This window comes from Lagenorhynchus albirostris, chromosome 11 (assembly GCF_949774975.1).
Source record: "Lagenorhynchus albirostris chromosome 11, mLagAlb1.1, whole genome shotgun sequence".
Lineage (NCBI taxonomy): Eukaryota > Metazoa > Chordata > Mammalia > Artiodactyla > Delphinidae > Lagenorhynchus > Lagenorhynchus albirostris.
Genome location: NC_083105.1, coordinates 26372405 through 26850290, shown reverse-complemented (window position 1 = coordinate 26850290; position 477886 = coordinate 26372405). Strand labels below are relative to the sequence as shown.

The 477886-nt window shown below is 42.4% G+C and overlaps 3 protein-coding genes across 8 annotated transcripts; 1 reads left to right on the top strand and 2 right to left on the bottom strand.

Annotated features, from left to right (window-relative positions):
• Positions 1-39834: 39834 nt before the first annotated feature.
• On the bottom strand, positions 39835-40500 carry LOC132528891 (small ribosomal subunit protein eS6-like). The gene has a single exon (XM_060165049.1). It carries the CDS (start codon positions 40498-40500, stop codon positions 39835-39837), a length of 666 nt encoding a protein of 221 aa, XP_060021032.1.
• Positions 40501-186771: 146271 nt separating this feature from the next.
• On the top strand, positions 186772-328746 carry PLXNC1 (plexin C1). Its single transcript, XM_060165098.1, has 31 exons — positions 186772-187830; positions 205432-205572; positions 216824-216958; positions 220352-220452; positions 241117-241231; positions 248988-249135; positions 252477-252564; positions 254579-254681; positions 254822-254923; positions 266242-266381; positions 270217-270396; positions 273000-273087; positions 276082-276285; positions 276402-276587; positions 278952-279054; positions 281891-281992; positions 282288-282391; positions 286056-286094; positions 286304-286428; positions 287431-287629; positions 292224-292370; positions 305215-305392; positions 307634-307737; positions 317426-317480; positions 319919-319950; positions 320050-320157; positions 321226-321389; positions 323173-323320; positions 324803-324943; positions 325046-325120; positions 326312-328746. The coding sequence occupies exons 1-31, from the start codon at positions 186772-186774 to the stop codon at positions 326414-326416; spliced, it is 4719 nt and encodes a 1572-aa protein (XP_060021081.1). The 3' UTR covers positions 326417-328746.
• A 1177-nt stretch (positions 328747-329923) lies between these two features.
• On the bottom strand, positions 329924-440646 carry CEP83 (centrosomal protein 83). 6 transcript variants are annotated; one of them, XM_060165315.1, is made up of 17 exons: positions 440189-440646; positions 395509-395688; positions 395083-395355; positions 394499-394649; positions 378751-378843; positions 376742-376873; positions 366485-366736; positions 363547-363678; positions 358124-358238; positions 356709-356853; positions 356446-356595; positions 352553-352628; positions 349727-349884; positions 347948-348077; positions 333617-333720; positions 331634-331823; positions 329924-330779 (listed from the first exon to the last, which is right to left on the bottom strand). In XM_060165315.1, the coding sequence occupies exons 3-17, from the start codon at positions 395253-395255 to the stop codon at positions 330765-330767; spliced, it is 2016 nt and encodes a 671-aa protein (XP_060021298.1). In that variant the 5' UTR covers positions 395256-395355; positions 395509-395688; positions 440189-440646; the 3' UTR covers positions 329924-330764. The 6 variants fall into 6 exon arrangements, 5 of the variants coding, with proteins under 5 accessions (XP_060021298.1, XP_060021295.1, XP_060021296.1 ...); XM_060165312.1 differs by having other exon boundaries at positions 329931-330652; XM_060165313.1 differs by lacking the exon at positions 440189-440646 and adding an exon at positions 402442-402523 and having other exon boundaries at positions 329931-330652.
• Positions 440647-477886: the final 37240 nt, after the last annotated feature.

Sequence of the window (477886 nt, the reverse complement as noted above, 5' to 3'; positions counted from 1 at the left end):
TTCCTGCAACTTGTGAAAATCTGTAAGAAACCAAAGTGGCTTCGTGATTTTTATATAATTCAAAATGCCTGATATGCATTCTATCACTGTATCTTGAAATATAAGAAAATTCATTTACATATTGTCTTCCTTGTTAATTGTTTATCTGAAACTTTGTGTGAAGGCAGTGTTCTATTCTATTGAATGGAACAATCTTTACATTTAATTTCTATTTCTGAGCCCATGTATGTTTGGTTTGCAATGCTGTAACAGTTTTCAAAAACAGAAATTCTAAATTCTTTGAAGAATTTTAATAAGGTCCTGACATGCTTTATTGCAATGTCAATGTGTACACCCTTAATTTGTAATAATTTACTGACAAGCTTTACCACCTGAGTGCCTGAGTGTCCTGGTGCTCATATTAGAGAGTTAATATTTGTGCAGATGCCACAGGGACAGGCTCTGGGGAGAAACGGGTTAGCCAGTCTCCCACCATGCGTCCCAGCACTGCCCCCGGAACCACTCCACTCTCCCACGGCTGCCACTGCTGCCACCACCACTGCATCTGCTATTGCTGCTGCCGCCATCAACCAATCTGGGTCCAGGTCCCAGGCAGGGCTGCCCTCGTTGCTCCAAGGGGCTCTGGACAGCCCCAGGTGTGCACATGCTCACCAGAAGGCCAGGCCGGGTACTTGGTGCTGCCCGCTGCCATGCCTGTGTGCTCCAGCCCCCACGTGTGTGCACTAATGCCTGGCACAGCAGCTCTGCTCACACACGTGCTCCATTGTCCTTTCTGACTTCACAAGTTCAAATATAACATAATTAAGAATTTCAAGACTCTGACAACAGAGCATTAAACCAAGCACGCTGTCCCTTCTGAGTGGCCCTGCTTGCACACCCACAAAGTTGGTCCTGCTCCTGGGCTAAGTGTCTTACCCTAGTTTTGCCCATAGAGCATCTTATATTATTCTCTAACAGTGTGTCATCCTAAATTATTTAATGTCTGTTTTCCCTGCTAGACAGGATCAGCAAACTATGACCCATTGGCTGAATCCTGCCTGCTGCTTGTTTTTGTAATGAAGTTTTATTGGAACATAAAAACTCATTTATTTCGGTGTTGTCTGTGGCTGCTTTCACATTACAAGGAAGAGTTGAGTAATGCAACAAGGAATGTTTGGCCCAGGAAGCTTAAAACATTTGCTGTCGGTTCTTTATAGAATTCCGCACTAGACTGTAAGATCCCTGAAGGCAGGAATCAGGTCTGTCTAGAACAGTGCCAGGCATATAGAAAATGCTCAGTCAATACTTGCTGAAAAACAAAAGAATTAAAAAATGAATACATAGAGAGCCTGGTATTTTTTGAAGTAATTTATCTTAAAGAAAACCATGTACATTTTGTTTGATTTCATTTTTTGTTTTCGTATAAAAATTGTGTCTAAAGTTACTTACCACACTGTGAAATTGACTCTCCAGGGAAATGTAAGGTGTTTGTCTTGTAGTTGGCATACCCTCCTGACATGTTGCTATACTCCTCAGTCTAAAGAAGCACAGGCATTGAAAATCCATCATTCCTCATTAAATAATATTTATTGAGCAAGGCGTGGGGTTAAGCGTTACGACAGGAGTGATAATAATTTGCACTTGTATCTTACCCAAGAGAATTTTACAGGCTATCGACCAAAGGAGAAAAGACTTGCAAATAATATATTATATACACAAGCAACTATGATAAATAGTGTTCAGTGCAGAAGGAAATTTCTGGATCAAGTGCTATCATCTTTCAGAGTCAGGACACGTTCCTTTTGACTGTGAAATCAGAAGAAGCTTCTCACCAGGCATTCTTTTGGTCTCAGATCCAATCCCTGTTCTTTTTCTGCTTTGCTCTGCACCACAAGGAGCTAACTCCTGCAAACTTTATTTCCCTGGCTCCCCTGCCAACTGATTCCAGCTGAGTCCCTTCGGTGGGTGGCCACAGAGAAAGACCAGACGACTGGAGGAAGGGGGAGGAACCAGGGTATTTCTCCTCACTCTCTGAGCCTCAGTTTTCTCACCTATACAATGAAAAAACCAATAGAGTATTTTCACAGGGTTTCTATGAGAAATAAGACAAGGCATGCAAAATGCTTAGCATGATACCTTATATATAAAATAAACATTCAAGGAGTAGATCTATTATGGCTTTTAGCCTTGCTTAGGTAAGTGGAAAGAGTGCAGTGATCAATAAGTGATGTCTGCCAAGAGTGAAGGGTTGGGGGGTAGTGCTATGTGAGAGGAATATTTACCCAACCCTGATATCTTGGAGCTGTATTGTGGAGATAGAATTGAGAGGACCTGGCAAATGGATTGACAGACTGGTAAGGTATTGGGAGAAATCAAAAAACTGGGATAGTGATACCAAAAGTAGACATAGGCAATGAATAAGAAAGAGTAGGTTTGGGAGAGAGGATTATGAATTCATTTTTAGATAAGGTGTTGTTGGGCTTTTTCCAATTACCAAAAAACAAAAACCCCAAAACAAAAAAACAAAATAATGGTACACTTAAGAACACCACAAGAGATGGGAAATTTTGATAGAAGTGCACGTGTGCAGTGAGTTAGCAGAGAAAACCATCTCAGCAGCTACACGCTCAGACCTAATGGACAGCTGGAAAACTATGCGGGAGACCACAGCAATTCCGGTTACTATAGTCTTCTCTTAAGAGGAGAAACCATTGTTCTTTGCTTACTGAGTCTTCCCTGCTCAGGACTCTCTCTGCTTCTGGTTCTGTCTCTAGATTTCCTCTTCCTGCCTTTGTGCTGTGGTTATATTCTTTGCGTCCAGCATTCAAGATGATCAGACTGCATATTTACCATTTAGTGTGGGGCTTCCCAACTAGGATGCATTCTCAGCTCAGACCACCTCACAGTTTCCTTAGGTCTGGCCCATATTGGACGTCTTTGGTTTGGAGTGGCAGCTGTGGCCAGCATAGCAGTCACCTGACAAGGTGTGTCAAAGTCTACCCTCTCAGGAGCTGTGTAACTAGCTGTGAAACCAGTAGGTTTTATGGTGTATACATGATGAGTGAGCTGGAGATGTCATTGAGATCTCCATGGAGCTGAAAGTAAGATTGGGTCATGTTGAGAGAGCACTGAGGAGACTTAATTACCTCTAATGTTATATATCCCATGCAAATTCAATCATACAAGATCAAAAATCTGTCCAAGGTTCAGGGCAAAGAAGTCAGAAATTAAAAAGATGGTTCTTCCAATGGAATCCAGAAAGTTAGACAATTTGCAGAGGAAGGGATTTTCTTACTGTCGTTTATAGGGACTTCACCAATTTTTTTTCTTTTTTTTTTTTTTTTTTTTGTCCATGCGCATGGCATGTGGGACCTTAGTTCCCTGACCAGGAATCGAACCCACACCCTCAGCAGTGAAAGCATGGAGTCTTAACCACTGGACCACCAGGGAATACGTGGGACTTCATGCATTTCTTAGAGGAACAACCTAGAAATTGGCTTGGAAGGGTGGGTGTGGTGAGGTTAGGGTTTTCTTACTGCTTTGAGAATAAAATAGTCTACAGTTTAGGAAAACAAACAAAACAACCCAACCCTCTGTGATTCTTCCCAGAACTCTTTAAATCCAAGACATCCATCACATTGAAACTTGAGGGGCCCAGAGCTTGCAACACACATATTCCGAGGATAAGTTGATATGAGCTCACACATATGTATCTCTTTAAAAACAAAGAGAGGAAGGAAAAAAAGAAAGAGAAGGAAAAAATTTAAAAAGCAGTCTTTTGAAAATCTATTATTGATGGAGACAGATGGGGCTGTAAGGGGGCAGGTGGATGCTTGCTCTTAAAATCCCAGGTGAGGACAAACAGGCCAATTCTTTAGGCAGCAATACCTGATAGATGGTATATGCACTTTTTTTTTTAATCCTTCAGAGAGAAGTGCCCCAGCATGCAAAGTCTTGTGTTAGAATAATTTAAATTAAAAATAATGAATTCCACAGACACTATTGAAGAAGCAGAAAATTTTAAATGATGGCAAATAGCCATATCCTATCCTCTAACCATACCCCCTTATTATATAAGTACTTTTATCATTGTATTCATATTCATATTTAATTTTTATGTAATGGTCATTGGACCCCCTTGGGCTCACCATGCAGAACTTCTGGGTCTGAATGCTGACTCCAGCACTTGGCCTCTCTATGACATGGCAAGTTACTTAAACTCTCTGGGCCTCGGCTTTCTCATCTGAGCACTGGGATAGTAATAGTACCAACTTGAGGATTAAATGAGACAGCTTCTATAGAGTGCCTAGTTCAGTGCCTGGCACACAGTCAGTTATAACCGTTATGCTCACCCATCATTAAAATAAGGCAGGGGCTTCCCCGGTGGCGCAGTGGTTGAGAGTCCGCCTGCCGATGCAGGGGACACGGGTTCGTGCCCCGGTCCGGGAAGATCCCACACGCCGCGGAGCGGCTGGGCCCGTGAGCCATGGCCGCTGAGCCTGCGCGTCCGGAGCCTGTGCTCCACAACGGGAGAGGCCACAACAGTGAGAGGCCTGCGTACTGCAAAAAAGAAAAATAAATAAGGCAGCTGTAAAATTTCAGGTTGGCTGGGACAGGAGAACTTAGCAGTTGAAGTCTATGTTAGCCTCCCCATCTTTTCCGTGTCCTGCAATGATGTATTCTTGGGTCTCCTTCCTCTTGCTGTCCAAGACCCCACCCAATCCAAGATGAAAGAGGTAACACACGTTGTTAACTGTGCACTCAACATATGCTGGAAAGACACATACTAGGATTTGGGAAAACGAAACAGTGATGCTAGCTGATCTCGTAGAAAGGTGGCCGTGCTCCAGTGCCGTGCCAAGCTCTTCATGGGCATCTTCTGAACCAGCAACCTATGGGGTGGCCACCGTGATTTTCATACAGTCGAGGAATTCGTTTCTCAGGAAGGTTACTGTTATGGGCTGAAGTGTTTGCCCCTCAAATTCATATGTTGAAGCCCTAAGGAACCCCAGTTCCTCAGAATGTGACTGTATTTGGAGATAGGGCCTTTAGAGAGGTGATTAAGTTAAAATGAGGCTATTGGGATGGGCCCTAATCCAGTCTGACTGGTATCCTTATAAGAAGGGGAAATTTGAATACCAGGGATGCAAGCACACAGAGGAAAGGCCATGTGAGGACACAGCAAGAAGGCAGCCACCTGCCAGCAAGGAGAGAGGCCTCAGAGGAAACCAAACCTGCCGACACCTTAGTGCTGGACTTCCAGCCTCCAGAACTGTGAGAAAATTAATATCCATTGTCTAAGCCACCCAGCCTGCTATATTTTGCAGCCCTAGCAGACTACTGTAGTTACATAACTTTTAAAATCTTATGGAATATTCATCCTTTAAAAAGGATATTCTGACATAGGCTGCAGCACAGATGAACCTTGAAGACATTATGCTAACAGGAATAAACCAGTGACAAAAGGACACCTACTGTATGATTCCACTCAGATGAGGTACCTAGAGTAACTAAACTCACAGAAACAGAAAATAAAATGGTGGCTGCCACGGTCTGGGAGAGAGAAGAATGGGGAGTTATTGTTGAATGGGGACAGAGTCTCAGTTTTGCAAGATGAAAAACGTTCTGTAGATGGATGGTGGTGATTGTTCCACAACAGTGTCAATGTACTTAATGCCACTAAACTGTACACTTAAAAATGATTAAAATGGTCCATTTCATGACATGTATATTTTACACAATAAAAATTTAATTAAAAACTTGGGGGGGCTCCCATTCTTCATGAAGTTCGGTCTCACTGAAATCTTGGCTAACTGCTTTTGGAAGGATGAGAAAAGGAAGGTTGAGGAGAAGGAGGGAGTGGGGAGAGGAGAGGCGGCACTGGGGACGGGATGAGGAAGGCCTATTGGCCTCTGCTGCTCTGTCGGAACACTGGCCTGCAGATCCAGACGAAAACTATCCTGACCTCACCTGCCTCTGAGCACTGGATCCATAACGTGTGCATGTGATCCCTGCCTTTTCAATTACGACGATGGAGGAGAACATGATTTCCAAATGTGAGGCTAAATTCCCTGTGATTTTTTTTCTTTTAATGCCTTTTACCTCCCCTGTTTCCCCACATCTCCTGGCCCTGCTGTTTATCACACACAGAAAGAAAACGTCCTCAGTGGTGGTCAGAGCGCTTTGCTGATTCTTCCACAGCAACAAAAATCCGATCAGCCTCTCCTCACGTCCACCTCAGATTTGCTGACCCTTTCTCTGGGTTCCCTGCCAGACCTACAACCTGAGGGCTTAGGCCCTCAGTGTCTGCCTGCTCTTTTGGTTTGAACTGACCCATGTGGCCCTGCCCAGGGAACCCCCAGGCACTCCACGCTTGGACCCTAAGAAAGGCACTTGCCCAGGTGCTGCCTCTGCCTGCACTCTGCCTCCACCTCCCCCTCCCCAGGTGGCCCCTGAAGGGGTGCCATGTCCTTCCTCCGGGACCTGCGAGTTGTAAGTCTCTCTGCATCAACTTCTCCTATGATCTGTTGTTGAACTGCATCTCACCATCCAGCACCCTGTGCTCCAACCTAACAAATGTTAATTTAACAAAGTCACAGCACAGAGACAAACCCAAACTGAGGGACATTCTGCTACATAACTGGCCTTGAAATCTTCAAAAGTGTCGGGTTGCAAAAGACAAGACTTAGAAACTATTCCAGACTAAAGGAATAGTCTGAAAAGAGACAGACAACGACTGTCGCTCGGTTCTGGACTGAGTCGTTTTGCTCAGGACAATTGGCAGAACTCAGGTGAGGTCTGAGGACTAGACCATGGTGGTGTATCGGTGTGCATTTCCTGATTTTGAAGCTTGGACTGTGGTTATACAGGATGGTGTCCTTGGTTGTTGCGATTGCACATGGAAGTATTCAGGAGTGATGGGCCATCAGTTAGGCAACTTAACTACCAAATGGCTTAGAAAAAAAATAATTCTTTGTGCTTTCCTCCAAGTTTTCTATTAGTGTAATTTTGGTTCAAAAAAATAGAAGAGAAAGAAGCAGTACCTTGTTTGTTTAGGAGGTAGCCATGCTCAGCGTTTTTTCAGGGGATTTCAGGTACCAGCCTGTGATGGTTCCTGACCTTGAGTCACCTTTGTGAGTTTTCCTGGTGAGTGGAGATGCCGGCAAGATTTGGAAGGCTCTTGAATGCTGGCTGGTGACAGCATGCCTTCCATATTTGATGTCTCTTGGTCATCCTTTCCTTTCTCATAGTTTTCTTGTTATACTTCCCTGTCCTCTTCAACTTTTGTCTTCCTTTAAATGAATAAAAATATGACTTCACAGAATAAACGATAAGGTGTTAATTTGTTGTTTAGAAATCTGAGAAATGAATGCTCTGATACTGAATTTTTATTTTAAATTTTCCCTTTTTTCCCAACCTAAAAAGGAAACATTTTTTAAAAGATTCACTGACACAGGTAGGCTAAAATCAGCTTTAAGGTATTTCTTCTAGTAAAAAGTAAATAAATCAGTCACATAAAGGCTAGTAAACTTGATTTTTAAAAATATTTAAAAATATAGGGATCTGGATGGAAACGGGGGGAAGGAGAGCCATCAGATGAACGAATCTGTCCATAATCTTGCTATTCAGGTAGAAGGACTCATGATGATTTGATGTGTGAGTTTCCAGTTATGTGTGTATGTGTTTAGAAACTTATTTTTTTAATGGAAATTACACTATACATGCTGTTTATGATCTCACCTACTTAATAATATTCTTCTACAAAATCATTTTTAAAGGTTAGCTAGTAAGATCCCACTGGGTATGAATCTTAATGTAGTTTACTAACCCCAGCTGAGGTTGGATTTGACATTAGACGTGGACTCCCTCCACGCCTCAGATTTTTGGTTCACATTGTACTTCAATGTGGAAGAAAAAAACGGAAGACTTGCCAGGTTCTTTCTGGGAGGACTTGTATTGCTTCCCACTTTCCCATGAACAGAATTGGGCTGTGAGAGGGAAATTTCGAGGAGTGATTGAGATCACACTCCTGAACGGATGAGCTGGGTTCGAAACCTGATTCTCTCATCACCAGCTGTGTGAGGTTGGGCATGTTACCTAATACCTTTGTGCCTCAGTTTCTTCATCTGTAAGACAGGATGAAATGAATAGTGTCCATCTCACAGGGTTATTGGAGGATTAATAAGCTCTAAGTAGCTAGTACGTGGTAAGTGCTTACTGGTGTTGGCCATTGTTAATACTCTGAACAAATGTAAGAAGCAACTTTTGAGGTCTGAAGACGCTAGAAAGACACCAAGTGGGGCAAGCTCCTCCCTAGGAAAGGAAATAGTCTTCTGTGTTAGTGGCGAGCAGTAATTATGATGGAAAAAAACATTTTCCGAAGTCTGGAGCTGACGTATACTCCTTGTGACATTTTAATCTCTGAGTAATAGATTCCATTGCCTGCAGAGCTGTGATTTTTCAGTTTATTGCTTTTTTCCTCTTCTCTCTCAAACCTGATTCCTCCTCCTCTCGGCTCCAGCCTGTCTCCAGCGACTGTGAACTGTTTCTGGACAGTCCCCATTCTGGAGCCAGGTTCTTTACTCAACTCAGACAAGGGAGCCTAAAGCCCCAGCAAGACACACTGCCTTCCTTGAGGAAGGTGGAGAAGGCCTACTGTGTGCTCCATCCGTCACATCCCCTTTCATGCTCCCAACAGCCCTGCAATGCTGATACTGCGATGATCTCCACTTAAGGTGTAGCCAAGGGGCCGTGCTTGGGCTTTGGAGTCAGCGAGCCCACGTCTGGTTTTGTGACTCACACGTTCACTGTGAACACGGGGCAAGCTACTTAACTCCTCTGAGGCTTGGTTTCCTAATCTCTAAAATGAAAGGGACAATAATAATGCCAGCCTTAGAGGGTTGTTGGGAAAATTGAATTAAATCGTATGTGTAAAGTATGTGGTATAGCCCCTAGAGCATGGGGCATGCTCAGTAAATGCTAATTACCATTGTTGTTATTGTTTAGAGTTGAAAAAACTGAGTCAAGGTAGTTATGATTTTTATTATATTTTGCAGGTGAGAAAAACCCCTCTATACCCATCTCTGAGTTTAGTCCTTTTCCCACTGTACACAGTGACTTGCCTCTCCGTGGCCAGGACTACCATTGTCCTGTCTTATTGCTAATAGAAATTTTAGATGGGTGTAAAGACTACATTTCCCAGCACTCCTTGTGGCTGGATGTGGCCATATGACTGTTTGGCTAGTAGAATGTGCCTGGAAGTGATATCTGAAGCTTCCTGGTTAGGTGTTGACAGGAAAGGGATTTGCTTTCCTTTGCATCTTCTTCTCTTGAATTGACTACACGGACTTTTACGTAAGAAGAATATAATCCTCTATGTGTTTAAACCATTGTATTTGGGGTCTTTTTGTTACAGCAGCCAAAGTGACATAGAGAAGGAGCAGTAGTGTCAACAGTAGTAGCGTCGACAGCCAAGAGTCAGAAGATCTGGGTTTCCTGGCCCTGCCCCTCATGTGTCGCATGACCAAAGTATTCGTTTTGCTCCCTTATCTCACAACATTTACTTTGCAAGCAACTGTACTAGACATTAGCAATACAGAGACAAATAAGAAACAGCCCCAGAAATGATCTAATCTACCTGTGGTCTTAGTGATGTTATCCATGTCAATTCCTGAGGAGATTATACTCCCTTATAGAGGATAAGGATTCAGTTTTAGATGCAGGCCAGGGCTCAAGTAATTTCTGCTGGTTCCAGAACTTTTGCGGGTCCCAAATGGGCTCCAAATCTGTTAACATAGTTAGAAAAATCGTTGGTGCGTAGACACTTACTAGTTGCAAATCTTTGGAAAGATATTGAACTTCAGCTCCAATGGTTCAGTGTCAAATAGAAATAATGGCACTTGGAAGATTAAAACACGTGTGAAGCACTTAGCACTATAATCTGACATTTGAGAGACAGTCAGTAAATGATGACGAAGGTGTTAGGCTCGATTCTCTGCCACATGTAAAGTGGGCTGTGGAATGAGCTGGCTAAGAAGACCCTCTGAAGGATGAGCATCACCTTTACCTCATAGGGCCTATGAGGCTCAAGCGAGGCTGTGTTGGTTAAAACCCTTTTTGAGAGGGTGATGTGGTAGTGGAGTGGTCTTAACATTCAAATCTGCAACATTCCACCCTACTTACCTCCGTCCCTCAAATTGCTTTCCTTGTCTTTGCCAAGATCCCGTCTGACAACTGCTGCTCCATTTCAATGCTTTATTGTCAATTCTGAGAGTTTATGTTACTGGCTGTTGAGCATCTAGTCTCTGTGTCCATTGGGATCTATCCATATAAAACCACAATTAATCAGAAATCATGAAAAGAAAAAAATTTAACCTAGTCATTAGATTATATGGACTCTACATTAGAATATTCATAACAGGTTACGTATATATATATAAAATCTTGTGTTGAGAGCATCTGGAACTCAAAAATTATATATATAGATAGATCATATATATATCATCTATATATATATATATTCCTTAATTCCACAGAGTAATGATTATTATCCTAATTTTATAGGTAAGTATACTATCGTTCAGAACAGTCCTAATTTTATAGGTAAGTATACTATTGTTCAGAACAGTCATGTAACTTTCCCAGGTACCTAGTGGCAGGTCTCTAATGAAGCTAATAAAGTTTAAGTTCAGTCCTCTCACTTATATAAGCCTCTGTATTGATTTTTATTTATTTATTTATTTATTTAATTTTTGGCTGCATGGGGTCTTTGTTGCTGTGCACTGGCTTTCTCTAGTTGCGGAGAGCGAGGGCTACTCTTCATTGCGGGGCACAGGCTTCTCATTGCGGTGGCTTCTCGTTGCGGAGCTCGGGCTCTAGGCACACAGGCTTCAGTAGTTGTGGCTCACAGGCTCAGTACTTGTGGCACACGAGCTTAGTTGCTTTGGGGCATGTGGGATCTACCCGGACCAGGGCTCAAACCCGTGTCCCCTGCATTGGCAGGTGGATTCTTAACCACTGTGCCACCAGTGAAGTCCCTCTGTACTGATTTTGAATCTATGCATTTCATATTCTTTTTCTTAAGTGTTCCCCAGCTTGTATATGCTTCAGGCCCTACAAAATCTAGATTCTTCCCTGTAGGGTCACACAGATGCTAAAAAAAATGGAGCTAGAATTTGAGCGGTAATCATTTGAGATTTCAATTGAGTTTAAATTTGCTATAATAGTTCTTTGTAATTTATTAAAATAGTGCTATTGGCACATATAGTTGTGCCAGTGGACCAATATTGATCCATAAGGTTGGGATTAGAATCTCACCATGATGTGCCCAAATGATATGCTGGAAAAATTTTATAAGTCCATTTGTTGATGTCAGTACTTCCTAATACTGTCCAAGGTACTACACTGTGAAAAGGACCGTACCTTGGTTTTACAGAGCATATTCCCTCTGACTTGCTAAGTGATTGCATGCATTTTTCTTATGGGCCAGAATTATTACTTCCATTTTATAATTGCTAATTGAGCCAAGAAGTAAACATCTTAACAGGAGAACCAGAATAGAGGATGAGGGGACTGTCATGAGCACATATGAGACACCTCTGGGAATTCCCAGATTTGACTCAGTGACACGCTGAAGGTGCTGGGCAGCTTGCCTTTAAAATGTCAGTAATTCTTTACCTGACTCCAGTATGTCTGCAGCCTGAAAAGTTCTAACTGATCTCATTTCTTCCCTCACATCTTCCAGCCTCAGACTCCTTCATTCCTCTCCTCTGAACACCCACCATCTTTCAGAACTAGGACTGAGCACGGCAGAGGAATGTGGAAAAAGGAGCTGGTTACTCTCGCCCAAGAGTACAGGAATGTGAAGGTGGGGAAAAGACGCATGTAGCCACCTTTTGCCTCCTATTATGACTTGGGTCATTGTTGAGGCTTCAGTCACCTTCAGAGTTTACTTGGTAGAGAAAGACAAACATACCTTGAAGCTTCTGATTTCCTCTAATTCAGCCCAGAAGAAGTGCTGTCTCCATACCTTCAGTATCAAGGTCTATCCTTGTCTTATCAGAACAGTAAAAATTGATTCACATTCAAAACAAATCTCATGGTCTTAAAGATATGGAGATGTTGTTTTCTTTATCCCTTGAGAGTAGAGATAAGACTGATTCTGATTTTCTAGGAAGGTAGGGTGAAGGTTGGGTAAGGAGATGGGCAGAGCACAAGCCAAAGCATCTGAATCCTGTGCCAACTTCTCTGAACTTGGCAAGGGCATGGTAAGAAAGTGCAAAAGACATGCTCGAGGTGATCCACAGGTGGGGTCCCTGTGAGGGCATTCAGAGGAGGCAGTGGCTTCTGCCTAGTCCAGGAGTCCGGGGCGATCCACCAATGGAGGGAGTCTTGCTTCCTCCCTTGGAGTCTGAGACAGGGATGTTAGGGAATGTGCCAGCTTCCAGAACAGCTTCCAGAGCTTATTTCTGTCTATTTAAGATGGATTTGAAATTCTGAGCCATCTCCATTATAGGCAGGCCAAAAATCTTTATTTTTCCCACCTCTTTAACATTAAAAATTTTATCAATTAATAAATACAGGGGCTTCCCTGGCGCCGTGGTTGAGAGTCCGCCTGCCGATGCAGGGGACACGGGTTCGTGCCCCGGTCCGGGAAGATCCCACATGCCGCGGAGCGGCTGGGCCCGTGAGCCACGGCCGCTGAGCCTGCGCGTCCGGAGCCTGTGCTCCGCAACGGGAGAGCCCACAACAGTGAGAGGCCCGCGTACCGCAAAAAAAAAAAAAATTAATAAATACACACCGGGAAAAAACTAAGAAGTTAAGATGAGTTTATGACAAAAAGAAATAGTCTCCTTTTCTACTTCTCCCTAGCCTGGTCCCTTTTTTTCCCAGAAACCATTTCTCTTTCTAAATTTCAAAGTTTTAGATTTTCTGATGGTTGCCTCCACATTGATAAATAATTTGCTATAGTACTGCCCTTTCATGATGTACCAGCTTTACACTCTTTACACTGACTTCCTGTTAAGATATGAGAGTTTTGCTTACTTAATCCCTCCTCTAATCCCTCACCCTTCACATACTTACGTCACTATTTTCAGTTCCCAGGTTTTGAAATTTACAACACTGTAATTAAATTTCTATTTATCTTATTACATCTTATCAGTTGAAACCAGCTCTTGCTAAAGAGTCAGGCTTTAGAGAAGCAAGGAATAAGAATTGTTCTGGGAATCCAAAAGGAGCAGGAATTAATGCACTGTCTTTAGGGTACTCCCCTATGTGAATCAGTGGGGATTCTTAATTTACCAGGAAGAGAAAGTCTGATTGGCTTACATTGGGCCACACACTCACCCACTGGCTAGAGAGTGTAGGTCATGTGGATGAACAGTCTCACTGAGCCTGTATGTTGTGGAGGAGAAATGACCCAAGGGGAAATTGAGGTGCTAGTACTAGCAGAGGGGGTTAAGGATGCTGGGTACTATACTCCTCGATTTGTAAGGCATCCTACATTACATAGTCACCCCTTCCTTCCTTTCACCTCTCTCTTTCCTTCTTACATCTCTCATTTGAATTTGTAGTTTTACACTAACAAGATTCATAATACTCCTAGTCTTTTCTGTGTGTGCTTTGTCTTGCTGATTTTAAAAATTAGAAATCATTAGAGTCTTTACAGTATTATCTTTCTGGAGAGCAGAGTAGTGTGCTATGATTACATTTATCTTCTTACAGTTTTTAATTTTTCCTGGAATTTCTAATTGCCTTAATTTTTGTATTCTCTGCCTTTATCATCTGCTTATGCTCCTAAAATGTCGCCAGCATACTGTGTAGTTTATGGAGGTTCTTTTCTCCCCGGAGCCTTCCTCCTGGAACTCTCCATTTACCTACCTCCTCTAATGTAGCCTGATGGCCTTCTGGGACTGATAATTAGCTGTTGTTTTCCTCCCCTTCGGTTCTCCTTTAAATCGGGCACACCATCCCCTGGATCTTATGACTTACTGTTTCTTTTTTTTTTTTTTTTGCGGTACGTGGGCCTCTCACTGTTGTGTCCTCTCCCATTGCGGAGTACAGGCTCTGGACGCGCAGGCTCAGCAGCCATGGCTCACGGGCCCAGCTGCTCCACGGCATGTGGCATCTTCCCGGACCGGGGCACGAACCCGTGTCCCCTGCATCGGCAGGCGGACTCTCAACCACTGCGCTACCAGGGAAGCCCAACTTCCTCTTTCTTGATTTACTTCCTCGTTTGACTGGAACACATCTTCTCAAGTAACTCTCAACTGCAGAATGGATAGGAGGTAAACTTTCTGAGCCCTGCATATATAAAGATAGCCTGCCATCATTATTTAATGACATTTTATCTGGGATAGAACTCAAGTCAAAGACCATTTTTCTTCAGTTTTAAAGATATTGTTCCATTTTCTTTCAGCACCCAGTGCTGCTATGCCCATCGGTTTCTTTCTTTTTCCTTTGTAGATGACCCTTTTCTCTCTCTGAAGCTTTTAGGGTCTTTATTTCTGGTGTTCTGAAATTTCACAGAGATGTATCTAGGAAGGGTCTTTTTAAATTCTTACCTTTCAGTATAGAAACTCTTGTCCTCCATCTTGGGAAATTAATTTGTATTATTTCTTTCTCTCCTATTTCTCTGTTCTCTCTCTGGAACTCCTATTGGTCACATGTTGGATTTTCTGCATTGATCCTCCATGGTGCTGATTTTTTTCTCTCAGATTTTAGGGAATTCATACCAAGCGAAGGAGACAGTGGTGTCATGGAGCGTAGCACATATAGAGTTGGATGACTCACTCAACATACCTTCTAGTTCACCTTCCTCTGCTACAGAGTCTGGACAACTAAAACGTACGTTTCCCAGAACCTCTTGTGGCTAGATGTCAGGTACGTAGCCTACATTCTTCTAATTGGATGTGCTAGTACAAGCGGAGGTGGAAGTGATCAACGTGAGATTGCAGCAGTGCACGGGTGATGGGATCTTCTGATGAGGAAAGTGGTAGAGGTGTCTAGTTATTCTGAGGCGGTAGTAGCCATGCTTACATCCTCAGGTCTACACTGGCTGATCAGTGCTAAGCAGCAGCTGTTGCCGTGTTTCTCTCAAGCAGCTGGCGTGGTCGGGCTCTTTCCTGGCTGTTATGTTTAGGTAGGTAGCATTCACACCTGGATCTCCATCCCTCCCCCAAATTCTGGGAGCCACCCAATATCCTTTAACAAGTCACTTTCTGCTTGAACTCCCCAGAATGGGTTTTGTTGTTTGCATATAGAAAACTTTACATGGAGACATGCTCTAGATTGTATGGTAACAGAGGCAAAGAGGTCTTCTCCCTCCTGAAATGAAAGAAATGATTTCGTAGAATGAATGGCAACTGAGCAGAGACTATTAGGGTGAGTAGAAGTTAGCTGAATGGGCAATGGTAGAAAGAGATTTCAGATAGAAGCGCAAAAGTGAGTGAGCTCATATACATTCATTCACTGTTTATTTAATATTCATGAATACATCCTTTGTTCTAGATACTATGCTAGTTTCTTTGCATACAGCAGTAAGATAACCATGATTCCTGCCTACAGGATGTTTACATATTTCCAAATTGTGCGTGTAGATTATGTTACCTTGAAAAAATTTAGATATGGAGGTCACGATAAAGGAATTGTGTGTCCCTGTTCCCATTAAGTACTTGCATCTTGGGAGGTAAAGAAGAATATACTTTCTTACCTGCATTCCTATAAGTAGTGGTGAGATAATTGTCAGAATACTGGGCATATTTGGTTTTATCTGGGTGATTGTCCTTTTCTGAAGAAGGATGGTCTTGTCTGTCTTCCTTAATCAATGTCTTAAGTGTTGTGTGTTGGTGCTGCAGAAAATCAGGGCTAGAGGAAGAAGACAGGCATTGAAGAGAGGGATAAAAACATGCCAGTGCCAAGGCCCACTTTTCCAAGTCAGGTTTCATAGTGAAAACTAGAATGTTTTCACTATGAAAACTCTGGATGCCCACTCTCATTTCAGTCTCTTGGCTTTGCTTCTTGGACTCCAAATGGCCAAGACCAGTGATGGCATGACAAGCCCCAAGGGACAACACGTGATGACTGGGGCTAATGCTCCTAGATCCAAGGAAATTTTTTTTTAATTTTTTAACATCTTTATTGGAGTATAATTGCTTTACAATGGTGTGTTAGTTTCTGCTTTACAACAAAATGAATCAGTTATATATATACATATGTTCCCATATCTCTTCCCTCTTGCATCTCCCTCCCTCCCACCCTCCCTATCCCACCCCTCCAGGCGGTCACAAAGCACCAATCCAAGGAAATTTGCAGTCAGCTACCTCTGTGTGCTGATGATCCCCTTTCATACCTTGGCTTCATGCCTTGGCTGGGTTTTGTTTTTTTTATTATTATTTCTGGCCGCGTTGGGTCTTCGTTGCTGCGCGCGGGCTTTCTCTAGTTGCGGCGAGCGGGGGCTACTCTTCGTTGTGGTGCACGGGCTTCTCATTGTGGTGGCTTCTCTTGCTGTGGAGCATGGGCTCTAGGCGTGCGGGCTTCAGTAGTTGCAGCATGCAGCCTCAGTAGTTGTGGCTCGTGGGGCTCTAGAGCGCAGGCTCAGTAGTTGTGGCGCACGGGCTTAGTTACTCTGCGGCATGTGGGATCTTCCCAGACCAGGGATCAAACCTGCATTGGCAGGCGGATTCTTAACCACTGCGCCACCAGGCAAGTCCCTTGGCTGGGTTTCTAATTCATTAATGACTAGAAAGATTATGTCCCTTCCTGATTCACAATGAGTTATTGTCTATAATACCATCCCTACTTTTCTTTGGCTTTCTCCCTTCTGGAAATTGGCAGTTATATGTTCATTAATTAAATCATGAGAACTGGTGGGGATCCAATGGCATTGGCAATCCACGAGGCACATTCCAGATTCCAATAGTTAGTTGCAGAATCAAATTTTCAAAGATTTCATTGCTAGGACATTTTGTGAAGCCAGTTTACCAAACAATAATAGTTAACATTTATAGAATGCTTTTTGAGTGCCAATAGCTGTGATAAGCATTTGTATTCATTTTCACCTTTAATCCTCACAACATCACCATGGCAGAAGTATCTCACTGTTGCCGTTTTAAGATGATGAGGTTGGGGGTGGTTAAGTTTAAACTGAGTCAGTTAATAAGTGGCAGGGCCAAGATTAGGACCCAGGGCAGTGAAATCTAAGGCCTGAGCTCTGATCCACTCACCTCTGTTGTCTTCTGTGGAGAGCTGGTGTTTTTCTTCTGATAATTTATCTCTATTGGACATCCTTCCTCACCCCTGAAATAGAGTTTGAACAAAATTAAGATTTACTTAAGCCAGAGGTTTGATCAAATAAGAATTGACCTTAGTTAGACTAGTTTCATGTGTAGGCATAGCTTAAAATGAAGCACTGAAAGGTCTTTCTCTGATTGCTCTGATGGGCATAAATTCTGCATAAATTACAAAATTTATGGTTCTAAAATAGTTTGGATTTTAACTCAATAAATGAAAGAAAAGGCAGTGACACATTCTTGAAATTTAAATTGTAAGTATATCCTCTCTAAGGTACCGTCAGGTTACAGGGTGATATTTTATAATGTTCAGTGATAACCCGTGAGTGTTGCTACTATTTTAACATGTAGGTTTATTTCCAAGATGTTTAAATGGCATATTGCAGAAAGACAGCTGGATTTTGATTCTTAAAAATCTGGAAATTAAAAAAAAAAATCTGTAAATGATGGAAATGGTTTTTTGGATTTAAGTGAGAACATCCTCCCTGCTAAAACAGCACTCTGATTAGATTCATTTCTAGAACTGCATTACTAACACATGGAAATGGTATACATTTGTTGCTAAACCATCTGCAGATGGTAGGGGTTTTTTTCCCAGTAAACACCAGGGGCTGTGATAGAGCTCTTTAGAACAAATGGGCTCAATTGTGCAGCCTCTTCATATGCTGCATAGCCATGTCCTGCTCATTGAACTGGGGCCCTAGTTCTTGAAAACAAAGCCTATTTAACATTAGCGACGGCATCTTGAAAATTGAGAGCTTGCTTCATGGTAAAAGGTAACTGGTTGTCTACCTTGTCCTATTCAGCAAGATAGGGACTGCCATAACTCGATGAAGAAACAAAGTAACAAACTATTGGAATCACAGACTCTTAAGAACTGAAATGTGCAGTAAGCATCACCCGGGAGAAACCTCTACAATGTCTGAAAGGTGCTTATTTCCTCTGCTCTGGCTGAATACTTCCGCTGATAAGATACTTACCACCCTGCTGAGATGGCCAACCAGAGTTTATTGAACACCTGTGATGTGACAGGCTCTGTGCTAGGTACTGAGGATTTGGAGGCAAACAGTATACCCATCCCTGTCTTCCTAGCCCCTGCCCTCATGGAGTCAGTGATCTAGTGGGGGAGGAGGCGAGTAAGCAAGCAGTTATGGTACATGTGGGCTGTTTTAGTCACCTCCTAGTCACCCTATTGCTGAAAGAGGGATTCCCGACCTAGGGTTATGGGGATGGCTGAATATGCAACACTCAGCACTGGACAGCTGAGACTGATAGCAGTTTATCAATCACATATCCTCACAGCCTGGTGGGGGGCAGGGGAAACCACACGCCATACAAGGTCACGCAAGGATGGCACTCAGGAACCGAGTGAACCATCAGGGGCTGTGAGAGGTAGGCTTGTAGTATCAAGAGGGTGAGGAGGCCCCTGGTTCCTGCAAGAGGATGTGATCGGCTTGTTTGACGAGTTCTGTGAGCTGCCAGGAAACTGAAACCCACTGCTCAGGGATTAATGGGAACTGCACCTGGGGGATTTGATAAGGAGGGCTGTTTGACTAGGGGAATTATCCGTGGGAGTAGAGTGGGGAGGGGAACTTGCCATTATGCCGTTTGAGGCCCCCCTGATTTCACCAGACATCAAGGCAGCATGTAATATTGAGTGTCAAATTTAGTTCTTACACCATAGGGGATTCTAAGGAGGGACAATTAAAACATGACTTGGGGATGGGGCCTGGGTAGGGGAGGTCGGGGCAGACAATCCTAAGAAAGAGAACATTTAAACTGAGACCCAAAGAATGAGTTGGAATCAAACATTCCCAAATGTGGGTTCCCTCCACAGAGCAGCAAGGTGAGAGAGAGCCCAGACTGTGCATATGAGGGGGTGGGATGGGGAGAGGGAGACTGAGAGGAGTTAGCTCCCCAGACTCTCCCTCCAGGCATGTGTCAGGGGAGAGCAGTGAAAGAGGGAACAGGAGCGCCATCAGGGCCCTGTAATGTGGAGCCCACCTGTCGGCATCATCAGACAGGTAGCCTCCGTGAACCAGAGGAAGGGTATATAGCAGGCGTGGCGCAGACTGGGAGAACTGGAACACAAAGCCCCCATCCATGTAGGAGGCCCTTTCCATGTGGGAACCTGTGCCCAGAGTTACCAGATACCCTGATTTTTCAAGAGAAGCCATACGTTTGGATTTGTACACAAAGTTTTCAAAATTATAAACATTGGCTCTACTTGAAATTTAGAAAAGCACTGTGTGAGCCAAGCAAAACCTATCATTCCACAGGCTTCTGGTTTGTAATCTCTAAGGAAAAGCCTTGAAAGCCATGAGAAAGAGTTGCAAGTTTACCCTAAGAGCAACGGGAGAGTTAGGAGCAATGGGGATCTACTGCAGAACTTCAGAAGGGACCAGGGCAGGATCACACCTGTATTTTAGTAGGTGGGCACCTATTGAAGACCAGGTGGGAAGCTAAGATGGCAGCGTCTCTGTCTGACCTGGGGAAGTGACTATGAAGATGGAGGAGAGTTATTTTCATTCAAGAAATGTGTAGGAGGTAGAAGTGATAGGACATGGATGTCTGGGGGAAGGTAGGGGAAAGGAGTCAAGTCTTTGACTTATCACATTATCAGGAAGTTATTAAAAATCTCCGTCTAGCAACCTCTAGATGTTGAAAGCCATCAAGACTCACCCTGAGCCTTTTCCTCATTATTCCATATGTAGGGGCTGAGGTAGGTAGTAACTAATGGTGTGAAATGTGCAAAATCCTTTCAGCCTAGAACTTTGAAACCAGAATGAATATGATTTTTTTTTTGGCAATAAATTTACTTGCTGAGCTGTAGACCAAGATTTAAGTGAATTTTCGTTTTCTGGGTTCTCACAGAGTGATACAGGGGCCAGGCTATCCCCAGAGGCCTGCTGGGTACCATGGGGATTCCAGACCATGATTAGAAACATACAAGGTAGATAGTTCACATGATGGTTAATCAAATTCCTTATCAGATGTTCATATCAAACTGTTTCCAACTGAAACTGAACATGACTAATTTAGCCATTGCTCTACATTACAGGGAGATGGGAATTTAGCACAATCCCCTCCTCTTGATAAATGCCCTTGATATTATTTAGATTTTGCCCTCAGATACAAATGTATAAGTTGTTTTAGCCTCCCAAGTATAGGCAAGTGAGAGGGCCAGCATCCTGCTTGGATGAAGGAGGGAAGTGCCTTAAATGTACTTTGAGCTGCAAACTCCCAAACCGTGAAGGACAAGAGCCAGTTTAGCAGATAAAAACAGCAGGTTCTATGCAAAGAATATTCTTGGGGGTTTTCTAGAAAGCCCAGATCCCAGATATGTGTGGAAGAAGAGGAAGGGTGAAGGATAGTCCAGAGCACACAGGAGATCCTTGGCTTGTCCCGGGTCTAACAGGAAAATCAAACACATGTCAACAGAAACGCCTTCATCCTCGGATTGAAACGGAATAAACCCTGAATGCTGATTATTTTTCATTTTTCTTATTCTATTGTGTTGCTTTTTCTTAACACGTTTATTGGAGAAAATTAGAAAATAGTTCATTGTGAAAAATTACAAAAGAAGATACATAGAAAGAAAGAGAAGAAAGCAAAGAAGGGAGGGAGGGAGGAAGGGAGGAAGGAAGGAAGGAAAGAATAGAGAGATTAGAGAGAGGAGAGCTCTAGTAATTCCACTGCCAGAGGCAACCACCTTGAACGTTGGATGTATATCTTTTCAGTGTTTTTTCAGTGGACCCAAGTATTATTAATTTTTTTCCAAGAGTGGAATTCTACTCTTAATAGGATATAAGAATATCAATCAACTCACTCAGGTAACTTAATTTATGTCATAGGCTTGTGTTTTCTTGGGGGAGCAGGGATGGAAATGTAATCTCAGGTCAAAGTCTCCTCACCTGCTTCAGTGCTCAGTCACCAGTCCATACAGTGTGCTGCTGAGCCCTTTCTTGTTGCAAGAACCCCATCCTTTTAGCTATGTTTGTGCCCCTCTTGGATCATGCCCAGCTGCAAGAAACTCAGTGAGCTTGTCTGAGGGGCCCTATTGACTGCATATCACTCTCAGACACAGAGGTCAGTTCACCAGGGCCCAGGACATGCTCCCTGGTTACCTAAAGCCCTTCCTGCACACACACATCTCTGGGCCATTTCTTCTTGCCCTTTACCACCTGCCCAGGCTGTGCCTGGGATGAAAATGCAGGCTCTCCTTTCCCAGGGCCTACAAGTGCCTGTGGAGTCATGATTTTCCTCCTTAGTTGACCCCCTCCACCCAGCATCTGAAGAGAATTCAGAAGAAGCTTTCCTCTTCCTCAAGGGACCTTCCAAATCTATTATTCATCCTCCGAATTTTTGTTGTCGTTGTTGTTCCTCTTAAGGGCACAGCTTTCAAAAGAAAAAGTCAGGAGAGGGTCCCATTTTCTCTCTTTTGCTGTTCAGTTCCCATCACTCAGGCAAAAACTCCAAACAGCCTCCTTTGAAGGGTAGAAGGGCCATGAGATGAACTATTAGGAAGGTGGAAGGAATGCCAGATACAGTTTTACAGTGGGGTCACACCACTGTGCTTATAGGACCCTAGGGGTCCCAGTTCCTCCTAGCAGGCTGGGAGGTCACAACCTGGAGGACAGCTTTCTAAGAGGAGGCATGAGGGGGCGTCCCCTTGGCTGTTCTTTCTACCCAGGTCCTGTGGTCCATGCTCTTGCCCATCTGGATGCAAACACACAGGGGGCTTCCTGGGTCCTAGTCCTTGCCCCTTGGAGCCCAGAACAAAGGTATCCATCCAAGAAGAATCAAGTTTTCTTTTTTTTTTTTCGGCTGCATTGGGCCTTCACGGGCTTTCTCTAGTTGCGGCGAGCGGAGGCCACTCCTCGTTGCAGTGCGCGGGCTTCTCACTGCGGGGGCTTCTCGTTACAGAGCCCGGGCTCTAGGCGTGTGCGCTTCAGTAGTCGTGGCATGCGGGCTCAGTAGTTGTGGTGCACAGGCTTAGTTGCTTCACGGCATGTGGGATCTTCCCGGACCAGGGATCGAACCCGTGTCCCCTGCATTGGCAGGTGGACTCTTAACCACTGCACCACCAGGGATGTCCCAAGTTTTCTTTTCTCGCCTCTCACCCTCACTGTGGGGATGGAGGTAGGAGGGGAGGCGAGGGGAGGAGGGCAAGCCCTTGAAGGGATATAATCTCCTGGAGAGAAATGCACTTTCTAACACTAATGTAAATATGATTCATGCAACTCCCGCAGCCAGGCTCCTTTTATTTCCCTGACTCGGAAACGCAGGCTGGAGGTTCTTACTTATCTTCCATCCCAGAAGGGGACCCCGAGCAGGGCTTGGTCCTGTTCCAGTATCTGAAGTAGAAACCACAGCCTTGAGACAGTGCCAAGGCAGCCAATTAAGAAGGTGTTGACGACACTTCCCAGGAACATTTTTCTAGATGTTTAACTTTGACCAAAAGTTTAAGCTTCTAATAAACCCCAGGAACCTCACATTTTCCAGGGAATAGTGCCTGGGCTCTTAAAAACTTCCAAGAAACTCTGATTCTCAGAAGACTGCAGCCTTCGAACTCACCCGCCCATTCAAGAGCTTTCTGGACAAAAACAAAGGCGGTGAAAGCCGTGCTTTCTCATATGCCCTGAGAGTTTACACAACTAAAGTCAGATAAGAAGCCTGGCGCCAATTAGGCCACCGCACTGGCTTTGGGAGGCGAGGCCCCGCCTTCAGTCCCGCGCTTGGCCGCTGGGTAGGACAGGGCTGGCAGTGGCAGACAGCAGCAGTGTCTGTCAGCCTAAGTGGCTGGGGTCGGTGCCGGCCGGGCCTGGCTTCCTTTATCCGGAATTTTCTTAGTGTCCTTACTCAACTTTGTGTCCGATTCAAAGCTACCACAACCTGGCTATTGAAATCTGAACATATATGTCCATAGACCCGGCAGTCTTACTGGGAGCCCTGCAGGGTGGGCTTCCATCTCCATCTTACAGATGAGAGAAGTCTCAGAGGAGCTAAGGGATTCACAAGCCAGAGATGAGACTTGAACCTGGGTGCTGACTCCCACTTGGGAATTCTCAGGACTAGGTGAGAGCAAGAGAAGGTCTTGGCCAGGGAGCTGGGGAGGGCCCTGCTGCACCTGGCACCAATCTCCCCACGTCCTGGGGTGGTCTGGAAAGTGCAAGAGGAGGGGCCAGGCTGAGTGGGAGCAGTGGGGAGGGGGCATTGGGGGTCTTGGGATAGAAGCTTTTTTGTCAAGTTGTTCAGAAATAACTGAATAGTTTTACAACTGGTACAGCCAACCTGGTGTGTAATGGCAAATATGAACCCTAGTCATAGACACATGAATTGGAATATCGAGTAGTGGGATAAAAGTGGGAGGGATCAGCTCTCCAGGTGGGGAGTGGAAAGATTAACAAGATGGTCCATTAAACCATCGGAAGGAGGGGAAGGGAAGGGCATTTCAGGGAGGCTGGAGGGCAACAAGCAACAGGGTCTGCAAACTGTTTGCTGCGGCCAACTGAGGGGGTGGGGCACCAGGGAGAACATTTACAAGACCTGAGACTGGAGGGGTGCCCAGAGACTTGGCACGTGACGTCTTGACTGGGGAATTTTGGTAAAACATTTTATGCTTTGGACACTTGTAGACATTTGTGGGTTTCTTGTCTCTAAGCACAAATTATTAAACTTTCAAAAACAAAAAGGTTTTAACTGAATATTCTGTAAAAGAGACATCTTCATCCCATGACGATCTCCACTGCATCTTTGGTGACCTGTGTGCCCACTGAGTGGCCCGCTCGCCACTCCTCATTGGCCTTATCCTGCTTCTTCATCTCACCTCCCAACAATCTTGCTGGAACTGGATCCCCTTTAAAATCCCAGACTGCTTAGGTGAGCACCTGACTCCTGCCCACATAGTCCCAAGCCCCCACCACCACCAGGGGCTGGGGGCTGCTCTCCTTCCTCAACCATGGGCTGGGGATTTGCTGTGAATAAAGTTATCACACCATGAATTCCTACCTGCTTTTAATCCCTCCCATCGCCTGGATTCCCACTGCCTCATTCCATCTGATGAATTGGATCCCCTTATACACCAACTCCTGCAGAACGCACACCTGAGGTCAAGATGGGTAACCGTAAAATGTGCTTCCTGCCATTCCTCTCAGGGGCTGGGCTGCAGCCAGGCACATGTCTTCAGTCCTCCACCCCTGTCCCATCAACTCCAGATGTCCCACATATCCTACTCGTCTCCACTCTTGTTAATGAAGACACATCATGCATTGTGTAAGGGTCTCATGAAGTTACAAAACAAGGACAAGCCGAATGGAATCACGCTTATCTGAACAAAATGTCCAACTCTCAATGCAAATATTTAGATGGGTTCCATCTTTGTGAATTTGAGTGCTCTTGAAGGAGAAGGTCAGCAGTGCCCCAGGCAGTTTAAAAGCCAAGTAGAGACATGTCTTCAGTGCAGGGAGGGATGTGATTAAGTCCCTGGCTTTTGCCAGTTGTTCTTTGCTAGTCATTTTTAATGCTGATGACCTAGGTTTATAGACTCAGAGAGGAAGTAAGATGTAGTAGGAAAATCACTTGACTGGGTGTCCTGAGGCCTGAAGTTTCGTCCTGGCTATGTGTACCCTAATCCAGCTGTGTTGCTCCACCTCAGATCCCTTCTCCTCTTAAGACTTTTGTTCCTTAGCCTTAAATAAGGGACTGGGGGTTTGATACTCTTTCTAAGCCGGTGATTCTCATTCTTTTTGTGTTTGTAGCCTACTTTCAAATAGCAGACTATGGAGTAGCAATATTAAAAACTTTAAAAGACTCAAAACAACACTAAAAACGTTGGCAATCACTAAATACACTTCAGACTCCAATACAGCAGTGTCTCCCAGTGACTATAAAATCACCCACAGTTATGGTTCAGTCTTCAGCTGTACTTCACCACTTTATGATTTTTTGGGTCTTTGAACTGTTTACTGCCCTGACCTGCTTCTCTTATGGACGCAGAGTCAGAGCTCTCACGTGTTCTGGAAGCTCCGTGACTTTTCATTAGCCCGGGCTTGACATCGCACCCGTGCCTCTCAAAGCCTGTTTGTTCCAAGTCACGTGATCCACACATCTCAACGTTCCATCCGACGCCAGAACTAAAGTGACTTAAGGACTCAGATGTAACCCAAACTGGTTTTCCACATTGATCAGACTTAGGCTAAATATGGAGACTGCTCTGAGGGCCGTGAGAGCTATGAAGTCCTATATTTCCATGAATTAAAACAAAAAAAGAAACATTTTGAGAAAAGAACTAGTTGAGGTGGAGTGCTTAATTAAGGCACTGAGTCCAGACCAGATGAAGAAAGAAATCCTCATGGGTGAGAAAGTGAGCTCAGAGGGCCCAGAGTGGCCTAAGGAGCTTGCAGAGTTTGAGAAGCATTAGCAGAAAGATAAGCGGAAGGAATCACACAGAACGTGAGTAGCCAGACATAGAATCTCAGTTTCTCTCTGTTTCTAACAGTTATATATATATGTATTTTTAGGAGGTGGCATTTAAAGTTTTTGGTAACAGGGGGCAATTATTTTTAGGTTCTGTTAAAAGATAAACTGAGGCATATTAGAAATTTTAAGAGTTTTAAAATTTGAGCAGTGTTTGAGCAAACATCAGGCAGCATCCAATCCAGCAGATGGGATCCTGGGAACACAGATGTGTGGGGTGTCCCAGAGGGTCTCATCCTGGTCACTAGAAACTGTAGAGAAGGAAAAATAATTTTCCCTCTATCCTTTACGGTGAATGCCTGGCTGAGACCTTTTCTCTAAGGTGCCTCGTGAATGGATAGGCTTATCCGGGTTAAAAGTTCTCAGCTGTGGTCACTGTAATTAAAGATTTTCCTGGGTAAGGTTAACCTGCTCGTTCAGCCTTAAAACAAAATTGTATTCACCTGACGCCTCACGTGAAGGGGCCAATCCAGCTGAGTCAGAACCGGTCCCACTCTGAACCCAATCCGGTTTTTCAGTCGGACCCACTCCAGCTCTGGCCATTTCCTAACGGAGTCTGGAAAAGAAATGCTCAAAGCCTGAAAGCTCCTCAGGCAGAAGCCACGGAGGCTCCGCGAGGGACGGACCCAGCGCCTCCTGAGGCGGGAGAGGCAGCGAGCTCACGGCTCAGCAGGTACCGTGTCTGGTTGCTCGTTGCTCCTGGGGCCGTCGGGGGTCTCCTTCGGTCCCCGCTTCTTACTGTTACTAACAGAACTGTTAAAAGATAAACTGAGGCATAGTAAACATTTTAAGAGTTTATTTGAGCAAAAGTCAGTTTGAATTGGGCAGCATCTAGTCTAGAAGACAGAAAGGAGCTCCAGGGAGCTGTTGAAAATGAAAGACAGGCAGAAGGGAGCAGGAACGAGGAAAGTAAACTAGGCCAAGAAGCGGTGGGTTAATGCAGTTACTTTCCTTCAGGGGATGGCAGGGGCCTGTCAGGCAGACAGCCCCACTAGTGCTGATCAGGTGGTTCCTGACTGACTGCTTTAAGGTTCCATTTCTGGGAGAATCGAAACTGTAATTAAGTCTCAGTTTGGTGACGGGGGACTTAGCATAAGTGATTCCATTTGGGGCCTGTCGTCTTGTTTTTAAGTTCTTAAATATGATTGTTTTGGGGGTACCGAGTTGTGTGTTCCATTGTATTCCTATAAATTATTTTTCATTTCTTCAAACGCCCTTTCCAGACATTGGCTGGTTGGTTTATGGTTCTGGGCACAGAAAATTATGATCAGTTTAGTGGCTGCTTAATACAGATTGCGTTTCGTTTGTCAGAACGGTGAGGACCAAAGCTTTTCAGAGCTAAGCAGGAGCTAGATCAAAGAAAATCCTTATTTCACATCTCATAGGGTGTGACTTATCTTTAAATAACAGAAAGTGGACATTTGGAATCAGGTTTTTGTCATAAAAATGCTTTCTTCTGGGAAAACAAGTTACCCAGCCACCAACTCACATTTGTGCCAAGAAATGGTGTGGGGTGTAGCAAAGGCTGTGAGCTTTCTTTCCCTCTCTAGTGAGCCTTATGCATTGGTTCAATGATGATATTTTAGTGTCTCCTCTGTGCTAGATGTGTGCCAGGTGCTGGGGGTACATTGGTAAGTGAAAATGGCCCTCATGTAGCCCGGCTGGGAAGACGGGCAATTGTGTAAATGATTTCCTTAAACTGTCGGGAGTGTTACAACCAGGGACACAGACACGGAGTCGGGGACAGGAGGAGGGACAATTAACCTGGTCTGGGCAGCCAACAAGACCTCCATAAACAAACACCTGGGGGCCAGGAGACGTGAATAAGTGAGGGATGGGCAGTGGAACAGCACGTAACAGGGAAATGAGATGAGGTTCCCAGCAGGAAGTGAGCATGAGAAGTTCGGTCTGGGTGGAACAAAGCATGTCAGATGGCATTGCCAAGAAGGGACCGTCAGGGGGTCAGATCACAGAGGCTAACTCATCAGCCAGCTTAGAGTTTGTCCTGTGTTCCAGGAACCATGGGAACCACTGGAGGATGTTAGGTAGGAGACAACTTGGTTGGATTCGTGTGTTTGAAGATTCCCGGGAGAGGATTGGCAAAATTATGTGTGTATTGGTAAATCTGAGAGTCTATGTGCAAGGCTGCTTTCTCTCTTTTTTATAGTGAATTATCACTTACGTAAGGAAAAATATATAGTGTGTGTAGGCATGGGTCATCTCTGGAAGGACACATGAAAGGCACAATGGTTGCTTCCTGGAGGGGAGCTGAGGCCTGAGAGACAGAAGTGGAAGGAGACTGACTTTCCATTGCATACCTTTTAACACTTTAAAAATGATGTGACTCTGTTATCCAATTAAAAAGTGGTTTTAAATCTGAGCATTGAAGAATTCCTTAAAGGGGATCAAGTCCAGTTCCCAAGGCAATGGAGGAATCCTTTCTTCATTTTCCCTGATAGACAGGCATCTGTGTCCAAACACTTTCTATGACAGTTTCAGGGCTGAGAAGTCAAACGTCTAAAATTCATTCTGCATTGGGCTAAAGTCCATATTCCCTTCCCCCTCCCCCTCCCTCCCCCTCCCTCCCCCTCCCCTCCCTCCCCCTCCCTCCCCCTCCCTCCCCCTCCCCCTCCCTCCCCCTCCCTCCCTCCCCCTCCCCTCCCTCCCTCCCCCTCCCCTCCCTCCCTCCCCCTCCCCTCCCTCCCTCCCCTCCCCCTCCCCCTCCCCTCCCTCCCTCCCCTCCCCCTCCCCCTCCCCCCCCTCCCTCCCCTCCCCCTCCCCTCCCTCCCCCCCCTCCCTCCCTCCCTCCCTCCCCCTCCCCTCCCTCCCTCCCCCTCCCCTCCCTCCCTCCCCCTCCCCTCCCTCCCCTCCCCTCCCCTCCCTCCCTCCCCTCCCCCTCCCCCTCCCCTCCCTCTCCTCCCCCTCCCTCCCTCCCCTCCCCTCCCCTCCCCCTCCCCTCCCTCCCCTCCCCCTCCCCCTCCCCTCCCTCCCCTCCCTCCCCTCCCCCTCCCCTCCCTCCCCTCCCTCCCCTCCCTCCCCTCCCTCCCCTCCCTCCCCTCCCTCCCCTCCCCCTCCCCCTCCCCTCCCCCTCCCCTCCCCCTCCCCTCCCCCTCCCCTCCCCTCCCTCCCCTCCCCCTCCCCTCCCTCCCCTCCCCCTCCCCTCCCCTCCCTCCCCTCCCCCTCCCCCTCCCCTCCCTCCCCTCCCCCTCCCCTCCCCCTCCCCTCCCCCTCCCCTCCCCCTCCCCTCCCTCCCCTCCCCTCCCCCTCCCCCTCCCTCCCCTCCCCCTCCCCTCCCTCCCCTCCCCCTCCCCCTCCCCCTCCCTCCCCTCCCCATTGGCGCTAGCTCTTTCTCTGCAGTGCTGAGCCAGCCTCTTCCTCTCCCAGCCTTTAAATCATTTGCGGAAGGATATTGTGGTTTTCCCTAGTCAGAGGTAACAAGCAAAAAGCTGGCGGGTCAGGCAGGTGATGTAAATGAGCAAAGCAGGGCTCGCCAAGACCACGCGGGCAGTGCACCCTTCCACCTGGAGACACGACACAATGAGGGGTGGTGAGCCCTGTGGCAGGGAGACAGAGAGGTAGCAACTATTCCTCTCCAAGGAAATACTGCCCTAGAAGTAAGAGGGCCAGATGTTGCCGTATCTTCCCAGGGATGTCAGAAACTGAACATTTATTTTAAACACCTCAATTTTAAAATGTTGGCAACTAAGTTAGTTTTTTTAAATGCTGAGCAGACCAAACAAAATACATGCATAGCTGGGTGTGGCCACTAGTTTACCACGTGTTCTGTCATCTTTCCTCCGGGTACCATGAGAATTTCTCATTTTGTTGTTGGATTTGCAATGGGATGCTTGTGCCTGCATCATTGTCCAAATTGGCCTATTTATCAGTCTTTCTAGAGCATTAGAGGTAGGAGTCAGGCAGCTGGGTTACAGTTCTGGCCAAAGGCACTGTAGGACCTTGTGGAAACCAGAAAAGCACATTTTCCTATGTTTGCGTTTCCTCACTTGTTAACAAAGAGAAGACCTGGATCCTAGTGGGGCTGCTTTACAGACTGTCTCAATGAGTTTCCCCTCTTTGCTGAGCTTCAGAAAGTTCTGGAGCTGGAAGTCTGAGATGGGGGTGCCTGTGTGGTTGGATGAGGCCTCTTTGCAGGGTCACAGACATCTCCTCCTGCCCTCAGCTGGTGGAAGGGCCAGGCTGCTTTCTCTTTTCATTATCCAGCCACAAGTTTGATCGATTTCAGTTGGGGAATTGAAATAGGGCTCTTCATTTGGATAAAATCAGCGAGCAGGGGCTTCTGCTGATGACTAGGTACTGAGCTCCAATTCCCAAGATTTTGAGAGACTGTTAGGCAGTAGCAGGAGACTTATTACTAAACTGTGCTCAGGCACGTGTTTTGCCAAAGCTGCTTCCAGTGCACTGTCAGTCGGCTGCCTGTCTCTTAAGAAATCCCTTCAGGGGAGTCTTGCCCCTTCCTTTCACTGTCCCATATCTACCCCTCCAGTTCTGGAGAGTTCGTTCCCCTGCCCTAGGCCAGAGGCAATGTGGACGACATTGGTGATGCGGAACCCCAGCTCCCAGCTCCCCCTGCCTCTCTTACACCTGTCTTCTTTCCCATCTTATTCTGTTCTTATCTCTCCAGGCACCCTCACCTGCCTCCCATCTGTAAATAGCATCAAGAGTCCCTGAAGACAACTCAGAGCATTTTTTAAGCTGCTTCTAGTTTCCCTTTTCCTCTCTCCTGCTAATCCCTGTTAGGGTTGGGTAAAAACTAGCAATTACAGCATTTATGTACCATCCCTGCCCGGTTGCCATATAACACAGTAAGGATGACTATGCACATCTGTGATAGTGCATTTTACGTGTCCATTTGATGAATCGAGGGGTACCCAGGCATCTGGTTAAAGGTTATTTCAGGGTGTGACTGTGAGGGTGTTTCCAGAAGAGATTAGCATTTGAATCAGTGGAATGAATAAAGTGGATTGCTGTCCCCAGTGTGTGCGCATTAGGCAATCCATTGAGGGCCTGAATAGAACAAAAGATGGAGGAAGGGAGGATTGCCTCCCTCTGCCTGACTTCTGAGCGGGACGTGGATCTTCTGCCCTCAGCGCTCCTGGCTCACCAGCTCTCAGCATTCCACCTGCACCACCAGCGGCCCCAGTTCTCCAGCCTGCGGTGGTACTTCTCGGCCTCCTTCTCAGCCAGTTCCTTATAAAATATCATATATACCTGTGACATATGTATTAATCATATGATATTTTATATATGTATATACATAGACATATATTTCTTTATGTTTGTATACGTTACGTGTCATGACATTTAGTACAAGGAGTTGACTATAGGATATATGGGATATGTATCTCCCATTGGTTCCATTTCTCTGGAGAGCCCTGACTAACACAACAGCATTAAGTGTGTTGGATTAATTTGGGCTTCAGTTGATTGGTCATGGTGCCATGTTGCCCATAGATGTTCAGTCTTTCCTGTCATTGCTCATGTAGACTGGCTGTTTTTTTTTTTGTTTTTTTTTTTTGCTGTACGCGGGCCTCTCACTGTTGTGGCCTCCCCAGTTGTGGAGCACAGGCTCCGGACGCGCAGGCTCAGCGGCCATGGCTCACGGGCCCAGCCGCTCCGCGGCATGTGGGATCTTCCCAGACCGGGGCACGAACCCGTGTCCCCTGCATCGGCAGGCAGACTCTCAACCACTGCACCACCAGGGAAGCCCTAGACTGGCTGTTTTTATACAACTTTAAACAAAATGTAGGGCAAGGGTCACAGTCAGGTCGCAACGTAGGAGCTAAGCTGCATCCCATCTCAAAAACTATGGGGTAGTAAAGATGACTGTTAGGTGTATATTAAAGTTATAACGATTAGTGGGCTTCTGGGAGACATCCTGTTGAATGATAAATGAATGAATGAATGAGTGGGAATGGGGAGCTGCAATGCTAAGATTAATACTCATTAACAAAAACAGAGTGAGTGGTGCCCTGGGTTAGTGAGGAACTCCTCCTGGGAGAGGAAAGAATCCAAGTGCCTTCATCGGCACTGGTACCCTGGTTGATGGCTCAGGGAAGAGAGTTTTTGAATATGATACTGATGGGGCTGTGCAGTGAGCCCTTAGCCTCTGAGGTTCTTGTCCCAAGTTACCCTAAAGAAGGGATATAAAAATGGAAAGAGTAGGCTCCCATTTGGAAGTCTAAAAAGCACGATAATGTCTTAGGAGCACACCCTCTTCTAAACTCCAGGGCTTTGGCAGGGCTAACAGTGATACAGCAGCAAAGGAAAGTGACCAGATCATTTGACCTGTGGGGATAAGGCAACAGCAGAGATCAAGAGGTGCAGGGGCAGTTGGAGTATAGCAGTAGCCACAGGGGAAGGCAGTAGCCGCACAGGGAATTCTGGAAGAAGGGGAAGTGGCTTGGGGGGCTTGTAGTCTCAAATGTCTCATGGGGTTGAAGGTCAGGGTCACTCATATTATGGCTGTCACCAGTGCTTTCAGTCATTCATTTATTTTTAATTTAAAAAAACTTGTTTGAGTATCTTACAAGTGTCAGAAACAGGGGATGTGTTGGCCTAGGCCAGGGGTCAGTGAATTTATTCTGTGAACGGCCAGCTGGTCAACTCTGCTGCTGTGGCACAAAGGCAGCCATAGACAATAAGTAAACAAAGGTTTGCCTGTTGAAAGTATTCCAGTAAAACTTTATTTATAGAAACAGGTGGTGGGCCAGATTTGGCCCATGGGTTATAGTTTGCTAACCCCTAGTTTAGAGGAACAGTGTGCTGGTTATTCTCCGGTGCCTCTCCAGATCTAATCTATAGCCGTTTCCACCCTGCTCTCTATCCCAAGAGGCTGACTTCTGCAGACTCCGTCACCCAGACTTCTTGCCCTCTGGCTTCTGATTAGATTTGGCCAATGGGAGGCACTGGCAAGAGATCAGAAGTTGGGAGGGGAGAGAGGTGGAGGAGTTTAGTCTCTCTACCTCCTGTCTTCCGGACTGTGCTTTGGCAATGGCTGTGTTCCTCTTCCTGTGGCCACAGCTCTGACTGGTAGTTCATACCTATGGCTACACCTCTCACCCAGGTGCAGTATCGGCTCTTCTCCTTGCCCTTCAGCCCTAAAAGTGGTACTGGCTTCCCACTATTCCCAGCCCTGAGAGCTTCTCCATCCCTTGTTCGTTTCCATACCACTGCCCGCACCTCATGTGTGGGTCCCTTCATTAAACTTTCTTCAATTCTCCCTTCAAGTGTGTACTCTCTTCCCTGCTGGGCGGTGTCTGAATATGCCCTTGTTGTGGACATTCACTGTTTCCAGGTGTAACAGTGTTGGTTCCAACCTCAAATCCAGGTTGAAATGTGATCTAGGCCAATAAGCACACTGAATCACCCAAGCCATAGTAATTGGTTCTGAAATGGTCTCATAAACCAAGTTGTCCCCACTGGAGGGAATAACAGTAGTTGTGGAGAAGCTACCAAGCAGTGCTGTCTATTCCACTGGATTTGAGCCTCTGGGAGCATATGAATTTGGAGCTTCCAGTATCTATTTAGTGAAACCTGAAGACAAGGCCCAACACCAAAGATGGTAAAGTCCAGAGGTGACCTTGTTTGTGGCCCTGGAACTAAATCCACTCCTCAGTGTTTTTGTCAGTGAGACAATAAAGTTCCTTATATTTTCCTAAGCCAGTTTGGGTTGAAGTTTCTGCCATTTGTATCCTAAAGTTTAACTTAAAAAAACAAAACAAAACCTGGGACCACTTTACACAAATTTCGTTATACTCACTGAATTATCTACACAGAAAACCAGCCTTATTTCATCTTTGGATTAGATACACATTAACACGGTGTAGTGAAACATACTGGATTTCAGTAGTGACAGCAGCTAGGGAGATGGTTTGCCATCATCCCACTTCCAAAGGGAAATAACTGGAGCCCAGCTGCATCTTTGCAGAGATTGCCTCCCGTGCCAGACAGACACACCTCCCAAGCCATAATCCCACCCACTTTGACACTTGACAATAGCAAAAAGAGAAAAATCTTCATCTGAATGAACGGGGAGATTGGTGCTATTGTTGGCAAGACAACAAGTTGAAGCCTGGTGTTTATTAACTGTTGTAAACAAATTGTGAACTGGTGCCAGGAACCAAAATAGAGACAACTGGGCATAATAAACATTAATTCTCAAAGAGATCATCTAACAACCTAAAAGATCTTTTGTGGACTCCAAGGCATTAATTATACTAGACCTTGTTCTGTTCATTAATTCATTTAAGAATCTGCTGAGTAAATGTCGGCCTGATGCAGAACAGGCACGGCCAGTAGCTCTCATTTCTTGTACCAGCTGTGGTTGCGGCTGCCCAGTGGGCTGTGTTGAGAAAGATTGTGAGGCCGAATCTGGGTTCAACAAGAATGAAAATTATAGTTGATTAAATGTGTCTTTGGTGGAAGTGGAAGAAAGGGGTGCCCAAGGAGTTTGTCATCTCTGTGAGTTGAAAAGGGCCTTGCCTAGAGTAAGAAGGAGTAGATTTTGGGGTAAGTCACTTCCAGTCTATGTGCCTTTATTTCCGCAAATCTGTAAAATCGGGGAACTGATCTAAATAACTTACAATGTACCTCCTTGCTTCCCTTATTCATTTATACATTCTTTTTTAATTGAAGTATAGTTGGTGTACAATATTATGTTAGTGTCGGGTGTACTACATAATGATTTGATATTTGCATGCATTATGAAATCATCACAATAAGTCTAGTAACATCTGTCACCATACAAAGTTATTACAATATTATTGACCACATTCCTTATGCTGTATATTACATCCCCATGACTTATTTATGATGTTAACTGGAGAGTTGTACCTCTTAATCCCCTTCACCTGTTTCATCCATCTGCTACCCCGCTCCTTTATGGCAACCCATTTGTTTTTTGTATCTGTAAGTCTGTTTTCATTTTGGTTTGTGTGTTTGTTTTGTTTCTTAGATTCCACACGTAAGTGAGATTATGCAATATTTGTCTTTCTCTGTCTGACTTATTTCACTTAGCACAGTGGTTGCGGCCTTTCTGGCACCAGAGACCAGTTTCGTGGAAGACAGTTTTTCCACAGATGGAGGTGGGGTGGGGTGGGGGCGATGCTTCAGGCAGTAATGCAAGCGATGGTTCAGGTGGTGATGCAAGCGATGGGGAGTGATGGGGGGCAGCAGATGAAGCTTCACTCGCTTGCCCGCCTCTCACCTCCTGCTGTGTGGCCTGGTTCCTAACAGGCCACAGACCGATACCGGTCTGTGGCCCGGGGGTTGGGGACCCCTGACTTAGCATAATACCCTCTATATCCATCCATATTGTTGCAAATGGCAAGGTTTCATTATTTTTATGGCTGAGTAATATTCCATTGATTGTACCATATCTTCTTTATCCATTTTTCTACAGATGAACACTTAGGTTGTTTCCATATCTTGGCTATTGTAAATAATGCTGTAATGAACATTGGGGTGCATGTATCTTTTTGAGTAAGTGTTTTTGTTTTCCTCAGGTAAATACCCAGAGGTGAAATTGCTGGATCATATGGCAGTTCTATCTTTAATTTTTTGAGGGCTCTCCATACTGTTTTCCACAGTGGCTGCACCAATTTACAATCCCCCCAACAGTGCACGGGGCTTCCCTTTTCTCCACGTCCTTGCCAACACTGACTACTTGTTGCCTTTTTGATGATGGCCATTCTGACAGGTGTGAGGTGGCATCTCATTGCGGTTTTGATTTGCAAATCCCTCATGATTAGTGATGTTGAGCGTCTTTTCATGCATCTGTTGGCCATCTATATGTCTTCTTTGGAACATGTCTATTCAGGTCCTCTGCCAATTTTTCAATTGGGTTGTTTTTTTGATGTTGTTGGGTTGTACGAATTCTTTGTACATTTTGGAAGCTATCCCCTTATGAGAGGTATCGTTTGCAGATATCTTCTTCCATTCAGTAGACTGTCTTTTTGTTTTGTTTATAGTTTCCTTCGCTGTGCAGAAACTTATATGGTCAATTAATCTGTGACACAGGAGGCAAGAATATATAATGGGGGAAAAGACAGGCTCTTCAATAAATGGTGTTGGGAGAACTTGACAGCTACATGTGAAGGAATCAAACTGGACTACTTTCTCACACCATATACAAAAATAAACTAAAAATGGCTTAAAGGCTTAAATATAAGACCTGAAACCATAAAACTCCTAGAAGAAGATACTTATCCATTCTTTTATTCATTGGCTTATGCTTAGCAGCTAGGGTTGATATTTGTCCTTGTGTTTGGGGTGATACTCCATTTTATGAATGCAGTTCTTTCTAATGTAGAAACCAGAAACTTACTTTCCCACCATCCTATGTAGTAAGAATGCAACCATGGAATCTAGGTCCACCAAATTCAGGCGTATCTGTTCTGAATTTGTTTGGAATCTGGTGATGGTTAGAGGTAAGCTCTGCACAGAATCCGTCTGGCAAGGATGAAGACAGAGACATCAGTTTGTTGAAGCTGCAGTCTCAGAGGGTCTGGAGGTAATGTCCAGTGCTTGGCTGTGAAGGGAGCTCCAGCTGGGGGGACCCCTGATGACTTCATTGGAGCAGCTCTGCAGTACAGGTGGAGACATCTTTCCTGGCTGCAATCCATCTGTGGGCCTCCTTTAGTGACTTTAGCTGTTTAATTCTTTTTAAAATAAAATCTTTTTACTGCTGAAATGAGCCAGAGTGCGTTTCTTAGTTCTCAGAAAGCTCAACAATTTATGATCAGGAGTGAATGCCTTCACACAGACTTTTTTTCTCCTTTAAAGGTGAAAATTTTAATTCTCTTTTATGAATTATAAAGAGTATGCTTAGCTAATACTTTACAGTATATTTTGTTGTAATTATCAGTAAGATAATTGTTGCAGATGGATAAATATGAATCTTATGGGGAGATGTTTCTCACTTTTATCTTCTTCATTACTCTAAGTGCACTAAAGAAAACGAAATTCCTTCAGTATTTATGGTTCACAGTTTTAAATTGCGAAAAGGACCCCTCTTCTAATTATTGTTAGTATGATTATCAGAGTTTGCAGGAGCGCTTGGTTAGGTTTCTATACTTCAATTATTTTCTTTAATTTTCTTTCTTTTTTTTTCTGGCTACATGTTAGATCTCTTTCTTTTACTTTAACTTTTGCTTTCCACTGCTTTTTTTTTTTTTACATCTTTATTGGAGTATAATTGCTTTACAATGGTGTGTTAGTTTCTGCTGTATAACAAAGTGAATCAGCTATACATACACATATATCCCAATATCTCCTCCCTCTTTCATCTCCCTCCCACCCTCCCTATCCCACCTCTCTAGGTGGTCACAAAGCACTGAGCTGATCTCTCTGTGCTATGCGGCTGCTTCCCACTAGCTATCTATTTTACATTTGGTAGTGTATATATGTCCATGCCACTCTCTCATTTTGTCACAGCTTACCCTTCCCCCTCCCCATATCCCCAAGTCCATCCTCTAGTAGGCCTGTGTCTTTATTCCCGTCTTACCCCTAGGTTCTTCATGACATTTTCTTTTTCTTAGATTCCATATATATGTGTTAGCATACAGTATTTGTCTTTCGCTTTCTGACTTACTTCACTCTGTATGACAGACTCTAGGTCCATCCACCTCACTACAAACAACTCAATTTAGTTTCATTTTATGGCTGAGTAATATTCCATTGTATATATGTGTCCCATCTTTATCCATTCATCTGATGATGGACACTTAGGTTGCTTCCATCTCCTGGCTATTGTAAATAGAGCTGCGATGAACATTTTGGTACATGACTCTTTTTGAATTATGGTTTTCTCAGGGTATATGCCCAGTCGTGGGATTGCTGGGTCGTATGGTAGTTCTATTTTTAGATTTTTAAGGAACCTCCATACTGTTCTCTATAATGGCTGTACCAATTCACATTCCCACCAGCAGTTCAAGAGTGTTCCCTTTTCTCCACACCCTCTCCAGCATTTATTGTTTGTAGATTTTTTGATGATGGCCATTCTGACTGGTGTGAGATGATATTGTAGTTTTGATTTGCATTTCTCTAATGATTAATGATGTTGAGCATTCTTTCATGTGTTTGTTGGCAGTCTGTATATCTTCTCTGGAGAAATGTCTATTTAGGTCTTCTGCCCATTTTTGGATTGGGTTGTTTGTTTCTTTGTTATTGAGCTGCATGAGCTGCTTGTAAATTTTGGAGATGAATCCTTTGTCAGTTGCTTCATTTGCAAATATTTTCTCCCATTCTGAGGGTTGTCTTTTTGTCTTGTTTATGGTTTCCTTTGCTGTGCAAAAGCTTTTAAGTTTCATTAGGTCCCATTTGTTTATTTTTGTTTTTATTTCCATTTGTCTAGGAGGTGGGTCAAAAAGGATCTTGCTGTGATTTATGTCATAGAGTGTCCTGCCTATGTTTTCCTCTAAGAGTTTGATAGTTTCTGGCCTTATATTTAGGTCTTTAATCCATTTTGAGCTTATTTTTGTGTATGGTGTTAGGGAATGTTCTAATCTCATACTTTTACATGTACCTGTCCAGTTTTCCCAGCACCACTTATTGAAGAGGCTGTCCTTTCTCCACTGTACATTCCTGCCTCCTTTATCAAAGATAAGGTGACCATATGTGTGTGGGTTTATCTCTGGGCTTTCTGTCCTGTTCCATTGATCTATATTTCTTTGTTTGTGCCGGTACCATACTGTCTTGATTACTGTAGCTTTGTAGTATAGTCTGAAGTCAGGGAGCCTGATTCCTCCAGCTCCGTTTTTTTCTCTCAAGATTGCTTTGACACTTTGGGGTCATTTTTGTTTCCATACAAATTGTGAAATTTTTTGTTCTAGTTTTGTGAAAAATGCCATTGGTAGTTTGATAGGGATTGCATTGAATCTGTAGATTTCTTTGGGTAGTAGAGTCATTTTCACAATGTTGATTCTTCCAATCCAAGAACATGGTATATCTCTCTATCTATTTGTATCATCTTTAATTTCTTTCATCAGTGTCTTATAATTTTCTGCATGCAGGTCTTTTGTCTCCTTAGGTAGGTTTAATCCTAGATATTTTATTCTTTTTGTTGCAGTGGTAAATGGGAGTGTTTTCTTGATTTCACTTTTAGATTTTTCATCATTAATGTATATGAATGCCTGAGATTTCTGTGCATTAATTTTGTATCCTGCTACTTTACCAAATTCATTGCTTAGCTCTAGTAGTTTTCTGGTAGCATCTTTAGGATTCTCTATATATAGTATCATGTCATCTGCTAACAGTGACAGCTTTACTTCTTTTTTTTGAGAAGGATAGGTTTGAGAAGGATAGGTGTTAGCTTTTCTCTACCTCCATTTTCTTTAATTTTCTAATGATTAGAAGTAAGTATCTCGTGAGGGGGAATTGCCACAGCAAAGAAACTCACTTGACTATTTATCTTTATGAGAGTTTCTTTAGAAAATTTGAAACATACTCCCCAAACTCTATGGGCAAGAAAGACCACATTGCTTCATTTTCTTTTTTTTTTTGCAGTACGCGGGCGTCTCACTGTTGTGGCCTCTCCCATTGCGGAGCACAGGCTCCGGAAGCACAGGCTCAGCGGCCATGGCTCACGGGTTCAGCTGCTCCACGGCATGTGGGATCTTCCCGGACCGGGGCACGAACCCGCGTCCCCTGCATCAGCAGGCGGATTCTCAACCACTGCGCCACCAGGGAAGCCCCCGCTTCATTTTCTTTAATCAATTGAAATTTCACTTCAACTTCCAGCCTACAATACTGTTGAAAAACAGGTGTTTAGTAGTCATATGTCAAAGTAAGCTTAAGGTACTCTCTACCTCCTTCATATTATCCATCAACAAACCATCCTCCCATTTGAAATAGATAATATTTTCTTGACTTTTTATGCTAAAGTGGTATTCACATGCAAATTGAAACTTTTTCTAGAACCTGATTGTTGCTCTTTTTGTGTGTGTGTGTGTGATGTCTGATCTTATTTATTTGTTACTCTTAGAATATCTCATTTTTGACTGGACTCAGAATGAGAAGCTCTCAGAGAGGACAGCCTCTGTCTCTTGGCATTCTGTTCCTGGCCTTTCTATTTGGCCTTCTGCATTCTCTTGGCCAAAAGGTTAGCATATTCTGAAGCCTCTTCGTTATTTTTCTTAGTACGCTGTTTCTTCAAAGCAATATGCCAAAGTTTGTGTTGCAGAACACGTGGAGTAACAAGACGCTGAATCTTGGGTGCTTTGGTCCTAGGTTTCTTACCTTCTTTGTTTAGGGGCTTTCTCAAAACACACTGGTGGACATCATTTTCTTTAGAGAGATTGAAAAGTTTGTGGATTCTGCTAGCTTTTTTGGGCCCCAGGCGACGAGGCACAGTAGTATCAGTGAGTCCAGGAATATCTTTCTCCCCTTTTTTTACAGTGACCAAATTGAGAATGCTCAGATTGGCATCCACAATGCAACACCATACAGATTTGTGCTTTCTTTCTCCAGTCCTCCTTGGTCTGTAACAGGAATGCCCCTTGCTCAGTAGCAGGCGGACTTGGCCATGGGTCAGGACACCCTGCTTCATGGGGAAACCCTGTTTGTCATTCCCACCACTGATTCGGACCACATAACCCTTCCGTTCTTCACCCAGAACATCAGCAGCAACTTCTGTGGCCATACACTTCTCATAAAAGGTACGAAGTTTTCGTTCATCGTCCACTTCAATGAGTTTCTGGCAGCCAGTGGCCAGGAAAGAGATGTTCAGCTTCATTCTGAAGCGGCCGACTGCCACCGAGGCGCCACGAAAAAGAGACCCCCTGATTGTTGCTCTTATGGGAACAATGTATGGGAATTTTGGAGCCTAAACATTAGAGGCTTCTTCCTCCTCTTGTCCTCCTAGCCCTTCCTCCCCTAGGGACTTAGATTCCTAGGGTCCTGCAGCAGAGCAAAAACTTAATGGATACAGCTTCCAGTTCCAGCTATGATAGAAAACAGGTATCAGATTGGTTTCAGAAAAATAAGTATCAGATTGGTTTCCCACATCTTTAGGATCTCCTATGCATAGTATCATGTCATCTAGTATCATAGTATCATAGTAACTAGTAACTAGTATCATAGTGTCATGTCATCTGCAAACAGTGGCAGTTTTATTTCTTTTCCAATTTGTATTCCTTTTATTTCTTTTTCTTCTGTGATTGTCGTGGCTAGGACTTACAAAACTATGTTGAATAACAGTGGTGAGAGTGGGCAGCTTTGTCTTGTTCCTGATGTTAGAGGAAATGGTTTCAGTTTTTCACCATTGAGAATGGTGTTGGCTGTGGGTTTGTCATATATGGCCTTTATTATGTTGAGGTAGGTTCCCTCTATGCCTACTTTCTGGAGAGTTTTTATCATAAATCGGTGTTGAATTTTGTTGAAAGCTTTTTCTGCATCTATTAAGATGATCGTATGGTTTTTATCCTTCAGTTTGTTAATATGGTGTATTACATTGATTGATTTGCGTATATTGACGAATCCTTGCATTCTTGGGATAAACCCCACTTGAGCATTGTGTATGATTCTTTTAATGTGCTATTGGATTCTGTTTGCTAGTATTTTGTTGAGGAGCTTTGCCTCTATGTTCATCAGTGATATTGGCCTGTAGTTTTCTCTCTTTGTGACATCCTTGTCTGGTTTTGGTATCAGGGTGATGGTGGCCTCGTAGAATGAGTTTGGGAGTGTTCCTCCCTCTGCTATATTTTGGAAGAGTTTGAGAAGGATAGGTGTTAGCTCTTCTCTAAATGTTTGATAGAATTCACCTGTGAAGCCATCTGGTCCTGGGCTTTTGTTTGTTGGAAGATTTTTAATCACAGTTTCAGTTTTATTACTTGTGATTGGTCTGTTCATATTTTATATTTCTTCCTGGGCTTCCCTGGTGGTGCAGTGGTTGAGAGTCTGCCTGCCAATGCAGGGGACACAGGTTCGTGCCCCAGTCCGGGAAGATCCCACATGCCGCTGAGCGGCTGGGCCCATGAGCCATGGCTGCTGAGCCTGCACGTCGGGAGCCTGTGCTCCACAACAGGAGAGGCCACAACAGTGAGAGGCCCATGTACAGCAAAAAATAAAATAAAAAAAAAAAAATATATATATATATATATATTTCTGGTTCAGTATCAGAAGGTTGTGCTTTTCTAAGAATTTGTCCATTTCTTCCAGACTGTCCATTTTATTTGCATATAGTTGCTTGTAGTAATCTCTCATGATCCTTTGTATTTCTGCACTGTCAGTTGTTACTTCTTTTTCATTTCTAATTCTGTTGATTTGAGTCATCTCCCTTTTTTTCTTGATGAGTCTGGCTAATGGTTTATCAATTTTGTTTATCTTCTCAGAGAACCAGCCTTTAGTTTTACTGATCTTTGCTATCGTTTCCTTCATTTCTTTTTCATTTATTTCTGATCTGATCTTTATGATTTCTTTCCTTCTGCTAACTTTGGGGGGTTTTTTTCTTCTTTTTCTCTAATTGCTTTAGGTGTAAGGTTAGGTTGTTTATTTGAGATTTTTCTTATTTCTTGAAGTAGGGTTGTATTGCTATAAACTTCCCTCTTAGAACTGCTTTTGCTGCATCCCATAGGTTTTGGGTTATTGTGTTTTCATTGTCACTTGTTTCTAGGTATTTTCTGATTTCTTCAGTGATCTCTTGGTTGTTTAGTAGTGCATTGTTTAGCTTCCATGTGTTTGGTTTTTCACAGTTCTCTTTCCTCTAATTGATATCTAGTCTCATAGTGTGTGGTCAGAAAAGATACTTGATACAATTTCAGTTTTCTTAAATTTACCAAGGCTTGATTTGTGACCCAGGATATGGTCTATCCTGGAGAATATTCCATGAACACTTGAGAAGAAAGTGTATTCTGGTTTTTTTGGATGGAATGTCCTATAAATATCAGTGAAGTCCATCTTGTTTAATGTGTCATCTAAAGCTTGTGTTTCCTTATTTATTTTCATTTTGGATGATCTGTCCATTGGTGAAAGTGGGGTGCTAAAGTCCCTTTGTTGTGTTACTGTTGATTTCCCCTTTTATGGTTGTTAGCATTTGCCTTATGTATTGAGGTGCTTCCAGGTTGGGTGCATATATATTTACAATTGTTATACCTTCTTCTTGGATTGATCCCTTGATCATTATGTAGTTCCTTCTTTGTCTCTTGTAATAGTCTTTATTTTATAGTCTATTTTGTCTGATATGAGAATTGCTACTCCAGCTTTCTTTTGATTTCCATTTGCATGGAATACCTTTTTCCATCCCCTCACTTTCAGTCTGTATGTGTCCCTAGATCTGAAGTGGGTCTCTTGTAGACAGCATATATATGGGTCTTGTTTTTGTATCCATTCAGCCAGTCTGTGTCTTTTGGCTGGAGCATTTAATCCATTTACATTTAAGGTAATTATCGATATGTATTTTCCTATTACCATTTTCTTAATTGTTTTCGATTTGTTTTGGTTGTTTTTTAATTTGCATTCAATTTATTAAAATTACAATTTAAATTAGCTCTTAAACCTTCAAAGAGAAATTCTATTTAATAAATGCACATATAAATCTAATATTTTTGTTAAAAAACATGCAGTTCTTCCTTGTTCTTTGATCAATGCTCAGTTGAGTTGTGAGTTTCACAGATTAATTTCCCCTATACATTTGGCACCATTTATAAACCTGATTAATTCAATTTCCTTAGACATTTTAAATTACAATTACAAATTTTAACACATCGAAATCCCTCAAGCATTTCAAACACTTAACAAGAAAGATTTACAAATCTAATAAGCAGCAACTTCTTAACCACTTCTTTAACCACTGCTTATAAACGTAAGAAGTCTAAATTTCTAGAGTATTAAAGTATCAAATATTTAACTAAATATTGTATACAAACAACTTCTCTTATCTTAGTTATCAGTTTAAAATCACAGGTACAAAATGTGCATCCCTCAATTATTTCATCTTGAAATCAAAATTCTAACACCCAATAAATAATCCTGAAAAACCCAAATTAAAGCCTATAAGTTTAATGTCAATCACATTTTCTTTTTTTTTCACACACACACTGTATTTTATTTGTACAAGAGATAACTGACACCAAGCATTGTAAATGGATGACCACAACAAAACCAACAATGATTGCAATTACCAAACATGAAACACACTCATACTATATCATAATATTGACATTCAGTCCAGTAACCCTCCACTGAAACAGCTCCTTTACTTTGCAGTGAAAATTGATTGGTATATTTTTTGCCTCTTAGTTCTTGTGGGATTTTTTTTTTATTGAAACAGAAAGTCACAAAAATTATAATCATCCTCATCAGTTCACTCAGTCTCATGTAATTAATTTTTTTTCATCTTGATCTTTTGTTAGCACTTTTATGAATTCATCAGTTTTCCGTTAGAGTTCTGAAAATGCTTATTCATTCAGTTCAGCAGTATAGTCAGTAACCAGAAACTTGTACTTGTCAGAGTCTTTTCCGTGAATTACTTGAGGATGAAACCCTTCTATAGGAACATATTTGCAAAAGTATCAGAGTACACCCAGAACTGTCTGTAAATGATAAAAGACTTAAAAATGACCCTGGTTAAAGATTTGATGAAAGTTCATAATAATGCAATTGACAAGGAAATTTAGTTATTTCTGAGATATGCATTTTAAAGTAGTAGCTAGAATTATGACTTACAGCATTATACTAGAACATAAGATTTTTAGAAATTTCATGTAATGTCTGAAACATTTATATTAACATATTTCCATACAAATAACCCAAAGAAACTTTAGTATTAGTTGTTTTTTTTTGTTTTTTTTTTGTTTTTTATATGGCAGGCTCTTATTAGTCATCAATTTTATACACATCAGTGTATACATGTCAATCCCAATCGCCCAATTCAGCACACCAGCATCCCCACCCCACTGCAGTTTTCCCCCTTTGGTGTCCATACGTTTGTCCTCTACATCTGTGTCTCAACATCTGCCCTGCAAATCGGTTCATCTGTACCATTTTTCTAGGTTCCACATACATGCGTTAATATACGATATTTGTTTTTCTCCGTCTGACTTACTTTGCTCTTTATGACAGTCTCTGGATCCATCCATGTCTCAACAAATGACTCAATTTCGTTCCTTTTTATGGCTGAGTAATATTCCATTGTATATATGTACCACAACTTCTTTATTCATTCGTCTGTCGATGGGCATTTAGGTTGCTTCCATGACCTGGCTATTGTAAATAGTGGTGCAATGAACATTGGGGTGCATGTGTCTTTTTGATATGGTTTTCTCTGGGTATATGCCCAGTAGTGGGATTGCTGGATCATATGGTAATTCTATTTGTAGTTTTTTAAAGGAACCTCCATAGTGTTCTCCATAGTGGCTGTATCAATTTACATTCCCACCAACAGTGCAGGAGGGTTCCCTTTTCAACGCACCGTCTCCAGCATTTGTTGTTTGTAGATTTTCTGATGATGCCCATTCTAACCGGTGTGGGATGATACCTCATTGTAGTTCTGATTTGCATTTCTCTAATCATTAGTGATGTTGAGCTGCTGTTCATGTGCTTCTTGGCCATCTGTATGTCTTCTTTGGAGAAATGTCTATTTAGGTCTTCTGTCCACTTTTGGATTAGGTTGTTTGTTTCTTTAATATTGAGCTTCATGAGCTCTTTATATATTTGGGAGATTAATCCTTTGTCCGTTGATTCATTTGCAAATATTTTCTCCCATTCTGAGGGTTGTCTTTTTGTCTTGTTTATGGTTTCCTTTGCTGTGCAAAAGCTTTTAAGTTTCATTAGGTCCCATTTGTTTATTTTTGTTTTTATTTCCATTTCTCTAGGAGGTGGGTCATAAAGGATCTTGCTGTGATTTATGTTAAAGAGTGTTCTGCCTATGTTTTCCTGTAAGAGTTTTATAGCGTCTGGTCTTACATTTAGATCTCGAACCCATTTTGAGTTTATTTCTATGTATGGTGTTAGGGAGTGTTCTAATTTCATGTTTTTACATGTAGCTGTCCAGTTTTCCCAGCACCACTTATTGAAGAGACTGTCTTTTCTCCATTGTATATCCTTGCCTCCTTTGTCGTAGGTTAGTTGACCATAGGTGCGTGGGTTTATCTCTGGGCTTTCTATCTTGTTCCATTGATCTATGTTTCTGTGTTTGTGCCAGTACAATATTGTCTTGATTACTGTAGCTTTGTAGTATAGTCTGAAGTCAAGGAGTCTGATTCCTCCTGCTCTGTTTTTTTCCCTCAAAACTGCTTTGGCTATTCAGGGTCTTTTGTGTGTCCATACAAATTTTAATATGATTTGTTCTAGTTCCATAAAAAATGCCATTGGTAGTTTGATAGGGATTGCATTGAATCTGTAGATTGAATTGGGTAGTATAGTCATTTCCACAATATTGATTCTTCCAATCCAAGAACATGGTATATCTTCCCATCTGTTGGTATCATCTTTAATTTCTTTCATCAGTGTCTTATAGTTTTCTGCATACAGGTCTTTTGTCTCCTTAGGTAGGTTTATTCCTAGGTATTTTATTCTTTTTGTTGCAGTGGTAAATGGGAGTGTTTCCTTAATTACTCTTTCAGATTTTTCATCATTAGTGTATAGGAATGCAAGAGATTTCTGCATTAATTTTGTATCCTGCTACTTTACCAAATTCATTGATTAGCTCTAGTAGTTTTCTGGTGGCATTTTTAGGATTCTCTGTATATAGTATCATGTCATCTGCAAACAGTGACAGTTTTACTTCTTCTTTTCCAATTTGTATTCCTTTTATTTCTTTTTCTTCTCTCATTGCTGTGGCTAGGACTTCCAAAACTATGTTGAATAATAGTGATGAGAGTGATCATCCTTGTCTCATTCCTGATCTTAGAGAAAATGCTTTCAGTTTTTCACCTTTGAGAATGATGTTTGCTGTGGGTTTGTCGTATATGGCCTTTATTATGTTGAGGTAGTTTCCCTCTATGCCCGCTTTCTGGAGAGTTTTTATCATAAATGGTGCTGAATTTTGTCAAAAGCTTTTTCTGCATCTATTGAGATGATCATATGGTTTTTATTCTTCAATTTGTTAATATGTTGTATCACATTGATTGATTTGCATATATTGAAGAATCCTTGCATCCCTGGGATAAATCCCACTTGATCGTGGTATATGATCCTTTTAATGTGTTGTTGGATTCTGTTTGCTAGTATTTTGTTGAGGATTTTTACATCTATATTCATCAGTGATATTGGTCTGTAATTTTCATTTTTTGTAGTATCTTTGTCTGGTTTTGGTATCAGGGTGATGGTGGCCTCATAGAATGAGTTTGGGAGTGTTCCTTCCTCTGCAATTTTTTGGAAGAGTTTGAGAAAGATCGGTGTTAGCTCTTCTCTAAATGTTTAATACAATTCACCTGTGAAGCCATCTGGTCCTGGACTTTTGTTTGTTGGGAGATTTTTTTAACACAGTTTCAGTTTCATTACTTGTGATTGGTCTGTTCATGTTTTCTGTTTCTTCCTGGTTCAGTCTTGGAAGTTTATACCTTTCTAAGAATTTGTCCATGTCTTCCAGGTTGTCCATTTTATTGGCATAGAGTTGCTTGTAGTAGTCTCTTAGGATGCTTTGTATTTCTATGGTGTCTGTTGTAACTTCTCCTTTTTCATTTCTAATTTTATTGATATGAGTCCTCTCGCTCTTTTTCTTGATGAGTCTGGCTAATGGTTTATCAATTTTGTTTATCTTCTCAAAGAACCAGCTTTTAGTTTTATTGATCTTTGCTATTGTTTTCTTTGTTTCTATTTCATTTATTTCTGCTCTGATCTTTATGATTTCTTTCCTTCTGCTAACTTTGGGTTTTGTTTGTTCTTCTTTCTCTAGTTCCTTTAGGTGTAAGGTTAGATTGTTTACTTGAGTTTTTTTTCTTTCTTGAGGTAGCCTTGTATAGCTATAATCTTCCCCCTTAGAACTGCTTTTGTTGCAACCCATAGGCTTTGGATCATTGTGTTTTCATTGTCATTTGTCTCTAGGTATTTCTTGATTTCCTCTTTGATTTCTTCAGTGATCTCCTGGTTATTTAGTAACGTATTGTTTAGCCTCCATGTGTTTGTGTTTTTTTCGTTATTTTCCCTGTAATTGATTTCTAATCTCATAGCGTTGTGGTCAGAAAAGATGCTTGATATGATTTCAATTTTCTTAAATTTACTGAGGCTTGATTTGTGACCCAAGATGTGATCTATCCTGTAGAATGTTCCATGCACACTTGAGAAGAAAGTGTAATCTGCTGGTTTTGGATGGAATGTCCTATAAATATCAGTTAAATCTATCTGGTCTATTGTTTCATTTAAAGCTTCTGTTTCCTTATTTATTTTCATTTTGGATGCTCTGTCCATTGGTGTAAGTGAGGTGTTCAAGTCCCCCACTATTATTGTGTTACTGTCCATTTCCTCTTTTATAGCTGTTAGCTGTTGCCTTATGTATTGAGGTGCTCCTATGTTGGGTGCATATATATTTATAATTGTTATATCTTCTTCTTGAATTGATCCCTTGATCAGTAGGTAGTGTCCTTCCTTGTCTCTTGTAACATTCTTTATTTTAAAGTCTATTTTATCTGATATGAGTATAGCTACTCCAGCTTTCTTTTGATTTCCATTTGTATGGAATATCTTTTTCCATCCCCTCACTTTCAGTCTGTATGTGTCCCTAGGTCTTAATTGGGTCTCTTGTAGACAGCATATATATGGGTCTTGTTTTTGTATCCATTCCGCAAGCCTGTGTGTTTTGGTTGGAGCATTTAATCCATTCATGTTTAAGGTAATTATTGATATGTATGTTCCTATGACCATTTTCTTAATTGTTTTGGGTTTGTTTTCATAGGTGTTCGTTTGCTCTTGTGTTTCCCACTTAGAGAAGTTCCTTTAGCATTTGTTGTAGAGCTGGTTTGGTGGTGCTGAATTCTCTTAGCTTTTGCTTGTCTGTATAGCTTTTGATTTCTCCATCAAATCTGAATGAGATCCTTGCCGGGTAGAGTAATCTTGGTTATAGGTTCTTTCCTTTCATCACTTTAAGTATATCTTGCCACTCTATTCTGGCTTGTAGAGTTTGTGCTGAGAAATCAGCTGTTAATCTTATGGAAGTTCTCTTGTATGTTATTTGTCATTTTTCTCTTGCTGCTTTCAATAATTTGTCCTTAATTTTTGCCAATTTGATTACTATGTGTCTCGGTGTGTTTCTCCTTGGGTTCATCCTGTATGGGACTCTCTGCGCTTCCTGGACTTGGGTGGCTATTTCCTTTCCCATGTTAGGGAAGTTTTCGACTATAATCTCTTCAAATGTTTTCTCGGGTCCTTTCTCTCTCTTCTCCTTCTGGGACCCCTATAATGTGAATGTTGTTGCATTTAATGTTTTCCCAGAGGTCTCTTAGGCTGTCTTCATTTCTTTTCATTCTTTTTTCTTTAGTCTGTTCCACAGCAGTGAATTCTACCATTCTGTCTTCCAGGTCACTTATCTGTTCTTCTGCTTCAGTTATTCTGCTATTGATCCTTCTAGTGTAGTTTTCATTTCAGTTATTGTATTGTTCATCTCTGTTTGTTTGTTCTTTAATTCTTCTAGGTCTTTGTTAAACGTTTCTTGCATCTTCTTGATCTTTGCCTCCATTCTTTTTCCAAGGTCCTGGATCATCTTCACTATCATTATTCTGAATTCTTTTTCTGGAAGGTTGCCTCTCTCCACTTCACTTAGTTGTTTTTCTGGGGTTTTATCTTGTTCCTTCATCTGATATCTAGCCCGCTGCCTTTTCATCTTGTCTATCTTTCTGTGAATGTGGTTTTTGTTCCACAGGCTGCAGGATTGTAGTTCTTCTTGCTTCTACTGTCTGCCCTCTGGTGGATGAGGTTATCTAAGAGGCTTGATGGGAGGGACTGGTGGTGGGAAGACCTAACTGTTACTCTGGTGGGCAGAGCTCAGTAAAACTTTAAACCACTTGACTGTTGATGTGTGGGGCTGTGTTCCCTCCCTGTTGGTTGTTTGGCCTGAGGCAGCCCAACACTGGAGCCTACCTGGGCTCTTTGGTGGGGCCAATGACAGACTCTGGGAAGTCTCACACCAAGAAGCACTTCCCAGAAGCTCTGCTGCCAGTGCCCTCATCCCCACAGTGAAACAGAGCCACCACCCGCCTCTGCAGGAGACCCTCCAACACTAGCAGGTAGGCCTGGTTCCGTCTCCCCTGGGGTCACTGCTCCTTCGCCCGGGTCCCGATGCACAGACTACTTTGTGTGTGCCCTCCAAGAGTGGAGTCTGTCTTTCCCCCAGTCCTTTTGAAGTCCTGCAATCAATTCCCACTAGGCTTCAAAGTCTGATTCTCTAGGAATTCCTCCTCTCCTTGCCGGATCCCCAGTTTGGGGACCCTGAAGTGGGGCTCAGAACCTTCACTCCAGTGGGTGGACTTCTGTGGTATAAGTGTTCGCCAGTCTGTGAGTCACCCACCCACCAGTTATGGGATTTGATTTTATTGTGATTGCGCCCCTCCTACCGTCTCATTGTGGCTTCTCCTTTGTCTTTGGATTTGGGGTATCTTTTTTGGTGAGTTCCAGTGTCTTCCTGTTGGTGATTGTCCAGCAGCTATTTGTGATTCTGGTGTTCTCACAAGAGGGAGTGAGAACACGTCCTTCTACTCCACCATCTTGGTTCCTCTCTTGGGTGTGTTTTTGTAGATCTTTTCCTTCTCTTGTGTTTCCTGCCTAGAAAAGTTCCTTTAGCATTTGTTGTAAAGCTGATTTGGTGGTGCTGATTTCTCTTAACTTTTTCTTGTCTCTAACGGTTTTAATTTCTCCATCAGATCTGAATGAGATCCTTGCTGAGTAGAGTAATCTTGGTTGTAGGTCTTTCCCTTTCATCACTTTAAATATGTCCTGCCACTCCCTTCTGGCTTGCACAGTTTCTGCTGAACGATCAGCTGTTAACCTTATGGGGATTCCCTTGTATGTTATTTGTTGCTTTTTCCTTGCTGCTTTTTTTTTTTTTAACATCTTTATTGGAGTATAATTGCTTTACAATGGTATGTTAGCTTCAGCTTCACAACAAAATGAATCAGTTATATACATACATATATTCCCATATCTCTTCCCGCTTGCGTCTCCCTCCCTCCCACCCTCCCTATCCCACCCCTCCAGGCGGTCACAAAGCACCGAGCTGATCTCCCTGTGCTATGCGGCTGCTTCCCACTAGCTATTTACCTTACGTTTGGTAGTGTATATATGTCCATGCCTCTTTATCGCTTTGTCACCGTTTACCCTTCCCCCTCCCCATAACCTCAAGTCCATTCTCTAGTAAGTCTGTGTCTTTATTCCTGTTTCACCCCTAGGTTTTTCATGACATTTTTTTTTTAAATTCCATATATATGTGTTAGCATACGGTATTTGTCTCTCTCTTTCTGACTTACTTCACTCTGTATGACAGACTCTAGGTCTATCCACCTCATTACAAATAGCTCAATTTCGTCTCTTTTTATGGCTGAGTAATATTCCATTGTATATATGTGCCACATCTTCTTTATCCATTCATCCGATGATGGACACTTAGGTTGTTTCCATCTCCGGGCTATTGTAAATAGAGCTGCAATGAACATTTTGGTACATGACTCTTTTTGAATTATGGTTTTCTCAGGGTATATGCCCAGTAGTGGGATTGCTGGGTCATATGGTAGTTCTATTTGTAGCTTTTTAAGGAACCTCCATACTGTTCTCCACAGTGGCTGTATCAATTTACATTCCCACCAACAGTGTAAGAGGGTTCCCTTTTCTCCACACCCTCTCCAGCATTTATTGTTTCTAGATTTTTTGATGATGGCCATTCTGACTGGTGTGAGATGATATCTCATTGTAGTTTTGATTTGCATTTCTCTCATGATTAGTGATGTTGAGCATTCTTTCATGTGTTTGTTGGCACTCTGTATATCTTCTTTGGAGAAATGTCTATTTAGGTCTTCTGCCCATTTTTGGATTGGGTTGTTTGTTTTTTTGTTATTAAGCTGCATGAGCTGCTTATAAATTTTGGAGATCAATCCTTTGTCAGTTGCTTCATTTGCAAATATTTTTTCCCATTCTGAGGGTTGTCTTTTGGTCTTCTTTATGGTTTCCTTTGCTGCGCAAAAGCTTTTAAGTTTCATTAGGTCCCATTTGTTTACTCTTGTTTTTATTTCCATTTCTCTAGGAGGTGGGTCAAAAAGGACCTTGCTGTGATTTATGTCATAGAGTGTTCTGCCTATGTTTTCCTCTAAGAGTTTGATAGTTTCTGGCCTTACATTTAGGTCTTTAATCCATTTTGAGCTTATTTTTGTGTATGGTGTTAGGGAGTGATCTAATTTCATACCTTTACATGTAGCTGTCCAGTTTTCCCAGCACCACTTATTGAATAGGCTGTCCTTTCTCCACTGTACATTTCTGCCTCCTTTGTCAAAGATAAGGTGACCATATGTGCGTGGGTTTATCTCTGGGCTTTCTATCCTGTTCCATTGATCTATCTTTCTGTTTTTGTGCCAGTACCATACCGTCTTGATAACTGTAGCTTTGTAGTATAGTCTGAAGTCAGGGAGCCTGATTCCTCCAGTTCCTTCTTTCGTTCTCAAAATTGCTTTGGCTATTCGGGGTCTTTTGTGTTTCCATACAAATTGCAAAATTTTTTGTTCTAGTTCTGTGAAAAATGCCAGTGGTAGTTTGATAGGGATTGCATTGAATCTATAGATTGCTTTCGGTAGTAGAGTCATTTTCACAATGTTGATTCTTCCAATCCAAGAACATGGTATATCTCTCCATCTATTTGTATCATCTTTAATTTCTTTCATCAGTGTCTTACAGTTTTCTGCATACAGATCTTTTGTCTCCTTAGGTAGGTTTATCCTTGCTGCTTTTAATATTTCTTCTTTGTATTTAATTTTTCATAGTTTGATTCGTATGTGTCTTGGTGTGTTTCTCCTTGGATTTATCTTGTATGGGACTCTCTGTGCTTCCTGGACTTGATTGACTATTTCCTTTCCCATGTTAGGGAAGTTTTCAACTATAATCCCTTCACATATTTTCTCAGACCCTTTCTTTTTCTGTTCTTCTTTTGGGATCCCTGTAATTTGAATGTTGGTGCATTTAATGTTGTCCCAGAGGTCTCTGAGACTGTCGTTAATTCTTTTCATTTTTTCTTTATTCTGCTCTGCGGTAGTTATTTCCACTATTTTATCTTCCAGGTCACTTATTCATTTTTCTGCCTCAGTTATTCTGCTATTGATTCCTTCTAGAGAATTTTTAATTTCATTTATTGTGCTGTTCATCACTGTTTGTTTGCTCTTTCGTTCTTCTAGGTCCTTGTTAAATGTTTCTTGTATTTTCTCCATTCTCTTTCCAATATTTTGGATCATCTTTACTATTATTAGTCTGAATTCTATTTCAGGTCGACTGCCTATATCCTCTTCAGTTGTTTGGTCTGGTGCGTTTTTACCTTGTTCCTTCATCTGCTGCATATTTCTCTGTCTTCTCATTTTGTTTAACTTACTGTGTTTGGTTTCTCCTTTTGCAGGCTCTAGGTTAGTAGTTCCCGTTGTTTTTGGTGTCTGCCCCCAGTGAGTGAGGTTGGTTCAGTGGCTTGTGTAGGCTTCCTTGTGGAGGGATCTGGTGCCTGTGTTCTGGTGAGTGGGGCTGGATCTTGTCTTTCTGGTGGGCAGGGCCACCACATCTGGTGGTGTATTTTGGCTGTCTGTGAACTTAGTGTGATTTTAGGCAGCCTGTCTGCTATTGGGTGGGGTTGTGTTCCTGTCTTGCTAGTTGTTTGGCATGGGACATCCAGCACTGGAGTTTGCTGGCCGTTGGGTGGAGTTGGGTCTTAACATTGAGACGGAGATCTCTGGGAGAGCTCTCGCCAATTGATATTACGTGGGGCCACAAGGTCTTTGGTGGTTCAGTGTCCTGAACTCGGCTCTCCCACCTCAGAGTCTCAGGCCTGACACCAGGCCGGAGCACCAAGGTCCTGTCAGCCACATGGCTCAGAAGAACAAGGAGAAAAAAAGAAAGGAAAAATAAATAAAAATTTAAAAATAATAAATACAAAAAAATTTTTAATATTAAAATAAAAAAGTGAATAATAATAAAAAAAGAAGAGTGCAACCAAACCAATAAACAAATCCACTAATGATAACAAACACTAAACACTAAACTATGATAAACATAAAAATCAGAAACAAATCAGTCGCAAACTGCAAACCCCACATCTAAAGTTGCTCCCAAAGTCCACCACCTCAATTTTGGGTTGATTTGTTGTCTATTCAGGTATTCCACAGATGCAGGGTACATCAAGTTGGTTGTGTGGATTTAATCCTATGCTTCTGAGGCTGCTGGGAGGGATTTCCCTTTCTCTTCTGTGTTCACACAGCTCCTGGGATTCAGCTTTGGTTTTAGCCCCACTTCTGCGTTTAGGTCGCCCCCAGGCATCTGTTCCCTGCCCAGACAGGAGGGGGTTAAAGCAGCGGCTTATTAGGGTGCTCTTGCTCATTTAGGCCAGAGGGAGGGAGGGATACGGTGGTTATAATTGCAACGCGGGGTGAGCCTGCAGCGGCAGAGGCCTGCACAACGTTGCAACAGCTGGGGGCACACCATGTGTTCTCCCAGGGAAGTTGTCCCTGGATCATGGGACCCTGGCAGTGGCAGGCTGCACAGGCTCCTGGGGTGGGAGGGATGAGCTGTGGTTAGTGAGGTCCTAGCTGATAGCCACAGCTTGCACCCGTCTCTGAAGCTCATGTAGGTGGTGCTCTGAATCCCCTCTCCTCATGCACCCCGAAACAATGGTCTCTTGCCTCTTAGGCAGGTCCAGACCTTTTCTCGGACTCCCTCCTGGCTAGCTGTGCCACACGAGCCCCCTTCAGGCTGTTTTCATGCAGCCAACCCCAGTCCTCTCCCTGGGATCTGACCTCCGAAACCCGAGCCTCAGCTCCCAGCCCCCACCCGCCCTGACAGGTGAGCAGATAAGACTCTCTGTCTGGTAGTGCTGGTTGGCACCGATCCTCTGTGCAGGAATCTCTCCACCTTGCCCTATTGCTGCATTCTCCTCCATGGCTCTGAAGCTTCCCCCCTGCCCACCCTCGGTCTCTGCCAGTGAAGGGGCTTCCTAGTGTGTGCAAAGTTTTCCTCCTTCACAGCTCCCTCCTAGAGGTGCAGGTCCCATCCCTATTCTTTTGTGTCTGTTCTTTTCTTTTTTCTTTTGCCCTACCCAGGTACGTGGGGAGTTTCTTGCCTTTTGGGAAGTCTGAGATCTTCTGCCAGTGTTCAGTAGGTGTTCTGTAGGAGTTGTTCCACATGTAGATGTATTTTTGATGTATTTGAGGGGAGGAAGGTGATCTTCATGCCTTACTCCTCTGCCATGTTGAAGGTCCCCTTCTGGGGTCTTCATTAATATTACCAAGGACCCTCCCCTTGGGATTCATGGCCTTCCTAGCATAAGAGAGATAAGATGGATACAGCCTGGCTAGAGAATCTTAGAGGACTTCATTGAGTCCATAATGGTGGCATTGTTCCATGTGACTTGCAAGTACACGGGATTTATGACTTAGACCATAGAGGCTATGTCATAGTAGACCATGTGACATCACAAACTCAAGTTAAAAGTATAAACTCTCAAAACAGTTTTTACAGGTTAAGCCTCTTTGCCTCACTTAGATGTCTTCTCATACTTGTCTCCTCAACTTGGCCTCCTTATCATCATCTTAATCACTTACACGCCATAGTAAGCGGTGAGGCCATTGTGAGTGGTGATGGTCTCAGCACAGATGAAAACGTGACCTCTGCCCCAATTTGGAGATATCTGTTAATGTTGGGCAGGTCTCACCTGGTGATCTTATTGTCCGAAGGTTTCTCAGCCTCTTGGTACGTACAATATCAGTTTGTAGCTTTGGAAAAACCCCAAATGGATCACGAGGCTCCAGATATCTCACCTGCAAGGACATTATTTAGAACCTCCTGAGTCTTATTCAATATTAAGCCAACTCCAAAGTTTTCATAAACCTAAACATTCTAGCTCTTTCTGTGTAATGATACTATGATCACAATAGGAGACTGACTATACAACATCTTATCTGAAAGGGAATTTGGGTTCTAAACAGTGGTGAAAGCACCCTCCAAGGGAGACAAGGGAAGGCATACCTACGCCAAGTTGCATTTTTTACCTACCTCAGCCCTTTTAGCTCGTTCTATTTCCATTTGAGGAGTTCCACTTGTAAAGTATCCACAGTAGTTACTTTCTTTTGGTCTTTTTTTGTGGATGACATAGTAGATGTTCCCTCTCCCAGGAATTTGAACAGTGGAATTGGGTTATGATTCCCCACCCCCCCACCACCCCCGTTCTTGTCAATGGCCTCTGCTGATGATTGCTAGGCTATTGGCTCAGTTTCTATGGTTTAGTCTTTGGGGTTTTGCTAGAGATATCCTGGCAGTCAGCATCTTTCTATTTTCTGGAGGGAGTTGAGTTTGCTCGCTCTCCCCCCACCCCCAATTTGGGTTGATCTATTCTCAGCTCTAATTGCTGCGTTCATGAAATCTTGCCATGATCATTTCTGTAACCTTTGCAGTATTCAGAGATATTTGACCACAGCAGCCGCCAAGGTTCTTCTGGCTCATGCTTTAGTCATTCCTTGACTGGACCATTCTAAGGCTCCTGGCTGCCCTTCCCATTCATTTGTCAAAATGCTATGGCCTATTTCAGGAATTTTTTTTTTTCCAGTTTCTCTGTAAGTTTCATGTTAACTTGTCATTTGGTCAGTTTCATTGCTTATCTTTATCTGAAGATTATTTTAACTTCCTACTTGTTGGACAATTGCTATCTCAGGACTGTCACATTGATGTAGTAATCAAATTTTGGCTTGATGTTCTGGTATATTTCTCATAAATTCTTCTGTTCTATTTCCCCTTCCCTCAGTGACCTTCTCAGCTGATGTCATATTTGGGCCGGTTACCCCAAGAAATGGGAGAAGTTGGATATGATGACACTAAGCAAGCATCCCTAGGCCATGTTGAATTATAGAATGATAGAATCTTAAAGTTGGGAGGGTATCTAAAGTTTGGTTAGTTCAACTTGCCTCCCAAAGGTAAGAATTTATTCTACGGCAGCCATAATCCCCTCTTCTGCTTGAATCCTTTCAAGCAGGGTGAACTCATTAGTTTGCTAAGTAAATTGCTCCCTTATTTCCAGTTAACTGATAATGGGAATTTTTCTTTTTCTTTCATCAAAGAAGGTAAGCATTCCTTGATGTGTGGCCACACCACTCAGCCTCTGCCTCCATGGTCATATTGCCTCCTCCTCTTCTTTCTTCTGTGTCTCTTATAAAGACACATGTCATTGGATAGGTCATAGGGCCCACAGGATAATCCAGGACAATCTCCTCATCCAATATCCTTAAATTAATCATATCTTCAAAATCCTTTTTCCAAATAAGGTCACATCATAGGTTTGGGGAATTAGGACATGGACATACCTTTTTTTTGGAGGGGGACAGTATTCAACCCACTAGAATGGTGAGTAGTCTTGAGCGTTACAAAGTTCACAACTCAGTTGATTTTTATCTTTAGGATGAACTTGATTTTATGTGTAACCTTTTTCTTTTAGTGATCAAGAGTTTTATATAAACCCAGAACTCAGTGAAGAGATTTCACTTCCACCGTAGCACTTTGTGACTTAAGCAAGTGGCCAAATGTAGGTCCACGCTATCATATCAGGAAAGCAAAAAGAGTAATTATATTACAAACCAAAAAAAAACAAAAACAAAAACCAAGAAAACCCTCTCCTCGTTTTTACTCTTTTTCCCCGTAGGATTTGTGGCTCATCAAGTGTAAATCCTTTTGCTAATGTTGCTTATTCAGACTATGTTGGTGTTTTTGGAGTTCTCCTTATTAAAAAAGAAGTCAGACTTTCTACTTTATTTAAAATGGAAATTCTCCACCTAACATTGGGTTGACTGAGGTCTTCTGGGAAATTCTCCTGTGCAGCCTCTTTACCTGAAACACAAAGTCTTTATAAAAGATACTCTGTGATTAAAGAAAAATCATCATAATTCCAAAGGACTTGGCCTATAATTAGTTGTATTTTTAAGTGATTTGCTTTACTGTTTTTTGGAAGAATTAAATGTAATTTGTATCTCTGGGGTGAAAAGATCAACTTCTTCATGTATATATTTGTCTTTTGCTAGTGTTTGGTAATCGTTAATGAGGCACATTTTTCTTGTTCACACAAGTCCCTCCTCTTGGTGTGAAAATATACTGACATTTGCTGCCCCTTCTATATCATGTGTAAGTGATGCAGGAAGGGAAAAAGGGAGACTTAGTAATTTGTTGTCATGGAAATGAGTTAGTACAAAGCTGGTGGTTTGAACTATGACTCGAGATGCTTAGGAGGGGGAGGAGAAAGGATGACAACATCTACATCATCATGAAGCCAAAATCCTTAGAGAAATACTGGCAGGTTTTTGTCCCCTCTCTCTCTCTGTTCCCCTCATGTGAATATTCAGCTGTTGAGCCTTCGTTGATCTAACAGAACCAGACAAGGTCCCCAGTGTTCTTAAGCCCTCTGAGCGTGGCACAGCCAAGTGTGGTATTGAGCAGAGACAGCATTCAGTCTGTGTGTTTTTTGGACAAGTGCAACTCCAGTAAAAGACCAAACATGGAGACATTTGTATCAGCTCCCCTTCACTCCCTGCAATTAGATTGAATGCCTGACTTCTAATGATACCCCTTTTTCTAGGAATGACCCTAAATCACAGAGTTGTCCTCTGTGGCCGTGTCTGGATGATTGGCCTTGACTTTTATCATTAGATACCACTGGTACAGGGCTGGCCCCCTGAATATGGGCCCAAATTCAAGTTGGCCAGTCGTGATAATTTGTCTTTCTGGTTGTGGTAGTTGGTCTGGGAGTGGCTCTCTAAGCCAAACCAGACCAGCCAAAATTGTTCCCCAGAACTTTTCAAGCTGGAATTAAGACCATTGGCTCTAATTTGGAAGTAAAGATGTGAGATGTGAGTCCTGGCACCTGAAAGTGGCCATGTTGAACACCTTTTCAAAGGAATCCTTATAAGAGAATGAAGTGTAGAGTGGCACATGAGAGCTGGAGACAAAACTCTACCGACAGATTCTAAGTCCCCAATCCAGTTGTCCCCAAGGTCCAGCTGCACTTCTAACCTTGCCTCAGTTATGAGACTGTACCTGTAATAAAGTCCTGTTGCTTGACCAGGTTATTTAGAGATGGAATTCTATCCCTGGAAATCATGAGAGTTTTAACACTTCTCATCTTTTTTGGCTGTGACTGAAAGCAGAGCTCTTTATATTTTTCATATCTCCTACAGCACTTTCACAGCCATTATCATATTCTACCCCTGAAGAGCTCTTGGAGGTGAGTGAGGCCAAGGGTCACCATTGCCATGTTAAAAGGAGGAGGCAACTGCATTCCAGAAGGATTAAGTGTTTTGTTCAAGGCTGCTGAGTTAGTGCAGGACAAAACCAGCCTAAAAATTGGGTTTCCTGACTCTCAGAACTTTATCTTTGCTCTACTCACATTTGACTGAAAACAAATGGGTCTTGTGGCTTTCTCTTCTGGCTCTTAATCTGAGGAAACAGAGAAATAGACCTGGGAAATGCCCCTCTAGCTGTCATATGTGGACTTGTAACAGCCATACAAAGATCATGATGGGACATAGGGGCAAGGCCCTTTCTTCTGCCTTCTCACCAAGTGGAATGAGAGAATTAGATGCTCAATACTAACATAGTCTGTTGAAGGAGGTCAAGAGTATGACAAGAGCAATGTGGGTTAAGGCTGAGGAGGATAATCTGACCTGAGGGAAAAAAGCAAAAAATGTATGTTTCTACCATCCATATATGCCTCAGGAGAGGTTGCCATCATGGCTGGGGCCATTTTCCAAATGAGGAGAAGGGATGTCTCCTTGCCAGGAGGGCTCGGCAGGCTCCTAGGAGGCAGACATTTGCCTGAAGAATTACTTGGCTGTATTGTTAGATGTGGTCAACTACATTTCCCTTTCAAAAAGGTAAGGAATCAGAAAGGGCTAGGGTTTACAGACAGTTCTTCCCAGCCACACCCCTGGGAAAAGGAGCCACTGAGACTCCATTAGCAGGGGAAAGAAACAGTTGGAGGGTGTCTTCTGCCAGTGATGAAAACCAGGTGGGCCTAGGAATATACTGTGAGGCTCCTCTTTCTAACTCAGGGCCCTGAAAAGAGAAAGAAGCTTTATTGATAGTAGTTGACTTGTTGGTTTTTAAGGGCCCCCAAAATTCGGAAATGAGAGCAATGGGACTGACTTTCTGAGTGCTAAACTTTAATAACAATATATGTTAGATTAGATGGGAAAGGTCAATGAGAAAAGACAGGCTGGCTTCCAAGGCTCTTGATCTGGCTGGGAGACACGGGACTCCTCTGATGCTCTGATGGCCAGTTTTGGCTTGAGAACTCCGTAGCTGCCTAGGCAAACCTTCTTTAGACAGCATGGCAGTTTAGAATGCTTCCATCCAACCTTCCTTCTCACTCCCCTTCACTCAGAGTCAGATTTTCATCTTATTTCTTACACATACAGTCTTATCTCGGTATCTGCTTCTCAAATGCCCCCAGATTAACAATGAGGCATGTACACGGTCAGGATTCCAGCAGGAAAGAGATGAAGCACTCATATTGGGATCCTTTGAGTAGAATTTGATAAAGAAGCTATTTTCAAAGGTATGGGCAGGGTATAGAGAAACCACAAGGGAGAGTGTAGTTGCTCAGGGCCTTGTAAGGCACTCTTCCCCATCTTAGGCCTGAAGGAGCAAGGAGAGGGAGGGGGCACTTACTGGAATCCAGAGACTGAGAGGCCCGTGGAGAGAGGCTTGCCTTATGGGAGCTGGAAACTGCAAAAGGAGGCAGCCCTCAGCAAGACCCCCAGCTGGAGGAGCTGAAGGAATCAGTACTCTTGCTTCACTGTCTTTCTCCCTCCCATCTCTTGCTGGTGCTCCCATTGGCCCAACCTAACCGGAAACTGCAGGGAAGGTAGGCCTGTTGATGCAGTTCTTAGAGGTCAGCTGTATGCATCCTGCAACAGGGAGGAGAAAGACGGGGAGTGGATCCGGAAGAGCTAGAGGGACATCTCCAGCTAACAGACAATAGCAACCTTCTGTGTGGTGATAGCAAACCTTCCCTCTAGGCTTCCCTGCAGCCGCGGCGGCAAAAGAGAGCTGCAGCCTGGCCAGTGAAAGTGCTCTGGCACTCTTCCCACGGCATCTCTTAGCCTCAAACTCCCCCCTGTGGTAGCTTTATCCTCAGGCTAGTGGGTTGATAACCGTGGCCATTTCTGGTGTCATATCCAGTCCCTAAAATGTCCAGAGATAGAAAAGGCCATCTCTTGTGATTCACTTAGGCATGAGAAAACCTTTCTAGAAGACCCCTAAGGGAATCCCCTAGGCACATGGCCACGCAGAGGAGGGAGATTTCTGAACAAGCTTGGGGTTCTGCTAGGAAGGAGGAAGGGGCTGCTACATCCATTTTCTACATAGCAAACAGTGCTCATTCAAATGCACGAATGTGAGCAGATCACTTCCTGCTTAAAATCCTTCACTGGCTCCCACTACTCTCCTGCAAAAACCCCACATTTTTATATGAGCACATGAGGCCCTTCATGCTGTGGCGCTAGTCTACCTCCTCAGCCTCCTTGGCCTGTGCTCCATCCTGCAGTCATATCGAACCACTTGCTCACACAAATCAGCTATGCTCGCTCCTCTATCACTTGCTTCTGGGCTTCCGCTGTGTCTTCTGTCTGGAGAACACACTGCTGCTTCTGCTTTTCTCAGCTTATCTTGGGAAACGCCCCACAGCTATCACTTATTCTTGGGAGACTTCCCCGGCCCTGCTGTGTGCTCATGACACACTGTACTTTCCCTTATGGTATCTGTCTGTATTCAGATGAGCAGGAATCTCTCCTTCTGGGATCTATGCTTCAAGAGGGAGAAGTTTGTACCTACTAAGAGGAGCTTCTGATGTCCAGGCTGAGAGCTGAGGTTCTAGCATCAGACAGCCTAGATTTGACTCTTGGCTTCACTACTCATAGCTAGTGACCTTGGGCAAGTTATTTAAACTCTCTGGGCTTCTATTTCCTCATCTGTAAAGAAGGAACCATAATAGTAACTACTTCATAGGATTATTGTGAGGGTCAAATGAGATGATTCGTGTAAAGCACACTGGCTGGTACCAGGTCCGTGCTCCGTAACTATTTGTGTGATGAATGGTCATATGGTAAATGGAGCTGGGCCTTTCCCACTGTTCTGGGAGTGCTACGGGGTACTCTGATATTCTTGTCCAGACAGGAGACTTCCATGACCAATCTTAAGTATGTGATTGAGGAGAATACAGGAGTATGTTGGCCTCTCAAATAACTCTCTTACTAGTCTGTCAGGTTGCTCAAATTCTGCCATTACAGATTGATGCTTTAAAATTAGAGATCAGTCCATACTAGCTCACTCCCCGCTCCAAAAGACACAGCCTTGTCCAATTGGTCAAGGTATAGGCGCCAAGTGCTACTGGACTTCAAAGGGGAAGAACTCTACATTGAACTGGGAGGACAGGTGGTATTTAGACAGGTGGAGAGGGAAGGAGACAATGACCCAGATAATGAGGAGAAAATCAAGGGCAGGAGAGTTCATGGGTAGCATGTGACCTCTGGGTGACTGGAGGGTCCCATAGGGAAATACTTGGACACAAAGGTACCCCCCTTGAAAAACGTGAATTCACTTAAAGTTGATATCACAGAATTTTAGATCCCGAAAGGAAATTTTTAATCCCCTTATTTGAAGAAACTGGATCTCAGAGACATTAAATATCTTGACCCAAATCACCAAGCTGGCAAGAGAGAAAGACTATAAATCCAGATCCGCTACCAAACCGGCTCTTAATTAGCTTAGTTTCATTTCTTCTTAATAAGCAGCTGAGATAATGGAATGAGAGAAATTGGGGTATCATTGTGGGTGGGGAGAAAAGCAGAATCTTCGAGGAAGTGGAGAGGTAGGGAACGTGAGTCTCTAACGTTAAGCCTCTTTTTCTAATACCCTTGTCTTTCTGAACCGTCTAATCAGTGTATTCCCCACTGAGGCGTAAATGACCCCAAAGCCCAAATCACCGCGCTCCAGGGGTCTGTCGTCAGGAGGAATCTATGTTGCAGGGACCAGCACTGAGGAAGTCTTGAGTTCTAGTCAGTTTGTCTGTGGATCATGCTATAGACTCGGAAAAAACATTTAGCCAGTGGAACCGCATAAAACATTTTACAGGGATAATTCTTAAGATATTTGGGGACAGTTGCTCTATTACAACCCCCTCCCCGCCCCCAAGCCTTCAGTTCTTCCAGTTGAACCCCTCCCATTCTTTATGGTTTTTAGTTTCCAGTTTAGCCTTGTTGCCCTCCTCTGGTTGGGTTGCAATCTGTCAGGGTCTCTGTTCAAGGCACCATGAATGGCACATAAAAATTGCAGGTGTGCAAAGGATGAGTACAGTCCTCTCTTTGTCATGCACTCTGTACTTCCATTAATGGTGGGTAAGTACTGGGCCTGTTGGACAATTTTGCCTTATCAGTACTTTCTTGCCATGTGCTGATCCACTTGGCTACATATGTATCCCTCCAGCTGGGCTGTCGTGGACTACAGATCCCTCCAATCTCTCCAAAAACAAATTCAGAAGAACTTTGTTAAATGCCTTGCAGACGTTCAGATCTGTTATGTGAACAAAAGTACCTCGGTTTACCTGTCTACAGTCACAATCAAAATAGGAATTGCTATCTATCTATCTATTTATTGCTATTTATTTAGGCCGTGTTGGGTCTTCGTTGCTGCGAGCGTACTTTCTCTAGTTGCGGCGAGCGGGCTTCTCATTGCGGTGGCTTCTCTTGTTGCAGAGCATGGGCTCTAGGCCAGCGGGCTTCATACTTGTGGCTCTCAGGCTCTAGAGCGCAGGCTCAGTAGCTGTGGCACACGGGCTTAGTTGCTTCGCGGCATGTGGGATCTTCCCGGACTAGGGCTCAAACCCGTGTCCCCTGCGTTGGCAGGCGGATTCTTAACCACTGCACCACCAGGGAAGCCCAGGAATTGCTGTTTGTTCTTTGTGAGCTTACCTTGGTTCCCGCTGGTCTTCTTCCCCTTTTCTAATACTCAAGGATCTTCCTGTATAAAACGGGAAGGTGCTGGATCACCTCCAGGCTCACCAGGCTCTCATTGTCAAGACCCACCTGCTTCTCCTCTTTTAATAAATTGTTTCCTGCCTTTGGTTGTCTCTAGTTTTCTGACATCACCTCTATTTTTCTGATCATCAAGAGGATTACCCAAAGCAGTTCAATCATCTCACTGCAAAATGCCTGATTATGTGACATGCAATTTTTAATACATTCCTTGTAGAAGTTAGTATATAATAGGGGCAGGTGTTGTAACAAAGACCCCAAATAACAGTGAATTAGAAAAGATAGACACTCTCCTCCACCCCCAGTAATGGCCCAGGTGTAAGCAGTCCTATCCTTATGACAGTGCCAAGGATCAGAACCCTTCAATCTTGCTATCGAGTTGCATCTCTGTAGAGTGGCCCTTGCCCACATGGTTCAAAATGGCTCATCACATCACCTCAAATGCCATCTATGTAGCAGAAGGAGAAACAAGGGAAGAGGAAGGTACATACCTTCTCTCTGAGTACAGATCTGAACTTGCACATGTCGTTTCCACTTAACAGCCCATTGGCAAGAATTTACAGACCTGGGCATCCAGCTGCAGAGGAAACTTGAAAACGTTGTTTTTACATCAGCTGTAATGCACCCATCTAAAAATGTGTGGCTCTGGTTTTATAGCAGAAGACGGATATTGAGCAGAAACTGCCGTACTCCAATCCTGCTTCCTTTCTGTATCTCTTAAAACTTCCTCCATTCTCTCAGATCTGAAACTAAAGCGTTAATTCTACTTTTTCTATGTCTTTTCTGGTCACTCACAAAATCCTGTTCATTTTATTATATTTTAATCAATTCTTAAAATATTTTTTAGCCATGCCTTTTTTCTATTTCACACTTATCGCCATCTGAATACAGATTCTCATCCTTCTTTGGCTTTGTCATCCCCATCCAGAGGTCCAGACTGATCACCTTCCATCTGCTGACTGCTTGGTAGGAAGGGATACAGGCACAGTCTCTCCATTGGCAAATGGTATTGGGCATAGTTTTCTGCCGCCTTTAATGTGGATGCCTCCTTGAGTTTGGAATTGGGGGCAGTGGATGTTCTGACTTGGTCCCTCCTCAGGAGGGATAAGGAATCACTGCTTCTACCACTATGACCTTCTGCCCACATTCAGCTAATTCCCAATGACACTGGCTCCGCCCCGAGTTCCTCCCAGAGAACGGTGCCCCAACAGTTTGTCATTCTTTTGCCCCCTTTGGGAAATTGTGTTTTCCCGTTTTGTCATTTCTTGTCCAGACTACAAGAGCCTATTAACTCATGTCTCTGAAGACATACTGTCCTCTAATCCACTCTGTTCTGAGCCAAATTAATCGCCTTAAAATACTGATTACATTTGTTAAAACTCTTCCACTTAAACATTTCTAAATGGTGGGTCATTTATCACAGCGTGCATGGCAAATGCATGTTGCCTCGTTCAAGGCCAACCTCACTAATCAAGATGCTCTTTCCTGCTTGACCTAGATGAAGCTTTAGAATCCTTTTTCCACAGTTGGTACTACCAACTAATTGGAATTGGCGTGGGAGATAAATCTGATTTATCACCTCTAGCCTACAAAATTATTTCCAAAAGTTGGGTTGTAACAGTCTTCCATCTCTGAACATGAATTATATGCTGTTCAACAAAATCTTGCCGTTCAACATATGCGGATCCTGTTTCCTCCAATAGACTATAAGTTCCTCATTCTGTTTTTGTTTTTTCATTACATGTCTGGGTCCTGCTCACAGAGTTGAGGCAGGTGCCGTTTGCAGGCATCCTCAGGTCAAAGAGGAGATGCTGAAGGTGCTGAAATCTGAGCTGATGGATGAAGGAAACAAGGCCATAAGGAAAAATCTAAATTCTCTCAAGAAAGGCAGTGCAAGGCTGTAATTAGAAAACTGGTGCCAGGTGTGAAGTCCAAGGACCGAGGCAAGGTCACATGTGGAGAAGGCAGAGCCCAGGGGTCAGAAGGGAAGCGAGCTGGATTGCAGCGTTCAAGTAGGGACAAGGCAAATGATTCAGAACTAAGCTTGTGGGAATACTTCTTGGAACTGTCAGAACTGCCTCTGTGCAGGATCAGCTGATAACACAGAATCATGCATGTAACATGCATTAATGCAGAGATAAATAAAGATAATCATAAAGTAATCCCTTCCAATCCTATGTTGAAACACCATGTTGAACAATAAATTTCTGTCGTTTCAGTCTCTTATATCCAGTTTTACACAAAAATATTGACTGGGCAACTTTCCTTTAAATTTTCATCTCTCTCGATTCTTTAAGACTGTATTTAAAGCCAGAGTGGAAAAGGTAGCTCTCAACATACGCGCTAATAATAAAGCAGACCCTAAGACCCTAAGTGACAGATGGAAACAGGACCGGCTCTACCCGGGACTTCTGCAGATTAGACCCCCACGAAGCCTTTGTTGCCCCTCTGCTCCTGCCAAGCCTGAGGGACAGGCTTCTTGCTGCAGCCGCCTTTGCAAAAATTAACATCTTGCTCCTGCCAAGAAAGCAGGTGACGCACTCAGCAGCTCTTCTTGGGTTTGCTTTGTTCCATGGCAGGAACATGTGCCCCGCTGAGTGGGCATTTGTTTGTATAATCAGTAGGACGGCAAAAGCAAAGGTAAGGAGACGAAGGTGAGTCAGGAAGGAGACAGCAGCACCAGGGAGCCAAATAAAACACCAAACAGCCAGGTGATGGAAACAGAGCCAGCCAGCATTCCCTCAAGTGAATGGAAGCAAGTTGACTCATGCAACCCTGGGAACAGCTAAGAGTGTTTGTATGCACACAGTGAATCCTCTAACGTGTAAGTCAAGCCACCAGCTATAAGTAATCTTGTGCATTAAAGCAAATTTGAGTATTTTTTTAACATCTTTATTGGGGTATAATTGCTTTACAATGGTGTGTTAGTTTCTGCTTTATAACAAAGTGAATCAGTTATACATATACATGTGTTCCCATATCTCTTCCCTCTTGCGTCTCCCTCCCTCCCACCCTCCGTATCCCACCCCTCCAGGCGGTCACAAAGCACCGAGCTGATCTCCCTGTGCTATGCGGCTGCTTCCCACTAGCTGTCTACCTTACGTTTTGTAGTGTATATATGTCCATACCTCTCTCTCGCTTTGTCACAGCTCACCCTTCCCCCTCCCCATATCCTCAGGTCCGTTCTCCAGTAGGTCTGTGTCTTTATTCCTGTCTTACCCCTAGGTTCTTCATGACATTTTTTTTCTTAAATTCCATATATATGTGTTAGCATACGGTATTTGTTTTTCTCTTTCTGACTTACTTCATTCTGTATGAAGTCTGTATGACAGACTCTGGGTCCATCCACCTCATTACAAATAGCTCGATTTCGTTTCTTTTTATGGCTGAGTAATATTCCATTGTATATATGCGCCACATCTTCTTTATCCGTTCATCCGATGAAAATTTGAGTATTTTGAACATGAGCTAATGAGATTCACTATGGTCTCACTATTCGCTATGGTCATGTAGCGCTCAGAGCTGGGTAAGCACGGCAAGGTTAAAGGAGGACTCTGGGGATGTCCTCAGGAAGTGCCTTTCTTCGTGGCCTGCAGTTTCAGCCACGTGGTGCTCCATGTGGTGTGTGAACATTGGCAGTAGGTTGGGCTGGATGGTGTTTGCCCCACCCTACGCTGCCCTCAAGTCCTCCTTTATTTACAGTGCTGTGACCGGGACAGTGCCTTCTGGATACAAGGACTAGAAGGGGCGCTTATGGTTCTTTCCACTTTGCAATGGACTTTCATACTCATTGTGGAATGTAATGCGCTAGGATGACCTGCTGCTGGTTGTTATTGGTCAAACTGGTAGTGGACGTTTGTTGGCTTTTGGCAGGCTAACATCTATTCCACATTCCCTTAATAGTAACACCTGGCTCCTTTTGAAGATTTATTTCTCTGCCGTGGGTACAGCTTGATAAGACTGTAATCAAGGTGCCCTGCTCTGCCTCAGCTGTGGAGCAGGCACATGACCCATGCCACTCATTCCATACAGCAGTGGCTCCCAGGAAAGAAAGCCAGGTGTTCTTGACACCGTAAAGGTCTATAAGGTTTCTCTGGTGGCAGGATTGGTTCTCCAGCCATTTCTGAATTTGGTTCTAAGCGTCTATTCTTTTTTGCTGTTTCGTATCCTTCCAAAAATCTCCCTTTTTGCTTAAGTTGCCAAGAGTTGGTTTCTACTGCTTGTAACTGGAGACTCCTAATTGATATAGATTCATGCACCCAAAGTTTCCACTACAACAAAGATGCTCACCGGAAGGGAGATTATTAGTAAACCCAGCAAGCTGATTACATCTACGTGTTCTACAAGGCTCGTTACACCAAGTCTTCTCTTCCTTACCATTCCTGCCTTGAAGTTTCTTTTCTGATTAATTTGTTGTTTATTTCAAATCTTTTATCAAATATTACCCAAGCTATAATAAATGGGCAGTATGTCATCTGAAACCTTGCTTATCCACAAATATCTTTCACCCTGACGGGTCTTGCAGGGGTAGGGGTGGGGGGTATTTTGTTTCTTATAATATATGAGGTACGTATTTGACTATCAGTGTGTAAAAAGAAAGGTAATCACTTGTGGAATAGAAAAATACAGCAAAACATCCAAAAATAATGAAGAAAAGGAAACAAGAAATAATAATAACACATTTTATTGAATTAAAGGCATCATCAGTTGTCAGAAACTCTATGTACTACTAAGAAAGAAAAAAAGGGTTACCAAACAGTTTAAGGGACGCTATCCCAACTTCAGAGGTGTTGCAACAAATGCAAAAAGAGTATGTTTTAAAGGGGTGAAGTTTGGTAATAAAAATGATAACTAAATGTGTGGAGCCCTAACTATATAATATATCCTGTTCTAAATGTTTCACATGTATAAATTCATTTAATCCTAACAATCTGATGAGGTATTATGATGTGGTAACACCACTAACATCTATAGGTAGCCAAACAGACAGCTTAGGCTTAATGAAAATTCAAATTAAAGATTTTATCTGAACTGACAATTTTATGTTTTAATCAAAGCAACAATTAAAATTGTGTGAGAAAGTATTGCTCTGACGTTTTCTTTCAGGAGATCAATTTCTAAAATGTAGCCTTATTTCATGCTCAAAAGTTCATTCTTAGTTTTGTTTCAGTCCTTACCATTTAAAAAAAATACATGCCATTGTTTCTAATCTCTGTTCTATAAACCTTAAAAGCCCTTGGGCCAAAAGCAATAAATATTTTAATTCCCTACCTCCATTCCTGGTTGTGTGCATTGAAAAGCAGTGTTACTCAGCCGTTCTTTAAAGATACTACTGGTGTGAAGGGGTTGTGCTGTAACCTGAATAAATCCCAGGGCTCCAGTGGCCGGTCTCAACACAGTGAACATTCAGAGAAACACAGTCCAGTAATGAGGTGTGATTGCTATCTTTCCCTTTCTTGCATTTCTCAAAAGACATTGAGAGACCTAATTCATAGTTCACAACATCATTTCTTAAATTTTTCTTTTCCTGATTCTTCTCCTTCTAAAATTGTCTCACATCTCAAAGCTTCCCCAAGACCTCTCCCATTCTTTATATTCGGCTCCTCCCAAACCATCCTGGATTCCCCTACACTTGTAGGATCTTCACTTTTCCTCCTCTCCTCCTTCCTTTCCATTATTTTAAATTTCTTTCAAGAAAGCTGCAGCCCTGCCTGATGGCAATTACCTGTTCCAGTTACTGAGTCTTCCACCCTTATGGGTAGTTTGGTTTGTGTAGGAAGAACCATGAGGTGAATATCAAATTCAGCGAGAGATGCTGAATAAACTTAGTGAGAAGTTTTCATAGAGGGTACAGGTCAGGAAAGAGGCAGGACATTTCCTTCTACCTTAATGATATTTTGTTTCTTCCTTAAAAAAATGTATCGTCACTTATATTGATAAACACTAGGTACCTCTTCAAGATTACATTAGCATATTAAAAGCACTGAGAAGTCTTGCAATAAAGAGTTCTATTTATCTTTGTTTTATCCAGTATTTCTCAAATGTGTTTAAAAATGAATCTGTTTTAAGATTGACCCCACCCCCTCCCACATACACACATAAGTACCCATGCAATGCCATTTGGATAAAGTGGCCTTAAATTACAAAAGATATAACAGAAGTAATTGAAGGCACACTTGGAACATACACATAGAATGGTAGGATGGATGTTTCAATGAGGATAGCCATAGTTTGAATGTGACCTGCCCTTTTCACACAACATGGAAAGCAGTGCCACGTTGCCTCTCATCTTGCAGTTGTGACAAGATAACTTTGCTAGAATAACCACTGACTGAGTTTGTCTGGCCAATATTTACACAGATCCCAACTGGTTCTGGAGAGCAGTTGTCCTTGAATTTGATTTTGCCAAGATGTTTTGTGTTATTACCTTCCTGGGTATCTTGATTTACCTTGGACACTAGCCAGACCCTAGAGCTAATGTTGGATATTAGCCCATTAGCTCATTAGCTGTTAAATAAATGTAATGTCCTTGGGTGTGGAGGGTATGATTAGACTGTAGATGGGCTTGTCCATAGCTAGAGGTAATAGGTACCTCGGTGTCTGAGCAGGTCTCCATGTGGGATCATCTGGAATAGATTGGGAAATAGCACCTGAAGCCACATGTGCTCACTTAGGCATCCAAAGAATTGCGTAGATTCAGAAGGAGGGGCAACAGCTGATGAATAATTTTCAAACTGGTGAAGTTTTTGCTGGATCTAATCACACTGGAAATCTTCCTGTACAAAGGTGTAGCCGATTCGTTGTTAAGTTTAAAAAAAAAAAAAACAGACAATAGATAAACAAGTTTTAGACAATCTAAGAAGCAGATTTGAATAATAAGACTCTTTTATTTCCTACTTTACTTTGAGCTATTGTTATTTGGAGCAATGCTGGAGGCCAAGATGCATTCCCATATCACTGCTTGAGCTCGTAATTTGTTTAAGTTTTGTGCCAAGTCAGTATAAATGACTGTATTCACTAACATTTTCATCTGAAATTCTTTGGAAGTTATTGGATATCTTAAAGGGATACACAACCAAAAAGTTATTCAACTTAATGCAAAATTTGGAAAAAATGTCCAAAAATAGTGTTTACTATGTTATTTGTTTACTATGTTATATCCATATATGGTAATCATAGTGCTATCCACAAAACGTTTCTGGTTTTTCTTCGGTACACATGGCAGGATTACATTTCTTTGCCCACTTTATGTTAAGTGAGGCCACAAAACTAGCTTTAGCCAAAGAAATGTAAACAGCAGAAAAACAAATAACATGATGCTTCTAGGCGGAAATTTTAAAGACCATTGTGTAATTTTCCATGGTCACTTTTCCTTCTGCCTGGTCCTAGGGTGAGAACACTATGTAATACAGCCCCTAGCTGACCCACAATAGACAAATAGAGTGAGCAAGAAATTAAGTTGTTTTAAGTCACTGAGATTTGGGGGGTGTTTGTTACTGCAGCTTAACCCAGCCTGTTCTGGCTGATATACTGTGCAATGGAACACTGAACAGTCCATGAAAATCACAGAGTAGAAAAATACTAGATAATGAGAAAATGTACAGTACTATATTAAGTAGAAATATTAATTTTAACAAACTTTTATTCAGTCATTGCAAAACATACATGAAATAGGGGTTCCTGGGGTAGATGGGATCTTCAGAATTTTAAAGTTGGAAAATATTCCATTAAAATGGTGCCTCTGTGGTGAAGACTAAAGGTTGATCTTTGGGTTTAACTGCCTCTTTGGGGACACTTTTAGATTTGGATCTGAAAGGCAACTGTATATTCTTTTTCCTTGGAAAAAAATCATGGTCTCTTTCTGGGATCAGGAGAGGGCACTGGACCTCTCCTCCAAGGGGTGGTGAAGCTGATGATTCCTGGTGTCAGGGAGTGAGCCCACCCTGGCCACAGAGGAGTCAGTTGGTGGCCAGGCAGGAACCATCCTGGCCATGGACTCTGAACCCAGACCTCAAGCTGAGACTCTAACAAGAGCCAGCTGACCTAGGAATTGGAGGGCCTGTCTTGCAGTTTGAAGGAAATAGCCAAGGAATGAGTGTTTCCCTTCCTTAGGCTCCCTGTGGACCTGTAAAATCAGTCAACCACAAAGGATATCTGACTGCAGCAGGGCCAGCAGGGGAGGGTTCAGCCTGAGAGAAAAAGAATGGAGGACCCTCAGCAAGGGTGATGTTCGAAGTATTAAAATTCAGAAGTCCCAGGGAGATACAGGCAATACTCAACATCCAGTGGGTGTGCACTCATCCCTTTCTCTAGGGGACAATTCTCAGCTCTCAAAGTGCCCTGAGACATGTTGTCACAATGACAAGGCAGGAGAAAGGAGGTATATGACTGGGCTGCACCCTGTCTCACTTTTGTGCTCTCCCTGGAGGCAAAAGAGGATGACAAGTAAGAAAAGCTCACCACGGGATGCTCTTCTCTGAGAACACAGGCAGTCCCAACAACATAAAGAGAAAATAATTATCTGGAAAGGCTTCAGTTAATAGTGTCAGATGTAACCTTTGTTCCAATATGAAATGTCTGCACTAAGACATCACCCAAGACCTAGTGCTGTCTCTACAGGAAAGCTTTTGAACTTAGAGGCGGAAGTCAGTGCTCACCCCATCTTCTCAGAGGACGGTGTTCTTTCTAAGGCAGCCTGCCAAGGACCCCCAAATTAAGCAGGGGTCTTGAGGCTCTGTCTCCTAACTGTTAGCAAATTAGCCCTTTCTGTATTGCTCTCAAAAATCCTACTGCTAAACTCGTGCAATTGCCACTTCTGATGTACATTAAAAATGTGAAATAATTACCTCAAAGCCATGGCTATGAAGCAAAAATAATCAAAATACAAGTTGGAGAATTGGTGTGAATAAAATGTCACGTGAACGGCAAAGGTGGAGAGTACGTATGCATGTGCATGTGTGTGCGTGTGTGTGTATTTAATAGAGAAATATCCATTCAAGAGAGCATTAACAGTAGCTCCAAGAGCTTATATTTGGGAGTGAGAGTGGAAATCCACATTTTAGTGATTTTCTTTTCCTTCTTCACAGACAAATGACATTTTTTCAAACATCTATTCTGCAAGCAAAAAGGAGAGGGACGTACATCAGTGTTAAGTGCTTAGAAGTGGAATCATGGCGAAAGGCTACCCACTTAACTGATCTCAGCTCTATGAAAGATTGTAGGGTTTGAACTATTTCTGGCCACATCGAGCATCTGTGATAAGTGGGAGCGAAGTCCTTAAGTGGACTGGGCATTTATGCATTTGGTAATTTGCCTTGAGTCAGAAAGTCTAGATACCCCCTTCCCCCTGGAAATGTCAAAACTGTGGTTCATTACTATGACCTTCAGGACACTTTTGAAACAGGAGAGGCAAAGACCATCTGGAAGACCCCTGAGGTGAATAGGCCCAGTAGATCTTGATTCAGGCACCTAAAGCAAAGTGAAGGCGCAGTGATCTGACATCTGGTTCCCACAGGGGCCGGGCCTCACCTGACTGGGGGAGAGGCAGCCTGAGGGTCCAAGACTTCAGCTAGATCTGGGCACCACCAACTTCCTACCTGGGCAACGTGGGAACGGTAATTTAGTCTCTCTGTGCCTCAGTTCGTTCATCTAGCTAGCAGGCACAATCATTTTAACAGCTGGAACAGCTAACATTTTTGAAGAACAGCCTATGTGCCAGGCACCAGAATAAATGGTTGATTCATTTACTCTTCTTGGCAACCCTGTGAGGTAGGAAATATTAGTATGTTTTACCGATTCTAAGATGTTCATTTTCTTCTTTCATATTTTAACATTGCCTGTTATCGGGATGCATCACATAATTGATAAGAAAACATATATTTCATGGCTTAATTTATATTTTAAGTTTTTTCTTAGTTGCATGTACACTGGTGGTGTGTTGGTTTCTATGAGGAAACCGAGGCCCAGATAAGTTAAATAACTCTGGAGAGTTAGGACTTGAATCCAGGCTGTTCTAGAGTTGACTTTCTTGTAAGGAGCTAGAGCTCCTGGTTCCTCCACTTACTAGCTGTGTGATCTTGGGCAAGTTCTTAACTTCTCTGTGCCTCAATTTTTTCATCTGTAAAATGGTGATAATAATAATAGTAATGCTGCGTAGGATTGTTATGGAGATTAAGCAAGTCCATACACATAAAGCTCAAAATAGTGCCTGATGTGGTAAGTGTTCAATAACATTTAGCTATTATTAGCTTTAATTAAAGTGAAAACCAGCATCACTTGTGAATAGAAGGCAATAGGAAAAAAAGGGTGTAATTAGTAAAAGAAGAATATGTTTATCAGTGTGTCCCTAAAATCCTCTGGGATAGAGGTGTTTACCATAGTTCGGGAAATGGTTTTTTGTTCTGTCTCTCTAAAACTGAGAGAGCAGGTAACAGTGAAATGGGAGAATGGGCTGAGGGGGATGGTCCTTAGAGGTGAGGGAGAAGGGGGAGGTGAGACACAGGATTTGCCTGAGGAGTGGGAATAGCATCGGTGCTCATGCTGGACGTGGGCACAGCTGTTTGGAAGGAGATGTGCCACAAAAAACGGTGGCTGGACCCCGACCAGAACTAAAAAGTGTTTTCAATCTGCAGATTAATATTCATTAGTAAGTCAAGGAATCCATGTGGTGGATCATAACCAGCATGTTTAGAAATACAGGAAACAGGAAAGGAAGTGAACACAAGGGAAGGCAAGTATCAGAGGGTATCATGTATCATCACAATAAACATTGGTTTTGGGAACTTGGATTTCAGTTAAGAATAAATAGGTGTTTGCAGTGGGTTCTGAGGTAAAATGTATTTCTCTTTGTGGGTCTCAGTTCAGAAGTTTGAAAGCTAGCGGATTAAAGGATACAAGAGTAGGTGTTGGCTGAAAAATAAATACACGGTTTATGTTTAGTGTGTTTTCTATTAAGAACCCCTGCTTCTGCAAGAGTGTAGCCTTCTGAAAGCAATCAGGGACTCAGACACACCTTAAGGCCCCTATAAAAGAGTACCCCAGGGGCTTCCCTGGGGCTTCCCCTGGTGGTGCAGTGGTTGAGAGTCCGCCTGCCGATGCAGGGGACACGGGTTCGTGCCCCGGTCTGGGAAGATCCCACATGCCGCGGAGCGGCTGGGCCCTTGAGCCATGGCCGCTGAGCCCGCGCATCCAGAACCTGTGCTCCACAACGGGAGAGGCCACAACAGTGAGAGGCCCGCATACCGCAAAAAAAATAAAGAGTCCCCCATTTTGCATCTCTGCCTTGAGGAAACTCACCATCCCTCCCCCATCCTGCGGCTGACTTTGCCTCTCCTCGGCTCAGCCTTTTTGCTTTAGACCCAGTTCCTGCCCATGCTTCCCACATCCCTTCCGATGTCATACTCCAAGCCTAACCTGCCCTAGGACAAGGCCAGCTCTTGTTGATCCACAGAGCCTGGAACCTCCACACAGGATGCTTGGTTACCTTGGGAGGCTGAGCTGTTTGCCCTCTTTTAAGATTTTGTCAATGTCATTGAAGTATAAATGGCAAAGAGATGGAGAAGTCACACTCCCCAGGAGTGATATCAACTTGGGGGGCCCGAGTCTTAACAGCTTGATTTAGCTCTCAGATCAAGGGATAGATGGGAGTGGATCCTAAACCAAGAACCGTCTCTCAGATTAGAAACAGGTAAAGCAGCTATGGAAGCATAGGTCCAACCTTACGTATACTAAACAGTGACTAATGACAAGTATTAAGTCTTCATCTGCCACTGAAATTAACATTGTTTTAAATGTGCACAAGCAAATTTCAGAATAACATGGGGTGAAAATGCCTGTTAAAATCTTGGGAGGCTCTTTTACTGGAACATAGCATAAGGCCGAGTGCAAACGGTATGAAGCTACTCTCAGCAAGATGCAGGGCATGGAATCAGCCATTCCCTCCTTCGCTCCTAAGGCCATGTGATGCTGCACTATTCAAGCTACAAGAACTTGTGTGTTTTCTGAATTATTTTTATCTTCCAGGTAAAACAATTACTGGAAATTATCAGTCAACCTCATGGGGGGGTTCCATAAGAAAAAGCAGTGAAAATTTGTCAATATGTAAAATTGGAGGTTGTCAGAGTATCTTGCAGAAGGTGAATGAAACACAGACATTGGCAGATTCAGATTAATTCATTAAAATCCCCCCAAGATTAAAGAAAATTAATTTTAAAGAAAATGCAAAACCTGTACATCACTGAGTATAACAGAGACTTCACATGCAAGAATTCCGTAATGGAACTGTAAGTTCATGTTGTCTGTAATTCAATTAGACATTATTATCAGGTGATTTCTTTTTGGTTACTATTACACCATTAACCTTTTTCCATTAACTATTTATTCTTCCTATTAATATGAAACAAGAATAAAATTAACTTCTAGAACATATCCCTTTTTGTTTAAGAGAAAATTGTTTCTTAGATAAGCATTTAAAAGTTTGCACATATAGGAACCTAATTATTGAGTAAATTGAGAAATGACTGTATTACTTCTTAAGTCTTGTGAGAAATCCAGGTAGAAGTTGGCAGCAGGCAGGAGAAAACTTTGGCTAAATCTCTGGGCTCTTAAGGGATAAAGGGCAAGCTATTCCAACCTGAGGAGCTGAGCTCGGAGGAGACACATGTTCCTTTGTGGACATTCCTCAAAAGCATTTCTGGAACTCCTCATTTGTAAGCTCCTTTAGAGCCTGCAGCACATTCTGAGGGATTTCTTTGGAGGTGACCAAACTTCATCCTTTGAGAATGGGTTTCAATTTTTTGAAATGGCCAGAAGTTAAGTTAGAGTCAGATCAGGTGAAACCTGGTCAGGTGGGTTAAAACAAGCTACAACTTCGAAGTGACAAAGACTGTCCTCATCTAGTTCATAAACAGACCCTGTAGGAAGGAATACACCAGTTCATTAAGGTGCATGGAAAATGGCCTGAGGGTAGGAGGAGGGAATAACCAAGGAAAATATTAATCTCAGTGGCGTGCAGCCATGATGAAAGTGAACAAAATTGACATCACGTTTTCCTATGTGCCTTTAAAGTTTAACAACAAGGGGGAAAATGAAAATAAGGAATACATTCCATCTCTCTAATGAGATCTGAGTTCCAGGACAACCAAAAATTCTAGAACTGAGAGTCAGGAAGCTCTCCCACCAATGTTCCATTCTGTGGGTAACTCTTCCTCTTCAGGACTGAGGAATGACCAACTCAAATTAGAGAAGGACAATGGGAAGAGAAAAGCAAAGTTCAGCACTTTCTTGGTTGACATAAGCACACGATATAATAGGGAAAATTGGAAAATAGAGATAAGAAAATAAAAGCCTGGCACCAAAGGATAAACCCTGTTAATATGTTTTGGTATACTTCCTTCAAAATGTTTATATATAATTTGTAAGTGTAAATATATATATATGTACATATAAGTAGACATATACACATAAAATGTATTTTCCTCCCAAATGGTGCACTATAGGTGCTTTTTAATAGTTTTGCTTTTCCATTAACAATAAAATGTGAATATTTTACATGTCATTATAATTTTAGATGGCTACTTTGCAGTATATTCATTGATGGATCATAATTTATTTAACCAAATCCTAATTTAAGACATATTTTTTACAGGTTTTTACTGTTTAAAAATAATAAATGAGGTTTCCCTATTTGGGCATAGAGCTTTAAGCATTTTTCCAATTTCTTCCTCCCCACAATGAAGAAAAGTCTATTGTGTTTTCCTTCCCATATAAATTGAACATATTCATTGCCAAAAACAACAATAAGAAAAATCAAACAGTACCTTGAGAAAAAACTAAAAGTCACCTGAAATCCACCTTTCTGAGAGAAAAACTATTAACATCTCAGTTACCATCCTTTCCCATAATTCTTTATGTATTATGTACACGTAGATATATTTTTACAAATGCACACATGCATGTACTATTCACATAGGTTTTAGAGGGCATTTTGAAAGGGGTTGGTGGTATATAATTCTCTGTATCTTAACAGCATATAATGGAAATTTCCCCTGGTTAAGTAGTATCTAGATCATTAATTTTTAATTCTTGCATAATAATCTACTGTAAGTATTATTACAATTCATTCAGCAATTTTTTTATTAATGGACTTTTGATTTGCTACCAGCTTTTTATTATTAAAAATAATTCTGCAATAATCATCCTCGAATATGTGTACTTAAATACTAGAGCATTTATTTCTATTCTATAGAATCCCAGGAGTGGGATTGCTGGGTTGAATTGTATATGCATTTAAATTTTTAACAGACATCATGAATTGCCTTTTCTCATTTCCACCAGTGATGTGCGAGAGTGCCCTGCCTTGCCTCCCATCTCTGCTAATAATAGGTGCTATTACACTTCTATGTTTGCCACTCTGATGGGTAGCCTCATGGTAATTTAAATTTTCATTTCTCTGTCTATTGTGAGAAGGTTGAACATTTTAGTATACTTGCTTTTCTGTCAATTGCCTCTTCATATCCCCAACCCCAGTTTTGCTACTGGTTGATGGTCTTTATCTTAGTAAATTATGAGCTTTCTGTATAGCATAGGTAGTAATTTTTATCTGGCATTTGAATTTAAACTATTTCCCCTAAATTGTTTGCCTAGTGACTTTGATTTTATATCTCTTGCACTACAAATACCCCAAATTTGATGTGTATGTGTGAGAGCAATATTTATGTGTGTATATGTACTTCACATATTCTTGTCTTAGAAAGATTTCTCCAGTGCCTAGGAGTACTGAAGGTACTCATTTTTTTTCCTAAAATTGTTATCATTTATTTTTACTTTCTATAATACATCAGGAATTTATTTTTGGAATTAATGTAAACCAGGGTCTCAAATTAATTTTCTTGTAGGAGTATAACCAATTGTGATGAGACTATTAAGTAAATTTCTCCACCATGAAATACACACACACATCTCTAATACTGAGTTCTCTATTATGTTTTACTGATTTTTTGGTACAGTCCTATGCTACTACTGTATTTTTTTTATTATAATGGCTTTTAAGTAGTTTTAACTTAGTGTTTTAATACCACCATTCTTTATTCATCAATTGAAGAGCATTTTATCCAATTAAAAATAACATTGGGGGCTTCCCTGGTGGCGCAGTGGTTGAGAGTCCGCCTGCCGATGCAGGGGAAAAGGGTTCGTGCCCCGGTCCGGGAGGATCCCACATGCCGCGGAGCAGCTGGGCCCGTGAGCATTGGCCGCTGAGCCTGCGCGTCTGGAGCCTGTGCTCCACAACGGGAGAGGGCACAACAGTGAGAGGCCCGCGTACCGCAAAAAAAATTAAAAAATAAATAAAAATAACATTGGGAATCTACTGGAGTTGCACCAAATTTATATCTGTTCAGGAGAACAGATTTTTTTATAATAATAAGTATTCCTTTCCAAGAGGATAGTATAGATTTCTATTCATTCAGATCAGATTTTTGCCCTCCAGTAGGATTTTATTTATTTTTATATAAATCCTGTTTCTTTCTTGTATAATTACCTATCTATTTTATGATTTTTGTCACTATTATGAGAGGACTATCTTCCTCATTTCCATTTTTATATGGGTGATTGCTCATACAGAAAATGCTAATAATTTTATATCTTTGTTTTGTATCCACGCAGTTTATCAAATTCTTTAATTACCTCTACTTGTTTTTTCATTAGAGTTTCTTAGTGATAGCAGGTATGAAATGATATTATCAGCAAAAAATTTCACCTCCTTTTTTCCATATTTCTATAGTGAATTTTGTGTTTATTGCATTTACTAAACTCTCCAGACAGTATTAAATAATCATGATGATAGTAGGCATTCCTGTCTTGTTTTTGATTTTAATGGAAACAGCTTTAACCATATAAATACAAACATATTAGCCCCATATTATTAATTAATTATGCTGCAATAACAGAACAACTCTAAAATATCAGGGCTTCATAGCGACACAAGTTTATTTTTAGCTCACATAACACATTGGCTGCTAATAGGTTGTGGTTCTGTTCCATGAGTCTTTTTTTTTTTTTTTTTTTTTTTTTTTTGCAGGGGGATCTAAACTAAAGAGAGAGTATCTATCTGGGATGTGTCATTCTGTAATAAAAAGAAAACATCAATGGCCATACCGTGAAATGGTTCTTAATGCTTCTGCTCAGAAGTGACATACATCATTTCTACTCACATTCATGGGCCACAGCAAATCACAAGACGAGGCTTAATGTCAATGTCATTTGAAAGAATACCCCAAAGAGGGAGAGCAGCAAATAACTGGAAATAAGAATACAATCTACCATGTCTACCCCCAGGTCAAAAATATTTTCTTTCCTCCCTTTCATTCACAAAATAAACATACCCATTCTTCCCCAAAAGTCCCATCTAATTATGAGTGTCAAGTCTATTCAAGATTTTGTAGTAGTCCCTACATCATATTTGGATGTGGCTCCTCTTGATCTTGAAGCCTATAAACTACCAAAAAAATCTACCCTGTCTCTCTCCATATATATACTTATACACCCTCAATACTCCCAACATACAGTGGTAGAAAACAGACATGGGACAACCTCTATTCACACTCCCATTGAAAGGTGGGAAGATACATTGGTCACTGACCCATAGCAATTCTGAAATCCCACCCAGGAAATGCTGCAAGGACCTCAAATCCTGGGTAAAGGAGTTCTTTTTAAAAAAAAAATTTTATTGAATGAAAGATTCTTTAAATTCTACAGTGTTTTACAATTTTCAGAAGTTTCACACACATGATTTCCTATAATCCCATAATAACCCTAAAGGGGAAGTTCTTGATGAGACCTTATCTCTGCTCCCCATAAGTAGCTTTCCAGTCCAAGTAATTATTGATAGGTGTGTACTTATTGACATTTGTTCATTATTTTCTGGGTAGTCTTCTAGTTCTTCTTTCTTCCTTTCTTCTTCTTTTGCTCTCTTCCCTTGTGATTTGATGACTATCTTTCATGTTATGTTTGGATTCCTTTTTCTTTTTGGTGTGTGTATCTATTATAGATTTTTGCTTTATGGTTACTATGACGTTCATGTATAACAACATATGTATACATATATATATGATTATTTTAAGTTGGTGCTCTCTTAAGTTCAAACACATTCTAAGAACCTTGCATTTTTACTCTCCCACCCCACTTTTAATGTTTTTGACATTATATTTTACATCTTTTTATTTTGTGTATCCCTTAACTACTTATTGTAAATATAGATGATTTTACTCCTTTTGTCTTTTAACCTTCCTACTAGCTTTATAAGTGGTTGATCTACTACCTTTACTGTATTTTTGCCTTTACCGATGAGAATTTTCCTTTCATAATTTTTCTATTTCTAGTTGTAGTCCTTTTCTTTTCTCCTTAGGGAAGTCCCTTTAACATCTGTTGTAAAGCCAGTTTAGGGGTGCTGAACTCTTAATTTTTACTTGTCTGTAAAACTCGATCTCTCCCTCAAATCTGAATGATAGCCCTTCTGGGTAGAGTATTCATGGTTGAGGGTTTTTTCTTTCATCACTTTGAATGTATTGTGCCACTATTTTCTGGTCTGCAATTCTTCTGCTGAAATATCAGCTAATAGTCTTATGAGAGTTTCCTTGTACATTGCTAGTTGTTTTTCTCTTGCTGCTTTTAAGATTCTCTCTTTAATTTTTGCCATTTTAATTATAGTGTGTCTTGGTATGGACCCTCTTTGAATTCATCTTGTTTGATACTCTCTGTGCTTTCTGGACCTGGATGTCTGTTTCCTTTCCCAGATTAGGGAAGTTTTCAGCTATTATGTTTTTTAATAAGTTCTCTCCTCCTTTCTCTCTCTCTTCTCCTTCTGGGACCCCTATAATGAAAATGTTAGTATGCATGAAGTTGTCCCAGAGGTCTCTTAAACTATACTCATTTTTTTTTATGTTGAGCCTTCTTTTAATTTATTTATTTTTATTTTTGGCTGTGTTGGGTCTTTGTTTCTGTGCAAGGGCTTTCTCTAGTTGTGGCAAGTGGGGGCCACTCTTCATCGCAGTGCGCGGGCCTCTCAATGTCATGGCCTCTCTTGTTGAGAAGCATAGGCTCCAGACGCGCAGGCTCAGTAGTTGTGGCTCACGGGCCTAGTTGCTCCACGGCATGTGGGATCTTCCCAGACCAGGGCTCGAACCCGTGTCCCCTGCATTAGCAGGCAGATTCTCAACCACTGCACCACCAGGGAAGCCCTATGCTCATTTTTAAAAATCCTTTTTTCTGTTCAGCTAGAGTGCTTTTCACTACTCTTTCTTCCAGTTTGCTGATTCATTCCTGTGTATCATCTAATCTATTGATTCCTTCTAGTGTATTTTTTATATCAGTTGTTGTATTCTTTGGCTCTGTTTAGTTCTTTTTTATATTTTCTAACTCTGTTCATCATCTTTCTTCTCCCAAATTTATTAAGCATCTTTATGATCATTACCTTGAACTCTTTATCAGGTAGATTGCTTATCTCCACTTTGCTTAGTTCTTCTGGGGTTTTGTCTTATTCCTTTTTTCAGAGCATAGTCCCTGTCTCCTCATTTTATCTAATTCTCTGTGTTTATTTCTATGTATTAGGTAGGTCAGTTACATTTCCCAATCTTGGAGAAGTGGTCTTATGTAGGAGACATCTTATGGGGCCCCACAGCACATTCCCCTCTGGTCACCAGAGTTGGATGCTCCAGGCGTGCTCCCTACGTTGGCTTTGTGGGCCCTTCCGTTCTGGCGGAGCTGACTACTGTGGACACACTGGTAAATGGGGCTACCCCAGCCTGGTTGACTACCAGGCCCAGTCTCATGTGGTGGCCGCTGGCCTGCTGGTAGGCTGGGCCAGGTCCTGGGGCTGCTGGCTGCCTGGCCCAAGGGGGACAGAGCTAGCGCCAGCCTGCTGGTGGGCACGTAAGCCCTCAATGCTGATAGGCTAGAGGTAGGACTATAAAAAGCACTTGCCAGCACCATTGTCCTCATAGTAGATTGAGCTCCCCCAAATAGCTGCCACCAGTGTCTATATCCCCAGGGAGAGTCCCAGTTGCCTCCTGCCTCTCTGGGAGGTTATCCAAGTTAAGCAAGTGATTCTGACCCAGACTTCTTTCAAATTACTGCCTCTACTGTGGTATTCAGAGCATGTGAGATTTTGTGCACACCCTTGAAGAGCAGAGTCTTTGTTTCCTACAGCCCCCTGGCTCTCCCATATACAAACCCTGCTGGCCTTCAAAGCCAGACGTTTTGGGGGCTTATCTTCTCGGTGCAAGACCCCCAATCTGGGGAGCCTGATGTGGGGCTCAGACCCCTTGTTCCTCGGGAAAACTTGTGCAGTTGTGATTATCCATCCATTTGTGGGTTGCCTACCCAGGATATGGGTCTTGACTATACCGTGTCTCCACCCCTTCTGCCCAGCTTACTGTGGTTCCTTCTTTATACCTTTAGTTGTGGAAAATCTTTTCTGCTAGTCTGCAGGTCATTCTCGTATATAGTTGCTCTGTAAATAGTTGTAATTTTGGTGTGCTCGTGGGAGGAGGTGAGCTCAGGATCTTCCCACTCCATTATCTTGGCCACAGTTCCATTTGCATTAAATTCTTGGTAGTTTATTAACATCCATTTTATTAGTCTCATTTTTTATCTTCAGACACACTAAAATTAAACTTACATGTTTTCTTTATGACTAATCTCATATACTCTCATGATTCAAGCTACGACTACTTTTAAACTGAAGCCTTCCACATTTTCCTGAAGCTTCAGGCTCAGATATTCAACGTGCCTTATGGATACAACTAGCTCAATATGCCTGAACTTGTTAACATTTCTCTAAATCAATAATGACTATATTTTTCTCAATTATTTGTACCACTACCCTTCTGCATGTAGATGCTCAAGCTAGACACATAGGATTAATCCTTAACCCCTACCTGCTCCTCTCATCCATATCCAATTAAACACCAAATCCTGATTATACCTTCTAAATAAAATTTACCTTCCATCTTCTCCATCTCTGCTGTTGCTGTCCCCATTTTACCTTCACATCTATAGCAGATCATTATAAATGTGCAAGACTTTCCTTCCTTCTCCCTGCTGCCAGCCCCATCCCACCCCAGATATCTCCCACAAAACCTCTGGGTTGATTTATCTAAAAAGCACATCTCACCATATGGCAACCTCACTTAAAAATCCCTCAATGCTCCCTATTTTCTACACAACCTCGATGTAGCCTATAAGGGCTTTTATATCCCCTCCTGAAGAGGAAATCAGCTAACATTAATAAATTAGTGTGAACCATTTAATGAGTTATTCCGTTAATGTGTCTTTGTACTTAAATACACATGGAAAGCATTGGGTAGAGAAAGGGGCTAACATGCATTCTCTGCCTACTGTGAACCAAGTCCTGTGCTAAGGTTTTATCATTTCATTTAATCATTATAACATGTTTGTGAGATGGGCAGTTAGGAATGCTTTCAACTACAAGAATCAGAATATCTCACTGATGGTAGTTTAAACCTCAAAGACAGTTAATTCCCTCACATTACAATAAATGTAGAAGTTGGCATTTCGTCAGTTCTATGATGCCATCAAAGACTCCCAGAGTCTTTCTACTTTTCCATTCTGCTATACCTAGCAAATTGGCTTTTCATCCTTATTCATGTTTCTTCATAATACAAGATGGCTAATGAAGCCCCAAGTTTCAGAGAAAAGAAAGAAAAGAGGTAATACCAGTGAACTCTCTTTTCAGGCCTGGCCCCTTTACAAGGAAGCAAGAGTTCTCTCAGAAGCCCCCACCAGGTTTCCATTTACTTCTAATTGGCCAGAACAGGGTCAATGGCTACCCCTGTCTGCAAAGGAGAGGAGAGAGCAAGAACTTCGGGTCTTCCAGCCTCTATAGTGAATTGCAATAAGAGACAGGGGGAGTGGGAGTGTCCAGAAAGTAGACCCAGGTTAGTGATTCCACAGGTATCATTATCTCCAGTTTATAGATGAGGTCAAGGTTGCCCAAAGTTCTACTGCTGGTTAGTGATAGGTTCTGGATTATGAATTGAGTTTTGTTTCCAAAGTTTGTACTGTCTTCTTTATACTACTGCAGTCTCTCCATATACTCTAAGAGTAGAATTTCCGATATTTACACATGATTCAGTGACATTTCTTGGCACCTGCTATTTCCCCAAAATCACACCACAACATATTCTCAGGCATTGGATGGAATCACCTAGAATGTTCCAAAGATGAAGCACCCTCCTGCCTCTTTGATGAAGCCACATGTAAACTGTGTTCCTTTTGTAAATGGAAACATTAGGGACTACATTAAGCCTGTATTAGATTGGCATTGAATTATAATACTTAAAAAGAAATTACATTCAAAGTATTTAAACCCGTACAGCATGCATTCTCTAACCTTCATGATCCCCAACTGAGAATCCTTGCCAAAATTCATCATTTAGTTGTGAGTAAGGTTTGGGACATAGTCATCCTGACCTTTGGACAATTCACTTAGCCTAATGAATAGCCTGTAACTTATTTAGCAATGATAGTTAAACCTCCTCTACTATATCAAAGAAAAAAAATTTTAATACTCACCTTAGGGGCAGATTCATTTCAACATATAATTTCTAAGGAGGGAAAATCTGCATATGAAAATTTATATCTTACGGTTCTTTCATTCTTGCTTTCATAAAATGAGAATCCACAGGGCAATAGTCCAATTTTTGGCTTCTGAATCACTAGGATTTACACCTTTTATTAGTTATTGTGCAATGATTGTGACATCACAATGGAAAGATTATGACTTCAGCTCCTAAGAAGTGGAAGAAGTGTATGTGTACAGTAAAAACATAAAATGTGTGCTAATTCTAACTCCCCTGGAAATCATGCTTTCCTGACAGTAATTTTCAGTTCCACCTGCCGAAAACTAATTTTAAATAAAAATGAAACTGCAGGCAACTTAACAGTCAGGGTTACAAAAAAGGTCTCAGGAACTTGTAGATGGGAAATTTTTTCATATCTCAAATCTTTTTTCTTCTGAAGCAAACCAATCTCAGCCATTAAAATGGACTAAAGAGACCTGCATTCATCATCAAAGACTGGATAATCAAGAACCTTCATGCCACTGTCTGAGCACCATTAGGTTAAAAATTCGTGCATTGTTTCCAGCCTTACTAATAGTTTTAATGATGTCCTCATTTTTCTTTCAAACTTAGTCAATTTTCCTATGATGGAAACATATTACTATTGAAGAAATAAAATGCCTCGCATAGAAATTTACAGCTTTGAATGGGGAATAGTTATTTCTTTATGCAGTTCTTTTTCACAAAATCATTTGAAAGAATTGAGTTTCTATTGTTATGTGAGTTTTCTCGTGAGGATGATGTTAGAAAATACAATTAAAACAGGCATATATATAATATATAAAATCTTGAGACTCTCTGTAATAGATGGTACAGAGGTAAAAGAAACACATTACAGAAGCAAACCCTGCAGCATTCTTCAAACTTAGTTTATGCCACAACAAAATGTTGCTATAGGAACATTAAATCTTCAACAGTATTCCTGGAAGTTAAAGTTCTGCCTGCATCCTTGCTTCCAGATGCTGTCTTCCTTGCTTGTTAAATAAAATTTGGCATTTATCATATAGAAGATTTTATCTTGAAACATACTATGAAAACTACCTGGGACCTTGAATGCAGTGCTCACAATGGGGAGAAAAATATTAATGTAATGAGAATGTCTAGTCTGGTAGACGTCTCAGGATTTTGGATTCAGTGCCTGTCAGCCTGATGGTTTTTCCTCTTCCCTCATCAACACTCCCTATAAAGAAGTAGCTCTAATATAGGATTAATCCTTAATAACTGGGTGATGGGAAATCACTCTGTTCATGCAATTGTTCATCCCTGTTAAGCAGGTTAAGTCTTCTGAGTACCAGTGAGAAAATCAAGTTTTCCTATAATTCAGGGGCTTTCTTTAAGAGTAATTTTCCTCTAGTAATTATACAGCAGTTTGATCTCAGAAAACAGACTGATTAATTAGGAAGCAGCTAAATGAGTTCTTTTAAAATGTCTAAAAGTGTTCCTGCTTCTTCTTTTCTAATCCTCTTCAATCAGCTTTTTAAAAATCCCCTTAAATAGTGAACGCATAACAATTACATTGGAACTCAAAGAATTACCACTGGCCTTAGTTTAAGAAGGGATTTAAAATCATATAGGAGAGGAATACTCTATTTATTTAAAGTCCCTCTGTCAGATATTTCCCACCACAGACACCACTCACTTCTCTAACTTCCTCTCATCCTATTGTTTTACCTCATTTGACTGCTTTGACCACTACTGGAGAAAACCAGCCCATCTCCATCTGAGCATTTGTCCTCAGGCTGGGAGCTCAGCCTTCCACTGAGATAATAACTTCTTTCCTTGCCACTTCTTGCTCACAATCACAGAATATCCAAATTTTAATAAACATATATACATACAGTAGAAGGTATTGTGTCTTGTGCCCTTGAAAAAAGGGGGGAGCCCCATTCCTGAAGTGTGGGTTGTATATAGTGACTTCCTTCCAAAAAGTACAGTATGGAAAGGAGTGGGGTGGGGGGGCAAAAGAGTGATCTTATAGTGGAGAAACTGGATAAACTCTACTTCAAGGCAGGTAATCAAGGTCAGCATCAACAGTCATAAATCACATTAACAGTATGTACCATTGATATGATATGATGAAAATGGCTCTAACCTCTGATCTCATTCCCCCAAAACTTATAACGCTAGGCTAATCATGAGGAAAACATCAGAAAAACCCCAGTAGTGGGGTATCCCATAATATGACTAACCAGTACTCCTCAAAACCATCAGGGTCACCAAAAACAGGGAAAGTCTGAAAAACTGTCACAGCCATGAGGAGCCTAAGAGGACATAATGACTAAATGTAATGCGGCATCCTGGGACAGAAAAAGTACATTAGGTAACAATTAAGGAAATCTGAGGGAACTATAGACTTCAGTCAATAATAATTTACTGATATTCATTCATCCATTGTAACAAATGTACCACACTGATGTAAGATGTTAATAAGAGGGAAACTGTGTGCCTGCTGGCAACTCTCTGTACTCTCTGCTCAATTTTCTGTCAATCTAAAACTGTTCTATAAATGCATTCTATTTATAAAAATAAGGGAGAGATGGGAAAGGCTGGGGAGTGTGGGTAGCTAACAAGGTATACAAAGCTTAGTGTTTGCTGTCATTGAATTTGGGACCAAAGTGGGTCTCTGGGAGGATGTGAGGCGCCAAGCCCCACTGGGGACCTGGTCTGGCTGAGGTAGACTAGACGCAGGTAAGGATGAGAACCAAGTGTTCTCCATCTCTGTGCTTCCAGTCCAGCACAAAACCATCAACATGAGCACTGGCATTCATCAGGTATCCACTATGGACCTGACACTGCACTAAGTGCTTTAGGTACATCGTCTCATACAGGTATTAACCTTAGTGTACATGTGAGGGCCACCGTGGTATAGAGAAGTTAAGTAGCTTACCCAAGGAAACAGCTGGTAAATGGCAGAGCCAGGATTTGAACTCAGGCAGTTTGACTTGAGAGTACCGTACTGTGTACCACCAGCAGCAGACTCCCAATAATTGCTGGCAGTATGAAATGATTTTCTGTTGTCACGTGTTACGTTTCAGGTGTGAATCGATGGTTTTGAGCACTAAAATTCCCAGACTACCTTTGGCAGACCCAGTTGATCCTCAGCAACAGAAGATTTAGAGTTCTGGGGTTTGGCTATGGAGACAGGTCACTAAAAGTCTGTGACATATAGCAATTTATGATATCACTGAGACATTGACCAGAATTGCCCTGCTGTGAGGCTGGATGGTGAGGTTCTGTTTAATAGCAGTCACTTATTTTGGGTGTTCTCAGATCTAACCCCTGAAGACCTGGATCCTCAGATCCGACCTCCTTGGCTACAGCATTCAGCAGTTCAGCATACCAATGGAGGGTTACTCTTCAGTGCAAGGTCTCAGGAGTGATACTAATGACAAATGTGTACATGGATGTCTTACCTTGATGCCTAACTGACGGTTCTCACAGCATTCACTGCATATGTCATTAAATAGATATGAGCTGTAATTGAACACGTGACCAAATACTTTTCCTGTATGCTTGGGCATCGTGGTTTCCCCAGGACAATCCATCTTATGACTGTTAGCCCCACATAATTATTAACAGTGCCCTCTTTAGCTTTCAGAAGTGTCCAAGTTTGAATGATAACTTACAGAGCCACCATATCTGTAACACAGAGATAATCTGTCACTCCCCAGCTAAAAACTCTAGAGACCATGCCACCTGCTGTTGCAGTATATCGGTGACAGCTGGGCCTCTTGCTCCTAGAACTTCGGCAGAGTGAGTTCATCTGAAAAAAAGTGATTTTGAAAAACAAATCAGGATTTCCAGGGGTGTCATTATTCATTCATTCCACATGAGTTAATGGTTTTGCAACTTTCATCAATTTCAACTATATTTCTTTTGCAACCAAAGAGTGTAACCATTGCAAAAAGCATATTTATTAAAAAAAAAATATACTTTGTGACCATCACCTGAGCTCCAAAACCTAGATGGCTGCCCTTAAGAAGTGACCGATGACATCGTCCTCTTTAAGGATGGTCAGCATGGTCACGTGTGATGCCACACGGAGCACCAGGGCGTTAACAGCTAGCCTCTTGGAACAGGGCCAAAAGCAAGGAAACACTTTAGTACAACCCGAATTGTCTTCTCTTTTAAAAGTGTTGGCAGTTCTCATATTTGACGTATATCCTAAATTTCTTTTCTGGGCTCATGTACCTGGTCTTATACTGAGTGTACAAAATTTGAGAGTGCTGCCCCATCACCTGTCATCATAGACCTTTTCTCTAGTTCTTTACATTTCTATCTAGGTCATTTTGCCCTGTCCATCTCTATCATTTGCAAGATTAACAAAACTGCTGAACATTATGGGGTTTCACTTACAAAATCTTTTAAGCTATGTACCAGCTGTTAATTCCTATAATTTGCTTTCTCTCAATAATTTTAAGATTTGGTGCAAAAGCCTCTTCTCCCAGGGTCACAAATTTGTAGCAGCCTCCAAGAAATCCAAATATACACTCACTTCTAAGCCTCAGCTAAAGCTGTTGATAAAATGTTGTCTTCTGTGTGGTAAAGGCCCCTGCTGCTAACTAACTAATTGTAAAATATAGATCAGACCAAGCTCTGGAGACGGTAATGGTTGTACAATAATGTGAATGTACTTGATACCACTGAACTATACACTTAAAGTGGTTAAAATGTATATTTTACCACAATTTAAAAATATATATATACATATATTTATCACATTAGTCAGGAGCGGTGGGACACAAGGACCGTGTGTGTGTGTGTGTGTGTGTGTGTGTGTGTGTGTGTGTGTGTGTGTATGTATGTATGTAGATGCCACCCAGCTTGGATGAAACAAAACAGCCAAGAATGAGAAAGGGGCAGTCGTCCCCGGACACACATTTGCCGACTGTTAGATGACCTAAGCATGCAAGGAACTTTTATAAGGATAGATTTGAAAATTGTCTTACAGGGCCAAACAAATGATTGGTTAAAGGCTGTCATGGAGCCGCAAAAGACAAAAGTAGATAGGCATCATCCTAAAGATGCCACCAGCTGGTAAATATTCAACAAATATTTATTGCACTCTTGCTACCATATTTCATCAGATCTAACACAATATAAATTATTAAGTCATTTATGGAGTACACATGTGTTTATTATATGACTTTCTGTTTTCTTGTATTTCTGAAATACTTAACTATTTAAAAGCTCTAATACTATCACAAATACCTTGTGTCCTGGTGTGATGTAAATTTACTTTATTTACATAGAACCCAAACAGGAAGGGAGTATAGAATATCACAAAGAAGCTAAGGAAATAAACAGAAGCTCTAGCTGTGGAATAGAGAACAGTTGGAAGGTAGGGGAGAAAGTGCAGTTAACAGTTAAACTTTGCCTAAGAAATTTCCTAGAAAATACCTATTTTTTGCATGAAATAAAATCAGGTGTTTTTGACATATTCTAGGAAAAGGTAGCTGGCTAAAAAATCCTAAGGTCCAATACAAATCTAGACATAGCATCTTCTAACTCAAAGCCCAGGGCTCATGAAGCTAAAACAAGTGGCTACACAGAAATCTAAAGGGGAAAAAATGTGTCACAGGTCACAATAATACCCATCACCATGGATTCCAGAATATCAAAGTTACAAAGGCTCATATGTAAGAATCCAAAATAAATCACTAATGATCTAATGACTAACTGCATGGGCTTTGGTATCATACATACAGACCAGTGCTAAATCTAGGTTTAATTACTCAGTTGCTGGGGTTTTAGAGAAGTTACTTAAAGTTAACTCTCTAAACTTAGTTAATTCATCTGGAGAGTTAACAGCTCTCCCTATTTGCCTCATAGGATCGTGGGGAAGGTTATACATGATGATATATATGCAGCATCTAACACACAGCGCCGGGTACATAGTAAGTGCTCAATAAATGTTAACTGGTATTGTTAATATGCTAAGACATTATTCATGTAAGGTGCTTAGTCTAGCACCTGGCACATAGTGTGTGTCTTATAAATGCTAATTGCTGTTGTTATTATCCCATGTCATAAGCAGACTGATCTTGGTCACTGTCTTTTATTCTTTCTATTTCATTGCATATGTACTGCGTTTCCTACATCATAACCCAAAATTAGGGCTCGGGTTTAAGGAAATAGAAAAGAAATATTAGCTTTCATACTAAAAATGGTTGCTCAGACCAGCTTTGATCAGGGCTCTCTAGCTGGAGTATCAGCAACTGTTCCTGCCAAGAGTGAAGTAGTACTTTAATTATCATTTGCCTAATTAGCACATTTCTCCTTGTTGATATAGTTTCATCAAGAATTTGTGGGTGGAAGTAGAGTTAGTAGGACAAGCACTCCTAGATCCTTGGCCTAAATACTATTCATTCATGATTGGAGCAAATATTATTTGCCAGCCATTGTTTTAGGTACTGGGATTCAGCAGAGAACAACAACAAAAAAATATTACTCCATTCATATTCCTTACTTGGTGCTTTTATATATCTTTAAAAGGACCTATATTCTATATTACTAATTCTCATTCCAGCTGTATCTAATCTATTAACTCACCCATTGAGAGTTTAATTCTAGCCATTTTGTTTTTCTCTTCTAGAAATTCTATTTGTTTTATTTCTAAATCCTCCTAGTCTTTTTTTATAGTGTTAGTTGCTTTCTTGTGCTTTCAATTCCTTTTTATTTTGCTTGAAATATTTTAAATATAACTAATTTTTATATCCTGTGTTGGATAATTTCGTTTCCTGAAGTTCTTGGAGAAGGTGTGTGGTCCTCCTTCTATTACTTGTTGTTTCTGCCGGTAGTAGCTTACTCGTACATGTTTGCAACTTTGGATCGTGAGCACAAGTTAACTGAGTTTTATCTGTAGGAATCCTCTGAATCTTGGACTGAAAGTTTATCCCTCCAGGAAAAATGTTTTTCTCCTCTGCTAAAAGCCTGGGAATATTATAAAGCTCTGGTCACTTTATATTAATTTCCTGCTTTAGAATTTCCAGGACAACGTGGTATAAATGTGAATCCAAACCCATGTGCTAACAGGTATATATGGTCACTACTTTTGAGGGGATGTTTTTACTCACTCAGAACCTTGGCCAAGACAGACACGTTTATTTCTCATCTCCCTTGTGGAGCAAATGTTTTCTAGCCCACTCTTTCATGGAATGTGTACCTGTAAGGGTCCCAGATTTATACAGCATTCTCAGAACCACCCCTGACTTTTGCAAGGCTAGGATCTTGTTTTTGTCCCCACAGAGCCATTGAAACCATGTTTCTTGGTCCTGAAAATGGCAAATACTTTCTGAGCTTGGGCTTTCAACTTCTTTGTTTCAGGCCCCCAAGGATTTCTCTTACTTCTTTTCATCCTCACCTTTGCATTTGAGAATACATTGATTATATTTTATTCAACTTTTCCAAGTGTGTTGTAGTGGAAGGAGTTTCAAATTACCACCATATTACAGATAATGGAGATTAATAATTCTATAACGGAAGTACAGGAGGTTTTTTTTTTTATTGCTGCCTTCAATGAGGTTATGATCTTGTTGGGCATTTATTTGGAAATATCTTTAGAAAGAAATAAAGAAATATCTTTAAAAAGTAGACTCTCCCAGACACTTGTCAGTTATGACAAACATGATAGGTTCCTTGCTCTTGCATATCCCAGCCTTGCAAGCATGAGTGTTGGCACTGTTGCTTGGGTTAAGGAGACACATCACCCAATTAAGCAGCAAGAACTTAGTGAAATACATTTGAAAGTTAGAGCAAGAAAGTCATCTAAGAAAAAAAGCCTTTTAAGTAATGAAGGAGAGATGTTCAGATGTCACTCAGACCAGGATATATTCATTTCCCAATCAAAGTTGCAAAATCCTCTAGAATCTTCACATCGCAGGGGAGCGCATCTTATAAGTAGTGTTTTTCATGGAGGGAGTTATCTGACCTATAGATGTCAGAATCATCTCAGAAGTCTGCTTTAAAAAGTAGAGTTCTGGGGCTTCCCTGGTGGCGCAGCGATTGAGAGTCCGCCTGCTGATGCAGGGGACACGGGTTCGTGCCCCGGTCCAGAAAGATCCCACATGCTGCGGAGCGGCTGGGCGCATAAGCCATGGCCACTGAGCCTGCGCGTCGGGAGCCTGCGCGTCGGGAGCCTGCGCGTCGGGAGCCTGTGCTCCGAAACGGGAGAGGCCACAACAGTGAGAGGCCCGCGTACCGCAAAAAAAAAAAAAAAAAGTAGAATTCTGAACTCCACTCTCCCATATTCTGATTCAGTAGTCAGAAGTGGAATCTGGAAATCTGTGTTTTTTAACAAGCACCTCCCTCTGGTGACTATTAAGTACAGTGAAGTGGGAGAAGCCCTAGCGCAGAGTATGTTTGCATTTGAAAGAGTATGTTGCCATAATTTCAGGATCCCCGCTGATTCATGCAGTAGGAATAGAAAGGGCCAAACAATAGAAGATCTGGGTTAGTTCTTGAGGTTTAAAGTCTCTAAGTCTCTGCTGTATTAACACCTAAACTCTGAGCCATTACAGAGAGAAACAGAGCCAGACAGACAGACAGAAAGCCCACTGTAGTAAGTTCAACAGCCTTGATCCAAACACGTGCCCATCTGGATTCTCATGACATCAGACTTGGACCACTGGAGGTTGAAAAATGCCTAACAAGAGTCAGAGAAATATACCCAGGACCATAAAAGAAGAGCTTCTGGAGTAAGAACAACACTGAAACCTCACTCCAGGCCCTCCTGCAGAGAATCTGTCCGCACTGTAATTCAGAAGGGGATTGGCCATTAGTGCCAAAATCATACTGCCTCTAAAGCCATCTGTCATTTACTGTCTGTTTCATACAGCATATTTTGTTTAACCATTACTTAACAACATGCATTTCCTCCCATTATGTGATTTTAATCCTTATCCCTAAATTAGGTGTTTATAAAACCTAAGCTAAAAGCATACCTTCTGGAAAATTTATATAGCAACACCCAGAATCCCTGTAATGCTGCCCAGAGCAGGTACATCTCCTGAAATGGTGACCAAATAGGGACCCCTGGGGCACTAGTAGGAAGGAAAATGCTGCATATTATGTGAAGTGTGGGAGGAGAGGACCGACCCATAATCAATAGGATTAGGCAGGTGATTAGGTTTATAAAAAAAAAAAAATTGCAAGTGCAATGGTCCTTTAAGGAATGCCATTAAAATGAAGTATTTTAAAGAGTGCCATCCATTCGGAATCATTTTGGGAAAAATTTGAGAGGAATTTCAGATGAAGAACCTTGCTGTGATTGTTGCCTTAGGCCCCATTTTTGGTTTACAAATTACATGCCATTTTATAGACAACTAAAGAAACACGATCCCACTCTATTATTCTGTGACCCGTGTTTTAACAGTTCCATATGGTTAATATCAGTTGGCTGATTTCTTTAGAAACCATTAAAAATCTTGCCAGACACACAGGAAGAAAGCATGTGAGTGTGTTTTCCTGTTGCTGGTGACACTTCATCTCCTGCCCATCCCTTCAGTCTCTAACAAATTACTCAGCCTGCTGGAGCAGGATCCGTCAAAGGCTGGGGAATGACAGCCCTTGTCTGAGACATCCTCTCTTGCCACAACTAAAATTGGGCCTTTAGGCAAACGATAACACAGAAAGAGGTCTGCTTTGTTTCTGTGGCACCAAATGACAGTATTAAGAAATGAAGCCAGTGTGAAAACCAGCTTGAAATGCAGTACACCATTCAAGGTAACGGAATGGACAATACGTCAATAATATGTAGACTCATTTGGGAGGATGTATTGGCAAGTTAGGCTAGATTTTGCTGTAGTAACACCCATCCCCAAATCCCAGGGACATGATTACTAGGGTTTACTTCTCACTCATGCTTTCCGTCAGCGTAGGGGCAAGTGCAACTCACTGCCAAGTCATTACTCTGAGCCCCAGGCTGACAAAGAAGGAATTATCTGGAAAGTTGTTAAGCAGCATGGCAGAGGGAAAGGGAGTGTCCTAGGTTTTTTTACATACATTGTCTTGTTTAACCTACCAGCCATCCAGTGAGATAGGTAGTAATATCCCTATTTTGTAGATGAGGAAATACATTTAGAGCAATCAAAGAACTTATTCAAGGTTACCACCTAATGAGTGGCAAAGGGAAAATTCAATTCTAGGTCTGTCTGAACGTGGCAGGCAGGCTCTAGGATGGCCCTCAATAATCCCCACACCCTGGGATTCATATCCTTGTGTAATTCCCTCCCCCTGAACGTGGACTGGACCTAGTCCCTTGCTTGCAATGAATAGCATATGGCAATGTTGCTGTTGTGATAGAATGTTGCTGCCAGTTTAGGTTATGAGAGATGGTCACTTTCACCCTACTTGCAGACCCTCTTGGCTTTCCCTTGCTAGCTTTGACGAAGCAAGTGGCCAGATTGGGTAAACCCACGTGGCAAAAACTAAGGGAAACCTCTGTCCAAGAGCCCTAAAGGAGCTGAATCCTGCCAACAGCTATGTAAGTGGGATTGGAACGTGATCCTTCCCCAGTTGAGCCTTCAAATGAGACCTCAGTCCTGTTCAGTACCTTCATTGCAGCCTTGTGAGAGACCCTAAATTAGAGAATCCAGCTGAGCCATATGCAGATTCCTGACCCACAAAACTTTGAAATAATAAGTATGTGTTGCTTTAAGCCACTAAGTCTGTGGTGACGTGTCACGCAGCAATAGGGAGACCATGCTGTTTCCACTGCATGAATTCGCCTCTTTTTGCCAGAGCATCCCACCCAAGACTGTTCTCCTTCTTACATTCCTTGTTTTGGTTGGTGATCTTTATAGCTGTTCTTCTAAGTCATCAACTTGCGAGTTACCCTAGATTTCACCCACTGCCTCCCTTTCCGCATATAGAGTCACCAAATCTTGTAGACACTAGGTCCTGTACATCTAAAATCCTGTTTCCTCTTCAGTCCCACAGTTTAAGTCAGGGCATAATCATCTCTCTTGCCTAGACTTTTTCCATGGTCCTGAATGGAGACACCTGCACCCAGACTTGCTCCCCTCGAATCCATCCTCAGACGTATCACTGCCTCCCACACTACTTCTAGGAAAAGTCTACACTTTATGGCATCCTAGTATGACATTGTAATTCGATGATGTATTGTGCTACAGACTTCCTGTTACCTCCAGAACCTTTCTCGCATCCAGGCCCCAGAAAAAAATGTTCTATATACTGCTTCAGGGAAGGATTGTGAGACTGAAACAGGGAAACAAAGTCATCAAAATCCTGGCTTTAGGGGCTTCCCTGGTGGCGCAGTGGTTGAGAGTCCGCCTGCCGATGCAGGGGACACGGGTTCGTGTCCCGGTCCGGGAAGATCCCACATGCCGCGGAGCGGCTGGGCCCGTGAGCCATGGCCATTGAGCCTGTGCTCCGCAACGGGAGAGGCCACAACAGTGAGAGGCCCGTGTACCGCAAAACAAAAACAAAAAAACAAAACAAAAAAATCCTGGCTTTAAGAATTTGGACCAAAATCTTGAAGGACTCAGAGCATATATTTAATACCATGTAGTTTTTAAAGGATATATGCTAGGTCCCAATCCGTTTTCCCCACCCTAGACTAGATAAAGCTTCTGTAGACTGAGGCACAGGAAGGATGCAGGGAAAGTGTGAGACCTAAGATATCTGTGTTGCTGAGAAGGGGCTCCACTTCCTGACTCACTGTCCCCATCTCAGTCCTGGAGAGAAGAATAATAGAAACCACAGGTGGGTTTGGGGGATCAGAGAACAGAGAGACCTGCACCTGGATTCCAGGACTGGGAGGAGGGGGCAAACAGAGGGCAAGCCTGGCAGAGTTCCCTAGCACCAAGCCTTGCCTATGAGCATGAGAGACACAGCTGAGTATGGTGCCTAGAAAGACAGGTGGCCATCTAAGTAGACTCTTGATAGGAGGCCACATGGAAAGGAGGGAATATTAGTGGATGCCAGTATAGACAGATGGAGAGGAAGGACAGCCTCCCTTTCCACATGTAAAGGCCACTCCCAGTCTCTCTGCCCTCCAAACTTAGACACAACCTAGGGAGTGGGGAAGGGTCCCCAATTAATGGAGATTTACCATCCACTCCTGGGCAGGAAAGAGATTTGAAATATAGGTTTCACCCTCTCACCAAGATTTTTCTAAAACTCTTTCTGTTTCTCCCCCTACTTGGAGAGAAAGCATTTGAGAAGCCAAGTGTCATCCTAAAAGGTTGGTGCTTTGGGTAGGAATTTTATTCTTGAGACTTGTAGGATGATGTGAGAAGACTCAAGAAAAAGAATCACCCCAAGACTCAGCCCCAGACATCCTGCCTCCTCCAGCCCTTCCCTAAGAATTGTCTCTACCACATCCCTTCCCTGCCTGCTCCTCATTTGGCCCCAGGGACTTTCCCCATGAATTCTACTCCATCCATCTATAGAGTCCTGGAAAGAATCACATCCATGAAAACCACTTAAGGTCACACTCCACTTGTCTCTTCTATTTGGTGCAAGAAACAGGCAGGGAAGAGGACACTCAGGCTCCTTCTATTTCTTTTTTTACCCTTTACCACAAAACTCTCTATTGCCCAAACTATGACTAGCAAGCCAGACATTTCCTTGTAAGCAACCCCAACTCCTTGGCTCCCACTGGACTTTTGTAAGAATCTAGGGGCCTAAGGAGTCCAGAGTGGAATTTTTTGGATTTGAAAGGAAGTTGGAATTGCAGCCCCTGGGGAGTTGTGTCTATCACTGTTTCTGTGATGACATGTCCAGAGCACAGGGACAGAAGGGTTTATGGGCTATTAGAAAATAGGAAAAAAACAAGCCAGATAACTATTCAGTTAGAAGTTAATTCCTGATGCTCCTAACCACTCCATCCAATGACCTTTCCATGGAAGAGAATGATGGATCCTGTACAACATAATCAACAAGCACAGTTTCAGTGAGACATCTGATGCTTGGTCTTTTGGTCTGGTCCTAACAAGTATTTAGATGCTTGTGTGATTATAAACCTGGGACCATAAAGGAAACAGTGGAGAAGGTGTGCTGTCGTTGGTGTGTGCGTGTGTGCGCGCACGTGTGCATGTGTGGGCATGTATGTGTCATCCCCATTAACTAAGGAAACCTAACGGCAATGTCAGCCTCAGTACAGGATAACTAGCTGCTGTTTCTGTTTCCTCCTGTCATGGACCTGATTTCCTTTTTTTCCCTGACCTTCTCATCCACTTTTAACCTGCATTTCTCCTCCACCTCAAGGCAAATCCAAACTCCTCTCAACCACAGTTCTCACTCACTTCTTCTAGTCTCTGTCTTCTCATTCATCACATTTTGGAGAGTGAAACAACCCTTCCTCACTCCCTCCCTTGTCCCCTCCTAAAGGGGGTCTGCTCTGTAGCCAACCAGCTCTGCTTTTCAGAGAAACTGCCCTGTGGAGCCAGAATCCCTGTATTTGTTTCCGGTGTCTGCCGTACCTAAGTACCCAACCAGGTGGCTTGAAAACAACAGAAACTTATTGTCTCACAGTTCTGGAGGCTGGAATTCCAAAATCAAAGTGTCAGCAGAGCCATGCACTTAGCACTCTCCGAAAGCTCTAGGGGAGACTCCTCCCTTGCCTCTTCCAGCTTCTGGTGATGGACATCAGTCCTCTGCATTCCTTGGCCATGCCATCGGTCCTCTGCATTCCAGCTGCATCCCTCCAAGCTCTGCCTCTGTCATCACCTGCTGTTCTCCCTGCGTCTCTGTGTCTTCATGCAGCATCCTCCTCTCTGTATGTGTCTGTGTCTAAATGTCCCTCTTCTTTTTTTTTTTTTTTTTTTTTGCGGTACACGGGCCTTTCACTGTTGTGGCCTCTCCCGCTGCGGAGCACAGGCTCCGGACGTGCAGGCTCAGCGGCCATGGCTCACGGGCCCAGCCGCTCTGTGGCACGTGGGATCTTCCCGGACCGGGGCATGAACCCGTGTCCCCTGCATCGGCAGGCGGACTCTCAACCACTGCGCCACCAGGGAAGCCCTGTCCCTCTTTTTATAAGGGCTCCAGTCATAATGGATTAGGGCTGACCCTAATGACCTCATCTTAACAAGATTATATCTGCAAAGACCCTATTTCCAAATAAGGTCACATTCACAGATACCAGGGTTTAGAACTTCAACAATTCAACCCTCACAGACCCCATATCCATCTCTGAGTTAAATTAAAAACAAACTAACAGAGACTCATCCGGATGCTGATTCAAGAGCAGAAGGCTATGCAGGCCCAGGCAGGAAGCTGGAAGTCTTTGGTCAGGGAATTCTAGGAAGTGCCCTAATAGGGATCTAGAAAAGAAGGAGTCTAGGCTCTTGATGGGCACAGCCTCTCAACCCATAGACGCTGTACCCTGTAAGGATGAGTGCGAAAGGGAGAGGATCTGCACAGGGCCCTCTAAAGAATGCCCACCCGAGGTACAGTCCTAGGAGGACTGCATCAGCATCACCTGGGAGCTCCTTAGAAAGCAGAATCCCAGGTCCCACCCCAGACCAATTAAATCTGAATCTTTGGAAGTGAAGGCTGGGGTAGGTAGCAAGTATCTGGGTGTTCCCCAAGCTCTGCTATAATTCTTACGCATGCTAAAGCTTGAGAGCTGCTGCTTGGAAGCTTGGTTCCCAAGACACAGTCCATCTTGTCCCTCTAAGGGTCTATGAGCATCTCTAAAGGAAGATGCACATCCTCTGCTAGCCACTCAAGTGATGGATATGTCATTATGTAAAAAGGCAGCCCAGTGCTTTGGTGAAAACATCTCTAGAGGCAAAATTGCATTTCTTGTGTTGAGCAAGAATCTGCATCCCTGTAATTTCTACCTCTTGGTTAATGTTATTCTCTGGAACTCCAAAAGAAATCCGTTCTTTTTTCCAAAAAGAACAGATTGAAGGTATTCGAAAATAGCTGTCATGTCCTCAATTTTTTCCTCCAAAGTCCACCTTTCTACACCCATGTTTTTTAATGTAGAGGAGGAAGGTATGATGTAAGGAGTATATCAGGATTGAGTGCAGGGCATTGTTGAGTTTGTTTTTGGTGAAGACATTTGATTTGAAACCTTAAATGATATTAAAGCAGAATATGAGGTATTTATTTATTTTGGGCTGCACTGGGTCTTCATTGCCGTGGCGGGCTTTCTCTAGTTGTGGCGAGCGGGGGCTACTCTTCATTGTGGTGCGCGGGCTTCTCATTGCGGTGGCTTCTCTTGTTGTGGAGCATGGACTATAGGCGTGCGGGCTTCAGTAGTTGCAGCACGTGGGCTCAGTCGTTGCAGCATGCGGGCTGTAGGGTGCGCGGGCTTCAGTAGTTGTGGCGTGCAGGCTCAGTAGTTGTGGCTCGTGGGCTCTAGAGCACAGGCTCAGTAGTTGTGGTGCACAGGCTTTGTTGCTCCGCAGCATGTGGGATCTTCCTGGACCAGGGATCGAACCCATGTCCCCTGCATTGGCAGGCGGATTCTTAACCACTGCGCCACAAGGGAAGTCCCAAGGTATTTTTTAAATGTTTATCAAAAAGGACCATATGTTAGAAATGACCTTCTTAGTTAGATGACAGAAGGGATAAGGATCCCAACTCTTTTTTCCCAGATCCCTGCTCACAGAGGCAAAAAAAAATCTAAGACTTACTCAGCTACATACCTACAAAGATGAGAAATATTGGAGAGAAAAATGTGGGAGATTTTGAAATGGGAAGAAGGCATTACTGGCTATCTTTTATGTGGAGCGTCGATGACCATCAGATTCCTTAAATGGGCATGCCTTTGTTTGTCTTTGACTAGGCTGTATACAACCCTGCAGAGACAGAAGTTAACTTGTAGAGAATAGACAGTAATGCAAATAATTCTTGTCATAGAAATGCTAGTTTTGTCCACTGGAATGCAACTGATGTTAGTCTCTCTGCATATTGCCCCATTCTGCTCTTTACATTATAAATTCGTTTCCCAAATTCCTTAGCAGTCCATATATATGTGGTATATTTGAAAAAAAGGTTATAATACCTTCCTGGTTCCTTCATTGATTAATGAGTTAAATAAATCTTAGACACTTGTTTATTTTTTATTTGGATGAAAGCCACAACTGTACCTTATTTTGAAAATTATCCTTTAGCAATGGTTTTCCTTATAATCACTCATCTCTCCATCCATCGTTTGGCTTTTTTAATTGCTCACACTTTGTAGATATAGAAGTACCTAAAATTCCAATACTATTATTGTTATTGAAAGGGGACCACTTCCAGGGCCCAAGAGTGGGCTGTCGTCTAAAACTCAGAAATCAGTTATCTGAGGAGACACACGTACTGACAAAGCAACAGACTTTATTGGGAAGGGGCACCTGGGCAGAGAACAGGAGAATAAGGGAACCCAGGAGCCCTGCTCTGTCACGTGGCTCGCAGCCTCAAGTTTTATGGTAATGGGGCTAGCTTTCTGGGTTGTCTCTGGCCAATAATCTTGCTTGTGGGGCTTCCCTGGTGGCGCAGTGGTTGGGAGTCGGCCTGCTGATGCAGGGGACACGGGTTCGTGCCCCGGTCCGGGAAGATCCCACATGCCGCGGAGCGGCTGGGCGCATAAGCCATGGTCGGTGAGCCTGCGCGTCCGGAGCCTGTGCTCTGCAACGGGAGAGGCCACAGCAGTGAGAGGCCCGCGTACCGCAAAAAAAAAAGAAAGAAAGAAAGAAAAACTCTTGCTTGTGCACACGTTTGGTCCAATTCCTGGAGGCACGCACATCTCTCAGTCAAGATGGTTTCCAGTGCGAGGGTTTCTGGGAGGTTGGCAGGACATATTATGGGCTGGCAACGCCCCCCTCCTTTGGGCCCCTCCCGAATTCTTCCAGCTGGCTGTAACTTGTCAGTTCTTTGTTCCTTATCGGGACCTCCTGTTGTGAGATAACTAATACAAGCGGTCATTATACTGCTTGGCCAGGGCAGGTGGTTTCAGTCAATGGTTCCCTAGTATTATCAACTGGAACTGGGCTGCCTGAGCTCAAAATCCAGAACCTTAGTCAAATTACTTGACCTCTCTGTGCCTCAGTTTCCTCACAAGGTTTTGTGATGAATAAATGAGTTGCATAAGTAAAGTATTTAGAAAAGGTGTGTGGAACATAGAAAAAAAAGCCTGTTACTTTTTTCTCCTTCAGGCTGCAAGGAGAAAGAGAATTTGTCTCTCACTCTGGACCTGCTGCTTCTTATGGGTCCTAAAACCATGGCCAGCTCCTCTGTTTTTTCTGGGAATGAAGACCAATTTCTAATTAAGGACCCTTTTGGTATCACTACTTTCTAATTTTCTCCTCTGTCAGGGTATTAATATCAAGTAAGGATTTATATCACAGTTTTTATCTGAGGGAACTCAATCTTTTTTTTTAACAGAATGAATTTATCAAATCACTACTCACCCTTATAATAGCCCTTCAGATGGATCAGATGCCTTTACTACCTTTACTTATTCTGAACATCCCATTGTAGCAGCTGCCAGGAGCCTGCACTCACCTGGGCAGAAACATCAGTCACCCTAGTGAAAGTGGAAAAACGCTGCTGTCTTTTAGGTGTAAGATTAGGGAACCCACCTGAATTGTCCTGTTGGGGGAACAAGGAAAAGGAGTTTGTTTTAGCTTCCTTAATCTGTTTCTGAGCTACGGAACTCCTCCAGAATTGAGCTCTTAGATTCAAGTCTCCAGCAAAGGCTGTTCCTGGAATAGTATTCCAAGTCTCCGGTCCCAGTTTTATCACTCAGGATGGGCTTGGCTTTGTTACTGTAACCAAAAAAAACCCCAATCTCGGTGCCTTGAACAACAAAGGTTTATTTCTAGCTGATGTCCTACAGGTATTTCTACCTACATGTCCAGCAGGTATCGATAGTGGTCTTGCTCTGTGGCATCCCCCCAATCCAGGACCCGGGCTGACAGAAGTGCTACCATTTGGGGATTCTCCGAACTCCCAGCACAATGAAGAGAACTTGGAAAATCGCAGAATGGCGCTTACATATTTTTGTCCCAAAGTGACCAAGATCACCTCTGCTCACCTTTCACGGCCATGCCTAATTTCAAGTGTGGGCCAGTGTGCCTCTCCCATGTGCTCAGAATGGAGGGGAACGGGATATTAGACTTTGATGGACGTGGTAACGTTTACCACACCAGCTATGGCTCCTGAGCCTTGACTGCCTTACTGCTCTTGTCCGGATTTATTTGCTTCACTCTCAGCATTTGGCACAGGATGTAATTTCGTTTCACTTGGCCTTGCTTCTAACTTGACAACAGCCCTGGTATTATCTGAAATCTGTGGGGACTGAGCTCCCCAACAGTACACATTTGCGTCTTCAAACTTCAAGCGTTCTCTAGCAGGCGCCTTTGGTATTGTCGAGTGTAAGCTTGTTTTTCCTTCCAAGCTCTGCCTCACCCAGCCCCAACCTGAGTCTAATTGTAAAATGCATCTGCATGTTTTAAAGCTCATTATGTAAATGTCTCGGAGTCCATGTCCATCAACAGATAATTAAGGGACTACATACATATTTATGAGTTGGCTTAATATTGCTTTAATGAGGAGGTTTACTAGAAGTACCAAATCAAGGAGGCGAGAAGAGAAATGATGCTAACGAAGAGGAGCACAAGTTTCATCAGTTCCTGGTAGTCCTGAGGGCCGTCAGAACACTCGGCACCTCACGTTTCCTATCTGCCCACCATAAATGGGAGGAAGAACCTGGGAAAGAAGTAGATAACGTCAGTCAACACTTCTTTGAAAATAAGGCTGTACTTCTTTTTTCCTGAATAAAAGCTATTTGAGGAGCCAGAGTCTCATGTTTTCACCACCTGTAAAAGCAATGTCACTGCGGGGACGTGGTCAGAGGCTTGACGTGGCAGCCCCCAGCTGATGCAAAACCTGCAGAGATGAAGCCCTCACACTAGCTCAGGTGGCTTCTCTGTGCAAATTAGAAAGGAGAGGAGGAAAACCAATGGGAAACCCATGCCTTCCTCTAGCAGGCAAAGCCCTCCAGGTGCGTGGCTTAGTGAGGAGACGGTGCTTTACGGAGAGACGTTAAGTGACCTTGCCCCAGGGAGATGAAGCCTAGTAGTGCCAGGACACACGGCTAGGTGAGCAGAGAGTGGGCTAGAGTTTAGGCTTTCCTTACCCTGCCAGCCAGGCTCCTTTGTACAGCACATAATCCACACAACCACAGAGGCAGCCCTGTCTAGAAAACTCGGACGGAGCGACTCCCACCGAGAGCTGGCCTGAGTTTATAGGAACAGAAGACCCTGCCCCACTCTACCTCCCAACTTGTCCCTTCAGTTTACCCAGTGGCAGCTCACCCCCACCTTTGGGGCCCCTCTATTGCCCCTCTCTACCCACACACAGTCCATTGGCCAGGACTCCGTCAGGTGGCTCCGCCAAGTCACAGAGGAAGCTGGGAATTGTAGTCTTGCTGGGTGACCGGGAGGACAAGGAAACGGGGTTTCTTGGCCACAGAGCATTGGCTCTGCCACCGTCCACCCATCTTTTCACTCTCTGTTCATGCATTTCCATTATGACCCTCACGCAGAAAGTACAGCCCTCATCCTGAGTAAAGCACCCCAAAGGCCATCCAGTGATGCAACCAGCTCCAGGGGCCGATCTTGGTGACGCTGTGCAGTCCTCTTCACCAGGTCCAGACGTGGCTCCTGTAATCTGGTGACCAGGGAACTAGAAGGCAAGTCATCTGCCTGCACCACTCCCCACACGCTGGAGGAGTAGGGACAGGAAGTTAAAACTCCCATTCAGTAAAGGGAAGGATGGAAGAAGGAGTCCTTGACCACAGCAATTCTGAAGTTTTTTGACTTGATCTAATTCTGGTCTCTGGGAAACACTGCCTTGTCTGTCGTCCTCCCTGGCGTGTCTGAACTAGATGCTGACAAGCACGGTCTCCTTGGAGGCTCCCCAGCTTTGGGACCCTGATTCTTCCTGGAGTGAGTTTAGAGGCCTGAGGTTGTTTTACAACCTCGACAATCAAAGAGTTTTTCTTTTCTTTTAAATTCAGGCTTGTGGTTTCTCTGACAAATGTAGTAGCTCTTCTATTTGTATTTAGTCAGTGTTACATGTCAGGGACCACATCCACGTGCTTCCTAGACGTACTTCTCTAACCTGATTTATGTCTTTGCTTCCTTATACCTCCCAGTCTGTCTGTCTGTCTCTCCCTCTCTTTTAGTAAAAGGCACACATCACATCTTCCCACATTCCCACATTCCATTGGCCAGAATTCACATGTTCCATTTAACTGCAACAGAGCCGGGAAAATAGGGTGTCACTATGAGTCCAAAAGGAAACAGAAATGGGGTTTGAATCCATATCATTACTTCTTCCTCATCTGGCCTGGGAGGTAAGTTATCCTGATTGGTAGCCTCTATTCAAAGCACATATTTGGAGTGAGGTAAGCCTTCTCTGAGAGAAGAGCGGTATTGTTTCTAGAAGAAAATAGGATTTGAAGTAGATAAACAGATTCCAACCTGGATAGAGCTTAAATATTTTGAAGGGCAGAAAGACCAAGCATGGAATCTTGACTTCAATATTTATGAGCCTTGGAGGTCTATAAGAGAGTTACAAGAACTTTCTGGGCCTCAGTTGCCTCATCTGTAGAATGGGGGTAATAACAGTACTTCCTTCATAGACTGTTGTAAACTTAGATAATGTTTGTCACGTACTTGGCACAACACGATGCAAGAGGAAACATCAGTATATGAGAGAGTAGAGGAGGGTACAAGCCTCAGTCTATGTATTCAGTTGTGTTAAGAAATATAACTTTATTTTCCTATATCTGAACCTAATGTCTACCTTAAATCCCCCTTTCCTTCTGATGATGGAAACTTCATCTCAGTCGATTCACAGCTTCTCCCTGGGTTCTGTGTAAGTTGCAGGGAGTTAATGTGGATTCAGGATGGCAGGGTGAGAGGGCAGCCATCCTTCTATGTTGTTGCTTGTCTGTGGTGGCATCCACTGAGATGACTTTGCATGTCATTTAGTCTTTGTTCTGTGTGAGTCAGAGCTGGGCCCTCCCTTCTTCCTAGCCACCAAGCATCTGCAGATCTGTCAACTCCCTTGTGTCATGTCTGGGTTACTCCACAGTGCACAGGATACACGGTATTACCAATGACATCCTGGGACCCCAGAAACCTCTGTAAGTTTGCCTTGGACCTGTCTTGACTCACTGAACAAATATATCTTCTGCTTTCATGCTTTATTGGCTTAGGGACTTCTGGAGTCTTCCCATCCCCCAGCAATGAGGCTCACATCCATTCTGCTCTTGGTTCCCCAATCTTATCTGCAGAGTCCATCATTCAGCATCAACCAACTTCCTGGGGAAATGTCCTAGCAGAATCTAAGACTGAGCTACCCAGTGCAGTGATCATTCAAATTTAAATTGGGTAAAATATGCTAAATTAGCAACACTAACCACATCTCAAGTGCTCCGTAGCCGTACGTGGCTGGTGGCTACCACAATGTTTGTTATAGAACACCTCCATCGTCCCGGAAAGTTCTGTTGACAACACTGCTCTAGGACCTCTTCCTTGTCTGGTCCTACCGCCATCCCCCGCCATCTCAGAATCTGTATCTGGCCTGGGGTGGAAGCCTTGCTCTTACATGATCGTACAATCTCACACCATCCTGTTTCATATCTAGGTCTAGGCTTTGAAACTCAGAAGCCAAGAACCGACTCTTTTGTTCTCTGTGTTCTACTGCGTCATCTCTTCCCTGAGGCACAGAGGATGGGATGCCTATATTACCAACAGAGTGAGCAACTGGTCCAGTTTGCCGGGACTGAGGGGATTCCTGGGACATGAGACTTTTGGTTTGAAAACCAGGAAAGTCCCAGACGATCCAGGACAAGTTGGTCACCTCGGTTACAAAGAACCACAAGTTACCAAGGAATGCGGAAAAAAATACCAGTCTTTATAACTCACAGTTACTTCAGCTCTGTAGCTAATATTAATCTGGTGAGGATTTCACTTTACCCTTCAAAGTTAGATTTGGATATTATGTTTCTTCTTCTCTTTCTACAAGCTTTCCTGCCTCTCTCCTTCCCTAGCCCTGTCACTTGCACGGATTTCATTGGTTCCACCTGGTATTTATTAGATGGACGTCTTCAGATCACCTTTCCCCTTGCCCACCTCCCTAGGGTAACTGTTTGAATATCTGATCGTTTGCCCTTTCTGGAAATCTATTGATCCTGGGGTCATAGGAAGGAGTGAGCCACATAAAAGACTTCTATAAGGCAGACAGAGCCAGCTCCAAAGAACCCCTTTGGGCATTAAAGTAAGACCTTCAGTGGATTGTTAATAGCTACCTTTTGGCCCATTTCTAACTCACATAGTGACAGTTTCAAACACAGAAGCTATTACAGAGCTCAGGTCTAAGAGAAGAGACTGCCATGAACTGCTGTCCCTCGCCTTGTCCCTCTCCATCCTCTCTCTGACATTTTCCTGCCCTGGCTTATTAGTTTGTGTGAACTGTCTAAAAATACCTTGATAGCAGAAGCTCAGAGGGTTGAAGAAGGAAAAGGAGTCATTCAGTAAGACCGTGAATGTTCTTCTTTCACCCACTTCCTTCCCTCAGCAAGATTCAGACCTGAGGAGACTTAAGTTCTATCAGACACTCTGACCCATGAATGTGACCTGTGCTGTTCTCTGTTCCTGGAAAGTCTCTCTCCCTCCATTAACTTTAACCTGTAAGGTGCAGAAAATATGCATTTTTAACAAACACTCCAGATACTTCTTTAAAAATAAATTTACTGCTATATAGGTCACATCCCATCCAATTCACCCATTCAAAGTATACAATTCAGTGGCTTTTAGTATATGCAACCGTTACCACAATCAATTTTAAAAACTTTTATTATCCCCCCAGAAAACTCCAGATGCTTTGGTTATCACTCCTCAATTCCCACTCCTCTGTCTCTGCTGTAGGCGATCACTGATCTCTTTCTGTTTCTATAGATTTACCCATGCTGGACATTTCATATAAATGAAATCCTGCAATACGTGGTCCTTTGTGACTGCCTTCTTTCACTTAACATGATGTTTTCAGTGTTCTTCCACGTTGAAGCATGCATCAGTACTTCATTTCTTTTCATGCCTGAACAATATTCCACATTTTATTTTCCCATTCATCAGTTAATGGATATTTGCGTTGTTTTACCACGTATAATATTGCCTATTATAAATAATACTACTATGAAGACTTGGGTACAAGTTTTTGTGTGGACATACGTCGTCATTTCTCCTGGTTATATGTCTGGGGATGTAATTGCTAGGTCATGGGGGTAATTCTATGTCTAACTTTCTGAGGAACCGTCAGATTGTTTTCCTCAGTAGCCGCACCATTTTACATTCTCACTAGCAGAGAACAAGGGTTCAGATTTCTCCACATCCTCACCTGCCTTTCTAAATTCTAATCATCCTAGCGGGTGCGAAATGGTATCTCATTTTTGTTCTGATTTACATTTCCCTAATGGCTAACGCAGGTTCTTCTTATACTCACTGAAGTTAGAGAACCTTTGATATACTGCCCCGTAGTATGTGATGGCGTTACCTGCTTTATGGTCCTTACTAGGCAGTAAACTTGCAGAAGGCCTGGAGTGCATTACATGGCTACCTGGGTCCCCTTCAGTGTTTCCCCAGTGCCTGGCCCATTATAGTTGCTCCATAAGTAAGAGCTAACTTCTATTGAGGGCCTGCACTGTGTCAGGCGTAGGTTACACAAATTAATTCATTTAATCACAAGAACAATCCTTTGCGGTAGGATCTAGCATTACTGCCATTTTACAGATGAAAAAATGGAGGCACAGAAAAGTTAAATAACTTGCCTGTATTTGAATTCTTGTTGCATGATGCCAGACTGAATTGCCTCCTGCAGTAAATATCTCTTGAATAAAAGAATGAATTCCAAACTCTGAAAGAAGGAGGAGACAGCAGACTGAGAGGCAGGCTCCCTCCGCTATCCATTCGCCTGAACAGCCTTCTTTCCGGAAGAACAGCACTAGGAATTTGAGGTGCCTTTTCCTCTAAGTGACATCATTACACTTCGCAAAACCCCAATTCCTAATGAAGGACATATAAAGGGGCACAGGCTTGGATTTTTTTAAGCCAGGTATATGCTAATGCTGAGTCCCAAGCCCATCAGGAAGTATCCGTGGTGGAGAATGGAAACAGACGCATTCTGGTGCAGACTTGGATTCTAGGGATGCGTTGGCAGTGAGGTTGAAAGGTAGGAAGACGTCTTTATAGCTTTGAATTGAGCTATTTCATATCAAATGTCTCCTTTTGAGAGCAGGCATGCTAAAGATCAGCTCCGAATAACCAACATGATTTTCCACATCCTGTACAGGGTAAATCCTTCAACACATCCTACCAAGGGCAAATTAGAAAAAGGTGCTCCTTCAGTCCAAGCCAAGGTGCATGGGTTAGTAAACTGAGCATGGGCTGGATTTCAGCCCACACCAGCCCACTTGGCTGGGCACCTTTGTGCAGTGCCCAACCTGACCAACCATAAGTGGTCTGTAACTCTCTGTATAGTAAAGAGTCTAGCCCTGGTGAATGCGGGAATCTTGGCAATTAGGGAGCCACTAACCATAAATCAAGTAATGGATTGATCAAAACCTCCTAGCTCTTTATAATCCAGGTGAAAGAAACAACTATAGGAGCCAGCAACAAATGATTGATAGAGCCTTTGACACAATGGGGTACAGAAGCCAACTAAACCCATGCAGACAGAATCCAAGCCAAAGCCATAACTCAAAGCCAACTCATTCATCTTGACTTCAGTACCTAATCCAGAAAGCCAGCGTGCCCTTGGAGCCCTGAAAGATAGAATACAACACCAACGAAGAACTGGAGATTTGGAGCTCAGGACTGCAGGCAACCTGCTTGCCATGGAGCCAGACCAACTTCCAGAACACATCTTGCTTCTTGGGCAATTGACAGAGCCATCTATGACACAGGCTTTGCGAGGTGGCCGCACCCAACACCATGTATGCCTGCCAGGAAGCAACTCCAGGAAGCAGGCCATGGGGAATGGGAGTGGGTGAGAGGCTGTGCGAGGTGCTCAAGCATCTGTCAGAGGAAATGATGACATGGCGCAACATCCGCTGTTATCTGTGTCTCTCCAAACGCCCAAGCCCACTGACACACAACTCCAAATGACATGGCGTAATTGTGGCTTGCCGAGGGACTGTGGTCACAGATGGAATAGCAGCGTTCAGAGAGAGAAAGAGAAAGACGGGCAGATTCCACATGGACAGAGAGGAAGAGCTGTATGTTGTAGTGGGCAGTACACAAACAGACCCAAATCTAATAACAAGAATATTTATAATAAATAATAAAATTACTAATAATTTGCTAAAGCTGTGCTATGCCCTTTATTCATATTATCTCACCTGTATTATAAGGCACATAACAGTCCTAAGAAGTGAGTATTATTTGTAAGCTTCTTATAAGTGAGGAAACTGAAGCACAGAGAGGGTAAAAACTTAACCAAGATCACACAGCTTATAAGTAGTAGAGCCTGGATTTGGAGCCCTGCAGTCTCACTCTAAAACCCAAGCTCTTAACTGCATCCTTATTTTGCTTTGCAAAGGACTATCTGTTGGTATATATGAGGTCTCACCTATGGGTATATGAAGCCAAAAGGGGTCTTTGAAGCCACTATCATACACACTGTGCATTTTATACATACATACAAACACACATAAACACATATATCTTTTCAAGAAATATTTATTGTGTTCTGCCCTTTGATGTGTTTAATATTGCCGACAACTCTAGGTTGTTAGGAAGGAAACATGGTCCCTGCCTACGACAAATTGTTTCTAGACATGGCTGCAATAGTGGCTTTCATCACTCATGTCTTTTGCAATGAGACTCCGTCAATCCTCTCATCAGTAGGTGGAGTCTATTTACCCTCACCTTGAATCTGGCTTGGTGGTGTGACTTGCTTTGCTCAATAGAATACAGTAGGAGAGATATTCTGAGACACTAAAGTACAAATTTTAAGAGCACTGGCAGCTTTCACTTTTCTTACATCTCAGCTGCCATGTAATCTGACTACCCTGAGACTGCCATGCTGTGAGGAAGCCCAAGCTAGCCATGTGAAGAGAGGGTGGCCACATGGAAGAGAACCAAGGCACCAGATATCTGGGTGGACTTCATGGACCTTTCAATCTATAGTCAGAGTTCTCCAGAGAAACAGAACCAACAGAAGGTAGGTAGGTAGGTACGTAGGTAGGTAGGCAGGTAGGTAGGTAGGTAGATAGACAGGCAGGCTAATCTAAGGAATGGGTTCACATGATTATGGAGGCTGGCAAGCCCCAAATCTGCAAGGTAAGCCAGCAGGGGAGACCCTGGGAAGAGCCAGTGTTGTGGTTCAAGTCTGAAGACCATCAGGCTGGAGACCAGGGTAGTACATATGTTTCAGTTCAAGTTCAAATGTCATCTAGTAGAGAATTCCTTCTTGCTTAGGGGAGGTCATTGTTTTGTTCTATTCAGACTGTCAGCTGATTGGATGAGGCCCACCCACATTATAGAGGGCAGTCTGCTTTACTAAAAATCCACTGATTTAAATGTTAATCTCATCCAAAAAACCTTTGTAGAAACATCAGAATAATGTCTGACCAAATATCTGGGCACCACAGTCCAGTCAAGTTGACACACAAAATTAATCACTACATAGTCCAACCCAACCACCGGCATAATGCAGTTGAGTGAGCCCTGCCTGACACCGTGTGGAAGGAAAGACCCAACCAGCTGAGCCCTGCCCAAATCCCTGACTCACAGAATCATGAGAAACAGTAAATTACTGGTTTCAAGCCATTGAGTTTTAGGGCTGTTTTTCATAGAGCAATAGAAAACTGCCCTAATGGAACTTATAATTTAGTAACCTTAACAAGTAAAAAAAACACATAGATGTATACTTATACATTTAATACATAGTAAGGGGGGAAGAACAGAATGGAACTGTTCCTTCATTGCATTTATTAAACACCTAATAAGTAAAAATTTCAGGGCATTGGTAACAAGATCATCCTTTTCCAGTCTCTGACTCTTAACTTGCAGTGATTACTGGCAAATCACCTTTCTGGACCTTGGTTTCTCCATCTGTGAAATGGGCACAGTAGCAGTCATCCTCTCTGCCTCATAGGCTCTTGTGAAGATGAAATGAGACAAGAAACAAAAGTGCTATGATTGCTGAAAAGTCCTCAGCAAGCTGTATCATAACAAGATAAGTGTTTCCTTGTGCTAAAAATGCAAAATTGCTTTAAAATTTATTGCTGAAATGGAAACATCTGGCCAAGGAAACTTGAAAGAAGCAGAAACCTTTCTGACCAAAGCAATTGCATATAATAGCTGGTCCCTGGAGTCTCCTCCTTCAGCTCTGATTTGCCCATTAGTTTGAGTTGTATTTTGAAATATGTCAGCCTTGCTTGTTTGCACATCTGCTTTTTCTATTTTTAGTTTCGACCAGAATAGAGAAAGAAAGCATTATAAATGGTAAATATCCATTCTTGGGCATTCGTCATATATATATATATATATATATATATATATATATATGTATAGCTCCATGAATTTATTCACCAGTATATCTTTTAATTGTAGTTGTAGAGCAACATGGAGTGAAGCATAATTGTATAGGCATTTTATAAGCAGCCTCAGCAAGCAATTCTACAGGTGAATGAGATTTCCACCTGGGTTATGAAACAGTGAACCCAGGAGCCAAATCCAACCATGCCTTGTCCCTGTTTAAAAACTCCTTCGTGACATCCCTATGCCCTCTGTATAAAGACCAAGTTCCTTGTCATAGCATTGAGGTCCTCCATGATCTGGCTGTTGCTTTCCTCTCCAGCCTTGCCTCTCACTACTCACGTTCTTAGGTTTCATGACCTGTTAATGCAGGTGTCTCATCTCCAGCCTTTGCATAAGCTTTTTGCTTCTCCCTAGCACACCAGCCCCCTTCCATCTTTGCCAAACTAACTCCTTCATCCTTCATGTCTAGCTTTAGATGATCTGTCTGAGAAATCTTCCCTAAACCCCTAAGACTGGGGTTGGTATCCCTCATCTGTGACCCCTTAGCACCTTACCTCTAAGGTAGTTTCACATTATAATTTCCAGAAGGCTAAAGACACAACTCTCACACAAATACATCATGAGCCTATGTCAAAGATTCATTTAATTCATTAATGAGAGTGCCAGCAGGGTAATAAAGCTGGATCAAAGGAACATAAGAGAAACTGATTTATACGGGGTCAGCGAAAGAAACAATGCTGCTGTAAGACTGCTAGCTTAGATCCAAAACTGGGTGTAATATAATGTCCCATAGGCAATAAAATCATAACCCTTAGGAGCTGTCTTTTCCAATGGACAGAAATCATCTACGTCTTTACCAGACAAAAATGATTTGCAATGTATCAATTTCCTACCAATTAAGATCTAACCTTTCAAGGACTAGATCCTAACTTATGTAGTAATAGTTAGCCAAATCAAGACTGTCAGAAGACCTGCGGGCTGGCCTATTAGACAATACTTTAGTATGACATTGAAAGCATACACTGTCATCTTTCTGGAAATTTTCTTTTTATTACCAGTAGCATTCAGACTCTGTATTATAATGACCTGTTATCTTGTCTGAAATTCCCAGCAAACTGAAAAGCTTCTTAGGGACGAGGTTGTGTTTTGGGTCACTCTTGTAGCCTCTGATCCTAGCTGAGTCTGTAGTAGGCGCTCAGATTATTGTTGGATGAGTTAAAAGATTTCTTCTTGGAAGTTTAAAGTAACCCCCTGTTAGGAGTCTCCCACAGATCAGGCTGCGAGCGATAGAAATCCGTGCAGTGATCGCAGCCCCCGTACCTCTCCAAACCCAGCTGAGTGTGGCCCGAAGCCCCTTAAGCATTTCTCCAGCTTCCCACAGCTGCACAAGCCCAAATTGTTGCCGTGATGGTCAGACATGGAAAGCAAACTAAAAGAAGCTCATCTCCTGTACTGTGTCTCCATTTAAGAATCAGGAAAAATGGGGTCCTTCCCTGTCAAGCCCCCTGCCCACCCACAGTCCCAGCAGGAAGGCTAGAAAGCTCATCCCTCCCAAGCTGGCTGCCTCACATCTTGGTGCCGCTGCTGGGAGCACAAGGGCTCGTGCTATTCCTGGATTCACCTCCCCAGGGACAGCTATTGGGGCTGCAGGCACCACTCATCATCCTAATAGGCATATGGGGCAGCCCGGTTTTCTCGCAGATAATGAGCCTGTACAGTTTAAATCAAGACTAATTTATGCATTTCAAATACTTGTTGCCAGGATAGGTAAACCGCCCTATTTGTGACTTGTTTTTATTAGCACAGGAGGCAGATAAAACATCATCAACTGATGGGAGGAGGGGCGGAGGCAGGCCTGATTTTCAGTTATTCAGGGTCAGGAGTGTCCAGAAAAAGGAGGGAGTAGGGGTGGGGTATGCTCCAAATAACTTTAAGTTTTGAGGGGTCAGTCTGGAAAAAAAACAGACTCGAAACAGCATAAGTGAGGGTGACTATCACCTTACATAACACCTTTGTCAATCTTGTGGAGAAATTGGAAAGATGTCAGGAAAGCAGGGAGTTATCTGGGCAAGAGTTTGAGACTTTTTGCCAAAGGGTAGGTTCCAGTAAGCCCACGGGCACTGGTAGAAGGTAGATTGGGACCATGTGAAAGGAGAGAAAGCAGAGAAAGAACAAAAACACAGGAACAAAGGCCTGTATTTCTTAGGAGCAGAGTAGATAGATAACTCAAAATCTAGGGAGTGGGTGAGGTTTGCCATTAGAGCACCCAGTTTCTCATTCTGGGCCTTTCCCTACCCTAGGGAACCCCTTGCACCCTGTGTGCTCCTTCCTATGCCCTCTCCCAAAACCCTAGCCATTTGCCCCTTCACTGTGAATTGAAAGCTGTGTGTTTTCCTCTTGCAGTGGTACTCACCCTTCAGGTTTTTCTCTCTGAAAAAGCATTCAAGTGGCCATAGAATTTATCATCCCTCCAGGGGTATTTTTAGCATCCTTTAAAATTACACCAGAACAGTAGGTATAAACCAGAACTGTCCCAGAAGGGTCCTGGGCAAACCAAACCTAAGGTCATCCTAGAAATGCAAGGCCTTGTCTCCTGTTTAAGGAATTGTGGGCATCACTGAGCATGTGGAAAGAGGTCTTTGATTCTTTCCCAAGGAGAGGGTAATGAAAGGAAGTGGAAGGGAGCAGAGATGTATTAGGATGCTCCCAATTGCACATAACAGAGTATTCAGCTACTGTGGGCTTAAATTAAAAGGATTTAATTTTTTTCACATAACAGCTGATCTAGAGGGAGATGATTCCAAGCAAGATCAGTGCCTCAACCTTGTCAGGGCTTCTCTGAGGATCTCTTGCCACTCTCCCTCATTATTGCAACATGGCTGCCAAGGCTCCAAACATCACGTCTTAACAAAAGCATATTCAAAGGTAAGAAGAAGGAGATGTGGCTTTTCCTCATATCTCTTTTATCAGACAGATTTTATCTTGCCCAGAATTCCCCCAGCAGAGTTCCCCTCTGTTATCAGTTTAATTGGCCGATGTTGGGTCAAGTGAGTATTGCCAGAGCTGCAAGGGCAGCTATAAAAGTAAGAACCTACATTTTCTGCCTCTGTAATAGGCAATGGATTCTGCTGGCTTGAAGAAAGTTTGAGCAACTGACAGTGTCTACAGCAGTGAGTTGCTGGGAGGTTCAAAGGGGATAATTCATAGAAAGCTCCCTGCATATTTTTTGACATAAACGTCGATTCAATAAGGTTGGCCATTTATATCAAGTTATACAGTCCTGGACAGAGAAATTTTTTAAAGAATGAGAGATAGGAGTATAGATCTAAAGGCAGGTAATTTTGCTTTCTCTGCCTGTCCTTCTCCATTTTGCAACCAAGAAGGCAGGCAAGATTCAGCCTACACTCAGCCTTTGTGCCCACCCCACTTCAAGACAACCTCTGGCTACGGAGCTCTTATCTTTCACACACACCAAATTTTCCATCTCGGCCTGCATGAACGGAACACGAGAACGCCCTACAGCCTGTATTTGCTGCGTGTTTCTGCGGATGCCAGTAAAGCAGGACTTCTAGCAATGGGATCAGTAACCTGAGGAAGAGAACTGAAAAGGCAAGTCTGAATCTATCCCGCCTGTTACGTTCCAGTGAACAATGAAAGCGCAGTAATGAGAAACACTGCCTTCTGACATGTTTGAGCCCGTCCACCCCTGCTAGGTACTATAATTAGCAGCAATACTAATAAATGCTTCTGACAGGCAGTAAAGGTTCAGAGTGCTGGGGCGCCACGGAGTGTGCCAGACACATAAACCGCCTGCCCCAGGCGGCTCACGATCATGAAGGATGCGAGACAAGGCCCAGATGTCAGAAAACACAATGACCAGGGAGCAGTTCTTGCGGGTGACGCAGGGAGATTCTTTCAGAGCTGTGCTGGGAGCGAGAGAGGCTTTAGCGCCGGCTAGCTGGCTGGCCATCTCCCTAGAGGAGCTCTTCTTGGGAAACCATGGGAGAGATGATAGCAGACAAGTGACAGTCCACTTTGAACGTCACCTCTACCACCTTGGAGCCTTGAGGGAAGAGCTAAAGATGAGTCCAGGGCTTCCCTGGTGGCGCAGTGGTTGGGAATCCACCTGCCAAGGCAGGCATTGCGGGTTCAAGCCCTGGTCTAGGAAGATGCCACATGCCACGGAGCAACTAAACCCGTGCTCCAGAACTGCTGAGCCTGCGCTCTAGAGCCAGCGAGCCACAACTGCTGGGCCCACGTGCCACAACTACTGAAGCCCACGCACCGCAAAGAAGAGTGGCCCCTGCTCACCGCAACTAAAGGAAAGCCTGCGCACAGCGATGAAGACCCAAAGCAGCCAAAAATAAATTAATTAATTAAAAAAAAAAAGATGAGTCCAGCCCTCTAGCTAACTGAGGTTAGGCTGGGACAGAGACTGCTAACCGTTCCCCAGAGGCTAGACTCTTTCTAACTTTTAGAAACACAACTCTCTGAGTTAGCAGGGAACTCTTGGAAATTGGACTCCTCAAGTGATAGCTAGAGACCACCTGTCCTAGACACTGACCTCCGACCAATGGGTTGAGAACAGAAGTCATGCCTGTGCCTTGCAAATCACGGCTTTTTTATACGGGAGCTCCAGGCCTCCGTTTTTTCCCCCGCCCCTGCTGTCACCTGCTGGGGGATGGTACCACCTGGGGCTACTGCCTCAGACCCAGAGAAGGAACCCACAGTCAAAGATGGCAGCTCTGTCCTCTCAGCATCCAGTCCTCCCAGCTCCCACCCTCTCACCCTCCTCTACTCCATCAGATGGAAGAAAAACAAACTTCTGCCCTACTTAAGCCACTGTATTTTGTGGTCTCTTTCTTATAAGAGCTTATCTCACACCGCATTCCCAGGCCTGGCTCTGAACTCAAGGAAGAGAGCCAAGACTTACATTCGTAGGGGGTTAATAGTTTACACACATCACCTTTATCCTACTCTCCTCTCGCTCCCTCACCCACCCAGCTCCCCTGAACTGCCTGCTCTTCTGTTCCTTGAACTCATTTCTTTCCCATCTCAGAGCCCTTGCCCTCTGCATTCGTTTGCTAGGGCTGCAGTACCACAGACTGGGTGGCTTAAATAACAGAAATCTCTTGTCTCACAGTTCTGGAGTCTGCAAGGCCAAAGTCAAGGTGTCAGCAAGGTGGGTTCCTTCTGAGGTCTGTGAGGGAAGTGTCTGCTCCAGAGCTCTCTCCTTGGCTTGTAGATGCCATCTTCTCCCTGTGTCTCTTCATATTGTCTTCTCTCTACGTCTGCCTGTGTTCACATTTCCCCCATTTATAAGGACACCAGTCGTATTGGGTTAGGCCCCACCCTACTGACCTTATTTTTACATAATTACCTCTGTAAAGACTCTCTCTCCAAATAAGGTCACATTCTGAGGTACTGGGGGTTAGGACTTTAACATATGAATGTGGGGGAGAGACAACTCAGACCATAACAGCCCTTCCTTTAGAACAGAACTTCATTCACTGGTACAGAGAAGGCAGTCATTAATTTTTACAGAATGAATCAATATATAAATATTCATCATTTTTATTATATCAACATCATGATCATTTTCAATTAGATGTCTTTAACTGGCATTTCTATACTTCTATAGTTGACATTAATTGATATTTACTTGACACATAATAATTAATATGAATAATAATATCCTGGAATTATGGAAAGATCCCAAAATGCAATTTGAATAATTGGACAGGGATTACACTAAGCTCAGTATAATTTTAATGTTGATTGTATTTTATTAATATAAAATTTGGTCATTCGTGGATGGTTTTATAATAACCACCAAATATCAAGAATGTTTGTTTTTACTCTAGTCTAAAAGAACTTGAGGGTTTAAGTAACATACCAAAAACAGGATTTCAATAAAATGAGAATAAAAACAGATAAAGTTGGATTAAGCAAAAAGAAAGAAAAAAAGAGCAAATGTTCTGACCATCAGAGTCATTATAATTGCTCTACTAATATGTGGGATCTAAAATATGACACAAATGAACCTATCTATGAAACAGCAACGGAATCATGGACATAGAGAACAGACTGGTGGTTGCCAAGGGGGAGGGGGTTGGGGGAGGGTGGAGTGGAAGTTGGGGTCAGCAGATGTGAGCTTTTATATACAGAATGAATAAACAACAAGGTCCTGCTATATAGCACAGAGAAATGTATTCAATATCCTATGATAAACCATAATGGAAAAGAACACCTTTTTTTTTTTTTTTTTGTGGTACGTGGGCCTCTCACTGTTGTGGCCTCTCCCGTTGCGGAGCACAGGCTCCGGACGTGCAGGGTCAGCAATCAGCAGGCAGACTCTCAACCACTGCGCCACCAGGGAAGCCCGAAAAGAATACTTTTTAAAAGGAATGTGTATATACATATAACTGAATCACTTTGCTGTATAGCAGAAATTAACACAACATTGTAAATCAACTATACTTCAATGAATAAATAAAAATTGCTCTACTAGAGCATAAAATTATATTCAACATTTGGGCAACACAGCAGCAGATACAAACAATACCTGAGAGGAAGATTTATAGCAGTACTTCAGGAGACAGAAGATTTTTACCTCATAGAGAACTCAGAGAAGTTTCCACAGGGGCCAGTCTAGAGGGCATAGCTGTCCCCTGCATCATTCAGTATCTTCTACACCAGTTTCATTCAGAATTCAGAAGAGGAATTTAAGCTGTTTCTTGTACCCAATGTCATAAAAGTCAAGCAACTACATTAAAACGTAATTTAGTGAAGGTGCATAGCGCAAGTATGAGGCCTTCCACCCAAGAACAGCACTTAGAATACACAAAAGAGTAGCTACAGGGCTTCCCTGGTGGCGCAGTGGTTGGGAGTCCGCCTGCCGATGCAGGGGACACGGGCTCGTGCCCCGGTCCGGGAAGATCCCACATTCCGCGGAGCGGCTGGGCCCGTGAGCCATGGCCGCTGAGCCTGCGCGTCCGGAGCCTGTGCTCCGCAACGGGAGAGGTCACAACAGTGAGAGGCCTGTGTACCGCAAAAAAAAAAAAAAAAAAAGAGTAGCTACATACCACATCCCTTAAATTCTCTCTCCTAAATCTCATTTCCATTCAACCTGGCTCTTTGCAGGAATGGGCTCAAGTGCAGTGCTTAAGGGAATCAGACATCTGGATTTGAATCCAGGCTCCACCACATCTGAGCTGAGTGACTTTAGGTAAGTTACTTACGTATAAAATGAGGATGATTATAATGCTTATTTTATAGGTTTCTGGTGAGGATTAAATTAGATAAAGTACATGAAGCTCTTAATACAATACCTGGCACATGGTGAGAACTCAATAATGTTCGTGGTTATTAATAGCAGTCTATTCTTGGATCACGGGTACATAAATATACTTTGGAAACCACATGGGTGAGTGGTAGAGTTCACATTCCCTTATGAAAATCAAAGTGCTCCAGTGGGCTTCCTGCTTGGATGGAAGTCTCCATGGTTATGTAAAGGAAGGGTACTGCAGAATCTGTTCTCCTTTCACCAGAACACCTCATTCTCTGACAGAAAACAGGGTGTTCACTCCATTGACAACTTTCCAACAGTAATGCCCTCATTATAACCCCTAGTTTCATTTCTTGGCATTAATTTACTTGATTAAATAGAAAGCAAAGAGACTGTAATTTACCCAAGTCTAATTAACACACACACACACACACACACACACACACACGTACACACTTTAGTATAGATCACCCATCTGTTGTACAGCAAAGAATTTGACTTGCCTTTGTCCCTGGTTCCTGGGAGGGAGACTCTGATGGGGAATTCCCCATGTAATAGGATTGTCTTTGTTATTCATGAGCATTTTGGATCACAACTAAGGTTAATCTAAATGCTGAAATGATTGAGGCTGGGAGCTGAAAGATCAGAAAGATCAACCATGTGATTAGAAGGTTGGGGCTCTGAGCCCCTTCTGTCAGTGGGAAAGGTGTGTCTGTTTCATAACCTCCGTGGCCTGGGAGTTACACATAATCAATTTTGTTCACGTTCCTCTGATAAGAACTAGTTGTGTGGCCTCATCTGGATGCAGGTGGGGCTGGGAAATGTAATTCTTGTCGGCGCTGCTCTTCCCAGAGTCCTATAATTTGGGAAAGTGGGCATAAATTTTGGTGGACTGTTAGCCATCACAAATCGGTTAAAGGGTAGACCCATGACGTGACCCAAACAACCAATCAGAGGACGCCTGTGGGATTGATATTGGAAAGCTAGGAGAAAAAGAGAACCTTTGGGGGTGGGGTGGGCAGAGGAGATCTGAATTTGGACTTTTGTAGCCATGTTCTCTGCGATGAGGTCAAGGTGTCTGCAAAATGAAAACAGGCAGAGAGGAAGAGACAGAGACAGAGGGAGAGATTCAGAGGAGGAGACAGAGAGACAGAATTTGAAAACAAGTGAGTCCGGGTGGCCACAAGAGAACTGGGGCTTTGTCAGTGACTAAATTAGTGGCCTTGAACAAATTACTTGACATCTGAGATCCACCGAGATCTGCTGATACCAGTTTTCTTATTTGTTTCAATACCCTCAGCAGCCTTTTTTATTCTGTTGTGTCCTTTCCAATGTCCACCTGCATAATAATGCATCTTTCATTCATCATGCCTCCATTTTTAAGGTGGAGCTCAGCTGAGAACTACAAATGTATTTTTATTTTAATGTTGCCTTCTTATTGCTGTGTATGCAGAACCTGCGTGAATTGTTGGGTTTTCTTTGTGCCCCCAGCGCATGGAGGGCATCAGTCCTTCTGTGTGGCTCACTCGCTCCGGTGCCCCCGGGATGCAGGCGACGTTGATCCCCGCTCCACGTGGTCTCAGATCGCTGTGCTCTGAAGTCGGGTTTGTGTCTCTAGCAGCGCTACCCATTCCCTCGGCCAGCCTGCTGTCACTTCTCGCTGCTGCTAATCTCCTCCCTAACAAATGCTCAGTTGCTTAGAACAAGGTCCAAGAATGTGTCCTTGTCTGCCCTCCCTTCGAGTAAAGTACAACTATGCCCCCAGAGACCCTTTCCATTGACTTCAAAGTTAAGTTCTAGGTGCTTGGTGGCCGGCATTCCTAGAAATATGATCCCAGAGAAGCAGGGCATTATTGAAATGCCTGCCTGTTTACCTATTTAGCAAAAATACGACGTGCAAGTCATAAGACTCTCTTCTTAAGCGATTAGGCTTCCAGAAATCTTTGGCCCCTGAAAGTTTTCCATGAACCCGGACAGCCAATTGGAAGAAGGACAGACAGATGCCTGCTGAAGATTTAATATATACTCTTCATCCTCAGTAGGGCTTGGAGGTCCTCCCCTCAGGTCTCTCTGGAGAAAGCCCACACTCGTGTGCTGTCAACAAGGTCAAAATGAGCATCAGATCTCTTGGGGGATATTTAGAAATAGAGATCTGAGGGTTAGAATGAGTCAAAGGAGGTGAAATAGTAAATGTTTATAGAGTGGTCCTCTCTCCCTGAGAAAGGGTGGGTAGTGATGGAGAAATTGTGTTTACTAAAGAGCCAGATAGTAAATATATTTTAGGCATTGCATTCTATACACAGTCTTGGTTGCATATTCTTCTTACTCTTATTCCTCTTTTTTAGGTGTTTTGTTTTTCTTTAAACAACGCTTTAAACTGTAAACATGATTAGCTCATGGGATGTACCGAAACAGGCCAGATTCTGCCCACAGGCTGTAGTTTGCTGACTCATGTTGGAGCACTGAGATGTGAGTCCTGGACTCGCCACCGCTGGCTGTATGTATGTAAGCTTTCCAAGACTCAGTGTCATCACCTGTAAAATGAGAGTATCACAGGCTTTTGACTGGGGTGCTCTATCACAATGCCCAGCACCTAGTGGCATTCAGTCCATGAAGAGTGGCTGGTGTTGCTATTTCCTGATTTGCCACAGAGTCTTGTTTTAATGTGGTAAATCCATACAATGGAATATTATACAGCCTTGAAAAGGAAGGAGATTCTGACCCATGCTACAACATGGATGAACTTTGAGGACATTATGCTAAATGAAATAAGCTAGTCACAAAAAGGCAAATCTAGTACGATACCACTTATAGGAGGTGCCTAGAGTAGTCCAGTTCATAGAGACAGAAAATAGAATGGTGGTTGCCAGAGGCCGTGGGGGAGGGGGGATGGGGAGTTATTGTTTAATGGCGACAGGGTTTCAGTTTTGCAAGATGAAAAGAGTTCTGGAGATGGATGGCAGTGACGGTTGCACAGCAGTGTGAATGTACTTAATGCCACTTAGCTGTACACTTAAAAATGGTTAAGATGTTATGTTTATTTTATCACAATTTGAAAAACACATAGGAGGTATATATCTCATATATGGAAAAATAAAATAGGGGAGTAGGGAGTGTTATAAGGAGTGTGAAGTTTTAAACAGGGTGATTGAGGGAGGCTTCCCTGAGGAGATATTTGAGAAAAGACCTGAAGGACGGAGGGGAAAAACCATATGGGTTTGGTGAGCAGAAGGGTGTCCTAGGTAGTGGGTATAGTAAGTGCAAAGGCCCTGAGGTAGGAGTGTGCCTGGGGGGATTGGTGGGCTGGAGCAGAGCAAGTGAAAGGAAGATGAGATCCAAGAAGGAAGAGGAGTATCAAGGTGGGAGACTGAGGGGACAGTTGCACAGGATTTGGGCCACTAGAGGCACCTGACTCTTCCTGTCAGTGAAATGGTCAGGTATTGCAGGTTTTGAGCAGAGGAGTAACGAGAGCTGACCTATATTTTTTTTTATTGAGGCATAATTGACATACAATATTACATTAGTTTCGGGTGTACATCATAGTGCTTCAATATCTATATGCATTTCTAAATGGGTGCTGACCTATGTTTTAACAGAATCTCTCTGGCCACTATGTTGAGAGAAGACCCGGGGACCAAAGGTGAGGCTGGGAGACCAGCCAGGAGATTATAGCAATTATCGAAGCCAGGGATGATGGAGGAGTGAACAGGGTGAGAGTGAAGGAGAGACTTGGTGGGATTAGGGGTATATTTTGAGACAGAGTCAACAGGATGTGCTGAAGGATTGGATGTGATGGGTGAGAGAAAGAGAGGAGTCAAGGATTTCTCCCAAGTTTGGGACCTGAGCCCAAATTTCCATGGTTTACATGACACATTCATATTAATTATCTCATTTGCATCTCACAGTCAAGGCCTCATAGAGGTTGCAATTCCAGGGCTCAGGCTTGGGAGCTGCCAGGCCTGGGTTAGAACCCTGTTTCTGGTACTCGCTAGCAGGGTGGCCTAGGCCAAGACCCTTAACATCTTTGAGGCTCAGTTTCCCCACCTGTAAAATGGAGATGCTGACATTTAACTGATTTGTTATTGTGAGGCCTGCAGCCCCTGGGACCCAGGAATTGGTCACTTGTGGAGCTGTTATTATTTTTTCCACACAACTGGAATTAGAACATGGCCCTTTGCCCCCAGTCCAGTGTTCTTTCCCCGAGTTCTCTTTTCTCCATTTCTCTTTTCTCCATTGATCATTCTTGGGAATAACATTCCATTTTCAACATTTTAATTATACTCGATCTCATTGAAGAAATGTTTTCTTAACCAATAGACTCTTTTCTGGGAGTCCAGGACAGTTCTGGAGTTGGGGCATGGTTATGTGTGTGCTTGGGGGTGAGGGGGCAGCTCTTTGAATGAGTTTTACTTGGTTTCACCCCTTTTCAAGCAGAAACAACATGGTCCAGCGTCTTCTCCCCTGGCTTAGGGCGTTGGGCTGAATTGACCAGACATTTTAACATTTATCAAGCACTGCCTCACTCTGACCAAAGACTTAGTTCCAGAATAACAGAACAGAGAACACTTGCCTCTCCCTCCTCCCATAATTGAGTGCACAGACAAGGAGATGGGAAGAAATATTGACACCATCACACGGTGGACCATGTGGGGCTTGAAGGAGGGGTGTGGGGGTTGGGTAAGCAGAATGAGCACTGCACTGGGAGTCTTGGCCCCTGGTGCACGCTAGCTGTCAGTCACAAATTGCAGCCTTTCCGAGTTTTCGAGTCTTTGACCGTAAAATGAGAATTACAGTATCTGCCCCTGAACCTCATGGAAGATCAAATTAGAGAAAGTAGGTGAATGAAAGCTGTCATAGGTCATGAATAATAATATTGATTAAATTCAAATGCATAGGCCATAATCCCAAGCATCTTCTGCTGTATCTCACATCTCCTTCATTAGGGTTACCTGGGGTTGCTTAATAAAGTGCTGAATTCTAGGGCCCAGTCTGGCCCAAGTCTCCTGTCCTCTCCTCCCACCCCATTCCCCACCGCCACCCGGCACGAAGCAATTCTTAAACACGTTAAAGCTTAGATCTACTGGTCCAGGAGCTAACTTTGATGGAATAGAAAAAGGGATAAGGTATAATTAAGTGCCCGGAGATTCTTGGCATTCACATACCTATAATACAAATGATGGATTTTATTCATCACATTTGAATCTTCCCAGTGGGTGGTACATAGAGTTCCATTTAAAATAGCTGGGTAAGGCCACTTGTCAGAATTTTAAAGAGGCAATGTGAATTGTTACACGCTTCCCTTCTGAAGGGACGAAAGGGAATGTAGAGCCTTTTTTCTAAAGATGAATTTCCAATGTTCTTTCCATGTGTTCCTTCTTATGCCCCAGAACACTCAGCCCTGGCTTTTCTTGGTACTTTGCCAAGTGCCACAAAATCAAGGACTTGCTGCTTTTATGCCAGCGTTTCAGAACTGGGCTCTTCTCCCACAGCCATTCCATCGCTGTGGCCAAATTAGCGATCACACCTGCCTATTGATCTGGGCAGGTGCCCAGAGGACAGCCTGTCCTGGTTGAAAGCAGGCCCTGAAGTTTTTGCTGCACTCTGACTCGGCAGGACCCAGAGGCCTCCAAAAGCCAGATGGGTGGGCCCTGGGGGTTTCTAAACCCTCCGCCTGCAATCTTTTAACCAGACAACAGGCCCATCAGTTCAGTGGCCAATCCCCAAGTTTTCAGCTGGGCATTTCTCCATCTACTCAGGAGACAAGAAGCTTTGTGGACACACAGATACTCCAGAATCCACCTGGAATACATGTGGCAGAGGAAGAGGGCGGGGGGGGGGTTGTAAGAATGGCTTGCCGCACTTAGAGATTTGTTCCTTGTACGGTAGGCACGGGTCCTTTGCTTCTCTGAGCCTGTGAGCCCATGTGAAATGCCCAGGGACTTCTCTCCACAGACACCACATGCACACACACGCATGCACACACTGCCAAGCGCTATAGATGCAAAGAGGCAGCCCTTGGCTGCCTGATCATGGGCCATCTCATTGGTCCCTAGAAATGAGGAGAAACAGACACGCTGCCTGCTGAAACAGAGCCCAGAGCCTGGGGTGACCTGAGGAAGATAACACCCCTTCACTCAGGACACATAGAAACCTTAGAAAAGGTGTGAACGTACGCTTGTGTTGAGGTTATCTCGATATCTGGGGGCCAGGATCACCCAACACATAGCTGCTTTACATTATTGTTTTATTATTATTTTCACAGCTCCCATGGATCCACTGTGGGCCCCCCCACGCACATTGCCCCCCATCTGGAATGCCCTCCTTCTCCCTATCTGAGCCTTCTCCATCCTCCTCAGGGCTCGCCTCCTCCATGCTCTCTTCCCAGGCCACCGGAGGCCCCACTGACCTCCCACATCCAAGAGGTCCTACGGGTCATCTTCCTCATATTATTCTGTGCATCTGACCCTTCCATTCCCAACTAGGTTCTGTGGCAGGCACCACGCCCGGTGTCCTTTGTTCCCTCCCGTCCCCAGCACGACATTCAGCCCCAGCGGCTGCTTTCTCAATGCCTGCTGACTCATGAGCACGAGCTGGGACATGGAAACAATCTTTAACAACCGAATGGAGTAAGGCAATAGGCTTTGTGAACATAAGATACTACCTGAATGAAAGATGAGAAACAAACCTTGGCAAAACCAACCCAGTAGGATTATTCCATCATTCTGCACCTAAAAGAATGAGAGGCAGAGAGCAAAATGCAAGTCCCAGTGACATCAGCCTTGGCAGTCCCTAATGGAAAGTGACCCTGCCAGGGCCCTGCTCCCTCATTCAATCTGGGAACGCTTTCCATTAACGCTGTTAACCCTGCACAGCGGTCGGGGCAGAGCCGGCCAGGCCAAATGTGCTCTGTTCCAGTTGCTGAATCATCTCCATCTCGTTTGCCCTTCCTAATACCTTCAAGAATTAGAAGAAGCAAAGGAGGGGGAGAGAAGCACGGAGGACTATCAACTTTAGCAAATCCTTAATTGGAAGCAGTTTGGCCGGTTCCTTCCATCCCTGGGAACTCTTTCCATTAAAAACATTTCTCTACCACAGCCGTGTTTTAGAATTACCATTGTATCCTCAGCCCAAAGGAAAATTCTCTCCACCCCCGACCACATACTGTGAGCGATTTCCTTCTAAGGGCGTAAAATCACTCTTCTCAGTGTACCGCTGGATGACTTGACATCAACCAAGAAACCCAGTAACATCCTGACCTTCTGAAAGCAGAGTGGAAGATCAGAGAAGGCTTTCCTTGCTGCCCCCAGGACTCACCACCATCAAAAGGCACACAGAGGCCCCAGAACTGAAGTTGGATGAAAACACCAAGGAGGAAATGAAAGTCAGATATAACCGGGAAGTAGGCAAATTCAGTCTTCTCTGAGCTGGAAAATTAGAGCCAAGGGAATTCTATTATTAGGGGAAGCTCAGTGACCTCTGTTCTCAAGTCTGGGTGGGGGAAGGTTGCAAAGAAGACTACACTGCCCTCTATTGGGGGCCTATAGGCGCGCAGCTAAGGGCTTTTCATTCATGGTCTCGACTGATTGATTAGCCATTGCACAACCCTTGGGAACGCTTATTATCTGAAACAGACAAACAAAAACAAAAAAAACAACTGAGACCATAGATATCAAGCAACTTGCCCAAGGTCACGTAACTAAGATGCAGCACAAGCAAGGATGCTAAACCAGGGATAAAGGACTTCAAGTTTCGTCTTCTTGCCATTTATCTTTATAGATAATCTTTCCATCTTGGACTCAGATAGCTCATGCTCTGAGAGTCTGCCAGCGGTTCTCTCTGGCATGGTGGTTCTCAAAGGTAGCTGCGTATTCGAATCACCTGGAAATGCAGCACTAACCTGCGGAGTACTCAAGCCCCACAGCCGGAAAGTCTGACTTCAATGGATCTGGGGTGGATCCTGGCTTAAGTGAGTTGTAAGAGTTCTCCAGGTGATTCTGATATGTAGCCGGTACTAAGAATGTCTGCTCCAGCTGCAGAAGGGATGGAGACAGAAATAGATGGCCCTCTCAAACCTAGGACATAGTAGTTAATAGAGAGCAGGTTTGGAGGGCTTCTTTAAAGAAAAATCACTTTTGAAGGATGCGAGCTCAATAGTGGAATGTCACAGTTATGCTTTGTGATGTTGTGGTAGGTGAAAAATAGATCCCCAGAGAGCTCCACGTCCTATTCCCTGGAGCCTATAAATCTGTTACCTTTCACGGAAAAAGGGACTTTACCAATGTGGTTAACTTAAAGATCCTGAGAGGGGGAGATTAGCCTGAATTATCTGGGCGGCCCTGATGTAATCACAGGGTCCTAATAGGGAGGCAGGGGAATCAGAGTTAGAGAAGGAGATGTGATGACAGAAGCAGAGGTTGGAAGGTGTGAGGAAGGGATCCGAGGATGTGGCAGCCTCTAGAAGCTGGAGAGGCTCCAGAAGGAATAGCCTTGCCAACACCTTGACTTTAGCCCAGTAAGACTGCTTTTGGACTTGTGACCTCCAGATCTGTAAGAATAAATAATTTTGTATTGTTTTAAGCCACTAGGTTTATGGTCATTTGTTGACCATTGGTCTATAGGAAAAAATGCAGATCCTGTGTAACTTACTCCACTTCTCAGAGGTTCTGTTTCCCCATCTCTAAAATGGGATCATCTGACGGCAGTAGGGTAGTTTTGAGGGTTAAATACATTGATTAGAAACAAAATGCTTGGTACAATGGCTTATAAACAGGGCTTACTGTGATGAACATGGATAGAGGTCTCATGAGGCAGAAAGTGATGTGAGAAGAGAGACTTCCAGCTGCGCCCAAGTACATTTCTACAGGACAAGGGATTGAGGCAAATGGAACAAAATTAGCAAAGACTGGTGCAAAAGAGCAGCGGCAGCAGGATTTCTCAGCCCGTTGGCCTTTGGGAGATGTTTGCACCTGCCTATTCTGAACATCTGACCATATTCCCAGAGCTATTGGGTCTACCCCCCGGACCTCATCTCCTTCACTGTAAAATACACACAGCAAGAGAGAAAAGGGATAGGAATCATCAAGACACCAAAAAGACTCTACGATACAGGTTCCCCAGTATTTCATTCACAGTCCATATCCAGCCAGCAGGTCAATTTCTGAGCTTATAGACAATTTGGGGTTCTTAAACCCTCTCAAGAATAAAATATGTTTTCTACCTATTTAGTTTTGGTGGAATTATAACTAGTAATGTGTACTGTACCACTCACTAGACTCGTGACCTTGGACAAATGACTCTGTTCCTCAGCTTCGTCATCTGTAAAATGGGGCCAAGGATAACACCCACGTGTAGCGTTGTTATAAGCATTAAATGCTTTCTCCATGCAGAGGGCATTGTGAAGTGCCTGGCACACTTTCGAGTGCTCAGCAAGTTAGCTATTAACTTTCCTATCAGGGTTATTTTTATTTGGGGCAAAGAAGTGAGGACAGGTGAAGGGAACCACCCACTTAGAAGACCTGACATGAAAAACAGTAATTTCCAACACCTTTGATTGTTTTACTCAGTTTCTTTTAAGGAGCTACAAGAGAAAGTAGTCTAAAATCAGAGCCATATACAGTCACTTATTGAGTGCCTATCATGTACCAGGAATTCTTCTAGGACCTGGGAACCTAAAGATAAACAAGATCCATTTCCTATTCTCAAGGAATGTCCAGTCTAATGGTGGGAAGAGGCACAGTGAATTTCCATCACAAGACAGCAAGATACATGCTAGAATTGGGGTAGGTAGGGTGTGATGAAGATGTGCTTAGGAGAGACCTAAACCTTCATGTGGAGGAGGGGGCATCAGGGAGGCTTCCTGGAGAAAGGACATCTAAGCTGGTGGAGTGAGATACTATGTGAAGAGTTTTAGAAGGAACCAGCTCTTCTGAAGACTTGAGGTCAAGAGCAAGCAGTGTTTTCAGGAAACAGCAAAGAGTCAATATGAGCATGATGCATGGGGCCACGGCCAGAAAAGTTGGGGTGAAGGTGGGGTATTGAGAGATTTGGCTGGAGATCTAAGGGCCATTCAGAGCACAGAGCGGCTTAAGAACCATGATAAGAAGTCTGGATTTTAGCTTGAGGACATTGAGGAGTTGCTGAGATTCTGTAATAAGACACGAACTTCAGAAAGATCACTCTCAGAGGAACAGTGGAAGAGGGACAAGATGAAAGTCAAAAGATAATGGGAGGTGACTGCAATAATCCTGGTGGAAGAGATCGGACAATGGAGCCGAAGTACTGGCAGTGGGGGTGATCAGAGGTGGATAGATTTAGACATATTAGGGCAATAGTGCTGCAGAGTGTGTGGTGAGATAAGAAAAAGGGAGGAGAAAACCCCCTGATATCCACTAAATCAGGAAATGCAGGAACCAGCAGTGTGAGTGTCAAGTGATAAGCTCCAATTTAGACATGTTGATCTGAACACAGTGAAGGCCTGGAGGACCTTCAAGTGGTTTTATGTAGTTGGCAGTAAGACATGAGTCTGGAGTTCAAGAGAGAGATCTAGGATGAAGACCTAGGTCTGAGAATCATCAGTCCATAGGTGATCTACTTGAAACTACAGAAGTAATGAGACCACACAGGGAGAGTGACGAGCAGGTAGAGAAGATGGTCAATGATCTAAGGTCGGGCAAAGGAAGAAAGGACAGTCAGAAAAGGGAGACTAAGCCTAAACACCCCAAGAGATCGGGGCAGCCAGGAAGTCCAGGAAGTGAGTGCTTTAAAGGAAGGAGTGGCTCACAGTGCTGAGTGCTTCATTGAGGCCAAAGGAAACAAGGATATGGACTTGACTAATTCAAGGCCATTACCAACTTTGGCAAGAGTGGTTCCAGTAGAGGGATTGGGGTGAAAAAGCCTGATGGATGTGGGCGAGAAGTAGAAGACAAGCAAGTGGAGAGGGCAAATGGGGACCTCTCAAGACGAAGACATGACATTCTCTTGCAAGAGCTTTGTCTGAGAAGGACAGCAGAGAGATAAGGTAGTAATTGGAGGGAAGCAGGAGGTAGAGGGTTTTCTTTAACATATGAAAAACTTGAGAACATTGAAATGCTGCTGATGAGGAAAAAGGGAAGAAAGGAAGGGTTGATAGTACCATGGATCTTCATTATTATCAGATTCTGTATTTGCAAATTCTCCTACTTGCTAAAATTCACTTGTAACCCCAAAAACAATACTTGCAGCACCCTCATGGTCATTCCTGGACATGTACATGCTCAGAACAGCAAAAAGTATGAGTCTCCCAATACGCTTCTTTCCAGCTGAGGTTGAACAACTGATGTTCTGCCTTCTTGCTTCAGCTCTCATTCTGTAAACGAGCATCCTTTTCACAGTATATATAGTGCTGTGTTTTTCACATTTTGGTGCTTTTTGTTGGTGATGTCACTCTTTAAAGTTGCCTCAAGTGTGGCGCTAAAGTATTATCGAGTGTTCCTTAGTGCGGGAGGGCCATGATGTGCCTTATGGAAAAAATACATGTGTGAGATAAGCTTCTTTCAGGCCTCAGTTGTAGAGCTTTTGGTTATGAGTTCAACGTTAATGATTCAACAGTATATATTAAGTAAGGTGTCTCTGAACAGAAACACACATAGAACTAGGTTATATGTTGAATGGTTGATAAAAATGTTGTGACCAGAGGCTCACAGGAACCTAACCCTGTATTCCCTCTAGGAGCAGTGGTGCAGGATTCACGAATTCAGTGTTCACGGTGACCTTATAAAACATAAATATTGTGAATAATGGAAGTTGACTCTGTAAGAGAAAAGGAGAGTCGGGAAGAGGTCTCAGAAGTGGACTTGGGGTGGGCATGCTTTTGGGTAATGGAATGGTCATCTGGAGTCCCCGATCTTGTCATCCAATAAGTTTACTAGACCGAAACATTCCTTTCCAATAAAAACACAGGCAATAAAAACACATGGATATAAAAAAAAAAACAAAAAAAAACACATGGATAAAGAAGATGTGGCACATATATACAATGGAATATTCCTCAGCCATAAAAAGGAACGGAATTAGGTCATTTGTAGAGACATGGATGGACCTAGAGACTGTCATACAGAGTAAAGTAAGTCAGAGAGAGAAAAGCAAATATCGTATAATAACGCATGTATGTGGAATCTAGAAAAATGGTACAGATGACCCGTTTGCAAAGCAGGAATAGAGACATAGATGTAGAACAAATGTATGGATACCAAGGGGGAAAGGGGTGGGGAGAGAGGAATTGGGAGACTGGGATTGACACATATACATTATTGATACTAGGTATAAAATAGACAACTGATGGGAACATACTGTATAGCACAGGGAACCCTACCTAATGCACTGTGGTAACCTAAATGGGAGGGAAGCCCAAAAGGGAGGGAGTATCTGTATGTGCATGGCTGATTCATTTTTTTGTGCGGTGGAGGCTAACACAACATTGTAAAGCGACCATACTCCAAGAAAAATTTAAAAACACAAAACAAACAAAAAAAACACAGGGAGATAGTTGTCAACTGGGCTTACTCTGAACAAGCGGTCCTGGTATATGAAGAGCAAGAGGATGAGGAAAGGAGGGAAGTGATATCAATAAAAGGACATTGAAACTAAGACGTGGGGAGAGAGGGGAGGTCTCCTTTTGTTGTTCTCTCTCTACATTGTACAATTTATCAAGCTAAAGTTTATCAAGTTAAAAATCCTTTTCTGAGGATTTCCCAGGGAGTCTCAGGTTTTACCTTCCTGCCCTTCTGGTGACACCATATTTGTTTTGACCCCTCCTCTAAAACAGTGTTGTTCAGTCTTGTCTTTGCCCATACCCGGATTAAGGAGGAAGTTAGCTGCAGACGTTGAGACTTGGTGTTACACAGTAATCTCTTTTTTATTAACTCATCCCAGAAGTTGAAAGCATTGGAAAAATACTATTAAAACACTGGAAACAAAAACAAAAACAAAATACTTCGCAACCAAGCACATATCCTGTGGGAAACGCTAAGAGCCTTTCCCTTCCCGCCACCCTTATCCTATATTACAAGAGCAAGTCTTCTCTAACTACTCCCAAAGTGAGGTCAAAATCAAGGGAAAAAACTACTTTGTGTTAAATGGTGTTGTGCACATTTTGAAGATAGGAACAGGACGTCAGACAGGAAGAAAACGAGTTCTCAAATATTGATCATCCTTGCTAGGCTAGGTGAAGTTACAGTGAAGTTTCAATATTGGGGGAAACGGACACCTGATGTATTTCCATGTCAGGTCAAAAAAGGCGGATTCCTTCTGTTGAGAAGTATAGGAAACCACACTTAATCACACTTAAACCACACAATCATAAATTGTGATTTATGATTATTCAGAGAGGATGGGCCAAAGCTCACTTTTGTTCTACTGTATAAAATCTTTTCTTAGCAGATTATCAGTGTAAACAAGTTCAATTTATTTAACAAAATATACCTTTTGGGGGAAGAGCATAAATTTAATAGACTGGTAATACTGAGGAACCTTTTTGATCTTTTTTAATTAACAGACTTTATTTTTTAGAGCAGTTTTAGGTTTATAGAAAAATTGAACAAAAAGTACAGAGAGTTCCCATATTCCCCTTCTCCCTGCCCTCAGAGACAATTTCCCCTACTATGAACATCTTGCATGTCCAAATGTGGTACATTTGTTACAATTGACAAACTGATATTGATACATTTTTATTATTATTAATAATAATTATTATATAAACCAGGGTCCGTAGTTTACATTAGGATCCACTCTTTGTGTACAAAATATATTTTTAATGTGTTTTAGAAGCATGGAAGTCAGAATAATAAAGCTAACCATTTATAGAGGCATCTCTAGGTCGCAATGCACTGTCACTTAAAGGGAGCTGAAGTTCAGAGAAGCCAGTGACCTGCACACAGCTGTTTAGTAGGAGAGACAAGATAAGAACCCAGGTCTTCTTACTTCGTCTCCAGTTATGCTGGTGCGAATATTTAAGATACCAGTCTTAACCCCATGTCTTCCTTAAATTCAGGTGTACATTTCTAAGCAGAGGATTAAGGTGCACTGCTAGTGTTTCCACTGAGAAACCACTGTGACAAGGTGAACAAGATGACACTTGGTCAAAGGCTTGGCAGGTGAGGGGACACAAGTGTTAATCCGTCTTTTGGGCTTGAGTATTTAGGGTCCATACTTGCTGCCAATCTATTTGTCTGTTTCCTCCTCTCCACAGGACACTTTAGGAGAAAAGGAACCAGGTCTATCTTGTTTACTGTTGTCTCCTTTTTGCTTGCATATTACTTGGAATATAATAGTACGCAAACAGCAGTTATTAAGCAAATGAATGGAAGGATGAATGAAGCATGTATATTAATCAGGGTTTTCCAGAGAAGTGGAACCCATAGTGTGTGGGGGGTGTGTGTGTGTGTGTGTGTGTGTGTGTGTGTGTGTGTACAGAGAGAAAGAAAGAGAGATTGATTTATTATGAAGGATTGGCTCACCTGATTATAGAGGCTGAGAAATCCCGTGATCTGCCATCTGCAAGCTAGAGGCCCAGGAAAGCTGATGGTGTCGCTCCCACTCAAAGCTGAAGGCCAGAGAACCAGGGGAACCAATGGAGTCAGTCCCGGTCTGAGTCCCAAGGCCCAAGAACCAGAAGCACCAACGTGTGAGGGCAGGAGAAGGTGGATGTCTCAGCTCAGGCAGACAGCAAATTCACCCTTCCTCGGCCTTTTTGTTCTATTCAGACCCTCAATGTATTGAAAAATGCCCACCCGGATCCGTGAGGGCCACCTTCTTTACTCAGTCTTCTAATTCAAATGCTAATCTCTTCCAGAGACAGCCTCACCGACACACCCAGAAATAATGTTTTCCCAACTCTCTGGGTATCCCTTAGCCCAGTCAAACTGACACGTAAGATTAACCATCACAGATGAATGCTGTCATCTGTAAGTGATAATAGCCATATGTAATTGAACCTGGGATCCCTTTCTGATATTTTCCCTTTTGCTTTTCTGATTGTTTTCCAATTACTATTTCAAATGACCTTTTCTACTTCTTATGATATTTTGGTCCTTACAATTTCAACCACATCCTATAATTGCAAGATAACTTGAACCAACACCAAATTTCCCAGTCATTTTCTTTCCTTGCTATATAACAAGGTTCAGACACAAGCTACCATTTCTCTTAAGATAATATTTATACCTTTGAGCTGCTTCCAGTACCAAAATCCATGTGCATGTGGGCACGTCAATGCAAATAACTTTTGCCTGGTGCCCTCTCGTTACTATGAATGGCAGAAGGAGCTGATGGAAGAAGTACCCTGTACAGAGTCAGCAAATCTATGTTCTAAATCTAAGTTGTACTTACAGCTCTCTTAAGTAATGAAAACTTGTTTCCCTTTGGTTTCCTTAGCCACAAAATAAAGATAATATCATGCATTCTTAGGATACCCCCTAAAACTATTTTTCTCATATAAGTGTTCAAAAAGGGATGTTAAAATGCTTTGGGTATTTCATTAAGCTGTTTATTAGTTTTAGTAAACACTGACTCCAAGGCGCTAAAGCAAAGGTTACAAACTGGTAACTTGAGGGACCACATTGAGTCAATAGAAGTGTTTTGTTGGTCCAGTAGTGCTAATTTTTAAATTTAAGTCAGTTACTGAAAGGTTTAAGATTTGAGAGACTTCACATTTATATTCCGGCTTCCTTTGAAAAATCTGAAGATTTGGCACCCTCAGTCCACATTGCTGCTTGGCAACAACTTGCTGGAGCTAAGCAATGATTGCTTCCTTGTAAAGGCATAGGAGCCCTGTAATTTGCCACAGACCCCACCACTCCGTAGTCTACAACACCTAGTCTTGGCCACAGCCCCCACCACCCCGTAGTCTACAACACCTAGTCTTGGCCACAACCCCCACCACTCCCTAGTCTACAACACCTAGTCTTGGCCACAGCCCCCACCACTCCCTAGTCTACAACACCTAGTCTTGACCACAGTCCCCACAACTCCCTAGTCTACAACACCTAGTCTTGGCCACAACCCCCACCACTCCCTAGTCTACAACACCTAGTCTTGGCCACAGCCCCCACCACTCCCTGTTTTATTGCATCCAGTTGCTCAACTCACTTCTTTTGCTGTCTGGTTCCTGAAGGCATTTGAATTTGGAAGTTTCCTGTTTTAAAGGGATATTACACAGCACATAGTTGACTGCCCAAGTTGCAGCTATCAGATTGATCCTATTCACAAATAGTTCCAAAGAAGAAAATCTATAATATTATCTGGTAATCCATTGGGACATTGGAACGTCTCCCTTCTATCCAGAAATTTTTCGTCACCATAAATAAACCAACAAGAATAATACAAGTTTAGAGCTAGATGACATCTTCTAGCTCATCTGATCCAATCCCTTTATATAACAGTTGAGAAGACTAAAGTACTAGATAGTGAAGATGCTTGCTTAAAGCCCAGTAGCCCAACAGATGCAGAACTAAAGCCACAACTAGACCCCCAGTGGAAAGCTTTCCAGGGTAGGCATAGAAAACAGCTGCTTACTTTTCTTTATGAAAAACACATTAAGCTTGGACTCAAGAACAATAAGTGTTTTTTCTCTTGTTCTAGGCTTTAGATTCTCAGACAGCTGATTTTCCTAACCTTAAATACCATGAACACTCTCCTTTGAACCCTGTATTCGTTTCCCAGGGCTACCATAGCCAAATGCCACAAACCAGGCAGCTCAAAACTGCAGAAACCTGTTCTCCCACAGTTCCTCTAGGGGCTAGAATTATGAAATGAAGATGTCAGCGGGGCCACGCCCCCTTTGAAGTCTCTCAGGGTGACTCCTTCCTTGCCTCTTCCTAGCTTCTGGTGGCTTCCTTGCCTTTCTGGGCTCGTAGCTACATCCCTCCAATCTCTGCCTCTGTTGTCACATGGCCCTCTTCCTTGTGTCTGTCTCTGTGTCCTCTCTCTCATAAAGACATCAGTCATTGGGGCTTCCCTGGTGGTGCAGTGGTTGAGAGTCCGCCTGCCAATGCAGGGGACACGGGTTCGTGCCCTGGTCCGGGAAGACCCCACGTGCCGCGGAGTGGCTGGGCCCATGAGCCATGGCCGCTGAGCCTGCGCGTCCGGAGCCTGTGCTCCACAATGGGAGGGGCCACAACAGTGAGAGGCCAGCATACCGCAAAAATAAGTGACTAATTTATTTGATCTTCTCGATACAATAGGCGTTGTTTCAGAGAAATAGGTTAAGTAACCCAAGGTCCCATACAAATTAAGGGCAAATGTCAACATCGCCCAGGACAAAGCTTTAGAGCCCCAAACCTGGTTCTGTGGCCAACCTGTGTGTCATAGGTGCCCATGTCAACTCAGACCTCCAGAAGGCTACTTCAGACAGTTTGGTTGCTGAACTAGGTATGCGATTCTTAGGGTTTTTTCTTCCATGGTTGTAAACATCTCTTCCCAGTTAGCAGAACATCCCAGATGAACGTTCTTTAAATTCTACCTCTGTGTTAACTCATGTTATGAAAAAGCTTACATTCTATATTATGCTACTGTATCTCTCTGCAGACATGTATTCATTAAATGAGTACCACATACCACTGATATTAAGGGGAGCTTTATCACATTTTAACGCCTTTTAAATTAGAATGCATCACCGGCTATGGAAAGTCATAATTTATTTGGCAATGTTTTCCCTTTCTTAGTGACACACAAAATAGTAGTGTACCTGTTATCAGTGGTGTCTTAGATCCAACAAAACATGGTATTTAAAAATTTAACTCCAGTCTTTTCCAGGCTTGATATAAGAAATAACTCCCTGAAGACTACCTCCCCGCTTTCTGCAAAGTTATTATTACACATCATACAATGTATGTTCAATGCCTCGAAAACAAATCTGTCACAATAAATCTCATAGAGTTCAATGCTAAGGAAAGCACTCTGTCTTCCACTGAATGGCCTGCCCCTCTTGCTGGATAGTCATAATAACGGATTCTTGCAACTCTCTGTTTTAACAAAGACAGCTAAAAAGCTCCAACCTAGCTTCTCCCTCTGATCTTCCATTTACCATCTTTACCTTCATTTTTTTTTTTTTTTTTTTTTTGCGGTACGCCGGCCTCTCACTGCTGTGGCCTCTCCCGTTGCAGAGCACAGGCTCCGGACGCGCAGGCTCAGCGGCCATGGCTCACGGGCCCAGCCGCTCCGTGGCATGTGGGATCTGCCCGGACCGGGGCACGAACCCGTGTCCCCTGTATCGGCAGGTGGACTCTCAACCACTGCGCCACCAGGGAAGCCCTACCTTCATTTTAATCATGGTGAAGAAGTTGGTTTTTTTTCCTTTTCAGAAGTAAGTGGGGCACAACTAAACAAATAGACTATGCATGTTTCCTAAAATACGCCAGCTACGGATGAGATGCCCTCCTAGATCCGTGATCCTTGATCTTTCCTTTAAACACGCACAGCACCCTCCTGACGGTACCACCCATCACCCCCCCCCCCCCATAAATCAAGGTGAGGGTGGAGAGAAGATGACACGTGACAGTCTGCCTACAGGAGCACATCAGAATCCTCAGGGCTGTGCCAAGAGCTGCTAGTGATTCTGACCTACATCCAGTCCTGCTTTGGTCTCCTTTCTATGCCCAGGAGAGCGACTCGCACACAGTAAGGCTCAATAAATTGTTCCCGGAGATGACTGAGAATAATACAAAATTAGGCATAAACATCTGGAAGGGACCCTGGCAATGAACAACTCTGGGGTTTGAGCTTCATTACCCGCTAGGTGTAAGCATATTGTCTGGCCAATGAGAAGTGAACAGAAGTGCCGTGTGAGACTTCCCAGAAATCTCCTTAAAGGGAAGGAGCACGCCTTTCTTCTTTCCTTCCTCCACCTCACTGCCTGGAACTCACCTATGACGGCTGGGGCTCCAGCAACCATCTTGGGCCAAGAAAGATGGGTCAAAGGACCCTCAAGAGCCCAAATGGTAGGACAGAAAGTCGAAGGATTTCAAGTCTCTGATGACTTTGTGAAGCTGCCTACAGCCCCAGGCTGCTTGCCTCCCAGACTTCCTTGTGTGTGAGAAGAGAAAACCTGGGGGTCCTTATTCTTAGGGCTCTCTTATAGTCAGCCGAACACAGTTCCTCAATGATACAGCATCATAAAATGATCCCTATAGGAAGGTTATAGATCAGGGAAGGGATGAAAGTCATAAAACGAGCCCAGGCCTGCAGGTTAGAACCCCTCTTTCCGGTCTTTGCTATGCTAATTATGCCTTTAGCTCCATGAACTTAAGCAACGCACTTCACCTCTATTTACTCAAATCTTCTCTTTAAAAATAAATAAATAAAACTTCCTCCCACAGAGTTATGGCTAAATGACATAAAGATGGGAAAGTTGGGTTTTTTTTAATAAGTTTATTTATTTATTTTTGGCCATGTTGGGTCTTCATTGCTGTGCGTGTGCTTTCTCTAGTTGCGACGAGCGGGGGCTACTCTTCGTTGTGGTGCACGGGCTTCTCATCGTGGTGGCTTCTCTTGTTGTGGAGCACGGGCTCTAGGCGCACGGGCTTCAGTAGTTGTGGCTCGTGGGCTCTAGAGCTCAGGCTCAGTAGTTGTGGTACACAGGCTCTGTAGTTGTGGCTCACGGGCTCTAGAGCGCAGGCTCAGTAGCTGTGGAGCGTGGGCTTAGTTGCTCCGCGGCAAGTGGGATCTTCCCAGACCAGGGCTCGAACCCGTGTCCCCTGCATCGGCAGGCGGGTTCTTAACCACTGCGCCACCAGGGAAGTCTCTGGAAAGTCTTTTGAGATGGTAAAACCATTCACCATTGTTACGGTTGGTTGTAGTAATGATGCTCTACAGAATAATCCTTCCATTAGCCCATTTCCTGTTAAATGGGTCAATTCTAGACTCCCATGTTCTGGGCAGTGATGTTGACATTAAAACTGAAACCATAGAGCTTAAGAAATCACAAGTCATTTTGATAGAGCACAGACAGTTTTGCAAGGACCTTTCTCTTCACTGGGGAGTGACCGTCTTCTCATCAAGGGAGGCAGAATCATCAACGATGATCAATCCTTTTATGCTGACATTTACATGGAAGATGGCTTAATAAAGCAAATTGGAGACAGTCTGATTACCCCTGGAGGAGTGAAGACCCTCAAGGCCAGTGGGAAGATAGTGATCCCTGGAGGCACAGATATTAAAAAAAAAGAACTGAACAGTGGTTAACAAAGCTAGAATTCTTTCTAAAGAAAAGAAGGTGGGAGAAAACGGGCATTTTAAAAGTCTTCAAATTATAAGGTAGTTGTAAAGAGTGATCAGCTGTTTGCTATGACCTCCAAGGATGCAGGCTTCTGGTTAGAAGAATAAGTGTTCCCTGCTTGGGCACTGTCTTCGACCTGGTTCCCTAAAAGCAGAGATTGGTGGTCTTCTGGGAGAGATTTCGGGAGGAGAAAGTAAGGCACTTAGGGAAGTGGGTTAGAGCAGGAGAAGAAGATAAAGATGTGGGTTCCCCTCAAGTCTAGCCTCAGCCTGATCCCAGAGGGAACTCTGGAGCTTATAAAACATCAAGGAATTGTGTCACCTCAAGGCAAGAGGACCAGAATTTTAGACCTCAGTATCAATCAGGCACTGGGGCAGACCACCCCTGAGAGGGTGAGGGGACAATAATCTCCCAAGTGTCTCTGAGTGAGGAGGTCCCCCTGGGCTGAGGACAATTCTTGAGGAGGGTGCAGCTGAGATCCCATAGCCAACACTTACAGCAGCTGTGGGATGCATGCACTGGCCCATGACGGGGGAGCTGGGTTGTGTCCCCCGGCGTCTACTATAGGAACAGAACACTGAAACACTGGAGTGGGTTATGGAGGAAGCATCTGTCTACTTCTCTAGAGACCCTGAAAAGTAGAACCAACTCACCTGTGTGGCAGAGTCAAAATAAATGGGCTTGCCATGAAGAGATGGGTGGATGAGACACTTTCACAATAGACCGTGGGGCTCTGCAGTTCTGTTTTCCGGCATCCTGGGAATTCAACTGCAAACCTGGCAGAAATGAGAACGTGTGGGACTCGAGAGCTCCATCCTGAGAGTGCCCCCCGATAGAGAAGAGAGATGAATCAGGGAAGCCTTTTCTCCTTATGCCTTATTCTTCTTTCCCCGATGGTCAGTGGCCACTGTCAGAGGCAGTTTGGAGTAATCATTAAAAAGGCAAAGTCTACAGTCAACCCCCTGTTTGTTCTGCCCTTAGACTAGTTAGCTCAGCCCCCTAAGCCTTGCTCTCCCAGCTGTAATAAGGACAGTTCTTGTGGCAGAGGCGGCTGGCTGGCCACCCATCCACAGTGCAGGTGTGTGGCTGCCCAGTCAGCACCTACATTTCCAAGTCCCCCTTGTGGCCACATGTGACCGATTCTCACCAATGGGGTGTGAGCAGAAGTGACTGTCCCTGACCAGAGTGGTTAAGAAGTGGGTGATTGCCCTACCAATTCTTTCCCCAACCAACTACTGAAAGGAGAGAATTCTGAAAACTTAGAGGAGGGCATAGGCATAGGTGGAAGGAGCCTAGATTCCTACATCACACAGAAGGCTGCGTACCCAGGATTACTCAGAATAGACTGAAGTGGGTGAGAAATCAGCTTTTCATCCTGTTAGAGCTCAGAGATTTGGGGATTTGTTAAAACTAGTGTTAACCCAAACTAAAACAATTGTAAATTCCTCCTTTAAGTTTGTCATGGATTGAGATGACATCTGTAAAGAATTTTAGGCCCCTTGATAATGTCTATCATCTTTCCTCACAAAGTACCCCCAAATGAACTGAGTCTATTGAAAGGTGATAGGTGGGTGTTTCTCAATATTTTGTTGAAGGATATGCAAATGCGGCCACAAGACAAATTCCCTAGCCCCTCTTATAGAAATTCTGGAGCACTGAGCACTGCTTAGCAACCTGGCAGATAATCAGCACTTATAATTGTTAGTTATGAGTATTAACAGAGAAGGGATAGAATTTTTATGCAAACAATAAGAAAAATCAATAGCTGCTGAATGTTTACTATATATTAGATACCATACTAAGAAGCTGTGTATGTTATTTATTTAATTCTAGCCATAAAGTGATTGAGGGAGAGACACTTTATCCCCATTTTACAGATAAGAAAACTGAGATTCAAAAAAGTTAAGTAACTTGCTGAGTTAGTAAGTAGCAGAACTGGCTTTGAATCCAGGTCTGTTCATTCCCAAAGCTGTGTCCTTTCCTCTCTACTATGATGTACCTGGTTCCAGGGCTGCCCCTCAGAGGGTAAGGACTCTAGTCCCTGGGGGTCATTTAATCACCACAAAACCATAGCCAGATCCCTGTCCCGTGACAGATTTTTTTTTTATCCCCTTAAGGTCAGCCGCCAGTCCCAGAAAGGGTTTTTAAAGTCATGATTTATATAGGTCACCTCACGGCAACATTTTCAATCAATTTTAATCACCCTCCCCGCCACGAGAAAACTTACAAGGGGAAAGCTTGGAGAGGTTAGTGATTTCTGACCCCCACATTAAAGACACTGTCCTCAGAAGTCCCCTCTGGCTTCCCAAGTGAGCTCTTGGCGTCTGTGATTTTCCGCATCACCGCTGAGAGCTGAAAAGGTTTGGACTCTGCCAGACGTCTCTGCACGGGAGGGTGACCTAGACAGGCCCTTGGGCCAGCTCAGTAAATCAGAGGAAAACAGAAGGCCCAGATGCTCTGTGTCACACTGGGAAAGGTAAAGGCCTTCTCAGACCATGAGTGTATCTATCACGGGTGGCCCAGTGTGACAGACAAGAGAAGATGGGTGGAAGGGGCAGGGGGCCAAAGCACTGTCTCCTCCTAAAGAACACAGGGGGCAGTGTTCTCTGCAGAGAACCTGGCTTGAGTCCACTGAGCTTTCCTATTCCAATCGTTTGTACCTTTAAACCTTCACAACATTGCTTTTGTAGAGAATAGGTGTGCTCTCAGTGCTAAATTCTGACCTTGGTCTTTAATAGCAACTCAAGGCAAGGGAAACAAGGAAAGTGTTACTGACACTTACACTGGGCATTTCACTTCCTGAGTTTCTCCACAGCATTGGGGGTTTGAGGGTGTAAATGAATCCTGTTTCTCCTCCCCTCTGGATTCTGAACCAATGGGGAAGTAATACACAAGAATCAAAGATCACATGGATGACCTTCTTGCCGAGAAGGCTGGTTTGAAGACCTGGCTGGGATCCAAGGCCCAAAGAAGCATCTTCTCCTCCCACTAAGAGGAAATCACGCACTGGTCACAGGATAAACTGCCATGGGGCATCGCATACAGGACCCGTGGCAGAGTGGAGGAAAACTGGGGACCTGTGGGCAGGCAGAAGTGCTGAGCAAGGTGGGTAGGCACCATGCCGCCTCCCCGTCTTCCCCAGGAAGCTTAGAAAGAAGGGCTGGGACTGTTCCTCCAGTTATATTCGCCAGGGAGGAGTGGAGGAAGGGTCCGCTCTTTTGTAGGGAGTGGGGCAAATAAGCTTTCCTTCCAACAGACTGCTGAAGACAAGGAGAAAGGATCCTTTAATTCTGGAGGCGGTTTAGAAGCCCTGGTGGACGCCCAGAGCGAGAAAGCCCATCTGGACCTCGGAATTAGCCACACCATCTCCATCTGCCAGCCGCCCCAGGTCTCCTTTTCTGCACCAAGAAGCTGACCAGCTTTGCAACTCTTGGCTGACTAGCTGGGACACATCAGCATCGATGGATCCAAGTCACCTCTGTCAGGCTCCTCCAGCCAGCGCCTGCTGCCTGTTTTTCCACGTCCCCTCTCCTGAAAGCATTGCGCAGCACTGACATTTTGAAGTAGTGTTTTTCCTGAATTTACTGCATTTTCCCTTCTTGGAGGTAATAGATGGGCTGCTTGGCTTTCCTTCGATGCAGACACTGCTCTGTGGTCGCCACAGCTCCAGAATGTGTGAGCAGATTAGGCAGGGTGAGAATTACAGCATCCTGGGCTCCACATGCTTCCCTGATTGGCGTGTCATTTTCCAATCTGCTAGCACTTCACAAACAAAACATTATTTTAATTACTTTGAGCTATACTGATGGGTCAGATTTCTCTCTGCTTTTTTTCCTTTCTGCTCCGTGTGGCATACCTGTGCTGTCTCCCGTAATGACAGACCTCCGGTTATAAGGCGTGCCGTGGGAGGCCAAGGAAAGGCCCCTTCCCATGCCTTCTCCCAGGACCTTGGGATCTTAAGAAACTGGTCCTGGCTCCTGGCCAAGGGTTGCCCTGTTGAGCTTGTTTTGATACCCAAAGAATGAAAGAGTTCCAAAGCAGGCTTGACTTGCAGGTTTGGTTGATCTGATCTTCTACCCACCATAAATGATCTCTTACTTAAAATACTGTGCATTTTAAACTGTCCTGTTGCCCAAGCAGGGTGGAATGTGACAGAAGACGCCACATACGTGCAGAGGTTTAACGCAATGGGTTCCTCCTTGTGCGATGGCCATATTCCTGAGAGGCCAGGCTGCTGCTGGGGAGTCCAGGGGAGCCAGATCCCACAGGAGCCAACAAGAATTGTAGACAAATACCCTTAGGCTGAATAATAGCGATAGTATCTTGGGTTTGTCTCGCTTCCAGAAACTTCATAAGAACAAAGGGGTGTTTTACCTACCTGTGATCTCCCCTTCACAGATTTTTTTTTTTTTTTTTTTTTTAATGAGAAAGTGTCTTCTAAAGAGTCTTTAAAACATCCCCTCAGCCCACCCAAGTTCAGGCCTGGGCTGTTTCTCACCTGGATTAGCCTCAGGTCCCCCCCTCAGCTCTTGCCCCCCGCCCTCCCTCCCTCTCACGGATGCCAGCTTCAATCTCCTAGTGCCCGGTGTTAATCATATCTGTCTCCCGGTTAACACTTGTCAGAGACTCACCTTCCTAAAGGGAGTACAGGTGCCCCAGTGTTGGTCCAAGGCCTGCCATGAAGTCGCCCTGACAGCTTCCTCCACTGTGCCCGCCCCACCAACACTCAGCCCTGCTCAGGGGTGAGACTCCATCTGTCCTCCAGACACGCACCGTGCACCCCCCATCCTGCCTGGACAGCCCCCGGTCCCTCCTCCTCCCAGAATCCTGCCCACTGTTCTAAGCCAAAAGCACCACCCTCTTCCAAAAGCCTAGCCTGTTCTTCTAGGCAGACAATTTCTTCGGGTGTCCGTGTGGATGCACTATATTCTATTTCCATTCTCTGTCCATCTGTGTGCATGTCTTAACCTTCTCTCTCAGGGCATTTTCTCCATCTGTTCATCTCGTGTCCTCCGCAGCATCCAGCACAGCTTCTTACACTTAATTGTTGCTCAATAAGTAGTAATTGAATCGATTTGGACTTAGCGTCGATACTTTCTTATCATGTGCACTGAAGTACTATCTCCCTGAGTATTTTCTATCCCGGGTTCAGAAATTATAAGACCCATTTCCAAATGGCATCAAGATAGAAAACTTGTACTCTTTAGTTTCGAGAATAATTTCTGTTCTTTTCATCGATTTTAGGAAGCGGAGAGGCAGGGGGTGGGGTAGGGGGCTAGCAACTTCTTGGGAATTTCAAGAGCTTTGAAGTTAGGTTTGAATCCCTGCTCCATCCCTGACCACCTGTGTGACGTTGAGCAAGTTCCTTAATCTCTCTGAACCTCAGTTTCTCTTCTCTGAAATGGAGACAAAAGTACCTATTTTATAAGTTTATTTATGAGAATTAAATTCGGAAGTTTCTGTTAAGCTCTAACCCAGTGCCTAGTATGTAGTAAGTGTAAATCATTCCCATCATCATCCTAATCCTAGGTGTAAATTAGTTTTCATAATCATCCTATCCTACCCGTATTTTATTCCAGAATCAAATGTTGAGCCTTTCAATGAGCATATTGTGTACCTACTATTCACCTGGCCTGCTGCTGACTCTTGTAGGGGAGTCGGGGTGGAGATGGAGGTGCAAAAACGGAATATGACAAGATGATAACCTGATTGAATTGGAGGATATTAGCGCAAGAACACTCATTGAACTGTGCCATAGACAGGTGTTCAAACGTGTGTTAAAAGGTACAAGAGATTTGCTGAAGTCAAAGTGAGATGCAGTATAATCGTGGCAATGAGACACCCTGTTGCTGGGACCCTGCTCTCCCGGGGTCGTCCACAGACTGACTGGAGCCTTACGTCGGCATCTGACTCTGAAGGCGCCTGGCTTCACAGGCCAAGCCCCTGCGGTTGACCCAGCCTGGCCGCCCTCCACTCCCGCACTTAGAAGGACCCCAGGCCTGGCTTAATGCTCTGCTGTCATCAACTTGAAATTCTCCCTCATTTTCTAATGGGCTCTGCATTTGCATTTTGCACCAGGCCCCAAATTCTGTAGCCAGTCCTGCTTACAGGAATGTGGGGGGTTATACTTAATTCATTTTCTGCCCCTACTGCCTGACACATCATGTGCTCATACATGGAATGAATGAATTTCACTTCCACAGCCATCTGGGTGACAGCTGCTCACACACCTAAAGTTTTTACCTAAAGTTTTACATTTAAAACTGACAAAGTAAGGTGTGTTTGTGCCTCAGACTTTGAATTTGGTGAAATAGGACATTTGCAATTTTCTGCAAAATCTCCATACAGAAGAAAGAGAGCAGCTAGAATGTGGGGGACTTCTCCACCTGTTTTAAACATCTCAGTTTTACCTGTTTTTTTCTTTTTTTTTTGTAAGACCTCCAACTTTATTTCTCTTTTACTATTTTTTTTTTTAAGACACATTTTTGGACTAGATGAGTAGTTTCCTGTCATGGCATATGGCTGAAATTCTATTATTAGATGCATTTCTTTTTTTAATTTAAAGCTTTGACTCTAGGGAAAGTTAGCCCGCTAAACCTTCAATCCAGCAAGTGCTTATTGCTTGCTAGATGGATAAGGCACCAGGAAGATGCTAACGTAAATGATGTTGCACGTCCCTGAGAGGATGTGAGTCTGACTGCAGCATTGGTTACCACATGAATCCACTGAACTGACTCCATTGACCTGGCCGGCTGGACTGGCGTCTCCTTATTTCCTCATATACATTCTTTCTAAAGTTTATTTGGAAAGAAAAGTTGAATTTCATGGACTATTTTTTCATACAAAGTGATTCAGCTTTCTCCTGCCATTAGGAAAGTGTGTAAACAAAATTTATAGGAACATGTAAGTAGTAGTTAATTCCAACTTAAAGGATCATTACCTGTTCTTTTTATTCACTGGATTGTAACCTAGGTTCTCTCCCACTCCAACACACACACACATTCACACACACTCTCCTTTCCTTGAAATTGTTTTGGGACCAACTGGCGCTCTGATGTAAACAACTTTATAGCAGACATTTTAAAAGCAATTCAACTACAATTTCTGACGGCTGCTAGACAAGTAAAAGATACATCTGAAAAGTGATTCAGATATACATTTTTTACATTTGTGGATATATACATTTGTGGTAAAATACACGTAACATAAAATTTACCATTTTAACCATTTAAAAGTATACAACTCAGTAGCATTAAGTACATTCACATCGTTATGCTATCAGCACTCCATGCATCTCCGGAACTTTCCCATCATCCCCAGCTGAAACCTTGTACAATAGTCCCCCATTCCTCTCTCCCTCCAGCCCCCGGTGACCACTATTCTACTTTCTGTCTCTATGAATTTGACTATTCTGCATATCTCACATAAGTGGAATTGTACAATACTTGTGCTTTGGGGTCTGTCTTGTTTTACTTAGCGTGATGTCTTCAAAGTTTATCCATGTTGGAGTATGTATCAGAATTTCATTCCTTTTTAAGGCTGAATAATATTTTACTATAGGTACATACCACATTTTGTTTATCCATTCATCTGTCAGTGGAAATTTAGGCTGTTTCATATATATATATATATGCATGCCACAGTATTCCCTTAGAGCCTTTAAATTTTACAATATGCAAATCTTTCTGATGATGTGTCCCATTTCTCTCAGCGCCAGTGAGCCAGACAGCCCTTCTTTCCCCCTCACAGCCTCAGAGGTCTTCTGTGATAATGAAGAAAGGAGAAAAGAACACCTCTCCAGAGGGAGATCTTTGGTCAAACCTGAGCTTATTAGAGGTGTCTCAGAAATGTCCATTTACAGGGAACTATATTCAATATCTTGTAATAATCTATAATGAAAAAGAATATGAGAAAGTATATATATATACACACATATATATGTATATATGTGTGTGTGTGTGTGTGTATATATATAACTGAATCATTTTGCTGTACACCAAAAACTAACACAACATTGTAAATCCACTATACTTCAATTAAAAAAAAAGAAATATCCACCGAGCCCCTACCCAGCAGGAACACAAGCCTTATGAAATAGACCCAGATGCTTTCATCAATGGCCTTACACTCCCTAGAGATCATTTCCGCACAACCCAAATGGACCCCAAACCATGGCATCAGGTTTGCAATGAAGCTGACTCGGGCAAGTGGGATATGGAGCTCCTCTGTCAGGCAGGAGAGTAGTTTTTCATACCTGGAGCTTGGGATGCATGTGAGATGGGAGTGGGTGGCAATAGTTGAAGTAAATACCCGTGTCAGTGGCTTCTCTGTCCTGGAATATGCCAGCTGTGACCACAGCCAAGTCAGGGCGAGGCCTCAACAGGCCAACCACCCACCCGGACATTGAACGGTGTCTTCGACGGAGTTTGGTGATAGTTCTTCTCCTTCTCCTCCACTCAGTCCCATTCATCACATATCTGCAAGCACCTGCGGCTCACAGGCAACCTTCCCGGCATCCAGACTTGGCTGGTGCCTCTGTCTAGGTGGGATGTGCACCCTGCACCAAGAAGCAAGCAAAGCAGAGGGTCGTTCTGCAGATTCCTGCCCTGCATGGGCAGTACTCTGGGGTGGGGTAGGGGTGGGGGTGGGGGTGAGCGGGTGAAGCTGCATCGCCTCCTTCATGGGGAATTGCTCCTCCCTATTCCATGTGTTCAGTATATAGTTGGATGGTCACATCCAAAGCTCAGAAGAGAAAATGTATCTGGAAATACAGATTTAGAAGCATAGGTGTAGGCGGCACCTGAAGTCTTGAAATGGAATCAAAAGTCTTGGGGGATGTATGTGAAATGACAAGAGAAGAGCAAAAACTGATCTCTAGGAAACATCAACATTTCAGGGTGAGCGGGATAAGAAGAAACAGGGGACAGGGTAGAGAGGGCCAGGGGAGAGGCATGACCAAGGAGGGGGGAGAGTCTATCAAGAAAAAGGGCATGGCCAACAGTGCCAACTAGAAGTCCACCGCCAGAAGCTGCACTGTGAATCCAGCTGGTGATCCAACCATTGGCTGGTACTCACTGTTGCCCAGGCAACGACATCCTGTTCTTTGAATAGGTCTGGCTTTGTGTACTGAGGTAGCAGGGAGAACAGGAAGATACCAGAGGTGTAGGACATAAAATTGGTGAAGATTCTGATGAAGGTTAACCTCAGCAAAGTTAGTAAAGGACTGTAGGAATTGGCCAGCTGCTAAGAATGGAGGAGAAAGTATTCCAGACTGAGAGGGTGGTAAGGAAACATCCTGGGAACTGCCAGTAGTCTAATGCGCCTGGATTGTTGGGTGCATGTGGAAAAGGCATGAGAGATGAGGCTAGAGAAGATACTGGGGTGAGATGACAACAGGGCTTTTAGTCTTGCTAAGGAGTTTGCATTTTCTTTCAAGGCAATAGGGATCCCCAAGGCATTTTATGCAGAGGGCTGATATGAGCACATTTGCATCTTGGACTGATCACCCTGGCAACAGACAGAGGCCGTTGAGTTAATGCAAGGTGAGAAATTACGAAGGGCTGTGGCATTGAGGATGGATTTGTGATATATTAAGGAAGAAGAATTGGCAGAGTATTTTATACGTAGCGGCAAAAATTAAAATTTGACCCCTTAAGTCAGGCTCAATGGCAAAGACTGCTAGTAACAGAATCTGTAGTTTTGACTCCCCCAGATAAAACCTGTATATCCCATCTTCCTTGCAATTATAAGGGCCATGTATCTAAGTTCTGTCCAATAACTTATAAGTGGATGAGTCTTATTCTGGGAACCTTCTTTATAAGTTATCTACCATCCACCCTTTGCCCCTCTTCGTTATCCTTTTCCCCCTCCTGCTGGATGTGATGGCTGGAACTGGAGCAACCGTCTTGGACCTTGAGAAGACCATGACCTTAGGAATGGAGGTTAAGCATAGCAGGGAAATTAGACAGAAGGAGTCCCCGGGTCCCTGAGAGCTTCTTGGAGCAGAGCTGCCCCATCAATCCGAGAGTACCTAGCTCCAGACTTTCACAGTACAGATCAGCTTGTTTCTACCTTGTTTAAGCCACTGTTATGTTGAACTTCTTTTAGCCTTTTACCGAATTAACTGGCCCTGATCCTAACTAATAAAGCTCTCACTTTTAGCTGTTCGCAGAGTCTCTAACCCTGGGAGCTGTTAGTCTGTACCACTGCTCAGCCTTTAGCGTATTCCTTTTGTCTCCAGTGCTTTTTTGCATCCTTGGCTGAACATCCAGCCCTATTTCTAGTAGATGCTTAATAAATACTGAGGAGAAGGAGGAGGCAGTACCCAGAATTGTTGTTTTCAGACCTTGTTAGTCATCAGGCCTCAGGAGAAATTTGTAATGTAAATTTCATCATGCAAACTAGTTAATGCCTTGCCTAGTGGCCCTCAGCCCAGGAGCGTGAAGGAGAAAAGAGGAGAGTCCAGCAAGAGTCTGACTCTATTACCTCACCTGGGGATGTGCAGCCTTGAAGGCACTGACTCATCTTTTCTGGGGCAGGGGTGGGAGACATGATTTGTATCAGTTGGCAGGGAAGACAGCATCAGGGTGAATAAAGAGGAAAGTTGTGTCTAAGGTTCAGGTGAGGGCTTCAGCTGGTTCCCTGCTGGCGCCCTCTCCCAGCAGCCTCTGCTTCTCCTTTGTAGCATATCTCTCAAAACAAATTAATGTTTCCTGCAATTATTTGTTCAGTATATCTCCCCTACTAGAGCATTAGCTCCACCAAAATCAGGAACCAAGCCTGCATTCTTCACCCCGGTATCTGGAGCACAGAAGGCACTCAATAAAATACTTGTTGAGAAATAAATGAATCAGTCCACCTTTTCACGCAAAGAGGAAAGAGCTTAACAAACAAAAGGTTTACATGGGAAATCTCCTTTGCAAATTTTAAAGGAAAGTATTGTATTGATAGAAAAGATTTTTCACTCTGTGGATGAGCCCTAGCAGAAGTCTGGACCCTGAGCCAGCTTCCTTAGCTCCATTTCCATCCAGTCAGGTAAGCTCTCGATTACCCAGCGCTGTAGGAAGTGCAAAGGAATTTTAATATTCACTTAATGTTCACAAGATGAACAGTAAGTCTGCTGGGAGCAAAGGAAACAAGATATTCAAAGGCTATAAGCAAGGTCTGACGGAAGTGACTTTGAAATTATCCCCAGGTTAGGGCTGCAGGCACCTGGGGTTGGAGGTCCAGCCTGGACCAAGCCGGGCCTGGGGCGGGTGACCGGGGAGTGGGTTTGCCCAGCGGGGAGGGGGCGCGGGGGGGGGTGCGCCCTCTGCCGGGGGTGAAGGAAAATGCGTCCGCACAGGCGTTGTGTCCGTCCTGTCTGTCCCGAACCTCTCGAGAGTAAATATTAACTTATTCCAGGGGGAAAAGTGGAGGGGAAGAAAAAGCGTCTCAAACTCTCGCCCAGGAAGTGTTCTTCACAAGTGTTTTCCGACCCCCGCCCTTACAGCCCCGAACTTTTCCAGGCTCAAGGGGGACTGACTGCGGTTAATTGCAGGTACTGACGGCCCAGGTCCCGGGAAGCCGGAGTGCTCCCCCCACTTCTCATCTTTAAAGTGCAAAGAAAAAAGAGACTGCTTGAGACGATCAGAAATGGCAGGTCTTATCGGGCCCTTAGGACCCTCTTGTGACCGCGTCATCTTCCCCTTTCTGGGGTCTGGGGCGCTGAAGCAGGTGCCTTTTCCGCGCCGGAAAAGAGGCTAAGAAACGCCCCAAGCCCCTGGAACTGGTCCTGGGGGCACACTGCGGTGCAGGCCCCGGGACCAGCCGGGACACCCTCTAGGCCAGGAGGCGGGGCCCACCTGTGCCTCCTGGCAGCAGCCCAAAGCTGGGAGGGGCGCTCGCACCCACGTGGGCGCCGAAGCCGGCTCTGTTCCCCGCCCTCCGCTCTGGTTGCAAAATCTGGAGACTGAATTAGATGGTCAGGTGGCCCTAACCCTAGAAGTTCTCGATTCTGTTGTCCTTTTTTTAGACCCAGACTGTGTCAGTGGAGGGAGTTGAGGAACAGGGGATGCCTTGGAGTGTGAACCAGAAGAAAACAATGGGTGGGGGTCATCTAACCAGCTCCCTTCACTAGAAAAGCCTAAACTGCTTTCCAAGATCCGGGGCTCTCTTTACTGAATCGGGAGTGACACCTAGTGGCTGGTTCTCCGCGGGATTTCCGAGGCGGCACTTGCCCACGGATCGCTAAAAGCCTTGGGAGCACCGGGTACCATTGATGTTTCCCGTTTTCTGGCCCCCATCAACAGCACTTTTCGTGCAACTTAGGCAACTCTAATTAAAATGCTCTTCTTACCTGGAGACCTGGCTTGGGCAGCTGGCTCACTCTCAGGCAGCAAATACAGCATGTATTGAGCTGGATGCTGTTGTAGATGCTGGGGATACAAAGATGACCAGGGCTTAGTTCCGGCCCTCAAGAAATTCACAGCCCAGCTGGGGGGAAATGGAGAGGTTAGAACAGTGGACAAATTTTAAGTGTGTTGGATGCTGTGGGGGAATCAGAGGTGGACCTAAGTGCCTAGAGGCATTGAGGAAGGCAGAAATCCTTGAGCTAAATTTTGAAGATTAGGTGGTATGGTAGGCAGAATTCTAAGATGGCCCCCGAAGTTCTCAGCTCCCCCTGAGCCCCACCCCCACATTCCCCCAGTTATTCAATCAAATACCAATTTAGGTGCTGTGGTAAGAGATTTTGCAGATGCAATTAAGGTCCCAAATCAACTGATCTTAAAATCTGGAAATTATCCTTGGTGGACCTGACCTAATCAGGTGAGCCTTGAAAAGCAAGTAGGCTTTTCCTGGCAAAAGAGATTTGAAGCATGGAAAGGATTTATCATGGGCGAGATTCTCCTTTGCTAGCTTTAGAGATGAAGGGGGCCAGTGGCAAGGAAACTGGGCAGCCTTTAGGAGCTGAGAGCAACCCCTGGCTGACAGCCAGCAAGGAAAGAGGAGAAAAATTCTGCCAACAACTAGTGAGCTTGGAAAAGAGCCCTGAGCTCCATATGAGAACACAGCCCCGGCTAACACCTTGACTGTAGCTTTGTGGGAACCTAAACAGAGAACCAGCCACACTGTGCCCAGCTGCTGACTTTGTGGTAATTTGTTACACAGCCATAGAAAACGAATACAGATGGTCATTAGAAAGAGAGCGACTGCCTGGACAAAGGTTCAGAGGCGTAGAGCAACAAGGTGTATTTGGAGAACTGAAGTCATTCGGTACAGCCGGACCATGGGGAGCAAAGGAGATGGTGAAATGTAATATCAAGAACCTGGCTTTGTCACAGAGAGACTGTGCCCTCGGGCTAGTTAACTTAGCTCTCTGCGCCTCAGTCTTCTTAAAGGTAAAATGGGGCTAATGATAGTAGTTAAAATAAAGAGTTGTTTAGTGGGACAAATGCACGTGGAGGATTCAACACAGTCTTCAGATATGGTGAGTGTTTAAGAAATGTTGGGTAGTAATAGTTGCAGTAATTAATCATGTGGAGAATGGATGAGAACAAGGAGAGGCTAAGTGATGTCGTTTCTTACAGAGTCGTTGGGGACACCCATATTGCGATCACCCAGGGGGGCTTATTAAAAATGCAGACGCCTGAATCCTGAGTCCAGGCTGAACTAGACTCTCTGGGGCTGGGGACTGAGAATCTGCACTTTCAAGAAGCATCCCAGGTGATCTTTCTGAGAATCACTGAGCAGGAGATAAGAAGACTTGCAACCAGGCCATTGTAATAATCTAGGGGAGAGTGAGTGACAGACGGAAGCAGCCAGGGCATTGGCGGTGAGAATGGGAAGGGGGGGGCGGCAGACTTTGAGGTGGGTAGAATCAACGGGGCTGGAAAACGGATCGGAAGGGATGGCGAGAAAGAGGGAGGGCAGAGGATGAGAAAGTAGGTGGAGGCGGTCATGTTGACTCAGATGGTGTCACAAGAGTCCAGGCATCCGTGGGGCATCCAGGTGGAAAGTCAGGTAGACAGTTGGAGAGTCTAAAATGGAGGAGATAAGATGGGGCTGGAAATGCAATTTGGAATGTCCATGAGTACAAGAACCATGGGCTGATGCCCACAGAATGAGAAGATGGTCAAGAACAGACCTTACAGTGTACCGGTGTTGGGGGCAGGGGTCTAGGATCCCGAGACAGGGTCATCAGAAAGGCTGACGGGGTGCTCTGTGGGGAGGGGTCCGAGAAGGTGGCTGTCCCCAGGGTCCCCACCTTGGAGCAGTCCAGATGGAGAAAGTGTGAATGCGTCCCTGAGCCCCAGCTACTAGCAGCTCCAGGGCAGGATCAGTGAGGCCCACTTCAGTGGGGTGAGGAGGGAGGAGGCCAGACCCATGGGAAGCGAGGCAGGGGGTACTGTGCTTCAGAAACGTGGCTGTGAAGAAAAGGAGAGGATAGGACCTAGAGGGCTCGCAGCCCTTCCCCTCACATTCCACGCTGTGAACCCGACACAGAACCCACATACATGGCTGCAGCTGGGCCTGTGCCTGCCAGACTGTGCAGGGAAGCGGGCAGGGGAGGGTCTCGAAGAAAGAAGGGGTGCCTAGATGCCAAGGTCGAGGATGCAGATACATTTATGAGTGGGACCCACGAGGCAGAAAGAGGAGTGAGGTGGAGACATCCTTGACTCTCTGGAGAACGAGACGTGGAAAAGATGAAAATCAACAGGCCCGAGGATGGCTGAGCTGCGTCAAGGGCCCAGCTGGCCTAAGAGAAAAAGAATCCTGTGGGGAGTAACTGTGCGATTTGGGGGAAAGTGCCTCGATTATGCTTTGCCTCGAGTAGCTCAGCGGTACTGTGGGAGCAAGGGTGCCACTCACCTTGGAGCGTTGCTGCAAGAGTTCCCTGCTGGCCCCCGTGGTGACCGGCACAGCGGCGCTAATAAACGGCAGCTGTCCTGAGGATTCTAACAGTTGTCATTTCATAAGTCAGAGAATGGCCGTCTGTTCAGGACCCTCTGATCGCTTCCCATCCCACACAGAGTGAAAGCCAGTGTCCTTAACTCTGACCGGATCCTACTGTCTCTGGTCAGTTCTCTCTGCTCCAGCCACGTAGGTCTGGGTACCGTTCACCAAGCACGTCAGAGCCTTTGCCCTCACTGTTCCTTCTCCCTGCAACACTCTTGTCCCGGTCATCCCCCTGGTTCACTCCCTCCCCTCCTTCAGGACTTTGCTCAGATGTCACCTTCTCAGCGACACCTTCCTTGATCTCCCCAGTTTGGCTCGCAACACCCTTGTCCGTGCCCCTCCCCCCTCCCCTGCTATATTTTGCACCAGAGCGCTTTCCGCCATCGCCACGCTCCAGGTTTTTTTCATCGGTCTCTCCTCAAAGGGACGCGCATCTTCTGTTCACTGCAGCATCCCCAGAGCCTACAGCAGTGCCCAGCATCTAGTTGGCACTCAGCAAATATCTGTCGGGCAGGAAGGAGTGATCCCTTCTCTAAGCTCTTGGCTCAAATGTCACCTCTTCAGAGGGTCCTCCCACTGCCATTTAAATAGCACCCCCTGCTGTCACTCCCTGTACCCTCACTTTACTTTGCTTTTCTTCCTCAAACTTCTCCACACCTGGTATTATTTTGTATTTGTCTGTTTGCTCATCGTCTCCTCAGCTGAGTCAGCTCCCAGAGGGCAAGGATTTAGTTTAGTTCACTGTATATCCCAAGTGCCCATCACAGCACCGGCTACAAAGTAAGCACGTGACATGTATTTGTTGAATGACAGTGTTATCATTGGGGTTTTTTTTTTACTATTAATAATAATAGTAATAGTTTTACTATTATTAGTAATAATAATTTACTGTATTGTTGGAAAGCAGAAGGTAAGGAGCGGCTGCCCTGTGAAGAGTGGACCAGGGCAGAGGGAGGAAGGCGGCCTTCGGGCAGGACATCCTAAATGCACTGTCTGGTGGAAACTACGAGAGGGAACGAGGATCCTCACCCCCATCCCCACCCTGGCTAAATCCCCACACCCAGCACCCTGGGTACAAAAGGCATGGACGACACCACAGGCAGCAGCCAGAGGGGTTTCTTTTCTCTTCTCCTTCTCCTGGGAATCCTGGAACGGCACACACTCATGCTCTATAGATGTTCGTGCATTGAATACACAGCAACTCCCTGGAATTTTTTAGAAGGAGTAGCACGGACACCAACATCCAGTCGGTCTTCTCTTGGACAGGTACCAAGCAGCACTTCATTTTCAGAGTGAAATTCAGTAGCTAAGGCAAGCCCTGGGGTCCCCCACTCAAGAGAGGAGAGCAAGGACGCAGAGAACAGATACGAGAACCCCTGCCTTGTTCAAACACTAGATCCACTGCCTACCTGGATAATGTCTCTGTGTCTCAGCTTCCTCATCTGTAAAATGAGGATAATAGCAATACCTACCTCATGAGGATGTTAACAAATATATGTTATATATAAATATTTGTATACTGATTTTTTAAAAACAGTTCCTGGTATATGCCAAGAACTGTGAAAGCCGTGAGGATTTACCCTACTCGTAAGCTAACAGAATTGCCTGCTACTCTTTTGTAAATGCTGACTGATGACACAAGACTCCTGGTCAGAGGCAAAGAATGAAGGACTTTATTACTCAACAACAATAGCAATAGACAGAGCGTCAGCCCTTGTGCCAGTTCCCTGACTTTGATTCCCACAGAGGAATGCAAAGACGGTAACTGCACATACAGTGGGATGCATTACAGGAGTGGAACCCTGGGCTTAGGGAACCCAGATATTTTGTAACAGGCAGGAACCAGGCCTGCTCTTTGCTCCAGAAGGAGACACAACCTCTAACTCCCAAGGCTGTTCACTAACAAATATCTTTGAAAAGATACGTCAGAACAAAGGGAGTCAGTGCCCCTGCTTAGGAGATACGCAGAAATACAAGAGATCCATGGAGAATTGTTTCCCAAGAGCACGTGGTGAGAACTATCATTATCATTAATAGTAATAATACTATGGGAAAATGTACCCATACTACATAACTTCACTTCTTTTGGTGACTCTGAAATTATTACAAAGCAAGACATGGACTAAAGAGAAGTTACAAAGAGTAATGACAAGTCATGGCATTCGAGTTAAGGTTCAGCGGCCAGACTACCAGATGCATGTCACAAATGGGTTTCTGTGGGGGGAAAAAACTGCTGTCAGTAGTTGATTATGATATTGGGCAAATAAGTCTGCAATTTCATGCTGAATAATCTATTACTCCCTATCTTAAAAACTCAGGCACTCACTCAATCTTTTTTGACAGGCAGCATGTATATTCTATTGCCAGAAAGGAAGGCAGTCGTCAAATTCCTAATTTTTCTCTTTGAAAAGTGAACATTTAACTCAAATATAAGATCTGGAGGAACACATAGACCTTAATTACAAAGCGCAATTCAAGATTTGTGATAATTAATAAGCTGATGAAAAATTCATTGGAATTCAGAGAAGAATGAAGGGGAAAAATTGGCCAGTGTTAATACTGAGTTCAAGAAATGTTTAAGTCTATTCAAATAGGCAGCTACTCCTCTGTCATAATTTAATCATTCATATGATTATTTCATTTTGCATATCAAAAATTATGCAGAGAGGGACTTCCCTGGTGGCACAGTGGTTAAGAATCGCCTGCCCATGCAGGGGACACGGATTCGAGCCCTGGTCCGGGAAGATCCCACATGCCACGGAGCAACTAAGCCCGTGCGCCACAACTACTGAGCCCGCGCTCTAGAGCCCACAAGCCACAACTACTGAAACCCGTGCGCCTAGAGCCCATGCTCCGCAACAAGAGAAGCCACCGCAATGAGAAGCCTGCGCACCGCAACGAAGAGTAGCCCCTGCTCGCTGCAACTAGAGAAAGCCCGCGGGCAGCAACGAAGACCCAACACAGCCAAAAGTAAATAAATATAATTTTTTTAAATTATGCAGGGGGAATATTTCTTTAAACTTTGTGATTTCTAACAGTTATACTACCATGTTAGAGATTTTTGAAGAAGACCAGCTTAGCTACCTGAAATAGGAACTTTTTTAAAGAGGTGAGAGAAGACATCAGTTTGAATCCTGGCTTTCGCCATTCACTAGCTGTGACCTCCAGCAAATTCTCTAAGCTCTTCGAGCCTGTTTCCCTATTCAAATGAGGATGATAGAGATGCATGAGGTTGTGATGAAGGTGAACGATTGTTATTGTGAATTAATCACATGCCTCCTCCCTTCCAGATTCTTAACCCAACCAGACCAGGAACCAGATGGAGACTGAAATGTAGGAACTGGCTTGTTATCAATACAGCTTGATTGCTGAATAAGATGGTACCCAGGCTGAAACTGGACTTCCTGAATCCACCCTCCCCCTCCCACACCAGCTGCCCACCCACCCATCCAGTCCTGGGACCTGGCTGTGGGGAGAGTGAGTCTGCGGCGTGACACCCAGACGGCCGCAGGGAGAGTGCTAGGCTGTCTCACCCCTTGTGGGGAGCAGGAAAGAGAGCAGCCAGTGAGAGGGTGAGCCTGTTATTTTTCTGTCCTTCCTGTAGAATGTTCCGTCTTCTTGAATATCCATTGGTGCATTCAATTTCATTCATTCATTCAAATTATTGCAGTGTTTCTCCAAGAATCAGTAGAGGAGATTATACCAAAAAAACAAAAAAAAAAAACAAAAAAAAAAACAAAAAAACTGTGAAACACCAAAAGTACCTGGCCCATACTAAGCACTTTTAAGTATTGGGTATTATTATTATCATCATCATCATCATCCAACTTTGTGATTTTGCCATATCCTAATAGCACTTGGTCTATCGTTAATATTTTCTTTAAATCAAATTCACCAGCCTCAACACATATATATGGAGTCCAAAAAACATGATTCTGAAGAACGTAGGGGCAGGACAGGAATAAAGATGCAGACGTAGAGAATGGACTTGAGGACACGGGGAGGGGGAAGGGTAAGCTGGGACGAAGTGAGAGAGTAGCATGGATACTACCTAATGTAAAATAGATAGCTAGTGGGAAGCAGCCGCATAGCACAGGGAGATCAGCCCAGTGCTTTGTGACCACCTAGAGGGGTGGGATAGGGAGGGTGGGAGGGAGACACGAGAGGGAGTGGATATGGGGATATATGTATATGTATAGCTGATTCACTTTGTTATACAGCAGCAACTAACACACCATTGTAAAGCAATTATACTCCAAAAAAGATGTTTAAAAAAATAAATAAAAGGGAAAAACAAATTCACCAGCCTCCTGAGCAAGTGTCTGAAGTTGCAGGTTGGAAAGGCTAGTTATGTTATATAATACACAAGAAAATAAAATACATAATTATTGAAATAAAACCTGATCATCTGAAGACCTTCCACAATCATTTCCACTCCCAGCACACCTGGAGAAACACTATTCTATGCAGCAGTTCGATCACACGTCCATCTGCCTGCAGAGATGGTACGCTGCGTGGGGACCGGCACCAAAGCTTGGTTCATTTTTTAGTTTGCAAATAGTTTGCAAGTACACGTGACAATTCATCCACCCTCAATAACTGTTTGCGGGATAAATGAATGAATGTAATTAAATGCATCAACCGATGTTCAAGAAGCCAGAACATTCTACACAAAGGACAGAAAGTAACAGGCAGATCAAGAAGCGCAGTGAGGCACCGTCTCCCTCTCGGCACCACCAGCCCCGGGAAGACTGAAATGACCTGCCCTCCCATTTTCTCTCTCCTCTTACAACAAACTAACCTCCTGGCTTATTTGACAGCAAGGTGAAGGGGGGTTTAGGATGGAATGAATCTTGCAGTTGTAATGAATCAAAAATGGGAGGAGGAATCAGATTTCAGCAATAGCAGAATACTCTCACTGTTTAAAAAGCCCTCGCCCCGGAGGCTGGAGAAGATTAGAAACTGATAATTTATGTTGAAACCTGGCGAAGCCCTCCACAAAGTCCTAGTGCTTGTCCCTGCCTTTTGACTGACAGATATGAAAATAGAAACTGATTTGAAAACCTAGGGCTATTTAACTAGAGCAGCATTAATTTCTCTGTTAGAAACAAAGAAATTGCCTGGGGGGGGGGGCGGGCAGTCACCACAAAGAAACGGACGACGCTGGTAGAAGGCCACGCCTTTTTCCAAATATTACAAAACTCACACCAGCTCTTCAAGTTTGCGTGACCTTTCTAAGCTTCCCAGACCTCACATTGGCAAAAATCATTTTTTTTTCCATGCTAGTTAAAATGCCCTCAAGCTACAGTCATTAGATCTGCTGGACAGCGGCATCATTCTGATATTATCAGCTCTGTCTTCCTGTTTTCATGAATAATGTATAACAAGGAGCTATCGGAAATGGATTCTTCCACGGCTGACGGTCTTGCCACCAGACAGGTCCCTGAATTCTCAGTCATTTCATCTGCAGCAGCAGCAGACCTCCTTCCTCTCCTCCTGGCTACCTCTGGCTGCTTGCTAGGCACGGAGACCCTTCCAAAGACACCCCATCCCTGCTTCTCCCTGGATAGTAAGAAAATTGGGGGGCGCAGGAAGCGGTGCCCACCACCTTCCTTCCTTTTCATTGTTGCTCCGTGTCAGAGGAGTAGTGCCGGAGCTACTGATGCCAAGCTCATGCGGTTTCATTCCTGGCCCTGCCCTGTGTGGGCCAAGCCAGCCTTGCTCTGTACTCAGAAGCCTGCCAAGAAAATGCTTCTCCTTGGGCACAGGGGCAGCTGCAAGAGAACCTCTACCTGTGTGTTTTCATCCGTGTCTCTATGTGCTCGCATCTGTCATATCTTCACAAAGAAGAGAACCATCTTTCAGCCCCATCCCTTCACCCACTCGTTCATTCAACATATTTTTATAACCTGCGAGGCTTGCAGTGACCGTAGATTACAGAAATGACTAGAAAATGTACAAAGAAGAGCATCGATTGTGAGAGTGTGTAACAGAGGGAAGTAGCCGAGTCAGGGAAGGCAGTAAAGGATGTGAGACAAGGGCCCGTAAGGCAGTGGATGTGGGTTAGGGGTGGCTAGGCGGTAGCGTGTGCAAAGGGCCTGCCGCGGGAGGGGCAGGGCCTCGTTACAGGAACTAGAAGAAGATGCGGCCCGAGGGCACAGTTTGCGGACGGGTGCTGGGGCTTCTCTGCCCCTTTGATCCTGGTCTACTTTCACCTTCCCGACACTCTCCCCACCCTTGGAGTCTGAGAACTGCTGAGTTCTGACTGAGAACACGAGCATGGTCTCCATCCTGAGGAACTGCTTTTATAAATTTTTAAGAAAGTTTTCTAAAACAAGATGGAAGAACGGAGCAGCCATCATCACTCCAGGAAAACAAGGACGCCTTCTCTGCCCGTGTCAGGAGGGGAGCTCCAACCAGCAGCTTCGTGACGTTACCTGCTAAGGGTGCCAAGGACTGAACCTTGAGGAAAGTCTGTGTGTCATTTGCACCCGAGGCAAGGTGCTGGGAACAAGGGCCCCCTTCTTGTCCGCGTCTATTACTCTGGAGTGGAACGCTCTTTGTACCGTTCACTTTATAGAAGCTAGTCCCACCCCCCACCCCCGTCGCCCCCCGCTCGTTCACAGTCACTTCATCCCAGCCCTCCTGTGGGTCCACTTCCAAGGAGTTTCTTCCCCTGGACTCAGCCCTCAAGCATTCTAACTGAAAATGCCACCTCCTCCAGCACCCCGGGTCTGAAGCCTGGCTCCGCTACCTGCTGCTTCGTACCCAAAACAGGGGCTTCGGATTAAACCACAGAAAAAGCGCCAGCCAGCGTGAGCAAGAAAGCAGCAGGAGCCCGAGGCCTCCTGTGAACAAAGAGTCTGATTGTTTTCATGCAAATTGTTTTTAGTAGGAGGGAGATAACAGGCAAATGAAATATGGGAGATAGGCAGAGATTTTTTTTCTAAACCAATGGAAGGGGCGGGGAGTTTTTTAATAAAACCACAGCTCGTCGTTTAACAGTGAAACATCCAGCTCCCACGTTTCTTATCAAGTGGAAGAGAATTTCTCCTCTCTACTCTGCCTCCCCTTCCTCCCCTCCCAGCCCAGCACCATCATGTCTCTTTCTGCTTCCCCGACAGTCCGTCTTAGCCTTGTCTGAAACAAGTCTGTTTCAGAATGTTAGTGCTTTCTAATAATGAAAAGTGTATCACGAGAGAATGATTTGAAGTTGTAGGCAGAATGAGCAATATTAATTCTACTAGTTGTTCATTTTTAACGTACTTAGGAAACACTGTGTCTAGCACATCAAATCCGTGATTTTATTATAGGCTGTGGCAGCCTCCGTTTTAAAAAGCGCGTTAATATAGAGCCAATAACGAGAAAAGTATTAAATAAATCATGATACGAGTGGTATACAAACGTGGTAAAAACTGTAAAGTGGTGCATGCGTGTATGACGGTTGGAAAACATGAGTGGGAATTCTTCTGCACATCCAAGGCGGTTCCTGGGGAACGGCCAGAAAAGCCCATGGTTCGTTGCAGTAACTTAGATGCAGACATTTGCATTTCCTTTTGGATCCTAAGTGAGTCTTTACAATTATGAATCCCGGGACATGCTGAAGTCTAAGATCTGAGTTCTCAAGCTGGTAGAGTGTGTCTCAAGCAGGGAGGAGTGTATTGTTTTAAAACTCAGGGCATCTCACATAAAATTCAGATTTCCTGTTCTCTTTAAAAACTGGAAGGTCGGGCTTCCCTGGTGGCTCAGTGGTTGAGAGTCCGCCTGCCGATGCAGGGGACGCGGGTTCGTGCCCCGGTCCGGGAAGACCCCACATGCCGTGGAGCGGCTGGGCCCCTGAGCCATGGCCGCTGAGCTTGCGCGTCCGGAGCCTGTGCTCCGTAACGGGAGAGGCCACAACAAGTGAGAGGCCCACGTACAGCCAAAAAAAAAAAAAAAACTGGAAGGTCTAGCATGCTGGGTCTCCACCCCTGCACGGCAATAATCAGGTGACCACAGGCCCTGGGTGCCGCTACTCTCTGATGCAAGGCACTATAGGTTCACTTGTGCGACCGGGGCTGCCCGAAGAGCAAGGGTAGAAAGAGGGTTCCTCTTCTGTAAGTTTCCTCTTCCCCTGCTTCTCAACTTTCTCTTTCTTTCTTCCCTAGCAGTCTGTCCCACCCATATACATGCACTCATAAATGCATCTCCAGGAAATGGATATGAGAGTCAAACTTCCATCTTCTTCCACTGGTTCCCATGGCTATACTTGCCTGAGTGGTGGCCCAAATTCCCTGACAGTTTCTAGGCTGATTATTTATTATCTCTTAGCCATTTGACTCGCAGAAGATCATTTGAAACCCCTTTATATATTATTTTGGTATAGGATGTGGGGCAGAAGTAAAAATTTAATTTTCCTCCTACTTGTTACATCATAAGAGAAAGGACACATGATTTGGAGCCAGAGGGTCTGAGTTCAAATCCTGATTCTCTCATTTCCTGGCTATGTGATCTTGGGCAAATTATTTAACACTCCAGCACCTCAGTTTCCTCATCTGTAAAAGGGGATAATAGTATCTATTGCCTAGGATTTTTATAAAGATTTATGAGTGAATATATATAAAGTACTTAGAAAAAAGTCTGGCTCACAGTAAAGGTTATAAAAATGTTACCTATTATATGAGTAATAATCTTCCATGCTATGAACTATCACCAGGATAAGCTTTAACTCTGTGCCCTAGATACAATACTATTAGTCATATTTCTTCTATCCAGCAGTGCTTTATTGCTGTCATGCAAGTGTCAGGTATTACCTTGAACATTGAAAATACCAAAAATTAAGATAGTGTCCTTGCCCTTCAAGGAGCTTCCTATCCCTAGTGGATTTGGAATTTAAGATTAAGTTAAACTAACATTATATGATGAGTTTAAATAAATATAAGGTTAAATTAAGCAAACGTCATATGACAATTGTTTAAATAAGTAGGAGTCTTCCAGAGAACAAAGAATTGACTTATTCTAGATTCAGTCTACAAGAATCAGTCTCCCAAAGAGTTAGAGGCAAATTAGCGTTTTGAACTTATGACCAGAAGAATGGGAGCCAGAGGAAGCTGGTGGGGGCTATCATGAGAGGATGACCAAGGGTATGTGAGACACACACACACACACACACACACACACACACACACACACACACACACACACACACACACACACACACACACACACACACACACACACACACACACACACACACACACACACACACACACACACACACACACCATGTTTGAGGGAACACAGGCTGGGTTAGGGATTGGGGGGAATGGATCCAAGGTTCAGAACAGCTGGGATCCCTTCAGTTCTATTTCTTTGTGTGACTTAAAGTCAATTGAATTTCCTCTACCTAAGTTTTCCAATGGCAATGGAAGCATGTTACACATGCTTCCATTGGAACATGTTTCTTGTTTATTTGTAGCAATGGAACATGTTTCTTGTTTATTTTTAAGTACTTCGGAATAATCAGGGTGATATGATGCATCTGTCAGGCGGTCACTACCAGGAATGCACAGTCTGAGGGAGGTCAGCTAGCGTTGCATCGGAGACAGCCAACTTCAGAGGCAGCTAGAAGTTCTTCTGCGATCGGTACCTCAATCAACAATCAATGATTTGCGCATTGTTTGCATGTTGAATATCAGCGTTTGTTTTCTACTGCTGAAATTAGGGACTTGTTAATTTGCATGATTCATGTGAGAAATAATTCTCATCAAAGACATCTGATTAGGTTTAAATGATTCAAAGACAGCCCCCCTCCACCTCCCCACTCCCCACCCACACACACCTGGAATGAATAGGGAATAAGAATCCAGCCAAGCCCTAAAACCCTCACCACTGGGACAGCACCTGAGGCTTGATCCCTAATCAGCTTCTGACCATTGGCGTCGGGCATTTCTGATGGCATGATGCCTGCCGGGGGCACAGCATCCGGCCTCAGTAACCAAAAGGGACAGAGAGCTGGAACCTCACAATGACTTCATCAAGGTTTTAGGCCTGTGTGGCTGAAGAATTTTGGTCTGAAAGTCGAAGTGTGGCAGAACTTGGCTTGAACTTTGCCTTCGGTTCAGCCAGGGCGTGAGGTCTGGGGATAAGAGAGAATTCTCACCATCTCGGCTTCTTCAATGGCCGCTGTTACCGTCTAAAGAAGATCTAATGTCGGTTCCCAAGAAGGGGTGGGACGATGCAGGCTCCAGGGCCCTGCCCAGATGACCTTCTTTGATTTTTCTCGGGCTTCTCTTTCCACCCAGCCCTACTGTGTGGGTCCTGAAAGGCTCAGAGATGTGACAGCACCTGGCAGAGGTTGGCTGGTGTCTTTCGAGTGCTGGTATGTGAAGGAAAGCTTTCTGTGATCATAATTTGGTCTTCAAAGGTTTTCCATTTGCCCCTGGCTCTTCCCAAGGGTTCAAGGAAGGTCCATGCTGTCCTTGTTGAGACCAGAAAGTCCCTTCCAGGGCTTCCATGCTCCAGCTTTACCCAGTGAGGGGCCCATATCAGTGCTTCTCAGTCCATCTCCAGGCTGAATCAGAGAGGGGGTGGGACAGGCCAGAAATAAGTGACTTATCCCAGCTTGCCCAGGCCTCCCAGTGCACCAACGTTAGAATGCTGTTCTCTAACTGAAATCTGGCCACACTATGGGAAAGATTAACCTCAGTCCACCCCTCAGAAGGTCTAGCATCACCATCTAACAGAAATTTCCACCATGATGAACAGGTTCTCCATCAGCGCTGTCCAATATGGTAGTCACTCTCACACGAGGCGATCAAGCATTAGAAATGTGACTAGTGTGACTGAGGAACTGAACTTTAAGTTTTATTTCATTGTAATTAATTTAAATCGAATAGCCACATGTAGCTAATGGCTACTGTACTGGGGACCAAGCCCAGAGCCTGGCCACTGTCCCCATCCCTCAGGACCTTCTCTCAATCCTGAATCAGTTTGATCTGCCACCAGACTCTGTCTCCCAATCTCTTGTTGTGACCTGAGTCACCTAGCTCTGTCTTCTCTCTTCAACTCTCTGGAGTGTTCTGGCTTGGGTGGTTAAAGGAAAGAGACCCAGTGCTTCATAAACATTCTCACAACAGAGATAGGCAAGAGGTTAGGCCTCTAACAAATGGGATATTAATGACATATGGGACTCATAGAATGAACACGCCCCACTTGGCACTAAGGAATCCAAAGGTGTTATTCATAGTAATAGTAATAATGCCTAATACTGGTATCTTTGTATAAATATGCCATCACAATGCATCCTGCATATAAGGCAAGCAGAGAAAGAATTAGACTCCCCATGTCAAGGATAAGAAAACTAAAAGTCAGTTCAGCTGCCAGGATCACAAAGCAGGTAATGACAGGGATGGGACCAGAACCGGTGTTCGGGCTCCTAACTCCTCACCATTGGAATAGTTGTATCAGCTGTGATTAGAGAGGAAACATGCATGGAAGAAGAGAGAAGACCATATCCGCCCAACAGATTGACAGTGTCTTTAATGAGGCTCTGCTTTGGGACCTGCAGGGAGCCAGTTTGGATATACTGCACATTATTTCATTCTCTGGCATTGTAGAAACCCAGTGGAGTTAGGGGAATTTAGGTGTGTATCTGCCTTCCAGAGCCTCTAACGGGTCACCTCGATCCCTCTTGGATTCTTACTGTATTCTTTGGCATCTTATTAACGAATATCCTTCCAACAGGATATCCTGCCCTTTGCACAACTCCAGAGGGCGCCTTTATGCACAATACAATATGCAAGGCAGTAGTATCGCTCTAATAGAATTTACTTCTAAATGGAACAAACCAGGTTTCTTTCCTTATGCTTCAGTTAAATTCATTTTCATACTATCTTGGGTGCTCTGATAAAGCACGTGTTAAACTAAGGGTTTGCAACCTTGACTATTCATCTGAAGTTATAGTGCTTTTTACAAAATACACATCCCATGTTCCATCCCTTGAGAAGCTGGTCTTGAGCCTGAAAACCATCTGGGTTTTCTCTAAGTTCCCTAGATGATTCCAGTGCTGAGAGCTGAGACTCATAGAACAATGGACCAGGAATCAGGACACTCACGTTCTGATTTTCCCCCACGACCACCTCCCTGATCCTGTTTCCTATTCTGTAAAGGAGAGATATGAGGTCTGCCCTTCTTTTATTAGTTTTAAGCATGAGAGCTTGTGTGAAAGAACTTTCAAAAGTAATCTGTGTATTTATGGTAGGAGGGAGTTAGCAGCTAGTGGTCAAGCCCCACCTGCAAACAGGCCTGGGGTTCAGTCACTTGGAGACATTTTCACATGGCTTCCCACTGCCAGCTTGCTCCGTCACACCATGCTAAAACTGGGCAGAGAGTGGGTGGAGCTCAAAATACTTTGACTAGAGTGTAATTGTGTGGGCAGCTTCCACTTTGGCTAGGTAGTTCTGGACAAATAGAAGCTAGCCTGCAAGCAGCTATATTTATTTCCCAAATAGCTGGTGAGAGCCCGTAGGAATTTTAGACATTCATTTCAGTTTTATCTGTTTTGAGACCTTTAGGCCACGGGGATTAGAAAGCTCCAGGCATGAATCAGGAGAGAGAAGTACACAAGTTGTTTATCGCCAACCTCAGAGGTAATACTCAGGGTAAACCCACAGCCATTTGATGTGGGCATGTTTTAAATGGAGAAATCAAATGCAGGAAAGATACTACCCCCCTTACTTTTCATTTCAAGCATCTCTCTCACACACACACACACACACACACACACACACACACACACACACTCTCTCTCTCTCTCTGTCTCTCTCTCTCTCTCTCTCTCTCTCTCTCTGTCTCACACTCTCACACACACACACACACTCTCTCTCTCTCTGTCTCACACTCACACACACACACACACACATACACACACACACACACACACACACACACACACACACACACACACACTACCCAGAATCGGGCTGCTATTGAACCCTAGCTATATACATAGTATAGACTTACACAAATACTCAAAGATGTTCACAATACTTTCTTTTCTTTTGAAACTTCATAATTTTACCTCAGTGACAAACAGATCTGTTTCATTTCTGTAAATTACATTTTGCGCATTCAGTGCATCACAAATTGGGCATAGCAGGAAAAAGAAATGAATTAAGGATCATAATTTTGCAAAAGATGAAGATACAGGAGCCCCTCCATCCCCTCCAGGGCAGGCTCCATGTGCACTCTGGGCTATTACATAAAAGTGGACCAGGCAGCCTGGCTTCCTGTCTGTCAGTTTCCAGGTAGGACCATTTTATTCTGGTTTACACGGCAAGATCAGAAAACTTCACTTCCTCTTTCTCTTTGCCGTCCTTCCCTAAGTTCTGTTTGTGTTTCCCAGTAATCCAAGGAGATTCGCTCTAGGATTCCCTTTTTCATTTTTCCTTTCCTCCGCATCTGGCCTTTAACTCCAAGACATCCAGTCCATTCCTGTGTCTCACACTGGGTGTCTGAACCTGTTTGGGGATTTTAGGGTGCTGTTGTTAACCCAAAACTTTGAGGTTTCGGCATGTACTTCCTGCCTCCTCAGGAAGTTTCAAAAAGGAATTGTTTTTTTACCCTCAAATTCTATCTTTCCCTCCACCTTTACACCCCAGCTGCTGTCAGGGTAACCTCCCCTTTCATCTCCACCCCTTCTCTTTGTAAACCGGATCAAAATAAGGAAGTATATGGTGAGGTAGGGCTGGTTTAAAATTCTCTGGAGGTGGAAAACACAAATCCTAGGATCCTGGAAGAAGCTGTAAGAGAATACAGTGTCTGTTTTGTAATTGTGTGTGTGTGTGGGGGGGTCACTCTTCTAAGTGCTGGTGTGCTTTTGAGAGACAAGTATCTTGTAGACCAAGTGGATGCCATGCTGGCTGGTGGTAACCTCCTACAGCATTCATTTATTTATTCAGTCATTTATTCCATTCATTCATTCATTCCATTCATTTATTCATGTGTGAATAAATGATACATTCGTTTGTTCCATTTGTGCACTACAGGTACACTGATACATTCATTCATTCACCGAGCATCTAGTATGTGCCGAGCATTTTGCTAGGAGTTGAGGATAATGGGTAACACAACCAATTCCTGCATTTAGGGAGTAAACAGTCTAGTGGTAGAGATGCTCAGAGCTGGGTAAACAAAGAATGACCCATGCAATTACACACCATATTAAATGCTCTAAAGGGAAAGAGGGAATAATATGAGGGAACCTAATATGAGTGAGAGGAGGCATGTCTGAGCAGATGCTGAGGCCCGGAGCCTGCCGCGTGAAGAGTTGGTGACACCTGTTCCAAGCAACAAGGATAGTAATACAAGGACTGAGCTGAAAACCTCTAGGATATAAGTTTCTACCCTTCTTTCTCCCCAACTCCTCAGGTTTCTCTTCATCCTGGCTCTTCGTTATTTCTACTAGTAAAGTACAAGAAACACTGAGCACCATTCCTGGCACATACAATAACTAACACTATATGCAGGTGTTAGTCTAATTGTGTTACGTGCATTCACTCATTTAATCCTCGTAACAACCCCGTGATGGACATTCTGTTCACGTCTCCATTTTACAGAGGAGGAAACTGCACGAGGCAGTATGCAATCATGGTCACTATTAATATTAAAACTAGTAATTTATTCAACAGTGGCATATTAAGCATTGTCAGGTTCCTGGCGGACTGCATTTTGTTCATTTCTAATCTGTTCACTGCCCATTTAGACCCTTTGGAAAATCCATTCTTCAAGTTACTGGTGGTGGAAAATCTTTTAACACTGCTGATCAGGTTTTACAGACAAACCATTTGCTGATTTGTCTAGCCAGCAGCACCTTCTTTAATTACATTCAGTTCAGCAAATGTTTATTGAGAACCTAATAATTGTCCAGGAAGACCCTAGAGATTGCCAAGACCGGATCCAGAAATTCAAAATCAAAAAGAAAGAAACACACACAAACAGCTGTAATAGGATAGGATTTATGCTCCGCTTGTCTTATAATTTAAATACCAATACAAGTGAAGAAGTGATTTGTTCTGTGGCTGCTGACTGGGAAAAAAACGTCCTACATTCAAGTAGATGACCACCCAGCAGATGTGTTCTTTACTTTAGGCTACTTTTAAAAAAAATAGTAAGTGTGTCACTGGTCAAAAGACTTTCCAACGTGAAGCTGTAACAACACCGTATTTTGGAATGTGTTGCCCTCATAAATCTGATTTGTCTGAGAATTGCCCCTCCAATCACCTAGTTTTTCTGAATTACCTACCGTTTAGATAGAGATTTACCATCGAATAGATTTTTACCTTTTTAAACAAAATTTACAGGCGTGGAAGCTAATCTTTGAAGACATACCTTCTAAACGAGACAGTAATTGTTGAAGGAGAATTGGTGTCTGGTGTGCTTATTCCTAAGTGGAGAAGGAACTTCATTTTTGCAAATCCATGAAATAGCGATCCACCCTTCCCAACTGTGTTAGGACACTTCCCGTTGCACTTTCTTCTCCTCTTCTCATTTAGGTAAGGACTTAAAATAAACAGGAAAGGGGAACCATGCACCAGCCCCATGGCAACCAGCCTGGTCAACTATGATTACGGCTTTGTATTTGAAAAAAAAAAAGATGAAAAATTACAGGAGTTCCTCATTTGTATTTTAATGCACACAAAATTCCCCTTCCAGAGGGACCTGGCCTTGCCGCTCATCCATTTTCAAAGAAGCCTAGCTTCTCTAGGCTAAGAACATGAATTTCTGCTTCCTGAATCATTGCCTATGTCGGAGATGTCCACATCTGATGAGGCAAGGATACCACAAGGGACTGTCAAGGATCCAGCAACTACTAAATCAGCAGAAAACACAAGAACACCAGTGGAAGAGAAACACATTCCAAGAAGAGTTAATGGGAATGAATTTAATAAAGGTCTTTCCCAACTAGCATCCTCGAAGGGCCCTTTCTCTATTCCTGTTATCGAATCTATCTCCCTAAGAACCTAATTTTTTTAAGGAGCAGAATATAAATTGTAGTATGATTACTTGATGAGGGAAATGCCATGCTAGACCTGTGTCCATCGACAGCAGGAAAACACACACTGACTCTGGCTCTTAACTCCATCACCAGGTGTTCAAGGGACCTCGGAACAGCAGTTTTTAACTGGGGTCTGTGAACTTGGATGGTAAAGCAAAATGACATCTTTATTTTCTCGAACTGAAATTTAGCATTTCCTTCCATTACGATTGTCGGCAACAAATTGGAATAGCAATAGCAGCACCTGTGACTTTGTCAACACGAGAGAGATCACAGATCTTTTCAAATCACATGACAATTGTTGCCAATACCTTGATTCCTACTTATCTCTGCTTTACATCATGATTAAATATTAGAGGTGCTGCTAGATCTTGTTGTTTATAATGTTACTAAAAAAAGCACATCTGTACCGTGTCATGATTTTATTATTTTGTAACTGTATTTCAACATAGTTGGCTTCCTTTGTAATCCTATGTATTTTTTTAATTTTGGGGAAAAAAAGTTTTAAGATTTAAAAATATTGTGAGAAGAGGCAATACACTTCACTAGATTGTCAAAGAAGTCCATGCCCTTCCCCCTCCCCCCCCCACACAAAATGTTAGGAGCCCCTTAGACTCTCTGCATCGTTCCCCTCGCTTTAGGTGATTTCAGTATTGCCCCATTGCAAAAGCAGAGCTTCCATGCAGAGAGGGGCCTATAAAATTAATCATTTAGTGCATTTCATTGTGCCTTTCCCTTGGTTTAGTTACCTCTTTCCCAATAACACACCTTAACAAAAACCTCAAATGCAGTACAATTGTGAAATACGGAATCATTTGATCTTCAAACCGCTGGTTAAAACTGCACCAGCTCTCAGCTGTTCAAGAGCTGACTATCTGAGCTGTGAATTACCAAGGTCCCCTTTTCTCCTGGTTTCCTCTTTGGCTGTTTACCATGTGGTTCTTTTACTATAGGTCACAGGTGCACTGACAGATAGGCAGGGCACCCGAGGGGAAATGACATTCAAATCTGACAGTTTTCCTACATCACTAAGAAGTTGTGAAAGGGCAGAGGTTGAAAGCACTGATTAAATTAAGATTCTTGGATTACCTGTGGATTTTAATTACCATGCCTTCCCTGTCCCAGTGTGCTCTGTCTCCCCCACCACTGAACTCCTGTAGCTCTAATGAGACACTTATCAGATGCTATTTTGCATCTCTGTTATCTTTGCAGTGCATACGCTCTTTGAGTTCACGGATCCTGTGTTATCCTTCTCTTGGGTTGCCTCTGGTGCTTGGCAGACAATAGACCTGCCATAAATATATGTGGCTGAATTGAATAGCTGTCGACTGTGCATATTATTGGGCCTTCATGCTTGAAGATGCCAGTGCTAACATGATTATTTTCTATCTCGGATTTGTTTATGCAACATCTATTCCACAAATACTGAACACTTACTATGTGCCAGGCATCATGCTAGACATTAGAGACAAAGACGAATATAACTAATTCCCCCAAGGAGTCTAGAGCCATAGGGACACCAGACCAATACATATTGCAATGGAAGGTAATGAGAGAAAAGATAGGGTTATGAACCAGGTGTGTTGGTGAAACCAAGGAGAGGATGGTCAACTCTGGAAAAAAAAAAAGAGAAGATGCTAGAGTGAGAACCCAAAGGATGAGTTGGAATTTAGCCAATGGGAATAGGGAATGAGGAACCATAAATCCATCAGTATTGGAGCAGCATTCTTTACCTACCCAACACCCATTTCCTCCCCTTCCCTCCTACTTCCCTGCTAATAGAACCTTAGTTTCCAACTGGGATGATCTCAAGGAAGGTAAGCTCCTCCCCCAGACCCAGGCTCATGAGCCAACCAAGCACCAAACAGGGTCATCCCTTTTCTCTTTGCCAGTGATTGGTCCAGGGTGGGCACATAACCACATTCTAGTCAATGAGTTATAAGGGGAAGTCGGCTCAGGGCCTTGCATTTGTACATAGAAAGACAGACGGAGTCTGCCTAGGAGAAAACTAGCTTTCTCCTTCTTGTCTAGAAAACTGTTATGATATTTGCAGCTGTGGCAGCTATCTTGTGACAGCAGAAAGATAATAAGAGCCCGGGGGGGGGGGGCTCTTTGATAGTAACACTGAATAGCAACCAATCCTGGCAACTGGACTCCTTGTGTGGGGAAAAAAAATTAACACCTACTTGTCTGTGCTACAGGTATTTAGATTTTTTCCCCCTTATAACTAAACACATCATAACATATACATAGCTTTTGTAAACTATTTTTCACAGGTCTCCCCAGTGGATGCCAATGAGGTCACATGACTAATACCCCTGAGTTTTATTGTCTGATTATCCTTGACTTGCATAATTCTAGATTCAACTCCTTTCTTCTTCAATCTCTCCAATCACTTTAGGAAGACCCGAGGAAACATATTTGAAAGCGGCTTCCTCCCTGCTACTCTGTATCTCCCCTGACACTGAAACAGTATTCTCTGCAAAGCTAGCAAGAAAGCCCTTCTCTCTGATTTTGTGTTTCACTCTATCACTAGACCCCAAGATGGTGGGGACGCATTGAATGTCATAGGCCTTCAGTCAAAGTATACCTCCTAGGGCTTCCCTGGTGACGCAGTGGTTGAGAGTCCACCTGCCGATGCAGGGGACACGGGTTCGTGCCCCGGTCCGGGAGGATCCCACATGCCGCGGAGCGGCTGGGCCCGTGAACCATGGCCGCTGAGCCTGCGCGTCCGGAGCCTGTGCTCCGCAATGGGAGGGGCCACGACAGTGAGAGGCCCGCGTACCGCAAAAAAAAAAGTATACCTCCTAGCTCCTGCCTACCCCTGCGCTCTACAGGGGATTGTCTGAGGAACAGGAGGCATACTGTTTTCATCTACTTTTCTTTGTGTCTTTCCACAAAAGCCTAGCGTCAGCCTCTTCCTTTAGGCAGAACAGAACAAAACAAAAGCCCCCAGGCATATCAGCCAGTGCCAACAGATGCCTCAGAGTTCAGGTTTACTGGCCCTGCACAATTACTCGCCAATTAGCTCAGCCCAGAGCACAGTTACAGGTGCGCATGAAGGCATGGGAACAGAGTGTTGCAAAGACGGGCAGTCAGGGACCTTATACGTCAAGCTAAGAAGTGTAAGCAGTAATTTCTAAGCCAGAGCTTCCCCAAAAATATGGCATATGGTATGCTGAGATACTACCCTGCCCTCTCAGCCCTTGGGACTGCTGGGCAGAGCCTGGAAGCCAGCACCCTTAGGTTGATCACTTCTAGCGGCAAGTAGCCTTGTGTGGATCTAGGATGGTGGATCCAAGCAGAGTGGAGCCTGATGGGGCCGTGACATGAAAAGACTGGAAAACAATGCAGAGGCATTGAAGGATTTTTTAACAGTAAGAAACCTAATCAACTCTCCATCTTGGAAGAGAATGAGAAAGCAATGCGAAAGCTGGACAGGAGGGGGTAGACAAGGAGCCTGAGAGCAGGAATACCAGTCTCACCTACAAAGGCCCAGATGCGAAGCGATGAGGGGCTGCACTGAGGAGTAGGAATGAGAGAACAGAAGGGATCTGGGATACGAGAAATTGTAAGGAGATAAAAAATCAACAGACTTGGGCTTACAAGCTGATTAGATACACTGAGGGACGTATCCAGGATGACTTCCAGTTTTTGGATTGAGAACCTGACTGGACAGTGGTGTCATCCATTAAAACTAGGAATTTGTGGGGGAAAGTAGAAGAAAGCTGGTTTGAGATGCATGTGTAACATTCAAGGAAGGTGGCCACTAGGCATTTAGACATACAGATCTAATGCTCGAGAGATCACTCTGGTGTAGAGATTTAGAGTCTTCAGCAGGTAAGTGATGGTGGAAGCCCATTGCAATTGGTGATATTGAGAGGGAGGACAGAGCCGGCATAAGAGAGGACCAGAGACAGAGCAAGGGAGAGAAGCTCAACCCAAACCAGCTCAAGTCAAAGGACCAAGACTGAGGACTCAACCCGGTGGGCCTCAATCAACCTGTGTATGTGTGTATGTGTGTGTCTGTCTCATCTCTGCTTCTCTTTGAATGTTTGCCTCGTTGCCTCCTATTTCAGACTGGATTTTTCTACTAGGTGGAGAACAAAGTCACTGGTAGCCCCAGATTAAGCTATCCCAGTAAAAGACCTTTTTCTCTCCCACTGTTCATAGAATAGTCCCTGGAAAGAACTCTGATTGGCTTTGCTTGGGTCACATGACCTATCCTTAGACCAGCTGTGGGGCACTAGCATTTGCCAGACCTAGGTCATGTGCCCTCATCTGGCTGGGGGTACAGGGACGGGTTCTATTACCAGAAGAACAGTGACAGTGAAGCTTTCAGGGCAGATAAATATAGTTACCATGGTTGCCCACACATCAACACTTAAAGAGGTAGGTAGAAGAAGGGGACCAGTGAAGGAGACAGAAAATTGACATGTCAGAGTAGATGATGGGCTTTTCAGAGGCTGAGAAATGTGTCTTATTCATATCTGTTTCCTCCTTCCCCCCTCTGATATCTAGTGTTATGCCTATAATCAACAAGTGTGTATGGAATGAATTCATAAACGTTCTACATGGCAAGTAGTGGGTATTTTTCAAAAGACATAACAAAGACTGACACCCAGAAAATCTGATTTGGACAATATACAAAAGCGCTTTTTTTTTTTTTAAGTAGCTGACCACCACCGACATAGTTATTAATAGATTCTCTGAAAAGAGCCAATCCTTTTCATGATTCGGTTGAAGGCACCATATCAATTTGGACCAAAATAGTTACAGTTGAGAATTTGATTGTCTAATGGAAATCAGGTGGTGGTATCGTAAAGCATGTTCAGTTTATTGCTCTGTTCTAAGGCTGACTGTAATTTCATGCTGCATTTGCAAGCCTGCAGGCAGACACCTTAATTACTATGGACACTAGACAGAAAGAGGCGTGCTAGTCAAATCTTTATTAATTGGTGACATACTTCCAACTTCGGGGAACAGATGCTAGGAAGGGATGAAAGAAAGCTTGTAATCCACGGCACCCACCACCTCCCCTCAGGTAGTGAATATGGATCTGTTTTTTTCTTATCAAGTACCTTTTATAACCACTAGGGGGAAGCCTAGGGTGTATCAAAACTTGGCTTTTTCTAAGCATAATGGAATGATGTACCCTTGAAAACTTACTTGTCTGTTGGTGGGTGTGACCTCCACGCTGTAAGGGCTCAGAGATCTGGCATATTGTCATATTTTTCAAACAAATTAGAGAATATCATTCAAGGTGTGTTAAAGAGTGGCAACTATTTAAATTCTCACTGGATTTAGAAGGCATCCACTAACAACTTTAGATGAAAATTTGTATTATAAACAGAAGTTTCTACCCTGAAAAGGAGGGTCTTTATTTGTTAGAATCTTCGCTTATTAAAAAATAGAGAATGCTGAATCTGTGCCCTTTCGATTTTAAAGAGCTTAATTTTAAATACCTGTTAGGCACTAGTGTGACCTTAAGGCTCAGTGGAGTTCTTAAAGTATTATTGGCACTCCGTTGATAATTATTATACTTCTTATAAGCATGTCTAACATAAGTACAGTATAAGACTCTTCCCTTTTTAACACAGAGCCATTTTCAAACAAAGTTTGAAAGATGCCGTAAATTAACAAATAATCCAAATACAACGCTTGGACTTGAATTCAGTGGTTGCTCCCCCATAGTGTCAATAATATTTGTGTGTGTGTGTGCCTGGATATTGCTTTTTTCCTTTTCTGTTCTCTGCCTCTACAGAGATAATAAATTCACAAACTGGTAAATATGTATTGTACATAAGCTAGATTAAGTCGTTGTATCTGGGGCTGTGAGTTCCCCAAAGAATGACTCCCTGACCCTAGAGTTTACAGTGTTTAGAATGCAATTCAACCGATATGTGTTGACCACTGTGCAAGGCCCAGGAAGCTCCACAGGGAGGGAACCGTCGGTCTGGCTCACTGCCACAGCCACAGCCATGAACACAGGCTTAGCACATGGTAGGTTCTCAGAAAGTATTTGTTAAAGGTATGAGCAAGTAAATGAAGGAAAAGTTTGAGGCATAAAGGGAATTATGGCAATAAACTGAATAAGACACCATCCCTGACCTCAAGAAATCTACAGTCGAATAGAAGAACTATATATACAACTATGTACAGTGTAGAATGTAAACTGCAAGATTTAAATATTTTAATAGACTGGCAAAATGCTATTCAAGTTTGGGGGAGGGAATTCACAACCAAGTGGAGAAATCAGTTCAGTTAAACAAATGCAACAGGCAGATTTAAGTACACTGGTAGAAGGGAGCCTGGCAAGGAAGAGATACTCGTTACCATTTTGGAATAAATGAATGAATGTTTACTATACACCAGGCCCTGTGCTAGTTCCTGGGGGCACAAAGATGAATTAGAACTTGATTTCTATTTTAATTTCATTTAAAAAACCAAAACAAAAAAAAAAGCTCAGAGTACAGAGCTTCTAGTACACTTTCAAGAATGACTTCCAGGAGAAAGTGGCTTTTAAACTGGGTCTTGAAGGATGGATAGGAGTTTGCGAGGTGGAGAAGATGGAAAGGATGTTTTAGATGAAAAGTACAGCATTTGCAAGGGCATGGAGGCATGTAAGGGCCTGGCTTGTTTAAAGAATATCTCATTGCTAAAAATGGAAGATAGTACCAAATATATCCCTAGCTCTTAGCAAAAAAGCCCTATATAGGGAAGTTCCTTAGTAAATACTAGTTATTTTTGACAATAATGATGGTAAGAGCCAGGGGATGAGCATAAGTCTTAAGTACTTGTCAAACCTAAGTAAATGTGCTCAGTACTGGGTATATGCCCAAGAAATGCTGTTAAAATTCTTTCCTAAGGATGAGACCTGAAATGAGTGTTATGGGCTGAGTTGTGTTCCTCCCACCCAAACCACCCCCAAATTCATCTGTTGAAGTCTTAACCCCCCGTATCTCAAAATGTGACTGTATTTGGATATGGGGTCTTTAAAGAAGTAAAATGAAGGCCTCAGGGCGGACCCTAATCCAGTATGACTGGCATCCTTATAAGACAAGGAAATCTGGACATTGTTAGGTACAGAGAGAAGACTACGTGAAGACACAGGGAGGAGATGGCCATCTACAAGCCAAGGAGAGAGGCCTCAGAAGAAACCAACTGCCACACCTCGATCTCAGACTTGTAGGCTCCAGAAACTGTGAGGAAATAAATAGATTTCCGTTGTTTAAGCCACCCAGTCAGTGGTACTTTGTTATGGCAGCCCTAGCAGACTAATACTGGGTTAACATAGCATTAGAGCCCTGGTATCTAGTAATGGCAATAATAATGATGATGATGATGTTGTCATTTAATATGCTTGAAAACCCCATGAGGTTAGATGCTACTATTTCCAGGCTACAGTGAAGGTGCTGAGGCTCAGAGAGCCCAAGGCTACATGGTCTTGGGGTGGTAGGGTCCCTGGGTCTGGAACCTAGGCCTGACTAAGGCTACCAGTAGCCTCATAAAGTCTTTGTGCAGAGAAAAGGCATCTCTTCCTTGGGGCACACCCAACCCCACGCCAGGGTCCAGGGCTTGATGAGCAGAAGGCAGGCCAGATTTCAGTTCCTCTTGTCCCCTGGGCCGGAAGCCCTTGTACAGGTCTCACCCTTTGCGGTGGCCCACTCTGCAGCCCAAGCACTGAGTCATTGTACTGGGCTTCCCAAGGGGCTGGGGTGGCTAGAGGTAATACCACCAAGGAAGGAAGAGGTGGGCACATAAAGTGATTCTGAGAGCTGGGATTGCAAACCTCACCTACTCCACGGTTGGGCATGCGAGAACTCAGGTCCATGAGTTCTGGGTTCCAGTAGGTGGGCTTCCAGTGGTCCTGCATCCACAAGGGGGCCTTGATTCAGCCCACTTCTGCTAAGTGGCCTCAGAACAGCTCCGACTCCAGTTCTCAGTAAGCAAGAAATCCAATTTGCTGGGATCACCTACCTATCCTATCGCCAATACCCAACCCCCAACCCCCAATCAAAGAGACTGAGAAAAGCATCTTTGACTATTTTGACAATGAATGTAAGTGTGCCTCTCCTCACAATTAAAGCTGAATGTTCCAAATTGCAGCTTTTGTGGTGGGGAAAGAAAAGGCCTCTGACAGTGTAAATATTTAATCACCATTAAGAATGTCCAATAAAGGAGGGGAGTCTGGTTTCAGATTGGCTGGTTCAGACGATTAAAGCACAGAAGTCATAGCAGGGTAAAAATAAAGTACCCTCTAAAAAAGCACCGGCCTGGGCTTCCCTGGTGGCGCAGTGGTTGAGAGTCCGCCTGCTGATGCAGGGGACACGGGTTCGTGCCCCGGTCCGGGATGATCTCACATGCCGCGGAGCGGCTGGGCCCGTGAGCCATGACCGCTGAGCCTGCGCGTCCGGAGCCTGTGCTCTGCAACGGGAGAGGCCACAACAGTGAGAGGCCCACGTACTGCAAAAAAAAAAAAAAAAGTACTGGCCTTAGAACTCAAGATGGTTTCTATTTCTACTCCATAGAACACTGTGTGGGTCACCTGTCCTTGAGCCATGAAGGAACCAAGAATATCTGATTTATCTTTAAATATTAGTGGGGGTGGGGTGGGGTGAGGTCTGGAGATGAGGAAGGATGGCAGTCTCTTAATAATCCTGTTTTGGGAATCATGAATAAAAATGGAATTTCTAGACTGTATGGAAGGGACTGCTGAAGTTCAGACTTAAGGAGAAATGTCTAAAAAGGAAAAAGCAGTATGTTCAGTTTCGTGTCTTATTTGAAAATAGACTTCAAGTGTTCAGCAGTGTTTTAGAGATCAGAACCACTGCTGCCCCCCACCACCTCTTGAACCCTTAGCCCTCAGGAGTTCTCAGTTTACTTTTAAGGTAAAGCTTTTAGTTTTATGATTTAGCTGGAAAAATTATATAATCCCACTCAGTCAGGTTGCCATTTGTTTGTATTACCAGGTTGAACTAGCATAGGACAGCCTGTGCAAAAGGAAGAGAAATGGAGTTTTTCCAAATCCAGATTTGGGGGAGCCAACACTTGGAAAGAAAGACCAGGAGTTCTATTGTGCCTAGCAGTGTTTCATGCATTCTATCAGTGGACAGACAGAAAGCACAGATCTAAATAGCCTTCTAGGTCACTTCTCCATCCACGCTTGGAGGGAGGCTGGTGCATCGGTTAAGGTTCTGGCAGAAAACAGGTGACACGGGCAAATGGGTTCGTTAATGAAGGGTTGGTGGCAGAGGTATGGATGGGATGAAGAGAAACCTCCAAGGGCTGGCAACAGGGGAGGTGTTGGTTCCCACAGGCCTGAGGAGTAGGGTGAGGGATGGTGATAACCCAGAGAAGGCTGGGACTGTAGCTGTGGCTGTAGGATAGGGCTGCCCAGAGGATCTGCAGCCTTTGAGAGGGACACAGCCAAGGCCAATGGACAGATCACTGGGAGAATAAATATCTGGATGTCACCCTAGCCACCCACCCCTGCATTTCCTGCTGGGGCCTCGCATTGGCTGAACCCAACCGGCAGCCAGAAAGCGAGGGAGATGTCCAGGAATGTCAAACTTGTGGGTATAGAGCAGGATGGAGAAGCGTGGGGTCTGTAGAGGTAAATGGAGAATATCCAGCACAAATGGGGAAGAACAAACAAATAGGGAGGATTAGAGAAGGGGCAGAGGGCGAGGTAAATGCTCAGCCTTCCACTGCATTTGCGCTTGGGATCTGTGCATGATGCTGTTTGGATGTCCATACTCCCAGCGCCTTCCCCACGGCGGATGACGAGTGGGGTCGCCCTCATCACGGGCACCACACGCTGAGCTTCCCAACAGCAACAACCCAGGCCCAGAGCTGATGCCAGTTGCTTCTTGTCCACATTGGTGGAAATATTTTCTAGGGAGCGGCAAGGCCATAAAAATGAGAAGGGGGCGCCAGCCTGGTGGCCAGCAGCAGACCACTCACGGCCAAGTCCAGCGACTTTATTGTCAGCTCAAGCATCTCCCTGTCAGAATCTCAAAGAAACAGAAATATGGGTGACTGTGATGTTATCCGCGTGTTTATCTTATCTTCTGCTATTTGTTTCAAGAATTCAAGTTCTTATTAATATGAGAGCCTGGTTTCTGGCAGCTCTTCTCTTTGAATGGGTTTATGCCAAGCTGCCAGTTATCAAAGGATTCAGGGCCTAGAATTACGCTGACGGGGAGCCTCAGAGCTGTGATGGCAGAACAGAGACATGGGAAAAGACACTGTATTAAAGAGGGATCGGCGTTTCGTGTCTAGTCCGTGATGCCCTTTTGGCTCCGTATTTCAAAAGAGCAGCAAGAAAAACATGAGCAGGGATAGACCTGAACCTTGTGAAAATCAGAGACAAGCTGGTGACCAAGAGACTGCTCAGCAAGTTACAGAGGTCCCCCAAACCCGGAGTAATAATTTACAGATGACTGTGCGCTCCATGCAGGGTGAACTCCAGTCGGTCTGGAAAAAACACGGTGATGGCTGATGATCTAGCGTATTTTGCTTTCAGCTGTTAATGGTCTCAGACTCTTAACCACTGATGGTTTTGGTGAATGTTTTGGAGAAAGGGATCAAGAGAAACTTCATGACACTGAGTATATTACATGAGAAGGGGGGTACTAGGGTGGCAGGGTGATGTCCTGGACACCACTGTCTCTTAAAAACATCTGACCTTTTACATCCTTTCCATAGGCAATAGTTCATCTATCCCTAAAGCTGAGTGAAGGCCCTTTTTTAGCTTAAAGGGAGTCATTGGATCTTGAGTAAAGAATTGTTACTTTGCAGAGTTGTATGTCTGCTGGTGAATGACCATGAGGACAACATGATGTCCAAAGGACAACTGTAATGTTGGGAGTGAACCCAAATTCCACCTACTGAAGGAACACCACTGAGCCTTCATCTCTTTAACCAAAGGCACGGGCACCATCACTGAGGTTAAGGGTGATCAGCAATTGTCTGGGGCCATGTTGGGTGGGCAGGGAAGACGAGGCACCGTGTTCCTTCAGCCACATCTTAACTGTGCCTTTGACTGACTTTCCATGTCGATTGAAGTGTATTCACCTCGTCTCTCAGCATCAATTCAAACTTATTAAATGGCTCTTCATCTTATCTGCTTTCAGCCATCTACTCATCAGCAGACTAGAAAGGAGCCTGGCTCATTTCTTTTTCCTGTCAGTCACAAAGGGGGCTAGAGGCTCTGATAAAGTCCTCGATGTGGAAGACCACATAGACTTAGCAAAGCTGTGGAGAAGGGAGTGGCCTGTCTTAAGTCCTAGACGGACAACACTGGAACTATTCAACCCACTGGGTGGTGTTTCCCAGATGCCTCCCAGGGGGTTGTAGCTACATAAATAAGGTATAAAGAGAATTCATTGGCCGCCAGAACTAATATTCTTGGTGACTTTTCATCTCTGCTGGCCCAGTCATCCCTACAGACCACTGTCAGAATTTTTTACGTCAGAAAGTAAACTGAAGCACCAATGATAGCCATCTTGCGACTGTGACCAACTGCCTGCCGACCGGTTCTTAATGTCCTGAGCCTCAGCAGGAAACCACGGAATCTATAAAGTCCTGTCCGGCAGAAATGAGTCTGGATGTGGATGGTTTGGTTAACCCGGATTGCCTTTGGTGCCTAAGGGAGTTGATATTTTCTCATCATGAAGACTTTCCCATCTAGTGAACGCTACGAATAAAAACTGCTCCGAATCGGTCTGAACTGCCTGTTTCCGTGGTAGCAGGCCTCTGTCTGGAGGATAAATCTGCACCATCTTCCTTTTTTTGGGTTTCAGCCAGTTGTGTTACAAGGAGTTCTGAATGTACGATACGTGACACCCAACAGGATGGGCTCCATCAGCTGGAGAGGGGAGTGTTGTCACCGATGGGATTTGCACCCTTGGCCAGACAGCGGTGTCCAAGAGAAAGGGATCAAAAACATACGGAATCCACATGCCTAAATATTTATTTTGGTTGTTCATGTCTCCCACCGTTTTCAAATGTGAACTTGTGTCCTGAAGGTGGAGCTTTAGTACACAGGAAAATTGGAATGGGGCAAACATGTTTGTACAAAACAGGGTAGAATCAGCAAAGAACACAATAATATGCTTCCTAGTCTTCTATATTTTTCATGCCAAAAAGTAGGCACAGATTCTGATGTCTTTCACCATAGGAGCCTGCATACAATTAAATGGGAGAGAAAAGAAGCCTGCTCTCAGGAGCGGGGCTTATGCCCAGTAGAATGGCAGGAAGCTGTAGCCATCAAAGCCACTTGTGCTTCTTGCTGGTAGTATTTTTTGAGATGATGTTTCTTTTTCAAAACGAGGCAGGAATGAATTGAGTAGTGATCAAAATGCCGCACCACAGAGTATGTTTAATCCAAATAGCTCCCAAGATGGTCGGCTCCTGATTGTACCAACTCTACGGGACTTAGAGAAATGACTTGGTTACCAGTGAAGTCAAACTATGTCCAGAATGGAATTGAACTGTTGCTTCTCAGCACATAACAACACTGCCACAGCCGGCTCATGACAGCAGTGAAGCTCATTGTGTTTCTTCATCATTCACAGGGAACATTGTCAAACTACTGGCACGTACATCCCCTGCTATGCTGTGAAGGGTTCTATGAGCTTCTGCAGATGCCTCTGAGATTTCCGGCAGTGCAGAAATTCTTAAAACATTTCAGGTGGGTAGGGAATGGGGGGAGTAAGGCCTGATTATTCTGGAGCAGAGAGCATCTGATTAGCCTTGCCTAAGATCTCCTGATTCACATCCACCTGGTAGCTCTAGGCCTTCCCCTCCCTCTCTCCTCACGGGTACCCCACCCGCTCTCACTGTAGCAGAAGGAGCCACCTGACACTCGTGGGAAAGCATTTGCTGCCTCCCGGCAGGCAAACATAATGTTATCCAACTTCAAACAAGGAAATGATGAATGGAAAGATGACCACTCTGAATTCAGAATATGAGCGCTACTGCTGGAATGATGGGAGCCTTTAACTGCACGTCTAGGGCCGAAGCCCCAGTTCCTCTTCTGCTCCTTGCTTCACCTCACCCTCCTCTCCTCAAGCCTTCCAGACCTCCTCCTCCTGCCCTATCCCCCAGCACTGGGGAGAACTTGGAGCCCTGCTGTAGAAGTTTCAAACCTGCAACAGCTGCTCCTTCAGGAGCATGTGGAGGAAGCCCACGCACCCCGCCCCACCCCCAAACAGATTCTACCTAGAGCTGGGAAACTGGGAGGGGAAGGAAGAAAGGGGTTGCCACCAATTAACCTCCCTAGGGGCTCTGGCCTGGAAATAGCCTGAGATGGGACAGAGATCCTTTCTCAGGGGTGCATAGGGTCCTCGGGGTCCCCCTGCTGCACCCCCTGGATCACCCGCTAGATGGTAAGGGTGCTGGTGGTGCCATCAGCTGCCTCAGGACGCTGGGAGGTATTGTGCATCCTCCGGGGCCCCTTTCTGAGAAATCATGAGCCTACCCCCAGGTGTGCAATGATTCAGCTATTCACTGTGCTGCAGAAATTCTTGGTGGTTTGGGGGGCAACCCAGCTGGCACTTGCCCCCTGGGTGAGTTGGTGAGACCTCAGAGTGTCCAAAGGAAAGAGGTGGGAAAGGAGGAGACAGAGGGAGAGCCTCTCGGGAAATAAGGGTACTTGGCTCTGAGATTAGAAGGCTGGGCTGGCGAGGTAGGTTGGAGTATTTAACTTGGGGAACTTTTCTGTCTCACCTGCTAAGAATGATCTCCAGGTAGTACTGTTAAGATCACAGGTGGAACTGTGGCTAGAGGGGGTGGTGTAAGCCCTCCTGGAGCTAGATGGAATTCGAATCTCAGTTCCGTTGTTTGCCAACAGTAGGACCCCGGTAAGTTCTGTAACCTTTCCGTGATCATTCTCCTCTCTATTAAATGGAGGTGATACTAACAGTCACTAATTAATAGGGTTGTTACGGGTATTAAACGAGTCTTAATCCACGTAGTGAATTTAGAGCAGGGCCCGGCAAGCAGTAAGTGCTCAATGAATATTAGCCATGATCATTCAGGTTAGATGATGAGTAGAACTTCCAAAGTGCTAGGCTTGAAAGCCTGGGACTCCGTTGCCAAGGGAGATTGGAGAACCTTTTCAAATATGGGAGCTCTGGCCCCAGGGATTGTCCAGACCAGAATCTTGGCGCCTGCCTTTCCTCCACCCCATTCCTCTGACCCGGGGAAACCCATCCCCTGTCACAGGGGCGCCTTGGTCCCTTGAGCCTCCGGCTCGCCACCGTCTCCCGCGCTCCTCCCCAGGGCCTCCCTCCCGCCGCTCCACACCTGTCAGCCGCCCTCGCAGCCTTCCAGTGGCCCGAGATCCGGGCCTCAGCTGCAACCCTTCGGGGTCCTGGGTCCCAGTTCCCCGAGCCTTGCGTATCCCCCCGCCCCCCGCCCCGCTGCTCTCGTAAACAAAACCCGAACGTTGGAACAGCCCCGCAGGCGGACAGGCGCAGGAGCCAGCTCGGTGCACTGTTAGCGCGCCCCGGGAGCCCCGGGCGAGCCAAAGGGCGATGGTGGCGGCCGCGGCGGCAGCGGCAGGCGGCTCAGCTTTGTTATGAATAGATGAAAGAGGCCACCTACACAGTAACCCAAATTACGAGACCTCCCTCCTCCCTATCTCACCGAATCAAGAGGGGAGGGAGATGGGCGTGGAGGGAGGGAGGGAGGGCGGGCGGCTAGGAGGCGGAGGGCGGAGGGCGGAGGGCGGAGGAGGAAGAGGATGAGGAAGGGGGCTAGTTGCATCCCACTTTCACAATGGGAAAGTGAAACGCACAAGCGCACCGAACCTCTCCAGCCCTCCCCGCTTTCCTCGCTCCCCTCCGCCCGTCCCCTCCCTTCCCCTCCGCGCCTCCCCTCGAGCGCCAGCGCTGCACAGAGAGGAACTCTCCGGAGAAGGAGGGCGAGGAGGAAGCGGCACCGGAGCGCGCAGGGCTTGCCGCCGCCGCCACTGCTGCACAGGCTGCCGGAACGAGCCCGCCGCGCGCCGCCCTCCCCGCTCTCCTTCCCGGGCGAGCTGCTGGGATGGGGCGGCCGCAGGAGCCCGAGCGCGCGCAGGAGCCGCCGCCGCCCGCGTCTCAGTCGCCGCGCGCCTGAGCCGCCGTCGCCGCCGCGCGCCCTGCCCGGGGGCGGCCCCCCCAACCCCATGGAGGTCTCCCGGAGGAAGGCACCGCCGCGCCCCCAGCGCCCCGCCGCGCCTCTGCCCTTGCTTGCCTATCTGCTGGCATTCGCGGCGCCCGGCCGGGGCGCGGACGAGCCCGTGTGGCGGTCGGAGCAAGCCATCGGAGCCATCGCCGTGAGCCGGGAGGACGGCGTGTTCGTGGCGAGCGGCAGCTGCCTGGACCAGCTGGACTACAGCCTGGAGCACAGGCTCTCGCGCCTATACCGGGACCAAGCGGGCAACTGCACGGAGCCCGTCTCGCTGACGCCCCCCGCGCGGCCCCGGCCGGGGAGCAGCTTCAGCAAGCTGCTGCTGCCCTACCGCGAGGGGGCGGCCGGCCTCGGGGGGCTGCTGCTCACCGGCTGGACCTTCGACCGGGGCGCCTGCGAGGTGCGACCGCTGGGTAATCTGAGCCGCAGCTCCCTGCGCAACGGCACCGAGGTGGTGTCGTGTCACCCGCAGGGCTCGACGGCCGGCGTGGTGTACCTCGCGGGCGACACGAACAGCTGGTACCTGGCGGTGGCCGCCACCTACGTGCTGCCCGAGCCCGAGACGGCAAGCCGCTGCAACCCTGCGGCGTCCGACCGCGAAACGGCCATCGCGCTCAAGGACACGGAGGGGCGCAGCCTGGCCACGAAGGAGACGGGACGCCTCAAGCTGCGCGAGGGCGGGGGTAGCCTGCACTTCGTGGACGCCTTTCTCTGGAACGGCAGCGTCTACTTCCCCTACTACCCCTACAACTACACGAGCGGCGCCGCCACCGGCTGGCCCAGTATGGCGCGCATCGCGAAGAGCTCCGAGGTCCTGTTCCAGGGCCAGGCAGCCCTCGACTGCGGCCACGGCCACCCCGACGGCCGCCGCCTGCTGCTCTCCTCCAGCCTGGTGGAGGCCCTGGACGTTTGGGCGGGCGTGTTCAGCGCGGCCACCGGAGGGGACCAGGAGAGGCGCTCCCCCGCCACCACGGCACTCTGCCTCTTTAGGATGAGGGAGATACAGGCGCGCACCAAGACCTGCAGCTGGGACTTCGAGGCTGAGTACCACTGCGTAAGTCCTAACCCCGTGACGCTGCGGGGAGCGCTCCTGCTGCGGAGCCGCCGGCGAGGCAGAGCCGGAGGGAGAGGGTTGACCTTTACCAGGTCCCGGATTTACACAGCCCGGCGGCGGCCGCCCGACGGCCGTTGTCTTACGGTCTCCGAGACCTCGGGCTACTCTAAAGCACGGCCAGAGGTCCCCGAGGGAGTGTAAGAAGGGAGGTGGCGAGGGTAGGAGTTAGGCTCAAAACTCTGGTGGCTGCATCCCATTGCCATCCTTCTCTGTCCAAACATGGGCGCTTGTTTGGGTCTGAGCCTCGCCGCGCCGCTCCCCCGCCCTTCCCTAATCTCTTCCCCAGGTGTGTGGTCTTAGCGGGCGTGTGGCTTTGAGCCTTGCCCTCAACGGCGTTACCAAACACAGTGCCCTAGGCAGAGAAGCCCCAGAACCTAAAGGACTTGCCACACCCCAGTCTTTGTGCCCCCCATCTTCCCCCCACCAACCCCGTAACACGTGTGAGGTGGTCTGAGGAGTTGGTAGCCTGTTCGACATGGGTCAGCGCTAGCCTGGAACAGAGGCTCAGGCTTGCGGGAACAGAACCCTCAGCGTGACCCCGTGCAAGGGGGCGGGGCTGTGGCTCCGCTGAGCGTGAGCTGTGATCTCCAGCTGGGGGGAGAAGCTGAGCAGGCTGGAGGTGGCTTTGTGGGTAAAAAGCCTCGCCCTAGAGGGGAGAGCAAGAGAAAGTGTTAGGGTACTTCAGGCAGTTTCTGGGCTCCAGATTGCCCGACTAGATCGCGCGGCTCGGAGGCACCACCCTCCCAGGCAAACGGCAGAGGTTTCCCCTGGGTTCCCAGGGCAGCCACAGCTTGACTCTTGAGATTGGCATTTCTTTGACCGGAAAACAAAGCGGCGGTTCAAGAGGATTCAGTTGATGGGGATTATGGAGCCATTGTGCAGTTCTCCGTGGCCGTCTTCCTTCCAAGGCTGCTGGCACGTCAAGTCCGCATATGGCTCCTGAGAGGGGAGCCTGCTGAGCGCCTCCTTTATAACTGGACGGAAATCAGAGAGCAGAAATGAACGGCTACAGGTGTTGCCATTGTTTTGATATGAAATGCGTCAGAGAGGAAGGCGAGAAGTCTCCACCTGGAAAAACGTGTTGTGTTGGTACATTTGTTGTGTAAGCATAGAGGGGACGTTGGCTGTAAGGTATATTAATAAGTGTATGGAAAGACACTCCCCTCCCCACCCACGCAGAGCACATCTTACCAAATATTAGCCCTGTTACCCAGAAGGAAAAAACAGGTCTCTTGCAAGGCCCCTTAGAATGGTCATTTGCTTCTTCCTCCTTGCCCACTACTTGTGTACTGGGGCACACGCATAATGCCTTCATTTAGTTACTGCTATAATTATTTTAAAGCATACATAACACACAATGCTCCCTAAATGACTCCGTCTTGCTATACAAGTGTCATTTAACATTTAATATCTGTCTTTGCGAGAGCCTTCTTACGTAACAGTTCAAGTTTGGCAAAAATCATCACCTTCGACCTCTCCGTTGAAAGACTTGAAAGTAACCCCCACATATTACTTGGTGTCGAGCTTTAGGCGCACTTGGTCCCCGGGGTTAATGACAAGACAGCTCGGAGGCCCGCAGCAGGTGATAACAGTGGAAGTCCAAGCTTTGCCATCTGACAGCTGTGTAGATGTGTGGAGCCAAAACATTTCTCTTTACCGCCTTTCTCTACCCACTGGGGCCTGGAGGACTTAGTTCCCTTCCAAACCCAGCAGGCACCCTGAATGCACTCACTCAGAAGCCACATTTTGGCTTGATCAGGTGTTCCTGCTTGCACTGGGACGAGGGGAAGGGAAAGTCAGAGAGCTGTTGATCCATCTTCGCGGGGAGCTTCTGGGAGGTAGCTGCCCCTTGGAAATCAAGCAAGGGATAAACACTTGCGGCCAAAAATCTGGAATTGGAAAAAGAAATAATTAAGGTAGGTCCCTCCACAGCACGCCTTGCTGCTGCTGTTTATGGAGAGCTCCCAGTGTGCTCAGAGCTGCGGATTCTGAAAGACAGGGTCTCTACCCCCTGAGCTTGTCATCCGAGTTAAATAATATACTCCGGTTCAAACAATAGCTTGTCACAGCTGCACAGGTAGGAGCTTGGAGTCTTGCAATGATTCTTTAAGTAAATTCCTTGCTGCTCTTATGAATTAAAAAGCCTTAGTGGGATTGAATTTCAGGAGAGGTTTTGAATGAAAAAAAAAAAAGGCGGTCGTTTTGATGAAAACGCTGACAATTTTCTAATCTCTTAAATAGGCAGGTAAGAGACTTCCACAAATATTTGTGCTCTGTGCTGGCGCCACTGATTCTGCCATTGAAAGGACAGTAGCAGGTGGCAGCCCCGTTTAATGGGGTTATGGGATCAGTGTGCCCCCCTGGTTGTCACTCAGAACAATGATGTCATTGGGTTGCATTTGTTCTGTGTTTTATTTTCAGGTTTTCAGTGTGTTTTGGAAAAGGCATGCTGAATTACAGGTGCCTGAGATAGACAAAACTTGAAACACTCCAGAGGGAGCCTCAGTAGATTCTAACAGGGATTCCTCCAGAGCAGACACAGTCATTTTAACGGTAATCCACAGGCAGCAAAGCACCAGGGGCTAGATTTGCTTGCCTCCTCCCGCTACCCCTGGATGACTCGCTCTTATTTTCCATCTTCAGTCAACCATGGGTAGGAAAGTGACAGGAGCGACTGGGTTGTGTTTTCTCATTTCTTGGTTCTCTCCTTATCTCTTGTCGGCTGATTTGCTGGCCCTCAGCTTCTCCCGCTAAAGACTAATTTACAAGATGCTTGCGCAATGAGTGTGTCCTCAGCCGTTCACACGTTGGGCCGTGACTTTGTCTGTCTTGCCTCCAACTTTGAATCTCCTTTCACAACTATCGCGGGAGAGCTTCAGCCTGTGAGCGTGCCCAGGCCGCCGAATTCTGTAGACAGTCTCTAATAATCCGGCACTTCCTCATACATTACTTCTTTTGAGGCCCTCATCAAGTGTAAGGTTGATTCTCTGAGGAACACTCTCATTTACCTGATGAGGAAGCTGATCACTTAAGCAACTTGCTCAAGAGAGCAAACCAAGCGTCAGAGCCTCCAGCGTAAACCCGGGTCTCACAATATCTACTTCTGTATTCTTTCCACCACTTTGGTGCTTCAGACTTTCCCTTCAAAGTCCCCTAATTAGAGGCAGTAACCAACCTCCCCTAGGATATGGGGCTGAGGCTGGAGGGTGCCCCCTTGAAGTGTGTTTTAAAACTTAAGGTGATTTTTTTTTTATTCTATTCCATAACATATCTATGTGCTTGGGTTAACATGAAAAGTGAATGTTTCAAATGATGTACAAGTTAACTTCCTCTTGTTTCTGAACTCCTGTTACCCTTGGCATATGGTAGAAAAGAGTGTACACCTGCGTTTTGAAGTCTGATTGTTCCAGATTGTTTGGCCGCCATAGTTGGGGCCTGGGGTTGCTTGTGGTTTAAACGTGGTGGCTACCCCCTCTATAGTTACTGAGGGTGGCATGTTTCCTACTGTGTTGGCCAACAGGACTGACTCTTCTAGTTCATTCTACCACTTGTGGAGAGACACACCTGCTTCCTCCACACTCACATAATTCCAAAGCCTGACATAATTTAACTGTCATGCAGACAACCACAAAACACTCACATGCTCTCCAGCAGACAGTAACCCAAGACACTTCTAGCTACTGCATGCAGAAGTGATGTCCCAGGGCCACTCGGCAGTGACCCTTATTGACCTCAAAATCCACAGCCTTCCTGCAATGTTTATTTCTTCTTTAGTTTCTGTTATGATCCTGTCTAGCCACTTTGCAGTCTACGGACTAGATGGTGAATTTTACCCCCATACACACATGTGATATGCAAGGGAGATTTAAAAAGCCCAACAACCACTTAGAAAGAGGGAAAAGCCATCAGAGCTCCTACTGCTGGATGACTGTTATGGCCAGGCTTTGTGCTAAGCACTTCACATGCCTTATTTTTGGTTGATTCTCATAATCACCCTATGGGGCAAGGATTATAGTTTATGTTTATGATTTTATGATGAGGAATTGAGGCCTGGAGAGCTTTGATTGGTTTCCACAACTGATACATGGTAGAGGATTGAGGACCTGGGCCTGTAACACACAGCCGTGGACAGTCCAGCCTCACAGACATTGGGTTCTGGTGTCAATCCTGTCCTACATGGAGCCTGCTAGGCCCTTGCAACTGCTCTGGGATCAGCTGTTTGCTGGGCATAAGACAATAGAACAGAGAATCCTTGAGTGCCAACGGGGTTTCTGGGTCTGCATGTTTGAGCACTTGAAATTCAGACTTTGGGAGGGTTGTAGTTCCTCAGTGGTCAATTTCTAGGTAGTGCCGGCACGTTTTGTATTCAGGCTTATAAACGACCTCAGGGAGACTTACAGGACCTTAAAGGAGGGCTCCCAGCTTTTGTTCTCAGACAGAAGAACTAGCTCATAAACTAAATCCAGAAATCTCAACCTGTTAAGTCTGGGTTACAGGCGCTCCTGTCTTTGTTAGCAGCCACAGTTAAAATACAAGCCCCAGAAGGTCAGGAACCTTGTAACATTTTGTTCTCTGTTGAACCCAGAGTACCTAGCATAGCACCTTAGGAAATACTTGTTGAATTAGTAAACGGGGGATCATGTTGGGGATGCTATCTGTGGTTGGCAGCCACACTTTCCTGAACCTGGCCACCTCATACTCCCTTAACCATTGTCTTTTTCTTGGTGTCTGATGTGTTGGGGCCTCTTTCTTCCCTAGTCCGAGCCTAACTGGCATCCTCCACTCCTCTGAAATCCCCATTCATGGGGCTCACCAGGTTTCTGGTCTTGCCAATCTGGGAGTTACCTTTGACCATAGAAACCCAGCATGGTTGGCACTTCTGTGGTATAATTTAATTGCGTGATCGTGCTTTTCAGCGGACAAGGGGAGAGGGCTCTGTGCTGTAGGGCACAAAGCCCCTCAAGAACTTGTAGGGTTCTCTAGTCTCTGGACCAGCAGCATTCAGCATCACCTGGGAACTTACTAGAAATACAAACTCTTGGGCCCCAATCAGAAACTCAAGAGTAGGGTGTGGGACTGGCAATCTGTGGTTTAACAAGCTCTCCAGGTGATTCTAATATACATTCAGCTTTTAGAACCACAGCTGTAAGGTATCAGTTTCCCTTGTCGTCCACCTGAGGCACCTGGGATAAGAATTTGTGCCACTGTTTTCATTGCAGCTTTACTTAGGGTCATCTAAAGTAACCAGCTAATTCCACTACCCTTATATTCCTTATCCTCTTCTAATTGCCCAAAGGAAATACCTAGAAAAACTTCTGAAGTCTTAACTGTTTTTGAGTTTAGAGTCGGAGTCTCAAGAATCTATAGGTCATAGTTAAATTAGCTCCTTCACCCTTTCGGACAGCAGTCTATTTGCATTTCATTCCAGGATGTGGGGTGCGGGGGAAGATGTCTAGAGCCTTCTACTGTGCTGTACACCACACCAAAATTCTCTTGAAGGATCTGGTCTTTACAAAGATCAATCCTGATACCAGTTTCAATCCTAATTAGGCACGGTTGGTTGCGTGAAACAAAGATCTACATAAGCAAGCTCAAACAAGGGGATGGGGCATTTAATGGATGGAAACAGGTGGGATTAATGGAGATCTAGGACGAGAAGCAGTACTGTGCAGTGGTTGCCTGCACAGACGCGAGCCAGGTCGACTGGGACCACAGCTGCCGCTTCCCAGTTGGGTGAACTTGGGCAAATTATTTAACCTTTCTGTGCTTGTTTCTTCATCTAGAAGTAGGGGTCCTATTTGTTTCATAGGATTTGTGTCTGGATTAATGAGTTAATATGTGTGAACGCTACCTGACCTATAGTAAGTGCTGTGTATGTATTTACTATCATTACTATCATGACTATTTAGGAGTGCTAGGATGGGGCTGATACGGAGTGGGAAGGGGGTCTGGACTCCCGGCAGCGGAAAGGGGTGTAACAGCAGGAAGTGTGATGGGCGCTCATTCTAAGGTTTCGTTGTCAACATGACTTAGCGTGGCCGCTTCCCTCAGTCCTGCTACGTAGTGACCACCTCGGCTTCCTCACACATCTGCCCCTCACCCCCTCCACCTGAATGTGCCTCAGCCTGACCTGATCCCCCCGCTCTGCCTTTCAATAGCATTTAACCTTCTGCATCGCTACCAACTGGCAACAGCTTTCTATGTTATTTAGTTCAAATGACCAGGAAAGAGAGAGAATGGGGTCCAGCCCATCCTTTCACTCCAGATTATGAGCCCTCGTTCAGGGTAGGGATTCATTGCCCTTGGGGCAGGTACTGACCCCAGGTGCAGTCAGAAGAAGGAAGCCCATCATGCAGTGGTCCCCAGTAGGTGTGTGGGCGGGCTGCCTTGGAATGGGAAGGTGGAAGAGCCACACCGTGATCGCCATGTTGACTACAGCAGCATGGAATCATCTCTACCTCCCTTCAGGCTTCTCCGTGGCCTACCTCTGTCTTCCTTGAATGTGTGGTGGCACATAGCTGATGATCACTGAGGGCTGCTCAGAGAACAACCGAAGTCCGCTGGGGCACAGTCTGTAGGCATCCTGGGCCTAACTTGTTTGTGGGAGCAGGGCACGGTAGTGGGAAGATTTTTTTTTTTAATCAATTGCGCGCATAGTTTTTCTTAGCATTTTCATCAAGATAGAAAATTAATACTAATTTATATACCATCACAAAACCAAATAGAATTGTGACTTAAGTTTTACTGTTTCTGTAGTTGATGGGTTTGACTGTCTAATCAATAGTTACACGTAGTGTCTCCTCAGAGGAGTTACGAGGGGGATTTGACCCCAGCAGTCCCCACCCCACCTCTCTGGCCATGTTCTTATCGCAGAAGTCGGCAAACTTTTTCTGTAAAGGTGAGATCGTCAATATCGTGGGCTTTGCAGGCCACATACAGTCTGGGTTGCCGTTGCTCAACTCTGCCACTGAAGTGTGAAAGCAACCATAGGCAACATATAAATGAACAAGCACGGGGATGTTCCAGTAAAACTTTATGGACACAGAAATCTGAATTTCATGTATAGTTTTCACTTGTCATAAAATATTATTCTTTTGATTTTTTCCAACCATCTAAAAATGTAAAAACGATTAGCTTGGCAGGAGGTCATTCAGAAAAACAGGCAGCAGGCTAGATTTGGTCCACAGCAGGTGGTTTACCGACGCCTGCTGTAACAGAAGGGGCGAGAGTAAAACAAACCTTCACGTTGCCCTAAGACATCGTGAGAGGTTTAGCAAAAAGGTGGTGCAGAAACCCCAAGAAGGAGTGTCCCACTCAGCGTGGGAGGACCTGGGAGGCTTCAGAGAGGTGATGCTGGAGCTGTGGCTTAAAGCCAAGTAGAAGAGGCAAGAAAGGGAGTTCCAGAGACAGGGCACAGCTTGTGCACAAGAGGGAAGTTGAATAAGCTTGTGAACCGCAGGTAGCTCACCCTGGCTGGGGAGTGTCCAGAAATGAGCATGCAGGGCCAGATGGCAAAGGGCTTAATAAGACTGGCCAAGATGGCTGGATTTTATCCTGATGGTCAGTTGTTTTCAGACTTTCTAAACCTGGGCTTTAAATCTTAAACCAGAGGCTCAGTATGAGAAAAAGGCTAATAAATCATCATTGACCTGCTGTTCTGGGTGAGGCCGTTGCCAAGTGCCGGGGCTCAGGGTGAAGCAGGGGTGGGGAGGTTCCCAGAATCCTGCAGCTTGCCCTCCCCCCACCCCCTGCCTGTCCCTGTGGCATCTCAGAGGAACTTCTGGGACTCTGCTGAGCAGGGTGTGAAAGCCATGGCCCATGGCTGATGGAGGACAGCAGCAGGGCTCTAGGCAGACATGATCTGATTGTGTTCTAGAGAGATCACTCAGAAGAATGGATGAGGCAAGATGAGAGGCAAAACCGCTGATTAGAAGGACCAGCAAATACTTCTTGAGTTCCTACTATGTGCCAAGCACTGTGAGGAAATATTTGTACCAATGATCAACAGAGTAGACAATAAACATGCAGCAGATAGAGAGGTTATTTTTATATTAAAATGATAGCTAGCACTCCTAGAGCACTCACTTCGCACCAGGTATTGTCCTAAGTCAGCACTTTACCAATATGAACTCGTTTAATCCTCACCACGACTTTATGAGATGGGTAATGTCATTACTTCCACTTTACAGATGAGAGAATTAAGGCCCAGGCTGAGATGGGGGCCCTGAGAGAAATAACAGGACGTAAGAGAGCTGTGTTAGTTGAGGTGTTGGGGAAAGTTCTCTTTAAGGAGGTTGTGCGGCCACCAGGAAGATGAGAAGGGATAGCTGTACACGTCCCCAAGGGGAACTGAGGAGCAGTGCAGGGCCTCGAAAGGGGAAATGACTTGGTCATTCTGGAGAAGCAAAGGCTAGTGTGGTCGAGTTAGGGAGGTGGAGAGGGGAGAGTGTCGGGGAAAGAGGTTGGGGAAGGAAGCGGCAGCGGATCCTGTAGTCCTGCTGGGCAGTGGGAAGGAGCTTGTATTTTTTTCTGAAAGCTTAGAAGAGCCTTTGAAGGGAAGCGACACCACTGGATTTGAATTCCTAAATAAATGGCTGCCCTTTGGGGCATGAATGAGAGATTGGCCCCAGCAGAGGCAGGGGGCTCTCGAAGTAGTCCAGGTGAGAAATAACGTTGCCTTGGTCTAGAGCAGTGGCCGCAAGGAACGTGGAGAGAAAGAGATGGATTGCGTGGGCTGCAGTAATCCAAGTGAGCGTGTTGGAGACCTGAACTGAGGTGGTGGCAGTGCAGGTGGAGAGGAGGGGTTCAATGAAATAGCTTTTTAAGGTGTAGAATTGAGAGGTGATGGTGACCAATTAGTTTAATTTTCGTCGAGTTTTAGATATCTTTGGGACCCCCCAGAAAGGGCCATTAAGCAAGCGGTTGGCCAGGAACTGAGGAATTGGGGATCCACTCTGTCAGCCTCTATGGAATGCCAGCTGTGGGCCAGGCTGTGTGTTGGGCTCAACACGGTGCCATTGGGGCTGTAAGCGCCTTGAGGGGAGTGGCCAGGGGCGTCTCATCAGTGTTTCCCAGGCATCCAGAATGCCGTCTACTGCACGGTGGGCCCTCAGTAAGGATTTGTTGAACTGGAAGGAAGGTGCTCTCCATCTAGTGGAGAAGATGTGGTTATGGCGTGGAGAAGATGTGGTTATGGCGTGGAGAAGATGTGGTTATGGCGTGGAGAAGATGTGGTTATGGCTCGGCGAGATAAGAGCTTCCAAGAGGAGCCCAAGCCCCTGGAGCTGTGTTTATAGGAGGAATAAAAGCCAGGTAGCCTAAAGAGAGGGGAGTTTCCCTGTGACTCCCTCACCAATGAGGCCAGATTCCTGGTCTTTCCCTCCAGCCTGGTCTTGGAAGAGTCTACTCGAGAAGGATATTCTCTAACACATCAACTGTTCCTAATTATTCTGCACTGACGTCCTTCTGAGATTCCTTTGCCATCGGCGAGCAATCTTAGAAATTGGATTCCACGTGCTGGTCCTTGCTCCTCTGAGGCATCAGGAGGGCTAGGTGGCCCAGAGCAGCTGGTAGTTACAGGTGTCACCCAGTCTCAGTCTCCTGGGCTTAGCAACATCTCTGTGCCCCTCCCTCCCACGGAGCCCTTGTGCTGTGGACCTCTGGGGAAGCCTGTAGCTCCCTCCTCAGAGCAGTGGTTTTAAACACATAAAATAAAAAGAGAGAGTTGCAAAATGAACCAATTATATTGATCTACAGATATATCAAAATGTTTTTTCCAATTTGAAATAGAGTAATATATCTTAGCACATTTAAATAGCAAGACCTAGCAGCGGTAACTACCATCATTGCAAAGTAGCGATAAGGACAAACGGTATTTTGAGATACCTGCAACAACTATAAAATGATATGAAAATATCTGATTTCTTTTGATGACAGAGTCACAGGTTCAGTTAATATGACTCTGGTCTGCATTCATAATTAAATGAAATGCTGAATTTCAGTCAGAGTTTGCTAAAATAGGATTTTTTTCTCATCTGGTTTCATGGATTCCCAGAATTCTTTGCAGGAACTGTGGATGTCAGTGCGGTCCCCACTCCAAGCACTCATTCCGTTATTGTGTGTGTCAGAAAGCCAATGACAAGATGCTGCATTTTGTTTCAAAACTCATTTGATTGGCTTAGTTTGACAATAGGGAGTTCAGTCCCACCTGGATTTTTACAGGTCAGGCACTTGGCCAAGAGCCAAGTCCTCCATAAATGGACTGGATGGAGCAGGTGGGTGGGTGGAGAAGCCTCAGAAAGGTTAAGTGACTGCTTAGAGACAGCTCATAAGTCATAGAGCTTGAACTTGAACCCACATTTTTCTTTACCCTAAATCTCTTGTTCTTTCTACTCTTCCATGCTACCACTTTGTTATTCAATATTTCTATTTTAAAGAGTTAGCCAAATGCAACAGTTCACAGGTTATGCTGTTCTAAACATGGGACAAGAACAGTGCTATTATTCTTCACTTTGGTTAGAGGATACGAAAATACCTAAAGTATTTTGTTTACTTAGAGCCTCATTTTAAGTACACTGAGTCTATAGACTGTCTATAGGTGGAGATGGCAAAAGACCTAGGAACTGTCTTTTGCAAACTGTCAGTGAACTATGGATGTGAAATTTAGAGAAGGCCAAGCTACATGGCAGCAGATGTGGGGTAGTTTAGTATTGTTCCCCAAGGCAGAACCAAGGCCCAGTGCTTGCAAGGGACAAATTTTGTAATGAACTTTTGTAGAACTTTGTAATGATTAGACCTACTTAGCAATGTACCAGGGTTGCCTGGTGAGATATTGACTGAAAGCATTCGAATACTGATCCGTGTATTCGTTCATTCATTCAATAAATGTTTATTGACAGCTAACAACATGCCAGATGCTGAGGTGTATGCTGCAGAGTGTAGAGTAAGATAAACTATTGTAGAGCTTAGAGTCTACCGGGAGATAGACATTAAATAAAAAAATTTAAAGCACTGTAATTATAATTATTTTCAAGGAAACAAATGGAATATTATGATTCAGAATAACTACTGGCATAGGGATAGGATGATCTATAGTCATGTGTCCATGAGGAGGTGACATTGAACTTGAAACCTGAAAGAGTTAAAAAAAAAAAAAAAGTCTACAAGGTGTGAAGAGAGGGGAGGTAGCAGAAGTAGCATATGCAAAGGCCCTGAGGTAGAAAGATGGGAACATGTTAAAGAGTCTGAAAGAAAGACACTGTGGGAGCTGAAGCAGAGTGAAGGAAAAGAGTGACAAGGGATGAGTTTGAAGAAGTAGGCAGGGACCAGATCAGATAGGACCTGGGGAAGCATTTGGGTTTAATTCTAAGCGTGATAGAAAGCCGTTGAAGACTTTTAGTCAAAGAAGTAACGTGGCCTACTTTATACGTTAAAGAATCACTCTGGCTACTGGATGGAGAATAGATTGTAGGTTGAAAGAGAGAAACCAGGAGGCTCTTGCTGTAGATCAGGAGTGAGATGATGGGGGCTTGGACTGGGTGGAAACCATGGAGATGGAGAAGATAGATGTAAGATTGCTGGGAAATTCAGCTGAGATTTTTCAGGTATTGGGTGTGGGGACTGATGGAAAGAGAGGAGCTGAGGGTGGATGTTGGTACCAATCACCATGATGGGGAAGATAGGGAGGGAGAGAGTTGGAGGGAAGAAATGTCTAGATAATCATTTTCTAGCAACTCTGAAATCTTGGGAGCGATTCCACAGGTTCTCAAAGAAGAGGATGCCATTTATTTAGAGGGTATTTAGCAGTGCGAGAGAGGGAGGTTTTGCAGAAGTTAAAATGATGGGGGGGGCACTACTGGTATTCTTGGGCAGGTGTCAGAGATGCTAAAAGTCCTGCATCATGGAGGACAGCCCCCATAGTGAAGAAATATCCCATCTAGAATGCCAGTAGCTTCCTCATGGAAGAACATGGTTGAACTGTGTCTCTTCCAACTCTAAGAATCTAGGAGAATGCATTTTTTTACACTATCAGCAATTCATATATTTTTGTGAATTGTTCGAGTCAGGTTGTCTTTTTGTAGGTAATTGACTGAAAGTAGCCACATGGAGGGGATGGAGATTTAGGTGGGGGATGGAGTGTAAAGCAGGAAAAAGGAAGGATAGATCTTGGAGAGTGGGACTTTGGCAGTAGGAAGGCCTGGGAGGTTGGAGGACACTGGGGCCTTGGAGGGAGGGAAGCAGGTGGAAGAGCCCGTGGGAGGATGTGAAATACAGACCTCACCACTTTGCATGTTCCCCGTGGCTCAGCTGCACGCCCCCCATGCTTGCCTGGTATAGAGGCTGCCCAGGTATGTCCCTAAACTTCCCTTCTTTATTCCTCCTGCACACTTTGAACTTTTCCTTTGGATCATTTGAGTCCCCAAGGTTAATTCTTCCTTCAGATCGTCAGATGCCGTAAAGTTAGAACCCGATCAGTGCGGTATACTCTAGAAGAATAAGGAAAAGCGACAGGCGCCTTAACGGCCAAGAAAATCACTATCTACCTTGGGCGAATAGTTGTTCTTTCCATTCTCTAGCTTGATAAAGATAGTTTTCCAATCATTTCCACACACATGATTTCATTTGGGCCTCACGACAATGCTAATAGACAGGGCGTGTGTATTATTGGGTCCATTTTACAGATTCGGTTATTGATGTTCAGGGACTTGCCCAAATCAAGCAGCCTGTCAGGGACGGAGCAGGGCCAGATCTTGGGCATAGGACTCCTGCTGAGGTTTCCTAACTGCAAGTAGGCCCCTGGGTAAGTAATGATGAAGAAACTGCTTCCCTTAAGTGTATGCCAAAGAGGAATAGACTACAAAATTAACTGCCCGAGAGGCTTTTTATCGATGTGTAAGAAGTTCCAGTTGGTATTTGCCCTGGCCCCATAAAGAAAACCCCAAATGAGGGAGTCCTTTCATCACCTTGGGGGATCAAAGACTTGACTTTTGCTGTCTCCCCAACACTTGAGGGGCCACTTTTGTGCACATTTCCTCCAGCTGTTCCCACAATAGCTGCAGCGTGGCTGTGAGCGGCTGTGTGATCCTTGCTGAGTCAGGCCATCTTCCACGTGGTAGGGGCGGGGCCACGTGGTACTCAAATCCAGAGCGTGCCATTCACACCCTAGAGTTCATGGCTGGTGCCCCCTGGAATTGGGCAGTGCACGCTGGGGGGTGTTTATGGTCAATGAAAGATTTATGAAGGAGCTACAAGGAGGTCAAGCTGTTTCCCTTGTGATGTGCCCAGTATTCCCTGAATACTCTCTCTCACACACACACACACCCAGCACTCACCCCTTCCCAGTAGCCTTGGTTCCGCTTTGGTGTGTCAAGCCCAAGGCTCTCTCTTTTTTAGCCCAAACATCATTTGAGACAAGGTAGCTTTTTCCTCAAACTGAAAAAAGTTTCCCTCTGAGAGCGGGCTCAAGTGTAGGCGGGACGTGTGGTTAGACACGGCAGGCAGGAGACACAGAGTGACAACTCTGAGGGAACCAAGAAAGCCCAAAGGGGAGACAAGGTTTAGAGCTAAATCAAGATCGGATTTTGTCGCGGGATGCAGAACTGGCAAAGGCATCATTACAAGGCATTAACCTTGTTACACACAGAAGAACAAGCAGAGGCCTGAATTCAGAAATAAATTACACGTAATAAACTAGACAGAATAGGCTGAGAGCAACATTAGTGATTATGCCTTAAAGGGAGAGAAGGGCATGATAGAAAATAGGCCAAAAAAAAAAAGAGTGAAAATAATCTCTGGACACAGGGGGCCGACTGCACTATTTTCTCCCTTTTTCTACTTGGCTCCCCAGGTATTAATTTCACTTTTGTGAGCAGGTTTCTCTGGAGCCTGTCTTTCTTTTGTTTGCATTTGCTGAAATGAGCAAAAGGAAGCCATTCAGAGGGTTCCTTTTTCCATTCACAGGGACCTGTCCATTTCTGTGTGTTTCCAGCACAAAAGAAGCCATTTCCATTCAGCCAGAGCAGCCCTTCGAGTTTACTTGAGGTCCAAGCCCGCGCTTTCCTATTTTCTTCCAGGCTCGCTGTTGTAATTGGCTACACAATCCTGACCGTGGCCAGGATCCTCCAGGGTGAGAGGAACAAGCGCTTGGCCGGTTCCTGGTCCTTTGTAGCTGAGGAAAAGCTAGAGTCTAGTGCCATGTCCCCAGCCATGACTCTCATTTCTTACACAGGGACTTGCTTTGCGTTGCAGGCAATTAGCAGTGGCTTAAACCATAACATCATTGTTAGTAAAAAGTTTAAAGCTTGGAAGTCTGAGCTCAGTGGTGTCCTCAGGAGCTGAGGGTCTTTTGTCCTTCCCTTGCACCGATCTGTTGGTTTTCATCCTCCATCTTGAATGTCATGGAAGCAAAAATGGCTGTCACCACTCTGCACGGGGAGCCTCACATCACAGATTCCGAAGGGAGGAAGTGAGGGAAGAGGGGCAAATGAGTTCTCCTCAAGAGCCTCCTCTTATCAAGGAGGAAGCTTATTCCCAGAAGCTCCTCCAGTGGATTTCTTGCATCTCACAGACCCAAACTGGGCCACATGGCCACCCCTAGCTCTAAGGGGTAGGAAAGCAAGTACCAGGCAACGGGGAATGGGATTACTGTGTGGCTTAGACTAATCATGGTTTCCCGGGCTTGGGTTTATTGCTACCTGAACAAAATTAGGGTTTTGTGGCCAAGGAGGAGGTGGGCATAACTGCCACAGGGGTGGCATCAACCGTTTGTGTTTTTAAATAAGGTCATGATCGCACACATGGACTGTGTGTTACTCTGTGCCAGACGCTGTTCTTCTAAGCTTTACCTGGGCTTGTGTCTTAACTCATTCAGTCCTCATGCTGAGTCTATGACATAAATGCTGCTGTCGTCACTTCCATTGCATAGAGGAGGAAACTGAGTCACAGAGAAGCTAAATAATGTGCACAAAATTAGTTAGAACGTGACAGAGCCAGGACCGAAAGCCTGGAGGTCCGGCTCACTACCCTATGCTATCCTTATTGAGTCGGAGTATTATAAAATATTCCAAGCAGCACACAGTAAGTGCAAGTTACTAATAATAATAGCAGCTAGCATGTATCAACATGTTATTATTACTGCCATCATTATTATCTCTCCCTCATAACTACCCTACCGATCAGACACCATTGGCCTTATTCACAGCTGAGAAGGCCAATCCCAGCAGGTTCGATAAATTGCCCACATCACCCAGGGGATGAGAACCAAGCTTGAATGCAAACCTAACTTCTCTGACCCCTAGTCCCAGGTGGTTTGTTCTATGCCACCAGCTCTCAAATTCGGGAACATTGATTTAATGGCCCTACTACTAACCCATGCTATTGATCCAGGACTTAATTTGGAAAACTTCAATTACTGAGAAACAGTCGGAAGCCAGGGAAGGAGGCTAGAGAGGATGGGACAGTAATTTAGAAGCAATTTTCTCCTTGTTCTTCTTCGGCTTTTGAGCCACGTCTGGGATTTTTTGGAGTCAGTCTTTCACAAACAGAATATCTTCATCCCACCTTAGCCAAGGCTAACTGTGATGTCACGGTTCTTAGCTAATCTAAATAGCTACAGTTATTAAGCACCTACTGTATACCAGACGTGGGAGGACACTATCCCATTTGGTCCTTGTGGATGGATAATCAACAGTCCACAGTCATTACTCTGTCTGTGTCGTGGGATGAGGGAAAACGGAGTCCTCCAGCCAAGGATAGTGGTGTTAGAACATTCCAGATGCCCGGGCAGAGATGACGTCCAGTTCTCTGAGTTAAGCACTTCTGAGATGCTCAAATATTTAATAAAAAGAAGAGGCGTGGTCAGCCGATTTTAAGTTTGAACAATTCTGGTTTTATTTTAAAGCAAGATGTGTGGTGTGGGTTTTTTTTTTTTTACATCTAAAGGTCACCGACTTTTCTTTTTTTCTGCTCATGGTCACGAGGCATCCTTACCTAAACAGTGATCTATTGTTCTGATTCTTAGACCCACAGAGATTTTTTTTCTCAGCTTCATTTTAACAGGACAGTTCCTCATCTTCCCCGACTGTATGAAAAGTATATTTTTAACAGGAAAAAAAAAATCTCCAATGGGTTTTCTAAAAATCTTCTTAAACTGAGTTCACTATGGAATACTGTATGCAAATAAGCCACGTTCTCTTAGGTTATGACATCTTTTCCTTGAGCAGAGATCACGACATTGGCGAAATCCTTGCCAGCATGTCTTTTCCTCCCAGCGTAACTTCAACAAAGAAATGTAGACGGCACTTTAAAGGCTTCAGAAATCAATTTAGTCCATGAATCCATTTAGTGTAGATGTTAATGAAACTTGGTGGGTTTAAAAATAATGAATATTTAATAAGACATAAATTGAAAGACATAAACACTGTCGGCAGTAATATAATGAGGTTAATAAGTCTTAGCCTCCCCCTTCCTACCTCTCCCCTCTCCAAACGGGGCAGTTTTAGGAGTTGCGGTGATGCTTACAGAAGTTTGCTGGCTCTCCTATTGGTTGAAGCGTAGATGTGCCTTCGCCAACCTTAGTACAGTTGGGAACCAAACTCTGGCAGATAAAGTATGCTATCGCACTGTGTTCAGTAGCTGCAGAAGGCAACGACTCTTTCTAGCTCCTATCTTCCAGAGATTTGTGTAACAAACTCGGTTTCCTGTCGTTGAAAGCAGGAAGCAGCAGGAAGCACTTCATGCCTTTAAACAAGGAAGAAAAAGACATTTTGGTCGACACGCTGTCTGCTCTGGATTTGAAGAGGGGCTTTATTTAATGATCAGGAGTGAGCATGTGATTCCATGTGCTCAGAACCTCAGACCGTTTAAATGCCTTCAGGTTGAGAGTTAGGCTTTCCATTTCTTCTTCAAGAACATCAGCACCGGGTCCAGCCCTTGTGCTTGGTTCCTCTTTAGCCCTGCGGCTCTGTCTTACCTACCATCCATGACTCTGTCTTTCCCTCTTTGCCCTCTGAATGACCTACCCTGTCTTTGGGCTCACACACTGCACTCTTCTTGTAAATCCAGAGTCCCTCCTCTCTGCCGTCACACCCAGTAGGATGGTCCGTCTCACATCTCTGGAAGTGGCTTGTTTAACCTCACAGAAGCCAAACCCTTGTTAAAATAAATTTCAGCCTGATCCTGCAAACAGCCATGTATAAGACTGTCTCCCTCCCACTTCAGCGGTGGGCTCTTTTTTGGCAATAAAGGGGAACTCAGTTTCATATATCAGCTGGGGGAGTGTTAAATGGATGGCTAGCTCACTGCTGGCAATCAGTACATGTTAATACACAGTAAACAAATGGCTTTCCATGGGTTGGGCAAGCGTGGTGATTCTGCCGATAAAGGGGATAAAAGGTTGTTCCTGGGGATCTTGTCTAAGAAAATGTATTTGGGGCTCCAGTAAGGATCCTTCCCAGGTGGGCATGAGGGACATTTTAATCATCATGAGAATTATCACTGTTAAAAATTATCTTTTTTTATTTGTGCGTTTGTGTGCATGTTCAGAATGAGAAGGATCAACCTGAAAGAGTCCAGCCAATCGCATCATCTACCTTGATCCATTCCGACCTGACGTCCGTTTATGGCACCGTGGTAATGAACAGGACTGTTTTATTCTTGGGGACTGGAAATGGCCAGTTACTTAAGGTTAGTTTTCTGTGCCTTCTTCCATGTCGATTTTAGTATTGATCCATTTTGTGCTTTTGTATTTTGTATTTTTTATTGCTTCTGGGTTATACACAAGACCATACCAACTGCTTTGTGAACTGCTCGGAGACACCTCCCCTCACGGAAATGGCCTGAAAGAAATTTCTGGAAATCTATTTGTAATAACCTCCTACTCATGTATGGAAGTGACAGACCCCTTGATTCCTGGGAACTTGCCAAGACGGTTCCCTTCCTTACTCACAGGCTGCCTGGGTGAGGCACATGGGGACCTGGCCCCTACCGCATCCAGGCTCACCCTCCTAAGACTTTTAACTTTTCAGTTCTATCTCCTTTATAATGGAAATGTACAAAGCACCTGATTTCTCACAACTTCAAAGAGGTAAAAGATTATAGGGCTAAAAAGAAGAAATAAACAGATGTTCCTTCTCCCCAGCCCACCTGCCGCCCGCAGAGGGGGTGGTTCATTTTCTAACCTTCCTACCCACACCCACCACAGAGAGGTTAGAAATCTCAAACCCTCTGAGGCTCCCCTCGCCTTTTATCTCTGAGAACTGTTTATTTCCACTGTGCGGATACACCACTGGCCGAGCTGAGATTTTTATTCACTGGGGGAAAGGTGCAGGGGGAAGGAGAAGAAAATAAACTCAGAGATAACACATGACTTGTCTGAAATTATATAGCAGTTATCAATTTCTTCAGCAAGCATTTACTGAGCACCTTCTGTGACCTCCACCAGCCTTCGTGGTTGAGAATTGCACTGTTTCTTTCACCCTGGGCGGATTCTCCTTTGCCTCTCTATAGCCAGTCAATTTACTGTCAGCTCGGATTCTAAACTGAATATTAACAGATTTGTTTTCTCAGCTGGTCTCCCACTGATAACTAGCTGTGTGACTTGAGGTAAATCTCTTAACCTCTCTGAGCCTCCATTTCCTCATCTGTAAAATGAGATTGTACTAGATGACCTAGGAAACCCCTTTCTCTTCTGGGCGTCTCTAATTAGCCAGACCTGCTTGCTTGCCTGCTTTCTCCCAATGTGCCTTGTGTGCTGCTCCCACACCTTTGCTCACACTGTACCCCTTTCCTGGATTGCTCTCTTTTTTTCTCTGCTTTACTGAATCCTGCATATCTGTGCTTTGGCTCAACTCAAACTCCGCCTCCTCTCTGAGGACTCCGAAGCCTGGAGTGATCCCGTTTCTCCCTCATCTCCTGAAATACTCATTGTCTGTGTCATTCTTTTGGCTCATTACAAATGTCTTGCTTTGATGCCTAACCTTTGCACTTGTGTTTGTCTTGCCTTCCCAGCTTGATTTTGAGCTTCTGGAGAAGGGGGCCGGGAATTCCCACAGCCTGATACAGTGCTGAGTGCCTGGTAGATAGATACCTGATTTAATCTGTTTTCTTTGGAGGAAACCCAGCAACATATGGGAGGGGGTTTGTTTGTATACACATGCTTTTAAAATATACATTGATCATCTTTCCTTTTGTGTTAGCTCTATTTCCTGGGGGAAGGTAAATACCCACCAGTCCTCGTATACAAGTTGCTCAGGGCCGTGAGGCAACGTCTGGAGCTACACCAAGCTGGTCAGACTCATTGGACCCATTCGCCTGGCGGAAGAAGTTTCCATCAATCCTTACTGGGTCTCCTTGCCAGTTATCTCTTCAGATTTGGGATATTTTTGACGAGTGTTTTGACAAGAACACTGTTTCCCCAAAGCAGAGCCAACCAAACTGTTAGATGGTAAATTGGAGGTGAAGGAACACTGGCTATAAATAGTTTCCCATGGGACGGCCTGGTTTCGCCTGTCCTGTTTGTTCACCCCAGCGGTTCGTGTGCAGCTGGCCGGCGTTTAGCGATGCTGTGCTACCAAGGGGTGGAACTGAGCTGCAGCTTCGAGGCTGCTGAGGAAGAGACGGCTGACCCAAGTCTCACTTTCCTCGGCATCTGTACGGGCTACACCTTCAAAAGCCACATCTGTGGCTGTGTTCTTAGGGTTCCAGTAACAAGGGCAGGTTGGTTTTCTGTTTGTTTTGTGACTGCTAACATTTATACAGTGCTCATCACTCTCCCTGTTCTCATTCAGTCCCCTCCACCACGCAGTGAGGTAGACACACTGTTCTCATTTTACAGATAAGGGAACCGGGGCCCAGAGAAGCTGCACGATTTGTCCAAGGTCACCCGTGGCAGAGCAGGGGTTTGAACCAGGAAGCACTTCAGAGACCACACTGTTATGTCTCAGGCTACGCTGACTCGGTAGCTTCTGCCCCAGACACGGGCAACCACTCTGTGAGGGTCCTCTGGGGGGAGTGGGAAGCATGTTGCTAGGGAGTCACATGGCAGTGGGAGTGGAGCGGGTTCAGGGTTCTTAGAAGCTCAGGGAAGAATCCCAGCTTGAGAAGAAGGCAGACCGTCTGGCTGAGGGAATACCTCACTGGTATGATAACTTCTTGGGAGTCAAACCCCAGCCCCAGCTTCCCTCAGGAAGGTTCTACCCCTCAGGAGGAGGTTGGGAGGGGAGAGTGTGAGCTGACTGGGCCCCGCCAGGCTCCCGAGGACAGCCCAGCCATTCCCAAGACTCCCCTATGTATCCTGCGTACAGATGCTTGGGTGCAGCCCCTGAAATCACCCAGAGTCCTGAAGCCCCAGGATTGTGTAGACGATTTGGAAGGCACAGAGGATCTCCAGATCCCTGTATTCAAACACTTCAAGCTTGTCCCTTGCCAGACTCGTCACCAGAACTGTTAGAAAAGACGAACATTGATAGACACAAGCTTGGCTTCTTCAGCCTCAGAGTGGAGGTACTAATGAGCAGAGAAAAACAAAAGCCAACCCAAGGCAGCCTGCAGGAGCAGGAGAAGAAGGGGCTTGGATCACCCACAGCCTGACTCTTCAGTTTCCCTGGTGATCAAGAGTTGACGGCCTTTCGACAGACGCCAGGCACTGTACTATATGCCTGGTTGGAGGAGAGGCAGGAAATAGCATTTGGGGGCCAGTTGCTCTTTTTGACCAACACATACACGGACCCTCTGATTTCCTAAATCTCTGAAAACCTCACAGAGTTTTCATAGAGTTTGGTGCAATTTTAAGTATCCTATTACTGAAATGATTTTTTTCTTATTGTAAAAGTAATGCATGCTCTTGGAGAAAGTTGCAGAGTAGCGGGGTATGAGGGGAAAGCAAAGAAAAAATACCCCTAGTTTTCTTATGTAGAGGCAGCTGCTGTCAGCATTTTAGATTCTTTTTTTTAACATAGTTGAGGTCAGACTCTATTCAGTTTTGCATCCTTTTTTTCTTCAGTTAATGAGGGAAAACGCTTATATTAAAAAGTTACGGCAAACTGTAAAGTCTTTTAAAATAGCTGTATCATATTCTATTATATGGAAACATCATTTTGAGCTTAAGCCGAGATATTGAATCACTTTTAAAGTGACTTTAAAGACATGCACTCTTCCGAGTCATCTGGCACTCCCTCTGAAGGTAAGACTTTATTGATGATGAGCGGAAAAATTAAAGGTTTCACAATATGCTAATACCTTTACTGCCCTCTTCTACTTTTATTTCTAAATCCCTTTGTAAGGTTTTAGAAAACCTGAAGGAATTTGGAACTGAAAGCGTCCTTTGCGAATATCTCATCTGCCCCCTTATTGTCGACTTGCCCTCCTAGTGGTTGTGAGACAGATGATGTCCAGTCACTTTTTCCTCTGGATATTTCCTCATTTTACTTCCTTTCTGAGCATGATTGCATGCTATAATTTTTCAGTCGTCAGCATCCTCACTGAGATCAACTGAAAAAGTGGAGCCACACTGAACTCCGTTTTTGGGAATTCACATCCCACGTGTTGTGTGGCCAGGATTCTTGTAAACACGTGCTCTTTCTCCAGCTTGTGGTACAGACTACGGTGCAGTTTGGATTCCTTTGAGCTGACTCTGTTGCATGTAGAAAATGGTCCTTATTTCAAGGGCAGAATTGAATATTTTGAACTTTTCCAGGTGGTAAAATAAGTAATGAAATTTGAAATAACTTCACCCATGCCCATTAACCTTTCTTGTAAGCAAAGAAGAAAAGAAGGCAGTAGGCGAGGAATAATAACAGCTAACATTTCTGAGCTCTTACTATGTGCCGGGCATTAGAACCAGTGTCTGCATGGGTTTACTAGTTCAATACTATTAGCGTTCCCACTTTATAAATGAAAAAACCTGAGGCTCTGAGAGGTTAGGTGACTTGCTCAAGGCGATTTGGATGGAAGCAACCAGTCTCCCAAACAAACTGCACTGATAATTCAGATGGGTTCTCTAGAGCTTGGGAGAGTTTGTGGAACTGGTTTTTATTTTGTATTTTCTAATGTTGGAATATCTGGGTTAACATCAAGATGCAAGTATTTGAGGTTTCTTGAGAAGGTTCTATGGCTTCTGTGGTTTTAGGGACAGCTTGCTGACAACCCAGCTGAGTGCAGACTTCTGTGTTAGAGGAAGGCAGAGCCCTCTCCTCTTGGGGCTACAAGTAGCTCCTGGGAGCCTCTGAACCCCCTTAGGAACCCCTGCTTTTCCCCAGTGGACTCCTTTAGAGCAATGGTAGGAAATCTGTGTTCAAGTTGATTTTTAGAATGGCTGCAGCAACAGGAGGCTAGGGTTGGGTTTCTCCAACATCCTTAGGCCTAAAGCAGGGTTCAGGATTCAGGAAGCCATATCATGCCCTTTCCCCATATCCAGCAGAGAAGCACCACGCCCACGCTGAGTCCGGTCTGGCTACCTATGTCGCTCTCCAAACTCTGCTCCTACTAGTGGATGTCATTTATCCAAACCATGGAGTGAGATTCAGCCCATTTCCAGAAAGTTCTTCCTGCCTCCAAACTGTGTAACCTTTGAAGAGTCTGCCTTGACGCTAGTTTTTAAAGTTTTCGAGTGAAAAATAAGAGAAAACAAAAACAGGTCTTTTCTAAAGCCAAGCTCTATTTATACTCCCACAGAATGTTCAAATAAGGAAGAGGAGGCCATGAGAAGCCCAGGACAGGACCTGGGGCTGGAAGTGGGAGGGCAATGGACGCTGAGCTGAGGGAACAGACCAAAAAGTAAAGGCAGTGGGAACTGTCAGAACTTGAAAGTGGACTCCGTGGTTGGCTGTTGAGAAAGTCACGTTCAAGTTTACCCCCATCTCATTCCTTCCAGTGTGTGAGTGTGCAGGGACTCCCCGATTCGGAACAAATTCGCCCGTGTAATCCACAAATCTAGAACTCATGGTTCAGGCTGTATGCTTCTCTTACTACTTACATCAAAATCAGTAGATTGGAAACCAGAGAGTAATTTGCTTTAATCTTTATATTTCATTTTTATTATTACTCCTACTTACTGAAGCACAGTAAATGCTATTGGATAATTATCTTGCTTTCCTCGTGTGTGTGTGTGTGTGTGTGTGTGTGTGTGTGTGTGGTTTAAGTCTCCTTTGCAGCATTTCTTAGAAACTGTTGATGGAAAAAAAAAATAAGTGAGAATTTTTGGTTTACCCTTTACCTGGTCAGCCTCACAGAGTGAGGTATAAGGAAAGAAATTTCGTGTAAAATATTTTAGCATTTTGAACACCCATGGCTTTCCCATGTCATGTTAATAGTAAAGAAAAAAAAAGAAATAGTCTTTTGTTTAATTTTTCTCCCCCTCATTTTCCTCACCAGGCTGTCTTTTCCGTGGACGGTGTTGTACTTGTAATGCAGCTAATTGTATGGTGTGGAAGTCTCACACACCATACATTTCAGGACTGTAGCTGGGAGGGTTGTTGTTGGTTTTTTTGTTTTGTTTGTTGGTTGGTTTTTTAGTATGCAGTGAAAATCCCAAGGCTAGTTAATCGCCTGCCATGAGGCTTCAGGAAGATGTCAACAGAAACAATATGTTGACACTCACTGAAGTTCTCCATTGGGGAAAATTTGTTTTCCACATGGGCTGCAGCTGGAAAAATCTGAAGAGCCCTATAACGTCTTGAACGCTACTAGAGTATGTTTTTTCATTTAATAAATATTTATTGGGCACCTTTTATGTGCCAGGCACTGTTCTGGGTGCCAAGGATATAAAAGTGAACAAAACCAACAGTGCCCCTGCTCTCATGGTGGGAAGAAAAAGACAGAAAACAACCAAATGGATTAACCAGTAATGAAGTCATTTCACATGGTGATAAGTGCTGTGGAGAAAACAGAGTGATGTGTAGAGAGGGACAGTGGGGTACGGTAGAAAGGTGACCAGGGAAGGCTTCTCAGAGGAGGTGATATTTGAGATGGATGAAAGGGTATGTAAGAATATACATGGCAGAGGCTCAGGTTGACTTCAGATTAGATCTATATTAAGGTCGTATGCTGGAAGTAATAGATGAAAATCCACATCATGCCTGAGGAGTGTGTGTGTATTGAATGCATTTTCTCTTATGCAAAATTCAACCCATTTTGGGTTTCTGTGACTCACCGTTACTTCCTGAATCGCTTCACTTATCGTATTCTTTTCCGAGGCGGCCCAGCTCCAGTCTTGCTGGCTTTCTTTTCTGTGTTGATGTTGATGTGACTTTTGCAGTTAGAAGATCTAAGTGTTCCACCGATGCCCCTGTGCTGGGCTGGGCTCTGTGGGTGGGGGTGGGGTTGGAGGTGATATTAACAGAAATCCAGAGGAGGAGGAGATCCTTCCTGTAGTCATCTGAGAGAGACGAGGGCCGTGCTGAAGCAGAGACCCCAGTCCCTCTGTGCAGCACGTTGCTTTAGTAAAATTAAAGATGTGATGAAAATGGAAACTTCCTTGGGGGTACGGAGATCCTTCTCTGCATAATCTAGCAAAAAGGAAAACCATTGGACCCACTCATCCTCAAACACTTTTAAAATTTAAATTGCATCTATTTATTTTTAAAGACAATACATTAACAGTGTTCAAAACTCAAAAGAACCAAGAAGGTCACCCATTCTTGACTTCTGGGGCAACCAGTGATAATGGTTTAGAGATATTTTATATATGTCTGCGAGCAAAAGGGGGAAGATAGTCTTTCTCCCCTTTTATTAAACATATATGTTATATATGTGTATATACATGTATATATACATATTTAATATAGCATGGTAAACATAACGTATAATACATAAAGAGCTTTCTGATTCTTTTCATTGCTAAATAGTATTCCATTGCTTGCACCATAGTTTAGTTAACCAGGTCCCTATTGTTGGACGTTTCGGTTGTTTCAGTCTTTTGCTAGAACACATGATACTGCAATAAATACCTATTACATATATCATTATATATGTATATATGAGGGAGTGTGGGATCTAAGGGTATGTGCTTTATAATGTTGAGAGATAACGCCAAATTACCTTCCAGAGAAGTCTCACTCCCACCACAGTGAAGCATACCCCTTTAAACCCAGCACCTGCAGTTATCAGGACAAGCTTCACTGCTGGCCTCTCGAGGTAGCTTGTTCAGGAAACTGGTTGGCAAATCCTGGTACATGTACACTTTGGTAATTTAACGAGGAAAAAAAAGCAAGCAAGAAAGGCTTCCCTGCCATAAGTCCAAGTTCTAGAGAGAATACTGATGCTTCATCTCTAAGGTATCAAGTAAATAAATCTGTATTGACCCAAATAAGATCTTTCTAGCCCCTTACCCATCTGTATCCACCATGCTCCAAAAATAAATAAAATAAAATAAGCTCTAATAACAACTGCAGTGCAGCTCCTAACTCACTTAAAATGGATGAGTGGTGGTGTTTTGTAAATTGTTTTTATTTACTTCTAAATTTTAAAGCAAATCCCAGACACTGTGTCATTTCACCCCCTACATATTCCATTATGCATCTCTAAAAAACTGTGATCATTTCTTTAAGTCACCATAATCATAAAGCTATGATTGCAAGTAATAAAATCATCAGTAATTCTTCAGAATTATCTAATATCAAGTCCATGTAACTAAATTTTCCTGATTGACTCAAGAATGTCTTTTTAAAATTGTTTGGTCCAAATTGGTATCTGAACAAGGTCCTCAAATGACATTGAGGTTGTTCTGTTTCTCTTAATCTGAGTGACCTCCTCCTATCCTATGACTCACCTCTGTTGACTTTTTGAGGAAAGGAAGTCTGTTGTCCTGTGGCCTGTCTCCCACCGTGGATTTGGCTGTTCGCTTTCTTGTGGCGCCGTTTAGCTCGTTCCTCTGCCCCTTCTGTCTCCTGATGCTAGATGGAAGCTAGCACTAAGGCTTGATCAGATTCGGCTTCAGCTTTGTTGGCAAGAATGCTTCATAGGTGTTTCTGCCAGATGATGGTTTTAACGTGATGAATTCATCAAGAGAGATCTGGGCAGCAGCCTTCTCCTGAGCCTCGCTTGAGAATGTTTCTATCGATCTTTAAATCTGGCTTCCGATCTCTCCCCCTCTGTACAAGCACTTTCCAAGAACCTGATCAGCTGTTTGAATCTGAGCTGATTAATAAAGAATGTGAATTAGAGATGGGAAGACAGGAGCCTGGCAAGTCCGCACTTGGTCAGTGCCTGCCTGATGTCTCCCTGGGCTCATAGGTTTCTGTAGGCCAGGGTCTCTAATAGAACTTTCCATGATGATGGAAGTGTTCTGTATCCGCACATACAGTATGATAGCCACTAGCCTTATGGGGCTAGTGAGTACTTGAAATGTGACTAGTGTGACTAAGGAAGTGAATTTTTAGTTTAATTTAAATTTAAATAGCCATGTGGCTAACGGCTACCGTATTGGATGGTACAGCTGTAGAGTCATTTATAAATGACTTGAGGCACAGACCTTTCCACCTCCCTTTGGACCTAAATGCTGCTTTTCCTTTTGAAAAAGTCATATTTAATCTATTTAGCTACATTGATTTTACAGAGCTGCCACTGAACTTAGTGAGCGGTTCATGGGCTCCTAGTGAGCTACTAGTTGCACCAAATCCACCTGGGTTTGACTCAGAGCAGAAGATGGAGGGAAATCACCATCGCAGGACAAAGCCAGACTCAGGCCACATCCTGAGCGCATGCGGGATGCTCTCCATGAGCCAAATTAATTTTTTTTTTTTTTTTTTTTTGCGGTACGCGGGCCTCTCACTGCTGTGGCCTCTCCCGTTGCGGAGCACAGGCTCCGGACGCGCAGGCTCAGCGGCCATGGCTCACGGGCCCAGCCGCTCCGTGGCATGTGGGATCTTCCCGGACTGGGGCACGAACCCGTGTCCCCTGCATCGGCAGGCGGACTCTCAACCACTGCGCCACCTGGGAAGCCCTAATTTTTGATTAAATAGCAAAAATGTGCTTGCCATCAGGATGTGTGGTACAGGCATGTTATTGCTCAGTAGATGTGTGAAAGTAGACTTTGAAAAGAATCCCAGGTGCCAGGTTTTTCTTTTCAAAGCATATGCCCAGTGTAACTGATGTCCACAGTGGTAGAGAGATGAATATAGATATCATATCTGGATGTTTTCAAACTGACAAAATGTTGAACATCTTCACTTTCGAAAGCATTGTATTGTCTGGGGCAGAGGGGTAGGTACCAACGTGATTAAGACATGGTCCCTACCCAAGAGGTGCTTGTAATCTAGTAATAGGTTATTATCCATTGAGTATTGTTGATGTGCTAAGCATTATTCGTAATTCTCATTTGATCCTACAACACTGTGTATAAGGAAGGCATTGTTAGTTCCATTTTAGAGGTGAGGAAATGGAGTCCCAGGGAGGTTAAGTAAGTTACTAGCTCAGAGGAGCACATCTACTTGAAGGGTAGAGCCAGGATGCAAATCTGAGACCAAGCTACCATTATATTTCTCCAGGATTAGGGTAATCATCTTCCGAGGAGTCTTGCTATCCATGCTTCAAACCCCACCTTCTCACCATGTGTTTCCTCTGCTCAAAGCCCTGCAGTGGCTCCGCATCTCTCACCTAGAGTAAGAGGCAAAATCTTTACACAGGCCAACAAGAACCTATATGATCCCCCCTGTTACCTCGCTGTCCACTCCTCTCTACCTCACTTGTTCTGCTCAGGCCATACTGGTCTGCTCTCACTTTGGGGCTTTTGCACCAGTGGGCCACTCTTCTAAGAGTATGCTTTATCCACATACATCTAAATGACTCACTCCAGCATCTCCTGTTGGTCTCTAAATAAAATGTCACCTTCTAATGAAACGTAATGCTGAACACACATTTTCCATCTTTTTACCCCACTTAATTTTGACCTATATCACCTACTAACGTATTTTTTTTTTATATTGGAGTATAGTTGATTTACAGTGTTGTGTTAGTTTCTGGTGTACAGCAAAGTGATTCAGTTGTACATGTATGTAATCTATTCTTTTTCAGATTCTTTTCCATTATAGGTTATTACAGGATATTGAATATAGTTCCCTGTGCTATACTGTCGGTCCTGCTAACGTGTTTTTTGTTTTTGTTTTTGGCTGCATTGGGTCTTTGTTGCTGCGCACAGGCTTTCTGTAGTCGTGGCGAGCGGGGGCTACTCTTCGTTGCGGTGCGCAGGCTTCTCATTGCATTGCGGTGCCTGCTGACATATTTTATAATTTACTGATTTGTTGTTAATTGTCTATCATTACACTCCCCCCACCCCAGCATGCACATGAATGTAAGTTCTATAAGGGCAGGATTTTCCCACCATTTGTTCACTGCATTTTTGCAAACACCTACAATGTGGCAGATACATATAGTGGATGTTCAAGAGATGTTTATTGACTAAATATGAGTGAAACTCAGGTATGTCCAACTTCAAAGCCACACTTACTTGTATTTTATATATAAATATGTACCTACTCGTTTAGGCCTGTTAAGTTGTCCTGGTTACTTGAAAACACAGAACTGTGTAGACCCATAGAGGAGAATCAGAGTAACCCATGCGGGTACCTGTCAGGCTGCCTGCCTTTAGTTTTAAGATCACTTGGCATAGCACTAATGAAGCTGTCACTTGTGGCTTCTCATAAGGCCAGTTTTGGACAAAGAGCTTCCACATATGAGGATACTGCCTCAGCGCCGAAGAGTGGCTTTGTGTGTGTGTGTGCGTGCACCATGACTCTGTCCCCTACAAAAGCAGAAATCCAAGCTTGTTATCACCAGCCTTGTTGAAGGCTGAGATATGAGCCGATGATTAAGGAACGTGGTACCTTAGCCAGTGTAGGTAGTGAGGAAGAAAGGATGTAATCTTAGGATTAAGCCATAAGTTTTGCCACCCTGAAATTCAGATTATTTAATAGAAGTCATATTTCTCTTTTTTAAAAAATAGGTTATTCTTGGTGAGAATTTGACTTCTAATTGTCCGGAGGTTATCTATGAAATTAAAGAAGAAACACCTGTTTTCTACAAACTCGTTCCTCATCCTAAGAAGAATATCTACATCTATCTAACAGCTGGAAAAGAGGTAGGCAGAAATACTAGTTACTGTTTCTGTCTTATGAATACAAATTGTTTAATTGGTGTCATTATCGAGTGGTGAAGCTTTGACTTTGAGCTACTGAGTTTAAACACGGCTGCAGGCTTCAAGGAGACGCGCAGTGGTTCACAGACATGGAATTAAAAACCTTACTGTCAGTAAGTAAGCAAGAATTATTACCTATGTAGACAATTTTATTATTGGCTATATTTACAGTGCAAAGTTTTCAGAGAAAGGTATGCTGGCAAATGGCAGTGTAATCAGCGAGGTAACTGAATTTACACATTGATCGTGTGGGCATTGAATGGCTAGATGCATTTATGAATATACCCGATGGGATTGGCTTTGGAATTCGGGGTTAATATCAGGCCATAGTCTCATACACATTCATGAACCGGGAAATACGTGGCACTCACCCTCCCTCTCTTAATTTATCTGGCTGTTTTAGTTTTGCTTCTTGCTTCAGCTTACTGAAATAAAAAGGAAACCTTTTTACATTTTATTCATTTTTACAAAGTGCTTTCACCAAGGGAAGGAGGAGGGGAACTAATTGTTACTGAGTCCCTACTGATGCTGTGCTAGTTACTCTTCCAAAGAGGGTCTCTCTAGATGCATAGAATTGTACACACACACACACACACACACACACACACACACACACACACACAAACCACAAAGTATAATAAACAATGTTAATGAAATCTGTCAATCTAGTGAGATAAAAATTACCCTTGTTTTATATATGAAGAACTAGGACTAAGAGAGGTTAAATATCTTCTCAAGGATATAGATGGAGCCTTGTCAGGGCTGGGACTTAAATTCTACCTGATGTTAAAGTCCATGATAAATAGGATCAAACCCCAAATTTGTGAAAACTGAACAGGCAATTCTGGCATGGTTGTTTTGACCCATGACCATTTGAACATACAAGTGCAAAGAAGATAAGTGAGACGTACATAATTACATAATGGATATAACAGATGCCCTTGGCCCACCCTCATTTTCCATTCTTTTCCTCTCAGTCATCCTATGGAGAAGAGCAATGACATCCATCTCCATGTGCTGGCCAAGTCGCAGCACTTTTTCGCTTCTGACACTCCTAAAAAGGCTATATTGCCTTTTGCATGTTGAAATGCCAGTTATTCAAAATGACCGCATGGAGATGGCCAGTGGATCTCATATACCTTTGTTCTTCACCATACAGAACCTTTTTGACGAGCTTGCTTCAACATTTAAACACTGTCTATTATATTTCTTCCCCAGGGTTCTCGTATTTGAAAGAATTTTGTCTACTCAACAAACTGCACTTATTAAGTAACAATTCCCATTCTCAGGCGTTATTTGTCAAGGGCATCTCAAAACGGCCACTCAGAGCGCTGACTGTGCTACCACACGGAGCTGATAAAATTCCAGCTCAAAGCAAAGACACTTGCAGCCTTGCCTGGTCTGTGCATGTTTTTCCAATCCGCTTTTTGAAACATTGCAAATAGCTCATAAATCCTTTCCCAGACCCCAAAACTGTAGGCTGAGAACCACAGTGAGAACCACCAGTAGTTGATAGGTCCTCACTTTCTGAAGGTGAAGAGTTCTAGTCTGGCCATTCAAAGCCTGAAGTCCCGAGAAGAGTTTTCCGCTGGGCATCAAAGCAGGTTATTCTTACCGTCTTCACTTAGATTCACTGCTAGAGATCCTATTAGTAAGACTTTGGTTCTCTGGTTGAGCCAGTATAAGCCCTAGAGAGACAAAACCTAAGGAAGGTCCTTTCCTAGACTCTTGGGGAGATAGTAACAGCCAAACTAAAATGCCCTGCTACATCCATAGAATACTTGGTCATTAAAACAACCGTATGGAAATAGATGCATTGCTGTGGAATAGGCCCTGTAAATGTGTTCAGTTAGAGAAGCAGGTCCAATGTAGTATTTATGGTGGCCTTTCTTTCACATAGTTATTTGTTTGTGTGTTTAAGTACATGTAGAGTCGTTCTCATAGAATGTTCTAGAGACTCATTTTCCACTCAATGTTCTGAGCAAAAGTGGTCCCAGGAGCAGATGATACTTACTGTACCACTCCTAGAGTATCATAATAGAGCATTCAAAGGCTCTCAGAAGCCTTGTGCTAAGGAAACGTTTGCTTTTCCCCTGTGAGGTTTCACATGTTCGTTGGACCGTGGAAACTTTTTCTCATGTGGTAGCAATAGCCAGCATTTATTGAGCGTTTATTATGTGCCGGGCAATGTTGGTAATAACCCCGCAAAGTCAGCAGCACTATCACCGTTTCACAGGTGAGAAAACAAGGTTGGAGAGATTCCGTGACATTTGTGAAAATCCCCCAGAATTACAAAGATGTGCTGTGAGCTACAGGGAAGTGTCCACATTCTGGTTAATTCTGGCTCAGGCTGGTGGTCTGCCCGCCACATCTGTCAGCGGCACCGGGGACTGTGAGCTGATGGGCGGTGGTTATCCTCCACGACGTCAGCTTGGAATGGAAGGGTATTCCTCGGGATAGCCCCTGCTTTTCTCACAAACCCCTTCTAGAACTCTCTATTTCTCTATATGTTTTAAGAAGTTACTTATACTTTCTAGCAGGTACAACTTCCTGGCTTAATGAATTCCACAGGTTTCCTGACTACGCTGTGGGATTTTGCCTGCAGGAAATGCACCATGTGAGGCTCAGGTCCTCCCTGCCTCCCCGGCAACCCTGTTTGGAGGCTCTGCCGGCCTCCAGGGCGTGGGTCTGCCCAGCACCAGCGCCCACCTCAGGGGCTGCTGTTTTCTGACAACCGGAAGAGGCAGCTCTAGGGGCCAGGAATGATTGGAAAACTCCCCGTTTCTTTGATTTTCACCTCCAGTGGAGGGAGTGTGAGCGGGGAGCCAGGAGTGGAGGTGATGGGTCACCCCTAGGAGGGGTGTGGGAGGGTGGTCCTCATTTCAAGTGCCAACCTCGTGCTGACACTCCAGGGCAGAGCCTGTTGCTTTCCCCAGACGCTCATCTTCAAGGTGCCATTGACTGTCACTGAAAACCAGGTGACCTGATTCCACGATCCTTGAAAATCACTACCGGCAGATCAGAAACCTGACTGTGGATCCGGCTCACCTGGGAGAGCTCTTAGAAAGGCAGATTCCTAGGCCCCACCCCAGACCTACTCAGCTAGAGCCTCAGCGGCAGGGGTTCTGGGAATCTGCCCTTTCAAAAGCTCCCCAGGAGACGCTGATAAACTGCTTCATACCCTAGGACTTGAGAACCGCTGCCCCATGTCATTACACGGATGTTCGGCGTCTGAGTGGATAAATGTCTCTTTGTGGCCCTTCATCAGATAAGGTGTTGTAGTTTTTCTGGTGTTGCTCATAATTCCGTCTGAACTGCTGTCATCTTTATTTTTAGGTGAGGAGAATTCGTGTTGCGAACTGCAGTAAACATAAGTCCTGTTCGGAGTGTGTAGCAGCGACAGACCCTCACTGCGGTTGGTGCCGTTTGCTGCAGAGGTATTTCCTGAGTTCTTTCTCACCAACTCACGATTTCGAAACAGTGTCATGCGGCTGCACACTTGTTGCCCTACTTTAAGGATCCGTGCTAGTGACCTGGGGGAACTGATCTCTGCGCCAACTAAAATACCAGTGTGTAATCTGAATTAATTCTCAGTGATGTTCCCAGTTGTGTCGGTGCCACTGAATCATTTGACCTGAACCACTGAGAGGGTCCCCAACGTGGAGGGCAGAGGTTGAGGGGGGTTGGGGGAAGGATACTGGTGTAAGTTGGAGCTGTCACTGTAGCTTTTACTTTCTACAGAGTTCTCCAAGACTGGAGAGAGATGCAAAATGTTCTCTGTCAGAGGAGATGAAAGAATAGGCGTGTTTGAAAATTTTCAGATGAATCCTCGTGATGTCACGTGTTTGGTTGGCTCCGTGGAAGCCTGATTATTGATGATGTTGTCTCTGGGTGCGCTGTACAGCTGTGCACAGGCCTGATGTGCAGTCTCAGTCTCCAGGCAGAATCTGCCCAGCCTGGTCTTGAATTACGATGTTCACGACCCATCTAGGCCCAGGGCGACTTGTAGCGGCTTCCTCGCCATGGCAGCTCCCAACGTCGCTGGGACCGGCCTGGTTGGATTCGCTGTTGCCATGGCAACCCAGTACTCGGGCTTTTGCTATAGAAGCAAGGAAGAGAGAGCCTGAGCTGCAGCTCAGGCAGGGGGAAAAAAAAAACACATAACAGTGTCTGTCAGTTTGGTGCTTTCAGTTTTTAAAGGTGAAAAAGGATAAGAAAGAGTAGAACAGGTGCAGAGAAGCTGAAGGCTAAACAAGGGGCAATTTAGGGAAAGAGAAGAAGACTGGGGGTAGAATTGGGGAGCCTTTGGGGGAGGAAGGCAAGAGCAATGAAGGGAGAGGGGGAAAATACAATATAAGCAAGAGGTTCGGGAAACAAACTAAAAATATGGGGCTGGAATTAATTAAGAGTTCATGGAGGAAGTCTGAAGCTGAGATGCGGCGAGACACATGATTGCCCTTCCTTTTGCTGGGCCTCCTTGCCGGGCTGTTTGCTTCAGAATCTTCGGCAGACAAAAGAGGCAAGGCCAGAAAGATTCTCATGAATAATTGTAATTGGGTGGGAACGTTTTCTTCTTGTCGCTTGCCTAAGACTAGAGTTTAGGAAATTAACCGATCGTGAGCAGCACTGCATCGCCACACACCCACCAAGCAGGTCTGCCATAATCTTTCTGATCTGTTCCATTTATGTAGCTTCTCTGTCTATATTTGTAGAGCTCTGTGCAGGAGTTAATTCAGTGACAGCAGTGGAGATGGTGGTGATGGTCACAGTGGTGATGGTGATTAAATAGCCACGCGTAGCAGCTAGTGGCTACTCTTTTGGCAAACACAGGTCCGGCGTTCATAGGAGATGTCCGAGCTGGTGATAGGACTTTGGGGGTTAGTGGTATTCTGATGGTACGTCGTGAAGTCTTCAGACCAGATGAGGGAGGGAGTGTAGGTTGAGAGGAGGATTAGTTGGAAAACTGAGCATTGAGGCGGTACAGTGTTTAGGGGTCAAGATGAAGAAGTAACAGATGGGGAGAGAACAACCAGAGGGGAAGCGGAGAGACTAAAGAAGGTGGCCTGCTAGAAGCCCAGGGAGGAAAGGAGGATGGGAGTGGTCCATTGTGCCAGATGGTGCAGAGAGGTCAGGCAAGAGAGGAAGAGAATTGAGCCACTGGGCTTAGCAGGCGATGACTGGTACGGTGGCAAGGACAGGAAGTGGTGCTAAAGCTGTAAGAGAAAATTAGAAAATTTCCTCCGCTGAGAAAGCAGAAAAATGGAGTAGACGTTGGAGGAAAAGGTGGAGTCCAGAGAGCTTTGGGGTTTTCTTTAAGATACATGAAATAGCAGTGTGTTTTTGTGCTGTCGGGAAAGTTCCAGTAGAGAGAGAGAAACTGACGATACGGGAGAGAGAAGGGAGAATTGTGGGGTGTTGTCTTTCAGCAGATGAAAGAAAATATGATCTTGTGTGCCCGCGGGGGACCCAGCCTCAGCCAGGAGCATGGGACCCTTCATCCTTGGTCATGGGAGGGAAGGTGAAGAATATGGGCTCAGGAGCAGGTCGGTGATGGAAGCACGCACAGTGTCTTTGCATGTGGCTTTACGTCATTTTCAGTAATGTAAGATGGGTGAGGTGAGGGAGGAAGCCCTGGAGTTGGAAGGGAGAAGAGAGAGAAGGTATGGGACAGAGTGGAAGAGAGAACAGAGCCGGGAAAGGGAGAACAGTTGCCAGACGACATCAGGGCTCACTTGAAGTTAGTGGTCTTGCTTTTGAAGTGAGAGCAGTAAGCATGGGTTTGCTTCCACAAGCCATGTTTGGCTCCGTGGGCAGAGAGGTAGGGTAGTGGAGAGTTACATTTAGCCAGAGATGGGGCTTTGCCAGGAAATACATTCAAGCGGGGAAAGCGGGGCCCAGAGCTGAGGGTGCCTACGAGGGATGGACAGTGATACGGATTTGGGTACTTACAATAGTGGACCCTGGGCTCCAAGCCAGAAGTGAGCTCTAGGGAGGGACGTGAGGACACGAGAGGAGTGAGAGTTGTGGAAAGGTAGCCAGCTCTGTGCGGGGGAGGTTGTTTTGGGGTTTAAAACTTGTTGGAGGGCTTCCCTGGTGGCGCAGTGGTTGAGAGTCCGCCTGCCGATGCGGGGGACGCGGGTTTGTGCCCCGGTCCGGGAAGATCCCACATGCCGTGGAGCGGCTGGGCCCGTGAGCCATGGCCGCTGAGCCTGGGCGTCTGGAGCCTGTGCTCCACAACGGGAGAGGCCACGGCAGTGAGAGGCCTGTGTACCGCAAAACAAAAACAAAAACAAAAACAAAAACAAAAAAAACTTGTTCGACCTGGGGAACTGGAGAAGCGGTAGTGGTCAGACTATGGGGAACTTGAAATTAAGGTCATGGTGGGGGCGGAGTTATCGGTACTGGCAAGGTCTGGGGTGTGATTGTGTAGCTGAAATAGGATGAAGGACAAGATCATTGGAGAGAGGGTCAGGGAACTGAGGAGGGGTCAGAGTGTTCGGTGGACCAGTCACCAAGAAGGACTATGGGAGCGATGTTGGAGAGACCAAGGAGGCACACAGTCCAGAAAAGAAAGGAATTGCCCATGGGCGGGGTGGGCCATGGATGCTCTTGACGAGGAGAGGCCGGGGGGTCTGGCAGGTGGCCCGATGGTGTGAGCTTCCGAGCTGGGGAGTGCAGGGGATGGGGCCAGGCTTGGAAAGAAGGGAAGGAGATTCATCCCGAAGAGGCAGCAAGAGACAAGGAGGACCACTGTGATGAGGGAGAGGAAACAGCCAGCCCTTGGTGGGCTGCAGGGAAGCAGGGTCCTCGGGGAGAGAGCGTGGTAAGCAAGTCCAGCAAGATGGTGAAGGGAACAACTGGAGAAGTTGAAGACATCAGGACTGTTATTGATGATGGGCTGTGATAAAGGGATCCAGCCTTCTGGAAAAGCCTGCTCACGGCTTCCGCTGCTTCTGCTCTTGTCCCCTCAACCCCGCCCCAAGAGGAGTGGTCTTGTAAAAATCTAAACCGGATCATTTTACTCCCCAGCTTAAAAACCTCCACCGGCCTCCGTCGCAGAATTCAGTCTGACTCCCTTGCTCCCAGGGCCTGAATACAGGGCTTCCCAGAATCGGGTCCTTGGTTATTCTCAGACCTCTCATGCCACCCTCTCCTTCGTTCACTCGACCCCAGCCACACGGGCTTTCTTTCTGACTTAAGAATATGGCAGGCTTTTTCCTGCCTCAGGGACTTTTCACCTGCTGTTTCCTCAGTCTAGAAAATTCTTCCCCAAATGCTTCCACGGCTGGCTCTTTCTTGCTCATCAGGTCCCAGCATACATGTCTCCCTGCAAGGACCCAGTCTGAAGTAGCCTCACCTCAGTCACAGTGACGTCACTGTTTATAGGCTTCCTGGCCCCATCACTATTTGAAATGATCTTCTTTCTCTGCCTCTTCCTTTATTAAAATGTAAGTTGCATGGGAACCTCGTCTTGTTCGTGACTGTATCCCCAGAATCTAGAATGGTACGTGGTGTATAGTAGGTGCTTAAAAAATATATGTTAAATGAATGGAGTACACTGAGTGATTGGGAATCTCTACCAATGGCAGGCCGAGACGTGTGCATTAAGTATGTTAAAACATTCCGGATTTGTGGACTGATGGCCCTTCCCAGCCACGTCAGATCACTTGGTTTCAAACTGGCTTGGTTCTGACCTGAGATGAAATAAAACTAAGCCTCAGATCCGTGACTCATGTTAAGCTGTTAGTACCATTCAAAATTAGGAATTCTAAAGGGGGTTGTTTTCTTATAACTGTAGAGCATCCCACTGTGTTTATTGTAAGTGTCACAGATTTATTTAGAAAAATAATTTACGTTCTCTGTTGAGAAGGTTGGGCTTTATTTCATACACGTCTAGAAAGTGGATTTGTTGAGGTGGGGGGGGTGTGCAAGAAAATGATCTTAACTTTCTTTTGATCGGACGTTAAGAATAGGCATCCAGTATAAGCAGACAAAAAGCAATTAGATAAACAATGAGCTCTAAAAAGTCTAGTATTTTATTGTTGGAACCGCAAATCCAACCTATGCTGAATTTGTCTGTGTGGGTGGAAAGTGAATTTTTGCAGGCTGAATATCTTGGGTTTGGAAGCAGCTTCTCAGTTTCTCCCATATTGCAAAGCACAGCACATGTGTTTAGTTATGGATTTCCACAAAACTGGCAATCCGGAACCAATGAGCGGGTGAGGTTCCAAAAGTTCATTTGCAAGTTTGTTTGGCACTCGGAATGCATTTTCCCATAGAAACAATGTCATAAATTAAGGACTGATTCCCAAGTCAGCCCACAAAATTCAGTTTATCTAATTTCAACAAACATTTATTGAATCTCTACCAAGAACCCAAGAACCCAACGTGGGAAGTGAGATAACTAGGTGATACTGAGAGAAATCAGATGCCGTTCTCGGCCTTAAGGAATTCACATGCCAGCTAGGGAGACGGAGACGTCCATGGCCAACGTTCATTCATTCAGTCATACATCCCATCGACAGATATTTACTGAGCGCCTACTGTGTGCTTGGGATACTGTTCTTTCTTGCCCGCATGGAGCTTGCAGTCTAGTGAGGGATAGAGACAGTGTTGGTAGTCAGGTTTCTGCTCCAGTAATACTGTGTTAACAAACAGATTGTTAGTGACTTAGAAGACCAAAAATTTGTTTTTCTTGATCGTGGGTCAGCTTCAGCAGTGGCTGCAGGTGGAGGGTTTGATTCAGGTCTCCTTCACATGTCTCTCATCCTGCACATACTCTCCTCAAGGCAGGCAGCAGAAGCACAAGAGCCCAAGCTAAACTCTGCAGCACATTCAGAGCCTCCGCTCATGCCGTGTTTGCTGATACTCCATTGGCAAGCAAGCCACACAGCCAAGCCCAGCATCAGCGGGGTAGCGAAACATACGCTGCCTGCTCTAGTGGCCAAGGGTATGGGTGTGTTATTCCAGTACAGGAGAGATTGCAGAACTGGGAACAATAATCCGGTCTACCCTAAAAAGTTAAGGAGCTGCCAATCTACTAATAAGTAAATAGAGAATAATAGGGTTAGCACAGAGGACGTGGAGGATTCCACGGGGACACATAAAAAAAAACAAACAAACATCTAACCACCAAATAGCAAGTGTTGGCGAGGGCGTGGAGAAAAGGGAACCTAGTGCACTGTTGGTGGGAATGGACGTTCGTGCAGCCGCTATGGAGAACACTTTGGAGGTTCCTCAAAAAACTAAAAATAGAACCACCAGGTGATCCAGCAATTTCACTTCTAAGTATTTTTCTGAAGAAGATGAAACACTAGTTCAAAAAGATACATTCATCCCTATGTTCACTGCAGCAGTATTCACAATAGACAAGATATGGAAGCAGCCTAAGTGTCCGTCGATAGACGAATGGATAAAGAAGATGTGGTGTATATATGCACAGTGGAATACTACTCAGCCGTTAAAAAAATGAAATCTTGCCATTTGCAGCAACATGCATGGACCTAGAGGGCATTATGCTAAGTGAAATAAGTCAAAGAAAGACAAATATTGTATGATTTCACTTATATGTGGAATCTAAAAAACAAAACAGATGAACAAAAATAACAAAACAGAAACAGAGTCGTAGGTACAGAAACAGGTGGTGGCCCAGGAGGAAGGGGTTAGGGGGATGAGTGAACTTGGTGAGGGAGATTAAGAGGTACAAACTTCCAGTACAAAAAAATTAGTCATGGGAATGAAATGTACAGCATGGAGAATATAGTCAATAATATGGTAATAACTTTGTATGGCAATGGATGGTAACTAGACTTGTCGTGGTGATTATTTTGTAATGTATAGAAATAACCAAATGCGCCTGGAGCTAACATAGTGTTATAGGGCAGTTATACTTCAGTTACAAAGACAACAACAGGTACAGTGAAAATGAATCAATCAAAGAAAAGTAACCTAAACTTAAGGTCAGAGAAGGCTTCCTGGAGGAAGGGATGTCTAAGCTGAGCCTGAAGTGTGAGCAGATATCATCCAGGTAAAGAGGAAGCGGGGGAAGCTGAGGGAACAGACGGTGCCAAGGCTGGAAGCTGGAGGAGCGCCTGGCCTAATGGACAGTAGGGGAAGCGTGCGGTCTAAAGAGCGTTGGTTAATGAGGGCGGCCTGGTAGGCAGGGGCAGGGGAGGAGGGGTCTTAAAACCCACGTTAAAGCATTTGAATTTCGTTGGAAAGACTTTGGGAAGCCACCCCAGGGTTTCAGTCAGAAGACAGACTAGATCATTTGTGTGTTTCAGAACAAGCATTCTGGTGCAAGGTAGACTACAGATGACACCGCTGGAAGCCAGCAGGTCCCTTAGAAGGTGGTTGTAAACCAGGAAGAGATTGGGGTATGGATAGTGGGTATGGAAAGAAGTAGGTGGACTTAAGAGCTATTTGGAAGATAGAATTGACAGGACTTAGGGATTAATTGGATCCCCCCTTGAGTCTGACACACTAAAAATAGGGCCATAAAATGAAAAACACAATATCAAAGTGGCCACCGTTTTTCTGGAAGATGTATTCTTTCTCCCTCGATCTGAGTCCTCACAAAGAAAGTAAAGAAATGATACCAAACATACACTGGATTCCTACTGTGTTCCAGGCCTTGTACGAGGCACTAGGTTGGAGCCCAAAGCATGGGTACCCAAGTCAGATGGAGAAGGACTCCCAAGAGATGTGGAGCTGAGTCTCATAGGTGCAGGGGGGCTTTGCTGTTGAGATGATAGGGCAAAGAGTGTGGGTATCTGCCTTGTGTACCAGAGGGACAGAGGTGTCATTGACCGAGCCGGAATGTCGGAGAACTAGCCAGTTTGGGGTGCCCAGTGATGCAGGGGGATGACTTCCACACTGGCAGCAGGAAGAACGCAGACCTGGAGCCAGTGTGTGGTGTCGAATCCAGGCTTCTTTGTGACCTGCAAGTTTCTTATCTTCCTGTGACAGATCTCCTCTTCTGTAAAGCAGGGCTAGTAACGGTGCCTCCCTTGCAGGGTTGCTGAGAGAATTAAACCGGATGATGTGCATAAAGTCCCAGGCACAGTGCCTGTTCATAGCAAGCACTCAAGTCATGTTAGCTACTACTATGGCGGAAGCCCAGAGGAAGGAGCCGTTGGTTGTAACCTAGGTTGGGAAAGGCTTCAGAGAGGAGGTGGCATTAAAATTGGGTCCTGGGGAAGAGGAAAAAAATGGGTCTTGAGGCCTGAGTAGACGTTCCCTGAGGGAAGGAGCGGGTGAGAGGTAGTTCAGGGAGCGGAACCAGCACAAGAAAGAGATCATTTTATTCTATTGTTTTGGCCATGCGACCTGTGGGATCTTAGCTCTCCGACCAGGGATCGAACCCGCACCCCCTGTAGTGGAAGCACAGGGTCTTAACCACTGGACCACCAGGGAAGTCACTACAATAAGAGATCTTTTAGGGGATGGCAAATTGAATCATGTTACCCCAGCGCTGGCTCTGGAAGCAAGGAAGTAGATGGGAGGGACCACGATGGGAAGGGCTCTGAGTTTGGACTCTATTAGTTGGTGCTGGGAACTTATTAAAGGGTTTTCAACAGAGGACTGACACGATAATATTTGTGTTTTTAAAAGATGATCCTGATGGCATTGTATATAGAACATGAAGTGCGTTAACCCAAGCATTTAATTGTACCACACTTGCCACTCCTACCCCCTCTAGGGTCACTGTCTTCTAGTATATTTTATAAAGACTGAGTTGATCTCACGTCTCTTCCTGAGTCATCTACTTAGCGGCTGTTTCTCCAAATTTCACATACCTCTCCACTTCTCCCACCACCACCATGGGCTCCACTTGCGGTCCCCATCACGTAATGGAACCAGGGCTGGGTCCTCTTCAGAAAATGGGCCACATAGGAGAGGCCACACTCATCTTTATTGTCCATCCCAGAATGCCCCACCCTGCCCAGGATGTGTTCAGGGCGGGGACAAAGGCCCCAGGTGTGCAAATTATAAGGTATCTGTGCGCTTCCCTCACTTGTTTGTATAAATTTAACATTTACTCATATCCTTCTGCATGCTTCCACGTTTACAGTTAGAAGACTTCCAAGCAGCCCCTGGTAGCAGTTTTTAGGTTTTCATCTGCTGGCTGGCTGTTCAACACGTGACCCTGTGAACGAGGTCATTTCTCAACCTGGTCTGACAACAGACTTTCTGAAAGCGTTGGGGTAGCAGAAGGGGATTTGAACACTGGAGAGAAAAACTAAAATCTGCCTGCTAAACATATTCATCCTCAATACCCCAGAGTAATAAGCAAAAAGAATTCAATGATTTGCTTATGGACAAACCCAGTTCCTTGCATTGCTCTCCTGTCTTGAGGTCTGTCTTCCCTCTCTCTCCCAAGAGACATTCCTTCCTCAAGCCTCCCCAGGGCCAATCAACCACCCTAAGGCCTATGAGCTGCTATTGCCTGAAAACTTGACCAAGACAACGCCTGGTGCATGGTAACCCATCGCCACATTCTTCTGAAACCTGAGTTACTCTGGTTCGGTCTGCCATCATGAGACGCGGGCACTATGTAGCAGAGAAGGCCCCTGAGGGCTTTTCAGTAGAGGAATCCATCAGAATGTGGCCACTTATCCTTCAGAAAGCTATTACAGGGCCCCTTCTCCAGGAAGCCTGCCTTGAGTCCAGGCCCAGCCAGGAGGCAGGGTCACCATGCATGGAGGAGAATATGCTTATCACACATCAGATGCTGTGCCCTGAATGTTCCATGCATGTTCCGTTTAGTCCTCCTGGTACCTTGTGAAGAAAGTACTATTACAATTCCCACTTTTGAGAAGAGAAAACAGCCTTAGGTTTCTATATTCATTTCCTACTGCTGCGGTAGCAAATCACCACAACCTTGCTGGCCTAAAACAACATACATTTATTATCTTGCAGTTCTGGAGGTCAGAAGTCCGTGGTGGGTTTCATCTTGGGCTAAAACCAAGGTGTAGAAAGGTCTTCGTTCCTTCTGGAGGCTGTTAGGGAGAATCCGTTTCCTTGTCTTTTCTAGTATCTGGAGGCAGCCTACGTTCCTTGGCTTGTGGCCTCTTCTTGCATCTTCAAAGCCAGCATTCTAGCCTCTTCAGATCTTTCTGGCTCTGAATTCTGTTTCCGTCATCACATCTCTTTTGCTGATTCTGACCCACCTGCCTCCTCTCATGCAGCCTCTTGTGATTACTTTGAGCCCACTCGGATAATCCAAGATAATCTCCCCATTTTGAGATCCTTAATCACGTCTTTGAAGTCCTTCTTGCCATGTAAGGTAACAAGTCCCAGAGATTAGGACATAGACATCGTTGGGGGCCATTAATCTGCTTACTACAGGTTGTGTAAGTAGTGGAACCAGGATTCAAATCTAGGCTCAGCTCTAACTCCCAAGCCAGTACCTTTCCCTACCACTATAGTGAAAGGGAGGAGAAACAAAGGAGACATTATCCCTCATGGTGGTGGGAGGAGAGGGCAGAGCCTGGTCCAAATGGACCCACCATGGATGACTGGTTTAAATATGGAACTCCGGGCCAACCTGAGTTATAGAAACCCTTCCAGCTTGAAAGTTTAAGCATCCGTGCATTCACTTAACAGATCTTTGCTGAGTACCTAGTGTGTGTCAGACACTGTTCTAAGCACCAGGATTCTCTAGCAGTGAACAGCTCAGCCCCAAATCTTTGCCCTCATGGAGGTCCTTCTAGTGAGCCGTGTTAGTTTCCTAGAGCGGCCATAGCAAGTGGTCACCAACTCAGTGGTTTCAAACAATGCAGATTTATTCTCTCACAGTTCTGGAGGCTGGAAATCCAAAATCAAGCTGTTAGCAGGGCCACTTTCCCCCTGAAGGCTCGAGGGCTGAAACCTTCCTCTCCTCTTCCAGCTCCTGGTGGCTCCTGGTGGCTCCTGGTGTTTCTTGCCTCTGGCAGCATATCTCCAACCTCTGCCTCCATCTTTATGTGGCTTTAAATGTCCTTCTCCTCTGTCTTGGCAGAACACTAGTCATTGAACACCTTAAATCCAGGACGATGTCATCTTGAGATCCTTAACTCGTTACATCTGCAAAGGCCCTGTTTCCAAATAAGGTCACATTCTGAGGTTCCGGGTGGATGTGAATTGTGGGGACCACATTATTCGACCCACTACGTAAGGGGGGATGGACAGTGTGAAAATAAAGAAGAAAATAGCATGTCAGATGCAATCACTGTTAGGAATAAAAATAAAGCAAGGAGGGGGTAGGGCATGCTGACTGGAGGCAGGGGAGGTTAGTTTCAACCAGAGGATCCTGGAAAGCCTCAGGGGGGGCAGGGGGACAGCTGAGCAAAGACCCAAAGGAGCACACTCCACTTTGGGGATGCCCCCCTTCGTAGGCTATGACCTCATCTAGCCGAGTGGCTGGGAAGACAGTTTGAGGTGAAAGATGGTTCTAATTCTGCATCTGTCCCTCCTTTCCTTCCAATCCGGGATGTGTCCTCATGCCTGAAGTCTGTGCAGTGACACCCCTTTATGGTCCAGTGCAGCTCTAATGGCAGCGTTCATCATCATAATGGGGTTTTGGGGTGGCCCCACCTCCTTGTGTGAGGACCCCATTGTGCCAACTAATGGTGTAGAAGCAAGTGGGACAGCTGTCTGTGGGGTGGAAGCAGTGGGGAACAGAGAGGAATATGTTATTCGGGCCTGGGGGCATCACTGAATTACCCTGGCAGAGGCCAAACCCGGGCATCTGGGTTACCGAAGATGCTGAAAGGGATTTGGGGGCCTTCTCACGCTGGGAGGGGCGGGTCTTGGGTGGACATGAATCCCCTGGGTTCTTCATCATCTTTGCCAGCTGTTAGAAGAGCTGGGAGTATTTCAAAGCAGAAGGTGAAGAGGGGTTGAAACTATGAAGGTGCCCAGCTCTTTGCGCCTGGACAGCTGACAGTGGCTGGCACAGGGGGAACGCTCACCGTACTCAGAAGCCAGTTTTGTTTTTGGTCCAACCTCAGCCTCCAAACTACTTATCTTCGCATCTCTTTAATTGATGTAGCCTGACTCAAGCAGGTACCGTTAGGAACACCCCTTTTAGTAAATATATGTTTTAATGGAATAGATTTTTTGTTTTGAAATGCCCTTATCTCAGGCAGCAAGCAATTCTGTAAGTATGTATCGATTGGCTTTTAAAAATTCTTCAAATGTTTTCACTTGTCTTGGTGACCTAGTACTTGTCCTGTTCCCAGCAACTCCTCCACATTCAAACAGATGTTCATATCTTCATTGGAAGCCTTCCTGCCAGTCTTTTGTGTTTTTGCTCTTGTGATGTTTTGTAACATTTGGGCACTTGTATCCCGCTCTATGGAGAATGGACCATTTCTGAAATGCCCCATGTGGGATTCAGTATTGCTCTCTGGAAGATGGGGTTGTTACCGCTGCCAGCTGTTTACTGGTGGGGAAACTGAGATCCTAAGAGGCTAAGGAATGTGTTCCCTGTTACAGAACAAATGTGTGGGAGAGCAGTTTGGAACCCAGATCTTCCTGACTCAAGAGGCATCATTTTCCCATCTTTATTTCCTTGCTACCTGTTTTTTACGAATGCCTCCCTTAAATTCTTCAGTTCAGGGTTTGCATTTGGAAATTAAATCACCAACTTTTAGTGCACTCATCACCCACCAAAGAACCACATGGGGTGAAGGCCACAGCTCCCTTTTGTGTGAGTGTTTCAGTCTGCAGATGTGTTTTACGTGTGCTAAATAGCTCCAAGTTTCAAGACAAAGGTTGGTTTTCCACCACGCCAGTTAACTGGCCAGCCCAGTGAACAAAAATCAATGAAACAACTTAATGCTGGTATCATGGAGACATAGACAAGAATTTAGTCACTTGAAAATTTAATTCTTAATCCAATTTAGCTAACGCTTGTTGAATACCAGGCCAGATACTAGGCCCTGGGGAAACAAAAATGAATGAGGCTCTGCCTTGGAGAAGCTCACAGGTTAGTGTGCGAAGCAGGCACTGACCAAATAATTTCAATACGCCATGGGAGGCGCTCTCATAGCTGGGGCTCAAGGCATAGGGAGACCCGAAGAACCCTTGGGAGGAGGAGGGTTGTGATTAAGAAACTTCCAAGGGGCTTCCCTGGTGGCGCAGCGGTTAAGAATCCGCCTGCCAATGCAGGGTACATGGGTTTGAGCCCTGGTCCGGGAAGATCCCACATGCCACAGAGCAACTAAGCCCGTGCACCACAACTACTGAGCCTGCGAGCCACAACTACTGAACCCACGAGCCACAACTACTGAGCCCGCGAGCCACAAAGCCTGCACACGTAGCCCATGCTCTGCGACAAGAGAAGCCACCGCAATGAGGAGACTGCACACTGCAACGAAGAGTAGCCCCCACTCGCCTCAACTAGAGAAAGCCTGTGTGCAGCAACAAAGACCCAACACAGCCAAAAATAAATAAAAATAAAATAAATAAATTTATTTTTTAAAAAAAGGAACTTCCAAGACGCCGTGAGCTGTGTCTGCCTCCTTACATGGAAAAGGCAGGATGATTGTTGACCTGGTGTACGTGAGCAATGCAGAAGGCAGTCTGGTTACCCCTATTGCCCAGATCCCTCTTGCATCTCTATGATTTTGTGTGTGTGTTTGGCTTATGTCATCCAAACCTTTTACCTAAATTCTGTTTCACTTGCCTGTGTAATAAATATAATAACAACGATTTACTGAGGCATTATTGGAAGCCTCAGTTAAATAGATGTATGTTTTTGAAACAGCTCCATGAGATAGAAACAAGTATTATCTGCGTTTCTACAGTTGGAAAGCCGGAGACACAAGTGTGAGGGCATGTGATTTGCCCAAGGTCACCGGCTTGTAACTGGCAGACCCACTCTACTCTCCCCTTCCTTCACTGAAGTCTAGCCAGTCTGGTCTTTAGTCAGTTCCTTGCAGAGACCAAGCTTTCAGTGAACTCAGGGTCTTGGCACATGCTGTTCCTTCTGCCTGGAATGCTGTTCCCACTACTCTTGATGTGGCTGGATTGTTTTCATCCTTGAAATCTGAGCTGAAATGCCATCTTTCTTGACCAGCCTATCTAAAGTAATTCCTTCCTGCTATATTTTTGATTTCTGCAGAAGACTTACCTCAGTTTGAAACTATTTAAATTATTGTCTGCTTATTTGGTTTTTGTCTGTGTGCCTCAACAGAATATAAGCTCATTAAGAGGGGAGCTTTAACTGGCTTAGGTATTCATGTGTCCCCAGTGCCCAGTGTTTGATGTCTTGTGGGCACTCAGACAATATTTGTAGAAGGAATACTAGATATGGCACTAGGCCCTGGGGGTGCCAAGGTGAATAAGGTTAGCCTTTTCCTTGGGGATCTTATAGTCTGGTCAGAGAGACAGGCAATTAGCAACCAATGCATTGTGCTTTGTAACATTTGTAAGGTGCCCATGGGGACACAGAGGAGGGCACGACTGCTTTGCCTGGAGGCTGGGTAGATATGGAGGAGGTGACATTGAACTAGGAACACCATTTCACCAGTATTGCAGGCCCTGGGGCATTCTGCACATGCCAGGAAGAGCTGGGCAGTTTTCACTGCATGTGTTTATTAAGTAACTGCTCTCTGTGAGGCACCACGCACTAGATATTAGCGACCGTTGTATTTAGGAGCTTGTAGGCTAGAGAGACAGACTTATCAACCCATGATTGCCTGGGGATGAGTTTGGAGAGGAAAGCAGGAGCTCGATCATGGTATTGAGTACTGAGATGAGTGTGGAAATGTGTGTTCTAGGCCACCGGTCATGAAAGTGATGTAGGTAGAGGCGTTTGGTGTAAGTGAAAGGGTGCCACTGAGGGTTCCTAAGTAGGAAGTGGTGTGATCAGTTCTGTCCTTGAGAATACCTAGATGTTGTTGTGGAGGCTGACTGTAGGCAGGGAGGAGGGAGGCCCATCAGAAGGCTGCTGCAGGAGCCTAGGTGAGAAGTGATGGGTGAGGCGGACTGCAGGAGATAGTATAGAGAAATGCTTGGAATTAATAGGTCACAATCAACTGGTATGAGAGATGAGAAAAAAAGAGTAAAAAAAGGCCCGAAGTTTTCTAATTTGATCTTCCGTTTGGATTATTACTCATTAACTGAGATCAGGCAGTGTTTCCCAACGTGCATGGCTAGAACTTCTAATCCCTCAACAAAAACGTTGGAAGATGGTGCATCATCCGTTTCTGTCTTGGAAAGTTACAAAGCGCACAGGCATATTCAAGGCTCTGAGAAGTCCTGCAATAGAGAAGACCATTAATTTTATTTAGTGTTTCCCAAATTTCTTGACCCTCCTTTAACACTAACACCTAAAACAACCCGAAGGACACACTTTGAGAAATGCTGAGAAGTGGAATAAAACCTATATTTTCCCGTAAGGCCCAAGCTCTGGGAGGACATATTTACTTTTATCTTGGCATTCATGACATTGCTATGCCGGAAACCTTTGAACATTTTGAGGCATTGGCACAGTAGTAAGAGTATGGATACCAGTGCCAGACTGCTGAGATTCATAGCATGCTAACCTCTCCGTGCCTCAGTTTCCTCGTCTTTGAAATGGAGCCGATAACAATACCTACTCCCTGAGGTGGTTGTAGGATCAACGAGTTAAGTCCCGGAAAGTCTAGAAACAGTGCCTGGCCCCTGGGGAGGGCTCAGTGAGTGAGAGCCCTTATGAGGGGCATTACAGGGTAGGAGATGAGACCATGGACTCGGAAGCTGCACTGCCTGGTTTGGTATCTCAGCCGCTCTGCTTCCTAACTCTGTGACCTTGGGAAAACAATATGGAGGCTTCCGTGCCTCAGTTTCCCCCAGCTGTAAAGCAGGGAAATTTGTTGTACCTACTTCATAGCTTTGTGAAGAATAAGTGGATCAAATCATGTGAAAGAACGTCTCTTGGCAGGTGAGGTGTTTTCACTTAAAAAAAACAAATCTTCTAAATTGTCTCTGTTATTAGCATCATTTTCTTATGTAGATTGGATCTTCATCACTGGAGCTGAAATTCAGTTTTTCAGCTTTCCCGGCAAGTTATTTTGGTCTCGTATTTTGGCATCCCCCTTGGCTGACTCTGGAGGCCTGCAATTCAGAGTTTAGTTTTTCACAGTGACTTCCAATTCTCTTCTTTTCAGTCGAGATTGGTTTCTCCATCTTGTGGACTGACAGCATTAATGAAAGCCCCCGGATTCTGGGGACCACGTGGCCGGCCCTTCCTCTGGACTCCGTGCCTTTCTGAAAAATGCAGACAGCTGTTTCAAATCACTTAGCGGAAGACCTTTGCTCTTGTGGCAGAAATCTACCCACAGGATGGACACAGTCTCCTGTTTCCTGAGAGAGAGGCTGGATTGTTTCCTTGTTAAAAGTTTTCTGATATTGTATCGGTAGAGAATCTTTGGAACAGGTCACACCACTGCTCCCATTCAAGCCAATTACCGGATATTTAGTTATCAGTTTACTTCAGGGATTGTCTGCTCTTGGTGAACAATTAGATTAGAAGATGCTGATGAAATTCGAGCGGCAGGAAGTAGAAGTTACATGTCTGAGTTCAGAGTTTCTATTTCAAGTTTGAGTAAGTGCTAAATTCTTACCGAGAGATTTTAGCCTAATAGAGTCACATTCTCAAGGTCCCCCAGCCCATCCCATGGGCATTTCACCTGCCTGGAAACTTCAGCTCATTTCCAGAGGTGGGTCTCCCTGTTCTTTATGTTGGCATGAAAACAATAATTTAAGCCATCCCCATTAAAAAAAAATAGAAATACTGTATAAATACAATACTGTAACAATAAATTTACAAGTCGATCCAGCTGGGCACTGTTCCCAGACTACCAGCTGAGCAGAAACACAAATAAGTAAAGAAGAAAAACTGTTATACGATGCAAATGGCTTCAATCTCATTGTTTTCTGCTACTCTTATACTGCAGATAGATAGAACTGAAGTTACATTACAGATAAACAGGTTTTGTGGGCTAACCTGGAGACCTAATCACTGTTCATAACATTATTTCTGTGGGGAGAAAAGTGTATTCCATATTACAAACAGATGGTTTGCAAGCAAATTTCTGGAACACAATAGATTTGTGAGTTGGGGCCTCCTGGAATTTTAACCTCTAGTTGGATGTTTTGTATTCAGGGCTAGTGATGTGTGAAAATTCAAGGCCTCTCAGGTTCCCCCCCACCCCGCCCCTGTTTTCCTCCCGAATCCTTGCTTCCCCTCTTCGTCCTGGATGCGCTGTCTCACCTTCTCTATTCATCTGTTCCTGGGGTCCTCATCTCTGTCGCCTCATCCTGGCACAGCCCCCTCTCCAACCACTGTTGGGGCCCCAGGAAGCCAGGAGGAACTCTACATGTCATGGTGTTTGTGCACCTTATTAAATGGCAGCTAGGGCTCACAGGAGGCCCTGCAGCCGAGGGGCCAAGCGTGGGGCTCTGAAACCAGACTTCAGCCACTTGGGGCTGTGCACCCTTGGCACGTTATTGCACCTCTCTGAGCCTCCGTTTCACCCCTGTAGAATGAGGTGGTTGTGAGGACTAATGGGGGAAGACTAACTGTAAACACTCAGAACAGTGCCAGGCATGGGGCAGTGTTCCTTCCAGGCAGGTGCATGGTGGAGTAGTTACTCAGGGACATCAGGGTTTAGACAGATTTCCACAAACTCAGGAAGCAAACCCATTGTATGCAAATGCTTTCTGAATTCCAAACAGCAAACTTAGAAACAAGTGTCTGGAATCTCCCTGTTCATGAGTCGGTGCCGGGGTAGGTTTTGAATGAACGTTACGAGTTAGGGGTCTGGGAGGGTTGGTCCACGTACTCGAATAGTGTGAGTGACAATCTCAAACTCTTATTATTTTGAATAGATTAAGCTCTACAGCAGATTTTATGAACAAGCCTGTTAAATAGTTTCATTCACTAAATTGCATCCACGGTTCTTTAACCTAGCAAAGGTTTTTTTAAATTAACTTTTGGGTTTGGGGATTTTTTTTTTTCTTCAGGCAGTTTTTTTCTTTGCATTTGAGCTGGCTGTTTCCTAATTTGCAAGTAGGCTAGTGTCTGCACATTGGCCTTATTTTGTAGGCAAGAGAGCTAGCTGGAAATAAGGACTAGAAAAATAAAATACTGGTTGGGAGGCGTAGGACTTTTGGAGAGATCCTCCGTAGAGAGTGGGGCAATAGCATAAGATAAGAAAAGCAAACATATCTCTGCCATTTTTTTCCAGAATGCGCTCATTCTAATTTGAATCCCATTTTCCTCCTATCTGTGGCCTGAAGAAATTGTAATGAAGCCAGTTAAGAAATCAGCCTATTGGAGACGGCTTCATTGAGGATCCGCCTCACCGAGAGTCGAGTCTGACAATGAGATTTTAATTGTATTTGGGCAAAGGCTTAAGTGTCTATGCACTTGGCCCTTGCTTTCGTGGATGTATAGGAATAAGAGTGATGGCTTTCAAAAGGGACCATTTCAAAGTAACTGGTTTTGTTTACTAAAACGTGGGAGCTGTAAGATCTGTTCCCCCTCCTGAAGAAATCTGTGTGGGTAACGTGCTGTCGTGAAGATTTTATAATCTGCCGTACTGGAGAAGTAATAAGATATTGTTGTTGGTTGACCATCTGGTTATTCATTCTTGGTGTCACAGTTTGCTTTTTTATTTTTTTATTTTTATTTTTCAGCTGGTGAGAAGCAAGGAATGAGAGTTTAGAAATCTCAGAGGCGTTTTATAAACCAGGAATTTATGTTTAGTTGCTTAACATGGTTAAATTTTGTTTTCACCTTATACAAAATAGGAATTGAAAGGTCCATGTATATATTTTTTTCCTTCTTTTTTTTCCCCCCAAAAAGACAAACTGAAAACCTCAACTTCTAATCTGTTGCCTCTCTGGCCCCAGATTCAAACTTTTAGCTTACATTAAAGATAGTCTCTTGACTGCAAGTATAAGTCAGACATAAATCATAAGGAAACTCTAGAAAGAAAAATCACCTACAGAAAGGACCTGTAGAGATTTCATGTTTCATCCATTCATTCAAAAATATTTATTGAAACCCTAGTATTTGCATACCATGCTGCCAGACACTGAAGGATTTATAGAAGAAATATTAAAGACACTTTCCTTTCCTTTGAGGATCTTACAGCTTACTTGGGGGGAAATGACACAGACATATGAAACAGTTAAGTTGTAATTCAAGGCAGCATATGATTAAATACCCAAATGTGTGGTGCTGACAAGAGATGCCATAGGAGGTCAGAAAAGGGACTGATAATTCAGTGGCACTACCGTTTTCTGCCTACAAATTGGCAAATTGTAGCACTATTTGTATGAAATATTTTACACTTGTTTTTTTGGCAGCCTTAGGCCTTGACTCCCAGGCAGTATTAAGAGCCTACAAAAATATTTGTACGCCAGTCACTCTAGAACTGACTTTTTTCTCTTTTTTTTTTGCCTTTTTTTAGGCAGAGGAAGTGCCTTATACAAACCAGAATGCCTCTGAGAGGCAGGTAGTTTTTGACAGTCATCATCACTTCCAAATACAAAATAGGAAACCAACCTCATCATTCCGTGTTTCAATCCAGCCGTACGTGTACCTCCATCGCAAACTCTCCCTGATGTTGAAAAGGAGGTTTAATTTGCACTTAATGTCTGTGATGGACGAAGTAGTCATCAAGGGTCAGGTGAATTTATGGCTTTGGAGAATTGCTGATGAAAGTCCCCGCGGTCATGAGAAGGAGAAGGAGATGACACAGGTGGAGGAGAGTTTGGGCACAGATGTGCTCCCTGAAAGCAGGGCTCCCCAGGATGGTAGAATATGATGACATGCTGAAAGTATTGCACTTGGGGGTGATGGTTAATGAAACTCGCTGGCTTCCTGTTCTATTTTTGTCATATTCAAATTAGCTCAGCGCTCAAAGATGAAGCCATGGGGCCTAAATTCTTAAGAATTAAAAAAAAGAGAGAGAAGAGGAAGAAGAAGAAATAAAATGCTTGTGAAGTCAAATGCACTGTTGGGGACCACACCTCACTCCACTCACATCCTTTCAGGGACTCCCCAGAGCTGAATGTGGTTATTATTTAGTTGCTTTTCAATCTCACATGATTTATGAATTTTCGGGTTTTTTTAAAACTTACTGTCACTAGTTCTCCTCCACCCCTTCGTTTTAACCTTGGGCCTTGAGGAGGCAGAGGTAACAGATGTTTTGTTCTTTTCCTTGATACCGTTCAGGGGATGTCTGTGGAGCCCAACACCATTCGGAAATCACAGGGCCCTTGGTGTTCATTCTTCTTGTTAAGTTGGCGGCCCTGCTGGTGAGGCAAGAGTTTCCAAGTTCGCGTGACCTAGAGTGACAGAGACAGGCGTCAAGCAAAGCGGTGATCTCACCTTTCAGCTTATGATGGTGTTTATCAAAGTAGTTGGCCCTGGAAAAAAAAAAAAAAACGTAGTTGGCCCTGACCCCAGCTTAACATTTATTCGGGGGCATCCTCTGAGCTGGCCGACTTGGCAAAGCGGCCCTGGCAAATGTTTTACCCAGTATCTTTTGATATAATTTGACATCTGTCGAAATAAATGCTATGTAGCAGATGGTTCTGGAATGTCTTATCAAATTCTTGGGAAGACTCTGCCCTTGCAATATGTTTATTTGATTATCATACTGCAAAGCACAAAATGGTCGCTTTCATTTTTTTTTAACAACAAAAAAAGTTACACAATGGGTTGATATTCTAGAAATGAATCGCAAACCTAAAATGTATACAATGTGTAAACCCTTTCTTGAGCTGTTCTGTACCAGGTTTTTCTGAAGGGGGCTCTTTAATTGTAGAATGCAGAAGAAGCTGTGTTTTGGATGTATTTGGCAATGTTATCTTGAGAGAGATGGCTCAGGAGTCTAAGTTCAACATGTCCACATTTGTTCTCTGCTCTGAGACATGATGGAAAAAATGCTCTGCTGGTTTCCTGTTGCTTTTCATGGTTTTCGCATCGTGTTCTTATTCTTTCTTGAAATCAGTAATCCACTATAAAGCCTGGCATCTTGAGCCGAAGCCAAGTATGAGAAAGTTTTAACTGATGCATGTGTGCTGCTACCCCCCTGTTTTTTCTTTTTTGATAGGTGTACTTTCAAAGAAGATTGTGTGCATTTAAAGAACTCAGAAAACTGGCTGGATATTTCATCTGGAGCTAAAAAGTGCCCTGAAATTTACCTATTTCGAAGCAGTAAAGATAAGGTAAGAGGAAAGATTTTTAACTGGTCTCTACTGTCTCATTTTACACAACTGACGCCAGCTTCCTTCTGTGTGTAAAATATCCATTAGTGATCAAATAAGCTTAGTTATGAGATCCTCATTATCAAATTATCAAACTCATTTAGTTAACTGATACTTAGTGCCCACCAGATGCCATACACTCTGCAAGGTGATGGGGAGGTAGCAGAGAATAAGACACATCATGGGCCTGCCCTCATGGAGTTTGTCGTCTTACGCAGCTAAAGATGACCTTTATTTGTTGAAATTAAGGAAAAGATGGACTACTAATGTTGCAGAAAAATACATTGATAGGGACTTTCCTGGCGGTCCAGTGGTTAAGACTTTGCCTTCCAATGCAGGAGGTGCGGGTTGCAATCCCTGGTTGGGGAGCTAAGATCCCACATGCCTCGTGGCCAAAAAACCAAAATGTAGAACAGAAGTAGTATTGTAACAAATTCAATAAAGACTTTTAAAAATGGTCCACATCAAAAAAAAAAAATCTTTAAAAAAAAACCCACATTGATTAAAAAAGAGAGAAAAAAAATAAGTTCAGATTCATGGTCAAGATTCCTTAAATGTGTCTTAAGTGTCGAATTTTGTTGTTTTATGGTTTCTTTTCCTGATGTGTTCAGACTTCTCTTGACAACTGTCTTATGTGCATGGCTTCAGGTGATGTTGATAGAGAGGGAGAGAAAGCAATGTGGGCGGTGAATATCGCAAGGGGGGGTGTTTCCTGGAAAGTCCATGGGCTCTTGCTATGGCAGTACCGCCATGGGCAGCACAGCAGCCCTGTCATTGGATGAGAGAAAGGTAGCAACGTGAGCACATTCAGGCATTTTCTGATTCACATACCAACTGCGCCCCATGGGAGAATGGAATTCCTGCCTTGCAGTCTCGGTGGCTGGAAGGAGACATTTTCTCCCTAATTACAGCTCTTGTATTATGGATAACTGTACAGAATCACCATCAGCAGCCTTGACCTGTCTGTCGAGCTCACTCTGTTTTATTTGAATGCCACATTAACAAGGAGATGGGTCACTTTCTCTTTCCCCTTACACTTTGCCATTTCAAATAGCAAGAACCGTACCACTTAAGATGATTTAACATTTAATAAAGGAGAGCCAGAGCACTTAATGAGGGATAAATAATAAAAAGAATCAAGCTTTCAGGTCATAACTGATCAGAACTCATGGATTTCAAGTTATCTGACTGTTGTCACTTTCTGTTGTCCTCGTGTGGGTGGCACTGTGGAGGATGGGGGGGGGGCAAAAAAAACCTGTCGAAGCCTTCATCCAAGCCTCCATCAGCCCTGCACCAGAATGAATAGATTCTGTGAAAAGGATGCTTACGCATCTAAGTATAGGTATGGCCAAACTTTTATTTCTCTTATCAGTCTGCAGAATAGCCGACTTTAGTGCTGATAGAGACTGGCAGAAAGTACCATGATCGTTGAATACACCCAGGACTCCGATGAGTTAAGATTACACAAAGTTTTTTTCTTCTATCATTTTGAAAATGTTAAGGGTAGTACTTCGGCTCAGTGAGGTGAGGGAAAGTAACTTGTTCATTGACTGAAAAGTGCTGCTTACACAATTTGCTGACCTGTCTTTGGGTTCACTAGTATAAGTTAATCACCATTCACATCTAGTCTGGAACATTACAAAAAATATTTACCACCCAGAGAACTATGGGTGCTTTCTTCCCCACCCTGAGTCCCACTGTGGTTTGCCCTAATCCCTCTAGAGTCTTCCCACAAAGCCATTACCTCACTCTCTCCAGCTAACCACCACTCTCAAGGTAAAGGAGATAACGAGTTTAGTAATTTGAGTAAAGCTATTCTTTGAACCCAACTTTGGGCTGATTATTTTAGTAATTTCGATAAGATGTCAGTCTCCATTTCTTGGTCATATTATTTCAAAATATTTCCTATCTTGATTGTTAGCTGTGACTTGCCTGAAAGTCTTAGATCTTTGGTTATTTAAATAATTCCTTATCCCAGACCCATAGAGATGGAAGTCTATGGTTTTCCCTGATTCTATCTATTAGCTTGGTTCAAAGAGTGTTTGCTCACTGCCCATCATATACCTAATAACATTCTAGTAACTTTCGTGGTATGGGAAAAAAAGACCCATATAGTACAGAGACTCTGTTTCCAAGAAGCTTTGTCTCTTTACACAAGACAATGAGAAGACAGTGTATCCTCATCCTCGTTATGAAATTGGCATTAAAAAGAAAGAATTAGAGCAATTCCAGTTGTCTTGGAGGGACTTCATGAGATTTTGTTGAGTAAAAACATCAAGATGCAGAAAAGTACGTATAGCATGATCTTGTATTGATCCAAAAAATGTCCCTGTGTATGTTCATGTATGTATGGCTCTATATGGTTATTTGAGCATGGAGAAAAACATGGAAGAATTCGTGCTAGGTAAACATAGGTTCCCCTGATGGAATGATTCATGTGGTGGAGGAAAGGTCAGAGACAAGTAAAAAAAACAAGCAAAAACACAAACAACTGAAATCCTCATACACACAGAGAAACACAAAAAGGGATGCGTGACATCTCATTTTGCATTATGTAAAATTATATGTTTGTATACCTATAAAGAGATTTTTAACAGTCAGTAAAAATGGCTTATACTGATAAAAACAGAAAAAATGTAGGAATAAAAGTATTTCCCACAAACAGCATGGTTCCTAAAGGAGAGACTAGAAATGTTCTTTTACACATCAGAACAGAAACATCAATTCCATCACTGATACAACCAACATTGTTTCTAAAGTTGTGTCCCGTGTAGTAATACAAGAAACAAGTAATAGAAATAATTATTAGAATGGAATAGACAAAAATATCATTATTTGCTAATCTTAAGTGGTTGTATATCTGTAAAATCTAAATATATTAGCTTTTAAAACTTTAATTGTTCAGTAAACATTCAAGTAACAATAACCTTACTACATGTAAGACAAACTGTTAACATCCATTAATAAAAGATCCCATTCATTAAAAACAACAGAAGTACTCAGGCACAAACTTGAAGAATGAGGTATATACCCTGTATTTTAAAATCATTTTTACTAGGAGATACATGTTGAAGCCAGCTACGAAAATAGTGATTTTGGCTATGCGACAGCTTGTCTTAAGCAATAGTAATAGTAATTAGATAGTGAGGCAGTGGTCTATTGATGCTATTTATAATTCATACTAGGAAAACCTTATCAATTAAAAGCATAAGCAAATATAAAAACAAAGACACATAAAGTATTTTCTTGGAAGATATGAAAAACATCTTAAATATATCCAGACATATACTATGTTTCTTGGTGGGAAGAGATCATAAAAATGTCACTACTTCCTCAATCTATTTTCTAGATTTCATGCCATCCCAGTGAAAATTTGAATAGACTGTCTTAAAATTAATATAAAGTTCATCTGGAATAATAATATGAACTGGTCAAGAATATCCAAGATATATCTTGAAAAAATAAAATTATTTAAGCAAGACCATTTCCATATGATTGTAAACACATATATAGTGGCAATAATTTGGCCCATGACCCTGGTTTAAAAATAGGAATATAGATCCATGGAATAGAGTAGAAAGCTCAGAAATAGATGTAAAAATTTTGGGGCTTCCCTGGTGGCGCAGTGGTTGAGAGTCCGCCTGCCGATGCAGGGGACGCGAGTCCGTGCCCCGGTCTGGGAGGATCCCACATGCCGCGGAGCGGCTGGGCCCGTGAGCCATGGCCGCTGAGCCTGTGCGTCTGGAGCCTGTGCTCCGCAATGGGAGAGGCCACAACAGTGAGAGGCCCGCGTACCAAAAAAAAAAAAAAAAAAAAAGATGTAAAAATTTTAAAGAGCATTATCGTAAGAGGAAACAAAAGAATTATTTCATGAAAGTTGATGAAATAACTGGCTTACAATGTGGAAACATAGTTTAATTCACCTTTTTTACTTTAAATATAAAATAAATTTTAGGCTAATTAAGAAATTCATCTAAAAACCTAACAGAAAGTAACTGAGCATCAGATAATTTGGAAGTATAATTTTCTGGCTCTGAAGGAATATATTCTGTAATAGCAAGAGAAAAATATTCATATACTTGACTTTTTAAAAAAATCTATACAAGGAAAAATAAGAGATGACTAAAGCACATACTTCAGGAAAAACATTTATGACAGGCAAAATATTAATCGCTAGACATGAAAGCTAGGAGAAAGTAAAAAGAAAAATCTAGAGACACCAAAAAGTAAGTGGGCAGAAGTGTATATTCTCACAAGAGGAGGTTTAGAGGGTTGGATATAGATATGGAAGTATGTTCAGCTTCACCAGTTATCAAATAAGTACAAATTAAAGTGAAAATAAGGTTTGCTGACACCTAGTGATGGCGATGCCAATTAACACAACCTTTTTGGAAAGCAATTTGGCGATATGTTTCAGAAGTCATAAATATATTCATTCTGCTTGAAGCACTAATTCCAGGCTTAGGCTTCTGAAGAAGTAATTTGAAAGAAAACCCATAAGCTTACAGATGTTATTGCAGCGGCATTTATAGACTTAGAAACTTGGAAATAACCAGACTGGCAAAATAAGAGGAAAGGTTACGTAAAGTAAGGTCTGTCGATAGAATGATAGAATGTTATGCGGCAAGAAGTTCTTTGGCCCCATGGACATTACTAGCTAATTGACACTCAGACTTCATATCTCATCTGATTCTTTGGGTCTTCATTCCCTCTTTATCCAACTTAACTCAAGAAAGAGTTATTAACTTGGCAAGGATTCCCACGTTGGGTTCATCAAGCCAAGGTATCAGCTTTTTAACCATGCTTGCCTGGAACCCAAAGTTGCACAAAAATACCTTCAACTCCCTGGCTATCCTCTTCTTCCGCTGCTTGAAAACACTTACTGTCTCCTATTTTCAGATCAACTCCAACTTCTTCTGCCCCATTGTTCCCCTGAAACTGAACTCCGTGGAGCCATTCCAGCAGACACTATAAGTCCTCATCTTACTTGGCCTCTTGGCTGCATTCTTGAAACTCTGTCTTCCATCACCTTCCGTGGCGCACCTTCTCCATGCTGTCTTCCTTCCTTCTTGACTATGCCTCGACCTCCTTTGCTGGCTCCTTCTCTCCTTGACTCTAAATGTTGGAGTTATTTCAGCCCCAGGTTTGGCTCTTCCTCTCTTCTGACTCTGTACTTTGTCCACAGACAATCTTATCCACTCCCATGGCTTGATATACCATCTATATGTTGATGTCTCCTTTATCTCCCACCCAGATTGCTTCTGGGCTCCAGGCTTATTATATCTTCTTAATTATCACACAAGCATCTTGAACTACACACATCCAAAAATTGAAGTCTTGATTTTTCCACCAAAGGTCTGCCTCCTGCTCGTGTGTCCCATTGCAATATACAGTACCTCTGTGTCCAACCATTTGCTTACCACATCCACATGCCCCACTTCCAGTCCTGCCCCATGCTACCTCTAATGGGTATATTGAAGCTGTCAGTTCTTTCCATTTCTACTGTACCATCCTAGCCCAGGCTTCTATCCTCTCTTAATGATCTCCATCCCATGTGACCCTCCCGTTTTCATCTAGCAGACTTTCCCACACTTCTGCTAGACTATAAGCTCCTTGAGGGCAAGGACGGTAGCTGCTTGCTTCACTGAAGTAATCAGTGCCTTGTGTAGCACATGGCACCTCCTAACAGCTTGATAAATGTTTATGGAATAAATTAATGCAATGATTACAGTTATGTAAATGCTATGTATATGAGAACTGGAAGGCAATGTGGAAAATTTAAAACAGCTAGTGAAAATAGGACTTTAACAAGCCTTCCGGTGCTTTTGTTATGATGTTTGAGGAATGAATTCAATTTAAGACATACATGTGTACAGGATAACAGGTGATAACGGTCATGTGCTGAGATGTGTGGTACAGGGAGAAATGCAGGGGTGAAGCATGTGTGAGAGTTCAGCCAGGTGTTGAAGATGAGCTGCTGGGGATGGTCTGGGGTTCAGTAATATGTTCAGGTCCCCTGGAGAGGGTTGGACTTCAGTCCAGTGGAAGCTGGACTCTAAGAACTTGCGTTCCAGCATGATCCTATGGCTCAGAAACAGGATTTTTTGAAAATGGAAAGATGGGGGTGAGATCCCAGGGCTAGAAGAGATTTAGCAAGCGTATCAGAAGATGAGAGACAGTGGTCTTAGCTGGCTGTGCAGAGTCTGGGCAGAGGTCTGAAGTATAACAGAAGATGGACACCTATCACTCTCCATCGTGGGTGATAAGGTTACCACTTCCTATGGTCCCAGCTTCCTAAAATTTAGCCCACCTCCTCACCAGATCCCCTGCATGCACATGATGCAGAAGTGGTCTCCCATTGGCGTGTTAATTTTAACTTTCCTTTTTGTTTTTCTTCTTCTTCCTCTTTTTCCTTTTTCTTCTTTCCTTCCTCCCTCCCTCCCTCCCTCCCTCCCTCCATCACTCCCTCCTTCCTTTCTCTCTCTCTCTCTCTCTCTCTCTCTTTCTTTCTTTCTTCTTCTCCTCCTCCCTCCTAAACATAAACAAATGAAAAAAAATTGTGTATTTGGATGAGCATACTTAATATCATAAAGATATAAAATCCCCTAAAATGAATGCATATATTAGTACAATTCCAGTTAAACTCACAGTCCCCACACCCCATTTGCGTAAAATGATCTTAAAGTTCATATGGAAGAATAATGTTTAGGAAATGCTAAGAAAATTATGAAAATAAAAATAGAGAGATTTGGGCTTCCCTGGTGGTGCAGTGGTTGAGAGTCTGCCTGCCGATGCAGGGGAGGCGGGTTCGTGCCCCGGTCCGGGAAGACCCCACATGCCGCGGAGCAGCTGGGCCCGTGAGCCATGGCCGCTGAGCCTGCGCATCCGGAGCCTGTGCTCCGCAGTGGGAGAGGCCACGGCAGTGAGAGGCCCTCGTACCGCAAAAAAAAAAAAAAAAAAAAAAGACAGAGTTGCCATAAATATATTTAAATCCACAGTAGTAAAAATTTGATGACATTGGAGTAGAATTAGATCAATAGATAATTGGAAGAGTGCAAAGTTCAGAAATAGCTTGCAGGTATATGGTGATTTAATATATGACAAAAGGGGTAGTTCGGTGGGAAAAGGAATTTTTTTTTTTTTTAGTAAGTGGTTGTGACATAGCTGATTAACCATCTGGATAAAAATAAAGTTCGACCCTTATCTTACACTATACATAAAAATAAATTCCAGATGGATTAAAGACATAGTTTAAAAAATAAAGCAACAAAGATGGTGGAACAATATTATATTTGTCCACAAGCAAGACTTTGGGAAGAACTTTATAACCAAGACAAGAAACCCTGCATTTGATTACATAAAAACACATTGTGTAGGGTAAAAGATAACACACATACAATTGCAAGACAAACAGATCAGGAGAAAATATGTCAGAAATATGACAGATAAGGATTAATATCTGTACTATACAGAGAGCTCTTAAAATTGATAAGAAAAATACACACAAAGCAGAAAAAATGGTCCAAGGATATGAATATGCGATTCACAAAAGAGCAAATTAAATAGCCAACAAAACATCTCTTTCTTTATATTGGCAATCTAAGAAATTCTCCTTCTATGGCAAGTCAGAGGTGAGTTCATTTAAGGCTCTAGGATGGATGATGGAAATGATGGAAAAAGACCATAATTTGGTTCCTGAAATTTCTTCCCCACACAGACGACTGTGACTGTGGTGGGAAGCTTCTCTCCAAGACACTCGGAGTGCATGGTGCAGAACGTGGACACCGGCAGGATGCTCTGCAAGGGTAAAAGTGTATCCAATGAGACCTGCACCTGCAGCATCCCGACCAGAGCAACCTACAAAGGCAAGTGGACTCTTGCTGTTTTTTGTTGTTGTTGTTGTTGGAAAATGAAGCAGGCAGGAGAAACTTCTGAGTCCAGATTGCCCAGGAAACAAGTTAAATGACAGAATCTGAATAGTCCCACGCTGTAGACTCTCTCTCCCCCTACCCCTTGCTTCCCACTTTTCCCCTCAGTCCCGCTCACCTCTGCTCCACTCATCACAGGAGTGCAGGACCCCACAGTCACATGTGGCTGGAGAATGACAGAGGATGGTAAGTTGGTTAGGTGAGTGGAGTCAAGCCAGAGACCTTTGGGCTGACCTTACATGGATGGTTCAGATAATTCAGAGATCTGAACATCTGGGAATGCCCTTGATGAGATGAGAAAACAGAACGGCCAATATTTTATCATCTTAAGTTCATTGCATTCGTTCATTCATACAGGACGTATTTATTGAGCATCTACGTGCCAGACACTGTGCTAAATGGTAGGGAGTCAGTGACCGAAAACACTCACCTGGTCCTTGTTCACAGTATTTAGAGCCTCTTGGGGTAGAGATGAGTAAACAGCACCTTACGGTGCAGTGGGTAGCATGCAGGGAACATAGCACACCATGGGGAGCACATGAAAAGGGCACCTAACTGGACTTGTGGGGGCAGGTGAGGATGCAAGGAAAACTTTCTGGAGGATGAATAGGGTTGAGCTGGACAAAGAAGAAGGGGAAGAGTAATGCAGTCAGAGAACAACTAGTGTGATGGCCAAAAGGAGAGAAAAAGCTTTGTCTGAGGAGCCAGAAGAGGTTCTATATGGCCAAGGCAAATAAGGTAGAAAGCAGAATGATAGAAAATGGATACCAAAGAAGGTACAAAGTGTCTGGCACAAAGTAGCCATTGACGATCAATAAATTTCTGTTGAATGAATGGCCGCAGGTGGAGAATGGGACAGGAGGAGGGAAGGGCTGAGTTCTGAAAGGTCAGAGAGAAGGGAAGCTGTGGCAGTGACGGGGTGATGGGACTGAGAGCTGAAACTGTTGAAGACAGGTAAGGGTGGAGCGAAGTGGGTGGATTCAAAGGATGGTTAGGAGTTAATACAATGGACAGACTGAGGATTCATGAGTCCCTCTGGGTCTCATGAATATGAATATGCGATTCACAAGTCTTGCTCACCTGTAACATAAGCTTCGGAAGTATTTGATTTTTTTTTTTTTTTCTTTTTTTTGCGGTACGCGGGCCTCTCACTATTGTGGCCTCTCCCGTTGCGGAGCACAGGCTCCGGACGCGCAGGCTCAGCGGCCATGGCTCACGGGCCCAGCCGCTCCGCGGCATGTGGGATCTTCCCGGACCGGGGCACGAACCCGTGTCCCCTTCATCAGCAGGTGGACTCTCAACCACTGCGCCACCAGGGAAGCCCCGGAAGTATTTGAGATCACCTTGGAGAGCTAGTTGATTGCTTTTTAAAATTTTTTTAAATCTTTTTAAAAAACTTGAAATATAGTTGATTTACAGTGTAGTTGATTGTTTTTACAGCCTCCGTCAACTGAACCCAACCCTTTGTCTGCCCTTTTCTCTGGATGCCTTCCATATTCTGAGCAGGCAAACAAAACCACTTCCCACCTCTTGCATTCAGCCAGCCAGTGGCCATTGCCAAACCTTTGTCTGTGGCCTGTAGTGGCTTTGCCTCTTTCACCAAATCCTGTCTCCCTTCTGCTTTGAAAAGTCACCTCTTCCGTATAGCCTTGACAGATTCTGCTCTAATCATCCCGATCGTTCCAGCACCCTCTGGGTTCCCCACCTGCACCCCAATCTTGGTACCCAGGTGCTGCATGGAACTTGAACCACTCAGAGGGTGTTTCCTTGACTATACTGTCACTGTGCTTTTTCACCTAAGTTATTTTATCTCTTCTAGAATAACTGCGAATGCTTCCAGAGCAGAGAGCATATATATTCGTTTCCTTGTGATATTTCCCAGTAGTGTTTTGTGCACAGTTGATACTCAGGAAAGTACAACTCTTGCTAGTCTCCATCACTGGACACTTGTTGATTCCATTGATATGTGTTTTCCCTGGGAGTCCCTCAGTACTTACTGTCCATATGTTCATGCTACTAACAGTTATCAAGTGTCTGTTCAAACGCTCTTGCTGAGAGGTCACGCCAGCCCTCCAAACCTTCTTGTCTTTGGAACAGAGGATTATCATTTCACATATACCCGCTTTATGTGAGCAGAATTTTATGTGGCATCCTGGCTTTCAGAATGAATATTCCTGCTGAAGAGAACCCCTTAAAGTAAGGGTTCTCAGACTTTTGGACTCATATACTAATAATATTTCAGTTGAAAAATGAGGGGTGCCAACAAAGTTAGGCCAACTTCTTAATTTGTCAAGGAAAGACTTTTCATTTTAAAAGCATCATCTGCTCTCCCCGTTAATTCATAAAAGGAAGAAGATATTAATCCAGAGTGGGTGACAATGAAGATATCACAGAGTAGCACTGGTCCCTGGCCACAACAGGATTTGAAAGGCACCGCTCCAGGCGGCCGCATCGAAACCTGGCTATACACAGTCAGTACATGGGGAGATTACAGACAGATTCCGGACATCCCCCAGCCCTGCTGAGTCAGCATATCTAGGAGTGTGGCTCTGGAATCTATATTTTCACCAATTTCTCAAGTGATTCTGATACACAACCAGATTTAGGGATCACCTAGGGTAGAGTATGTAAGTTAAAGAGGTACAGGAAATATGCCATTTCTCTCATGCTGATTTAGCAGAGTTTTTAATCTTATTACTTTATTCTTCGGGGGTTTTCGAACCCATGGGTAGGTTTTCGAAAGCAAATAAGAAAACCTTCATCATAGATTTGGCAACAGTTGACTCCAAGAAGATCATGGCTCTCAGCCCATGGGAACCACACTTTGGAGTTTGTTAGGTAAATATCCGTAGTATGGATTTTTCCGAAGGTGCAGGATTTCTTCTCTAACATTCCGGTTATCATGTTCTAGGCAGGTCTTGCTCGGTGACTTGTTTTATTCTTATGCTGTGGCCAATTACAAGCTGAGATAGTGATCCCAGGGAGAGTATGAGCTGTAAATGGGCTGTGAAATGGCTTTTTCTTAGTGATTATCCGTGGGAGGCCTGGAACGCGAGGTGGGCCCGGCTCTGTTAGGAGGCGTGTGCTGTGCACTTCGGCTGCCTGACGTGAATGGCCCCCGGGAAGGGGCCACGTACCGATTGAAATGTTAGCGAACAGCTGGTACACCCCGCCCTCTTTGTGGAGGAGGCAAGAAATATTTAATTTTTGCATTTACAGCTTTGCTTGATGATAGCAGGGCTCCACCGTCAATGACTTCTTTTTCCCCTTTGCTCCAGATGTTCTAGTTGTCAACGTGACGTTCTCCTTCAGTTCCTGGAGTGTGTCAAAAAGATTCAACTTTACCAACTGCTCATCATTAAGAGAGTAAGATTTTATTTAACATGTGAATATTCTCTCATTGGTTTTAATGTATTTATTTGCTTTACTCTGCGATTTCCTGAAGACCTCTTTTGTGGAGGAGAACTTTCCAAGGTGCCTTTTGGAGCACGGCCTAACGGGAGACAGGAGAGCCTCTGAGCTAATAAGCTGACTTGTTCAAGCCCTGCCAAGTGAGGTGGAGCAGAGAAGAGGCCAACAGCTGTGCTTGGGTGTATTTTACCCACAGGGAAAGGCATCCCTCCAACCAAGCGGTGGCCTTGAAGTAACAGGCGAAGGGGTGCCGCTAGGTTCTCACCTGATCAGACTGGCTTTGGGAATTTGAGTCAAGGAAGAGAGTCTGAGCATGAGATAAGGGGAAGTCACGGTCAAGGAGAAGCACAAGAGGAAGTCTCTGTCATCAAAAGAACATGTTAATTGTGACCCACGTTTTTGTACTGCGTTTGGCCCTGTTGAGCTACGTACCCCCCTGAGTTAGGACCACACTTCACTCCTTGCTTCTAAAGCAGACGGAAGACAGAGGAAATATGTCTCCCAGATTCCTGGTTTTCCAGCTGCAAGATGGGATGGATGTTCCCATGGAAACAGTGGGAAGCTGTATTATTAGTGATTCTATAGCTCTTTCAGTGGTTTGCTTGACCAACTGTGTGAGTACCAAACGTGGGTTTCTTTGGGTCTGGTCTGGGAACCATTGTTTCTTCAGGGTAAAGGCATTCGAACTCGATGCTGAGTTGGGAGGTCACCCTACAGCTATATGAACAGGAGCCGCTGGACTTCACCTTTACCACCGCGGCACTTTGAAAGAGGGATTGAATTCAGTGATTTCTAACAAGCAGAGCGAATTCAGGGAGGAAAAACACCAAACTTGATACAGAGAGTCCATGAAAATGGGGAAGAGAAAGAAAAAGGGGGAGAGTTACATAGATCTGTGTAGCTCAAGGAGAGTTTAAACAGAACACAGCTCCTGCACCCACGCCTGTAAGGCCTGGTGAGAGGAAGCGCCTTGCCCCAGGTCCGCAGCTAGGTAATTAAGAACCAGACCTCAGACCCACAGCTCCCCAGAGGGGGAGCACCCTTTCCTTGGGTACCTACTTCCCCTTCGAAAAGCACTTAGTAAAGTCATCACACTTGAGGGGTAGCGATAAGAGCGCACGTCACAAACCTGCTTCTAGCGCACTTCGGTGGCGGGTGAACCCTTAGGCGAGCCTGTGCTTTCTTCTCCCACCGAGACTGCCATTTCTGTAGGTCAGAGTCTCAGGATGCCTTGGCATTTCTGGAACAATACATGAAATGCACATGTGTCCCCTCTCCCTGATCTAGTCCTCTCACTGTCCCCGGGCTGAGCCTTCCTTTTGCCTCCTTTGGCTACCTTTCCAAACCCACCTCGATTTCCATTTTTATTGTTCTTGCTTTAACACTGATTATCCTATTAAGTGCTTTTCAAGTCTTCCGCTGTTATCCATGCATGGTTGTTTGATTAGTAGATACAGTTCTTCCTTAATTTGATTAAAAAGCAAACACTGGCACCCTGTTTTCTCTGCTCGCCAGGTAGCACTTTTAGTTTCCCGTCTTCCAGGCATTTGGCAGTGTTTCTGCTCCAGTGAGTAAGGGTGGGTTTATGGGGGGGCTGGGGGAGATCAGTCTCCAGAGGGAAACTTACCTGAAGGTAGACAAATAGCAGAACTGGATTCAGAAACAGATTCAGTGGGTTCCTGTTATCTACTGACATACCCGGTGACCCCAGCTTCGGGTTTCCATGGCAACCCCCCAGCAAGTGTAATGATGGTCCGTCAGCCCCGAGGGCTGCCCAGAACAGGGCATAAAGTCAGTACTATATCCCTAGCCCCAAAGGACTGTCCTCTCTCCCCTGGGTGCATCACAGTCTATCCAGGGATTTTTTTTCTTCTTTTAAATGCTCGCATGCAGCATCACAGAGGGAAATTCTAGGATATGAACGTTTTCCTAAAAATGCGGGAATTAAGTTGGTTTTCTGTGTTGCCAGATGCCCAGTATGTATTGGAACTGGCTGTGCTTGGTGTGAAAGTGAGAGAAAATGTATCCATCCCTTCACAGCTTGCGACCCTTCTGATTACAAGAGGAACCAGGTAAGGTGACATTTTCAGTATTACAGGGTTTAACCAAAAATAAATATTTGTGACCACCTAGCCCCAGCCTGTCTTTTGCCTTTATTTCAAACTTCGAATTTCCACCAGTTCGGATGTTGAAGGGATATTCTTCATTTCAGGACCTCTGTCCAGTGGCTTCTGAGAAATGGGCCCCACCCAAGAGAGCAGGAGGAGGAGGATCCAAGGAGAAGACAAGTAACGGAGCCACCCAGGGCTTGCAGGTCAGACCCTGTTTTCATATCGATAATGGGAAAATCCCCCTTTGAATGGCAATAACATCTCCTGCTACTTTGGGTTCCTTTTAAAAATTCCCTATTTTACTTTCTACCCAAATTGCCTTTTTTACCTTCGGTTTTTAACCAAGTTGCATTTAATTGGCTCAATACATCAGAAGCTGCACACTCGCATAAAATAAATTAAAAATCTGTAATTATGAAAAATGAAGCCCCGGTAAAAGTAAAATTTTAAATCTGACTTCGTGGCTCTCAGGGAGAGTTAGAAGGAAGTATAGAGCACACAGCACTGAGGGGATTTCAATGTTTAACCACATGTTATGATTGCATTTTGGGGGGGGGCGGGGTATGTGAGGGCTAGGCGTGTCTATGCAAAATATATAAACGAATCTCTTTGGATTATTTTTCTTTGCAGAGATGATCTAACCAGTAGTCAATAGTGTCAAAACAAAGAGTTGTGTCTATGTAATAAATATACATTTCTCTTCACTTCTCAAAGCTGTTTTTCATGGAAAAATACTTTCCATGAAATTTCTTTGGAAATTCCTCTTATTTTCTTCACAGTAAATCACCAAGCTCAACTGACAGACGTGTTTGAAAAGAGAGAACATGACCATGTAAACATTTCCGGGTAGATGCATTTAGTACACAAATGCTGACTTCATTCATTTGATGGAAGTTAATTGAGCATCTACTATGTGGTGAAAAACAAAAAAGGACAAGTTCTTGTTCTTATTAACCTTGGGTCTAGTGGGAGCAGACAAATTAAAAACAGTAACATGCTTTGTTCTTAAAGGCTCAGTTTTCTGTTTCTTGGCTAATCTGTGGCTTTGATGTATCCATTTGCTGCTACTTAAGGTCAGGTGCCAATATAAATAAGTAGCACATTTGTAATCACTACCAAAATGTTGAGAGTAACTTTAGGTGAATTTAGTAACAAGCAAAGGGAATGTGAATCAAAATGGATTATGAAGTTAATTAAAGGCATTAGAAAAGCTTGGTGTGCCAGTATCTTCAGACTTTTATTAAAGTCTTCGAGGTTTTATTAAGTGATGAGCCGCATTTCTCTTCCCACTGGTTTATGAAACTAAGGCATAGTGACAGGTGTTTGAATCAGAAAGGCAGTGGCTTTTAAAAAAAAAATTAAACTTCTCTTTGGTGGTTGTTTCAGTTGTTTTTTTAAAATTTCGGTAAAATACACATAACATAAAATTTACCATATTTAAGTGTACAAGTTCAGTAGAGTTGAGTACATTCACGTTGTTGAGCAACCATCACCACCATCCATCTTCAGAACATGTTTCATCTTGCAAAACTGAAACCTCGTACCCATTAAACAATAACTCCTCATTTTCTCTTCTCCCAGCCCTGGCAGCTACCATTCTCCTTTCTGTCTCTATGAATTTGACTGCTCTAGGTACCTCAGTTAAGTGGAATCAAACAGGATTTGTCTTTTTTGTGACTGGCTTATTTCACTTAACATAATGTCTTCAAGGTTCATCCATATTGTAGCATGGGTCAGAATGTCCTTTAAGGCTGAATAATGTTCCATTGTTTGTATGTATTACATTTGTTTATCCAGTCATCCATTGATGGACACTTGAGTCGCATCCAGCTTTTGGCTATTGTAACTCATACTGCTATAAACAGGTGTGTACAAACACCTCTTCAAGCCCCTGTTTCAGTTCTTTTGGGTAGGTACCCAGAAGTGGAGTTGCTGGATCATATGGTAATACTATTTTTAATTTTTTGAGGAACACCATTCTGTTTTCCTTATCGCTCTGACGTTTTACTTTCCCACCACCAACAGCGTATGAGCGTTCCACGTTCTTTCCAGCACTTGGCTGTTTTCGTTTTTTTTATAGTATCCGTCTTAAATGGGTATAAGGTGGTATTCTCTTGTGGTTTTGATTTGCATTTCCCTACTGATTAGTGATATTGAGACTCTTTTCGTGTGCTTATTGGCCATTTGTGTACCTTCTATGGAGAAATGTCTATTCAAGTGTTTTGTCCATTTTATAATCAGGTTTTTTTGTTGCTGTTGAATGGTAGGAGGTCTTTATATATTTTAGATATTAACCTCATATCAGATATATGATTTGCAAATATTTTCTCTTATTCCATAAGCTGCCTTTTCACTCTGTTGACTGTATCCTTTGATGCAGAGAGGTTTTTAATTTTATTGAAGTGCAGGTTATTTTTTTATTTTCTTACCTGTGCTTTGAGTGTCATATCCAAGAAATCATTGCCAAATCCGATGTCATAAAGCTCTTATTCTAAGAGTTCTATAGTTTTAAGCCTTATATTTAGGTCTTTGATCCATTCTGAGTTAATTTTCATATATGGTGTAAGGTAAAGATCCAACTTCATTTCTGTGTGGGTATCCAGTTTTCCCAAGACTGTTTGTTGAAAAGAACTGTCCTTTCCCCCATTAAATATTCTGGGCACCCTTATCAAAAATCATTTGACTATATATGCAACAGTTTACTTCTATGCTATATATCCTATTCCGTTGGTCTATATGTCTGTTCTATTTTGTAATAAGACACTGTTTTGTAATAAGTTTTGAAATCAGAAAGTGTGAGTCCTTCAACTCTGTTCTTCTTTTTCATGATTGTTTTGGAAGAAAAATAATTTATTTTGAGGTAACTGTAGATTCACATGCAGTTGTGAGAAAATAATACAGAGAGAGCTCATGTATCTTTTACCCAGTTTCCCCCATTAGTAACATCTTGCGAAACAATAGCGCAATATCACAACCAGGATATTGACAGTGACAACAGTCAAGATCCAGAACAGCCCTGTCACCTCAAGTCTCCCCCACGTTGCCTGTCTATAGCCACACCCACTTCCTCCCTCCCACTCTCTATTTCTGACCCCTGGCTACCACTAATCTATTCTCCATTTCTATAATTTTATCATGTCAAAGACTTTAAACAAATGGTATCACCCAGAGGTACCCTTTGGGGACTGGCCTTTTTAACTCAACATAATTCTCTGGAAATTCATCCAGTTCTTTTTTTTTTAAATTTTTAAAATTTATTTTACTTTTGGCTGTGTTGGGTCTTCGTTGCTGTGCACGGACTTTCTCTGGTTGTGGCGAGCGGGGGCTACTCTTCGTTGCGGTGCGCGGCTTCTCATTGCGGTGGCTTCTCTTGTTGCGGAGCTCGGGCTCTAGGCACGCAGGCTTCGGTAGTTGTGGTTCGTGGGCTCAGTAGTTATGGCTCATGGGCTCTAGAGCGCAGGCTCAGTAGCTGTGGTACATGGGCTTAGTTGCTCCGTGGCATGTGGGATCTTCCCAGACCAGGGCTCGAACCCGTGTCCCCTGCATTGGCAGGCAGATTCTTAACCACTGCGCCACCAGGGAAGCCCCATCCGGTTCTTTTATGCATCAGTAGTGTCTTCCTTTCTATCGCTAAGTCGTGGTTCAGACAATGACTTTTTACATTTTTATTTTAAAGGAAAAAGTAAGGTCACAGCATCCTGGTTTCCTGTATTGTGTCTTACGGAACCTTTTGACTTTTGGCACTATGTGGTTAAAAGAACTGGGGCCACCAAGGGAGCAGGAGGCGGCGGTAATGAACAAAGCCCAGACCTGTCTTCAGTGCTTCTCTGTGAATGACCTTTGTAGAAAGACATCTTTTATTTTTAATTACTTTTCATTGGAGTAGAGTTGATTTACAATGATGTGTTAGTTTCTGCTGTACAACAAATGAATCAGTTATACATATACTTATATCCACTCTTTGTAAAATTCTTTTCCCATATAGGTCATTACAGAGTATTGAGTAGAGTTCCCTGTGCTGTACAGAAGGTCCTTATTTTATATTGGGTTGGCCAAAAGGTTTGTTCGGGTTTTTCTTTAACATCTTACGGAGAACAAAACCTGAACGAACTTTTTGGCCAATTCAATGTATAGCAGTGTGTACATGTCAATCCCAATCTCCCAATTCACCCCCCCTCCCCCGCTTTCCCCATTGGTAACCATAGGTTTGTTTTCTACACCTGTGACTCTATTTCTGTTTTGGAAATAGGTTCATTTGTACCATTTTTTAAGATTCCACATATAAGCAATATCATATTGGAGAAAGACATCGTGTTGATACTGAAATGTTTTCTTTAAATCCATGACTCAGTTGAGAAACTCAGTTTTGGTTAATAGGGAGTGGAGTAGTGTTTGTCTCCGGAGGGATTTCTCATGCTTTGTGAGACACTGCTGTCTTCTCATTATCATGCGGAATGTGGAAATCCAGGTTTCCAGTTTGATTCTCATGCTGGCCTTGAATGAAGCACTGAACACTCTATTCCTAGCAGAGAAGCATTGAGGGCTTTCCTTCAGTGCATCGTCCACATCACATACATACTGAGTGCTTCCTCTGTGCCGGGCATGGGGACGCGAAACGTGAATGGTACAGGCATAGTCTTGGGCTTCCTGATGCTGAGCTAGGGTTGATTCTTTCTGCAGGTGTTTATCGAGCACCTAGTAGATACCATTACACTGAGCTCCGTGGATACCACGGGGGGTGGGGCACATGTCTTGTCCTCAGTCTCAAGAGTCTTATATGTACATGAGCACATAGATAAGAATACAAGATAAAAAAATATTAACCTAGGGAAGGTACCAGGCCGCATACAAACCCAGAGAACCTCTCTGTGCCTGGGGCCTTGGCTTAGTCATTCCTGATCATTTAAACCCAGTGCCTGGCGGGTAAAAGCGCTTAATCAGTGTGGTTGGATAAGTCTTTGATGGATGGATGGATGGATTGACACAAGATGGCATTTCAGCCAGTAGTTGAGGGAAGGGACACGTGGAGACAGAGGAGTGGGTCTTCTAAGCAGAGGGGCTAGCACTGCAGAAGCATAGTGGGTCACCAGAAAATTCCAGGGTACCCATTACGGGAGACCCTAAGTGATTCGATTTGGCTGGAGCAGAAGGATGCAGGAAATTATGGGACAAAACAAGATTGAGGGCTTCCTTCAATCTTGTGGCGCAGTTGTTGAGAGTCCGCCTGCCGAGGCAGGGGACACGGGTTCGTGTCCCGGTCCGGGAAGATCCCACATGCCGCGGAGCGGCTGGGCCCGTGAGCCATGGCCGCTGAGCCTGCGCGTCCGGAGCCTGTGCTCCGCAATGGGAGAGGCCACAACAGTGAGAGGCCCGCGTACCGCAAAAAAAAAAAAAAAAAAAAAGATTGAAATGACCCTGGAGCCTACACCAAGTACAGGGCTCTTCAAGACCTTTTTTTTTAATGCATGAATTTGCTCATCCATGGATGTGGCATTTATGAGAGAGGGTTCCTGGCTCAACCCCTGTTATGCCCTGTTGCCCTCACACTGTTTCATGACCCTATGTCCCATCCCTTGACCGTGACCTAAAAGCACATATTGTCATGTACCAGGGGGCTGCGTTAGGAAAAGCATCACCAGAGCAGGGAAAATAACTCAAAAATCTACACTTGCCCTTTGGATGGGCAGTATTTTCAGCTGTGAGGGCCAGTCTCTGTCAGAGACGGTTGGCCCTGTCGCCCTGCCCTAACCTCTTTTCCTTCCTTTTCGGAACAATCTTATATCTGGTGCCTCCACCTGCTGAGAGAAGAGGTGGCTGCTCTTCTTTCCTGTTGTCAAGGAAAGGTTGTGGAGATCTGTGATATGATGTTGTTCTAATATTTGTTACGCTTATCGCCGCCGGGTAGAAATACACCATACAAAATCATGTTCTCCTGCTCTCGGAGAATATATATTCTTTCTCTTCCTTGTGACTTCTCTTCTCTTCCTCCATCACTTTTGATTGCATTTTAACTTCTCACAGGCAATCCAAATCACCTCTTTCAGGGTCCTTGCCTTGAAAATGAAATCAACTTTATTATATACCTTGTTGAGTAGCTTCTGTGGGCCTAGCACTGCGCTGGGTGCCGTGGGGTTCACTGCCAATTGCTCCTTTATTCACTCATTCGTTCATTCATTCATTCAAAAAGTGTTTATTAAACACCTACTATGTGCTGGGCAGGTAGGCAAAGCGTGTGCCCTTTGGAGTTTACGTTGTAGAACTTATAATATTTTAAAGGAAGTAAGATTCATTTTCATGAAGCATCTGAGTGTGCGCAACGGAAAGAGTTACGCACAGGAAGGCCAGAATGTGCTAAACCGAGTAGTGGTGACCCGTATGTGTGCAGCCTGTGCTATATCCTGAGCTCAGAGTGCCTCTTTATTTGAACCTCACAATGGGCCTGTTTTCCCCATTTGATAGACAAATGTTGACTTGCACAGGGTCAGTAGGTAGTAAATGATAGACATGCGATTCGAACCCAGGCCATCTGACTCCAGGGCCCACAGCTTTAATCACTGCTCTGTACTGTGTGACCTCAGTGTAGTATTGATGATCGAAGTCAGTCTGGAAGGGACTTCTTCTCTTGGCATTAGGCTGGCACAGCCTGCCCCATCCATGGCCTGGGCAGGCTGTCAGGGGGGTGCATTAGCATTGAAGCCCTTGGGACGAGGGGGGTAGGCTGGGGCACAGTCAGAGTGAAGGAGTTGGACCCAGGCAAGGCTGGCATCTTTTCCAAGACGGGGAGAGCAGAAGAGCCTTCAGATGGGAAACTGAGGCCTTCAGGAGAGGGGAGTGGCAAGTGTCTCACGGTGAAGTTGCAACTCAGCAAGGGGGTGGGGTTTGAGTGGTGGGGTCTCTGCTAGAGGGGAGACGCTACCCTCCCTGGTCACAGAGTCCTGGGCACCCCGTCCGGGTCTCAGGAGTCCCATTCGGGAAGTTCAGTGACGAAGAGTAACTACTTTATAAACTGGCCTCGGCAGCCTCGCCTTCAAGTCCCCCAGGTCACAGAAGCAAGCCTTAATCTCTCTGCACAGGGCCTTGGTCCGTCACCTTCTTATCTCCAGGTCCATCTCAGTTGGCATTCTAACTCTTGACAATTCCTGGGACCAAGTTACATTCCAGTCTCCCAAGGACCTGTCCCCGGGGCCCCCACCAAGGGGCATTCACCTGGGGGCCGAGCAGCGGATGGACACAGCCTTTTCGTTCTATTTACCGCTTTCATTTTTCCTCGGCGGGATTGTATTTTGCTGTTTTCTTTCCACGTCTCACCTCCTTTTACACTTTACCATCTCCACTGCTGGTTACCACTCTTCTCAATTTATACATTTCATTAATATATTACTTCCATCCTTTTCGGTCATTAATAAAGATGTTAAATAATTCTGAACCGAATACCCCTGTAGGGCCCTACAGGACACTTTCCTTTAATTAGTTGTGCTACCTTTCATCTCTCTAATGTCCTTTGGTTTCAGATTTCCAGCTGGTTTTGAATTCATGTGACTTTTTATCCGGTCCCGTTTGAACTAATTTCGCAAGTGAAAATCTGAGGGATGTTTTACTGAGTGTTGATTCAGGTCCAGGGCTATGGAGAGCTTTGCTATATTCAGATTTTTTTTTTTTAAGAAACAGAATAAGAGAGTACAATTTGGTCTTAATAAACTGAGCCTTCCTAATGTACCTCTTTCCGAGATACATTCTTTTCAATCATCGTGGTAGGTTCTCCATTCATGTCATGGTAATTTGAATTGTGTTGACGTCAGACTTCACAAAAAGTGCTCTTACTGTCAGGAGTAATCCTCTTAGACCTTTCCACAGATAACTAGTTCTTAGTGGTGGTGCTATTTCCAGTGTCTTATAATGACTTTGTTTTTTAAAAATAAATAAAAATAACTGGCTATTCTGTAATTACCTAGTTAGCCAGTTTCTAATGTGCTTGTTTATACCAAACAGGGAGTGATTTAAACTTGTGAGCAACCAGAGCTCATAGTATTTTATGAAATAATTTTAAATTGTGCAGCCGTTTAAAAATAACTCTTAAGTCTTTAAAATGTAACTGACAGGAAGTGGACTATTCTGAGGTTAATTGCTGGGCAACCCAGGGCGATAAGGGTTACAGCCAATGGTATTTTGATTTGATAAATAAATGGAAATCCTTGGACATAGGATGAGGGAGGAATTTCACTGTAGGGCTGTAAGGAATTATCTCTTTGCATCAAGCTAGATTATGTTTTTAAATTAACCCCTTGTATGTGTCAGTTTATGGGACCTGCTACTTCATTTCGGGTTGTGAATTAATTTTTGATTAAAATACAGAAATAGATCTAAAATGTTGAGTGTGTGGAGAGATCATTCTTGGCCTTTTGTCTGTAATAGATTTTTAAAGGATATTTATCAGTAAAAATAGAAAATGTTTTATTTCTAAGACTTGTTGTAGCCAGGTAGTACAGCCATATAAGAACCCTGTTTTTTTTTTTCTCTCCTTGTATACCTGTGCTGTTTATTTAGTGAGATCCCCTTGGTAACTCTTTACTGCACTTGTTAAGATTAAAAGGGGTTCTCCAAGCAAGCAAAGGACAACGAATCTGACCCTCTTTGCAAGCAGACAAGAAGCATCTGCTTTCATGAGATAGGCCAGGGCTGGATCCCATCCTAGAGAGCCAGTGGAAACTTCTCGAAACAATAAGGTTTTAAAACCAAATCCTTTTGAAGTAGCTGTCTCTACCCAAGAGGAAATAAAAAGTTAATGAGGCGTGGGGTTTCCCTGGTGGTGCAGTGGTTAGGAATCCGCCTGCCAATGCAGGGGACACAGGTTGGAGCCCTGGTCCGGGAAGATCCCACATGCCGCAGAGCAACTAAGCCCGTGTACCACAACTACTGAGCCTGGGCTCTAGAGCCTGCGAGCCACAACTACTGAGCCCACGTGCCACAACTACTGAAGCCCATGAGCCTAGAGCCCGTGCTCCGCAACGAGAAGCCACTGCAGTTAGGAGCCCGCGCACCTCAACAAAGAGTAGCCCCCGCTCGCTGCAACTAGAGAAAGCCCACGTGCAGCAACAAAGACCCAACACAGCCAAAAATAAATAAATTTATTTTTAAAAAGTTAATGAGATGACGTGGCGGGTCCTCTGATGTTATTTGTAGAGCCGTTTAAGGAGCAAAATATAATCCCCTTTAGAAAATCTGTTTTAGGTTAGTTATAAGGCTCTCTTTAGCCTCTCATGAGAGCGAAGAAGTAGCATTTACTGGGCATGTTTGAAATTTTGCGTGAGCAGACATCAACAGTCTAAGAAGTGAGAAGGGCTATCTTCAAAGAAACCTGAGAATCATAGCTGACTTGGATATAAATGTGAGTCTGCACTGAGGTTTAACATAAAGCCTCTTGCCTCCCTAAGAAGACAGTGGATCCTCTAGTACAGGGGTTGGCAAGATTTTTTTCTTCAAAGAGCCAGACAGTTAATATTTTAGGCTTTGCAAACCACATGATCTCTGTCGCAGAGACTCGGCTCTGCCGTTGTAGTACAAAAGCAGTGACAGACAGTGCATAAATGACGGGCGTGGCTCTGTTCCAAAAAAACTTTATTTATGGACACTGAAATTTGAATTTCATGTGTTTACACATGTCATGGAATATTATTCTTCTTTTGACAGTTTTTTCATAGGCTGTACAAGAACGAGCAACGGACTGAATTTGATTTGCTCCAGGCAAATCCAGGAGTTTGCCCACGCCTGATCTAGTGCACGCAGAGGTTATGTGTCCTCCACAACACCTAGCGCTGTCCTAGGGATCCTGTAGGTGTTTAACAAATACCTGTTCACTTAGCTGTCATCTTGTCAGAGCAAAGAGTAAGCCTTTTGCTATCCAACACACACTTGGCATTTGCAAGGGATTTATCTTGAAGTCTTCGCTAATCCCCCCCATTCCAAGTACCACTCTTGCAGATAATTTCCCCCATAAAATGCAGTCAACTCTAACAGCATAATTAAAGTGACCCTTTCGGGCCCTTCGTGATTCTATAAATACGGGGCTCAAGTCCTTTACTAAAGTGATTAAAATAAATTCTGCCACCGAAATCAGTTCTCTGTCGTATTACATCATTACTGTGATGACATAAACAATGAATTTACCTCAATCTGCAGAACCGATCCATAGTGATAATGAGTGATGGTGACTGCTTTACCATATAGCACCTGGGTTTCTCAAGGAACAGAATGATAAAACATCCTTTCAGCAGGATGGGCAGCCCCAGCAGTGCAGCAAGTCCGTCGTGATGAGCATTATACATACAAAGGAGCAAAGGCCCCTGGGCTGCTTGAAGAAGCAGGTGGTAGGCAGGTGCTGGATGGGACTAAAGCTCCCCCAGTGCCTTAAGTGGCTTCCTCCTAGACGTTATCCTCTAAGTGGATACACTCTGTGTTTATGATTTAAGCCGAATTTCACATGATTAAGCATCTCTGGACCTGGGGGTCGTTTTCAAATATCAAGAGTGCGAGTATGAAAATTCACTCATGCTAAAGATCCGCTGAGCTTTCTATTGGCTAGAATCTTAGAATCTTGTCCTGTTTGGTCCATATTGTAGAAGAACATAGACTTTCTGGAAATGGTCTACAAAACAACTACTAAATGATCAGAAAGACGGTGGCATCTGTAGAGAAAAGTGAAAGAAATCAGGATTGTTTTGTCTTTGAAAGGGAAAATGATTCTTACCATCAAATAGAGGGCTTTTTTAAAAAGGAGAATTTGATTAAACATTGCAAATAGAGAAGTAAGGTGCATAAATCTACATGAGATGGGGCCCCAGGTACGAGGGATTCCAAGGGAGACTTTCTTGATAAAGAAAGGCCTGATAAAGCTTGTAATGGGTAGCAAAGAGAAGATGGTATCTGCAAACCAGAGAATGGAAATGGTTGGCCCCAGTGGTTTAGGCATGCAACTACTTGATATTAGGTGACTTAGTTGATTTCCTGAGATTTTTTTTTTCGCTGCAGTATACTCCTTGATTCAAATAGCCTACTGAAACAAACAAAAATTAGGAACTGCTTTCTTGGGAATTAAATTTATCCAGAATGACATTTATTCCAACTTAGTGATGAGTCTGGTGCTGACTTACAGTCAGTGGACTGCTTGTCTTTTCCTTCATTTGGCTATGTTGTGAGCCTGCAGAGGCTGGAAGGCAGTGAGCAGTTTTGAGACTCTAGTGATAGCTCACTCTTCAGACAGAATGTCAGACTCTTCAACTGTATTTTCAACTGTCTCGTGAGACAAAGACTAATTGGTTTGACCTCATGCTGTCGCATGTTGAGAGACATGAGTCTTCAGCCCTCTCCCTTGAATTCACTGATTTCATTAAACACTGTCTGCTTGTGTTTGCAAAATGTTGTAATTTCCCAGTGATTTCTTCGAACTGCAGCACATAAACAGATTTTTTCAAACAGTGCCATTTCTTAGCTTTGATCTTGTGTTTGAATCTTTTCCTTCCAATAGGTCTTCTACATTAAGTCCATTGAGCCACAGAAAATATCAACCTTAGGGAAGAGTAATGTGATCGTCACGGGAGCAAACTTTACCCAGGCATCGAATATCACAATGATCCTGAAAGGAACCAGTACTTGTGATAAGGATGTGTGAGTTGAAATATGAGTAATTTATTCTTCGTAAAGTAGTGAAAAGCTAAAACTTACATCAAAGGAATAGCACTGTGATTAGAATCTTTATATAGTTAATTTATTTCCATGTGCCAATCTGAGCCAATTAGTCTGCATATTTGATATAACATAGTTTCAGTAAGTGAAATAATTTAAGCACCACATTTAAAGTTAATTGTGGGAGAATCTGTCCCATGTTACCCCCAAAATCTCAGTATACAATAATTCCAGGATGTTGCCTCTTGGGGTCTTGTTTTGTTTTCATGAACAAAATCAAGTGATTTGAGTAGCAAACATCATTTTGAAGATGATCCACTTAGAAAAATAGTTGAGCACTTTGGAATTTTACAGGAAAATAGGACCACACTTTCAATGTATTACAGTTGAAAAAAAGAAATTTTCTGATCCATTGTATTCTTTTTATTTTTTTTATTTATTTATTTTTAATTTTTTTGCGGTACGCGGGCCTCTCAACAACCGTTGTGGCCTCTCTCGTTGTGGAGCACAGGCTCCGGACGCGCAGGCTCAGCAGCCATGGCTCACGGGCCCAGCCGCTCCGCGGCATGTGGGATCTTCCCGGACCGGGGCACGAACCCGCGTCCCCTGCATCGGCAGGCGGACTCTCAACCACTGTGCCACCAGGGAAGCCCCCATTGTATTCTTTTCGGGCTTCTCTTTATTGGATTGGTTTCAGGCTCGAATAATAACTCAGTGGAACATACATTAATTTAAAAAAGAAGAAGGAAAACAAAACACCCCAACACAAATATCTGGTCAATGTACCATTTGAACATCATTATTTCTATGATCTGTTTCCCCTAACACATCCTTTCAATGAAGCTTTGAGAGAAGAAAATCTCAGTATTTCACTAACACTCTTGTGCAAATGCTACCCCACAAAAAGAGAGAAAATAATAATAACATAATAGGGCTTCCCTGGTGGCGCAGTGGTTGAGAGTCCGCCTGCCGATGCAGGGGACACGGGTTCGTGCCCCGGTCCGGGAAGATCCCACATGCCGCGGAGCGGCTGGGCCCGTGAGCCATGGCTGCTGAGCCTGCGCATCCGGAGCCTGTGCTCCGCAACGGGACACGCCACAACAGTGAGAGGCCCGCGTACCGCAAAAAAAAAAAATAAGAATAATAACATAATAGATAATTTGAGTTTTCTGCTTGTTAGTGTTCATAATTGTGAGCTAAGTTGAAGTAAAAGATGTTGCAGTCTACGTGAAGTGTAATACTGACTTTGTTCTCATCGTGGGAATGCGCTGAAGACAGTCCACTGAAGCGTGGTGTTTTGGTTCTTAACTACTGAAACAGATCTGTACAGTGTTTGAATCTGCCACACTTATTTACTGAGTTTTCTGTTTTAATTCATTTGCTGCATTTAACTGCCACCCCCTTCCCCTCCTAGCAGTAAATTTGGGATGTCTGTCATTTTGATGGAAAAAGCTGCTCACTGGGGGCTCTGCTCTGTTCTGCTATTTACCAGAATTATCAAGCACACATTAGTGGCTGTATCTGTGCGACCCAGGTATTTTTGTACCATTTATCCTGGCTAAATACCCCCCTGCAAAAATCTTTCATTTTGTGTAGCAAAATCTGTGAAGTTAGACACCTGTGTGTTCACTGAAAGGCAATCAAATTCACTGGAAAATAAGTCGTTTTTCCTAGCATTACCGTGTTTCTGACTGTTTATGCTCTCATTCCAATTCCGAATGTGTCTTGAGATACCGCAGTTATTAAATTAAATGACTAAGAGAGACCTTTCTGCATGTAGCATTTCAGTAACCACATCTGTGTGGTGAACCCAAGTTCATGAGCAGTAAACATAATACCCAGTTAATCCTATATCTGAGTTCATGCCATAATCCTAAAACTCTTTTATTATGGTATGTTTTAATGCCTAATTACTCTGAAGAGAAAAATATAAGGATAGTAGTGGAAGGACCCATATTTCTGCCTCCTTCAAAAATCGATAAAAAAAAATCGATAAATAAGTGTGAATATTAATGATCAGCCTTTTTTTTTTTTTTTTTTTTTTTTTTTTTTTGCGTTATGTGGGCCTCTCACTGTCGTGGCCTCTCTCGTTGCGGAGCACAGGCTCCGGACATGCTGGCTCAGCGGCCATGGCTTATGGGCCTAGCCGCTCTGCGGCATGTGGGATCTTCCTGGACCAGGGCACGAACCCGTGTCCCCTGCATCGGCAGGTGGACTCTCAACCACTGCGCCACCAGGGAAGCCCTGATCAGCCATTTTACAATGAACTTCCTAGAGCTTTGCTCTGAATATAAAATCTTAGAATGTAAATTTGAGGTGGTGTAAGTACAAACCGACTCAAATTTTTTTGAATTTGCCTTATTGTTAGAATCTGTTATTACTACTTAAAGGCTACGTGCATTAAAGTAGGTAACCATGCACGTAGCCTTTAAGTAATAATAATAGATTCTCACGTGGCATAATTATACTGAGCATTATTCAGACAGAACCCCATCTTCATGACTTGCGCTTTAGAGGCTCGTTGTAGACGGGATGTACAGAGGAAGCTGCAGGTTACAGAGGGAGTGTTGTAGAAGGCTTTGTTTTGACTGCTGAAAGGTGTTGAGGGCACACTCTGCAGATTTCAGGAGCACCTAGGACAGTCCCAGCTAAATTCCAGTCTGGAGCTCCTCGGGAGGCAGCTTGGTTCTGATGCTGATTGATTCTGAGACCCCTGGGCTCTTGGCATGGACTTTAGGACTTCAGTTTTGCGCCCTCTGCTCTTTGAACAGCAGAATCCCCATCTCTGCCTGGGGTTGGGTTCTACCACACCCCTGCCCCGGTGTTTGACTGGGACTTCTCTTTTTTCAAGCTTTTCATCATGGAAATTTCCAATCATACACAAGAGAAAAGAGTGTAACGAACCTCTCTGTACCCTTCCTCCAGCTTCAAAACTTAACATTCTGCCGATTTTGTTTCATCTATCTCCTCCGCATTTTTGGAAGTGAAGGAAGGATGGCGGCTGGAGTTTTTAAAAGCATGTCCCAGGACTTCCCTGGTGGCGCAGTGGTTAAGAATCCACCTGCCAATGCAGGGGACCCCGGTTTGAGCCCTGGTCCGGGAAGATCCCACATGCCGCAGAGCAACTAAGCCCGTGCGCCACAACTACTGAGCCTACGCTCTACAGCCCACGAGCCACAACTACTGAGCCCGCGTGCCACAACTATTAAAGCCCGCATGCCTAGAGCCCATGCTCCACAACAAGAGAAGGCACCGCAATGAGAAGTCCGCGCACCGCAATGAAGAGTAGCCCCCGCTTGCCGCAGCTAGAGAAAGCCCATGCGCAGCGATGAAGACCCAATGCAGCCAAAAATAAATAAATAAATTTTAAAAAATTAAAAAAAAAAAAGTAAAGGCATATCCCAGGATATCTCACCATATCCTTTCACTCATAAGTACAATACTTAAGTATATATGTCTAACATATAGCCTGAGCATACTCAACAAAATTAATGACAGTTCCTTAGTATACTTTAATACCTAGTCCACGTTCCACTTCCTATTAGGGCTTCTTAAAGGCAAGGGCTACGTTTCCTTCTTTCCCCACTTCTAAGGGAATGCAAATAAAAACATAAAAATGCACAAAAGAAAGAGGAACCCAGCCCCCAGATAAAACCCATACTGAGTAAGTGGACCCTGATTAATCGGCAGTTGCCTGCGGCTGTTCCGATAGTTTGGGAGCTGTTGTAGTTCAAGTGAAATTCATATCCTGTCCCCTTGGGTAATCAATTGTGCTAAGGTCCGTGTCATTGAAGAGTTCTTTTCTACCCCTTTCTAGGATACAGGTTAGCCACGTGCTAAATGACACCCATATGAAATTCTCTCTTCCATCAAGCCGAAAAGAAATGAAGGATGTGTGTATCCAGTTCGACGGCGGGAGCTGTTCTTCGGCGGGATACTTGTCTTATATCGCTCTGCCCCTCTGTTCCCTCATATATCCTGCTACCACCTGGATCAGGTACTTTCTAGAGCATATTTTTCTCTTGTTGTGGTTAACAAGGTCATATGCATAAAGATCATGGATTTCACGCAAATAAATATAGAAATAATGGTCATATCTAAATTCTCCTCACAGAATTTCCTCTGTAGGATTTATTCTTAGAAAACAAAGGTATACCTGATAAGCAGCTTGCTTTCCGTTGTCACAGTAAACACTATGAGTACATCTTGTTTTACTCTTAGCTGTGGCTGCTGGGAAACTCACAGCTAAAATGTTTGCTCAGACTCTGGTTTATGTTCAGATCGTATTAAACCTTATGCATTTGAAAATTTTTGTTCAATTGTGGTAACTAAACCTAGGTTTCTGTTACAAATACATAACCCTCTTCATTACACTTCATTCCTGCGCGTGACACAAAGCTGCTTCTTTCTTACATCTTTCAATTTATAACCTTTAGAGTAAGCTGTTTTGAATAATTTGAGGAAATATTGGGAGCTATCTAAATGCAAAGCAGTATCTACATTTCAAAGATATACCCTAAGTGAGAGATGGAAATTCCAAAGAAACTCTTTTCAGGTGACTCTTACGTTAAGAAAAAAAAAAAAACAACTCCCCCTTAGCTGAATTTAAATTCACATTCAGATTTTAGAATATAACCCTAAAGATAGTTTCTCCACCTAACACAGCATGAAGCTAACTTTCAAAGTACTGTCTAGGTGGAACTACAGATGCAGCTTTGTTTTAAAAAAAGAAAAAGAAAGAAAAAGAAGAAAATCACTTCTGATATTCCTATTTAAGATGAAGTGAGAGGTGGATGTATTAGGCTGCTAGGGCTGCCATAACAGAGCCACAGACAGACTGGATGGCTAAATCACATAAATGTATTGCATCACATTTCTGGAAGCTAGAAGTCCAAGATCAAGGCGCTTCCAGGGTTGATTTATTCTGAGGCCTCTCTCCTAGGCTGGTAGAGGGCCATCCTCTGTCTATGCCTTCACAATGGTCCTCCCTCTGTGCTTGCCTGTGTCCTAATCTTTTTTTATAAGGACACCTGTCGTACTGCATTAGGGCACACCCTAATGACCTCATTTAACCTTAATTACCTCTTTCAGGGTCCTATCTCCAAATATAGTCACATGCTGAGGTACTGGGTGTTGGGACTTCAATTCTGCCTGTAATAGTGGCATGAGGAAAGCTGCAATGTCCAAACCAATGCTCCAGCATGGCACTCTCTGCCGTGGGTCTCAATCCTTCCTATAAATAAAAGCAAACATCGATGCGGCACTCCCCACATGCCTGGTGTGTTGGATCTGTTGACTCAGAAATCCTCACAAGCCTAAGGGGTCCGCTATGAGTAGCCCTTCTTGCCAATGAGGAAACTGAGGTGGGGAGCATTCAGACAACTTGCAGGCTCGGGGCAGTCTGGCCCAGGGTGCTGTGCTCTGAGCCACCAGTGTTCTCCTTTGTTGTAAAATAAGAGGATTCTTCGTTGTGGCCTCTCCCGTTGCGGAGCACAGGCTCCGGCCGCGCAGGCTCAGCGGCCATGGCTCACGGGCCCAGCCGCTCCGCGGCGCGTGGAATCCTCCCGGACCGGGGCACGAACCCGCGTCCCCTGCATCGGCGGGCGGACTCTCAACCACTGCGCCACCAGGGAGCCCAATATGAGGATTCTTAATGTCCAGTCACCTGTGACATTCTGAGCCCGTGTCTCTTGGCAGAACATGGCTCTGCAGTCTGACCGGTGGTGGAGCACACTTGGCCTGGTTTTCTAGTAATGGTGACAGGCTGGCACGAGGCCAGCTCAGCTCTTCCCCCTTGTGGCTGGAAGGTTCAGGGCTTAATGTCGTCCCTCTGCCCTACACAAATTGGCCTGCTCGCGCCCACCTCCTGGTCTTGCCATCATGGGCTCAGCTGGCCGATGGAGCTGACCTATCCAGGCTCCTGTCCCCTGGAATGAGTGTCTTAGTGACCTATGTGAACGGGAAAGGGTGGCCAGAGCTGTGGACAGCTGTTTATTTCACATCTAATGACCACTTTGCTTAAATGCAATTATGTGCTAAGAATATGTGAAATTATTTGGCTTAGTTTCAGAGAGATAGGACATAAATGTTACTTAAGTGGTTTACCAAATAGGAATTTAGACTTATAATGTCATTTATAATTTTACCTTGTCCAAAGTATTCCCTGTCTCCCTACATAAAATATAATCGGTAGGTTGGGAGTTTGATTTTGAAAGCTGTTAGATTGAAGTCTTCATATAGATTAAACAGTAATCAAGCAAAGTTCTATTTAGTGAAATCTTTTCAAGGTACAGCTGATGATCTAATTACATGTGGAAACATGACACAGCAAAACTCAAAATTCTATACAAGAATTTGGACATTTTCTTAGAATTAAAACAGGATCCAACCTGAATTTTTATATTTATGTATCTTAAAAACTGTCAGTATCATGAGAAGACTTTTTAAGCTGTCGTGCGTTTGAAATTAAAATTTATTAATTTGCTCTCAAACATAACTGAGTTTAATATTGAGTACGAATAAATGGATGGTTTTATTCATAAATGCAAAATGCCTGTGTGTTTATCTATGAAACTCCTCTCATTGCTTTTTGCCTTGCAGTGGTGGTCAAAATATAACCATCATGGGTCGAAATTTTGATGTAATTGACAACTTAATCATTTCACACGAGCTAAAAGGAAACATAAATGTAAGTCTTCAGCTGCTTTGTAATATAGTTATTTTCAAGGATGATTTTGTTTTCATCACACTCGGATATGTGGGGGTATATTTTTTGTTCCTGTGCCTTTGTGCTATCATAAGCTTTTACCTGTTGCATGATCTATAATAAATACCATCTACTATAATGGAAATAATAAGACCTCAGACTTGGAGTTGAGAGTTTCGAGGTGTGGCACAGAGGGAAGAGAGGTGATACGACAAGACCTGCCATCTCCTCCCTGTGTAACAAGTCACCTTGATGAGACAGTGTTTGTGAATACGTGTGAGAATGCCTTGTGAGTGGCTGAGGTGTGATGGAAGGAAGAGCGTTCCTGTGGAGAGTAGGTGGTAGTGGTCCCACCACACAGAGCACGCTGTGGTTCAGAGGTGAGGTGACCTGTGGAAGTCCCAGAGATGCTGTCATGTGCTTCTCCTTCTCTTGCCCTTGTCTCTTTGACCTGGTTTGGTGCCTTCCTTCTGACCTCACCTCCTCTTGCCTTTCCTGTCCCCGCACAGGGGTCTGGCCCTCAGCCCCACTTAGTTCTTAGCCCAACACGATTCACACACGGGCCTCGTTATGGGAAATGATGAACTTCAGAGACAAGTCGGGGCCTCTGAGTGCACTTCTAGGCTCTTCTCGAAGGCTCTCCCCATTCTCTCTTCCCCTTTCTGTCCCTCCTTCATGAGAGATGTGAAGATAACAGCCTCTCTGAGGCCCAGCCAGACCACTACCTGCCAAAGCTGGCAGGCATGTTAGTGGCCACAGACCCGGCCTCCGCTTGGAACCAGTGTGGCTTCAGGTCTGGGTCCAGGAGGCCTTCCTAAGACCTCCTAGATCCTTGTCATACACATGTCCGAGTCCTGACACCCTTCAGAGCCAGTTCCAAGCCTCATGTTGTATCTGATTCCAGGCCCCATCTCCATGATGTCAACACATCCTGTTGAGTGGTTCGTAGAGATTGACCCTCTTACCAGAGGCATTGCCTGCATTTGTGAGTGAACTTGCTCTCCCTCCCCAGTGCTGTCCCTATATCAAGTAGAATTCACTGAGCACCTACTGTGGGCCAAACATTTTCCTGGCTGCAGGGACAAAAGGTAAAAAAGAGAGTCACGCTGCCTTTACCGAGGGAGACGGGTAATCTACACTGGGATGGAAAGCTGAGCGCACAGGCCGTGTTGAAGTTCTAGGTCCTCTGATTCCCTTCCAGCTCAGATACTCCACTGTGTGTTTTCACATGAAAGGGAAATTAAACTAGAGCAGATTTCAGCATGTCTGTGGAGTGGAGCGGTATGAGCAGGTAGAAGCAGGGGGCCGGAGGAGACACTCACTCACAGGCCCCTGATGGGAATATTGGTGAGTCCTGCTCTGCTGGAGCCGAGAGGATGGGTCGGGAGTGAGCCAGAGGGACGGCTGCAAAGCCACGCTGGGCCGGAAGAGAGGATCAGACTGAAAAGTCTGCCCTTAACTCTGTAGGCAGTGGGGAGGGATTGAAGATCTTTGAGCAGGGAGTGACGTGGGGATAGGTACCCTTGATGATGATGATTTTGGCGATGGTGCATAGGGTCATATGGAGAGGCAGTAACTGAAAGAAAGCCTGGGAGACCCAGAAGGATGCTCCTGCAGGTATCTAGGGATGGTGGGGAGATGACGGGTCATCTTTGTAGCATGGTCGTTAGAAGGAGAATGTGAACGACATCCTGGGAGTGGGGGCACAAAGGAAGAAGAAAAGAGCGCCTGAGGTGGAATCTTGCAGAACAGCTTAATTTTAAGGAGTGAAAGAAAACAAGACGGCCAGCGAAGGTAGCCAAGAAGTTGCTCAGAAACTAGAGAAAAAGAGCATTTCGGATGACACTGGTACGGAAATTTAGAGAGTAGAGAATAATGAGGTTAGGGTGACCCTATCACCAGGAATCTTTCTAGAAGGCGTCTTCAGCAAAAAGCCAGCCTGCTGGGGTTCCGGCTGTTGAGAGGGCTGAGGCAGTGGGTTTTGTGGTTTTCTTCATGTCGCCAGAGATGTGAATGAGAGATTCAGGGCCGTCGTTTGGAAAGGCGTTAAAGGTGAAGGGAGGTTATGCTTGTCCACATCTCAGTGCCTTGCATCAGATTTTCCCACCTGTTGCTTCTTCCTACCCTCTTTTTAAAATTCCAACATTAGTTAGACAGCAAATAACAGAGAGGAAAAATCCCCATCTGGCAAATTTCCTTTTAGGAGCCTTAGCTGCTCTTCTTGAGAACGTTTGTCAACCTCCCCTCTCCCAGCAGCTTTCTCTGCCCAACTCTCTGCACACCTGAAAATGACAGTATTTACGTTCGCTTGTTTGTTTTAAATAAGCCTGTAAAGTGGGCCACCCTTTCTGCGTGGTTTCCCATCTTCATGCTCTTTCTTTCATGGGAGCTGTGTTGTCCCTTTTACTTTTGTTTTCCTCTACTTTTTGTTAGGCCTGCAAGGCCTTTTCCTCTTGTGGTTAGTGATTTCTGCTAAAGCACAGGGGTTCGCCAACACAGAGTGATTGAGCCAGCAGACGCAAGCCTGCAGCCAGCCTTGCCGAAGAACTGGCTCCTCCCTTCCTGTAGTTTCCCAGGACTCAGCCTTGACGTCTTGAAGGACACACAGGCCCGTTGGTGCAGTCTTCCCCTTTCTCTAGCTGACTTCTCTTCCGAGTACCCTTTTTTCCTATTGTATCACCTTCTTCTTTCATTATTACTAATAATATTAATAATCATATTAGCATTTGTTGAGTGCTTTTTTGCATGGATTTGTAAGCATTTTTGCATGGGTATTCTCATTTAATTTAGTGAGACCTCATCTCATTTAATTTAGAGTTAATTCAACCCCATGAGGTGGGTATACTATTATCCCCATTTTACAGAGGAGAAAACAGAGGCACAGAGAGGTTCAGTTGCCCAGGTCACTTAGCTCTTCAATCCCAGAGCTGAAATTCATTAGTGAAGCTGTCAAAATGCTCTTTCCTTCTCCCTCAGGTCTCTGAATATTGTATGGCGACTCACTGCAGATTTTTAGCCCCCAGTTTAAAGAGTTCAAAAGGGCGTACGAATGTCACTGTGAAGCTCAGGGTCCAGGAGACCTACTTGGATTGTGGAAGCTTGCAGTACCTTGACGACCCCAGATTTACAGGGTACCGGGCTGAACCTGAGGTGGACACAGAATTGGAAGTCAAAATTCAAGTATGTCTCTCTCATTTCGGGTGGGAGGATGTGCTCCCCTCCACAGGGAAGGTGTCTTATGTTTGTGAGTTTCCACACACGCCTTGACTTCTTCATCTTCACCTTGTTCTTCACAGAAAGAAAATGATAACTTCAACATTTCCAAGAAAGACATTGAAATTACTCTCTTTCATGGAGAAAATGAGCAATTAAATTGCAGTTTTGAAAATATTACTAGAAATCAAGATCTCACCACCATCTTCTGCAAAATTAAAGGCATCACTGCGGCAAACAGCATCGCCACCTCTTCCAAGAAAGTTCGCGTAGGTTGCCCGACAGTCCTACCCGTCAGTTTTACCTTATTTGGTGTGGGGCGAGGGGAGGGGGGATTCCTTGGCTAAACCAGAAGCCAGAATAGAATCTTTTATGGATCGTTAGATCTTCACTTTCAGTGAAGATAAACAAAGCTGGTATTGTAGGCCCAAACGCTATTCCTCCAGAATAGCTTGCAGAACCCATCCCTGTGCCATTGGAATGTCAAAGCACTGAGCACACCATTGTTTATGATACTAATGAGTCTTGATAGCTTTTGTTCTAGCCGTACGTTTAGACCGCAGCATCTGCAGCAGAATCGCTAGACCCATTGACGAGCGAGCTGTCATCCTTTGCCCAAACGCAGAGGTGGCATGTCTTGGCAGACACCCAGAATGGGGGCTTCCCTGGCATACTGAAAGTGGCAGTGGAGTCTAATGGGGACCAGATAATCTAGGGGTCATGGGCTGCTTCCTCCACCATGAAGTCAGACTCACTGCATTTAATCTTTTCCCAGACACGTTTGAGGGTCCGTCCCATCACTGGTATATTTATGTCCCACAATAAAGACAGGAGACCGTGGTGAAGGGAAACATATTAGAAACCTCCGTTTATAGTATTCATGCCATATGAGACTCTGCACAGTCTATATCCCCCCCTCCAAAACGCTTTATGATCTAGAGTCAGAAGTAATTGGGTAAAGGATAAGAAAAAAGAACATCAACTGGAAGGCAAAACAAAAAATGTGTTTGTGTCTCAGGTGCACCAGTTAATAGCTGTGTGGCCTTAGATAAGTTGGCTTTAGCTGAACCTCCCTTGGTCCGTCTGTTGTACGGTAAAGAGGGTCGTAATAATTATAAAATGAATAACAGCAGCTAAACTCACAAGGGATCCCACGTGTCTGGTTAGTTGAGAAGAGCAAATGGTAGCACCCTTCATTATCCAGGACTAGTTCCTGAGTGCCTGCACTGGGACATAGGGACATAGCAGAGAAGTAGACAGACCCGCCTACCGCCCCCACCCCCCAAAATATCTGCCCTCATGGATCTTACCTAAAAAGGCAGGTAGTATAGAAAATAAATTGAAGATGTGTTAGATGGTGGTAACTGTTACGAAGAAAAATGAAGCAGGAGGTGAGGGGCAGTGCTGCAAGGTTTACGATGGCGGCCAGAAAAGGGCTTTTGCCAAGACGACGTTTGAATCAGGACCTCAGGGATACGAGGGGCATGAGCTGTGGGCCATCTGGGGTAGAGTGTTCCAGGCAAAGGGAACCACAGGTTGCAAAGTTCCTGGGTCAGGAGCCTCCCTGGTGCTGTTAAAGGGCAACAAGGAGACCAGTGTGGCGGAGTGGAAGGAACAAGGCGGGGAGTATTCCAAGGAGGTGAGAGCATTAACGGGGGGAGCGTGGAGAGCCAATTGGGGGTCATTGTGGGGACTTGGCTCTGAGCTCCAGGAGTCCGCTGGAGAGCTCTGAGCGGGAGTGCCAGGAACTTGCTTACAAACAAATGCCGGCACGTTTCATCTTCACGACAACCCTCTGAAGAGGCGTAACAGCATCCCATTTTAGAGATGGGGAAAGTGAGAGCTGCACGGATAGGTGACTCACGCAAGCTCCTACAGCTGGGAAGGACAGCAAGGGGGAGCTCCCTGGCGGTCCAGTGGTTAGGACTCGTGTTCTCACTGCCGAGGGCCCGGGTTCATTCTCTGGACTGGGACTTAGAACCTGGGCTGTCTGGGCCTGGAGTCTGCACTCTAGCCACTTTGCACAGATACTTCCACAGGGGCAGCCGTGGCTCCCAGGATGGTAATGTTCCTCAATACTTATATGTATGTCAATGCAAAAATAAGGCTTGATATAGAGTTTTTCCCTTTACAAGTTTTACAAACTTTTATAATCAAAACCTAAAATTGGAAAAGCCCCTCAGGGATCATCCCAGCAGCATTGCCAAACTGGTTTTTCCCACAGAATGCTTCCTTCAAAATTGGCCCATCAAGAAAACACAAGATGTAGAAGAGGTTAAAAAGTTGGATTACTTCCTTAGTCCAGGGGTAAGAGGGTGTCTTACCCACAGGTTACTATCTCTTTATCGCCCCCATTCCTGCAGTTTAAAACCCCCAGGGCAAAGAGGACCAAAGTGTAAAATCTGTGGGTCTAGCCCTGCAACTGATTGGAGCTGAATCCAGAAACCAAGGCACAGGGAATGTTCTTGATTGGCTGAAATTCACATAGCTAATCTGCCCAGAGACGGGACTTGAACTCGGATATCCTACCTAGCTTGCCACCTCTTTTTGTATCTTGGAGAAAGCCATTTGGGGGGAAAAATTGTGTACCTAGATGTGGTTCCCACCTCGACCCCACCTCTTTGTTCCCTTAGGTCAAACTGGGAAACCTGGAACTCTACGTCGAGCGGGAATCGGTTATTTCCACTTGGTATTTTCTGATTGGGCTGCCCGTCTTGCTAGTGATTGTCATTTTTGGTAAGTGCCCTGTTTAATTTTGTCAGAGAAATTATTCCCTGGGGCCTCGGCAGGCAGGAAGGCTTTCAGCCTTCAGGGGCTGTTTGCTTCAGTTAAGTATCAATGGATGAAAACCCAGATCAAAACTTTGGGAAAGGACTAATAGGTACACGTTGAGGGCTTTCTAAACATTTTTTAGGATGCTTCATTAATAAAAGGCTGGATTACAAAGATGGTTGGTATCTCGGTGTTTGAGAAATATAATCCACTTTGCTTCCCTGAACCTGTGAATTGTGATGACAAATGTCCCATTTACATTATTTCCTCAGAATTCCTCTGGGATGTGGGGCTCCAAGACTTGGTCATCTCATCCTGCCTTCTCATCCCAGCAAACCCCGCCCCTCACCCCTACCCCAGCCCTGTCTTTCCTGGCAGAACTGTGTTTTGGAAGGGTGATCTGTACCATCTATTAAAATGTTCCAAGGCTCATCCAAGCACAGTGATCCCATGGTGGTTGCTCACTGGGTGAAATCTGGCCAACCGATGTGTTTTGTTTGGCCCACGTAGCATTTTTAAAAATTTGAAGTAATTGACAACATTTTAAAATTAGGCGATTCTTGAAAATTTGAAAGATCTGGATCACTGGATCCTAATTTTTCCATAATATCAGTTTGCTGGAGCTGAGGAGCAGCTACCCCTAGAGAGAGGGCAGGTGTTCACTGAGCTTTTGCCATAGTCTCCACCACTCCCTACTGTCTCCACCCAGGCCACTTACCTCATCTGAGGGCCTGGTCCCTGTAGCCATTCAGTTTTTGACCTCTGTTTCTGAGCTGCTTTTCATTTTAAGTCTGTTTCCTCTTGTCCTCCTTAAAAAAGAGAACTCTCCTCCAAAGCTATGGAGCCCATCATATTCCTTGATCTAATGCAGGCATCGCCTCTCTAATGGTTTTCGGTTAATAGTTGCTAAGGTCTCCTTCCGTATACTCACTCACTCACTCACTCACTCATTCATCTATCCCTGCACGCACTTACCTGACGTTTATTGAGCACCTGTTATGTTGCTGATAACTGTGCATGGCTTTGGACTTAGGGAAGATGAGTTCAGTCCTGGTCCTTTCTCTTGGCTAGTTCCCAGTCCAGTGAAGGAAGGATTTGTGTGTATCGTTAACTAGCCTAATGGAATGAATTCATTTTGCAGAGACCCTGTTTTGTACTGTTGATGATCATTTCAGGTATTTTTAAAGCTCTCTCCAAGTTATCCACCACTCTTAATGCATCTAGAATCCAGAATTGGGCCTGATATTTTAATAAAGTCCTGGCCGGTGCTGGCTTCAAATAAGATTACTTGTAAATTCTAAACGTTGAGCTCGATTTTGAGAATCCGCTGCTGTCAGGCGGCTCTAGGTAGAGCAGTCTCATCTTGGAGTCACATCTACTTTTGACTTCCCAGAAACCTCTGATCTCTTCCTGGGCTCTCTGCGAATCTTCATTCCTCTCCCTTCACTTTGTTGGTAGAGATGGTTTATGCTCTTTCAGGTGAAGTGGGCTCCATCTGACACATCACTTTTGGTTTCATTGGTATCTGCAAAGCTGTTTAAAATTCTCCTCCCCTTCTTACCATGATTCCATGGAGGCATGTGTCCTTAGCAGCTTGAGTAAGTGTACTCTTCAGACCATCGATCACATCATTAGTGAAAACACTATACACACCTGGCCTAAGGCTGCCACCTACAAAACACCCCCTGTAGCTTCCCCTGGAGATTTCAGCCAGGAAAAACTCACTGCTTTGTGGGCGTGGCCTGCTAGCTCCATTTTCAGGCAGTGAGCTGGCGCTGCCTAAAGGGTGGTCTGAGTGCCAGCAGTCCCAAGTGATGCTCCTGGAAAGAGGGCTCCACAGTCAAGCAAATTTGAGAATCCCTGCCTGCTCCACCCTCTCTTGAAGATACATGATGCGCGTTATGATTAAGACTGTTGACTTTATGAAGCGGTCCAGCACACAGCCGTATTGAATTTTGTTTCCTCCAGCACCATTCACATCTAGCAGGATCCTTTTATCATGAAATTTCTATTAAAAGAGGAAAAACTTCCGAGAATGATAATGAGAGTTGACAATTGCTACATATGCTTTTTTAAAAATAAGATCTAAATGTTTTCTGTGAGTTACCTCCTAGAATCCTGTCAGTGTCACGAGGAGGCAGGCACTTTACTAGATAAGGCAGCCAGGCACAGAGATGCTAAGGAACTTCCCTGAGGTCGCACAGCTAGTTAATGGCAGAGCGGGGACATGAACCCGAGTGCCGAACTTGTTCGGTTTACTGCATCTACAGCATAGTTAGAAGCAAAATGAAGTGGAGAAAGAAGCAATATCCAGATACAAGGGTTCACCGGGGACCACTCATCCTGTCACCCCATTTGATCTATGCAAGTTTGGCTCATGTAACTCACTGTGGATGTGTGGGGTTTTTTCCTGCACTTAAGGCTCAACTTTATTTCTCTAGGGATGTTTAGAAACATTAAAAAAGAACAGAACAATATTAAGTGGCCTGTGGCGGTAGGGAAAGAAACTTGGCTTGTTTCATTCCTTTTCAGCCAGCTGGGATCTTTGGTTCCAAGTGAAGGTTATTGGATTTAGTTTTTTACTTTGAAGATGAGTAGGGGTTTTGGGGGGTTTTTCTGTTGCATTTGAGCATCTTCATCTGTAGAGTGACCCCTCACTGGGAATCTTTCTTCTTAGAAATTCCACCTCTTCCAGGCTAGCCTTTCTCGCTCTCCCTCCGCCGCCTCCTCTGTAAAGGACCATACAGGTTGGTTCTGTTTTCCTTTTTGTCGGTCTCATGCTGGATCTCTGTCTCCACAGCGGCTGTGGGAGTGACCAGGCACAAATCGAAGGAACTGAGTCGCAAACAGAGCCAACAGCTGGAGCTCCTGGAGAGCGAGCTCCGGAAAGAGATACGTGACGGTAGGCTCCAAAATTTTATTCGTAGAAAAACAAGCCCCCCCCCCTTTTTTTTTTTAACCCTTAAACGGAACCAGCCACAGTAATGAGAGCTGTTTGTATAGAAGACAACTGAACAGCAGGGTCTAGGCCTGGCTTTGTGTTTTATTTCAGCTCTTCTCTGCAGCCAACCAAGTAATTATCTAGTGTTTCTTCTTTAATGAAAACCAAGGTCATACTCCGTGTTAGACAAAACAGCAGAAGATCTTATCCATTGTTTTCTGAGTTAAAATATTGCTCTTGGGATTCTGTTTTGCAGGCTTTGCTGAGCTGCAGATGGATAAATTGGATGTGGTTGATAGTTTTGGAACTGTTCCCTTCCTTGACTACAAACATTTTGCTCTGAGAACTTTCTTCCCTGAGGTAAAAGAGCATCGATCATATTCCTAAGGTTGAGTCTTGAATAATAATGAAGGTGCTTGTTGCTACTGTCAAAAACCGTGTTTCCTTCCAAGGCAGCGGTAGATAATGTGCTTGGTACAGAATAATGGCTTAAATCTCAGCAGAGCAGGGAGGAGGATAACTATTAATTGGATTGATTAGGGTATAAAGCAGTGATGGGTCACTGGCAATTACTCGTTGTCCAGTAACAAAAACCTAGGAGGGACACAAGTTCAAAGTGATGATTTTTTTGCTTTATTTTACTACCAGTTTAGAACTGAATTTGTAGCTGGGAAGTGAGCTAGTTTATTTAAAAATCAATAAATCGTGGGCTGGCCAGTTTGTTGTGTTTATCTGCATGACTTACATTGCAGCTACTAGATTATTCACTATTACTTCTCAATTGGAAATGAAAAGTACCGTTGGCCAAGAGGGAGAAAAGTAGACACGTGTAGAATCTGAGTTAATAGCAGCCATTTTTAGCAATGTAGAGTTTTTATGGTTCTCTCCAGCAGTTATTCTTCAGCTGATCAGTTTGTGTCATCCTCATTTAGTGGAAATAGCTGCATGAAATGATTAATTAATTTGTTCTGGGATCCGAGGAGTCGTCTGCTTAACCCTTTGGGTTTTCGGTCTCACGTTCTAACACCTCCATTTTCTCACCCACTCACATGGCCTTCCTCATTTACCCTCCCAAGTCTTTGGCGAGGTACACTCATCCTCCTACCATCACCTCCAAGTCCCGGTACCCCAGTTCCTCCATATTGCCCTTTTTTTTTTTTTGTCCAGAACGGGTGACCACAGCAAGGCCCAACCTCTGGAACACATCAACACCAATTACATATGACATTTAAATCTAGACTTCTAAGCAAAGCCAGAAAATCTCTCCAGGCCAAAAGAGAGCTTGTATCACCTTACCATCAGCTTCTCAGCTACATTTGGCCAGAAGCCTAGAGTTCAGAAACCCAGACACAGGCAGTAAGCAATTTCCAGTTTCTCTATAATTCTAGAAGCAGACACCATGATATGTGATGCTGTGTCTGGAGGGTGGGATACCTCCATAAAACACCCACCATATTTTCTTTTTTTTGTCCAAGCCTTAGTGTTGTAAATCAAGAAGGCTAGAAATAAGACTTTAGCTTTTAGTACTTGTATTTTTTTTTAAGTTATCCTCCAATAATAGCAGGCACCACGACTTGCCATTTGCCACCTCCTTCATTTCTATGGCAGAATACTGCCTAGGGAGGGGAGTTTAATTCCCTGAATCATGATGACTGTGCAGGGCCTCAGCAAAGGTTGCACCAAGAGTCCTATTTCCCAGCTATCTGAGATCCCCATTAAGAATTTAATAGCAATAAAAGGAGAGATTTCTACCATCTACAGGAGTACTCTGTGGGCTTTTATAGTTAATGATCGCCCTTGAGTGCTGAAGAGAGTAATCTGTGGCCTGAAAGAAAAAGTTTTCCTATCTTCTAAATTCGGTCATCAAGAGCAAGGTAGAGTGATGAATGCAAAGGAATGCTGTTGCGAGCGTTTAAAAAAAAAAAAAAAAAAATTCCTAGGAGCAATGCTGTGTTATCTCAGAAGAGAGAGGTGCAAGAAGGCAAACTGATTTAACTCAGGGTTATGTAGAATCTTGAAAGACAACTGGGAAAGCTATAGAAACTGCTGTCAGAAGAAGACACAGGAAAAACAAGCATACATTTTTCAGAACCCTATTGAGAAGACCTAACTTAAAACTGAATTTGTCACAATTAAGAAGAGATCTAGAGAACAAGGGAAGATACTCCATTAGAACAACACCAGTTGAAATGCGTTCTAGGCTGAAGGTAGGTCCTGCTGTTGAGCCGCCCTTTACTGATAGATCAGGGGCCACATCCTCTAGGCCTGGAGGTTGGGTGGCGGAGGGAGACCTTGGGTGATCAACACCTACTCGGTTAACAATAGGCAAAGCCCAGAGGAGATGGTAGCTTCTCAGAGACCAAGGCATTACCGGTAGTTCTTTGCCCTGCTAGTTGGTTTTTGGCTTCTAAAGCCTTGCTTTTCATTATATTGGCATCTTTGTTGTGCTGAAAATAGAAGAAATAAGGGTAAGCAGAGCACCTAACCACCTAGAGGAGAAGAATTTGAATGAAAGGAGGAAGGAACATTGAAACCCAGGGAGCCAGAGCGGTATTTCCCTATTTAAGGTCAAGAATCAATCTGGTTTTTTTTAAAGTTTTTTCTTTAATTAATTAATTTTTGGCTGCGTTGCGTCTTCGTTGCAGGGCACGTGCTTCTCACTGCGGTGGCTTCTCTTGTTGTGGAGCACGGGCTCTAGGCGCACGGGCTTCAGTAGTTGTGGCTCATGGGCTCTAGAGCGCAGGCTTAGTAGTCGTGGCGCACAGGCTTAGTTGCTCTGCGGCATGTGGGATCTTCCCGGACCAGGGCTCGAACCCGTGTCCCCTGCATTGGCAGGCGGATTCTTAACCACTGCGCCACCAGGGAAGTCCTCAATCTGTTTAAATTGCCTATTGGCATAAGGTTGGTTCAGCAGAAAAATATGAGGAACTAGAAACTGCAAACCCAGGGTCTGATTTTTCTGCTTATTACCAGGGGAGGGTATGAGGTAATAGTTTGAGGTCTTCTGCTTGGGCTAACAAATTTGAAACTATAAGGCAAAAATTCTCTGCAGAAGAAATTTACTTAAATAAGATATAAAAATAGCCCAAAGTTTCAAGTATTACCAAAAAATTTTTAAATAAATGAATGTTTGAATTTATATTTTCATCCTGTTGACTCATTTAAAGTGTTAGCATGCTTTTTAAAATTTAGTCATTTAATTCCAATATGATTTATGATATTGTACATTAAAGGAAACCCCAAAGTTTATATTCAAGAGCTACAGAGCATAACACTTTAAAATATTTTTAGAAACCAGCAGGGCAACAGCATTGTGGTCTAGTTTGCTGTAAATTAGTGATTAAAACAAGAAAGCAAAAACCGATAATGATAGCTGACATGAAGAACTTACCGTGTATTCATTCATTTTATTTTCACACCTAACCCGTGAGGTGAGAATCATTATTGTTCCCATTTTTCAGATGAGGAAAGTCAGGCACAGAGAGGTTAAATGACTTGTCCAAAGTCATGTGACCAGTAGGTGATTAAAACCAGGATCGGAACCCAAGTTGTTTGACTCCAGGTTCTAGCTTTTACCCACCCCCCTCCACCCCTTCTTGAATGACAATGTGTATCCAGACAGTAAATGCTTCTAAGCTAAGACTTGTATAAACTTACCAACACAACTCAGTATTTATCCTTAGAAGGTAAATTGCTTGAGGAGTGGTCTGTACATTTGCATAATCTTTCACCACCACTTCTTTAACTTTTGAGTCAGTTCTTTTAAGGTGTGAGATGCCTTCACCTACCAAAACCAGAACTGATGCGATGATAAATATTCTTAGAGGCTTTCAGAAGTCACTGGTGTTTCCTGAGAGCTGAACAATTATTTATTATGTAGAAGATATGCTGTGAACATAAGCCCAGGGGCTCTTCAGATTAGCAAATAGTGTCTCTATTAAAATGGACTCGGGTATTGTGACAAAAATACACTCTTCATTTCCTTTGGTTGTTATGAATAATAAAAGTGTCTCCTTCCTCTCAGTCAGGTGGCTTCACACACATCTTCACTGAAGATATGCATGTAAGTCTATAAGTTTTCATTTTTCGCTCATGACTGCCTGACTTGCATAGTGTTATCATCATCTCCATTATTACTTTGAATTGTTATTGTGGGTATTTTGGGATCACGAATTTGATATTAAATAATTCATTGTCTTGGAAAACCCATTGTGGATCTACTTTCTAACTTTAAGTTTATATATTATCTATATTATGTTATATTTTTTTCAGAACAGAGATGCCAACAACAAGAATGAAAGTCTCACAGCTTTGGATGCCCTCATTTGTAATAAAAGTTTCCTTGTTACTGTCATCCACACTCTTGAAAAGCAGAAGAACTTTTCAGTGAAGGACAGGTATCAGCCCATTTGTTTATATTTTGAAAGTCATTAAGTAGAAAGAATAAAACCTGAGCCTCTCATTTTGTTTCGGAACTACAACCTGAGCTTGGTATCTGAGAACATGCATCTCTCCAGAGGCTGGTTGATTTGGGTCACCATGCAGTCCTGATGTTTCTTTCCATTTCAGATCACAACGCTCTAACACAGATTCTATTTTGAAGACACACACACATGTGACACCCCCCCTCAAAAAGCACCCTAAAAAAACCCAATACCAAGAAAACACATGAGTCCTGAGTCAAAAAGCAGAAGTGTGCTGTTTTCTATTTTTAAAAACACCCTGAAAATTCAGGGAAGACATTCACTTCTTGTTACCGCTCTAGTTTAAAGTCAACTAGAAAATGCTGAAAACCATATAAAATGACCGGAAGTTAACATTGCTGTGTGGTTTTTTATGGATCGAGGACAAAGGTAGTTGAAACTTAGATGTTAAAAAAAAAGCACCCACAGGGCAGCACCCCGTTAGCATCCCATTGCCTGACCCCTCAAGTTTCCTTGGAAACTGCTATCAGCACCAGACAAGCCACAGCTGATGATTAACCTGCTTAATCAAGACTCTGGTTTTTTTTCAATATGCTTTTTTTCCATCATCTGTATATCTTCTTTTCTTTCTCTTTCAGTTTTATTGAGATATAATTGACATACAGCACTGTATAGGTTTAAGGTGTACAGCATGATAACCACAAACATCTCTTTTTCTGAGTTTGAGGTTTGTTTTGTTTTTTTTTCAGATCCCACGTATAAGTGAGATCATATTTGTCTTTCTCTATTTCATTTCGCATGATGCCCTCAAGGTCCATCCATGTTGCTGCCAACGGCAGGATTTCCTCCTTTTTAGGGCTGAATAGTATTCCATTGTATATATGTACCACATCTTCTGATCCATCCGTCTGTTGATGGACACTTAGGTTGCTTCCATGTCTTGGCTGTTGTAACCAAGGCTCTATTTTTAAATAGGTGTCTGTTTGCTTCCTTCTTAACCATTGCACTGCAAACTAAGCTGGTCTACCTAACCAGCATCCTCGAGGTGCTGACCAGGGACTTGATGGAGCAGTGCAGTAACATGCAGCCTAAACTCATGCTGAGACGCACAGAGTCCGTGGTGGAAAAGCTCCTCACAAACTGGATGTCCGTCTGCCTTTCTGGTTTTCTGCGGGTAAGTGTCGCATCCCTTGGTGGCGTCAGAGCTAAGACTGTATAGGCAGCTGTTTTTAGCAGATGCTGATGTCTTTGCCAGGATAAATCCTGAGCACTCCGTGGTGTCAGCATTTAACCACTTTTAGTCTTGGTCCTTACTAGGAGCACATGGAGGGGAAAATAAAATTTGTTTTTGCTGTCACTGGCCTAGGCAAGTACAATTCATTTAGAATTTTCTCGAGTAAGGCTTTTTAAAAATTTTATTGTAGTGAGAACAATTAACATGAGACCTACCCTCTTAACAGATTTTTCATTGTACAAAACAGCGTCATCTATTGGCACAATGTCGTATGATAGATTTCTAGAACTTACCTTACATAACTGAAACTTTATACCCCTTGACTTTTGCATCCACCTTCACGTGGTTAATGAACGTGTGCTGAGTGGAGGGCATATTTCAAATGCTGATGGAAACACACTGTTTTCAGGGCCTCTGAAGCATCTTGGAAATAGCCATTTACCTACCGCTACGCTCTCTGTAAGCTAATTACGTGCAATTCCAACCAGTTATCCCATATGAAAGCAAGTCTCCAAAAAGCCGCCCGCCCCTTGAGTTCACTTTGTTACAGTTAAGTGAACATGGTTATAATCTAATTGAATCTTAAAATCTTTTCAAATGTGAACTTGGCACAGATTCCATTGGTTAAGAGGATAGGCCCTGGAGCCCGCTGCCCGGTTTGAATCTAGACTCCACCCGCTTACCAGAGGCCCCAAGCAGGTTTCTTGACCTGCCTGAGCCTTGGGTTTATAACCTGTACAACTGGAGGAAGAATATTTTAGGGCTGTTCTGAAGCACTGATGAGAAAATGTATCCAATTGCTTGGCACTGAGTAAGCACTCCGTAAATGATGCCCATTATTATTATGAAATATTAGTAGGAAAGGAAGTGTGTTCTGTTGAACCCAGGCTTCATTCAGCCCTCCGAGGCCCCTGGTGCAGGACGTTCTTATCCTTCTTCAATTTCACCAGCCATCCAGATTCCAGCAAAACTACATAATTGTGTGTTTGTAGCTAGTTCTGAAATCTAATTAAAGTTTGAATAAGATACACTGCTATGCCACAGGTTTTAACAGTGCTACTTAAGTTTAGATCCAAAAAGCAGTGCCTTAAATAGACTGTGCTTAGTTTAATGTTTAATGTAATCTTACAAGTAGATGCACAACCTTTTTTTTTTTTAACCAACCCTTTTCTCTCCCAAGGCAATGCCTATTTATTAAGATTAATGAAATCTGCCTTCTTTGCTGTTTACTTGGTATAAATCATCACACACTTTGGGGAGATGTGGAGCGCTTATTTCCGGGGTGAATATTTTTGGCTTCCTCCATCCTAGCTTCAGCCGCAGCTGCTCTGAAACAGAGGCAGCAGGACCCTCACCCAGTTCCTGGGTCTCAGTCTCAAAAGGCAGCTCCTGCCTCACCACCTACCGTGCCACTGAGTCAGAAGCTCAGGGTGGGGCGCAGCAGTCAACGTTTCCAAATTCCTGCAGGTGGTTGCACCACCCAGCCTTTGAGAACCTGGGGGCAGTAGGAGGAGCGCTGGCCTAGGAGTCTTGGTTAGAAGCAGCAGGTTCGGGCTGTAAGTTCATCTCGGCCCCAGCTTGCTGCGTGGCTCCAGGTACGGCCCTTTCCATCTGGGCATCCGTTTTCTACCCACCAAATGAGGCGCGTGGCCATTGGTTTTAACTCCCTTTCCAGTTCTTTCTCTGGGACCTTGTGATTCTTTTTCTGAGCCCTCGAAGCCTAGTCAGAGCCTTGCCCTTGCTGCTCTTGGGCGTTAAAAAGGCGAGGCGTCCCCAGAATCTGCGCTCTGAGTCCAAATGGCCCCCTTGAGCAGAGGATTCCTCGTCAAGGTTTTGCAGTGCTGACTCAGGAGTGTCTTGGGCACTTGGGGTGGTGAGGGGCCAGCGTGCTCCCTGGGAGGAAGTGGCATCCGGCCCGTCGGCGATACTTTCGTTTTCAGTGGAATAATTCCCTCTGGCGTGCAGGGCCGGACCTCCCCAACCAGGTGCCCAAGGGGTGTGGGACTCTGACGGCCTGGCCCTCCTGCTCTACCCATCCTCCCAAACATCGGCCTGGGTGCCACGAGCGCTGTGACCTCCAGGTAACTTCCTCCTCTGTGCCTCCAAGGCCCTGTGGGTCAAGTAATAATAATACCTACCATTTATTGAATGTGCCACCATGCTAAGAGCTTGGCTTCCTTTTTCTCACTGAATCCCGTGAGGTGAGAACCTTTAGGACCGTTTTGCGTACTGGGGAATTGGGGCACACAGGATAGACAAGACTTCCTTCCATAGAGGAAGATCCCATAGCTCGTGTGACAGCACCGGGGAGCTCTTAGCCACCCGGCTTAATGCCTCCCCGGGAAGGCAGCTAACTTCTTCCAGGCTTAGGGAGGGATTTGGGGCTGGAATGAGGTCACAGGTGCGGAAGCCTACAGCTCAGCCGTGGTCAGAGAGTCTGGTCTCACGAAGGAAAGGATGGTGAAGGGGCCAAGCTTAATTCCCATCACAGGATGGGAAGGGCAGGGTTAGTTCCATGCACGGGGCTCTGCCCCAGGCCGGCTCCCTGGGAAGCTGTGTGCACCCTGGTCTGATGAGACGCCCAAGCCGCCAGCAGGTATGACTAACTTAGAACTTGTGTTCAGCGGTGACAAAGAAACGTCGTGGCTCCGTCGTTTCCTAAGCTGGCCACGCATCCGGATCCCCCGGCAGGTGTTAAAACTACAGATGCCCAGGCCTCATCTCCAGAGATTCCGTGTCTAGAGTAGGGCCCAGACATCTGAATTCTTCATAAGAGTCCCAAGGGATTCTGGTGACGATTATCCAGGTTTAGAACCACGGGTGTGGGTAACGGTGCCGGATGAGATGTTACTAATCTGAGTCTAGCTGCTGGTGGAGAGCTCTTACCACAGAGACATCGAGTCTGGAGCTGTCACTCCACACAGCCCAGAAGAGCCCACCGGCCCCCTAACGCCGACCTCTGCAGGTGCCTCCAGCCCCCTCCCAAGGGCACTTACCCCCATCTCTTATGTGGGCTGGAAGCAAAGAGAGAAGTGAGGTTCTAGGTTTACGGTCGGGATATTACCTAAGGGGGGTGGAGGGAGAGAGACGAGAGCAGTGTGGCTGTGAACCTCTAAATAAAGGAAGTTTCTCATAAGAATTGAAATGTCATGTTCTAGTCCCAGCGCTCTCCCCACCTGGGAAATTTTTGAACATTCCAACCCTGTCCTACAGTAAGGAAGCGACTCCAGGATATGTCAGGAGGGGAGAGGAAAGTGATACAGGGCCCCAGCGACAGGGAGGGCAGCAGAGGAGTGACAGGAAGCCCGGGACCAGGGAGGGCTGTGCTTTTGCAGTCAGTATAGAGGATGGTACGGGGCGGGTAGGGGTGGGATCCAAGAGACCTCAAAGACGTCTTAGCTTACCTCTTCAAGGGAAAACAGGTGAGAGAGCCAGTGGAACCCTCCTTTCCAAGCCAGATGCATTGGCTGTGAAGCTGGACTTTGTAAACTGGTGCTTCAAGCCCTAGTCACGTGGCTGGCTTCTCGTCATCACTGAGGCAGTTGGACTTCCTGGTTCTGGGCCTGGCTCTTCTTCCCCCTTAAATTCAGTTTAATGTCCTTTTGATTACAGAGGGTTTATTTACTTAGCAAATACGACACGATGGATCGTCAAGCCAGGGCGACATGCTTTGAGAGGCTGCATGAAAGCAGGAACACACAAGCCTCCCCCTTGGGCTCCTCAGGGTCCATTCAAGCGCGAAGTGACTACAGAGTTCAGGCGTTTCAATAACAGCAGGGGTGGCCACCCCTGGTCCAGAAGAAGGTGCAGAAGGAAGTCATCAGGATGGGCCAGGTGCTTGGGAAGATCCTTAGAGTAAGGATCTGGAATCGGCTCTGGCCCAGGGGAAGGAGGTGGGGTACACTGTGGCCTGTACCAGCCAAGGTGCCCGGGTGGGACTGTGCAGGCTGGGTCCGGGAAGGAGCCGGGGCTGGCCGCCTCACGGTCAGGAGGGGAGGCTGCAGACTGCAACTGAAGGCCGCCTCCTTCGTGAGAAGCTGTTGACACCCAAAAGCTTCCTCCTAGGTAAATGTATAAAATGTTTTTATGTTCATTCTGGTTACCAAGGCTAATCGTTCTGCATTTTTTTACATGCCATTTATTTTCAGCGCGCTGAAAAAAAAAAAAAGGGGCAGTTAAATAGGAACGTAAAGAAAGGTTAAATCTCTACCAACTGTCCTTAGGCCAACTGATGAGCACTGGGCTGCCATAGAGAAGCTTAAGCGTAAAAGAATGATCACCTCTGTAAATGCCATGAGAGTGTGCATGTGCGTGTGCGAACACGCGTGTGTGTTGGGGGAGAAGAGGCAGTTTCCTGAGTTTTGCTCCTAGTCCTAAGTGGAGCAAAGTGTATTTTCTTGGGAGGTGCATGTTGACTGTTAGAAAACACTGCCGCCTGTCTCCTGTCGTAGGGCCATAAACTGAAACTTTGATTCTCTGGAAAGTACAGTGGATTCTGCCGAAAGCTAACTGTCACTTTTGCGTCTTTTCCAAGGAGACTGTTGGAGAACCGTTCTATTCGCTGGTGACGACTCTGAACCAGAAGATAAACAAGGGCCCCGTCGATGTAATCACTTGCAAAGCCCTGTACACGCTTAATGAGGACTGGCTGCTGTGGCAGGTTCCGGAATTCAGCACTGTGGTGAGTTTACGATGAAGCTGGTGGGGTAGAGAGTGAGTTGGGAAGCGTCGCTTGAAATGATCATTCCTACCACAGGAGGCCTCATACGTTCAGTTTATTAAAACCGTAGTTGATAAAATATTAACACGTGTTCACATAATAGATTTTAATTACTCGGATTGGGGGAGAAAGTATTGTCATGATGCCTGGGGTACTCCTCCATTTCCAAAGATTTTAATATCAGGATGGCTTATAGCTTTCAGTATCGGCAAAGGAACTGCAAAGCACTCCCTACTCAGCGCTTATAATTGCAATCAGAATTTCTCAAACGGCTCTGCTCTGGAAGACAATGCGTGAAGATATATTTCAACCAAATTGAGGCCGTCTTATTTTAGAACGATAACACAAGACAAATTCCACTGTGTTCCCCCTGCAACATGACGCCCTTACTTTATTTTCATGGATTAGTTACAAATGTTTGGTGTCATGCACTTATCGTTCTGTGATCTCACAGATATTTTTAGAGGAATGCTGTAAATCACGACAGGAAGATGATTGCTTGGCTGCTGGAGGGTTTCACCCATTTAAGATCTTCCTTTTCACCCGTCCCCACTCCACCCGCCCACTCTCTTCCTTTCCTAAAGGAAAAGAGACCAATTTTTTGCACATTCAGGAATTTGAGAGAGAGAGAGCCAAGCATGGCAAGTATCTCCAAAATTACTTAGGATTTTTTTGTGCTTTTCTGTTAACAGAGACTTGGAAAAGGGATTGCTGTATTTTGGTTTGATCTTTAGCTTTTGCAGAGATTCCGGGCTGCTTCACAATCTCATTAGTGGGGAAGGAGGAAAAAATTACAGTGGGGTTTTTGTGTTGCTCAGTAAAGGGGCCGAGGCTCCTGCGGCTTTGCCCTGGATGGCAAGCACTGCGGTGTCATCCTGGAAGAATCCATCCCCTAATTGGAGAAGGCACTATGGTGCTGTAGGCTATGTTATGGTTGTGTCCTCTGGTGGGAGAAGAGTCCCTACATCAGCTCTTTCGAGTCCTCGGTCACCGCTGGATGGAGCTGACCCTCCACTGAACATGGCACATGCTTGGCCGCCATCCACAAGGTGGGAGGCGGAGCAGAAGGTCACCAGGTCTGACTCCTGTCTCTTACTCCCATCTGTGTCTGAGCGGGAGTGGAGTGCGGTGGTTCTCCGATGTTAGCATGCATCAGAGTCCCCGAGAGAGCTTATTAAATGCCAGTTGTGAGGCAGCACCCCAGGGTTTCTAATTGCGTGGGTCTGGGGTGTGGCCCAAGAACTTGCATTTCTGAAGAGCTTTCTGCAGCTGCCGCTGGTCCAGGGCCACACAGGGAGAACTACTGATATAGTTGTTAGTGAGTGTGGGCTCTGGAGCCAGGCGGGTTTGAATCAAGCCTCTGCCACTGGCTAGCTGTGTGACTTTGGGCAAGTTTGGAAACCTCTCTGTGCTTCCGTCTCTTCACTTGTAAAATGGGGATGATGATCATGGTACCTGCCTGTCTCATGGATGTTGTGAGAATTAAGAGTTGATATTCTGTAAAGTGCTTAGACCATTGCCGGGCACATGAGTGTAAAGAGTTATTAGATTTAATTCAAATCTCCTCGGGCGCTTGTTAGAAATGCAGATCCAGATAGACCCACGCCTGGGCCTTCCGTCTGACTACATCAGAATCTCTGGGGGTGGAGCCCAGGCACGGATAGACGTTTTAAATGCTCCAGGTAATTCTAATGTGCATCCTGCAGGAGGAACCCCACTGGTACCCTGGAGGACAAGTGATGAACTTGCATCAGGGCCTATTGACTCTCCTTTTACTGATTCAGGGTCTTGTCTTCAAACCCAGGGCCTTGGTCCTAATGCAGGTGTTCATGCTTTTACTTTGAGACATTTTAGGAGCCCCACAGGTTCCCAAAGAGAAATATTTGCAAGTGAATATAGGTCAGGGGAATCCAGCAGTGTTTCACTTTCATGAAAACACGAACCCGCACAGGAAGGAGAGGAGAGCAGAAGACGGAACTGGGAGTGGGGAGGACTCAAATGCCTGGAGCAACTTTTGAGGTTTGAGTCCTTTCTAATGCTTTACGTCCGAACACTTTTCCCCCTTTCATTTTGAAACGTTATTTATTTCACAGTCAATTAAGACCACGTGTTTCTGATGTGTTAACACTCAACTCATCATCAAAATGTTTCTTGATGCTGAGACATTCGTGTCGACTTGGATCCTTTTTTTCCTTTGTAGCCCCTGGGGAAAAGGTTGACGGAAAATTATGTTTTAAGAAATCCACATAAATCTTCCTTTCCGAACACGGATTTGCCGGTAGATAGCGTTGAGACTGGGAGGGGGGTGGGCCACTTGTTTCTAGGGCCCTTGACTTTGAAATTGAGTTTTAATGCCTTTCCTTGGACCCGCCCCAAACCTCTTTCATGGTGGATGGTTATACTGGAAGCTCCAGAGAAGCTTGATCCGGTCTGTGCTTGTGTGACAAAATGTTAGCAGAAGGTCGATATAAAAAATTTAAGGTTTTTCATTTCCTTTCAGGCAAGTCCCCTCAGCCTTAACCATCATCTTTTAAATTTTCTTCCTTCCTCTCTTTCCCACCTCCCCCTGCCCTTTCTCACTTTACCCGCCTTCCCCACGCATGTACACCCAGTGATCTGAAGTCTTGACTTTCTAAATTTGCTGAGATGGTTTATGTATTTGAAAACCAAGGTGTGGTGAACAAATTCGATTGTGTGTGTGTGTGTGTGTGTGTGTGTGTGTGTGTGTAAATATTTTCAAGGAAAAAAAAGGCAGGGAAAAAAAATCAAGAGCAGCCACCCAAACAACTTGAAATGACAGAGCCTGGTACCGTGGCTGGGACACATTTAAAAAGAGGCCCCCAAACTCCTGTTTGGCCAAATGGTGAAAACCACAGCGCCTCATCTAACAGCCTCAAAGTCAGGTTTCACTCCTCTAAAATTAGGATGTGTTCTCCCTGAGGTGTAGGGTGTTTTCTAGAACATAAAAGGCAACATGCCAGTTGCTTATACATGAAATCATTATACTAACACATGGGCTCCAAGAAGTAATTCTTTGTTTGCTGCGCCCTGGGAGGAAAATTCCTCTGCCATTTCTTAAATGTAAGCAAAGCCCCATAAAGTCACTTCCTCTAGGGCCAGAAGAAACCATCCTCCGCCAGCAAGGCACTGCAGGCTGGTGTTCAGTGAGGCAAACTGCCATTACATTCTCCTGCTCCGGGCTAGGAGCATCAGGGGAGGGTTTGTACACACACGCACGCACGCACGCACGCACGCGCGCACACACACGACTCCTCTAACATCCAGGGATTCCGAGTTGACAGCTAGAAGAGAGATAAGCCCTATTGCTCTAAGGTTTTTCCTCCTTTGCAAACTTTCAGGCACGTTCGATTTTGTGGCTGAAGGATCTCGGGCTCTCGCTTAGGGTGGGCTGTGTCTAGAGAGTCGTTCTGGAGCGGATCGCCTGAAACTTCGGAGAATCGAGTGAAGGTTGAGGATTTCAGTTCCGGGAAAGTGTACCACATGGGAGAAAGGACATTTGCTTCACTTTCAGGAGGCGACGAGAAAACCCAATAACTCATGGCAAGTGTGCTGAATTAGCAAGAGAAGGTTGACTTATAATCAAAGTTAAGCGAGAAATGGTTTTTTGAACTCTTAAACCCAGGAAATGAGCCTGCCAATCGGCTGTATCAGAGATAGCATCTTGGCGCCCTGGGAAACAGTGTTCTGACAAACATAATATTGCCCTCGTTCTCATATCTATGAGAAAGTCTTTAAGATTATTAGAAAGTCTTGGAAAAGCACAGATACTCGCTTACAGAAATCTTGATGCCTCAGCTATGATTTATTGAACGTTTCCACCAGCCCACACTAGGCTTTTCCCCCAATAGTTACCACGTTGCGGACAATCCTGGTTTGTAAAATATTTCACCTCTGACACAGCCCTAGCTATGCCTAGCAAGAGTTCCTCATCTGCAAGCTTCCTTCAACGCGGCCGCTGGGCCCTCCACTCCCCAGCTCCTTCTGTTCCATTTAGTTGGTCCTTTCAGAAGATCCATTATCCCCATAATTAAACAACCCACTGTCCCGATTAAGTCATTCTCTGTTACTTCAATTACATCCCATTGTTCATTAAACCCTGATGTTTGCACTTCAGCAATCTTGTTTTTAATACTCCTAGCATTTGTGGAGAAACAGTAAAGTTAATTAACAATTCTTGAGCTTTGTTTTTCTTTTTCTCTCTACCATAGTGCAGATCATTTCCATTATGACTTGCAATAATACTGAAACCATTACTAACTCCATAGTTACTGTTCTGAGCTTCTGATCAGAGAAGCGAAACCATTTTTTATAATCATTTGAGGTAAGTCATCCTACTTGACGGCAGGCAGTGGAAAATGAAAAATTAACCTTAAATGAGTGCTTTAAATGATTCTCCTCTTCATATTCTTTCTTCTCACACCCATAGTCTTGGGATTAGAAAATAATTTCATTACCTAAATACACACGTACTTAATTTTCCTCTTTATGGCTCAAATATGACTCTGTTACTTCATCGTTAAGGATTCTTATTTATACTTGTTCCCCTCAGAGAATGGTAACTTTTATAGCAAACCATGGTGGAGATAAAGGCATTTTTAATTTATTTATTTGTTATAAAATTTGTTTTATTCATTTATTTTTGGCTGCACTGGGTCTTCGTTGCTGTGCATGGGCTTTTTTCTAGTTGCAGCGAGCAGGGGCTGCTCTTTGTTGTGGTGCGCGGGCTTCTCATTGCGGTGGCTTCTCTTGTTGCACAGCACAGTCTCTATCTAGGCACGCAGGCTCAGTAGTTGTGGCTTGCAGCCTTTTAGAGTGCAGGCTCAGTGGTTGTGGCTCGCGGGCTCTAGAGCACAGGCTCAGTAGTTGTGGCGCACGGGCTTAGTTGCTCCGTGGCATGTGGTATCTTCCCAGACCAGGGCTTGAACCCATGTCCCCTGCATTGGCAGGCGGATTCTTAACCACTGCACCACGAGGGAAGCCCAAGGCATTGTTTTAGATTTGTCTTTTATGGCATTGTCAAAGTCAGCATTCCATTTGAAGTTACTGTTATCTAGAGCAGGAATCAGCAAACAACAACCTGTGGGTCAAATGTGGCCCTGCTGCCTATTGTTATAAATAAAGTTTTATTGGCACACAGCCATACCCATTCATTGACTATTGTCTATGGCTGTTTTCCTGCTGCAGTGGCAGAGTTGAGTAGTTGCAATAGAGATGATAACAGACCTCAAAGTCCTAAATGTTTAGTATCTGGCCTTTTACAGAAATTTTGCTATCCCTTAATCTAGAGCTTGACATAATAGAGAAAAAAACCCCTAGAATCCACTCTTCTGCTCACCCCCCAAAATCTTGGCCTGTTTCCTCTCCTTCCAGGGACACAGCAGTGGAAATGCCTCACCACTATCCACAAAGCTGAAATTTATGGGCACTCTGCCAAAAAACCCCAGAAAACTGTGAAATACATTAAACCTAAAATACTGGAATCAATCATTTTGGGCTAAATTGGACAGATTCTCACTTGATTTTTGCATGAATAAGTGTTAGTAAATGCTAGCAAGTGTATAAGACTGGTGAGAGAAACTTAAATTTGAGGAAATTCTCTCCATTAACTTAATTTTTTTCTTCAAAATGGAAAAGGCCTTTCTCCCTCAGTATTCTGTCAGAGGGTTAAATACCCTGACCCAGGAAGCGTGGGGCTCTCAGTCTTTGGTGGGGAAAGGAAAAGGCGGGTGGGGGAGGGGAGGTCGGGCCGGCAAGAGCAGCGTTAGAGGGGCGGCTGGTAGAATGTCCCAGGGCTGACTCAGCGTGAGAAAAACCTCAGGTCAGAAGCTTTTCTGAGACTTGGACTTCTAACTCTGGGCTCTTGCTGCTTCTACTGAACTTCAGGAAGTGGTTTTCTTCTCTCTAATTCAGTTTAGTATAAGAACCAGACTTTTCTCTTGACCTTCATTTGGCTCTGCAGTGAAATTCGAAATGTATTTTATAGGTTTTATTTAACGAAAGCAATTATTGGCCTAAGACCGTCTATGATAAAGTCGCTGGCTTGTAATAAATTCTTTTGAAATTGGTTTGTAGGTTTTAGAAGGTACTACAGAAAGGAGGCAGCAACATCCCTGCCCTTATTAGCCGAGAATGTGGCTGATGAGTTGGTGAGGTAGCTGCATCAGCCTTTCCCCACCGAACGGGGGAAAATGGGGGCCATGCTCTTCCCCCGCTTTCGATGTGTCCTCTTAGCCCTCTGCAGCTTGTTTTATCTACCTCCCCAATGCCTGAAACTGCCAAGTTGTGTGAAGGGCCCATGGGTAAAGCTGCTAGTAAAGCAGGAATGTGGTTGTATGTCGGGCTGCTGTGTTGTTCAGCTCAGAAGAGGTGGGGTTTGGAGTCTGACCGTCTTGGGTGTGAATCCAGGCTCAGCCGCGTTACAACCTGGCTGTGTGACCTTGGGCAAGTCACTCAACCTCTCTAAACCTGTTTCCTCATCTTTAAACAGGTGGATTATTTTAATTAAACCCTAACCTTGTACACTTTTTATGAGGTCAGGAAATAATATCTGTAAGATGTCTAGCCATCATGCCACGGAGTAGGTACTCATTATTTATTTATAACAGCTTTTCTCGTCTGAGCTGTTTTTCTTATCAACAGTATGGTTGAAGCAGAAACGGTCCCCTCAGCATTGGTTGGTTATTTGGTTGGTTGGTTATTGATGATGGGTGATGCAGGGCAGTTGATTAGCTGCATCCGTTGTCATTAAAAGCTTATGTCACTATTGAAAATGTTACTCATAACCCCTACGTGTGGGCTTTTACAACCTATAGCAGACAGTATCCCCCTGGACAGATGTGAACAGGAGACCACAATGACACACCTGCCCAGCTAACTTGGACTGCAATCCTGCACATCTAAAAGGGCTGGACTGTGACCTGCTGCAAAGGACCGGGTCCTTCCAGTCTGGTCCTTTCTCTGGCTTTGGTCCCTGTGCCTTCAAGATAGCCTTGCCCTTCTAAGAACCCTTCTTGATAATAGAGAAGGCATCGTTCCTGACTCCATTGTTCCTTGAGACCCAAGATACCTGTGGCTGAAGCAACAGCGGAGTTTCTCTCTCTCCCACATGAAGTTCTGAGGTGGGCAGCCCAGCACTGGTGGGCGCCTCTGCTGGGATGTCCTCGCAGACCCCAGCTCCTCTCTTGCTGTCCTGAGGTCACCTCATGATCTAAGGTGTTTGCTCCCTGCCAGCCTCCTTCCACGTTCCAGCCAGCAGGACATATGCTGAGCTATAGAAAAGTTGACCGACGGTCACCAGCTGTCTTTTAAGGAAGTTTCCCAGGGGCTGCCACATAACACATCTGCTTAATTTCATTGACCTAAACTTAATCACATGGCCATACCGAGCTGCAGCAGAGGCTGGGAAAGGTCGTCTTTATTCTAGGTGAACGTGAGCCCCATAAAAATTCCTGTCAGTGGGGCCCAAACCACAGGGTGCTCCAGATTGAGTGGGTTCCATGGGGTCCCATGCCAGCCAAGGTAAGGAGGTGGAGCCTCCTCTGCTGTGCCCAACCTGTCTGCTTGGATAGCGTTTATTGAGAACCTCAGGCAGATTGGGACTGCCCTTCGGAAGTTGATCACCTCGACTGGCCTTTGGCTTTGCAGTTAAGAGTATGGACGTATCCTAGTTATGACCCTCAGCAGCTCTGCCATCTTGGACACGTTTCTGAACCTCTGTGTCTCAGCTTCTTCATCTGTTAAATGACACTAATAATAGCGCCCTCTTCAGACAGCAGTCATGAGGATTAAATGAATTAGCAAAGCACACCCAGCACATGGTGAGTGTTCAGTAAGTGTTGGCTATTATTATTAGAAACCTCAAATTGTATTACCTTCCTCAGCTTTTGTTTCTGTAAATAGTACAGGGCTTCTCCCTGACATGGAAGGTGGTGGTTTTGGAAAGGCAAGCATGGTTCTTCAAGTCCTCTACCCTCTATTCTCCCCAAAGGAAATGGGATTCTTTATCTAGACTTCCTAACCTCATAGCCTGAGTAAGAGATTGAAGCTTGCCGCACATCAGTCTAATAAGAGTTGAAGCCAAGTATCTCCATGGTCCAGAGGCCTCCTCCTGTACTGTTGTACATGTTGCTCCTTTCCAGACCCAGTTCAAGTGGCCCTTCCTCCATGCAGCCTTCCTTGATTTCTCTCCCTTTGAAAACCCTCCTCCAAGCTAGAGGTAATATCTCTCTGAACCTCTAAAGCACTCCATCTATACCTACTGTTTTCTTCCTGGTATTAGAATTTGTCGTGTATATCCCACAGTTGTTGTATCAGTCTTCAAATACTTCCCAGGCAGGATCAGTGCCAGCTTCTATTGTATATCACCTGCAATGCTCTGCACACAGTACGTGCCAAGTAGGTGGGTATCAATGAAAGTAGGTGGGTATCAATGAATGACTTTGTCTACCTCAGCGTCAACAAAATGAGCTCTGTCAGATTGGGTGCAGGCAGATGTAAGTAAGAGAAAATATGACTATTGGTGTGTGAAATCCTAAGAGCATGGAATTGCACTTAGAGCGGGAAGTCTGGAGGTAAGCAGTCCGAAGGTAGGTCCATGTACTCAGCAGTGTCAGGGCTCTCTGGGTCACCATCTCCTTGCTCCTCTTGGCCCTTCCTCTTAGTCACAAAATAGCCGCCACAGCTCTAAGCACTGCTCTCCCCTTTTGTAGAAATGCTTTCCCTTTATGTTTCATTGGGTTTCATGACCAGTCCCTGGTGAATGAGGAGAAGGGAGCTGCCGCCAGAAGAAGGAAGAGAGAAGGCTGCTGATTGTACAGTCAGCCATATCTGTCGCCCCAGCTTTGCTGACACTTTCGTAGCCAGAGCAGTTCCTCTTAACAGAGGGGCAGAACTGGGGGGAAGAGACCAGGGTGCCTTTTAGGATGCTTTAGCCTTTTGTGGGTCTTGACAATTAATCACCGTTCCATAGGTTTGAACCGTGCTTAGTTTACAAAACATTTTCAGGCTTTGAAAGGCAGGCTCAGCAAATATTTAAAAACATGGAGCTTGAGTTCCTGCTTCTACCTTTTTCTTGCTGGGTGATCTTGTACAATGTACTTAATCTCTCTGTACCTCAGTTTCTCATCTGTAAAATGGGAATAATAATAGGATCTGTTCTATGTCATAGGGTTGTTCCTGAGATGAATTTATGTATATTAATACACATCATTTGTCCTGGTGCTTGGCACACAGGAAGCACTCCTTAATTTTCTGTTATTACATGTCATGATTTAGTGATCCTGTCACTCCTTCGAGATAAGAACAATGAGAATTTTGAGGCTCAGAAGAGCTAGAGGACTTGCCCACGCTCCCACAGCTAGCTAGCAGGAGAAGGGGATGATCCAGGTGGCCTGGTGCCAGTGCTGAGGACCCTCAACCCTCCTGTCCTCTCTGCTCAAATTCTCTGGACACTTACTGAGAGTGAAAGAGTTGCGTCTGGTGGCTGAATATTGCTTCAGAGGCGGTGCTTTGGTTCCCAAGTGTATTGTGAATCATCTGAGAACGAGGACCGTGTCTCATGGTCTCTCCTAACCCCGGCCCCTAACACTGAGTAGCGCACAGGAAGGACTCTGGTTAAGTGGGTTTTGAAGGGGAGGTAGCACTTCTGGGGGGATCTTCCTTGATGGGGAACAGAGGCCCAGCGTGAGCTTTTCAAGCCTGGGGGTCGGGTTAAGAGGCAGGGCCTGCTCTGAGATCCCCCCGCTACTCTTACACATTCAGAAATTGCTGTTGGGGCGCTAAGCGTTAGCGGCATAAAAAATGAACACAAATCAATTTGTGTCTGAATTTACTCTCAGAATTCCCTGTGGACGCTATAAAAGGCCATTTTACCTTTTTCCCACCCAGCTAGCTGTGAAGGCAGTGGCAGATTTACATTACTTTACATCCAGTTAAGGGTTTTTTCCCCTTTTGGTTATGTTTTAAAGGAGAACATTTATTGCCTGTAAAGAGGTGTTTTTGTTGAAGACAATCGTGCCCTTTAGGTAGTCACAGACTGTTATTTCGCAAATACCTATAAAACTATTAAACAGGCTGGGGTCGCTGTAGCCCCGATTAAAAGGGCCTTTTCATTTGTCTTTATCTTTGGAAGCCCTGTGAAATAGTTTAACCGCCACGACTGCTACTGGCGAGACCAACTCATAGAGAAATACAGGGAGACACGGGCAAGTATGCTCAGACCGTACAGGGCAGGACTGACGTTTGCCCCTCCAGGAATCCCGTTTGTGCTGGGAATGCAGCTTAGGACTTTGGTTATAGTCTGATCTAAGGTTCCTGGCGGTCCAGAGGGTTCCTGGGCTGTAGGTGGGACAGAGAGGAGGAGGGAGGGCCCAGGGGGTGAGAGGGACCGAAGCTGAGTGGTTCAGGTTGCCACCCCTGGCTCTCCATTTACAAGCCGGGTCCCTAGAGGCACAGGCCTCTGTTTCCTCACTCAAAAAGTGGGTATCAATAATAATACACCCTCCTGCCCCAGGATATTGGGAAGATTAAAAGAATCGTGTCTTGAAATGTGTTTGGCAGGGTGCCAATAAATGTCACTAAAAAAGGAGGTGAGGAGAGGGCTCTGGCCTGAGGCTTCTCTGCCGTGGTTCTCAACCTCCACCCTGCTTCTCGCCCACCCAGTATGTCAGTGTTTGCTAAGCCGTCAGGAGTCCCGCATCCCTGCCCAGTGAGCCACTGGCCCAGAACACCAATGTGCTCTGAGAACAGGCAAGGGAGCCACTCTCTGTCCCAGAAAAAAGAAACTCTCGCAGGCCAGACCGAGACCACCACTTAACCTCAGACTCCAGCCTCCACTGATTCGGAGTTTCATCTGAAACTCGGTGAGGACCGCACCAAGGTTTACGCTCGCATAATTATAAACTGGATTGGAGGGGCAAGATGTAAAGGCAGTAAAAAGAAGTCGTGCCTCTGAGCACCTCCCCAGAGCTTCAGAAGCCCCTTCTCTGTGTCTGGGGTCCTTAGGTCCTATCTCCTGAGTCAGACACTGTTCTAGGCGCGACGTGATTAATTCAGTTCATCATCACGGGAACCCCGGGAGGCAGTTACGGTTGTTGTTCTGACTTTACAGGTGAGAAATCTGAGATACAGAGAGATTACCCAGCTAGTTAGCGGTGGGCTGGGCTTGAACCCAGGAGTCTGACCCTGGAGCAGGTGCTCTGCCCCGTTCTCCTTCGGGCAGCTTGCTCTTTACTCTGATAGACATACTGACCATGGAGTCAGGGTCCCAGCTGCTCAAGGCCGCCTGAGTCTGTTTCCACATGAAGGCATACTAATACTAACAATAATCATAGTGATAAGTTATGTGAAATAATAACATCCCTTTTATTATTACTGTTATCATTATCATCACCATCGAGCCTTTCCCAGCAGCCTGCCCCGTGCCAAGCCTTTGGCGTGCGTGATCTTATTTAATCTCGATAGAAACACTAGAGGCCAGGTACTGTTCTTTTTTTTTGTTTGTTTTTGCGGTACGTGGGCCTCTCACTGTTGTGGCCTCTCCCGTTGCGGAGCACAGGCTCCGGATGCGCAGGCTCAGCGGCCATGGCTCACGGGCCCAGCCGCTCCACGGCCTGTGGGATCTTCCTGGACCGGGGCATGAACCCGTGTCCCCTGCATCGGCAGGCGGACTCCCAACCACCGCACCACCAGGGAAGCCCCAGGTACTATTCTTATACCCATTTTAAAGTTGAGTTAACCCTAAGGGTCCCCATTTTCCACATTATTTGTGTTTTCATTTTTTTAACATTTCCATTAGTTAATCATTTTACATTCCCTCACTGCAGCCAGGCTCAAACACATGAAATAATCGTGCATTTCACACCACACCCAGGTCCCTCTGGCTCCATGATTACCAGGGTGGCTTAGAATCTAAACTGTATGTTGTGCTAATTACAAAATACTCTCAGCACTTCCCTGAATCAGTTCCCCCAAGGATCCTGAGTATGTAACTTTGTTGTTTTAGATCTCTTTATTCTTAGGCAAAGTAAACCTGAAATTGCTCTTAAATTCCTTTTGAAATATTCCCTAGTTCTGTGTTTTCACACATTCACCAAGGCCTTACTTCTCCCATTAGACTGATTCTGAGGTTTTGCTGCACTGGGAGAATGTTAACTGACAAAACCATAAGTAATGGCACTGAAATGTAATTAATACAAGAATTATAGTACAGGGTGGGGATCTCAGTGTTTTAATGAGAGCTCAAGAAACTGCCTGTCTGAAGCAGTTGAAAGTGGAGGGGGAGAGGCACGTTACTGTAGTTAATGCTGCATATTATGAAGTGACCTCTTTGGCATGATCAATACGGAGACCTCATAACCTACTAGGACTCTGTGGTCCTGTAATTTAAAAGATAGTCACCAGTCTGCCCTCATCTACTGTGGAAGCTTTCCAATTTTTTTCTTTTTTTGAGGATGAAATTAGAAATCACCATTTTTAGAGTATTTATATGTGTGTGTGTGTGTGTGTGTGTGTGTGTGTATATATATATATATATATATATTTTACTCTCAGATATATTTATTCAATGCTTGCTCTGTAATGAGAGTTTTACCTTTCTGTTTTCCTTTCCATTATCCCTGAAAAGAATGGATTATGGAAAAAAGATTAAAGTGGTATAATGCGATATGGTGTTTGCTAATGTGCTGTCAGAGGTATTAGTAGGACTCGCCAAGGTTTGTGTCTTTTATGAATGCCTTTCAGATTGCAATTATCTAATAGACTTGGAAACCTGTTTGTGTTCTTGCAGGCATTAACCGTCACCTTTGAAAAAATCCCAGAAAATGAGAGTGCAGATGTCTGTCGGAATATTTCAGTCAATGTTCTCGATTGTGATACCATAGGTCAAGCCAAGGAGAAGATTTTCCAAGCATTCCTAAGCAAAAACGGCTCTCCTTACGGACTTCAGCTGAATGAAATTGGTCTTGGTAAGGTGATACGGGAGCTATTTTGTCCCAATCCCCTGATGAGCATCCTTTCCACCTTCCCTCCTTCCTGGCCCCCCCGCATGTAAGCTCTGTTTGGTGAAGCTTACTAGCCTGGGTTGTTCCCAAAGGGCATGTCTAGAGGCCAGGAGACTGCATGGTTCTCCCACAGGTATCATGACTCCTTTTCCTAGGAAGCAGGATCCTTCAAAGATGCTGTTTTGTTTTTTGTTTTTTCTTCAATATTATGTTTGTAAATCAGATTCATGAGATTGCTAACCCTGAGACCAAATGAATTCACCTTGCACCATGAAGTACAGAAAGGTGTCAACCTCAGGCCCTCTGTACGTGTTGTATTTCACATTGGCATTTGATTTGTTTGTTGTGACACTGAGTGTGTCATTAGCGGGTGGCTCAGACTCTGGGTGTGAAGGCTAGAAAGGTCATCTTCCTCTCTGCTAATCACATCCTGCATTAAGTATAGTCTCCATCCTCCCCCAACATGAAACAGCATCTGCTCTGAATTCATTTTCGGGCTCTACTGGTATACTGCAAAGGCGAGCATATGCGTGAGCGAGCTAACAGGGCTCCACTTCACTCAAATGTTCATCAACATTTTAGAGTTGAGCTCCACGCAGCCCTCCCAGGAGACTGTCGTGGGATTTTATAGCCGATAATGGGACAGGAAAAAAGAGTAAAATCGCCAACAGTGACAGACAGCATAACAAGGTTCATCTCTCTTCCACGTACAGTTGTAGCCTCCACTAAGGAGGCAATTAAAATCATCCCACCAGGCCCTCTAAGTCAGACTCTCTGCTGAAAGGCCATTGCGAGAAGCCTGGGGGCGGGGTCCGGCACATTTGAGTGAAACCATGCAAATGTGTAGCAACCCCAAGACCTGGCTTCAAGGAAAGCAAGGCCACTAAAGCACCTCTCAGCCACCTCTCTTCTGCTTCCTTCGGTTGGCTGGACTATTGGGTACTTCAAGACCACGTGAGCTCATTTGGGTAGACGCAGGGGCAGAGGGCAGCCCCGGCCAGGAAACCATGACGTGACCCAGGGCCATCAACTTCCTTGCCCTGGGCCTACGTCTCGAAGTATTGCTCTACCAAGGAGGTGCCCGCTTGGAGCCGAGGACTATGGGAAAACGGCCCGGTGGCCTCAGTCCTGCCACTGCCTGGTCCGTAGTATCATCCTCACACCATCCAGGGTTTGTGCCCATCAGGTGTTCCTGGCCTCCAATGTAGCAGAGGCAGGGAGCAGGACGAGCCCACTAGAAGCTTCCCGTTACAGTCTGATGGCAAATGGCTTCTGCATGTCTGCTCATCTTCCAAACTACCTCCGCGGCTAGCCCCAGAAAACTAAGGCAAAGCCTTAGAAACCAGCCATAAATTGTGTTAAAATCCAATACGAGAAGCAGCTGTGCTGAGACCTCTTATAGCAGAGGCTCACAAACTCCAATGCCCAGAGGGGCAGGAAGTATTATAAATAAGGGGTGTCAGCCCACCTGGGATAATGGGAAGTGGTGGGACCCGACTTAACTGGAAAAAGACACCTGCCACGTAAGGGGGCAGTGCTACTTAGCTTCAGCCCATGATTGCCACGGGGGGCCGGTGTGGTCAGTGTTACCAGATGATCCAGTTTTTTAAAAGAGAAATCACAGATCCTAATTTTTATGTGCAATCTTCCAGTCTTTAAATGTTGGTGCTGAATTGACATTAGAATAGTAATAAATGAAACATGGTGCAGGTTCACAACAAGAAAAAAACCCACATCCATGGGCCACATTCTGACCCTAGGGCACAAGTTGGCCATCTCTGTAGAGGAGTTGAAGCCCATGGCGTTGGCATACGAGCCCACCAGCGCACCGCACTCGGGGACCGACGGAAGATAGTTCCCAGAGCACCTGCTTGTGAACGCACAGGTGTGGGCATACAAGTTTGCTTTTGGAATTTTCTGAAGAGCTGAGTCTCTCTGAGGATGCCTTATTTCGTCTTCCTTTCCAGGCTTGGCCTCAGAGTAAAAGCTTCAGGGAAAAGTGGTCTTACACGTCAGAGCCCTAAACACAAAACAAAACCGAAGTCAGGCTACCAGTCTGGCTGATATGTCTTCCAAACCACTTTACTTGTTGTAGCTAGTTAGCAACATAAATAATAATTGCAAAAGTGACAGGGTAGCATTTTACATTCCTCATTGTCATGTTAAAAGAGAACAACATGCTCTTCCTTTTTTTTTTATTCCCAGAGCTTCAAGTGGGCACACGACACAAAGAGCTTCTGGATATTGACAGCTCCTCTGTGATTCTTGAAGATGGAATAACCAAGCTAAATACCATTGGCCACTACGAGGTAGGAAAAGATTTAGCACCCACCAGCTCCTTCCTCATCCCCAACCCTAACCGGATTAGATCATCAACAGGACCACATAAATTCTTATTACGAGACTCTCACCCATTTTCTGGAATCATTTGCAGGTTGCTTATTTCTGGGTCAGAAGTTTTCCTTAGTTGCTCGTGGTCTGCTCATTTCCCGGTACCCCCTCTCCCAGAGCTGCGATTTTCATGTAACCCAGTCATTCTCCATCCTGCGGTTTAGGTCGGAAACTTCACCCTTACCAGATTCTCTGGCCTGTTCAGTGGAAGGGGTACTGTTCAGCTTGACACTGAACAGAGCCTCTAAAAGTTCTAAGTTGCACTGCTGTTCATCAGTGAACTTTGTGTAGGGTCCTTGGTTTCTGAAGAAGATCTCCATTTCCTGTTTGTTTGAAACATCCAGCGATGCCTCCTTGGCCTCTGACCCACATGCTGGGTGAGTGTTGAGGTGGGTGAGGGGAGTACGTGAGCTGTCAGAGAGCTGAGTGCCCGAGAAGCCTGCCCAGAACCAGAGAGGGGACGCAGGGCAGGTTTCGGAACACTCCGGCAGGCTGGGAGTCATTCAGCAACATTATCAAATCTTTGTTGAGTACCTACTCTGCACTAAGAGCTGGGGCTGCACGCAAGAGGAACAGAGGCCAAGTCTCTGGCCTCACGGAGCCTATGGCCCCGGAGAGAAGGGGTGGAAAGGGAAGAGGAGACGAGGAGTAAGGCAACACCTTACTACTACTAATACTAGCACTGTTACTACAACACGGTGTGATAGTGCTGTGACTCGGAGCATCCGAGAAGGCTTCCTGCAGGAAGCAGTGACTCAGCTGAGACCTGAAGAGTGAGCAGAACTTAACCAGGCCAGCATACCCAGCAGGGAAGGGAGTGCATGCTGCTTCTTCTGCAGTAAGACTTTTAGACTGGCTAGAACTTGAGAGGGACAGGGGTAGCAGTGAGAACCAATAACAGCCAATGTTTACGGAGCCCCTACGCTGTGTCAGGTGCTGGCCTCTGCCTTTCCCTTTATTTCAGCTCATTCTGTCCACAGCGGTCCTACGAGACAGGGACTATTACTAACCTGCTTTATAGATGGGTGCACTGAGGCTCGGGGAGGCTTCCTAATAGCTAGTCCGTGGCAGAGGCAAGATTGGGATCCAGATTGTTGGGCTCTAGGGTCCACGGCTTAACCAGTACCTGCCGTGGTTTCTCACGGAAGAAGGCCAGAGAAGTGGGGAGGGAGGGGAGAAGGGGACCGTGCAGGCCCAGCAGCTTCTTCAGGAGTCTGGATTTTATCCCCAGCACAGTGGAAAGCCATTGGGAGATCTTAAACAGGGGAGATTTGCGTCTCAGAAAATGACTGTGGCTGTGCGTGGAACATGGATCTAAGAGGTGCAAACCTGGAAACAGGGAGACTCGTTAGAAGAACCTCAGGTGAGAAATGATGTTGACCAGGAATGACACAGTGGCCCTGGAGATGGAGCCAAGCAGATGGGCAGAAGGTGGACACCATGAGCTGTGTGGCTGGGAGAGAGACTGCGGCAGGGGAGGGGTCAGGAAGGCATGGGGCTGGCTGGGCAGATGCACAGGTGCTCTTGCGGAGACGGAGAAGACAGGGGAGTGGCTTCCCAGGCCCCTTGGAGAGTAGGCGCCCCGCCTTTCATGGCTCTAGGTCCCAGGGAGATGTGTCTGCACCAAGAAGGTGTTTGGGGCCTGCCCGGCTTTCCCCTCACCCAGAAAGAAGCTGAGGCTTCTCCTTGAGCAGAGCTTCCTGGACGGCAGCTGGGAACAGAGGGCACCGCAGCCTTGGGCTCCTTGGCTGAACGGGTCTCAGAGCCGGTTTGGAAATAGTTGCTTTGGGTGACCCGTGGGTGGGTGGTGCCCCTGCAGCCTTTGCTGGAGGGCACCAAGCAGAGAACGTGGCAGGTTAACAACTTGCTCCTGTGCTCCCCCTTCTGCAGCTTAGACTTTCCAACCTTGGGATCATCTTGCCGAGAGCTGTCGAGCTTAGCCTTTGGAGTTTATAAAAATCCCCAGGGAACTTTCTGAAAGTATGTATTCCTGTCGGCGGGCCACATTCGGAGAAGCAGTGCCCCAGAGGAAATATGATGGATGGAAGGAGTCAGAGGTGGAAGTGCCTAGGAGAGGGGGCTTATTATGGCATCAGTCTGAAGTTCAGAGTTGCAGCCCGGCTGCAGTCTCCTCCTCTCCCTGTATCTGGGGAGCGAGCTTGTCTTGGCAAGCCTGGCAGAAACACAGCCACAAATGCCCTCCTTTCGCGTCTTGACTAATGTGCTGGCGTTGCTCAGCTGTGCAGGGAGGGCTGGACCACCCTGGTCAGGCTTCTCAGCGTCCCCTGGCAACTGTGTGGCATGGGGTGGGCCCCAAAGGAAGGGGGTGTGGCCACTCACTGGCATTAATAGGAAAAGGCAGGCCAAGACACTCCAGCAGGGAGAACGAAGAACCACCACCGCCGTCTGCAAGGCAAGGGGAAGACTGTCAGGGGAGATAGGACATCAGTCTTCACTGGAGACATCGGCTGCACTAGACACCTATCTGCTTAAGGATGATAATGAAATTAATCTGGCCTGTAGTCACTTCCCATCCAAATGATTTATTGGCCTCATACCCTAGCATTGCCACATGGTGGTAATAAATGACAAGACTAGGACACAAGGGCTTAAAGGATTCTCCTTATGTTGAAAAAGCTAAGCCGTAAGGCAAATAAACGCAGAGAGCTGGAAGGAAACTGGGGAGGTCATCGGCGCCGTGCTCTCTGTGCCTGGACCATCTCAAATGCCCTGGTTTTCAAAGACTGCTTGAACAAAAGTGTCCAGCACCACCCTCGGCCGCCTAAATCTGTGCTCCATTTGGCAGCACCCCTGCACAGTCAACATTTGGAGTAATTTGACAGGGCTGAGCCGAAGCTCGCTTTTGCCCCTTTTTCATTAAAGAAAAATCTTCTCCTCAAACACGTTTCCCTCCAAAGAGACAGGATGCTAATTATCACTCTTATTCATTTACTAAAGCGCTCTAGTTTGAGTCACTGTAGGTGCTTGAAAGTGAAAAACTATATTTCAGTTAAAAATAGGGTCTAACTCAGAGTTTTAAGTGATTAAGACTCACCTCCCTCCAATTAGCCCAAATTAGTTAGGTTTTAAAGTTAATCTTTAGTGACGGCCAGTTCCTCCTGCTATCTAAACAAAGTCCCCTCTGCTGGAGTGTGAGCCTCTCTCTTCTTGCCTTGTTCTGTCCTTAGGGCAAATAAGAGTGTAGCTGGTCTCCTCTGAATGATTTACTGTCTGTATATTTGAAGAACAGGTTTCTAGAGGGGATCTGAAGGCACAGCAAAAACATAGCATCTCATGGACCAGATTGCCAGCAATGCCCTGTCACCAGCAGGATGGCATCCTTGCCAACCCTGGGCGTCGGCACAGTTGCTCTCCACAATGATGACAGTGGCAGCTGGTACCCAGCACTTGTCGTGTGCATAAGCGTGATTCACGTTGACACAACCTGTGATGAAGGTGCTTTGATTACCCTCATTCTCCATCAGATGAGCATGGAAGAGGACAGATTTCTGCTCCAGTCTCGTTCTGTCCCGGGCAGACAAGGGGTAAAGCCGATGCCTTTACAAACACGTGAAGCCACAGGCGTTTTCTCCACTATAAAGCACTCCGCCCTGGTGCTTCCTTAACCGGCCACCTCTGTGTGTGTGTTCCGTGTGAAGGGGACTGTGCTGTGCTCTGGAGCTGACGGGATCAGTTGTGTGTGTCTGTGCGCGTGTATAGAGGGTGTGGGGATGCTTGCCCGATGGGACTGAAGCAGGGTGGCTTCTCCCAGTCCAGGCTTTCTGCACCTGCCCCGCCGCGTGCCCTCTTGCTGGACCATGTTATTGCACCCACACGCAGCTGTGGGGTAGCACCAAGTGTGCAGGACAGGTGTTGTGTCCGGCAGGAAATGTTCTCTACAGATCACACTTCTCGTTCTGAGCTGTGAGGTTTTGAGGGCAGAAGATACGTTTAACCACCGTGTCACTGAAGCATGTTCCTCCCAACGGGAGCGCGCCGGTGCCCGAGTGGTCACTTCTAACGCCAAAGTTGTCATTCACATGACATTTAAAGCTCATAGGAATGTTCCAAAGGGTCTGCTTGGGTGAAGTCAGTGGTTCTTCAGGTCAGGTGTCTCATCTGTGACTCTAAGGGGCTTGGACTGTCTCTAAAGGTCTCTTACAGCATGAATGACTTCAGATTCGTACTTACTAGACACATGGAGTGCTTCCTGTATACTGGGCACTGTTCTAGAAGCTCTTACAAAGAGTAAGTCCTTTAGTCCTCTGTATAGCCCAGTGAGGTAGACACTGTCATTATTCCCATTCTGAGGCCCAGGGAGGCTGAGAAACTTGGCCATGCTCCCATGCTCTCCTCAGTGACGGCCCGAGGCTGGAAGCAGATGAAAAAGGAATTGCACAGAGACCATGGCTCTGCTCAGGGCCACAGGGATAACCTTGCTCAGAGCCAGCCTTGCAGCTTGTGCTCCTAGCCTCTGAAGCAGCCTGGCTGGAGAGCTCATGAGAAATTCTGGTAGTTGCCTTCTGTGATGTCAAAATTAAAAGGGTAACCTCTTTTCAGATCTTATGATGAATCTCACGTCTGTGAGTTTATCAAAATGCTTCCTTCTAATCCCACTCTGACATCCTTTAAGGCCACTATTCCTTGAAGGCGACAGTAGTTACCTTCTTTCAGAAGGGAGGCCTCTTTCAGGCATCCAAGAGCTGACAGCTCCAGCCCAAAAAACGCCTGGGGAGCTCAGGTTCCCAATCGCCCGCACACTGGTGGAGGCCAAGCTCCCTCCCTGAGACTAGCTCAGGGTTCCAGCAGTCCTCAAAGGGGTGTTTGCTTCTGGCCCAAGGCTAATTCCAGGCACACAAGAGAGAAGCAGGAGCTGTACTGTCATTTTTCACTAGTTTCAAGAATCCTTCAGAGCTCTGTCCTGGGTGTCAGGAACATCCTGGGTGATTTGACGTGTCTGTTGAGAATGTTCTGATGGGCCCCTTCCAAACAGTCCAATGAGCACCGAGCCTCCTTTTCTGAAGAACTGAGCAAGGTTATCCCTCTGGCCCTGAAGAAGAAAATAGATTCCTTTTTCAGCTGCCTCCAGCCTTGGGGTGTCAGTGAGAAGAGCTAAGGGGAAGGCGGGGAGAGCAGTATTGATGAGTGGTTGCTGGGACAACACGAGTTGAATAGGATTCTGCTTTCACAAAATACCATTTTAGGAATGAGAGATACCAGTAAGGGCTTCCACATGGTGCTTTGTATTGACTATTGTGTTTTTAGACTTAAGGAAAAAGTATCATGGTATTTCAGACCCTATTCATAATTTTCCATAAAACTCTTAGGCTGAAGTTCCAGCTTTCCTCTTGGGCTCAGTCATTTGAAATGGCCAATATCTGACCATTTTTTACTTACAAAAATGGCAGTTTCATCAGGTTAAGTATAAGTTCAACCTTCCATTTCTAGAAAATCTGTTTTTATGGCATAATCTTCAACTTGTGGCATAAAGATAGTATTTTACCACGAAGAAATCCCGCCTTTACTTGCAAATGGTTTGGGGGATATGTAGCTTCTGTTTGTTTGTTTTTAATAAATTTGTTTTTATTTGTGGCTGCGTTGGGACTTTGTTGCCGCACGCGGGCTTTCTCTAGTTACGGTGAGCGGGGGCTACTCTTCGTTGCAGTGCGCAGGCTTCTCACTACGGTGGCTTCTCTTGTTGTGGAGCACGGGCTCTAGGTGCGCGGGCTTCAGTAGTTGTGACACGCAGGCTCAGTCGTTGTGGCTCGCGGGCTCTAGAGCGCAGGCTCAGTAGCTGTGGCGCACGGGCTTAGTCGCTTTGCGGCATGTGGGCTCTTCCCGGACCAGGGCTCAAACCCGTGTCCCCTGCATTGGCAGGCGGATTCTTAACCACTGTGCCCCCAGGGAAGTCCATAGCTTCTGTTTATTTCAGGAGCAACTTTAAATTGATGACATGGGTCCGTCTCTCCCTTTGTGGTCACAGCTCATAATTCTGACGGTGGAAAAGTCTGCAGTCCTCTCCACCTCTTTCCAACACGGGCCAGCCATCACTGGAGGGGTGTGGCCTCGTCGTCGTTTTGAATCTTGGAGCATCATGAGACTGGAAGGAATTGAATTTGAAATTGCCTGTGTGCCAGTTCTGCTCTGGGCTGGAGAAACATTCCTGCCACAGATCCATCTAGTGACATTAATCTTTCGCTGATTTAATTTGGTTTTCATTCTTAAAGTAGGGGCCAAGAGGACGCTCCCTGCCTCACGGCAGTACAGGAGGATTAATGATCCACTCTTAGGAAAGCATTTGGAGCTCCTCAGATGGAACAAACAGCATCAGAGTTTTAACACTTCGGATTCTGTGGCACTTTTCAAAAAGGCATTTCTGTCCTTAACTGAGCAGCAGCTGACTTTTGTGCCAAATAGAAAATGGAGACCTCTCCCCCCACAAACATCTCTAAACAAACTAGTTTTCTGTCTTTACAACAATGTTAAAGTGTCACGTGGGGGAAAAATGTTCCAGCCCTAGAGCAGCTGTGAAAGTTAGCAGTACACTTGCACACATACATGCTCAAACACACACACAACTCAGCCGCTAATAACATGCTTTTACACTTGCTCTCAGGAGATGATTTCAGAGTAAAATTTCCCCGGTACAGGCTGCGTGTGCGCTGTCTTAATGCCCGAGCGCTGTGTCAGCAGCGAGTCGTTGCCAGCTCTTGAAAAGACGTTTGAACTCTTGGCTGTGCTCCTCCTTGGAAGGCCCATCCGTGGTGTCTGGGACTATAAAGCAAGGGTGCTTGCTTTTGGAGAAACAAAGCATCTGACAGTAGCAGAGTATTGGCGTAACACTCATCAGGGTCCATTTGGGATTCATTCTTTGACAATTACCCAGAATGAATCACCAGCTTCCTTTTTTAAAAAGGTATTTATTGGCTTAGAAACAGAGCATATCCAGCTCTTCATGGGGAGGAATTCTGTAACTATGTTCAAACATTCTCATAAACTCGGCGTCTGAGTATTGCTAGGGGGTGCCTGCACAGAGCGTTTACTTTAATTGCATCAAATATGGAGGAGAGCTGACAAATCAGCCAACAGGGTCGCTCAGTGAATAGCTCAAGGGGAGAAGAGAGGACGTTTGGTGATAATGGCAGAGTCCAGGAGCTCAGTAAGAGTTTAGAATCCGTGCTCGAGACACTTTGCAGAGGCCAGAGGGCCCCTGCCAGCCCCTGCCCAGAGCCCCCTCCCTACAAGATGTCCTGAACACCAGGAGTTGGAGGCCTCTGGCCTATACTTAGTGGCTGGCTGGACACGGCTGGCTGGACCCTGTGCTCAGGGGCCCCCTCTAGGGCTGGCTCTCGTGCGTGTTCCTTCCTCTGTGGGGACAACCTGCAAGAGATTTAATCCTTTGGTGTTTGCTGAACAGGTTTGTACATTCTGATAACCGGTGTGCTGCAGGCCAGAAGAGAAATTCTAAGGTTCTACTTTTTTCCAAGCGGAGGGAGGCCAGGTCCAAATTAACATTAGAATTCAGAGCAGCCTTCGCGCTTTCAAGTGCGATGTTCAGAAATGACAGGGTTAATCTTTCAGCCACATCCCAGAATGAAGGTGAAGATTTGTGTATCCCTGACCTGCCTCTTCTTATGGCCCATTTGTCTTACATTTTTGTGGACCAGCCCCTCAAAACAGTTTACTCCCCCCAGGAAGCAAGGCCTGCTCTCTTGTCTCTCAGCATCTAGTCCCCCTTGGCCTGAAGAGGCCTTCTTCCCCTGGTTGGGTGTGGGGAAAGGGTGCACAAAAGGCCATTGGGGCCCGGCTTCCACGGTCCCAAAAAGCCTCAGATGAGAACTCTTGAGCTTATCTCCAAAAGAGGCTATACATTGGTGTTGAAATTGTGTGTCAGTGCGGTAAAAGCATTTATTTGTCAACTGCGTACATTTAAAATCTGTGACAGTTTTTTAACAGCTGTGTTGAGATATAATTTATACACCACAAAGGTCACCTCTTCAAAGTGTACAATTCAGTGGTTCTTGGAACATTTGTGGAGTTGTGCAATCATCACCACAGTCTAATTTTAGAACATTTTCATCAACTCAAATAGAAACCCTGAACTCATTCAGCGTCATTCCTCATTCTTCCAACTCCTGTTTTAGGCAACTAGTAACCTAGCTTCTGTTTGTATACATTTGCCTGTTCTGTACAGAATTGGATCTTTTGTGCCTGGTTTCTTTCCCTTAGCAATGTTTTTGAGGTCCATTCATGTAGCATGTGTCAATACTTCTTTCCTTTTATTGCATAGCAATTTTTTTGTAGTGTATTCATTCAGCAGAATAATAGTAATTTAAAAAGGATGAACTACTGGTCGCTGCAACAACACAGATGAACACTGTAGACCTTATATGGACCCCATGCTGAATGATTCCATTTACATGAAGTTCAAGAACAGATAAAACTAATCAATGGCAATGGAGGTCAGAAAAGTGATTACCCCTGGATGAAGATGGGGTGCTTACTGATTGAGAAGCATAATAGGGGTACTTCTTGGGACCTTGAAATATAATTTTATATCTTGATGTGGGCGGTGGTTACACAGTATGTACTTAAGTGAACGTTCTCTAGCTGTACACTTAATATTAGCACTTTCCTGTAAGTCATGTTTCAATTTTAAAGTTTTTATTTAAAAGTACATGCATTTTTATGATTTTTACAAGATTCTTTTAAAAAATAAGAAATACCTGCAGAAAAGAAAACAAATTGTAAGTGTACTACTGGATGAATTATCATAAAGTGAGCCTATCTTATTTATAACTTCCACTCAGATCAAGAAACAGAGCACTGTGGGCACCACAGAAGCTCCCTCCTGGACGTTCCTAATCACCACCCCCCTTCTCTTCTCCAAACAGTTAAATCATAGTTTCGACTGTTTTAGCTAAATGAGAATGGAATCACACGGTATGCATTCCATTTTGTCAGGCTTCTTTGGCTCACCGTTAATCACTGTGAGGTTCATGCATGTGGCATGTAGCAGTAATTTGCTCACTTTCATTGTTTTATCATAGCCTGTTTTATGAGTATACCCCAAATTATTCATTCTACCGTTGATGGTTATTTCCAGTACGGGGTGTTTACAAAGTTTATCTCAGGATATGTACAGGTGTATACCTAGATGTGAAACTGCTCTGTTACCAGTTTATAGGTTTTTGAAAACTTGTTTCAGCATTTCTTAATATAGTAGTAACCCCCAAAATGAAAACGGCCCAAACATCTCCTGTCCCCTAGAAGCTGAGGTGCCTCCCAGCACAGCTGGGTCCTCCCCTGGTCCAGGGCTGGCCCACCTCCTATTGGCCCCACAGCATCCTTTGAGCACTTGCCTCCCTGCATCTCATGGCCTCGGTCTGCCACCTTCACAGGACCGCAGACTCTTTGAGGGCAGAGACAGTGTCTTGCTTATCATTATAGCCCCAGCCTCCAGTGCCCAAAACATAGGAATTCTTAATAAATATTTGATAGAATAAGTGAGAGAATATAAGATCCACCCAGCCATCTAATTCCTGGGTAAAGTTGAGAAATACATCAAATTTTGAAAACTCATCTATTTTTTATCTTTGCTTTCAGATATCAAATGGATCCTCTATAAAAGTTTTTAAGAAGATAGCAAATTTTACTTCAGGTAACAGACATAATGCTATTAACCTTTTGTTGTCACCCCACTTTACAAAGCATCACTTTTTGCCTCTCTCGGATGTACTGTCACAAAGATGAGATTGAATGGTTGCCAGGTAATTAATTCTCTGAGAGAGTGGAGGAGAGCGTTTAGATCTGTTTCTGGTCCTAAGAATGTGAAACCTGCAAAGAGGGGGACAGGAAACTGTAAACAGTGGTTGCCCCGGCTGCCCGACACGGAGGAAGTTGCTGTCATTAACCACCCTAAGCTCAGGGCAGAATCTTAGCCACTGTAACTCTTTTCCAGCTCCTCAGTAGGATGGGGGCTAACCGAGGGGATCCCCCTGGCAAGCTGAGCGAAGCCTGCAGATTATCACACAGCCCTGGAAGCTCTGAACACACAAGATAATTCACTTAGCCCAAATCTCCTAGTGACAGACCAACTACAGAGGGAGCTTTGTGGAAAAATTACTAGGCCAGTCTCTGAACTCTCTTCTACCTCCCCGCCAGCCTTGGGGCAGGAAATCACTGTGACAGTGCCTTGAGGAAATCCCTAGGTCCAGGTTCCAGGTTTGTCTCCAGAGAAATTATATCCACGCAAGACAGTCAGTCCTCAGCCCCCAGAAAGGTTCTGGGTCTCACCAGCAGGACCTGTTCACACACACAGCTGGAGGTGGGACTTTCTGATTCCTGGATTCAGTGCTAGGAGCAGCCTGGTAGGTCCCAACATCTGGTGAGTGCAAATGAAGAATGCAGGGCTCCCAATTAAATAGGATAACTTGGTAGGTTGTCGGACACCCTGTGGGGAACCCTGCCCACCCCACATTCCCCCATCCATCATTACGTCAGGCTATAGTGAGAAACCACCTTGCAGAAGGCGGCTATCTTTCTGGTCTAGGGGGATTGGTGTCCTTGTGCTGTTAATAAGTGCAAGAGCTGTGTATTTTAGGCTTTAATGACTGGTTTTTTGAGAGCCTGTTATTTGGAGATCTTGCATTTGGATCACTTAATGGGACTTCAAGGCAGTCAAAAACACCTCTGCTTCCTCCCTGTCCAATCCAGTGGACACTGGATCACCATCCAAACCCTTGCCCCTCTGTCCTTTCATCACCCACTGCGTGACAGTCCCAACCCAGCCCTGGATGAACCCAACTTCTCACCTTTCCTGACCCTACAGCTGGGCAGCCACAGGGGAAAGGCCCACGACAGCACAGTTGGTTGGAGTCACAGTAAATTCCCGTCTTGACCAGGACCCTCCACATAGCCTGTTCCCCCGTGCTTCTGCTTCTCGAGGCAACCGACTGTGTTCTCCATAATCCCACCTTCTCTCCTCGAAGCTCTGACCCCCACTGCTCCCCTGACTATCAGCAGATGACTTCACCCAGTGCTTCACAGAGAAAACAGAAATCAGAATTCCCTCAACAATGTGCACTAACCCTGCCTCCCTGCCTCTGCCATTCCCTCCTCCTTGCTCCCCGGACATTCCAGGGCTGCCCTTCCTCCCAGCAAGGCCTGTCTCTCACCTGGGCTTTGGATCCCACCCTCCTTTCCGACCTTCTGAGCATTCGAGCATTCGTATGCCACCACCGGTGACCTCTCCTCTCACCTGCACTTGCTTTCCCTCGCCCGCTACTGTATTTTTCCACAAGCATTTCAAGGTATTCTAGTCTCTAATCTTCAAAACAAAAAACCAAGTGCTTTAATCCTTCCCTTCCCTGCATTTGCCACTCCCTTCACAACCTCGTTTCTTCCCAGACTGTCCTCACTCTGTGCTGCTCTCCCACCTGCTCTATGACCTCCGCCTTGCTGCCCTTCTCTCAGATCCGAGATCGCCTTCTCTCCCACCACAGGGCCTTTGTACCCATTGTCCTCCCCCATTGGCCTGGCTCATTATCCATTCATTTAGGTTCAGTCCCGACATCCCTTCCTCAGAGAACCTCCCAGGCCAGGTTCGTCTCTTGTTACATACTTTCCTAGCATATAATTCTTCTCCACAGTTCTTATCACAAGGATATGAATTAAATAAATAATTGTGTAATTAGTAAGTCTCTCTCATTGGCTAGGATGTGAGTTCCATTAGGTGAGAGCTAGGTCTGTCTTATTCATTGCTCTTTGCCTAGTAGCCCCCGGCACAGTAGGTGCCCCAGCTCTAGCTGACCTGAACCTCTCCTACCCCACCCTCAAGTGATCGGTCAGCCTGTTCCAGGGACAGGGAACCTGCTTCGCACTCCAGTCCCTGGCCCATCCTGTCTTCAATAATGTTCTTAAGGTCTTAAGACACAGCAAGGAGGTGGGGGGGGGGGAGTGTAGCTATGAAGAGCTCAAGTAGGGGGGCTCAAGTAACCTCTTCTGTTTATAGCACAAATGGGGCATCTTATGAGAAGGCCAGTTACCGTGGCTGTTGTTTTAACGGACTGTTTCTCTCCCTCTTTCTGTGGCGTTCAGATGTGGAATACTCAGAAGACCACTGCCACTTGGTGAGTTCAGGCTTTCTTGTGCTCCTGCTGAAGCGGATGCCTTCTGCAGCACGAACGGTCTCCTTGGGTAATGCTTCTTCTACTCTGTCTTCCCTTTAGATTTTACCAGATTCGGAAGCATTCCAAGATGTGCAGGGAAAGAGACATCGAGGGAAGCACAAGTTCAAAGTTAAAGAAATGTATCTGACAAAGCTGCTGTCGACCAAGGTAAACTTACTGTTCTGGGAGCGCTTTACGGTTACCTTGGGGGTGTATGATGTGTTTGACTTCATTTCCACTGAAGTGTGAAAATGCTACAAATCCCTTGTGCCTTCTAGCAAAGCAAAATGAAAGTTTGAATTGTAAACACTTCCTACCCCCTTCTTCTTCTGTTTTTACAAACTGCAAAGATAAAGCACTTTACAAATTTCCACCATAACATCTTCAGTCAGGGATTTAATATTGTTCCCAGTCCCTTTACCCACCATTGCACTATTGTTATATTTTTAGGTGGACAGCATAATTATTCCTTTTTGTTTACTTGTTATTATAGGTGAGCAATAAAACTCCCTCTTTGAGTTGCAAATAAAATGAAGAGGGGGGAGGTCATTTTAAAACTAAGAATTCTGTTCACATATAAAAGTGTCAGATATGAAAGCCCATGGAATACCAAATTGGGAGCAAATTTTACTTTATCTGGCTTTTAGTGGGATTAATGGAAGTCTGTGGTGATCCTTTTTTTTTTGTTTCTGAAATGACTCGCAATGTAAATGCTCTTATCTAGTGGGTAGAGGACAGCCAGAGCCTCTTGATTTTCTCATCTGTCCCACAGAGCTCTGCCTATTTTGTTTTAGTAAAACACTCAAATGCTTTGGAAAGTACACAGTAAAACCCTATGATGGAAATACATGCAACAGGAAAAGCTCTGGGAACCAAGCAATACCACTTGAGTTTTTCTAGGTTGAACATAATAAAAGCCAAGCGTCTGGGGCTTCTTGGTTTATGTATACAGACCTCCAACTTACATGTCAACTGCTAGAGATGTCTAAGATAGCCTCCCTGTTGACTAAACAGTGTTATCAGCAAGAAGCTTATGAAGCAGATCTAAACCTGGGCATGGATTTTCAGGACCTTTGTCTAATACTGTAAGTGTTGGCCTCATTTGACGATTTTACATACTTTCTCTTCAGCTTGTTTTTCTCTGTTTTGTAACTTAGATTTCATTTTTCATCGTGTTTTCAAAACCACCACCCTGTTTTTTTAAATCTTCCAAGTCTGATGTGCTCTGTCTTTCAGGTGGCAATTCACTCTGTGCTCGAAAAACTTTTTAGAAGCATTTGGAGTTTACCCAACAGCAGAGCCCCGTTTGCTATAAAATACTTTTTTGACTTTTTGGATGCCCAGGCTGAAAGCAAAAAAATCACAGATCCTGATGTTGTACATATTTGGAAAACAAACAGGTGGGAACAAACAGTAGGTGATTACTGTTTTCAAGAACCTGGGTCAGAATCTTAACTAAAAGAAGGGCATGGATGGTTACAGAAGGATTCATTTATCCCTATCTTAGAGTTTTTTGGCTTGGTAAGCTATCATGTCAAAGCAGTTTCTTGTTGTTACTATTTTTAAACAATAAACAAAACTATTCCTGTGCTGAGACTCCTAGTCTTTAGGACAAAGAAAATAATTATCTTTAAACAAGTTTAGCTTGACCAGTAAAAGATGAGAAATTAATATTTTGTGGTTTTATCATACAGTTTTCCATTAGAGAAGACTCTTAAATTTGTCCCTCAGAGAATTACTCTTTGCGGTTTCCAAGCTGTCTATTTTGTATAGAAATTTCTCCTTTTATTTGATCAAATGCCATGAGAATTAGTCAAAGGGGGGGTGTATTTTGTTTTGTTTTTTAATACTTTAAGCTGAGGCAAGGCATCCAAATTAAAATTTCTCCTCAGTAAAGAAACATGGCTCATTACCTCTAATTGAAATACTCTGTGCATGAGGTGAATGAGAGTTAGTTATGATGTAATAGAACTTCTCAGTGCAGCCTCAAGCCCTTCTAAGCATTGGGGTGAAGCCAGACCATTTTAAGTAAGTGTTAAAAGCTCCAGGTCTATCCTAAGTCTCTACTCTGGCTCCCTCCCTCCCTTTGTTCTAGCCCCTCCTTCCCAGGCCCTGCTTCTCCCACACCAGGCTCCGGTGCTGCAGGCGACAATTTCACTGTGAAGACAGCAGCACACGAGCAGGGGCACTAGTCAGGACAGGAGAGCTACTGAGAGGCCCAGCAGCCCATATGATGGAGGGAATTAGCTAGGCCACAGGACCCTGAATGACTTCCAAGTTCATATGCAAATATCTGAGTACCGACTGTATACCAAGTACTGTTTGTTAGGTGTTGGAGATAAAGTAATAAACAGACAGAAATCCGTGTTCTTACAGTGCTTGCATTTTAACAGGTAAATTGTGGTATGTTAGAAGTCGATTAGTGCAGTGCACAGAGTGGGGAAAAAAGGACAGAGACAGGATAGGTGGTCAGAGGCCTCAGGAGATGACATTTGGATCAGGTCTTCAAAGAGGGCACAAACCATGAGGCCGTCTGGGGCAAGACCGTTTCAGAAAGACAGACAAAAGCGAAGTCCTGAGGCACAAGCCTGCCTGGTATGCATGAAGAAGAGGAGTGACGAGGCCAGTGGCGTTGGGGCGAGTAAGGTGAAGAGTAGTAGATGAGGGCCCAGGCCTAGGTCATGCAGGGGTTTTCTCCAGAGAGGGGTGGAGAGCCACAGAGGGTTTGGAACAGAGGAGACACAGGACCTGATTCTGCTAGTACCTGTGGGAGAATTAACTTTTGGGAACTGGGGGGTAATAATCTAGGTGAGAGATGACAGTGGCTTAGGCCAGGGTGTAGCACTTAGAGGGGGTGAGAAGAGGTCAGGTTCTAGAGATCTGATGAGACGTTCTCATTGGTAACCATTAGCTAATATAATCTGGAACTTTTTGTGGAGAAAGTTCTTGTCTTGTCAAGGGCCACTTTCAGACTTCTCCAGTCCTCCCTTTCAGTAGCTCTGACAGTTTAACCCTTTCTTGTGCTGAGTGACGCTGCCATCTGTTGCTTGGTATATTTGGCAAAGCAGACTTGCATACTTCAATGACAAGGACAAAAACACCCGTTTACAAACTGTGATAAACAGAGCATCTGCCTCATATGAATGGCTGTATTTGAAGAGAGATTTCTCTCTTTTGGAACAGCCTCCCTCTTCGCTTCTGGGTAAATATCCTGAAGAACCCTCAGTTTGTCTTTGACATTAAGAAGACACCACACATAGATGGCTGTTTGTCAGTGATCGCCCAGGCGTTCATGGATGCGTTCTCCCTCACAGAGCAGCAACTTGGAAAGGTAAGGCCCAGCTTTAGGATTTCCTGTATGTATTTCTGTCTTCCTCGTAAACATTCAAATAATAAACCATACCAGCTAAAAAGAAAGTCAGTGATAGTCACTGAAAATTTGCTTTTCTTCAAAAAAATCTCTCATTTATTTCTATTTTTAACCTAGTTTAAGTGAAAACCAAAATAGATCATCTCCACCCTACTGCAGACTCCGCCTGTGAAAACCTTTTGTTTTTGTTTCCTAGAAAAATCATCTACAGGCACTAATAAACTATGAACCCGAAGTATGAAACTATTGAAATTTGCCTAAATTAATTCCATCTGAATATACCTAAAAGCGTCTATTTGAATACAACAAATTTCTGATGGGGAAGAAAATCTTGCCGGAGATTTCTAATACCTCTAGTTTGTCAGTTTACAATCAAATCAATATTGTAATAACACCCTGAAAGGAATTCAAGGCAAAGATCAGGATGAGGCATTCTGTGCTCTGGGGAAACTGGCAGAACTGGCCCTCAGTTAGATATTTTCAAGAGAAAATTTTATGAACTCAGTTTCTTGAATCTTCCCATACTTAGTTAATGGTTTTAGTGCATTTCTAAGATATCTGTTCCTCACAAATAGCAGTAAACTTCAACCAAGATGTGCATTTGACTGCACATCCCCCTTCCCTCAGATCACATATACAGGCCTCCACCCCTTACCTCTTCCAAACAGTGCTCACAGCTTTCTGAGAGGCTATCTCCTGGGTCATAATCCTCAGGTTGGCCCGAATACATTTTTCCATTTCTTTCTTAGATTGACTATATATTAATTTTTCTTTGACAGTAGATGTTAATTTTGTCAAAATTATAACTTTTAAAAACAAATCTTCATTTAAATTTTAATATCACTGTTAAAATTACTTAAAAACATTCAAACTGCCAGGGAATTTTTGCAAAATGAGACATCAGAGCCACCCATACTAATGACCATGCTCTTTCCTGAGGACACTGGAAGAGCTTTATAATCTAATAAAATAGAAGGGACAAGCAGGAAAATCTGCCACTGCCAATTACCTACCACGTTCATGGTTATATAAAGGGCTCAATCAGACCCACACTCAAACCTTTTATAAATGCCAGAATTCACTGGTGGGTGAGGATGAGAGCAAACGTTTTAATTCAGGCTTTTTACAACTATTAGTAATGAACTATGATTGCAGTAAGTTCCATTGTTACAGTAACTCAAAATCATGCAAAAATAATAATTTCAGTTCTTTTATAAGAGGAAGGCAGAATATATTAGCATTTAATCTGCCTGAAAATAACAGTGACTCACCAGAACTATCTGGATAGCAGTCAGTCAGGCAGTCAACAACGTTTATGAAGGCCTGCTGTGTGAAGAGTCCTTGTTACCACGAGATAATCGTGGTGGAGGTTCAGCTACACTGGTACTCTTATAAATTCCCTATGGTTTTTTAAAAACTCTTTTGGCGGTGGTTGTTTTTCAGGAAGCACCAACTAATAAACTTCTCTATGCCAAGGATATCCCAACCTACAAAGAGGAAGTCAAGTCTTATTACAAAGCAATCAGGGATTTGCCTCCATTGTCATCTTCAGAGATGGAAGAATTCTTAACTCAGGAATCTAAGGTATTGTTACAAAGTAAAAAGACTGTATTTGGATATTTCTTAAAAAAAAAAAAAAAAAAAAAGCCACTGCAGAATCTCTCAACAAGGCTTTATTTCTTTAAGAAACATGAAAATGAATTTAATGAAGAAGTGGCCTTGACAGAAATCTACAAATACATCGTAAAATATTTTGATGAGGTAAGATTTTAAATAACATTTTAAAGAATAGATATGAATCAGTCACCAGAATTTGGTTATAAAGCATTCTGTAGGTCTCAGGACAGCTCTGGCATCCCAAATGGCCAGAAAGGGAGGCCAGGAAGCCTGCGTGAGATGGGGGATCCTGGCACCAAGCCAGACCCTGCACGTGGCTGCTGCCCCTCATCGTTTTATTATGCTGCTCGCCTTTGGACCAACCATTTACATTTGAGTTAACGGGGCCTGTAGCCATACTGGCATACTTAACTTTGATGAGTAAGTAGTGGTCCTAATAAAAGGGGCCTGCTTATGCTTGGTTGTAATCTGCTAAAATGAAAGCTAAGCTTGTTAAATCGCCTAGATTCTGTATTCAGTAGTTAAAGTATGACATATTTTCTAACTTAAGCAACTATTTCAATAAACCATTCTCCTTTATGATTAATCCTCCTTAATCTGGATTTTTTTCTTTGGGAATTCACACAGACACAGTCATCAGATGCGCTGTTTCCAAATATGTTAATTCCCCCTTCCCTGATTCCCCCCACTCAGTCATGCTGGGACAGGCTATCCATGTCAATGGTGAGAATAGCTCACCAATTCCATTTGCTACTTGAAGATCAAGTGAAGCACTAAGGTAGGGTAGAGGCAATGAGTTCCTTGAACATGATAAGCATCCCTCTTTCCAGGGGTCAGGGGTTAGAAGGGAAGCACTGGGGAAGGGAGGGGAGAGGAGGGACTACACTGCCCAGGAGGGGAGGGGAGGGGAGGGGAGGGGAGGGGAGGGAAGGGAAGGGAAGGGAAGGGAAGGGAAGTAGACGTCTCTGACCAGGATGCCCCTGCCTGCTGCATTTAAGAAGAAATACTTGCCTGCATGTTGGCTGCCCAGGAATGCTTGCTGTGCTTGGAATGGCTGTAACATAATGCATAAAACAGGGCCTTGAAATTCTGGCCCTATATTTATAAGCAAATAGTTTGGAATTTCTTGTGAGCTTCTATTTTAAACCTAAGCGTTGTTGATCCTGTGATAATGACTTAGCAAAACAACTTGCAAAGTGAGTATTAAATGATTGAAGAAAATGTTGGCATCTGTTTCATACAGATTTTACCACTCACAGCATCAGGAATGCAAAAAAAAAAAAATTGTAATGCTAAAACCACAATATCTAAAATAACTGTTCTAATTGTCAACAGATTCTAAATAAACTAGAAAGAGAACGAGGGCTGGAAGAAGCTCAGAAACAACTCTTGCATGTAAAAGTCTTATTTGATGAAAAGAAGAAATGCAAGTGGATGTAAGCACTCTGGGGCCTGGCTTAATCTGGTAAAGTTCTTCAGACGACTTGGGAGCAAAATGGCTGCTTAAGCTACTCTGTGTCGTTAATTTTTTAAGTTTGCACATAGGTTCCACTTTGAGCACTGTCTTTTTTAAGAGAGCAAGGCACATGCACAGCTTTTAGAAAGCATACCAAGCACTGTGCCTGTGTGTGTACTGTGGGAGTGCTTCTGTACATAGAGTTGGAGTGGTTGTCACAAACAGCCTCCTTGTTCACAGCGAATACAGGGCCAGTAAGCAAGGGTCAGTATTGTAACTACAGTCTCCACTTAAGCACAATGATATATGTGGTTTTGTTTGAAAACTACAGCTGTGTAGCACTTGTGACTACACTGCACCTCTGCAGACAAGGGACATTGCCAGTGATCAAAACAAAATGTGAAATGAGTCATCTGGAAACAAGGTAGGGGTGTTAGGGCAAACTTGAGGACTTGCAGCATTGAAACTTTCCCCGGTAGTTCTTGGAAAAGCTGACCGCAGAATTTGGTAGTGTGTACACTTAGCATTTGTGAGTGTGTGCGTGTTTTTAAACCAAAAACTAACAGTGTTGCAACATTTTGAAAGGGCTCGTGTTTTTTCAGTGGTCACCGACTGTACTCCATCAAACTCACCTCCATTTCACTACGGAACTCTAAAGCAAGGAGAGGGAGTAGGCTTCTTTAAATGCGACAGCATTTTACCCAGACACTTTACAGTATGTACGTTTTCTTCATTTTATTTTTTTCATATTAAATGTATTTGATAGTGGACATGTTGGCTATTGTAAAAAAAAAAAAAAATCAGTAGCTTCTTTCTGTCTGAACACTTCGATCAGAACTGTCTGTGGAAGAGTAACTCACTCCCCTAATCCTACATCTCTATATTACTATCTATCTCCTTGCTTTAGATTTCTGGTGAACCCTGTGGTTATAAATACTTGTGTGTGATTAAAAAAAAAAAAATACATTTTACATTTCATGAAATTGCTGTTCACACTGGAGTATTATATATGAATATATATATTTGAGGCCCATGGCCTGAAAAATATTAGTATACAACTTGGTATCTTAGTCTTACGATGTACTTTTTGAGAGTATTCCTCACAAGAGAAAGAGTTTAAAAAAACCTGTTTTATTCATGCCTTTTTTTAAAAGAATTCCCTATCTAGTTATACTGTAGTCTTTTTATTGCTGATTTTTTATTCCTGAATTTTTGCTGCTCATGACCAACTTTAATACCACTGTGTTTTCCTTCTATTAAACCAGAAGTAAAAAGTGTAATTGGCAACTCTCAAACTTTCCTTGGGGCACCTTTACCCTTGGTGCTCGAAATCCCAGATTGAGGAAAGAAATTTTTTCAAGTAGCAAATAAAACATTGATCACACATTCCTTAAAATCATTTACCAACACTGTATGGGATATCAGGATTTAAATGTGAGTTTGTCTTAAATGAATGCAGTTCTTTTTGCTCCTTACTCTCTGGTAAAGAGTGAGAGGTGACACCTCACAAACTGATCAGAGAAAATAAGCATTTATTGCCCTGATTGATAGGTACCTTCCCAATCCTGTCGCTTTCGACTATTATCTGTCCAATGGACACACCTCAAAAATACTACCAAATAGGTTACTTATAAAGGTGAGAGGTCTGGTCCCCATCTAAGGCTGCTATAGTCTTGATGTGAAGGGGTTCACAATAGTAGGAGAGTTGAGAGCCAAGGGTAGGAGAGTTGCCCAGAAGACTTCCCTTCTTTAGGGTACAGAAATGCTAAGAAATCTCAAAGGATCAGTTACAGCTTTATCTAAGTATTCAGTAAATGCTACATGAGGGTGTCCCTGTCCAGCTCTCTGGCACGTGAGTCCTGTGTGGAGACTTACCTTCTTTTCCAGGGACTGTGCTGCTGGGAACTTTGGGCAAGTCACTTACCTCTTTGTGCCTCAATTTCTGTATAATATTTCTAACCTACCTCACTGAGGTGGTGTGAAGATTCACTAATGTATGTAGCGTGTTTGTCAATCCTCCAGTGAAAGCACTATCTGGACCACATTAGCCAAATGCAGTAAATGGCCAAATTAGATGTGTGCTGAAGACAATCAGTCACTGGGTCTATATTAAACAGCAACCAGAGAAACAAATGGCAAACATTGTCTATTTTCAAGTTTCTTTGCATATTTTTTTGGTGCAAAACCATTTATAAACAACTTTCTTTTTCTAACACTAGTGTCTACAGCAGCATTTAAAAATTAATTCTGTTACCTTTTTCTGTATTAGGGATTTAAAGTCTATTTCTTATTGTATACCTGATTGAAGCCGTTCTTGGAGATGAATGTTTTAAATGTCTATATCCAAAAATAAACATTTTGATGTAAATGTGGACTGTTTTTGTCTTTTTCTCCTTCAAAATTTCTAGTTATTATAGATTTTTAAATTCTGAGTGGCTCCATGGAAATTAATTATTTTTCAAAAACAAAGTGTCACTGTATACGCTCTGTAAATTAGCAGCTATATACATAGTAAGTAAACCTAGTTTCTGCTAAATGATGTTAAGGCTGTGCAATTTCACTCCTGGCCTCCACTATCAATTAACTTTGACTTTTGAATGTGAGGACTACTGGATAATGAACATTCCACTTAGTCCAGCAGACTTGAGCTTTGCCTTGTTGACGTGAAGTTATTCCAGCAGAATGCCTTAAAAATGTTACATAAAAAAGCAAATGGTGGCGGGGGGGGGGGCTTCCCTGGTGGCGCAGTGGTTGAGAATCTGCCTGCCAATGCAGGGGACACGGGTTCGAGCCCTGGTCTGGGAAGATCCCACATGCCGCGGAGCAACTAGGCCCGTGAGCCACAACTACTGAGCCTGCACGTCTGGAGCTTGTGCTCCACAACAAGAGAGGCCGCGACAGTGAGAGGCCCGCGCACCGCGATGAGGAGTGGCCCCCGCTCGCCGCAACTAGAGAAAGCCCGCGCACAGAAACGAAGACCCAACACAGCAAAAATAAATAAATAAATAAAATTTTAAAAAACCAAAAAGCAAATGGGGACTTACCTGGTGGCACAGTGGTGAAGAATCCACCTGCCAATGCAGGGGACACGAGTTCGAGCCCTGGTCCAGAAAGATCCCACATGCTGCGGAGCAACTAAGCCCGTGCACCACAACTACTGAAGCCCGCGCCCCTAGAGTCCGTGCTCCACAACAAGAGAAGCCACCGCAATGAGAAGCCCACGCACTGCAATGAACAGTAGTCCCTGCTCCTGCAACTAGAGAAAGCCCACACGCAGCAACGAAGACCCAATGCAGCCACAGAAATAAAACATTTATAACAGTTTGGTTAGATCCAAAACAGGAGGAGGAAAAGTTAAAAACCAGCAATATTTCTAAAGGGACCCCACTGGGTGCAAGTTTTACAATGAATGGCCCTTGTTTTATACAGCCACAGGATTTAATTTGTACTTTGTTATTTCCTATCAATCCTAACCCAACGAAGCCAAAATTAGTGAGATCTTCTACACTGTATGGTTAAAACAAAATTAAACACAAAACAATGCAGTTAGAAAAATGTTAAGCTCTTTAATAAATTATGTGCACACAGCTTTTAGAAAAGGTAGTGTTTTATAATATATATCTAGATCTTATTTTTTATACTAACTTTAAAACTGTCGTTTTTCAAGAACTAGAGGTTTATAACTCATATATAGTAAACCAGAAAATGTTCACTGACCCTGTTATTGCCAAGCATCTCAAAGAAGAGGAAGAGGGAATTCAAGATGGGCATGTTTAGGCAAAATGCCAAAAAATTCAACAAAGTAAGATTAATAAAATAATTTAAAAACTTGATTCCCTAATGAGTTCCTTTTATTCATTTATTTCACATTCTCAAAGGGTTGTCAATAATATTCTAAATATCTCTGAAGCTGCTTTAGTGCTTCACTTATCATTAGTATAACCCTAAAATCCTGACATTCATTCAATACATCATGTACTGGTACCTTCTCTTGAGGCACATTCAAGTGTTTTGGCAAACAGTAATAAAGTATCTAAATACCACATACGTTAAAACTTCAAGCCTTATTGAGTCACTGATTTCATCCCTTTTGATCTGCCTTTTCTCCAAGAAAATCATTCCCCAGGAAATCCAAGTTCCTCTAGTTGTTTTCTTTGTGTTGTTTCTAGTTCTTCTAGTCTTTTGCGAAGTAGAGAGAGTTCTCTTTGATGCTGCTCCTCCTTAAAAGCACAGAAAGAGGGAAAAAAAAGAAAAGAAAAAGCACACCAAAAAAGACTTAGAAAAACTGGTGGGAAAATAACCGTTAGGCAGTGGCCTCAGTGCCTCTTTTATTCAGGCCTGCAACACCTGGCAAGAAAAGGATGACCATTTTAGCAGTCTAAGAACACCAGCATGGTCTAGACTACCAACTAGTCCTTGCTTCTCTCCTGCCTCTGGCTGTAGCCTTCAGCAAAAACCCAAAATCTGTTCCTCTCTAGGTGTAAAATTCACCAGGGAGTGAATTAGATAATAGTAATGTAGGGCCCAGCTGTACTTATATGGCAACTTTCTAATGTGATGAGAGTTTAATAGCACTTTATTATATAAACAAAGCACTTCTTTTGAGATTCAGTTCGGTGACTTACAACATTAAAAATCTTCAGTGCTTTCAACATTACAAAATGTCATTGCTTAATAACAGTTCATCTTCTGAAAATCATCCAATCAATTTGATTCCATCAACATCTCAGGGATCTGATAAAGTAGAACCATCTCAGGTTTTGGAATCAGATTTAGGTATGAAATTCAACTCTCACTTAGCTATGACCTTAGTCAAGTCACTTCACCTCTCTGACTCAGCTTCCTCATCTGCAAATTGGGAATACCAATATCTTCCCTCAAAGCATTTTTCATTAGGATTAAATATTGTATGGAAAATACATAGTGCAGTACATTTGCGTAAATGTTGGTAGTAATTAGTATTGTATGAGTGACTACAAACTCAACAGTTATTCAAAGACTTATCAGTTAAGCTTCTTCCTTTCAATTGCCCAACAGGAGACTTTACTCCTAGCACCATCGCTAAAGGATAGGATAGACTCAAATCCAGTATGCCTCTCAGCAGACTTTTCTGGTAAAGATTTAGGTTTTTAACTATTTAAAGAGGTAAAAACGTATGGAAATATTTATCTAACTTTCTTCCCTAAAATAAATGCTCATACCTGCATATGAGGAGGAAAGGATAGTTCCATGCCTGGAATCACAGTTGGTGACTGAAAGCTTCCAGGATTGATGGATGCTGTTGAAGGTATGTTAGGACCCAAAATTAAACTTCGAAATTCATTATGTCTTCTCTGTATATCCTTTAGTCTTTTTTGAAGCCTTGTATGTTCTTCAAATGGAACATTTTGTCTTAAAAAGAAAAAGTGTTTCTGTTGTTTAATACAGTTACATTCTATTGAAGAACGGTATGAGTCATAGAACATAATTTTAATTGGAAGAAAAGGATTTCTAAATTATAAGATTTATCTATATATAATATACACATAAAATTTGGTTTATCTAGAAAGATAAACAGAAACATGATATGACATCTTAATTATATGCGTTATTGTTGGCCCTGCAGGCTATCAACTGATTTTAAAGTTTTATTTGCCAATTAATCAAAGATTAAAAATCTTTTGATACTTTTACTTTCATTTCCACTTTACTCCACCAACCCATGAATCCTAAAACTAAAAGGAGACTCCTTAAACCAAAAGGGTGCCTTATTTTACTGCAGGAATCAAATAGAAATAGAGAAAATGCCAGGTTGAATCTTTTTTTTAAAGGGAATTATTTGTTTGTTTGTTTATTTATGGCTGTGTTGGGTCTTCATTGCTGCATGTGGGCTTTCTCTAGTTGCAGTGAGTGGGAGCTACTCTTTTTGGGGGGGGGGGCTACTCTTTATTGCAGTATGTGGGCTTCTCATTGCAGTGCATTCTCTTGTTGCAGAGCACAGACTCTAGGGCTTCAGTAGTTGTGGTGCACGGGCTCTAGAGTGCAGGCTGAGTAGTTGTGGTACACGGGCTCTAGAGCACAGGCTCAGTAGTTGTGGCGCACGGGCTTAGTTGCTCCACAGCATGTGGGATCTTCCTGGACCAGGGCTCGAACCCGTGTCCCCTGCATTGGCAGGCAGATTCTTAAACACTGCACCACCAGGGAAGCCCTAGGTTGAATCTTATGAATGCCATTTTTGTAGGTGAAATATGGTCAATTTTCACAGATCACCACCTTTTTGGACATAAATTTCCTGACGATCAATCACACCAGTAATCAAATATAGTTTCAAAACCATTCGAAGTTCTAGGCCATCTGTGCTATAGCTGCCCAATCTTGAATTGGTAACACCTCCTCCATAACCATTAATTTTGAAATATTAAGTTGAATTTTGTTTTAGAATGAATTTGGTGGCTTCTTACTTTGGAACAGAGAGTATTATAAAGTTGGCATTTATTCCACAGTCTAGAAACCTCTTGGATGTTCTAAAAAAAACACAACTGTTCACATTTTGGTAATAATTATACCCAAGAAGACCAGTACACATTATAAAAAACATCACTGCTTGCTATACAGGCAATTCCCATTACAGAAAAGTCTGATACTGTCTAAATGCTGAAGACAACTACTAATTACCTGAATTTGAAAAGATTTTATTAACTTGAATCACATGGGTCAGACACTGCCACTACCACTATCTTAATATGGTAAATCTTCTCTGCTAAAAAATGCTAATGATGCAGATTATTAGCTGTGCTTGGATGTAAATGAAAAACCAGAAGCTACTGCCCAATATTTTCCATACCAAAAAATAAAAAAACTGAACTTTGATTCAAAGTTGTGGCCACAATTTTAGAACTTGTAATCACTAAACTGTCTCGTCTCAGCAGCAAGGATTCACACCACTCCTGGCTACCAAAGCCAGTGACTGACCTCTCCTGTCAGTCCCAACTGTAATACAAATGCATGTGTTAAAGACCTTTTGGTTTGAAGAAACATTCAATCAGAAAAAAAAAGCAAAGATAATGAATTAGGAGTCTAATGCATAGTTTTAGAATTCTTTTAAATGTATATTTTAAAAGAAACCCAAGTGCACTATACTCAGAAACAAAGTTGTATAATATCAAAATAGCCACATGGGGTATGTATACATACAAACACATTACCTATTTAACACCTGATTTTCTGTTTCTAATTCTTCTCTCTTTGCCTCCAAGACTTCTACCTTTTCCTGCATTCTCTTCAACTTGTTTTCATGGAGAGATTTTCTCTAGAAAAAGAGAAACAATTAATATGAGCAAATATGGTAATACATACTCTCCTATTTGAACAAAGCTATATAGTAAATATTTTACTCACCAAAAAAATTTTACTTAGAGATGAGTATTTTCAGGGAATACTAGGAGCAAAGATTAGTAGATATGATGCTTACTAAAAATTTTAAAGGTAATAAAACACAGATCTACCTCATATCCTCAACGTGACAAACAGAACCATTATAAATGTCAAGCCAGAAAATTGATATCAATAAGGAAATTGTGCAAATAAAAAATCTAGGAAGGGAAGGAGTCAAGTTTTACTAATGAGTTTATCTGTCACCTCATAATCATGACTGTTCATTTTCCCAGAAGATTATCATGGGTTTAAAACAACTATAAATTTAAAATTTAAAAGCATGTTTGCAACTGATAAATTGCTACCAAAGTAGTAAATTAAAGGATCAGACAGATAAGATTGATTATGGATGCATCTCAGTTTGAAAGCATGCCTTTCTAAATATTAAAAAGAAAAAAATTTAAACTTCACAAAGGGAAAATTTTCTAATATGGAAAAATCTATGTATAATGCAAAAGTAGTAAATGAAAAAAGGTAACACTTTTTCAGTTTTATAAACAGGTCGTTTTTATTTTTTATTTTTTTTTACAGAAAAACACCTATAAATGTTGACCATCACTTAGTAGCTCCAGACCTTTTAGATTTCTGGTTTCTAACTCTTTACCTAAGTATAACAGGCTTACAGAAAAATGCACATAATGTAAATGTAAAGCAAAATGTAAAACCACGAAGCAAATGCTGGTGTTGTTACCTCACAGGTCAAGAGCACTGCCGTACCAAAAGGGCCCCTACCCTTCCCTCCTTTCAATCTCTACCCACCCTGTCCTCTGAAAAGGTAACCAACTAATTTACTTCCAAAGCTGTAGTTTTGTGTATTTTTGAACTTCATACAAATGGAGTCACAGTGCACATTCTTTTACAGATGGCTTTTTTCTTTCACTCAATACTGCGAGATTTATTCATGTTACTGCTTATGGGTATAGCTCATTCATCGCCTACCCTGGCCCAGGAACCACCCTTCTGTCCTTTATTAGCACAAGTATGTATATATGTACAGGTGACTCAGGACTCTTGTCTATTCATTCACCTGCCCACATCAAAGAAATCATACACTATATACACTTCTGTTTCTGGATTTTTTGGTGGTTGTTCAACGTTTTATCCCTATGACTAAGCCATGTTATTGCATGTCACAGTTCCTCTCTACTGTTATGCTGTTATCCATTTTACAAACACACTATATTTTATCCCTTCTCCTACTGATAAGAATTTGAATTGTTTTCTACTTTGAAGCTACTATGAATCAAGTTTTATGAACATTCCTGAATATGCTTTTGGTAGATATATGTCCTCATTTCTCTTTGAGTATATACCCAGGAATGAGTCATACAGTATACATATGTTTTATCTTTAGTAAAAACTGTCAGTTTTCTAAAGTGGTTCTAACTAGTTACAGGCCCACCAGCAATATACAACAGTTCTAATTGCTCTACATCCTTACTAACACTTGGTGTGGTCGGTCTTTTAAAATTTTAGCTACTCTGGTGGAATAGAATAATATGTCACTGTAGCTTTAATGTGCATTTTCCTGTTAGCTAATGAGGGTGATTACCTTTTCTTATGCATACTGACCATCTGGATATCCTTTTTTTGTGAAGTGCTTGTCTTAGTCTTTTGCCTGTTTAAAAAAATTTTTTTTTGACTAATCTGTTTCTTATTTGTAGGAGTTCTTTATATATTCAGAATACAAATCCTTTGTCAGATATTTGTGTTGCAGATTGACCTTCTCTCAGTGTGTGGTAACATTTTTTCCCATAAGAGTGTCGTGTTATAAAAAGAAGTCCTTAATTGTAATAAAATCCAAATTATCAACCATATCTTTTACAGTTAGGGCTTTTTATGTCCTGTTTAAAAAAACTTATCCCAAGATCTTAAGATTTTCTCCCCAAGTTTTTTTCTAGCAGCTTTATTTTTTTACTTGTCACATTTGGGTCTGTGGTTCATTTTTATCTAATTAGGATGGGTTAATGATAACCAATTGACTCCACATCATTAAAGGACTATCCTTTCCCTATTGAAAGGCAGTGGTACTTTGTGGTAAGTCAGGTGTTCATATACTATTCCTGGACTGTATTCTGTTCCATTTGTCTGTCTATCCTTATGCCGATACCACACTGTTTTAATGACTGTAGCTTAAAGTAAATCTTGATACCTAGTAGTGTTAAGTCCTCCAGCTTTGTTATTTTTCTTCAAGATTGCCTTGGTTGTTCTAGTCCTTTGTACTTTCATATGAATTTTAGAATCTACTTTCCAATTTCCACAAGGAAAACTAATGAAATTTTGATTAGGACTGCATTCAATCTACAGATCAGTTTGGGAAGAACTGACATCTTAATAATATTGAGTCTTTCAAATCAAGCGTGGTATAGTTTCCCTTTATCTAGGTCTTCTTTAGTTTTTCTTAGCAATATTTGCCTATCTTTTATTAGATTTGTTCCTAAATATTTTATATTTTTTATGCTAATGTAAATGGTATATATTTTATTTTCTAATTGTGTATGTAAAGAAAGAACTGATCATCACAGAAATGCAAGTCAAAACCACAATGAGATTATCACCTTACAACTGTCAGAATGGCTATTCTCAAAAAGACAAGAAACAACAAGTGTTGGTGAGAATGTGGAGAAAAGGGAACTCTCACGCACTGTCAGTGGGAATGTAAATTTATGCAGCCACTATGGAAAATAACACGAAGGTTCCTCAAAAAATTAAAAATAGAACTACCAGCAATTCCACTTCTGGGTATTTAGTGAAAAAAAAAAAACAAAAACACTAACTTGAAAAGGCATATGCACCCCCCATGTTCATTGCAGCAGTATTTACAACAGCCAAGACATGGAAGCAACCTAAGTGTCCATCAATGGATAAATGGATAAAGAAGATGTGATATACACACTGGAATATTATTCAGCCATAAAAGAGAAGAAAATCTTGCCATTTGTGACAACATGGATGGACCTTAAGGGCATTTTGCTAAGTGAAATAAACCAGACTGAGAAAGAAAAAATACCACATAATCTCACTTACATGTGGAATCTTTAAAATAAAAAAAAAAATAAGCTCAAAGATACAGAGAACAGACTGGCAGTTGCCAGAGGCAGGGACTGGGGGCTGGGTGAAATGGGTGAAGGAGGTCAGAAGGTACAAACTTCCAGTTATAAAATAAATAAGTTCTGTGGATGTAAAGTACAGCATGGTGACTATAGTTAATGATACGCATTGCAATATTTGAAAGTTACTGAGCGATATCTTAAAAGTTCTCATTACAAGAAAAAAAATTCTGTAGCTATATATGGTAATGGATGTTAACTAGACTTACTGTGGTAATCATTTTGCAATATATATATATAAATACCAAATTTTCTCTATGGAAGGTTTTAAATTAAGGAGTCCATTTCCCTAATGGATACAGGACTATTTAGATTTCCTAATTATTCTTGTATTAGTTTTGTTGAGATGTTCAAGGAATTTGTTCATTTCATCAAAATTGCATAATTAACACAGTTGTTCTTATAATAGTCTTTTTGTTTTAATATCTATAAGATGTATAGTGATACCCCTTTTTCATTCATTATATTGTCCATTTGTGTTTATTCATCTACCTACCTACCTACTTTATGAGGAGTTTGGGGAGAAGCCATTTTATCAATCTTTTCAGATTGATCAGCTCTTGGCAAGTTAAATTTTCTCTATTGTATTACCTCTGCTTCACTGATTTCTGCTCATGCCTTGCGGAGGCAGATGAGGATGCTGTTAAATCTATACACAGAGTTCATAATTCAGTTATTGTGTTTTTTAGTTCTAAGCCTGCCATTTTAAAAAATGTTTTCTAGTTTACTGATCAATTCTCAAGCATTTATTTCTGAGCGTCTACAACACGGTAATTTTAAATTCTGTATCTGATAACTCCATTACCTGGGTCCCCTATGGGGGGTTTCTTTATATTGATGGTTACTTCTCTTGATTTTCAATGTTATTTCCTCATGCAGCTATTTTTAAAATTATTAATAGAAATTTGTTAAAATTGATAAACCAATACTGATACATTATTATCAACTAAAGTCCAGTTTACATTGTCACTCTTTGTGTTGTTCAGTTCTATGGTTTTGTCAAATGCATACTGTCCTGTACGCACTATTGCGGTACCATACAGAATAGTTTCACTGCCCTAAAAATTCCCTGTGCTCTACCTATTCATCCCTACTTCCTACCCCACAAACTGTCAATCACTGATTTTTTTTGTCTCCATAGTTTTGCCTTTTCCAGAATGTCATATATTTGAAATCTTACAGTATATATAGTCTTTTCAGACTGGCTTTTTTCATTTAGCAATATGCATTTAAGGTTCTTCCATGTCTTTGCATGGCTTAATAGCTCATTTCTTTTTGTCACTGGATAATATTCTCTTGTATGGACACAGCAAAGTTTTTTAACCTTCACCTACTGAAGGACATATTGCTTGCTTCCAACTTTTGGCAATAATGAATAAAGCTGATACAGACGTTTGTGTGCAGTTTTTTTGTGTGTGTGAACATACATTTTCAACTCATCTGAATGAATACCTAGGAGCATGACTGCTGGACTGTATGGCCAGACTACATTTTAACTTTGTAAGAATCTGCCGAAGTGTCTTCCAAAATGGCTGTACCATTTTACAACCCCACCAGCAATAAATGAAAGTTTCTATTGTTCCATATCCTTACCAGCATTTGGTTCTGTCAGTGTTTTGGATTTTAGCCATTTTAATGGATGTGCAGTAGTATCTCTGTTTATTTTTTTATTTTTTTTTCTGTTTATTTTTTATTTAGAGCTAGGCACTACATTTTAAAAACTGAGGAAATAACTGAAGCCTACAATGCTAGTTTCCCTTAAAGCAGATTTATATTTGTTTCTTGCAGGCAGCTAGGGACACTAACAACAGGGGTTAATTTAATCTAATTTTAAGGACAGATGATCTGAAGCTGTGCTTCAATACTTGCAAGGGCCAGGCTATTTGCAGTTAGTTCACTCTTAGTCCAAGGGCATACCCCTTCATGGTCTCAACCCACAGCACTAGTAGACTCAGACCTGAGACCCTCTCTCTGGCAGATTCTGAACTCCAATTTTTGGTCCCCAAGCCCTACGAGGTTGTCAAAAGCTTTGCTTCACTTCTCAGCCTCTCAAGCTGTCTCTTCCAGAACTGGCAGCTTCCTCTAAGGGAAAAGCAGCCCCAAATGCTGAGCTCACCTCTCCAGGTTTCCCATCTCTCCAGGATCTTGGCCTCTTAATTCTTCACTGCCCTTCATGGAGATATTTTTAAAAATATTTTGTCTGATTCTTCTAGTTCTCATGTGGAGAGCTGATCCACATATTTCCTAGTCTGTCATTATCAAAAGCATATGCTCCTTTTAGGTATTTTAGTTCAACTAACAGCAGACATTTTAAAGATCGAAATGCTTAATACTTCATTATTATATGATTATATAAACCTGCAATCTTAAAATCTAGTTCTATTTCTCCATTTGTACTGCTCATTTAAATTGTAGTAAAATACCAATTTTTTCACTATCATCTTCAAATCTTAAGCATGTATATTTATACACACACACACACACACACACACAGAGTGCACACTTAACTGGGCCCTATATTAACCATAGTTAATACAAAATACAGGGATTTCTGAAGGGAATTCCAGTCATAAAATACAAAATCTTGAGAAAAGGCTTTTTTAGAAAGGATAAGAAATGAATTAAGAAGAATCTGTAATTCTATAGGAATGTGGATTCCCCTGATGGTTCTCCAGCAGGGGAACTGATGGGTGAAAGCATTGTTTTGAAAAGATTAATATGGTATCAGTGTATAGGATGGACTCTGAAGTTTGCCTCTTAAGAGGCAAATCTGGAGATAAGCTTCCTGAAGACAGGGTTCAGGACAATGTTGCCCCATCCTCATCACTGTAAAAACAACCAGCCATTTACTGAGCACTACTCTTTGCCAGGAACTGAGTTAGAATGCAGCAAAAGAACTGGATAGCTGGTTGACTAGTAGACCCAATGAATGCCTTAGACCCTAACATTATAATCATTTCTTTGCAGCACCCTCATTATCTTGACCCAAGCCTCCTCCTTCTTCTAACACACACACACACACACACACACACACACACACACACACACACACACGCTGACCAGTCACACCTTAAATTAACCAGCACTAACCTCAAATGGGCCCCCCTATTGGTACCTGGAAATCCTACTAATTTCCCTAATCCAATCACTCTCCCAAACTCTTACATTCTTTCACAACTTCTTGTCTCTTCTCAAATCTGTTAGACCTCCACTCTTCACAGTCTGAGCTGGTGACCCAGATTCTTTTTTGCATTGAGAAAATAGCAGCCATCAGTACAGAATTTCCACTACATCCATGAATTTATCAGGAACTTACAATCATATATTTTGTCTTTTTTCCAGGTACAATAGATACATTGTGTTTCTATCCCTTCCCTCTCTGAATTGAATCTAATGCCCTTCTGCCTACTAAAAGATATCATCCCTTCATTTGCCCCCTCTTTCTCCTGCATCATCAATTTTCCCCTTGCTACTTAATCATCCTATAATTTCTCCCTTATTAAAGGAAGCCTTTGCTCCCACAATGCTAGCTATTACCCCAGTTCTCTGTTCTTCACAACAAAATTCCTTCGACAAACTATATTCCATTTCAATCAGACCTGCATACCTACTACTCCACAGAAACAACTCTTGACAAAGCCACCAACAATTACCATATAGTCAAATGGATTCTTAGTCTTCATCTTACTATTTTATCATCTTACCACTGTGAAATAAAATTCATATTTATGGCAAGACAAGAAAAATTTAAACATAAAAATTCTTCTCTGCGCTTTGGCCTCCCCTCTCCCCTCACTGTGCCTTGTGTATCTGCATTATGCATTGACCAAACCTCCCCCATCAGCAGGAATACCTGCTCAACCATAAACAGCAACATTCTCCTAGCATCAGCAAGACAATGCCTTAAAAGAGAACATTCCTTCTAGATTATAAAGGGTCACATGACCCACCACAATGGCACTAAAATCTGGATTTTGTAAACTGTCAATAATACGTCATTTAATGTACAGCCCTCTGTCTCAAAAAGCTTATATAAACTGTATCTTGACTTCTAACGGGCGGAACAGTTCTCAGAGCTTTCTGAGATGCTCTTCTTGGGTTTTAACCCTCAAATTTGTCTTGAATAAAATTTTCCAATTCTTTCTTAGGTCGCCTGATTAATTTTTCGTCGACACTATAATGTCATTTGACACAGCTAATCCTTCTTGAAGCATTTTTCTTCATTTGGCATCTAGTACTTTTTGGTTCTTTTCCTATCATATTGGCCACTCCTTCTCAGTCTCCTCCTTAACTTCCCAACTTCTAAAGTTTGGAATTCCTCAAAACTCAAACCTGTTCTTTTCTGTCTTCCTTCAGTTTCTAGGTGACCTCATTTAATCCCATTGCTTTCAATACCATTTACATGCCGGTAAGTCCCAAATCTTTATCTCTAGCCTAGTCCTCTTCCCTGAAGCCCTGATTCATGTATTCACCAGAGTGCTTAGTATCTCCGCTTGGAAGTCTAATGGGCATCTCAAAGAGTTAATGTGTCCAAAAGAGGCATCTTTATTTTATCCCTAAACCTGTTCCTTCCAAGGTCTTTCCCACGTCAGTAAACAGCAATTCTATTTTAACCACGTGCTCAAGCCCAACATCTTAGATTTATCTCTTTAATACCCTATAACCATGGTAAGTTCTACCTTTAAAAATATACAGAATCCGACCACAAGTCTGCTACTAGCTCTCTACATCTCTCATCTGAACTACCGAAAAGTGGTCTTCCTGAGTCCTGTTTGCCCCTCTACACAACAGCCAGAGATTCTCCTGAAGATATAATTCAGATTACAGCATTTCTCAATTCAAAACTCTCCAGTGTGTTCCTATCTCATTCAGAATAAAACCCAAAAAAAGCCCCTACATCACCTAGCCTCCTACTACTTCTGTCCATTCCAGTTACCCAGGTCTCCCTCCTTGTATTCCTTCAACATACCAAGCAGACCCCTGCCTCTTTTACTTTCTATTCCCTCTGGAACATTCTTCCCCTACATACAAAATATGGCCTCCCCCTTCTTTCCTCGAGGTCTCTGCTCAAACGTTACTTTATCAGAGGCTTCTCTGATCACCTATATAAATGCCCTCTATCCCCCTTAGTTTTCCTCTTAGCACGCATCTCCACCTGACATTTGTTCCTTTACCCCGTGTCTCCCAGCCACTACAACGTAAGCTCCTCAGTGCAGAGTCTTTATTTCTGTATCCCTGTGAATAAAACAGTACCTGGTATAATACACAGTAGGTTCTCAATAAATCTGTTGAGTAAACTGCCTAAACAAATACAGAGAAACCTCATAGTGAAGAGAGTCTGAGCTAGGATGTTGCAATAAGAATAAAAAGAAATGAGGTGGGGAAAATGTGAGATACATTATAAAGGAAGAATTCACAGGCTCTAGTGACTATACTGGGCAGAACAGTGTCTCCGAAATATTTATGTTTACTCAGAATCTCGGAATGTGACTATGATGTAAGAAGAAATATACCTGGTCTTTGCCCTGGGCTTCTGGCACAGAGCTCCTAAAACACATGGAATTTCCTGAGTCACAGGAGCATCTTTTGCTATTCATAACCAGCCCTTTTCAATCATACCTGAGTTAATACTAATGAGTTAACTTAGGGTGGGACCCCTAGGTAATCTCAAAATAGAGCTAGTCACTAGAAAGACCAAGTGGTAAGAAGGTAGGAACTTGCAGCACTATTCCCACCTCCCACTCTCCACCCTCCACTTCTGGGAGTGGCGGTACTGGAGACTGATATCTATTAAAAACTCTTGAACAAGGATACCTGGAAAGCTTCCAGGATAGTGAATACATTGATTTGCTAGAAGGGTGGCACTCCCAGAGAGGGCACCCCTCCCCCTCCATACCTTGCCCTATACATCTCTTCTATTTGGCTGTCCCTGAGTTGTATCCTTTCTAATAAACCAGTAAATACAAGTAAAATGTTTTCCTGAGTTCTATGAACCTGGGTGGGGGGCGTTATGGGTACCCCAATTTATAGTCATTGGTCAGCAGTGCAGATGGCTAAGGACCTGACACCTGACATGGAGTTAGTCTTGAGGCTGAACCCTTTAATTTGTGGAATCTGATGTAGTGTCAGAATTTAACTGAATTATTGGCACCCAGCTGGTGTCCAGAGAATTAGATAATTGGTTCTTGGTGTTGGAAAACACTCCAGAGTGACCTTATCTGAAAAAAGGGTAAAGTTAAGATGAGGTTATACTGGATTAGGGTGGGCCCTAAATCCAATATTGACTTGTGCCCTTAGAAAAAGGGAAAAATCTGGATACAGAGACAGACACACACCATGTGAAGAGAGAGGCACAGACTGAAGTGATGTGTCTGCAAGCCAAGGAACACCAAGGATTGCTAGCAACCACAAGCTAGGAGAGAGGCATGGAACAGATCCTTCCCCAGAGCCTTTGGAGGGAGCATGGCCCTATCAGCACCTTGATTTTGGACTTCTAACTTCCAGAACTGTGAGATTATAAATTTCTGTTGTTTTAAGCCACACAGTTTGTAGTAATTTGTTATAGCAGACCTAGGAAACGAACACAGTGACTGACTATATTTGGGGAAAGGGAGCCCTTAGGATGAATCAAAGGTTTGAAGACAAAGTAACTGGAAGAATGATATTCTACTGAAAGAAATGAAAGTCCACAGGACAAAGTGGCTGTAAGAAATGATTGTAATTTTGATTTTATCAGTCCAATACAATCACAGGTCTATCAAATGGATGCCTTAGTGTTACACACATTACAACACAAAAGAGTTAAAGAAAAATCAAAAGAATACTGATGTAAGAATCAAAGCTGAAATTTTCCTTTTATCACCTTCTAGCCAAATTCAATGAACTCTCTTCAATAATCACGACCATTTACCTTTGATTCCTTCTTTTCCTGTGGCTTCTATAACACCATACTACAGCTTCTACTTCCTCTACTAAATCCAGCTCCTCTTCCCAAGTCAACTTAGTTCTTAGTCCTTTTATTCTTCCTCTACTAAATTCCAGCTCCTCTTCCCAAGTCAACTTAGTTCTTAGTCCTTTTATTCTTCAACAGTTCTCAAAATCTCAAGTGTCTAATTATACATCCCTAAGCTGAATTACTGATCTCCACACTTTACATTCCATTATTTCTGTTAATCTACATGATATCTTCACTTAACAGTCTAGGACAGGACTTCCCTAGTGCTCCAGTGGTTAGGACTCTGTGCTTTCACTGCAGGGGGCACGGGTTTGATCCCTGGTCAGGGAAGTTCCACATGCTGCACAGTGCAGCCAAAAAAAAAAAAAAGTCTATGACATGTCTATATGGATGCACTACCATCAGTTCATACCTGACGTGTGTTTAGTCAAATGTATCTTCTCTTTCTCCTCAACTGACACATGGTCTTTATTCCATCATGACAACTCCTCTATATCCTCTCATAGCTAAAATACTTCATATTTTTCTCCTTCTTCTTATTTAGCACTATATTCTGTTCATTTTTTCCTTTGGAATACTTCTAGGAGTCATCCTTCACCTTCATTCTACATTGCAAGCCCAAATTCCAGACTTCTTACCTCATTTTAAGATTATTATAAATAGCTTCCTGACTAGTCTCCCTGTCTTAAGGCTTTCTTCTCTCTAGCACGGTAGTTCTCAAACTTTAGTGTCCACACAGATCACATGGAAATGACTAACAGATTCTTTAGGTACTGCATGCTATTTTATTTCTCCAAATAGATTATATGGTCATCAAGGGCAGGAATTAATCATGGCTTCTATTTTCCCCTCAGTGTATAACATAATGCCAGGCCACACAGCATATTCAATAGATATTTTATAACTTCAAGACTATGGTTCATTTCTTTCTCAAAACCATTCATAACATCTAACCAAGAATTATTTTAGAGATATACCTTAGAATAAAAATAACAAGTTCTCATTTCAAGCGCCTCAAAAGGAAAAGCACAACTCATTGTCCTCATACCAAGAGATCTCTCTTCATACTCACATTTCAACAGAGTGTGGGGAACAACATACAGAGAAGTCATCAATTACAGAAGGACATTCCAACTCAAGATACCCGGTCCAACTTTTCCAAACAAATCAACACAGCAAAATACCATTGAACAAAGACTCTACCTAAAAACACTTACCAGAAATGACATAATCTCTGTGCTTAGGAGGTTGGAGCTGTAAATGAAGCCATCTTACCTAGCCTGGGGAAAAAAAAATAAAGCTGCTACTCCCCAGTTGTAAGAACCTCTCACAGGAAAGTAACTCTAAAGGACTATGATTTCCGCCCTAGAGTTAATATTTTGTGACTTAATTGAAGCCTTACTACACAAGAAAGTTATGATCTTTGCCATCTAAGAAACTTAAAAGTCTGTTGCAATTTTACGAATCATATTTATATAATCTTATAGCCAACATTTTCATACAGAAGCACTATATTTAACTTGAATGGGAAAAGGGTTTGAGTTTAAAAAATTAATTTTATAGTGATCATTCTGCCACAGGAAATAAGACTCATGTGGATTATAGTTATAATGAAGAAAAAAGCAGTAAAGTATCTCGAATCAAAGAAAGGGGGAAATTAAAAGAGTTAACAGTGCAGAAAAAGCACAGGATTAAGAACAGAAAAATGTAGACTTTAGTCACAGCGTTCCTAACTAGTCAATGATCTTGGCTCCCTACCACTTCAGTTTCCAAATCTGTAAAAACTATCTGAATGCTAAGATCCCCCAGCCCTAAAATTATACATACTTATATACTTTTTACAGTATTTCTATGTCACATGTACTATCTGCTTTTCCACTTTAATTGAGGTAAAGTTGTAAGCCTACAGGGCAGTGCTCCACATGATGGGACAGCTCTGGGTCATAATTTTTACTGAATTGAGTTTAACAATTTCCTGCAACTTAAAACCATTATCCACAGGTCACATTTTTAAAAGTAAAACAGGTGTTTACTATATTCACCCCCATCATTTGGCAGTTATTTCAGTAGGAAAAACATTCATCCTAGGTCAATACTGATGAAAGGTTACTTCGCACGCTTCTTAAAATATCACCTCCTGGGCTTCCCTGGTGGTGCAGTGGTTGAGAGTCTGCCTGCCAATGCAGGGGACACGGGTTCGAGCCCTGGTCTGGGAAGATCCCACATGCCGCGGAGCAACAAAGCCCGTGAGCCAAAACTACTGAGCCTGTGCGTCTGGAGCCTGTGCTCCGCAACAAGAGAGGCCGCGACAGTGAGAGGCCCGCGCACCGCGATGAAGAGTGGCCCCCGCTCGGCCGCAACTAGAGAAAGCCCGCGCACAGAAACGAAGACCCAACACAGCCAAAAATAAATAAATAAAATTAAAAAAAAAAAATCACCTCCTCCCCTTTCTGGTATACCTATGATTAGTTGATAACCTCTCTCACCACTGGATGTCACTTTTGCTCCAAAAGAAGTCAACCCAACCTAGCCTCAATAATTAGAATCTGATCTCTAAGACACTTATCTCTAAAACCCCAACAAAAAAGTTTTTTCTGTGAAAGATAAAATCAGCTCTTATAATTTCTTATGATTTCTAGCTAATCTGGCATCGGATGCTTTTAGGCTTCAAACAGTACAAGGAAGCATAAGTAGGATTTCGGAGATCATCCCAAGCCATGAAATAACTTCACTAAAATCCCATCAATACCCATACGCTGCTCAGTACTTATATGGAAAGAAAGAAAGAGAAGTGATACAGGGGAAAAAAACAATGAAACAACAACGTAAGTATTTATATTTGAGTATAAAACGCTGGGCTCCTATACAGTTAAGTGCTATTTTCTAATCTCAATGTTATACTACTTTTAGCATAATGGAAAGAGAAAAGCAGCATTCATAAAGCAAGAAAGTGGGGAAGTAATGACTTTAAGACTTCTCATGTTGTCACTCCAACTATCAGGATGAATTTGGCAGTTATATCTAATAATGTAAACAGGTAACTAAAAACTGTGTCCTTGATTTCCAAATTCAGACTATGTAAATGATATACAGTTCTCTTCTCTTATGCAAATATGAACAGCTAACCTTACCAATAAACATACAGACATTAAGACACTGGTGTGCCTATGTCTAGAGTACGAACTCCTCTCATTTCAGACCTCCTCACTTCCCCACAACCAATGCCACTACTAAAGGAACTTATCAAATGGAGACATATCCAAATCATTTGTGGGATTTTTTTTTTAAATACTTCCTTTCCCTTCCCCCAACACACATGCGCCAATCTTACTAAAAATAACTGCTGAATCGCTGCCATGGAGAGGAGCCATGGTTACTGATGGGGCTATGCTACATTCCTTGGGTTTGTTGAGTAGAAAAAAAAGTTGTAAACCACTGACTTAGATGAATCATCTGGTTACATTAGTTCCATGATGCCCTGGATTAGTTCCAAGAAAAGAAAGTTTTTAGGTTCTGGAGAAAATATGCCTGCAAAGATGAAACTTTAAAAAGATCATGGCTGTGGGAACTATCATGGCTGTTTCAGAAGCCAGGGGAGTCCTAGTTCCTTCTGCTGGGGCAATGAGATACTTGCTTCTATATTCCTGAGTTGGAAACAAAAAAGTATTGTAACCACAAAAACAATGTTAAAAGTATTAGTTAAGCACAGTTGAAACAGGCCTAATCACCCTGTAATTTAAGTGCGAATGAATTAAATGACACTTGTATGGGCTGGTCTAGAAACTTTATCAATGAAAACCACTGTCTCTGTGGAAAAATGCATACTCTGAAAAACTGACTTGTACACAACATTTAGAAATAAACCTGTTGAGCAGTTTGCATTTTCCCAATTTATCTTTACAATGTGACAGCAAAATGTCATGTTTAAATATCAAACTGAACATACCCGTAAAGTCTCAGTTTTAATTATACATCTTATTCTCCTAAAACAGTTATGCTTTTACTCTATAGAAATCACTTTAATGAGAACCACTTGCCTTTTTTTGGGCAATTGCAGCTCGCTGCAATTTCTCCTTAGCTTGATTATACTTTTCTTCTCTGTCAGTGATACGTTCATGAAGCCTATGCTTTTCTTCCAACCACTGTATTTGCTTCTCTTCCAATGCCCTGTCAGAAGAACGTACGCAAAACATGAGATGTTAACTCTTAGAAGAGATATTACCGCAAGTATAATCAAACTCACTACCTACTTCACCCACAGCCTTCATAATCCAACACAGGCATTCTTGCATGGCCACGTATCTGCTATCACCACCACTACTGAGTATTTCCTATGAGCCAGCCACTGGGCTTAGAACAGTACGTGTACTACATAATTTATTCTTCACAGTAACCCCTGAGTTAGGTACGTCTATCATTTCCATTTTATAGCTGAGGAAACTGAGGCTTAGAGCTGTTAACTAACTTGCCTAAAGACTTATACCTAGTTAACGGGGGGACAGGACAAACAACTGATAATCAGCTTTAAACCACGATACCACCAAGCTGTTAAAAACTGGGCCTAATAAAGATGGTTTAAAATCAACCTTGGTATCAAGTCTTAATGTGGTATGTTTCCTGGCTAGAGTAAAATTCATATAAATGGTATTTTATAGTAACATCATAACAACTTACATCTTTAAAGCTCTTCTGTATACTTTATGATTTTTAGTATCATCACTACAGGCAGTACAAATGAGATATACAAACCCTGAGGAGTCAGACTGCATGACTAAGGTCAAACAGATTTTAAGTATCTTAGCTGGGATCAAAATCACATTCTATTGACCCCAAGTCCAGCTATTTTCTGTTATATAATCCTATGAATAACATTCAGAAACCAATAAGTTAGTTACATTTGCTAGCTATACTATGACTGGAATTCTTAAGCACATTTCAAATCACTTGAGGATCCCAAGATACAAATTCCTATTATTTGCAAAATATAAGCAAAATAATTTGGACCCTGTGGAACATCACAACACATTATGGACAGTTATCTTGCTTACTTCCTTTTCTTGAAATTCAACCACATATATGAGTCCATGGACAAGCCTTAAAATATTAAATAATAGAAAAATAAGGAAAAAGTTTTATGTGGCAAGGTAGCCTTCAGAAGAAAAACTGTGAAAATAATGTTTCATAGATTCAAAAACTTATAATAATGACATGTTATAATAACAAAGCAAATACAAAATAGTAGTTTTCTACCATATATAAACAACATTTTCCAGGGCATATAAGATCTTGGTCACCAAATTCATCTCCCTACCAGTTTACTAGACTGTCTACTACTAAGAGATTTCAAAATCAAAAAATATAAACAAGTAAATGAACTTTTCAAAGGGAAAATCCAAAAGATTATAACTGTAATTCTAAGAAGTAAGCAGTACACATCAAAAATTTTGTTTCTGTTCTCTGGCATTCAGAAGACTTTAGATATTTGAAGTAAGAAATGTATTGATTTACTCAATGAATACAGAAGTGTTTCTTTGAAGGTTTTCATAATACTGTGGGGTCAGGCAGAATTTTAAAAGGTTTTCTTCCCTAGATGTCTATTTTCTTTTCTTTTTTTTTTTTAAATCAATCCAAGAGTCCATAAAGCTCATCTCTAGAAACAGAAAATACATTACCTAAGACCACTGTACACTGTCAATGGGGTATTTGTAACTAGTTCCCAAAATACAGTCAACACTGGAATCATCATTAAAAGAACTATATATAATATAGCAGAAAGAAGAAACAGTTTGTACATAAAAAAAAAGAGCAAACTCTACTTTTCAACTTCTAGTTGTGCTTTTTCAGCTTGGCTTCTTAAATTTCGGCATTCCTGTTTTAACCTCTCCACCATTTCCTTCAGTGTTTGGTTTGAATTCAGCAACTCATTCTCTGACTGTGCAAGTGAGGTCACTTGGATCTGCAAACTACTGATTTGCTTAAAAGAGAAGAAAGAAGAGAAATATAAGGCCACTAAACAAATGCAATAGAATATGAGAGACACAGAGGACACTAAGCATCTTCCCTCACAAATGCCACACCCAACTGATGTGCCCTTCAGGACACCCTGAAATGAAATTATAAAAAGCACCAGCATTAGAGAAATGCAAATCAAAACTACAAGGCGATATCATCTCACACCGGTCAGAATGGCCATCATCAAAAAATCTACAAACAACAAATGCTGGAGAGGGGGTGGAGAAAAGGGAACCCTCTTGCACTGTTGGTGGGAATGTAAATTGATACAGCCACTATGGAGAACAGTATGGAGGTTCCTTAAAAAACTAAAAATAGAACTACCATACGGTCCAGCAATTCCACTACTGGGCATATACCCTGAGAAAACCATAATTCAAAAAGAGTCATGTACCACAATGTTCACTGCAGCTCTATTTACAAAAGCCAGGACATGGAAGCAACCTACGTGTCCATCGACAGACGAATGGATAAAGAAGATGTGGCACACATATACAATGGAATATTACTCCGACATAAAAAGAAAGGAAACTGAGTTATTTGTAGTGAGGTGGATGGACCTAGAGTCTGTCATACAGAGTGAAGTCAGAAAGAGAAAAACAAATACCATATGCTAACACATATATATGGAATCTAAAAAAAAAAAAGGTCATGAAGAACCTAGGGGCAAGACGGGAATAAAGACGCAGACCTACTAGAGAATGGACTTGAGGACACAGGGAGGGGGAAGGGTAAGCTGGGATGAAGTGAGAGAGTGGCATTGACATATATACACTACCAAATGTGAAATAGATAGCTAGTGGGAAGCAGTCGCATAGCACAGGGAGATCAGCTTGGTGCTCTGTGACCAGCTAGAGGGTGGGATAGGGAGGGTGGGAGGGAGATGCAAGAGGGAGGAGATATGGGGACATATGTATATGTATAACTGATTCATTTTGTTATAAAGCAGAAACTAACACACTATTGTAAAGCAATTATACTCCAATAAAAACGTTAAAAAAAAAAAGGCAGCAGCATTAGGATCATATCTTAATATAACCAGAGACCATCAAGAACCCTATTCCTCAATCTGCCACTGAGTCCTCTCTCTTCTTCCCCAAATAAGCAGGCCAGAAGAGGTACTAGAAATGGGGAGAAGTGTCATTAGAAGGAGAGCAGGGAGGTGAGCAAAGAGAATCCAAATATTAGTCTCCTAGCCTCCGAGGAAAGAACAGATTTTAAAAGGTAAGCTGGGAAAGCTGCTAAGAAAATCCATTCTCCCACTCCCACAACATTGTGATTAGCAACCCTTCCAAAGGTTCTGCTCTCTGAATAGTCAGGAGTCATAAATGCAGGTAGGATCATTCTCACATTGTTTTTGAGTAGTTTTTAAGCATTTTATGGAGTGTTGGGCAGAAGAAAGATGCTCTGAGAAACCTAACGAATGGTAGGGATTCCTTGGCCTCTAGAACCATTTATCAAACTGTGAAATGTCAGGCTTCTTCATCCCAGTTTACCTTTATCTGGGAGTACTTTTTCTCATGAAAAGTAGCTAATTATCTAGTTACAGATTAACAGGCTAGGAGATTCACATTGCTCTTAAGTCTTATCCAAATAATTCATTTGGGACATATTTACACCTAATTCTTGCAAAAGCCATTTTACCAATTAATAAACAAGTATTCATTTTTCTTTCACTTTCTTCTACCTCTCTAAGCCATTCTCTTGAGAGAAGTTTGGAGGCAGAGAGTCAAGTGACTTCAGATCAAAAGAATCCATTACAAGACTCAAGAGCCAAAAGAAACCAGATTCTTTATACAATAAACGGGAAATAATTCCATTACTTCCTGATGGTAGCAAAGCCACATACAGAACTGTATAGGTCCAAAGAGCAACTGTCAGAAGAATAAAGTAAAAAGGTATGTCTCAGATTTCTATTTTAGAATGAATTTCTCCATGAAGAACTATTCAGTCCTTTTAACTGCAGCGGTAAATATAAAACTTGTATTACAGCTGGTTGAACAAGCAACTTTCAAAGAGCTTAATACTTCTCCATATCTACAGGATGACAGAAAGCCCAATGTCAATGAAACTAGATAACTCCTCTCAGAGTATCACACATTATGCCCTCCTACTTGGAACTTAGAAACCATAACTATACATGCAAAGCAATGCCAGCTAGCATGCAAGCATAAATCCTAAAAATGGAATTTTCACTCCTCATAATTTGTTTTGCCCATATAAATCTTTCCCGAACCCAAACAACTTTAATTAAAATATGAATTTCCTTCCATAAATACAACTCTTAGATTTCATAGGGATATAATAAAAAATAGCTCATGGAATAAGAAATGCAAAGTTACAAGTCAATCACACAAGTAATTCAAAATACTGCCCTTTAAACTATAATTTAAAAAAAATTCATCATGAGCCGCAGCATATAAATATCTTAAGAAAAACAAAAGAAGCTTACTAAACAAGAGCTTAAAGAGGTCTAAACACTTTATCTTTACGTATCAACTTCATCAATTCATTATCAATTGGAGTGATATTTTCAGAATATTTATATATACAATTCCAATAAAGATTCAAAAACACAGATTTAAAGAAGCACTTAAAAAATAAAAGCAAAATGTTTGCTAAAATAATACCTGTTTCAGGTCAGAATTTTCATTTTTTTCTTTCTCTGCATTTTCAATATTCACAATTTGTTGTTGAAGTTTTAACCTAAAAATCACAACCCAACAAAAGACATTACTAAAAATCCGTAGTTCATATATTTCACTGAATTAGACAATCATATTATTGAGTGCCCATATTGACACAAGGCACTGTGCTATATAAAGTGGTAGATTCAAAGACAAAGATTTTGACTTCAGGCAACTAAGCTGTGTCCACATATAATTAAAACGTAACAAATTTCTGCTTTTGCTATGGAAAAATCTACAAACTATGGGCATAGAGAAGATGAGAAATCAAGTCTATCTAGAAGGATGAGAGACTACTACATGGAGATAAAACTCTGATGGGTAGGATCTTGATAAACACAGGGAACAGCCTGAAAAAATGGCTTTGGTGGAGGAGTGCCTAGTGGGTCAGTAAGGCAGGAGAAAGGAGTCCAGTTTAGGAGAAGCTATCTTATAGCCATACAGTATTTCACAATTTACAAAATGCTTTCAGATATACTGCTACTTCACCTTCACTCTACTGGGTTATAGAGCTCCTAAATGTATCCTAAATGCCTACCATGATGTCTATAGTATAAGAGGCATTTAATTAAGTTGGCCAATTGTAATAATTTCTCATAACAGTTGTATGGAAGTAAGCAGAGTCACCTTTATAATTCCAGATAATACAGAAAAAGAGGTTGAGGCTTAGCAAAGTTAGGCCCAAATCACACAGCTACCAAGTAGCCAAATCAAGATGAGACCCAGGTCTTCTCACACCCAAGTAAGTATCTCTGTCTCCCACTTCATTATGCCGTAATTATACCGATTTTAAATTCAGAATTTAAAAGAAAACTATCTAGTACAGACACCATACTGTATTCTATAAAATATGAGTTTTCATCCCTGAGATGAATGCACACTTACACAATTTGTGTCCTTTTCAAAAGGAATGATACATTCTCAGCCAAAACCTTAAAACACTGTGTATCCCTGGTAACCAAGGGACTAACTAACCTCATGAGAAAGACTATACACTTAATTAGCTCTGACAGGATAAGCCCTCAAACTTCCCTTTTAAAAATCCTTCATTTACCTCAAATATAATTTGCTTGGCACGTACTAGTTATAGTTTAGCATTATTAGCATGCCTTTTCAACCCAATTAGAAATGCTTCTTGGGAAGACAATATTCTCAAAGGCCTAGGGCTGTGCTTTAAACACTAATACCCTGAGAAAACCATAATTCAAAAAGAGACATGCACCACAATGTTCACTGCAGCACTATTTATAATAGCCAGGACATGGAACCAACCTAAATGACCACTGACAGATGAACGGATAAAGAAGATGTGCCACATATACAAAATGGAATATTACTCAGCCATAAAAAGAAACAAAATTGAGTTATTTGTAGTGAGGTGGATGGACCTAGAGTCTGTCACACAGAGTGAAGTCAGAAAGAGGAAAACAAAAGGTACTGATGAACTTAGTTGCAGGGCAGGAATAAAGAGGTAGACATAGAGAACAGACTTGATGACATGGGGTGGGAGGGTGAAGCTGGGGCGAAGTGAGAGTAACATCGACATATATACACTACCAAATGCAAAATAGTTGGCTGGTGGGAAACGGCAGCATAGCACAGGGAGGTCGGCTCGGTGCTTTGCGACGACCTAGAGGGGTGGGATAGACACAGTGGGAGGGGGCTCAAGAGGGAAGGGAAATGGGGACATGTGTATGCATATGGCTGATTCACTTTGTTGTGCAACAGAAACTAACATGGTATTGTGAAGCAATTATACTCCAATAAAGATCTATTAAAAAAAAATTCAGTATCTGTTGTTGGACTGAATGAACCAACCCAAATCCTGGATTACACATTTAAATGCACAAGGTGGTTGGACAATATGATATGGAAGAAACAATAAAATACACTGCTCCTGAGATATTTACATACAAACGCCAGAAACAATGGACCTAAAGGAAGAGGACCAGTCTTGCTCTTCCTGTGCTCCTTTGACAGTACCAATCATACTCTTATTCCGTAATTCTAGCTATACTATTACTCCCTCAAACTTTCTGGGCATTTCTCCCTTAAATGTTTAAGGTTGTTATTAACTTGGAGCTTTTAGGTTACCGAGTTAATAAAGGTTTCTTTCTACAAAACCATGGAGATGAAAATAGGGGAGAAAACACCATGGGTCCTAGCTCCGGTCCAGAGTTAGAAAAGTTAGGCCCCAAGTATATCTTAGCTCTGGTCGAGATTTTGGATACACATGATAAATCAACAAGAAACAAGACCGAGTTATGAAAGCATTAGTGGCCTGAATACTTTCTAAATAATTATGTAGATATGAAGAGAAACAAAAATGCCCTACCTATAAAAACTGAAGCCAAAGAAACCATTGGTAAAGAGTATCTGACTATCATTAAACATGAAAGGAGTAAGAACACCATTTTGGTAGACTATAAGAGATGATCTACAAAATTTTCTTCAGCTCACTTTGCTGAAGCAGTGCTGGGTTAGAATTCATAACTGATAGCAGATTTTTGATTTTTTTTTAAGAAGAAAATTAGTCCATGATTTAAGATCATTACATTTAGGATTCTAAGGGATAATTACATTTTACAAATAAAAAGTAACCTTAGGGGCTTCTCTGGTGGCGCAGTGGTTGAGAGTCCGCCTGCCAATGCAGGGGACACGGGTTCATGCCCCGGTCCGGGAATATCCCACATAACGCGGAGCGGCTGGGCCCGTGAGCCATGGCCGCTGAGCCTGTGCGTCCGGAGCCTGTGCTCCTCAATGGGAGAGGCCACAGTAGTGAGAGGCCCGCGTACCGCAAAAAAAAAAAAAAAAAGTGAAAAAAGATAATTAAATCCTAATGGTAAAGTAATTACAAGAATGTAAATGAGTTAACATACTGCTCAAGAAACTATCATTCAAACCTCTGAATGAGGCCACTCCTCGTTGCAGTGTATGGGCTTCTCATTGCAGTGGCCTCTCCCGTTGCGGAGCACGGGCTCTAGGAGTGCAGGCTTCAGTAGTTGTGGCACACAGGCTCAGTAGTCGTGGCTCACGGGCTCTAGAGTGCAGGCTCAGTAGTTGCGGCACACAGGCTTAGTTGCTCTGTGGCATGTGGGATCTTCCCAGACTAGGGCTCGAACCGGTGTCCCCTGAGTTGGCAGGCGGATTCTTAACCATTGTGCCACCAGGGAAGCCCCTCAACTATATTTCTATATGTCAGCAATAAACAATTAGAAAGTAAAATTTTAAAACATAACTCCACTTATAATCAAATAAAAATGCTTAGAATTATAATGTAACACAATATAAGCATGATATATACAATGAACACTACAAAACTCTGATGACAGAAAATTAAAGATGACCTGAATACATGGAGAGATAGGCCATATTCATGGATTGGATAGACTCAATACTGTTGAGATGACAACTCTTCTCAAACTGAGCTACAAATTCAGTGCAATCCCAATCAAAATCTTAAGCCTTTTTGAAAATGGTTATAAGCTGATTATTTACAAGGAAAGGCAAAGGACCTAGAAGAGCCAAAACAATCTTGCCAAAAAAGAACAAGGTAGAAGACTTGCACTACCTGAATCAAACTTACTATGAAGCTACAGTAGTCAAGAGAGTGTGATATTGGTGTCAAGACAGACATACAGATAAATGGAATAGAACAGAGTCCAGAAACAGACACACTCACATATGGCCAACTGAAACCAACAAAGGTATCAAAATAATTCAGATATGGAGATCTGGGTGAAAATTATATGGGAATACTCTGTACTAGTTTTACAATGTTTTGTTGGCTATGAGATTATTTCAAAATGAAGTTTAAAAAAATATGCATATATAACCTAATACTCTGAAGTTCCCTCCTGGCCGACTCTTCTGCCATCTGTGAAGCTCGCAATCTCTCTTCACACTGATCCTTTTCAGATTGCCTCCTGACATCATGTTCCACTTTCATTTTCTCTAAATCCGCTAATCTGCTCTCAAGTTCTAGCCTAAAACAACAGATGATAATTATATTACAAGAACTACAATAAGGATGATATGACAGCAAATTGTTTTCATTTGTAAGGAGATTTAACACAAAATAAGGTAATTAGGTACTTACTTTTCATCTTGTAATACCACAAGTTTTTGGTAACCTTCTTCTTTGGCAGCTTGTACTTTACGTATTAATTCACGGTCCTTTTCTACTAAAAGCACTTTGTGGTGTTCAACAGCTGATGTGAGAATTTCATTGTCTGACTGTAATCCTAGTATTTTTTTTTAAAGGAGAAAACTGTACTGTATTCAATGTTATTAAGAAGAAAAATTACAATTAACAGCAAATATTCATAAGCTGGTAAGACGAAAGAATATAGAAAGTAAGTCTCTCCAGATACACATCTCAAAGATCTTTACTTTGTCGGTAAACTTTTCTTAACGAAAAAGACTACTACTCAGACTTAATTTGTCATTTTATTAAGCACTCACACAAAAACACTTTAACAAAAGGTTATATACATTTACTCATTTGGATCGTGAGAGCTGGGGACATCAACCTGGGTAATATTGAAAGAGGTTTAAATACTTAACTTCTAAAAGGGTTCTGTAACCTAAATCCCACAGACAGCATCATCATGAAGCTAGCTGGAAAGCAGAGTGAATAAAATCACAGAAGCTTTTGAAACTTATCAGAACTGTTAGATATCTAATACAAATTGGACACTTTCAAGTTTGTCCAATGAATTCACAAATTTTCCTCGTAATGAAATGATAAGTATTTTGCATATGGAATAACTAAAACAAATTCATATCTAACTCAGTTTAAAAAGAATGCAAAACTGGATCTCAAACTCTTTAAGTTCCAAAGAAAATATGCTCCCTAACTCTATGAAAATCCGTGAGTCAACATCAAGTAGAAATTAATAATGAAAATAGTCATTTATCATAAGTTCTGTCTGAAACTGAAACTAGAGGCCAGTTCAACTAGAGACCAACTTCATGACAGCTGCAGGTCCAGGCAGCTTATTTAAGTACTTAATAAAAGTCAGATATAATATAATTTCTGAGAAATCTTGATGAGAAGGACATTCTAAGACCAAATTGGAGTTTAAAAATAAGCTTAGGCTGAACTAGGCCCAATAACTGGCCTAGGGTCTACATAAAAAAAATTTTAAACTTAAAAATTGGACCTGGAACCCACTTATATATTCTTTAGATTTTAAATGGTCTGATATTAATAATCACATGATCTGAACAGATTTTAAGTTATATAGCCAGGAAGTATGGAATCCTATCTATAAAGTTTCACTTAATTTATGTATTAATCAAATAACAATGATATAACCATAAGATTGTTTTTTTAAAAGTTACATCACAGAATGAACATTTAACATACAAATAAAAACAATACATATGTGTGCTCTAAAATTAAAATTCAATTAAGCTTAAAATTGGAAATAAACTTCAGTTTGATCTATTTTAGTAATTTGAGTTTATATGTGAAAGTAACAGTAAAAAGCATGGGAAATCATATATTACCATCCAGTTCACTTTGAATTTTATTCCTTTCTCTTTCTAGCTCACTCTTAGCTCTTGCTGCCTCCAGTTTGATGTCTGTTATTTCTAGTTTGTTTGAATGTTTAAGTTCTTTTACCTGTTGATAATTAGAAATTGAAATTACTATTGGTCATTTTCTTGCCACTAAATGCTAACCCAAAAACATTAGTAGAAATGAGAAAACACTTTGGTAGCAGAGTATAGAGTATAAGCACCTTCCAGCAGGGAAGATGCTTCAGTTCCTGGAACAGTACTCAGCACCAAGAAAACCGTCTCTTCCTAACAGAATTGAGTCATTTCTTTCAATAGCAGGGTGGGGTTATCGGGCTTAATCTTGCCTTTAAAGGCTTAACTGCAAGTACCTAAAATCTAATAGTCAATGACTGAAACATCCTCAGGGAAAAAAAAATTGAAACCTTCCTCTAAAAAAAACTGCTGGTGACAAAATGGCATTTTAGGTATAAGGAACAGCATATAAAATGTTATAAAGGTAGAACGCCACCTGGTCTGCTTGGAAAACAATGAACAATGTGTCATAGATAGAGCAGAGGAAGATGTGAAAACTGTGGAGTGGCAGGGAATAAACTTTATATACCATATAAAAGGGTTGTATATCCTCTTAGCTGCTGAAGGTGGCACAATCAACTTTGTTTCAGAAAGTTAACTCTAATTGCAAGTGTGCTGGATTAAGAAACTGAAAGTAAAGAAACCAATTAAGAGGCAAAGGACTAACAAAGGGGACAAGAAAGAATAATCTATTGAAGTTGGTGACTAAATAGTGTGTGTGTGTGTATGCTGGTAGTGGGATAAACAAGTACAAAATGTATGAATCTAATTTAAACCTTTATTGCCAAAACCTGATTCTTTTAAAGCCCCAAGGTGAATGTAACTAATTGTCAATATTTTCCATATAATTAACCACATACCAATCTCAGCTTTTCCCTGAGACATTCCTTTTGAAAGCTGAATAATTATAGTTCATAAGTGGTATTCCTTAGGCTTCCCTCGAGGTGCAGTGGTTAAGAATCTGCCTGCCAATGCAGGGGACACGGGTTTGAGCCCTGGTCCGGGAAGATCCCTCATGCTGCGGAGCAACTAAGCCTGTGCGCCACAACTACTGAGCCTGCACTCTAGAGCCCGCAAGCCACAACTACTGAGCCCACGTGCCACAACTACTGAAGCCCGCGTGACCTACAGCCCATGCTCCACAACAAGAGAAGCCACTGAAATGAGAAGCCCGCACACCGCAACATAGAGTAGCCCCTGCTCACCGCAACTAGAGAAAGCCCACATGCAGCAACGAAGACACAATGCAGCCAAAAATAAACAAAAAAAATTTTTAAAGTAGTATTCCTTTGTTCATTCAATAAATATTTATTGAGCACCTATTATGTGCCCTAGCACTGTCTTAGGAGCTGGGGATACAGCAGCAAACAAGAAAGCTTTGTCTCTCTAATCATCTGTACTACTCTCTTAACAGTTTCCATATCCCTGCCCTTTGGTGAGGTGCTTCTAAAATTAGGTACAGTACTATATAATGAGGAGTTAACCAGTACGGATATAAAGGTTAGATAAACCTGCATTCTGACATATTATACTAATGTATAAAACCATGAAATCAGAGGAGAAAATCACAAATATATACAAGCCAAATATGTAAAATATAAGATGGTGGTAACAAGAGGGTAAAGGATAATTTACTTGAGTGCAATAAAAGGCTATAAAAACTAGAGATGGGAGTTAGAAATAAATCAGGAAGAGGTCCTAGAGCCAAAGGGTGAAGATGAGAAACAGAAGTGTCTTACTGGAGGAGACTCCATCTATGAAAGGTCTTGGAAACATAACAAGGTTTCCTGCAAATTCCTCACTTAAAGGAAACAAGAAAGTCAAGTACTGTGCTGCCTTTGTACTGCTAATAACCACACTAAGACACAAATTAACCTGTAGATTTTCAAATGACACAACACAAAATGAATACCTTGTGCTGACATCAGATTTGCATTTTTAAATCTTTCTGAAGTTCTTTTCTATGAAAGCAAGTCTCATTGAACAATGTTTACAAAGCACCTTTGAAATACTTTCAGAGCAGCTAAAAAATTGTATTTATTTTAAAATTTAAACTTTCTATAAATTGGGTTTTTGTAATTTCATGGACAGAATTTATAAATGCTTTAAAATTTGGAAGAAATACAACTACAATGAAAATCTACTTTCTATGACAAATGTAATCATAACCTGCTATTATACACTAACTGTAGAAGGTTTGAATGACACAGCAGTTCATTAGCAAACCACATTGTAGCTGCTTTATATATGAGGTGGAAAATCAGAGCCATCTTATTTTGTAGAATCTTTCAACGAGAAGAACTACAAAATATATAAAAAACATATTTCTTAATTCATTCACTGAGATTTACTGAAATCAGAAAACATTTTTCAATTAAACTATAATCAGTGAAACTGAAAGAACACTGATTGGAAGTCAAACGACAAGTCTATCTTCAGAACTACTTCTATTATTAAAGTAGTGGTATATGCTCTAGCAACATGCATTCAAATTAACTTATTTATGGACCCGGATGAGTTTTTCTTTAGTGCCACATTTCTAAAATACTGAAATAATGAATGCACTCACACTAATAGTAATTAACTTCCAAAATGATATTAAAATTATTTTATTTATTAAAAATGGAAAAACGTATATGAATATTTATTAGATATGATGAATAAAAACACTTTCTATGAGTAATATGAACCAAATCCCAAATAGTTATAATAAAGTTTCTTTCTGCCTCTAGATTCCTAGTTCTTAACTTTTGTAATCAAGCATCAAAAATCCTAGGAAAACTAGGGATCTTTTCTTAAATAAAATGCACAATGTTAAAATGCTGCAAATAATTTGAAGAGATTTACAATCTTCTTAAGCTTCCATGTGCCAAGCTACCCTGTTCTGCTTTTTTTCTTTCCACAATATGTTTTCCATGTAGATTCTGGTCTTTACATTGTGAATTTGCTTTATGCTTTTGATACAACAGAAGTACTCAGAATATTAGCTAGTACTAATAAAACTTTAAGAAATGTAACAAAGTAGCAACAGTAAGCATTTTATAAGGGTTCAGAATCTGTTAAATTACACACACACACACAAAGAAAACAATATACGTAAGCCAGAAATTCAAATAAAGTTGAAAAAATGTATTACTCAAGAAGCTCTTAATGTAAATTCCAAAGAGACAGTACTCAAACTCTGATCTTTTTCAAAGGTCTGAGATGGTATGACCTCGTAAACTTAGCTAATAAGGTAATTCTGTGGGATGACTTCCTTAAAACTGTACATTTTATTGAAGTTCTAAACCGCAAACACCTCATAACAGGAAGAATTTATCTCATTGAATATTAGATATCTTTAAGGTCATCATTTTTAGGCCATCTTTGGTAATACTTTTTAATCCAAGACATCGATAGTCACAATGACATAACTCTGTTCAAAAACCTAACAAACATTTACAAATTTGAATAACTTAGACAAATACACCCCAGGTGTTCCTCTGCATTGCAAACAACCATTTGTGAGAATTGCAAAATGTGGATGAAAATTTCAAGTTGCAAAGATAACTCTGACAATGTCTGAAACATTATTTTAAAATTTAACCTTCCAATGAAATCTTTTTATATGCAAGATCTCAAATGAAAACTTGGTTTGTCTGAAGTTGGTGGGTGGTTTTTAATAAACCATTTATATGCATAATAATGCAAGTATGCCTTTAAAAAGACAGGCAACTCTTAGCAATGTGTGTTAATAAACATACAATCTGGAAGTGTAAAAGAGTATGTATTTGCCATAGAAAAAACTGGGTAGACTATCTCCCAAGGGTGGCATCTAATACATCTAATATTATGGCTTTGGCTTTTCAGGCACAGAAATCAAATTTTGGCACCACACTTAAAGACTACTCTCAAGGTTGAACTCACATTACTAAAGTTTACAAAGAGTGATCTATAAAACCAGAATGTCAGTTTATTAATTGCGAGAAAAAACTGTAATGGAAACTAGAATACTCTAACTCTGAAGGACCAGTGTGTTCTCTCTCCCGGTAGACAAAATTACAGAGGAAATCACATAACAGTCAGAAAGTTGCTTAGGGCTCATGCATTCAGAACAAAAGGAATGGGATGAATCGATTATTTCATGGCCACAAACTAAAATAGATTGAGGTATTCCTTTCCACAGTAAGAATGATCTCTTCAATGGGACCAGAATACTCACACTCTGCCAACTAAAACTCTCTCTTGCCTCTGTCATAAACACTGTTTGACTGTGGACAAGGAATTTACGATGAATGCATTACTCCTCTAGATAAGTTCATATATTTCTACCAGGCTACAATAAATTCCCTCTGGTCTAGAAACCATTTTGTTTTTTAAGGTGATTTTACATAACTCTGCTCTGACAGAAATATAATACATGATCTCACTGATTCAGACATCAGTCTTATTTTCAAGTTCTTAGAGCTGACCCAAGTACTACTAATAATAGCTAATATTCAGGTGATTATATATTAGACCTTATGCTAAGTGCTTTATGCATAATATCTCATTTAATCTCTGCCACACTCTATAAAGTATTAGTCTGTTTTATAAAGGAAAATGCTGAAGTCTTCAGAGAGAAATTAAATTGCCCAGGTTACACAGCTAGCAAGGGGAAGAAATGGAATTTGAATATGTCTGACTCCAGAGCTGATATTCACTGCGGTATTCTATAAAATACTTTCATCATTGCTATCCTACTTCTGGTTACTGGATTCCTTATATACATTGCATTTGAGGGGGAAAAAAACCTCTAAGTTCCTGGGAAAAAGGTGTTCAAACCATTATATTCTTTTAAAAATAACAAATGTGGGCTTCCCTGGTGGCGCAGTGGTTGAGAGTCCGCCTGACGATGCAGGGGACACAGGCTCAAGCCCTGGTCTGGGAAGTTCCCACGCGCTGCAGAGCAATGAAGCCCGTGCGCCACAACTACTAAGGCTGCACTCTAGAGCCCCAAAGCCACAACTACTGAGTCCTCGTGCCCCAACTACTGAATCCCGCACGCCTAGAGCCCGTGCTCCGCAACAAGAGAAGCCACCGCAATGAGAAGCCCACGCACCGCAACGAAGAGTAGCCCCTGCTCACCGCAAGTGGAGAAAGCACGCACGCAGCAAGGAAGACCCAACACAGCCAAAAATAAATAAATAAATTAAAAAAAAAAAAAGAATTGGTCAGTTTCTACATGTATTTGGAAGGTAGAATAAGATCAAAAAAGAGACTTCAATGTAGGGAACTAAGCTCCTGAAACACAAAATTCCTTTGTTATTATACAGTCTCAAGCATTCTAAAGAATAAAGCAAATACTTAAGACAACTTACTTTACTGGTCAATGTATTTATTTCCCGTTCAGCTTTATGCAATTTACTAATTAAAGTAGTGTTTTGTTCACTGCTTGATTGTAGCTCTTTTTCCAAGCGTTCAGCCTGTAGTTTAGCTGACTGTTTTTCAGCCTTTTATTAAAATAAAATATTTTAAAATTTGTTGACAATTTTTCAATTATATAAAAACAAAATAAACACTATTTAAATAAATGTAATAATCATACTACCCAAAATTATTCAAAACCTCAACAATATTAACATATACCGAAGTAACAAGAGTTTTCACAAAGCAATTGGTAGAATTCGTATGCAAGATATTTGCTCCAGGAAATATGCAACAAAGTTATCTGGACAAACAACTTATCAACAGCCTCCACCAAGATAAAACCCATACACTTCTCTCATGAGAGAGAGAACCTAACACACTCACCTGATACCTATTTACTACTATTGTGGACATAATTCAAACAAGCATTTTGGTGGATTTCAAGTACACAGCAGATATGAAAAAGCATATTACAAGGTAGAGGAGAGGGCTTACGTGTAGTAGTAAGAAGTGAGAACTGAAAATCTAAAATCAATGGAGATTAGAAAACAATCCCCAAGAGATTAAAAATTCAAAATCCTCGACTAATCTGGAGCTTCTGGAAGTATGGGCAAAGAACTCAATAGCTCCTGAACTCATCACATAATATTCTTAATGAAGTAAGCTGTCAAGAAAATTTCCAGTTGGTAATACTCATAGTACTCTTTAATTAGAAAGGGAAAACTAAATGCTTTTTAAAAATACTTCTATTCAAAATAGTTAAAATGAAAACATTTTGCATGTAAAGGATAAGCTTCAGTTTTGCAACAGCTCATTTCCTATATATCTTAAATATGATAAGGAGTGTATTCAACAAACAATTCAGAAAAAAAAAACCTATTTTCCTCACATAAAAAATGATACTCTTCAGGCACAATGACAGACAAAAAAAAAATCAAAGAAAGGCAGGCTACCTGTCATGTGCGTATTTTCATTTCATCTGACAAATGATAAAATGAAATACAGGCTCTTGTGAAAGAACCTCCCATCTTTTGTCATCATTCAACTGGTCCTGAAAATAATCACTCTAAATGACCTCAATGCAAAGTTTCACATTGAGATCACATACCATACTCAATCGCAGTCATCCCACTGTCACTGTGTAAATACGTTAAGGATAGAAGGATGGCAACATAAACACTTCATTCTGAACTGCCTCATGTCTAAGGTCCAATGATACTGACAATTTAAATTCAGGAAACCACTAAATACTGCCAGAAGCTTCATCCAAAAAATAAAAAGGTGACTTCTACTCTTCAAAACATATTAATGTACTTCTTGTACCAGTTTGCTGTCCAGAAAAAAATCACTACTTTGGATTTGGATATTGGATTTTAATTACAAACTAGGTGCACACTAATTTCCCTCCAGTTCAAATTACCTCACAACTATTCTGAAGAAAACAAAACATTTTGGACTGCTCAAAATAAAATTTTAAAAACTATCAAACTAGTATATTTGCTACACGTAAGACACTAAGGACTAGGAGGAATAAGCATTATCTCAATAAAACTGTAAAGGGGTCCAGAATATGCCACTGTGGAATAAGAATTATTTGGAGCTGAAGGCTTTTGAGAATCAACAGACACAGGACAAAGTTTTTTCCTGAACTCCTCTTATCTGTCTAAAAGTAGAGCCTCTAAAAAGAATGTAAGTGTTAGAAGTCCCCTCCGCAGGGGTTTCATAACTAGGGAAGGCCAACTTCTATCACAGAAGAAGTCAACACCAGGATAAGAAAGCACCTACACAAACAACATCACAAAATTATCATATCTGCCATTTGTTTTCCTAAGGGCCCGTTTATCTTTCCTAAAAGTCATTTCTTTTCCTATAAGTGTCCTTTCTCCCCCTCTCTTTTCCTTATTAGAATGGTATATACGCCCCAAACTACTACTGCCTCTTTGAGTCACATTTTTCTGTGAACTCCTGTTTACGTACATGAATAAAAATCTATCTTTTCTCTTGCTAATCTGTCTGTTGTCAGTTTAATTCACAACCCTTAAACTCTGAACCTAAGAGGGTAAAAGAAAAGTTTTTCCTCTCCAACAACAGAAACAAGAACTTTCATAGGAGAATACCTCTAGGAGTACCAGCTTAGCTCTGCCAGCTCTTTTCTTTCTCTAATGAACTCAGGGAAATAATTCAGTAAAGGCTCATATGCATTAGTAGCCAAGTTCAATTTTGTAACTCCGGCAAGAAGCTGTCATAATATAAGTATGGTATTTCTGTTGAAACAGGATTTACAATTTTAAGATCTTGAATCCCAGTGTAAGGAAATAACTAAAAAGAAATTGCTCTTTCTGGTTTGAGATGACTTTTGTCTTCAAAAACTCCATTTTTTTTTGAATTTTGCATATTCTACTCTGTGGCACTGTAAAATTTAAATCATTTCAGATAGGCAACGTGACTCCCAAAGAATAAATAATCCCCTTGTAAATATGGTAGCATAGCTATTGCTTATGAATCAAGAGCTTTCTTCTTTACAAAAAGTATATATACTCTTAGGATTCCACAAATGCGTCAGCGTTAGATTGGTGAGCAGACATTTATGCCCTAAAAAATCAAAGGCTTGGGCTTCCCTGGTGGCGCAGTGGTTGAGAGTCCGCCTGCCGATGCAGGGGACACCGGTTCGTGCCCTGGTCCGGGAAGATCCCACATGCCGCGGAGCGGCTGGGCCCATGAGCCATGGCTGCTGAGCCTGCGCGTCTAGAGCCTGTGCTCCTTAACGGGAGAGGCCACAACAGTGAGAGGCCAGCATATTGCAAAAAAAAAAAAAAAAAAATCAAAGGCTTGTCAACTGCACTTTAAAGAAAGTACGCGATATCTACCGGGAAGCAATTAAAACCTTACCTCCAGGGATCTGACTGTAGCCTGCATCTCAGCCAACTGCCGCACCTGAATTCTCTGGACATTTTCTACCTGAGCACCAGAATTTTCTTTTTCAGCTCTCAATTCTGCTACTTCAGCCTCTAAACCTTTTAATTTCTGACACAAATGGACTTTTTCTCGAACAAGTTGCTCCACTCGTTTGCTGTCTCTTGTGGGATCAACACTAAGCAGCTGGTTATGTAGTTCTTCTTTATCTTTCTCCAGTCTTGCAATCTGATGACAATTTGAAAGAAAGCATACAACCTTAAATTATTGAATTTTCAGCCATGAACATGCTTTACAAGTCAGTAAATTAAAATTAAAAATTGTACAATATGAAAAAAAAAGCTCAGGTGGTAAAATGAAGTACAAAAGAAAAAAATCCTAAAATGTCACATTCTTCATTCTGTACTTGGCATGACTCAAATGTGAGGGCAAGGACCTTGTCCTATTTTCCCTCCATCTCCCCGTGGTGCCTAGCACAGGGCTTCATCAGTTGCTGACTAAAATTCAAAACTATAAGTAATACTATAAAATAATTAAAAATATGTCAAGTATTTTTAAATTCATCAGAACATTATAGGGGTTTATGCAAGATCATATTGATCTTGCATAAACTGATTACTCCTAAGCTTTTCCTCATGTGACAGTAATTCTTGGGTTACATCTATACTAATAAAATCATCTATTCCAAGGCAACTTAATTTACAAAAAAAGCTGCTTGTCCATATAAGTAACAACAAATGTGACTGATGAGAGCTTTTAAATAATAGCTGAGAGTTTCTTAAAGCCCTAGTTGTAGTGATGGCCTAGTTCGTAATTCTCAGATCCAAGAAAGAGCTGAAAATCATTACTCCAGGGCATGTAGACAAATCACCAAGGAACTTGTTGAACAAAAATACCAGTGGTCTTCTCATTCACGCCAACCATCACTGACAGAGCTCATGTGCCCCCAAATCAGGGGATTTCAAACTGCTTCCTAACCTCTGAGGCACTTCAGAGGCCCCTCACCTCCAGGAATGAGGGTCCAAGTAATCACAGTAAAACTCATGCTTTTGGGCTTCCCTGGTGGCGCAGTGGTTGAGAGTCCGCCTGCCGATGCAGGGGACACGGGTTCGTGCCCCAGTCCGGAAAGATCCCACATGCCACGGAGCGGCTGGGCCCGGGAGCCATGGCCGCTGAGCCTGCGCGTCCGGAGCCTGTGCTCCGCAATGGGAGAGGCCACAGCAGTGAGAGGCCCGCGTACCGCAAAAAAAAAAAAAACAAAAAAACCCAAACCTCATTCTTTCCCTCTGCTGATCTCGCCAACTCCCTATCCCCTACTATCACCACCAACAAACCTTTGTTGTTAACCACAGCAGCTCCTCTTTTTAGTCTCTTTTTATATATGGGGTTTCTTCAGGTGATTTAACTTAAAGATTCAGTTGTTTAAAAAAAAGAAAAAAGAAAGTTAGAAGCAACGGCTATAAACAGCACCAGGGGTGGTTGTAGCCAGGAGGAGCTTAGCAGGCTCACTCTAAGCCAAAAGGACTTAAAGTGATGCTCTGCAGCCTGGGCAAAAATGGCCCAAGGGACAACTGATTGCTCACTTTGCTATAAGTGAATCTAAGAAGTGTGAGACCTCCACCCCAGGGCAGAATGTGTTCCTCATCTGTAAAATGAGAGGTTAGAATGAGGCCCTCTAAGATCCTATTCAGTTCTAACATGTAGTGATTCCAGTTAGGTTTTGGACATTAAACTGAAGCTGAATTAAAGATGTCAATGGGAAATACAGGTAGAGCTATCCACAGAAGGCAAATGCCATTTCTTACCAGAAAATAAAATTTATTGTAGAAGGCAGCTGTAAAATTCAGGGTCAAGCCCTCAAAAACTCAACTAATTAGTGTCTCCTATTTTTCCTCCCATCCTTTACATAAACATTACCCCCAAGGTTTGGTCCCCAACTACCTTTTTCCCTCCATATTCTCTTTCCTTCAGCCAGGTGTGTGACTTTGTGGAAGTCACTTTTTCACTTTGGCATCAGTTAAAATGAAGGGCTGGGCTGGAAGATCTTTAAGAAACCACTTAGCTTTTGCATGAGGAAATCCAAATATTGTTCCACTGTGCTATATCAGAGGTGTGGCAGCTCATCGATATGAAACTCGGGTTCAAACAATGGGGCCCTTTACTGAGTACTTAATATGGATCAAGTGCTGAGCTAAGTGTTATATATAAAATTGCATTTAGTAACCATAATTTATCCTGTAGTCTTCATTTTACATATGGGATCAGACAGCTAATGTTCATGACCAGCATGTTTCCTATGTTATTGCTTCCTCCAGTAGTTTTAAAAGGCATCTATGTGATAGTTGAAGTGAGAGCTGAAGCTCCGGACTGAGCTAGCTAATACCAAATTCAGGATTGGATCTCACATTTATGACTCCTTAACAAGAGTTCTCTACCAAGTCACTCCTCCCAAAACTGGTAATCACTGCCTTCTAACTTCTCTATTCATTCGTTCATGCAACAAATATTTATTGACTACTTACTGCATAGGCAGCACTGCTCTAGGTATTAAGGGTACATTAGAGAACCTAGCAGATAAGCAGAGACAGCCAGCCGGCTCTCAGTATCTAACAGGATTGGTTCCAGGACCTGATACAGATACCAAAAACCAAGGGCTCAAATCAGTCCTCTGTATGGGCGGGTTCTACATCTGCCGATTCGACCAACCATGGATTGTGTAGTTGACCCTTGAACAACATGGGTTTGAATGGTGCAGGTCCACTTATATGCAGTATTGTATGTGTATTTATTTTTTTAAATCCAGGTATAAGTGGACCCGCACCGTTCAAACCCCATGTTGTTCAAGGGTCAACTACAATCATAAAACCTCTGTTCTGGAGGAGCTCATATTCAATCACTGCTATCCATCCTCTGGGTAAAGATCGTGGACACAGCCTCCGCTCTCCCCTTTTCCTCCAATCTCAGATTCACATGTCATCTCCCTTGAAGTCCTGAATTCCCTAATGACATATGATGTTCAACATCTTTTCAGGTGCTAAGTTGCCATTTGTATATCTTCTTTGGTGAGATGTTTGTTAAGGTCTTTGGCCCATTTTTTTAATCCAGTTGTTTGTTTTCTTATTGTTGAGTTTGAGTTCGTTGTATATTTTGGGTAACAGTCCTTTATCAGATATATCTTTTTCAAATATTTTCTCCCAGCCTATGGCTTCTCTTCTCATTCTCTAGAGTGTCTTTCAGGGCTTCCCTGGTGGCGCAGTGGTTGGGAGTCCGCCTGCCGATGCAGGGGACGTGGGTTCATGCCCCGGTCCGGGAGGATCCCGCATGCGGCGGAGCGGCTGGGCCCATGGGCCATGGCCGCTGGGCCTGCACGTCTGGAGCCTGTGCTCCGCAGCGGGAGAGGCCACAGCAGTGAGAGGCCCGCGTAACGCAAAAAAAAAAAAAAAAAAAAAAAAAAATAGAGTGTCTTTCAGAGTGGAAAGTTTTTACTTCAATGAAGTCTAACTTATTATTTCTTTCATGTATCAAGTACCATATCTTGGTGGTGTATCTAAGTCATCACCAAACCCAAGGTCATCTAGGTTTTTCCCTACATTATCTTCTAGGAGTCTGATAATTTTAAGTTTTACATTTAGGTCTATAATCTATTTTGTGTTAATTTCTGGAAAGTTGTATGGTCTGTGTCTAGGTCCACTTTTTTTTTTTTTGCATTTGCATGTCTAGTTGTTTTAGCATCATTTGTTGAAAAGATAATTCTTCTCTACTCTGCCTTTTCTCCTCTGTCAAAGAACAGATGATGCTATTTCTATGGGTCTATTTCTCAACTCTCTGGTCTGTTCTATTAATCCGTTTGTCTGTTCTTTTGCCAACAGCACACTGTCTTGATTACCATAGCTTTATAGTCAGTCCTTCAACTTTGTTCTTCAATATTGTGCTGGCTATTCTGGGTCTTTTGCCGCTCTCTATAAGCTTTAGAATCAGTTTGCCAATATCCACAAAACTTGCTGGGGTTTTGATTGGGATTGTACTTAATCTACAGATTAAGCTGGGAAGCACAGACATCTTGGCAACATTAAGTCTTCCTCTCCATGAAGGTGAAATACCACTCCATTCATCCTTTGATTATGTTCATCAGATCTTCATTTAGATCTTCTACATATTTTTTTAAGTATTTCATTTGGAGGGGGTGCTAATGCAAATGATGTTTTTAATTTCAGATTCCACTTGTTGATTACTGTCATATAGGAAAGTGACTGCCATTTGTATATTAACCTTGTATCCTGCAACTCTACTGTAAAAGCTGGATTAGTTCCAGGAGTTTTTTATTGATTGTTTCAGATTTTCTGCACAATCATGTATCTATAAGCAAAGACAGCTCTATTTCTTCCTTCCAAATTTGTATGTCTTTTATTTCCTTTTCTTGTCTTATTGTATTAGCTAAGACTCCAGTACAATACTGAAAAGGAGTGGTAAGAGGGGACATCCTTGCCTTGTTCCCTGATTTTAGTGGGACAGCTTCTGGTTTCACACCACTAAGTATGACGTTAGTTGTACTTTTTTTTATAGATGTTCTTTATCAAGTTGAGGTAGCTCCCCTCTAGCCCTAGTTTGCTGACAGTTTTATCATGAATGGGTGTTGGCTTTTATCAACAACTTTTTCTGTATCTATTGATATGATGATGTGATTTTTCTTCTTTGGCCTACTGATGTGATGAATTACATTAGTTCATTTTCTAATGTTGAACCAGCTTTGAACGCCTGAAATAAATCCTACTTGTTCATGATGCATTATTATTTTTATACATTGTTGATTTCAATTTGCTAATATTTTGCTGAGGATTCTTTATTATTTTTTCTTTATTATTTTTTTATTTTATTTTACTTATTTTTGGCTGCATTGGGCCTTCGTCACTGCACACGGGCTTGCTCTAGCTGTGGTGAGTGGGGGCTACTCTTCGCTGTGGTGTGCGGGCTTCTCATTTTGGTGGTTTCTCTTGTTACGGAGCACGGGCTCCAGTAGTTGTGGCTCCCAGGCTCTAGAGCACAGGCTCAGGAGTTGTGGCACACGGGCTTAGGTGCTCCACGGCATGTGGGATCTAACGACGTGGCATCGAGCATTTTTGCATCTTTGTTCATGGGAGAGTCTGGTCTATAGTCTTCTTGTAACGTCTTTGTTTGGATTAGGTATTAGGGTAATGCTGGCTTCATGGAATGAATTAAGAAGATTCCTTCTGATTCTATCTTTTGAAAGAAATTGTAAAGACGGGGTATAATTTCTTCCTTAAATGTTTGGTAGAATACAACTATGAACCCAGTCCTTTTATCCTGGATGTCAGACATTCTGAAGTTTATTTTTATTTTATTTCATTTTAATGTTAGGTTCTTTTGTATTCCTTTAGGTACGTTTAAATCTTTGTTCTATTATTCAGTTAAGTTACTTAGGAATAGTTTGATCCTTTCAAATCTTTCTTTTACACTTGTTAGGCAGAACCAGAGTAGCCACTATTGTGGGGCTAATTTGGCCCTACTACTGAGATAAAATCCTTCTGAGTCTTCTATGCAATGCACCACGCATTAGGTGGCCTTTCCACTCTGGTGGACATAAGATGAGGCAATCTCTCAGAGCTCATTTTATTTGTTTCCTTCTTTTAGGGATCACTGCCTAGTATGTACTACCTGTTTTCTAGTGTCTGAAAACCACAGCTTCCTATATTTTGTCCCAGTTTTTAGTCAGCACCTTAAGTTAAATTCAGTCCCTAAAACTCTACGATGGCCAGAAGCAGAAACTCCCAGACTACCTAGATTTGATTCCTGGCTCTACCACCTACTAGCTGTCCAACCTTGAACCAGTCTCTCAGTGCTTCATGAGCGTTTTCTCATTTATAAAATGGGAATAATGATTATCTAATCTCTAGGGTTGTTGACAAAATTCAAAGAATTATAAAGTGCTTCTCCCAGTAAATTAAATACAAATTTGTTTTCTTTCACTTCTTCAACTTCTGTAGCTTCTCACTTACAAATATGAAATCTATTTAAAAATATCTACTATATTTATTATGAAAATTAGTACTATGATTAATGCTGTCAGGTACTAATAGTGATAATACCATTAATTTGAATATTTACTATTTGTCAGGCATTATGGTAAACATTTTGCACATGAAATTTCAAGTTCCCTGATCTTTGTTTCTAAAGTCAAGTTAGCTTACCTTTTTATATTCCTATTATTCCAAGTTTCCCCTTTTCCCCATATGTATTAGAATTGATTTTTCCTATATAAATGATGGAAAACAAAACCATTTTCTCATTTATTTACACTAAGAAGAAGGTAGCACTTAAATTATTTACAGATTTAAGTTCATATTTTAATCTAATTTTGGAAGATAACATCTCCTTTCCTTAAACTCCTTACTTTCTCCTAGTAAGAGAAAGACAGTACTAAGAACTTTCTCCCCATGACCATGTATTTGCCTCCAGACATAAATATGGAAAGATCAGACGATGGGATGCAAGAACTGTTGGGAAATGAGGTGATGTTCAGTGTCTTTAGAAGAATTCTACTCAAACTGAACAAGAGAATAGGGATAATAAACATATGCCTTTCTCAGGCCCCGAGAGGTCATGAGTGTAGTAAAAGAAAGATAACTAACTGTGACTGATAGGAAAAGCTAGGGCAGAGAGCACCTGAAAGCAGAGCAGTCAGAATGATGGTGAGATGAAGATGGGGGATGCAGGCACTGTAATGAGATATGCCCTCAAAATACTTAGAGGATCTAAGTGCAGACCTGACACTGAAAACTCTAACATGCTCAAGTAAAGGACAAGATCATATACTCAAGAAATCTGAGCACGTGGAACTTTAAATAATGATAATAGCAACTACCATTTATTGAAGGCTTACTATGTGTGGTCTAAGCACTTTACACACATTAATTTATTAAATCCTCAAAACAACTCCATGAGATAGATACTACTGACAACACCATTTTATAGATGAGGACACTGATGCACAGAGAAGTTAAGTCCGTTCCCCATGTCATGCTAAATGAACATCTAAAATGTTTAAAATTTTACAGGCAAAAAGTTAAGTTTTTGAGATATTCAAAACTGCTTTCACAGAAAAGTTTAATGAGTAAAATTTCACAAAGCCCTTCTTAAAAGTTTGCTAAAATCAATTCCAGAGAATTCCAACTGTGAAGTAATTTAATTTTAATTTGGGAGACTTTTATCTATTGTAATGTATCAATAGTTCAGAGTAATCTGAGAAGGATGTAAGTTAGAGAACTTGGAATATTTCAGATAACGGAACCCACCGGGACCTAAAGCAGCACTCCAGATAGAACTTCAAAACCTATCAGAACAAAAAAGAAGTGTTTTGAGAGATTTCATGATGTCTACCGACATACATGTCAGGATAAGGACCCAAAGAAGGAGCGCATTATCAAGTTCTGTGCTACCAGTGCTATAATGAAAAAACAGCATGTGGTAACAGGGACCCAAAGAAGTTCTCCTTCTTTGCCATAGGAAATTTGGCTTCTCACCAGCCCCATACAAGCCAAGGTAGAGCTCAGCCAGTTTGGAAAGCATGATGGAATAATCTCGGAGACCTGTCACTATGTACTGTGTCACTGACAGGTCTTCATATGATGCAGTGCTCACTGCCCTCTCTCAAGATCTTAGTATCTCCACTGGATTACTCTTTCACTCATTCAGGCTACATTACAATCACCTGTACCTAAAACTCTTTGTATTGCTCTTCATTACTATTTGCAGAATAATATAAAATCAGAGTCCTAATAAAATATAAACACACTAGTACCACTTCCAAATAACAACTATATATGTAACTTCAGAATTTCATCTGTATACAGTCAAACGCACTGAGAAATCACGCCATTATCTTTTTCATAAAGATATCTTCTTTCATATACTTTTTAAACTTCAAAATATCATGAGGGACATGTGAATTCCTAGAGTGCTCCTCAGGAAAACACTGACAAAATCTTCCTCAAGTATTCCCCTATGAAACAAAACACTAAAGAATATTCAGTTATTTCTTTTATCTGTAGAAGTGAAAATGTACAGTATTGTGTGATTCCTTAATTAATGCAAGAAAATCCAATTATTTTTAGTACACCAAACTAATATATTTTATACCAGTTAAAATTGTAAAGTTGATAGATGGCAAGAGTAGGCTTTACTTTGAAGTTTTACTGCTGTTTTGTGTCCACATCATCTCATTAGTTTTTACTTTAATTGTAAAGAGAAACTGGAGTGTAAAGATAAGTGATGGAATGAAAGCAGACACCCAATTATCCACTAATTAATATTACTCCTGCATAATCAACTAGGAAGTAGAAAGGAGAAAACTTCAGTCTTTTTTTTCCCCCACAACTCACACACACACTGTATTTTATTTTTACAAGAGATAAGCTGACACCAAGCATTGTAAATGGATGACCACAACAAAAGCAACGATGACTGCAATTATCAAACATGAAACACACTCATACGAGAACTTCAGTCTTATTAGAAAGTTTTACTTTTCTAGCCTTTACTAATCATAGCTTCTTAGCTAGCCGTTTATCTCCAGATTTCTAAGAATGTCATAAGACATTCCAATTAGAAAATTATTTAAGATGCCACTGGCACCTTAAAATTTTTAATGAATATCATTTGGTCTTTCATGGGTGAAAAATAGAATAGGCATCAGGTTTCAGATGCAGGTTTCATTCTTTAAAAACACAATAAAACTAGAAACTACAGAATACAAATAATCATTACCAGATAAACATCAACATTAGACTTTAAAAGCAAAGTATAAAATAAAGCATCACTATCTTCAGCCTCAGTAGTTACTCTTCAATATACTAAACCTACATTTTAGGTTGGAAATCTTTTTATCATTCTTTTTTTTCCACAGGAAAATTTTTATATGTAGTTCCTTTAAGTCTATCATAATTACAGACTCAAAATCTTTCAAAATCTTACATAATATAAATCAATTGATCTCTCTACAATATTACAGTGGTTAGATGGCCCCTAATTAGCATGGCAACCTCAAATCATTAATAATTTGAAACTTAAAACTCTGGGTAGGAGTTGGGGTACCTGAGCTCTACTGTTAACTTGGCTGCTGAGTTTCTGTGAGACTTTGGGCAAGTCACTTATCTCGTGCTTCAGTGTCGCCATTTAAAATGGAGAAAATAAGACGGTCCTGCTCCATATCACTGACCATAATAGACATGAGATCATATGTAAAAAAATAATAATAATTTTTTAATGAAAAAGACTATAATTATTTATAGTTTTTTGGTACCAAATTCTTAATGGACTCAAATGATCCAAAGCTCATTCAACTTCTTACTTTTCAAACAATCATGGAGGAATTTGCTCACTGATAAGAAGAAATCAGTCTGATCCAATTAGTAATTGGTAAAGGAAGGAGAATATATTTTAGCTCTTAATTCCAAATAAAGTCAATGCAATAAATGTATTATGAAGATGTGTTTGTACATAGAATGCTTCATGTAAGTACGGACAACAAGCTATTTTTTAATAAATTCAACTAGCATTAGATTTCTTATTTGAATATAGCAACATAAAACTGATATTTCTCTCTTTCCATCCTGAAAAATCACCTAAAAGCAACATGAAGAATAAGAGACACAAACCTCGTTTTTGGCAAAATTAGGAGACAAACGACAAAATGAGAAGAGAGGCTGCCAAACTTAATAGATAGAGAATAGGGGTATAGGCTATAGGCATCAGAGACAGAACGTTGCAGTTGTAGATGCCAGAAAGAACGAAGTGATGGTGATGGGCACACCCTAATGTATAAACCCCTTGTTTGTATCAGTGGAAACAAGGAGCATGGGCTGACACCCAGAGCTCTCCTGAACATGGTTTGATTCCAATAAGTAGAGGGGGACAGTGCTAAATAAGCAATCACACAGACAAACTGTATTTGCAAAGAGAAGTCTGTCTCTGCTATCTATCTCCACTGACTGGGGCAAAATAAATTTTCTTCATCTTTTCCTCTTTTAACAGTCCAAAAAGAACATTCACCAGAAAAATGTTGCTATAGAGCAGATGAAAATCATGACAAATACTTAACCATTAATTAATAAAACAATTATGCAATCAACTTTAGGTTGAGATTCACAAAAAATATAAAATCATAAAATTTTATTGACTAGCAGGATAAAGACTAAACTAGTATAATCAGTCACTCACCTCTGATTCATATTTTATTTTTTCTTCTTCTAAAATACGTGCACATTCTTCTTTCTGGTGTTCAAATTCTGATTTGAGAAATGTATGCTCATAGCGAAGTTTATTATATTCAGCTCTATACTTTTCTACTTCCTAAATTAAAAGAAGATTGTAATTTATCACAAATTTATAAATGAAATTTGTACTCACTTCAAAAATCACCTTTTCAAAAATTTTAAATTGTTTTATACTAAGAGCCATTCTAAAAGTAAAAAATTAAGCTTAACAGAAGTATAAACAAATCTTGGAAAAGTTCTCATGACAAGAATGCTACAAACAGAACTAGCACACTCCTGAAAAGGTATCAGTAAAACAAATTACCCTTCAATTAATCTTATTTCCTCACTGATTCTAATAATAAAAATGTATTAGCATGTCAAAACTTTTGACCTCTGGGCTTAATAAAATAATATTTAAAAATGTAGCACACCTTTCAAAATAGATTTTTAAAATTCTGTAATAAAATATAAAATACCCCCTTAGAAGTCAAAAAGGATGAATTCTAAGTAGGTAAATGATTATTTGAATGTTTAGTACAGTAACTCAAGGTTCAGTCAAATATTACAATGATAGTCCAATTCAACACACTAGTCTGAAGTATATATGTAGCACCAACTCTCCTGACTAACCAAGAACACATGCAATGCCTATGCTCTAAAAGTCTGCTTCCTAACACTTCAAAAGCTGCTGGCACTCTGAATCTCAATAAAAACTCAGGTAACAGAGCAGGAAGATGGAGACACTATTCCAACATACATCAGGGAATTAACAAGGAAAGCATGCCTCCTAAAATACTCAGCTCACTATAAATCTTTAGTTGAAAGATTTCTAAGCCTGTTTACAAACCAAGAAAGTGGGTTTTGTGATTTTATCAGAAACATACTTTTTTTAAAAAAAAAACACATGCTTTTACTTAACTTGATCACCTGCCTCAGATTTAAGTAATTTTTTATAATCCAAAATCAAATCTACTCCTAAACCATAATGCTCTGGTTACCCATCAGGATGATATTGAAAAGATGACTTTATCAAGCCAGAAAATCATTTATAAAAGAGGATTCCCACAACTGTTTTGTGCAATGACAGTATCACTAGTCTACAACTTTCCAAAGGGGACCATTTTGAGGGGGACAATATTCATTTGTATGTATAAGGCCCAGTATGTTTATTAAATAAGATAACGTATAAAATGTCTAGGATAGTACATAATATAGTCAATATCTGTCATCTCTTCCTGTTCCCTTTATTAAACATTCAGTCACATCATACCAACATTTCATATGAGGAGATTGATCTCAATCTGAAGAAAAACTAACAAATTTTTACTTTTCTGAGGCTGCATGAAATTCATTCTTTCATTCAGAAAACATTAATTGAGAACCTGTTGTATGCTAGGAAGTGTTTTAGGAACGTGGACTCTAACAGTGAACAAAACCAGATAAAGGTTCCTCCTTTCATACAACTTACATTCTAGCAGTTGTAAAAGGGAAAATTTTAAAAATAAGCACAATAAATATTATATAGCATATTAGAAGATTATAAATATTAGAGAAAAATAAAAAGTAGAGCAGGGTAAATGGGTATCCAAAAGTCTAAAGAGTGACAGGAAAGGCAAGTTGCAATATTAAAAGGAGGCAGGGGTTGGTCAAAGTAGGCCCTACTGGAAAGGTGAAATTTCAGCAGACTTGAAAAAGATGAGAAAATTAGCCAAGAGATATGTGGCAGGAATAACAGCCAGGGCAAAGACTTGAACTGCACCGTTTCTGAAGTGCCAAAGAAACACCAAGAAGGCCAAATGTGGACACAAGAATGGGATCTGACCGTGTGCAGTCTTAAAGGCTGCTATAAGGACTCTGAGTAAGAACGGAAGCTGTTGCAGGGCTTTTGAGTAGGAGAATGATGCTTTTCCTCAAGGCTTTCACAGTCACATGTAGATAAATGCACACAGTCCTTCTATACAACTTACTTACTTCATCCAGATGCCTAAAACATTCTCTCATTGGAGCTTCTAGTTCTTGTTGTATTTCAGCTCGTAACAATTCCAACTTTTGTGGACTTAATACCTAATATGTAGAAAATTATAAAACAATTCTAAATATGAAATCACAAATATTAAATGGAAGAATCAGACAAATTTCAAAGCTTCTCTCCTAATTATGACAATGAAATTAAACTAATAGAAATTTCATGATATACCTAATTTTACAATAACTATTATATAAATAGAACCATCATTTGAAACAAAGAAACTCAATTTCAAGCTCTCAGAGATGTCCAAAATTCCATTAACATGAGGTAAAGACAATTACTGATTATTATTATTGTTATTAATAGGAAAAACTATGTTGGCAGCTAAGATTATCATGTTGGATACAGTGGCTGATTCTATTTTCTAAAGCAAGCAAAATAAAGGTATAACAATTTGGTATACCACAGGAAATTCTTCAGACTTATTTTCAATCAGAGAAAGCTGATATTTACCAGCAGAATTACTTTAGGCTCCTCCATGTTATACTCTTATAGAACTCATATTTCAATAAGTATTTACGTAAGCTCCTTAAAAGAACACACAGTTAGTATTTAGTCACCAAGTGTTCCCGAAACCTCGCACTACTGCCTAGCACAAAGGAAACACTCGATTATTTCTTGAATCAATTAATTAATGAATACTAGTTGTAAAAAAAAAAAAAAAGACCTAGTTTGTATTTACATTCATCTCTGAAAACTAAGAATAATATTCATTTGTTTATTCATCAATACTCCAAATATTCCAAAAACTTTACTGAATGAATGCCTCCTATATGTAAAGCACTGTGCAACATACTATAATCTACTTAACATACTGTTCTAAATTCCTTACATGCATTAATTTATTTAATCCCTACAACAATCCAGAATATAGCTACATTATCATACCCCTTTTTATCAAAACTGAAACACACAGAGTCAAACTTCCTAAAGATTACAAAACCTCAAAGGAAGTATATCTCTCCCCATAAAAAGTTCAAACTTTCAAGTGAAAAATAATTTATACATACGAATACCTATAAAAATAGGCAATACAGGCTTACCAGAAAGGTAAAGATGAACAAAAAAGATATTTAGGACAGAAAGAATGGCACATCAAAGGAATGGGAAAACTAAAGCTTAGGTAGAACCCAAAACCAAAGAATGGATAAAATATTAAATTCCCTGGGGAGAAAAATGATCCTCAAAGGTGACCTAAAGGCATTTTAGGTAGAACCACCCTAAGCACTACAGAAAATTTAGAATCCTGCGCCCCTGTGTTAATGTTGGTAGTAATCTCTAGACTCTGTGACACCAAGGCCATGCTGACACACTTCCATTAAACGCCACCTTGGAGAGCTGCATCCTGGCTGGAAACAAACGGAAAAGAGGTGGGAGCCACACAGTGGAAGCTTCCTGAACACCAAGTTCATATTCTTATAATTTACTCAGTATTTAAAAAATTTTTCCTTTTACTTAAAATGAATAAATTACATAAATAAAATAATTCAAACAAAATAAAATATAATATTAAAAAACTAAGTCTTCTCACTTCAGTCATCTAGTTTCCCTCGTAGGAAGCAACCACTGTCAATAATTTATGTATCCTTCTTGAAGCAGTACACAGATATATAAGCATATATACCACTTCTAATTTTTCTATAAAGAAAGGCATACCATACACATTTTTCTGCACCTTGCTTATTCACTGAAGGTGAATAAGCATTACCATATGTATATTTTAGGAAGAAGCAAGATGGATCAAAAGTTTTGGTGGGAGAGAACTGGTGGCTATGGGAAGGAGAGGCAGTAAATGGGGCTAAAGAAACCAGGTGGAAAGATCCTGTTATTATGGTTTATGATGTCAAGAGTCTGTAATAATTTCAAGTCCAAAGTGAGAAGGAATGGTAATTAAAAAAGAATAAGTAAATTTTATTTGGATGCTTTTTCAAACAAACCAACTTTAAAAATAACAACAAACAAGCAAAACTGTGAGAAAATTAGGAATACGTGAACAAAGACACAACACTAAGAGGTTCAAAGAAATAAGTACTTTAGGTATGTAAATGGTATTGTGGAAACACTTTTGAGGAACTGCTTTGGTATATAATAGAGATGTATACTAAAATATTTAGGGTTGAGATGATATGATTTGCTTCAAAATAATCCAGAGGGGTTGAGAGACAGAGGCAGAAGTGTTAAAAGATAAAACAAGACTGGCTCAGAGATGGTAATTACTGATGCTGGGTGATGGGTATGTGGGGATGCATCGTACCACTCACTATACTTCTGTACTTGTTTGAGATTTCCATAATCAATTAAAATATTTTAATTAAAAATAAAAGTGCTGGGCTTCCCTGGTAGCGCAGCGGTTCAGAGTCCGCCTGCCGATGAAGGGGACACGGGTTCGTGCCCCGGTCCGGGAAGATCCCACATGCCGCGGAGCGGCTGGGCCTGTGAGCCATAGCCGCTGAGCCTGCGCGTCCGGAACCTGTGCTCCGCAACGGGAGAGGCCACAACAGTGAGAGGCCCACATACCGCAAAAAAAAAAAAAAAAAAAAGTGCTTCCACTGCCAGCAGATGGCATAGAGACCAGGTTTACCCTCCTGCCTGAAACAAACAAAAGACTGAACAAAAAAAAAACCCAATGGTTTTCAAGACATTGGACATAATGAAGCAAGAAAGATCCCTAAGAGACAGAAAACACAGAAGGTGAGCTTTGCAAAAGCTTCCTGGCCATGGCAAAGGACCACCTGAAAGGATTAGAGGGATGAGTACTTAGAGCTCTCACAGAGTTCCTTTTCCCAAAAGCCAGACTTAAAACTTCATTCCAGAGAGATACGAGTAGAGTACTCAGAAGGCTCTCAGTAGTGGGAATAATTAGCACTAAACACTAATCTGTTCTCACTTAACAAATCTTAAAAGCAAGACTCAGAATGATAAAACTGTTTCCAAGGAACTGTGTCCCAGAACAAAGCTTAAGAATATTTACCAGAATACAAAAATATCTAGCACTCACCAAAGTAAAATTCACAATGTCTAGCATCCAATAAATATTTACCAGGCATAAAAGACCTAAGAATAAATTTGACCAAGGACGGGAAAAACTGTACACTGAAAACTATAAGACACAGATGAAAAAAACTGAAGATACTCAAAAAATGGAAAAATATTCCATGCTCATGGATTGGAAGAATATTGTTAAAAATATGCATACTACCCAAAGCAATCTACAGATTCAGTGCAATCCCTACAAAATGCCAGTGGCAGATTTCACAGAACCAGAAGAAATAATTCTAAAGTTTGTATGGAATGACAAAAGACTCTGAATAGCCAAAACTATCTTGAGAAATAAGAACAAAGCTGGCGGTATCACACTCCATGATTTCAAACTATACTACACAGCTATAGTAATCAAAACAGTATGATACCAGCACAAAAACAGACACATAGATCAATGGAACAGAATATAGAGAGCCCAGAAAAAAGCCCATGCATATATGGACATTTAATCTATGACAAAAGAAAAAAATACACTGCAGAAAGGACAGCCTCTTCAATAAGTGATACTGGTGGGAAAACTGGACGACCACATGCAAAAAAATAAAACTAGACGACTATCTTACACCATATACAAATTAACTCAAAATGGATTACAGACTGGAATTCAAGGCCTGAAAAAGCCTCTTCAATAAATGATATTGGGGAGGAGACTGGTTCAAGATGGTGGAGCAGAAGGATGTGCGCTCACTCCCTCTTGCGAGAGCACCGAAATCACAACTAACTGCTGAACAATCATCAACAGGTAGACACTGGAACTCACCAAAAATGATACCCCACATCCAAAGACAAAGGAGAAGCCTCAATGAGACGGTAGGAGGGGTGCAATCACAATAAAATCAAATCCCGTAACTGCTGGGTGGGTGACTCACAAACTGGAGAACACTTATACCACAGAAGTCCACCCACTGGAGTGAAGGTTCTGAGCTCCATGTCAGGCTTCCCAACCCGGGAGTCTGTCAATGGGAGGAGGAATTCCCAGAGAATCAGACTTTGAAGGCTAGTGGGATTTGATTGCAGGACTTTGACAGGACTGGGGGAAAAAGAGAGTCCACTCTTGGAGGGCACACACAAAGTAGTGTGCTCATCGGGATCCAGGGGAAGGAGCAGTGACACCATAGGAGACTGAACCAGACCTACCTGTTAGTGTTGGAGGGTCTCCTGCAGAGGCGAGGAGTGGCTGTGTCTCACTGTGAGGACAAGGACACTGGTAGCAGAAGTTCTGGGAACTACTCCTTGGCTTGAGCCCTCCCAGAGTTCGCCATTAGCCCCACCAAAAAGTCCAGGTAGGCTCCAGTGTTGGGATGCCTCAGGCCAAACAACCAACAGGGAGGGAACCCAGCCCCACCCATCAGCAGGCAAGCGGATTAAAGTTTTACTGAGCTCTGCCCACCAGAGCAACACCCAGCTCTACCTGCCACCAGTCCCTCCCATCAGGAAACTTGCACAAGCCTCTTAGATAGCCTCATCCACCAGAGGGCAGACAACAGAAGCAAGAAGAACTACAATCCTGCGGCCTGTGGAACAAAAACCACATTCACAGAAAGACAGACAAGCTGAAAAGGCAGAGGGCTATGTACCAGATGAAGGAACAAGATAAAACCCCAGAAAAACAACTAAATGAAGTGGAGATAGGCAACCTTCCAGAAAAAGAATTCAGAATAATGACAGTGAAGCTGAACCAGGACCTCGGAAAAAGGAAGGAGGCAAAGATGAAGAAGATGCAAGAAATGTTTAACAAAGACCTAAAAGAATTAAAGAACAAACAAACAGAAATAAACAATACAATAACTGAAATGAAAAATACACTAGAAGGAATCAATAGCAGAATAATTGAAGCAGAAGAACGGATAAAGTGAGCTGGAAGACAGAATGGTGAAATTCACTCCTGCAGAACAGAATAAAGGATGAAAAGCAATGAAGACAGCCTAAGAGACCTCTGGGACAATATTAAACACAACAACATTCACATTATAGGGGTCCCAGAAGGAGACGAGAGAGAGAAAGGACCCAAGAAAATATCTGAAGAGATTATAGTTGAAAACTTCCCTAATATTATGGGAAAGGAAATAGCCACCAAAGTCCAGGAAGCACAGAGAGTCCCATACAGGATAAACCCAAGGAGAAACACACTGAGACACATAGTAATCAAACTGGCAAAAATTAAAGACAAAGAAAAATTACTGAAAGCAGCAAGGGAAAAATGACAAATAACATACAAGGGAACTCCCATAAGAATAACAGCTGATTTCTCAGCAGAAACTCTACAAGCCAGAAGGGAGTGGCATGACATATTTAAAGTGATGAAAGGGAAGAACCTACAACCAAGATTACTCTACCCAGCAAGGATCTCATTCAAATTTGATGGAGAAATCAAAAGCTTTACAGACAAGCAAAAGCTAAGAGAATTCAGCACCACCAAACCAGCTGTACAAATGCTAAAGGAACTTCTCTAAGTGGCAAACACAAGAGAAGAAAAGGACCTACAAAAACAAACACAAAACAATTAAGAAAATGGTCATAGGAATAACCATATTGATAATTCCCTTAAACGTGAATGGATTAAATGCTCCAACCAAAAGACACAGGCTCTCTGAATGGATACAAAAACAAAACCCATATATATGCTGTCTACAAGAGACCCACTTCAGACCTAGGGACACATACAGACTGAAAGTGAGGGGATGGAAAAAGATATTCCATGCAAATGGAAATCGAAAGCTGGAGTAGCAATACTCATAGCAGATAAAATAGACTTTAAAACAAAGAATGTTACAAGAGACAAGGAAGGACATTACATAATGATCAAGGGATCAATCCAAGAAGAAGATGTAACAATTATAAATATATATGCACCCAACACAGGAGCACCTCAATACATAAGGCAACTGCTAACAGCTATAAAAGAGGAAATCAACAGTAACACAATAGTAGTGGGGGACTTCAACACCCCACTTACACCAATGGACAGATCATCCAAACAGAAAAATAATAAGGAAACACAAGCTTTAAATGACACAAAAGACCAGATAGATTTAATTGATATTTACAGGACATTCCATCCAAAAACAGCAGATTACACTTTCTTCTCAACTGTGCATGGAACACTCTCCAGGACAGATCACATCTTGGGTCACAAATCAAGCTTGAGTAAATTTAAGAAAACTGAAATCTTACCAAGCATCTTTTCTGACCACAACGCTATGAGATTAGAAATCAATTACAGGGAAAAAAAACAAAAAAAACACAAATACATGGAGGCTAAACAATACGTTATGAAATAACCAAGAGATCAGTGAAGAAATCAAAGAGGAAATCAAAAAATACCTAGAGACAAATGACAATAAAAACACGACGATCCAAAACCTATGGGATGCAGCAAAAGCAGTTCTAAGAGTGAAGTTTATAGCAATACAATTCTACCACAAGAAACAACAAACATCTCAAATAAACAATCTAACATTACACCTAAAGGAACTAGAGAAAGAAGAACAAACAACCCAAAGTTAGCAGAACGAAAGAAATCATAAAGATCAGAGCAGAAATAAATGAAATAGAAACAAAAACAATAGCAAAGATCAATAAAACTAAAAGCTGCTTCTTTGAGAAGATAAAATTGATAAACCATTAGCCAGACTCATCAAGAAAAAGAGGGAGAGGACTCAAATCAATAAAATGAGAAATGAAAAAGGAGAAGTTACAACAGACACCGCAGAAATACAAAGCATCCTAAGAGACTACTACAAGTAACTCCATGCCAATGAAATGGACAACCTGGAAGAAATGGACAAATTCTTAGAAAGAGATAACCTTCCAAGACTGAACCAAGAAGAAATAGAAAATATGAACAGACCAATCACAAGTAATGAAATTGAAACTGTAATGAAAAATCTTCCAACAAACAAAAATCCAGGACCAGATGGCTTCACAGGTGAATTCTATCAAACATTTAGAGAAGAGCTAACACAAATCCTTTTCAAACTCCTGCAAAAAGTTGCAGAGGAAGGAACACTCCCAAACTCATTCTATGAGGCCACCATCACCCTGATACTAAAACCAGACAAAGATACTACAAAAAATGAAAATTATAGACCAATATCACTGATGAATATAGATGCAAAAATCCTCAACAAAATACTAGCAAACAGAATCCAACAACACATTAAAAGGATCATACACCATGATCAAGTGGGATTTATCCCAGGGATGCAAGGATTCTTCAATATACGCAAATCAATCAATGTAATACACCATATTAACAAACTGAAGAATAAAAACCATATGATCATCTCAATAGATGCAGAAAAAGCTTTTGACAAAATTCAACATCATTTATGATAAAAACTCTCCAAAAAGTAGGCACAGAGGGAACCCACCTCAACATAATAAAGGCCATATACAACAAACCCACAGCAAAAATCATTCTCAATGGTGAAAAACTGAAAGCATTTCCTCTAAGATCAGGAACAAGATAAGGATGTCCACTCTCGCCACTATAATTCAAGATAGCTTTGGAAGTCCTAGCTATGGCAATCAGAGAAGAAAAAGAAATAACAGGAATACAACTTGGAAAAGAAGAAGTAAAACTGTAACTGTTTGCAGATGACATGATACTATATACAGAGAATCCTAAAAATGCCACCAGAAAACTATTAGAGCTAATCAATGAATCTGGTAAAGTTGCAGGATACAAAATTAGTGCACAGAAATCTCTTGCATTCCTATATACGAATGATGAAAAATCTGAAAGAGAAATGAAGGAAACACTCCCATTTACCACTGCAACAAAAATAATAAAATACCTAGGAATAAACCTACCTAGGGAGACAAAAGACCTGTATGCAGAAAACCATAAGACACTGATGAAAGCAATTAAAGATGATACCAACAGATGGAGAGATATACCATGTTCCTGGATTGAAAGAATCAATATTGTGAAAATGACTATACTACCCAATACAATCTACAGATTCAGTGCAGTCCCTATCAAATTACCAATGACATTTTTTACAAAACTAGAACAAAAATTCTTAAAATCTGTATGGAGACACAAAAGACCCCGAATAGCCAAAGTGGTCTTGAGGGAAAAAAACGGAGCTGGAGGAATCAGACTCCCTGACTTCAGACTATACTACAAAGCTACAGTAATCAAGACAATATGGTAACTGGCACAAAAACAGAAATATAGATCAATGGAACAGGATAGAAAGCCCAGAGATAAACCCACGCACCTATGGTCAACTAATCTATGACAAAGGAGGCAAGGATATACAATGGAGAAAAGACAGCCTCTTCAATAAGTGGTGCTGGGAAAACTGGACAGCTACAGGTAAAAGAATGAAATTAGAACAGTCCCTAACACCATACACAAAAATAAACTCAAAATGGTTTAGAGACCTAAATGTAAGACCGGACACTATAAAACTCTTAGAGGAAAACATAGAAAGAACACTCTTTGACATAAATCACAGCAAGATTTTTTTTGATCCACCTCCTAGAGTAATGGAAATAAAAACAAAAATAGACAAATGGGACCTAATGAAACTTAAGTTTTTACACAGCAAAGGAAACTACAAATAGGATGGAAAGACAGCGCTCAGAATGGTAGAAAATATTTGCAAACGAATCAACGGACAAGGAATTAATCTCCAAAATATATAAACAGCTCATGCAGCTCAATATTAAAAAAACAAACAACCCAATCCAAAAATGGGCAGAAGACCTAAATAGACATTTCTCCAAAGAAGACATACAGATGGCCAAGAAGCACATGAAAAGCTGCTCAACATCAGTACTTACTAGAGAAATGCAAATCAAAACTACAATGAGGTATCACCTCACACCAGTCAGAATGGGCATCATCAAAAAATCTACGAACAACAAATGCTGGAGAGGGTGTGGAGAAAAGGGAACCCTCTTGCACTCTTAGTGGGAATGTAAATTGATACAGTCACTATGGAGAACAGTATGGAGGTTCCTTAAAAAACTAAAAATAGATTTACCATATGATCCAGCAATCCCACTACTGGGCCTATACCCAGAGAAAACCATAATTCAAAAAGACACATGCACCCCAATGTTCACTGCAGCACTATTTACAAAAGCCAGGTCATGGAAGCAACCTAAATGCCCATCGACAGATGAATGGATAAAGTAAATGTGGTACATATATACAATGGAATATTACTCAGCCATAAAAAGGAACGAAATTGGGTCATTTGTAGAGACATGGATGCATCTAGAGACTGTCATACAGAGTGAAGTAAGTCAGAAAGAGAAAAACAAATATATTAATGCATATATGTGGAACCTAGAAAAATGGTACAGATGAACCAGTTTGCAAGGCAGAAATTGAGATACAGATGTAGAGAACAGACATATGGACACCTAGGGGGGAAGTGGTGGCGGGGAGGAGGGGTGACAGTGTAATGAACTGGGAGATTGGGATTGACATACATACACTAATATGTATAAAATGGATAACTAATTAGAGCCTGCTTTATAAACAAATAAATAAAACAAAATTCAAAAAAAAATGATACTGGGAAAAAAGTCAGTCTCTTCAGTTAATGATACTGCGAAAACTGGACAGCCACATGCAAAAAAAAAAAAAAACTAGACCACCATCTTACACCATACACAAAATTAACTCAAAATGGAATAAAGACTTGAATTCAAGACCTGAAACCATAAAATTCCTAGAAGAAAACATAAGTGGCAACCTTACTGATATTAATCTTACCAATGTTTCAGTGGATCAGACTTCAAAGGAAAGAGAAACCAAAGCAAAAAACAAACATCAAACTGAAAAGCTTCTGTACAGCAAAGGAAACCATAATCAAAACAAAAGGTAGCTTACTAAATGGGAGAAGTTATTTGCAAATCACCTATCTACAACTCAACAACAAGAAAAAACCAAGCAACCCAACTTAAAAATGGGCAGAGAATGTGAATAAACATTTTTCCAAAGAAGACATAAAGCTGGCCAACAGGCACATAAAAAGATGCTCAACATCACTAATCATCAGGAAAATGCATATCAAAACCATGAGATACCACCTCATACCTGTCAGAAATGGTGATTATCAAAGAACAATGAATAACGAGGGTTGATGAGTATACGGAGCAAAGAGAACCCTGTTACACTGTTGGTGAGAATGTAAATTGGTGCAGCAACTATGGAAAACAGTATAGAGCTTCCTTAAAAAAATTAAAAATAGAACTACTATATGATCCAGCAATTCCACTTCTGGGTATTTATCTAAAGAACATGAAAACACTAATTCAAAAAGATATATGAACCCTTATGTCCACTGCAGCATTATTTACAATAGCCAAGATATGCAAACAACCTAAGTGCCCACTGATGGATGAATGGATAAAGAGAACATTATACATACACACACATACACAAACACACACAGACAACAAAATACTACTCAGCAATAAAAAATTGAAATCCTGCCATTCAAAACATGGTTGGACCTTGAGGGTATGATGCTAAGTATGATGCTAAGTTTCTTTGTCTGAAATAAATCAGACAAAGAAAGACAAATACCATATGATTTCATTCATATGTGGAATCAAAACACACACACCAATGAACAAACAAACAAAATCAAACAAAAGCAAACTCAGAGATACAGAGAACAGATTAGTGGTTACCAGAGAAGAAGGGGGTTGGGAGGTGAGCAAAATGGATGAAGGGGGTCAGCTGTATGGCGATGGATGATAACTAGACTTGTGGTGGTGGTAACTCTAGTGTATACAGAGGTTGAACCATAGTGCTCTACACCTGAAACTTAAATACAAAAAAATTTTTTTTAATTTAGCAGATATGTAAAGAAGCCTGAAAATACTACCCACAATAAATAGGAAAAGAAAATCAACCAACCAACACCAACCCAGAAGTGACAGAGATGCTAAAATTAGCAAAGACATTAATATAGTTACTATAACTGAATTCCACATACAGCTACAGTAAAGATTGAACATGTCAAGAAAAATATGAAAAAAATCAAAATTGGACTTCAGGATAAAAACTACAATTTCTGAGATGAAAAATGCACTATAAAATTACTGGCAGATTAGACACTGCAGGAAAAAAGATCAGAGAACTTAAAGACATGACAACAGAAACTATCCAAAATGAAACAAAGAGACAAAAAAGATTAAAAATAAATAAACAGGGATTTCCCCGGGTGGTCCAGTGGTAAAGAATCCGCCTTAAAATGCAGGGGACATGGGTTTGATCCCTGGTCAGGGAACTAAGATCCCACATGCTGAGGGGCAACTGAGCCCGCACGCCACAACTACTGAGCTCATGTGCCTCAACTAGAGAGCCTGCATGCCGCAAACTACAGAGCCCACATGCCACAACTAAAGAAAAGAAAAAGCTGCACGCCACAACTAGAGAGAAGCCTGCATGCCGCAACCAAGAGCTCATGCACCGCAACGAAAGATCCCGCGTGCCGCAACTAAGACCCAACACAGCCATAAATAAATAAATTTAGAAATAAATCTTTAAAAATAAACAAACAGAACATCAGTGAGTTATGGGAGAACTTTCAGTGGCCTACTAGCAGAGTCCCCAAAGGAAATCAAATAGGAGGCAGAAAAAAATATTGAGATAAAATATCTAAAATTTTTCTAAATTTGATGAAAACTATAAACCCACAGACTCAAGAAGCTCATTAAACCTCAAGCACCAGAAACATGAAGATATGTGCAAAAGCAGGTCAAATTACTGAAAAGCAATAAAGAAAAAATCTTAAGAGCTGACAAGAAAAAAAGACACACTAGATAAAGAGAACAAAGATAAAGCTAACAACAAATTTCTTATGTGACACATAAGTGAGAAGACAGAAGAGCAACATCTTTAAAGTACTACGGGAAAAAACTGTCAATCTAGAATTCAATACTCAGCTGAAATACCTTTAAACACCATTTCTTACATATACATACAAAAGCTGAAAAAATTCTCACCAGTATTTCTGTACTATAAGAAATGTTAAAGTCCATAAGATGGAAGGAAAATGATACTGATGGAAAAATGTATCTACACAAAGGAAAAAACAACACTGCAATTGGTAACTACACAGGAGTCTTGTGATCAATGAGGTCTCTGATAAAGAAAAAAATCTATCGTTAGAGATGCTTATCTCATAAGAAACTTATTAACAACAAGCACACACATTAAAAAATCTATCTTCCTCCCCTCTCCCTCTCTCTCAAAGCTGACATACACCAAAGACATAGAATTAGAGGGTTAACTCAATGTCATATTAGGAGGAAATTATGCTGTGTCTTAGATTTCTAATGGAATACTGCCACTGCTTGTCTGAAAAGAAACTTAAAAGAATGCTCTGTCATACAACCGTCTATGTGTCATTACCTATACTAAATATATAAAAAATCTTCAATACTCCAACATTTGTCATATTAATAATACAAAACAATATTAACGCATACATGTGGAATCTAGAAAAATGGTATAGATGAACCTATTTGCAGGGCAGGAAAAGAAACACAGATGTAGAGAACAGACGTGTGGACACAGCAGGGGAAGGGGCCGGTGGGATGAATTGGAAGATAAGGTTTGACATAAATACACTACCATGTGTAAAACATGTGTAAAACAGATAGCTAGTGGGAACCTGCTGTATAGCACAGGGAGCTCGGCCCGGTGCTCTGTGATGACCTAGATGGGTGGGATGGGGGGTGGGGGGAGGGAGGTACAAGAGGGAGGGGATATACGTATACATATAGTTGATTCAGTACATTGTACAACAGAATCTAACATAACATTGTAAAGCAATTATACTCCAATAAAAAAATAATAATACAAAACAGACCAGAATTTTTCAAAGAATATTTTGATTTAAGGGGGGCAAATATTGCTGTGCCAGAGATTCTTAAAAGATTAATGACATACTGAGTATTAAATTTTGCTCTGAGCTTCCTAGCAGCCAAATAAAATGGTAAACATACTGGTTTACACAGTTTTCATTACCTGACACAAAGAAAGCATATAAATGTTTAGCAAAGTAATTTTTTAAAATTTTTTTCAGAAACATATAAAATGACTCCCATATTTTTAAAAAAGGTTTTGCTAACATGTTACATAACAACAATGTAATAGCTAACTTGTTGTAACCACTTACGACATCAAAGCACCATACTAATAATTTCTAATCATTGATTCATTGCAACTTTACAATCATCCTATGAGCTAGGCACTATTATTATCCCCATTCACTACAACTGCACAAGTGATGCAGAAATATTCTTTAAATGAATGTCTTTTATATTGTTTTTCTATGAAGCCAGAGATATTAAATTCTAAATCTGAAAAGGCATTTTGCAGGTAGATAATACATGTGTATTTTTAAAATAATCATCTTTCATAAAACCTTCATTGAAGTATTTCTTGCTGATTTTACTTTGCTGAATTTACTTAACTCACAATTTGTACAAATTGCAAACACCCCCTGAAGCAAATAGCTAAACTGCTTCAATACATGTATTTATGTATAAATGCTTCTTTCAGTTATTTCTGCCAGGTAAATATCACATAGAAATCAGATATGTTTATTTTGAAAAACAGAAACTTTAACAGATAAATTTTATTTATCAGCAAACATTTGGGAAGCTATCACATGAAGAAATATCCAGTTATTTTGTGTAGGTCCAAGGAACACTACAATAACCAACAGGGAGGCTACAGGGAGGCTGATTTCCTTTCAATATGATAGAGAAAATGCTTAACATCCTCCAATCCATAAATGGAAGTGTATCACTTTACAATTCACTAGGTTCTCTAGCACTGAAAGCACTGAAGCACAGACTGAAGAGCTCTGCGTCATAAGAGTTCCAAATGGGAATTCTGCTTTGAAATTTATTGCCTCACAGTTCTGGAGGCCAGAAGTCCAAAATCAAGGTGTCAGCTAAGTGTTCCCTCTGAAAATAGTAGGAAGAACCCTTCCTTGCCCTGTCCTAGCTTGTCTTGATGTGCTGGCAATCCTTGGCATTCCCTGGCAGCTGCAACACTTCAATCTCTGCTTCTGTCATCATAGGACGTTCTCTCTGCTCCACCACCACCCGTGTGTTTCCGTCTCTATGTCTTTTCTCTTCTTCTTATTAAGGACATCAGTCATATTATATTAAGGGCCTGTCATACTTCAGTACGACCTTATCTTAACCTAAGTAATTTCATCTGTAAAACCCTATTTCCAAATAAGGTCACATTCTGAGGTACTGGGAGTTAGAACTTCAACTTATCTTTTCGGGGACACAATTCAATTCATGACAGATATGAAAGAGAACTAGATGATTATCAACTCTAAGATGCTAAGGCTCTAGATACCTATGAGACAACAAGTGCAACATTATACTATGTATGAATAGAACAATTCCAACTCGCTCATTTATTCTACTTATTCATGTCATTCATTTAACAAATACTTGCTAGGCACCATCCTGAGCACTGGAGACACACTCCACCTGCCCTCGTGGAGTCTGCATTCCAACAGAAAAAAAATTGCCATCATTTATGAGTAGCTACTATGTGCCAGACACCGTACTGAAAATATACAGGTTATAATCTCATTAGTCCTTACAGCAACCCCTGTTAGATAAAAACCTTTATGCCCTTTATCACGTGAGAAAACTAAGGAATAGAAACATAACTATTTGTTGAAGGTCATCACCTTCCTGGTGAAATGACCCTTTTTTTTGGTTATAAAAACGTTCTTTTTATCTTTAATGATACTCTTTGTCTTGAAGTCTATTTTATCTGATATTAATATAGCCACTCTAGTCTTCTTAGGCTATTTTGCATGTGCTTATTACAAATAAGCATGTCTACATGTTACTCTCAAGAAACAGTGATTACATCTTCAATGCCTGAAAAGAATACTTTGAATACCTTGGGTTTAGTGCTCACAGACTGCATTCATATAGGCCTCAATTTTTGCAAAACAAATTAATCCACCAATTCTAAAGGTTTAAATTATATTTCCCTCTTCAACTCACATTTCAGAGGTTTTTATTTGTTTAAATGTCCTAAATATGTATACGTAGGAATGAAACAGTAAACATGGTGGAGGGTCCAACCCAAGCTTAAGTGGTGGTGTTTCCAACAATGGAAGATTTCGAGATAATACGGAATGACAAACTCCTTTAACACTGCTGTCAAAAGAATACATGAATTGGATAATATGCCACACTGGATGACTTGAAAGATGGCTTTTCACTCTATCAACCCATGACTCCAATATTAATAATGCCTTCTTGTAACAAGCACTAGATCAATACTTAAATCCAATACACCTTTATTTTTAAAAATATTTTTAAATTGTGAATTTTTATCAATACAAACTGGCCTTTCCTCCAATTATTCTGAAGAGTGAGATATTATTTAAATCAGAACAGGAAATATAATACAAATTTACCTAAAATAACAGTTTTGTGGCTAAACCCTACAGGGTAGCTAACATTCTAGAGTATATGAAAGAAGATTAAGTTATACCACCTAGAGATACAACAAAATATTCATTAAGAATATAGGGAAAATTTACCAAATTTACCAAAATTTTTTATTTCCACTAAATATCTGACTACTTTTATACTAATTTGAATATATTTTCTTACCTGCAGCTTCATTTCTTCTAAGTCTTTAGTTTTCTCTACTAACTCCCCTCGTAGCTCTTCAAGCAGCAGCTGAAATTTTTCCTGGTGAGTTTGCTTTTCATTTAATAGGCGCTTGAGCTCATTTTGTGACTTTATGTACTCATCCTGCAACCTGATTTTTTAAAAAGAAGAATTTAAGTGTATCCTTTGCTTTCTAATCGCATTATTTTATGTGAAGTCAACCAACACTACAGAGCAAGATCAACATCATATATTTATTAAACTTACAAATATAATTGCTTTACAGTTTCATTTATTATTAACACTGTAATTTCTGAATGCAATTTTACTTTGAAGGGAAAAAAAACATATTTAGCCACCTAGATACATTTAATTTTATATGTCTTGCTACTTTCAAAACAAGACTTTTACAAATTTATAATCCACTTGATTTAAAGAAAATTTACTTGTATTTTAAAAGTTTTAAATGTATATTGTATACTGCAAAATAACAAAATTATACTGTATGTTCCAGAGCAAACATTTAGACAAAATAAAAAATTTTAATCAAGCCTCTCACTTCCAAATTTAAGTAATTTATTTACCTTGTGTGTTCAGCTTTCAGAGTCTGATAATTAGTTTTATGATGTTCACATCGTAACCGTTCATCAATTAACATTTTTTGGAACTCAGATTGAGAACTTGTCAGCCCACTGTCTCCACCAGGAGGAAAAATGGTGGGAAAAGTGTCCATATTGGTAAGTGAGCTGACAACCATGTAAAAGCAAGTCTTGCTTTCTTATTGTCTTAGTTTTCTTTTCAAGAGTATTTTTCACTTTCTTCGTGCTAAGACAGAATCTCGGGAGGCCAAATTATACCTGAAGAGAGAAATACACTTAATTAGTGATCAGTGAACTCCTTCAGTATTATATACTTTTTATCACTTATTATTCTCCTTATCATTTCTATAACAAACCCAATTTTCAGATTTTCAGTTGTTCATAAAATTCAAGAATAAAGTTGAATCATACCTTAAATTTTCTTTACTTCCATGCAGTTTCTGTGCCCATCAAGGTCATATCTTCAAGTATTAGCCTAACTAGATGTAACGACTCTTCCAGTATATGTAGTCCCAGAGTCACAAATCACCAATGTTTCCTGAAGTTACTGAGGTAAACTTCAAGAGTGGATCCTGGTACGAAATCCATACTCTGAAACCAGGGGAAAAGCTATTTGGAACTTGATAAGTGTCTGGGGAGAATCACAGTCTTCACAAAGATGACCTTCAGCATGTAATTATGTCTGTGATTAATGCTACAAAGGATCTTTTATTTGACACAAGGTGACTGCACTCAGGCTGCAGATTCAGAGAATAAATCAGTCAACATATAAATATTGATCATCTATGTATTATGCACTGTGCTAAAAACAGGAAAGTCAATCACCTCAGCTATCCCCAAAAGCACCAATCTAGGATTATGAAAGTAACCAAATGTTTGCTCTATCTAGAAGTAAAATATGACACAGTGTTCTTACTGTAAATAATTAAAAACAAAAAATTTAATCAAAACAATTCTGTCCCTTTTAACTTCATTCATCTTTTTCAAAACTATTATATATATTTTTTCCTAACAGTACCTCCCTTAGTCATGGGTAATTATGAATTACCTTTTCTTACTACAAGAGACCATCTTTAGCCTACACAACCCCACCATTAAATTACTGAGTCTTGCTTGAACTACATCATTTCTGATAAATTAACGTGATGTCTACGTATTACATAAGAAGACTTTCAAACTAAAATTGAGGTTGCTTTGGTTTCCTGCTTTATCTATTTTAACAGAGTGGTAAAAGTCCTTCAAGGACACTTTACTCCTTATTCTTCGGTTAAATGTGCACAAGGATTCAACCTTTGCAAATGCAGAGTGCACTGTTTGTAGTAGCAGCTGCCACAACATTATCCTGTCAAGAATATACATCTGCCATGGAATTAATAAACTGGATCATAAAAGTGGCATGTAATTTTTTTTAATTAATTAATTTATTTATTTTCAGCTGTGTTGGGTCTTCGTTGCTGTGCGCAGGCTTTCTCTAGTTGCAGCAAGCGGGGGCTACTCTTCGTTGCGGTGCATGGGCTTTTCATTGCAGTGTCTTCTCTTGTTGCGGAGCACGGGCTCTAGGCGCGTGGGCTTCAGTAGTTGTGGCATGCGGGCTCAGTAGTTGTGGCTCGCGGGCTCTAGAGCACAGGCTCTGTAGTTGTGGCGCATGGGCTTAGTCGCTCCGCAGCATGTGGGATCTTCCCAGACCAGGGCTCGAACTCATGTCCCCTGCATTGGCAGACGGATTCTTAACCACTGCACCACCAGGGAAGCCCTGGCATGTAATTTTGATTCTGCTCTTTGATGCAAATTAATTTTTAAGAGACAGAAACATACAATAAACATATCTAATACTTTCTAATAATATCACCAAAAGGCATTATGAGGTTTTAGTTTTAATTAGCTAAAAGCTTACAAATCAAAAGTTACCCTTCAGTCCTACTACTAGTAAAAGAAAGATTTCCAAGGTAAAATGAGTATCTTTTTTCCTCTGTATTCCAGTTAACTTGACAGTAAACATTCTCACTGACCCCTACCCTAAAATGAGAGTTAAGTCCTCACAGAAATAAAATTTACAAAGACCTGAAAGTTTCTGGAAAATAAAATTAAAATGATTTATCTCCTTCCCTCTTGGCACTGAAATATTTACTAGACGTACTTTCCAGGACTTCACTAATTTCAGAATATCCCTTTCTCAATCACCACCACCATTACTTCATCTCCAATTCTAGTTTCTATGCAAGCATATGTGTACTGCCCCCTTGTATTTTCCCAAGCCAGGAGGATTTCTCCTGTTCCAAGTTGAGTTGATGTTTGCAATTTCATTACTTTTTAATATGTTAATTTTTTGAATAATAAAGCTAGAATATACCAACACACATCACCAGTAGGTACCACACCCAAATGCATGATATACTTTCCCCTCATACCACAAAAAATACGTTAATTTGCGTGCGTGCGCACGCACACACACACGCACACACACACGCACACACACAACACCTATAGTAAGCTTTCTCCAAAGTTACCTGTATCAAAATGATAAATCTGCTTATCCCCTGGCCCAATCCTAGGAATTTATTCTATGACAATAGCTGGATGACTACCCAAATGTAATTACTATATAAGAATTTTCTTGGTGACTTTTTTTAATTAAAAAAACGAAAAAATCAGAAATAAGCTAAACTTCCATAAATAAAGGTTTATCTATACTATACATTAAAAAGGACAAGTTAGATCTGTCCCCATAGCATGGTGAAGAGTATAAATGACAGATACACACACACATATGTTTACATACACATAAAAAGAGTCAAATAGTGGTACACCAAGCAGCGATGGTAACTTCTGGGGAAATAATAATGGGGGGACTCCCTGACAGGAAAACTTGCACCTTGCACTTTCAACATTTTACTGTTAAATTTTATTTTTAACAACTACAAACTGTTTTCCAGATAATGAACAATTCTATCACCCTGTATTCAAATTATCTTAAACCAAATTCATTACCCTTGCTTTCAATCTACCTTCAACATCCTTACTTTCCAGCTTCTGATATTGATACCAGTATTATGCTACCATTCATCCACACTTACAACCTCAAAGTCTCTGCTTTCTCTCTCAACTTCCCATGTATGAACAACAAATACTCTTTCTTTAAAATGCATTCCATTGTCTCCATTCCTACTTAACCACAAGAAGTCAAGCTTGTATCATCTCGTAACTAGACTATTAGAGCATTTTATTATCCCTGCTTCCAATATTTTCTCTCTCTAGTCTACCCTCCAAACACTGCCAGATTAACAGTCAGAAACTGTTATTTGATTTCTCATTCTCACTCAAAAGCTCCCATATATGAGACAAAATCAGAACACCCAGTCTTGCAAAGCACTACACAATCAGCCCCAATCTACCTTGTGTAATCTCATTTCCTACCATCTGCCAAGAATATTCTACTCCAGCTAGCCCCTGAATAAATATGCACATCACACCTTTGTTCACACAGATTTTTTTTTTTTTTTTTTTTTGCAGTACGTGGGCCTCTCACTGCTGTGGCCTCTCCCATTGTGGAGCACAGGCTCCGGACGCGCAGGCTCAATGGCCATGGCTCATGGGCCCAGCCACTCCGCAGCATGTGGGATCTTCCCGGACCGGGGCACGAACCTGCGTCCCCTGCATCGGCAGGCGGACTCTCAACCACTGCGCCACCAGGGAAGCCCCACACAGATTTTGTCTTAGTTTGTGAACCCTATATTAATGAAAATGGACTCTAGTATGCACGATAATCACTAACTGTTCTCTATTTCTGTGATGACTGAATATAAATAGGCTTAAACACAGTAGTTAGATACTGGAAAGAAATCCTTGACTCAAAGTTATGAGCCCCTGGGTTGCATTTGCCAATAGCCTTTTCCAGAATTTTCTCCTCTAGGAATAGTTAAGAATTACAGAAAACTATCTGCCAATTTGTGTGAAACTAACCAAGGTCAGAATGAATTTTTTATCTGTTTTCAAGTACTCTGCACATATAACATATCCAGTTCTCTAATTCAGTAGTAATCAACTTATCAATAATAATCTTGAAAAATATAGTATGGTAGTCCTCCAAATAGATATCTAGTGTCATAGATAGAAAGGCCTCATAAAATAATTCTTTCTCTGACCTTCAAAAGTGGTCCATCATTCTATATTCAAGGTTACAAAGAAAGAACTTCTATTTTTTTATACTAATTATATAAGGACGTTTTAAATGGAAACGTCCTTAGCTAAAAATGGAAAACCCCAACTCAGTTACCATATAATCTATCTCTTATACCAAGAAATCTGAAGACAGTCTTCTATTACCAGTAATAGAGGATTAAGTAATTTGGATCAAGCCTCCCGCTAAGGACAGCAAGAAAAGCTGGATACATACTTTTTTAAAATCAGCTTGAAGACACTGGAAAACAAAAGAATAAATATTTACTGAGATGGGATCGGGGGAAGATACGGATGCAGAAAGATGAGACTGGCACTTGGAACCACCATTCCCCTAGAGGTATCTGCCAATTCCAGAGAGGTAGCTGGGAGACTGAATGCCCTGGGACAGTCTTTAAATTCAACGAAAGATATATTAAGTCAGCAAGGAGTGGAGAAGCCCTGGTGAACACCCTTCATTTCGGATAGAGACTTCAAAGGCTGCCTCTTAGGAATAAGGGTAATTCAGAAGAAAGATATTAGACTAGACCTCAAATTGCTCTAAAAAATAAATATGTGACAAATACACACATGTAAAAGTTCATGGGAAGATAAGGTAACATGAATGAAAGCCACAGAAACAACAGACGACAAGCAGACACACAGGGTCTCACTATTAAAGAGTCATCAGACAATGGATCTAAAAGAATTTTTTAAATTCTAATTGTGTACAAAACAATAGAAAAGAAGGTTGAGAAATTTGGGAAAGGATTAGAAACCATAAAAAGAAACCAATGGAAACTCTAAACTTGAAAAATGTGATAACCAAAATTAAGAGCTCAACTGAGTGGGTAAACCAGCCCAGATTAGACATAGTTTAGGAAGTAATTGGAAGACAGCTTAAAAGAATATGTTCAAGAAAAAGTAGAAAGATAAACAAGGATGGAAAATATAGAAAAGAAGGAAAGAAATAGAGAATAAAGTTAAACGTCACTTTAACAGACATGAAATTGGAGTCCCAGAAAGAAAGGAGAGAACAGAGCAGAAGCAATACCTCAAAAAAAAAACAAACAAACCAGTTTGACATCATCCCCAAACTGAGGAAAGGTATCAATTCTCAGATATAAAAAGTCCTACAGGGACTTCCCTGGTGGTCCAGTGGCTAAGACTCCACACTCCCAATGCAGAGGGTCCAGTTTCAATCCCTAGTCAGGGAACTAGATCCTACATGCCACAACTAAGAGTTCACATGCCGCAACTAAAGATCCCGCATGCCGCAACTAAAAAGATTAATACTGTGTATGTTGCAACTAAAGATCCCACGTGCCTTAACTAAGACCCGACACTGCCAAATGAATAAATACCAAAAAAGAAAGTCCTACAATCCCCAAGCACATAAATAAAAAGAAATCCACACCTACGCACATCACATTAAGACAGCTAAAAACAAAAATAAAGGGAAGATCTTAAAATCAGGCAGAAAGAGACAAGGTGCCTGTAAATAAGAGCAACAAAAAGACAGAAGTGACTTCAACAGTGAAGGCCAGAAGACAATGTACAGTGCTGAAAGAAAACAACTGCCAAACTAACATTCGATAAATACAGCAATACTACAACTTTGAAGAATGATGGTAAAACAAAGACATTTTCAGAGAAACAAAATAAATTCATCCCTAAAGATGTACACTAAAGAAACAGTCAAGGACTTTTCATACACAATGAAAATTCTTAGATGTGAACTTGACAATGCAGAAAGGAAGATTAAAGGAAACCATAAATATATGCATAATTTGAATTGAATATTAATTGCATAAAATATTGATAATAGCTTGTGGGATTTTAACATATACTGACTTAAAATACATGATATAAATGGTATGTAAGACAATAAAAGCAGAATTACAAGTGCAAAAGAGTCCTTGCACTGTATGGGAGAAGAGTGAAAGTATGAATTAACATTCTATTTTGATAAGTCAACAATACATATTGTAAAGGAAATGGGTTGGCAAACTACACTCCATGGGCCAAAGTTGGCCTTGTAGCCCTTTTTGTATGGCCCCAAGCTAAAAATGTCACCTCCTTTTTTAAGAGTTAAAATAAAAAGAATGAAAATAGATGTAAAAATCCTCAACAAAATATTAGCAAATCAAATACAGCATGTTTAAAAAGAAGTATACACCATGACCAAGGAGGATTTATTCCAGGCATGCAAGGTTGGTTCAATATTCAAAAAAATCAATTACTATAATCCATTACATCAACAGGCTAACGCAGAAAAATCACATGATCATATCAATAGATGCAGAAAAAGCATCTGACTTTTTGCATCTGACAATCCAACACCTATTCATGATAAAAACTCTCAACAAATAAGGGACAGAGAGATACTTCCTCAATTCGATAAAGAACATCTACAAAAAATCTACAGCTAACAGCATACTTAATGGTGAGAAAAATAGCATTCCCAGTAAGAACAAGAACAAGCAAGGCTGTCCCTTCTCACCACTCCTTTTCAAAACTGTAGTGGATGGCACTCAGCTAACACAGTAAGAAAAGTAAAAGGGATACAGGAAGAAAAGGAAGAAATAAAACTATCTTTGTTTGCAGATCACATGATTGTCCTCAAAGAAGAGCCAAAAGAGTCAATTAAAAAAGCAATTGCCCTGGGGTGTTCCATGGTGGCACAGTGGTTAAGAATCCGCCTGCCAATGCAGGGGACACGGATTCGAGCCCTGGTCCAGGAAGATCCCACGTGCTGCGGAGCAACTAAGCCCATGTGCCACAACTACTGAGCCTGCGCTCTAGAGCCCTCATGCCAGAACTACTGAAGCCCACACGCCTAGAGGCTGTGCTCTGCAACAAGAGAAGCCACCGCAATGAGAAGCCCGCACACCGCAACAAAGAGTAGCCTCCGCTCACTGCAACTAGAGAAAGCCCAGGCGCAGCAACGAAGACCCAAAGCAGGCAAAAATAAATAAATTAAATAAATTAATTTTTTTAAAAAAGGCAATTCCCCAAACTAATAAGCAATTACAGCACAATTTCAGGATAGAAGATTAATATACAAAAGTCACTTTCTTCCAACAGCAATAAACAAATGGAATTTGAAACTTAAAACAATACCATACACATTAAACCCCCCCCAAAATGAAACAGGTATAAATCTAAAAAGATATGTATAAGACTTACGTGAGGAAAATGATAAAACTTTGATGAAAGAAGTCAAAGAATAAACAATAAATTATTTTAAACATCTTTACTGGAATATAACTACTTTACGTTGCTGTGTTAGTATCTGCTGTGTAACAAGTGAATCAGCTATATGTGTACATATATCCCCACATCCCCTCCCTCTTGCGTCTCCCTCGAACTCTCCCTATCCCACCCCTCTAGGTGGTCACAAAGCACCGAGCTGATCTCCCTGTGCTATGCAGCTGCTTCCCACTAGCTATCTATTTTACATTTGGTAGTGTATATATGTCCATGCCACTCTCTCACTTCGTCCCAGTTTACCCTTCCCCCACCCCGTGTCCTAAAATCCATTCTCTATGTCTACATCTTCACTCCTTTCCTGCCCCTAGGTTCTTCTGAACCACTTTTTTTTTTAGATTCCATATATATGTGTTACCATACTGTATTTGTTTTTCTCTTTCTGACTTACTTCACTCTGTATGACAGACTCTAGGTCCATCCACCTCACTACAAATAACTCAATTTCGTTTCTTTTTATGGCTGAGTAATATTCCATTGTATATATGTGCCACATCTCCTTTATCCATTCATCTGTCGATGGACACCATGTCCTGGCTACTGTAAACACAGCTTCAATGAACACTGCGGCACATGACTCATTTTGAATTATGGTTTTCAAAGGGTATATGCGCAGTAGTGGGATTGCTGGCTCGTACGGTACTTCTATTTTTAGTTTTTTGAGGAACCTCCGTACTGTTCTCAATAGTGGCTGCATCAACTTATATTCCCACCAAGAGTGCAAGAGGGTTCCCTTTTCTCCACACCCTCTCCAGCATTTATCGTTTGTAGATTTTTTGATGATGGCCATTCTGACTGGTATGTGGTGATACCTCAATGTAGTTTTGATTTGCATTTTGCTAATGATTAGTGATGCTGAGCAACCTTTCATGTGTTTGTTGGCAATCTGTATATCTTCTTTAGAGAAATGTCTATTTAGGTTTTCTGCCCATTTTTGGATTGGGTTGTTTGTTGTATTGATATTGAGCTGCATGAGCTGCTTGTATATTTTGGAGATTAATCCTTTGCCTGTTGATTCATTTGCAAATATTTTCTCCCATTCGGAGGGTTGTCTTTTTGTCTTGTTTATGGTTTCCTTTGCTGTGCAAAAGCGTTTAAGTTTCATTAGGTCCCATTTGTTTATTTTTGTTTTAATTTCCATTTCTCTAGGACGTGGGTCAAAAAAATCTTCCTGTGATTTATGTCAGAGTGCTCTATGTTTTCCTCTAAGAGTTTTATACTGTCTGGCCTTATATTTAGGTCTCCAATCCATTTTGAGTTTTTTTGTGTGTATGGTGTTAGGGAGTGTTCTAATTTCATTCTTTTACATGTAGTTGTCCAGTTTTCCCAGCACCAATTATTGAAGAGGCTGTCTTTTCTCCATTGTATATTCTTGCCTCCTTTGACACAGATTAGTTGACCATAGGTGTGTGGGTTTATCTCTGGGCTTTCTATTCTGTTCCATTGATCTATGTTTCTGTTTTTGTGCCAGTACCATACTGTCTTGGTTACTGTAGCTTTGTAGTGTAGTATGAAGTCAGGGAGCCTGATTCCTCCAGCTCCATTTTTCTTTCTCAAGATTGCTTTGGCTATTCGGGGTCTTCTGTGTTTCCATACAAATTGTAAAACTTTTGGTTCTACTTCTCTGAAAAATGCCATTGGTAGGTTGATAGGGATTGCACTGAATCTGTAGATTGCTTTGGGTAATATAGTCATTTTCACAATACTGATTCTTCCGATCCAAGAACATGGTATATCTCACCATCTGTTTGTATCAACTTTAATTTCTTTCATCAGTGTCTTATAGTTTTCTGAATACAGGTCTTTTGTCTCCTTAGGTAGGTTTATTCCTAGGTATTTTATTCTTTTTGTTACAATGGTAAATGGGAGTGTTTCCTTAATTTCTCTTTCAGATTTTTCATCATTAGTGTATAGGAATGCAAGGGATTTCTGTGCATTAATTTTGTATCCTGCAACTTTATCAAATTCATTGATTAGCTCTAGTAGTTTTCTGGTAGCATCTGGTAGGATTCTCTGTGTATAATATCATGTCATCTGAAACAATGACAGTTTTACTTCTTTTCCGATTTGGATTCCATTTATTTGTTTTCTGTCTGTGACTGCTGTGGCTAAAACTTCCAAAACTATGTTGAATAATGGTGGTGAGAGTGGGCAACCTTGTCTTGTTCCTGATCTTAGTGGAAATGATTTCAGTTTTTCACCATTGAGAATGTTGGCTGTGGGTTTGTCATATATGGCCTTTATTATGTTGAAGTAAGTTCCCTCATGCCTACTTTCTGGTGGGTTTTTATCATAAATCAGTGTTGAATTTTGTCGAAAGATTATTCTGCATCTATGGAGATGATCATATGGTTTTATCCTTCAATTTGTTAATATGGTGTATCACATTTATTGATTTGCATATATTGAAGAATCCTTGCATTCCTGGGATAAACCCAACTTGATTGTGGTGTGTGATCCTTTTACTGTGCTGCTGGATTCTGTTTGCTAGTATTTTGTTGAGGAGCTTTGAATTTATATTAATCAGTGATATCGGCCAGTAGTCTTCTTTTTTTGTGACATCTTTGCCTAGTTTTGGTATCAGGGTGATGGCAGCCTCACAGAATGAGTTTGGGAGTGTTTCTCCCTCTACCACATTTTGGAAGAGTTTGAGAAGGATAGGTGTTAGCTCTTCTCTAAACGTTTGATAGAATTCGCCTGTGAAGCCATCTGGTCCTGGGCTTCTGTTTGTTGGAAGACTTTTCATCAGAGTTTCAATTTCAGTGCTTGGGAATGGTCTGTTTATATTTCCTATTTCTTCCTGGTTCAGTCTCAGAAGGCTGTGTTTTTCTAAGAATTTGTCCATTTCTTCCAGGTTGTCCATTTTATTGGCATATAGTTGCCTATAGTAGTCTCTCATGATCCTTTATATTTCTGCAGTGTCAGGTGTTACTTCTCCTTTTTCATTTCTAATTCTGTTGATTTGAGTCTTCTCCTTTTCTTGATGAATCTGGCTAATGGTTTATCAATTTTGTTTATCTTCTCAAAGAACTAGCTTTTAGTTTTATTGATCTTTGCTATCGTTTCCTTCATTTCTTTTTCATTTATTTCTGATCTGATCTTTAAGATGATTTCTTTCCTTCTGCAAACTTTGGGGCTTTTTTTGTTCTTCTTTCTCTAATTGCTTTAGGTATAAGGTTAGGTTGTTTGAGATTTTTCTTGTTTCTTGAGGTAGGATTGTATTGCTATAAACTTCCCTCTTAGAACTGCTTTTGCTGCCTTCCATAGGTTTTGGGCCATCGTGTTTTCATTGTCATTTGCTTCCAGGTATTTTCTGATTTCCTCTTTGATTTCTTCAGTGATCTCTTGGTTATTTAGTAATGTATTGTTTAGCTTCCGTGTGTTTGTATTTTTTACAGTTTTTTTTCCCTGTAATTGACATCTTGTCTCACGGCACTGTGGTGGGAAAAGATACTTGATACAATTTCAATTTTCTTAAATTTACCAAGGCTTGATTTGTGACCCAAGATATGATCTATCCTGGAGGATGTTCCATGAGTGCTTGAGAAGAACGTGTATTCTGTTGTTTTTACATGGAATGTCCTATAAATATCAGTTAAGTATATCTTGTTCAATGTCTCATTTAAAGCTTGTATTTCCTTATTTATTTTCATTTTGATTGATCTGTCCATTGGTGAAAGTGGAGTATTAAAGTCCTATACTATGACTGTGTTACTGTCAATTTCTCCTTTTATAGCTGTTAGCATTTGCCTTATGCATTGAGGTGCTCCTATGTTGAATGCATATTTACAATTGTTACATCTTCTTCTTGGACTGATCCCTTGATCATTATGTAATGTCCTTGTCTCTTGTAATAGTCTTCATTTTAAAGTCCATTTTGTCTGATATGAGAATTGCTACTCCAGCTTTCTTCTGATTTCCATTTGCATGGAATATCTTTTTCCATCCCCTAACTTTTAGTCTATATGTGTCCCTAGGTCTGAAGTGGATCTCTTGTAGACAGCATATATACGGGTCTAGTTTCTGTATCCATTCAGCCAGTCTATGTCTTTTGGTGAGAGCACTTAATCCGTTTACATTTAAGGTAATTATCCATAGGTATGTTCCTATTACCATTTTAATTGTTTTGTTATTGTAGGTCTTTTCCTTCTCTTGTGTTTCCTGCCTAGAGAAGTTCCTTTAGCATTTGTTGTAAAGCTGGTTTGGTGGTGGTGAATTCTCTTAGCTTTTGCTTGTCTGTTAAGGTTTTAATTTCTCCATCGAATCTGAATGAGATCCTTGCTGGGTGGAGTAATCTTGGTTGTAGGTTTTTCCCTTTCATCACTTTTCATATGTCCTGCCACTCCCTTCTGGCTTGCAGAGCTTCTGCTGCAAGATCAGCTGTTAACCTTATGGGGATTCCCTTGCATGTTATTTGTTGCTTTTCCCTTGCTGCTTTTAATATTTGTTCTTTGTATTTAAGTTTTGATAGTTTGATTAATATGTGTCTTGGTGTGTTTCTCCTTGGATTTTTCCTGTATGGGACTCTCTGTGCTTCCTGGACTTGATTGACTATTTTCTTTCCCACATTAGGGAAGTTTTCAAGTATAATCTCTTCAAATATTTTCTCAGTCCCTTTCTTTTTCTCTTCTTCTTCTGGGACCCCTATAATTCGAATGTTGGTGCATTTAATGTTGTCCCAGAGGTCTCTGAGACTGTCCTCAGTTCTTTTCATTCTTTTTTCTTTATTCTGCTCTGCAGTAATCATTTCCACCATTTTATCTTCCAGATCACTTATCCGTTCTCCTGCGCCTCAGTTATTCTGCTATTGATTCCTCTTGGAGAATTTTTAATTTCATTTATTGTGTTGTTCATCATTGTTTGTTTGCTCTTTAGTTCTTCCAGGTCCTTGTTAAACGTTTCTTGTATTTTCTCCATTCTATTTCCAAGATTTTGGATCATCTTTACTATCATTACTTTGAATTCTTTTTCAGGTAGGCTGCCTATTTCCTCTTTATTTGTTTGGTCTGGTGGGTTTTTACCTTGCTCCTTCATCTGCTGGGTTTTTGTCTGTCTTCTCATTTTGCTTAACTTACTGTGTTTGGGGTCTCCTTTTTGCAGGCTGCAGGTTCGTAGTTCCCACTGCTTTTGGTGTGTGCCCCCAGTGGGTAAGGTTGGTTCAGTGGGTTGTGTAGGCTTCCTGGTGGAGGGGACTGGTGCCTGTGTGTTCTGGTGGATGAGGCTGGATCTTGTCTTTCTGGTGGGCAGGAACGATTTTAGGCAGGCTCTCTGCTAATGGGTGGGGTTGTGTTCCTGTCTTGCTAGTTGTTTGGCATGGGGTGTCCAGCACTGGAGCTTTCTGGTCATTGAGTGGAGCTGGGTCTTAGCATTGAGACAGGGATCTCTGGGAGAGCTCTCACCGACTGATGGTACGTGGGGCCGGGAGGTCTCTGGTGGTCCAATGTCCTGAACCTGGCTCTCCCACCTCCGAGGCTCAGGCCTGACACCCAGCCACAGCACCAAGACCCTGTCAGCCGCACGGCTCATATAAGTGGAATCATACGGTATTTGTCGTTTTGTTACTGGCTTATTCCATTTAGCACAATGTCCTCAAGGTTCATCCATGTTGTAGCATATGTCAGAATTGCCTTCCTCAGGAGTCTCCTCAACAGTCCACTTGGCCAGCGTGTTCCTCTCCCCAGCCTCACGGAAGTAACCTTTGTTCTCTCCGTTCCTTTCACTCTTTGGCCTTACCGTAACAGAGACTTTTCACACCTTAACTATTTTTTTTTTTGCTCTGGGTATCCCTCACAGCACGTGCTCTTTGCCAGTGGTTACCAATTTCCTTTACAGTTCCTGTGCTAGGCTCTGAGGAGCCTCCTCCCTCCCACCTCGGGGCAAAGGGCAGGCAACAATAAAATGTTTATATTCATGGATAGGAAGACTAAATATGGCCAAGATGTCAGTTCTTCCCAACTTGATAGATGAATTCTATACCATCCCAACAAGTTATCATGTGGATATCAAGAAACTGATTCTAATATTTATATGGAAAGGCAAAAGATCCAGAATAGCCAACATAATATTAAAGAAGAACAAAGTTAGAGAACTGACACTACCCAACTTCAAGACTTACTATATAAGCAACAATAATCAAGACAATATATCAGCCAAAGAATAGGCACATGGATCAATGGAAAAGAACAGAGAGTCCAGAAACAGACTAAATTATAGTCAACTGATCTTTGACAAACGAGCACATGCAAAAATAACACACATAAGTAAAACGTGGATCTAGGCACAGACTTTACACCTTTCACATAATTAGCTCAAATGGACTACACACCTCAATGTAAAATGCAAAACTATCAAATTCTGAGAACATAGGAGAAAATCTACATGACCTTAAGTATAGCAATGACTTTTTAGATACAACGCCATAGGCAAGATTCATGAAAAAATATTGACAAGTTAGACTTCATTAAAATTAAAAATTTCTGCTCTACAAAAGACACTGTCAAGAGAATAAAAAGAGAAGCCACAGACTGGGAGAAAATATTTGCAAAAGATGTATCTGATAAAGGACTGTTATCCAAAATATACAAAGAACTCAAACTCAACAATAAGAAAACAACTGGATTAAAAAATGAGCCAAACATCTCACCAAAGAAAATATACAAAGGCAAATAAGCACATGAAAAGATACTGCACATCACATGTCATCAGTGAATTGCAAATTAAAGCAACAATGAGATACCAACACGCACCTATTAGAATGAACTAAACCCAAACACTGACAACGCCAAATGCTAGTGAGGATGTGGAGCAACAGAAGCCCTAATTCATTATTCTTACCATACAATCCAGCAACTGCACTCCTTGGTATTTACCCAAATGAGTTGAAAACTTACAGCCAACAAAAACTGGCACACAGATGTTTATAGCAGCTTTATTCATAATTACCAAACCTTGCAAGCAACCAAGGTGTCCTTCAGTAAGTGAATGGATAACTGTGGTATATCTAGACAATGGAATATTATCCAGCCTTAAAAAGAAATGAGCCATGAAAAGATACGGAGGAATCTTAAATGCATGTTACTAAGTGAAAGAAGCCCATCTAAAAAAGGATACATATTGTAGGATTCCCATATATTCTGGAAATGACCAAACTATGGAGACATTAAAAAGATCACTGGTTGCCAAGGGTTAGGGGAAAAAAAGGGATGAACAGGCAGAGCAGAAAGGATTTTTAAAGCAGTGAAACTATTCTGTATGATACTATAATTATAGAATACATGCCAATATACATTTGTTAAAACCCACAGAATGTACAACACCAAGAGTGAACCGTAATGTAAACTGTGGACTATGGGTAATAATGACATGTCAATGTACCACTCGGCTGTGGGATGTTAACAGTGCAGGAGGCTGTGCATGCAGGGGCAAGTAGTGGGTACACTGGAGCCCTCTGTACTTTCTGTTTGATTCTGATGTAAATCTAAAACAGCTCTATAAAAGGAATGAAGGAAGGGAGGAAGGGAGAAAAGAATACATAACAGAAACCATGCATGGCCTGAAGAGCCTAAAATATTTGCTATGTGACTCTTCATAATAAAAGCCTGCGAACCTTTCTCTAGGATAACCATTAACGCATGCTAAAAGGGTGGAAAAATTAAAATTACTCAAATACTCTAAAAAAGGGTTTCTCAACATAGAAGTTTGGAAGGAAAAACATAACTCAACTATATGACTTTTTTATAAGACAACTGTAAAACATAAGGGCACAGAAAGGTTGAGATAAAGAGAAGATAATACAAACATCAATCAAAAGAGATGGTGGAACTATATTAATGTCAAATAAAGTTGATTTTAAGGCAAAATATACTACTAAAGATGAAGGAGACATTAATAATGATAAAAGGTTAAGTACACCAAAAAGATGTGACAATTTTAATTTATATACAGTAAATGAAGAGGTCAGAACTACAAGGAAAAAGAGACAAATTCACACTCTTAGGGGGAGAATTTAACCACTATTCTTGGTAACCAATAGAACAAGCAGAAAAAAATAATCAGTAAGAATACAGACAATTTAAACAACACAATTAATCAACCTGACCTACTGACATATATAGAAAACTGTATCCCATAACTATAGAATACACATTCCTTGTAAGCATACACATAACATTCAGAAATGACCACATGCTGGGTCTTAAAAATATCTCACATTTTTTAAAAAAGCAAACTTATACAGAATATGTTTTCTGACTACAGTGCAATTAAACTAGAACTCAATACCACAAGATAACTGGAAAATTATATATGCTTAGAAATAATACATTTCTAAATAACTTATAAACCAAAGAAAAGGTCACAATAAAAATTAGAAAATATCTAGAACTAAAGAAAACAGATTAAAACTTGAGGGATAAAGACATCTGCTTCCAGGAAGATGGAGCAGGTGTACATTACCCTAATCCCACTAATACAACTAAAAGTCCCAAATAGTATATATATATGACATACATAACATGACTCTGAAAAACGGAGACTAGAAGGCAGACCAGCCAAGGACCCCGGACATAAGAACCAACACAATGGCGTGCTCCCTGGGTTTTCTTTTTCCCTCACTTATGCCCAACTTGGAACTGAAGAAGCTGGCAGTGGGTTCACATACACCACCCCCCAAAAAAAAACCCTGTTTCTCTAGCCAAAGTAATAAGAAAGGGGAAGCCCAGCAAGACAAAAAAATTTTAGACAGTATCAACTTACTACAGGCAAATACAACCAAAAAAGTTGTGGTTCCACCCCCATCCACGCAAGCAAAGGCCAAGTGGAGAGGCCAGGTTGTAATGAGTTACCCCAATACCCTACCTGGATAATCTACAAGCAGTAGGAAGTTGGGACTTTCATCTCTGCTGAGAAGTAATAAAGCCCCATGCTCCTGCAATGTTAGTGGAGACCACATGGGTCACCTGAACTTTCACCCCACCAACAGTAATAAGGATTAGCACATTCCTCAATCTGCTGAACTGTCAGAGAAGGTCTAGTGGAGAGTAAGGGCTGGCACTACCACTCAGTAATAACAAGGCTACCCTTTCTACGGTGTCAGTAGAGACCACATGGGAAGCAAGAAGTCCTCGCCACCCAACAACAAAATGATGATCTTCCATAACTCAGGTGTCAACAGAAGCCAAATGGGAAAACTAGACTTTTACCCTCATCTGGCAATAATGAGGTAGCATTTCCCCCCTTTTCTCCCACCAGAGAGGTGTCACGAAAAGCCAGCTAAAACAGGTTTAAATAAGATCCAAAGTCTCATAACATAAAACCCCAAAGGTCCAGGTTTCAATAGAAAATCACTGGTCATACCAAGAATGAGGAAGATCTCAAATTAAATGCAAAAAGACAACTGCTAGATGCCAACACTGAGAAGACAGAGATGTTAAAGTTATCTGACAAAGATTTTAAAGAAGTCATGATTAAAATGCTTCAGTGAGCAATTACAAACAAGCTTGAAATACATGAAAAAAGAAAAAGTCACAGCAAACAGATACAAGTCTCAGCAAAGAATTGAAGATATAAAGAAGAACCAATGGAAATCTTAGAAATCAAAAATACAATGACCAAAATAAAAATCTAAGTATGAGCTCAACAGTAGAAATAAAGATAGACGAAGAGGAAAGAATGAACTAGTAGAATAGAAATTACTCAGCTTAAACAACAGATAGAAAATAGACAAAAATAACAATGCTCAGGGACCTGTAGCAATAAAATAAAACGTCTACCATTCGTGTCATCAAAGTCTGATTCCATTTATATGGAATATCCAAAATAGGTAAATGCATAGAGACAAAGCAGATTGGTGGCTGCCAGGGGCTGGGGGGAGGGAATAGGGTAATGGGTACAGAGTTTTCTTTGATGTGATAAAATGTTTTGGAACTAGATAGAGGTGGTAGTTGTACAACGTCGTGATTGTACTAAACGCCACTGAATTGCACACTGTAGAACGGTTAATTTTGTTTTACGAATTTCACCTCAATTAAAAAAAACTTCAGCACACTAGGAACTAAAAGGCACATCAATTTGATAAAAGGTGTGTTCAAAAAGAATACAGCAAACACCATGACTGATTTCAAAATCTTCAATGCCTGACTTTGAGAATGCAATCAAGACAAGGATGTCCAATATCACCAATTTTATTCAGCTTTGTACTGAAGATCTGGAAAAAGACAAAGGTATAAAAGGTTAAAAGAAAACTGGAAAAGGAAAAATAAAACTTTATCTACAGATGTTCTGATGGTGTATACAGAAAATCCAAAAGAATTTACAGAGAAATCATTAGAAAAAGCAAGTTAGTAAGGTTGCTAAGTAGATCAACATACAAAAATTAATTGCATTCTACATACCACCAACAAAATATTTTAAAGACATTCTTTGTTTATGGGTCCTCTGGGTATTCTCTTTTGTGAAATGTTTATTTGAATCTTTTGCCCAATTTTTTCTACTTTTTATGTACTAATGTGTAGGAATTCTTTATAAAATTAAAATCACAATGAGAAAACCAAAAAGGTTGATGGTAACAAGGTCAGAGAGAATGGGAAGCATGATAGCATATCCACTTTGGGAAAAAAGCAAGCATTATCTAAAGTTAAAGAAATGCATATATATTATGACTCAGCAATTCCTCTACTTGATATATAACTAACTGATATGTGAGTACAAGTACACCAAGAGATTTCTGTCGGAATAATACTGTTCACAGCAGTATTATTCCTAACTGAAACCTAGAAACAAATTTCCATAAACAGCTGAAGAACCAAACTATGGTATAAAGGAACTAGTACTATATGGCAATGTAAAGCTACAGATGGACTCTATATAGGTGGATATCACAAATACACTATGCAAAAGAAAGACACACACAAAAAAGTACTCAATTATTCCAAACAACTAAAGTTCATAAAAAATAAAAAACAGACAAAACGACAGTATTTGGAGAATACATGCCTGGGTATGTTTAGGTTGTGATTAACACAGAAAGTCAGGATAATGTTACCTGAGGAAGGCTGGTAGTGTTCTACTTCTTGATCTTTGTTGAGGTTACACTGTGGTTTGCTTTGTAAATCCCTCAGATGGACATTTTTCTGTTTTTTTACATGTATATTATAATCAACTTTTTAAAGAGGTCAAAATTTTCCATTTTAAAATTCAAAATTCTAAATTTTCATTCAAAAATTAGTATTATCAAGGACCCTGGTCTTTCCCATTCTTCTGCCAACATCCTGCTGTCTTAATTCTCCTCTCAGTTGTGAGGGTACCACAGTTTCAGATATCACATGGATACACAACATGTAAAAGGACCATTTCTTCCACCAATTCTGTTTATTTAGTCTTTTTGTTTCTAAAGTAAAATGTACATATAATGAAATGCATAAATTTTAAGTATACAATTCCATGAGCTCACAAAGGAAGAACCTAAGACTATTCCATTGTTTAAATATAACACATTTTGTTCTCTTACTGATGGGCATTTGGATTGTTTCTGGTTATTATGAATAAAGCTGCTTGTACAAGACTTTTTGTAGACACGTTTTCAGTTGGTGACAAGTGTAAATATATGAGTGGAACTGCTAGATCATGGAGTATATGTTTATAACAAACTGACAAATCTTTTTCCAAGCAGTTGTACCGTTTTCCATTTCAATCAACATGAGTCGTTTCCTCCACATTTTTGCCAACATTTGGTGCTGTCAGTTGTTAAAAGACAAACTGAGGCACATTAAAATTTTCAAGAGTTTATTTGAGCATACATCCATTCCAATTGGGCAGCACCTAACCGAAAGCAGTAGGAGCATACCACCAATAGGAGCTAGTGCAGAGGGTTTTACAGAGATGCGGAACCAAAGCAAGGAAAGCATTTGGTTGGCTACAGGTTGAGGAGTTTTCTTATTTGGAAAACCCTAGTTGGCTTTAATTGGTTGTTCTTAAATTTCACTTTCTGGGATTCAAGTGCATTGATTCTGGCTTAGGTTTTGGTTTGCTTACATAGGCTACCAAGGCATTACAGCCACCACAGTCTAATGGCCTCTTTAATTACTTTAACATGGTCTTTTTTTTTTTTTTTAACATGGTCTTTTTAATTTTAGCTATTCTAGGGGATGTATCTCATTGCGGTTTTAATTTGCACTTCCCTGAGGCATCTTTTTTACCTATTTAATGGCCATTCACAGATCTTCTCAATGAAAAGATCTTTGCTTTAAGAAGGATCACAACAAAGACTGTCTACCTTGCAACTTACTAGAAACAAAACAAATTTTAAATTCATCTCCGTGCCCTGACTTACAGGTGGCTTCGTGAGCACAAACTGCTGTTTTCTACCTCCATGTCTTAGCAAATACTAATTTCCTTGCCCTGAAGGTCTTTTCTATCCCCTCTGCACTCTGATCTAGTGAATTCCCAGTCAGCCTTCAAAACCTTGCTCAGGAATGCATTACTTCCTCCATGAAGTACTCCTGACTCTCCCAAACTTATTATGTAATTATTCTATCTTCTATCTTGTAATTTTTTAATATATGTAACACAGGCAATGTAACTTCGCCCAAGGGAAGAAAACCTGTCTTACTCATATTTATAACCCCCACACCTAAAACAAACACAGGTACATACTGGCTCAAAAATATTAAATGAATGTGTTCACCATTCTATGCTACTTTAGCCTCAATTCACTTCTCTCATCCATATTCAGTAACTGAGGCTTCTGTGTTGGGCTGAATGCTGGCCCAAAAAGCTATGTCACTTCTTAACCTCTGTAACTTATGATAATGATATTATATGGCAAAAAATGTGATTAAATTAAGGATCTTAAAAGGAGGAGCTTATCCTTAATTATATGGGTGGGCCCTAAATACAATGACAGGTATCCTTATAAGAGAAAGACTAAAGGAGGAGGCAATATGACCAAGAAGGCAGAGATCAGAGAAATGCAGCCACAAACCAAGGAATGCCTTAAACCACAAGCTGGAAGAAGCAAGGAAAGGATTCTCCCCTAGAGCCTTTACAGGGAGTGTGGCCCTTGATTTCAGACTTCTGGACTCCAAACTGTAAGAGAATGAACTGTTGCTGTTTTAAACCACCTAGTATGTGGTAATCTGTTACAGTAGCCACAACTAACCAATACCCTGGCTCTCTCTTCAGTCTACTTTTTCATAATGAATTTTAGCCAGTCTGAAAATTTCCATCAGTTTTAAATTCTTACCACAGTCAGACTTTTCGGATTTTAGCCAGTCAATAGACAGGTGTCAATTACTCACAGAACATCTAAATATGTATTAGGCATTTGAACTACATAATAAAACAAACAATTCCTATTGTGTGGAGTCTATCAAATAAAGAAACTCATAATGCAAATGTTTTAAAGTACACAATTCAAACAATAATGAAAGGTAAAGCAGATTATTTTGATCAGCCTGTTAATCAGTAAGCACTTATGAGATGGACTAGTCTCTGGGAAAGGCAATTTTTAAGACTCAGCATAACCCTTCTCCAAATACATCTTCCTATCTTTGCAACTATTACTATCACATAACCACACCCACATGTCCTTCCTCCCGTATCTTTAGACCAGTCCCAGCTCCACAGACCCACACATGACATTTTCTTTTGCACAGGAGCTGTATTTCTTAAGCAGTGGTACAATGTCTGCCCAAGAGGATGGTAATTCAAAATATTCTAAAAGCACAGCTGCTGATGCTCATGGAAAGCTTCCAAAACACATTCCATTAAAAAGCACATGCTACGCCTTTGAACATTTCAAAACAATGCTCTAAATACTACATGCCCCCAAAGTGAATGTTGTTTTTTAAAAACAACATTAAAAGTCTAGAGAGAACCTACATCCAGCATTACTTCACTTATAAACAGAACATTAAAAATGAGTTTCCTTAATATCCAGAGAGAATCCTATACTAGTCACCCAAACAGCCTTTGGATGGCCATCCTAGGATGTCTTGTATACAAAAAATGTCACCACCTGACACCCTGCCAAAACCTGAAGTGCAGCTGGGAGCAGACCCTTCAAAGTCCTGGAAAGGCGCCAGGCCCTGTAATTGTGATTTAGAAAGAAACGGGAGGGTAAGGAAGGAGAAAGGGAAAAAGGTATGTATTAGAGTGGTTAGCAATCAACCACCAAAGCACTCTGAATTAAAATGTTATTCTATTCTTATAATTGCACTGTCTGCCTCCGCATAGCTTAATTCGCACAAAAGAATTCTGGAAAGTATGATATAGTAACCAGTCAACCTCAAATGCTTAGAAATAAATTATAAAAGTCTCTGAAAAGGTGTGATCTGAAAAACAAGGATGACACTTGCACAAACCATACTTCAAATTCATTTCCATGTTTCTTAGTGTAAGCTCTATTACATATAATAGAGGGGACTTTGCAAAGGAGTTATGAGTACTTAATACCTTTGTGCGAGCTACAGAGTCTTCTTTGCTCACAGTCCCGTATTTCTCCTGAAATAGAAAAGGCTACCATATGGCTCCTAACACAAAATGAAGGTTGTCTACTGATCCAACAACATGTCCTGGAAATTATTTGTTTTTAAATAAATTCTGATTTAATTTTATTTCCATGAGATTTATGCATTAGTCTGAAAAGTTAAATAAACTTTAAAAATTGATGAGTTTAACTGATATTTTTACTGGAGTTAATGTAAACATTCCCTTTCTCATATTTGAGAATCTGCCAGAAAGAAAGTATAAAGTTTTTCAGAGCCAGAAAAGGGAGATAAATAAAAGTCACACAATACAGGTTAACCTTAAAACCATTTATTTAAAAGAAAAAAAAAAGCAATTAAACAATCAGTACCTACTGAGTGGCTACTATATCATATTTACTGAGTGGTCCACTGCCTAACAGGGTTCTGAGGGAGATAACGTAAATATGCAGACCATCAAGTCCAGCTGACTTCTCAGCAAGGAAGAACCTGCCCATATTCAGAGTACTATGGACATTTTCTAAGTGCCTATTTTATGCCAGACACTTTGTTGGGTAGAGATACAGAAATAAATAAAAGAAAATTTGTGCCCTCAAAGAGTTCATAGTGGGGCCTCCCTGGTGGCGCAGTGGTTGACAGTCCGCCTGCCGATGCAGGGGACACGGGTTCGTGCCCCGGTCCGGGAAGATCTCACATGCCGCGGAGCGGCTGGGCCCGTGAGCCATGTCTGCTGAGCCTGCACGTCCGGAGCCTGTGCTCCGCAACGGGAGAGGGCGCAACAGTGAGAGGCCCGCGTACCGCAAAAAAAAAGAGTTCATAGTGGTCAAGGAAACATACATGTTGATCAACAATTGCTAACTAAACAAAAATAAGAGAAAATTTACAATTTATTAAACCCTTACTGTACTTAAAAAAAATTTTTTTTGCCATGTGGGGATATTACCTATTTAAAATAATTGAATTCAGAAAGTTTCAAAACTATAAAGCACTGTAATATATTTATAGGTAGTATGGGTGCACTTGAAAGAGAGGCAAAATTCTGCTGGAGAAGCTGTCAGGGACGACTTCACAAAGAAGGAAATCCTGAGTTAAGACAAAGAAAGGGATGCAGGGAAGAAACACCAAGTACAAAGGCACGGAGATGGAGAGAAGATCACTGGAGGTGCAGGGGAGAGATGTGGGGAAGCATTATCAGCCTGAAGAGGTGGGGCAGAGCCTTGAAGGCAATGTGCAGAAGACGGGAGTTCATCCTGGGGTCTAGGAGAGCCAAGGAAAGGTTTTAAGCTTGTGGTAGATGACGGACAGTACAGGGTAGTTTCAGATTTGTACTTCACAAAAATAACTACCTTATCCAAGGGGCAGAACAGATTTGAGGTGGGGTGGGGAGTAAGAAAAAGAAAAGGAGATCAAAAGTCTAGGAAAGCAATGATGAACGCCTGAACAAAAATAGTGGCAGCAGGTAGTCAACAGGCAATAGTCCTGAAAATGAATTTGGAGGCAGAAGTAACAGGAGTTTGTAGTTAGATATTGACACACCTCTCAAAAAAAGAAAAACAAAAAACAAACAAAAAAACCATCTCTTTCAAAGACACTAATTAAAAAGGAAATCAGGACAGTTTCTTGTTTTGTTTTAAATAAAGTACAATCCAGTTAAAGCAGAAGACAGACTGTTTCAAAGATTACAATTACTTCAAGCACTAATCTTTCGTATGAACAAAGAATCAAGCACAGGGACCTTTGCAAAAGCATCCGAGTAAATGCAAACATCATCACAGTATCTCTAAATACCTACTTTTCTTCTATAGGGATTTCACCAGCAGAGGGGTAAACGCTAAAGCTGGCTCTGTCAGGAACAAAGACATAAAATAAGTATTTTGTTCCTTGAATGTCCACCTGCTGTTACTCCTCCTCATTCTTTCCTTCAAACCATCATCTCTATAGCAACACACTCTTAAGACATTTGTGGGTGGAAGGCATGTGTTTTTGCAAAAACATGAGAACTCAAGAACAGGAGCTACTTAATTTTTTCCTTTAATACAAGAGATATACAATATATCTTAAAAGACAACTGCAAAACATGAAACAGAAAAAAAAACAGACTTAAAAACACAGGAAATGTAAAAATTGGTGTTGCACATATTTACATGGAATTTATTTTTATAGGTTACAATGACACCTTGTGGTAAGACTTTTTAAATTATATAAGTTATCTTGGAAAATATTTTATAACAGAGATAATAAAACTGGTTTAGAAAATAGAAAAGACCAAGACCACAGTCTTGAGGCAGTATGAACATGTACAATAATCCATCTGGAAAATTAAGGACACAGAGGTTCCTCAAAAAATTAAAAACAGAGCTACCATATGATCCAGCAATTCCACTTCTGGGTATTTATCTGAGGAAAACAAAAACACTAACTGGAAAAGACATATGTAACCCTATGTTTACTGCAGCATTATTTACAAGACTCAAGACACGGAAACAACCTAAGTGGCCATTCATGGGTGAATGAATAAAGAAAATGTGGTGTATGTATGTACAATGGAGTATGACTCAGCCATAAAAAAGAAGGAAATCTTGACATTTTCAACAACATGGATGGACCCTGATGGCACTATGCTAAGTGAAATAAGTCAGAGAGAAAAATAACATATGATCTCTTATATGTGAAATCTACACACACACACACACACACACACACACACACACACACACACAAAAACAAGCTCATAGATACAGAGAACAGATTGGTGGTTGAAGTTGGGTGTGGCGGTGAGGGGAGTAATGGGTAAACTGGCTGGGTTTTTTTTTAAGTTTAATTAAAAGAAACAACTAAGGGCAAAAAAATAAAACTTAAAAAAAAATGCCACAATATTAGGGAGGCAAAAGCATCTTACAAAACTATAATTATAAAGTCATATACTATTCCCTTCACTTGAGCTAATAAAATTATTAGTATAAGTTTTGTTTTGTTTTTAATGATGCAAAAATAAACTACTTTTGTAATCTGGGACAAAAGTGATAATGTTGGCAATACCTTTACATGAGAGTATAGACACATGGCTTATCAACTATGAAAATAACTGTGTCATTATTCCTTTCTTACCAACTGAACATAACAGATAATAACATGAAAAATTTCAATCTTAATCCAATAATTAAGACAATAATTTAAACTATCTTTCATCAAGAGTTTACTACGTTTACTAAGCTATGCTAAACACTAGTAAACATAAAGAAACCTTATCAAGGCAGTTTGCACATAATCACCTTTAAGAACCTCTTTGAAATATTCTTCTCTTAGCATATACAAACCATGATCACCTCCTATCTCTCTGACCCTTCTTGTTCACCCTTGTATGTTCTTTCTCCCATTCACCATGAGAATCTCTAGTCTGTTGTTCCAGCTCTACAAGAAAAGTCAACGGACTTCCCTCATGGCGCAGCGGTTAAGAATCTGCCTGCCAATGCTGGGGACACGGGTTCGAGCCCTGGTCCAGGAAGATCCCACATGCTGCGGAGCAACTAAGCCTGTGCGTCACAACTGCTGAGCCTGCACTCTAGAGCCCGCGAGCCACAACTACTGAGCCCATGCGCTGCAACTACTGAAGTCCGCGTGCCCGCAGCCCGTGCTCCGCAACAAGAGAAGCCACCACAATGAGAAGCCTGCGCATTGCAACAAAGAGTAGCCTCCGCTTGCCACAGCTACAGAAAGCCTGCACGCAGCGACAAAGACCCAACGCAGCCAAAAAAATTTAAAGAAAAAGTCAAGTTGCCTCTCTCACAGCTTGATTTATTACATCTTACTGAATGACACTCAAATTTATAACCACGTTCCTAACCTCTCTCTCAGCTCAAAACTCTTACTCTACTACATGTCCCATCTATAACGGAAGCTTGGCATAACAAGAATGAAACCCTTTAACTTCAAATTTTCTACCTGCCTCCTTAAAAAAAAAAAAAATCACTACTACCCTCCCCTTATTTCTTAGCACACAACTTATTCCCCCTCTCCTATCAGTAATACATTATTAATCCTGCTGATTCTTCATCTGTCTGTTGATTTTAACCATTCTTTTCCACCACCCTCTAGTGCAAAAATCTCAAATATTTTACATTTGGTTTATTTTAACAGAAGCCTCCTAAACAGTGTCCTGGATTTTGGTCTTTCCTCATCCTTACATAGACTGCAAATTATCCACCAGGACAATCTTGCTCATTAACTGTTTCCATTATTATAACTCCTAATTATAATCCTTCCTATTGTTTACTGAATCAAATCTACACTTCTCAGCCAAACTCAAAGCCCTGCATTAGCCAGCTCCCTATACAAATGCAAACAATTTCATTTTGCTGCCCCACAGGACCCCTTTGCTAGAGCAAATTAAGTTGCTTCTCTCTCATACACATGTTGCTTATTCTTACCTTCACAATATCGTTCATATACTTATGCCAAATTAAAATACCTCCTTAACTTTTCAACTAATCCACAAATCAAGGTCAGAGTCAAACCTAAAACCCTACAGTCTGAACAATCATGAAACTATTTTCAGAGTTGATAGTTAACTCTAAAAGTGAATGTAAACAATAGCTTCTGCCCTTCTTTCTGCTTTCCTTGGGCTTGCCTCAGGATATTTATTCTAAATTCTGTCACATGGGTATTTTTCCCTTCTAGTGATTTATAACTATGTAAACTATCTTTCCAAAGAGACTATGAGTTCCTCAAAAGAAAACTACAATCGCCTTCATTTTTGGTTATCTCCATAGCTCCCAATTCCAATAAATCTAGTTAATGACAGAAAAGTGATCCACAAAATTTCTGTGATATGAATCCTACTTTCCCATAGGCTTACAGTGTAATTTAAGAGAAAACTTGGGGAAGAATGTCATCAAGAACACCATTTGCTAATCAATTATGCATGCCTTATGACAGTTATCAATCAAGATATTTCTGCCTCAAAAAACCAAAATTCTAGGGAAGTGTCTAATAACCAAAAGCTTTAAAAATGAGCATATCCTTTGACCTAGCAATTCCACACATAGGAAGTACTCTTAAGAAACTAATCAGAAATATGCACAAATATATATGTTCAGGAACCTTCTTCATTTATTGTTGAATAACTGTTTACTGAGTGCATGCAAAGAGCCAGGAAGGAGTGGAAGACAGAATTAGGTCCCTGCCACCATGATGCTTACATCACAGTGCTATTTATAATGGAAAAAGAGGCTATAAAAAAGCATGTTTAATAGCAAAATATACCATATTCATGGATCAAATTACTCAATATTAAGATGTTAATTTCTCCCAAATTCAATGCAATGCCATTCAAAATTCCAGCCGACTTTTTAAAAATAGAAATTAACAAGCCAGTTATAAAATTTATAGAAAAACACAAAGGACCTGGAATTGCCAAAACCTTGAAAAAGAACAAAGTAGAGAACTTGCACTGACTTCATGACTTATTAAAATGCTACAGAAATCAAAACAGTGTGACATTCATATCATGACAGATACATAAACCCATTAAAAAGAGAGGAGAGTTCAGAAACAGACACAAATATACATGGTCAATCAATTTTTGACAAATAGCACAGTCATTTTTATGGAGAAAGCATAGTCTTTTCAACAAATGGTCCTAGGACAACTGCCTGTCCACATGCAAAAACATACACTTCAAGTCGTACCTCACACCATACACAAAATTGAATCAAAATGTGTATGTAAACACAAACATAATACAATAAAACTCTTAGAAGCAAACACAGAAAATTATTTTGATCCTGAGTTAAATATTTCTTAGCTACAACACCAAAAGCATAATCCATAGGAGAAAAAATTGAAAAACTGGACTTTAAAATTAAGAACTTCTTTAAAAGACACTGTAATGCAAATGAACAGATAAGCAGGGCTGAAGGAATAATTTATAAATCATATATCGATAAAGGACTTGCATCCAGAATACATAAAAAATTATCAAAACTAAATAACAGGGGGACTTCCCTGGTGGCGTGGTGGTTAAGAATCCGTCTGCCAATGCAGGGGACACGGGTTTGAGCCCTGGTCTGGGAAGATCCCACATGCCACGGAGCAACTAAGCCCGTGCGCCACAACTACAGAGCCCGCGCTCTAGAGCCCACAAGCCACAACTACTGAAGCCCACGCACCTGGAGCCCGTGCTCCGCAACAAGAGAAGCCACCGCAATGAGAAGCCTGCGCACTGCAACAAAGAGAAGCCCCCCGCTTGCCACAGCTAGAGAAAGCCGGCGCACAGCAACAAAGACCCAACGCAGCCAAAAATAAATAAATAAAGCTAAATAACAAGAAAACACCTCAATTTAGCAAAACAAACAAAACAATGGGCAAATGATTTGAATAGACACTTCACCAAGGAAGATACATGGATGGTTAATTAAACACGTGAAATTAAACACGTAAAGACTAATATCATTAGTCTTTAGTGAAGTGCAAATTAAAAACACAATGCCATACTACTTACTATACACCTATTAGAATGGCTAAAATTTAAAAGGCTGATCACAGCAAGTTATTAACTAGAATGCAGAGGAACTAGAACTGTCATAAACTTCTGATGGAAATGTAAAATAGGAAAATCGTTTGGGAAAACACTTTGTCAGTTACTTAAAAATTAATCATACACTTACCATATAATCCAGCCATTTCGTTTATAGCTATTTAACCAAGAGAAATGAAAACAGAGACTTTTACACAAATGTTCATAGCAGCTTTGTGAGACTCAAACATGGTCCAACAGAGGTAAATGGATAAACAAATTGTGATATATCCATACAATGGAACTATTCAGTAATAAAGGGATGCATTAATGTGGGTGAATCTCAAAAATAATTATGCTAAGTGAAAAAAATCTAGACAAAAAAGAGTATGTTACATGATTCCATTTACATAAAATTCCAGGATATGCAAACTAATCACAGTGACAGAAAGCAGATAGGTGGTTGTTTGGGAATAGGATGAGTGGCTGGTGGAGGTGGGGGAAGGAGGAAAAGATCACTAATGAGGAAACTTTAGGTCATGACGAATATATTTAATACCTTGATTGTGGTAACAGTTTCACAGGTGTATATGTATAACAAAACAAGTTGTTTACTTTTAAAATGTACAATTTATCAATTTATCAATAGATAAAGCTATTTTTAAAAACAAACAGCATGGGGGCTTCCCTGGTGGTGCAGTGGTTGAGAGTCCACCTGCCGATGCAGGGGACACGGGTTCATGCCCTGGTCCGGGAAGATCCCACATGCCGCGGAGCGGCTGGGCCCGTGAGCCATGGCCGCTGAGCCTGTGTGTCCGGAGCCTGTGCCCCGCAACGGGAGAGGCCACAACAATGAGAGGCCCACATACCACAAAAAAAAAAAAAAAAAAAACAGTATGAACTTTAGAAAAAAGATTTTCCTGAAAGAAAACTCTAGGCCCAGATGATGTCACAGTTAAATTTTTCTTTAAAAAAAAAAAAAAGTTATGAAAGAATATTTAATAACATTGGTAAATGTTTGTTACAGAAGTAGAAAAAGCAATTATAAAATGTTGTATAATCCTTATTTTGTAAAAAGTATATTAAATGACTATATACGCACAGGAAAAGATACAGGATAGGCACTAAAATATTACGATTACCTCTGGATGATATGTTTGATTTTATTAATTGTGCATTTCCTGAACTTTTCTTATTTTACAACAAACATAGGTTATTTTTATAATCAGAGGGAAAATGTCACTGAGGAAAAAGGAGGAACCTCAAAGTCTACTTGAAGACCAAAGGAGGAGGAAAAAAGTATCCCCTTTTCAGATCAGAAAACAGTGACCAAATATAAAAGATTAAGATGAAGTTCCAGCCCCCACTTCAGGAAATAACCCAGAAGTCCTCAAATTCCATTCCCTTCTATGCAAGTTTATGCCATAAATACTCAAAAATATACTAAAAAAAAAAAGTGGTTGTTGTCAGCCTCAAATCCATACTCTACAAAATTAACCAAATCTATGGCTCAGCTTATTTCCCTTATCAATATAACTGCCTGTTATCTAAATACAATAGTAGTTTTCAAACAATTTTAGCAATAAGCTTTTTTCAAATTAAATCTTATAGAATCCAACGTTTAGAAACACTATATCATTTTATTCATGTATATTAATAATAAAAATTTAAGGTCATAAGATGTTATTCTAAAGACATATCAGATCTTTTATTCTCTATCAGTTAATATGCTGTTGGTCTCTAGTGTTTTAAAATCCAGCTCATAGCACATCTGAAATACACACACCCCCCCAGAGTCTTTTATTGTGGCTTTGGAAGTAGTTGAAAATGTAATTAAACAAAATTCAAATCGAACTTTGACAGAATCCTAAAGTACTTCCCACTCACAGTTTTACAGAATTTGTCAATAAAGGTTAATCCAAGCTTTTTAATATAGTATATAAAACCCTTCAAAATCTGGGCCCTCTCTACCCTTCCATCCTTATCTCTTAAAACTCCCTGATATGTACTTATGCCCCAACATTAAACTGCTTATAGTTCATTGAACACACCACACGTTTTCTCATCCCATGCTGATCTCTCTTCCTAGAACACAATCTCCTAATCTCACCCTTCACTCATCTTCATATTCAATTCAGTCATTACTTCCTTCTGAAAGTCTTTCCTGGATGCTTCCCGTTTTCTTCCCCACCAATCCATTCTGAGTTAAGTATCCTTGAGAGCTCTTCCATAATGCCACACATTTATCCCTATCAATGTATTTACTTCACCACATTATAATCAGCTATTTGAATACCAATCTCCTTCACTAGGCAAAGACCTCCTTGGGATCAGAGATTATGTCTTAGTCATCTTTATACCCCAAAACCCTACGCAATAGCTGGAACATGACAGGTAGTCAATAAACACTTGTTGAATGAACAGTAAGCAGTTCCTTCCACTGATCAAAAGGATAAGGAAAGCAAGAAACTACTTAGAGCTTGTAATTCCCCAGCCCCAAATGCCATATAATTTGATGCTTGAAGAAAATCAGGAAATTTAACTCAAGTACATTTGGAGCGATCAATAAATGTCTAATGCTGTGCAAAGGATTATGAGTAATATAAAAGAAAGATGGGACTTTATCCTCCTGAGAGAAGAATTCCACACATAAACCAAAAACAGGCCTCTTATTTCCAGCATGAGAGAAGGAGCAGGTCAACAAATCCTCTCCACAAAACAGCCAAAAATCAACCATATCAGTGCTCTGGAATTCAATCAAAGGCATTCAACAAACTGAGAAGTGTTTATTCACAAAAACAACTGAACTCTGGGTAAGAACATGAGTCTACAGTATTCTTACCTTTCGGGTGCTTAGGAGTTTAACAAGGGTAGGGCAGACTAAAACAGCAGCTTCACCACCACTACTTGAAGGTAATCTGTTGAGCCCGTGCATTGTCAATTAAAGCAGAGATCTCTGTGGCAGCTAACAGTGAGGGCCAGTGGCACCTTTAGCCTGAGGTTGCAGGACTCCAAGTAGCAAGCAACAAACTGGCAGACTAGCTGGGAATTTTACAGGAGTTTTGGGAGGTGAGAAAGCCTAAGGGGTTTAATAAATTATTTACCAGCCCACATTAAACAAAGACTGTAAAGACAAAAACAAAGACAGTCAAGACAAAAACAAAGACAGTCTCTTGTGCCCCAGAAACTGGAGCAAGCCCAGGTCACTCACACATCCTTAGCCAACAGAGCACATGCACAGAAGAGATGCAAGAGAGGTTGGTGGAAAGTAAAATCCAGGGCAGACACGAACATGACCTGTGTTTGAATACAATGCCCAGCCCACACAGATCCATCAGCAACATTAGCCATATTAGTACTAGTGCTGGCCATATTAGTCCAAGCTGTTTGAACACAACCTCTGCCCAATCCTTGGCTGAACACTAAGTTATGCAGAAATAGTAAGCCAGGTTTAAAAATACAGAAATAAAACAGCAGAGACATCAGGAACCACACAATGTAGGGGGAAAAGACTTCACAAATTTAGACCAGACAAGTTACTAAACAAATGAACAGAAAAAAACATCAACCTTTGAGAGAAAGGTCAAAACACAGAGTTGCTTCAAACTATTATCTAAAATGTCCAGGAGGGAATTCCCTGGTGGTCCAGTGGTTAGGACCCTACACTCTTACTGCCAAGGGCCTGGGTTCAATCCCTGGTCAGGGAACTAAGATCCCACAAGCCATGCAGTGTGGCCAAAAGAAAAAAAAGCCCAGTATTCAAAAAAAATTATAAGCAAAAACAAAAAAACAGTATGACCCATTCCCAGGAAGGAAAACAGCAAATAGAAGCTGTCCCTGGGTATTCCCAAATATTAGATTTGGCAGACAAAAAGTTCAAAGAAGCTATAATAAGTATGTTCAAAGAACTAAAGGAAACCATATTTAAAGAATTCAATGAAAGTATAATGACAATGACTCAGGACTGAAAATCTCAAAGAGGAGACAGAAACAGTTTTTTTAATTGGAGATTCTGAAGTTGAAAACTATAATTATTGAAATAAAAACTTAGGCAGGGTTCAACAGTAGACCTGAGATGACAGAAGGCAGAAGCAATGAACCTGAAGATAGATTAGGAGAAAGTATCCACCCTCAAGAACAGAGGAAAAAAAAAGAGATTGAAGAGAAATGAATTGAACTTCAGAGATCTGAAAGACAATACAAAGTGTATCAACATACATGTAATGAGAGTTCCAGAAGAAGAAAAAAGAGACACAATGCATAAAAGACCTTGAAAAATTAATGGCTGAAAACATCCCAAATTTAAAATATTTATCTATCCAAGAAGCCCAGAAAATCCAACACAGAGATCAACACTAAGACACACCACAGTCAAAAGGCTAACAAAGATAAAGAAAAAATCTTAAAAGGAGCAAGAGAAAAATGACTCATCAGATATAAGAGAATAATAATATGATTAACAGGTGGCATCCCATCAGAAACAATGAGTCCAGGGAGGGAAAAATGGAATTTAAAACAAACAAACAAAAAAGCTTTCAAATAAAAATTCTATATTCAACAAAATGGTTCTTCAAAAATGATGGTGAATTAAAGATATTTCCAGGTAAAGACTGAGAGAACTTGTTGCTGTCAGGAATGCCTGATGTGAAATACTTAAGGAAGATTTTCTGGCTGAAAAAAAAAAAAATCACCAGAAAGCAACAAATCCACTTTTATTTTAAAAGAAATACATGCTGGAAATTGTAATTATATAGGTAAATGCAAAAAAAATAAAAAACCTCTAAAAATATAATTGCTCTCATTTCTTTTAAACAAATAATTAAATTAATTAGCAAATTAGCATTAATTAAAACACTGTGTTGTTGGGTTTTTAATATGCATGCATAAAAAGGAAGAGGAAGGACTTCCCTGGTGGTCCAGTGGTTAACACTCTGTGCTTCCACTGTAGGGGGTGTGGGTTCGGTCCCTGGTTGGGGAAGTTCCACATGCCACAGTGTGGGCCAAAAAAAAAAAAAAAAAGGAAGAGATAAAAAGACCTATACTGGAGCAAAGTTTCTATAATTTACCAGAATTAATTTAGTACTATTCTGAAGAAGACTGTAATAGGTTAAAACACATATTATAATCCCTAAAGCAACCACAATGAAAATAACATAATATAGTAAAATAAATCAACAGAGGAATTAGAATGGCACAATTAAGATAACTGATAGAACACTCTACCCAAAGACTGCAGAATTCACATCCTTTTCAAACACACATGGAACACACTCCATCATACACTATATGTTGGGCCGTAAGTCTCAATAAATTTAAAAAAATAAAATCATTAAAGTGAGTTACTGATCATGATGGATTTAGAGATCCACAATAGAAAGATATCTGGGAACACTCCCAAATATTGGTAAATTCAACAACACACTTCTAAGTACCCACGGATCAAAGAAATTACAAGAAAAATTTTCAAAATATATTTTGAATTGAAGTAAAACAAAAAACAGCATATCAAAATGTACAAAATGCGGTTAAAGCAGTGCCTAGAGGGAAATGTACAGCTTTAAACACATATCAGGAAAGAAGAAAGGTTTCATTCAATAGTCTAGGTTTCCACCTTAGAAAACTAGGAGGGAAAAAACAGCACACTAAGCCCAAAGCAAGGAGAAGAAAGAAAAAAAGAAATATCAGAGTGGAAATCAATGAAACAGGGAAAAAAAAAATCAATGAAATAAAAGGTTGATTCTTTGAAAAGATAAGCAAAGTTGACAAACAGCTAGATTCACCAAGAAAATAACAGAAAAGATATAAATTGCCAAAATAAAGAAAGAGGGAACATCATTACCAACCTTACAGTAATTTAAAGGACTTTTTAAAAATATGAACTTTATATCAACAACAACTTAGACAATTTATATGAACTGGACTAATTCCTGGAAACAAAAGTATCAAAACTGAAAAAAAAATAAAATAAAGAAAATCTGAATAGAAATATAACAAGTGAGGAAACCAAATTCGTGAGTTAAAATCTTGCCACAAAGAAAAGCCCAGGTTCCCACAGTTTCACTGATAAATGTCATCAAATAATTAGAGAAGTAATAGCAATCCTTTGGAAACTACTTCAAAAAAAATAAAAGGGGAAACGCCATGCAACTCCTTCTATGAGGCCAATGTTGCCCTGATACCAAAGCTAGACAAAGGCATCATGAGAAATGAAACCAACAGACTAAAATCCTTCATGAACATAGAAACAGAATTTCTTAACAAAATTTAGGAAAACTAAACTCAGCAATATATAAAAGCTTATATAGCATGAGTTAATGAAACTGATCCTGGGAATATGGGCTTAAGCTCTGAAAGTCAATTAATGTAATATACCATATTAACAGGATAAAGGATAAAAACCATATGATCATCTCATTGGGTGCAGAGGAAAATCTGACAAAATCCAATACCCATTCATGCCTAAAACCTCTCAACAAATTATGAACAGAAGGAAACTTCCTCAACCTAATAAAGAGAAATCTACAGAAAATGTACAGGTAACATCACACTTAATAGTGAAAATCTGTGTACCTTTCCCCCAAGACCAGGAGCACTCTCAACACTTCTATTCATCTCTCACTGGAGAGTCTAGCCCATAAGATAAGGCAAAAATAAATGACAAAATGTAGTAACATTCAGATTGGAAAGAAAGTAGAAATGATTTATTCACAGACACGATCACCTATGTAGAAACAATATATAAAAGTTGATTGTATTTTTAGGTACTAGCAATGAACAATCTAAAAATCAAACTACAAAAACTCCATTCTCATTAGAATCAAAAACTATCAAATTCTTAGGAATAAATTTAATGTAAGTACAAGACATATGTAGAAAATTTTAAAACAGCATTGAGAGAAATTAAGATCTAAATAATTGGGAGACATTACATGTTCATGAATTGGAAGACCCAATTTTAAGTTACCAATTCTTCCCACGTTGATCTATAGATTCAGTGCAAATTCTATCAAATCCCAGCTAATTTTTTGGTAGAAACTGACAAGCTGATCCTAAATTTCATACGTAAATAGTAAGGATCTAGAATCACTTTTGAAAGAGTTAGGGGATTTACACTACCCATTTTGAAACTTAGTATATAACAAACACTACAAGAATCTAGACAGTGTGGTACTGGAGTTAAGTACAGGAGTATACATAGAACATAATTAAGACTAGCAATAAACTCAAGTTATAAGCAACTGATTTTTTTACCAAGGTACCAATACAATCCAAGACGGAGAAGAATAGCCATTTTAACAAATAGTGCTAGGACAAGTTGGCATCCACGTGGCATGAAAATAAAAAAGAACTTAGACCTTATCTTATACCATACATAAAATTTATTTCAATATGGATCCCAAATCTAAATGAAGGAGCTAAAAAAAAAACAAACTGGGCTTCCCTGGTGACACAGTGGTTGAGAATCTGCCTGCCAATGCAGCGGACACGGGTTCGAGCCCTGGTCTGGGAGGATCCCACATGCCGCGGAGCGACTGGGCCCGTGAGCCACAATTACTGAGCCTGCACGTATGGAGCCTGTGCTCCGCGACAAGAGAGGCCGCGATAGTGAGAGGCCCACACACCACGATGAAGAGTGGCCCCAGCCTGCCACAACTAGAGACAGCCCTCACACAGAAACGAAGACCAACACAGCCATAAATAAATAAATAAATAAATTTTAAAAAAGAAAAGACTAATTTTAATAAAGACAGGAGAAATTTTTGTGACCTTGAGTTAGGCAAAAAGTTCTGAAACACAAAATCAAAAGTATAAGCCATCAAACTAAAAAATGATAAATTAAACTTCATTGAAAACTTTGCACTTCAAGGACACCATTAAGAATAAAAAAAACAAGCCACAAACTGGCAGAAAATCTTTGTAAATCTCTGATAAAAGACCTTTATCAGGAATATATAAAAAACTTCTACAACTCAATAAGAAAAAAAAAAAAACAGCTAAAAAAATGGGCAAGCGACTTGAATAGATGTTCCACCAAAGAAGACTTAATAAATGGCTAATAAGCACATGAACAACTCAACATCATTTGTATTTAGGGAAATGTAAATTAAAATCACAAGACTCTACTAGTCACCCAGTGGAAGGGCTATAATCAAAAAGGCAGATGATACCACGTGTCGATGAGACTGTGGAGAAACTGGAACCCTTGTACATTTTTGACTGGAATGTAATTGGTCACTTTCGAAAACAATTTGGCAGTTTCTCAAAAGATTAAAAACTAATTCTGAACTGTTGTTAGAACACTTCTGTAGAGTTTTCCTCACATCAACTAATTCTCCAACTATCCTCCATACACCAACTTGAGTGTCCTAAATTTTTTTTTTTTTTTTAATATTTAGTTTGGCTGCACTGGGTCTTAGCTGCAGCACATGGGATCTTCGTTGCGGCATGTTTCAGTTGTGGCATGTTTCAGTTGTGGCATGCGGACTTCTTAGTTGCGGCATGCATGTGGGATCTAGTTCCCCAATCAAGGATAGAACCCAGGCCCCCTGCACTGGGAGCATGGAGTCTTACCCACTAGGCCACCAGGGAAGTCCCCAGTAGTCATTCAATTTAATTCAGTTCTGACACTACCCAGAAGTATTGCAGACCCCACAGTTTAAGGGCTCAGTTTCACAAGGCTGCTCCCATTTCAGACACAAGTCCCGGGTTGCCACCTACACTTCTGACCAACCATCTGTAAGTCAGGGGTTCCACAACCCTCTCCTCAGGTTTTATAATTTGCTAAAACGGCTCACAGAACTCAAAACACTTTACTTACTATCACTGCTTTATTATAAAGGATACAACTCAGGAGCAGCCTAATGTAAGGGTTGCATGGTGCAAGGTATGGGGAAAGAGGCACAGAGCTTCTGCCCTCTGGGAATGCCACTCTTTCAACACCGGTATTCATCAATTCAGAAGCTCTTGGAATTGCACTGTTCAAGAGTTTTTATAGTAGTCTCCATTCCCTTTTCCCAGAGGTTAGTGGGTAAGGTTGAAAATTCCAGCCATCTCATTACTTGGTCTTTCTGGTGACCTGTCCCTTCTGAGGTGATCTAGGGATCCCTTCTAAATCACCACATTAGCATAAACTTAGGTGTGATCAAAAGGGGCTCATTATGAATAACAAAAGATATTCCTTATCACTCAACAAATTCCAAGGGGTTTTGGAAGCTCTGTGTCAGCAATCAGGGACAAAGACCAAATATACCCTACAACTTACCATATGACTCGGCAATTTCACTCCAAGGAATCTACCCAAGAGAAATGAAAATGTATGTTCACACAAACACTTATGCAAATCTTCATGGCAGCATTATTCATAATAGCCAAAAAGTGGAAAAAATCCAAAATGTCCATCAACTGATAAATGGATAAATAAAATGTGACATATCTATACAAGAGAATACTATTCAGCAATAAAAAAGAACAAAATACTGATACATGCTACACAGATGAACCTCAAAAATATTAACTGAAAGAAGCCAGATGCAAAAGACTAGTATATTTTTTATTCCATTTATATGAAATGTCCAGAAAAGACAAATGTATAGAGACAGAAAGCAGCTAAACGGTTTGCTGGGACTAGGTTGGGAGGTGGATTGACTGCATACATGCTTGGGAGAAACTGGGGAGGTTTAATGAAAATGTTCTGAAACTGTCTTGTGATGATGGCTGTATAACTCTATAAATGTACTAAAGATCACTGAATTGTATGCTCACAATTGGGTAGAAAAGTTATCTCTTCTGAACTTTAGAAAATGTGATGATTGGACTGCTGTAATCAAGCCAAAGTTCAAATAGCCAAGCAAACAGAAAGAATCCAGGTTCTTAATGATGTCACTGAGCCACTGATTTGATAATCCTAGAACCACCTATCTGCAGACTTCTTATACATGAGTCAATAAAATTTCCTTAAGGTTAAAAATAAAAGGATATGAAAGTTCTGAGGGATAGAAGAATATGTTCATTTCATTATAGAAAATTTGGAATTATCATCTGTATAGAAAGGCATCAAGGAAAAGGCAGGAATTCGGGTGGATCTTGAAGGATAAAAGATTATGATGAGGGGTACAGGGGTGGGGAGAAGAGGCAAAAAAGAAAGGTGTTTAGAAGAGTGTAACAGTGGAATGGATAAAAATTAACATTTAACAAGTGCCCACTATAATTGAGTCAGGTATTACAACATGTATCTTTTAATCCATATGACTCATGTGGGAAAAAAAAAAAGTATCATTTTACATATGAAGACATTGAGGACCCTAAAATTAAGTAATTTTTCCAAAAAGCCAAGCAGCTAGTAAAGTGGTGGAGCCAAGATTTTAATCTTCAATCTCAGGATTCAGGCTCCAAAACATGTACTTCTTCCTCTATGTTATGATGCTAACCAAAGACTTAAGCCATCCCCATCTGCAAGTTCAGATCTTTGTAGAAAGCATCTTTGCAAAGATGGGTTTACATTTATAGTGCTACACAATGTTTCTTGACTAGCAACTTTCACTTAATCAGTATACTAAATGTGATATTCATTCCTCCCTTGGCTTCCAAAGCTCTACCCTTCTCTGGTTTTCCTCCCTATTCTCTTTCTCCACCTCCTTATTACATGCTGATGTTCACCAGCTCTTGTCTACACCCAGGATCTTAAATACCACTATGGCTGACGACTTCTGACTCTGTCTCTCCAATTCAGAGAAACTCCCCAGTTTTCCTTGATGGATTAACTCCCTCCAGGCCAGGTTGAATACTTCTCTGTACACTCTCAAATTACCCTTACATAATTCTAATGAGGCATTCCTCAGTCATAATGTATCATGTCTGCAGTTCTAAGTCAGATGTCCTCCCTACATGCCCCCAGAACACACCCTTATTTATCTTTATAGCACTTCCCAGGTTATATTACAAATAATGACTTAATCCATTTCTCCTACCAAACACGCTGCTTGAGACTTGGCACTATGTCTTATTCACAATCTAGTACCTAGCATAGTGCAAGACACATAATGGGCACTCAAACATTGACTAAACCAATGAATAGAAGAAATAAAATTTGCTTTAAATTGGAAGGATACAGTTTCTCAAAGAAATCTTCAGGAATTTATTTTTTGAAATGGGAAAATAGGCCAAGAAAGGTTAAGTAACTAACTTAGTCAAGCCATGGTCACCTGAGTCATAATTCTCTTCCCATAAAATCATGGTGCCTATTAATTCATGCTTATTAATCTATGCTCTCTATGAACCTCCAGAAGTAATATAAAAATGTTATCTAGAGAAGAACCATTTCAAATTCATCCACTCCAGCTCTGGCTGGCTGTATCAGTTGTGTAGAACTCTGATGTTAATTATTACTTAACAGTTTTTCTGTCCAGAATAGACTAATCTTTAATTGAACCAGTCTTTTCACATGTCCTTCACACACCATAATTCAATATATATTTATCATGCATCTCTAGGAGGAAAACATGAAAGTTATAATTTGTCAGTACTCAAAAAATATATACTTAATTATATTATACACAATTTCAGTTTAACAATACCTCAAATGTCTGCCTTAATGCGATTCAGTTGAGAAAGAAAGACTGAATGTGAACACTAGAGATACACGCTGCAACTTCATGGGGAAAATCCCTGGAGTCCAATGCTACTGTTGCCAATGGTTGCTATGCTATACTGCACAACAACTCAGAAGCTGAGACAGCCAGCTCACTAAGAAACAACTGAATCGAACCAAGATTTATAAATGTACTCTGAGACTCAACTTTTTTATACCTTTAACTGAAGTAACTGTTTGTCATAAGCATCAGATACAGGATTTACAACAAGACTATAAAAATTACGTAGAATTTATTTAAGGACATATTTGGAGAGTGATAAGCACTTTCCAGAAGAGAATGGTTAGGTTTAGGTTCCTTCTAATTCCATGAATTTTAATCCAAAAGTGATTTGAAGTTACAATATACAGAAAACAAATAACTGGACACTTCATGACTTTAATTTCTTTCTTCCTGGATTATATCTCAAACTTAAAAAAAAAAATAGTGCTGGACTACAGTCTATGATCCTTCCATGACCCAGAGAGGCACTCCTGACAGAAAAATATAAAACTTAGAACTGCTAATTTATGAGGGCCAAATAAAAGTACTAATATAATTTCATAAATTAAGTCTTTACTAGGTAAAATGGAAAAGGGCAAAATGGGGAAATAGGAAGAGAGGAATGGAAGGAGACAGGGAGGAGGAAAGAAAGGAAAGAGTGGGGGAAGTATTTTTTTTAAACCCAGATTCTACTAAGGAAGAACCAGGAAACTGACCAAACTCCCAAGCCCACTAGGGAACAGTGCTAGCATTCCTGAGGGAGTCCTTACTGCTGACATGGTCATGGGAAATTCTCAACTATTCACACTTTCTAGTAACAGAAACTTTACCTCTAATTCCAGTGAATCCCGCCTCTTTAATCCCCTTTCTTATGGTTAACAGTTGCCCTTCCTCCCTCAGTTACTCTCAAAAGATTTTCTTTTAGTTGCACTACATTATGGGAGGAAGGAAAAAAGTAGAAATATACATTCCTTATCTCTAATAAACATTCATTCAGCAACTTCTATTTGGAAGAGATTAAAGATAGAGCTCACTGAGATCTGATTTCCTGTGCCTAAAAAGCTTATAATCTAGTTAGCAAGATAAGACATACATAGAAATGATAAAACAATACAATATAAAGTATCAAATGGTAGGACTGACAAATACACTCTACAGGATTTCAGAGGTGGAGTTTAGGACATGTTACCCCCAAATCTGCCGCTCTGGTATACTGACGTAGTTAAAGGCACTTGAGAAACAGCAGATACAAGAGGAGCACTCTGACCCTCCTTTTTCTTCCAGAAAGCAGGAGATAAAACTCCCATGTGAAAGGTGCCAGCCCTGTACCAGGAGGACAAAAGACATTCTTATCGCTAGAGATGGGGAATCAAAGCCGAGAAATGTGTACAAACTTGTTAAACTAACCCTTATCTTCCTAGTCATTTCTCTACAATTTACTCCTCCTAGCCCAAAACTCTGTCTTGTCAATGTTTCACAAACTTGTTCTTTGTCTAAAAGATATAGACTGTCCCCAACTTAGGAGTTTTTCAACTTCACAATAGTGCGAAAGCAATTCACGTTCAGTAGAAACCATACTTCAAATTTTTTTTTTTGATCTTTCCCCAGCCTAGCGATATGCAATACAATACTCTCTCATGATTCTGGGTGGCAGCAGGAGCAGCGAGCTGCAGCTCCCAGCAATCAAGAGGGTAAACAACCGATATACTTACAACTGCTCTGGACCCATACAACCATTCTGTTTTCACTTTCAGTACAGTATTCAGTAAGTAACATGAGATAATCAACACTTTATTATAAAACAGGCTGTAGGTTAGATGATTGTGCCCAACTGCAGGCTGATATAGGTGCTCTGAGCATGTTTAAGGTAGGCTAGACTAAGCTATGATGTTGAGTAGATTGGGTAGGTTAGGTATATTAAACCCATCAACTTATGATAGGGGAGGTAACCCCACTGTAAGTCGAGGAAGACCTGTAAAAGCTTTCTGCTCTGGTCTTCATTCTGCATGTACATGTAAAAAATTTTTAAAACTTGTATGCTTTTCTCCTGTTAATCTATATCAATTTAATTCTTAGGCCCAGCCACAGACCCTAACAGGGTAGAGAATTTTTCCTCCCCTGCAGAGTTGAACTTTATAGAAAGGGTACAATTCAGATTTTAGGAAAGAAGGAAAGAAATCAGGCAGTGACATGAAGACTGGTAAGGAGAGCAGAAAGCACATAGTAGGTTTAGAGGACGGTGAAGAAACCAGTCTGGTCAGAGTACAGCTTTTCTGTAAAGAACATAAACTTGAAAAGGCAGAGTGTGATGAGATTCTGAAGAGTTCAGATTAAGAAATGTGAACTTCAGTCAGCAGGAAAGAGTACTTCTGGAAAATTTTTACACAGATACATATAAACATTCCCTAAAAGTACACACAGATTAGACAACTTGAGAAAATTACTTGCTGAACCTAATACATCATGTATGACAAAGTTAAAATAAAACTCATTTTCTTTAGGCAGAGAGAGTACCTAGAAAACACACATACACACACAAAATTCTGACCATTCACTAATCTGTTAAGATTTCATTCTTCTAAGCTTCTTGAATTAGAACTTCTCATGACAAAATGCTGACTTCTGATTACTAAGGATTTTATCACACAACGTGCATGAATCATTCTTGATTTTTCTTCTTTGCTTGTCTTTCCCATTCTTGAATATTTCATTACTTCAACATCAGCATGCAGGAAAAAGAGGGAAAGGACTAAAACAGAATCTACGGATTTTTGAAATACAGTCAGGGCATGATGTAAAGAATATAAAACTGCAAGTTCCGATTCCCATTACTAATAGTTTGATTTCAAAGAAGTCATTCAGTCTCACGGTGTCTCAAATGTTCTCACCTACTTTCTTACATACTTGAAAGGTTACTACATTCAAAATATCACAAAAAAGTGGTCTAAAAACTAACTACCAGGGCTTCCCTGGTGGCGCAGTGGTTGAGAGTCCGCCTGCCGATGCAGGGGACGCGGGTTCGTGCCCCAGTCCGGGAAGGTCCCACGTGCCGCGGGGCGGCTGGGCCCGTGAGCCGTGGCCGCTGAGTCTGCGCGTCCGGAGCCTGTGCTCCACAACGGGAGAGGCCACAGCAGTGAGAGGCTCGCGAACCAAAAAAAAAAAAAAAAAAACTACCAGCATAACTCATTTTATTGTGCTTCACTTTATTGCACTTCAGACACTGCATTTTTTACATATTGTAGGTTTGTTGCAACCCTGCATTGTCAAATGATGGTTAGCACTTTCTAGCAATACAGTATTTTTTAAATTAAGGTATGTACTTTTTTTTTTTTTTTTTTTTGCGGTACGCGGGCCTCTCACTGTCGTGGCCTCTCCCGTTGCGGAGCACAGGCTCCGGACGCGCAGGCTCAGCGGCCATGGCTCACGGGCCCAGCTGCTCCGCGGCACGTGGGATCTTCCCAGACCGGGGCACGTACCCGTGTCCCCTGCTTCGGCAGGCGGACTCTCAACCACTGTGCCACCAGGGAAGCCCCCGTGGTATGTACATTTTTTAGACACAATGCACATTGCACACTTAATAGACTACAGTATAGTGTAAACATAACTTTTATATGCACTGGAAAGCAAAAACAAAAAATTCATGTGACTTTACTGCAGTCGTCTGGAACCAAACCCACAATATCTCCAAGGTATGCCTTTACTTGCCATACAAATTATATCATTAAGGGTTCAATGAGTAGAGTAAGAGTGAGATTACTGGCTAAACCAAGGTTTAAAAACCACCTGTGAGGGCTTCCCTGGTGGCGCAGTGGTTGAGTCCGCCTGCCGATGCAGGAGACGCGCGTTCGTGCCTCGGTCCAGGAAGATCCCACGTGCCGCGGAGCGGCTGGGCCCGTGAGCCATGGCCGCTGAGCCTGCGCGTCCGGAGCCTGTGCTCCGCAACGGGAGAGGCCACAACAGGGAGAGACCCAAGCAAAAAAAAAAAAAAAAAAACCACCTGTGAGCAATAAGTGTTCTCTCAATGCTCTATGTTACCCTAAATTGGTATCACCCTACTAGTTGATACAATTCCTAAATATAACCACACTTCACCTGGTTAGAAAATACTCAAAGGAAGGGGAACACCTGACATAATATGTCCCCAAAAACCAAAGGGTAACTCAAATCCATTTTTAACTCTCTGTAGAGTCCTATACGACTCTAAAATGTAAAGCATTCTAATAATCCTAAACAAAATGCGTTTGAAATCACAGCTCAGTACAAAAGGTGAGTATGAACTATAACCACCTACAGGCTAAACTATGAATTCAGAGAACTCTGAATCCGGATAATTGTAGGATAGGTACATTTAATTATATTCTAGTTGAATATTAGACTTGTTTACAGAGATGTTGCTTGGTAACAAAAGCTGTGCTTTAACAACCCACTCGGTTTTAGATCTACTCAAGTATTTTATGCTCATAGTCTGAACACATTATGAACTATATACTACTGATATGAGAAACTAAGGACAAGTTTCTTGTTATCCTAGACATCTTGGAGATTTTACTGAAATAGTTTCATCGTTACAACTAATGTGACCAAAGGCTTTTAAAATACTTGACAATGGTTATTTTTAAGAGCTAAGTACCCATTTTTTTGGCCAAAGTTGGACACTAAGGATACATCAAAATGTCCATGAGAGCCCAGCATGCATTCACATATTCTAACGTTATCTTTGTAATGACAGCCAACATCACTGTTAGAATTGTCTTCAGGGTCAACGAAAATGGCAGCTTATTTTTTTTCACAAATGAAACTGGAGGTACCACACGTTTAGTCAGCTTTTAAACTGAGGCTACCCAAGCACCACTGGAGTTCATCAAAAAGCCCCACAGAGTTTCACGTGCATTTAATCGGCTACAGAACATTCTCCCAGCTTACTTTTCTAACACCCGCTCCACTTGCTTTACGGGAAAAATAAAAGAAGAATTCAAGGGCAAGTTGTAAAGTAAAAAGCCACGAGCATTCCAAACCACGGACAAGACAGCGTTACGTACCAGACTCACACTCGGACCTTGCAACGTGCGCACAGAAAACTTAACAGTGACCGGTGTTCCGGCCGCACTCGCCAGGTGGACACCTCCACTGCTCCAGCCACGGGCGCCTACGGCACTCTTCCCGCCGGGGCACTGGGGCCACGGGAGACGGTCCCGCACGCGGGGTGCAGGCCCAGCCCGTCACGCCTGGCGAGGTCTCGGCGGCCGCTCGCGGCGCAGGCTGAAGAGCAGGAGCCGGAGGGCCAAGAGCGCCCCTCGAGCTCCCGACCCCTGGAAATGTGGGGTACCCCGAGAGAGCTCCGAAGGCGAAAAGGGCAGCGGCGGCAATGGAGATAAACCCCGCTCCTCCTCGGTGGACTGGCCTTCTCTGGGGTGCGGGGCCGGAGCCGAAGTCCGACTAGGAAACCACCCCGAGCCCGCCGCCCGCCACCCTTCAAACCCCGCAGAGCGGGCTGAGTCCCGAGACCTAAGGGCGCGCGAAGCAGGAAGTCCCGCCCCCACGTCGACGTCACCGACGCCGCGGACGCCGGCCGCGGCCAGAGGCAGTTAAGAGGGAGGCGGCGAGCGAGCCGAGGCTGGGGTAGTGGCCAACCATAGTGGGAACGGCGGGGCCAGGTTGGCGCTCCGAGAGGCCTCTTGGGGCCGCGGAGATCCCTAGAGCCGAAGGGAACGCACAGTCTGGGGCCCGGCACTTGCCTCAGGGAGCCAGAGGGACGCGCGCAGTTGAGCGGGAAGCCGCTCCCCCTCGCCTCCTCCCCACGCAACGTCTCGGCGGTTTCTCCCAGTTTCGCGCTTCTCCTGCGCTCCGCTGGCTCTTCCGACACTTTTTCTTCCCTGAGGGCACTGATAGTGGTCCTGCCGCCACCCCCGCCTGCCTTCGTGTCCGACCGTGCAGATGGAATGAGTCTCGAAGTCTCCTGCCTACCGCGTCGGCCATGGGGCCTGGGCCCACGAGTGGGGAGCCGGCGCAGCTTGCCAGGCGGAAACGGCCAGGTCAGGAAAGAGGCCCATGCGCGAGTCCCTCCCCGCACCGCATGCTCCGAATCTCAAAACGTGTTAGCTCGAGTACAGGGCCCACTGGGCTCAGTGGTATCAATGAGCTATATGTTACAAATCATTGGTCAGTGGGAAAAAGATGATCTGAGGAAATACTAAACGCTGGGGACCGGCTTTACATCTGTTTCATTTGTTTAATACCAGATGACAAGAATTTAAATGTAAAGAATGAAACCATAAAAATATTACAAGAAGATCTAGGTGACTATAATCTTGAGCTGAGAAAGGCCTTTTCTAAGTATGAAGCAATAACCAGAAACCATTAAAGAAAAAACTCGATAAAAATTAACCACATAAAGATTATTATCTACACACAAATAATAACTAATGGAATATAAATTTGTATCGTATGGAAAAAGGAAAATATTCCTAATACACAAAGCTCATAGAATATCAATTTTAAAACAACACAATAAATAAAATTGGCAAAGGATATCAGTAGGACATTCTTAAACCAAGAAAAACAAACTTCTAATTAACAAATGAAAAGATGTTCAACTTGCAAACATCCTTTTTGTCTATCAGTGCAGATAGGAGGTGGGGATACAATTACTGTCATGCCTAACTGGTGTGACCTTGAAATTGGTACACCGTTAATTACCAAAATTTAACAAAATAATTAGGCTTCCCAGCAAACTCATTTTCTAGTCATGCGCTCTAAAGAAAATAAAAAGAAAACAGATTTACGAGGATGTTCCTCACCCCCTTTTTATAATAGGTGCTTATGGAAACAATGTAAGTACCATCACTAGGACACTAGTTAAATATGTTATGGTACCTACATACAATGAAATACCCTTGAGCCATTAAAAACGATGATGTAAATCTCTTTATTTACACAAAAATATGTCCACAGCATATAGGTTTCTTTTTCCCCCTAAAAAGCAGAGTACAGTTTAGCACGAACAGTGCTTCACCCAAACATGAGTATGCATGTGTATGTATGTGAATGTAAATACAAAAAGATCAAGAAGGATGTCAGCCAAAATGCAACTGATTTTTATTTTATCTTTTGACCTTTTCTATCTTGTTTGAATTTTGTATAATGAATATATCATTTTTACAAAAACAAAATTGTTTTAATTAAAGATGCCAGTGAAAAAGGGCCAGTTTACTACAGACCCTCACAGGTGGATAACCAATGTGAAGTAATTATATTTGGGATCTAAGTCTCAGCTTTTTAAGTGTCCACAGATTTGGTTACATTAATTTACCTAGAGTTGGACAAACTTTTGTCATTTGGACATCCTGATCTGACTCCCAGATTGGACTGGGTATCCTTCCTGTGTGCTCTCTCTATGCCTCTCATGGCATTTGCCACACTGAACTCTAATTCCCTCTTTCTGTCACTAGACTGTTTACTCCTACCACACACACACACGTCCTTTTTCTGACATGTTATGTGCTTATTTTCCCCTGATTCCTTTTCTGTCATCTACTTTATTTTTCTGTGCATAAGTTTTCATTTTAATGTAATTACACAGATATTAAAGGGATAATTTCAACAACTTACGCCAAAAAATTTAACTTAAGTGAAATGGACACATCAAAGTCTAATAATAACACAAATATGAATTCCAGCTGCTTCAAATTGTGATATTTACATTGCTAGTGTGAGTGTAAAATTTAGGGCAGTGAAAATATTCTGTATGAAATTTTAATGATGGATTATGTTATTATATCCAGAGAATGTACAACACCAAGACTGAATCCTAAGGTTAATTATGGATTTTGGGTGATTAGATGTGTCAATGTCAGTTCAGCCTTGGTAAAAAAAAATGCACCATTCTGGTGAATGATGTTGATAATGGGGGAGGATATACATGTGTAGAGTGGGGGGGTATATGGGAAATCTCTGTACCTTCATCTCAATTTTGTTGTAAACCTAAAACTGCTCTTTTAAAGTCTTTTTAAAAAATGAACATCTAAGATATGTGCATTTTATTCTATGTTAATCATACCACAATAAAATATATATTTTAAAGTGCTGATAAAGATGATTCCTTTCTGTTAACTGAAATACCAATGTCTGCTAGCAAGGTCACTTAATTCCTTATATCAAGATATCTGAGAAATCTAACTAGTAATCATAAAGTTGTTAGGTGCACCCATATTCAGAGCAAAGGAAAGTGTATGGTCCTGAGGGGTAAATCCAAACTGCAGAAAAGCTTGATAAGCTATCAAGCAACAACAAATGTGTTTGTTTACCATGGCAGATAAATGAAAGAAATAACTGCTATAAAAATGAAGGCTTTGATATCATGGAGCTAATAAATTTGCATTACACATACAAGAGTGGAATAATGGGGTCCTTAGGAACCTAATAGGAAATTGTTTTATAAGTTTAAATTTTAAATGAGAGAAAGTGAGGACATGTGGAGTATTTGATTAAGAAAGAGTGATTTAGGATATGGGAATTCTTTTGATAAAAAGAAGGCATTCCAGTATTGCTTTTCACATTTAATACTTTGTTGCCAAAGCCAGAAATAATGTAAGAAGAATAAGCTTGTATTTCAGAATGTCAAGGAAAAAAAGTTATATGTCGTATGGCTCAGTGGTAGACAGAACTATTTTTGTCTTCTTAAAATTTCACATACCTTCTCATTTTCTCATCTCTCCTATTTCTCTTTCATCATTCTACTTTTCCTTCTTGTTCTCTTTCATCCTATTCATTTTTTCTCTTTTTCCTCCTTTAGATCAGGCTTTTTAACTTTAGTTTCATGATTGACCTCCTAAGGAGTCATTTTAGGCATTTTTATCCTAATTTTCCCCCCTACCCACTATGAGATCTTAAACCACAGATATCCTGTATATCTGTTTATCTACTGTGGCTCTTTGGAGGGCCACAAACAATTGTAATAACTAAGGTTTTTTGCCCATTGAGAATGCATGCTCCAGATAATAAGCTCTTTGAGGGGAAGGATCATGTTCTGTTTACTACGGTATGTTCTCTGCTTAACATATAATGCTTGGGACATAGTAGGCAATAAATATTTTAGATGATTATTTATTGAATTAAAAGTGAAAATGATCTCTGCTACAAACTTATGGGTCAACTAAACTAAAATTCTTGGATCTTTTTCAGACAGTGCTACATACTACTGACTACTCCACAATACCTCCACATTCCAAGAATGTCTTCCTGAGACTATATGCTTGTGACTTGATAGAAACTTGGAAAGCATGGAAAGCACTCTAATCACAAAAGCAGTACTTTTGTAGCCAATTCCAAGAGCGGGTTACTTATACAGGAGCTAATTTCATCTATCATAAATGATTTTTCTCCCTAGCTTCAGTTTCAGAAGGTGATCATTTCCTCAATTTTTCTTTAAATTCTGAGGCTATACAGCCTCTCTGGTACTTAAAACCCACTATTCAAGTTTATCAGTTTCAGCTGAGGTCCAAGAATTAGATTAGAGAATGAAAAGAAGGGGAAGACACTGTAGGAGAGGGAGAAAATAGAGAAATCATTAAACTTTTCTGTTTCTTAATTGTTTTACATGTAAGAGCTCTTCTAGCTCTAAAATTTTGATCTTGATGATTATGCTCTAAGTGGTTCTCAATAGAAGCATTTTGGCAATCTGTGAAGGTGTCATTAGTTACCTCAAGATTGGGGGGACAGTGCTACCAGCATTTGTGGGTAAGGCCAGGGATGCTAAACATCCTGCAATACATGGGACTTTGTTCAGATCAGGTCCTTGGAAAAGTAGATGCCAAGACAAATTAGGTATGCAAGAGATTTACTGGGGGAAAATAACTGTTAAGAAAAAAGAAGAGGGCTTCCCTGGTGGCGCAGTGGTTGAGAGTCCGCCTGCCGATGCAGGGGACACGGGTTCGTGCCCCGGTCCGGGAAGATCCCACATGCCGCGGAGCGGCTGGGCCCGTGAGCCATAGCCGCTGAGCCTGCGCGTCCAGAGCCTGTGCTCCGCAACGGGGAGGCCACGACAGTGAGAGGCCCGCGTACCGCAAAAAAAAAAAACTGGTATGCAAACCCTGATAAGATGGTTACTTAAAAAAAAAAAGAAGTAAAAAAAGAAAAAAGGAGAGAGGAAGTAGTAGGCCAGGAGTGCCTTCAGACTGATGCAGTTCTGCTACCCATGAAACGAGCGAGAGAAGGAAGCAAGGACAGGTAGGAAGAGCCTCCGACTGCCATTCGGCTCTGAGAAGTCTTGGCCAGACCAGTGAGGAGTCTCAGAACAAAGACTGACCATTTGAAGGGTCCCAATTTGGGCAGGCGTGGCCTGGCTCTAATACACCTGCTGTGCTCAGTTTTGTTTTTTTTTTTAATTAATTTTATTTTTGGCTGAGTTGGGTCTTCATTGCTGCACACGGGCTTTCTCTAGTTGCGAGGAGCGGGGGCTACTCTTCATTGCGGTGCTCAGGCTTCTCATTGCGGTGGCTTCTCTTTGTTGGAGCGAAAGCTTAGAAGAAGGAGGTTATTGGGACAAACTACATCCCCATTACTCAGTTGGTCTCAGGGACGTAACTGCTACGCATCCTCCTCCTCCTCCCTTATCCAGTTCAAAATCTACTATTCTTTACCTGTCACCTCCACAGGTCTTAGTAGCTTACCTGGGTATGACCCAAATGCCCTCTTAATGAGAACGCATATTTACTGGTAATTAGACACTTCTCAGGCTGGGATTGCTGCACATGTCCTTCCACAGTTCCAATTAAGTATCAATAAACTTCCAGATGGATCACATGGAGTCCACATATATTTTTCCTTCCCATTATATGAAAGCAGCCCCTCCTCTTCCTGTTGGTCCAGGTCAGTTACTCTTGTCAAGATGGGGACTCCTCTTCTTGCCCGCTGGTGCCTGGACACAAAGAGTTCAAAGTGCCCAAACAGTAGCCATAGCTATTACTTCAATGGAACCCTTGTGTTCCCTGACAAAAATGCACTCCCTTTGTGGACCAAGACTTCTAAACCTGCAAAGCCCAGAGTTTTGGGAACAGGAAGTACAGTGTCTCTCAATGACTCAATGAGGTGTTAAGTGGGGCCACTTCTGCTCCCTCCCCTGGACTCATATATTCTTCCTATTAGGGGCAGTGTCATTCAGAGGTCTCTGATTTAATGTATATACTGCATCCTGAAGGATGGCCCTCCATCCTTGCAGAATACTGCCTCTAAACTGGCAGCTTACCTGCACCTTCAGTAGGTTGTCCAGTGCTCTTATCAGGCTGGCAGCTTCTGGATAGTGTAATAGGTGATACAACCAGTAGATGCCTTGGTCATGAGCTCATACTCAAATCACCTTTACTGTGAAGTGGTTCCCCTTTTCTGATGCTATGTTGAGCTGGATCTCATGCCAGTGGATCTGGCCTTCTGCAAGCTCCTAGATAGTGGTACAGCTGAGGCTGTGCAGGCAAAAAAGGCAAACCCATAACCAGCAGAGGCATTTATCCCTATGAAGGTGAACCAGTGGTCACTCCAGAATGGAAAGGGCTCAGTATTGTTGACTTGCCACCAAATGGCTGCTTTATCTCCTCAAATAATAGTGCCATATCAGGGACTCCGTGTTGGTCTCTGTTGCTGGCAAGCTAGACCTTCAAAGGCAGAAGTAGCTCAACTTGGCCTTGGTAAGTGGGAATTCATGTTGTTGGGCTCATGTGTAGCTTCTGTATCTGCGAACATGGCCATTCCGTTCACGTGCCCACTGTACCAGTTCTGGGGTAGGCCATGGCAACACGTGGCTGACACCACCTGGTAGAATCTTTTCGTCTACCTGGTTGTTTCATTCCTTTTCCATAGTTAATGCTTTCTGGTCAGAATGAATATAAGATACAAAAATCTTCACTCTTAGGCCCACTCTGTTTGACCACATGCCTCTACTCCAGACCTCCCTGTCTCCAATCTAGGCATCTGTATAAATTCTCACCACCAGTCACTTCCTCTTCCACTCAAAGCAGATGACCAGCTATACCGCTTGAAGCTCTGCCCTTTAGGAAGCTTTTCTCTCTCCACTGTCTTTTAGGGACACCACTGAATGTGTTGTAATGTGCTGCCATCCATTTTTCAGGTCCCACCCATATACCAAGCCAACCCATTCATAATCAAGCTTGAGTTTTTTTCTCCTCCCTCAGCTGGTCAAATATGACCCCCTATGTAGCCATACAGCCTGAGCATGGGGTACTGGTGCAAGCATAGTGGGTGGTACGGGGGTCTGGACTACTAGCTCATGTTGTTTACTCATGCCTTCTCGTCCTATTGGAGTTTGATTGTGAATGCATCATTTCCATATTATGAAGAACTGCTGCCGGGCCCATCAACTTTATGACTGGGCATATCTGACAGAACTCAGCTCATGATGGGTACTTCCAGACACATGATAACTTGATGCCCCACAGTCAAGCCTTCTGGCTCTACTAGGGCCCAGTACCATGCCCGGGGCGGTTTCTTGAAAGGAGTAAAGTCCTCTGCTGCAGATGGCATCGCCTTGCTCTAAAATCCCAGGGGCCTATATTGTGATCTCCCACTGGGACTTGCTGTAAGTTCCACACTGACTGCTGCAGAGCCCGATGCTGTTCCAGGCTGCACAGAACTGTCACCCAGGACATGAGCCAGAGCAATATTCCTAGGTGTGGAATTCGCGCTTCCAGAACCCAAAGAGGCCCATCAGATATCGTGCTTCATTATAGTAGGTGACGCAAGATATAAAAATGTGTCTTTTACTCTGGAGGGGATGTCTCCACATGCCACTGACTACTGGACCTCTAAAAACCTTACAGAAGTGGCAGATCACTGAGTCTTCTTAAGGTTTATCTCTTACCCTCTGGATGCATGTATCTTACCAAGGCCTCTAGTATACAAGCCACCTCTTGCTCGTCCTACCCATCAGTGTATTATTGGTATAACATATCAATGTGACATTCTGCAGGATGTCCGGACAGTCCAGATCCCTTCATACTATATTAAAATAGAGGATAGAAGAGTTAACATAGTCCTTGGACAAAACTGGAAATAAATCTCTCTTCCACATCAATGTAAACTACTTCTTATCCTTATTTCTGATTGGAATATAGAAGAATGCATTCACCAAATCAATGGCCACATGCCATGTACCTGAGGCCTTATTAATCTGCTCTAGCAATGATAACATGTCCAACACATCTTGAATTGGGACTACTACTTGGCTAAGCTTGCTGTGGTACGCTACATTCACTGGGATCCAGAGTGGCACTAAACACCACCATCTCCTCTGGGACACAATATAAGTTTTCATTATCTTAGCTGGGCTGAGGAACAATTTTAAAGGCTTCCAGTTGGTCCTCCTTACTATGATAGCTCTTATCTAACAGCCTAATGACCCAATACTTCAACTGCTAAGTATGTCTATTGCAATTATATACTCAGGGACCAGGGGAATGACTGGCAGGTGAGTCTGCAGACCCAGTGAATTCTCTGTAGACCAGATTTTAGCTAGGACTCTATTAGCTGCTTGTGTAAGCCCCGGCTCTAACAGGAGGCCATGATGACATTTTGGGTCTCCAGTTACCAAAGTCTACTCAGAACCTAGCTCCAAAGCTCCTTAAAATGACTGGGCATTGCCCTTTCCCCATTATAAATGCCTTAAGTAAATACCCTGGGTCCCTTTGCGGAATGACTGAAGGAATCATTACAATAGAGTATACTTTACACAATGCTGCAGAGTCCTTCTCCTAGGGACACAGCCACTTCTTTAGTTAGTGGATTCCAGATCAGAAAATTGGCTCTAATTCAGGAACTGAGCAACAAACATATTGTGCCTTTTTATTGAGGTGACAGCCCTTAGCCTCCTGCACCTCCATTCTGTTTTGTTGGCTGTGCTAGGTTTCCATTGTGGCGCATGCACTCTTCGTTGTGGGCTTCTCTAGTTGCAGTGCGTGGGCTTCTCTAGTTCTGGCATGTAGGCTCCAGAGCGCACAGGCTCAGTAGTTGTGGCGTGTGGGCTCTCTAGTTGTGGCACACAGGCTCTAGAGCAGGGGTCCCCAACCCTGGGCCACGGACTGGTACCAGTCCATGGCCTGTTAGGAACCAGGCTGCACAGCAGGACGTGAGTGGTGGGCAAGCGAGCGAAGCTTCACCTGTATTTACAGCCGCTCCCCATCGCACACATTACTGCCTGAGCTGCGCCTCCTGTCAGATCAGCAGCAGCATTATATTCTCATAGGAGCATGAACCCTACTGTGAACTGCGCATGTGAGGGATCTAGGTTGGGTGCTCCTTATGAGAATCTAATGCCTGATGATCTGAGGTGGAGCTGAGGCAGTGATGTTAGCACTGGGGAGTGGCTGCAAATATAGATTATCATTAGCAGAGAGGTTTGACTGCACAGAGACCATAATAAATCAACTGCTTGCAGACTCATATCAAAACCCTAACAGTGAGTGGCAAGTGCAAACAAGCTCAGGGCTCCCACTGATTCTGCATTATGGTAAGTTGTATAATTATTTCATTATATATTACAATGTAATAATAATAGAAATAAAGTACACAATAAATGTAATGCGCTAGAATCATCCCCAAACCATCCCCCCCGACCCCTGATCCATGGAAAAATTGTCTTCCACAAAACTGGTCCCTGGTGCCAAAAAGGTTGGGGACTGCTGCTCTAGAGCATGCGGGCTCAGTAGTTGAGGCACACGGGCTCTCTAGTTGTGGCATGTGGGCTCTCTAGTTGTGGTGCAGGCTCTCTAGTTGCCCCCCAGCATGTGGGATATTAGTTCTCTGACCAGGGATCAAACCCACGTCCCCTGCATTGGAAGGCGGATTCTCAACCACTGGACCACCAGGGAAGTCCCTCCTGCACCTCCATTCTTGCTTTCTTCTGGCCGAAGAGGACAATTTAAGCATCATAATGAATTATGACTGAAGTGAATTAAAAATATCAAATACATTAAAATCCATAAGTACATAATGATATTCAAAAGTAAAAATTGAGTATAAATTCATTTGAGGACTAGTTTATAAAGTAAAGGAGTTAAATTGAGCACCTATATTCCCCTTCCTGTCCAAATTGTATTTCCTATACAAATATTTGAAGAGAAAGTTTTAATTTCAAGTAATAAATACAGAAAAAATTATAAAAATTAGAATATTACCATTTTGCATCTCTTAGGGAAATAATGAACAGAGGCCATGATCAAGTGGCTGCTAAGACCATTAGGTAAAAGGCTGCTGGTAAACACTGATACAGAAGAGCTCATGCTGTCAGCATTTGAACCCACTAATCAACCTTTACATCAGAAAAACGGCCAGATATTGATGCGCTTTCTGGTGTGATACAATGAGCAGGGCATAGCACCACCTGTGAAATACCCCTGACAAAAAAATCAAACTTGACTATGATCAAGCCTCTAGATCTAACAGCTAGATTACAGTAAATACAGAGGTAGAGGGAACATGACAAAGCAACAACATAGGGACACAATCAGCAAAATCCTGAACGTGGGAAACTCTGTGACAAATGATCCAGTTTCTTTAACAAATAAATGGCAGGAAATAAAAAAGGAGAAAAATCATCAGATTAAGAGAGTTTTAAGAGACATATCAACCTAGGGCAGTGTTTGAACTGACTCAAACGAATCAAGTATAAAAAGACACATGAAAATCTAAGAAAATGTAAAACTCTCAATATTTGCTGATATTCAGGAATTATAACTTGTTAGCTGACATAGTGGTATGTGATTATGGGTTTTTTAAGTAAAATATTTGTGAATGAAATAATATATCTGAGTGTTATCTGGGCTTTGCCTTCAATAATCTGAGAAGGTGGGGAATGTTATGTAGATCAGTGGTTCTCAAACTTTAGTGGAGCTACAAATCAGCTGGAGAGATTGTTAAAACACAAATTCCTGGGCCCTACCGCAGGTTCAGTGGTCTGAGGTAATGCTAATGAATTTGATAAAAACGATTGGCCATTTATAACTGATCACAGTTGAAGCTGGGTTCTGATAAGTACGTAGTTCATTATACTTCAATATGATTCTGAACCCAATTTCAGTTGTGTGTATGGTGAGTGGGGGAAGGAGTTCCCACAGCACCGAGCAATTCTCCAGACATTAGCTGGGTGGCCTACAATTCAACTCAATTCTGACACAGCCTACCCAGAGACAGCATCAGATTCCACAGGTTAAGGGCTCAGTTCCACAGACTGAGCAAACGCCCTTCCTTCAGAGGCCAATCACAAGCCCAGGTTACCACCTGTACTTCTGACTGACTGGCTATAGATTGGAGGTTCCCGTGACCCCTTCATCAGATTAGATTAATTTGCTAGAGAGGCTCACAGAACTCACAGAAACATTTTACTTACTAGATTACCGGTTTATTATAAAAGGAGGTAGGCTTAAGAACAGCCAGATAGAAGAGATGCATGGGGCAAGGTTTGAGGAAAGGTCACAGAAATTCCATGCCCTCTCAGAGTGCACCACTCTCCCCAAATTTCTCTGTGTTCACCAACCCAGAATCTCTCTGAACCCCATCCTTTTGGGTTTTTATGGAGGCTGCATCACATAGGCGCGACTAATCATTGGCCATTGGCAACAGGTTCAACCTCCAGCCCCTCTGTCCTACTCGGAGGTAGGGGGAGGGGCAGGACTGAAAGTTCCAACCCTCTAATCACCTGTAGCTCCTCTGGTGACCAGCCCCCATCCGCAGGTACTTTCCCAAAGTTGCCTCATTAACATAACAAAAGACACCTTTGCTGATCTCTTAAGAAATTCCAAGGGTTTTAGGAGTTCTATGCCAGAAATGGGATGAAGACCAAATATGTTTCTTGTTGTAAATCACAGTATCACAATTCTATTCTCTCTACTTCAGCATGTTTGAAATTTTTCATAATAAAAATTTTTTATAAAATGCATACGCCAACACCTGACAACTTCATTATACCTGCCAATTCTTTCCCAAGGACTTACATATTTTAATACGATATTTATTATAAATTAACCTCATTTTATTTATCCTTTATAATACAGGTAAGCCATTAAATTGATTTTTTTTAATGATGTACGTAGGCAGATTGCACTATATATGTGTTTCATTTGCAGATGGTTAAAAATATTTATTATAAAATGGGAATATTGAGTCCAATAAGGGTGACAGCTGCTAATCTAAGACAGTCTGTGGAGACATGAAGGCTATGGAGAAGAGCGAGCCTTGGCAGCTGAATGGGCAGCTTCAGTGGTAACCAAAGCAGATACCTCACCAGACCTGCCAGGATTTCTACTTTCCTAAAAAAGAGGCTTAACAATTCAAAGTATCTTGAGTTCTCCCAGGACATTTTCTTGTTCACCATTTGGGATTTCCTAACTATTCAAGATGGGAAAATCATTCTGAAGACAAATTGATTTTTCTCCAAAGAGCAGCAGGCTAGTTATTAACACTCCAGAAACTTGTCAGAGAGCTTCATTTTCAATAGAGACTACCCAGCCCCAGACAAGAAACAGCTGAGAACTGTTTGGGACAGATAGTCAAAGGCAGTGCCTGCACTTTGGAATCATCAAGGGAACTTAAAAAAATACTTATATCTGGGTCTCACCCTTCTGACTTAATTGATCAAGAGTAATTAGGCATTGGAAATTTTAAGTTACTCAGGTGATTCTAACGTGCGACCAAGACTGAGAACCATTGCTAGAAGACTGAAGCAGTGGTTCTCAAAATTTAGAGGGAATCCAAATCACCTGGAGGGGGTATTTTTGAACAAGTTCCCAGGTGATACTGAGGCTGCTGGTTTGGAGACCACATTTTGAGAACATAAAGCACTCTGCTGCACACCCTAAGGACAATGGCTGTCTCAGGGAAAAGCACTTGTGCAGTTGAGTGCTGAACTTGACACTTTTTTATAGAACACCATTTTTATTTGAAAGAACGCTGACAAAAGTTGTACAGACTTGGGTATTTGGGAGACATTTTCTCAAAAAGTGTGCCAGTCACTTCAAGGAAAATAAGTGATGCTATTTGACGCCAATGACAAAATTCGAACTTGCAAGTGGAAACTAGAAATTTGGAAAACTTGCATCCACCGTCATGCACTTGACTACATACCAGTACTTGAAAGATTTCTGTGGTAAGGCTGGTAGTGAGATTAGTGAATGTGATTTTTTTTGATATTATATAATGAAATGTGTCAATATTTGGAAAATCTGCATAACTCAGTGAAGCAGTATTTTCCAAACAAACGGTGCATAATGTTACCAAATCATGTATGGGTGACAGAGTCATTCAAAGAACAAGTTAGACCAACTGATTTTAATGTCACAGAATATGATATAGTTTTAGATTCCACATTGCAACTAACCTTTAAAAACTAGTACCTGTGGAGGTCTGGTATAGTACAAAGAATATCCACAGTTATCTGAAACAGGGCCCCTTTTCCAACTACATTTCTGTGTGGGGCCAGATTTTCTTCATATACTTAACCCTCTGGGGGCAGAAAACGTTTCCCTTTGTCCATTCTACGTTCTTTGGCTGGCCTAATATTAAATTGACATAAGACTGATTAGCAGGAGAAAACTTTAATTCTGTACGTACGGGAGCCCACATAGACCTGAGAGACTCTTCAGCTGTCAGGTAATTAATGCTTATATACCATCCTGAGCTAAGGAGAAGAGGATAGGGGTGTGAGATCTCAAAGGGAAGGAAGATAATTCACAGGAAGATGAGAAGAGCAGATCTATGGTGAACAAATGTTTGCCATGCCATGCAGATAAGTCTTTAGGATATAAAAAGTTATTTTTGGTAACAGTGCTCTTCTTGGTACAAGTTCCCTATCGGAATTGTTTTAGGCAGTTCAAGGGGAGGTAAAAAGCTCTTCCTGAGTCCACTGGGCCTTGACTATCTTCAGTTCTTAATAATTCACATGCTTGCCCTGTACCCCCAAAAACCAAAAGCAGAATATCACAACAGACTGAATGCAGAATCAGATATGAGAAACCAGTTGTCTTCTATTAAACCAGACATTAAAGAGATTTGAAAAAAATTTGTGAAATATCACTCTTCTCACTTTTTTTTGTTTTGGCAAATGTTTAATCTTCATAAAGTTTTCTTTAGGTTACATGCAGTAACTTACTGTTATTTTAAAGTAAATTAATAGGGAATTCCCAGGTGGTCCAACGGTTAGGACTCTGTGCTCTTGCTGCCAGGACCCGGGGTTCAATCCCTGGTCAGGGAACTAAAATCTCATAAGCTGCATGGTGTGGCCAGAAATAAATTAATTAATTAATATTTTTGTAAATTCTGTTTTAATTTCTAATAATGTAAATATTGCCAGATATAGGCCATATAAACATAAGCTCATTGAAGTCCTCAATAACTTTTAAAAGCATAAGGGAGTCCTAAGACCAAAAAATGGAAATGCTGTTCTAGAGTTACAGGAGTATTCTATTTCTTGAAATTGCAGCTACATAGATATTTGTTTTACAGTTATTTCTTAAAATATGTATACAAATTTTATGTACTTTTGTGAATGTTGTATTTCACAATTTTTTTTTTTTTTTAGTTGCAAGTAAGGAATTTGCCTCTTAGTTTACTAGAAAAAGCAGGGTTTTGGAAGTAAAAGATTTATGATTCAAGTTCTCTATCTGTGTTAACCTGTTGTATGGTTTGGGGACCAAGAAGAAAAAATAGAATGCTGTAACACCACCTTCTGTAAAGCATGAAAGTGCTTTATGAACTATAAAGTGGTATGCAAATATTGGCTACTATTATTATTGCAGAGTATCAACATATATATCAGTTTAAAAGTTTCTCTCTTCTAATCAACCTGCCTGTGGCCTTGAAGCAGACTTTTGAGAATTCCTTAAACCATCATGTTTACCATTTTTATTTGACTTCCAAACTACTTGGAGTTAAATTTTTTGCACAGCGTTAACAACGCTATTGTATGTTTGTTATGGATTACTTCTCCTCCAAATGGTATTTAATCTTCTTGATTTACCTTTTTAAAACTGCCTAACTTGTATGTATCTTAATATTGTCGAAGACCTCAAATACTTTATGGAAAAAAGAGGAAGAGAGTAAATCTTATATAAATTATAAAGGATACTGACAGTATGAGAGAGGAGATGGCCCTCACATGTCCTGTTTCCAAAGGTTGTGAGGCAACATTTGTGGCAGTCTCGTTTCCCTCTTTCTGTAGCACATCACCCTCACATAAATAAATAAAGCACAGGACTTTCATTTCCAGGCAGTTGTCATAGCAACTTTTGACTATCCACAGCAGAAGGAATTCTCATATCTTAAGCCCTGATTCCAGCAGAGCTAAGACACAAAGACTAAAAGGAACATTAAAGAATGATTGCAAGATGTAATGAAACTGGATATCTGTTATTCAGAACTTTTCCACTAAATGTATGTACTTTTTCCCCCCTGACATATATTCCCCCTTATAGGTTTCAGAACTCAACAGCAATAAATGGAATAGCTACCATTTATCACTCATTACATGCCAGATACATAGAACATTACATACGTTGCTTTTTTTTTAAATACTTCCAACAACACTATAAGTGTGGTACTATTTTTGTCCACATTTTACTTTATGAGGAAATTGAGTTAGATAGATAGATGAAGTAACTTACTCGAAGCCACACAAGTAAGTGTTCAGCCTTTCAGCCTTCAACAGAGTTGACCACTTCTTAAAACATTCTCAAGTTTTCTGGATTTCCTCCTGCTTTACTGACCAGACACTTTGCTAGCTCCTTTGTTTCTGCCTGATCTTTAAATGTTGGCTTGCCCACAACTTGGACCTGAGCACTGTTCTCTACCCAGATGATCTCTTCTAGTCCTGTAGCTTTAAATGCCTTGTATGTGTTGATAATTCCCAAATGTGTATCTCCCACCCCAGATATCAACATGCATTTCAGACTCATGTATGCAACTGCCTGTTTGACACAGGTTTCTAATAGGTATTTCAAAGAAAATAAATCTTAAACAGCTCCCGTCCTTCAGTCTTCCCTGCCTCACCAAATGACAACACTGTCTAACCCAGACGCTCAAGCCAAAATCCCGGAGTCATCCTTGATTTCTGCCCTTTCCTCACACCCCACTGCTAATGTATAAACAAGTTATGTCAGATTTATACCCCAAATCTATCTTAAATCCACCTCTTTTCATCTCCATTGCCATCACTCTTGCCAGCTTTAAAGCCTTCAATGGCTTCCCATTGCTCTTGGAATATGATTTGAGCTCCTGACTATAGCCTAGAAGACCCTGCATGGTCTAGCCCCTCCTTCCTGCCCCAGTCTCCTATAGCTGTCCCCCACCATCACTCTTCTTTACTCACAATATCGTCCTTTCCTTCCCTCAAACACATCAAGTTCTTTTTGCCTCTGGGATTTTGTAGTATAAACAATATGAACTGTCTCAAACTTCTCTCAGCTCATCTTCCTAGCTGGCTCTTTTTCATCCTTCACGTTTTAGCTCAAATATCTCCTTTGGGATTACCTTATCTAAAATTGGCTTCCTGTCAGAGTTTTCAACCACCCACATCATTTTTATTAATAGCACTTACCAGTATCAGAAATCTTTACTATCTTCGCCCCTCTCATTTATGTAAGCTCCATGGGGTCCGGGACGCCTACTGTCTTTTTCACTTCTACATTCTCAAAGCTTAGGAGCATATAGGACGTGCTCAGTAAACACTCACTGATGGAGGAAAGGAAGGAAAAACAAAATTCAATGCCAGGTTCCCATCCCAGGATTGTTTTACTCTAAAACTGCTTTTAACTACCTCTCTATTTTTATTTATTCATTTATTATTTTTATTTCCTTTTTTAAACTGAGATATAATTGACATACAATATCATGTTACTTTGAGGTGTATATCATAGTGATTTGATATTTATATGCATTTCAAAATAGTCACCATGATAAGTCTAGTTACCAACTGTCACCATACAAAGTTGTTACAATATTATTGACTATATTCTCTATGCTGTACATTACATCCCCATGACTTATTTATTTTATACTTGCAAGTCTGTACCTCTTAATCCCTTCACCTATTTTGCCCTCCACCCCAAGCTCTGTTCTCTATATCTGAGTCTGTGCCTGTTTCGTTTTTGCATTTATTCTGTTTTCTAGATTCCACATATAAATGAAATCATATAGTAATTGCCTTTGTCTGACTTATTTCACTTAGCATAATATCCTCTAAGTCCATTCATGTTGTTGTAAATGGCAAGATTTCTTTCTTTTTCATGGCTAATATTCCTCTAGATAGATAGATAGACAGACAGATAGATAGATAGATAGATAGATAGATAGATAGATATAGATAGATATGTATCTCACATCTTCTTTATCCATTCATCTATTGATGGAAACTTAGGTTGCTTCCATATCTTAGCTATTGTAAATAGAGCTGCAATGAACATAGCGATGCCTGTATCTATTCAACTTAGTGTTTTCGTTTTCTTCAGATAAATACCCAAAAGTGGAATTGCTGGATCATATGGTAATGCTAATTTTAATTTTTTGAGGAACTTCCAAAATATTTTCCATAGTGGCCATACCAATTTATATTCCCATCAACAGTGCATGACGGTTCCCTTTTCTCCACATCCTTAACAACAGTTATTTGTGGTCATTTTGATATTTGCCATTCTGACATGTGTGAGGTGATATCTTATTGTGAGTTCTATTTCCCTGATAATTAGTGATGTTGAGCATCTTTTCATGTGTCTGTTGGCCATTTGTATGTCTTTTTTGGAAAAATGTCTTTTCAGGTCCTCTGCCAATTTTTTATTCAAGTTGTTTGTCTTCTTGATATTAAGTTGTATAAGTTCTTTATATATTTTGGATATTAACCCCTTATCAGATATATAATTTACTAACATCTCCCATCCAGTAGGCTGTCTTTTCGTTTTATTGATAATTTCCTTCACTGTGCAAAAAGCTTTTTAGTTTGATGTATTTAGTCCCATTTGTTTAGTTTTGCTTTTGTTTCCCTTGCCTGAGGAGACAGGCCCAAAAATATATCACTAAGACTGATGCTAAAGAGTGTACTGCCCATGTTTTCTTCTAGGAGTTTTATGGTTTCAGTCTTACATTCAAGTCTTTAACCCTTTTTTTTTTTTTTTTTTTTTGCAGTACGTGGACCTCTCACTGTTGTGGCCTCTCCCTTTGTGGAGCACAGGCCTCTGGACACGCAGGCTCAGCAGCCATGGCTCACAGGCCTAGCCGCTCCGTGGCATGTGGGATCTTCCCAGACCGGGGCACAAACCCGTGTCCCCTGCATCAGGAAGCGGACTCTCAACCACTGTGCCACCAGGGAAGCCCTTTAATCCATTTTTAAATTTATTTTTGTATATGGTGTAAGACAGTGGTCCAGTTTCACGCATTTGCATGTGGCTGTCCAGTTTTCCCAACACCATTTATTAAAAAAACTGTCATTTTTCCACTGTATATTCTTGCCTCCTTTGTAATAGATTAATTGACCCTATATGCGTGGGTTAATTTCTGAGGTCTTTATTCTATTTCATTGATCTATGTGTCTGTTTTCATGCCAGTACCAAACTGTTTTGATTACTGTAATTTTGAAGTATAGTCTGAAATCAAGGAGTGTAACACCTCCAGCTTTTTTCATTTTTCTCAAGATTGTTTTAGCTATTCAGGGTCTTCTGTAGTTCCATACAAATTTTAGGATTGTTTGTTCTACTTCTGTGAAAAATGCCATGGTATTTTGATAGGGATTGCAGTGAACTTTTAGACTGCTTTTAGATAGCTTGACAATATTAATTCTTTCAATCCACAAGTGTGATATATATTTCCATTTATTTGTGTCATATTCAATTTCTTTCACCAATGTCTTAGAGTTTTCAGAGTGCAGGTCTTTCACCTTCTTGGCTAAATTTATTCCTAAGTATTTTTTTTTGATGCAATTGTAAATGGGATTGTTTTCTCAATTTCTCTTTCTGATAGCTCACTATTAGTGTGTAGAAACACAATGGATTTCTGTATATTAATGTTGTATCCTACAACTTTGCTGAATTCATTTATTAGTTCTAACAGTTTTTTTGTGGAGTCTTTATATATATTACCATGTTATCTACAAATATTGACTGTTTTACTTCTTCCTTTCCAATCTGAATTCCTTTTACTTCTTTTTCTTGCTTAATTGCTGTGGCTAGGACTTCCAATACTATGTGGAATAAAAGTGGTCATAGTGGGCATCCTTGTCTTGTTCCTGATCTTAGAGGAAAAGCTTTCAGCTTTTCACTGTTGAGTATGATGTTAGCCGTGGGTATGTCATTTGTGGCTCTCATTATGTTGAGGTACATTCCCTCTATACCCTCTTTGTTGAGAATTTTTATCATAAATCGCTGTTGAATTTTGTCAAATGTATTCTCTGCATCTATTGAGATGATCATATGATTTTTATTCTTTGTTTTGTTAATGTAGGATATCATGTTGATTGATTTACAGATGTTGAACCATCCTTGCATCCCTGGAATAAATCCCACTTGATCATGGTGTATGATCCTTTTAATGAATTGTTGAATTCAGTTTGCTAATATTTCATTGAGGATTTTCCTTCCTATTTTAGCTTTTCAAGATGATTTCCAGTTATATTATTTTGCTCTAACTCAAGACTAATGCCTGGGGGCTTCTCTGGTGGCACAGTGGTTAAGAATCTGCCTGCCAATGCAGGGGACACGGGTTTGAGCCCTGGTCCGGGAAGATCCCACATGCCACAGAGCAACTAAGCCCATGTGCCACAGCTACTGAGCTCGTGCTCTAGAGCCCATGAGCCACAACTACTGAGCCCATGCACCACAACTACTGAAACCCACATGCCTAGAGCCCGTGCTCCGTAACAAGAGAAGCCACCGCAATGAGAAGCCCATGCACCACAACAAAGCGTAGAAAGCCTGCGTGCAGCAACGAGGACCCAACGCAACCCAACAATAAATAGATAGATAGATAAATAAATAAATAAATAGATAGATCGATAAATAAATAATGCCTGAATCCCCCAAGACCCTAAGTTTGCGATGAGAGTGAAAGAAGATGGGCTGTGACAGAATGGAATTGGAAGAGCTCCCAAACAACTGCAAACCTACCTTATCCTACTATAAATTCTTTTAGCTTTGTGGGGGAGGAAAAAAAGATAGAGGACACTATGGCACAGTTTTTAATCCCTCAGAAATGAGGGTTGAATTCCTTGAAACAAGAAAACATAGTCCGCATCACATCCTTCCCCACCAAATTCCCAAGGTGTTTAGGAAGTTGTTTATAAGCAAAGAACATTATTCCAAAATGTTAACTTTGGGGATAGAATTGACAATTATACCAGATTACTGCCTCTCATTTTCATTCATTTATTATTGACACCAAAATTATATCTAAATAACCCTTGAGGAAGAAAGACAGAAGGAAGGCACAGGATATCAAAACCTGAAGCATTAGGAGGCTAAGGACAGCCTGAGGAAATTACTGGATGTAGGGGAGGAAAAGTATCCTTTTCCTCTACGCTACCAAGTTCTAGGCTGGGGACTCTGTAACAAAAGACAAGTTAACAAGAGAAAAGCATATAAATTCAGTTAATATAAGTTTTACACAGCATGGGAGGCTTCATAAGGAAGTGAAGACCTGACCTAGTGGTTAAACCTGAGTATTTTTATGGTAGGTTTGATGAAGTGTGGAAAGTCATGAAAAAATGTGATAGGACAAAGTGTGTCTGCAAAGCATAGTAAACTGGTGGTGACTTAGCAAGACCTGTTCATTCAGATTCTTCTCTGTGTCCTTTGTCTTCAGAGATAAGGATGCTCCTTTTCTCCAAGTTTAGGGAGGGCACCTCTCATATGAGGGGTTTATGACCTGCTTCAGTGGAAGGTCAGAAAATTCTTCCTGCACAGGCCATTTCTCAAATTCCTTCAACTTACAATAGTCAACATGCTAAGGCACCATATTTTATGTTAGGGTGTCCTCAACCGTGTCATGGATGTTTCTCACAGCTGATCCCCCTGCACTAACTCAAAATTGGTTGTAAAGTCCAGCCAGTTCCTAGGGAAAGGAATAGGGAAAATGATTCAAGGATATTCTTCCATGTAGAATATAATTTTAATTTATACAAGTTTCCAAAAAATCTAAATCTCAAATATCTCACTCTACTTCTGGCATCAAAAAGAAGCATGCCAAGGCCTGAGAGAGATAAATTATTATAATTTGCATGTTAGCTGGCTTTCAATAACCTTGGCTCCTGAGCCTTTTAAATGTCAAGGGTTTTAGCATTAAAACACTTAGCTTTCAACACTTTAGAAGCTCTCAGTGCTAATGTTTTTGTTTTGTATTTTAACTAACAGTTCTCTGGCTGAAGTCGTTCATCTTCAAAACACTTAAATTCCTAATACATAAAAAACTTGCAGGCAGTTTGAAGAGTTTGGGCCATAGTGATAGACTGAAAATGAAATTTGCTCTTGACCTTGACATTGACTTTGCTGTGACTGTACAAAAATCATTTATCTTCCTGAAGTTTCAGTTTTTTAATTATTAAACATTAAAAACTATAGGGATGTTATTTTGAGATCATTGGAGAAAATGGACGAGTCTAGGTTATATGTAGGTATACTCATATCTAATCCAATTATGTAAATGCTATTTTAAAATATCTTTCTAATTCTGTACTATATAAGTTTCATACAATGAAAACAAAATTTAATTTGATAGTTTGTCAAAATCTAATATCTCCAGTTTCCTTTCAATTAGGGTGAAAGAGCCATGCTGAAATTGAAATAATAGAACCTCCAGACTTAATTTTGTCTTTTCTTGTGCTGCACAGAACCATACCTCTTTACTCTGTCTGAAAAGTTTTCATTAGTCAAGGCTCCACTCTCACACCCCTGACCTTGGATCTACAAACACCACAATTTTATATGAAAAGACATTTTATGTAAGAAAAAATACAAACATCAAAAAACATGAAAATTCTTGTAAACAAAGAATGCAAACCAAAATTAGATAATTTTTTCACCTAGCCATCTGGCAAATATTAAAATTAAAATTGGAAAATATTAAAACATAGTTTCCATTATGGGCTAAGGTGTAAGGAAACAAGATTTTCGTAGAATGCTAGTGGGTGTGTATATATTGTCAAGTCCTTTTTGAGGAGCAATTTGGTAATACCTATCACAAGTTTCTAATTGTACTTTGATCAGCATGGTAGTAGACAAAGATACAAAGATAAATATCAAGTGTCAGTGGGAATGTAAAGTCACTGGAACACTTTTACACTGCTGCTGGGAATGTAAGCGGGCACGTCCGCTTCTGAAAACAGTTTGATGTTACCTGATGAGGCTGAAGATGTGCATATCTCATGACCCAGCAGTTCCACTCCTGGGCATGTAGTCAAGAGAAACGCTTGTTCATATCGACACTGTTTGTAAGACCAAGAAAACAGAAACAATCCCCACTGTCAACCAACAGTGCAATAAATAAATAAACACAGCAGTGAAAATGGATGCTCTCAAGAACACTGTTGTGAGGAAATAGTAAGTCACAGAATAATGTATACAGGATGATTCCGTTTGTATAAAACTCAAAAACACGCAAAAACTAATTCATATGTAGTTTAGAGAAACAAATTATATGTGGTAAAACTAAAAACAAGGTAATGATGAGCATAAATTCAGGATAGTGGTTACCTCTGAGGGAGAGGAAGGAGCACAAGTTGGAGAGAGGCACACAAGAGACTCTAAAGGTAACAAAAATATTGCGTTTTCTCCCTTAAACTTGATGATGAGTTATGGGTGTTTGGTGAGAAATATGCTTCTTTTTACTTCATGAATATTTTTTTATCTAGTCAATGGCTAATAAAAACAATTTAAAAATTTAAACTAATTGTTAGTCAACATGAATACGATGATTTTGTTGATATAAAACTCTATACTTATTAGGTATATAAACTGCATAAAAGGTGTCTGCAAGGGCATACTCTAATGTTATAATCACCATTATCACCTAGTGATTGAATTTGGGCTAATTTTGCTCTTTTTTTTTTTTTTTTTTTGCGGTACGCGGGCCTCTCACTGTTGTGGCCTCTCCCGTTGCAGAGCACAGGCTCCTGACGCACAGGCTCAGCGGCCATGGCTCACGGGCCCAACCGCTCCGCGGCATGTGGGATCTTCCTGGACCGGGGCACGAACCCGTGTCCCCTGCATCGGCAGGCGGACTCTCAACCACTGTGCCACCAGGGAAGGCCCATTCATTTTTATAAAGACAAAAAAGCTACTTTTTCAAAAAAGATACAACTATTAGGGTGTTCATCACAGTATTATATATCAATATATTACATACTGAGAAGTAAAGAATTAACGTTATCCAAAGAGAGGTCTGGTCTTTGCTCTCAGCTTCTGTGAGGTAACCTCTAAGCCCTTGGAATGTCCTGCCTGGTAAGAGTGCCTTTGCTTTTCTGGGGCCTTTGGGCTACACCAGATTGTCAGTGCTAACAATGAATTGACGGTTGGGGCCTTGAGCCACGTTGTATCAGCTTAAACCCTATAGGAGCTGGAGGCTAAGGTCAGCCATGTAGGTAGTAGACCATATCTCTGTGACCAAGCCCCAGTAAAAACTCTGGACATCAAGGCTCAAGTGAGCTTCCCTGGTGGGCAATGCTTATGGAGTATTGTCATGTACATTGTTTCTGAGAGGAGCTAGGGCTGCCCATGACTCCACTGGGAGAAGACAACTGGAAGCTTACTGCTTGGAACTCTCACGGACTCTGCCCCATGTGCCTCTTTCCATGGTTGATTTTAATCTGCACCCTTCCACTCTAACAAACTATAAGCATGAGGGTAACAGCTTTCACCTAGTTCTGTCAGTCCTTCCAGCAAATTATTGAACCTGAGAGTGGTCTTGGGGACCTCCAAACTTTCAGTTGGTATCAGAAGTGGCATTGGTCTTGAGGAGGCCCAAAATTTACACATATATATTATCAATTATAAGCAAAACAAACAAACAAACCCTGGAAGCCACCTAAATGTCTACCAACAGAAAATTAGTTAAATAAATTTTGGTATATTCATATCTTAGGACACTATTGTCATTAAAATCCTATAAAAGAGTGTTAAAATGATATATTAAGAAAACAAGCACTAAGACAATAATATTTCTTTTTTAGTAAAATGTGTGTGTGTGTTTGTGTGTATAATTCTGTGAGGGATGAATCAGACACAGATTCTGCCTTAAATAGAGTCCAATAACAGAGATTTTTTAATAAGTGCACACATATTCACCCAAAATCCTCTCCTGAGTTCCCTGTGTCTGTGAATAGCACTCCCTTCTTTAGTTAACTTCTCTCCCTCTTACACCAACCATGTGGTTCCAGCTATATTACCAAGTTCTTAATGGTCCCATCCTCCTGCTCTTAGCCCATTTGTCTAGAGTGGACCCCTAATCTAGGTTGGGCCTGTCATGGTACGCTACCCCACTGACCACAGCTGACTGGTTGGGGAATGAGTCAGCAAGAGCTCTACCACAGAACTTATAAAAAACAGTTGTAAAAAACTGAAGATAGGAAATACCAGTTGTCCCTACATTGGAAATTTAGGAACTGCCAGTGGCAGTAAAGTTAGGAAAACAAACTGACAGAGAAAGTACAGCCAATTCTCAAAAAGACATATAGTAAAGAGAATTTTAGAGTCATGGTCATGTTTGAGACTAGATCCAGTTTTCCTAAGACCGAACTGCATTCCCTTCCCTTTTGCCTGTTTGTTATACAAGCCTTCAATTATCTGATCTTTCCCATTATCTTTCCAATCAGTTTCCCTATTGCTTAGGCTTCTTGAGATGGAGTTATGTGCATTTAAGGGTATTAATTAATAAAAAATTGGCCAACTCAGAAACATCTTTGACTTCTTTCTCTTATTTCCCACATATAAGCAATCACTAAGTTTTGTTTATATTCCCACATAATACTATCTGGTCACTATCTGGTCACTTCAGCCACTTCTCTCAATCTTCACTGCCATTGCCTTAGGTCAGGTCACCATCCCTCCTGCTCCCCTTCTCCCACTTTTTATTACAACAGCCTCCTAACTATCTCCTTATTCATTAATTCACTTATTCAGTAAATACGTATTGAGTGCCTAGTATATACCAAGCACTTTTTTAGGTGCTGAAGAGATAAGTAGTAAACAAAACAAAGCCCCTGTCTTCATGAGGGCTCTATACTCCTCATGTAGAGGATACAGATAATTGATGAACAAATGTGTAGTAAAATATCTAATGGTGATAAGTTCTATGAAGAATCTATGCCCCAATATTGTAGTAATGGTCCCCAATCATGCCTTCCAGTATCCACACCCTTGAGTATTTTCCTCCCACAATGACTCTGGCTCAACTATATGACATGTTTTAGCCAACATGACATCAGCAAATGAGGTGCAAACAAGATACTGAAAAGTACTTGTGTAGTGGACTTGCTTTCTCTGGCTTCTGAGAATTCTTCTGCTACCATATGAACAAGTATTATCCCAGCCATTTCAACTATTCCAGCTAAGATCCTATACATGTGAATGAGGCCATTGAGACCATCTGGCCACAGCCAAACCAGCCCCAACCAGAAGAACTGCCCAACCAACCCACAGAACGTCAAAAAATAATAATGTTTGTTGTTTTAAGACACTAGGTTCAGGTATGGTTTGTTACACAGCAAAAGCTAACTAATAGAGCGTTATAATGGAGCAGAGTGATGGGGAGCTGCTACTTAAATGGGGTAATCAGAGAAGTCCTCCTTGAAGAGATAACATTTGAACAGAGGACTGAATGAAGAGAGGAACTGAACCATCTGGCTATCTGAGGAAACAGCATTTCAGGTGGAGAGAACAGCATTCCAGGCAGAGGGAATAGCATGTGAATAGCTTTGAGGCAGGAGCAATGCTTGGCATGTTAGAAATAGTAGGTTTGTCAATTGAGTTTAGTGTCCAAGGGAAAAGAGCAATAAGAAATTAGAGGTGGTTGTGGGGCAGTCATATCTTGCTATTGCAAACAATGCTGAAGTTAATACATTTTTATAGATGTTTTACATAAGCGACATTATAGCTATAAGGTAAGTTCACATAATTAAATGGCTGTGTCAAAAGGTTTGTGCTTTGGTATTTTTCACAAGTGTTGCTAGATTGCCTTCCATTAAGGTTGTAACAAGTTACTATGCCACCAGCAATATGTTACTTGCAATTATCAGAGTATTATCTAACGCATTGATCTTTGCCAATCTGATAGGTGGAAAAATGGTTTTAATTTGCATGTTTCTTATGAATGAGGCTGAGCAATTATTTTACACACTTCAGAGCCATTTGTGGTTTTTTTCAATGAATTGCCTATTTATCTTATTTATCCATTTTCCTACTGGATTGTCAACCTTTTTCTAGCCCTTCACATACTAGGAAAACGAGGCTGTGTCTGTGATGGAGTCACATTTTGAAAGAAATCTGGCTGCTGTAAGGGATAGACTGATGGGGCAGGCATGGCAGCTGGCAGACCTGTTAGGAGGTTACCCTAATGATCCAGGTAAAAGAAGATGGTGGCCAGGGTTAGAAATGTAGAGGTAGAGGTGGTGAGAAGTGGTCAGACTCAGGAGAATATTGTAATAATATCTAATGTTTATTGAAGGTTTACTTTGTATTAGGCACTGTGATAATGACCCTATAAGCATTTTCTCATTCTACTTTTCCAATAATTCTATGAGGGAGGTGCAATTTTCTTCCACTTACAGAAGCAGGTTAAGTGGGTTTGACTCCAAAGCCCAAGTTCTTACCCACGATGCCATATTCTCCATAGCCTCCTACAGCCTGTAGTCCTGCAATCCATTCTCTCTGAGTCAAAGTGATCTTTCTGAAACGCAAGTGTGTTCTTGTCGCTCTCTTGCTTAAACACCCTAAGGTGGCTCCCCAAGCCTTAGGCATCCAGCATCTGCAGAGCTTTCAAGATTTAGCCCCAGTTAACTGTTGCTACGCCTCCCCACCGGGGCTCCTCCATCCCCTTACACAGAACTGCTCACAGTCTGGAGCCCAGGACACTGCGCTCCACCGTCAGACCCAGGCTGTGGCCTCCTCCATCAACAACATCCTTCCCAATCCCCAGACTTTCCCAGACTAAGTCGCACTGGCCCTTCAGTCTCAGCTAGACATTGGCTCCTCTGGGAAACTGTGCAGGAAATACACTTCCTCAAAAAAAAATCCTGGGTTAGGTGGCCCTTGTATGTTTTACCAAAGGATCCTGTAGTCTCCCCTTCACTAGTATCCATAACTACTGTCCATAACTAGTGTCCATAATTTCCCCAGAATTCCTCCCAACTGGACTATAAACAGAATGGAGACAGAAGCAATATTTACTTTTTTCTTAAATATTTCTATACAATGATTTTAAAAGGTAAAAAGACTTAGGTTTAGGTAAAACGATTTACATTGCTTACACATCAGAGTATAAAACGGTATTCCCTCACTATCTACGAGAGAATGATTCCAGGACACTCCCACCCCACCCCCGCCACTGCCCTGCCCTGCGTTACCAAAGTCTGAGGATGCTCAAGTCCCTTACCTAAAATGGCATAATATTTGCATATAACCTACACACATTTTCCTGCATACTTTACATCAACTCCAGATTGCTTATAATACCTAAATACAACGTACATGCTATGTACATGGTTGCCAGTGTGTGCCAAATTCAAGTCTTGCTCTTTGGAAATTTATGGAATTTTAAATATTTTCAATTCATGATTAGTTGACTCTTCAGATGGTATGAAAGATTCACTGTACAGTGAAAAGTCTCTTTCCCCTCCCCATCATCCCCCATTGACTTTGTTTTCTTCCTTTACAAGTAGCTATTATAGTTTCTGTTTACCCACCTGAAAAATGTTTATGCGTGATCCAAGACTAAATATATATGTGTATGTGTGCGTGTGTGTATTCATTTCTCCTGCAAACATTCCACACAAATGGTAGCATACGATACACATTTTTTCTGCACCTTTTTTTTACTTAGAATATATGGGGGACCTTTCCGCATCAATACATAAGGAGCTTCCTCTTCTGTGTGTGTGTATGTATGTGTGGGGAAGGCATGAACTACATTTGGTTCACTGTTACATTGCTCACTGCCTCAGCACAGGGTCTGGCACATGCTAGAGTTTTATATGACTGTTTTATTGAATTGAATTAAATTACAATAGAGGAAGTTGATAATAGTAAGTGGCGAGGATATAAAAATGACTAATAAGCACACAAAAACATGCTCATCACCATTATTCAGCAGGGATATGCCTATTGAAAGCACAGTGAGATTTTACTGCCCACCCACCAGAAAGGCTAAGATAAATAAAATGAAATATCTGGCAACAGCAGGTGTTGGCTAAGACATGTACAAATGGAGCTCCTCTACTGCTAGTGAGAATGTAAATAAACTGATACAGCCACTTTGGAAAACTGTTGATAATAACCACTAAAGCATAACTCATATGCATGAGTTATGACACAGCAACTCTATTCCTCCATATATGTCCATCAGAAATGCTACATATATTCACCAAAAGACACATACAAGTAAGTATGCAATAATGGCTTACCCTTGCCCAAACAAAGGTTTGCTTCTCGAGCAGCTCCTAGGAGGTAACCTCTAAGTCCTTGGAAGGTCTTGACTGGGGGCTTTAGGATATTCCAGATCATCTATGCCAGGGGTCCTCAACCCCCCTGGACCGCATATTGGTACTGGTCCGCGGCCTGTTAGGAACCGAACCACACAGCAGGAGGTGAGAGGCAAGCGAGCGAAGCTTCATCTGCTGCCCCCCATCGCTCACATTACCACCTGAACGATCCCCCCAACCCCCGTGCATGGAAAAACTGTCTGCCACGAAACTGGTCCCTGGTGCCAAAAAGGTTGGGGACCACTGATCTATGCTAGCAATGTGATTTATGGTCAGGGCCTCGGGCCACATGGTATCAGATTGACCCCTGGAGGACTTGGAGATTAATGACACTCACGTGGGCAGTCATCATATCTACATGACCCCCAATAAAGTCTCTGGACACCAAGGCTGGGGTGAGCTTCCCTGGTTGGCAATAATCCACACATATTGCCACACATCACTGCTGGGAGAAGCAAGTGCTGTCACTGGGAGAGGACAACAGAAGCTCACACCTGAAACTCTCCTGGACTCTGCCCTATGAACCTTTTCCCATTGATGATTTTAGTTTGTATTCTTTCACTATAATAAACCATAACTGAGTATAATAGCTTTCTTTCTGAGATCTGTGAGTCCTTCTAGTGAATTATTGAACCAGATGGTGGTCTTGGGTACCTTCCCAATGGCCATGAGAATATTCACAGAAGCATCACTCATAAAAGACAACAACTGGAAACAACCCAAAAGAAAATAGTTAAATAAATTGTGGTGTATTCATACAATGGAATGCTCTACAGCAAGAAAATAAACAAACTATAACTACATGCGACAGTATGGATGAACCTCTCAAACATAATACTGAGCAAAAGAAGCCACATAAAGGAGTATAAGTGTATGATCTTATTTATAGAAGGTCCAAAAATTAATCTATGGTGATAGAAGTCAGAATAAGGTTGCCTTTAGTATGGAGCAGAGGGAGAGAAAGCAAGCTCTCTAGTGTCTCTTCTTATAAAGGCACTAATCCCATTCAGGAGGACTCCATTCTCATGACCTAATCACTTCCCCAAGGCCCCACCTCCTAATACCGTCACATTGCGGGTTAGGATTTCAAAACATGCATTGGCAGAGGGGGAGCCACATATACTCCACAGCACAGGGAGAGGGCACAGGGTTGTTTCTGGGGCACTGGTAATGCTCTGATTTCTGATTGGGATGGTGGTTACAAGGATGCATTCACTTTGTAAAAGTTGATCAAGCTTGACACAGGATTTGTGCGCTTTTCTGTAAGTATATTATACCTCAACAAAAAGTTCACTCCCCTACACACCTATTATAATGCCAGTGAAAGAAAAAAACGAAAGGGAGAGAGGGAGAGGGAGAGAGAAGGAGGGAAGAGAAGAAGGAAGCACACTGGCAAGGATGCAGAGTAACTAGAATTCATTGCTGGATGGGCATGCAAAACGGTACAGCCACTTTGGAGGACAGCTTGACAGTTTCTTACAAAGTTAAACATGCATGTACCATGTAACCCAGCAATTCCGCTCCAAAGTGTCACCCAAGAGGAAGGAAAACTTACAGTCACACAAAAACTTGTATACAGGGACTTCCCTGGTGGGGCAGTGGTTAAGAATCCGCCTGCCAGTGCAGGGGACACGGGTTCGAGCCCTGGTCCAGGAAGATCCCACGTGCCGTGGAGCAACTAAGCCCACGCGCCACAACTACTGAGCCTGCGCTCTAGAACACGCGAGCCACAACTACTGAAGCCCGCGTGCCTAGAGCCAGTGCTCCACGACAAGAGAAGCCACCGCAATAAGGAGCATGTGCACCGCAACGAAGAGCAGCCCCTGCTCGCCGCCAACTAGAGAAAGCCCGCGCACAGCAAGGAAGACCCAATGCAGCCAAAAATGAATAAATAAATAAATAAATTAGGGCTTTCCTGGTGGCGCAGTGGTTGGGAGTCCACCTGCCGATGCAGGGGACATGGGTTCGTGCCCTGGTCCGGGAGGATCCCACATGCCGCGGAGCGGCTAGGCCCGTGAGCCACGGCCGCTGAGCCTGCGCGTCCGGAGCCTGTGCTCTGCAACGCGAGAGGCCACAACAGTGAGAGGCCCGCGTACCGCAAAAAAAAAATTAATTAAAAACAAAAAAACTTGTATACAAACGAGCAGCTTTACTCATTATCTTAAAAAAAAACTGGAAGAACCCAAATGTTCTTCAACAGGTGAATGGATAAATGAACTGTGATGCATCCAATAAAGGGCTACTATTGTTGTACTCAGCGCTGAAAAGCAGTGAACTGCTGATCCGTGCACCAACCTGGGTGAATTTCATGTAAGTGAAAGAAGTCAGACTCAAAAGGCAACACATGGTATGATTCAATTTATGTGACAGACCAGGTTGCCTAGGTTTTGTGGAAGGGGTTGACTGCAAAGGGGCACAAGGGAATTATTGGGGGTTGGATATGTTATATAACTTCATTATGGTCCTGGTGGTTATACCACTAAATGTGTTGGTCAAAACTCAGAAATGTACACTAAAAATTAGGGTGAGTTTTACTGTACAAAAAGTATACCTTGATAAGTCTGACTAAAAGATACATAAAAATGTTCAAAGCTTACTTTAAAATGATAACAATAGGTGCCACAAGAGATGTAAGGATGAAGCACAGAATATGGGAATTTTATTTCCAAGTGAGAATCAGGAAGCCTTCATGGAAATGCGCATATTTAAGCTGGGCCCGCAATGTAAATAATATCTGGGCCATCGCGATTTTGAAGAACTAATTTCCAACTTGAATTTATAGGAGAAAATATCAGAGAAGATCAGATTTATGCACCTTTGCCATTAGTACATCCCACAGCGACACAAACCAACTAGAATCTGAGAGTCACTCAGCCCAACCTGTCATCACACAACAGTCACACTGCTTCTGCTTAAGAAATGGTTCAGGGGCTTAAAAAAGAAGAGTCCTTGGGTCTTCCAGGGAGTTCCAAACTTCCTCCACAATGTTTATCCCTTCAGAGTAAGAAGAAATGACCCATTAATAACAAAAGCTAACACTCACACAGCACTTACTATGCACTAGACCCTGTTCATCATTTTTTATATATATATATATATAATATGTATAACATACTTAATATATATAAAGTATATGTATAAAATAAATATATAATATATAAACATTGACAAATATGCATATATATGTATACAATACATGTATATATTTATACAATATAAATATGTGTATATTTATATACAGATATAATTTTATATATTTAATATATAATTTATTAATATGGTTAATACATTAAAAGTATATGTATAAAATAATATGTAATATATAAATTTTTTAAAATTGAAATTTTTTTGTATCGATATATGCATTTGTGTATATGTATATATTATGTATAATCAATTCTCACGACAACACTATGAGGTAGGTAATTTTACTACCAACCTCATTTTACAGATGGGAGACTGAAGAATGGTGTGGTTAAGGAATGCACTCAGGGTGTGACATTCATAAGCAGTGGAGCCAGAATTGGAACCTGAGCAGTCTGGCTCCAGAGCCCCTGTCCTGACCACCGAGCCCTCCACACACAAGCGCAGCTGGAGTTAGATCCCTTCCGAAGCCCTAGCTCTGCGCCTGGTGTGGAAGGAGACACTCGCTTCCTGGCTGCCCTTCCACAGTCCTAAGTGTAGAGGGCAAAGCCGCCAGGAGATGCTCCTTTCTCCATGGAAATTCAGCTGCCCCCAGTGACCAGAGCTGTCTCTGCTAAGTGATAAGGAAGCCTGCATCACCAGCTGGAAGGGATTTAGCAGAGCGGCTCACAAGTGCTAACCAGAGTCAGACAGCCTTCCCTTACACCCTGCCTTCCCCCTTCAGTCACTCAGGGACTCGGAGCAAGGGATTTCTTAACCTCTCTGTGCTTAGGCTTCTTTTTCTGTCATGGAAGAAAACTAAGACTACCTGCCAAGTGAGATAATACAAGTAGAAACTTAGAACAGTGCCTGGCACGGTCAGTGCTTCCGAAATGCTATTATAATAAGTCGGCTGCTTGTGGAAAACATTTCCCCTGTGGTCCTGACATTGTGAAGGCCATCCTTCCCACCCCCCGGCTTTATTGAGATGCACTTGACATATAACATTGTGTAAGTGTAATGTGTAACAACCTCTTGATTTGACACCCTTACATATTGCAGAATGATTACCGCCACAGACTTAGATGACACCTCCATCCCATCATATAATTACCATTTCTTTTCTGTGGTAAGAACACTTAAGATCTACTCTTCCAGCAACTTTCAAGTATATAATACAGTATTAGTAGCTACAATCACCATGCTGTATGTTAGATCCCCAAAACAAGCTAATCGTGTAGCTGGAAGTTTGTACCCATTTACCAATATCTCCCCATTTCCCCCAGCACCCCCGGCCCCTGGTAACCACCACTCTACTCCCTGTTGCTCTGAGTTTGGCTTTTTTTGGATTCCACATAAAAGGGCAAGAAGGCCTCCCTTGACCTGTTGGCTGCTGTCTACCTTGACCTGTTGGCCACTGTCTCTTTCTGCCTCTGACAAAGGTCTTTTTCTGTCCTGCTGTCAGTCTAGGGCGGCTTCTCCACTGCTTTAGCCCTGCCAGTGGTTTTCCCAATCACTTCCTCCGCCTGCACTTTTTCCTTTTTCTAGCAATCATCACGTTCTCCTTCACTTCAAAAATCCAGCATTAAAAAATCATTGGCTCCTTTCCTTTTCCCATCTCACACCGCTGTACTGTGTCCCTCAGGAACAGGAGTCTAGGCCCAACTGCAGGCTGGGATAGGGAACAGGAAAATGAATTCTTTTGTGGCAACATTTTCCTTGATGCTGTTTTCAGAAGGGGAAGCCTGCACTTTCTGCTCCCTGCAGCTTTGTGTCAGGGCTATGATTTCAGGCCTTTTTATTATTATTACTTTTTTTTGCGGTACGTAGGCCTCTCACTGTTGTGGCCTCTCCCGTTGTGGAGCACAGGCTCCGGACGCGCAGGCTCAGCGGCCGTGGCTCACGGGCCCAGCCGCTCCGCGGCCTGTGGGATCTTCCCGGACTGGGGCACGAACCCGTGTCCCCTGCATCGGCAGGCGGACTCTCAACCACTGCGCCACCAGGGAAGCCCAATTTCAGGCCTTTTTAAGACTGCAAATAGGTCTGACCCATCTGGCAAATCTCAGAGTCAGCTTTCCTAGAGTACACCACTGCTTCGAACTGGAGTCATTGAAATTCAACTTCCCCCCTGACCTGGAGGAGAACAGACACCCCAGTGTTGTTTAAGTGTTCAAACCAAGATCCTGCTGCTGCTGCTGAGAAGGAGGTGAGCAGGAGGGGACGCAAGAGGAGATTCAGTTTTCCTGGATCATTTGCATATTGTGTAATGTACTAGAAGAATTAATTTGGAAGAACCCTTTGAACCTGAAAGAATGTCCCCAAAGTAAGTCTGCGTTTTTAAAGAAAATCTGTACTCCTCTTCCTCCCCATTTAAAATTTCACCTCTCTCTATGAGGCAGATACAATCCCTTACCCATCCCTGTACCTTCTCCTTTCTTCCATGTCATCAAACTCGATTTACAGAGTCTTGATAGAGTCTGAAAAGGTCACATATTTGCTTTCTCACCTCTCCGGCAGCCCAGCATGGGCATGTGACCTAATTCAGGCAATGAAATATGGTGAAATCGAATAAAGGGGTTCTAAGAAAGATTTCTTTCCTAATGAAAAAGGGGCACATGAAGAGAAAGGCGCCCGTCCCTTGTTTGTTGGCACATGTCTGCCTGCATGTGACATCTGGTCTTCATCCTTTCTCTTAAATGCAGGACCCTTCCCCTGGGGTCAGGCCTGGCTCTGTGCCCACCCTTAGAAATCTCAATCACACATGGTTCCACCTATCACCTCCCTGCACTGTTTCAACAAATATTTATTGAGCACCTACCTTGTGCCATATTCTAGAAGCTAGAACAAGACAGGTAAGGTCTCGACTCCCATGAAATTTAATCCAGTGGGCTCCTCCTAGCACCATGTCTTCAATTGTCTCCACTGGACACTGCTGTTTGATGGTCCCACCATCCCTGACACAGCAATCTGAAGTCAAATTCACTCTCTTTCTTTCCAAAACTGACTTCCCCAGCACCCTCCATTTCTTTTGAGTCATTAAGTCTACTCCTGTTGAGTGCCAGGGGCTGGAGCTACGAAGATATAGCCTCTGATGCACGCAAATAATCACAGTACAGTGTAAGATGTGCCACAATAGAGGTATGTCCAAGATAGGTGGGAGGAGGAAGGGTCTGAACTCTTCTGAGGCAGCCAAAGAAGGAGAAAATGCGGACAGGAAGAAGAGACTGAGCCGAAAACTGAACCCTGTTAAGTACTAATAGTTAGAGGGCAGAACAGTGTCAAATGCAGCAGATAATAAGGCACGAAAAGATCTTCGGCTTGGTAAACAAGGAGTGAGTGATCTTGGTGAGAACAGTTTCCATGGAGCGGTGGGTTAGTCTGTGGTAGGTGGAAGAATGAACGGAAAGCAGTGAGGAGGACTAGTTTTATATTCTCAGCCTCTAGCCTCCCTTCCGATAACAGTCTTGATTTCCCTTTGGGACCACCCCTCTCCCTCTGTCAGTGGTTGGGTGGAGTTGGCCCCACCCCCAGGGCCAGAACCTAGCCAATCAGATCACCACATATCCATTGCTATGGAGATATGCTCAGGGATGGGCTCATGATTAAACCTGGACCAAGAGAAATCAGCTGGTGAAAGTCTCAGGAAAGAAGTGCTCTGTCCTACACCAGTTGGAAGCCCAGGCTCTTATCCCGTCAGAGCTGGACTACTGCACCAGTCTTTTCACTGGTCCCCTTGACTCCTAATTCTTCACACTGACCAAAGCTTCCAAGCTGTTCTTTTCAGCATTGCTTTCACATTATTCAAAAACTCTTGAGCACCCACTATTAAATTCCTTGCATCTAATGCTTCATATTCATACTCTACAACCTGTATCAAATTTACCTTTCCTTGCACCTTCCTGTCATCAAGGCGTTAATTATCTTCCCTCTTCCTCGGCTGCCCACCCCTTTCCTTTCTATTATTCAAACCTTCTCATCTCTCAGTGTCCCAGCTCAAATGCCATCTTCCCTGACTCGCATTTGGCATCAGTGTGAATTGATGGTAATTTCTGGAAAACATGATTTATTGTGTAGTTACCTCTCATTTTACATATTAGTTTTTTCTCTTCCAAATTACCTCGGAAGGAAGTTAAAGACAAAGACTGTGTCAAATTATTGGTATACTGTGTAGCATTTATGACAGGGCTCTGGACAGGCAGCACTCAAAAATTTTCATAGAATGATTGATAGACATTTCCCAGTTCGGCAGTGGAAATGGAGCTGAATGTAGAAATGCCATTTAAATGATGAGAAGAGACGTGGTCAGCAGGCGCGAGGGGAAAAAGCTTAATGGATGCAAATAGTCTGGTCAGGAAGACAAAGCTTGGAATGTGAAAAATGCAAAGTTCTTGTATAAAGCCAAACTTGACAAGGCAAGGAGACAAACCCAAACAAACACAGGATGGGGACCACGGGGACAAGCTCTGAAAACTCTGGACAATCTGTGATCCAAAGGGAAACCCTAGGAAAAGCTAAGTGACCTAGTTGAAGGAATCAATGCTGTGACCTCAGCAGCAAGGTCTCAGGTGACTCAGCGGGTAGAAGATAAAGGATCCTTGGAAGTAGCGCTCATTGGATTTAGGACACTTACTTTCTTACTCTCTTCAACTCTCTCCCTTTGGGAGAATAAAGGAAAGCTCTCAGAACTGACTTCCCAATTTATGTGGAAGAGTGATGAGGAACCAGTCTTGATAAGGACCCAGGAGACCTCCCCATCGTCATTCTTATGGTGATTTCCAATCTTCCTTACTTGATGACTCCCTCCTCCTGAACTGTTCCGTTCATGAACCGTCTCTTTCAGGATTGTGCTCCTAATGGACTGGCCCTTCACTCTCAATCTCATTTGCTGGGTCATCTTCATCTTCCTGGTCTCTGAGCATCAGAGTGCCCCCGGCCTTCCTCCTCAGACCTCTTCTTGTCTAGATTTGTGTTTAGGTCATGGGGGAATCTCATCCAGATCTAGGGCTTTAAATCCAGGGCTTTTATGAACATAGGACACCTAATTTTGTATCTCAAGCCCTAACTTCTCTCCTCCCCCTTGAACTCTAGATTTGTATATCCATAGTCTATATCTCTACTTGGAAGTCTAATAATCATTCCAAACTTGATATGTTCAGAATTAAACTTTAACACATACACACACACACACACACAAACACACACACACAGTGCCGAATCCCACTCCACCTGCATCCTTGGCCATTTCTGTGAATTACTGCCTCACTCTACAAGTTGTCAGACACAATTCCTTTGATCATCCTTGCCTATACTCTTTCTCATACCTGAAACCCCATCCCTCAGCAAATTTGGTTAGCTCTGCCTTTGGAATACATCTCGATCCTGAAATCTCTCATCATTTCCAGCACTGCCACCTGAGTCCAGTCCACCGTCATTTCTCATCTGGACTTACAATGGCCTTGGGATTGGTCTTTGCATTTCTGCCTGCGTTGCCTACAGTCTCTTTCCACAAAGCACCCAGAGTTATCCTTTCGCAGTGTAAGTAAAGTCATCTCACTCCTCAGCTCAAAACCTTCCAATGAAATTCTGACCCTTATTACAACACAGGTGAACCTTAAGGACTTTATGCTGAGTGAAATAAGCTAGACATGAAAGGATAAATATTATCCGATTTCACTTATATGAGGTACCTATAATAGTCAAACTCACAGAGACAGAAAGTAGAACAGTGTTCACCAGGGGCTGGAGGGAGAGGGAAATGGGAAGTTATTATTCAATGGATACAAAGTTTCGATTTGTGATGACGAAAATGTTCTGGAGATGAACAGTGATAACGGTTGCACAACGACATGAACGTACTTAAGGCCACTGAACTGTACACTTAAAATGGTTAAAA

Coding starts and splice junctions, on each gene's coding strand:
- LOC132528891 (XM_060165049.1), bottom strand. CDS start 40,500: ATGAAGCTGAACATCTCTTTCCTGGCCACTGGCTGCCAGAAACTCATT.
- PLXNC1 (XM_060165098.1), top strand. CDS start 186,772: ATGGAGGTCTCCCGGAGGAAGGCACCGCCGCGCCCCCAGCGCCCCGCC. Junction 254,682..254,821: donor CTGATTACAAGAGGAACCAG/GTAAGGTGACAT, acceptor TCTTCATTTCAG/GACCTCTGTCCAGTGGCTTC. Junction 266,382..270,216: donor AGTACTTGTGATAAGGATGT/GTGAGTTGAAAT, acceptor ACCCCTTTCTAG/GATACAGGTTAGCCACGTGC.
- CEP83 (XM_060165312.1), bottom strand. CDS start 395,255: ATGGTTGTCAGCTCACTTACCAATATGGACACTTTTCCCACCATTTTT. Junction 348,078..349,726: donor GCACAACTAGAAGTTGAAAA/GTAGAGTTTGCT, acceptor TTCTTCTGACAG/GGCATTGGAAGAGAAGCAAA. Junction 331,824..333,616: donor GAAAATCAGGTGTTAAATAG/GTAATGTGTTTG, acceptor TTTCTTTTTAAG/ACAAAATGTTCCATTTGAAG.